The sequence below is a fragment of the Zeugodacus cucurbitae genome, chromosome 3 (genome assembly GCF_028554725.1).
Source record: "Zeugodacus cucurbitae isolate PBARC_wt_2022May chromosome 3, idZeuCucr1.2, whole genome shotgun sequence".
NCBI lineage: Eukaryota > Metazoa > Arthropoda > Insecta > Diptera > Tephritidae > Zeugodacus > Zeugodacus cucurbitae.
In genome coordinates, this window is record NC_071668.1 from 46,744,944 (window position 1) to 47,199,970 (window position 455,027).

At 36.4% G+C, this 455,027-nt stretch overlaps 11 protein-coding genes, 2 long non-coding RNA genes and 1 pseudogene across 27 annotated transcripts; 7 read left to right on the forward strand and 7 right to left on the reverse strand.

Annotated features, from left to right (window-relative positions):
* Positions 1–1,460: 1,460 nt before the first annotated feature.
* Positions 1,461–8,658, forward strand: LOC105217960 (ATP-binding cassette sub-family G member 4). Of its 4 annotated transcripts, none has more exons than XM_011193242.3 (10): positions 1,461–2,184; positions 4,670–4,840; positions 6,297–6,433; positions 6,489–6,634; positions 6,715–6,953; positions 7,017–7,424; positions 7,673–7,773; positions 7,981–8,136; positions 8,228–8,433; positions 8,494–8,658. In XM_011193242.3, the coding sequence occupies exons 1-10, from the start codon at positions 2,025–2,027 to the stop codon at positions 8,627–8,629; spliced, it is 1,860 nt and encodes a 619-aa protein (XP_011191544.2). In that variant the 5' UTR covers positions 1,461–2,024; the 3' UTR covers positions 8,630–8,658. The 4 variants fall into 4 exon arrangements, with proteins under 4 accessions (XP_011191544.2, XP_028899700.2, XP_028899701.2 ...); XM_054227629.1 differs by lacking the exon at positions 1,461–2,184 and adding an exon at positions 4,331–4,606; XM_029043867.2 differs by lacking the exon at positions 8,494–8,658 and having other exon boundaries at positions 7,989–8,136; positions 8,228–8,369.
* A 297-nt stretch (positions 8,659–8,955) lies between these two features.
* Positions 8,956–11,119, reverse strand: LOC105217959 (uncharacterized). Its single transcript, XM_011193241.3, has 2 exons — positions 9,342–11,119; positions 8,956–9,275 (listed from the first exon to the last, which is right to left on the reverse strand). The coding sequence occupies exons 1-2, from the start codon at positions 11,010–11,012 to the stop codon at positions 9,174–9,176; spliced, it is 1,773 nt and encodes a 590-aa protein (XP_011191543.1). The 5' UTR covers positions 11,013–11,119; the 3' UTR covers positions 8,956–9,173.
* A 213-nt stretch (positions 11,120–11,332) lies between these two features.
* On the forward strand, positions 11,333–12,034 carry LOC105217958 (bis(5'-nucleosyl)-tetraphosphatase [asymmetrical]). Its single transcript, XM_011193240.3, has 2 exons — positions 11,333–11,578; positions 11,655–12,034. The coding sequence occupies exons 1-2, from the start codon at positions 11,406–11,408 to the stop codon at positions 11,902–11,904; spliced, it is 423 nt and encodes a 140-aa protein (XP_011191542.1). The 5' UTR covers positions 11,333–11,405; the 3' UTR covers positions 11,905–12,034.
* A 752-nt stretch (positions 12,035–12,786) lies between these two features.
* On the forward strand, positions 12,787–18,446 carry LOC105217957 (protein pigeon). Of its 4 annotated transcripts, none has more exons than XM_011193239.3 (9): positions 12,787–13,075; positions 13,136–13,570; positions 13,690–14,006; positions 14,071–15,276; positions 15,342–15,574; positions 15,644–15,858; positions 15,924–16,148; positions 17,501–17,640; positions 17,871–17,957. In XM_011193239.3, exons 1-8 carry the CDS (start codon positions 13,012–13,014, stop codon positions 17,617–17,619), a joined length of 2,814 nt encoding a protein of 937 aa, XP_011191541.2. In that variant the 5' UTR covers positions 12,787–13,011; the 3' UTR covers positions 17,620–17,640; positions 17,871–17,957. The 4 variants fall into 4 exon arrangements, 2 of the variants coding, with proteins under 2 accessions (XP_011191541.2, XP_011191539.2); XR_008470469.1 differs by lacking the exon at positions 17,501–17,640 and adding an exon at positions 16,326–16,541 and having other exon boundaries at positions 12,788–13,075; XR_008470470.1 differs by lacking the exon at positions 17,871–17,957 and adding an exon at positions 16,326–16,541 and having other exon boundaries at positions 12,788–13,075.
* On the reverse strand, positions 18,017–20,540 carry LOC128920416 (uncharacterized). The gene is made up of 2 exons (XR_008470474.1): positions 19,579–20,540; positions 18,017–19,476 (listed from the first exon to the last, which is right to left on the reverse strand). It is a non-coding gene; the product is annotated as an uncharacterized LOC128920416 (long non-coding RNA).
* Positions 20,541–20,772: 232 nt separating this feature from the next.
* LOC105217956 (tyrosine-protein kinase Drl) lies at positions 20,773–119,412 on the forward strand. Its single transcript, XM_011193236.3, has 4 exons — positions 20,773–21,395; positions 116,311–117,667; positions 117,885–118,181; positions 118,310–119,412. The coding sequence occupies exons 1-4, from the start codon at positions 21,269–21,271 to the stop codon at positions 118,419–118,421; spliced, it is 1,893 nt and encodes a 630-aa protein (XP_011191538.1). The 5' UTR covers positions 20,773–21,268; the 3' UTR covers positions 118,422–119,412.
* LOC105217044 (uncharacterized) lies at positions 46,410–47,572 on the reverse strand. The gene is made up of 3 exons (XR_008470473.1): positions 47,210–47,572; positions 47,098–47,141; positions 46,410–46,683 (listed from the first exon to the last, which is right to left on the reverse strand). It is a non-coding gene; the product is annotated as an uncharacterized LOC105217044 (long non-coding RNA).
* Positions 119,413–127,722: 8,310 nt separating the features above from the next.
* On the forward strand, positions 127,723–128,945 carry LOC105217982 (uncharacterized). 2 transcript variants are annotated; one of them, XM_029043882.2, is made up of 2 exons: positions 127,723–128,524; positions 128,703–128,945. In XM_029043882.2, exons 1-2 carry the CDS (start codon positions 127,794–127,796, stop codon positions 128,809–128,811), a joined length of 840 nt encoding a protein of 279 aa, XP_028899715.1. In that variant the 5' UTR covers positions 127,723–127,793; the 3' UTR covers positions 128,812–128,945. The 2 variants fall into 2 exon arrangements, with proteins under 2 accessions (XP_028899715.1, XP_011191590.1); XM_011193288.3 differs by lacking the exon at positions 128,703–128,945 and having other exon boundaries at positions 127,724–128,670.
* A 203-nt stretch (positions 128,946–129,148) lies between these two features.
* LOC105217953 (tyrosine-protein kinase Dnt) lies at positions 129,149–279,301 on the reverse strand. 3 transcript variants are annotated; one of them, XM_054227628.1, is made up of 4 exons: positions 278,607–279,301; positions 136,448–137,573; positions 136,025–136,321; positions 129,149–129,343 (listed from the first exon to the last, which is right to left on the reverse strand). In XM_054227628.1, the coding sequence occupies exons 1-4, from the start codon at positions 278,737–278,739 to the stop codon at positions 129,268–129,270; spliced, it is 1,632 nt and encodes a 543-aa protein (XP_054083603.1). In that variant the 5' UTR covers positions 278,740–279,301; the 3' UTR covers positions 129,149–129,267. The 3 variants fall into 3 exon arrangements, 2 of the variants coding, with proteins under 2 accessions (XP_054083603.1, XP_011191536.2); XM_011193234.3 differs by lacking the exon at positions 129,149–129,343 and adding an exon at positions 130,805–131,716; XR_008470468.1 differs by lacking the exons at positions 129,149–129,343; positions 136,025–136,321 and adding an exon at positions 202,892–229,305 and having other exon boundaries at positions 137,439–137,573; positions 278,607–278,746.
* A 58,182-nt stretch (positions 279,302–337,483) lies between these two features.
* Positions 337,484–337,595, reverse strand: LOC128920809 (small nucleolar RNA U3; annotated as a pseudogene).
* Positions 337,596–350,149: 12,554 nt separating this feature from the next.
* Positions 350,150–351,589, forward strand: LOC128920206 (putative nuclease HARBI1). Its single transcript, XM_054226982.1, has 3 exons — positions 350,150–350,531; positions 350,588–350,983; positions 351,050–351,589. The coding sequence occupies exons 1-3, from the start codon at positions 350,286–350,288 to the stop codon at positions 351,572–351,574; spliced, it is 1,167 nt and encodes a 388-aa protein (XP_054082957.1). The 5' UTR covers positions 350,150–350,285; the 3' UTR covers positions 351,575–351,589.
* A 13-nt stretch (positions 351,590–351,602) lies between these two features.
* LOC128920207 (uncharacterized) lies at positions 351,603–352,643 on the reverse strand. The gene is made up of 2 exons (XM_054226983.1): positions 352,424–352,643; positions 351,603–352,366 (listed from the first exon to the last, which is right to left on the reverse strand). Exons 1-2 carry the CDS (start codon positions 352,435–352,437, stop codon positions 351,745–351,747), a joined length of 636 nt encoding a protein of 211 aa, XP_054082958.1. The 5' UTR covers positions 352,438–352,643; the 3' UTR covers positions 351,603–351,744.
* A 39,124-nt stretch (positions 352,644–391,767) lies between these two features.
* Positions 391,768–446,893, forward strand: LOC105218763 (uncharacterized). 3 transcript variants are annotated; one of them, XM_054226553.1, is made up of 5 exons: positions 391,768–392,003; positions 435,779–436,054; positions 445,487–445,747; positions 445,866–446,006; positions 446,060–446,893. In XM_054226553.1, the coding sequence occupies exons 2-5, from the start codon at positions 435,964–435,966 to the stop codon at positions 446,554–446,556; spliced, it is 990 nt and encodes a 329-aa protein (XP_054082528.1). In that variant the 5' UTR covers positions 391,768–392,003; positions 435,779–435,963; the 3' UTR covers positions 446,557–446,893. The 3 variants fall into 3 exon arrangements, with proteins under 3 accessions (XP_054082528.1, XP_054082527.1, XP_028900387.1); XM_054226552.1 differs by lacking the exon at positions 391,768–392,003 and adding an exon at positions 433,192–433,432; XM_029044554.2 differs by lacking the exon at positions 391,768–392,003 and adding an exon at positions 434,902–435,563.
* LOC105218764 (filaggrin-2) lies at positions 446,609–451,606 on the reverse strand. Of its 4 annotated transcripts, none has more exons than XM_011194557.3 (7): positions 451,452–451,606; positions 449,220–449,235; positions 449,061–449,078; positions 448,804–448,878; positions 447,570–448,642; positions 446,962–447,503; positions 446,609–446,893 (listed from the first exon to the last, which is right to left on the reverse strand). In XM_011194557.3, the coding sequence occupies exons 1-7, from the start codon at positions 451,504–451,506 to the stop codon at positions 446,741–446,743; spliced, it is 1,932 nt and encodes a 643-aa protein (XP_011192859.1). In that variant the 5' UTR covers positions 451,507–451,606; the 3' UTR covers positions 446,609–446,740. The 4 variants fall into 4 exon arrangements, with proteins under 4 accessions (XP_011192859.1, XP_054082525.1, XP_011192860.1 ...); XM_054226550.1 differs by having other exon boundaries at positions 449,220–449,232; positions 451,452–451,600; XM_011194558.3 differs by lacking the exon at positions 449,061–449,078.
* Between the last annotated feature and the right edge of the window lie 3,421 nt (positions 451,607–455,027).

Genomic DNA, 455,027 nt, shown 5'->3' on the forward strand with positions numbered 1-455,027 from the left:
GAAGTTCAACCTAAATAGCAAAATTAAAAATACCTTATTTAATAATTTGTATTTTACCCGAAAATCCCACTGTGGATCTTAGTACACGTAGTACACACATAACTATAAATGTCTGCGTACAATAATAATTATTTTATTATTTCAATGTCGGCACTGATAAGAGCATATTAACAATGTTCGAAGTCAAATTATGTGTAGAGGGCAGTGTACTACCGTAAATATATTTATGTATGTACATATGTATATGGATCTGTGTAAGTATGTACGATTTTTGCTACTTTAAGAATTGATAAGTTGTCTAAATGTTATTGTGTAAGCTACACACACATTTATTTGTAGCAATGAATAGAGAATTTATTTATAATTCTCAATTTGTTATAAAATTTCCGAAGAGACAGAGAAGTGCTTATGAAACGCACTTTTCGATTGATGGCCCAAAAAAAGTTACTTATTTGTACAGAGAATCACCAGCATATCTTAAAATAAGGTCCATAAATTACGGGCAAGTCGTATCAAAACTATTTTTTCAACGATAAGGTAACGATAAGGACCAACAATGAAATGTATTTATGGATCACCATGATTATGCTTAGAAGTATTCTTTTTGCGTTTTATAAATTCGTCTTCGGCTACTACACACATTATTGAACTGATTGAGACCAATACCATGTCTTAGTGACTCCGCCAATACAAAACGTTGGGCATTAAGAGGTTAGGTGGGTTTCAAGATTTCCAAATTTCAGATTTTTTTTTATCTTATTAAATATAATAACAATGTGTTCAAAATATTAATTAAAAATATCCGCCCATCAGGTCACGTCAGTTTCAATTTTAAACTTGATTATGAAGCACATCTTTGAAATAATATTATCTAGTTATTAAAATAATGATTTTCAATATTTTTATATTAAAACTAAATTCTTTGAGCAAATATTTGACGAAAATTGAGCCAAAAATTAAATTTTTTCGTTAAAATTATGTTAAAAATTCAATTTGTAATATTTTCTTTTTTTTCTTCTTTCATTAACTAGATTTACCCATGTACCACCAGAATATTTTTGGTTTATTAAAATTGGATGAACCAATAATGAGTTGTGATGTCCACATGTGGTACCAACGGCTGAGTTTTCGGAATTTGTAAATAAAAAGTTCACAAGCTACTGCATATCTTTGCAACGCTGAATTGTTTAAATAAAACATATGATTGTAAATATAATATTTAATTTTAATTTTAAATTAAATAAAAAATTGAAAATAACCTATTTTTCAACCTCTGAATTCCATCTAACCCCTTAAAACATTTCAGTATTTTAGTTGAATCATTCGAGTGTGTTACTTCAAGCCGAAGCAATAAAGTTTATGTGCACAAAGTTGTTATACACTTTGTGCCACAAGTTGTGTAGGGGTACAACACGTTCAGGCAGCATTGAAGTGATGACTTCGTACAGCTTTTGAAATGTTGGACGGCCACAGTACGTTATTAAACTCATTCGGTTAAAGTGGTCTAGTTCTGTGTTTCTCCAATCAACAAAACACCGCACACATAAATACTCAGTATAAATAATCCGACGTTCTTATAATCCCATATACATACATACATGAATATATATACTCATACATATGTAACATACATATGTACCTGGAGGTAAACAAGCAATCAGCGGCATAAACTCCATATTTGTGCTTCGCGAATCGCAACTTATCTCAAAAAAATAAAAATAAAAGAACGCTCGATAATCATGAAACCATTTTTGTTTTGAAACAACGTGATTAATAACCATTACTTCGAATCGAATGTGTAATGTACTTATAACGTAAAAATTAAATCAATTCATTTTTCGTGCACCGATTTCTAATTTAAAAAATACTATTAAATTATGGTAATGTGTCTATACATTACCAAAGTGTTATTTGCGACAATTGATAAACAAACGAAACGCGTTTGCTGGCTTGCGCTACAAATAACAAATATTTATTTGGCATATAGGCAGTAAATAAATAAACGTTATTCAAATAATACAAAAATGGATATTGAGGTAAACGCTCCAACAACTGTTGTGAATAAAAGTTTACGAAAGAACACACTGAATGCCGCCAAAGAGGAATATAACTTGGTACATGAACCGGTCAGTATCCAGTTTCAGCACCTGTCCTATACGGTTACTATGGGGAGTTTCCGGAAAAGTAAATATTGATATAGTTTAATAATTATTAAACTAATATTATACAGTAATCCCCGCTCAAGTGTCCCTTCTTAAGATGCAAGACTTTTGAGATACTTAAGCGGGAAAGGCACTTAAATAAATCCCGCCTCGAGGTACTTCCCAAGCTTTTTCTCAAATACTTCGATCTATTAATAACAAAAATACTTATTAATATCTACCAATAAATATGAAACAAAAAAATCATTACAAAACTATGTACAGTAGTTTTCCGAAATAACGAATATTCGTTTTAACGAAAACCGCTTATAACGAACAAGCCAATTTGTTACATTGAGTACCTTAAATAACGAACATCGAGGATTTGTAAGTACTCAGTTTAACGAACAACATGAAGCAGACATATGAAGAAAGAGGAAAAAATAATATCGAAACAGAATTAAAAATATGACTTGAAAAAATTCAAAAGAAATGTGCAAATTGAAAAAATGTTGAATTTTATGAAAAACAAGTAAGGAAAGGCTAAGTTCGGGTGTAACCGAACATTTTATACTCTCGCAATTTATTTATTTAACTTTATTTATATTATATAATACACAATTTGACCCACATATATATTGTATAAAGTCCATTGAAAGTTGGAAACCCTAAGGTTAGAAGCACCGAGGTCTTCATGTTCGATACATGGGGCCTTGAAAACCTATGGTCCGATTTCGGCGATTTTTAGAATGGGGCTTCCACACTATAAAGGTAGTATTTGTGCAAAGTTCTGCATCGATATCTTAACTAGTGCTACCTTTATATATTGTAAAGTTAACGATTCAGATCGTCTTCAAAGTTCTGGTATATAGGAAGTAGGCATGGTTGTGAAGCGATTTGGCCTATTTTCACAACATATCATTGGGATGTAAGAAAACTATTACAAACCAAGTTTCATTGAAATCGGTCGAGTAGTTCCTGAGATATGGGTTTTGACCCATAAGTGGTTGCTGTCTGTCCGTCTGTCCGTGCAAGCGATAACTTGAGTAAAAATTGAGATATCTTAATGAAACTTGGAACACATGTTCCTTGGCACCCTGAGGAGGTTGCTTTCGAAAATGGGCAAAATCGGTCCACTGCCACGCCCACAAAATGGAGGAAACCGAAAACCTATACAGTGTCATAACTAAGCCATAAATAAAGTTATGAAAATGAAATTTGGAACATAGGATCCCATTAGGGAGGGGCACATTTGGATGTAATTTCTTTGAAAAAGTGGGCGTGACCCCGCCCTCAAATAAGTTTTTTTGTATATAACTCGCAAACCAATAAAGCTATATAATTTTACATAAGAAATGGCAGAAGAAAGCTGCACTGAGATTTTTTTACAAAATGGAAAATGGGCGTGGCGTCGCCCACTTATGGGTCAAAAACCATATCTCAAGAACTATTCGACCGATTTCAATGAAATTCGGTATATAACACTTTCTTGACACCCTGATGACACGGGTGGAATATGGGCGAAATCGGTTCACAACTACGTCTACTTCCCATATAACCCAATTTTGAATTCCATCTGATTCGTTCACTTTATAATGTATTCATAAGGAACCAATGAAGCTAGCGGAATAAAACTTTACACAAATACTGTATTTGAGCTGTGACATCACTTGTGGAAAAATTGTCAAAATCGGACCATGACTTTTCAAGGCCCCTAATATCAAACATGAAGAACTCAGTGCCTAAGGTTAATTTTTCACCGAAAATATAGGTAAATCCCTCAGATATTTTAATGTAATTCATTCCCTCTGATTTTTTTTCTTATAACAGTTTCTCTCTGTACCTGAAATGGTAAAAATCGGGTCATAACTTCCCCCAGATCCTATATACCTAATTATAAGTAATATTAAATTAAGTGATCGTATAGTCTTCGATACATTGTATCTTGGTGGTGAAAACGAGTGAAATCGGTTTAGGAATTACCTCAGTCCCCATATACTATTTATGATGATTTTCGTTATTCTATTGAACTTTATGCCGAATATATGGGTCGAATTGTGTTGTCTTTATAAAATTACATCAATAAATTGCGAGAGTATAAAATGTTCGGTTACACCCGAACTTAGCCCTTCCTTACTTGTTTGTTATGGTTTTTCATTTTTTAACAAATAATTAATAAACTAATTTATTAAATTGCAATTTACAGATATTTAACTAATTTTTATTAAAAAAAGACCTCAAAGTGAGTACTCGAATTAACGAAAAATTCGATGTAACGAACAAGCCTGACAATTAATGTGTTCTTTATTTCGGAAAACTACTGTATGTATATATTTTCCTTTTGACAATTCTCAGCACATTAAATGCCAAAAATATGAAAAAGAGCTTAAAAGAAGAAAATTGAAAGCAATTTTGTATTTGTGAAAGGCACTTAAGCGGACGCTCTTAAGCGGAGAATTTTATATGTATGCGGGGATCACTGTAAATGAATTGTGTAGAACTGAAATCGAAATACGTTATCATTTCAGCACAAAAACAAATTTTCCATGATTTAAGTGGCAAGATACCCAGTGGCCAATTAGTCGCGCTGATGGGACCATCAGGTGCTGGAAAGACTAGACTTATGGATGTTCTTTCGGGGTATACAACTAAGGGTGTGACCGGATCTATTTATGTTAATGGAGAAGTACATAACTCAGGTAATTCAATTACACAACTCAACTCTGTTACTGTTAAAGTACACAAGTAGTTTTACTAAGGTAGCTTAGTAATTACTGAATCGGCCAGAAGGCACGTGAATATCAAATAATTGGATTATTATTATATATAATTTGTAGATAAATGTTCAGCAACTTGATGTAAGTTTTCAATAAGCTCACATTTCTCACTCTCTGTGCACCACAACCAAAGTTTCTGCAAATCAGAAAATAGAACGAAACACGCATCGTGAGGGGTGGCTCCGCTTTGCGTTGGAAGAAGGATTTCTACAAAAAGAAAAAGAATTAAGCACCATTACGCACTCCCACAAAGTTGTTTAGGCAATTTTAGCGAAAAAGAAACAAGACTATTGTACTTTTCAATTCCCACAACAGCCGGTTCTAGGTTATCGGAATTGACCCGGATTTTATCCGGCCAAATGGCGTTTGGACGATATAACCTTGTTTCGATCGATATGTTTTAAGTTTATTTGTACGTCACTGCAATCCTCCCCTACATCTTCCTACTCCGAAATCGCATTGACTTTTTCTGTTGCGTATGCAAGAGGGTCCATCCAAACTACACTGCAACTCATGCAATGAATGGAGTCATCTTAGGACCTGTCAAGGCCTTAAGAATCATGAGGAGTGAACCATGCGTAGCTGCTTTTTACACGTCCAATCTCACAACGCTACTAGAAGACATAGAGCAAACAACACTTTCTCTGGCGCTGAAGAGATGGACCATGAACTAACAGAGCGGTCGGCAATCATCCGTACTATTTCGAGGTAGAACGTCAAAACTAAGACTAATTAAACAGGGGACTCCACCGGGCGGTATCCTCTCCTCGTTACTAAATAATTACTATATTTCTAAACTCCTTTAACCACAAGAGGGAATTTGAGTTACCTCCCACTGATGATGAATCACCCACAACAACAAACAGCACGTTTCTTGGGACTACCGACGATGCTTTCCGTTCTGGCAGGGCTGCATAATCGTCAAAACAACAACTCAGTATTGTACTGTTGCTTAAAAATAAATAAATAAAGTAGTTTTAAGAGTCCACAAATTTTCAAAGCAATCTTTACTCCTGAAGAATCTGTTGCACGATCGTAGAACTGAGGAGTTGTAGTATTTATTGTATTTCATTTAGTGTTCGTGGAAATTGTTCGTCGGCCACGTCGGCCGAATAGGTGGATAATGAGAACACGCTCAGTTTCTCTTATTTATCAACTAAATAAGTTTAATCATTTTAATATGTAGTTTGAAAGTCTTATTTCCGTATCCGAATACGGCAGTCTTGTGTCACTCAGCGGTATTATCAAATTTAATTCAATTAAAGTCATAAAAGCCGAACCGTTCGAGAAGTTTTAATTGTTACACAAATACGATTATTTATTTCTAATAATTTCTCCTTATATATTTGAGTACCGTGTTGTAACTAATATGTTTTAGTTCGTTTTAGATCCGTTTCATGCTACTTAACCCAAGATGAGCGACTACAGGAGCTTTTGACTGTAGAAGAAAATATGAGCATAGTTTCCGATCTCAAGTTGGGCAAAAAGAAGAGCAGAAATGAAAGAAATGATATTGTAAGACACCTCTTTCCAAATTTACACATAAATATATACATGCACTTACTTATAGATTAATGACATTGTCAACTCATTGGGCTTAACAGAGAAACGTCACACAATAACTTCTCAATTGTCAGGCGGTCAGCGAAAACGACTCTCAATTGCTTTGGAACTTATCAATAATCCCACAGTTATGTTTCTGGACGAACCCACAACGTGAGTGTATTGCCGTTCTACGACAATAAAACGAATATTAATTTTATTAAATAATAAGAAGATATATACACTGATTTTAGTGGCTTGGACAGTAGTTCTTGCAATAAAGTTTTAGAATTGCTTAAAACATTAGCGCTGCAGGGTAGAACTATTATTTGTACGATCCATCAGCCGACAGCGAAACATTTCCAACTATTTGACCAGGTGTACATCTTGGCGTCCGGGAAGTGCGTTTATCAGGGAAGTCCGATAAAGGTTGTGTCGTACTTAGAATCTATCAACTTACCATGCCCCATATATCATAATCCAGCTGATTATAGTAAGAAGTTTGAATTAATTTTATTTTCGTTATTCACAAATTTATCAATTCCATCTATCACAGTTATAGAGTTGGCGGCGGGTGAATATGGTGCAGATAATATCGATAACTTGGCATCGGCCATTGGAAATGGGAAATGCACTGCCTGGCTGCAAAATAACAAGGTCGAATCAGTTAAAGTCCTTATCAAATTGTATGATACGAATTTTTCAAATACGGACTCAGCTAGGAACGAAGTCGACTACAATCATCAGTTAAGAGTTCTACTACGTCGTGATCTAATTAAAATGAAGCGAAATAAAATGCTAACACATCTTCGGATTGCAGTTAACATATTTGTTAGCGTCGTGCTGGGCGCTATTTTTGTAAACGCGGGAAGCGAGGCATCGCGCATGCATCAGAATTTCAACTGTTTAACTGTTGTAATGATAAATCATATAATGTGCATTGCATTGCTAACTTCCGTGACATGTAAGTTTTGATTGAAGGTATAAAAGACTAGCTAAAGACGGCATGGGTCATTGTGGTGCCACTTCGAGATTGGTAAACCTCAATGAAGTTTATGAATATATGTAGATAGATCATAGTTAAATAAGGCGATATTCACTAATCACTTCACTTTACTTCAGATTGCATAAATTTATCAACATTATTATTCGCAAAACTATTTTTGTTTCACATTTTCAGTAACCATTTTAATAGTGTTTTCTATTTTTTAGTTCCACTTGAAATGTCTATTCTAGTTAAAGAGCACTTCAACCGATGGTATTCATTGAAGGCCTACTACACTAGTGTTACTCTACTGGATCTTCCTATCACTGTGAGTTTGGGGGGGGGGGGGGTTCGCTTGTAAATGCAGTAATTCTCCTATGAGTTTATAAATTTCTTAAAGACATGAATTTCGTAACATATTTCGTAAAAAAGTTCCTTAAACATCATAAACCATCATTCCGACATTCACAAGCGAACCTTTTACCTTCTACTATTCGAAATATTCTTAATATAAACAAACCAAAACCATCTATAGTTCATCAGTTGTTTTTTATTTTCCATAATCGTCTATGTTTGGACCTGCCAACCATTGGAACTGTCACGTTTTCTAATGTTTCTTGCTGTGAGCGTCTTATCGGTTATAGTTGGTCAGAGCTGTGGGCTGCTATTGGGTGCTTGGTTTAATGTGACTGTGAGTGGAGGCAATACTTTTCGCATTTAACCTTAAACATGTCATTATAGGAATTCAAAGTTCATTTATTTACATTTCGGTTCAATTTCAGAATGCTTTTTTCCTGACGACTAATCTCATGATAACAATGTTGTTGTTTTGTGGCAACAGCATTGTGCGTCGCGACATGCCCACTATTTTCCAATGGGGTACAAATCTGTCTTACTTTCGCTATGCCTTGGAAGGTATTATAAGTTCTATTTATGGACAAAATCGAGGCCGAATAAGTTGCAATGAGGCAGTTTATTGCTATTATAGGTACTGTTAAATGAATAAAAATGTTTCAATAAATTCGTTACATTAAATATGCGTTTTCAGATATCCTAAGCAATTTATGGAGTTAATGGATATACCTGATCGTTACTGGACGGATGTTTTGGCGTTAATTATTATAGCAATCATTCTGAGAATAACAGCATATTTTGTATTGAAAGCTAAAATACAGTCGACGTGATAATAAATATATTACATTTTTATGCTGCATTTGCTATCAGGTTTATAGTTGGTGGGTGATCTTACCGCAAGACGGTATTTTTACTTTGGGGTTATCGAATTAAATTCATTGTGGTGGTGATGAACCGATTTTGAAACTAAAAGAATCTACAGCTGCTAGAACAAGTGGATTAAACGATATTTTTTCATTCCTTTCATTCTTTCAATTTTTGTCTATTATGCGCCAAAAATCCCGGGGATTGGATAAACTGTCGCCTCCACAAGACTGAAACCACATATTTGCCATTTGCATCGATTATATCATATATTATTTACAAAAAAAAAAAAATACTTTTCTTCTTGATAAATTGTATTTGGACTATTTCTATATTCCTTTATATAGTATTGATCAGTAAATTGTTCCGAATCAGTATGTATTTATTACAAATTATTACCCATAAAATGTTGTTTTTTTTGGTAAATTATACTCATACTAATATAATATTTTCTTATTGCAGGTACAATCCTTACATAATTGATAACATAATCACATTTGAAATTAATTTTTAAGCGTTTAATGATTGAGTTTTCGGAATTTCACTGTCTTCGATATTATGCGCCAAAAATGCTAAACTAATTTCATCCTCATTATACTGAGACTCAGTTATCTATTAGAAAAGAGAAAAAATATTAAGTAAATCAGATATTAAAATTTAAACATATAAAATACTTACTGTTATGACTTTATATCCCAGAGATGATAATAATCGAGTCTTTAGACCTATTAATCCAATAGGAGACTTACTAAATCTCAACTGCTGCTCCTTTGGAATTAGCTCCACAAATACTCTCAAATTAGCAGGTTCTTTATAACTCACTAGAATGCTGGGAATATTTATACCACTAATTGGACAGACTAATTGTGTAGATTGTACATCGGAGTGTTCTGCAATTTTCTTCGACATATCCACCAACACTTGCCGGTCTTTCAGTAAATAGGGCGGTGCTTCTTTATCGATTCTTGCTTCCGTAGATCCTTTTATATTTTTGAACTGCCATTTAGGTTCTTCTATGCTTATTGCTGAGAGAAGCACCTGAAAGCGACTTTCGACTTTAGGTAAATCTCTTAGATCTTTTTTGTTCGTAAAACGCGCATTTAGCTTCAGGTTCACCGCTTCTTCAATAAGTTCGCGTGATTTGTAGCCCAATGACCACAAGGACAAACAGCTATCAACTAATTGATCCACAAAGTTTTTAAATTCATTTTGATCAACTTTATTTAATAGCGTTGATTCAATTAATTGCAGATCAGATGTGGATAATTTGCAGTTAAGTTGTGCACAGCACCACAGATATGTGGCGATGTCTTTACAACGAACATTTTCAGCGTGCATATCAAACTTCCGCGAAGAAACTATTCGTTGAAAACATTGATCAATCACAGATTCAATGGAATTCTCATCATCCCAAAGATTATCTGCAAAGTAAGCGAATAAGTGAATGCAACCACGTAATTGAAGCCTCTCCACAATATCTTCAGAGCAGTACTTTGTAAGGTGCTCACACACCTCCTTAGAATGAATTCGCTGAAATCGCATGGCTTTAATTAAGGTGACTAAGAGTGCGTCGTTGGTAGAATCATTAAGTGAGAGTTTCAGTGTTTCTTCAATTAAGCGACTATTAAATGTATCGCTTTCTATACGAGTTGATGTTTTGAATGCTGCATTTGCAACTATTATCAAATCCAAAGTAGTTAATTTTGGTAGATATGTCTCTAAATGATCCTTCAGAAAATTTGAAAATGATACAACGTTTGTAGCTCTACGATTTTTCTCCAAACCCAAATAGAAACATATTTGTACAAATTTTTCTTTTGGTGTATCTTCGGCAATCCCCACCGCTATTATATGTTTCATTGCTGCATTGTAAAAATCTATTTTCGTAATCCAGTTGGGCATGAGATACAGAAAAGCATACAACGTTCGTAGAATTGTGTCCAGTTCCATCCTTGGAAGCAGCCTTACGGCTGTCGCATCTAACTCATTCAATAATGTGGCATACTTATTTAAATCAGCACCAGCTCTGTAGTTGACTGCGTATACTATTAAAGCTGGCAGTTGATCAGGAGATAATCGAGCCAGCTCTCTGTGTAGGTAACGTATGTCACTGATTGGAAAATAATCAGCATACCTGATCATTGTGGGCACTATTGGAGCATCTTTCTGTAATTCGAATGCTACATGCTTTGCAAAACGTGTAAACAATGTGCCGGTTTCGTCAGACGTTTCATTTAAGATATTTCGTACTGTAAAAGAAGCTAGCCTTTGTGCTGCAACTTCATACTGTGGTACTTGTAATCCTTTAAAAACTGATCGACTTCCTACACGAAGGAATGTATTAAACATGATTATTTCAATTTGTTACTTTCCGAAAAATTTAACACTTTTTTCTGTTTTTATATAATTCAAAAAAGTTAACTAACAGAATGGCCACATGCTATAAAACAGCTGTTACACAGGGTATTTTTTGTTAATGTACACGAATAATTTCTAATTAAAATTTTTTAGTTTTTTTTTAGCAAAATAGTTCTGATAATTAAAATTATTTTATATAATCTTTAGATAATTTTTATTTTATAGTAAATAAAATATTAAAATAAATACTAATAATTCAATATAAAAAACCAATTACAGATTTTATCAAACGCATTAAGTTTATCCATCAGCTGTTTGTTGTTTTCGTTTTTACATAGAATCAAACTGCAGTACACCTTTTGATTAATTTTAATTTTCTATATAATGGCTAAAAGAGCTGCCGGTTTAGTGATATTTCGTAAAATTGGTGAACAAATCCAATATTTGATGTTGCGCGCATCATATGGCGATTTTCACTGGAGTTCTCCTAAAGGGCACGTCGATCCAGGCGAAGATGATTTTACGACAGCATTACGAGAGACCAAAGAGGAAGCCGGGCAAGTGCTGCACTATAATTCATAATATAAATACAAATACATTAACGTATATTTATATGTTTAACTAATGGTATAGGTATAGCGAAGACGACTTAATCATCTATCGGGATAAACCAAAAATACTGAATTACAATGTAAAAGGGAAACCAAAAGTTGTTATTTATTGGTTAGCTCAATTAAAAGACTCTGGCAAAGAACCAACGTTATCAGATGAACATACTGAAATGAAATGGTTACCAAAAGACGATGCAAAAGAAATTGTTGGCTTTAAGGATAATCAGCAGATGATTGACGAATTCCACGAGTTTATTCTTAGTTTATGCTAAGTGCTTTACACCAATACTTAGTATTGTATATATTTGTATATTTGGATTTGGAATTGTATACCGACTATATGAAAGTAATACCGTTATTTAACTATTATATAATTAAAAATTTTATATAGCTGATTCAAAACGAAGACTAAAGAATAAGGGAAAACTTTTTCTAGTTAAAAAATCGCCTTTTCAATTAATGTTAAAAAGTTAATTAATTTATGAGAATTAATTTACAAAGAGGTGAATTATTTTTGAACACACTCTAAATTAATTTAATTAAACGGAATATTTCGTTCTTATTTTGCCTAGTATAAATGAAACATGAAACAGAGATATGCATTTCGATTAATACAAATAATAATATTGTTATACTACGTTCGGATCGACATTGAAAACATGTTTTCATTGAAAGAATGGGTTTTCGTTCGAAAACTTGTGTTTTCATCCATGCAAAATCTGTCAAACGAAATCACAGTTTTCGCTGAAAACTTCTTGAAAACTTACATTCCACTCATTGTAATCGATGTCTGCTCATGTTTAGTCGATATTATTGGAAGACATATTTTGCCAGCTCTAAATTGTCATTTGATATTGTAAACAAATTCCACTACTTTGTCAAAATAATGGAGAAACAGAAATAAAAATAAGAAAGGAAGGGCTAAGTTCGCGTGTCACCGCACATTTTATACTCTCGCAATTTATTTGTTTAATGTTATTAAGCGCGTTTTCTTTTCTTTTTAATTAGAACTGTGTCTTGCTGCCAGTCCGGCAGCTCTTATATAGTCGATTGTTGACAATACATCGCCACTCACACATTCTGGCAACTACGAATATCGATGTCTGGATAAATCTGCAAGTTATCTATTTACATTGTCGATTCTAGTTTGTTCGCTTATCATTTTCTTTATAATATCGATAATATTATCTTACCAATAGGTTTATATACATAGATTTACAAACGCATTAAATTTGGGTAATTTAAACAATATAAAATCTGCAGACCATGAAAATAAGGTCCCTATAGCTTATTGATTTTATCTCGTATCCGCATAGAATGGAGTTGTAAGTTAATAAGTATTTCATGTGTTGAGACTTCCTGAGCTAAATATTTGGATAATGCTTAGGCAAGAAAATTTAGCCGCAAATTTTTGTGGTTTGCTGGCGGCTCAGGGATTTAAAGGTAATCTCTATCAATATCTTGCATTGTGTACAATTTGCTTACATATAAACAAAATTTTAGAAAAGGCTATTGAATGGCGCATACTTGGACAGGAGCGTGATGGCTCAATGCTAACATCATGGATTTTCGAGGATTTAAATACGAACGTGCGTGAGACTTGCATTGGACATTTTAATGCAACAGCAAAGACGTTGCGCATATTATACCGATTTGTAAAAGAATGTCCGGAAATTGTGCAAGCCACCATTAATGGCGGTAAAACCTTGTTGGCATACGTTGAGAAAAAAATGTTTTCCTTTGAAAACGAAGAGGCACGTCTCCACTACCAAGCATACATTGTTCAGACGTGTCTTCCAGGTGAAGGTGCAACAGCGATTCCTTTACTGGAGTCGCCAACACGTCGCCAAGTAATGGCCCAATTTTTGTGGCGAAATGAGAAGGGATCTGATATAAAAACTAGTCAAGAAAAACTACTACTGCTTATACATGAGACTTGTAAGTATATGTACGCTTATATGGAAATACATAAGTGGTAATGTGTTGATTTAACTTCAATTTAGCTTAAGGTAAAGCTGGTTCTTTGATATTTAGTTAATTTTGCATTTTTTTTACAGGTATAAAGCAATTCGTTTGCAACATAAAACATATGGAAACCGATGAAAAAAGCCAAACTAGTACATCGGAAAATGTATCGTTAGATGACACATTGTTTTTCGATGCAGGCATGATTACTTCCGAGACGATTGCTAAAAATTTCAGTTGGGCCCAATGGGATTCAGATAACCAGGCATTATACTACATTCATCTAAAACCAAAGGCAAAAAGTCTAAGTCTCATGGATCGTGATGAAACGGAGAAAAACAAAGAAAATGAATTAAGTCCCACGCTATCAGCTTTTCAGTTTAATGAAAAGTTGCCTACAGAGACAGTGGTATGATTTAAAAGTTGTATACATATGTAAATATTCTTTATATGTATTTATACAAATATTCCAGCTGAACATTCCACTAAATTTGCCAAAATTACCACAAGGCTCATTTGACGGCGAACCGATCTACGAAGACGATGCTGTTCCTTTGAGAGTGCACGACTCTTCATTAAATTTAATTATTTTGACTAATGGCACCGGAATGTTGTTCGTTTGTCACTACTATCTTTACCAACCAATACAACCGAAAAATGTAGACGATACACCAGCTGATGGCGCCGGCCCATCTCAGAAGGTCAATGTTCATTTCGCATATTCGGTAACACTTCTACACCATGGCTGCGTCGTGCATTGCGTTATGCCGGGTGTGCCGTGGGAGAAGGCGCGCTTACTTAAGCCAACATTCGCCCTACATGGCACCCATCATTTGCTAGTATTCCAGCCGGATTTATTTGTCCATTTATTAGATGTGGGCTTGAGTCATGAACCGTGCTGCCACATAGTGTGCCCTGCACATAATCGCAATCCGTTGACGCAACTTGTGCCATGTCAAAAGTGGGGCTCTTTAGCATATGATACCGCAACTTTAGATCTGGTTTCACTTAGTGTGCCACGTGCGCACTTGATTGAAGCTTTCCGCAATGACACATCTGTTGATAATCGTCTTAGCATTATTCATTATTTCCTGTTGCATTCCAACGATATGGATGTGCTTGCAGAATTGTTAGGTATAATAATGGAGAGACCGCTGTCATTGGATACTGTAGCATTGCTGAAAGAATCTTTGGTGGCGGGTAGTTATGCCGCAACACTGCGCAGTCTGCCAGCGGACGCGATAACACTTGCACGATTTCTACCACTCACGACCGCTGATGCAACGCGACCCATACAGGCGCGTGTGGCCGATATTAGCGTGGGCTTGTCCCATGAAAGCCTCTACAACACAACCATGATGTTACTATCGCCTCATCAACGGTTATCTCCTTATAACTCTGATATTTGGACGCGCTTATGGGAACATTTGAACGAGGCTGAACAGAAGGAGAGACACCGCTTCAATGCGGATCAAGTGACCGAAAAGCTTATGTTTTCGCTATCGTGCTATCAACCGGAAGCATTATCGCGTTGCACAACACCGTTAACACCAAGTGCAAGCGCGGGAAATACCTTTAACGATTTATCTACGACAAATAGACGTAGCTGCAGCGAAGTGTTACCCTTTATCGAGATGGAGACGTGTACAGCTACAAAACAGGAGCATGTTATATCAGTGGCAAGTATTTGGTGTATATACATAAGTATCATTAAAAATGGTAGTAATTTTTGCTTGATTTGCAGAATATGCGCGAGTTGAGCGTACACCTAGTTAAGCATTCCGCCAAACCCAATACAGGCTTTCGTTGGCTGAAAGAGACCTTTTTCGAGCGTTCTCAGGCACCAGCCCATGTACATGCTGTTGTTACGCAGTATGTGAGCTCACAATTGGAATTGTCACGTGCACTATGTTCTCTCGTTTGTCGCGCGGCCGGACTGAATGCGCGTCATGAGACAGCGCGTGGTTTTCATTTAATGTAATTACGTTTTTTATGCAATATACATGCATTTATATTATAATGTTTCTGCTTCTTCTTTCTATTTAGCGATCAAATGAACAAATATCAACAGTATTCACTTTTCTTAATTCTGGAGCGTTATTGCCTGGCGGTGGAGTCAATCGCTTTTCCGTTGCCACAGGGTTTTGCTTCCTTCTTCACTTACCTCGGTTATCGTGCGCTGACTTTCGAGATGTTCTTGCAATACGTGGAGAATCACGTATTCGAGTTGCAAATTGATGTCATGAAGACAATTATTAACGGTAAACTATTGTTTTGTGTTGTCTTCAAACCTCCCCACCAACTTAATATCGCTCAATCTTCTTAGGTATCGATGACACGCCGGCGGGTGTTGAAAAGAAACTTTCCTTGCTGTCGGCGCTACCGAAATCACGTGCTCAGCGCTTATTAAAGAGTTGGTCACATCCAGAGAGTTTGATGATCCGCGGACGCGAACATGCAGCTAACATATTATCTGGACATCCAGTACAACAGCGTGGCGGCAGTGCGGTTGTAAATGCTAACACGCAAGGGCGCACATCATTGAGAAGTGGTTAGTTGCCAAAGGGAAATAGGAAATATGTGCATATCACAAATATTAAGTATCACATAACGACAGCGCTGACTTGAAGTGAAAAGTGGATAAGTCCAACTGAATTTAAATTTAACACAACATATTTCAGAAACCCCAGCGCCCAGCAAATATTTTTTATACTCTCTCGTATTACAGTTTTGTTCACATAACGGTTGTTTGTATCTCATAAAACTAAACGAGTTAGCTATAGGGTTATATGTATCAAAAGGATGAGGATGAGGATGACGAGACGGGTTGAAATCAGGATGCCTCCGGAAATCTGTCTGTTCATCTGACCGTACGTCCGTTTAACGGATAACTTGAGTAAAAACAAGATATCCTCGTACATATAGTCCTGGGGACCGTGGGAAGGTTGGTATTGAAAGGTATATTGGTATGGGAAAGCGCGAAATTGTCACGCCCACAAAATTTGCGATAGCCGAAAACCATTAAAGTGTCATAATTAAGACATAAATAAAGCTATAACAGTAAAATTTGGCATAAAGGATCACACTAGGAAATAGATTTGGATGTAATTTTTTTTTGGGAAAGTAGGCGCGCTCTCGCTCTCCAATAAGTTTTTTATTTGTATATATCTTGTAAACTACCAGAGCTATATAAACCACACATTTTGCAGTCACTTCCCTTTCGTACCCGATTAAATACCATAAAAATTGATATAATCGGATAATAACTACGCCCACCTCCGATACAACTCGCCCACTTATGGGCCATTAACCATATATCCGGAACTACTCGACCGATTTCAATGAAATTCAGTATGTAATATTTTCTTGAACACCCTGAAAAATGTGCGAAACTACGCCTACTACCCATAAAACTGAATTTTGAATTTCATCTGATTCCTTCACTTTATAATATATACATTAGGAATCAATGAAGATAGCGGAGTAAAACTTTACACAAATACTGTATTTGAGGTGTGACACCACTTATGGAAAAATTGTCGAAATCAGACTATAAATTTTAAAGGTCCGTGATATCGAACATGAAGAACTCGGAGCCTAAGGATATTTTGTACCGGAAAATAGTGTATAGTTTTGGATATGGTGTACCTTAACTGAGTTAAATCGGTTCACGAATTATCTCAGCTCTCATATACTACATATGATGATAGTGGACTTTCTGCCAAATATACCAAATAGCGAGTATATAATGTTCGGTTACACCCGAACTTAGCCCTTCCTTACTTGTTTATTATTTGCATTACTCGAAAAATTGTACTTATCACTTTTGTACTATAAGCAAGGATTATACTTTGTTGAATTTTATTTTTTTAGTAATTTTTATTTAACTCATTCATTTGACAGAACATACCCTTGAGAAGCGTACTTCATTATCATGTCTTTGTATAATATTTTCAACCATTGCTATTGTTGTAATCATCGCTGGTATTTCGTTTTTTGTCATCACTCATTTCCATCAATAACACAATAATATTCAGTATTCGGTAAGCAAGCAGATTACAGTGTCCAGGGTCATCATTATTTGTGATTTGTTGTGGAATGCTGTAGCCTTGTCAGTCCATATTTGAATGTGTGATGGGAGACAACGTGAAGTTTTTGCCATTTAGTAGAAATATTTTGTGAACCTGTTTGAATCGTCGTTAGATTTTTTGTCTCGTATTTACAATCACGCTGACGCATTTATCTATAACCCAATCTTTTTATGATTTTTCAGGTATTGCAGCCGATACCTTGTCGCCCTTAGATTCGTTTTTGGATCTTCTCACCGCCAAGGCAAGCCTAAACGAGTTGGACTACAATTTACTAATCGAAACCACAATTTCATCAATGGAGAGAATTAACCATAAAGCATAAGCTATATTTTGCATTTAATTGTGGAGCATTCGAAAAATATTCGGGTCTGTGCCATAAAAATGACGTGTAATTCCAGCAGCTAACCACGAGGCTTTAAATTAAGATTTATTAATTAATCAATTTGTTAATTGACGTTTTGTTTTGTCTGCATGGTAGTTTTTTTGTTTGTTTTTGTAATCGAGAGAAATTGTATCCCGAAATGGAATTGAAATTCTTAAAATAATTTATTTTAGGAAAAGTCTATTATTTCTCCGAGCTACAATTATTTCAGTAATATTTTACAACAATTTGTTATTTTTTTCTCTATACAAGTACAACTATTAATTAATTACTTTTTTATAGTTTAGATTTTTAGTACAAACTGTCGGTATTATGCCAAACAAGTACTTAAAATAAATAATCCCATACATACATACATATAATATGTATAAGAGTATATTGCTTTTTTATCATTCAAATCAAAGCTATCTATCGGGAGGACCAGAAAACGAGCTGTCCGACGTGGTCAGACCAAAATAAGAAGGGCATTAGATGTGTGGATGTTGTTTACGCAAGTCACTGAAGGTCCTCTCTAAATGGCGTTCAATCTGAAATGTGAGGTAAAGAGTGCCGGACCGCAAGCGGCTGCACCTAAACCATTATTTGTCACATTGTGCTTCCAAGAGATACTCTAGCAAGCATCAACTAACAACACGTTACATTTCAAGAAACTTTCTCAGTGTTTTTCCAATATAGCTGCCCAATTTTCCTTAGGTTGGAATATTGGGAGCTGTAGAAGGTATCCGTTTCTTAACCGACTAAAAGTTACGCATTCGTAAAGATGAATGTTCTATTGCCTAATTATCCTCCGCGCATTCCTACATTCTGCCGATCCTATTATACCAAGCTTCTGCAGGTATGGAACTTAGAGGCAAGTGCGCCATAATGACCCTTTTATCTGCATTGATCTTTTTCCTTGAATTATAATTTTTTAATTTTTTTGGTCTGTTCACTGTCAACATTATCCCAAAGTAATTTTTTAGTGCGCCACTTGTTTCAGGTGTACCAATACCTAGCATCCATTGTTATAAGCAACGTTTAAGGAACCTGAAAGCTCTAGAAAGACAACTTAAGGAAACTGAAGTCGCGTCCGAAGTCAGGTCATTAAGGTGTAGTATGTCGTCGAGGTATTGCATAAATGTGCTTTGATGGACCTAGAAGGCGGTTCGGCTCAGGTCACCCCAAAGCCGTTTCTGCAAAAGCATCTCAGCAAAAACCTTTGCAGGAAGCATAGTAACTGTCCGACTAGCGACATCGAGAGACATCCTGTGATTGTCCATAATGCGGTGTTCTGATAATATTATTCATCTGCGTCTTAATTTATCCAGACGCCCATTTGATGTGATCCTCCATCGCTTTGTTCACTTACATGTCTTTATCTTTTGATGAACGTGATGACACTTTTGCGGGGATCAAATTTCTTTTTTCTAGTTTTATTTTAAATTAAATTAAAATTATTTTAATACAGTTGAACTTCCATAAATCGAACTCTTGAATTAGCAATAAAAGTAAAATTTCATGCAACTTACCTTACATAACTCGAAGTTCTTTTGTGGATTATGGTGATTCGAGCTAGGAAAGTTCAACTGTATATCTTTTTTATTCCATGAAAGAAGAATCCTTTCTAAACTGCATTACCTTTTGTTTTTTCGCGGAGTGCTATTTTGGAAACCTGATAGGCCACATGTGCTGAACACATAGAAGACGACAAGCGACAAGCGACATCTGTCAAATATTAAAATACACGCGTTCTTATGGGCACAGATTTTTTGACAACAGCACGACTACGCGACAACAGGCTTGTAGTTGTCGTTGTCGCCAAATTAGAAATGTTTCTAATTTTGCCGACGACAATGGCTGCTGTAGAGCTGCCACTAACATGTGAAATGTAAAATTATTCAAAGTTCTCACAAGTATGACGTTATTTTGCCAGCAGAAACGTAAAATAGCTTTGATATATCATTTATAATAAGAATCGATTATTTAAAATAAATAAATCGACCATTTTTACATTTTTTGCGTAAATAATTTCACTTTAAACTAAATATGTAAATTTTATTGAAGTGAAAGATGTTAGTACGGCAACAATGAAATTGCTGTTTGATATGTCGCTGCCGTCGTCAAAATGTACAAGACGCTGGCTTCAAAGCGGCATTTGTGATTAGCCGTCGCTACGTCGTGTCGTCGTCTTTGTGTTCAGCATTTCAAATACGTCTCCGGATGCATAATTGACGTCAGTGGTAAATCCACAATTCTATCTTTTTTATATAAAGTACGTTCTCTTATTATTTTTTCGGTTTAGCAATAATCCTTTAGTTTGGCTTACTCTCTTCCCCTTTTGTGAGCCCCTACTTTAGAACGTAACATTATTTTAAGTATGTATTTAAACACTCTCCGAGGCCAGAGACCGTAAACATGTTTTTACGTTCTCTGACAAAGTAGGGGTAACTGTCATACAAATACTTGACATTCAAATTGTTATAATCTCGATTTAGCTTGCCATTCTGCCAACAGATGGCACTAATTGGTGCAATTGAAGTCCATAGTGTGGACGCCATTGTCAGCGCCATGACAGCGGACACATTCTGCTGTTTTCTACTGACGTTTCTTCCGCCTGTGCCATTGTTGTTGTTGCAATAGCAAATCGGCAGAGTACTGTTGTCGTCTGCGCTGCGTGCGTTTTGCCGTTGCATATCGGTCCAATGCGATTTGTTTGTTTACTCAGTTGACAGTTCCTGGAAAATCGTCACGGTGAACATATCTCAGAGCTTGTGCGGCATAAATCCAAATTTCGGTGATGCTGCGTGTGTAGACGAAAGTGCGAAACACATAGTCACGTCAAGCTGAAAGGCGTACTTTTAAGAGTATGTGAGTGGGAGAAGCTGCACATTTTGACACATTTAAAATAAAAATAAAAATCAAAAATTGTTTATATCTATGAACGCGCGCTGTTCGAAATTGGTTTGCAGCGCATGCATTTCCGGCAAACACAGAAAAAGAGTTTAAAGCAAAAAAATAGTGGTAAATAAACAAAAAAATTGAATTTAATAAGCAAGAAATTGAAGATTTTCGAAATTGTGTAAAGTGTGTAGAGAAAAATAATAATAATAAAATAATCGTGTTTGTGGCAAGTTAGCAACAAATCAACAGTTATTTATAAATATAACCAGCAAGTAACGTGCAGCGAATTATAAAAGTGCTAAATAAAAATTGAAGTTTATGAAAATAAAAATGTCACTCTCAACTAATCTAACATTTGCCTTTGGATTATTCATGTTCTGCGGAGCGCTGGTGCATTGCCATCTCAATGTTTACCTCAATCTGCACGAGGTGATGCGATTAATAGGTGAGTGAGAAAAGTACTATAAGCAGTGCACAAATGATTTAAATAAAAATCTGGGAGATAATATAAAATATTTTAACAAATATAAAATTAGTAAATTTCCATAAATAAAATAAATAAATTTATTCCGAAAAAATATAAATTGAAAATTTTGATAAAAATTAAAGAAGCACATTTTAAAGCTTCGGAACGCAATTTGTTCGACGTAATCAATCAATTTGGATTACTACTCAACCACCAAACACTGGTGGTGCTTTATGCTACAGTGCACTTTTCTCAAACCTAACTGGAATAAAAACAGTAAACATTTTAACCCTTTATAACTCAACTAAGTAAAAACGGAAAAACTGTATCGTTTCTAATAGATTTCGGATAGAAATGAAATACGTGTTTTATAGTTTAAACAATTTTTTTTTTTTTTTGGGGTGAAAAACAACAAAAAGGGTATGTGACAGATATGTCACGTTATGTAACAACGTCTCTAAGCTCAATAATAATATTTGTATTTCGTGAATATTTACATGTTTTTAAGAAGTGTGAAATTCTTTGAAGCAGTTGTTTTGCTTGTTGTAGCATAAAGTCACAACACATTTTTCACATACCGTTTGTGATACTCCAACACATCCTGGACGCTTGCAACGAATTCGTTTTTCTGCCCATACCGGCCAGTGCCCAACTTGATCTTGCCAAACTGCCATAGTAGGAACATGTTGGGCTGGGCCCTTATGCTTTTTAGATTGTATCTTGAAACGAAGAGGAATTGAACTTCGTTTCATAGGGGACTTTGTACCCAATTTGCACAACACCGTGGCAACTTCTAAACGAAAATCAGCAGATGACAACTGATTGCCCTCTAATTTTTTTTCTTTATGAGCTCTTTTGTATAAGAGCCAAGCATTAGACACTGCAAGGTCTAAAAATAAATAAAATAGACGAACGTGCCATCGCTTGCTTATTACCTTATTACTCAATGTTACAGAAATGGTACAAACCTAAACTTCACTATATATTGTATTAGTGAACATTTTTTGAATTATCTTATAGGAATTAAACATAATAGTGAACGTACCTGAACTTTTCCACTAAATATTTTATTAAAACACTGAAAATTTTCTTATTTTTATCTTTTCGGTAATTGCAAGCACGTGCATTCACTAACTTTACCATAGCGAAAAAGAAAGTACCGTTTTATAAATGATGCCAATACATAATAAACCAGAGAATTTTAAAATTGAAAAATACGGAATTTGATAGTGCTGGTATATCATACTTAAAAGGGAAAAATTAATTTTCCTATGTTTTGTGCCCTCTAAAAGGGTTTGTAACATATCTGTCACATGATGCTATAAAGGGTTAAAATATAAATCTATAAACTGAAATATTGGGCGGCAATTCGATATATTTAATTTTTTAAATATAAACTATAAGCATACCAAAATATTTATTAGATTTTGAATGCTCTTTTGCACAGATTCTAATATAATCTGCCCTCATTATGAAACCCAATAATATTGAACTGCAAGCATCTTGCAATCAACTTCGAAGTGCAAATCAAAAGAAACGGGTGTTCCTATAAAATTCTTATTAGACTTTTGAAGCCGCCGACTTACGCACTTTCGTTTATCTTCCAAAGTATTTATACTTAAATTGACAATGGAAATAAGAAGCAAATAAGGAGTGATCAATTTCGAGGTTTCCTACTTTAGAAAGAAAAAAACCAGAAACCTAAAATTTAATGCGGAATGTTTATTATCTTTCGAATGAACATTTTTTAGGCATTTATTTTTTAAAGATTATCTCTTTCAAATGTTGGCCGCGACTACGTTTCAGATGGTTCATCCATTGAGTCCAGTTGACTCTTTCGAGCATTTCGACTGATAACTGACAAATGACACGCGTGATATTTTGTTCCAAGGCGAATCGAAGCGGGATAGTCCGCATGGACGTTAGACTTCACATATCCTCACAGGAAAAAGTCTAACGGTGTGATATCACATGATCTCGACCGGACCAAATCGTGAAATTATCTGCTCAACGAAGTGTTCTCTCAATAAATCCATTGATTGATGCGATATGTGGAAAGTGGCGCCGTCTTGTTGAAACCAAATTCAATTTCAGGCATCCTTAGGCATAACATTATTTATGAACTCCTATAGACCAAATTTAATAGAGTTCAAATAAAAAGCAAACAAATTTTTATCGATAAACTTTTGTTGTTGTTTACATTACATTTTATATGTATTTGAATGTCTTTTTGAATTATGCATTTTGAGTTAATCTCTATGATATTATAATAGTTGTTATGCTATTCGAGAGGCAGACGAATTAAAAAAGAATCGTAATAAATATAAACCGTAATAATAGATCATCAAAATAGTCGTCCTAAGTCGTGCTTGAGTCGGATTACTTTGTTTTATTTATATAGATTTTATTTGAGTGCTTGTTTACGTTGTCCTGCATGGTATTTCAAGCTATTAGAATATTAAACAAAGTACGAAATGAATAATAAAATAATTGGAATTAATATATTTATGTATATTTAGATTGAAGAATTGGTACACCGACAGTAGTGAAACTTAAAACATTTTACAATCAAAAATAATTTTATATACCTTTGAATGGTTTCTATACAGTAACAATGCTATATCTACTTTTGGACAAAAAAATTATAAATTTAAAATTAATTAACACACTATTTTAATTGTATCGAATGCTGACTACAAACCACTCTCGAATCCAACTGAAGACACCCGAAAAATTTCATTCAAATCGGTCCATCCGTTTGGGAGGAGTTCAGTGGCATACATACGTACAGAAGATTTTAATATATAGATATATTATTAAAAATTAGAATTAGAATTTTCTAGAGTTACACGATATGTGGCGTATTACATATGTACAAGGAAGGGTTAAGTTGAATGAAAACAATATATATCTTTTCCCCTAAACTATTTACAAATAGTTAAAGATCTATCTGAAATGCTTATGTGAATGAGTATGCCAAACACTGTGTGATTTTATTGAAATATATCTACATATACTAGTTGGTCCTTCAAACAAAGTAATGATGATAATTATGACTAATGAATTTGATAATTGTTGGGCTTCTTTTTTATTTCCGTCAATGGATTCGAATATTTTCTAGACATTCGGATATCTTTTCTCTATTTTTTACTCTTCTGATATTTAAGTAGTTCTTCCAGTATTTGAAGTGGAGATGATTTCAAAAAAATCATATATCAACAAAATCGGTACTCTTCTTTTTAAGTTAACCCTAGGATCTATAATAAAAAAAGAACGGAGATTGTAAAATTTAAAATTTCGCGGGTTTAGAGAAGTCAATTTTAATTTTTTTTGTTAGAGGTGTTTTCATGATGTTTTAAAAGCTCACACTTCGTTGCTTGTTCGTGAATTCTTGGTCAAAAACAATACTGTAAATGAATGTGAATAAATATTAAAAAAAAAAATGAAAATTATCGTATGTACATATGTTTAAAGGAGTGTATTAAAGGTGCCATTACAAAGGAGCAAGTAGCTCATGCTTTAAACGTAGGTCAGCGAAATTTATTGTTGCAAATGGATTTCAATGCCTTTTATATGCACTCGAAAGTATGTGTTCAAATAAGCCTGCAGAAGTGTTCGCTATCCACGTACGTATGTACAGATCAATATATGTATGAATGTATGTATGTATATGATTGTGTGATGTGTGGGGCACATCATTTACAAATGAGCGATTACGCGTCCATACAAACATTTTAATTTAATTCAATATAAATTATTCCTTTGAGCAGTGTGGCTGGCATTCATCATTGCAGCGGAATGTACATACATACATACATACATATATACATATATGAATGTTGTTATGTTCTTACATATGCGCACGTCTATGTAGTTATGGGAGAAAGGCATAACTGCACATATATTCAAACATTTAAGAGGTAGAAGGTGCAAGGAATAAAGTGGAGTTGTGTGGCCACAAAAGTGGCATTGTTGGCGGTGCAGCCACCTGTACATGTTTATTTTTATTATTGCTATTGTTGTTTCATTAATGTATGTGTGTGGGTGTGTTGCAAATGCACTCGACGGGCGTGAAGCATTAAGCGACCAACGACCGCCGTTTAATGGTGCGGTTAAAATAAATCGTGATAATTTGCGCAGCTGATGGATGCAACGGATGTGCGGGTTGAGGAAGGTTCTGCTGTGACATGTCATAAATATAAATATGACAGATCTATAGAAGGACAAACCAGGCAATCGACCGTGCGACGGACGGACGGACAAGCAAACGAACGGTTGAATGATTGATCGATGTGCAACAGATGTATGTATGCGCGAATGCTCGCGTGACTGTGTGTGTTCGAGTTAAAAGTGATGGAGTAAAAGGAAAACAATCAGCTAACTAACCTATGCATATGTAATTCACTTACTTATATTAATATAAGTTTATGTATGTATGGATGTGTGTGTGTGAGCATATTTAAGTAGTCTTGCACAAGGGTATGCACGAATACGTGTACATATGTATATACATATGTATGCTTATCAAATGTTGTGTGTGTGGCTGTTCTGTAAGGATATGTAGACATATTTTATTCGACATAAATGTCATTGCATATTTCGAAACTATGAAATTGAAATTGAAAAGAGTGACAACTTTAATAAAATACGACATCTGCGATTGTAGGCATGACAAAATGTAGTCAACACATCACAACAATTTACAAAACCAAACAAATAAATGCAAACAGACATATCGATATGTGTAAGTATGTATGTATGTATGTTTTTTGGTCGCTCAGTGATGTGATGATAGCAAGGTCTGTGTTGCGGCCAGTGGTAGCGCCAGTGCGACCACTCAATTAGCTGCATTTCGTTGCTCCGGTTCTATATTGATTACGTATTTACAAATGAACATATGTATTTTATATACATACATACATATATGAATACTCAAGTACATACATATATACTTTATTATGGATCGAAAATAATTTAATAATTTGTAATATGCAATGTTTTTTCTTAACCCTTAATGGCTGCAGTAATAGTGAAAAAAAGACTAAATTTATTGTAAACATAATAAGAACGGATTATTTTTCTACTTATATAAATTAAAAAGTTTTTTTTTTCGATTATTGATATTCTAAAGGGTATGACAAATCTATAAAATAATAAAAAAACCTAATATTTCTATAAACTGACGATATCTTTAAACTGTGGTGGTGCATCCTTCCTATAGAAAATTGTTACACATGTGGTTTTCAAGAAGAAATAAAAAGCATATTCTTTAATGTTTAGCTTTATTATAAAGATACCGGTTTGCTAATATGATTCAAAAATCGTATCCGTAAAATTCGGGCTCTTGACAGCTCATAATATTTCAGTCGGGACCTGCAAAGTTTCGATCACTTTTTCTAGCAATATGGGTTCGTATGTCAGCAATAATCATTTAATCATTATGTGATGACAAACCAAACTCCGAACCAACTCCGAAAAAAGTATTGTCTCATTGAAAACAAAAAAGTCTTAAAAACACCCTAAATACTCCAAATAGAAATGATGCCAATCAGTCAAGCAAAAAAATATTATTAATATATTTTTTTTTTAAATATTTTACAATTTATTTTTACTTTTAATATATTTTATACTTATTATAATTATAAAATAAATATTTTTTTTTTAATTCTGAAGGTTGCTTTTTTACTTAAAGGGGATTTAAGTAATAACAACCATTAAACATCAATATTTCCAAAAATTATTTCGAAAATATCTGACACACCCTAATATGCAATTGCACCTACAACGTAATTGTATACAAATCTATATTTGAAGTAATAAAGAAATCATTTGTGATTTAACCTGAATGAAAGTAAAGTGATTCCGATTTGTCGCGGTGGCGATGATGATTGCCGGCAAGAGAACCGATAATCGATAATATTTACAATGCTGAAGTGCATCCACACATTTATATCATAAAAACGTGAACATATGTATGTATGTATGTGCATTTGAAGTATGTGGATTTTTATGTAAATAATAAATTACCAATAACATATGTTGGCAGGCACTGATAAAGCTGCAAATGCAAACAAAGCGGGTGTCAAGCCGCCGAGATGTCGAACCACTGAGCAGGCAATTATGCGACCACTCGCTCAACCAAAGCGCAAACAAAGCGTGTATGTAAACAAATGTAACAACAATAATAAGCAACGACAGCTAGTGGGAACATGAGCCGCGTTACAGTAATGCAACAAATGCCGCGCCGCCGAGAATATGCAGTAAACAGTCAACTGCATTCTTATACAAACACAAGTCATATCTCAAAGAAAAAAAAAACCACGACTACTTGAACTGACGTTTCTCGAAATGTGCGTGTAGCTGGCGCTGTTTGGCTTCGTCAAGTAAAAGGCTGATAAGACTCAGCGCCATATATCAGCAACAGCTTACTTATAAATGTTTGTTTTTCAAAAGTATTTATTGAATAGTGCGCTACATTTGCATTTGCAGTTGTCCAATGTGCTGTAAGCGTGTATGTGTGCATTGTATATTTTTAGGGTTATCTCTGGCCTACCTGTCAAACTGTCAGTGGCAGCAAAGGTGACCAGTGTTTGTTGATATCTTGAATTTATGCCACTGTTTAATTAGGTCTAACCGTTTGTTTGTTGCTGTTGTAACACCAAAATTGTGACATGTGAAAATTATCACCAAATGCAACGCTGAAGTTTCCAAACCCATGTTTGTATTTGTGTACCTTTGTATATTACACTTTGGTTCCAAATTGAGCAATATTTTTAATCCTATTGTGTCAAGCTTGTCAGCTTCTTTGTTCTTTCTTCACACTTTTGTATTTACTTAGCTATTTGTGGTTAGCTGCTTTTGATAAGGTTTGGTTAGTCTTTGACATGATTGTGGGTTCATAATAATTCTGTAATAAAGAATAGCTTAGGAAAAGAAATTCGCTTTTTTTGGTTGTTATTATTTTTGGTTCTCTTAATTCTTGGTTATGTTAGGTTAAATGAGAGATGTCTGCAATTGCAGAAGATCTCACTTGGACATTTATGAGCACTGACCTTCTTATCTTCTTTGGTTTGTTGTGTTTATGTTGCTGACCTTCGTGGTACCAGACCTTCGTGGTACCAAAAAAATCCTAATGCATCAGAATGACCCTCAGGATTCAACAAAGCGCCTGCAATCTATTACAAATTTCTTGAGTCGGCTAATGTTAAGCCAATTCTCTAGGTTCGTTGAAGGTATGCCTACCATGGGTGTTTCAACCTCAGCCATGTAAATGCTGGCCATTTGAGGAAGAAATGCTTAGATGATTCCACCTCGCCTTCCTCGGAACAGCTTTGCCAGCTTGTATATGATAGGATTCCTAGTCTCACCAACTAGGTGATTGTGACATTTGATTCGTCAATTGATTATAAAACGTTGAATCAAACAAGCAAGTGGCTTAAACCAAATAAATCTGCGATAGAGATAGCGAGAAAAACAGGTTAAATGCTAAGTACCTACTTCCTTTGGTGGCTTCAGCTGTATATATACATCTACAGTAGTTAATGCACTCAATTAAAGTCTATATAGGTCCGTGTTAATTGTTTAGTTTTACAATAAATGCATAACAATTGAATACAAATTATCAGATGAGTTAAAAACAAACGGGAATTTTCGTTGCTTCAAACAAAAATTTATTCATTCGTCTACAATAGGTTGTCGCCTTCAAAAAATTAAAAAAATTTGACGTATTGACTTTCGAAAAATTGGAAATTTTAAAATTACCGTTATTTTTTAAACACAGCTCAATTAACTGACTTTTGCCAACCGTTAGAAAGTAACGAATCGAACAAACTATCAACTAGTTAGTGAAGAATTTGCGAATCGAAGACTACTATTATTATGTTATACACTTAAGAATCTTTCAATACTTCTGTACATATTGCATTGCACAAATAATATTTTCAGTCTCTATGTTTCCAAGCTTATCAAATATTAGAAATATTACAGTATTTTCCAATAATATTTTAACTATTCCAATATTATTTTGATTTGAATTTGTAAACACAGTTATTCCTTTCTTTCTCTTCGATATGACATCGCAAAGTAAATAGTATTATTGCACGCAAAATTTGCGAAAATAATATGTGTACAATATTGACATATGTACATATGTATGTTTATATATTCATGTGAGATTCGATTGCCATTTTTCTTATCTTCTTTGGTTTGTTGTATTTATGTTGCTGCTCTTACAGCTTTATTCCTTTCATTGTCACCGTTTTATTGCTTTTGCTGATTCGGTTGCTACACATTGATGCTAGTGGTTTCAGTTGTATCAAGCGGTTTTTATCTTTCAACCGAAATGCACATGTGTCTGCCACAAATGTCTCCATGCGGCGGCAGCAACAGCAGCAGGAGCAAATGTGGAAGTTGCAATATAATGTGGCCATAGGCGTATGCATATTCAGGTACATACGTACATACGTATATATAAAGTACCCGGCAGTCAATTCAACTTATTATAAACTACTTTCAAACTGGTCTGAATCGCAACTAATGAACCGACTCTCTTTTTTCTTATAACGTGTGTTTCAACTCCTTCAAATTTGAATTGGAATTATAACAGCCTCATATTTTCTTTTGGATAAAAAAAAAGAAATTATATTAATATTTTTATTAAATGTTGGCATTTCAGCCTCGGATGATAAAATTTTAGTTTAGTAAAATACTAAATCATAATAAAAATCATTTAATAAATTATCTTGTAATTGTTATAAGGCTGATGTTTCTTTATTCTATTCAATTTACAATATTATTTTATTCAATAAATTTTAGTGCAAACTGTTTAATGCTTCACTGCTGGGTACATACTTCATGCATATCCACATGCATATTCATGTTTTAAAGCTTGTGGGCCCAAATGGAGTGCCACGACATATTGCCAAATGACTGCATAAACATTGCGATATACATATCTACATGCATGTATGTGTGTATGTGCGCCTGAATGCGTATAACTTGTGATTTTGCCTGTACGAAAATCAGATTTTGTTGTATGCCACAAAATGATTGGCGCATAAATATCGGTACCACAAAATTTAATTGAAATACTCGTATACTCGAAAATATGTATGTACATACATACACATTTGAGGTATCTATTACATAGCTTTTATTGTATATTTGTTTTATATGCTGATTTAGTGGCAGTCGGTATGTAAGCGAACTAACTCTAATGTGCAGTTTGCTGCATAGCACATGTACATGTATGTATGTATGTATATGTACAACAGCCATTAAATGCCAATATAGTTTTAGCAATAATAATAAGTAATCAATTGCATCCCTTCAAGAAAATGTTTACTGTGCTTTAAAAAATTCTCCACATAATCGAAAGGATCTTACAGGAAGTAATAGTAGCTGTCATCGATTGGCTAAGCGTTATAGAGAAGCCAATAGAACGCACTATACAGTAATTAAAACAGCCAGGCAGCACTTATGCTGCAACTCTTCGCTAAAATGTCCTCTTAAGCATGCGCAATAGTGTTGCACCATTTTGAAAGGGAAATACTTAAGCAAGCGGTGATGGAATTTTTAATGAGGTATTCGCATACTCTCTTGCACGAATTCAACTAAATAACTTTGTTATTGCTTTCACATGTAAAATTTTTGACAAGCGAGCAGAGAATTGACCAATCGATTACAGATAGTGTATATTATATCTTCCCTCTATCAGCGTCTGATAGCATGAAAATAAACTATCAGTTACTGTCATCTTACAAATAGTGAAACCTCTCTTGGACGGACACTCACCGTCGAGCGATTTTTGAGGTAAATTGTTCTAAAAATTGTTGCATGAAAAAATGTCCATTCAAGAGAGGTGTCCTTTAGGAAAAGTTTATCTGCAAAGTTAAATTTTCAATTTTTATAGTTGCTTAACTTAGATACTGGTTGATCACCTGGTTACGAAACTGTTATTATATAGTATAGTTCATTCATGTATAAGTATTACATACTTTTAAGCTTTACATTTGTATTTTGTGCATTTACGCTCACTATTTGCTACACGCATTTCCGGCAGGGCATATTCTAAGATACTTCCATATATATAGAGATGCACTGTCAATTACTTATTCATACATTTGTATACAGTTAATTCTTGTATTACAGCAGATTGCGTTGATTAGCAATTTGCAAACAGTAATTTGTGCAACAATCGGTGTTTATTACCTTTACAGTTTAAATTGTTGTAATAATTAAATGGAGGTATTTTATTCGAAAAATTCCCCACAAAATACCTTTATTAGTGTGTCTAATATTTTTTGTTAATTTTATGATCTTCAGTTTATTGCGCATTTAGCTACGTAAAAACATTTGTAATGAAATCATGATTCAAATAAATATATTTTTGTAATCGAATTATATTTTAGTTAAAACATTTATATTGGCAAAAAAAAAAAATTCAAAATCATATTTCGAGTTTTTTGAATATTAAAAATTCAGTAGTACAATTTCCTAACAGTCTTCCAAATTTCACATAAAGTTAAAAATATCTATATTTGAAGTTGTCTGGTTATAAAGGTTCTCTAAGGGATTTCTAAGGATAAAGATTTATTTGAAGCAGTCATCATTTGCGCAGAACACTTCATGCTTTATTACAACCTTACCACCAAAGCTTGCTGCACTCAGAACTGATTTTTTTCTTTTCAAAGATTGACAACGATTTTACTAATTTTTTTTTATAGAAATTCTATTCTAAACTATCTACATATGTACTCTATTACTGTATACTATACTACATTATTCCATTACAATACACTCGTTCGTGTAAGCGAGTGACAAAAGAAGACGTCTTAAAATTTCATCTAAATCAACACAAACTCGCTTATTTATTATGGAATTCGTACCGTCTTTAGAGACGCAACTAACTTCGATCGTCCAAGGGAGAGGAGTGCAAAAATCTCATTTGAGTTAAGCGTTCGTTTGACACTCGCCTACTTCAAAAACTAAATTTTCGAATAAACCAAATAAATTAGTAAATTCGATCACCCTAAATTCACGGAATTCGACATGTCTGCTAGAACATAACAATTAGGAGCATTAAATATGCAAACGTGGGATCAAAATACTTAAATTGCTGAGACTTAATTAGTATCTTGTATTTCAAGCCAAGCGTATGACGTGTCAATGTGACACAGGCATATTTACACATGGACTTAAGAACCACATATACATACATACGAGTATGTAGCATGCAATACAAGAACACATTCCCTTGCATATGCGCCTACAAATATAATAAATTAGAATTACAACTGTACGCATATATACGCACACATTAATCTACATAATGTCTAAATATTCCACACTTCCGTCAGCATGTGTAAGTGCTTGGAGATCGTGTGTGCGTGTGTAACTTTCCGAAGTTTTCAGCGGAAGTTAGTCGGTGCAGAAATTGCGTTAAACGTCGCAATGACTGACTAACTGTCAGTTTGTTTTTCGGTTATTTAGACAAATTAAGGCTGAGGCAAGTTGTTGGCAGGCGGCTGGCAGCAGCTTTGTCGCCATGGTTGGGTTGCCGTATTAAGCTAGAAGGCGCAGTGCGTGTTGATCTTCCGCTGCTTAATCAAAAAAGCTTTTTCATTCATATTTAAATTGGATTTCGACGATTATGAAGTTAGAAATCGGGCGTGATTGTAATGATAATTTTGCACAACTTGTAAATTAGAAATAGAATTACGAAGTCAAAGCACAGGCACAACCGGCACGCAGATAAACAAAAGCAAGCCGTGGGGTAGGAGAAGAAGCACAAAAAGCACAGAGTGTATAGAAATGTTACGGTACATAGTAATGGTGACACTGGCTTTTTAGAGAGACTGAGGTGACTACCGAAATGCGAAAACTTTTCGGTGACGAACACACACGCACGTTCGTGACTCGTCACACGCATATATGTATTATATATATATATATATTCATTGATATGTACTTGTATAAAATTCCTACATTTGGTTATTAGTCAGAAATAAGTACCAAGACAGCAGCTGTGGTTGCTGTAACGTGGGAGTTTGAAAAGTTCTGATTTTTGCTATACCATCAGCAGCAGGAGATTTCACAGATGTGGGATGATACCGACTATTTTTTGTTTGAAATTGAAGCTCGTGACCTTAACGACATTTGATTTCAACAAAACGGGTCCACTTCCCACATATCCCATCAATCAATGGATTTATTGAGAGAACCCTTCGGTGAGCAGATAATTTCACGTTTTGGGCCGGTCGATTGGCCAACAAGATGGTGTGATATCACACCGTTAGACTTTTTCCTGTGGGGATATGTAAAGTCTAAAGTCTAAGCGGAGAATCTCGCTTGGAGCAAAACATCATGCGTGTCATTCGCCAGATACTAGTCGAAATGATCATCGAAAATTGGACTCAACGGATGGAACATCTGAGACGTAGGCGCGGTGAATTTTGGAAGGAGATAATCTTTAAAAAATAAATGACAAAAAATTTTCTTTCGAATGATAATAAACATTTCCTATTGAATGAAGTTTCGTTGTTTTTTTTTTTCATTAAAAAGTAGGGAAACTCGAAATGGATCTCTCTTTATACGATAGTCAATATCAATACAATTTCGCTTATTGCAACGCAAATTAAACCTATGATGGGCGTAAGATCCTACGTCCTGAGAATATATTCGACATAACTTTTTCAATTTTTGTTTTACTCACTCGAAGTATCTTTTTCAGTTGCTGCCTACACCTGCCCTCTCCAACTACTGGCATCAGAAACATTTTTAAAAATATTTACAGATATTTTTAACATGTGTACAAACAGTTATTGAAAATTACGGAATTCATAGCAACAAATTCAGTTAGATTTCTACATTTGTTGTTGAAACGCATATTTGCTGGAAAAATTATGATATTTACAAATAAAATTTGCCATTTTAATTAACAAATATTCAATAGCATAAATTATTCCGTATATCAAATCCATACATACATACATACACATATTTATGAACATACACACACACCCATATCTAAATGTGACTTTGACGGGGATTTATTTCGTATGCAATTAATATTTTGTTTTTATTTTTTTGTAATGTGAAATAAAGACTAGCATATTTGTTTACATATTTACTTAAATATGTTTGTACATATTGCTTTGCGGTTGCCAGCGACTGTCTGCGGTTAGCGCCACCCGATCTCCCCGCATTGCCAACCGTCCGGCCTAACTGCCACAGTTTATTGGAACGAATGTCCCACACTCTCTTTGTGAAATACATAAATTATTTACTCCGCTTTTTGGTATTTGGCGAAAAATTCACCAATAAATTCAACGCAACTCCAGCAATCAGACTGCTTGCACATATATACACAAACACGTATGTATGTATGTGTTGCGTTGCGCCAATTTCCCTGTCTGTGGGCTATTGATACTGCCTTACTGCCTGCGGTGTATTGACTCGCTGATGGATTTCTCGCAAGTGAACGAAAATAAAAAGGAGCCACCATAATATTTGCACTACGTGATTTTCATGCCTAGATTGTGAGCACCGATGGTTAAAATAAATCCACATACATATGTGTTGTATGGTCGTATATACACTGATATGTATTTACATATATGTATGTATAAATTTTGTTCGGTAGGAAGTTGAAAGGTGTTGCATCACTGGCTCATTAAATGCAGAGAGCTTTTTTTGGAGGAAAATACTTCTTAGGGGAAGACTTCAAAAGTCTGAGGAAGGCTGAAAGTGAAGTTAGAATCTCCATTCTGACATCTTCTTATAGTTTAGTAAGGAGTCAGATCCATCCATAATAAAATTAAGTTCAGAACAAAGTAATATTTATTTTAAAACAAAATAAATTATTAAATGATTTTATAATGTGATAGTTCGTCTGATATAATTATAATAATTATTTTTATTTCATTAAAAAAATCCAACAACTATCTCTTTTAAATGTTTTGTTTTTGTTTTTAACTGCGACCTATATATGGACAGCCATATGTACATATATATTTAATGGCGATAAGAATGTTTTTATTTAATTATATTTAGCTTCATATATGTATGCACGTATGTAAATATATATAGATACTTATATGTACATATATACAGTTCAACAGCTATAGTAAATTTGAAATTCCAAAGACAACAAAGAAAACTGCGAAGAAATAACGTAGTGGCGACATAACTTATGATTTATCCCCAAGAGTGCCATACGTTTTCGTGAACAAATGAGCATGCATTCACATATACATAGATATATGTGGCGGCTTTATCGTTTCATTGACTTTAGATCCATGCTCATGCGACATACAAGCATACATTGTATATATATATACATATGTATAGGACTTTGTGTGAAGTTCGTAAATCTTGACACAGCCACGCTAGGAGCGCCGCGCAGCAAGGCAAATGAGCAAGGAAATAGGGACTTCAGCTCTTGGCGACGGACATAAACAATTGAATTTGATTATATTAATTGAAAAAATTAAAAAGAACAACTTTAATTTGGCGGTACATCACAAGTTAATGAGGAGTTGAGAAAAAAATTTGGTTGTACAAATGTATACATATATACATACATACGTATATCGATTTAGGTTTGGTTGACGCTTCTTTATTTATGACGAAATACCTTGGTGCTCTATACGTGAGCATGTATAAGAGTAAATATGTTAAATGGTGATCTTTGTGATCTATGGCTAATATTCTTAGACATACTGATTATTAAACTGATTATAATGTTTATTTATTTAAGTGCTTCTTAGCATATTAAAGAAGAAGTTTAAAGTACAAATAACAAATTTGGATTTTTTTCACAGTTCAACACAATTTGTGATCATTGAGATTTTATTTTGGAAAAATTGAATTACATATTTTAGTCAAGGTTCAGTAGTTTTTAATGTTTTTCAATGGCAACATAAACTCTTCAATTTAAACATTATTTAAAATAAGAAAAAAGAAAGTATGTCAAAAGTGCATTTTAATGCAGAGACATCATTGAGATTTAAAACGACCTTGTGAGCTAATGGCCATCCTAGCGGCACCAGGAGCGCGACTATACTATTTGCTATGTAATTCTGCTTTAATTGAAAACTTTTCGCATTTTATTAATTCTGGAAAAAACTTTTAAAAAGTGTATACCCCAAACAAACTAATAACGGTTTAGTTATTCATACGGTTTACACATTTATATCGAGCTGTATACTCTATTACAAGACCAGTTGTCTTATTTTTCCCACTCCTGTTGTAATTGAAGCTGCAGCGTTTGTCTTTTCCATTATCATTTGAGCATATTCCGCGCCTAATTTGATTGCACAACGCAAAGAGGCAAATTTAATTGAATTATACCGCGCACTTAATTTCCTACACCGCCTCACAATGATGTTAACGTTATCAACATTTTCCAACCAATATGTTTTTTCTTTCAATATGCCCGCCAAACAGCTGATTTATGAGTACCTCCTTACAATATTTTTCACACTCTTGCGTCGAGGCATAAGTGGGATCCCTCGGCGTAAGCGCAACCAACAGGTCGCTGACATTAATTGTGTATGTAGCTTGTGCAGCAGCAACAACAACGGCGCTGAGACGCGTGTTGCACAATTTAATCAAACCGAAAGAAGTGGCAAAACTTTTAAAAATGACCAAGCAGCGGCTGATTGGGTGGGTGTCCACGCAAAGTGCAGCGTGATAATGATACAATGATTACCCGGTGGGAAACTCCGGTTACACATTCATGCGACCGAAGGGCTCGCATAGCCATATGGTTGGATTAAAGCTCGCGGTCGTGCCACGTTAATTGTTGTCTCCAACAGCCAGTCGGCCGGTTTTAGTGCGTTTGGGTTTGCAATATTGTCGGCTTTACCGCTTTGTCGCGCGCATTGCCGGCTCGACACGTGCAGCTCGTTTGATGAGTTGCGCGATGTCTTGCGGCCAGCTGGCCTTTTGCAATTACACATGATCAACATTGTAGCAGCTTACCGAAAGCCTTAAAGCTGTTGCATTGTTGCAAAAATTGTAGCCATTTCGGTCGATGACGTGTGGCAGCCTGTTTGTGTGGTGTGCAAGTGTTCTATGGTATATGCAGCAGGCGGCAGTATGCCCACACCCGCCCTCTTAATTAAAGCGAATGATGTATGGCGCGTTCGTAATTCAACGCCGCCGTACGCGGCTAGTTTGTGCGTGCAGCTCGGTGACTCGGTTCTTGTGCGTAAACCGTCTCCTTTGCATCGCCGCCTGTTGCAATTGCAGAGCTTGTAGTACATGTGAATGCAGGGCGGTTTCATTGGCGCCCGTTATGCTGGATTGGAGGGCTTTGCGCTTGGCGTACTGGTGTGTACTTTGTTGGCGGCGAAAATCCGATGAGTTGTTTACATTTCCGTCAACCAAAACGTGAAATGACTGTGTACGCCATCTATTCGCCAACAAAAACAACAATCAGCTGCTGCATGCCATGCACCTAACAGTAGCGGTCGCGGGTGCAGACTTAACGGCCGTAATTAACTTTTACCGTAGGTTTGCGCTATTCACATTGTTGTTGCTGTGTGTTAGTAGCGGTGGTGACTGCATGCGTACATATTTGCCACACAGCCGATATGAGTTGCCACCGTCCCTTGAGTCATAATGGGTACTAGATGCATGTGGCAATGTGTGGGGAAAGTCGGCAACATGAGTGAGAAGAGCCAGCAACAAAGGGAAAAATAAGGAACAAAATTATAAATGTGAAATGGTGACACTATTTGCTTGCATTTGCCGCCTGTGGCACTCTGAAATTGGGACAGAGTGCAATACACACACACACCCATATATATGGCGCATACTGCGCTCTGTAATATGCGCTGTTATATTGCAATTACATTTCTGTAATATGCAGCAGGGGTCAGGGGTAGCGCTGCATCAGTTGCTAGCCTTCCCAGTACGCGGCAGCGGCAAAAGCGGGTTAAGTGCGCGAGTGTTCACGTCATTGGCGTTTAAAGTGACAGTGGTGAGGCAATGTTTGTTCAGGCATGGCAAGCGCACCGGCGTCGTTCGGGGTATACTGTTATCATCATTTCTAATGCACTTTTGTACATTACAACTTGCCCCATGCTGCATTTCGCATTTCTCTGCCGCTGTGTGTGTGTGTGTGTATGCGTGTGCGGTTAATTAATGGAGTGCAAGAAGCTTCGGTGGCATCGTTTACGATGTTTGTTGCTGGTGTTGTTGTCATCTTCTCTAATTAAATGTGTGCTCGGTTAAGTGCATGAAAGTGAATCCACTGATTCGGCTGAATGGCAACTTAAGAGCTTTTTAGCACAAACCCGATATTGACTATCGCGGTAACTGGCGCAGCAACAACACGAAGTCTCTAATTATGAATACCTTACTACGAACACGCGATTGCACAATAATTGCCGCACAAATACATTATATACATTTGTATGGATGTATATACACAGTCACATCCTTCTATATATATAATTATATTTGCGAAAGCTCAATCGACTACGAGAGATAGGTATTTTCTTAAAATTGAATGAGAATTTAACCGGTAGAGGTATTATTATACAAATATTTTAGATCAGAACCAGGTTAGAAATTGTGATATTATCATTTCTGGTGCGGTTGTATGAATTCTGAGTAACTGTTTTCAGTGAGTTCTAGTTTACACATACTTCTTTCTTCCTTGATTAAAGAACATAAAGATCTAATATATTCAAAAGTTCTATCTCTGACTGTGGACACTAAACCCAAAGACTTTTTCTCTGTCTTTCGGCATTCGATTATCATGCAACTTGCATCATTTCAAAGGTACCAACCAACGCAGAATCACTCTTGCCAACAGGTGCTATTATGGACTGAATAGGCAATTGAAAAATGAAGTCCTCTCTCATCGTACAAAAACCAAACTCTACAAGTACCTCATCATTCCTGTCTTTCTTTGTGCTGCAGAATCATGAACGATGGCAACATTCGATGAGATGGCACTAAGAGTTTTCGAGAGAAAGGTTTTGCGACAGATTTATGGTCCTTTGAACATTGGCAGCGACGAATACCGCAGACGATGGAACGATGTGCTGTATGAGTTATACGATGCCATTGATATAGTTCAGCGAATAAAAAGACAGCAGATGCGCTGGCAAGGTCAAGGTAATTTTTTTGGTTTCGAATCAAAATTTATATTATTCGAGCTCTGATCTCTCTCTATGTTGTACAATCGATTATGACTTAGATTAGCTTTATATATTTCAAATCTATGTTACAAATATTATATTCAAACAAAACTTCGTAAAAAAATAAAAAAAAAAATTTAAACAAATTTCAATTTTAATTTTTTTACAATATTCTTAAAAGCAATTTCATAATGCCGACTCATGATAAATCATGTTGCAGCGCTTCACTTAACCAGTTAAAGGGTCAAACTATTTTAAATAGTAAATCTAAAGATTTCGAACTAGTTCCTTAGCTCATATATACATGCATATACATACATATATGTAAATACATATGTGAGCAGAATGCATGTACATATGTAAAAAACATGGGTCGAACCACTCAATTACCGACAGAGTTATGGCGAGCATTTTTTCGGCAGCTTGAGTAAGTGTGGGAGAATTTATGTATAGATGCAGTGCAGTTTGCCAATTTCAGCAATGAAAATACGGCGGTGCAAGTGCTTCTTCATTTAAATAAGAACTGAAAGTGCCGGTGATAAATTTCGAACGCATACGAAAAACATTCAACAAAACCGAAATGAATCTGTAGTCTTTCGGGGCATGCGAAAGTGATTGTGTGAGAAAAGGAAAAAATTGGCAACGGCGGGAATTTCTTGCATGAGTGGATTGAGGTTCAGCATAAAAATGGCATGCAGTACAAAGACACACACGCACTCTCAAGCAGTCAGCAGCCGTGACTCAAACTTATTGGGCACAGTTCGGTGATTGTTGCATGTGCAACATGTAACCAACGGTTGCGCATCTATTTATGCCTTCATGTTGCACTCGAGTGTATCCTTTCTGAAAAGGATATCATTGAAAGCGAAATGGAATTTGAAAAAAAAAAATTCTGTGCGAACCCGCCGGTATGCCGTTAGAGTGCCATGCCGTTGGTTAATGCTGCTGCAGCGTTTCCTGTTTTCATTCTGTGCGCGTGCTTGTTTACATGGACCTTTGTCCTGTGCTCAATTCGAAGAGTGCGTTGTAGCATTTAAAGGTGCACGCCGTGTGTAGCTGATGTTTTTAGCAGCACTGGAAGGACTACACTGCCTTCACACTAAAGCGCGTTCACTATGTTCATCCCCCAGTCTCTGCTTGCGCTCGTACTCATCATATTAACATTGTAACTCATACTCACGTTTGGATTTTCTAGCGCCGCTCTTGTTGTTGTGGCTGTCAATGTCTATAACTTGCTTTGCATCCGCAACCACGTTTGTTTGCATCGGGATTTCTGGTCGATTAAGCAGGACTAGCCCGCCGTGGGTGACTGAGTGACTTTTCCCACCAACCCACCAACCACTCTGTTCGTTGCTGCCCGTACCACACTCGGTCACGTGTTTACCGCGCTGCAATTACATTTTCAATATTCTTTTTTCATTTTTTATGGCTTTACGCTCGGTCGGCTGCTGCGTTGACTAGTTACTTAAACCGTTATTATTTATTTATAGATCTCTCGAGCTGTCACATTGATATTAGTTTCGTTGGGAGGAAGTGCGAGTGGCGACGGCGTGCGGCCCATTAAGTTATGACAGCCGCGAGGGCCCAGTTAATTACGAGTATAGCTTCTTTCGTGGTTGAAGTCGAATTGAAGTGGCGCAGGCAATGATAGCAAACAAACTTATAGTTTTCACATCAGATTCATTGTAGTCACGGTGGGAAAGTTAGTAAGAAAATCGGACGGGTGTACACATTTTTTGCACAGTTTTTAATCAAAGCGTATTATGTAAATGCAGTTACATTATACAAACGTTGGTAAGCATGTTTCCCATTCGTTTGTTGCCACAAACTGCGTTGCACATTAATGCCGCATAACTTCAGCGTCGGGAGTTTACTTAGTCGCAAGATTAATGATGCGTGGTCGTTTGTCTGAAATTGCTGTTTTGTTTACGAAAGGACTGTCTGTCTGCCCGTCGCCGGTATATTATGCTCGTAGCAACAGGCGGTGCATAGTAGTATCCCAGCTGCAAATATGTATCTTATTGTCCAAAATAATTTTGTATGCGTTCGGGTACTCGCTCGTCATCATTAACTAAGTATCACCCAGAGCTTCATACAGCTTCGCTGGCTTCACATTTATCCACGCTTCGCCTCATTTATGACAGGCGTTTATTCAAATGCTTACCATTTCGACTTAGTATTTAGTTCGAATTGCAACCGCATAATTCGCTAAATGGGTTTCAGTTGTAATGAGCCATCGTCTAATCAGTGGGGTGAGTGGCGTGATTACTTGCTATGAAATTTGCATTCATTACAAACTCACACACAAACGGGAGTACATTAGTAACACAGGGAATGAAGTTATGAGCACCCATTCAGAGTCATACTTGGGATAAATATAGCGTTAAAAAGGCGGAAACCAATTTAGAATTTATAGAGTTGATCATTTATTAGCTACCAGACAACGAAGTGTTCTTCATTCTTTCTTTTATTTACGAGTACATGGAGCGTGCTCTATTTGCAAATATATTTGACCGAGTTGAATAACTCTCATAACCTCAATCCTTCTATTTGCATTGTCCTGTGATGTGGGAAGATCCACTGAGCTCTTCTCCTAAAGCAGGGTTGGATTGTCGAAATAACAGCCCTTGACCGAAGAAAATCCGGGTCAATTCGGGTAACGTAGTATGTCGCGGGAAGCTCTTCTCCTCGTTTTCTTTACCATAGCATACATTCACTACTCAACTCGTTCAACATTTTATAGCGTATCGCTGATTTTCAAATTGAAAGTATCGAAGAAATTGTACGTGTTTTTTTTATATTTTCCTACTCAAAACTATTTCCGATCGAAACATTTAACAACAATTTGCATATCTACGCTTTATTTACATATGTTTACTTTTGATTATGTTACTTTTATTTCGAATATAGTGGTTATCCTTTTCTACTTGCCATGGCAGTTACAGCCTTTACCACCTTTTCCTCGTGGTGGGGCATATACTGGCCGTGGTGGTGGATGTACTGGTCGTGGCGGTGGATGTGCCGGATACGTTTGCACAGGTACAATGATAACTTGCGGTGGCTTCTGTGGTGGTGGTCGTGGTGGAGGCGGAGGATGGTACACAACAGGAGGCGGTGCCGGCGCTGGATGATAGTATACGGGCTGCTGCGGTGCGGGGTTCTTCTTCTTGAAAGTGCCACTTACGCTTACAACAGTCAATGTGACTATCAGAATTTTCAATAATGTTGCAAGCGGATAAATCCGTCCCTTCTGATACATGGTTGCAGTGGTTGCAATTAGTCGTTCTCAAGACAGCTGATTACTTAATGAAGCAGACCCGGCGATAACTTTGAATTTATACACAAATCTTGCTCTTAGTTTGTAATTGAACAGTTAATAATGATTAGTTTCGAAGAAATGCTATCTTTTTAGACAATTAAAGTTTTTCAATAAATATGCAATTTGTTAGTAAATTTCGCATGGGAGTCCCCAAAGGCCCATCGGGGATAATTGAAAACCAATAATTTCTTAAATTGCACCAATTATAACGAGTTTCTAAAATTTAACAAACGGGTTATAACATCTGCAAATAAATATTATTATAAATCGAATTAATCATGTATGCCATTTAAGTGCGATTTCAAGTGCCGCGAAATATTTTCCCTTTGCCATAGTGAATAGATTTTGTATTTCCATACTGTTTCTTTGTGATTTATTCAACAAAATCATGTTAATATTTATTGTAATTTGCTCGCGTTGCTCATTTTCCGCTTATAAAATGCAAATCCATTCGTTGTGGCTGATAGCGAGCAAGTTGCGACATTAGCGATGGCCCACGATGTCACGTCAAATAACCGTAACAAATGTGACAAATGCGACGAACTTAATGATGACAGTCCAAATGTGTTGTCAAAAAATGCGCAACAAAGCGATTCGAAACGGAACGAAATGGAATAAAATGAAGTGAATGTATTGTTTATGATAATAAATGGCTCAAAATGCATTCACACACAATTACGCGTAAAACCTCATTTAGTAATAACACAGCAAAGTGGTGTAATCATTATGAATTAATTACCCTTTGAATATAATATGAGAATATGGATGGATGGAAGACCATGGATTGCCTTGTTGACTGTTGTTGAATATATTATCTGGATTTGGATAACTTTTTATATTCATTTGTTATAGTATTTCTTTTGAATGAATATTTAAGATTTTTTAAAAGGAACACCGCTATGCGTGGCCTAGACGAATTCAACAAATCAAATAAAGGGTGATCTATTTTGAGATTCCCTACTATTTTAAAGAAAAACACAGAAAATTCAAATTTAATAAGGAATGTTTATTATTATTCGAAAGAACATTATTTGCGGCTACGTCACAGGTGTTCCATCCCTTGAGTTCAATTTTCAATGACTCGTTCGAGCATTTCGACTCGTAACTGGCGAATGACATGCGTGATGTTTTACTAACCGTGTGATATCACACGATCTTGGTGGCCAATCGATCGGCCCAAAACGGGAAATTATCTGCTCACCGAAGTATTCTCAATATATGTCGCCGAAATAACAAGCTTCAATTTCACGCAACAAATAGTCAGTTATCATGGCGCGATAACGGTCACCATTGACGGTTACGTTCTCACCTGCATCATTTTTGAAAATATATGGACTGATGATTCGACTCTATTCGGTCGAATATTATCCAACAATGAATGATGGGTCTCAAGATGGGATATTAGTATGCTTAGTAGCGCGATTATGTTGACCATAAATTGAGGGAACCGCGAGAAATATTTTCTTCTTAGCACGTGAATTTTCGCAATAATGTTGAAAAATTTGTGAACGTTGTTCAGGCGTAAGTCTTTCTATGATGAAATGCCAAACAATACTGAACCAAAATAACATGACAGCTTGATACGACTCACGCGTGGTCTGTCAAAAAAAAAGGAGGCTATTGATAAAAGTACATACCTCTAAATATATCGGGTGATCCTATCGATATATTTTTCTACTCAAAACTACTTCCGATCCAAAAACTTGCTTGCATGTCTACGATTTATTTATATTTATTTACTTTTGATTATGTTACTTTTATTTTGAATATATTGGTTATCCTTTTCTACTTGCCATGGCAGTTACAGCCTTTACCACCTTTTCCTCCACCTTTTCCCCCACCGCCTTTACCGTAACCACCGCCGCCTCCGCCAGGATATAAAATTGGCTGTATAACCAATGTGGGTTGGAATACTTTCGGTGGAGGAGCTGGTTGGGTATAGACTGGTGCTGGATGCACTGGACGCGGTGGTGGATGCACTGGAGGTGGTGGTGGATGTACTGGTCGCGGTGGTGGTGGGGCAGGATGAACAGGTGCAGGACGTGGCGGTGCTGGATACGTTTGCACAGGTACAATGATAATTTGAGGTGGCTTCTGCGGTGGTGGTCTTGGTGCTGGCGCTGGGTGGTAAACAACTGGTGGCGGTGCCGGTGCAGGGTGGTACACAACTGGTGGCGGTGCAGGTGCTGGGTGGTACACAACTGGTGGCGGTGCCGGCGCAGGATGATAGTATACGGGTTGCTGCGGTGCGGGTGGCAGGAATGGATTCTTCTTATGGAAAGTGCCACTCACTCTTGCAACAACCAATGTAACTATCAGAATTTTCACTAATGTTGCGATCGGATAAATCCGTCCCTTCTGATACATGGTTGCAGTTGTTGCAATTCGGCGTTCTCAAAACAGCTGATTACTTAATGAAGCAGAGTCAGCGAAAACTTTGAATTTATACACAAATCTTGCTCATACTTTGTAATTGAACAGTTATTAGTGATTAGTTTCGAGTAGTAAAATAGGAAATTTGTTTAGAATTTTTTCAATAAAATGCAATTTATTAGTAAATTTCGATTGGGAGTCCCCCGCTCAATTGGGGATAATTGAAAACTAATCATTTATTAAATTGCACCAATTATAATGACGCTGTAAAACGGGTGATAACATCTTCAAATAAATATCATATATAATTAATATTGTAAGTAAATTAAGTGTGATTTGAGGTGCCGCAAAATGATTCTCTTTTCCATAGTAAAAATATTTTATTTTTTCACACTGTTTCTTCGTGATTTATTCAACAAAATCATGTTACTATTTATTGTAATTTGCTCGCGTTGCTCATTTTCCGCTTATAAAATGCAAATCCCTTCGTTGTGGCTGATGGCGCGCAAGTGGAAGCATTAACAACGGCACCGTCACATCAAATAACCGTAACAAATGTGACAGAAGCGACAATGATGACAGTTCAAATGTGTCGTCAAAAAATGCGAAGCAAAGTGATTCGAAACGGAACGAAATGGAATAAAATGAAGTGAATACCCTGCAAGACGGGTAATTTTTAGCTAACATGTTACAGCTATGTTACTCTATACATTAGCAAAAATTAATTTGTGTGTTACTTTTGTCCGAAGCGTGGGAAAGAAGTAACACTATGCCCCTACTCGTTCAACGGTTTTCTCACTCTATCCAATTACATTTTGCATAAGTGGTCTCGTTCTACGATAACACTTATACTTGTCTCCTATTGGTCAAGTTTTGACAACTAACAGTCTGTTAATTGCCTCATATATTTTCATATTTGGCATGTTATATATATGTTACCTCTGTTGAAGCAAATGTTAGCATATATGTTATCCCTATGTTATTCAGAACAGATGTATTTGTTACCGTACGGGTCATTATTTTGGTTAGCAGCTTGTTACCTATATTTGTTATCTTTTTCCGCTAACAGTTAAAAATAATTATTTTCGTTTTGTTTTTTATTTTATTTTATTACATTTTTTATTATTACAAAATCAAATATGTAGATAATACAATCATATAAACTTAAACAGTTAAACTTATTATTAAATTTTTACATTTACAAGTTATTAATATAAAAATTACATTTATATATAAATTATTATATTTATGCAATTTATGTTCTAATTTAACAAATTCAAATGATATATAATCTTATTTTATTCTTATTCTAAATATATGTATATATTTTAACAATGTTGGGTGTGGACTGGATACACCTTACGCAAACCTGCTAACAACATATCAAGAAATTCCATCCCAGCATCCAGGCATCTAACACCTAAAACAGAAAAACAAAACGAAGGATGAGTATATGTAAAATAGTACATAATAGAACTACACGCTATACAATGGCCACTAGTATTTACAAAGCTTTTAATATTTATTTTTCTTCTTATATTTAGCACTTTTCTTTTAATAATAATATTCTTTAATTTAGCACTTGAATTTTTATATATTTCTTTATATAGCTTTTAATATTAATTAATCAGTTTATATTTAACCATTGAGGTTAATATGTTCAGAATTCTGCAAACGAGCAGATACCCTGACATCCGAAAGCACTTATTTAAATGAGTTAGGTACCAACCGCTTGTTACCCAATTCATTTATTTATTTTTTTTCACTTTTGAACTACACACTTTAAATATAATAATAATTAGGTATTAATTAAGATAATTTTAAAATAACTTACATTTTCTTTTGTATCAAGTCCCGGTCTTTGTGCGTTGATTTTGCCTGCAATTTAATTAAAGCTGTATTAGTAAAAACACTCAAATTATTAGATAAACACAAATCACACTTACCTTTTTAATTGAATACTTTTATATATCTCCTGCATAAAAATTAAAATCAATTAATATTAATAATAAAATTTAACCAAAAATAACCTTACCTCTTCAAGCGACAATTTTTTTATAAAATGGCCAAATTGCGGCTTCAATTTCAGTTTTTCTTTTTTTAATGTCATATCTGTCTTCTTTTAGCATATTATTATATCAATATGCTTACAGTGGCAATATTTTTTCTCTTTCTAACGAAAGCTTTCTCCAATTCAATTCAAAGTTGTAAACAAATGTAAGTGTTGTAATTGTATGAGTAAACATCTGAAAAAGTTTGATTGTGTTTGTGCAGTTTGTTACCTCCGTCTTGCAGGGTATAGTGTTTCTCATAATGAATGGCGTAAAATGCATTCACACACAATTACGCGTAAATATTTCATTTAATAATGACATAAAATAATTGACAGTCGAAAATATGATTTGAGAATATGCGAATAAAGATTGATTGCCGCGTTGACTGTTGTTGAATATATTCATAAATTTTGATAACTTTTTAGAATATTTTAGTATGTCTTTTAAGTTAATATTTGAGGAAAAGACCTAAATAACCTTTATTTATTTATTTGGCAATTTTTGATTTCTAAAAACAAATAATTGCCGTTCTTTTTTGTTAGTAAACTACTCATTTTTAGCAGTTTCATTTTTCTTTTCATTTGATTTAATATTTATTAGATCGCATTCTACGAATTACATATATTTCACAGAAACTTTATAAAAACTAATTTTACCAAAGACTTAATTTTGCATTCGAAGCCGGTTGCCGAAAACACTTAAGCACTTACACATGCTCATGCCTCTTACAGGCAATCTTATAAATGATGAAGTCAAAATTAGCTAGAAGTTGTCACTACATACTTGTAAATTCATTGTCAAATCAAAAGTGTGCTTAAAATTCAATATACAAAGAAGACTTTTAAATATTCATACCCAAGTTTTCAATTATTTTGCAAAGTTTTGCTATCACTTTGCATGCTATTAAGTGTCGGTAACGGCATCAAAACTACGAGTGAGTTTATTATGTTTACACACTTAACTCCACCCAAGCTGGGTACGCCTCCAGTTCGAGTATATCTTTCCTAACCGTAAAACAAGTACATTGTCTTCATCATTACCATCAGCAACCCGTTACCCGTTTTCCGCCAACCGACAACTTAACATCGACATAGTCATTGCTGTTGTATAAACATAATTAATTGAGAAATGCTTATAAACCACTTAAAAGGGAGAGATCATTTTCTGCTTTCTTTGGAAAACTTTGCGCACAACTAATTTGCATAAACACTTGTGTGCAAACTGGCCTATCCGAGCACCCCCATCACCGTACCTCCTAACGAACAATACAAGACAACCGTTTTCATATTAATTTTCCATCAAAAACACCAAACCGATTGCCACCGCACCCGACACACCCGCCAATTCATCCACAGGGTCAGTCACTTACATAGCTATTTAGTAGGATGCGCACTCGTCCGGTTGGCTAGAGTTTTTTGACATGGGGTTAAGTGGTGGAAATTTACATGCCAAAGACGGCACGTAACAATGCAATCACGCACACACCTACGCACACCACACCGCCTCCATGAGTGGAGTGCGCATCCATACATGTATACTGAATACGCCCAACGCGGGCACGCAATCCTTAAAAACACGTATACGCACGGTGTCTCGAAATTAAAAACGTTAAATCACAACAATTTCTTACATTTCCGCTGCTCCTGCGAGAGCGTGTGAGGGGAGAGGGGACTTAAAGTGGAATCGTAATTAAAAAGTTAATTTGAATATGCACAGGCGTCGATCGTTTCACAGGCGTTACCGACGCAAATATTGACGGCAGCCGGGCAGAGAAGTGGGCGGTGCGTAGCAAGGCGTCGTGTCAAACGAAACGAGGCGCAAAAAGGAAGTAAACTAAAGTTAGGGAGAGCACAAAGAGTTATGCTGGCTTAGTAGTGTGTAAGTGGGTGTGTGGTGGGGTTGGAAATTCTCTCAATGTGTCGAGAGTTATATCGTATATAAGAAGTGTTTATATGAATCCTAATAAGCATAAGACTGATATTAATTTCTACTCATCATGATAGGCGCATCATGCACTAGAGGTCAGTAGTATCACAGCAACTGTCAGAAGCCCACAGGCTTCTGTTAACATGCGTCAACTATTAGCCATCAGGGATAAGGATCCAATATAGGAGACACCTCCTACCCTTTATACTTTAACTTATGCTCTTCGGAAATGGAAACGGATGCAGATGCGGATGCGGAAATAAATAACCCTCCGTCCCTATACTATTACGCCGCTATTTAACTAAATGCTTTTTGTTATTTACTTTTGTTGTTTTTATTAAGAGTCGGTTCTTCCTTTTGTTGTTGTTGTGTTTTTTATTATTTTTTATTTCCATTCGCGCTTTCCAGCTGTAGTTGCCGTCAAACGATTTCTATGCAAATTTGTTGACAATACGACTTGCAAATGAGTAGCTCGCGCGAACGCGTTTGCAGCACTCTTTCAACTTCCCCGCCCCGTGGCTTGCAGCCATTAATATGTACATAGAAATCTACAAATTTCGCTGGTTGCAAGACAAAAACGTTTATGCGTTGTTTTTAATCAAATGAGAGAGGTTGCATGTAAAAGAAAATACCGACACTGCCATTGTAAAGCATTAATTATACAGTTCAGATGAAAAGAAAACAACAACAACTACACGAAGGTGTAAAATACTAGCGGCAGTGGTGGGAGCAGCAATGGAGTTGTGTCCAGATCATTGTTAAGGCAGTTGCTACTCTACGCGGACCGTACGCCGAACGGCTCAACACCTCTTTGGGATGCTGCCAATGTTCGGATCGTAAAGCGAGTTTTGCATGCCAATCGTATTTGTGCGCCCGTTTATTGTATTTGTGTTTTGGAATTGCCGCCTGCCACACGAAACCAATTAACCGAGTGAATGCCGTTTAATTCTTAATGTTTGTACTATTTTGTTTTTCCGTAACCTCGGTCCATTCAAATGCGATTAGTTCATTTTTCAATTCCGACAAACATTTTGTAGTCCACTCACATTACAATTGCAAATACTTGACAGAGTATCTGGCACATTTTTAACTACTCCAAAGGTTCACAGCTTACGGCTTTGCATTTTTTATGTAAACTCGGTAGCTGTGAAAACTTTTGGGTCGAGCCTTGCCGATGATGAACTGTTGTAAAGTTTGATTGTTGTTAAACAATTCAGTGTGTGTTGTTTGTATATGCGTATTTAGGTTAGGATGGGTCGGTATATTTAATACAACTTCAAGGGTTTATTCAGAATTGAGGAACTTATCACAGAATATTTGTCTGTTCAACAATAAGCATTATTAATTTTCTAATGAAAAAAAATGAAGAAATATTATTTAGTTGACTGTGGAACTTGTAACAGATATGGGGCGTTATGAAACGAAGAAGTCCTAAACGGAGGGTTATCCATGAGTGAGTCTGCGTTGGATTTCTAGGTTGACATTGTTATTGGTGTTAATGCTGGTTGCAAGATAGTCGAAATTATCTACAACTGCAAAGCTATGACTGTCAACAGTGACGTGAGAGCCAAGTCGGTACGTTCACTACCAGACCCATTAGCTTCGTTCCCTTAACTAGTCTGAAGAAAACAGAACTAAAGATCACGAAACCATAAATGTTTAAAGTTCATGTTCGAATAATGTTCCTTCAACCTGTATCCATCTAATTTCGAATTTTTAGCGCTTACAAATTTGTATGTGGGAATCTTTGTTGCACATTGAGAACTACACAACATACATCACTATTTTTTATGATTGTGGGCCAACAACTGTATACTACATAAATACATATAACTCCACGTCACGTGCCGTGTATTCAGCCTCTTAGTGTATTCAATCTTCCAATTGGCCGACATTTCCAAAGGCAAAATCGCAAAGAGAAACATTTGGTCTGATCGTGTGGCTGCCGCCGTGATCTGAAAAGCATTGCGCCCATTGAACGCAAAGGAATTTCATGTGCGCGTATATATTGAGCGTGACAGGGAAATTATGTCTGTACATTAAAATGTCACTTCGCTCTGAAAATAATATGAATCTTTCTCGACCGATGAGTACGTTGGCAGCAAACGCAGCAACTGAAGGAATTGTTTTTGAAGTTTTTTATAAAATAGACACTTATATACATATATCTGGTAACAGGAGCAGAAATTTTCTGGTTCGGTATTTCGAAATGCAAAATAAATAAATTAAAAACATAAAATGATTGCCATGATCATTATATTATCAATTACTTTTCGTAACGGGTGTTACATGTTTTCTTGTCTCACTGTCTTCCGGCATCAACGAAATTTTTGGCCACAACAAACGTTGCGTACCTCGCTCTCACTGTATCATTCGTAGGAAAGGCGGTAAATGCAAACAGCCGCACCGTCACTCCGCATTCGAAATGGAATGTACAGTTGTTAGACTAATTTATTTTAGAAAATTTCTTTTAAATGTGGAATCTGTGCAGCACCCATTCTACGCCTGCTTGCACACACTCAAAATTGACAAATCTACCGAATCCACTTTCCGATTGCCACGTGCATGGTGATCAATTTACAATAATTGATTGTGTCAACAATATTTTGAAGCTAAATTTAAACCATGCAGAGCATATTGTATAATGTAAATTGTAATGATTAATTAAAGTTTACTGCAGCGATTTAGAGGGGACAAGTACTAATAGCATATATTTTTCATGAGAATGATCTGCAAAGCTTAAGTGTGCATATTTATTTTTTTTTGTGGTGAATTCCCACTCAGCTCTCTCGCATTGTTCTGCTAGTGTGACGTCAAACCACTAGATATAGTTTTTTGTTTCAAAAATGTTTAATTATGTAACATCTTGTGATATTTATTTATTTTTTTATATTTGGGTGGATTATTCTTTGAGTTAATCGCACAAATAATAATCTTTCTTTTGCCTCAAAATCTACATATACATATGTTCCCACGATTTACTATTATATTATATGAACGTTAAAGTTATAAGGAAGAGAGGAGCGATTACGGTACACACATATCTCTAAAAATCTCTTTGCCCGCAAACTTCTTGTTTGACAAGTGTACTATGATCAAATGACTAATGCTGTTCACCTATATAGACTGAACTGGAAATGTCTGGAGAACATGTGTTGTCTTGTAGAATTGTGTTGTCGATCAACAGCTTGCAACCAACAAGTGTCAAAGAAAAACTAACGTTTATGTGCTTAGGCGACAATTTCTAGTTGATTGATTTGTTGAAAGCAAATCCAGACTTCATTTACTACTGTGCGGTGTTTCAGTTTAGAGACGAGTACTCATGTGGGGCATGAAGGGGCGACTTAAAGAACGAGCTGGTGGCATACACATGTTTGAACCTATTTCTCATTATACATATACACTTATGTTTGTATAATGTTTTTATTATTTTTATGTCGCCTATGCCCGCCGCCTTGTGATGATTAACCCAATTAAATGTATACTCCACATCCACGAAGTGAAGAGCCCATGTGAGCCCTGTGAGCGGGGCACCAGAATGATGTGGGGACGAATGTGCGGTTTGAAGCGACCGCCGTGGCGGGTTGTCACATCACTCACAATCAGACATTAAATTGTCTTTATAATTTTTATTGTTTTCATTTATAATTTCGGCAGCAACTTGCATGGGACAGACGCGCAGGCAGGGGGGAAGTTGGACAGATGCATTAAGTACTTTGTCGCTGTATGCAAACAACGTCGCTGCAATAAAAAACAATAACAGAATGCGCGCCTGAATGCATCCCATGGTTCCTGTACAATTTCTCAATTCTTCGCTTCCACTTGAGACTGTCAAATTTTAATTGTGTGAATGCAGGCCGAAGTGGCGGACGAGTATTAAGCGAAAGATGCGTAGGCGAACTACCAGCTGCTGCTGCGGCGGAGAAAGTGCCGGAGAATGCCGTCGCTAATGCCACTAATGCTGGCGATGATTATGCTTAGCGTTGCGCGCTGCTAAAGAGGGGCGTTTGTACGCGCCGCATTGCCATTAGGGCGTGTGATTTTGTTTGTTCGATCGCCGTGCCGCCACTAATGCATGGTACCAGGCATTGCGATCGATTCATCAAGACGAAGTAAGGCACTGTTTTCTCAAATGCTTTTTAGCACTTATCCTAGGGCTATTATACAAGCGCGATCGTGTATTGTAAAGTTTCTCCATGAACTTTATGTGTACATGCATATATACAGAATAGAAGTAAGCTGCATCGACTTCATGCAGTGACAGTGTTTTAATGAGGCTCGTAATTGTTTTTAATTACATCAGATACGGCTTCAAGTCGCCCTACTCCGTCGACCCAGTGGGGCAAGTGTAGTATAGTGGCGCTAGATACATGTGTATGAATATGTATTCGATCATATGTAGTGTGATGGGAAAGGGATCTGACTGCGTGAAATATCAGAAGAAGCAAGCATATTATATAAATTTATTGATTCACGGTTTATTAGTATTAAATTATTTTTAATGGTATTCACTATGAAATAATAGAGAAATTATATTTTATAAATATAAATCAATTTCGTGTACAATATATTTTTAATAGAGATCAAGTAACCATGTCCAACAAACAAATCCTTAACAGGCACAGAAAGAACGTTAGAAGTAGAGATGACCACTAATTTTTCTTTCTTGTCGACCACTACCAGCTATGGTCCGGTGTATACTTTCCCAACTTTAGCTATAGCGGCTTTGTATAGCTGGACCGATCTTTCGTGACAGGCAATTTTTTTAATCTGGCCCTGGTATCAGCCAGCATCTCTACATGCTGTGGTGGACCTGGATTGCTTAAAAGCACTTCCAGCGCCACCTTTGTCAATGCGGCTTGCACCCATTACCATTGGGCCTTGGGATTATGCCTTCGGGATCAACCTCATTCAGGAAACCAATGATTATTTAGTTACAGGCCACATCAGAGAGCGACTTTTACCTCCCTTTTTGTCTTCGGCGTTTTAGCTGATGGCTTAGCCTCTTCAGAAGACCTTTGTGTTTTTAGGGTAGAGCAGGTCCGCTTGCGTATAGCCCCCCAGGTTAGGCTATCTTATTACTGAGGGCTCCAGGTATCGGTAAGCTCCGTTCGAGACTGGGCTATTTAAGGGCCCCCAGCCAGATTACTATCGAATGAAGTATTCCTTCTTTATACTTTTCTTAATAACATGTAATTTATTATATTGTATGTACATATGTATATTAAATTCACTTTATTTTTTTCTTTCAGGTAAGTGGCGCTTAAACTTGAATTTTAATAAAGTATTTTCCAATATATTTCGGTAAGTGATTTAGTTATCAATAATAGAAATGTTGGAGTCTTTACTAATGCTTTAACTGACATGAGAGGAAAATAGCCAAATTTAAAATCTGTAGAAAAGAGTTTTCGAATAAGTTTCACTGGAATGCAGGAGTCAATGCGTAACTGTTGAGAAGATTCTCAAGAATCGCATGATATTATAAATAATTGCCCTAAAACTTGCCACTGGAATATTTTTAAAGTTTACTATCAAAAACAACATTTAATAGAAAAGCTCAAATCAAAAAGTTTCAAAAAAGCTACTCAGTAAAAGCCTTGCGTTTATGAAATTACAAACTCTGCAAAAGTGATACACATTAACTGTAAAGGGGGGATCGGTCAGCCATAAAAAGGTGTTGACAGCAGTGTGACTTAAGACAAAATTTATGGATGGCAAATCTTAAGGAGAATAATAACAGACGCACGTAGAATTGAGTTATCAAACTGCAATGCGCCACCATTAACGCACAGGGGTGCTGAGAGGGTGACTCTAAACCTGTTTTTAACAGGTAAACAAATTCAATAAATTACTTGCTTCTTGTGTTGTGTTTCCATTTTAATTTGCACAACACATCTGTTTCTTTTTCACAAGTACTCATGAATGATTGGACAAAGTATTTTCGAGCAGTGAAGGGTGAGGATATGCGCTACAATTATAGCAAGTTGCACACCAAGGAACAATAATAGCCAAAAGAGCAGTCTGCAAGGCGAAAAGTTCCCGGAAACAGCAACAAAATCTCCCCGACCAATTGAAGCTATTAGGCGTAAAAACGCGACGCTATAAATTCCAATAAAGCAAACTCACGTTCACACAAAGGGCAATAAGGAGCCAGACAAAAAATAGAAATTGTAGTAAACTGTAACAGAAGGAAACATAAAAACGAGATAAAATTGGTCCATGGAGAGTCGTCGCTTTCGCAGATGCGCGGTTTGTGTGGTGCGTTATGTCAGTGGTCAGGTGCGGTGGTGGTACTGGTGGGCCATTCATGAAGTCATGCAACTAAAAAGTGAACTTCGGTTGAGTTGAGTCGTGAAGCTGCAGTAGTATAGTCGCTTAAAAATGATTTAAATGCTGCTGTTTTGTGTCAACTTGATTTAGGTGTTCAGCAACACAAGCACAACAACAATACAATGTGCAACAACAAAAATGTATTTTCGCACAACGGAAGCTAGATAAAAGCGCAGAAGAAAGGAAAATGAAAGTTCGAGGTGGCAAAAGTGTAGTTTGTTGGCGGCACAGGTGAACTGGTGGGTGACTCTTGCAGTTCGTACGTTCTTGTTGCTGGCAACACGAGTCTTTCTTTGTCAGTGCTACAAATACAAGTGTAAAAGAGTCATTTTTGTCTTATGTATCACTGGAAGTCACATTTGCATTGCAGGTGCAAATTTTTTGATATTATAGTGGTTGCGCATCACCAGCGCGTAGCATGATTGTTGGTGTACATGCGGTTGTTGTTGTCGCATTTTGCTTTACAAAGTGTACATAAACTCTTGCTTTTCTAGCCTGCCACTTTTCGCCTACTTCAGTTGCCATTGCACTGTACTTTACCGGGACGGCGCACTCGACACCGCAAACTTTCATTTGGGATTGCATGTTGACCTGCTCCAATCTTCCTCCTCAATGGCTACTCTTGCGTTGTGAGGTTTTTGTGGCACTCTCTACGGTTGTAGATTCCGCATACCATACATATTGCTAGAGAAAGCCAGTTTGCGGTGACTCTATTTTTGCTAATTCTCGACACTATTACAACTTGCATTGGCGTTGTTTGTTTGGAATTCGTGAATTTACTTAGTTTTGTTGTAGTTTACTTTGGTTAGATAAAATAGCGCGGTGACACAGTATCAGGAAAACGGACACGGAGTGGGATTCGACAGCGAAAAACATGATTACGGGGGTTTACAAGTGGAGAATCACAGTTGGAGTTTAACTAAAGTAATTAATGTACTTCTGACAGATCAAGTGCTATTAGCCATATTTTTGCATGGATATAGTATTGCATCCGAAGAAGCAGTGGAAGGCGTGTTGATGTATCTCATTGAGCTTATTTGCTGTGTAAAGAAGGCGGTGGAAACATTTTATTGATTATTGAAGAATTCTCACGTAGAAACCAAGAGGGTAATGTCCAGGGCATACTGAGTTTATAGGGGGAACACTTCTCCAACCTGCTGAATGGCAGTTAAAGCGGAACACCAGGAGATAGCACACCCGATTCCCCAATCGATGAAGATGGAACAGATGTTCCATTGCCCGACCATAAAGAAACCCGAATAGTATTTACTTGCTTGAAGAACAATGGATCGGCGGTGGCCAATGGAATGGCGGCTGAGCTATTGAAATACGACCGCGAAGAACTTATAAGGTGCATGCATCAGCTTATTTGCAGAATATGGTCTCGACGATTGGAACATAAGTGTGCTCTGCCAAATCCATAAATATAGGCACTCCAAAAATCAGTATGGCTTTAGTCCTGCCAAATTAACCATGGACCAGATATTCACCATGCGCAAAACCTTGGGAAAGACCCGAGAGAAAAGAATCGATACACGCCACATTTTCATCGATTTTTCGATCTAAATCAAATACGTTCATTCACTTCAGTTGTTATTTAACTATGTATAAAACTAAGAGTTTACTTTGTGAAACAATAGATCCAATCAATGGTATTTTCAAATTAAGATTAGCAGCTGTTTGACACATCGTAAATACTACGAAACGTTGGTGGGTCTGTTAAAATTGGAGAAAAATTAAACTGAAGATGTGGTATACCACAAAAACACATGTATGTGTACTTACATAACTGTTTTATTGTGTAAAGTCCACCGCATCATTGTGCTGTGAATGCTCTACAGCTGATCACAATAACCGAGCATGAAGACAATTGGAACAATTGTGCATACACGCGTGCAGATCACCCACATTGTATAAATTTCAAAAGAAGAAACGAAAGCAGTTACAACCACAACAACAATGTTCGTTAGTAATGCATTGAGTAGCGGTCGATATTTAACTTTGCGGCACTTTATAAATTTAACTGTTGTTGCTTGTGTTGTTGCGTCCGCCTGCGTGAGGTCCCCACAATACAGGAAACAATTATGCAAATAACAAATACTGACCTAACGATTAAATAAGTAACACAAGAAACACACATAGGACAAATACACATATACATATGTATATGTGTGTATGTACATCTATATTGAAGTATCTGCATAAGCAAATACTAATGCCGCAGGAATATTGAAAATAACTTGCGACTTCTTGAAAAATCACTTTTTTTGGTGACACTTGAACTAACAACACAAATGCAATCAACAGGCCACATGCAACATATGCGACGCATTGGATACAAACATACATATATGTATGTGTGAGTACGTTAATTATGCGAGCAAGTTGCAAGAGTGCGTTCATGTGTATGCGCCAACATGCGGCACTTTTATGCCACACTCCTCGTTTCTATTTGTTTTGCTGCCATAAATAACCAACTGCGCTCAAATGCATGCGTGTGTGTTGGTGACTTCTATTGCGTTCGCTAAATGTAAGTAATTGTTCGAATTTCAGCCAGCCGCTTGAGCCACAACTCGGTTTCGGCTTGTTCGACAGCAATTGCTAATAAATTAGAAAATTATTTGCTCTGCATGATGGCGTATGTTTAGATTAGTAGGAACGCCTTCAATTCTCCGTACACACCTACCCGAATTCCACTTACTGAGCTGCATGTGTTGCTGCTCCTTCAACCTTGGTTGAAGTTGTTGTTTGGCTTGGGTTATGCGTCAGAATTGCAATTATTTGTTTATGTTCACATTAATGCTGTGAATCATATACAAAGGATGCATAAATACTAAGTACTTACATATGTTTGTGCAAGTTTATGCTAAATAACTGTGACATGAAAGTTGTGACCACACACATCACACATCGAAAAGGTGCTGATTTTAGCCTTAAATTAACTCACAAAAGAGCGCAGCAATTCACAGGCTCACACTCTTATATTTATACAATTGTATGCCTCTGCGTTCTGCAAATTCACTGTTTTCTTTGGAAGCACTTTTGGTTGACATGCAATGCCTTTTCAGCTTATAATAAGGCTAATTCCAGCTGGCGTGTGCGCCGGCTCTCCTGTCACTGTTGGTACCATGTTACCAATCGTGATTGCTATTTATGTCTTTCTTGGCTGCCTTTTGATGTCTTATTTCCCATATGTCTTTCTAGTTTGCCATTTTACCATGCATTACTATATATAAACGTGTAACAGGTATGGACACCTACATAATCGCCCTGCTATTGCGCATTTGCTTGACCAGGCTCAGTTTGCACTTACAAATATAGGGATGAGTACGAATAAAGGTAAATGTATGTACAGTATACTATCGAAAAGCAAATCGATTGGTATTTTGGGTAATTTACTTATCGAATAATTCACTTTTCCAAATACATATGTATATACATAAATTATCTGTTTTTATAATATTAAATGCATTTTTAAACTTAAAAAATTCATTCATTTCTTTGCTTCAATAAAACATATGGATTTACATGAAAAACATATTTACATTTACATACATACATATGTATTTACTATGAAGAGAAAAATCTTGAATATTCTTTTGTTTTTTTTCTTTTGCCTTATATTTTCTGACCATTTTTGTACGACAATTCAAAACGTCTGACACCTGATTTGCATCGTTTTCATTTTTAAACCGGTGGATCAAGTAGGAGAGTTTATTTACTAAAAAGATGCGATAAACAAGAGAGTAAGTGTTTTTGCAACATCGTAAAAAACGCTGCTTGCTTCGTTTCGAATTTTTTATCACACTCTCTGAAAAGTAAATTAAAAAATTTACAAAAATTTAATCTTAAATTAAAAAATTTACTTTTTCGAGGTGCATGTGTAATCTTAAAGGTGATTAACTTTTCCGCGATTATTTACTTTCTGAGAATTTACTTTTCGAGAGTATACTGTATAAACATACTTACATATCCATATAAATTGACTGGCGCTGCATACACACAATCATACTGTATTGCAATCCTCGCAAAACATGACACTACTAAGCCGACAGGATTACGAAGCAATCGAATTAGTTCGGAATTTCATAATTAAGCGCAGGATTTTTGCACATTATACGTATACAAACTCGCAGACATATGTATGTACATATGGGAGATTTATTTGGCGATTGGGGTGGCTTAAAACGAGTATATCTTTCGAATATTATATACTCAACTGATTGTTCAAAGGTATAGCTTATTAGAATTGAGAATTCGCCTCCTATTTTACACCATACCAATATATTGAATATGAGTCTTAACAAGCAGGCAAATCCTTAATATACAATGATATTTTTGGCAATAATTTTTTGAATATTGTTAATTTTGACGAATCCGTAATTACATTATATTGTATGTATGTGATTGGCGTTGCAACCGTTTAGCCGGTTATAGCCGAATCGACGATAGTGCGCCATCTCTCTCTCTCCTTCGCAGTTCGGCGCTAGTTGGAGATCCCAAGTGTAACCAGGTCGCTCTCCACCTGGTCCCTCCAACGGAGTGGAGGCCTTCTCCTTCCTCGGCTTCCTCCGGCGGGTACTGCATCGAACACTTTCAGGGCTGGAGTGTTTTCGTCCATTCGGATAACATGATAACATGATAACAGCTTAGCCGCTGTCTTTTTATTCGCTGAACTATGTCAATGTCGTCGTATAACTCGTACAGCTCATCGTTCCATCGTCTGCGGTATTCGCCGTTGCCAATGTTCTTAGGACCATAAATCTTGCGCAAAATTTTCCTCTCGAAAACTCCTAGTGTCGTCTCATCTGATGTTGACATCGTCCAAGCTTCTGCACCGTAAAGCAGGAAGGGAATGATAAGCGACTTGTAGAGCTTGACTTTGGTTCGTCGAGAGAGGACTTTACTGTTCAATTGCCTACTCAGTCCAAAGTAGCACCTGTTGGCAAGAGTTATTCTGCGCTGGATTTCGAGGCTGACATTGTTCGTGTTGTTGATGATGGTTCCCAGGTATACGAAATTATCTACGACCTCGAAGTTATGACTGTCAACAGTGACGTGGGAGCCAAGACGCGAATGCGCCGACTGTTTGTTTAATGACAGGAGATATTTCGTCTTGTCCTCATTCACCTCCAGACCCATTCGCTTCGCCTCCTTATCCATGCGGGAAAAAGCAGAACAAACGGCGCGGTTGTTGCTTCGGATGATATCAATATCATCGGCGTACGCCAGGACCTGTACACTCTTGTAGAAGATTGCACCTTCTCGGTTTAGCTCTGCAGCTCTTATAATTTTTTCCAGCATCAGGTTAAAGAAGTCGCACGATAGTGAGTCACCTTGTCTGAAACCTCGTTTGGTATCGAACGGCTCGGAGAGGTCCTTCCAATCATGACGGAGCTTTTGGTGTTGCTCAACGTCAACTTACACAGCCGTATTAGTTTTGCGGGGATACCAAATTCAGACATCGCGGCGTAAAGGCAGCTCCTTTTCGTGCTGTCGAAAGCAGCTTTAAAATCGACATTATATTGAGTTCCTGATAATCCAAATGTGACGAAGTCATAAAAGTATTCGGTTAAGCTTCCATTCGTTATTGTGCATCGTTTTTGGGATATCGAAGAAATCTAATAATAAGTATAGTACACTCGTGTACGAGTTATAATTGAAATACAGCGGAGAAACAAGTAAGAAAGGGCTAAGTTCGGGTGTAACCGAACATTTTATACTCTCGCAAATTTATTTATTTAACTTTATTAATATTATATAATACACAATTTGACCCACATATTCGTTGGAAACCCTAATATTAGGTTAGAAGTACCGAGGTCCTCACGTTCGATATATGGGGCCTTTACAACCTATGGTCCGATTTCGGTGATTTTTAGAATGGGGCTGCCACACTATAAACGTAGTATTTGTGCAAAGTTCTGCATCGATATCTTTACTAGTGCTTACTTTATATATTGTAAAGTAAACGATTCAGATCGTCTTCAAATTCTGGTATATAGAAAGTAGGCGTGGTTGTAAAGCGATTTTGCCTATTTTCACAACATATCATTGGGATGTAAAGAAACTAATACAAACCAAGTTTCATTGAAATCGGTCGAGTAGTTCTTGAGATATGGTTTTCGACCCATAAGTGGGCGATGCCACCATTTCCATTTTGTAACAAAATCTGAGTGCAGCTTCCATATGCCATTTCTTATGTGAAATTTAGTGTTTCTGGCGATTTTCGTTAGTGAGTTTACCCACTTTTAGTAGTTTTCAACATAACTTTTGTATGGGACTACCTCCAACACCACGCCCACCGCGTGGTTACAATCCGATTTCCTTCATTTTTGGACTGTATAAGGTAGTACCTAAAAGAAACGACTCTAGAAAGTTTCCTTGATATACCTTTAGTAGTTTGCGAGATATGTACAAAAAACTTAGTAGGGAGAGGGACCACGCCCACTTCTCCAAAAAAATTACATCCACATATGCCCCTTCCTAGTGCGATCCTTCATACCAAATTTTACTTCCATAGCTTTATTTATAGCTTAGTTATGGCACTTTAAGAGTTTTCGGTTTTCGCCATATTGTGGGCGTGGCAGTGGTCCGATTCCGCCCATCTTCGAACTTAACCTTCTTATGGTGCCAAGGAACACGTGTTCCAAGTTTCATTAAGATATCTCAATTTTTACTCAAGTTACAGCTTGCACGGACGGACGGACAGACAGACATCCGGATTTTAACTTTTCTCGTCACCCTGATCATTTTGATATATATAACCTTATATCTAACTCGTTTAGTTTTAGGACTTACAACCAACCGTTATGTGGACAAAACTATAATACTCTCGTAGCAACTTTGTTGCGAGAGTATAAAAATTTCAAAAAGCTGTTATAAACCAAATTATATTTTTTCGTTCTACTTGTCTACCACTCTTTTGTAGAATGTACATATATTTCATAAGATTGATAACTGCATCATTATTTAAGATTACATTAGATTATGATTTGTCCATTGGACCTTAGTATGCAGTGGTTATATTCCCCTAGAAACAGTTTGGAATGGCGAAGTCCCTGCAGCCAGAGGGGGTTTATACTTGCCCGTTCTTCTTCTTGTAAACGACTTCAAAGAACATATCGACCAACTGCAATTAAGGGCTCTGGCCCTACTAGCCTGGTAGCCGCAATTTTCCAGTTTTTCCGCAAGTTCGTTCCCTTGTATACCTTTATGTCGAGGTCCAGCCTGGAATCTATTTCAAACGGTACTATTTCATACCATCCGCCTGGGGAGGACCTTGTTAAGGAATAATACCTTGAGGTTTTATCTTCCTGCATATGCAGAGATTTATAGCCTTACCTTATAACCTAACCTAACTTTGAGGTTTAAAAACTAAGTAATTACCAGATACGTTACAATATATTCGGCACAAATCCAAGCCTTGATATGGTCAGACCGAAAGTTTCCCGCAATCGAATATTTCAGATTTGTTCAGCTAATCTAAGTCTCAGACGATATTAAACCAGTATGTCTAGTAACTTCGAAATTTCTGAGGATAAGTATGCTTAATCGTGATTCTCCACTCATCCAAGAATATAGATTACAGTCGCGTAAGTGTTTCGTGTGTATTAATGCCATAAGTAATTGGATAACCTGATGAACTTTTATGGTTTTTGCTTTACAAATACACGCTTATGTTTTTTCCTGTTTCTATTCGCAACGCAAGAAAGTAAAGCAACAATAGATGGATTTGTCTGATCCGTCGATAATGACGAATAATCTGTCAATTCGAAACGGAACAGCTACATAACGAAGCTACAATAAATATGCAAGACAAGCACATCATTGGCGAAATGTACTGCTAAGAATGTCTGCAACAACAATAATAATGCCAACATTGACATCGAATATCGTCAAGCCAAATAACCTGTACGTCTGGGAATAGTATTTTGTGGTTAGAAGGTACATACATAAAATTCTACGGACTGGTGTAACTAAATACGAAAGAACAACGAGTGAAACGGAAGGAAAGCATGTGTTTGTACGACTGGATTTGTGTACTGGAGCAACCTTGGTGAAAGATCCTAATTGCATTATAGACCTCGAAACAAAGCCAAGGCTACAAAAAAAATAAAATACAAGCAAATATGGAGGACAAGTTGTCACCGTTGCAACGGAAATGCAAAAATATACAGTGATGTGCAAAATAAAAGCACTAATGAGTTTTATAAACAAGTGAAATATTAAAAGACGCAAAATTTTTAGAAAAATGTTTACAACTATTTTTCATAAAATGAATTTGTACGAACAATTCAAATCATTTAATTGCGCTTCATTATTCAATATACTGATGACTTCGGTGTTGCTGGAAATTCACACATCACTGCGCGTCTGGCCATTCGGTCGCCAATTCGTCTGCACAATGTTATCTAGGCTTAACTCGCTTTGCTGCACCAACAGCATATCATTTGACGGTCGCCGTGTCTGTGCAATTTGTAGACTTAGATGAGGCAAGGTTTCCATTTGAATCTTTTGACACGTTGTTGAAGTTTAAAAAGTGCGGATATAAATGAAAACACGTAAAAGTAGACGATCACTGAAATTCAACACCAATAACAATTTCACAACTGAATGGTTGCAAGGTTCGCAAGGCAATTGCTTTCTCTGCGTCTCCAACTGATTCGCATGCTTCTTAAAATGAAAAAAAAAAAAATGGAAAAAAGTGTGCTGTTAGGTACCAGAGGCATTGCATTTCTGAAAGGGCAACCACAATCACATAATTACTATACCGAAATAGGATGTTTAGGTTAGGGCATAAATAATGCGCACTGTTTGCTTTTGTTTGTTCACTATAAGCCAAATTAAATGATTACAAAGGTTTTATACAAAACCATATTTTTATTTGTACACTGTACCCACTAATTGATGAAAAGGTGAATAATTCAAACACAATATAACTACACTGTCCAACAAATGAAGACTTTTTGAATGGAACAGAATAGCGACCCCATAATTCTGAAAGGGTATGTTGAGTAGATCATTTTTGTAGAACAAACTTATGGTCCAGCACGTCTGAGTTTTTTTTTACAGTGGGTCAAAGTTTTCATTTTTTGGTCGAAGGGAGCATTATACTATATGAAATAAATGTTGTAAGTTAATGTCTGAGAGAATTCTTATGGTCAGAGTTGTATTGTGGAATTGAATGAGGATTATTTTTGTGGAAGATCTTAACCCTCTAACTGGTTTCTTTATGGGTCAATTTGACACTTTTTTCGAGAAAATCAAAAAACATCCTTTAAAAAAGGACATTTAAGGATTAAAATATTCTACGAAAATGTTTGGCGGAAAATTTCAGTGTTACACGCCAACATATAAAAAGTAGGTGAAAACATCGTCAAGTTCGGCCGGGCCAAACACTGAGTTCTCGCGTCTAGTCAGCTGTGACTTACAAATCGGGTGTGATAAAATTAAGCATAATTGACTTACTAAGCAGTACATATCGGGTGTGATTTTTACTAAAATTAATATAAAAAAAAGAACAATTAAAGCTTAAATAAGCATGGCGGATTCTGTTTGCAAATTAAAAGATTGGTTTTGTTTTATTTGTGGACATTTTACGCACCTTCAAAGCAGAAGAAAGATATTCCCTACAATTGAAGAACCATATTTTCTTTTCATTGGAATACGATTTTTATGTGAAGCTTTGATACCAAAAACTGTATGTACTACTTGCGAAAGTGGTCTTTTTACCTGGTACAAAGGCGGTACTAAGGCGCCATTTTCTGCGCCAAAGGCACTACGCGATAATGACATACGAAGCAACAAATAATGTCATTTTACCAGAAGTGCGCTGTGAAGGTGTTCCGGTGCCTCAACCGCCTACACATACATTTTCGGCCAATATGACATACGCCAATACAGAAATAACAGCGGCGGTTGAAAACATATCAGATTTAAGTTACTTGCCTCCTGGTGGTTTAAACATATGTCCTAATTTGATAGACCAAGCTTATTTTGAAGATCTTGTAAGAGATTTAGGACTAACAAAAGAGAAAGCTGAAATATTATGTTCCAGATTGAAAAACAGGAATTTGATAAAAGCCGATGTAAAAGTTACATTGCCAAGAAAAACACACGCCGATTTGGAAACTTATTTTAAAAAATCAGAAGAACTTGTGTACTGTTGCAGTATTGAAGAGGTTCTAAAATATCTAAAGCTTCCACTGGACTCTTCCGCTTGGCGACTATTTATAGATAGTTCAAAACACAGCTTAAAAGCAGTTTTACTGCACAATGGAAATCAGCATCCATCAATACCGGTTGCGTATTCCACAAAAAAGGATGAAACATACGCAAATATTTCAAATCTCTTAAATAAAATTGAATACTATAAATATAAATGGGAAGTATGCGAGGACTTCAAAATGATTGTAATATTGACTGGAATGCAAACAGGATACATAAAATATATCAAAATATATGTGCTTTATTTGTAAATGGGATTCACGTGCTACCTGCAGCCATTATCATATTAAATATTTCGAAGAACGTAAAGAAAATATTATTGGTGACTTAAATGTAATCCATGAATCTCTTGTCCCAAAAGATAAGGTCATACTTCCACCGCTGCATATTAAGTTGTGCGTGGTGAAAAATTTTATTAAAAGCTTAAATACACAAAGGTATGCTTTCAAACGCATTCAAACAATTTTCCCCAGATTATCTGCAGCAAAATTAAAAGAAGGTAAAATACGGTTTTAAGAAATAATTTATTTCATTTAATGTAAACTACCTTTTCTAGGAATGCTCGTTGGACCCGATATAAGAAAATTATTACAAGATGAAGAATTTTATGGTCATCTGTCGGATATGCAAAAGACAGCATTTCACTTTATGCAGCTGGTTATATCAGAATTCCTTGGAAACTCAAAAGCACAAAACTATGCAGAAAATATTGAAAGCATGCTAATCGGTTTTAACAATATTGGCGTTAAGATGTCACTAAAGCTGCATTTCTGCACTCTCATATGAATTTTTTTAAAGAAAACCTTGGAACGGTTTCAGATGAACACGGTGAAAGGTTTCATTAAGATATAAAGGTATTGGAAGAAAGATTCAAAGGGAAATCCCAAACTGTATTGCTTGCTGAATACGTATGGGGCTTGTACAGAAACCTTGACACATCGGAACATCCACGTCAAGCTAAATACAGCAAAGCATATTAAGTTTAATCTTTAATCCATTATCCTACTACTGTTGAAGCAAAAAAATAAATATGTACATACTATAATAAACCACTATTAAAACAAAATTATAATTTTTTTATCAATCGTAAAGAGCTTTATTTACAACAATGGTGTCTTTGGTGACCCCCACTGAATTTTTCCGCCAAACATTTTCGTAGAATATTTTAATCCTTAAATGTCCTTTTTTAAAGGATATTTTTTGATTTTCTCGAAAAAAGTGTCAAATTGACCCATAAAGAAACTAGTTAGAGGGTTAAGATCTTCCACAAAAATAATCCTCATACAATTCCACAATACAACTCTGACCATAAGAATTCTCTCAGACATTAACTTACAACATTTTTTTCATATAGTATAATGCTCCCTTCGACCAAGAAATGAAAACTTTGACCCACTGTAAAAAAAAACTCAGACGTGCTGGACCATAAGTTTGTTCTACAAGAATGATCTACTCAACATACCCTTTCAGAATTATAGGGTCTCTATTCTGTTCCAAAAATGCTGTTGGACAGTGCTATTCTTAAAATTGAATTTGGATAAAACATTAATGTCCATATTTAAGTCCCTCTTTCTCTTGGTCCGCTAATTGATATATTGAAAAGTGACATGAATAAGTCTATACGTTGTAATTTTCGGCCCATATATTTCAATGAAGTTTTTTTTAATCCAGATTGTGTTGCTTTATATTTTTCTCTGTAGCCAGTTCTAAAGAAAAAATCCAAAATCAGAAAATTAAATAGAATAGGAAAGCAGACTATACAGGGGTTACAGGTGCTATCAACTCATGTCCGACTGATGCACTTAATGTGCTTCTGCATCAACTACCCATAAACATCTATAAACATCATAAAATAACAGCATATTTTGCTTTAAGAATTAGGAAACCAGAAGAACTATGGGCATAGTGAACCAAATCAAAGTAAATGGTTATAATTCAGACATTCACCCAAAGTTAGATTTTAAGAGTTACTTCCAGGTGAGGATACAATCTAGACGAAAAAGGAGAATAGGCTTTGTAGGCGAGAAAATACCATCTCAGTCTATACCGACGGATCCTAAATGAACTGCGTAGGAGGTACAGGGTATACTCCGATGATCTTAAGATTTCTCTCTCTATCAGTCTACCGAACTCGACTAGCATCTTTCAAGTACTGGGTATAGAGAAGTACTGAGTATAGAGAAGGCCTGTGAAGCTCTATTGACTAACTATGGGAGAATACATAAAGCAACAATATACACAGGAAGCCAGGCGGCACTCCTGTCCTTGTCGTCGCCAATGACTAATTCCAGCCTTGTCCATAATTGCAAGAAAACATTGAGTTCACTGAATGAACAACTTTAACTAGACTTGATCTGGGTTCCCGGCCACAGAACCTTTATATAGAGCAGTTATAATTTAGGGTTCTTCGTTTTAAATATCGATTTCTGCCAGCTATAGCCACAATGTTTTTTTGAATACGTCTCATTTTGTTTTGTTTAATAATAAGAAACAATTGAGATTAAGAATTGATTCCTTCTTTAGTCTGAAGGGTGAGTACTTGAGCCATAATACATTCGAATCTTTATACAAAGTTATTATTTAATAATAGTAGCAGAAGTAAATAAAACAATACTCAGCTTCTTCGACTTCCTTCAAAAACTTTTAACGTCTTAAATGGACTTGTGATACAATGATGCGGTTTCCCTTTTATGTAAATATGTGCACATGCGTATATAGGTTAGTATAAGTATATATCAAATAAATAAAACCTTGTGCACAAGTGTGTGTATGTATATGTGTATTGCGAGGAATATACATATGTACATATGTGTGCGCCTATTGTGCTATATGTAATTAAACTCAAATGTGTCGCCAGATAACACCACACGAACGTGTGAAGTCCCCAAACATATTACCCTAATTAGTGACATATTTAATCGGATTAATTTTCATTTTCACATGCTGCGCGTCGAAGTGCCAAAAAGTTTGCACCAACTCACACAAGCGTATTCATGTATTCAATTATTTTTCAGAAAATACCATTTTTTAAGCCTGCAACCTGTATATATAGTACATTTATGTACGTATGTAAGTGCGTAAATTTATTTTCACTTGTTTATTGCTCTTTTGCGAAGTTTGACTTTGATTTGGCTTTTGCAATCAACATGGTAGAGTGAGTATTTCCAACCATTTCGGTGGTGAGAGTTGAAAGTACAAGTGTATGAAGTGAGCGGTGGAAGTTTAAATTACAAATTGTTGTTTCCAAACATTGCGAATCTTAAAATGCATTGAAATATCTATAATTATTACATCGAATTTTCAATTAATTTTCGATAGGTGCCGAAAATAGAATTGCCATTTGGGACTGTCAAATGACGTTCATATCTGTCATTGGGACAAAAAGGTCTGACAACTCAACTTCCAAGGCGATGACAACTCAACATCAAAAATAGTAACCTAATCTGTTGTTAATGATAAGACCAAGTTTAAATTTCAATTGTGGTGGAGTTGAGTTGTAATTAATAATCGAGGTATAAAACTGTATTTCAGGGACCTCGTCTATAATTGGTTGGGAGTGGGAGACTACGTTATTTCTTTTACCGTTGTCAGGAAACATTTTTCGAATTACTCCGTGAAACATTTGGTAAAAGGTCATTTTAGAATTCAAGTCACAAATAGAAAAACACATCGAAAATTTTAAAAGAGCATGTATATTTCCACAAATCGGAAAACAATAAACTTTCTTTTCCAAAAAAAAAAACGTTTTTTTGTTAGAACAAATTATTGAAATTACTTGAAAATTCTTTTATGAGTGCATTGCCTTATCCGGAACGTAGCAAATAGAAATAAACTATTTTTTTTGTTGCGTGGCACAAGTGGCATGTAATCAACGAAAGCATAAGAGGTTGTTGTCACACGCAAACGACTACAAATAATGAGCTCATGAGGGGTTGAAGTGCAGAGGGTACGGCCTTCCACTAAATGCCATTGGAATTTTAATTTGAATTATAGTTTCAGTTTTTCTTTCGTTGCTCCTCCTCCTACTTCGTTCTTTGAACTGCATCTAATGATCAGCGCTTAAACTGTCATAACTCACAATTAATGCGCACTTTTTAAGAGCCACTGCATTCCCAGCGCCACCATCATTCGGTACTACTACACACAGAAATACCCCACCATTATCAGCGCCGCATTCGTTATATCGTTCGGTAGGTAGTGTCTCATTGTAAATACGAGTATATTGCTGCAGCGTTCCTTACCGTTTGATTGTTGCCTTCGCTGCTGCTGCTGCTGCTGCAGTGGTAGCCACTTCGCCGTGGCTCTTGATGCGTTCTTAATGAATTGATGCCGAATGAGTGCTTCATTCGGTTGTGTTCCAACTATTCAGGCTTTCCTTTGTCCTTTCACCGTTGACTATGCTTCGTTTTAATTAAATTGCAGTGCAGCGCGGTAGTATGCCAGTAGATCTAAGCCGTCTCTCCACCTCTCGTCACACGCATTTCGCATGCTAATTCCGACAATGGCAACATTTAAAAATCACTTTTACATTTTCACTACTGCGATTTTCATAAATTTACCCGTATAATTTACCCCACTCCGCGTCCTTTCGCTATCAATTGCGCTTTTCGAGATAGCGCATTCACTCAACTGCTTCGAAGCATGAGTGCAATTGTCGTGAAAACTGAATTAGGAATGTTCATCATAGAGCTCCTCGAAACCTGTTCATAGGATATGCCATGCGTCCTTGGCACTTCACTTACTGCAACTATCAAGCAGTTGAGTTAAGAGTAGAATGAAAAAAAAATTACGGCAAATCGTCATCACATCGCTGACTCTTTTTTATTTGCTTATCAAATTAACAATTTGCACTTCTCTCCACAGTACATACAGTGGTACATGCTAGTAGGCTTGTGTGGTGCGCAAAAAAGCTGCTCCTGCCAGGGCTTTTGATGCTAATTCATTTCACGAGCTCATAAATCGCAAATCCTGCTGGTGTGGCAAATGCTCAGAAAGCAAAAGCGCCAGCAAAAAACCGTCTACAATGGCACGCACTCACACAACTGCATGAATGTGTGTGCCACAGTTAAAATACCAAGCAATCTCATTTGGTTGCGTATGTGTACGTTTGTAGCCACTGCTCTCTATAATTTTTGCTATTTCTCCATATTTTCACAATTTCTTCCTTGCTGCCGCTGTATGGTTTTTTATGACTTTCGCTCGGCTCATGCCTGTGTGGCATGAAGTGTGTAAGCGTCACAATTATGAATACCATAATACGGTATAATCCTCGAGTTTTATCACACCCCACCATTTAAGCGCATGAGGCAAGTAAGTAAGTATGTGTAAAGGTATAAGCTCATATGAGCAGACATAAACATACAGTATCCGTTAATACTTATTCATAAACTCGCATGCATACATAAGTACATACTTATATGCATTACTTACCTCAACCACTGAAGACCACAAACTCACTTACATGCATTTCATATCTGAAAATGCTGGGATATTACTCAACATATCATTTTTCGCCACTCTTGCGCCTACGACGAACTGTAGGTCATTTTTAATTAAACTTTAAAATACTGTACGATGTATAGTAATGACTCATTTTCCACTTGTGGTATTGTTTTATTTGGATAAAAATATACAGAATTATCCAACAACATTTTACGTATAGTTTCTTTAATGATACTTGAATTTTTATTTTCGAGAGAGAGGAAGAGTTTATAAGCCATCTTAACCAATTTATTAGAAAATGAATGATCTATATTAAATTCACTTACAGGGAACAATGTTTTATAAATCCTACATAATCTTGGATTAGATTAGATTGAGGAACGCACTGCGCCCCACGGTATATTGTGCCCTATCCTATTATCACAATTAAGTACCAACCCTGTTGCGTTAAGAAAGCTTGATAGTGTTCCAGAGCTGATGGACGTGATACTGTTTCCTTGGGGGATACAGAGACCTCATTACCTGACTCCTTTTCCTCGCTAACCGACAAGCAGATTCCTAGTTTGTGCAGATGGCATATTAGTCTGCTGTGGACGTAGGTTGTCTGAGTTTGTTTCTTGGGAGCTCTATTAATTGTTTAAATCAGCAAATGCAGCCAGCAGCGGTTTCTACTTGCCCATTTCTCTTCTAGTAGACTATTTTGGAGAACATGCCAACCAACTGCAATGAAGAGCTTCGGCCCTACCGGCCCGGCAATCGCAGCCTTTTTACCAGTTGGTTCGCAAGTTTGTTACCTTGTATATGCCAAACTCTGTTAAGTTTCTCAATGCAGTTCAGAACCAGCCACGAATCTATTTATTTCAAAGGATAATATTGTCTGGAGAGCCGCTTGATTATCACTGATGATGGATATACGTTAACCGTGATAGTTACTGGGAATTGTCCCATGAGCTGAGATTGAGATTTGAGATTTTAGACAGTACTTAACTGATACAACGCTCGACTTGTTACTCTCTAAGGTTTCTAGCCTACATGTATTAGCGAGGACGTTCGGCGTCAATACTTGCTTCGAATATTCTGCAAAAATTATGCAAGAATTAAGAGGTGATATTTGAAACTACAGTTTGCCATATGATGGAACGAAAGCCTGTTCAAACGGACACACTGTACAACAGCGCCGCAATGCGAGAACTCTGCCACTGTTACAATCACATTAGCCGCAGCATACAGCGAAGCCACACGTCAGCTTATACACACATATATACATATGTATGTAAAATTGTAGATATGCCTGTGTATGTATGTACGACTTCCCACACATCTACAGGATGTCAATTTCTTGGGCTTTGCAACACCGGCGCATGTGACATTCTACACCAGCACTTTCCGGCCGCAGCGCGTACACGGCAAGTTGAGCAGAGCGGGCGGGCGGGCGGTCTGTTGTCTGTCTGCAGCGTGGAGATAGAGTGATGTAGTGTCCTAGATGGATGTGGATGTGGCGTTTGGAAAAGCGCTGACTTCTCATACCAGTGCGTTTATGCCATATTTTGCCGTGTAATGAAAAATGGTTTTTATCGCACGAGTTCGTGCGCGCTGTCGCCCATCACCTACTCGTATGCTCAACGTACGTACATATACAATATATATGTGGATAGAAGGTGCCAAAAACCAAATACTGCTACATCCAATGGGTGGATGGCGTAGAAGCTGGAGAGTGAAGGTTGCAGGGGTTTCGGCGAACATGTAATCGAGTGAGGTGTACAATTTCGTTGCTTTTACTATTGTACATTCGCTCGTAACTGTTTATATGTATAGCCATACATATTTATGTCTGCTTATGCTCACAAATATGTATGTGTGTCGTTTGCAAATTGAATTTTTCAAATTATGTGACACTTTCTTCGTGCTTTCAGTGTTTCGCATAATTCGCGTCAGAACAAATTTCCGTAAACGAAAAGTATCTTTTTTCCGTTGGCAAACTTTATTTTTATTTGCATTTTATTGAAATTTATGCGCGAAGCTTTGATTGTTTTTAATTTGCATTTGTATTCGCCCTGCACTCCATATGTTCCCAGTAGGAAAATTTACATATTTTATTTATGAATGCAAGTTATAGTTTAAGTATGAGCATATGTAAGTATGTACATATAGTTGGTTGAGCTGCTCCTACCGTTTACAGTGTGTGCGTTGAGATTAAGCGACAAATAGCGAGAAAAAGCATTCCTATAATATAAAAAAAGATTTAATTTAAAGACTTTATTAAATTTTGAGCAAAGTGTACGCTATACATATTTATAAGTAAAAAGTATAAGTAAAAGCACAGAGAAATTGTCACTGACCTCAATAAATAGCAGTCAATCTCCATACGCTCCATAGTGCTATATTCCTGCTGCACATTTCTAAATTGCCATAAAAAATCAATAGTTTCATGCACACGCGCCCATATATTATTTTTAATTACCATTTATATGCTTTTAAGTGCATAAGTATAAATTATTTTCTAGCTTATTTCGAAATTTTATTCCACGAATATCCCAAATTCGACTACATGCCAATTGGTGTTCTTCAGTTCCGAGAAGGATCAAGTTGCAAGAACAAATAAAAAGCAAGTAAATTAATTACCACGTCAACTTGTTTGGTAAGCATGTTTAAAACAACGGTGGTGTGCAGAAAAAATGCATACATTTTGTGTTATATATTTTTCTTAAAAAAAATAATTTATTATTTATTTCCCTATTTATGAGTATAAAATGGAAATATAATCAAATTTGAGTTTCTACAATAATAAGAATATTTCGGGAATAACAGATAGAAATACGTTTTGATATATGTAAACATTAAAATTATACTTCATTCAGTCTAGAATTTAGAAAATATGAGATTAGTAGTATTTATGTTAATTTATTCTTCAATATAATTATTGTTTTTCTAAGCTTTTTATGGATTTTGGGTAAAGCTCGCCAGCATATATATTTCCAATGAGTTATATTTCAGCACATACCGGTGCTATTTGTTCAATCACAACTGTGTTTTATAAGCAAATAAAATATACATAAATACAGGAATATTATGCGCAGCACCTATGCACCGATGTTCCACATTTAATTCATTTGAACGACAACCCCTTTAAAGTTGGTCTGCCGCCGTCTGTTGCCCGGCCAATATGTATGCACTTCTCATGCTGGTGTCAGTTGACAGTTGCAGCACGTCTAATAACTCATTGGCATGCTCAGCTAATGCGCACGCATACCAAATGAATTCAGGCAAATTCACAAGCATTTACAAATACACGAACATCCATATATACATAGATACATTATACTTCAGCCAATTGCGCTTACAGGCGGCCAAATGTATGTATGTATATTTGCTCGACTCCTTTAATTCTTTCCTTAGCATTTTCTATCATCTACACATACATACATGTATATGTATACGTATGTACATATGGAGATTCCTATTCAATTATTGTCTAAGCTGTCAGTGCTAAAAATGAAAATTCCTGTGTATTTGCTCGCAATGGCCACATGTTTGCTCAGTCCATGAATACTGAATTTATTAAATGGAATTCTGTATTGACATTCCCGAATTGCATATAAACACTTGCCGCACAAACTCGGCAACTCTTCACATCGAAATGTTCGAATTATGTATGTCAACATGCAACATTGTGGTGTCTACATACATATTTCCTATATACAAATGTACCAAATGGAGGCAAGCAGGCATATGCGGGCTGTCGTCACTTACCATAAAAAGACGGGCGGGAGTGGAGCTTCTGTACACACTGTCATTTCTTTGTAAGTCGCACTTAAATGAAGCGCAGCACGATGATTTTGGATTTTTAGACATACACACACACACACACATACGTATGTTCCCGGTCTCGGTGCCGGTCTCTGGGTTTATGTTTATACAGAGACAATTAGGTTTTGAATTTTTCTCCTTTCGCACGCAATCAGTCAGCCGGTTTCGTTTGGTGCAAATAAAGACATTTTGTTACCAACTCAAATTGGTCTTAGCAGCATATTTATGCATGTGCGTGTGTGTATTGTTGCTCACATGTATTTGCAGTTTTACCCACATACACTGGTTGCCACGGTTGTTGCTGCAATTTGCTCGATTTGCTGTTTGTTTATTTTTGTTCATGTAAATTTCCCAAAGTCTTTGTTCAATCAAACTTTGGCCAATTGATGACGTAGCGTCAGTCAACTTAATTGCCGATTCGCAAAACCAGCAGTAGCAGCATTTGCGTTTCAATGTTTCCACTCGAATTATTCACTTTTAGCAAACGAACACACATCGAGTGTTCATTTTATTACATTTTGTAGATTTTTTGAGGAAATAAAATCAAATATATGCTTTTGCAGATATGTATTTAGAAATATTCATATATATGCGTCATGTATCCATGCATAATAATCCATGTTCTTCGTGAGCCCACAGCTTTTCTAGATAAATTGCATTTTATATCAACCAAAAATGTTTATTTTTATCAAATTAAATTATTTATTTTATTGAATTTTAGCTTAAATTTTGTTATTTTGTTGTATTTTTATTTAATTTGCTGTAAGCTTTATTTTATTGTATTTTTTCATGTTTGAATTCATTCTTAAATTATTATATACAGTACTCAGCATAAAAAATCGGTAGGAAGGGTAGGGTAGGAAAAATTGAATTATGAGCTAAAATATTCATACAAGAAAAAAAATTAAAATTAGAGTTTGTTTGGATTTGTAATAAGATAATAAACTATTTTAATATATAGCCATAAAATATTAGTGCTAAATTTTTCGGGAGGAATTTTTGTTTCAAATTTAGTTAAAATATTACAATTAGTAATATATATTCTACAATATGGATCACAAAATTCATTAAAATGGTACTATATTTGAGAGAGTATGAGTAGTATAGTGATTGTTTTTATTCCTAATTTGATTGATTACGGTTGATTTGAAACACGCCTCCCGAAATATTTTTGCTTGGCGTGATTCTGCTGTGATATGGGTAATATTTGCTCTTTTGGGAAATCAGTAATCAGTCATTTTGGCATATTATTTTATATAACTGCACTTTCACAAACTCTTTACAAACACAAATGATAATTTACTGATACAAACTCTTTATAATACTATCTATACAAGGAAAAAAAAATTGCATGCCAATACAATTAGGAATTGTGAACTTTTTTATCACCAGCACTGTATATAACATATGTATATATATTTATTATATATTTATTATACAATTATTAAAACATTTATTTTGTTTGAAATACTTATATAATATATATGTATATATTTTTTGCGAATTTTATTTTATTTAAATATATATTTTTAACATTATATTCATCGTCCATTATATTTCCTTTCGCCTTTTAGACTTTTTCGTATTTCTTAATCGGTAGCGTCTGCTTTATACACATCTATGTATTTGTATGTAAATAGTAGCCACTTATGTCATTAAGACTGCAATTTTTTTGTCATTTCGCTCACGAAACTCGACGACATCACTTCCTCGTGCATTTTTCAATCACTGCACTCAACATACGCAACAACAATGTCTGTGCAGTCCATTCCAGCGTGACGTTACCATTGTCATCGAAAGAATTCCTCATTGTCAGTCAAGCAAAATACTGAAATCAGGCTTTGGTTGCATTGCAAATTTACATTTACCACGATTGGAGTTTGCCTTTTTTGGTTCGCGACTGCTTTTAGTGCTTTCGCTTGGTTTGAGCGAGAATTTTTTCTCTGTACGAAAAATATATGCTGAAGAAAGCACGTTTCGAAGAATATTAATTTTCAGCGATTTTCAATTTTTTCCGTTTAATTAAATTATATATATATTTGTTTACGATTTGATGACTAAGTTTTATTCAAAGGACTACAAAATGCTCCAGAATTAAGGTCACATATGTTAAGTTATTTAGCTAGAGAACATATCAGCTGTTGAGTTTAACATATTTGGGTTACTACACCAAGACCATCCTTATTTATCGCACACAATTCTCTATAATTTTGGGTGGTACGTTTGGAAAGAAGCTGTGGCGAGCTTACCCAACTTCATTTGCAAATTAGATGTTTGAAATTTGTCATATAAATAAAATTGTGTTGCACACTGTCGGTAATAAATCAATAAAGCAGTTATTCCAAAATTGTTCTTACCAGTACTACGCTTCAAACGGCATGCCACAGTATCAAATATATACGCCGCAAGACAATTTGGCTCGTCAGCTGCAAATGCCAAACTAAGCTGTGCCATGGATGGACCTTAAGTGGCTAGATGTCTCGCTGTCTAGCTGACTTGCTAAGTGCTTGAGTGGTTACGTGTCTGATATCGCCACTCTCCAAAACTGCAACGCTCCAGTCCAGCACTGCTGCCTTGAGTGTGTAGCAGACAAGTGTTGGCAGTTGCCTCTAATCACCATGTTGCACATCGATTGTCAGCATGTCCATTACCAATCATGATTATTGTTATTATGACCGTCGCCCATACAATCAACGTTTCAACAGCATTGACGTACACATTGAGTTGGCCAACACCATTATTAAGCTGGTTCTGCGCTTACTTTATCTTTCTCATTATATTCTCCTTATTCTACTACAACCATTCGCTGCGCCTTGTCTTCGCTGGATGCTTTGCACGCTGGCATTTTGACTGTTGTCTCACTGCTTCTTTTGATTCGCGCTGTTAAACATATTTGCAATCGTCAATTCGCGCACCACTTGTGAATACTAACCAATCCGTTTGCTCGCCACGAAAGCGGCTTCAATGAATTCTCAACGTCTGATTATATTTACTTAATTCCTGAAGCGAACAATTCCCAACTTTCGTCGTCTCGAGTACGGCAGCAGCAGCGTGCATAGCCTGAGCTGTAGTGGCTTGTTTGCTCCTTGCTTGGAGTCGTTCGATTTGTTTACTCTAAACTGAACTGTCTCGTTAACACATCACTTCGTTTATTTCGTTTTACTCAGCTGCCTTTCCAGCCAACCGACTTCGGGCCATATTTATTTTACGTGCATACATACCTCACTATATTTCAATGTGTATGTTCCTTCAGCTTTTTTGTGGGCTTCAACGCTCGTCTATAAAAGTCTTGCGGCTGGCAAACTCTGCACTTCTGCACTCTGTTTTTGTCTTATGTTTTTTCTCCACTGTCCATGTGCGAAGGTAGTTTTCAGCTCATCATCTCATCAGCGCGTTGACGATGTCTTCACCGAGTGTATAATCAAAAAATCATATACGAAAGCAGGTACGACGTATCGACAGTGGTCTCCAGCAGAGAACTGCAATTATTCCCTTTTTTGAGTCATTGGTTGAGTTACACAAAAAGTAGTATTAGTGCATATAAGTCAAAAAGCATCAAACACAAAGATCCACTAAAACACATTAACGCACAGCACACAAAGCGAGAGCATGAAAAATGAGTAAGTTTCTCTTCATACGTATCGTTGAAGTGCTCAATTGTCTCATGAGCCAATAATTCAGTCAAGTTAAACAAAAATGAGCCATACCACCAAAATAACACCAATAGTATAGCTAAATAAATAAAGTGATACGAATAGGATCAAAGTAAAACTGACGAAGGCTGTGCCGCCGCTAGGCAAAAGTGCCCTGCGGGAAATGACTAACGATGTGTTTTGTTCTTTGATGTCGTGAATTACATTTAATGTTTTAAGTTAATTAATGACAGTAAAGTTAATACTTTTAGGTTCTAATATATTTCTTTTAATAGTAATGTATTGAAAATAAATAAAAACACACGAAAATGCATGTTCAATGAAATAATGAAAAATGTAATGTGACAAAGTTCCTACTGGGTATCTTTACTTTCGTGCTCAGCTATGAAGTCACAATTCCACTCACGCCGATCAGTGTAGCGAGCTCATTCAAGTTTATTTTCATCGTGACCAATGAACAAGTGAGTAAAATGAAATTTTTAATATACGCTCGTTTGAGTCATAAATTGACGGCACATATAAGTGTAGAAATACTATGAGTTTTTTTTGGTTTGGTGGAAATGAGTCTTTGTCATTTTTGATATTTGTATTAGTACTCATTTACACCAATTTGTTTGGCTCATGAGTTTGTGCACTAATTTCATTATTACTCAATGCAGATCTCTGGTCTCCAGGCTATTTCTCTTGTTTTTGTGGTCGAAAGCACAATGATTGTGCCTCGTTTCGTTATTTTCTTGTTTAACATACATATACCCACTTATATATATATAAGTACATACATTTGCTGGCGATAATCAAAAATATAAACAAGTATAGAATTACTGGTGCTTCAATGCTTTTTAAACTCACTTGCTCCTACTTACTGCTGCTATGAAAAACCAAAACTGTGGAGTTGGTTTTATGCTTCTTGAGGTTATTTTTGGTAGAAATGCAACCGGACCCCACATAATATTTGGTATATGTTAGTTTTAAACAAAGTTTGGTAAAGTCAAAAATATAAGAAAGTGAGTTTGCTTACTTTTCTTAACACTTTTACATTGAACCATATATTCTCTAATGACTTAGGCCTTCGGATCAGGTAGGTTGTTTTTAATGGACGTCACCACCGATGACTCTTACATCTTCGATCTAAGGCAGATATGTTGGCAGGTCAGTCACTAGCACTTGCACAGTCGTCAGATCCTTCTGGCCTAAGGTGAATCGCAGGACGTCTACCGTCTACCTTTCTTTAGTCATAGTGGTTCTAACTGGCTATTGTCCCAACGGTATCCACGCTGGGTGGTTAAAAATCTTACCGGATGGTAGCTGTAGAAACTGCATAGAGGAGGACGAGGTGGAAATCGCATCACTTTCTTTCATGCCTTTGCGAGATCAAGAAAAAGATTTCTCGGATATCACTTTTTCGAACAACTGCGCGAAATAGTGGATATAGATGTGAAAAATTCCTGCAGATTCCTGCCTGTAATAGGTTCAGAACGATTTGTCGAATCATAATAACTAATCAATGGGGGATCCTGGCATCACAAAGAACTGCTTTCATGGTCTACGTGTGTTTCCCTCTGGGGAACAGCCTTACCTACTCTCTGTTATCATTCGCTCTGTAGAAATGCTTAGTTTTCAAACAAAAGAAACATATCGATGTAGATCGTAATTAAAATTTTTATTAGCGGCAACAGTATTATGGATTTTAGTCAATTCTTAGTTACGTGACAGTTAAATATTTGGCATAACGTTAATACTAATGCAGATTAATTGTTTAAATGAGTCTCAAATATTCATACAGGCGGCAGCCTCTTTGCGCGTAGGCACTAATTTTGCCAATTTTTTAAGATTTTGCTAAATGTTGCTGTTTTGGATATCTGGCAGCTATTTTTCCCTGCTCTTCACTGCACCGTTTCATATGCATGGTATTTTTAGTAAGTACTAATTTTTGAAAATTATTTTTCTGATACCAAAAGCTTCGATATACATATATGCAATTTAGGAAAAGATATAATTTTCCATAAATTTTGTTTTTCATTTGAGAGTGTAAGGTAAATATTATCGGCCACAGGTATTTTCAATGAATTAGCAACATACTTGCATATAGTACATTGGTGTATGTAGAGAAGAGATAAATTGCCAAAAACCGCCTGTCACCACTAATACACAACGGTCCGTCTTCTTCTTGGTAGAGCTCAAATGGAGTTTGACCCCTCTCAACACACCGCTGCATAACTGGCAACACGAACACTAAATAAATACAGCTACGAGTGCATAAAAGTTGCAGCAGAATTGAGAATTTCATAAAATGGCAATAATTGGTCTGTTCGTTATTGCGATTGAACAGTAAATCGGCTCCGGCTGAGGCACGCAGAGCAAATCATGTAGTAATTTAAGGGCAATCCAGCATGATTATTGAATGCGGTCGAAGATTAATGGCTGCTTTTATGAACAACTCCGTGTGTGTGTGTGCTTTCGCAGTTGTACTGACTTGACTACACGAGTTGCTCGCTTGCATAATCGCAACAATGCAACTATGGCGAAGTGGCTTAGCAAATATATTTATATATACATATACATATATCTATATGAGTGTGTTTGTATGTGTATGCGCATACATGACAGGCAGTATGCTTCAGTTGCTTTGATTGCTGCCTCTGGTTTACTTTGGTTGCTCCAACGAATCCGTGGTTATGAATGTGGCAAGCGCGGTTGTGACGAAAAACGTCGAGTAGTTGCTTCAGTTTTTTCCTTTTTTTTGCGTTGCAACAGACAGAAAATTAGGGTCAATTCCCAAGTGCATGGAACCTCTTGCCAACTGCTGGCAGCGCGCTCGCACAGATCTCACACATACATACATATGCACGCTTATGCATGTAGGTGAGCGCATGCCAGGACTAAAAGCATAACATATGGCTGAGGCAGCTCGTAGTTTCGGTTGTCCTAAATGCAGGAAATAAAACTCCGCAGCAGAGCTTAAAATACGGCAACACTACAATGCTGACGTAACAGCAACAAATTGCAGCAACTTCCATACTCCTCTATTCATAGGTACAACAGCAGCAGCAATTTGCGGTTGTTGTTGGTAATTGTAACATTCATATGTACAATATTTTAACTGAAAATATTATGTAGGTCGAGTCACTTTTGTGTTTGTGCGGATTTAGGAAACAGAATAACTATCCTACTCACTTTGTATCACATACATATTTACAAGCCTGCACATAAGTTGTAGGCACGACTTACATGTCATGCATGCATGCAGCGCGCAAAATACACGCTTGTGCAAACTTGCAACACATGCACCTGTTTTTCAGTGCTAGTCGAAGCGCCCAGGAGATGGCAAAGTTAAATGCGAATTTATTATTTAAGGTTTTGTGCACATACAAACACAACTTGCTGACTTGGTGTAACCAAAGCTTTTGCTGGCCAAAATTAAATAGCGAAAAACTTTCGCAACCACATTTGGATTTGTGCAGCGCTTTAAGAGTCGGCGGTAATTTATGGTAGCGTTAAAGCAACATGATACTAGCATAATTTGAAGTTAAAATCGTAATCGTTGAAATCATAATTGGAAGTTTATCTATCCGCGCGTAGTATAAGTCCTAAGCAGAAATTTAAAGCTGTACACCGTTCAACAAACGTGGCGCACCCGACAGAAGTTATTTAGTAATTTTTGATTAATAAATTATTTATAATAACATGATTATTTTAAAATATGCTTTAGGTGAATAATATGACATTAGTATGGCATAGTTTTTATTAGCTTGTCCGTCATGGCCATTCCACTTTGCTATTGCCTTGTTCTGTTCATTGTCACATGAATAGTGGCAAGATATTACCATTATCGTCCGGAATTGTGAAAATACCATTTATTTAGACATCGATGATTTAAGTTTTATATGCGACATCTATTGATACTATCAACACTCTAATGTTTCGTTTCGAATATTTTTCTGTCCTTTCACGTTGGAACAAAAATTACAAAAACATAACAAAACATGTAATACTTATACATAAATTAAATTCAAAACGTTTAGAAATAAAAAATATAATTTAGATTGCCTAATGCCTTAAGCCTCTGATTCTCTGATTTAAACCTAACCTAACTTATATATTAGTGGAAAATTGGTTTTTTATTTCCTTCTTGTTAAAAGCCGCGGCAAATGTTCTTGTAAGGCATACCCATTTTGGTTATACATTTCCAACTGCTCTCAGTTAATTGCTGAAATTTTGTAGTGAGCTCTCAACTGTCGGATGCTGCCTTTGCCAACTCGTCTGATTTTTCGTAACCGAAAATGTTCACATGAAGTATAGGTATATTATTGCTGTATGTATCCTCTGCTCGGTCGGACATGTCTTGATAAGCCTAGATTTAGTAAATGGCAAATTTTAATTGCAAAGTTCATCAAACATCAGCTCGTCGCTTTCCACCTTGCAAGCAAGCTCTGTTTTTACAACAGTTGGTTCTACGTTTCTGCCAAGGAGAGAAACTCGACTGCATTCTTCAAACTTTTTTTTAGAAATTTTGTTTGTCACACAATAACTCACTAATCAAACCAAACTAAGTATCCTATAACATATACTGGGTGTTGAAAATATAATGACACATTAATACACTTAAGTATACTCTACTATATGCTATTAGAGCGAAGTAAACCCATAACTGTGAATAAAATAACATTTTTTCAACCCTTTCCCAAGCTTACGGTCTCATTGCAAATACTTTTCTAAATATTTCTGATCATAATCACTTTGACTTTATTTCCGTTTACTTAGGAGTTTTGTACTACATCCCGTATAACAGTGGCATGTGATGGTTGAAAGCATATATTGTATGTATTTATGTATATGTGTAGGGTCCGTAACATTTACAAAATGTTTACATTAATTCGAATGTGTAATAAAAAATTATTTTAACATATTTACGCAAGGATGCGAATCATTTACTCAAGCTTATTTACATTTTACTCACATAACCTCGCTGTTGAATCTCATAAATTGCGGAAACTACTTTTGATTCTCTATCTAAATCCAGCCAAACGATGAGCATCGATGTATTTGCACACGATATGTACCCAACACACATACATATATACATACAAATACATGAGTTCAGTAGTTGGAAGCGAGGCACTATTTGCCATGCAGCATGTCCAAGAGGCAACTAAAGACTCATATTTTATTTAAAGATGCATTTATGCGAACCCACATGTGAGTCGTTTTCGGAATGCTAAAGTGCAAAAAGAACAACTTTACACTTTGCCACACACACACACCCACACACGCACACATAGACATCGACGCAGAGTATCGAGTTCGAGGCGAATGAGAAATTATATCTGCAGATAATGCATGCTGAAAAACGTTTTCAATTCAACATTTTCCACCCAAATCCACTGGCCATAAAATGTTCGTATTTCAATTCGGCTTGCGCCCAGAACTATGCAACGGCTGTGTGGTGGGTGTGTGAGTTGGCGCTTACTCCGGCTGTTAGTAAGGATTTTATTTCGTACAAATGTGCAAGAGTGCGGGCGGCAAAAAAAGCATCGAAAATGAGTGAGTGCATATTGGCTACTTGTATGGACACATGGCTTCATATGTATGAACACTTGTTGGTGTGCGTATGTCGGTGCATTTGTATGTTCGCAACTTCGAATTTTTCTTATGGTTGAGCGCTGCGTTCGAGCATGAAAGCACATAAGAGACCTGAGACACCGCTGTGCAACTGGCGTTTACAATGACTGCTACAAATTTCCATTCATATTTGTCGGCATAAACGGGTGCTCATATGTGTTGCAGCTTGTATGCATGCAACAGCGGTCAGCGCAGTCAATGCTGAACATTATTTATTGGCTATCCGTTTGTCAAGCCAAGCCAAGTGGGCGGTAACCATAAGCTGCCCGCGCGACAGCTGAATAGACATATTGAGTTCCATTCAACATTTAGCCACCGGAAGGCCGGTCAGCTGGTCACTTGGCCGCCGTAACCATACGTTCAGCCCTTTCAGAGTTGCAATAGAAGGCAAAGTGCCATTATCATCGCCGTTGCAGTGATGTCCTTCATTAAATTTTTCTCTCGGACACAGGCAATTTGTATTTGACCTGCACAAGCTAAGGGCGCAAGATAGGCAGCCAGCTATACACCATAAGGATATTGCAGCTTTTCAATGACTTTTGCTGAATAAATGATAGATTAATAATGTTAAACTGCTTTCTCTATATTCCCTTAGTGGAAAAATGCTTGCTTACAAATTGAAACTTATACGCTTAAAGACTTACATATGTACTACATACATATATGAGTACATATTTGTAAATTGGTAATTGAATATGAAGTGGTTTTCGATTGGCATTTGAGTTCCGCATATTTGGACAGTTACCATTGAAATTTATATTTTTTGAATTTTTTTCCTAAACTTCTTCCTTACTACTCCTGAGTGGTTTAATCCCATATTAATCATATTAATCGTTAAGGGGTTAGGTGGGTTTCAAAAATTCAATATTAAAAAAAACAAGTAAGGAAAGGCTAAATTCGGGTGTAACCGAACATTTTATACTCTCGCAATTTATTGAAGAAATTTCATTAAGATAACGCACAAATTTACCGATAAATTCGGCATAATGTTTAATAGAATAACGAAAATCGTCCTATATAGCTGAGGTAATTCCTGAACCGATTTCATTCAATTTCCAGCAAGGTACACTATATCCAATACTATACGCTCACTTAATTTTGCTAAGATATATCACATATTAACCAATACATATATGCGTAATAAAGCCCAACGAATTTTTGAAAAACCTTTAATTAGGTATATGGGAGCTAGGGGATGATATTTTTGCAAAACCTATAAGAGATGTTGTGACCCGATTTTAATAATTTTTGGAACGGAGACACACTATTGGAAGAAAACAATTTCCTCTGAATTACATTAAATTAGTTGAGAGATTTACCCATATTTTCGGTTAAAATTTAACCTTAGGCGCTGAGTTCAACATGTTCGATATCTGGGGCCTTGAAAAGTTATAGTCCGTTTTCGACAATTTTTTCACAAGTGATGCCACAGATCATATACTGCATTTGTGTAAAGTTTTATTTCGCTATCATCATTGGTTCCTAATGTATATGTTATAAAGTGAAGGATTGAGATGGAATTCAAAAGTGAGTTATAAAGAAAGTAGTCGTGGTTGTGAACCGATTTCATCCATTTTCCACACATGTCATCAGGGTGTCAATAAAATATTATATACCGAATTTCATTGAAATCGGTCGAGTAGTTCCTGAGATATGGTTTTTGACCCATAAGTGGGCGATGCCACGCCCATTTCCCATTTTGTAAAAAGATCTGAGTGCCGCTTCTTTCTGCTATCATTTCTGTGAAATTTTGTGTTTCTGCCGTTTCTCGTTAGTGAGTTAACGCACTTTTAGTCATTTTCAACCTAACCTTTGTATGGGAGGTGGGCGTGGTTATTATCCGATTTCTTTCATTTTTGGACTGTATAAGGAAACGGCGAAAAGAAATGACTGCAGAAAGTTTGGTTTATATAGCTTTATTGGTTTGCAAGATATATATAAAAAACCTATTCCAAAAAAATTACATTCAAATATGCCCCTCCCTAATGCGATCCTATGTTCCAAATTTTATTTTCATAACTTTATTTATGTCTTAGTTATGGCTCTTTATGTGTTTTTGGTTATCGCCATTTTGTGGGCGTGGCAGTGGTCCGATTCCGCCCATTTTCGAACTTAACCTTCTTATGGTGCCAAGGAACACGTGTTCCAAGTTCCATTAAGATATCTCAATTTTTACACAAGTTACAGCTTGCACGGACGGACAGACGGACAGACAGACATCCGGATTTGAACTTTACTCGTCACCCTGATCACTTTGGTATATATAACCCTATATCTAACTCGTTTAGTTTTAGCACTTACAAACAACCGTTAGGTGAACAAAACTATAATACTCTCTTTAGCAACTTTTGTTGCGAGAGTATGAAAATGTATTGTCTTATTAAATAGTGTATAAAATATAAATTCAATTGGAGTATCAGTCTAAGAAATATACCCTTTGAAAGTTTCCCCCATCAGGGCACCTCAGTATGAATGTAAAACTTTGAACTTTAAACTCAATTTTTCAAGTCGATGGCCACGATTCCTCAAAAAGTTATGAAGAAATTTTGCACACATCTTTGAAATAACTTCATCTAGTCAATGAACGAAGGAATTTATTTTATATTTATTACAACTATTACAACTATATTAGAACAATTTTTTATATGCCGAAAATCTGACCAAAAAAGTGAGTTTTTTGGGTAAAATTTTGTCAAAAATTCAAATTTCAATATTTTTGTTTTTTCCTTCGTTCATTAACTAGATTTATCCATTTACTATCGAAATATTTTTGGTTTATTGTTTTAGATGGGCCAATAATGAGCTATTCCGTTCACAGCAAGTCCTCTTTTTTGGACACGTCATGGTAGAAGAGGTACCATCGTCTTAGTTTTCGGAATTTTTTAATAAAAAATTCTTAAAATACTATTTTAATAGGTATAGATAGAATTGCAATCGTGTAACTCATAAGGAAAAGCAGGTTCAATAAAAAAATCTTTTAAAAATATGCAAGTTTTATAAATACTTCATACACTTTATTTTAAATTATTCAGAAGCACTGGCAATCTGCTTAATTTTCCATATCTCCTCGGCATTCGTTCATATTTCACATTTCAGATCTCTCATACTCTTTTCTACTCAACTTTAGCTGCTTATAAATTGCCCAGGGGTCAGCTGCAGTAGCTGGTAAATAAAAGTCAGTCGCGTTCGCGATTTGCTCGCAAATTAACTAATGAGCTTAATGTGTGGCTTAATTCTTTTCACTCTTCCTTCCTTGCAATTTTTATTCAAACTAATCTTAAATCAAGCGGTTTTTCTTATACCCCATTTTAATTTTTGCATTTTCTTTCTTTTTAGGTGAGTTGCAAGACAAACCGCTAATTAGCGCAAGTGGTGAACTTTCCCCCTCCATCGACTTACTACAATTGCTGATGTAATGGCACATACTGCATGCCACTCCTCCGATGTATATACACCAATATGCTTATGGATACTTATATGATGCAGAAGTTTGTAATACAATGAATGGACATACATACATAACATATATACCAATGTATACATACATATATATAATTTCCTTTAACTCCTGTTAGAACGTAGAGCCATATACAAGTAATAAGAATTTTATTTGTTTTGAGTATAGTTTTCAAGTTAATATGTAATATATTTTCTGACTCCTTACGGACTCCAAATTAGGTGCAAACATTCTAAAGTCTTCTAACATAAGAAATATACTTTTCTGATAAGAATTCAAATATAGTTATACTAAGCGATAGTCAGTGCAGAAGAATTTCAAGACTTATGAGATTAAAACGTACCCGATCTAGAAGTCTGATCTGGAAATACTCAATAGTCAAACAGATAATGGTCTTACATATATGCACTAGGCTACTCAGCGAATAGGAATAAAGCTCTATGTACTATATTTAATTATATGAATAGACATGGACCATTTTATAGGAGCATGGGCTAACTGGCGGACTATACGGCCTTAAGACTCTTACGGATGTGCTGGAAACATTATGAAAACATTATCATTTATTTACAAACAACTTTTTTATTTATAATTCTATAATGTATACATATATGTAAATACATAAAAAAATCTGTAGACATACATAAGTATCGGTAAAATTGGTAAGACGATACGAAAGCCTGCAGCAAACCTGAAACTGACTCCATACTAGTGACTAAAGCAAAGACACTCATTACTCTTACGTGCTGTTTGGTAGCTTACAAATATGTATGATATGACTCGCATGTTGCACGAAGTAATTAATTTAATAAAATTCGTGCAGTGCTCGAGCTGCTGCTTGCACTTTCATGTACCTACCACGCTTTGACCAACAGAAATTCCTTTTGCCAAGCAAGGCAAGGGATATCGGTAACCTGCACACCGGTTACTACTTCTGTCTGTGTTTATGTAAAGCTGAGTAAGCTTCTGGGAATTAACTTTAGTGTGAGAAATGTGGTAAATAGTTTATGCTTGAACATTAAATATTATTATTTTGATACCCCTCTTCCACGTAAATAACCCATATAATTATGTAACACAAGTGTATTGTTATAGTTTTACTCAAGTAACTGTTATTCATAGGTGAAGTCTAGTAAGATATGCAAATAATTCAGTTCGACCTTACGTTAAGTTATCAGGCCCTCTTCGTTTCATCACATCTCCGCTATATCTTGGTTGTGTTACTTTTCTTTCAAAAAACTATCGTGGACTTTAAGTATATTGACACCGTCATAAACAGTAATAATGTTACCAGTCTGGAGGTTAGTTTAGGTTAGCTTAGTCTGATAGCCTAATAAGAACAATATAGACCAGTTTTGGTCCTTTGCGAGCGGTACCAGATGGTGGACTCCACCAGAAATAGTCCTATTTTAGGATGCCTGCGCTTAACGCGAATTTTAGAAGGTTATGTGGTTTTACTATCGATACCTCTTCCAGATTCCCTTACTGTGACGCTCCCAAATCCTAGAGTAATAAATAAAAAGTAATGAGAGTCGGTGGTATAAGAAGTAAAGGTTGACCATGTCTCCGATGGAGTAACCAAGTGGAAGAAGCAGTGAGGGAGCTTCATTTTCGAAGTTGGAGAAGGCACGCGCGAAGCCGAGGGGCTTGGAACCCAATAAGTCTAATTAAAGAAAAGTTTGTTTGATTCTCTATAATGTATACATATATGTAAATACATAAAAAAATCTGTAGACATACATAAGTATCGGTAAAATTGGTAAGACGATACGAAAGCCTGCAGCAAACCTGAAACTGACTCCATACTAGTGACTAAAGCAAAGACACTCATTACTCTTACGTGCTGTTTGGTAGCTTACAAATATGTATGATATGACTCGCATGTTGCACGAAGTAATTAATTTAATAAAATTCGTGCAGTGCTCGAGCTGCTGCTTGCACTTTCATGTACCTACCACGCTTTGACCAACAGAAATTCCTTTTGCCAAGCAAGGCAAGGGATATCGGTAACCTGCACACCGGTTACTACTTCTGTCTGTGTTTATGTAAAGCTGAGTAAGCTTCTGGGAATTAACTTTAGTGTGAGAAATGTGGTAAATAGTTTATGCTTGAACATTAAATATTATTATTTTGATACCCCTCTTCCACGTAAATAACCCATATAATTATGTAACACAAGTGTATTGTTATAGTTTTACTCAAGTAACTGTTATTCATAGGTGAAGTCTAGTAAGATATGCAAATAATTCAGTTCGACCTTACGTTAAGTTATCAGGCCCTCTTCGTTTCATCACATCTCCGCTATATCTTGGTTGTGTTACTTTTCTTTCAAAAAACTATCGTGTGGAAACAGCAAGGACTTTAAGTATATTGACACCGTCATAAACAGTAATAATGTTACCAGTCTGGAGGTTAGTTTAGGTTAGCTTAGTCTGATAGCCTAATAAGAACAATATAGACCAGTTTTGGTCCTTTGCGAGCGGTACCAGATGGTGGACTCCACCAGAAATAGTCCTATTTTAGGATGCCTGCGCTTAACGCGAATTTTAGAAGGTTATGTGGTTTTACTATCGATACCTCTTCCAGATTCCCTTACTGTGACGCTCCCAAATCCTAGAGTAATAAATAAAAAGTAATGAGAGTCGGTGGTATAAGAAGTAAAGGTTGACCATGTCTCCGATGGAGTAACCAAGTGGAAGAAGCAGTGAGGGAGCTTCATTTTCGAAGTTGGAGAAGGCACGCGCGAAGCCGAGGGGCTTGGAACCCAATAAGTCTAATTAAAGAAAAGTTTGTTTGATTCTCTACTATTTAACTTTTGGCGAAACGAAAAATTTTTTCAAAGAATCAGTATTTGCATTTCAAGATACTTCATTTCAAATAAGACTTTCAAACCTTAGCTAACTTTCAACTTTCATGAGGCCTAGTTTTAGAAAGTTTTAGAAATATATTGTAAAATTTGTGCTCAAGAGGCTTGCAAAAAATCGAAGTGGGAATAATTTATGAGGAGTAAGGTGTTCTTTCAAAATTTTCTTCCTGCTACTAAAAACTTTTACGGAGATGTGGGACCAATATTTTTTGTCTCTCGCTTTGAAGGGAAATATTCTTAATTTTCTAGTGCTGTAGCGTTTGTGGCTGCGTTAGTCAAGCGAGCACTTCCTTTTCATAAACCATTCTTTATCACGCTGTATACATATCTCTTATCTTTTATCAATGCAGATGTGTTGCATGCAACACGATCAACTGTGCAGGTATAATATTATGAATTGTATATATATATGTACTCGTAGGTTCATAGGTTTATCTATCCGTGCGTTTTATGAATGTTTGCTGCATGGACTCACTGCAACCTCATTAGTTTTTCCTCATGCTGCACACAACAGCAGCAATGCATTACATAAACTGGCACTAACGCTGTTGTTTGTTGCATGCGGCTCATGTAAACGTTGGTTGGGGTTTCTGTAATTGATTTGCAACTTCCTATCTCTTTGCTGGGCACGCAGTGAGTTTGTAGTGTGGATTCACCTTGCTCACTCTCACATCAAGTGTGTATGTATTAATCTTGACATAAAAAAGCAAATAAAAATTGCAATGTGGCACATATTTATGCACGCAACGCCAGCCAGACAAGGATATGCACTGCGGAACTTTGACATTTCATTGCATTTTATAAATTTGCGCAATTTTAACGTTGTCATTTGTTGGTGCAGCAGGAAGCGCACGCTCCAGCAACGCCTGCCACCAAGTATCTGCCGGTTCTGCAGCCGCATTGAAGTTTTTATGGCTCACACTGGTTGGCATTGCAGTAAACATTTATTTTTGATTTAAGTGCAATTACTATCCGCTGCTTTGTTGCACTTGGCGCACTGGGCCACATTCCGCTGTGCCACTGTGGCACTATGGCGGCGAAGCATTCAGGCAATAAGGTACGGTACTTAGTTTTTGTGGCGGCTTGTGAAAACGAGTTTTCAATGGCACAAAGGCATATGAGGCCGTGTAATGGCTTTCACACTTGAGCCCCAGTAACTCGTAATGACATAGCTGTTTGTCATGTCCTTCGCGCTTTGTAGCGTGCAAAATAAATGAAGTACTTAAATGACGAAATTTAATGCTTCCACCATACAAGCTACGGTTGACCGAACCGCTTTCCTTAAGGACATGTGTGTGCTCTTATGAGTATCTAAAAAGATATTTATATGCTTTATATGTTTCCTGTTATATGCCTCCTTCTGATAATCTCCATGAAGGCATTTCAATTAAATGACATCACATCTGACTTTTCGTAGGTTGGTTTATTAATCAATTCCGGCTGGTGGTAGAAGTGACGGTTCTGTGCACAGCGCCACGCCAAAATGTGTGCTTTCTTCATTTATTGTATGGTTGCTTCATTTCTTCAATACATGTATGGTTGCTACGAAAATCGAATTTATCAATATGTTGTTTTGGAATTCCTCACACAGTTTGACAAATGATGCCCAGCTGGTCAACATGGTAGTGTCAATGTTGGAAAAATGAGTTGTATGCCAAGCTAGTGCTGACTTATCCGGCCAACGGATGTTGCACGTCACTGCCATAAATTGAATCTATTCGCGACAGTTGGATGAACACAAGACTTCCTGATGCTTTTGATGGTGTGCCATTGGACAAATAGTGCTGGTGTAGCAACATGTCTCTTAGAAAGGCTTAGTGTGTACAGAGCATATGTGTGCATCGTGGAGTAAAAAATACTAAAAAAACTAAAATATTTTAAGTTTAAATTTAATAATTGTGTTATTTTGAATAGTTGAATACTAGAATTTTAAGTTTTTATTCTTTATATTAGAACCTTCATATTAAACACATTCTTAAAAGCAGGATTTCATAAATTTTACTACAGACGCTTAGTGCCGTCTCATCGACGTATGCCAGCAACTATACACTCTTATAGAAGATTATATCGTCTCTATTTAGCTCTGCAGCTCGTATTATATTCGCCAGCAATAGATTGAGTCACCCTGTCTGAAAACTCCATTGATCATAAAGTCGATAGGACAATATTCGTCTTATTCGAATCAGGTTCACCAGTTTTGAGTCTTCCTTGGTCTCTGGAGTATACTAATGGATCCTCGTTGAAACTCCTACAGATTGTGTTTAGATGTCTTCAAACTTCGCTGAGTGAAATAATCACCTATCTTATGCGACATCTAAATGATTTACAAAAGGTATGGCCTTAGTGGTTTCATTCTACATTTCGAACTATTCATTCCAACTTGAGATTTAAGCACTTAATAAATATTAAAAAAAAAATAGTTTTGTGAATAAATAAATAAATTGAGTTTCATATCTGTCTAACTCACATAACTATCGAAATGCATCAGCGCTTAAAATTTTACTACTTAGAACCGAGTTCGAGATATTCGTTGAATTCGTTCGCTTCATTTCAATTTCAAAATTGCTATCCCATAAAAATTAAAATAGGCCAAAAGTTTTTGAAAAGTTTGATTCAGTTTGCTTGCGCAAAAAACGCTAAAAGCTGGAAATAAACAAATAAATTTGATTGGCAGCGGGGGACATAAAACGAAAGCCAAATATGCTAGGGGCTACGGCATGAGTAACGGCATTGAACGAATGGGATGTGGGGTGTGAGTACTGTGCTGTGTGCCGTACTTCAAAAATTCCTATACACTCTAAGTACATTTGCCTTAATCAAAATTCGTTCGGAAAAGTGTGGCAACTTAAGTGCATAGAAGGAGTGAGCAGAGGAGCAGAGCAGAGTAGGGTAGGGAGGTACTATGAAGTGGATGGGGAAGGCTGGACAATCAGGTGTCTTTATTGTTGACATGAGCGACAAGTGTGTACAGTTGGAGCTGCGCACCCCTCGGTGTAGTCCCAATGCGCTCATTCATTTGCGGAGCTGTTTCAGCGCTAAATTTGATTACTCAGTTCGGAAACTTTTGTTGCTGCTAAATGTTCAGCTTTTTCTGTGCGCCGCTTTGCTCTGCATTGGTTTGGTTAGCTTTCGTTTACACTTTGGGTTGGTTGCTTTATGGTTTCGGTATTCGCTTTGTTTGCCAGAGAAAGCTGTTGATTTTTGCCATTGGCACCGTCACCGCCACCGCCACCGCAGCTTCCAATATGGTTAACAACCGACCAACTGGAAATCCAACGCACAGCACATTGTTGTTGTTGTTGTCTTTGCCGGCGGATAGAAATACCTAAATAAAAGTAAATATTTATTTTACAAATTATAAAAGTTTCCGAAATGATTATTTTAAGTAAAAGTTTGTGACAGTTAAAATAACATAATCTAAGTGGCAGCAATGGCTGTATAAGCGTTAGAAACGCCAAGCAGCACCTGCCCGATTGGACGAGCAAGAAGCTAGGAAGCTGACGGCAGCATAAGTAAGCGCATTAATCCGGAAAATAATAACAATTGCTCTACTTCTGTGTATGCCCGATGGTAGGGTGTTGGTGGCGAGCGGTCGGTGGTCGGGACAAACCAAAGTACAGTTTCAAGGAGCACACAAAAAGTATTACAAAAAAAAACTTTCAGTAGTCCAATGGTTGAGTGCAAATAAAAATTCAATTTATTGAATTAATCTCTTGGAAATTCGAGTGGAAATGTTTGTACTTTGGGAGTTCACAAATGTCTGTATGTATGAGTGTGTATTTGTACACTTTTCCTATTTTCAAATTGATGCTCGAATGGTTTTGCTTTTGTTCGGAGGAGGTCATAAATGGAATTAACAAACATTTAAAAATGTGTGAAAGCTAAATGTAGTGGCGAGCGGAAAGCACAACTATGAAAAAGAATGAGAATACATATTTATATAAAAGTGTATTCATGGTGGAAAATTTGATAAAGTGGAAATTAATATTTGTTAGCACTTACGTAAATTGCTGTTAAAATGTGCAAGAAAAATAGGGAATGGGAAAAGTTCATTACTAAAAGGGGTCAGTCGGAATAGAACCTTAAGCAACCGAAACCATTTTCGACACAAAAGTCATTTTTTTCGCTTATAACGATATATGCTTTCGTCATTCTCTACATGCATTTGTACTGCTTATGTGACCGAGAGGATCTAAATTTATATTCGATGAAGAACTATTAACACAACTAAAAATACAATATTATTATTTATGAAACCTCTAACTAATCCAGTAGTAAATAGTTGTTGAACCATTGCCTCAAAGTGGAGTCTTTGGCCCCAAATGGTATATTGGTACAGCCAACACCAAGTGTTATTCGGCCGATACTAACATATGGTGCAATAGTTTGGCGGAAAGCTCAAAAGCACAAGAAAGTGCTGGATGAACAACTGGAACAAGTTCAGCGGACCAATAACCAAAGATAGTATTATCGATAGTATCAATGGTGAAATTCATGTATTCAATGACGGATCGAAAGGTAAAACAAGTACAGGAGGATTCTTCTTCTCCAATAATCCACTTACAAAAAGCAGCTTTAAACTAAACGACTACCGAATGATATTTCAGGCAGAGATTGTCGGATTAAGAGAAGGTGTTAAATGGGATAGAAAAAAATAAAAGTTACGTCAAATCGACCGAGTTGTTTAGGTGACGCTTATCAGGGTACTTCAGGGGAGCACAATGGGCCTAATGATGGCCTAAGTGCGGCCTCTTGCGGTCATGCTTACTTTGCCTCGTTTTTCAACAAACCGGCCAACCAACTAAATAGTTGTTGCTCATTCATGTTAGTAGCATTTTTGAAGAACATTTTTAGTCACCACTTAAAAAACAGAGATACATATCTGTTATTCTATTTATTCTTGTATTTATTTATTATTTTGTTATTTTTTATTTTAACTTCAAAATTAATAACCATACAACCTTTAAATTCGAGAAAATATTTTTTTTGTTAAAGGATTCTTGTCAACTGCGTGTATTTGTAATCTATGTTGATATACGTATGTATGCTAGTCGTACTATTTGTATGTGTTAGGCTGAGCAATACATTTATTATGCGCATAATAATAAAAAAATTCTAACAAACATGGTTACCAAATAACTGAAACAGCTAATAGTCACATCCAACACGCTAAATGCGTATAAATGATCTCAGAAGACATCAACGCCGCAAAATGCAGAGCAACAGCCAAACAACAACAACAATATAAACATTAATAGTCCTGAAGAAAAGTGCCATTGCTGTCGGCGTTCAACAACGAAAGTCATAAAGCGCACAAAAATAACAACAACAAATTAAGGAAATCCATTTCCCACAAACCTACGACTGCAACTAGAAGAGCAAACAAATGGAAAAATTAAAAAAAAATTTAAACACACACGCAGTGGATTTCCATGTCACGACGCTGTTTAGTACCCTTTCCTTCGATGCGTTTCGAGATTTTTTTGGACAGCGGAAGCTTTAAGCTACTAACTTTAGGTTTTCAACTCATTCCCAGCTCAACAGCTGCCTCAAAATTTCCTGCCAACACACTAACATATTTACTTACCTATATATATATACATATATGCAGATCTAACTTAACACATACAAACAACTTATACATATGTATATGTATATATGTAATAAATATATTTGATATTCTAGCTAAGGGGGGAGAGGGGACTAAGACGCAGCAAATGTGTTGCTATCTCCAATGTCGAAAGCCACTGTTGCTGCACCAGCATTGACTGGATGATGCCCACCCATTTGCAATGATAATAAAATAATGTCGTCTGGCAGTTTTAATGCTTCACATATTCATGTGTCAAAAGACATTTCGGGATTTATGGGCTGTGCGGGCCCCACCAGTCAGCCGGCCGGTCGGTCGGTCATTGGCAGTTGGGTAGCAAGCAGCAAAGATGAATTGGCAGTCATGTGGGGTCCGAAACGACAAACGAGCGGGGTGCACAATGTAACTTGCTGCCGTTGGAAGAATAAACGGCCGACTGTGAATAGATTTGTGAATTCAATTCGCATACAAAAATTTATGGTAAAATAATACAAGGCAAAACAAGTCAAGAAAACATAAATAGGCGACACTGGCGCGCACTAAACACCAAAGGGTGTGCGTAACAAATACAAACACAACAATGACAACAGCCAAATTGCTGGTGAGTCCTTTTCAGCAAGTTTTTGTTAGCCAGTTAAAGCAGTAGGTGCATGAGTAGACCATGCGTACTTACTATATGTGTGCATGTGTGGTCGTGACTTCATGGCTGCGAACCATAATGTCACTGTTTTGTGGGTTCTGATCGAATTTTTAAATTATAGGTAGGTTTTTGTGGCGTAGGTGTAGTGTAAAGACGTTCAGAATATATCACAATACATATATGTATACTAGTATGCCTCACTAATGTGTACTATACACACACATACACAAATATCTGCATGCATATAAAAGAAACACATATGTTTGTGGTGAAATGAAAAAGAATCGCAAACAAACTTAATATGTCCATAAAAACTTAAGCGGTAATATATTGCAAATGCAAATTATTGGATAGTAAAAACCTGTGACCCTACCCACGTAGACACCCTACAAGGCAGCAGTAGGAGCCAGACGTTTTATGAGCTCTAAGCAGTAGTGGCAATGAGAAAGAGCATAAAGCTGGCATATGCGGTACTCTTATGTGGGAAATAAATATGAGAAAACAATAAGTTATGCACGTGATTTCTTACATAGTCGGAGACATCGTAAAGTTTTTTCGAAAGTACTGTAATTTTTTTATGTGGTACGTAAAAACATATAAAATACGAGATTTCAATTAAAAATTAAACTAAATTCGTGTGTGTGTGTATTAGTTTAGTTTGTGCAATGCAGAGTTGGAGGTTTATAGATTTTCTCTTCGTTCCATTGAATCTAAAAAAATAACAACGAAAAACAAGTATTATTCAATTTTGTTAGTGTCAAGAAACTCTTTACAAATTTCGTTTTTCATTATCCGCTTCATCATATATTTCAAACCTCTCAAAAACATCACCTAGTGCTGCAAAATCTTCTGCGTGAGATGGTACTTGACATAAATCCCCACTTTCAGACTCTTTATCGTCTTCTCTCTCTTTACTGTACAAAATGTCAATGAAGGAATTCAGGGTCTTCATTAACGCAGTTCAGAACAGAACATTTTTAAATTTGCAAATAGAGCCGGCACAAATGAGTACGGATAATCGGATTTTCGCATAATCGATGTTCGGGTAATCGGGATTTTACTGTAGTACATTGTATATGCAGCGCTTTTACATTGCATTTTTTTATATCCACCGCTAGCTAGCTCGCGTGATCCTTGAATCCGCCTAAAGCAGCGCGGTTTTCATCAAACGAAAAGGAAGAAACGAATTGTTGGCGGATGCGGAAACGGAAGTCATGATTGTGTCAAAGTGTTCCCACATTTTTTGCTCAGCAATATTCTAGCATTTGTTAAACAAAATGTAAACAATGAAGAAATGGGGAAAAAATAAAACAACAACATAGCACGTTTCAGAAGCACACATACATACATTCTTATATGTGTTATATGAATCTGGCTATTATCGCCAGCACATTTCTAAAAGCTAACAGTTTTTGTGTCTAAATTTTAACTGAGAAAGCTGCAAACTAAGCTAACAACACTACTCTCCACTCGCGCGTACAAATCCCACAATTTATAAGTGTTCGTATGCCCTTATATATAGATATATACATATATCTGTATGTATTTATGCATGTATGTCTGCATGTTCATATACGTATTTTTGTAAGCAGAAAAGTGTAATAAAAAGCGCCGAAGCAAAAGCGGAAATTTATTTGGCTGCCTGCGGCTGAATAATCAAAAAATTGTGAAATCAGAAATGAAGCGCATAGCACACGACATCTAACAGTACACATATGTACATATAGACGTGAATTTGTATGCCCAACAATGGCACACATGCCCATGCACGTTCGTATTTAAATGCGAAAGCATATTCTCGCGCGCAGATATCGTCAATTTTGTGGCATACTTTCGGGCATTGCGCCCCATTTTTTGCCCATTTACTCCTTTAGCGAAGCCATTCATTCGCCAAAAATCAGAAGCGTTCGCGCTCTGCGACAACCATTACCATTACATTGGCGACACATAGGCGCATGTCGTGTAACTTAGCACAGCATACGATACATAAAAGCGGATAATTCAAATATAAGATCTTCAATGCTTTAAGAGCACAGCGCATTGCCTGCTACTCTCAATCCATTTCGGACAATTGGTGCATTGTGCCTTGCAATAACTAAAGCAATACTTTCAAAAAACCGCACACATACTCGTACATACCGACAGGACAAGCCAACCATACTGGGCTCGTTGTTTGTAACTCGTAAGCCTCGCTAGATGAGACATGGGACTCGGGGAGTGAGGAATGTCAAACTAGTCATTGGTTGGATAATTGTGATTCCATGGCGGTGCGCGTCATTTGTCGTAAATTTTTATAGGCTTATTTCAGGCAGTCTTGTTCAAATTTTGTAATTCAGACAAGAAAAGAATGAAATCAGACAGAGGCTGACAAAAGCGAAATGATTGCATTGAAGCGGCAAAATTTTGTTTAAGAAACGGTTGGGAAGAAGTTGTAGCGCGACTTAATGCCAAGTAGTCGATTTGGTGGTGGCTTAAAGCGATTGGCAATGTTGGTGACGCCAACGGCTGGTGTGGGTATAACGGATTATGTGCTCGTTGATTGCGTGGTAATTGACAATAATGAGTGGAAAAAGTTTCGCTGATTGCAGTCCTCTACAACATTGTTTTGCAGCAGAGCTTCAACAAAGGCCACATACGTTTTTTTGGAATTATTTTAAATGAGCGTTGCGCTAACAAGCAAGCTGTTTGCTGTTAATCAGCACATTTCGAATCTAATTTAAAGTTGTATTTCTGCTCATCTCATACATTTTATGAGGTTGTCTTAGTGAAGGTTTGCTCTTGCTGTAAATTTTGGCAATTTGAAATCATATGTAAGTTACCTAAGACACTTTTAAAGTTAGCAAGACTACGGCTAATTTTATCATCGGCCTTTTATCTCTACTTTGCTGATAAGCGAAAATCAAAAAATTCTCAAAATTATTTTGGATTTTCGTAAACCGTAAATAGTTCGTTGTGATAGGGAATACAGATTTCCAAGGAACAGTGGGGATATATCATTCATATTTCGGTGTGTTGCTCGTAAATCTACGAGTACAATCGAAGGGTTCTCTATGTCACAAATTAAACGATGGTACCCTTAATTTTTTACGAATCTGGAGTCCAAGGTTAATTATTTGTTCTGTTCAGTTTTGAAAGTATGATAAGTTGGAAGATTGGCGTTGTTGTATATCTATTTATGTATTTTAGAATCCGGTTTGAAAAAATGAAGATTTTGGGGTTGTGGTCCAATTACACTCCCATATATCCAATATATGCAATCTATTTGATTCAAGTTGGATGGTTGGTTGAAAAGGGAGGCAACGCGCGCCGGACCACAAGCAGCCGCACTTAGGCCATCAATAGGCCCATTGTGGTCCATAGTGGTACTCTGATAAGCGTCGCCTATACAACTCGGTCGATTTTACGAAACTTCGAAGTTTTTTTCATCCCAGCTGTGCAATTTCTCTTAGGTTAGAGAATTGGGAGCCATGGACAGTGTCTCTTCTTAACCAACTGAAGGCTGGGCTTTCATAAAGACAATGCTCTAGCGCCTCCTCATCCTCCGCACACGCCAATCATTCTGCGGATTCTTCTATAGCAAGTCTCTGCAGGTGGCCTCTTAGAGGGTAGTTCTACGATATGACCACTGTAATACAACTTAGTTATCTTTACTCAAAGTAAGAAGTTTTTTGACCTGCCCACTGTCAAATTAACCCATAGTAGTTTTGTGGAACAACCCGTGTTGCAAAAGTTTCAAGATGAGGTGTTCCTCTAGCATCCATTTCTTTAGACAGCGCTTGAGCAACTGAAAGGTCTAGGGCAGTTCTTGCGTTCCCGGCTGCGTTTCCTTCTAGTTAGTTCAAGTTAGTTCCTGTAAAAATATATTTGACTATGAAAATTAAAATTATATAAATGTAGTTTATCAAACATTGTAAGTCTAACATCACATTCCAGATTAATATGAAAAAAACCACACCTCTTAACAAAATGTAATATTATATATGTACATATATTCTAAGCAAGACCCATTTTTTAATTTACTCCGTTTATTAATTCTAGTCAACAACAGTTATTTAAAAGCTAACGCGTTCTTTGCCCGCCCTGCATCTGAATTAAAATGACATCTTTAAGTATACTTATGGATAGTGTGTACGTATGTGTATGTGTCTGCACTTTGTCTGAAGAATAAAGGAAATCACACTTTGTAAGTACATTGTTGACCTGATTACGTAAACTCAATTTAGCAGGCGAGTAGGGTTTGCTGCCAATGTCACATCGCCACTCATTCAACACTCCATCCAACTTCCAAACATCCAGTCACCCTTTCGTTTCGTTTATTTATAAATACATTCGAGTTGTGAGCGCTAAGGATGAGTGCTCGTATTTTTCTTTCAACACATTCAAAGTTTTTAATTACAGCACACTTTTTGTTGCTGTTGTTGTGCCCATGTCCCAATGTCATAGCCCAGGGTGTGAAAATGTTGTTGCTGCTCTTGGTGTTACTGTTGTTGTTGTTGTTGATGCTGTCGATGTTCTTCCGCATAACACTTTGTTGTAGGCAACAATTTGCCTTGCTTGTTGTTGAATTATATTATGATTATTTTTGCTGTTAATTAACGGCGGTACGTGTCAGCAGATACCAGACGCGTGTGTGTGTGTGTGTGTATGCAGTAGATGGAGTACTCTCGGAATTTTTATTTTATTAAGAAGTTTGTCGCTCTGACACTTTTAATTTTGTCATTTTTTGTTGTTGTGTGTAAGTTTCGAGGATGCAATTTAATTATTTCTGTATTTATTTATTCGTTGAACTGTGTCTGTGTCTTGTTTCTTTCTTAATACCAAATTATTTTATCTGTGATGTGTTGTAGTTGCTACAAATAACAGTGTTTGGAAAGTGAAGTATCTTCTTAAATGTGGAATTTGTGTTTTTTGGTTTGTTTTGTTTTTGTATTAGCTTAATAATTTGCTTTCTTCAGTTCTTCAGTTAAGTTAAACTTTTGCTTTTTCCTCGCCTTTTTCATATTTTTTAAACAAAGCAGATTAAATTATGTTGGAAGACAAACTTTTGCGTTTTCCCTTTTTGCAACAAAACTTTTCTGTTGCAATAATTTTAATATAGATTTCATAATATGGAAAGGAAATAAAAAGCTTATTATGAACTTCTTTATCTGATTAAAAACATTTTAATCGCTCTACAATTTGAAGAGAGAGCAACCAGCCGCAATTGCTTTCAACACTAAAACATGAACAAGAACTACGTGGCCTTAACCAAGTGATTTTCGTTGAGCACAACTTAGTTTCAAAACCCTTATTATAGGCAACATTATATATTTACGGACTTTAACTCCAGCTTCCAACTACTTTAATATACGACTCGTTTTGGTCCCATGGCGGTATCGCTGGGAACTGCAGAGCCAAAGAGTTTGCGCGTTAGGGCACCCAAGCTGCAATCTCATCCCTCCGCGTTGGATCAGTGGACGTGGAGTGTTGGATCACGATAGGCGTTGGACAACGACCAGTACATGTGCGACTGCGAGATCATTCTGGTCTATGGTCAATCTCAGGATATCCACTAAGCTATTTGCTCTTAGCAAGGTTCAGCTCGCCGTAATGGTTGGACCACTGGCTAAATATCCTGACAGATGCGAATTGCCAAAGTTGCATGTAAGGAGTGGAGATTGATACATAGAGACACATTTTCCTTTATTGTCCAGCTTTCGCTAGACTGCAGCTGAAACATATTGGCAAGATAAACTTCGGAGAACCAGTTGAACTGTCCCGATTACAAATTGGTTACCTGTATAACCTAACCTAACATAGCTTTAACTCTTTACATTTTCAATCTAGAATCCTCAAAATTGGACTGTAGTTGACAATTTATGAGTAAGGAAATAGAACCGAACTTCTCTCTCTCAGACTAAATTAAAGAATGTTATATTGACATTTTTTACAAAACGGCAAATGGACCAATCGTTGGAAGCACGTTTTTCAAGATTTTTTTACACTAAAACTCGTTCATCTTAATTAAAAATATAAATCGAATCTTAATTTACATACGAGTAATACTTGCTAATAAAGTTCATAAAGCTGGAATCTTTAAATTAATATTTCACAAACTGGCATACTTGTAAAAAAATTTAAAATTTTTATTGAAAACTTGCAGCTAAAGTGAAATTGTCAATTTGCAAATCATCCATATTGAAGTTTTAAGGTTCGAAGGGAAGGGGAATAGTTATTAACCACTTCAGAGCAATTCGGGCCTGTAATAGTCAATGCACCATACCAAGCACCTTTCTAAGACGATTATAAATTTCAACAATTTTTTTGTCTCAAATAAATATAAAAAGACATTATTTTATTTCGACTTCAGTACACTTACTTTGCTTTGATAAATAACGTACTTAAACTCACTTCGCTTCCACGACTTATGTGCATACTCTTAACTATTAAGGTTTGATTCTCCGCAATTTTATCTATACCTGTGTCATCTTATCCCCTGTCAATGCAATTCATTTTTTCTCAGTGCTTCATTTATTATGATGTCGATACAACTCGCTATGCAACGCTCAACGCGCGGTTTGAGGGGAACGTCACAGTAGTCGGCTAACTGCATAGACACCGGCAGCACTTCAGTTGAACCACATAGATTTTGTACCTTCAATATTTTGATTTAGCGTTGGCGCAGTGTCGACCCATCAGCCTGCGCCACTATTTGCCCTATTGCCTCAGCGTTTATGGGCATCATCAATTTTGCCGTGTTGCAACGTCAATGACGGCAGCGCGCCGCCAGTCATAGACAAGGGCATTAGAGCCGTCTTAACGCAGTGACACGCTCATTGGCAGCGTGGCAGCACCCATTGCTGCGGTGGACTTCTCGTTGTTGTTTTTGTTTTGTTTGCACTTTTTTGTTGTTGCCATTTTTCCAATGTCTAACGTTGTAGGCCGCCACAAACATGCTGGCAAAATGAGAGACAGCGTGCAACAAAAGCATCCTGTCCTCTTGGCAAGGCAACAGCACACAGATGACTACGGCCCTTCCACCAGCACAGCCACCAACGTCACTTAATTTGGTGTTGAGTGCTGGCATTCATGCAGCCAACAATGTCTGACATCTCAGGCATTTGTCGCACCTGCACTGATTTGTCTTCCTCAGCGCGACCGGCCGATTCGGTAACTTTCGATGCTCGACTGTCGCTTACCGGCATGTCTGTCTGGTGGCCCCACCACTCCCGCTCACTGAATGACTGCTGCTGTCGTTGCGGATGCCAATGCAGTGGCTCATTTTTTATCTTCACTTTTCCGCATCAGCACTTCAATTGACATCTGCGGCGTGGCTGCTCGACGGCTGGTGGTTGCTGTCTTTTAGGCGCATCAAGTTCTTAACGACATTTCTTGATGCTCATCAGCACACATCGGCAGTTGATTGTTTGTGGTTTGAGTGAGAGTATAGGTCTACATATATATATAGTGTGTGTGCATTTCTGTTTCTGTTTTATCTGATGCTTTAAATTTATTCATAATTGAACGCCATTATTCATTTTGTCGTTGCTTAACATTTATTTACGTGCAAATGTCGAACGCGTACAAAGTGTGGTGTCGGCTGAGGAGTCCTGTGTCAGGGCGTTTTATTGAATTGCCGTTTCGTTACTGTTGCAGTAATTCCATGTTTATTTCGCCTTGATATTAGCACTTTTCGTGCTCATGCAGCTGCCATTTATGAGCTGACAAGACAAATTTCCTTTTCCGTTTCTTCGCTCGTGGATAGCGCCAAGTGGCGAAAGAAGTGTGAGAAGGTCTCGTCGAAGTATTCGATTATAATTTTATTATATACATAATTATTGCGGTACATATGCATATACCTACATGCGAGTATATAATGCAATGATGTAGGTACAACAGACGAACCTACAGTGTCGGGCAAAAAAATAAGAACACTTTCCCAGAAATAATTGATAAAAATTTATTTTTTAACGGCATCTTTTCTGTTAAACCTTTTTGTTTGAATATAAAGAGGCATGTCATCCCCAAAAAAAAAAAATGTGTTTTCCAACTCCACAGCTAAATCGGTTTTTGAGAATTCCCCCACTATTGTCAATATGAAGCTTTTGCAGGTGGATAATAAAATAAGAACAGATTATCAAATCGGTTGTTTGGGGTATATTGCGAAAATATATTTGTTATTTGTAATGCTTAGCATTAATAGAGATGAATGAAAACAAATTTAACAGATTAACTGGAAATAATTTCACTTTTAAAGAAAAAAATGGAGTGGGCGATGCAATACTTAGCGGAAGTGCGGGAAATAGTAAAAAACATGAAAAATTAATGTAAAAGTATTTGAAAAATTGCAAGATCTTCCACAAATATATACCAAGCCATTTTACCAAAAAAAATTCATTACCAAAGGTGTAGACCTCCCAAAACTACAAGCGCAGACCATAATTTCATCAGAATTGTAGCGTTGTGCGGTCTATTTAAGTCAGCTGTTGCAATAATGGGGGAGATAGGAGTTCAAATTTGTGTTTGGACAGTTGTGAGATGTATGCTTTTAAATAGCCGTTATGGAAGAACGGCTGGTAAAGCGCCGCTGTTGATACAGAGATAACGAAGCTGTCCCATCGAGTTCGCTAAAATACATGTAAAATATAATGGCTCTATAAATGGAAAAAAAAAATATTATAACACACTATGGACAAACGAAGTTAAAGTGAATTGGGTTGAAAGTGATGCTAAACATTGGTAATAGGTTAAAAAATCGAATATTTAACGTTAAATATACTGCAAAATCTTCTAACCACGGAAGTGAAAGTATCATGGAATAGTAATTATTCTTCTAGTAGTTAAAATAAAAGGTGGACTAATTTATTTACGTCCGCATATTCAAATTAGAAAGTTATGCGCCCTTTTGCACTATGAAAGTGGAAGTTTTAAAAGGACAAAGACCCTCACCATACCACGACACTTGTATGAAATTGAATTCTTCTTAATAAAATAGATATTTTAACCTGGTCTTACCAATCTCCGGACCTAAAACCAATAGGGAACTTGTGGAGAATTGTTAAAAGAAAGATTGGAAGTGTCAAGTCAAAGAAACAAGGAAGATTTGGGAAGAACCATCCTAGAATCATCGTATTCCATATCCCAGGCTACTTGTGAGGCCTTAGTGGATCCAATGCTAAAAAACGGCCCAGAGGTCAACAAAATATTGCAAATGTATGCCATTTTACCTTCCGTTTTATTAATATTTATCATTTATTTGAAGTGTTCTTATTTTTTTTGTGCTCTCCCAATATGATTCTGCATGCCATTTAATAGTATTTTTTCTTAAAACGAAATGTTCTTGATTTTATTTTTAGTAAATCTTAAACTTACTGATTGGACCTATAATAACACCCAGTGTTTGAAATTTTCATTAGTTAGAACAGAATTTTTTTAAGAATTTTTTTTCTTGACAGGTACTGTTCTTACTTTTGCTCGCTTTCTTTCTTTCTTCAAAAAACATAAGTATGTATATATTTTGGCAAAATTCGAATTTATAATTTTACATTATTAGGCTGGTTAATACTCCACAGCGATCTTCAAACGTTTAGTTTTTAACTTTTCTTTTTACTTTTATGATATGTTTTTATTTTTTTCTTCAATATTTCTTTATTTTATGAATCTGCTCTTTTAAAGCTTATCGTTAAGTATTTAAATCTTAAAGCTTAAACTCAAGAATGAGAATGGCTGAGCTGTTTTGGCAAAATGTTGCTCTCTAATAGGCTGGTAGATCTCTTCTTTTTAAGTGTTTTTGATTGTAAGAATGCACCAAGGCATTAGCCAATAGGTGTGGATGTTCACGGAGTTTTGATATATATTTTTTCTGTTATCCTCTATCTCCTTCTTTGCCACAGGGATATCATGATCTATATGAATATTTTCATTATTTTGCTAAATTATTTATAAATATTATTTTGGACAATTTCTCGATGATTTCCTCCATAAATATCCCGGAAAAATTCATTAAGTCACTTTTTGGCACTTTTGCATATTTTTATATTATACATACAATATAAAGATCTTTCTCTAGTCTTAAAATAATATAAGTATGGTTTTTAGGCAAGATTGTGTGACTACTATAGGTTGTTTGAATTGCCGACCGATGGCAAGATCTAAAATATTATCTCAGAAAATGCATTATTGGTGATATTACAGATGTATGCCTTCAAACAGAAGTGGTGAATTATAATTTAATATGATTCACTATTTCCAAATTAACCTTACTAAATTTTATGATTTTGCGCTTACTTAGCTTTCTTCTGAATCTCTGTTAGATATTATAAGACATCACTCAAATTTGCGCCCATACTACAAGTCAATTTCTTTAAAAAAAAAATATAAACTAAAATCATTCCTAAACCAAAAAAGTCAATAATTGTAAAACTGAAAATTGGAATCTATTATATTTTCGAAAGCATAAATATTTGTTAAAGAAATAAATAAATCGTATTTGTGAAGAAGTGATTCAAAAGCGCAGTCACAACAACGGATGAACACGCTGCTCAGAAACATATTCACATACATACATATGCACATGCCAAGCCGAATACACATGATGACATATGTATGTATGTATAACTGAAAACCTTACCAAAATTGAATGTTCAACGAAATGGAGACATCAAAAAATCGCAAAGAAGTGAAGTAAATAAAATGGAATAGAATAATATAATCGACAAGAGAATAAATTGCTGGGCCGAACAATTGCAATAAAATGAGAAATCAGCAGTCAACGGCAGTCGACTGCAACAATAAAGAAAAACTAGAAAAAAAAAACAAAAACAGAAAAAAGGAATATCAAAAAGTTTAACGGTATATTCATAGTAGAAATGTTACAAATACAACTTAATTTTATTTTCGTAAGGGCAACTGTTTGCTACTTTTGTTGTTGGCGGCGGTGGTGGTGGAGTCGCACTTCCTGCAGCAGTAGGCACTTTGCCGCTTTCGCTTCATCGCTTCCGAAGTTAAACCATTCGATTGCTGGCAATGACATCGTTGCACGCTCTGTGTATAAACATACAAAGGCACATAAAAATATATATGCACATATATAGACAGATAATCCAGCTCGAACAAGATATAATTCCTCTATCAAGATATTTTGATTTTCAACACACACACACGCTTTTCAACACATGTACATACTTGGGTGTATGTACGTTTGACTGCGTGTAACTCCGCTAAACCGTTGACAACCTGTCGAAGGACATTCAACGAATCGTCCTGACTATTGACTTAGCTGTCGAACTCGCCAAAATTCGTAGATACATCATCATCATCTCCAATCCACCAACTTTCTTCACGTACACCTTCGCAGCACGTTTGCAGCCCACCTCCTGCGGTCTCCACACCTCCCGTTGTTTGGCTTCTTACACATATTCAATTTGCTTTATTTGATTTGTACTTTGCTGTGCTCGGCAAATTTCTGCTCTTGTGTCGTATTTGTGATTGATGTTGCTGCCTGTCAAATGCTGGGTGCACAAGGAGGGCTCAAAGGACGATTTGTTTACTGTCACCCCATCAGCATGCGAATACAATGTCTTACAAGCGTATGCAAGTGTCTGCCATTTTCCATATTGTTGCCGTTTGCGATTTACACAGTTGCATACATATATACATACCTGCAGGTACCTACGACGGATGTCATACGATTTTCAATAAAGCAGTTTTGAAATTGCTTAACTTGCTTTGCTACGCTGTTGTTATTGCGAATGCTCTTACTACTACGCAAACGACCATTATGTTTGCTGCCTGGTTGCAATGGAAGCGTCACACTGTGGCGCAAGCAAATTGAATATACATAGCCAAGTTCAAACAGTGGCGTTAGGGTGGCGTGCCCTTGCATTTCCTGCGAAAATTTCTCACTCAACAAAAATAAATCTCAAAATTTTAATTCGAATTAATTATTAGTAAAGTGATCTAAATATATAAAATAAGTATTTAGCCCCAGGGCATGTAAGCCCATCGGACAGTGGCTAGTAAGTACTCCTCTCATTATGACGAGTTAAAACTTTACTAACAGCAAATAGGTCAGTAGATCTCCTGCGATCCAGCTTAGGTCAGGATGATCTAATCTAATCGACGACCACTTGTCCAACGCGGAGAGGCAGAAGGATAGTGGGGCACCAGCTTGTTCCTAAACTGATCAGATTGCAGCTTTGTTGCTCTTACGCGGCTTTGCAATACCCAGCGATACCGCTATGGCTTGGCACCCAAACGAGTCTTGTTTTAAAGTGGAAGTGCTGGAAGCTATTGATAGAAAGGGCAAGGACTCCTTGACTAGCTTTGAGCGAACAGTCAACGAACATTCCTCAATTTTTTTGGAATATTTTCTGCTACTACAACAACAGAGATTCATTTAATAATATTATGCCATACAAATATCGAATATCAAATAGAAAATACACGACTCGAAATTTAAACCAAAATCTAAAGAAAATATAATATGATCGATTGATCAACATTATTCCAGATCATTGATGACCTTTTCAATACAAAACTGTGAAATGTATATACCAACTGACATACCTATATTCCATTTAGTTTCGTTCTTAATTTTGTACACACCTTTTAATATAAGGGCCTTGGAAAGAAGATATACATATATTTTACAAACAAATGGATTTACCACAATTGCTTCATCAGAATATGTTGTATTGTGTGTGAGAACTGGAACCAGGCCAAAGGGTATCGAAAACTTTATATCAATATATAACAAATAACTTAATTTTCCTCAATATTATGATATATAGAATGACAATTAGTGACAAATTTATTTAAAACATACGGTAGTTGTTACTAATGTATATACATACATATATCATTAAGATTTCATCCTTAGAAAACTAAAATATATATCGAAAATATATACCGAGAATCTTTCCAAAACAAATTCGGGTATCATAGGGTACATATAATACTAAAGGACCCGACAGGCGATGTCCTGTATTATATTTCAAGCTAATAGAATATTAAAGAAACTATCTTTTTTTTTGAGACAAACTAAAATATATAAATAATTGGATTGAATATTTGGTACACCGACAGTAGTGATATCCAATTATAAAGCATTTCCCAATCAAAAACAATTTTATATATCTTTTGGCCGTTTTATAAAGTTACAAATTATTTAAATGCACTACTTAAATTGGATCGAATGCTGACTACAAACCATTCTTGAGTCCAGCTGAAGACACACTAAAAAATGCATTCAAATCGGTCCGACAGTTTAGGAAGAGTTCATTCCAATTATTTATGCTGCACATTAATAAAGAATAAAATAAAGACATAACGTGCTAGTGTAAGGTGCACTGGGTGTAAAAATGCAAATTCACAACAATAAGGTCAACATTCTTTCTTTTTCTTTGAAGTTAAAATTCTTATGCTTATCAAAAAGTTTGCGGTTTCACTATTTAAGAAAGCGGAAAAGAGTAATATAAAAAACGAAACGGGAAAGGAAAAATGCCAAAGTCGCAAAAATGCTGAATGGACAGCTTAGGCTTATTTGAATGTCGAGGCGGAATCAATGTAGCGGCGGTTACGAATGTTATTGTTATTGCTGTTGTTGTTGTTGTTACTCAGACGGTTGGTTAGCCATTATTGCTGCTATTATTACTACTTTACTTGTTTTTGCTGGTAGGAATAGCCGCATTTGCAATAATGCGAAATTGGCAGCGATTGCAAAAATGTTATGCTTTCTTGCGAGGCTACTGCCTTTTTCACTTCGGCGTCCACAAACAGCGGAGGCTCCGCACCCACAAGTATATGTACATATGTACATACATATATGTAACGGTTATGTGCACATGTGACCATTTGCAAGCTCAGTTGCGTAGTTAGGCGAATGCGGTTGTGGGGCGTGTGGTGAGGGTGGTTTGTAGGCGGCGGCGCGTTTGGCGTTATTATCAGTCAAACAACTACAAATTTGCAGTAGAACAGAATCAAACGTATAGGGAGCATGGAAAATATCTGCGATTTTTTCTTTTCACTTTATTTATTGCTTATTTTATGGGCTTTGTTTTTGCTTTGCAATTTGCCAAATCTGTTAACAAGACATGCGTAGCACATGTTTAGGCGCTGTAGCATCAACTCTGTAACAGAAGCTAGCTATGTTGTGCTTTGCTAGCTAATGTTGTTAGGTGAATGTCGCAAGGGAAGCAGGTAACACGTGCAACGTGAACAAAGCAATAGAGATGCTATTGTAACATGAAAGAAATTCAATTTGATTTCATTACAACTGTGACATTAATCGCAGCGCACAGTTGAAGTTTTCAATCACTTTATCGTTATTGCTATTTCTCACATCAGCAGTATTTTCCTGTATGTAACTGTAATTTGTATGCTGTACGAAGTGCCCCTATCTATTACTCACGTCCAAATTAATATGCCAACTTTGCGTTCGTTTCGTTTTAACTTTTTTTAATTCTAATTAACAGTGACAATTTTTCGAAATTCAATAACTGCTCAATCATACCCTCAGTAGTAGCTTAGCTTTGATGATGTAAAATGTTCAATACATCTGGAATATTCATTTTTGTCTGCGCTCGTTTGTTCATATGTATATCCAGTTGTTGTTCAGAACTCAGTGCAAATCGTAGGGATTGCTTTGCGAAGATCTCAACTTTCTGCAAATTAAGTATTATAAATAAAATATTATCTATTTGACTCAAACAACCATTATCGCATAGGGAAATCAAATTTAGTAGCAGCTACATTCATTATATTCCCATATCTCTCATTATACTCTCGCAACAAATGTTGCTAAAGAGAGTATTATAGTTTTGTTTGTAACACCCAAAACTAAACGAGTTAGATATAGGGTTATATATACCAAAGTGATCAGGGTGAAGAGTGGAGTTTAAATCCGAATGTCTGTCTGTCCGTCCGTCCGTCCGTCCGTCCGTCTGTGCAAGCTGTAACTTGAGTAAAAATTAAGATATCTTGATGAAACTTGGCACACTTATTTCTAGGCACCATAGGAAGGTTGAGCAAAATCGGACCACTGCCACGCCCACAAAATGGCGAAAACCGAAAACACATAAAGTGCCATAACTAAGCCATAAATAAAGCTATTGAAATAGAATTTGGTATGAAGGATCGCACTATGAAGGGGCATATTTGGATGTAATTTTTTTGGGGAAGTGGGCGTGTCCCCGCCACCCAAACTACTAAGTTTTTTGTACATGTCTCGCAAACCAATAGAGCTATATAAACCAAACTGCAGTCGTTTTTTTTAGCCACTTCCTAATACAGTCCAAAAACGAAAAAAATCGGATCATAACCACGCCCACCTCCCATACAAAAGTTAGGTTGAAAATTACTAAAAGTGGGTTAACTCACCAACGAAAAACGTCAGAAACACTAAATTTCACATAAGAAATGGCAGCTGAAAGCTGCACTCAGATTTTTTTACAAAATGGAAAAAGGGCGTGGCGTTGCCCACTTATGGGTCAAAAACCATATCTCAGGAACTACTCGACCGATTTCAATGAAACTTGGTTTGTTTCCTTACATCCCAATGATATGTTGTGAAAATAGGCTAAATCGCTTCACAACCACGCCTACTTCCTATATACCAGAACTTTGAAAACAGTCTGAATCGTTTACTTTACAATATATAAAGTAAGTACTAGTGAAGATATCGGTGCAGAACTCTGCACAAATACTATGTTAAATAGTGTGGCAGTCCCTTTCTAAAAATCACCGAAATCGGACCATAGGTTTTCAAGGCCCCATATATCGAACATGAGGACCTCGGTGCTTCTAACCTGATATTAGGGTTTCCAACTTTCAATGGACTTTATACAATATATATGGCGAATATGTGGGTCAAATTGTGTGTTATATAATATTAATAAAGTTAAGTAAATTGCGAGAGTATAAAATGTTCGGTTACACCCGAACTTAGCCCTTCCTTACTTGTTTCAAATATATTCTCTTAGTAGAATTACTTAAATTCGTATTTCAGTTTAATTGAGAAAGCTTCAATTGAAGATGTTAACATACATCACTTTTCACTCTTTTCTTAAACCTCAATTATTGCATTAACTTTTCCAGCTTCAAAGAATCATTTTATAGGACACCACCTCGTTGAAGGCATACTTTTTTGAAGAAACGAATAGATGTGGAAACTGCTCCAGAGAATAAATATTATATGATTTTCCTTCATAAGAGGATTAAAGTAGCCGAAGGCTAACAGCTTATGGTCACAAAATCATCGATCGTTTAGTGATCTTTTCGTCTTAACTGGCGTAGATATAGCTTACCTGATTATAGCCGAGTTTACAATGGCGCGCAATTCACTCTCGAATAACTCGTACAGCTCATTGTTCCATATTCTGCGGTATTCGCCGCTGTCAATGCTCAAAGGTCCGTAAATCTACAGCAAAATCTTTATCTCGAAAACTATTAGTGCCGTTTCATCGAATGTCGACATTGTCCACGGGAATGATGAGAGAATTATAGAGTTTGGTATTATTTCGTCGAGAGAGGGCTTTACTTTTCCATTGCCTACGCAGTCCAAAGTATATTGTAGAGTTCTCAAATCATTAGCGAGCTATTTTGTGAGTCCTCTGCTTTTCCGGAATTCACCATATTCGTTACAAAAAAATCTTATTACCCAAAATTCAATTATTCCCACACGGTCCTTTAATGTGAAAACTTTTTATCACATTTTGTTTCCAACTCCTTGCTAGTGAGCATGTGGAGCCACCGACGCATTTGACCATGAATTAGATACCTTGCCGGTTGCTAACTAACGGATCAAGCCACACATATGCACATTGCTGTGACCGAACAAAAAATCCATAGACAAACAATGTTTTCGCAGTGCAAGCATATCGATTCGGGGTCGTTTCAAAGCTTTTGGCGACCTGCTGTCGTTGATGGTGTTCTTGTCGCTACAAGTGACCATGCGGTCATGTAATTATCAGCTGTTGGACAGCCAACAAAGGATGCCAACGCAATGCTAACGCGTATAATCAAACGCCAAAACAAGAGAAAAACCAAAACCAAAACACAAGCAAAAGTGTTGGAATGATAATGTGCGGACATAGCCGCACTAACCAGCAGACATTTTGTATTTATGTATGTACGTGCATGTGTGTGTGTGTGTGCGTATGCGAGTATGGAAATGCCGTCAACAAATCGCGTGAATTGTTGGTGGTGAACCAACACCAATGCACATGCTGTACAATGTCAGCCCACACCAACATCAACGGTGTTCGGTAGAAAAGAATATTGTGGCCATCAGTGTGGGTTGAGCGTTGTTACGAGCTTAGAAAATGTCGCATCTGGTTGTTAAGGCCGCCGGTTGGTATGTTTTGTGTGAACCATCAGGACCACAGCACACAACACATAATGTCGGCCTTTGACTTGCTAACCTCCCACAGGCTACAATGGTTATTGTCGTTGGTCAGTTAGTAGCGGATTTTCTCAAATTGAAAACGAGTTAACAATATATTGGCAAACGAAGAGTAGCTGTCGCTTTGCGTCATATTGGTGTACGCGTCGCTAATCTGCGTCCAAAGCAATTGCGCTTTTACACAATCGACGTTGATTTAAAATGCCACAAAATGGTTGCAACGAATGACGCTCGGGCTTTGGTGTTGGCCAAAACTATAAAGCCAGTTGAGACACGGCAAGCAGCATAGGAGCCTCACAAACCAAGTATAGTGCCAAACCAAGCACATATGCAAGCAAAATGGTTAACGGCTTAATAAATTCATTTAAATAGAGGAAAACTGCACTTAATCAATTAGATGGCGGAATTATTCCACAAATTCAGGAATATATCTGGTTCTAGTAGCTGTAAGAGTTGAAAGAACATTAAGTAGAACGCACGAATTGAACAAAGATCCATACTGTCCCAGTTGTAGGGGTTCTAGGCAGATATTGTCCAATAGGTACAAAAGCGGTGAGGATAAAGAATTTGATGGGCAGCAATAGTCATAGGGTGCTCGGAAAAAGACGGGGAGGAAGCATTATTTTCAGCTCGACTGTTTAACTTTCGTTTTGTACACGGACGTTTCGACATTTTTGTTGGTATACAATCAGTCATTCGGGAGAATGGAATGGGATTGAAATTAATCACATCATCAGTGAGCCTTAAGAAGCTTTGTCAACAGACATATGAATCCTTTATATTCATAACTAAAGAACCAGTGCTTCAACAAGCCAAATGCGAAATCAAATATATCCTAGATGTCTGGCAGCCGTTTGCTAAGAAGTTATTGAAGCATTATTATTATTATATAATATGTATGTATGTAATTGATGGAGGAACCATTTATTCGATTACAGCCCAATGAATAATAGCGCGCCATTCTTCTATTTCCCACACAAATCGGCTCCAGTTGGGAAACCCAAGTAAACGCTCTCTCCTGATCTTTCCAACGGATTGGAGGTCTTCCTCTTCCTCTGCTTCCATCGGCAGGTTTTGCATCGAACACTTTCATACCTGAAGCGTTTTCGTCCATCCGGACTACATTATCTAGCCAGCGTAGCCGCTGTCTTTTTATTCGCTGAACTATGTTTATGACGTCGTATAACTCGTACAGCTCATCGTTCCATCGTCTACGGTATTCGCCGTTGCCAATGTTCAGAGGACCATAAATCATCCGCAAAACTTGTCTCTCGAAAACTCCTAATGTCTTCTCCTCGGGTGTTGACATTAACCACGCTTCTACACCATAAAGCAGGACGGGAATGGTGAGGGTTTGTAGAGTTAGTTTTTTGTTCGTCGAGCGAGGACTTTACATTTCAATTGACTACTCAGTCCAAATTATATAATATAAAAAAATATAAAATACAATACTCAATTTAAATAACACGACGTCCGGAAGGTCATTTTACATAAAACAAGTTTATCAGCGCTCACTTATGACTTAATCAGCTCGTGAAATGATTTTCCTACAGTACGTCGTTGAGTGATTCCATATTCCCATTTTGTTGGGTCAAATCGCCGATGTGTGCAATTAAACTAGTTGACTACTGTGGACGCTCTACTTATATCTACGTTTAAATGCATTTTCACAACTTCATTACAATTACCAACCTTGCTATGCCCACTTTATCTGCCAGTACCTACGTCGGACAATGAACTAAATATGGAAATTCTGTAACCACACAAACATATTCGTCTACACATATCCATGCGTAGCTGCGAGGACTTCAACCATTCTGACATTTTTTTATTAATCGCCAACCACTTAATCGTGCTGTCAGTACCATCAACTTTACCCAATAAAACGAAGCACACCCATTGGGTCATTTTCATTTGAGTTTTCAGTGGCACAAAGCTTTTTGGCATGTGAAATCCTCTCCCCACACTTACAGTCTCCATATTCAGGCTTCCACTTTGCGCACTCAATTTGCCGAGGCCATTTTAATAATGAACGTTATCTCTTCTCTTGCAGGTGTCTCGGCTGAGCTGTATTACGTGCGCGATGGTCAGGTCAACGATTATGCGCTCAACTTTGCCGTTCCTGTGCCGGCGAACGTCAACGAGATCTCCTTTACGTGGCAGAGTCTAGCCCATCATCCGCTCCCATATAGTGTCAACATTATTACATCAGAGCCGTTCGTACTACCACGGCCCATGTTGAATATTTCACGCATCGGCGAAATTCCGTTGGAGCCGCAAACTTTCGCCGTCAGTTTGAAATGCTCTGGCACACGCGACGCTGAAGTTGAGGTTACCATCGCCATCGAAATAATACTGGACCGAAAGACGAATAACATAACAGATTTGATGTTCAAACGTAAAAAAATCTGTCTTGCTGGCCCACAGGACGACGGTCGCCATGCGAGTAACGGTGGTGGTGTCGGCAATATGAACAAACATATTAACCAACCGATAGAGGGTATTTTGGAAGAAGCTACTGGTGGTCACGTTGCGCATGAAAACGAAGGGATTAAGGTCGGTGCGGATGGTATCAGCCGGCATGCGACTAGTAGCGATGAACAGCGCACGACGGATGAAAATGTGTTGGGCGGCGGTCGACTCAGCGGTCCAGGTACTATTTTGCATGATTTCGATCCAATGCTAAAGGAGACACTTGCGCCACCAACCAGCGGTGTAACAACACTCATAATAGGCGGTATACTGGCACTGATACTGGTTGTTACACTAATTGTTATTGCTTACTGCGCCAAGGGTCCGACGAAGCGACAAAATCACGGTGTACATCTCATTAAAACCTCAAGCTTTCAACGCCTACCAACCATATCGTCGACTGCACACAATTCTATCTATGTGTGTCCCTCAGTTATCACGCCTACATATGCGACACTCACACGCCCATTCCGAGAGTACGAACATGAACCGGAGGAGTTCAATCGCCGTCTTAACGAATTGACGGTACAAAAGTGTCGTGTACGGCTTTCTTGCTTGGTGCAAGAGGGCACGTATGGACGCATCTATAAGGGTACTTACAACGATTGCCAAGAGGTACTGGTTAAAACTGTCGCCCAACATGCCAGTCAAATGCAAGTGTCACTTTTGCTGCAGGAAGGTATGATGCTATACGATGCGGCACATCCCAATGTACTATCGGTCTTAGGCGTTACAATCGAGGACTTCACCACCCCATTTGTGCTCTATCCAGCGGGCAACAATACCCGAAATTTGAAGTTATTCTTACAGGAGCCAGCATATGCGCGTAGCGTTACCACCATCCAGACAGTGCTGATGTCCTCGCAGCTGGCAATGGCTATGGAGCACTTACATAATCACGGTGTAATTCATAAGGATGTAGCGACCAGGAACTGTGTGTAAGTAGAGACATACATTTTGTGTACTTTTAGAGCCGGATCATTTAGAAGAGACGTTATAAACAGATGTGCACCGACCGACATTTTTTCATAATTTTCATGTATTTACCTTATTTGTTGAACCACACACCCAGATGATAAATACATATCTTTACTAATGCTTAAAAAATATATATAACTATAGCAAACACATTTTTTTCTATCTTCTATTTATTAGTATTGATGATCAACTGCGCGTCAAACTTACCGACAGTTCGTTGAGTCGCGATCTTTTCCCCGCTGATTATAACTGCTTGGGTGACGGTGAGAATCGGCCCATTAAATGGATGTCACTTGAGACCATACAAAAGAAGCACTACAACGAGGGCAGCGATGTGTGGTCGTTCGGCGTGCTAATGTGGGAGATGTGCACACTGGGTAAACTGCCTTACGCCGAGATAGATCCATACGAAATGGAGCATTACTTGAAGGATGGCTATCGCCTGGCACAACCCTACAACTGTCCAGATGAATTGTAAGTAAACGACTACTAAATAAATTTCACCAAAAACGATTATTTTACATTATTTCTCAACGTCTTTCCAAGTCTGGTGTCACAGAAATTAATTTTTTGGTATTTTTTCTCTTTTCTATTCTTCGCAGATTTACCATTATGGCCTACTGCTGGGCAGTACTACCGACGGAGCGTCCCTCATTTAGCCAATTGCAAATATGCCTTTCGGAATTCCACACGCAAATCACAAGATATGTTTAAGGTTTCGAAGCGACTTGGAATCGGTAGTTGTCCGAACCATGGCTCGTATGGTAAAAATGGCGCTGTTGTACATAAGTAAGAGTAGTGCAGTGAGTAGTGTTCTGCAGTTGAACCCAATTAGACTTAAAAACCCAAAGACAGATAATTAAGTGGCAAGTAGGTATATTCTTATATACATACATATGTATGTTGATGTATACAGCAAAAGTTGATTATATACATATAATGTGCATATGTTTGTGTCGATGTGTATAAAAAGTAGGTGATAAGAGAAGACAGAAAGCTTTTTAATACCTTATGTTTCATTAAGTTAAGCTATAAAATATTATTAATGTTTTATCGAAATACGTAAAAAATGATTATTAGAGTAGAGAAATCGAACGTGTTATTAACGAATGGCAACTCAAAAGTGCCAAATATGAGTTTCATGCGACAGTCAGTAGAATTGTTCGTCCCACAAGCTGTAGTGTAATAAGCTTTAAACAAATGAAGTGTAGAAAAAAATGTTGAATATATGACCCTTGTAACTCATGGTCCCCGACACGTTTTTGAGCCTTCAATAAACACTTAATTATAAGTAGTATTTACCTATGTATATATGTATGTATGTAAGTACTTATGTGGGTGTCCGTGTTTAAGCCTTTGATGTAAATGTAAATGTTGCTAGGTAATGACAGTTTAATATCTCTAAGCTCGTAAGCTCATAATTCTTAAGTGCATAATTAGTATATGAAATGAATGTGCACACACCTAACTGTAATCCATATAGTCTAGACGTGCATATCCATATGCACATTTACAGGTATATTTAGTTACTGTTCACCCCTCCACTCAGGTCTAGTTCTTATCCCGTATATTGTATACATATTTACATATATATTTCTTAAGTTTTCAACATTTTACACTATCGTTTCCTACTATAAGCGAGTTTCCAACCTGTAGTAGCTAATCTAAACTTTAACTGAAACGAAATAAACGTCCAAAAATCGAATATTTTTTTAAATTAATTTTTTATTTGGTTTAACAACTTTTTTGGTAAGTACAGGTGCATCAATCTGAAAATCACAAAATTGACGACTTTATGCTGTTTTAATCTGTTAATGTTGTTTTTATGTGATAACATTTCAAGTTCCATTATACATTTTAACCAGCGGATAATTGGATTGGTTATATCAAAAACATCGAAAGGGGTGTTAGACACTACACACTACACTATTTATAGCTTAAGACTGACAATAATGTTTTTGATGATTATCATAGCTCAACTTGTCTAGGTTGTTTTTCACACATTTAGATTTTCAGTTTTGTTTTTTCATAATATAAAAGATCAAAACTCATATCCAACAATTAAAAATAGTCTAACGATTTATAAATAATTGAATTCGATTGTGATTTTGAGTTAGTTTGAGAAAATTTTAAATAATTTAAAGTTTATTTTTTAATTAATACAAAATATAGGTACAGTAGAACTCCAATTATCCGAACTCCGACTATCCGAATCGCCGATTATCCGAATCACAAAAAATTGTCCAAAAAAGTCTAAGTGCGCTATTATTCTTCCCCCCGCGAAGCCAGTGTTTGCGCGTTGGTAGAAGCGGTGATGACTGTTCATTTACATTGAAATCTCATAAGACAGGTCGTTTCGACTCTCTCCGTCTACGGGTTTACGTCGTTCACTGTTTGAACTATTAATCTGTTCGTCTCTCAATCCCAAATAGTAGAATAACTATTAAAATGTCGGAAATGTTATTATTTTAATTAAAGATATCCAAATACATACAATATTCGAAAAGTAAAGAAAAATTAAGAGAAAAATGTATACAATTACAAATTAAACCATACTCTGGTTTCTCTGGTGTCTCAGTTGCAACTCTTTAGACTTAGAACTTTTTATTTTTATTAGGTTTTCCCCACCAAGCTACACTATAGCCAAGACTATATGCTCACTTAATTTTGCTAAGATATCTCCCATATTAACCGATATATGCGGAATAAAGCCCGCACATAATTAGGTATATGGGAACTAGGGGAAGTTCTGATCCGATTTTAATAATTTTTGGAACAGAGACACACAATTAGGAGAAAAAAAAAAAATCCTCTGAATTAAATTAAAATGTCTGAAAGATTTACCGATATTCTCGGTGAAAAATTACCCTTAGACACAGAGTTCTTCATGTAGATATCCGAAGCCTTGAAAAGTTATAGTTCGATTTCGAAAAATTTTCCATAAGTGAAGTCACAGATTATATACAGTATTTGTGTAAAGTTTTATTGTACTATCTTCATCAGTTCCTTATGTATGTACATATATATTACAAAGTGAACGAATCAGATGGAATTCAGAATTGACTTATGGAAAATTGGCGTGCTTGTGAACCGATTTCGCCCAGTTTTCATCCGTGTTGTCAGTGTGTCAAGAAAATATTATATACCGAATTTCATTGAAATCGGTCGAGTAGTTCCTGAGATATGGTTTTTGACCCATAAGTGGGCGATGCCACGCTTATTTTCCATTTTGTAAAAAAATCTGAGTGCAGCTTCCATCTGTCATTTCTTATGTAAAATTTAGTGTTTCTGACGTTTTAGTGAGTTAGCTCACTTTTAGTAATTTTCAACCTAATCTTTGTATGGGAGTTGGGCGTGGTTATTATCCGCTCCTTTCATTTTTGGAATGTATAAGGAAATTGATAAAAAAGAAAGTTTGGTTTATACAGTTTTTGTGGTTTGCAAGATATATACAAAAAACCTATTTTGGGGAAGGGCCACAAATGTACATCCAATTGGGCCCCTCCCTAATGTGATCCTTTGCACCAAATTTCCAATTTTCTTTCATAGCTTTATTTATGGCTTAGTTATGACACTATATGTGTTTTTGGTTTCCGCCATTTTGTGGGTGTAGAAGTGAACCGATTTTGCCCATCTTCGAAAGCAACCTTCTCAGGGAAAGGAATATGTGTTCCAAGTTTCATTAAGATATCTCAATTTTTACTCAAGTTATCGCTTGCACAGACAGACGGACGGACAGACATCCGGATTTCAGCTTCACTCGTAATCCTGATAATTTATATATATGTATATATGTACATATCATTTATCAAATATAATGATGGAATCGCTAAGGAAATAACAAGGTAAACTCTATGCAGAGGATTTTCTGACAGAAGCATACCAAACCCTTACAGTATACTCACACAATCCACAACAGAGTAGCCCTAAATTCATATGTGTCATACATTTTATCCACGAATTAAAGGTAGCGATGTGACATCCATATTACTGTGACAACGTATTTTTTCTATCTTGAAATAATTTTAATCAGCAACAATATAGTTGCATTCCAATATAAAAATCCAATGACCATATTATTAATCGTTGTTTTCAGTGCAATTACAAAAGAAATAGACACAACTCTTAAAATATAGAGTTGAAATGGCTTAGCTTTAATCTCATTTATGGCAAGCTTTTCCAGAACTTAGGCATTTTGATTACATATAAAAGAAAGACGTTCGAGAAAAAGGAACGGTAAGACGGCCAATTTATTTTGTTCTCATTTGTGTGTAAATCCGTAAGTCATTTTAATTTTTGTATTACGGTAGAAGGTACAATCTTCTACAAGAGTGTACAGCTCCTGTCGTACGCCGATGATATTGATATCATCGGAAGCAACAACCGCGCTGTTAGTTCTGCTTTTTCCCGCCTAGATAGGAAGCGAAGCGAATGGGTCTGGAGGTGAATGAGGACAAGACGAAATATCTCCTGTCATCAAACAAACAGTCAGTGCACTCGCGTCTTGGCTCACACGTCACTGTTGACAGTCATAACTTCGAAGTAGTAGATAGTTTCGTATATCTGGGAACCAGCATCAACAAAACGAACAATGTCAGCCTCGAAATCCAGCACAGAATCACTCTTGCCAACAGGTGCTACTTTGGACTGAGTAGGCAATTGAACAGTAAAGTCCTCTCTCGACGAACCAAAATCAAACTCTACAAGTCGCTTATCATTCCCGTCCTGCTTTATGGTGCAGAAGCTTGGACGATGTCAACATCAGATGAGACGACACTAGGAGTTTTCGAGAGGAAACTTTTGCGTAAGATTTATGGTCCTCAGAACATTGGCAACGGATGTTGTCCGAATGGCCTCCACTCCGTTGGAGGGACCAAGTGGAGAGCAACCTGGTTACACTTGGGATCTCCAACTGGCGCCGAACTGCGAAGTAGAGAAAGACTTGGCGCACTATCATCGCTTCGGATATAACCGGCTAAACGTTTGCGACGCCAATCACATACATACGGTATGGACTGGTAAAGTGTAAGGTATCCCCTCACACCACCATGTCGTATCTGAACAACCTATGGCCTTAATAAAGATATTCAATTAACCACAAGAAGATGTACTATGGTCTTCTTGTACCTCACCTCGATTATCTAATCCGTATATATATTTTATAATGGTAGGATGGATAAAATGGCGATTATTAAATTATGTCTAAAAATTAATCAACAGTATAATAACTATAATAGTTTTTATGTTCCAATTTCCGATTATATAAAGTAATGTTATCAATCCAACAAGACATAATGTTCCAAAATATCAGGATCGTTTGCCAAAATCTAGAAATCTTTCCATGCGTTACGCACTATAAAGTGTCCAGGACAAATTCAGTAAATTTTAGTTTTTCGGTCGACATTTAACGTCGTTTTCAACGAGTCTTGTTGAATTATCCAGTCAAAGCAATATAAGTACAAGTTTTGTGCTCAAAGTTATTGACCTGGTTTAAAAAAGTCTAAAAAGTTCACCAACACCTACAACTGGGTCACATGCCTTTATTTTATTATTTTTATTAAGTTACTAACCCACATACGCCCACCCATAAATGTAAGTATGTATATATACATGATCATTAAATTTTAAGAAGTCTTCGATTACATTTTTGTCACAATTGGCCTTCATGATTAAAACGGTAATTGGTTTAAATGTATACATATAACATATCCAAATGTATAAGTCTATCGAATTTCACCGTAAGCATTTATAAAACGGAACAAAAACATCACAATTTACAATTCTACGCGTAAGCATAATAGTATGAGGGAATATTTCATACAACACATGTAAGTTTTCATAAAAAATTGTGTTAATTGTAAATTTAAAAAATTGTGAATAAAACCAATTTGAGTAGATATGTAAATCCATGCCGCAAGTATACCTATATACAGCGGTTGTCAGCTATATAGTAACGCTTAAATTAAGGGCTATTTATTTTTCTTCAATTTTTTGCATTAGGTCTATTACTACCATGTATGCCTAATTTTATAGTTGTGCAATGGAATTTCTGTTTTCCAAAGCAATACAAGCGTTACTTAGTACAAAGAGAATAAAGTGAGACAGTTAATTAGAAACAGTTGTTCAATGAAAAAATATTGACTGTGTTATTTGGGTAATAATTTTGGCGATTTTTAGTAGGTATATATCTCCCTATCTCTTTTTTCCTCTTTATTCAATGCTTTATAAAAATTGTTACAGTGAACGGATTTAGTTCAATAATCTGCGCAGTTTCGTTCGATAATCTGTTTCTATCTAGACGGCAACTTCATAATACGCCCCTCGTAGAAGCCCCCCTCCTTATTTGCGAAGAACTCGGACAGGCACTTTTCACAAACCTCTTTTGAGTTCAACTTTACACCACTAAGTGCGTTCGCCATGGACAGAAACAGGTATTCGTCGTCACTGACTTATCCATGATGTCGTTTTCACCCACTCTGAATCGTCGAAACCATTCCTCCATCAATATTGGAAGTAAAAGGTCCCAGGAAGTTCAGCAAGAATAGACCTCAAAATAGTAATCCTTTTACGAACGTTCGTCAGTGCAAAAAATATCTCAAATACTTATGTTCTTTTTGGTAAACTAAGAACGACATAGAAATCAGTATCAGTGGATTATCAATACACAACCAAATGCAAACTAAAAGTAAATTCATTATATTATTATCATTAACTTTGTTTGATGATATATCTCGTTTCCAATTAGATGCCCCACCCAAATCGTAGATTTTGCAGGTTTTTGTAAAACACAAAAATATTGAAACATGAATTCAAAAAAGTTTAATTCTATTTTTTTTTTAATTGCACATATGTTTAAATAATATGATAATACGAATTTTAGTGAAAAATATCATTTATTTAATACGATATGTCGTTGCTAATTAGCTGACAACATCTGTATATACATACATATGTATGTACCTCAATGTGTATGTGCAAAAAATTATTACAACTCATAGCACAATGTTGCTTTACAAAATTTACAGAACTTTGAAGAAGTAAGCAAAGGTTTTAGGTTTTTGCCCCGTGTTGGGTTGCAATACCTGGTCGAATGCTGAGGCAATATATATTAAATAAATATCTTTCCTGATATATGGCGCCCTATATGGATATGGTATTTAACCAGAAATGGGACTTGCCACGTCCATTCTCACATTTTTGACCAATTTTAATGCAGCCTTCAAGTACCCTCTTCGCTGTAATTTTTTGTTAGTGAATTTCTTATATATTTATACACTCAACTACATGTGTAAAAACACCTGAAAGGTTCTTTTAACTTAGCCCTTTTTTAGACGAATCGTATGGTTTTACCTATTATCAATTAAGTTTCTTGTCAAGTTTCAAAACAATTATTAATTCTACTTCTTGAACTTGGAACTTATTATAATGACATTAGTTAATTTCACAAGCAATTGCTATAAGATATACTTATTCGCATATTTCATAATTCGGAATATAAATTTTGAACCTCTTATTTATTTCTAGCTGCCGGCTCCGGCTTCGCACGAGTTTAAACAAACATTTCATACATATACTTTTTACACAAACATACGCACTCTCCCAAACATATGTACTTTCTCTTTTTTGCGTAGGTTCATTAAAAGATAGTAAAATTAACGAAAATCCTAGAGGAAATAATACATTTTTGTGACTTCTTTTTAATTTTTTTTTGTATTACAAAAAATAAAAAAAAGTACAATTCGTAGTTGACTCTCGAGCGCTACTTATATTGTGAGGTTCTGAAATTTTGTTGAGCAAGAGAGAGGGCTTCGTCACGCGATTGCAATGCGTATTCTCTTCGACTTGCACGGCGTGTTTTTGATACCCTCACCTTGGAACTATTTCTAGAAAGTTGAGATCTAGATCTTTTAGGCATTTTAAAAAGAAAAAAAGTTAAACTGTACTAAATTATTTGCTTAAAATCTATAAAAATGTAATTAAAAAGTTATAAGAACTACTTAGGTCGCTAAGCTGTTTAGATAGTTCAAAGTTACAATATATTATTTACTGAATTAAAAAAATGGATTTAGTTATGAATTAGTTCATAGCATCCTCAAATAGATCAATGAATATTCTGGAAAAATTATTGAAATTAGTAATACTACAAAATGAGAATATATATACAATACATATTTGAATTAAAAATGCGTATAAAATACGAATAAATGATAATATCCTTTAATTTTCTCTCTCTATCTCTTCAAATATTAAAACGGTTCAAGAGCTCGAACCTGCTCGGCGTCATTTTGAAAATGAAATATCAAGATATCAAATGCCCACATAAAGAATTTCCGAACTGCTGTACCAATCGATTTGCCAGTATGCTATAAAATTTTGCCCGTCGAGTTGCACCGTTTTGATGCCGCCTAACCTAGCAGCTTGAGCGGCGACCATGCGACATTTTTCAAAAAACTTACAATCTTAAACTTGTGATATCTTTCGAATGGAATATCCAAATTGAATAATTCAAAAAGTTATATTATGGTATTGAAGCACATTTTATTTATGAAGTCATTTTTTTTGATAAGGATTAATTGCAAAGTATAAATAAAAAAGCTTTTATAGCGGTGGCGTTTATATATATTTTTTAAAATGATAAAAATACTTATTGTGACAAAACTATAATAGTTAGACATACTTATATGATCTGCAAATCTGTAGAGCATTATTTTGTTCTATTACAACAATAGTTCTCGCAGCGCACGCAGTTTAAGAAAATTGTTTGGTAATTTTTTCACACCTTAGGTTGCATTATTGGAATTTTAGTATGGATCCCTAACTTTTTTTTAAATTTAAAACAAGTTTCCAACAATAAAAAAAATTTTCAAATCGTTCAAATTGTTTCGGAGCCTAATCAATGCAAACAAACAATCAAGTCTTTCCTCTTTATAATATTAGTATAGATTTTTCCCGTTGTTTTGTTGGTATACAGTTCTTAGTATGCTGCAAAGATTCTTATTTAACATTTTTCCAATTGATTTGCACCACATTACGTTACAATGAGACGAGTGACTTTTCTTGAACTTTTTTTTATATGAATCGTTCATAAAGCTATTTTAGTATAATAGTTAATAATAGTTTTATAAATAATATGTAGAAAATTAATTCAAAACGTTAGATTCTCCGATCCACTAAAACAAAAAGTGAGAAGAAGTATATGCCCCGTTTCAAAAAAAAAAATATATATATAAAATATAATTATATATAAAATATATTGGAAAACTTATGAGGGCAGGTCAGAACTTACAACTTTCATAAAATCGTAAGCGTAAAACGATATTCCTCAAAACAGAAACCTGTAATATTTAATATGCGCTTACGATATAAAGTGATTTCTCGCTATTTCATTTAATTATATACATATGGATATGATATTGCCCTTGTGCATAAAAAAATATTTAAATACTTATGTCTAAAAATCATGATTGAGAGTTTTTATTTACAAAATAGCTGGCGAAGGACGACAAAAATATATAATAATTATTATTAAGAATTACAATTAAACAAGCAAAAATTAAAAAAAAAAGTAAATTTTTAACAAAATTTGTTATTTCCGTATGTGCACACCTCTCATACATACATATTTATAACTATATAAGTAAACTTTTGCATTCGTGCAAATAAAGCAGTCAAAAAGAGGTCAATGACTTAATGAATATAAAACTTATAAAAATTATTTTATTTGCAAGTGTTGTTGTTATCTGAAAATTATGAAATTCAGTTCATTGTCGCCATAAAACACCTTCGATGCGTTCAATTTGCTGGCTACACAGAATTCAACTTCCACAAAATACTCCAAAGCAATGCTTGTTGCGCTATGCTTTGCAGACGTTATTCTTCCCTTTGTACCTTTTGCTCCGATTTCTCACATCAGCTGCGTTAACAGTTTTCAATTTGACATATACCATATTGCTTGCATGTAGCTCAATTGCAATTACAAAAGCATTTAATTTTCGCTTCGTATAAAAGCTGCGGCGTATGTGGAAATCGTCAGCAGTCTAGCGGTTCTTTCATACACTGAAGAACAAGCCAATAATTGAGTAGAATATGAATTCTTTTGTCAGTGTCGTTTTGTTCGCAGCTATCGCCGTTATTGGCGTAGAAAGCGCCATAACCGATAAGCAAGCTATGGTATCTTCATCATACGGTGGTGGCTATGGCGGTGGCTCTTCCCCATCCTACTCGGCTCCAGCTCCGGCGCCAGCATCATCATATGGTGGCTCCGCTCCATCTTACTCCGCACCAGCTCCAGCACCATCGTACTCGGCACCAGCACCTGCCCCATCGTACTCCGCACCAGCTCCAGCGCCAGCACCCTCATATGGTGGCTCTGCTCCGTCGTACTCCGCACCAGCACCCGCGCCAGCACCCTCATATGGTGGCTCTGCTCCATCCTACTCGGCACCAGCTCCAGCACCATCCTACTCCGCACCAGCTCCAGCGCCATCCTATTCGGCACCAGCACCTGCACCATCCTACTCGGCTCCAGCACCAGCACCATCCTACTCAGCACCTGCTGCGCCATCTTACTCGGCACCAGCTGCGCCATCTTACTCATCACCAGCTCCGGCCGCGCCAACTTACGCCGCTCCAGTCCCAGCTGCTGTAGCATACGCCCCCCCAGCACCACCAGCACCAGCACCATCTTATCCTGCACCACCATGCCCTAAAAACTATATCTTCAGCTGCCAACCATCTTTGTCGCCGGTTGCTTGCAGTGCGCCCAGTAGCAGCGGTGGATACGGTTCAGCGGCCGCTTACTCCCAATATGTGCCATCGTACGTACTGCCCCCACTTGGATATGGCTATTAATCGAATTAACTAGTTCATATTATAGCCAATTTATTCGGATTTAGCTTGTGTTCCAATATTTGATTTAATTAATTCTTATTTTAAATAAACCATTTTTCATTGTAAACCAATACATACATATATTTTTTTATTTGCCGAAAATAGACCTCGCCCAAAGCCTACGAAGCAATACGCTGCTAAGCCCAGCTACGCAGCAAAGGCCCCGCCGAAGTCATCTTGTGTGACAGTATTAGGTCAACCTCACAGATGGTAATGAAGACAACAAGAATTAAATGGTCAAAGGAGGAATAAAGGCTCTGACAAGGCATATCACATACTGGACTTCTCGAAGTGTTTTCTGCTTGTACTGCTCTTTCCTGAGAAAATATATGTTAAAGAAATTTTAAATCTTTTCTTTTATTATTTCATTTCAAAGTTTTAGTACAACTCAAGTGAGTGGGTCTAACAAGGAGCTACGGATAGAAAAGTTTAATTTCTATATAAGGACTAAATTAGTATCCTTATTATTATTACTGTAATTATAAATAGTGTGAAACATGTGGTTTATCGCATAACTTCTTAAATATCCTAACAATATGTATTAAAAAATATACATATGTATATTTATAGTAATATTCTTACATTTTAGAATCCCATATCTCTTTGATCAACCAAGTACTTATATCTCTCGATGCAAAGTAGAGCCAATAGGTGTTCGTTCTTTAATTAGTTAAATATTTTTGGGATAACTGTGAATATTACACAAAGCCGGAATATACATCCACACAGCACGCGATACAATGGACCTATTGAGAGAAGAGTGAACAATTAATTTCGTTGGTGTCTGTCAATTGGACTTCTAGATCGTGCGATTTAACGCCTCTAGACTATAATTGTGGGGCTATGTTAAGGCTCATGTCTATAGCGACAAAATTACTTCAATTGACGCAGTGGAAGCCAACATTGAAACATTTATTCGTAAGATGTCGGCCAAAACTGGTCTCAACGGAAGATGCAATTGAGGCGCAGCCACGGCCAACACTTGCATGAAATAATTTTCAACCATTGAATTATATCGACCATACCGTCGATTCAAATAAAGGTTTCATACGTTTTTCAAAATTGTATGTGCTTTTTACTTACAATTTCAGAAAGCACTTAAAAAGTCACTATTATTACTTGAAAGTAATTATTGCAAACATACATAGGTATATAGTCTTATTTAAGAGGGGCACATGGTACATTTTTTTATTAGACTATTTCCTGTGGGGCTACGTCAAATCTATGGTCTTTGCCATCAAGCCAGCGACAATTGATGAACTTCCTACGAATATTGAACGTGAAATTGCAGCAGTATCGGCCGATTTATGCTTGAAAACCGTCGAAAATTGTGTTCAGCGTCTGAACTTCTGCAAGCGTGCCCGTGGTGGCCATACAAAAGAAATCGAGTTCCATACAAAATGGCATCGAATGTACTTTCACAGGAATAAAGAATTTCAAGCGCTCTTATTGAAAAACCCTTTTTTGATGAAAATATATCAGAACAATCTAGGTATACAATTCATACTTCAATAGCCAACAACTTTTATAGAAATTGTATGCAAAAATCGTGCATAGCACATTCTCACAAATTATTGAAATACTTCACCTACCATCTGAACTTATACTTTTTATACCAAAATAAGGAAAACCTATTGTCGGAATAATAAATTAAAATAATTCGTAATATCAAATGTATATTAACATGTCGTAGACATCCATCTTGTTGCATGAACAGCTAAATAATATATTTCTTTGAGATTTTTCGGTTAGCACCAACTTTAGACAACACAAGAATTTCAATTTACAACTATTGGCGTGACAAAAAATAACAATATTAAATAGAAAGGGACATGAAATGGCAGTGATGAATCGCCAAGCGTAGGGACAGTAAATCTCTGCGGTCAGTTGGTTTCTTGCCTGAATGATTGGATGGGTTGAATAATCAATCAAGCGAGCAATTGACCGAGATTGATGAGCCGATGTTTTCATTCTAAATAAAACGAGATGGTTCTACAGTTTACAATTTTAATTAATTTATTGTATTAAATTACACAAACAACTTGCAAAAAACTTTGATTTAACCATTGTAAAAATGTATTATTTTTATTTATCCTACATGTATGTGTATATGTATATTGGATCATGTGTTGAGCGAGTAACAAATTTTCAATTTACTTAAAATCTACATTTAACTTTATTTCACGACACGCGGGTGTATACGAGTATACCCCTGTGTATGAGTATGAGTGCTTACACTGTTTAAAAAAAAATTGAATTACGGCTTATTACTGATTACTATTTATCACTATTTATTTGCTTAATTTATAACTGTTTTTATAGAAAATATAATACATACAATTTTACAAATATCTATCAGTACATAATCGAATTAAAGAAGATTGCGTAATATGAGTCTTTGTTGTATACATAAATGAACAAATTCATGCAGGATATACATTTAACTGTATGCCATTTCAGCTAAGTAAATCCTCCTAATAACATAGTATATAATATATTTATGTATATATAAGAATGTATAAACTTATATACAAGTATTATGTCTACGTATGTATGTATGTATAAGTATAAATTTAATTATTCTAAATACCTATAAATAATTGAATATTGAAACACTTTTAAATATAATCTCTTATTTACACAATTCTATTTTAATATAAATTCATAACTAACTTTAAAATATATATTTTAATACATACACGTACATAGTACCGTTTCAGTAACTAAGCATTGCGCATTAAATCTACAATGAATTTTTAATAAATATAATTTGGCAATTTGAAATGGTTAAACTAACTAAAAGAGCTTCTTAACTGACAAACACACTAATGCACATATGTATGTATGTCTAACGATTGCCTTTGTTTTGATTTCGAGAAGTGCTGAGTGGTTAAGTTTAGTTCCATATGTACGTGCGAGTATGTACATATGTATAGTATTTGAGTTGGGAAGCAATAGTACAGTCTAATATTGGCGAGGGTTGCCCCAACCACGTCGGTTTACACATTTACACATAGCGCGTCACTTGCGCATAAAACTCCGAGAGGCAGGCGTTCAGCTGAGCAAAAGACGGACGCTCACCCGGCAGAAGCGCCCAACAGTAGGCCATAATTGTGAAGCTGTAATTGGATTAAAAAAAAAAAATTTATAGTATCATAATAAACATGCCGGATATATAGCATTTATTGTACGTATGAAAGATTGGCTTTAAAAAAGTTTTCATAGTACAATATCTACTTCATAGAGTAATGCTTTGAAAATTGTTTAGAAAGTAATATTCCGTAGATACTGCATTGAGGAATCAGTAATGTAAAGTTATAGTGATGGGCGATATTTAACTATCGGTGATTTTTTCACTGTGATTGAAAAATCGCATATAGCAACTGCGATCACTTTTTGTAAATAGCAGTTCAATAATTTGAGTTCGATGACAGTAGCTATAGAGAAGTTCATTGCTTTTGTTAGATCACAGTACATATAGGTGTTCAGTAATTCTAATTCGATCACTGTAGCAATTGCAGTTCGCAAAGTAGCAATCACAGTTCAGTGATCACCGTAGCAATTTTAGTTGCGATTTCGATAATTTTGGTGATTACGAAAGCTGTTAAATCTACCCAAAATTTATTAATTAGTTATCTGTGATTACAAAAGCAGATGAATTTTGGATATTGTTGAAATTAATGAATATGAAAATGTAAAAAATTAAAAAAAAAAACAATGTGGAGTACTAATTCTCATAAATTCTTTTTTTTTTGTTGCGATCGCAATAGCGATTTAAAATAGCAATCACTGAAATCACAGTGTTTCCAAAAGCGCAATATCGCTCATAACTATAAATTTATATTATATTATCCTGCCATATCAGATGACAACTATATTGTTTGTAATTGGACTTCATACTTAATCCTTATGGATTATATTTTACAAGTATTAGTTAAGGATAGCTGTTCGGATACGGAGATCAAACTAGGAATATCAATATAATTTAATTTGAGAAAAAATATGTTATGGATCCAAATCATTATGTATCAGAAAAGGTCTTTAACACCAGATTTAACGACCAAGCCAAATTGACTCAACGTAAGTTGGATGCTTTGTATATGGGCAAAAGAACAAAATAAAATGCTTAAGAAAGTATGCGATTGCTGTAAGTTTTTGTTCTCTTATTATCTTATATTTCAAAGTCCCGTGCGACATCAAAAAGTAACACTTGCTACCAATGTATCGGAAATATAAGTGAAAAGTTTGAGTACAAACGGTTAATTTGTATACAATTAAAATTAAAAAGCCTTGTTCAAAAATCTGAAGATTTGTGATTTTGGTAACTACTTAAAATAGGTCACGTGCGACATTGTAGGTGTAGAGTTCAAAAATTTAAAATAATTTTTTGTCATATAAAATTAATCTTATAAATTATATAATCTGATGCAATGTGATAACGAAATTAAATTAGAGGATGAATTCAATAAAATTGAAACTTAGAGCAGTTGAAGTTGTAAATATTCGATACATCTTCTGATAAAGAAATTTCAACTGAAAAAGCTGCTGATGGGACTTTATGGGAAATATTGAACGAAGGCAAAAAAAAAAATAATTTACACATCGGACGTTTTTTACAAGTTTCACAGAAAAAGCTTTTGCTTGTTGTTGTTGTTGTCGCAAGGAGCAAGGTCTCTATTCCCGAGCGAATGCAGTCGGTTTGTCATGAATAGCTAGAAATATGGCGGAGAAATAAGCAAATGAACTGAAGACTCGCAGTAGTCAAAAGTATTTACACCGTCTATTATCCTGTTCTTATTTAATGATAACTATACAATTTTAATGTTCAGTATAAAATCCTATTCTAAGGCGATAAATTCATAATTGGTTACATTACCATTGGCATCAATAACAGTCTGATTTATGGTCCGAATTGATTCAACACAATTGTGCGCTAAGTTAACGGTTAATTTAGACCAAATGTCGGTAATTTCGGCGTTTTCGGTTATTATATCAATTGTCCTCTGATATTTAACGAAAGACCAAACATTTGGACTAAAGTTTTGGTCAGGGCTGTACGGAGGTTAACTTGATTTGCTTCATTTAAAACTTTTGTAGGTAAAGATTATTTATGAAATGGAGCATTGTCCTGTTGTAAAATGTAGTCAATAGTTGGAAAAGACCGACGGACCACTACAATGGCATGGTCATGTGAATTCTGATATATCCGGATGACTGAGGGGTCCCTAAATTAGTACCAAATCTCCAAAACTTTTTTTTTATACATTTTTCTTTATTTATTGAATCTGCCTTGTTTAAAGCCTAACAATAAGTAATAAAATCTTAAATCTATTTACAACTAAAAAAGCTCAGGAATGTGGTTGAGCTGTTTTGGTAGAACGGTACTCTCTAATAGGCTGGTAGATCTCTCCTTTTTAAACGTGTTTGATTGCAGGAATGTACCAAAGCATTAGCCAAAGGGTTTGGATGTGCACGAAGTTTAGAAATATATTTCTTTTTACTGTCCTCTATCTCCTTCTTTACCATAGGAATGTCAAGATCTTTATGGATATTTTCGTTACGCATGTACCATGGTGAACCCGTGATTGTTCTAAGCATTTTAGATTGGAATCTCTGAATTATATCCAAAACTTAAGTAAAGAAAATTTCTATTTAGCGTCTAAACTGCATTATTATTCTTCTCACGTGGTAAATGCATAAAGCGTTTACTAAAGAATGTCTGGAACTAAAATTCAGCCTTATCTGCCCACGACAGGCTTTAGGATGCATTTTAAGGCAAATGAGAGGTATATCGCTTTTTTGGTTTCGGAAATAAAGCTTTTTTGCTTTCGGAAGTGGTCAACTTTATGCACAACGTAGGTATATATATATATATATATAAATGTCCTTAACAGTGTAGCATCATTGACTGTTCATGCAATATGCTTATTCGATGCCGCTACAATATTAACAGGACTAATTGTGGGATTTTGTTCCTACTAATCTTCTGCATTCTCTTTGAGTTATCACAGGTTTCCGCCCAGTTATCTTTAAATTGCCTTTGTAATATTTCGTATCCTTTTTTTTAACATTATAAGCAGTATTCCATTAAATTCTATAAAGTTTTACTAACTCCGAAGCCGAAACCCGAGTCTTAAACTTAGTAACAGTCTTCAATCTAGTTATAATAGATAATTCCTTTGTTTTCGACATTTTATTTAAAAATTTTTATATTTTAAGGCTGAGTTAGGTTGTTATGAATGCAATAGAATCCAATTACTACTCTTGCTTAAACCAAATTCAAGGATAAAGGCTAAATCGCCGTGTGTAAATACTCCACCATATTTCTAGCTATTCTTGCCAAATCGACTTTATTCGCTCGGGAATAGATCAAGGTTTACAACAACATAGCATTTTGTTACCCTGCGACAACAACAACAACAAGCGAAAGCTTTTTGTGTGAAACTTGTAAAAAAACGTCCGATGTGTAAATAATTTTGACTACCTCTCTATATTTATATTAGTCCCTATGGAGTAGGGATCTGCTTTTTTCGCTCAGACAATGTCTAGAGATAAATTTATAGACATACTCTGGTTCATACGTTTTGATAAAAAAAAAATGAACACAGTAAAAGATTGGAGACAGACAAATTTGTCTTGATTTCAAAAATATGAGAAAATTTTATAGAGAATAGTCAGGGTTCTTACATATCTGATGCAAACATAACGATCGATGAAGAATTATTAACTACTTAAGCTAGATGCCGTTTTACATGACATGTACTGCCGGATAAGCCGGATAAATTCGATTGGCATTCGATATTATAAACAAATATCTTGTAAAAGGTTTTCTGTACTCGAAAGGGAAGAAATCCGTGAAATGAAAATACATAAATGGCCAACAGCGATAGAAAGATGTGTAATACAACAACAAATACTACACATTTGACAATTGATAATCTCAGTTGGCTTTATGTAAAGGGTTAGATTGTTGAACGAGCTTGTTCTAAGATTATTTTCATATGTAAACACACTATACATATACATAGTTTCGCTAAGCGAGAGTCTTCAATACAGCTCTCTAACGATAAGAACACTGATGAAGTCAAGGAAATTTTAATCGATATCGTCCACAAAACTCAAACAAGAGTAAGCGGTTGGATCTTTACATCTTACATTATTTACCATTTTAGTGCGAGTTTAGCTTAGTTTATTAGAAACTTGTTAAAAAATTAAAGGAAATTACAGAAGAATGGGAAATTAACTCCCGTTGCCATATTTGCATTAACCCACAAGAAAGCTAATATTAACAGAGATTTAAATAGTAAAGGAAATAATACCAACAATTGGGAAGCAAAACCAAGAGCATTTTAAAATTTAATCTTTCTCCGGTGCCTTAAAACATGTGTACATATCAATGAAAACGTAACAATATAAAATATACTTACAGCTCATCGGGGCAGTTGAAAGGTTGCGCTAATCGATAACCATCCTTCAGATAATGTTCCATTTCAAAGGGATCCACTTCCGAATAAGGTTGCTTGGCATAAGTGCACAACTCCCACATTAGTACACCGAATGCCCACGAATCGCTCGCTTCCGAAAACTGTTTGTGCTGTAAAGCCTCCAAGGAAAGCCATTTCACTGGACGGTTTTCACTGTCACCCAAGCAATTATAGTCGCCCGGAAAGAGATCCCGAGAGAGAGAACTGTCTGATAACTTGACGCGCAATTGATCATCAATGCTGCAAGTAAATTAAAAATACCACAAAAATCAATATTAATATTTAATCATATGACAATCAACGAACGTGACCGACACGGACGTGATGAACAAGCGAAGTGGAATCTTTCGTTGCGATAATACTTACACACAGTTCCTCGTTGCTATATCCTTATGTACGACACCATGGCTGTGTAAATGTACCAGAGCTAGTGCCAATTGTGTGGACATCATTACTATCTGTACGGTGGTTATAGTGCGTGCGCATGACGGATCGAGGAGGAAGAGTTTGAGATTTCGAGTCGTGTTCGGCGCAGAGTACAACACGAAAGGCGTCGTATGATCTTCAATAGAGACGCCCAAAACTGAAAGAATACCCTGATGGGAAGCACCGTATAGCGACATGCCCTCCTGAAGTAGTAAAGACACTTGCATTTGGCTGGCATGCTGCGCCACCGTCTTTACCAGCACATCCTGATTGTCATTGTAGGTGCCACGATAGACACGACCAAATGTACCTTCCTGCAGCAGGCTGGAGAGACGCACGCGACAGCGTTCCACTGTCAACTCCGATATACGTCTGTGCAGCTCTTCCGGCTGTTGCGGTTCTATTTTGCGTGGCAAAGAGCTATGAATCGGTGCAATTATGGATGGTGGACCATTGTAGGTGGCCGATTGCTGGCATGGTGCACTAGTATTGAGACGCTGAAAACTTGACGTGCGCATAGGTTGACCATGATTTTGACGCTTCGCAGAACGTCGTACACAGTATGCAGTTAGGAGTAGTATTATGACGAGCGCCAAGGCCAACGAGCTGCCCACAATGATGGTCAGCATGCCGGTGGGTGGAGGAGCAGCAGTCTCCAACAGCACTGGGCCATGCACCGAGTTATCTTCATCGGGCTCGGCAAGCATACAAATCTTTTTTCGTCTGAAAACCAAGTGTGTGACATTGTTAAGCGCTCGATTTAGTATAACCTCTAGAGAAATGGAGACGTCCACCTCCGAAGCGCGTATGCCCGAGCATTTTAGACCAATAGTAAAAGTTTGTACACTAGTTGGTATCTCGCCAATTTGTGGTATATCCATGAAGGGCCGTGGCAAGACCTCCGGTTCCGATGTAATCACATTGATGCTATACGGCAACGGGCGACCGGCCAAACTCTGCCAGGTGAAGGTGATGTCGCGTACATTCGCCGGCACTGGGACAACAAAATTAAGTGCGTAATTATTGACGTGACCTTCGCGTACATAGTACACCTCGGCAGAGACACCTGTAAATTAAAACAAATTTATGATATTACTATTAGGTATAGTTAAACTTGAAAATACATATTTTTACTGGCAATGAAAAGAAGAAAACGTTTAGAAAATATCCAGCGTAAGCGTGTTTAAAAATAAATATACAATGGAGATCCATAATCTAAAGTGTGGTTAAAAACAATGGGCGAGATTTCCAGGGTTTGATATAGAGGAGATGTCTCTTCACACGTAGATATTTAAGCTTACTGCATTAATGTAAGAATGTAGTTTAGTGCACTTAAATCATTGCAGCGAGTATACGGAAGTAAGACATATATATATGCAGACAGAGGATGCATAAGCAAACCGGAAAAGTTTACAAACGTGTCAACCTAACGAGAAGCATGTAGATGACGGTCACGATTATGTCTGAGTACAGTGGTCGAGAATATGCGAACGTTTGGAAAAAATAAATAACTCATTAAAATATGTCTAAATTAAACTAACTAAATTACCGATCTCAAGTACCATTTGACTTGCATGTATTTAAAAATTCTATTTAGTAACTATTATAACAGACTCCAAGCGGTTTACCGAAGCATAAGAGTATATTAGATCCATTAGGAGTTTATTGGTATCACAAAAGACTGCGCTCAAAACTGTCCAAGTGAGAACCTCCTACATATGTAGAAATCTGCCTACTAACCTAACCTAACTTTACTATTATACCGTCTTGAAGACATCAAAACGTGTTGGACTGGTCATGAATATTTGAGTTGAACCGAAAGCTGAACAGAGTTCAGAGCCGATATAGTAATAATCCTGAATATTCCTTTGAATACCTATTTGACAATGGATAAAACAAGTTTCTATTATTCGACTTCGGAGACTTCAGAAGCCAAGCGACAATTAGTCGATTTTTCTCAATTGAAGTACCACTGTGCTACAGCAGACACATCAACGGAGACGGCACCGAATTTCGACAATCTAATTGGACAAACTTTGCCATACAATTTGATTGTCGCAGCAGACGCACATCTCAAAGAGAACTTTCCATCACTTGTTAAAGTAGAGAGCATGCGACAAGCTGATTACCAGCACCACCTGCTTCGGCCTTGATTCACATCTTACGATTATGCGGAGTCTGAAAGTAAAACATTACAGTTACTTGACATTTCGTACTCTAGGTTGTCTGCCAGCCAATCAGCCAATAAAAACGCAAAAACGTCAATTCAATGGAAAGTGCGAACCTCTAATGGTGTTCAAAAGTGGCGGGCAATTCCACTTTCACACTTTAAAATGCATACATGTGCCAGTTTGTAGGTTTGACTGTAAGCAGTTATGGCGCTAGGAGCACATCCCTTCCTCGACCAGGCGTAGCATGTGCTGATGGCATTTCAAATACTGGAGAAACACGTATTTGTCGCATCGACGTCACTCTGTTGTACGAATACAATGAAAGCCAACTCAACAGCATAGTCTGTAACTTATCTAGCACTACCGAAAGTAGAAGAGAATGCTAGCGATTTGTCAGCAGAAATGCACTCTTACTCAGCTTTCGCGCCGCGGACAGCTTGTGGACCACAAGTGCGAGGTTCAAGTGTTACAAACTTTCCATTTCAACTCAGACAAATTTTTTCAAAACACGCCCGTTGCACTCTGTTGCTCCTCTCGCAACGCAAGCTCCATTTAAGCACTGCATTGAGAATATAAATTATAACTGTATATATATTTATGTAAGTGTATCATAAGCATTTATTGTGCGCCCTCCATCCGGTCTTGCGGCACAATTTCTAACAAACTAATTAAAAATAACTCTCATTCTAGACAGCATTTAATGCACGCGAATGTGGCCAGTACGCTGTGGCGTGATTGTACCATGTTCCTGTAGACTGTCCGCAATGTCTGGAGATAGTAAATTTTCGCATTTATTCATTTTCTAAATGCACAGTTGTTCCAGTTTTGCGCCAACAGTGCACATATTGCAAACATCTATTAATATATATGTATATACTATATTCATATATTGTGGTATTCATGCTGCTCTCGCGGTTAAAACCCCGTAGGCATAATTTAGTACTAAAATATAATCTAAAAAATTAGAATATAAACATATCTGATAAATTGGAATGGTTTTAATGGAATGCACTCCAAGATTATTTCGTATGCAACTTAATTAAAAGGTGCGTAAAGTAATGCCGAGATTACTCCGAAGAAACTCATTAAAATGACCTAGCAACTTTTACAAAACTCGAGGATAAAAAAGTGATGTCTGCAAATTTTTTTGAGTAAATTGGACTCTTATTTCAAGACAATTTTTATAGAAGAAATGTAAATAAATGATAAGTGGACGTCATCGTTCCAATTGCTAGTAAAATGAAGAAGTATCAGTGTGTGAACTGTGGGTGAGTTTCAAAATTAAAAAAAAAAAAATTATATTTTTAAATAGTAAAATATGTTTAAAATATTATCCAAATATATCAAATCGATCCGAGTAAAATTCTAAGAGAAAGAAATTTGTAAGTTCTGCCCACCAGACCAAGTCAGTTTAAATTTAAAACTTCAAGTGTTTATCTCAAATCTTAATTTTTTAAGTAGTTGGACACGAAAAGTTATGAAGCGATTTTGTCCAAATTTTGCACACAGCTTTTAAATAACATTATCCAGTTAATGAACGAGGATTTCGGGCAAATATATGGCAATAATTTGACCAAAAAAGTTTTAGTTCAAATTCTGTCAAAAATTCAAATTTTAATATTTTCTTTTTCCTTCGTTCATCAACTAGATTTATGCATATACTATCGAAATATTTTTGGTTTATTGATTTTAGAATATGATAAATATCGATTTGTTAAATATGTATGTATATTTGATATGATGAATTGTTTAAATGAAATATATTCTCATTGCATATATTAAAAAAAAAGTGAATATAATTTTTTAAATTAAATGAAAGCACATATAGTATGTAAATTAGCAGCCCATAGGCGACAATATACCTTTCGGAATAAGTGCCGTTTTTCCTACAAGGTACTTGCCTTTATTCATATATATATATGTACGTGTTAGTAATAAAATTCCTTTTCTATTCGTGTAGTGGCAGTGTAAATCTTTTGTTATTGTTTCATAACATTAAATAAACAACTGAAAATTAGTATTTGGAAATGGTGTCCGTGTATTGGGAACTAATGGCGACAGCATTTACAGGATACTGAAAATATAAAGTTGCCTAAATATTCTAGGAATTCATAATCCAATTAATTTTGTGCAAATTATTGAGAAAATACACAATATAATGCACTAACAAACACCAGTGTTTATCAAATAAATTTATGTTCGGCACGAACATTGTAAGAATCTATATATATATACATATATAGTATATTTATAATAAAAATGTTGTTTCGAATGAAATATTCATTATGAAACGAAATTGTGAATCGGAGTATATATATTTAGTATAGGATAAGTATGGGAACACACTGACGTCAAGAACATATTTTCACTCCACTTTACTGAAAAAAGTCGAAATTTTACCAATAAAATCGGCATGAAATTAAGCGAAATAATGAAAAATGTATTTAATTTATTTTGGGTATGTTGAGGCTAATGGATCCGAATTTAGTCATTTTATTAATATCTAACACATTAATTATTATTTTTGCAAGTCGTAATATTCAGTATCTGGGAAGCAATATACATAATTGAAAAATTTTTGTCACACCCAAAAGACAATATTGACTTGATGGTGGACCTAGTCTCCGATTTAAGAATGAACAACAATTCTTAGAGAATCGTAATAAGATTTTGTTGTCCTGTATTCGGCTAACCACCTGAAAATGTGATCTTACAGCAAGCATCTCATGCCAGGCGATGTCAAACATTCGTTAGTACTGTTTCTGATGTTAAATCCCACACCGGGCCGCATCGAACTAGCCCTTCATTACTCGAACTAGAACCCGCTCCACAATTAGCAGAATATACTTGACCAAACATTAGTATATGTAACCATTATGCTCACATTATTTATATTGGAGATCTAATGATCCATAAATTTTGCGAAACTTATTCCTATAGCCACTTAGTAGCCTAATTATACTGGCAGAGAGCGTTTTTTACATCTTTTTCGTAAGTCAACTCTCTAGAAGTTTAAGTTTCAACTGCGATTGTGATGAAAAGAAAGGTTAATAATAGGTGTGATTTATATTAGACATCGTTATAAACATGCTTATTTGTTCATAAAATGATTAATATTTAACCCGTTCCACCACAGTCGGGTCTACATAATCGGAAATAATTTGGTATTTGCTCCGACCAAGTAGTGTCAACTCAAAAGGATTTCTCAAAATAACCACAACAATATATTGCTTTGTCGAATCACCTTTGCTTTTTAATCTTATAGTCCTACACATTTTTAAGGATTCGCCTGTCATGTTATCCTTATAAATTCGATGGAAAACTCCTTCCTCATGAATTGCTATTTATACATTAAGCAAGTAGTACTTACATACATATATATTATATATACAATATGAATAATAAGGTTATGCTGGCATTAGAGAGTTTAACGAAAGCCACATTGTCGGGCTTCGCTTCGACACATGATATTATATGGAAAATTATGAGGGAGTTGCGAGCTAGAGCAAACAGGTTGGGCCGAGATGAGAGTGTACAGCGGAAAGATAGGCCAGTCAACGTGGCACAATCGATATCCTTATCAACTGCATGCACGTCAGACGCAATATTACCACTTACGTCCGCACATATGCCACAATGAAGCATGGAAATGTACCCACACACACAGCATGCTTGCAACGATATATGATATATATGTACGTAGTGCCACTGTTGTGTGAATGATAGGCACTTACTCATGCACATCCTCTTGTATGCGTTCATGTGCTTGTTGGTGTGTGTGCTTTGGCCAATGTTAAAAGCTTAATTGCGGTTGATGGTGAGGCGCTTAATGAGTGGGTTGATGGCTAACGGCACGCTTCAATGCGCACACCCAAACACACATATGTGTGCGCACACAGACCACCTTGCCACGGCGACAGCGCGGGGAAATGATGTGAAAACCTTCACTCGGGTGCTTATATGAAAATATTGACAAAGCAATTTTGTAACACAACAATTAAGCACTTAAGCATTAATAGCAACGAATGAGGATTGCCGGCGACTGCGAGTATGAAGACGGTCAAGTGGTGCATGATGTGTGGGAGAGCGTACGCTTACGACGTGCGAGGAGCTGAAGTAGAAATTAACAATTGTGGGAAACACTTCATGCAGCCAATAAAAGTTACTTAATGGCCAAGTGTGAATATGGCTAATAGGAAAATTAATGTGTCGGACTTAAGGCTGGGCACAGCAGAAGGACTACGCTCTCGCAACTTGAAAGAACTTCTTACACAGACTTACCTTAAACTAATAAGTGAGAGAAGCAAGTGTAAACTTTTTTGTTACGAAGTCAAAGCAGAAACAATTAAAGGAAGTGTGTGTCAAAAGCGAAAGAAGGAATTGAAAGCGCTTTTGTGGCACCAGCAGAGTGCGGTCCGCAGCCGCAAAATGCAAAAAGTAATCAAAGTAAAAAGGATTTTAAGCCAAAGCCAAAGAAATCAAAAGAAAAGAAAAACCGGACGGCAAAACGACAGTGGCACATGAATGTAATAAATGCAAAAGGCAGCAAGAAAAAGCGAAAGCAAAGTGAATAAGATTAAACGATAAAGACGGAAATGCGCTACGCCTTCAACATTTAAATGAATTTGACGAACAGGTGAGCATAAAAATGGTTGAGCCGTGCTGGTAGCGTCGATGTAAGCAGTACAAAACACAAATTTGTATGTAGATAGTGCAGTGGGACAAAATCAATGTGGATTAAATATTAATTTCTGATTAAGGACTAACGCAAGCTTATAGAAAATTATTACAAGATTTCTAATGGATATAAATAATAATCCCCAAGCATATTTCTAGTTAAAATCATTATATTGATATTGATTGCTGATTGATGAAACTAACCCACCATTGCCAAGAATGTTGGTCTCATCATCAGTTTTAACAAGTAAGGAAAGGCTAAGTTCGGGTGCAACCGAACATTTTATACTCTCGCAATTTATTTAGAGATCTACTTATATTTTCGGTGAAAAATTACCCTTAGGCACTGAGTTCTTCATGTTTGATATCAAGGGCCTTGAAAAGTCATGATTCGATTTTGACAATTTTTCCACAAGTGATTTCACAGCTCAATTACAGTATTTGTGTAAAGTTTTATTTCGCTATCTTTATCGGTTCCTTATGTATACATTATAAAGTGAACGAATCAGAAGGATTCAAAATTGAGTTATATGGGAAGTAGACGTAGTTGTGAACCGATTTCGGCCATAGTGGCATCAGGGTGTCAAGAAAATATTATATACCGAATTTCATTGAAATCTGTCGAGTAGTTCTTGAGATATGGCTTTTGGTCCATTAGTGGGCGACGCCACGCCCATTTTCCATTTTGTAAAAAAATCTCAGTGAAGCTTCTTTCTGCCATTTCTTATGTAAAATTTGGTGTTTCTGACGTTTCTCGTTAGTAAGTTAACGCACTTTTAGTCATTTTCAACATCACGTTTTTATGGGAGGTGGGCGTGGTTATTATCCAATTTCTTTCATTTTTGGACTGTATAAGGAACCGGGTAAAAGAACGACTGCAGAAAGTTTGGTTTATATAGCTTTATTGGTTTGAAAGATATATACAAAAAGCCTATTTGGGGGCGAGGTCACGCCTACTTTTCCAAACAAATTACATTCAAATGTGCCCCTCCCTAATGCGATCCTATGTTCCAAATTTTATTTTCATAACTTTATTTATGGCTTAGTTATAGCTCTTTATGTGTTTTTGGTTATCGCCATTTTGTGGGCGTGGCAGAGGTCCGATTCCGCCCATATTCGAACTTAACCTTCTTATGGTACCAAGGAACACGTGTTCCAAGTTTCATTAAGATATCTCAATTTTTACTCAAGTTACAGCTTGCACGGACGGACGGACAGACAGACATCCGGATTTGAACTTTACTCGTCACCCTGATCACCATATCTAACTCGTTTAGGTTTGGGTGTTACAAACAACCGTTATGTGGACAAAACTATAATACTCTCTTAGCAACTTTTGTTGCGAGAGTATAAAAAGTATAGACCAAACTGTAACTTATTCTGGCAACGGTAAAGGGTTGACATAATCTAGTAGCCTACTTTTTAATTTTCTTAACTGTGAGCCGTTGTTAGGTGGGTTTCAAAGAATGGAACAAGGGTACTTTAACTTTAATAGAAAACCATTCAGCATATAAAAGTTGCATATTTAACCCTCATTTTGACGGATACTTGGATTGTCATATAGAGTACCAATGGGCCTGGCTGGACCCAAAAGCAAAACTAACATCATTTTGGAGAAACTTTAATTTTTTTATTTCAAATAACATTTTAAAAACTCAAATAAAGTATTCACGAAAAGCAAATAAAAGATTAAAATAGAATTAATTTTCCTTTATGAAAAGAAATGAGCTTTTTGAAACCAAACGTATAAGCTCATTTTCCTCTTGGTTCTTTGCTCTCCCTTCGTTGGGTTCTTTTCCGGTATAGATATTTCCACTCAAAGGATAATAAGTTTTTGCGTCACAAGCTCACCATATTTTTATACCGTACTTAGCCGGTTTTGAATGTATGTACTGAGTAAATTTCGTTCTTTCTCGATAGGAGATTTGCATTTAGAAAGTTCCAAATATCTCGTATAGGTGCCGCTTTATCTGTTTCTAAGCGGAAAGGTCTAGTGCGACCGTCATCAAATCGTATATAACGGGATATGGTCAAAAACCGACGGTAAGACATCGTTGCTCTGAAAATTTGCAATTGGTTTGTTTTCCATAAAACTGACGCAGCCTGACTATTGTTATTGCTGACTCCTGCTGCTATAAGAATGCCTAGAAAACCTCTGAGCTCCGTTTCTGTAAATTTTTGCCATTCTTTCAATTTGTTGGGATTTTTAAAGTTCCATTCATTGGTTTTTTCCGTACCGTAATTGTTGGTTTCGCTTACAATGATGTATGCTATGTTTGGTGTAAAAAACGCATCGAAAACTTGAACAGGCGAACATGATATGATAGTCGATCCAGGAGCGAACACGACTACTTTGAGGTGCTGCCTTACTCCAAACGGTCCCATCTTTGCCAATAAAGTTGTTACCTTCATCAGTATTCAAATCATCGTCGCTCTCTGTGCTACTATATTCTTCAGCGACTTCAATTTCATGTTCAGCTTCAACATCTGAAACGTCAAATTCCAACTCATTTTCTATTTCTGAGGCGCCGAAATCAAGATCATTATCATCATTTTCACTGTTGTTTTCAATCTCTTCTGCCAAAGCATTTGCAACCAAGTCATAAAAATTTGGATCACTACGCGGCACATTATCATATATGAAATCTATTTTACTCATTTTTATTCAATAAATACACACTTTCACAGAATACCACCGATTATTCTTTACTTGAATGTGAACATCACTTTTCACTTTTAACTTGAAATGACAACATCTAACATGTGAAAACCAACAATGTTTTTGATAACGGAACTTTAAATTCAAATGAGCAAAACAAATCATGAATAGAATAACAAGAGAGTATTCCAATTCATACAAAAGTATGTTCCCGTTGCGTAATGTGCGCATAGGTCTGGCCAGACCCATTAGTACTCAATATGACTTTTCGGTTGAAAACTATAATTTAAAAACTATTTATCAATTTTTATAAATATATATATACACAAAATCATACTAAAATATATCATCTAGGATATCATGAAGTATTGAAACATAAACGTGTGTACTAGTATATGAAATAGTGATTTAAAGTTCAAAAAGTTCTGGCTGGGCCCATCAGTAAAAATGAGGGTTAAACAGTATTTTGTGAAATTTTTATTTAAAAATTCCGAAAGCTCAGCCTTAGGTACCTCATCTCCCATAACGCGTAAATACAAAGCTCTTGTCGTGGATATCATAATTCATTATTGGTTCATCCAAAATCAATAAATCAAAACTATTTCAATAGTACATGGATAAATCTAGATAATGAACGAAAAAAAAATAAAATAGTTGTAATAAAAATAAAAATGAAAATATGTAATAAAAATAAAAAATCGTTTATTAACTAGATAATGTTATTTCAAAAACGTGTGAAAACTTTGAACAAAATCGCTTCATAAAATTTCAAGAAATCGTGGCCACCGACTCTTTGAATATTTTAGTCGGATCGATTTGACATTTTTGCATAATATGTCAAACATATTGTACTATTTAATTAGAATTAATTTTTGTTTCATGTTTTGAAATTTTGAATCTCACATAACTACTTAAGTGAGTCACCGAAATTTAATAAGCGCCGAAAGAAACGTCTCGGCCTTGTCGCTAAAAATGTATTCATTGCAAATATTACACGATTACTTTTAATCTAGCACTGAAATTGATTAATTCACTTCTATTTGCAAACAATCGAAAATACACCAACAAAGGCAGGAACTTTGTGGGCTAATGACAAAGCTTTGGCGCACTACGCGCTCTGCATGCAAATAATGAATATCGACAACGTATTGACTTCATTTCCTATAAAATGTAAGCAAGCAGGCCAAATTCAATAAACACAAAATTGTAACAAATCTCAATCAGTCCAAATACATTTGCACTTAGAGCAACGCAGAGTCTACAGTCAGACGGAGAGTCGTAGCAACGCTGACAAGCGGCTTACGACTCGCTGCTTACCGCCTACAAGGCGTATCTACTCGGTGCTCGTTACATTGCGAAACTTTGCATTGCACCTACTTTGCCGCATTGTCACCTGAGTCGAAGTGACAACGAATGGCACGGCGACGCCACAAATGCGCAGCCAGTCAAGCCTTCGCACTTAATAAAGGAAAGTAATTTCCGCAAAACTCGTTGAGAGGCTGTGGCAATGTGGTGAAGTGTGTCGCCGCGTCCTTCTACTACTCGCCTTTTTCACTTATCCATTTCTCACACCACACAATACCACGGAGCTAAGACGTCTATTACGTTTTTAATCCGCTTTAATGCTATATTGTCACCCCCGAAAAGGTGTGAAGCGAAACTCTTTGAAAGCCGCTGACAACGCAGAGAGTTCGGCTGTGTGAGCGCAACTGTAAACGCACATCAAAGCAATTCGAGTTGGAGAGAAACCAACGCAGCATAGCAGATAGTAATAGCAATTGACATGCAAGCGCAGAAGTGGGAGCTGTAGTAGAAGCAGCTGTGGCGGCGGAAGTTTGGTTATAACCAAAAATACAGCAATGATGATGAGCCAACGCAGACAAGATCTAAAAATGTTTTTGCACTTTTCGCAAATTCACACCTATTGCCATCTACCTTTCACCGAATGACACCACAATTACAACAACAATCAAAGCAAAGAGCTACAGCAACAGCAACACCAACAGACCGGCAGGGTTTTTCGATGCAGGCTGGCATAGAAACTAGTATACAAGTTTAAGCTTACTATGTGGTTTAGCGCGAGCGAAAGGTGAAAGACAACATCATCATCATAGGCAGCGTAAAATCAAAAACAGTATTGACGGCTGTGAGCGCGCTGAGGTGAGGGAGTGCAAATCACACGCGTAGCAAGCTTTCGACAACACTAACAGCATCAGGTTTGATGTCAACAGCATTTGCATTGGCGCGCCTGACACATCCTGTGACAAGCGTGTGCGCATTACTAAAGTTGCGGCATGGCGAATTGAGGCGCCTCTGTCTACGACACAGTACGCAAAATGGGCAAATGCGATAACGAATAAAGACACATTGTGCGTGGTGTTTTCGAACCTTCACGCAAAAATTTTGAATTGAGCGAATTTGGAGCTAAGTAATTTTTGAACAAGGATGTCTACATATAACTTGATGCTAGTTTTGAAGGAAATTTATTACCAACTAAGTAGCGATCACTATCCGGAAATGATCTAATATACGGGATTTTAACACGGACGATATTTATACTCTCACAACAAGTTACAGAGAAAACACCAAACACCCAAAATTTTATTGTAAATTTTCAAACTTCCAATGGATACCGTATTTATCGGTTAAAATGTGAGATATCTTAATAAAATTCAGTGAGCATATAATATTGGATAGAACATAACAGAATGGTAAAAACAATTGAAAAAGGTGCAGGAATTACCTCATCCCCCATATACATGGTTTCGTTGATTTTCGTTATTTTAGTGGACTTTATGCCGAATACGTGGTCAAATTGTGTGTTATCTTAATAAAGTTAAATAAATAATTTGCGAGAGTATAAAATGCTCCGTTACACCAGAACTTAGCCCTTCCTTACTTGTTTTTATGTTACTACCGATATCAAATTCTTTACAAAAAATACAAAAATATTTTTCGAAGCTTTCCAAGATTTCTTGTTCAATTTTATCTTTTTCAAAAACTGTTTAAAATAAGGATCTTGATCTATAACATTAGACTGTGTAGATTCGACTTCGATTTTAATGTATCTAACGAAGATTGCGGCACAATCGATAATTTAATCCAATTTTTTGGTGGTGAATTATGACTTCGGATCATTTATTTTGGCTTCGTTCAAAATCGTTTCGTACATTCGATATAGGTGCATGATCAATTTTGATTGTAGTCATTGATCAGAACTTATAAATAATCGTCAGTGTAAAATTCTTACTCTAATAATCGATATTTCGTATGGTTCACTTTCCCTTGCCAGTATGTGTAATAATTTGACTTTCGCGCCACCTATTAGTCTATAATGTGTTATTTAAATCGTTCAATCATTTTTTAATATATTTAAATTTTTATGTATGTGATTGGCGTTGCAACCGTTTAGCCGGTTATAGCCGAATCGACGATAGTGCGCCACCTCTCTCTCTCCTTCGCAGTTCGGCGCCAGTTGGAGATCCCAAGTGTAACCAGGTCGCTCTTCACCTGGTCCCTCCAACGGAGTGGAGGCCTTCCCCTTCCTCGGCTTCCTCCGGCGGGTACTGCATCGAACACTTTCAGGGCTGGAGTGTTTTCGTCCATTCGGACAACATGACCTAGCCAGCGTAGCCGCTGTCTTTTTATTCGCTGAACTATGTCAATGTCGTCGTATAACTCGTACAGCTCATCGTTCCATCGTCTGCGGTATTCGCCGTTGCCAATGTTCTGAGGACCATAAATCCTCTCGAAAACTCCTAGTGTCGTCTCATCTGATGTTGACATCGTCCAAGCTTCTGCACCGTAAAGGACGGGAATGATAAGCGACTTGTAGAGCTTGATTTTGGTTCGTCGAGAGAGGACTTTACTGTTCAATTGCCTACTCAGTCCAAAGTAGCACCTGTTGGCAAGAGTTATTCTGCGCTGGATTTCGAGGCTGACATTGTTCGTGTTGTTGATGCTGGTTCCCAGGTATACGAAATTATCTACGACCTCGAAGTTATGACTGTCAACAGTGACGTGGGAGCCAAGACGCGAATGCGCCGACTGTTTGTTTGATGACAGGAGATATTTCGTCTTGTCCTCATTCACCTCCAGACCCATTCGCTTCGCCTCCTTATCCATGCGGGAAAAAGCAGAACAAACGGCGCGGTTGTTGCTTCCGATGATATCGATATCATCGGCGTACGCCAGGAGCTGTACACTCTTGTAGAAGATTGTACCTTCTCGGTTTAGCTCTGCAGCTCTTATAATTTTTTCCAGCATCAGGTTAAAGAAGTCGCACGATAGTGAGTCACCTTGTCTGAAACCTCGTTTGGTATCGAACGGCTCGGAGAGGTCCTTCCCAATCATGACGGAGCTTTTGGTGTTGCTCAACGTCAATTTACACAGCCGTATTAGTTTTGCGGGGATACCAAATTCAGACATCGCGGCGTAAAGGCAACTTCTTTTCGTGCTGTCGAAAGCAGCTTTAAAATCGACAAAAAGGTGGTGTGTATCGATCCTTTTTTCACGGGTCTTCTCCAAAATTTGGCGCATGGTGAATATCTGGTCAGTTGTCGATTTTCCAGGTCTAAAGCCACACTGATAAGGTCCAATCAGTTTGTTGACGGTGGACTTTAGTCTTTCACACAGTACGCTCGATAGAACCTTGTATGCGATATGCGATATGCGGGTAATTGCTATTCGAATTTCTTCATGGTCGGGTAATGGAACATCTGTTCCATCGTCATCGATTGGGGGATCGGGTTCGCCATCTCCTGGTGTTGTACTCTCACTGCCATTCAGCAGGTCGGAGAAGTGTTCCCTCCATAATCCCAGTATGCCCTGGACATCGGTTACCAGATTACCACCTTGGTCTCTACATGAGGATGCTCCGGTCTTGAAACCTTCGTTAAGTCGCTTCATTTTTTCATAAAATTTTTGAGCATTCCCTCTGTCTGCCAGCTTCTCAAGCTCTTCGTACTCACGCATTTCGGCCTCTTTCTTTTTTTGTCTGCAGATGCGTCTCGCTTCCCTCTTCAGCTCTCGGTATCTATCCCATCCCGCACGTGTTGTGGTCGTTTGCAACGTTGCGAGGTAGGCAGTCTGTTTTCTCTCCGCTGCGAGACGGCACTCCTCATCGTACCAGCTTGTTTTTTGTCGTTGCCGAAACCCAATTGTTTCGGCTGCAGCGGTACGCAGTGAGTTTGAGATGCCGATTATATTTCAAATTCTAACACACTTAAATATGCTTACTATGTTATAAGCTTTTAAGAATCTTAGAGATGTGGCGTTATAACTCACTCACAATTCAGATCGTTATGAAATTTGACTTTAGCATTAAAACTTGAAAGTCAAGCAAATCGCCTCTTGGTATGAATTACGCGTTCTTCATTAAACCAAACTCACACTGTCGTCCAATTAAGTGAGCTCGCGCCAACAACAACAAATGAAAACCAGCACAACATAAGTCCAATTTTAATATGGACATCGAGAGAGAGGCAACTGCCGGAAATTGCGCTAAGAAGGCAAACGTGTCGACTTGCGAAATACTCAGTTACTCAGCAGTGAAAGCAAAAGTGCTAAATTGACGGAAACTGGACTCCAAGATAATGAGATAAAAGCACGATTTAACGCATACTCATACACTTGTCGGCACAATAAGGCGTCGATGGCAGGCACAACCGGCTGTAGTGCGCTTTGTGGCGCATCGAGTATCGTCCGCCACTACTTTTTACTATATACATATACTCTCGCTGCCGCTTTATAAACGCTTATTAACTATGTCCTGAAAAATATTTATAGTGCATACAGTATACATATACACCCGGACCATATATATGTATGCAATCGGTCTTACATGATTTTCCATTTTGCTTAAGGATATGTTAATTGGAGCAGCAAAGATGCGAACATTTGCACACTGTAAACGGGATTTGCGATCAATGCCTGTACGTTTGTATGTGCAAAACATTTACGAACACAAAAGGCGCAATACAAGGCAGAAATTAAAAAAGAAGAACGCATTTTTATCGTCAAAGTGAAACGCGAACGAAAGCAGTACTAGAAATTAATCGCTGGCTTTGATGCGGATTGTGGCCTAGTTACCACTACCAGGAACATGCATACACACATACTATATATTTATATCTATACATATATATCTATGAGAAGTATCATATGAAATCTAAGTTTGTACTAGAAAACTTTGACATATTAGAAAATGTAAGAATCAATTTAAAGATAAAGTAGATAGTGTGATAGAGAACCCAATGGTCTACAAAGATAAAAATGTCAACAAGTGAACTTACGAGTCCAGATTATATATGAGCAGTGTCTTTTCAAAAGAGGATATTTACATTTTTATTCTTTTCTTAAACTAAGTATGCAGTATTTTTCTTAATATACACAATTTCTTCACTTGGATTATGATCTGAGCGATATAGTTTCGAAGTAAAAAAGCGTCCGTTTTAAAACTGGGCATTTTTACCCAGAAAAATATAGCTTTATTAATTTCATAACAGAAAAGGAGTATTATGATATATACATATATGTATGGTATGGTATGCAATATGGTCAAATAAAAGTACTGGGAGAAGATTGGATTCTAAAAGATACAAAGAGCTTGGAACAGCATTACTTAAACATTTAAGGGAAGAAATTCTTGAAAAACCTGGTTTCGGTTCAACCCCTGTCAAATTGAAGACATTATCAGTCATTACTAAAAATGGGCAAGCGACCTCCTTTGACTTTATATATTTTGGATGTAGTACAACGTTCGCTGAAAGAATGCAAGAAGAAAGATTTTTCAAGTCTACTCAAGAAACAGTTGGGAGAATAATGGTACAGTTTAGATGAAATGAAGTGGTATAAAAAATTAATTATTAAAAATTTATAATTAAAACAAACTGCAGCCCTGAAGAACAAAATACTGAAATGGAATATATATTGCCAAAGAGCGAATAATACAAATGAAGATATTATTAAAGTTTTGTGTCACAGGGGAATATTCTGTTTTTTTAACTGCTCCCTGGATGGACGATCTTCAGAATTTTATCTGGCCCAACTAATACATATTAGCCGAATGATGGTTTTAAAAGCTTTTATCTATCTTTTTGATTTAGAGCTATGTATATATATTATAACTACAAATAAATAGTTAGATGCTAATACACCAAATCTATATCCGTTTGAGGTTATGGTCCTCATATACATTTGGAAAGATCATTGATATTAGCCGATAAGATGTGTAACTCTCTGATTTAACCGTGCGTAAATAACAATTTATTAAATCTGACGATTAGGAACTCCTTGCTCCAATTAAATCGGATAGCAAATTTAAAATATTATCCAAAAATATCAAATCGATCCGAGTAAGATTCTAAGACGGCGGAAGTAAGATTAATTTATGAACAAATGATTTTTTTATTTTTATTACGACTTTTACAAATTTCACAAAATACCTTTTAAACATGTACATACAGCCTTGGCCAAACGTATTAGGCTCCCCATTAAAATACATGTATTCTCAAATGTGGCTATCAAAGTTACCACTTCTCTTTGTAAATGTCTTACATGGGTATCTAACTGTTGATTAAACGAATAACGAATTAAAACGAAACGAATTAAAAAAAAAAAATTAAGCTAAAACTAAAGATTGTCATTTTTAAGAAGATCAAAAAATATTTTATAAAAATTATTATTATTTTTTTTTTAATTTTTTTTTAATGTTATTTTCACTAATTCATTGTATTTTCACTGTTTTACTAATAAAACTTCATTATTTCACTTGTTAAAACAAAAAATTCAGTAATTAATGGGGTGCCTAATACTTTTGGCCAAGGCTGTATGATCTTTGATATGCTGAGTTTTTTAAATGAAATATATGATTGTAAAAATACTCTTATTTTCAGCCTCTAAAACCCACCTAACCCCTTAATTTGATAAATTATTGTGAACTAAATTTTTTTTAAATTTTAAGTTTGCTTTCCATTATTTAAGCTGATAATCCAACCGCCAGAGAGAATTCTTAGTCTGTTCCTAATCAAAATAATTTTATTAATTATTTTCAAAACAGGTAATGCCGCTATTATTTAATTAACCATATTCGTATTGTGATCGCAGACAGTAATTCATTATGCTACCGTTATGCGCGTACACATACTTTTGTATATATGGTATGTATGTTAAGGCCAGGTGATTCACGAAACCATAAATATTTTATAGTTTTATTAATAAATATTTAGTAAATGCGTGATGAGGTAGGTGTGACGCCAAATCACCATTCAATTTGCGTTTAAATTATTCAACTCAAATATTTATTTATTTTCTAAGAAAATCATAAACTGTCAACCAGGATTTCATTTCGCCGCACGCGCATTATTCGAAAATCACAATTCTCGTTCTTGGCATTGTAGAATTTTAAATTGCGCACACAGACGGGTATAAAAACGCGAACGCTTACTAATAAAAAATAATAATAAAAATATGTTTCAATACGCTGGCACCAGCGCCAGAGCGGGAATGAGGTGGTAAAACTGTTAATTTCATAAATTTATGCTAAGCCATGCCCTGTGCATAATAAAACCATCAGCGAGGATCATAAGATAACAATGCCAGAACCAATAAAAAATCGTTTATTGTTGCCAATGACAATAGCACCAATAACAACAGACGCAGATACCGCCAAACGGCAACAGAAAAAACAGCAGAAATATGAACACATACAAACAAACAGATGGTCGTAAGAAATGACAGTGAGGAGGAAACAAAATTGTAAGCCAGCAGGTCTATCATTGTATATGGCAAATGGGCAGGGGCAGGAACGTTGACGACAGGACCAAATTGAATTGTTACAGAAACTATTGGAGCGTTGATGGTTGTGTAAAGCAAAAAAAAAAAAATATAGATTGCAAATGATGACAGCAATAGCAGTGATGGAAACGGCGGTCACACTAAAACAACAACGGAAAATAAACCCAAAGCGCAAGCGTAAAAAGTGAAAGAATCATAAATGTAACAAACAAAGAATATTGCCAAGTGGCGAATTAAACGTCAAAACAAAGAAGTGTAAAAAGATAGCGCTAAACATAGCAGCAAACTAGTTGCATCCGGTGGAGGAATAACACAAAGTAAAGTAATAAAGTAACAAGGCGCATTTAGCGACGCAACAAAGGTTAAAATGGAACTTGATGTTTACTAGAAAACTAACGCGATTCAATAAGATTGCAATGGATTTTAGATAAAGACTTCTGGTCTTCGAATCGCACCAATACGCTATGTTCCACGAAACAAGTTTGAGGAGTGTAGATGATGGACCGACCAAACTGCTAACACTTTCATGAAAATGGGAGTCAACAAAATGTAGAGCATGCGCTGAGGAAGTTGAAACAATGTTCCAATTTAAAAGTTATTGGACACCAAGTTCTAAACTAGTATATAATTGGAATTCGCTTAAAATATGATGAGCATAATTATGATCACTTTTTCAACCTCTCCTTTATTATATTTTTTCTTATAGCAAGTCCAAAGGAGCCTACCAGGTTCTAGAAATACCTTCCAAAATGGAAGATGGAACTTGCGATACTTTTTGGAAGCATAAGGTCGGAAGGAAATTTAATATTACACGATGTCATAACCTAATATTGATACAAATGTATAAAGGTATTATGTAAAAATGTTTACAAAGCTCAAAAATTGTGACAGACAAAAATATAATGGATTTACAACTTAGGTATCAGGGTACAAACCAAAATCAAACTCTACAAGTCGCTCATTATTGATGACAACATCCGATGAGACGACTCTTGGGGTTTTCGAGAGAAAGGCAAGATTTATGGTCCTCTAAAGATTGGCAACGGCGAATACTGCAGACGATGGAACGATGAGCGTACGATTTATACGACAACATTGACATAGTTCAGCGAATAAAAAGACAGTGGCTACGCTGGCTAGGTCATGTTGTACGGATGGATGAAAACACTCCAGCACTAAAAGTGTTCGATGCAGTACCCGCTGGAGGAAGACGCGGAAGAAGACGACCTCTACTGCGATGGAAGGATCAAGTGGAAAGTGACCTGGCTTCACTTGGTGTTTCCAGTTGGCGCCAAAAAGCAAAAGGAGAAACCAGTGGCGCGCTCTGGTGGAATCAGGATACGTCATCCTTCGACTTTAAAAACAAAACAACAGTTTTTCTGATTTTTTTATCAAAGGTGTAGTTAGCTATTCAAATAAAATTTATTGAGAACGGGGCGCTATAAAGAATCGAATCACTAGTGTCAGATATCATTTCTTATCGCAAAGTTTATATCTCTAACGGGATTCAGATCTAAAATATTTCATTTCCAGTTTCGACAAATATACTTACAGCCTGAGAGACCCCATTTGTTGGATTTCTAAACAATACTCTGATGATTTATTGCATCATATCCATCCCACAGATTGGTATCACTTTCGCGGTCCATTTCAACGATCCGCCCGCATGCAATGTAATTCCCTAAAATGGCTGCTCCCAAACAAGTAAAAATAATACAACGAAAAGCCAACCGTGGCACAGCATGATAAGGATATATCAAAAGCCAAACTAAGACGGAGTTCGGAAAAATACATAACTGGCTAAACGCCTGTTATATTTTCTTACATACATATGTACATACAAAAATTCAAAATTAAATACTTACGCACAAAGACTCGGAGTGTCAAAAGGTCGAGGAAACGAAAGCGTGTGATTAAGCAGTGAAGTTGGAGAGTAGCAGCGAGGCGCAAAGTGTCTGCCGAAGGGCATACATATCGACAGTGAAAACTTAAATAGCAAACAAGCAAGCGAATGATAAAAAAACAACAACTGCCGCTAACAATAGAGTCGGCATTAAAAAGCGTCAAATATCCTCGTATTCCCAGTCTCCGTGCGTCGAGCCCCAGTGGATCCATTTCTCGTCGCTACGCATTTGAAGGCACTCCCAACGCCTGTATGTAGATAATGCGCGACACCGAGCGAGAGACGCGCACAAAAGAACATTGCACCGAAACGTAAATACAAATTTCGCATAAAATGAGTGAAAAGCAAAAATCACAATAGAGCAAAAGACGATTTTCACTTCATTCTTTCTTCTTCAAGTTTGATTCATTCACAGTTGAGCCCATTACACGGAGGGGAACGAATAAAAAAGTTGAATTCAATTGTCGGGCTGCTGTTGCTGGAAAACGGTGCGGAAAAAAGGCAGGAGTTAAGTAAATTGATTTCTTTATTGCTTCAGAAATACTTTCCTAGTTTCTTTTACATGTCTATTCCGTCGTGTTTGAGCGGAATTTATGTGCATGTGTGTGTGATTTTTTCCATTAAAATTTCATTGGTATTCTAAGTTCTAACTTACTTTTCTCACTACTCGAGCGAAAACAAAGGCGAATGTACATGTTTACATGCAGACGAAGGAAACACGCAGTGTCCGTAACTGGAGACAGCGGTATAATTAAGGGAACAAGGACAGCAGCCTTACGAATGCTCCACAGACAACTAAGAAGGTCTTGTATTACACTTAAGCGATTAGGCATTTTACAATGGAAACGACTCGAAAGCCACATACACACACTCTCAAATAAGTAGATTGATGGCTGAATATGAATAGCACTGAGCCTGAATGATTAAATAGACCAACAATACAGTTGGCATAAAGTCTGATTTAAATGTCACGTAAATGTCTTAAGAAGGATTCGTGTCAGATTAAAAATAAAAACAACTTAACAATGAGTGAATCCCGCTCAACAAAAAGATTTAAATGAAAACTATTTAGTAGCCAAAAATGATAAAATAACCGGGTCTACGTAATCGGAATAATCCATATTTATGAACAGTCAGAGACAATTCAGAGCTCCAGCAGCATTTAAAACTATTTGGGAATTATTAAAAACGAAACAATGTTGAAGAAGTAAGCAAGTTCACGGAGAATGAAGAAATGATGTATGTATGTGATTGGCGTTCAACCAGTTAGCCGGTTATAGCCGAATCGATGAGAGCGCGCCACTCCTGTCTTTCCTTCGCAGTTCGGCGCCAGTTGGAGATTCCAAGTGTAACCAGGTCGCTCTCCACCTGGTCCCTCCAACGGAGTGGAGGCCTTCCCCTGTCTTTTTATTCGCTGAACTATGTCAATGTCGTCGTATAACTCGTACAGCTCATCGTTCCATCGTCTGCGGTATTCGCCGTTGCCAATGTTCTGAGGTCCGTAAATCTTGCGCAAAATTTTCCTCTCGAAAACTCCTAGTGTCGTCTCATCTGATGTTGACATCGTCCAAGCTTCTGCATCATAAAGCAGGACGGGAATGATAAGCGACTTGTAGAGATTGATTTTGGTTCGTCGAGAGAGGACTTTACTGTTCAATTGCCTATTCAGTCCAAAGTAGCACCTGTTGGCAAGAGTGATTCTGCGCTGGATTTCGAGGCTGACATTGTTGGTGTCGTTGATACTGATTCCCAGGTATACGAAATTATCTACAACTTCGAAGTTATGACTGCAATGAATAAATGATAGTAGTTAAATAAACAGATAAGTTAATTGCTTTCTAAATTTCCAAACGAAAACATTGGATCTGTCATTTATTTACCCCAACACAATTCAATTAAAGTCGCAAGTCAACCAACTTTAGAGTAGCTTCTTAATCACCATAACAAGCTCTAAGGCATCGTCTTTTCTCACGCCACTGCTTACAGTCCTAACTTGAAAACAAATTCGTATATTTAGAAGTCTTCTCTGCATTGAAAAGTTCAACTTGAAACCACTGGACTTCAGTTGGTCTTTTGAATTCCACCAACCTGTAAAAGTACGAAATGATTGGGATTTGGACTAGTGGATTCGTTCAAAATTTTCGAAGTGGTCCAAGCGTTATGACTCGATTCGAAAATCAAGTTAAGGAACAAAGCACAGTGACGACTACGCCGTCAATAGCATAATAATTACCCTAGACACAGACGTTACATAAGATCTAAATAATGGATCTTCACGAAGGCAATATATTTAGCATTAAATAAGTATCTCCACCACGTGAATCAGCTTTTCGCTGTTTAACACCAATTGGTGATAACAAGAGAAATCAGGTAACTCTTCACCTGATCTTTCCAACGGAGTTGAAGTCTTCCTCTACATCTGCTTCTATCAGCAGTTACTGCATCGAAAATTTTTAAAGTTGAAGTGTTCCGTCCATTCGGGCAACATGACAGTGTAGCCGCTGTCTCTTTATTTGCTGAACTACGTTAATGTCGTCATATAGCTCATACAGTTCATTACCCCATGGTCTGCGCTATTCGTCGTTGCCAATATTCAAAGGACCATAAATCTTGCGCAAAACTTTTCTCCCAAAAACTCCTAGTGACGCCTCATCGGATATCGACATCGTCCACGCTTCTGAACCATAAAACAAGATGAAAATTATGAGAGACTTGTGGAGTTTGGTCTTTGTTCATCAAGAGAGGACTTTGCTTGTCAATTACCTACAAAGTAGCACCTGTTGGCAAGAGTGAATTTGCGTTGGGTTTCAAGGCTGATATTGTTATTGATATTAATGCTGGTTTCAAGATAGTCGAATTTATTAAATAAATATTATTATATAAAAGATCCAAGATGTAATAAAACAGGTGAATCGACTCCTATTTGGTACAGTCATAACACTGATATGTTTAAGATAAATAAAAAATTATACAAATTTTCACAGCAAAGGAAATTTCATATATTTCATTTTAAATTAAGAAAATTTAAAACTCGTTTAAAGAGTAAGATTAGGGCAGCTACAACAATTATTCAAATGCCAACGAGGTCATTGATGCCTTTTGCCATATAGTTAAACTTTAGATGTAGATGTGGGCTTGCATTTGTAGTTCTAGTCGTAATATATGCAATTTAAAATATTCTAAGATCAGACCTTACCATACAACCTAAATACTTTCATACATATTATAAAGATATCAACACTGCACGTAGATGTATGCAGCAATATACATATGTATGTGTGTTAGTAATTATGTATGAACACGGAAATTCACTCGGCATACAAACTGATTGCTTTGCTTCCATTTTTCGGGTAGTTTAAAGTTGAGTTGTAAAGCCGCTTCCGACTTTTTCAAATTGTGTTTCAGGACAGCAGCAGTACATTCCGGCATGGTGCATGTGTGCGTGTGTTTGAAGGTATAGTGCACCATACCAGCATAACAACAAAACGTTTACTAATGGGATTATGTCGCATTTTCGAATACGAAATTTACCATTTTCCGAAAACGTTTGCGCACACAACAGTAGCAATAGCGAGCAACAACAAGAAGGTAGTCATAAAGCAAGCAGAACTGATGAATGGAACAATCAAATAAATAAAATATTTCAATAGGGGAAATTGTAATTCAAAGATTTCGATTCAAACGACGCCGCTGACACTTTCGACAAATAGAAAAATACGACATCTATGTATATACGTATGCATTATGTATGTATGCATATATGTATGTTGTTGTAAATTTCAAACTGCTACCAAATGCAAGCGTCACCGTCGGTCGCACAGGTTCATAGAGAGATAGACGCAACACCACCAACTGTCAGTCAAATCCGTTTACCGTTTCGTACGTGCAAGGATTTGCTCGCGTCTTGCCACACCAACCCACCAGCAGCACACTGCCAACAAAAAACACAAATCGGCTGCCTATTTGACACTCCGTGCGACGGTGAATGCGCGGGTGCTCAATCATAGTGCTACTTGTTGTTGTTGTTTTTGCTGTCATTCAGTGCAAATTGCTAAATTGGCAGCAACTTAAAATTTTTAAATTGCCCGCAGCGTTAATGCAGCATTTTCGACATTTAGCACTCTCGGTCTCAGTTAAAAGTGAAGCGCCCTCCCTCCCTCCTCGTTTAATGCGCACAATTGCCGCTTCAATTGCGGATTTTTTATTTGCGCTTATTTGTTAAACCCTTAAATTTTTATTACTGCAAGTAAACATTAAATACAATAAATTCAATGGCGAGCAATTGAAAAATCCTCGAAAAATATAATAAAAGAATTAAACGAAAAAATTGCACATAAGGCGGCCAGAAAGAATGACGCGCACGTGAAGAGAGTGTGAGCCAGAAGTGGGCGTTCGAGTGGTGGTTGCGTGCGCCGCACAAAAAATTGTGAATTGAATTTGATTTTGAATCCAGCTAGTATTATAGGTGATTTATATATTTTGCAACCTTAAAGCGCGTACACACCACGCGGAGTGGCCGCGGCGACAGCACTCAAACGTCATGCTGCGGTCGGCTTGTGAACCAGCGCGACAGCCAAGCACTGATTTGTAAACTAACGCATGTACAGGCAGGTCGCAAAGCGGTTATTTTTTAGTATAAAAAAATTTTTTAGTATAAAAAATAAACAAAATAGTTTCGGTTTATTTTTAGTTTATGGCAAAGAAGAAGGTCCAAACACTTCCGATTAGTTATAATCATGAACTTCAAAGACCTCGGTCCCTGAATACATCTGAATGAGACAAGAGCTCCGCGCCCACGACAGTCAGGTCTAGGTAATGGGAAAGAACTTCAATTTTGGAAGCGTCAGTTTATTTAATATTATTTGGTGGATATTTCTGTCACTACTCCAACTTCAAAAAATCGCTCTGACGGTCTTAGTAATGTAATAATCTCTCATATAAGCTTGACGAAAAAGTGAATTAAGAAGAATATTGAGATTTTGTTTATATTTTGGATTTTTTAGTAGCTGTATTCTGTAATTAATATTATTTTTGTACAAAGTCCTTTTTTCGAACTTCGAATCCAAATAGGCTAACTTCGAAAATCGGAGAATACGATTATTTTTACTTATGGATGGCTCGAATATGGCGGGAAAGGTAGGTGGGGGAGTTTATTGTCGGGAACTTCTCATCAACCTTAGTTTCAGGCTTCCCGACGATTGTAGCGTTTTTCAAGCGAAAGTGGCTGGTATTAAGACAGTGGCGGATTTATTGCTTCGGAGCACAGCAACCTTTAGAGAGATGACGATCCACTCTACTATCAGACCGGCGGTACTAGCCTTGAGCTCGGCTTGTGGCCTAATCGCAGGAGGTCTACCGATTTTCAACGGGAAAGAGTTGGCATCCGCTAGCCTCATAATGTGGACCACCCTTTATATAAATGTAAATATATGAAATATATATATATAATTCGTGTATTTATGTAAGTAATTGTATTGTAGTTTGCAATTGCCAGCCGGTGCATTGCTGTTGCCATAGCATTTTTCAGCGAAACCAACAGCAGCCACAATTTCACCGACAACAACTTGCAACTGAACATTTTGCACAGCGTTGCAATGCAAATACGAGAAACGCAATCGAGCGTTACCCGCCACTTTTTGTCGTCTTTGCAGCCGATTGATTGCGCAGCATTCAGTGGCTGCGCCTGTCCCGCATGTCTAACTAACTGAATGACTGACTGACTGCCTCGTGCTATAGATGTGCATACATATGTATAAACTCATGTATTTATATATGAATAAGTGTACATTGGCGTTCATGCTTGAATGGCAAGGACTCTTCACTGGTGATGCGGGATACTCTGCTGTCAGGCAACCATTTACCAGTATGGATTCTTTAAAATTTAAGATATTAAAGAATTTCACTAACCTTACGACACATTGTTGGGGGAATTCTGTATGAGAGATTTCTGGTATATTTTGAGATCTGCTTTATGGTAGTGTGCGGGAAATTTAGTACTTCAAACGGATTAAGACATATTGCCTCTCGTAAAGGACAACAGGCACCTTAACTGAGCGACTTATTAAGTTTAAGTTTATTTTTTAGTTATCAATACTATAACCTGGATCTCAAGAATGGTAGCCGATGCCTTATTGCTTACGTACCTTTTCAACAACCTTTTCTTCTACGTTTTTGTATTTGATTCAAAATGTAAATCTATATATCCTCCCTCCCTTCTTTACTGGTAGGAGCTTAACACTCTCCCCTACCAAATCTACAGAACCGATTTTTTTTTTCCAAAAACCATCCCAGTTACTTGAGCCTTCAAGAGTACCTTCCTGAAATACATCGACGACTTACAGAACTATATCGATCGGATTTCCGATGCGATATACTTTCGACATCCACTGAACGCCATTCACAGAGAAGCCATTAACACCTTCATCGACTCCTTCCCCGTGAATGGCTTACTTGGAGAGAAATCCCCAGCTATTGCAGATACCGAGCGCAACTTCTGGATATTGTAGAATATTAAACTTCTGCCTATCCATACTGAATCTCGTCATATCCAATATACATATGTATGTACTGCATGCAAAGAGTTTCCGCAACCTCTTTGCATGCCCACTAACCACTCATCTAACACCACATTGCCATTGATCCCATTATATGACTTCGATGAAATTTGATTTAGGTTTAGGCAGGTTTGGGTAACCGCTACAACAACAATAACAATAAATTTAAATAAAATTTCCTTTAAAAAATTTCAACCTTGTAGTTCCTGCTGTCTTTTGAAACCCTTTTTTCAATATTTCACCTTTCCGGGTTCCAGATGAAGCTCATGAATTTCAGTTCTAATTTCGATTCCTACTTTTTTGATGGTGTGAACTGTTGCTCAAATACAAACCTGAAAGAGGAACAAAAAGTAAAATGAGAAACCAGGTAAAAAGCTTAAAAAGCATGCAACATTAAATACGACAAAGTTAACATTTTGCGACACCCTTTATCGAACAAATTTGCAACTATTAATAAATAAAAATTGAGTAATAAAACTCCACTCTTTCGAAGCCAGTCGAGCTGTGCAATCCATATTCTTAATCTGCAGTTTTCAGCTAAGGCTTATTGGTCGACTATTTTAAATCTTCGTAATCCGCCCCGCACAGATGTAGGCATTTTTTCAACCCCATTTCTACACGTTCGAGTATTTCGCTGCAAATTAAAACTTTTGTAAATGAAATAAACTTTTTCGCTGGCAAATTTCAGAACTGAACGCATCGATCAACGTATTGTCGAGAGTGAAGCACGAAAAATTGCTACAACAACAGTAACAGCGGCTACAAATAGTTAAAAAAACAATAAAATTCGGCGCCGCAGCGGATATCGGGGATATGTTTGGTAGACAGCAATCGTTAAATGCCAGCGCACACACACACACATCCACATTCAAATTTTTTATATACACGTGTGCGAAAGTGTGTGTATAAGCGCTTGAGCACTTCAATGAGTGGCTCCATTGTGCGCGTTGGTTCATTCATGTTTTAAATTAAATTTACAGTTAATCAGACATGCTCTGAGCACAGGCACTGCCAACAGCCGGCGCTCAGTCCATTCTTGCCAAATTAATGGCGACAAAAATGGCGGCAACCGCGCTACAGTAATAAATGCAACAACAACAATGCTGCCAATACACAACAACAACAGCCGACTGGCAGCGGAAATACGGCAAATATGGGGCAACATCCGTTTTTGCAACGTACACACATGCAGGTGCATACAACCACACTTGTGTACGTATGCAAAGTTTGCAACAACATTTCAACGTACGCCGGCAGATGGGTTGGCGGCTCATGGCAGTGCGCCCAATTCAACAGCCAACAACTGCCAGCATCACTTATTCATTGTTTATTATGTAATGAAAGCTTAAAAGCTTAAAACGGCACCACCAGCAAACAAATAAAAATAAAATATGCACGAAAACAACAATAACAGCAACAATGCGCGAAAAAAGTCAGTGGAAAAATGGCGCTGAGAATGGACAACACAGAATTTTAAATAAAAATAATGCCAAAAAATGGTGGAAAATATCACCGACACATACCAACTGCAATAGCAACAACAACTGCAATAAAAGGTAGGCAAGCAGGCAGCAAAAATCGCAATGAATTAAAAAAGACTCGAAACGGATGCGCGCCAACTGGCCGGCCAACTGACGCACAGACTGACCGCCCCACCGACCGACTGGCCAACTGCCACACAGCCGCTTGGCTTTGTAGCGCTCATATTTTCGGCATTTCATTTTCCTTTCCTTTTTGCTACCTTTTGCTGTTGTTTCATTTTGCATTTTCCATTTTATGTTTGGCGCATTTGCATTCTGTGCAGAACGTGCGAAATAAATGGCACACATCAATGCACAGGCATGGCGGAAATTCGCCAGCCTGGGCTCACGGATCTCTGCACGGCCACAAGCTTCACCAACATAGATACACGGCGGCAACAACAGCCAACAACAATTACAATTAAAGCATAGAAAACACGGGTACGCGCAATAAACCGAAAGTTACGAGCGCAATTCAATGTCCTGTTGGTTAGTCAAAGACGAGGCCAAAATGGGCTAAGCGTCAGACCCGGTTAGTACGCTTGCCACCGAGCGACAGTTTAAGTAATTGAAACTGAATACGCCCATTTGTTTGTGGCAACACTTTTTGCACTCTTTAAATGTATGATGCTGTTACATTTGCTAACGCTGCTACTGCTGCCCCCACCACCCCCGCACCCGGTTGCCAAATGTGCTGCACAGGTGTTTGCTGGTAATTGCATTTTCGCGCGCGTTGCAATGATGCTCAGTAAAACCGCCGAAAACTGTTTGAGAAACGGAAATGTAATAACAAATCGAAATGAAGAAGTGGCTCTGCCCGGCGCTGCGGGTGGGTAGCTTGTGTCTGAGTAGAGGAAATAGTGTGGAAAATAGATGGTTTGCAAACTTTAATTAAAATCAACGCAACAGCCTACTCACCTTTGTACAGTCAAAATTAATACTAAGCGTTTATGGAAATTATTGCCAGAATAGCCACGGAATAAAGTTGCTAGATTAAGTATTGTTTTGAAAATATAATTCGGATACTTCCTCAATTATTATTATTTCTACAACGACCCGTCCTCCATAGGTCTTGGATGAAACTTGAGCTACATATCAAATACAGTTAGCATTATCATTACTTTCATTAGCATCCGAAATCTCACTCATGTCACTCATAACTTTCGCACGAACAATTTTCGTATTCGGCAATAATTTCCCTTGGCGAGCACTATAATTCCGGGTGAGTAAGCTAAATATTTTAACGAAATTATTTCACTGAATTTGGAAAAGCGGAAAATAGAAGTAAACGTAACATTTCAAACTTTATATATTTTGTAGTTTTCTCTTAAAAACAAGGGATTGTTTATCAAAATGAAAGTGAATCTGATCTATATAAACTATAAAAGTCTTGAATTGTAAGTTTTGCGAACAAGTTTTTGAAAATATACCACGGAACTTACAAAATTTGGCATGTTGTTCACTGTCCCCATCACTTCTGAAAAGAGTTGGCTAAAAGACTTAAAAATGCCAACATCCTGCACTATCACTATATGAGCAATTTTAATGTTCCCTTCTTTAACACTAGATTTACGGAATTACTAGATTACGGATTTGCGATTTAATGCTTAAAAATTCTTAACATAGAAACAATATTTTTTTAATTATTAGGTTACAGCCAAGGTGGAGTTTACATACATATAAAATGTATTGAAGATAATAGTGAATAAAAATGTATAAATAATATAATTTTATAAATAATCAGTGGATAAGGTTTAGGGTACCTTATGTATTCTAGTTAATTATTTGTTATAGTGAAATGAATGTTACGAGTATTGACGAATAAAATCATAAAATAATAAACACGATATAGCTGACTTAAGCATGCAACATATAGTTATCCATAGGAAAACAGAGATTCTCTAAATCTAAACCCAAATGGACACTGTTTTGACTTATTTACTTATTTATAGCATTAGCAATCGGACCTGATTCTCTTTAAACTTTCCAGTCCAAAGTGTTGCTTGAATAATATTGCCACGGATCTCTTTGATGACCAAACGTGTACCATTACATAATGATGAGGTGGATTCAAATTTCGCAGAAGAATAATTGGGGACCCAATCTGCCTCCGAGTATTATGCGATCACTTTTCGCTTTATCAAGAGAATTTAAAAAATCAATTACAAAATTTAATCTTTCATTTTCACCAACAACAGTGTCGAATGACTTAAAAGACATTAGATCTCCAGGTAACAACTGTTGCATCTTGAAATTAATATCGTCAACATTAAGTTTTAATCAAGATCTCAATCGATCGAATTGCTGATCGGTGAAGCGGACGGACATTGCTTATAATATTAGAAACATAATTTATCCTATCTCTCTGGTTGAATCGAACCACACATAGTCTGCAAAATTTTATTTAAAGCGTTTAGAAGTGAATCCCGAACAAACACTTTGAAGTTATAACAAGTAAGGAAAGTCTAAGTTCGGGTGCAACCGAACATTTTATACTCTCGCAATTTTAAACAGAATAGAAATTTTAATAAGATAACTCCCAAATTTACCTACAAATTCGGCACAAAGTTTAATAGAATAACGAAATTTGTCCTATATAGTGTATGAGGGCTGAGGTAATTCCTGAACCGATTTCATTCATTTTCACCAGCTAGGTACACTATATCCAAAACTATACACGCACTTAATTTCGCAAAGATATAGTATCTCACATATTTTTGGAACAGAGACACACTATTAGAAGAAAACAATTTAAATTATCTAAGAGATTTACCAATATTTTCGGTTAAAATTTACCCTTAGGCGCTGAGTTCGACATGTCCGATATCTGGGGTCTTGAAAAGTTATAGTCCGTTTTCGACAATTTTTTCTCAAGTGAAGCCAGAGATGATATGTACTATTTGTGTAAAGTTTTATTCCGCCATCTTTATTGGTTCCTTATGTATACATTATAAAGTGAAGGAATCGGATGGAATTCAAAATTGAGTTATATGGGAAGTTGTCGTGGTTATGAACCGATTTCATCCATTTTTCAGATGTGTCATCAGGGTGTCAAGAAAGTATTATATACCGAATTTCATTGAAATCGGTCGAGTAGTTCCTGAGATATGGTTTTTGACCCATAAGTGGGAGCTGCCTCGCCCATTTTTCATTTTGTAAACAAATCTGAGTGCAGCTTCCTTCTGCTACTTCTTATGTAAAATTTAGTGTTTCTGACATTTCTCGTTAGTGAGTTAACCCACTTTTAGTCATTTTCAACCTAACCTTTGTATGGGAGGTGGGCGTGGTTATTATCCAATTTCTTTCATTTTTGGACTGTATAAGGAACCGGGTAAAAGAAACGACTGCAGAAAGTTTGGTTTATATAGCTTTATTGGTTTGCGAGTTATATACAAAAAACCTGTTTGAGGGCGGGGTCACGCCCACTTTTCCAAAAAAATTACATACAAATGTGCCCCTCCCTAATACGATCCTCTGTACCAAATTTTATTTTCATAACTTTATTTATGGCTTAGTTATGACACTTTATAAGTTTTTGGTTTTCGCCATTTTGTGGGAGTGGCAATGCTCCGATCTTGCCCATTTTCGAAAGCAACCTCCTCAGGGTGCCAAGGAATACGTGTTCCAAGTTTCGTTAAGATATCTCAATTTTTACTCAAGTTATCCGTTGCACGGACAGACAGACATTCGGATTTTGACTCGTCTCGTCACCCTGATCATTTTGATATATATAACCCTATATCTAACTCGTTTAGTTTTATGACTTACAAACAACCGTTAGGTGAACAAAACTATAATACTCTCTTTAGCAACTTTTGTTGCGAGAGTATAAAAAGTATCCTATTTCCTTTTCACAGAACTAAAGTACCTCCCACCGAATTTCAGCGAATTTTAGTCGTTCTTGAGTTATAAATAGTTTAACTAACACGACTTTCTTTTATATATATAGATTCCAAATTATTGACAAGGAAACAGGAACATTCTCAAAACACTTAGTGAAATCGATTGAACTGTTCTCGAAATGTGTGCTTAGCCACGCATTTTTATACTCTCGCAACAAATGTTGCTAAAGAGAGTATTATAGTTTTGTTCACATAACGGTTGTTTGTAACACCCAAACCTAAACGAGTTAGATATAGGGTTATATATACCAAAGTGATCAGGGTGAAGAGTGGAGTTCAAATCCGAATGTCTGTCTGTCCGTCCGTCCGTCCGTCTGTCCGTGCAACGGATAACTTGAGTAAAAATTAAGATATCTTAATGAAAATGGGCAAAATCGGTCCACTGCCACGCCCACAAAATGGCGGAAACCGAAAACCAATACAGTGTCATAACTAAGCCATAAATAAAGTTATGAAAATGAAATTTGGAACTCAGGATCCCATTAGGGAAGGGCACATTTGGATGTAATTTTTTTGGGGAGTTGGTGTGGTCCCGCCCTCAAATTGGTTTGTACATATCTCGGAAACCAATAGAGCTATATAAACCAAACTTTCTGCAGTCGTTTTGTTTAGCCACTTCTTAGTACAGTCCACTTCTTAGTACAGTCCAAAAATGAAAGAAATCGGATAATAACCACGCCAACCTCCCATACAAAGGTTAGGTTGAAAATTACTAAATCTGGGTTAACTCACTAACGAAAAACGGCAGAAACACTAAATTTCACATAAGATATGGCAGATGGAAGCTGCACTCAGATTTTTTCACAAAATGGAAAATGGGGGTGGCGTCGCCCACTTATGGGTCAAAAATCATATCTCAGGAACTACTCGACCGATTTCAATTAAACTTGGTTTGTAATAGTTGCCTTACATCCCAATGATATGTTGTGAAAATAGGCCAAATCGCTTCACAATCACGTCTACTTTCTTTATACCATAACTTTGATGACGATCTGAATCGTTTACTTTACAATATATAAAGTAAGTACCAGTGAAGATATCGGTGCAGAACTTTGCACAAATACTATGTTTATAGTGTGGCAGCCCCATTCTAAAAATCGCCGAAATTGGACCATAGGTTTTTATGGCCCCATATATCGAACACGAGGACCTCAGTGCTTCTAGTCTAATATTATGGTTTCCAACTTTCAATGGACTTTATACAATATATATGACGAATATGTGGGTCAAATTGTGTATTACATAATATAAATAAAGTCAAATAAATAAATTGCGAGAGTATAAAATGTTCGGTTACACCCGAACTTAGCCCTTCCTTACTTGTTATATAAATATATTAGTTTATGATCTTTCCAAAACATGTAAAATAAATACTATTTAATTAGAAAAACTAACAAAACTGAACATATAAGATTCTTAGCCGGATATAAAATTTGAGTAGTTTTCCTCTCGAATTCCCAATATTTACTTGGAACCAATTGGATGAAATGTCATAAAACTTCAAACGTATGCTATTTAAGATCGCTATCTAAGATTGGTTATTTTTTTTGTGACCCGATCAAACGGTCAAAGAATTTTCAGTCAATGTATGTATCGATAGCAAACTTAGATATGTTCCATAATAAATATATTAAATATTTTACCTTTGTCTATTGCGCGATTCTCACATAATAATTATTTTTAACTCACTTAACTGAAACAATGAAGTAAATTTATTAATCATACTGTGGTCATCAACCCTTTGTCAAAGCTAACACTATAAAAAAAGTTATTATCGACACGGAGAACTTGTTTGAATGCTCTTATAATTATATAAATACAAGCATATAAATCTAATATATGTATGTAGACATTTCTATATAGATATATGTACATACATATATGTATGTATGTGTCGTACAAACAAGGATAATGAAAATTATGCCGCAAAGTAGTCATAGGACGACAAATTCAACACCATTTACATAAATGTCAAATAAATCATATGATAATTAAGTTGTTTATTATTGGAATTTAGCCCTTTGGTGTTCAAGTAACGGCCACAAAACGTAGTTTCAATGCACTCACTCGGTTCTTTCCTGAGACTTCGACTGCATCATTTATGCGCACACAGACTGCGTTCTCGAATGGGTGGCAACTCGCGCAGCTGTCACCATTGTTGGCAACATATTGCTTTGCACATGTGTATGTGTGCCTGTGTGAGGGGTTTTTCATGTGACACTGCAGCATATGATTTAGTGATTCGCACCACACAACTGCTTTGACAACGACAGGATAACGACAATAATGACAGCAAAAATGAAAAACTTGAAAGCAGCAATGACAGCACACACTACACTACAACGGCAAAGGCTAGAAAATGGCATTAGGAAAAAAGGAAGACAAAAAACAAGAGACACTAAAAAATTAAACACAATGACGCTCATAAATTACAACCTTAACCCAGTCATTCAGCCAGTCCGCCGAGCGGTTGGTGGGTCGCACAATCCAATAAAATGTGTACGAGTGGATGTGTATGTGCGTGTGTGAGTTAGTAAGTGGCGAAATGCGCAAATTCAATTTTAAACTTAAGTAGCAAATGAATTTTGGGGTGATTCGGCGTATGAATAAATTATAAAGCGCCTGACTTTGCCCTACAGCACTAAAGCGCAGTAACACCATTGCAATAAAAAACAACAACTATAATGGCAAATAACAGTAAAAATTACTAGAGGATGAAGAGTATTATCATATGGCTAGAGAGGCGTACAGCGAATCCAATGGCACGAAGTTTAACTTTAACTTGAGAATGTCGCCGGCAATGAGAAAGACGTTAAGAACGACTGCTGCGACGACGGTGGTGATGACTTGGCTGACTGGATTTCGCCATGAGCCATACCACAAGCTCGGCATACTCGTGTGTGAATATGTAGGTAAGCATGTGGGCAGACAGAAATGCCTTAGAATCAACAAGGCGACGGCAAGCAGCGCCAGCGGTGAATATGGATTAGTCGAGGAGGATGCATAGAAGTCTGTAGCACAGCGCACACAAGTGATACGGATGTATGTATGTATATGCGTATAATGCATTAATTTAGCTTTGAGGGGTGGGAGTCAGGCGTCCTTGCGGCACAGGCACTGCTGCCCCGCAACCAACGACATTAGTATTCGCTTTGGTGGTGAAGGTGGCGGTGGTTTCTCGCCTATCAGGCGTCACTTTGCAAATATAAGCCCATCACGCCGCAGCACACACACTTGCATATGTAATCAGACTGTATGGTAAAAAAGGCAAAAGGGGATCTGGGATGGCAATGAAAGTGATTTTATGATTTGCTACGGTTTCGCATAAATGCATATGAAACGTTGTGGCAATGTGTTAATAGAGCATGTGGCCGGGTTGTGTAAAGATGAAAAAGCAATATTTAACGAAGAGGGTGCACGACGGACGAGAGGCAGTGCGGCGAGCTGGCTGCCAGTGGCGGTGCGGTGAGTTGCTGTGCGTCGGAAACGACATTGGCGGCTTTGAGTCAGATTGTGGGCATGGGCGTGCAACTTAATTAAGGTTTCATTGTGAGTGTCCTTGTAAAAATTGTTGCCTTTCCATTACTCTACGCTCATAGCAGTAGCAGCACTTTGCTTCTTTCTTCTTCCCTCCACATTTGCTGTCTTTGTTCTAAAGGCAAAGAAAGCGGTATGTGTTAATTCGAACGGAAGAAATGTCCCAATTTGATTATGACTTAATTTCTGATTTCTCACATCACCCTCTGCTCAAGTGCTTCGTACATTGCTACATTGCCTTCGGGCGCGCATTAAGTGTGCACATAAATATGAATTTTAATGTAAGTGTATCGGAATATAATTATGTGTACGAGGAAGTGCCGAATAATGAAGAAATCTTTAATGAAAGGGAGCTTATTTAGGTATGTGGCAAAAAAGACTACGCGGGTTAGCGATATAATGATTCACCTCGATTAAAAAGGTGTGAATGACTCTGTAAGTGTGAATATGAATCTTAAACCGGTAGCAGCGTATGCTTGACATTTCGTTTCAAAATGCTGTGCACGTGTTTGAATAATCTAATTTAGATTTCACTGCTGTCATTATATTGTAATATATTTTAGAAGTTGTATGCAGAGAGAGAGAGCAACCGTTTCATATAGGTAACAGGCTTTTTACCGTTTTATTTTTTTCTGTACAGTATGGAAGTGTTCAACTTTATTACGAAAACTCAAGTTTTGTTAAGAAAGTATTTCGAGCGCTTCGCTCAACTTATGGTCAACATTGGCCTACTGAGAGTGTTATTCGCAACACCATTACTCATCATCCCACTATTCATTATTAGATAATATTCGACAGAATATACCACGTCCAGCACACAGGGAAGAAATGTAGTAGCCGTAGCTGAGAGTGTACACGAAGACGACGCTGTTCGCAGCAACACGGACTGTTATCGCGCCATGATAATCGACTATTTCTTGCCTAAAATTAAAGCTCGTGATCTCGGCGACATTTGGTTTCAACAAGACGGCGCCACTTCCCACACATCGCATCAATTAATGGATTTATTGAGAGAACACTTCGGTGAGCAGATAATGTCCAGTTTTGGGCCGGGCGATGGGATACCAAGATCGTGTGATATCACACCGTTATACTTTTTCCTGTGGGAATTTATAAAGTCTATCAAAGTTAACCTTTTACAAGTTTGTAGAATTTACTTTCTAAGTGCTACAATCAGTACACAACTAATTCTCGATTTGAGACAATTTCTTCATATTCACCACCACCACCTGTGAGAACATTCAGAGCCTAGGTTGACGTTGTTTATGGGATTACTTTGAAATCGAAGTGGTCCAAAGGAAACCTTAATTATAATTTTCCTTTCTCCAAAATTTCACAAGAAATAAAACTAAACCATATTTCTTCGGTAGCATGAGTTAATTAGAATTAAATTGCAAAGAAATTATTCAAATTAAATGCATAACTACGAGTGACAAGCTTTGTCTCTTGATATGACTTAAATCCAATGTCATTTATGTTAATTCCTATGAAATTGCAATCAAATCAAATTTGTAGCCCTTTGAAGGTTTGTTTATTTTGCCAATCAAATCAGGTAGAGCTGTTTGTGGAGAATTCAACTTGATTTCAGGAAGCGATTGACATTAAAATTACACACAGCAGCACACAAATTTCTATGTCATACAAGCAGCCCACGAAGTCCCAGTGGGTTTGGCAACTGCTGTTGCCTAATGTGTCTGATATTAAGTGAAGCATTTGTTTGCTCAAATAAACGTTTCAAGTTTTGACTGTTGTCTGCCAAAAAGGATCCAAATTATTACACTTTGAATGACACAAAATGACATAGCAAACAGCATTTCAAGGCAATAACTACAAAATAAGACTATAAGATGACAAAGTATGAACCGGCGTACGAATTTATGTAGACCAGTGAATTTACAAAAGTAATGAAAGTAATGCGTACATATATAATCCAATGTTGTCTCAGGAGTATAAGCGGAGAAAAATCACATCAAATTTGTTTGTGTGAATTCAAAACGGGATGCTCCAATTTCTTAGTCAAATACGCATTAGCATGGATTACGACGACTTCAATCTAGCTGGAATCTCTCAGAGGTGTCGAGCTGATTGAAACAGTCCGAATATACTTGTCAAATCGTCGAAAACTTTAATATTTTAAAGAGGTTTACCAGATAGTCCCGAATTTAGATTTGAGCATTATAAGATACCTTTATACAATCAAAGAATGTTTTGAGATCATTGGATACCAAAATCCAAAAGATAACCATCATACGCTCGACATGGTAATTTTTTACAAAGGATCAATATGTTCCAATAATATCTCGATATTTTGTGGGTGTGTTTAACGAATAGTGACAGACCTGAGCATATATAGATTGCTCTGTTGAACACGGGAGAATTAGTTTCCATTAGATCCATTATAACTAGTCCAATAAAATCTTGATAAATGTCTAATAATAAAATATTAAGCGTCACCATCGCAAACTACGTAATCCCAGGCTTAATACTTTACAAGGGTTCAATCGGACTTCCAACAACCTTATTTATTTTCGTCACAAAACGGATACAAGAAATTCGTTCATCGAGAGATTGATTCTTTGAGACGACGCTGTCAGCCGAGCACGTCGAAAAATATGTAAACTCACTATTAGTTGAAATGAGCTTTTGACGCTATACGAAACCTTGAAACCTATGCCTAACTCATTTCAAGTCATAAGCAAAGTTGACATAATGAAGGACCAATGTGTCTCTTGGTTAAACAAAAAATGTACCTTCCTTTCCCCATCACAACACAGCTGATGTCCAACTGTATATTCATCTGTGTCCTTTATTTTACTTAGTATGTCCTTGGAGACCATTGTTGCTGTTGTTTGTGCAACTTGTGATGGAGCTGGTGCTTTGAAAAGGCAGTTGTAAATAAAAACTTCATTGTTGGCAAAAGTCAGAATAGATTGAAGTGGCTTTGACTTGCTGCGCGGCAGTGTGGGTGTCTCTTTAAGTGGGCGCGCCGAGGCATGCAATTAAGCAGCAAACAGCAGAGGCAATAAACCGTACGAATGAAGTATGTGCGCAGTTATATGTCATTTTCTGGCATTTCAGCTTGATGAGCGTGTCTCCTCTTCCACCGAGAGTGTTGATTGGACTTGTGCTGTGGTTACGCCCCATCCATACACATATACAGACATACAAATATGCGTTTATTGCTGTTTAGCAGCCTTTGTATGCGAGTGTCCATGAGTGGTATGTGATCATTACCAGAGCTCGAAAAATTGCTTGAGGCAATATGTGGTTAGCAGCTTGACGAAATGACTGTCAGCACACCAAAAACTCCTTAACTCCTCTTAACCCAAACTAAATACGCACACGCACACATATGTAGCGAAAGAGGCTTTTTCACTTTTCCGTATAAAGAGGCGTCAAGAGATGAGCCGTTAGCCACAAAACACGCAGACACATATTAACATGCGTGTGTGTGTGTGACAGCTGGTGGCCTATTAAAATGTTCGGTTTGCCAAGCAAATTTTATTATCCTTCGAGTAATCGCCAAGAAAGATGAGCAGCAAACCAGGTTAAAGCAGTAACCGGAAGAGCGCAATATTCGTATGGAAGTCAATTTGGGGCCTCAGGCGAAAAACTGTTGGCAAAATAAACAATTTCCAACAAAATGAGCGGCATCACTAAATTGCACTAAAAGCGTTGGGAAATTGCATACGCAGAGGCACCTTTTCTGAAATCACTGAACATAATTGCTGAAGATACATTAAGTCTACAACAGCAACAGCAATCAAAAAATAACTCACAGTAATATCACACCAACACTACAATAAAATTGTCTCTGTACTGGTTGGGGTCGGAGACACATGTGCGAGTATACTGAGTGTACTGTGCAATAGACCGGGCGGGGACAGTTAGAAATTTCGTGTCGTCTTTTATTTTCTTTTTCTCTTGCGTCTACATAATTCAATTGCTGCGTTTTTACTGCTACATTCCTATTATAAACTGCTATTATTGTTGTTGTTGTGAGTAGAATGAATGAAATGTGATTACGATGTAATTCAATTCATGTTATCCACCAACAACTAAATACATGAAGACATCATCATCTGCCCGCACATACATTTCTTCTACACACAAATACATATGTAAATATATATATACACACACACATACATATATACAAATATATTTGCTGGCTAAAGCGCCTTAATGCAGTTCAGCATCTGACTCCCTATGCCCCAGTGTATGCGTAGCAAGTTTCAGCATTTGTATGTCAGTGTAAATTTATGTGTGCTCCCAAGGATCTTAGGCTGCAACAACATTTACCTTAGAGCGGCAACAAAAAACTTAACCGAGCGTTATTCGAGTATGTAGCCTGAGTATCGGTCACAATGTTTCCAAAAGAAATTTGTAGGCAAACCAGTATATGTACATATGGAGATACATATATACATACAGACACATGTGAAGGAATGCCCCAAAAGAAAGTATTAAGGTCCCACACTGTCCTTGTTGGTTCAAAATTATATTGAAAAGAAAGTGTAACAAGTTAAAAACAATCTTGAAATCGAGAAATTATTAATGCTGTCAGACATATATTATTGTATTGGAAAACAAGAAACTAATTTAAATTTATAATTTTTAACCAAAAATTAAAATTAAAATCAGTGAGGCCATAACGCACCAGAAATAAACACAATATTTAGATTAAGAGGAGTATTCATATCAAGTCACGTCAGTTTCAATTGTAAACTTTAAACGCGTTTATGTCAAAAACACATCTTTAAAAGAACATTATCTACTTAATGAACGAAGGATTTCTTTATATGTTTATTACTACTATTTTTTCGAGCCATAATATGGCGAAAAAATACCAAAAAATGGAGATGTGGTACCAAAGGCTGAGTTTGCGAAATTTGTAAACACAAATTTCCCAAAATATTGTTTAAATCTTTAATATGCTAAATTGTTTAAATGAAATTGTGATTGTATACATTAAAGTTTTCGGTCTCTGAAACCCACCTAACCCCTTAATGAAACTCGAATGTAGCTACATTAGATATGTGTAGGCATCACACCTCATCATTTCTGTAGTAGCATGAAGCTTTCCTACAGTATCTTTTTCACAATGCTTATTTGTTCAGGATATATGGCGCTCAACCGCGTCTGTTTCTATGACAACCGTCCGACCGTCTTGAGAAATAGGAAGTCACTGCTTTAAGGCAGAAAATTGATTTTCGACAATTTGTATTATAGTTGCATAAAAAAGTTGAGAACTTTATCCACTCTTTGCTACAGCGCTTGTACAAGCCGTGGTTTCAGAAAATAGTTTCGAAATCACATAAATTGGTACGACTTCTGTTTTTTTCTTTTCAAATATGCTTAAGCCCCAAATCGACGCCACAACAAGCTTTAAATATATTACTCTGAAAAACTTCTTTTGAAGGCTTCAAAATTTCTTTGAATAGGAAATCCAGATAAAATTATTGTTTACAACTCTCCCTTCACAAATCACCATTTCTGATATGTTTAATAGGCCCTTAGAACTTTAGCAGATTCCCAAATACTCCATAATAAATTAATTCGAGTTCAAAATTATAATATTTTTTGCATACTGTCGCTGAAAGCTGTTTGCTTTTTATTTAAAATGTCCTACTATTTTTATAATGTATTTTGAATGAATATTTTTGATTTACGATCTCATGTTATTGTACTAAAACACAATTCCAGTTGGTAACCAAACCCTACATGCTCACGAGTGGTGACACTGATAGATCTCTGCGTTGTTCTGGTCAGACAATTTTCTAATACTGCGCAGCACTTTCTCAATTTTATTTCTTTTTTTTTCGACGACCGCATCTTCATGCTATATCTCATTTAGTTGCACTGACACATCGCTTATTGTCCTTACAAATGTTACAGATGCGCGCACATATGAGGGTATTGCTCAATATTGTTGTTGTTGCTGCTAGAGCTGTTGTCCGTTACAGTGAATAGATGCTGGGCATGAGGCACAGGTCAGCAATTCTCGCAAATCAAATTGTGCTTGTAAATAAACAACAAATTACAACAACAAAAGAAAAACCGATGTCATCAACAACAATAGAGTAATAATAGAGGCGACATAGGATACACAGGATATACAGGATAACCCAGAGCCACACACAAGCCAAGCGGTAGAACAAACAAACACACGTACAAACGCACATATATTGGCACACAAGCGGAGCGACGTGTAATTGGGCAAATAGGTGGATAGGATGTGGCGTTGAGTGTGCGTTTATGTGTGGCAGCAGCAGGATACCCGCAGCAGCAATAACTGAAAATCTATTTAACAATGTGTCTAAATATTTACGTTCATGGGTGTCAGAGTTTGAAAATACAATAACAACAAAATTACCAGTAACCATAAAAAACACTTAAAAAGGACACGAGAGAAACTCGGCACTCACATATTTAATTATGTACAATTGTATATGCCTACAGGAAGCGGCAGTAAGGCAGCTGCCGGTTACATAAATACATATCTACGGTATATAGTCAATATATGCTATTTATGTATATACAACTCAAGAACTGTTCGCACAGATTAAGTAACTAAAATTCGATGAACATTTCTCTTTGGGATTCCCCCATGGAATACATGCGCACAACAGCCACTTTACCCTCTACCTTTATTTACTTTTGAACTTTACAACTTCGATTATTTATATTTAATCTTACAGCAATTTGAAATATCTGGAGAACACATGCCATTCATTTTTTATTTTTTATTTTCCTATTTGAGCCTATACACCGGCAGAGTGGTCGCTGTGCCTGGATTGCCTGGCTGATTTGTAGTACCATTGCATATTCTATGCGTCGATTGACGGTGACAATAGACGACACACCGTTGCAGCGTTGTGCGTTGCTTGCACCACAGGCGTTCTTCGACTTTTATTCGCTGACTTGCGCTCTCGCCATGGGCGGTCAATTTTATACCAATTTCTTTTCTTCTATTTTTTTAGAACCGAACCAGTGTCAAAGTTTTGGATTTTCGTTTTTATTGCTGGTTTATGAGAATCCAGGATTTATGTGATTTTGCATGACTTTTGGAGTTACGCCTGCAGAAACCGCAAATGCTTAGAGCATTACAGGCATGCGGTACAAATTACACTATATTATGAAGTCAAACAAATACAAAGACAGCACGGAATTTTCGGTTTTAATTACCGAAAACAGGTATGTATTGCCATAAAATAACCCTCATCGAGGGAGGTCGCGCTAAGGCGTCGAACTCTGAGCGTTCCCAACGCCTTCATAATCGGAGAGAAAGACAACGGACACCAAAGACTAGAGGTCGTAATCAATGACTTTAACTTGATCCCTAAACTCACCGCATGTTAGACAGTGAACACTAAGCTACCGTTGGAAAGACAGTTTTTGATCCTTCGTAGGGCAGAATTGTCCAGCGTTTGGCGAGCTCACTCGAAATCATTGTGTCCAGCGCTCTAGCGCAAGTTGACCACGGACTACCCACTCGCTTCCACTCCGACGCCAATGTCCGTCCTCTGCCTGAAAGACGCTCTAATGGTCTGGCAGCCAAAAACAGGAATTAATTAAGAGCTTCCGAAAAAACCCATTCATGAAAACGGTCACCCCTCCCATATCGCTGCTAAAGGTATGTGCGCAATGAATAAACCGTTAAAGACGATTCCGTGGTCCAGATCAGCGATGCACGCTAAGGATTTCAGAGTGTCCCTGTTTCTGACCCTTCAAGTACCCTGCTTCTCTGAGTCTAATGGTGACCTTCGGGATGCTACATCCACGTAAACGTTTTAAATTACATTTAGAGCCATGGTTTGTGTTATTCTTAATTTTTTAATGAGATCCGTTTCTGGACACGCTCCAGCTGAAAATACTTTCGAACAAAATTACACCACTTATTCTATTTTAGACTAAATAAGTAAGTTTGCACGAAAGTACAGAGCATCATTAATTGCATTAAAGTTGAAACAAGTTTATGAAGTTAAAATAATACTTTATTGAATGCTACTCAAAGCCTAAAGTAATCGTTCAACTAGCCTATGGTCTCCACTCAATTACAGTGACATTGCGTAATAATATAATAATATAACACCTCATTTTCTCAATTATTTCGATTTGCCTTAATAAGCACACAAATACATAACTTCCCCTATGATATGAAAACGCATTCAGTACCCCATATGTCTGCGTTTTTATGAAGGGAAATTGATATATAAATCCGTCTGATAAAAAAAACCAACGATTTCGATCGTAAAATCAACCATCATCAGCAGAAATAGCATATCTTCTAGGGTTTCAACGGAATTAATGCGCCATAAATGGACAAAGGCCACTTTACTCTGCCACATTTCGCAATGACAACTTTACCTTGCCACCAATTTAGCCAGCCACTCCACACTCCAACCACCATGGCCACCAGAGTCATAAACAGCAAACTGGTGTGTAAATAAAGCCATCATTATCGCCGTTCATCGCACTATCGCATTGTCCATAAATTTATTTACTTTATATTCCGGCATGCGAAGTGCCCGCCTGATATGAGCGTATCGTTATGGCATTATCGCAAGTCGTTATCCTTGTTATGTTTACACTTTGCACTCACAATGAGCAAGCAAAACGGGAAGAAAACACTGAAGAAACAAACAGGAACGACTCGAAGATGCAGTAGCCGACAAGATGTTTGCACAGTCTGCCAGCAAGGCTTTCGTCCTACACACGCACACATGCATACCACACAGCAACTCACCTTCCTGGCCACTTGTGCAGATGCGAAGCGCGATAGGTGCGCCGCGCTGGAGGCAGTGGTTTGCTACAAGCAGCTCATGCGCGTCACATGCTCGTTCATTTTTTATCGCCAATCAAGATAAGCAAATTACAAACAAACGCATACCTGAGACAAACACAAATGTCCGTCCGCTCAGCCTCACAAACGCCAAACGGTTGACGTAGCCTTTATTGCCTCATCCTCTTAGGTTTGCCTAGACTCGCCTATCGGTCGCTTTAGAGACGCCGTTTGTGGTCCTGCGTTAGGCCGTTTTCACATTGCACCATTCAGACCGTCTGTTGTCACGGTGGAAAGGGGTGAATTTACGCCACCAATAAGTTCCACCGAAGTTGTTGGGTTTCTACGAGTTGCCTTCTTGCAATTACTGCTCGCGGCAACGAGTAAGATATGAACTTCGCTGGTTTGTTTGGAGGCCTATTCAACTTTACAACTTAGTTATTTACTCGGGTAACTCTAACTTAAGCACTTTGATTTGTTTGTGGCCGTTAATATTTTTTGTCATTTGTCGCCTTTTGCGTTGTTAAGACAAAGTTATCACGCCTTAATAATTGGTCTTGCGTCTGTAAGGGAGTGAGAAATAAAATTTTACGCGAATTTGAATGTTGTTGTTGCTAATCAATTCGAAGCACAACAACTAAATTCTATGACAACCTTTATTATCACTCTAAATATCTATGCGGAAATATGCCCGGGTAGTCGAATGGAGCCATATAACCGAAGGTGATGTAAAATACAGATTTTATGAACCATTAAGGCAGAATAAAAATCGTGTTATCTAATCGTAAAATATGAAGGCACTTGCTGTAAGTTGAAAACGCAATCGAAATTGTTTGAGAGTTTTGGTGCGAAATTTACGGAATGGAATTGTTGTTACAAAACGAGTTCGATTTTACTTTTTGCAAGAGTTAGCAAAAGAGGTCGGCGAACTATCCGTACAATACTGAATTTGTTTTATTATGTTTTAACCTAAATTTCAGTGTTATTTAATATTTAATGCGCCTAAAAGCAGATATTTGTACATACATGCGTCGATTTTTGCTTGATGAAGATTTCGTTAGTTTTAATCCAACTCAAAAAACCCCAAAACTTCTGTCTAGACAATTATCTAAATAGGAGTAGAATTAACTGTTTGGGACTGGATTAAAATGAGAACCTAAGATGGTTATATCAACAGAACTTCGTGAACTAATGACGATGGAAACATTACCAACTAAAATTAAATAAACACTGTAGCTACTAAAATACGGATTGATTATTTTCCTCTAGTCGGAAATGGAGGAGAGATGAAGTTGAAGAGGAGAATACCACCTCAATATATACCGACAGATCTAAAAATGGATTGCGGTGTAGGAACGAGGGTATACTCCAAGAATCTTGACATATATCTCTCCCCTGCCTATAATATGGGTTCTCGGCCACAGGAACATTTTCGGAAATGCAAACATTTTCGGAGTTGGCAAAGACAGGATCTTCTCATGACGTATCCTAAGGGGAGCATACCATGTCCGTCACTATCAAGCGAGATCTACACACGCATTATAAACATATTGCTCAGGAGGATCAAATCGATAACCAAATGAAAAATAACAAAGCAGGTTTGGCCTAAATATTACAGGATAAGAAGACAGACTTATAGCTACCATAACGAGGCATTGGGCGGGGGCGCATCTAGTGTGAATTGAGCCGGAATGGCCGCATTTCTACCGACCCAACTAGCTACTATTATCCCGGATCTGCCTAGCTAAGAAATTATTCGTAAGTTGATTACTAAGCTCCGAAATCAACATCGAAATCGACATCGAAAAAAGGCTTTACTATTTTGAAACAAATTGTTTTTAAATATACAAATCATGATATAAAAAACTGTTTGTTTTTTAAAAGGTTTAAGGCGCAAGTAATTAAATTATTTTTGCTTTTCATTTATAGTTCTAATCTCAAAGCATTTATTAGATTAGCTAAGAGCATGACAAGATATCAAGATCGACAAGTGGTCTCGCCCAAGTATCTGGTACATATCCGTTTTGAAAATGAATTTAAAGTCCGAATTCCTTCGCGCTTTCATAAACATCTTTAAGCAAGACTACTTAATTAAGTTTATACGAATACACACATCTATATATTTCATAAAGCGCTATTAATTTATATTTGTTTATATGTATTAACAAATGAATATGCGCGGTGGCACTAGGAAATCTGCCATAGTCCCCAGCAAACACCCACACAAAACTCGACAAACTGCACATAAATAAAAATATAAACTCCGCTGGCAGCGTCGATGGCCACCGCAAATCTAAGCGCTGCAGCCAACAGCCAACCACTACAGCAATTGATGAAGACTACTCCAATTCATAAAATCCGCTGGCATTAATGAAATTAATGGGTAGCGGCCGCGTAAGTGCGCGATCGAGCGCAAAGCAAAACGCTTTAGTGAAATGCAGGGTGGCGGCAAAAGAGCAATGGCAAGATAGTATAGTGGTGCGATTTGTTGGTTTGGCTTAGCACTTAAGATTTATTATGTAGCTCAGTTATGACTGCGCTTTTCTTGGGGCTCCACTCAGCCGCAGCTTATGGCCAGCTTTTGTGCCTACACGCGAACCGCGCACACTTGATGATGCAGCAGCGCAATAACAATGTACTTGACAGCGAAAGCAGCAATAAAAGACGCTCCAGCTCGTTCTAGAATCTGGAAAAATCTTTGGCACAAAGCGAGAAGAGTCGCGGCTGCGGATGCAAGCCAAATAATTCACAATTTTTTTTATTGTTTATTTTTTTTGGTGTTTGAATTTATTAAGATGCCAGAATAGGCGTTGATCTTAACCTCAAACCGAGTTTTATTTTAATTGCTTGCCACACAAACACATAACAGTGCACTCTGACACACAGTAAGGATACGCTAACGTACTTAAACTCGGCTGAAGGAGCAGCAGTCTGTTCTTGATGAGGCAGAAACAAAGTGGAAGAATTTGGCGGAATGAGGTCATAATGAGCGGTTGCAAAATAAATATGATAGGAATACGATTATGGCGACGATAAACAGTGTTGAAAGCATATATTGTGCTTGTAATAAATTTACAACAACATTTTAAAGCCTTGTATTTTTAATTAAAAACAATTTGTAGCGTACTAATATGCATATATTACCAAGGACTTTAGATATTTAGTTCTGGCTTCAGTCCTTTAAAAATGTGCATAATAATTATACTCTCGCAACAAAGTTGCTACGAGAGTATTATAGTTTTGTCCACATAACGGTTGGTTGTATGTCCTAAAACTAAACGAGTTATATAGGGTTATATATATGTATCAAAATGATCAGGGTGACGAGAAAAGTTCAAATCCGGATGTCTGTCTGTCCGTCCGTCCGTGCAAGCTGTAACTTGAGTAAAAATTGAGATATCTTGATGAAACTTGGAAGACGTATTTCTTGGCACCAAGAAGGTTAAGTTCGAAAATGGTCGTAATCGGACCACTGTCACGCCCACAAAATGGCGAAAACCGAAAACACTTAAAGTGCCATAACTAAGCTATAAATAAAGCTATGGAAGTAAAATTTGGTATGAAAAGGCATATGCGGATGTAATTTTTTTTGGGAAGTGGGCGTGGCTCCGCCCCCTACTAAGTTTTTTGTACATATCTCGCAAACTACTAAAGTTATATCAAGGAAACTTTCTGGAGTCGTTTCTTTTAGGTACTACCTTATATAGTCCAAAAATGGAGAAAATCGGATTATAACCACGCCTACCTCCTATACAAAGGTTAACGAAAAACGTCAGAAACACTAAATTTCACATAAGAAATGGCAGAAGGAAGCTGCACACAGATTTTTTTACAAAATGAAAAATGGGCGTGGCGTCGCCTACTTATGGGTCAAAAACCATATCTCAGGAACTACTCGACCGATTTCAATGAAACTTGGTTTGTAATAGTTTCCTTACATCCCAATGTGAAATATATGTATTGTGAAAATAGGCCAAATCGCTTCACAACCACGCCTACTTCCTGTATACCAGAACTTTGAAGACAATGAATTACAATATATAAAGTAAGCACTAGTGAAGATATCGATGAGAACTTTGCACAAATACTACGTTTATAGTGTGGCAGCACTAGTTTCAAGGTCCCATATATCGAACATGAGGACCTCGGTGCTTCTATCCTAATATTAGGGTCACCAACTTTCAATGGACTTTATACAATATATATGACGAATATGTGGGTCAAATTGTGTATTATATAATATTAATAAAGTTAAATAAATAAAGTGTGAGAGTATAAAATGTTCGGTTACACCCGAACTTAGCCCTTCCTAACTTGTTATACTCTCGCAACAACAAAGTTGCTAGAGAGTATTATAGTTTTGTTCACATAACGGTTGTTTGTAACACCCAAAACTAAACGAGTTAGATATAGAGTCATATATACCAAACTGATCAGGGTGACGAGTAGATTTGAAATCCGGATGTCTGTCCGTCCGTCCGTCTGTCCGTCTGTCCGTCTGTGCAAGCTGTAACTTGAGTAAAAATTAAGATATCTTGACGAAACTTGGCACAAATATTCCTTGGCACCATAAGACGAACAAGTTCGAAAATGGGCAGAATCGGACCATTGCCACGCCCACAAAATGGCGAAAACCAAAAACACATAAAGTGTCATAACTAAGCCATAAATGAAGATATAAAAGTAAAATTTGGAATAAAGGTTCGCACTAGGAGGGGGCATATTTGGATGTAATTTTTTTGGGGAAGTGGGCGTGGCCCCGCCCACAAATCGGTTATTTGTATTTAACTCGCAAACTAATAAAGCTATATAAACCAAACTTTCTGCGGTCGGTTCTCTTACATACCCCACCACACACCATGAAAATAGTTGAAATCGGATAATAACCACCCCCACCTCCCATACAAAGGTTAGGTTGAAAATTACTAAAAGTGGGTTAACTAGCTAAGGAAAAACGTCAGAAACACTAAATTTTGCAGAAGAAATAGCAGGAGGGAACTGTACTCAGATTTTTTTACAAAATGGAAAATGGGCGTGGCATTGCCCACTTATGGGTCAAAAACCATATCTCAGGAACTACTCGACGGATTCGAATGAAATTCGGTATATAATATTTTCTTGACACCCTGATGACACGGAAATGAGCGAAATCGGTTCACAACCACTACTACTTTCCTTATAACTCAATTTTGAAATCCATCTTATTCCTTCACTTTATAATGTAAACATATGGAACCAATGAAGATAACGGAATAAAACTTTACACAATTAGTGCATATCATCTCTGGCTTCACTTGTGAAAAAATTGTCGAAAACGGACCATAACTTTTCAAGGCCCCAGATATCGAACATGTTGAACTCAGCGCCTAAGGATAAATTTTAACCGAAAATATGGGTAAATCTCTCAGATATCTCAATTTAATTCAGAGGAAATTGTCTTCTTCTAATAGTGTGACTCTGTTCCAAAAATTATTAAAATCGGGCCATAACATTTCCATATACCTCATTGTAGGTTTTTCAAAAGTATCTTCTCCTAGCTCCCATATACCTAATTATAGGTTTTTCAAGAATACGGTGAGCTTTATTCCGCATATATGTATTGGTTAAATTTCTTCAATAAATTGCGAGAGTATAAAATGTTCGGTTGCACCCGAACTTAGCCTTTCCTTACTTGTTTTTTATTATATTCTTTAAATAAGCGATAAGCTTGTTAAGATCAGCCATATATTATTTGTAGACTCACCTCAAACTTTAGACTTTTTATAATGAATTGCATTGCATAAGGACACTCACCTGAAAGAAAAAAGTGAAAATGTGAGAAAATATATAAGTAAATGAAATATTATATATAATACAATTTAATATAAAATATAAGAAATTTATTTATTTTTTTTTTTCAGGGAAATCGAGTGTCAGAGTGTCGAGTAAAGAGTGCTCGCAGCTGCTTGCTGAACAAAATTTCAAAACCAGCCAAGGCTGGAAGAACAAAATATTAGAAATATACAAGCTCGCACTAGGCCGTCGAACTCCGAGCATTCCCAACGCCTTCACAATCAGAGAGAAAGACAACGGACATAAATGACTAGAGGTCGTAATCAAGCCTTAGCTCAAGTCCGAATTTTCCTCATTTTACTTATTTTAAAATGAACACACGCAACTTATAACTTTTGAAATGTTTGTTTAAGCCCGTGCGAAGACGGAGTGGTCTGCTAGTGTATTATAAAATGAAAAAATCTGATCGTAGGCTTGGTTGTAGTAGTATTTCCCGCCCGCTTTCAAGCCGTGACATAAGGAAAATAAAGGAATGTTTAAAATAGGTCTAAAGTGATCGAGAAGCTGATATTTAAGATTTCACACGAAAAAATGTTGGCTCTTACCGGATTTCCGAAATTTTTATAAATTTTTTCATTAAAAATTATAGAAATATTATTAAATGTACAACCATTGAAAATTACTTAAGAACGATGTTTAGTTCTTGCTATTAGAGACTATTTTCAATAAGAAAACGCTTAAATGCCTAGAATAAAAAGCGATGTTTTATAAACGAAAGATGTTTTCAGCATATAATACTAAATGTTTCCTAGAAAAAATACAAAATTTTTTGATCCCCGCGGAAATGTTAACAAAATGCCAATACAATTGGGAAAAATACTTAACAACGAAGCAAAAAATGGTTAAAATATAATAATCACAAGTGTAAAGTCAGAAATGAGTATTAATATTTTGTCGAAAATTCTGATTACTTTATTACTGATACACTGTCTCTTTGCAATGCCATTAATAAATTTATATAACGGTCGACAGGAATGGACTACTATGTTATCATGAATTCTGAAACAGTTGACCCATATTTCTAACATTTTGCGTACTAAGTGCACTTTTAAGTGGTTTTAAAGATGTTATATTGGATGTCGACGATTCTCGGTCCATAACAATACTTTGTTGAATCTATATTACCCTCAATACGAAAAATTGGCGTACTATAAAAAGCAGCTCCACACCACCAATTGGTGGTTTGGCCGTTAGTACGAAGTGATGAACTTGGAGTTGAAGGTTGCACATTTGGACCTCCGCACGTACTTTCTAACATCTGGGCCAATATTATATTAGTTTCACCCCTGAATAAAATGTAAAGCAACTAATTTTGAGTCCACGATCTGCATCATTAAGAAATGTAATACGACACTGTTTTGACAAGATAGCGATCATCCCATTTACCGAGCATTTGTTTCGAGCATTTTTCTTTCTGGAAACATTTTCTGTGGTTTTGAATTCCGAATATATTTTGATTAATTAAAAACCATTGTTTTGGAAGCGTTTTATTGTGATGACAATCCGGTTTTTTTCTGAGATGAAATATTTCCGCTTTTTACATAAACTAATCGTTTTAAATAAAGTAAATTGCAGTTAGAAATATTCAATACACTTTTTTTATATTAATTTATCAGTTGGGACTAGCAATAGAAAACAATTTTCAAAATTGTGTTCAAAATCCAAATATTTCTCATTGGTTAAATTCAAATGAGTGCATTTCTATGAGAGTGAATATAGCAACATATTCAATCACAAAAAATTACCGTTATCATGCCCTACTCGATAAAAATGCGAAGCGACGTTCTTCAGTATTTTTCAACGGCTGTTTACATTTCTTACAAGGTCTGTTTTATAACTTTTTACCTAACGAGAAATAAATAGCTATTACATGTCATTAAAATTTCCATTTCAATTTTTTTTAATTTAACTTGGTAACAATAAAAATGATAAAACAATCGAAAAACAATTTAAAAGTATCAAGATTGACCTAATAACTAGTAGCTAGCCAAACAAAATATATTTGGAAATCTCTACAAGAGAAACTCCAAATATATTTTAAATGTTCTCATGGTATTCCAGGTATATAATAATTGAATCCACTCCTCTTAACCCTTCCTTATATGTTTACATATATAAGTACAAAATTTTTTTGTTTCTTTGGGCATTAAATTGCAGGAATTCTCAAGTGCCACTTTTTTAATGGACTGACAAAACAATCTACATGTATAATTTATGTTTTTCAACAAAAATAAATACGCAAATTTATGAAAATACTCGATTATAAAAATGCTTGCAATACAAACTTGCGTGCACACAACAAGCAACACAGACTGTACATTGCATACAAACGAGTACGAGTATACTCATAGAATAACATATGTACATACATGTAGTATGTTAAATATTATTAGACACATGTATGCTAAAAAGCAGCGCTAGCAATTTAAAATATATTGTATATTTTTGTTTTAAAATGTTGTGTTTGCTAAAGGCACACAGAATAACAATAAAGGGCAAATAAATATTTCCACACTTTCCTTTACTTCATTTCACACAGCTAGCAACAGGACGCAGTACCCTGAGTAGCGCTGGCCCAAAAGCGCTGCAAAGAGCAATGAAAGCGAGTCCGGAATGTTGTTACATTTGCCATGTTGTTTGTTGTTATTACTGGTGCATGTTAGACATAAAAATCTCAGCGGCAGCAAGCAACATCAACACCAGCACCGAGACCAACAACGCTACCGACAACGACGACGACAGCAATGCGTAACTGTATATGTGTGTGTATGTATTTATTTTTCATTCAATAATAATTTTAGACGCAGTGCAAACGAACTCTTCAAGTAGTGGCGGCAGACGATGCACCACAGTTCTTGCGCGTACATTTACAGCGGTGGCAATGTTGCGTGCAACATCAAAATGACTCATGTGAGAAGAGGCTGTAAGACGTCGTCCGCGCATTGCTCACCACCTTCTCGGCGTAACGACAACAGCGCCCAGAGGTGCACAAATAAACAGGCCGACGCAATCAGGCGTACGAAAAGCGAGCAATTCCGCGAAAAAACCGTTAGGGCGCGAGTACGTGTCTGTGTGTTTTCCTAATTTCTGTTTTCCATTCTATTTTTCGCGTTGTAAATCAATTGCCGAATGAGATTTTGTTGTAATTTTTATTTTATTTTAGTTTTGTTAGCTCGGCGTGCGCCAGCGACAGGCTAATGTGCTGCAACAACTTATTAAAAGCATACAATGTGATTTAGAGTTTATTTTCAAATTTAATCCTGCTGGGCCTGCCCCACTTTATATATACACGTGGTGCCCGGGTAGAAAACTAAGGTGATTGGGTGAGCTCGATGGTGGTCCATCCGAGCGTCACATGACGTTGGCGCCCAAAAGTAATTGTGAACGAAATTAATTGGGGATCTGAAAGCCGGAGGGATAAATATTACAGGCTGAGCTGATTGGAAATCGATTCGGTTCCGTACGCATCAACTCGGACTGACGTATAGAATGAATTGGCGCATTTTACGTCCACATCTTAAATTGATAGCGTACAAAATACAGCTTGTGTAAGAACTGAAGCCGCTCGACCCTCATAGTGACATAGCTTCGCTCTATGGGCTCTTGAAAAGTTCCAAGAAGACTCGACGTTTTAGAGCCAAATTCTGTTTGGCGATGAGGCCCCTTACAGAAGAAACAACGGATTTATTGAGAGAACACTTCGGTGAAATTATCTTCACGTTTTGGGTCAATTGGACCAACATTTTAAAGAGATAATCTTTAATAATAATTAACATTCCCCATAAAATTCGAATTATTTGTGTTTTTTTTTTCTTTAAAAAAGTAGGGAACCTCGAAATGATTCTTTCCCTTTATGACCATATTTGAATGAGAAAAACAGAAATGAAATCTATTATCAGAATTTAATTCTCAGCGAAGTTTCTTGTTACTAGACCTTTCGAAACGGGTCGCTGAAATTTATTAATTTACTATTTTTGAATATTATGATATAAGCGGTGAGCTATTTTACCATAAAAAATCGAACGTGCCATTATCCATTAAACAAATATATTTAATCTCATGAGATTTTTTTATATAAAGAAGATAATCTTTTATGGACCTATACTTATTTATAACAATTCAAGTTTGATACCATTTAAAACTGCAGATAAATAAATTATATTCTTCGGAATAATATTTATACACATTTATTGTAATTATCTTTTAAATAGGTTCAGTCGGTATTCCCGTTAAGAAAAACCACTAAATATAACCGTTAACGGTATTCTAACTTTTCTTCATTATTTTCAGTGAGAGCTGCACTAAATATAGCTACGAAAATTTACTTAAAATATTCAAGAGAACATGTGGATTTGAAGCTGGATTATGTTAATCCAAACCTTATATTGAAAGGCGCTAAAATTGCTCACTAACCATTCATGGTATTGTAAGCAACTTGGTAATATTTCCTCATATATGACACCTGCGACAATAACAGTATTACAATGGATGAGACTATAAACGAAATGACAAGCGAGGGAAATATGCGCAACACCGGTGTAACGCCTCAATCGTGTTTTGGCATTTTATGAGCGAACGAAAGCCAGAAAATGGGATGACAATATACACAGGAATCAAAAAAGAAATGCATAAAATAAAATTATAGAAATATTCAAAAAAAAGAAGCTCTTTGGCATACGCTTAAACGACTCTTTGGCAGCAACGAGGCCGGAACATTTACCGTGTTGTTGCGAAGGAGAATCAAGGCCAACAAAGCACTGAGGTGACGGGATGTCAACACCGCTTGTTGCCATTAATTAAAACGTTTTACATATCTGATTTTTATTTTGTTGTTGTGCACAATATTTCACCTATTTTTACACAGCCACGCACACAGGGCGACACTTGGATGTGAGGATTGGATCATTGCTCTTTCAACGCTACAGACATTCTTTGATATTTTATGCGACAAATTCAAACAAGCCGAATTGTTGAAGCAACAAGCCCGAGGTGCCGCACCAAAGCGAAGATTGGTATGGGGGTGAGGGAATTGTCAACATAAACATGTCAAAATACGGCGACACAATGCCAGGTATCCAACCAGGTATCGTGCTGCAGCAATTGAAAATACACAATGACGCCTCTATGCGAGCCACATAGTAGGCGTATAGGGTGAGATGGGGAGAGGGGCGAGTGTGGCGGAGCATTTGAAAGCTATTGAAGCGTACAAAGAGGTGTGGACACTCACAAAAGGGCGGCACAATGGTGAATGTTTGAAGAAGAATTATAGCTTGCGCACACACACACAAACACATGCGGGCACCACATCAATTCAAATGGACATTAAAAGCAAAAAGATGAATTGGATGACTTTGACTTTGGTGCAGCCGCAAACAACCGAAAACTGCTGAGCCGCCATAAAAATGTCAAATGTGCAATTTGAATATCTCATTTCATTTGCCGGCCGGCCGCACTTTTTCACATTTAAATGCCTTAATTTCCAAAAGCCACATACCGACACACACACACACACAATCACACTCACAAGTATTTTGGTTGAGTAAAAATGGAAATGTCCTGATGATTGAAAAATGCTTGTGTGCACCGACCGAATTGGACATAACATAACGGATTGGAAATAATATTTCACAAAAACACAAACTGAAATGCTGCATGCGAGTGTGTGCATAAATTCGTGGAAAAAATATGAGAAAATGTTAAAAATTAATGCTCCGCTATTTGTGTGGGTCCAACAAAAATGCTGTCACAGCCGTAGCTAAAGTGGCGCGGCAGTTCACAGCAGCCATGAATAATATGAATATTTTAGTAGTGAAAAATGATTACGACACAAATAAAAATATTTATCAAATTTAAATATTTATAAATTGTCGGTAGATTTATGCTAAAATAAAATGGGATTTATAAAAAATAAGCGGCAACAACAACAACAACAGCAATTGTGTTGCACAAATACATCCATAAATAAGTCGCGCTTTATGCAGCGGCAGGCAGTGATTCACAAGTTGCTGGCCGTGAGCGTAAATAATCTATGCTATAAGTGTATAAATAAGTAATGAAGCTGTAGCAATTTGCAGGGATAAAAGGCTCACATTTAGGTCATTTGCTGTGGCAATAAAAAATTTGGCACTTGAAATGTGCAACTAATGGGTAAACACATTAAAATAACGGCATTTATAGCGGTTTAAAACACGTTTATGCCTCATTGTCCATTTATGTTAATTGCTGTAAAAAAATATTTGACCAAGTGAATTATTGAAATCTTTTAGCAAAAAGAAACGCAGAAAAAATGCATTTAAATGTTGGAAACGTCAATTTGTCGACCGCAGAAAGCAAGGCATATGCGTATATAAAATGAATTATGATGATATATCAATCGACAAGTGGTTTCAAAATTATTTTGCAATCAAATTAATTAATTAGTCAATCTAGTCAATATGCAAGCAAGAGAAGCGGTAAATTTCTTTGTGAATACTGTTTGTACTGGCGTCAAAAATTACTGGCTGCTGGATTTGTCCTTAAAGGGTTAGGTGGGTATCAGAGGCCGAAAACAGAAGTATTTTTACAATTTTTTTAATATATACAATTATATATTTCATTTAAGGGGGTCATCCCATGTGACCCTGTTTTTAGTGATTTTTTAGTGATTAGTGATTGTTGATTTAGTGATTTTACTAAGACTAGTAATTACATCGAGTTCTAAGTTTATTAACATATATTTCGACAGTACATATTGTAAGCTAAAAATATTGTGTAGCGCTTCGAACAGCTCGTTTTTCTAACTGCTTAAAACCACTTCGAATTTCTAAAAATCATTGTTCCCACAACAAAAATTATAAACCCAAATTCTAAATAAATATAAACCCATAGACTTTGTCAGCAGTATGAGATCCCCATTTACAATATAACCTGTACTATTTACAACCAGGTTTGTTTTGGTTAACCAAAACGTTTTTCTTATGAAGAAGCAACCTGAGAATGAAAAGAAAATCCGCTTCATTTTGACTTGAAGTGCTCAATCGGTGTTCAGTTGTTTTTTACTGATGAAAAACGTTTGAATTCAGATGGACCCGATAGCGTAGAAGTGTGTTTAAGCCGCCAGCACAAATGGTACGGGATGCCATCACATTTTATAGAACAATAGATTTTATTTTTTATTAATGAAAAACTGATGGCCAACATTGGAGTCAGTTTTTCTATTATTAAAAGAACTTTTTGGGCCTGTCCCATGGATTTTTCAACAAGATAATTCACCGATCCATATCATTCTATTAGTTAAGGGAATCATCATATGTGACGCCCTGTTTTTAAGTAATTTTTCCTACGATCAGTCTATCTATTTATTTTAAATTTATCAACTTATAATCCGACAGTATAAATGTAAATTTTAAGCTAAATATATTGTGTAGAACATGAGTTACAGCGTTCTGAATTCCCCCGCCTCGAAAAATGGGTTCCAGCTGATTGGCTTATCGGAAACAAAAAAAAATAGCGTCGTTTTATTCTGTAAGTTTAAATTCATTGAACTACGATCAAGTGAATATACCACAAAATGGACTCTTGGTAGAAAAAATTGCAAATTTTGTGCGCCTTGAACAGATCATTTTTCTAACTGCTCTATCTTTAAAACGACGAAGAATTCTTAACTTTATTACTTTACTACCGTATTCTAGACATGTTAAGTAAGCAATTTATGAAAAAAAAGAAAAATCGATATTTTTAATCCATCACATGACCCACTTAAATAATTTATTTCGAGTCAACACGTTAATATTATGACTTGGCCATCATATTCTCTGGATCTTAATGTAAATAAACGTTTGCGGATGAAAAGCTTATACAAAAGTAAAACAGTACGAAGAAAAATAAACAATAATTGCAGCAATTACACTTGCTTAAAGCGATAAAAATATTTTTAATTTTCTCCTAATAAGTCTAATATCTGCACTCACTAAAAATAAATGTAAAAATAAGCGATATTTCTTCCAAAAATCAAATCCGAAGTCTATCCTAGCGGCCAAGATAATATGACCTTTGCAAGAAAATAATTAAAGATTATCTATTTAGTTGTTTTAAGGAAGTGCATATATACACATATTATTCGTTTCAGTTATTAAGGAGGTCCATGAAGTTGATATCAGTAACAAGACGATTCGAAGATCCTTAAAAAATTACGGTCAGATGAACTGAGCGGCAATATAAAATATTAATAAGTAAAATACATCTTAAGGCCCGTTTAAAATTCACTAAAAATCATAAACATTTTATCGTTGACGATTGGATGAAAGTCACTTGGTCAGATGCAAAAAACAATCGCACAGAGTCAATTGGTGGCATATGGACGTGGATCAATAAGAAAATTGATGTTCAGAATCGCAACATATGCCAAACGATGAAATTTTTTGGAGAATCACTCATAGAGCGGAAATGTTTTCGCCGAAGTGAACTAAGTGTTCTTCGTCATATTGATGGTATTATGCATTCAAGTTATAATATTACCACAGTCTAGGGCTCATATCTCCCAAGTTATGACTTATTTGGTTTCATGCAGAACCATGACCAGAAAAATACTGCAAAAATAATAAAATAATGGTTTTAATGCAATTTGATTAAACTTCTCGATTGACTTCCATATCCCCAGATGCAATGGAACATCTTTATGCTATTTTAAAACGTAACTATTTTTCAGATGAAGAAGCAGCGAAGATCACCAATGAACTATGAGGACAAGCCCTTATAACACGACTTATTGGTTCACATATTTTAGAAAATATTTTTAAAATTCTGCCAGACTGACAAATTGAAGAATGTACATACATACGACAAAGGTTAAATCTCTTCGGCCTTATCGTAATCTACAGAATTATTTTCTTACGCCATTAATTTTTTAATGGCTAGAGACACTCTCTACCTCGAAATCTAAAATATTGCATGTAGGCAAGTAAAACATGTTTCGATTATTCATCGCTGTTTCGTGTCAATGCGTGTTTTATTGACTACTTAATCCAATGGATTAACATTTTTATTAAACTCCAATCGAAGCGCATTTACATAAGAAATTTATAAGCAGCCCACAGACGGACGGACAAAGGCGACAGGTAGTGTAAGCAAACAATTAATAAGATGGGATTATAAAAGATTGAGCTGTTAAGATAGGCTCGAACGAAGGGAAATGGGCAGCTAAAGGAATGCTCAATAGCCGGGGTTATGGGACGGTATGGGTTAGGCGAGGGTGTGTGTAGCTGTATGTATGTATACACTCATTTAAATCTCCAAGGCAACAATTTTATGGCACTGGCGGGAATGTTGAGAAACATTTTAAAGTGAGAGCGTATATAAATGCTTGTATACATGCACATATGCACTCGTGCAACACTTGGTGGCACAATGCAGGTTTTCGTGGGAAATGCAATAAAAAGGTGATTAAAGAACATGAACGATCACTAAAAGGCGATGATAATAAAGACCTACGAGCAAGTTGGGACAGGGGCAGCATGTGAATGAAATATGTTGCACATGCAACAACTGTAACAACAACAAGCAAGGGTGCATATGCATGTGTGATTTAAAACTTTCGAAATAAATAAAAGCAACAATGTGTGTAATAATAAATAATAAATAGCAGTGCATTTGCCACTTATGGATGCATGTTGCAAGTGTTGCAATGGCCGTGCGCAGCCCCACCCGCCAAGCACGGGCAATGCAAGTGCAAACTCGAGTAGGCGCTGTTGCGTGTATTGACTTTATTGCGGCAATTAACGACAACAAAACAAATTGCCGCCATTTTCTGCCTTATTTGCTGATTACATGCCACCACCCACGCACACACACACTCACACATACGTTCATTTGTGCCAGTTGCAATGCATGCATTGCATTGTTTCTGCCTACGTGCAGCATGCAACTACAATTCGAACGCATCGCCACACATACACACTGGTTAAATATGCACACATGCAACAAGCGCGGTGCTCGCCAACACTTTCACGCCCACTTGGCCTGCTGTTTATTTACAAATTAATGATTATTAATGCATGCCGCACCCTTTGATCTACACCCCGCTGCTGGAATCCTGCAGTAAGGATGCATAATCGTGCAATTTTTGCCTTGCCACTCGCATAATCAATGCATTGTGTTGGAATTGTTGTTGTTATTATTGTGCAAATATTAACATTTATGAATTTTGATTTTTTGCGGAATTTATAACGCTTCCATTTGCTTAATTTGCTGAATAATTTTATCAGTTGTAAGCTTTTGTTGCAAACAACATACAACATGCAACACACGCTGCCGCAAAGCAATGGAATTTTATATTTAAAATTTTAATTTTTCAGTTTTTTTTCTGATTTTCTTTTTTTGCATTATGTATTCCGCAATGTGCATTGATATGCAAGAGAAGTATGCAAACGTTGGTATTTATTGCACTGACACACGCACGAACACACATACACCTTTGATTATATAGCAAAGTTAATAAAGAAAGTTAATTGCCCGTAGCTTTGCAATCCAATTGAATTTAACTGCTTGCAACTCCCCCGATAGATAACCTAAAAAATGTCCGATAGCAGTTTATCAGTATTTTTAAAATGCCGAAAGATATTATAACATACATATATATACATATGTGTTTGTGCGTATGTGTGTGTCGGCATGTGTAGAAGCATGCGTGTTTATTTAAGCAATTTATTTATTTTCCTTTGGCATAAAATGAATACAAATTTATTAATTGCAAACGAAAATAAATTGCAAAAAAAGGAACAAAAAGCACTTCGTAATTTACGTGAAAGCTTAAGTCAGTGCATCTGATTTCTTGCAATATAAAATGAATATAAATTAAAATAATAAAAAAAAAATCAACAATTGGTTGAGATTACCTCAGCTATTTATTAATGCAGTATAAAGTAATTTATTTAATAAGTAATTAGCATACATGAATAGTATTAGACTAAATTGCATTATCCAAGTTGCAAGAGAGTTATTTAGAATATCTCAAAATAACAAAATTGTTGATCTTGAGAAAGTTCGCTTTACTATACAAATAGGTTTTCCAAATGATGGAAGATCTTCTTCTTCTTGACTGGCGTAGACACCGCTTACGCGGTTATAGCCGAGTCCAAAACAGCGCGCCACGCATCTCTCTTTCTGGCAGTTTGGCGCCAATTGGTTATTCCAAGCGAAGCCAGGTCCCTCTCCACCTGGTCCTTCCATCGGAGTGGAGGTCTCCCTCTTCCTCTGCTTCCACCAGCGGGTACTGCATCGAATACTTTCAGAGCTGGAGCACCTTCATCCATTCGAACAACATGTCCTAGCCAGCGTAGCCGCTGTTTTTTTATTCGCTGGACTATGTCTATGTCGTCGAATAACACATACAGCTCATCGTTCCATCGTCTGCGGTATTCGCCGTTGCCAATTCTTAAGGGACCATAAATCTTCCGCAAAACCTTTCTCTCGAAAACTCCTAGTGCCGTCTCATCGGATGTTGGCATCGTCCACGCTTCTGCACCGTAAAGTAGGACGGGAATTATGAGAGACTTGTAGAGTTTGGTTTTTGTTCGTCGAGAGAGGACTTTACTTTTCAATTGCCTACTTAGTCCATAGTAGCACCTGTTGGCAAGAGTGATTCTGCGTTGGATTTCCAGGCTGACATTGTTATTGCTGTTAATGCTGGTTCCCAGGTAGACGAAATTATCTACAACTTCAAAGTTATGACTGTCAACAGTGACGTGGGAGCCAAGACGCGAATGCGCTGACTGTTTGTTTGACGACAGGAGATATTTCGTCTTGTCCTCGTTCACCACCAGACCCATACGTTTCGCTTCCTTATCCAGTCTGGAGAAAGCAGAACTAACGGCGCGGGTGTTGTTTCCAATGATATCGATATCATCGGCGTACGCCAGTAGCTGTACACTCTTATAGAAGATTGTACCTTCTCTGTTTAGCTCTGCAGCTCGTATTATTTTCTCCAGCATCAGGTTAAAGAAATCACACGAGAGTGAGTCACCTTGTCTGAAACCTCGTCTGGTATCGAACGGCTCGGAGAGGTCCTTCCCGATCCTGACGGAGCTTTTGGTGTTGCTCAACGTCAGCTTACACAGCCGTATTAGTTTTGCGGGGATACCAAATTCAGACATCGCGGCATAAAGGCAGCTCCTTTTCGTGCTGTCGAAAGCAGCTTTAAAGTCGACAAAGAGATGGTGTGTGTCGATCCTATTTTCACGGGTCTTCTCCAAAATTTGGCGCATGGTGAATATCTGGTCCGTTGTTGATTTTCCAGGTCTAAAGCCACACTGATAAGGTCGAATCAGTTTGTTGACGGTGGGCTTTAGTCTTTCACACAATACGCTCGACAGAACCTTATACGCGATGTTGAGGAGGCTTATCCCACGGTAATTGGCGCAAATTGTGGGGTCTCCCTTTTTGTGTATTGGGCAGAGTACACTGAGATTCCAATCGTCAGGCATGCTTTCTTCCGACCATATTCTGCAAAGAAGCTGATGCAAGCACCTTATCAGCTCTTCGCCGCCGTATTTGAATAGCTCGGCCGGTAATCCATCGGCACCCGCCGCCTTATTGTTCTTCAAGCGGGTAATTGCTATTCGAATTTCTTCACGGTCGGGCAATGGAACATCTGCTCCATCGTCGTCGATTGGGGAATCGGGTTCGCCATCTCCTGGTGTTGTACTTTCACTACCATTCAGCAGGCTGGAAGAAGTGATGGAAGATCACTCAGCAGAAATTTCATTTTAAAATTAATTTTGAACTCATAGAATTGGTCTACACTCACCAGAAATTTTGAAAAGCAAAAGTGGAGATTACTGGAGAATAACCACTGCAGTTTTAATTTGTTTTAACCATTTTTTCCCAGGGTATAAAACTTCTCAACATTCATAGATGCCCAGAGGGCTCTCAGTCACGGACAAGACAAAAGCATATATTATACAACTCTAACTCTGACCATTAAGACATCATTCAGGGTGACTTACCATTGTGCGACTTCTTCAATCTATTGCTGTAGGAGATAAATTCCGTCTTGGCTCCCACGTCATTGCTAACAGTCATAACTTTGTATTTGTAGATAATTTCGTATACCTTCCAAGCTTCCAACCAGTATCAACAACACCAACAATGTCAGCCTCGAAATCCATCGCAGAACAACTCTTGCCAACAGGTGCTATTTTGAACTGAGTAGGCAATTGAAAAGTAAAGTCCTTTCTCGAAGAACCAAAACGAAACTATACAAGTCGCTCATTATTCTCGTCCCGTCCGATGAGGCGACACTAGAAGTTTTCGAGGGAAAGGTATTTCGAAAAATTTATGGTCCTTTGGACATTGGCAATGGTGAATATCACAGATGATGGAACGATACGCTGTGCGAGTTATACGACGACATAAACATTGTCCAGCGAATAAAAAGATAGTTGCTACGCTGGCTAGGTCATGTTGTTCAAATAGACGACAACACTCCAGCTGTGAAAGTGTTAGATTCGGTACCCGTTGGTGGAAGCACATTAAGAGGAAGATTTCCACTCCGGTGGAGAGCGAACTGGTTTCACTTGGTGTTTCCAATTGGTGCCAAATAGTAAGAGGGAGGAATGAGTGGCACGCTCTGGTGGATTCGGCTATAATCGCGTAAGATGTTCCAACGCAAAATATATATGTATATATGGGATCTTATATAATCTTTGATTTGTGAAAAGTGATTGATCAGTAACATTTAATTGGACAATGGTAAAAAAAATCGAAAAAAGAAATAAACACGAAAATAGTGGACTAGAGAGCGCGCCAGGATCATGCCTCGTGAATAGACTAAAATAATAACAGTAATGAAAAAAAGACCCGACTGTTTCAGCACGATTTATTCAGCAGAACTTTGAGATCAATGTTTCTGAGCGAACAAATCAGCGGAAAAATTGTTATTTCAGCCCCTACAAGATTAAAATACGAACTAAAGCAATACGACCTTGAAGGTATTATTGGAATTTGATAAAAAAGTATTACCAAATGCTGCCAGATTTTTGGAAAATACTAATTTGGATTAATGAGAGATCGTTTTAATTTAAAAATACGAAAGGCAGAGAAAACATTTGACGAAAGAGCCATGAGAGGCTCCTATGTAAGTACATCCAAAGCAACGTAAAGTTCGGAGGTGGAAATATTGTAGTTAAGTTAGAAGTCTTTTGGCTGTAATTAACGCTAAAGGTGGCAACACTAAATATTGGAGCTTTATTTAGAAGCTAACTTTATAATATATAGGGTATCCATACTTTTGTTCTTGTTAAATCTAATATATAAAATTCTCGTGTCACGGTGTACGTTATTGAACTCTTCTGAAACCGCTCGACCGATTTTCGGGAATCTTAGCGTGCATATCGGCTAGGGTGGAGAATCGGACAACATCTATTTTTCATCCTCCTAAATGTTAAGGGTGGTCCACCCCTAAATTTTTTTAACTTTCCGCGAAAAAATTAAAATTGCTCTAAAATCGGGAAGTTATTGGTTGTTGAAGTTCAAACCGATCTGGCTAATTTTAGTCTTGAAATATTCGTGGAAGGCCAGAAAAAGATTAGAAAGTGAGTAAATATGGAAAAATTGCGAGGAAGATATCAATAAGAGAATTTTATTCGAAAAATATAAAAAGAGAAAACAAAAAAATAATATTTTGAAGGTTGTCATTGTTGCTTTGTTAAAATATTTTTGTATTTATTGCAAGGTTGTGTCGATAGCCCAAAACAATTTGCAAAAAATAAGGAAAGGCTAAGTTCACGTCCAACCGAACATTTTATACTCTCGCAATTTATTGATGTAATTTTATTAAGATAACACACAATATGACCTATATATTCGGCATAAAGTCCCATAGAAAACCATAACATATAGTATATAAGGGCTGATGTGATTCCAGAACCAATTTCACTAATTTTCACCACCAAGGTTAACGGGAAGAGGGGTAACTTGGCACCTGTTAGTAGGCAAACAAACGGCACATTCGGCCTTGAAATTACTCCTAAATTGCAAATGAACGAAACACCAGTCGGCAAAATCGCCAAAAATAGCGCTATAACGAAGATTTTCCAAATATTCAAGAAGTCGCTGGAGGTACTGCACAGGACTTTAAAAGATCTTGATTGTCGATAAACGTTTTTGGTGGAGCCAGGATTCTGTTAATAGGGTGATTTACGCCAGACGCTTCCAATTATTCCTGGATCAACTGTTACTGAGGAGCTAATCGCATGCCTAAAGTGGCGACACATAAAGAATCGCCAATTAAACACTAACATATGAGTGTTTTTGCAACAATATCAAATTGCGATTGTAGAAGCAGTTGGAAATGGTAGGGTCGCAGTTGACACCTCGATGGATTAATAGCATTTCCAACAGATTTCTGTTACTTCATTGACTTGAAAGAGAAGTTTTACTGACATGAAACCTCAATATGATAACCATAAATGACTGATTGAATGACCTATATTAGTGGTAAAAAAACAAAGATATCGATGATCTTAATGCGACAATTTAGAATTTCGGTCCAGGAGAGTTGACACAGCTACAAACCAGGATGACGTAGTCAATTAACCCAAACTATTTAAAATTGCCTGTACTATCACCACTCACTTTGCAATTAAAAGTAGTGTGAGTTGTCATCATGCTGCGTAACATAAATCAACCTAGAGAAATCAATATCGTCGCCGAAGCCAAGATTGGACCAACTTAATTTAATTTATACCTTAGCCACGAAAACGTGTGGCCGGGTCTGCTAGTATTATATATGCCTTCACATCAAATAAGTAGCACACCACTTGATTTATTGAAATCAGAGTATTATGAATTTGACCACTCATTGATTAATTTATTCTCAGATATAAGCCCATACACGTATCTGAGGTACTCTTTGCCTATCAAACAAATTTTCGATTTAACAAATCTCATATAATAACCGTCTAAATTACATGTGTAATATTGATAGAACGGATACCACTTTGTTCTTGAAAATGCCCCTCTAATTTCGGCAAAACGTTGTAAAAGGCGATTATAGCTCCAAAAACGCATTTACCTGCCAACTATTGAACAGATCGAGCATAATCGCATGTGGCTCGTAGTTTTTCACAAAGCATTCACTTGAATATATTTCTTTCGGTTGCAATTATTCCAACAAAACAAAATATTTTATGAGCCGATTTCCGTTAGCATTCCAGTCATTCGCAAATTATGAGTTTAGTGCTAAAACCGCAACGTGCAAAAGGATTCATACGCAAATGGTTCAATTGCGAATGGTAACTCGTACATCACGTGATTATACTCGCCAATGGATGTGAACACCCACATACGTACCAAACGCGATTAAATCACCCACATAACAAAATTAATTGAGAATGAAAATTTTTAGAATATTTCGATTGCCTTCCGAGTCTATAAAAAAAATATCAAGTATTTATTTAGCAAGTATTTTTTTATTAATTAAAAAGTCAACACTTTATGGATTTATATTCCAATGACTCTATTTTCCATAAATTATGATTCAGAATTTGGATCTTAAGTCGGGATTATCGTTAAGAAGAGAAAAAAATCAACAAACTTGCCAGAGACTAGCGCAATAAAGGTTAGGTTAGGTTAGTATGGTAGGCCAATAAGTCACACATAGACCAGTCTTGGTCCTTTGCGATACCAGATGTAGTGCCGTCACGTAGTCCACGAGGAGTAGTCATCTTTCAGGATGCCTGCGCGAATTTTAAGAGGTTATGTGGCTTCACTATCTTCCAGATTCTCACACTGAGGACATGACATGCTGGATCCGTTGCCTTGACAATGCAGTTCAAGCGAACGAGAGATGCTCCATTGTTTCTCTGGTACCTTGTTCTTGACATCATCCGTCAGCCCAATCGTAAAGGCGTGTGCCAGTGAGTATTCCAACCTTTCGCAATAAAGCTCCAAACTACATTTTTCCGTGCAATATATGTAACTGTAGTATTCATATTTCCTAAAATACAATTCGTAGTCATCCAAAACCCCACTCCTTTGCTCCCTGGGTTAAGAAACCATTTCGTAGATTTGGTGACTGCAAGCGGTAGTGCTGGGTCGAATCGATGAGCCGCACGTCTGTCGCCGACTACCGTTGCGTTTCGCATTGAAAAACACGCCGACATTTTAAGCCGGAACGAAATGCAATGCGATGACGCAATTAAATTAAAGTGAAATTAAATAGATCTACGAAATGTGAAACGCGAACAAATGATGCAACGTGCCACATGCAACATAAATGCATACACACATACAACGTGTACACAATGGCTAGCTGGCTTGTGAGTTTATATGCCACAACATAATGTCATGTAGACTGACTGTCACACCCAATGTAAACAGATAATTTAATTTGGTTTTAACGTAAAATCGACAGTAAATACCAGAAAGACAACAAAGCACAACAACAATGCCGTTATACAAATGTACAAATTAATGTTTTATTTGCGGTGGCAGGTGGCGGCTAGTGTTGCAGCAGGTGGCAACATGTCGTCGTACATACAACGCTGCTAGACGCAATGATTTCACAAACACACACACAAGGACATAAATTTGCGTATGATTATTATTCAAGGATTAACATTATTTCAACCATTTATGTGCAACAGAGAGATGTACGTTTGTTTGTGGAGCACGTTTGTGGCATGAGTTGTGAAATTTATTGCCCAAACGAAATGGGCAAAATATAAAAATGCAAGCAACACTTCCACAATTTTAATGGTCCTCTAATAGTGGGTTTCAAAAATAAATTCAAAAGCAGTTCACCAGGTGACAACAAAAGTATGTATTTAAAATAATTGTTGTGGTTCCTTAAATAAAAATATTACGATGGTTAAAAGAACAACACCAACTTATAACTTCTTCTTAACTGGCGCAGACACCGCTTACGCGATTATAGCCGAATCAATAATAATGCGCCATTGGTCTCTCTTTCTCGCAAATTGGCGCTAACTGGAAATACCAAGCAAAACCAGATAGCTCTCCATCTGATATTTCCAAAGGAGTGGATGTCTTCCTCATTCTCGGATTCCACCAGCGAGTATCGAACACTTTCAATGCTGGATCGCTTTCGTCCATTCAAACAACATGACCTAGTCAGCGTAGCCGATGTCTTTTTATTCGCTGCACTATCGTCGTATAACACGTGCAGGTCATCATTAAATCGTCTGTGGTATTCGCCGTTGCTAATGTTTAAGGAACCGTACATCTTCCGCAAAACTTTTCTCTCGAAAATTCCTCATCTCGTCGGATGTTGACTTCGTCCACGCTCCTTCACCATAAAGTAGGACGTGAATGATGAGGGACTTTTAAAGTTTGGTTTTTGTTCGTCGAGAGAGAACTTTACTTTTCAATTGCCTACCCAGTCCAAAGTAGCACGTGTTGGCAAGAGTGATTCTGTGTTTGATTTCAAAGCTGATGTTATTGGTGATGCTGGTTCCAAGATAGACGAAATTATCTACAATTTGAAAGTATGACTGTCAACAGTGACGTGGGATCCAAGTCGCGTATGCGTGGATTGTTTGTTTGATGAAAGGGGACATTTCGTCATGTCCTCATTCACCACCAGACCCATTCTCTTCGCTTCCTTATCCAGTCTGGAAAAGTCAGAACTAAAGGCGCGGGTGTTGTGATATCGATATCATAGGCGTACGTCAGCAGCTGTATTGCTTGAGCTTGATTTCAAATTTGCTAAGTTTTACCATCTGGTTGGTAGGAGATCCACGATTTCAATCGCAAACAAGCTGTTTATATATAATCAAGTACTAAAGCCAATTTGGGCCTATGGAGCTCAAGTCAAAACTGTATTGCCTGCATTCAGTGCTTCCAAAATAAGGTACAAATAAGTATAGTTAATGCTCCTTGGTATGTTAGATCCGCTAACCTTCACCGTGATCTTGGTGTGAATGCAGTAGTAAGCGAAATAACCAAACTTGCAAGGACTCACGAGGCTTATACAACATGTAAATAAAGAGGCATCCAGACTCATCGGTACTGCTGAACGAGAAAACCGACTGAAACATAAAAAGCCTTCAGACTTAGCAAGGCAACTGTAGCAGCAAATGAATTTCTCTTACATTTAGCTTTTAATTGTTATTTTTTAAGTTATGAATTTAATTGTTGTTAGTATTTAATCATTGCATACTAGGTACAATTGTAATAATAATAAAAAAGCAGCTGTACACTCTTTTAGAAGATTGTACCTTCATTGTTTAATTCTGCAGCATCAAATTAAAGAAGTCACACGATAAAGGCAGATTCTTTTTGTGCTGCCAAAAGCAGCGTCTCTTCGCCAAGATTTAGGGTATGCGGAATGGGGAGTGGATTTTTCAGGCCAGGTTTGAATAGCTCGGCCGGCAATATATCGGCCCACGCCGCTTTGTTGTTCTTTAAACGGGTAATTGCTATTCGAATATTCATTGCCGCCATAATATTTAAACATTGCCAACAATAACGGTACAATTTCGTACCGACAACAAAACAAAATTATGCTTTTCTTATTGATAATTGTATTACTGGGTTCGCTTTATAGCTCAGATCTTTGCTCATCACGCGCTCAATATTACTGGACTAATGTGACTAGATAATTCAATATAATCTATTATCGTGCATATAAGGCAGTTCAGCACTTGTCTCTAAGTTGCATCTGTGAGAACTGAACAAGGAAACGCATTCATATTGAATCAGGTCTATAATTATTAAAAGTCGCGGAACATTTCTACCCAACAACACGTACGCTGAAATAATTATATTTTCATAGGGATTCCACCTTTTGCTCACGCCCTAAGGTGCCTAACTCCGCACATCTGTACTCCGACGGCTTGCCACTTGTTGCTAAACACTCGGAGGTGCAACCGATATTAATACATGCCAAAATAAACAAACTGCCCGAGTCCACGAACGCTTAACGAAAACCTATTTAACTTCCTCTCAACGCCCCTGCCTTCACAAACCATCATTTCTGACATTCGTTAATTGAATTGAGCCCGCCCCGCCTCAGCGGTTTCGGTAACAATTTGCGGCAACAAGCGTGGTATGCCAATTCTTAACTTTTTCCGCACTTTCTGTGTGCGTCCTCGTAATGTTCTTAGTATACGCAGTTTCTTTTTTTGTTGGTGATTTTTGCCGCTCACTGCAGGGTGCACTTACACAATTGTACGATAACCCTTGCGATTTTTTTTCTCGGCTGTTCTTTTGCTCCTTTAGCCAGCAGCAGCTCGGTTTTGTGCAGCTGCATCTTGCAACTTGCGAAATTGCTTGGCCCCGCTACGCTGAAGCGGCCATAAATTAACAAGCGCATGTAAATGTTTGACATATTTGCATTTGCAACATCAGCAACACCGACTACAACAACAACAAATGCATCACCTTTCGGCCAAGACAACTATTGTACAACAGTTTATTGCCGCGTTGGCAGCGTAAACTACACATGGTTTGGGCTTTGCTTGTTAGCAGCAACTTGCAGCCTGACTGCGTGCAGCCGCATGCAACGCGTTGCCTCGTCATCATCTTGTTCGGAAGTAATTTATCATAAACATGTTGCCCGCTAGTTGTTTGCTGCAGCCTGTCAGTCGATGCTGTTGTAGTTGTTGCTGCGTTTTCTATGCCCTTATTTTGCCGACGTTTTGGGGAGTGCGTCTGCTAGCGGACTCGCTGATTGTCGTGATGTTGCGAGCAAATTACTTTTTGCTGCTGCAGCAACCACATTTCAACGGAGCCACTAGCTGTCCGTCCATCAGTCTACGCCGCAGCGATTTTCAAAAGTCGCCCATTCTCGCTGCAGTGCCGAAGTCACGCGACAGTGTTTTATTTCGTTAAAAAATTGGTATTTAATTTCACATATCCATCGTTTGTTTTCAAAGAAGGTCAAAGAAGATGAGAGATGTGGGCTCAAGAAAAATATTGAGCACAGTATGGTTAGTTAGGGTCTGTGGCTGCTCCTCAGATGAAGATCAGACTTTATATTGTTAGAAAACTTCTGATATTTTGAAGCTGATTTCTTTCAATTCGAGGTAGTTTATCTGGATGAAACACTGTTGATAGGAATAACGAATATTGAATTACTATATAGCATTTTTTACCATAATCTAATATGAAAACCAGAAATCCTATAAGATATACTTGAGGAAACCAATATATTTCAATGACAAATTAGTATTTCTTAAATTCACATTTCATTGATAAACTTCGTAGCACATGTAGGAGATTCCCATCCCATGCAAATTTCAGCTTATATGCTTGTTGACTAAATGGTACTACTTTAAATGACTGTTGTTGCGGTGTATCCAGATTTTGCTACTGCTGCCAGCGTAGTCTGGTGTATAGCGGACTACCGCTACACTTCGCTGTCTACCTTGTCACATCAGCGTCACAGCGATGTGTCTGTCACATCAGCAGCCTCGAAGTGTTTTTTGCGCAAACCACACACCGACCACCGTGAACGAACCCGTGCGCCGAACTGTGTCAGTTTGTGTGCCCCTTCCTTTTTTCTGCTCTTTGCACACATCCCTCTTTAGCTGTCACGTCGCTTGACATTAATCGCGTTCGTGCCGGAGTTAATATTTCCATATTTTCTAAAGTTTTTTCCCTACAGTGTGCAACGGGTATAAGAAGCTCGGGGCGTACACTCGTACTCTATGTATGCTTCCACACATATTGCTTTAAACGATTTACCTAGCGTTGAATGTATCATATGTACGTATATATATCTATATAGTGGTAGTTAAGGTATGCTTGTAAAAAAAAATACGAACTGAAAACTGTTCATTTCACTTTCAGTTATTAAATTTGATTATGTGTTTATTATTTCTTTAAAAGCTTAAGTTGGTTCCTTAAGCCGTATCTCTGTTAGCAACAGATATATGAATACAATACATGCGTACCATATAATTATTCCCAAACCAATTTGATGAGATTCTTCGCAACGACTATTTGAGACCATGTAGAGCTAATCCCCATAGTTGTAGGTCAATTGGTCAAGTGCCAGTTTCCACCATAATCAGTATTCATTATGAACTTTCAAAAGCTTTTCGAGCCGTTGCGAAAACGTACTCTAAATGCGTTGAAACCCCTTGGAAGGCTCACTTTCGGCGAACTTACCGAATTGCCTAGAATTGGCATTACCCGACTGAAGAAGTTTATAACATATGTATTCCCAGCGCTTTGGCGAATCTTAAGGGTCTTTTGATCCATTAGGATTTTATTTGTATCACAAAGACCACTGAAGTGAAAACCGTCGAAGTGAAATCTTCCTGCATATGCAGATATCTGCCTAGTAACCTAACCAACTTATATGTTCAAAAATATCGGATATTTGCGAACGAAGCATTGTCTTTTAATGTCCTTAAGCTATCTCCAATAATAATGTTATCTTAGCAACCACGACGTAAAGTACAAACCTCGCATTAGACAAATCACAAATTAATTATTGCTTTCGAAAGTAAAAGGAAGCAATGTAAAGATTAAAGTCAAGTTCATATTGGTTAATCCATCCTGTGATAAATATTTTACTTTTAACTTCCTATTTGTCTTCTACATTTTGCTGACTTCCAGAATACCCTTTTCCCAATACCATTAAGCTGCTCTGAAAGTGACTCTTAAACGGCTGCAGCAACAGGTGGTCGCAAGAGCTAATGCCCAACTAAACTGACTCGAATTTGCACACACACACACGGAATTTTAGTAACTTTCTGCCAAAAAAAAGATGAGTGAAAAAACTGAAAAACTGGAGAATGATAAACAGACTCACAGCGTTCAAGCTGTGGCATATTTTTCATATTTCCCCGCCAGTTTTCGGCGTTTGCTGTTTTTTCAACAAATTCCATGTTTCGCTTGAAAAGAAAGCAAATAAATGCTGTTTGGTCCTTTGTTATACACACCATATTGTCGCTGTTTTGTTTTCAGCGCCGCCGGCTGTTTTTGTGAATTTTGCCTGGCTGCACGAACTAAAGATGATTTTGCAAATCCGATTTCCTCAAACCAACACCCCGCATCGCATACCAAACGCCGCAGTTCACAAAAACCTGCCGACTCTTGCCAACGCCGCGAGTTGGGGATGACACGGCCAACACATGATGTGGCACGCACATAAACAAAGCCGGCTCAGCGGTGGCATGCCACAACAAGGTTGCGATACCAGCCAACGGCGGCGACTTTGTAGTCACGTGAGCTGTGTGGGCTTCTTAGCTTATTAAGCGCGGTGGCAGCACTGTGGCCTCGCGACGGTTGCGCGCTCGATTTGCGTCTATTGGCCACAGTTCAACGCGCACCACCTCCAAGTAACACCGCTCGTGTGTTAAAATTCTTTGCTTAATTTCTCGTTTGCTTTAACATGCAAAAAACGACAAAATGCTAACGCCCTGGCGCTTCAACGCTTTAAAGAATGAGAATTTTTATGCCGACAATTTATTTACTGGATAATGCTGAAAACGTCAAACGCACATCGAAAGTCGCGACCACATTTGAAAGCTGCGATGTACTTGACTTGTAAAACTTCGCAAACGATGTATACATTTGTGTGCGCGGTGAAAAGTATGAGTAAACAAGATGTAAATCAAATGTTTCCGCCTGCGCCAATTTACGCCATTTCGCCACAACTGATTGTCTGTTTGTCTGCCAGTCGCCGGTCGTGCCAGACGTTCCCCAAACACCCCAGTTGGCCCGCCTGTCTGCCTTATACAAACTCGTACATATGTATATGCGTGCACCAAGGATTAACCGAGTGGCAAATCGACTGAAAATTTATGTACAATGAAGATACAATGAAGCAAAAAAGTAAATAAACACCGCAAAGACGAATCAGCAGCGGCAACAACAAGAACAATAGCAGCACTAACAAGCCGAAATGCAACGAGCACAAGTCACATTGACAGCGGCAGCAGCAGCAGCGCATTCTACGCTCGAAGCGGCTGCAACAGTCGACATGAATTATTTGCGTTCAACTCAATTCCTTTACCACCAATTTCGTTGATGCTCACCCCAGTCTATTTACATTTCAGGATTTTAGGTTTATTTGCTTTTGGATTTGTACCGAAAATAAAAATGTGTTCGCACGCTTCACTTGGCAGCCGCAGCCTTCGCCACAGACACGCATACATATGTACGTGCAGTGCGTGGGCAAAAGCCCTTCTAGACTGAAATGCCTCTCGAGGCACGCTTCCCGCTGCCCACACTCCACACTCTTAAGTTGTTTGCGCCTTTTGTGTGGCAGCGCTCACTCCTTTTTTATTTGCGCTTATTTTATTTGCTTTCGAGACTAAATGTGGGCGACACTGTGGTTAGAGCGAGGCTGGCTGCCGACTTGTGATTGCTGTCGTTGCTGTGCTTACGAATTTACCGATTTCCTGCTCATGTATGAGTTGAAATCACTGCTTAACCCCGTGTACACCCGCTTCGGTAACGGTTAGAAGCTTTCAAAACTGTTTCACAGCAGCGCCGAGTTACTATCCCTGCACCACCATCTTCTATCGCACAGCGGTCGCATTCACCAAGCTGTTGCTGGACAATAATAGCAAATGACTCAAAGCGTAAGAGTTACACCTCAGTACTCGCCACCTAACGTCTGGGATATGTGGGTATATTAAAATGTCATTGTAGTCCATAAATAAACATGTGTACTCATATGCCCCTTTGCATCTGCCTTTTCCGCTCCATTTCACCATGAGAATAAGTGCACTAATGGAAACAGTGGCGTCCATAGGAGGAATTCCGATTTAATATTGTGTTTGCTCTGTGCTTCGACATCAGTAGCTCGCATTTTAAAGTGAGTTGAAATTCCCCTATAATAAACTAATTTAGAAAGGTCAACTGAGACAAAAGTCTCGGATTGTTGTGTTTTTTAATATACCTTGTCAGAGTTACGACTTTGGGTCAATAACGCATCAAAGAGGTAGTAACCCACCAATTTTCTGAGGATCACTGGCGGTATAAGAACAAAATCCACAATATCCAGGTCAAGTAATTGCTGGTAAGAGTATGCCGTCTTGAAATTGTTAGTCACTGTGGACAAGCTTCCTGTATTCAAATTAATATACAAAGCTATTAGGCTAGACTGAAGATAACCTACAACAAATACTCAGTTTTTACCTTCCTAAAACATTCCGTCATAAAAACCGGTATTTTATGATGGTCTGAATAATATGACAGAGCTTCCACCTGTAATCTGTGTTCCAAGACTGATGGACGCGATACTGTCTCTTTGGAGATGTAGATCCCCCATTATCTCACTCCTTTTCCTTTTCGCGATCGCCGGCCAGTCAAGGAGTAAATGCTTTGGTGTCTCCGCTACTAGATCATAGAATCGGTACTAATCCGACGAGTAGATTCCTAATTTGTGCGGATGGCACCTTAGTCTGATGTGGTCGGTGGCCCCCGAGAAACAGTTTGAAGTAGCGAAGTTCCAGCAAATGCAGTCAGCAGCGGTTCCTACTTGCCCGCTACTACTTGCTACTTCCTACTGATACATAGAGATCTGAAAAGTTTCAAGCCGACTAGCGAATGTATTAGAAACTTTCTGATGACAGATATTAACTTCTTCTGTTTTGAGCACTTTAAGACGAGATTCCTACTTTTAGATTTAATAGCAGCTGATTATGGTTACGCATGAGGCAACGGTGTAAATCTTTAGCGGGTGGTTCATATTTGTAGAAAATCGGGTCAGAAAAAAGGCGTGTGAAAGACTGGCGTTACCTAATAGTTTCGGAGCCTGAAGTTAATCCTTTTCAGTACTAGAATTTTGTATTCACGTGCTTTAAAAAGTTTGTTTATTTGGATTAAATCGAATCTTGAGTTCTTGAGCATTAGTCAAGCAGTGGTCTTATATTACATGGTAGTATATAGATATATACATTTTGATATTCATAAATACATATCTAAGATGTAAAGGAATATATGTATGTATGAAGTTATTGGAATAGAACAAGACACGTAGATATAAAAATAAGTGAATATGAAGAAAACAAAGGACACCGTATAGAATAATTCCCCCATACCGCACGCATGAGGACGAGCGTAGAATGAATACCCAAGGGTAATTTGCAGTTTGTTTACTCGAATTCCTCATTTTCGGGGTGACACATTTAAATTGTTTACTTATAGACGTCACTGAGGCAAAGTGGGGCAAGGCAGCAGTATAGCGACTGAGAGACTAATGTGCTAAACACATAGAAGACGACAAGCGACGAGCGACATCTGTCAAATATTAAAATACTAGCGTTCTTATGGGGACAGATTTTTTGACAACAGCACGACTTCACAACAAGAGGGTTGAAGTCTTCGCTGTCGCCAAATTAGAAGTGTTTCTAATTTTGCCGACGACAATGGCCGCTATAGAGCTGCCACTAATATGTGAAATGTAAAATTATTCAAAGTTCAAAAAGTATGACCTTATTTTGCCAGAAGGAGCGTAAAATAGCTTTGATATATCATTAATAATACCAATCGATTATTTAAAACAAATAAATCGACCATTTTTACATTTTTTGCGTAAATAATTTCACTTTAAACTAAATATGTAAATTTTATTGAAGTGAAAGATTTTAGTACGGCAACAATGAAATTGCTGTTTGATATATCGCTGCCGTCTTCAAAATGTTCAAGACGCTGGCTTTAAAGCGACATTTGTGATCAGCCGTCGCTACGTCGTGTCGTGTCGTCGTCTTTGTGTTCAGCACTTAACTGCTATGAGCTTTGGTATGAGTAACCGAAAAGAGCAGAACCTTGTAAAAGTATGGAAAAGTTTAACGAAAATGAAAAAAAAAGAAAAAAAACAAAAGCAAAGGCAAAACAACGACGAAGTGCAAAACCAACACTGCAGCGACATTGAGCAACAAACCGAAATGGAAAGCAAACAGACCCAAAGTTAATAAAAGGAAGCGCTATAAGAGGAAAAACATTAATATGGCATTGCCAAAGACCGTTATGTGTTGACCGTGTGGAGAATTAGTGCAAACATATGAATAGGCAGGATAGTAAAAATAGATTGCTATGAAAGGGGGCAATAGTGAAAATAAATACAAAAATATAAAAAACAATAGAAAGGGTCGACCGATTTCTACAGGGTCATTACGGCAGTAGGAAGTTATTTGTTAGTTAATCGAGCGTGACAAATAATGAACCCGAGACGAAAGCGTGAGGGTGTGAGGCGGCCAACATCTACCTATAACATAAGTAAGGTTCTATATTCATGTTGTATTCTGATTAATTTCAGATTATATGCATGCTCTAAGTACTTACACATACTATAAGAAACTAAGTAAGTACGCGCAATTTCAATATTGTCCATGAGACATTACAACTTTAATGCACTTCTAATAAACTCATATCCTGCATATCCACACTCGCTAGTTGATGTTGGTGTGTGCACTTGTGCTAGTATTACCCGAAAGTCAAATATGCAACTAAAAGTTGTTGATAGTTTGACGGTTGCTTACTCAATGCTGGTGTCTTCAACCCCCCGTCACCTAGAAGCCCCAAAAGCATAATACAAAACTTTGTTTAAATCGGTGGTGTGCAAGGTAAAGAACTGCTGATAGCAAAGGATAAAGTTTGACGCCACAACACTTTAACTTCGTCTTACAGCAGCAGCAGCAACTGAAGGTTACCAATCGCAAACACGCCAGCACCGCTCCCACACAAGCGTCACCAAGGAAACACTTGGCTAAGTCGCCCTTTCCCCAACTGAAATGGCTTCAAGTGCTGGCAACACTAAAAACAGAATGTCACGCTAAACGCTCAAGTAGCGCACGGGGCGGCGCAGGTGGTGGAGGTGGAAAGACGCGTGGTTGGACCTTTTGTGCATGGGGCAATATAATGTAGGTGGATTTGATCGAATGGTGTGGCTGGCGCAACAGTTTATGTCCACTTCATTAAGCGCATTCAAAGCTGGCATCCACCAACGACACTACGCCCGCAAATAAATCTGGGCACAATTCAGTCCCATTGCTATGCGTTAGAAGTGCTACATGCCACAAATGTTTTCGCAAACGTGGCGGTGGCATAGGAAAAACTGCAACCTCAACGCTGTCAAGTGCCAAGGAATGTGTTCAAGTAGGTGAAAGCGTTGAGTTCTACGGCTGTCAGCGGTTACCAAAACTTGTGCGGGTCGTTAGTGGTGTGTTGGCCAAGAAAGTGGTGTTCGTGCAATTAAAGGAAGATCGATAAGAAAACCACCAAAACACAATAAAAATGCTTTCAATTGGAAATGTATTTGTATTAAGTCCGCAACAGTTGTACATAGGCGTCCACACTTAGCAACGGACTGTCGAAACTTCGTAGACGCCCAAAGTGACATGAAAATTACAAAATTCATGCGCTTGTTAGGCGTCACTTCCAGTTTCACTTTTTTCACTCAAACTAAAACTATTCGCCCATTCACACGCACTGCTCCTCGTGTAATTTGCTCTACTCATTTTCAACTTTTTTGCGTTGCTAAACAAATAAATTACAGTTACAGACAGGCGGGCAACCGAGTAGATAAACAAACCAACCACGCCAAAAATGTCAACATCATACTGACGACCATGCAGACCTTACCAAGGACAAAGGAGAGCAGCGAAAAAATCGGAATTTGCGAAAGAGTGGATATTGAGTACGAAAACAATAACGCCAAGGCAATTTCGACAATCAAATAAATAACGAAATATTTGCGGCGGCAATAAACCAGCAAACAGCAACAATAATAGACGCGTGTGGCGTTACTCCACAGATAAACATTAGCACGGCTATTTATCAGATGAGCTGACACATTCATTCATACTTATGTATACTGACTAGTGATGTCACGAGGAGTTTTCGGGAACTCTTTGTTTCATTGCCGGGATTGTATGATTGGTACCGAATTTTAGTTGTTCAATAAATTTTAACACCTTATTTCTGATTGTGTTGCAGCATTATTATTGGAAACTCTCTTTTCAACTCACTTTAAAATAAATGGGTTTTGAGAGTAATTAAGATTCTTCTTCTTAATTGGTGTAGACACCACGTAATAGCCGAAGGATGGGGATGATAAGGGGCTTGTAGAGTTTCGGTTTTTGTTCGTCGAGAGAGGAAATATGGACTTTTAAGATTTAATAAATAATCCTTTTCTTTGTCCCAACAGAAAAACTATATCATTTACGCTAAATAAACAGCAGAAAGCATTACGTTCCTCAATCCTTACACCCACAGATTACACCGTCACACAAAAAAAATTGGTTCTGACTTGGGGGCCTTCAATGTGTACCTTATGTTTCTGGGGTCGCTGAATCTGAATCCGAGGTACATTTAACTCCATCAGATCAGGGTTTTGACATAAAACCAATATGTAGGACAGATTTTATAAATCGGATCCGCTTGAAACTCGTTACACGGGAGTTTTCCGGGTCGGTCCAATAAGGCAGATTTTTACAATACGTCAATGTTATCAATTAAGATATTTATAGTATTCCTAAATATATAATAAGAACGGTATTCCGGTAGGTATCCAAACCAATTCCTTGGGGACACATTCTTCGGCTGAACTCAACGGCAAAATGAGGAAGAAACACAAGTAAACACCTCGAGTAGATAATTTAAACGACTACTTGGTACTATATAATGAATAGTTAATTGGTCCCGTTGCATAGGGATATCCGTTCTTCCAGAAAACATGAGCTCACTTATATTTTGATAGAAATTATACACCAAATACATACTGAATTTATTTTAATTTACTTTGAATGATAATTTTTGTTCATATTCGCATCAAGTCACAAGAGGAATACCGCTTTTATCAACAAAAATTGGTCACCATTCCCTACATGCACTTTTGAAATAAATACCATCCATCTCCGTTGCTCCAGTCAACTAAGATTTCGGGATTAAGTGACTTAAGCACATATGCTTGTATGTGCATGTGTAATATAAATAGTCTTCACTGTTTACTTCATCTCATTCTCAGAACGAGCTCAATCTCTGCCGGGCATAACAGACCAAAACAAAAACATGCGAATAAAGCAACAAAAAAAAAATAGTTTTTCACTTAATATGCTGCACTGATGAGCTGCCATTATGAGATTCTTTTGCTATTGCTTTCTTTAAGTGTTTGTAGCCATTTCTTATTTGGTCGGTAATGATTTATATGGATGGAAGATAATTAAGATCGGAAGTAATATTGCGTAAACATTATTTGATTAAATTGGCAAGCCAAAAAGGTAGGCGAAAAAGAATTGATTACAGTATATTAATTTCACATACGAAGGCGTTGGAGTATTTCTTGGGGTTGGATATGTCATCGGCTTTAATGGAACATTACAGCTTACTGTATGTTAAGGAATAAAGTTGGTTAATATACAGGAATTAGCCAATTATTTCAACTTATTTGCAGTATACTATTCATTCTTGTATATGTACATACATATATACGTATGTAAATATTTTATGTTGCTTCTTCTGCGTAAAACTTGTCAATCCTCTATTCTTCTTCTTCTTTCTTCTTAACTGGCGTAGAAACCGCTTACGCGGTTATAGCCGAGTCCACAACAGTGCGCCACGCATCTCTCCTTTTGGCGGTTTGGCGCCAATTGGTAATACCAAGTGAAGACAGGTCCTTCTCCACCTGGTCTTTCCACCGGAGTGGAGGTCTCCCTCTTCCTCGGCTTCCACCAGCGGGTACTGCATCGAAAACTTTCAGAGCTGGGGCACTTTCATCCATTCGAACAACATGACCCAGCCAGCGTAGCCGCTGTCTTTTTATTCGCTGGACTATGTCTATGTCGTCGAACAACACATACAGCTCATCATTCCATCTTCTGCGGTATTCGCCGTTGCCAATGTTTAAGGGACCGTAAATCTTCCGCAAAACCTTTCTCTCGAAAACTCCTAGTGCCGTCTCATCGGATGTTGACACCGTCCACGCTTCTGCACCATAAAGTAGGACGGGAATGATGAGGGACTTGTAGAGTTTAGTTTTTGTTCGTCGAGAGAGGACTTTACTTTTCAATTGCCTACTCAGTCCATAGTAGCACCTGTTGGCAAGAGTGATTCTGCGTTGGATTTCAAGGCTGACATTATTATCGGTGTTAATATTGGTTCCTAGGTATACGAAATTATCTACAACTTCAAAGTTATGACTGTCAACAGTGACGTGGGAGCCAAGACGCGAATGCGCTGACTGTTTGTTTGATGACAGGAGATATTTCGTCTTGTCCTCGTTCACCACCAGACCCATTCGCTTCGCTTCCTTATCCAGGCGGGAAAAAGCAGAACTAACGGCGCGGGTGTTGTTTCCGATGATATCAATATCATCGGCGTACGCCAGGAGCTGTACACTCTTGTAGAAGATTGTACCTTCTCTATTTAGCTCTGCAGCTCTTATAATTTTCTCCAGCATCAAGTTAAAGAAGTCGCACGATAGCGAGTCACCTTGTCTGAAACCTCGTTTGGTATCGAACGGCTCGGAGAGGTCCTTCCCGATCCTGACGGAGCTTTTGGTGTTGCTCAACGTCAACTTACACAGCCGTATTAGTTTTGCGGGGATACCAAATTCAGACATCGCGGCATAAAGGCAGCTCCTTTTCGTGCTGTCGAAAGCAGCTTTAAAGTCGACAAATAGATGGTGTGTGTCGATCCTTTTTTCACGGGTCTTCTCCAAGATTTGGCGCATGGTGAATATCTGGTCAGTTGTTGATTTTCCAGGTCTAAAGCCACACTGATAAGGTCCAATCAGTTTGTTGACGGTGGGCTTTAGTCTTTCACACAGTACGCTCGATAGAACCTTATAAGCGATGTTAAGGAGGCTTATCCCACGATAGTTGGCGCAGATTGTGGGGTCTCCCTTTTTGTGGATTGGGCAGAGTACACTAAGATTCCAATCGTCGGGCATGCTTTCTTCCGACCATATTTCGCAAAGAAGCTGATGCATGCACCTTATCAGCTCTTCGCCGCCGTATTTGAATAGCTCGGCCGGCAATCCATCGGCCCCCGCCGCCTTGTTGTTCTTCAAGCGGGTAATTGCTATTCTAATTTCTTCACGGTCGGGCAATGGAACATCTGTTCCATCGTCGTCGATTGGGGAATCGGGTTCGCCATCTCCTGGTGTTGTACTTTCACTGCCATTCAGCAGGCTGGAGAAGTGTTCCCTCCACAAACACAGTATACTCTGGTCATCAACCACTAGATCACCGCTGGGGGTCCTACAGGAGTGTGCTCCGGTCTTGAAACCTTCACTTAGTCGCCGGATCTTTTCGTAAAATTTTCGAGCATTACCCCTGTCGGCCAGCTTGTCAAGCTCTTCATACTCACGCATTTCTGCCTCTTTCTTTCTTTTTCTGCAAATGCGTCTCGCTTCCCTCTTCAGCTCTCGGTATCTTTCCCATCCCGCTCGTGTTGCGGTCGATCGCAACATTGCGAGGTAGGCAGTCTGTTTTCTCTCCACTGCGAGACGACAATCCTCATCATACCAGCTGTTTTTTTGGCTTTTCCGAAAGCCAATGGTTTCGGTTGCAGCTGTACGTAAGGAGTTTGATATGCCGTTCCACAGCTCCCTTATACCGAGATGCTGATGAGTGCTCTCAGAGAGCAGGAGTGCAAGTCGAGTAGAAAATCGTTCGGCTGTCGGTTGTGATTGCAGCTTCTCGATGTCGAACCTTCCTTGTGTTTGTTGACGTGTGCGCTTTTCTACACAGAGGCGGGTGCGTATCTTAGCTGCTACAAGATAGTGGTCCGAGTCGATGTTGGGACCACGAAGCGTACGCACATCAAAAACACTGGAGACATGTCGTCCATCTATCACAACATGATCGATCTGGTTGCGAGTGATTCGATCCGGGGACAGCCAAGTAGCTTGATGGATTTTCTTATGCTGGAATCTAGTGCTACAGATGACCATATTTCGGGCCCCGGCGAAGTCGATCAGCCTCAGACCGTTTGGTGATGTTTCGTCATGGAGGCTGAATTTTCCGACTGTTGTGCCAAAGACACCTTCTTTACCCACCCTAGCGTTGAAATCGCCAAGCACGATTTTGACATCGTGGCGGGGGCAGCGCTCATAGGTACGTTCTAGGCGCTCATAGAAGGTATCTTTGGTCACATCGTCCTTCTCTTCCGTCGGGGCGTGGGCGCAAATCAGCGATATGTTGAAGAACCTCGCTTTGATGCGGATTGTGGCTAGACGTTCATCCACCGGAGTGAATGCCAGGACTCGACGACGGAGTCTCTCTCCCACCACGAATCCCACACCGAATTTGCGCTCCTTTATATGGCCGCTGTAGTAGATGTCACAAGGACCCACCTTCTTCCGTCCTTGTCCCGTCCATCGCATTTCTTGGATTGCGGTGATGTCAGCCTTTACTCTTACGAGGACATCAACCAGCTGGGCAGAGGCACCTTCCCAATTAAGGGTCCGGACATTCCAGGTGCATGCCCTTAAATCATAGTCCTTTATACGTTTGCCGTGGTCGTCATCAAAAGGGGGGTTTCTCATCCGAGGCCTGTGCTTCTTATTCACTGGTTATTCGTTTTTATGTGGTGGGACCCAAGCCCTACGCACAACCGCATAAGCGGGATTCGCCTTCTCACTTTAGCTCGCTTCCAGACGGATGTCTGTTGGCTACCCAGAGGATACTTGGTCTAAGACCGGAAGTTGTGAGCTGCTTGAGCCACATGTAAAAGAATCGTTCCTGGCCACTCCCAAGTGAATGGCAGTCAGAAACTTTCCTCACTTACGTGAACTTCTACATATGACTCCATCCTCCTCTATTATAGTTCATAAATGCATGCCAAACCCAGTTTTAGGAGGAGTACCTTTAAGGATATAATGAGGAATACGCGATTGGCTTATGTATGTATGTTGGATATCGAGGAAGCCTTTATTAATGTAAGAACGGAAGTGGTCATTGGCGTGCTCGATATATTTGGGTAGAAACGAACTTTAAGTATATCAGCTATAGTCTCCTATGCGATAGAACTGTGGCCGCGAAATGGTGTAGTGCATATGCACGTCGAAAGTTAAATAGGGGCACCTCTCAAGTCGGGATTCTCTCTCCATAGCTCTGGATCTTGGTGGTGAACAAACTACTGAGGAACCTCGAAGATCGAGGCTGCCATGTGATAGCATATGCGGATCATGTAGCTCTTATGGTAAAAGAAAAATTCCTAAAGACCATATGTGAGATGAGCGCTGAAGTGGCTTAGCCATTAATCCCAGTGACAGTGAACTGGTATTAATTTGAAGGAGGTACAAAATTTGATATGCCACTCCCCCCTCATTGGGAGACAAGGTGATGTACCTGGGGCTTATCCTGGACAAGAAAATCTCGTGGAAGCCAAACATTGAAGAGAAAGTGAGAAAAGCTTCGATAGCCCTTTACTGCTGTAGAAGAGCTATTGGAAAAAGGGAGTCTCACCAACGGGACTCTCACCAACGGTGGTTTTTGGCTCTATGAAACCATAGTTAAACCAATATTGTTTTATGGAGTTGTCATCTGGTGGATGGCGCTCGACAAGGTCACACCAGCTAAGCAATTCTCCAGTTTTCGGCTGCCAGACAAATGCAGCGTCTTTCAGGCAGAGATAGCTGTCATTAAGGTACTGCTGCCTTCTTTAGACAGGTATGCACTCACTCCGACAGTAGAGCGGCTTTATTAGCATTGAAATCAATGACAGTATGCTCTAGTCAGCGCTCAAAACTGTCCAAGTGAGATCCAGATATCTAACCTAACCTAAATTAAAAGTAATGCCATTTTATTTAATATTTTTTTAAAAAATTAGAAGACTAACTTTAAATGAAAGACACATGCATGTACCATAACTATGTCTGTATAGTTGTAAGTTTTCGAAAACTTTTAGAATGTACTTGTACGAACTAAAAAAGTAAATAATTCTATTTAAAGCGGAAATAGTTAGGAAATCTTATTCATGGTCGCAATAGGGAGCTGCCCGCCAGCAATCGATGATACATTGTCCACACTGAACTTCCGCAAGTACACATATAAATATATATATGTAAACGTACTTGTGTAATATGCATGTAAATTGCTGGTAGTGGGAGAAAACTTTGAATTGCGAACTAAACTTATATGTATGTGAAAGGGATGATAAGAAATGGTAGCAACCGCTCACAACTCAAAGGATTGAATTTGATTTTTACCCTCTAAATTTAAATACAGACTTATAGACAACTACATATATGTATTTCTGTACATATGTTAGGGCTAGTAAACGTACACAACGTGACCTTTCTGGGTGCCAGGAAAAGTTGAAATCTTGTCGAGCTCATCTGCCGGCAACGCAAATTGAAAGAGCCAGCAGCATTCACCAGGAAATGTTCCAGGCAAACATAAGCCAAGCGGATGCACAGCAACATTGGCGTGGAATAAGGAAATGCTATGCGGATTTAAGCGTACTTCTATGTAAACACACTGTTATCAAGATGTACACATCAAATTGCTTAATCATGGCCAACAAATGCGAGGCTAGCCAGCAGCGATAACTGAAAGCCAAAGAATCAATTGCAGCAGCTAACCTCGACAAGCGTACTCGAGCGTGGCGAGGGCGCAGAAGCAAGACCATTGGCCAACGGCTGCAGATGCGGGTTGCAACACAACGTTGTGGCGGACTGAAGTCGGCGAAGGGCTTCCAATGATTGGATGTGATTTGCGTAGTTGATGTGCGCTTTTGTAATTTGAAGTTTGAGCGAAGAGTTAGTACAACAAAAGCGGCAGCCGAGTATTGCTGGGTTTGAAAAGGAAGTGAAACGAACGCTTGCAGCGTGCAGGCAAAATTTAAGCTGTTGCTGTTAGTGAGTTTATGTAGTGGAAGTCAGAATGCGGTGAAACGTTATTGGCTAAAACGGCAACTGCTTAAGCAATCGTCTTTAAAACCTGCAACTTAAACTATCAACAAGCAAGAAATGCTGGTGTGGCATAATCAAAATATGCAGTCATGGAGATAAGTACCAACTCACTTGCTGAGTTGCAGGTTGTATGTATGTACTTATAAAGTGCTCGTTAATGTTGGCTTTCGCTGTACATCTTGTTGTTATTGTTACTGTGACGCATTTCTTCAAGCTTGCCCACATATCTAGCGTGGCCATCGAGATTGATTGCACTCATAATGGACGAATGAACTGCCAACACAGCACAGCAGCACATCTTTAGATGCAATGCTAGCAGTTTGTGGCAAGAAGCTAGCGCAATGATGCAAGCTGTTGGCATTGTCATGCCCTAAACAGTCATGTCACTGCTGCAAAGGCGTTCGCATATGCATACGCAGCAGCAGCAGAATCGAGGCTTTCTGCACCTTAAAAATAAACGAAAAATTTGCATAAATACACACACGCATCTATGGATATGAGCGCACGATGACAGGGCGACAAATGCGCATTACATATGCAGCAGACAGGATTATTTGGCCACAGGCGAACCACACGGCAGTTGCATGTAGTAGCCAAAATCGTTTCATAGAAAAATTGGCTGCCTAAGCAATGAGAGTGCAACACACAAAAGACCAAAAGACCACTCGCCCGGTTGGCATGCCGCTCCTTCGCCTGCTTGAATAGATTAAAAGTGCACTCAACAGCCGAAATTGCAAATTTCAAAAGCACATAAATAAATAAATAAAAATTCAAACAACAACAATACGAGCAACGCAATCGACAATTGCAACTGCTGCAACGTACATCAGAAATAGCTGAGCTGTACTCGTAGTGACGGATGGGTGGCCGGCATAGAGCCACCGCAGGCAATCTCTGTGAATGCAGTGCAACTGGCAAACAGCAAAGATTCTCTAGAGTACGTCGTTCAGCGCGATGAGGTGCACTTGAGTGCGGCAGACTGCATGTTGCACGTTCAACACGTCTTGCAACACCACGTATTTGTATGCAAATCAAATGTGTATGGCCGTAGGAGGCGACGTCTAGGCAAATGCAAGAAAATCCCACACGAACTGGCTACGGAAAAGTCCAGCAGTGCAGCTGAAAGCGAGCACTGGCAGGCTAAAAGACGACCCATACGAGTATTCCAAAGGCTTTTTGTCAACTCACATGGAACGTGCAGCATCCAATGGAAAGTCAAAGCCTGCGAGCGAAAAAATAACAAATAAAAAAGGCAGCTCATTTGAATTATGCATATGCTTAGGAACAGCTTCAAGGTATCACCAACAACAACAAGCAACAATATTTGCATTCAATGCATGAATTGCCAGAGCAGCACATAAGAAGCATAGAAAAACTTTGCCAAAAAAAAAACTAAATAAATAAAACGTGGCAACGCAAGTAGCCAGGCAAAATTTGATTGAACTTGAACCTAAAAGGCGGCTGCAGCGCTTTGTCATAAGAAAACTTCCACTGAATTCTCTTTAGTACGTAGAAAATATCATTAGACTTTGGCATTAATTTCAAATGGATTTTTGTTGAATAACTTTGGAAAAGCACAAAAGCGAAATATAAGTAAAGGTGGAAATTGAAAAACTCACAGTCAATAGTTTTAATTTTAGGCTGCTGCAATACAAGGCAATTTACATGATTTAATAAAACCTTAAAGTTAGTCGATGTCGAGAAATTTGTTTTTATTAGTGATGACGATGTCCTTCTTAAAAAATCTAATTAAATTCTTTATGGAAAAGTTAACTTACTTCCAAAATACAAATATATAGTTATACCTAAAGTATATGAATGCTGCTAGCGAGTATCTTTGCCCTTCAACGAGAGTTAATGCTAAGTTTCCTGAACTAGACTTCAGTGTTCTCATAAAAACTAGGAAACTAATATTATTAATAAATATTGTTAATTGGCACAAATAGTGTAACTATCAACATTTTATATGTGGTTTCCATAAGCATAATTACGGCATATCGTTAGGTATTTAAGAGTCAGAATGATTTCTTAAGACTACAGAAGGTCATTGATTGGATAATGGAGAAATAAGACATAATAGTCATTCGTGAAGACGATTTGGTATGCTCTGGCTTGCCAAATTATGTAACTGGAATAATGGATGTAGTTCCTCACGTCGACTAGACGATTCCGATTAAAATGAAAGTGATGAAGAGACATATGTATATGTACATGCTTTACTAAGCGCAAAAGAGTCGATCAGGGTAATTTTTGTGAACCAGTTCGGAGATGGGTTTCACCTAATTATAACATGAAATATCACTCCACTAATTAGGTTCAAAAACAACTTGTTTGGGAAAATTATTGACATTTATGTTCTTACAATGACTGCTGAAAATAGCGCTATGTACACCAATCAAAATAACAGACATAAATTTGACCTAAGCATAGAATAAGTGAAATGATTTCTTGGAGTTTTGCTTTTGAGTGGTTATCACCAACTTCCGACAGAGCGTGCTTGTTGTAGTGTAGATTACCATATTCGTGCTCTAGTGGTTGTAAATGCAATAAGTCAAAAAAGGTTCTTAGAAATCAAAATAAACCTGAATTTTGTTGATAACGGTTTATCCACTAGTTCAACTGACAAAAGAGGGGAGACCTCTATGTTATCTCATTCGGAGAGGTGACTAAAGATCCGCTTGGTGAACGAGTAGTTAAACTCTTAAAATATGATTATCGTTTTGACAATAATGAGATTGCAATAGTACGACGGAAGAACAATAATATGGTCACAATGGGAACAAATTTTGATTACATAGAGCCCTTAGGAAAAGTACAACGATGGTGTAATACAGATTTTGAAAGTTTAATTTCCGACCTCTAGTTTAATGTGTTTTCTGATGATCCTGCTAGGATTTTTGCAGACAACGCGGATACAATATCTTCCAGAGGGTTCGCCAGAAATTACGTCACAATGGCAGCGTTTAAAATATTTTCCAGTCAAATTTCTATAGTCCCTAATTAAATATGTTTCTTCGAGACAATAAAAAGTTTGAACTAAATATTTAATTTTTATAATTTTTCATTTTTTATCATTATTGATCTTAACAATGATTGATAATTCGCTTTTATGAAGTAAGCATTACTCCTCAAAACTTTTTAAGTTTACAAAAGTGAAAACAGCTGTTGCTACAATGTTTAAAACGATGAAACAGACTTATCTGCCCCGCTAGTGTGTCATTTAAATTTCATACAAGTCTAATCTTGAAAATAAAAATAAGATAGATTTACATTTTAAGAGCTGCTTAGCACAAAGCAATCGCTTGCAATTAAAAGCTCTAAAGGCAAATTGAAAATGTTTTCCCTAAACTAAGCAAATCCGATTGCTTCGTTCCACTCATAGTTGGCTTGCGTTTTCTTCTTGTGGCAATGTGATTGTGGCAGCAACAGCATGACGCTTACATAATTAACGTACGTACATACGAGTACATAGCAACTGTGCATATATGCATGAAGATCATGCGGTGCACAACGTCGGTGTAGGCCTGTCACATCGCCGTGCTGCACCTTCTTCCATTTCGCTCAAGAAGCGCACAAGTCTGCGGAAGCGATGGCAAAGTGATCGATTGCATTCTTCAACAACTGCGCCTGCGCCCCGCCGACTCGCGCAGCCTACTTCTACACCATATGTGCGTATGCATATTGGTACGTGTGTGTTTGAAGGTTCGCATTCGCATTCGTCGTGTCTTGTTTAGCTTGTTGGTTTTTTGAAATTTATAGCGTGTTAAATTTACCACCAACTGGTAAAATAAATTAACTACTTCTTTTTCATTTTAACTGGTTTGTTTATCGGTACACAAATGTGCACCGTTGCGCTTGTGTGTATGCAACGTGTGTGCTACATGCCAGAAGCGTGTGTTGAATACAAGTTCGTGTTTTTTTTTTGTTTTTGGTTTTCTGCTTTTCATTTGCAACAAAACGTGGTGGCCGTGTTTGCGTTGGGTTTAAAAAGTTCAACATAATTAATTTGGCTCATTTTGAAGCTGCCGCTCCTGAAGTCGCCACTCAAGCCACTCAAGCAAAAACATACTTGAGGGGCCTAGGCATAGCACAAACGCGCACACACAGTTAACACTCTGGCTACCAGTTGAAGCGTCAGGTAACATGCTGGAAAAGACACACACACACTGCCGTATGCCCGTATCTTAACGTATTGAGGCTCGCAACGACGACTGTCAGGTTGCTTTGAAAGCTTTCTGCGTGCCATTAATCATAAGACCAATATGTCCAATACAACCGTTTTTCGAACCGACGACTGGGTTCCGGCTGAATGGTCACTTACCAATCGAGCGTTTACACTCTAACTCGGCATTCACTTACGAATTGCATGCATTTCCATTTGCACATGACGGTCATACATATATGTATAAGTACATATATATGCGCTGTCGCCACAGTACACTAGACAACGTGTTTTGCTTGCAACATGTTGCTGCAGCCAAGTCGCTGCATATACACATTCATGTACGTGTGCAGCTGTCATTTGAAGAGGGCGTCAAGTCATATGCATTAACCCTTATTTACAATATTATTATTTACCTGCTAGAGAAATGTAATTGAGGTATTTTTGTATGAATAATCAATAAATCAACGTAAAAATCATTAGTCAGGTGCCATCAGGAAAATTTATTAGAGAATTTAAATAATTTTTAAATAAACCGTGAGACTCGGTCGCCAATCTAATGGTTTTTGGCGGTGACGACGGCGACTCCTGACTTCTGCACGGACAAATTACTGGATAGAAAAATAATAATTATTTATTATATTATTTTTCTTTAAATTATTATTCTTCTTCTATACCGAAGGAAACCAAATTCAAACGAATCTAAAAGTATATATCTAAAGTACGTAATTAGCAAAGGCTACACTTAGAAAACTCACATGGAATAATAGACTTATGCATTATGCGTTTTATAAAAAAATTACGTGTAATACGGAACGGAGACTGCGTTTCCCCAATCTTTTCATTTATATAGCGAAGACGCATGGAAGATTTTTCAGATCTTTAGGTTAGGTTACGTTAGTCTGGTAGGGCAATAAGCCACACATAAACCAGTTTTGGTCCTTTGCGAGACCAGTTGGAGCGCCGTCATGTAATGCACGAGGAGAAGTCATCCTTACGATGTCTATGCGAATTTTAAAAGGTTATGTGGCTCCATTATCGAAACCTCTTCCAGATTCTCATATCATGAGGCCCCCAAATGCTGGAGGTGTTGGTATAACAAGAGACGTCTTCATTGTATTTAAAAAAAATGACTAATTCACTGAAAGAGAAGCTCGAAACAATGCCTGACTGCACAAAATTCTCATTCATTAGACCTAAGCGAATCCTATCTAAGTGGCCTTCAACAACTCGCAGGATTTCAAAAATGTATTCGTAACAACCCTTTAACAAGTTCCCGAAAGTAATCTATTAACGCATTTCTCAACTTGATCTTGCCCAAACCTGGTCTATCCATGCTTCACAAATGAAATCTTCTAAGCCTTACATTAAATTAATTTTTTATACCAAACATTATGCAGTCTAATAAGTGTTAGGTAAACTTATAAAATGAAGAACTTAGCTTCTAATATGAAAACAAACTTTATCATTATTACTTCAGTACTTTAAAGAAAATGTGCTGTAAAAATGCAAATGCTAAAACAATAATAATAACAATAATTCGTAATTATGTGTGCACAGTGCAACCGTAGCTGCATTGTTGCCGCGCGTTGTCTAGTGACGTTTCCTTCCGCCAGTTTGCCGGCTGTTGCATAGTTGGCGCCAACAACCACGACTACAATATTGAAATAGCTGCAGCGAAAAAATATAAAAAAAAATGTTGTCAACTGGCGGCTGTTTTATTTTACGCATTTTTGCACAGCGATTTTTTTTTTCGATTTTGTTGTGCTTTCTTCAACTCAGTTCTTTTTCCGACGTTTGTTTTGTTAGTCAACCGCCATTAGATTACAAACTTTTGCCGCCTTTTAAACCGTCAGCCAACGCAAACGGCGTTTACACCTTTCGACGTTTGGCTCCCCACAGATTTGCTTGGCCTTCGCTTTTTATCGCTTTCCCTAAAGGCAATTGCATTATTTTCCACAGCGAATGGACGAAACAATAAGAACAAATCATTCTTAATGCCGAATTCCACTGCACTGCCGCATACGCGCCGAGGCAAGTGAAAAATGTAAAAATATAAATACGCGCAATAAAAGGCACTACAAAAAGCAACAGTTATACTCGCAAACCAGCAAGTCTTGTGCAAAAAGCATAATAATAAATAAATAAATAAAAAGAAATGTGAAAGTAAACTTTTCGCTGTTCATAATCCAGTAGCTGATTATGCGCCACACAAAATGTTGCGAGTCAAGTCGACAGGCAGGAAGCAGGCGGTCCACGCAGACAAGACGAGCAAATTATGCGGCCACAACGCTGCAGCAGCAGCAGCATCAGCGAAGGGAAATGAGGTAAGAACTTTGCAATGTCTGTGACACTTTGGCAGCAACAGTTTAACCGCCTTCCGCCTCTTTGCACTCAAGCGTTTTCAATACTTCCGAAAGTCTTGCGAGTCCTTCGGCAAAGTGACTATACACTTGTGGGTTTTAAGCACAGTCGTACTCACCTGAAATAAAAGATAAGAGTTTCGATTAGTTGGGAAGGAGTTTGTGCGAATTAATGTTCAGGTAGGCACTAACTGATGCAATAACTATATTGTTTTATAAGGTAGTATTACTTCAAACTTCTTGTCTATATACATATGTACGTGCTTTAATAACTTTTCCTACTTAACCATTACTAAATATTAGAACCTACACCAAATCCGAAGAGATTTTTTACTTCCATATCCGTTAATTAGCGAGGATGCCCAAAAAAATGAGATCCAAGGATCTTTTGCCTAGATCTCGCAAAGGTGGGATATTCCAGTAGGAAATGTTGGAAAGATTTTACCACATCCTCTTCTAAGCAGCTTCTGCAGCTAACATCTGGTAATTTTTTTTTAGTTTGACCGCGTGAATTCCGATGGGACAATGGCCAGTGAGAACTCCTATGACTAGGGAAACATTGACCTTGCTGAGGGCGAAGAGTTTCCATGACCTCTTAAGATTTACTTTGGGCCAAAAGGATCCAGCAACAGAACATGTACCAGTGACTGTCCAGCGCTTACTCAGTTCACAAAGAAAAGCATTTAAATAAAAATGTTCGCTCACGAAGTTTAACTTGGAAGCTATAATTCAAAAAAAAAATATTTGTGTTACGATGAATATTGCCGCTTAACATAATTTACGATCAGTCTATTAAAGTGTAAAAGGTTTTCTCCACCGAAATAATTTTTGCTAATAACGGTCCCATGATGGGTCCATTGTGATCCTCCGAAAACCTGTCAGCGCAATCATTACGCAGAGCACTGAAATTTAGAAGTGTGTAATACCTCTTTTTCTCTCTCCTTTGGCTTTACAAACGTGGGTCGGTCTGGGCCAACAACAAAAAACTTTGCCAGTTGCCGGGATCCTTGCAAAGTCACGGCAGTTGTACATTCCAAGTGCATACAGGTCTCCATGCAATTGGTTTTTCCATTAGACTAGTGGGCGCACTTGCTTCCGTTATCGACCCATTCTTCGCAAATCGAAGGATCTTTTCACTGGAGCCTCGTCTTCCATACATACACCATGGTCTAACCGGCGCATTCCTTAGTTTTTTATACGCTTAATTATATCCATATCGTCGTAGATCTCATACAGTTCATGGTTCCAACTTCTTCGCTATTCCAAGCTTACGGGGATCCAAAGATCGTGCGGAGAACAATTCTCTCGAATTCTATTGTGCATTTTTATCTCAGCCACGTCCTTTTAAATTGTGTGTAGCAATAGCTAAGGTTTCTAAATGTCTGATATGTGAATAGCCAGCCTGTGGGGATTATCGTCCTAATGGAGGTTGTTAAGAGAAGGTTTTATTTATATTTATTTCTGCTGTTGCATGCCACTCAGTTGTTGCAACTGTGAAAGAATAGTACAGAGAAAAACGGCAGCAACAGTAGCCAGCGTCTGGCTAACAATTATCTGAAAATCACAGTTGGACTATTGGTATACGCGTCAGCAAAATAAACTACGCACAGCAGGTTACCAACGCCATACGAAGTGGCAGCCATTACTGAGCGACGCTTAATGTAGTAAAACGACTATACCACGTACCGCCTTACGCGCTCACCTCCTCAGCAACAAGCTTGCGACTTTTCCACTATCTTTCCCCCCTCTTAGAGCTAAAAAAGGCAAAAATGATAGAAGAAATAGAAGCATAAGCACAAATAGAGATTCTAACGGCAACAGTTTGCACACCAGTGCCTGTCTCTGTTTTTCAGACTTGGCAACCCGGCTACTGGCTGCCTGCTACTTGACTGCTAGCTAGCGGAATAGATTTTCGGGCTGAATGCGCGCGCGGAAATGAACACAGCAAGTGGCTTTATGACAACTGCAGCAGCAATAGCACTAGCCACAACTATCACATAGTGCAAGTGCTGTAATAACGACAAATAACAGTACCCACTTGCAGCAACAGTCGCATGAATAGCAGCAACAGCAATAACAAAATGCATGGCAGTTAGCGCAACCCAACGGCAGTGACAGTAGAGCCGAAATTGTTATGTTGTCCGAATGAATGCAGCTGCCATAATGGAACCGAGCAGCAACGGCTGAGGGGAGAGCTGTATGGTTGGAGTGCTCAGGCTTTCATTCTCGGCAAGTGTCAAAGTTTACTGCAAATTATCGCATTCATTATACCAACGACTGCAGTACAACAACAACAAAATTATTGCACAATGTTGCATAGCTAGGAACAGGAGACTGAAGGACAACATATTTCCCTATTACACAACCTTCTACTTCTGCTGCGATCGGCAGCTCGACGAAGGTGCTCAACAGCACCTTTCCATCTGCCCTTCGCCCGGCCCAACCAAATCAGTGTGGCATAGACAAAAGCAACAAAACTAGCTCACGGTTGAAAGATGGCAACAAGCCATGTACAGTTATCCAGTAAAGTACTCGAAGTGTAGCAGCAATTTGCCTGCTGTGCTGGTTACACGATTACCCGGCCAACGTTGAAGAAAGACGTGAATGACTTTGTGACAGCATTGCATTTAGCAGCGCCCAAATTTCCTACTCGGAAGTCAACTTTAGTACATCGTGCCCGCCTTGTGACTTTGCCACTTTGGCTACTTCAGCTGCGTGGCTCGTTGTGGACGTCTAGAGTTTCGCACCGATAGGGGCTGCCATTGCTAACATTGCTGCTGTTGGCACTTTCGATGCGCGTTTGGTTGGCAACATTGAATGAACCAACTTTCGGTGTTTGTTGATTTGATGTGTTTGTATACTACATAAGCGATATATGTATGTATGTAGATGAGAAAAGTCGCGATATCTAAAACTCAAAAAGCACTTCTGGCACGGCAAATAGGCTGCGGCGTGAAGATGAATAAGCAGGCCAAGAAGTAGGTGAAGCAGCCGTTTGTAGGGCAAAATAGTATTTAAAATAAAGTGGTTGAAATGTAATATTTTAAACTTTTTTGGCGTGACCCGAAAATTGTTTGGAATTTTTTACTTAAGCTTAAACACAAATATAACTGTATATTTTTCGATGATATTTTATAAGTGGCAAAATATATAGTCAGCGATAAACATAATTAAAGTTGCATAAGATGAATTGTTTAATGTAAGGCGAGTTTGGCGAATTCTTTCTATGTAGTTAAGAAGCGAGCAAGATCGAGGAGGTAGGCGTTCACTTTCGAACACATGTCATCGATTCTATTGACCGAAGTCATTATCGTACAAAAATCGGCGTAAGAGGTGACCGAAACTGCATCTTGTGGTGGAGGGAGTTTCGAGATATAAAAGTTAAATAGTAGAGGGAAGAGAACACCACAATGTGGAATCCCTTGTTTTATTCTTCTTAGTTAGGCCGGGAGTAGCAAGGCCTCAACAAGTGTCTTCACTACTACGGAAGCGATAGTTATCGGACTCCCCTAGGTTGGCAGGCTTTCTTGATTTCAGTAGTGGAATTACTCAAGTATAAGATTGGTCATCTACAAATTGAGGAGGCAAATCGCTTATCATCGATCAGACTCTCCAATCTAGGTTGTATTTTGAAAAAGAGTTCACACTTCGCGGTGTTGGTATCATGTTTATACCGAAAAACTAACGGCCAAATTTCATCATTTTACTTATCATTCAATGACGAACAATTTCCAATTGAAATCAAAAACCAACAAAGAGACATATATATTATCCTCAGTTATGACCACAAAAGCAAGAACAATAACAAATAGTATAGAATGTACGATGTTTCTAAATGGCAATTCTCCAAATTGCTCCCCAAATTCATACGCGAATCCATTAAGATTGTTTATTTTTGTAAATATTTGTGATTATACAAGCAAACAGTTAGGAGTTTTCTATTTCCTTACTTTTCAAACTGAAAGCGCACATTTGGCAATAGACACTTCCGGCTAAATGCATACACAATACAAGCCCTTTTAGGCAACTAAAAGGATATTACAACTAACAATGCCACAGAAAAAAGGACACAACACTTATTTTGTGGTTTGGCTATACAAACAAGTCCGTTGGTGTGCTGCTCAATAAGTGTTGAATTTAAGAAAACAGTGTGAAAGCTGAACCTAAAATGAAGTGACACAAATAACATATGTGTTTACTTTGAGTTTAGGAAAATTAAAAAGTAATTTGTCGAAGACCTTACGGAAATGAGCCTTTATTTATTTTGGTTTTGAATTATTGGAAACAACCGAAATGCAAAATACTTTATCACACTTAACATTTGGAAAATTTTAACGAGATATAGGGAAAATTCTTAATATATCTTGTGCGAGTCTGTAAAATATTTTACAAGAGGATAAAACACCTCAATCCGTTGAAAAAAGACAGCCGATAGCATCGCTGCAGCATCAGGCAAGAGTTTACTGTAACACGAACTCTAATTTCTGAGAGAAATAAGCAACTTCGACTTGGATTTGCGAACAAATACAATGATATGGATGAATCCTTTTTGACTTTTGACTCCTGCTTACTAATGAATCTAAATGCAACATGCCCGGAAGCGATGGCCGCGCAAAACATGGACGTAAAGCAGGGACAGCATATCAAACACATAATTTAATACCAGCCGTTAAGCATGATGGAGGTAACATAATGCTTTGGGGAGCGATAGGAGCAGCTGACATGGGCCATCTAACGTCTTTTAATGATATAATGAACAAATATGTATATAAAAGTATTTTGGAAGAACATATGCAGTTTTCTGTTGATTGCTTGAGTCTGGGAAATTTTTGGATTTTCCAACAAGACAACGATCCTAAGCTTACAACGGGTTTAGTACAGGAATGGCTGTTGTATTATGCCTATGTATTGAGACTTGAACCCGATTGAGCATGTTTGAAAGCTATTGGCACAGAAAATCATCTGTGCATCTTCATCTAGCAAACAGTTCTTGATATAAGCTCTGGCCTGGCCTGAAATTACGACACGGTTCTATCTATGCACGCCATCTGAAAGCAGTTATTGAAGCACGAGGTGGACAAATAAAATGCTAATAATTTAATTTAAGTCAGAAAATGAAACTTTATGCATTGGATTTAAACTGTAAATTCAGATAGCATAATATTAAGTTAGATTAAAATGAACTCCCCATAGATTGTGTATTCAAAATTATAGGTATTTTAAGATTCGTAACGTTTTTGGATATCTCTCTTTCGGAGTCATATTAATTTCACCGCATTTTTTCATAAAACTAAATATTTTAACAAATTTCCTATACAATAAAAAACATTCGTTTACAAAATAAAAATAAAACCGATAATTATATGATTACTCTCAATCGAAATTGTCATTTAGGCTCTTACATACGTGTTGAATACCGCAGCATAATTAGCAGGCTGCTGTAATCCAGCCACATGTGGTGTACGCCGCCAAACCGAGAGCAATACCGATCAGCAAGCGAAAAGCGGCATAATCAGGTAGTAAGCGTTGTTGTTGACACGATTTAGCGCAGTTTTTGGAATAATTAGCCACGTGCTTGACATGCACATGTAAACTGCCAACAAGCCAACATGCAACACGCATGCCACTCGAATATGTTAGCCACAGGCGCACAAGCGGCAGGTAAATGAATGGAATGACAAGTTTTAGACGCATAGACAGTTCCATACAAAGCAGCAGCGCTCTAACATCAGTGGACATTATTGCATTTCGAATAAAAAGGTTACCGCTTCTGTGCTAGATGTGAATGGGTTAGGATCACAACTCCGAAATTTGGCTGCAGCATAGTGCTTGCAAACGCGTCCTGACATATCCGGTCAGATACACGCGCCGCCCGCAAGCGTTTGAACGTGCCGAGCATTCGTGAACGGCATTAAACGGCGTTGGCGGGTCGGCGCAGAGCCTACGAAAACAAAACACTGATTCCATACAAACACGCATTCATATTTAATCGTAATCAAACACTGAAGCGGTTCAGCGCGCAATCATGGCTACGTTGTGTATGTGCGCTCGTTGACAGCAATCGTTAATTGGAGTAACAACAACAGCGGCAGTAAATTAATTGCCGCGCACACTCACTCAATCGTTGTTGTTGTTGTTTTATTGCAGCAACTACGCGAACTGCATGTGGCATGTGTCGTTGGCTGGACAATTAATGGGCGCTTTGCAGCTTACGACCGGGTCGGTTGTCGGTTGTCGGCGCATCTATTACTTGAAAACTTTAACTGAAAGCTTTTGCCGCTCAGTGCTCACCGCCGCCGCACTTACCACGCATACCAACCAGTGACAAATACAATTGGCTTGCAGTGACTACATGGTGTTGCGCCTGTGACTATGCGCCACAATTGCACGCGTCGCCAATGAATTTGCATACGCGCAATTTATAGCGTACGTCTTCCCAACCAGCGCGCACAGCTGTACATACCAACGCGCCAGCACTCACTCACTTCCAGTGTGTGCGGAATGTTGCTTTGCCGATTGTAATTCGAGCGCTGTTCGCAGTATGCTTGTGTGTGTGATATGTGGCATGTGGCATTACATGAAAATATCGGCTTACGGCAAGTGCTTGCGAGTGCGGACAAGCGCGCACACTTGAGTTTTTTCTCACGCATCAATTAGGATCGATTAGTGCCATAATAAAATCATCCACGAACAAACACAGCGCGCAGAGTGCTTGGGTGGGCACTTTAATCGATTGGCAAACAAGCAGGCGGCAGAGTGTTTGCATAAGCAGTAGTAGTGGTGGTGGCATGTAATACTATAGCGCCTGCAATGACGTAACGCTTTCCGCTGAAATATAACAATCGATTTTTTTCTTTAAATTTAATTTTTCTATTGCCTCCTTCGTCCTTGTTTGCCGTGTACTTTCATGTATCGCAACACCAACGTAAAATCCAGCGTTGTTGTAGTAAGCGCTGGCAACAATAGACCGCCTCCGCACAATAAAATATGTTTCCTATAATCGTCTTCAATTTCAGCTGCCTACATCCATGCTCACGCATTCATCAGCATCTTCTTTACATTGCATTTGCACTCATACATTAATGTATGTTTACACACATTTTCCCGGTTCTCTTTCCCCTCTTCACTGCGCAACTTCGTTCGTTTGGCTAGTCGCAGCTGTTGAGGATTCATGGTGTTGGCCACCATCGCTTAATGGATCGGCAAACTTTATACTTTACATCGAACATATTTAGCGCATCCGCACAGGATTCAAATTTCTTTGGCACATCCGTTGGATTTACAGCACTCGCTGTGAGTAAGTGCCTGTAACAGCGCTGCCATTTCGACAAGCTGATTGATTTTCAGTATAAAGTTTTTGTTGTTTTCTATTACAATTTTTAAATTCATGTTCTTGAATAGATATTAATTCTCTACAAAATTAAGTTAACTGTAATCAAAGAAAAGCTGCATGGCATACATATGTAAGTACAGTGTTTTGGGTGAGAGAACGGGCATTAATAGTCATTCTTTACACATTTAGTTCAATGGTCCACTAATACCTAAGTAGTAAACTACTAGCACAACAAACGTACAAGTCAGATTTAACTATTATCACGATATCTAAAATGATATTCTCATTTTATTGTCAACATTGCAGGGACAGGAAGTATGAACATAGAATCTCTTGTCCCATAATGAAAATGTCAATGAAACAATCTTCGAAATTTAATTGGAGCTTATTAGACACAATATTAAGAGGGATTTGAAATAATCTTAATAAATTATATCAGCTACTCTAGTAACATGTGATCCGTCACATTGAACCTGGACTTCCCTTTTGATTCGCCGATACAAAAACAAATTTCTTATGTTATATAGATATGTAGATATCCGTAAGCTGGGTTAACAATGCCTTTATTTAATAAGATGTCAGTGGACCCCGCAGCATATTTGCAACATCTTCATTCAATTTGCACATTTGCGCGTCAAGGTTGCCGATGTTTCCTTTGAAATCGAGCGCACGTCGGACGCTGCGGTCGCTTTCAATATATTGGCGGTGAGTTGTAGCACACCTTGTCGCTGAATTCGCCACATTCGGTTGTACGCTAATGTGCTAACAACTACTGAAAACTCCTCCCCCCAAACACCAGCCAGCACATATACCACAACCAATATAACCGCTGTCGACACAACTGTAGCTAATATGACTTGATGCGTGCACCATTTCAGCGGATGCCGCACGCTGCGGTAGACAGCTCCACGCGGCATAACTTGCAACTGCAATTTGCAACGTGCAATCAGCACCATAAATTGCGCGATACGCCCAGCCGAGCGCGAACGCGACCACGTACTAAATACATACATACATGCAGTAGTGGACCAGTGTGAAAGGTGAAACTGGTGAAGTGCTACGCTGCGTACGGTATCTAATTGATTTGGACAACGCAGTGTTGTGTTGGCAGCAGGAAATGCTCAAAGCGTCGCGGCGGCATCAATTGCTCGCCGGTGACTGTCAACAGTTATGTTTAATAATATTCTAATCGGTCCGCATTGATATTTATCGTTTTTCTTGTTGTTGCAGACGGCGATGTCGGCGGGCATTTATATTATGTACCATGCTTACTCTACATAGCATAGAACAGCATAGCAGTGCCGCTAATAGCTGCTCGCTTATCAGCTGGTTTCAGAGTTCATCTTAAAGTGCTAGTGTGTGAAATAATTGACGCTTGGCCGATATATGTATGTATGCTCCAATTTAATATCAAAATATGCAGCTTTACTCAGAGTTTGTATGTTTGCAAGTGCTTGCCAACGAATATAAGTATATGTATAGAAAAATATATATGAGCTACATACCGAGTTTGTATTTACAGTTGATAATGGCGCATCTTCAATTTAAAGATGCCAAGAACAGTTTAGAAGTTCATAGAACAACTTTCACAAAAGCTATAAAAATTACTACATACACATTGGCGTTTATAAAAATCGTAACCCTGTATACCTTTTGAAATGAATCTAAGCACTGAAATCAGTACTAGTCATATTGTAACCGAAATTAAACCAGTTAAATTGGGACCATACCTTTCTCACTTTCCATAGTTATTGCTAAGTATTTTACAATGATAGAAATGCGGGCCAGTCGATGCTGGCCGAATAAAATATTCTTCGTATAATAATCAATAAAAAGCGTTTCTATAAATCAGTAAAGGTTAGAGCATAATATTAGTGGGACGCTTTTTAAATAATCTCCGTTTCATCTAAATCCCCTAGCACTTTGGGTTTGAAAGTACACAATTCCAAAATTTGTTTCCACCTGGAAATACCAAGTCAAACCAGGTCACTATTCACCTGATCTTTCCTACGGAATGGAGGTCTTCTTCTTCATCTGCTTCTACCGGTGGGTACTGTATCGAATACTTTCAAAGCTAGAGTGCTTTCGTCTATTGGAACAGCATGATCTAGGCAGCGTAGCCGCTGTCTTTTTATTCGCTGAACTATGGCAATGTCGTCGTATAACTCGTCCATCATATGCGACATTCGCCGTTGCCAATGTTCAAAGGACCATAAATCTTCAGCAAAACCCTTCTCTCGAAAACTCCTAAAACCTAATCTCATCGGATTTGGCATCGTTCACGCTTTTGCTCCATAAATGGGAATGAGAGTTGGGTTTTTGTTCGTCGAGAGAAGACTTTACATTTTCATTGCTTACTCAGTGTATTTATACTTTACTTGTTAGTGCAGAACTCCTAAACTATAAAGATATTGGAGCTTTAAAAAAAATTGCCGAAAGTGGATGCTGTCCCAATTAATACAGTTTAGCTCTATGCCGAAAAGTGTGCGAATTACTGTAGGGTTTACACATACCCAAGCACTCAATTGTAGAGAGTACATAGCAGTTTATTTGTCCAATGTTATCTGGAACGGAAATTGATTTCAAGTTCGTTGTGGCACATTGCTAGACTCGAACGCTCCCCACAACATAAACGTTGGGGGCTGCACGTATTTCCGAATTGTTCGATGGAACAATATTCAATTGAATTTCTACGTTTTTTCACCATTTCACCAAGAGAGAGACACAAAGAATGCAACCAACTTAGACAAATGTTGAGTCGTGCCACACACTTCCGGTCTGCGTTTGCTCTCTTAATGCCGACAAATTATTGCAATTCATGGCATATTGTAGCAAAGTGACTCGTCGGCAAGGTAAAAGGTGGAGAATGTGAGAGTGGAGTGAGTTGAGGAGCGCAGCAAGACATAAAAGTGGGTTGTTGGATGACTGTGTAAGCGATTTGATTTTTGGTCGGTGCACTTGTTACTGTTGCGCCTCCTCAGCGGGTGGGTTCCCAAGCCGCGCACATACACTTGACTTCTGCTCCGCTCCGACTGAGTTTCGGCAAGAAACTTCCTCGCTGCCTGCAAGCATTGTTCCCACTCTTTTGCATTTATTTACGCTTCTACCTTTCACGTATTGTTTTTAGACGACTGCTCCAATTTGCCTTGCTGTTTTGTGCTTCTTTTCGTTTTCATTTTTTCTACTTCACTTTCATTGTTTTGGTGATTTCTTTGTTGCTGTCGTGTACGTGGGCGGATTTGGAAGTTTACGCGCCGTCGAAGTAAGCGGAAATAAACTTTTCAAATGAACTAAAAGTTAAAAACGGTGCGCATTAAAGTGCAAAATCCATCAGTGCGAAATAAAAAATCAGAAAACAAAGGCTCGCAAATAAAACGTGAAGACGGGTGGAGACAGAGAAATATTATATATTTTGCCCTTTTACTCATACACAGTAGTCATTGTTTGCATGGGTGTACATATGTATGTTTGTTTGTGGAAATGGTAAGAGTTCTGCACTTTTGGCAAACACAAGTGCTCTCATTCCAATTGTGGTGCTTGTTGTTGCGTGTTTTTACTCCCGTCGGGAGTTTGGCCGTTGATTGCAAGCGTTGAAGAAGTCACATTTTATTTACTCTTTTTGTGTGCTTTTATTTGAAATTCTGCTAGAAAAGCAATGAAGCTTTCATCTAAAAACATTTCGGCAGCTTTCAGGTGAAAGTTTTGCATTGCAATACTGCAATGTGTAGGCGTGTATTAAAGGCTGCAAATTAAACAAGGAAATGTTATAGATATTTCGGCGTATAACTTGAAAGCACTAATGATTCTCAATTATTTCCGACTGTTTGTGACCATGTTGGTAATCTCAGTGCCCCTCTGCGCATATTGCACTTGAGACGTTATTTTCACAACCAGCGAAAAAGTGGTTATTTGGACCAGAGAGCAACTTGAAGCCAACATAGGTTTATAAGGTCGTTGATAATAATAAATCGCTAATTGTTTTTCTATATAATAAACCATTGGTTTAGTTACTCTTTTAGTTATTCCTTATTGAAAAAAAAAAACATTTAACAGAATAGAAGCTTTATCAGAAATTTGCTGAAGCGTCTCAGGTTGTCTTGAAAAATTATTTTTGGGGGAAAAAACCCACGATTCTCGCTCAGAACTCTATAACTGACTATGGCTCCTTAGGTGACTCCTGTCAAACAGATATCTAAATAATTGTATCATTCTAAAATCGAAATAGTTTCCTTCAGAATTTCAGATGACTATAAATTAATTCGAAATTAGCCAAGTCTAGTTTTCACAGCAGATACGAGAAATTAATCATATATTAATATATAATATAATTTCTCGAGAAATCATTTTGGCTTAATGACTGATGATTTTTACTCTTACTCTTATATTCAAGCTTAAGTCGAATATTTTTGATAATCGAAGCCAATGGAATGGAATGAAAATAGTACATATATACATACATTCATATCTTAGAGAATCATTTCAGCCGATATTGGTAGCATAAGGTATTCCAGAACAGTCCAAAGAAGGATACAACGAACTAATTTACCTAGCAGAAAAGCAAGAAAAAAATGTTCAAGATGAGTTTAGAATTCGCGAAAAATTATGCAAATTGGTCCGGCCCAGGTGACGAAAAAAAGCGGTGCTATCTCCTGTAGAGCGACGAAACAAAAAATAATTTGTTCGGGAAAGATGCAACGGAATGTTCCTCCTCAAAAAGACAAAGAATTTCATTCACGGTTTGCAGCGTCAACATAATGGTCTGCGGCTGCTTTTCAGGGTATGGTGTAGGACCAATACATCGTATTACCGACACCTTGTGGTGCTTTTATGTTAAGTTAATAGTAAAACGAGGTTAAGACTGATTTACAAATACATTTTACTTACTTTCAAAGTCAAAATCTTAATTAGTTTAAGCGATAAGTAACTTCAAACTCAAAGCATTTCCCTGTATAATTTTTTTTGTTGGTTCACTGGGCATATGTATGTATAGATATGTGTTTGATTAGTCAACTTTTATTATTTTCGGCAGACACCAATGATTTATTTGCGTATTGTCTGATCTACAATCACAAATCATAAATCATATTTACAGTTACTTGTCATTGTCGTTAACTTTATTATCGGTTTCTTGGGCATTCAAATTAGGCCCTCAATGGGTTTTATGCAGAAACTTAAGCACATACTTTCTTATTGATAGCATATATTCATGCGTACAATCAAAGTTATCTCTTTGATGCTTCGGAGCAATATGTTCAAGCAATCAAAAAGCTGCAACAACGAATGTCAACAGAGAGAACAATAACAAAAACAGGAAAACCATAAAACAAATTGAAGGAAGCTGGCAACCTGCAACAAAAATTATCGCTTGTTATCGCAACGCAACACAAAAACAACTCGCTGCAATTAGTAAATCACCAAAATATCCCAATAAATCCATTCTCACGAGCATTTCTTTCTACATTCCTTTAGTTCGAAGTGGAAAAAACCGATGTGAGAGCAATACGTATTTGTGTGTGTGCGTGTGGCATAGATTCTTGCCACTTTGCCACTTGAGACTTAATGTTTTCCAAATATTTCACAACCAACGTACATACTTTAAGTATTTTCCATGAAATTTGTATAAGTATGCAGCGGCAAATGAAAATGAGGGAAATGAAAACGAGCAACTGCGACAACAACATTATTATAATATTTTACACAATAAATATTTTACACAATATTTTTCCAATTAATTTCAAATAAGCATAGGCACTTACAGGAGTGAAGCACGAAAAAACTGAAATAAAATAAAATAAACAAATTTCATGCAAAACAAACAAATTTATGGCATCCTTAAAAGGCCTGAAGTCTAGAATGGGGTCGCGAAGCAAGCAAGGATGACAGCGTAATAGCGACGATGCAGGTTTTCGGATGATTGGTGGTCTCGTGCAGGCGACAGAAAAGTGTGCGTGCCTTTTACTATGTCGAATTGAAACACAATCACATACTAAACTCTAAGTGCCCTGTTAGAAAAACTAAAGAGCTGCTGAGTAAGTAGACAGAGGTAGATTAGTTATAATTTATATTAGTCATTCTGTTTTGCACTGATTTATTTAACGTGAAATGGATAATGCAAAAAATGCTTTCTAATGAAACCCAAAAAGAGAAAACGCGTAAATGCGAATCACTAAAGATTTACTTTGCAATACGTTGATAAAGGTAAGTAAAGGAGTTTTCAAAAAGAACGCTACAAAGTAGATCGATAGGGATAGCAACTACGACATATTTTCCCCGCTCTTTTGACATGTCTCTTCAGTAAGGTTTGTAATTTCATCATGGAAAGATATACGATCCAACAACGAATCAAATTATTAAAATTTGCTGCCGAAAGCTACGTCCAATTTATGGTCGTCATAATCGTCCTGTCAGATCAACAATTGAGCGTCTGGTGGAAAAAGTTGAATCCACAGACACAGTACAAAATGTTCCAGTGTCAGTGGAACAAAGAAGTGCCAGTAGAATCGAGAATATTGCTACCGCAGGGACACATAAGGAAGACCCAAATCAGTCTCTCCCATGTCGTTCTTAAGCGTTGAGCATCTCTGTGACGTCGTTGTGGCGATTTTTGCGAAAAGATCTTGGTCTACATATTTACAAGATCAAATTGACGCAAGAACTGAAGCCGCTTGACCACCACAATCACCGTAAGTTCGTGAATTGGGCTGAGCAACAACTTAAAAATTATCCGATTTTTCATTGAAAAATCATCTTCTGCGATTAGGCTCATTTCTGGCTGAATGGCTTCGTCAATAAGCACATACTTATATACTCCACATATATTCCATGAGTCACCATTGCATCTCGAAAAAAGTACGGTTTGCTGAGATTTATGGGCCGGCACGTTACCGTGAATGGGAATCGCTATCACTCAATGATAACCTAATATTTTTAGCTCGAATTGGATGATATGGAACCGTCGAAAATTGGGTTCAGCGTCTGGACTTCTGCAAGCGTGCCCGTGGTAGCCATTTAAAAGAAATTGAGTTCCATAAATAATGCCATCGAAAGTACTTTCACAGAAATAAAGAATTCTATTGATATCCCAATATGTTATAGCGCTCTTATTGGAAAACCCTGTATATGTTAGAATTATGATTTGTGATACGTTTCATTTCTAAAACCATTTTTGATCAAGTAGCTAGTGTAAGCATTTAACAAATTTCTTTTACTGAAGACTCAACAAAAGAAGATATCATCAATATCACTTTTTTGACTTTCCTAGAGGGTGCACACTTATGTAAGTGTGCCGGCATATGTGTCGCTATGAATATTTAAAAAAAGGTAAGTACATAGGCGCTACTTAAGTACACAGTATATCGCATTGCCCCTTCAACTTGCCACAAACCGCCTGTAGCGCAGTGGAGTGACAAACGATCTGTCAAAATATGCCACATGAGCGGCACACAACCAAGCAACATGCCTAGATTGCAAATATGTACATACCAAAGGGCATTTGTGTGTGTGTCTGTATAATCACATAAGTAGACACAACGTGGTACGGCCTCGTATGCAAAATGTGCCTGACACACTTGAAATGCTTGCCCCCGCTATACGGATCGGCCTACGGACTACAACAGCAACAGCACTTCAGATAAATTTCTACTGCTTATCCTCGGTGGCGAAATTTCGCTGACTTCTTGATTTTGTGTGTCTCAGATTCTCATGTGTTTGGTGTTGTTGGTGCTGTCGCTACATATGCGGGGGCTAATGTTTTGAAATAGAAGTGTGGGCGCGGCAACCAACCACTCAAGAACGTTACACGCAGCACTCGAGCTGTGCCTGTGACAGTGGGAGATTTAAATTTTTTCGCAGTTTTCAAGCAGTGCTCATTGCGATTATTATTTAATTTCATTTTGTTTTACTTTTTCATAATTTACAGCAGCGTTCACAGTTTTAGGGACGTATATAAAGTCATGAATAGGCGAACTGCAGTTGCCAATTGGTCTGCTAATAATACCAAGTAGGGTCTCGAACCATTTTCCGATTTTCTGTCAAGATGTTTGGAGTAGTAGGTTTCGTTATGAAGACCACAGAGCCTAGTGACATTTTGAATCGAATATTAAGTTTTCCATAGGCTTTGTTTGACTTCCTTTGATTTCAACCAACTAGTTGCCTTACCCATCTGCCAGTGCCACACACATTTTTCCACAACAACATCTCTCCTTCAAAAAATTGTGTCAACTTAATACAAATTTATACTGCTGTCTTCACTGTTGTTGCAAGCGTTCATTGTCGTTGTCGTTGTCACAATATGTATGTTTTTATGTGCGGATGTTGCACAAATGAGTACGAAAATGATTTGCTGCCGATAGCTATTTCCTTTCGAACACCAGCCACCCATCGGCGCGTACTCCGATGAGCGCACATAAATTTCCTCAAATAGCCGGGAATGTGCCACACACTCACACATTGACGCTACGGCATGCAAGTACCAACAAGCGTAATTTAACGAAAAAATGTTAGCGGGACGATCCATTCCGTTCACAGTAGAGAGATAGCAACAGCAGCCGTTCGTGCTGTCGCTTCATTTGAATTGATCTCAAATTGACCTCAAAAAAGCCGCGAGCTACATGCCGCGAAAGCAATAAAATGCTTGAGTTATTGGCCACCCCACCGCCTACTTTCTGCCTACATTATAGTCGTTACGTTTTTATGATGTCAAGTATATAAGAGTATGTGCGACTGTATCGCTACGCTGTCAACGCGCTTAGTGGCTCCGTGACTCTGTGGCTCCGCGGTCCGGCATGGTTGACTTTGCGTTGCCTACAATTTAGAGTGTGACCAATGTTGCACGTTTTTCAACTCGACATTTTAGTCAGCTGACCTTTGCTGCAGCGAGTTCAGAGACTGTGTTGCAGGCAGAGGTACCATTTATGTGCGCGCGAGTTTAAAACTTTCAATTCCGAATTTCAATGTCGTGTTGTTCATGTGAAAATCACTCCTCAACGCGAGACCGGCACATTCCTAAAGTGTGTCATCTTTTTCGACAGAGAGATTATTGTTTCCCGTTTAATTTTATTGCTTTTTACCTCGTGTGGAAGCTGTACATGGAGATGGTGTTGGTAATTTTGCCGCAAATAAAACTGGCGTGGTTGCAATCGATTCACCACCAATTAGAAACATAACATACGGATTTTCTCATCCTGGCGTCTTGAACCAAAATACTTTTCTACCTCTGGCATCCCAGACGGGGGACAAAGCAACGGCCCAGTACAGGGACCCATAAAAGGAGGAGGCGTCGAAGGGGTCAATCCCCTCCTCAATCTGAGGCAGCCCAGGTGATCCCGATGACCCTCGAAGGATAAGAAAGAGTGGTGCCACTATAAAGTGGCCAAAACAGAATCATAAGAAAAGTACCGAAAGGTTGGAGTCATCCTCCATCCCACAACGGAGCCTACTTCAGATCGGGAATCCTATCTTTACTTTTTCGGAGAAAGAAGGAAGATTCAGACTATTTGAATTACCTCTTTTTATAGAAGATCTTTTGGATTTTAAAGATGGTCCAAAAACGTGATGTCAAAATGCCTTAACGATACCTTCCAATGTCAGAAAACGAAGAAAAATGATCCGGAATCAGGAAATCTCGTTAGTGAGTAGGATTTATGAATGTAAATGATTCATTTTACGCCTCAAAATAACCGTGTTAAAAATTGCTGCGAAGCTTCGCATTTCGTCTCCTCATACATCAATCAGCCTTTTCCAAGTCAACAGCATCCGAAAAATTTTCGCAATTTTTTATTAAACTTTTATGCCAAAATTATCATTTACTTGAATCATAATTAAATACCAAATATTTTGTGTGTGTATCTTGAGATCAGATCCAAGCGCTACGAATAAAATTAATAAAGCGGACAGCTGGAGATACCTCGCTAAACATCGCACGGGCACTGCATCTGCCGCATTCACGCACACACATGTAGAGGAAATTAAGTGAATGGGACTGCATAGCATCAGAGCGCTTCACACTTGAGTGTGCAAGGATGCAGATACTCAAGTCAACAAAGACACGCTCAAGTACTTTGTATTTCTACACTTTTTCGCTTTCAAAAATTCCGTTTGCATGACAAAAACAGTCGCGTACCGCTTGCTTTCATTACTCTTGTTAGCGCTGAGTACTTCAAAGGTGACAAAGGCAAGGAGCAAAGCAAAGCCATGTGAGTAAAGCAATGTGAATCACAGCAAAGAACGTGCAACTGTGCCGGCATGCTTAGCCTTTTACTTGTTCTTTTACTCAAAGCTGTGAAACAAAGCAACCTACCTGCCGGCTTGAGCTTTGAGTCATGAGGCTGCGGTGCGTGCAGTGTGACTTGCCACCCACGACTTCAGTGAGGCTGCACTGAGTTAGGATGAGTCAGCTGGGCCCATACCAGTGCACGCAATGTCTTTAGATTTTACGCTGCAACACCTCTAAGCTTTGTCCTTTTTAGCTCACAGTGAACTGCAAACACCACCAGCCAAAGAGAGTGTGCATGTGTTTGCTCATACATATGTGTTGGGCATTCTCCTCCACAAGTGCGTACGCAACTTGAGAATTCCGAAAGCCAAAGCTACAGCAGCAGCAGCAGCAAAAGCAGTGGCAGCACAAAGCACTGCGCCAGTGGCAATTTGGCATTAAGTGAAACTGCTTGGGGACATGCAGCTTCTTTTGCGCAAATGCTCCTTAGGTCGGTGGCGTTAAACAATCGTACGTCACACAAAGCGTTGCAGTGCCACAGGCAATGCTAGTGACAACCAACAAAGTACATAGTCGAAATAATGCAGTAACTTGCATACAGCGCCACCCACTCCTTCGCGCGTTGCCACATCGTCGCTTTGAAGCGTACCTTCGCTCTATTAGCTTTTTAATGAGCCCATGCAGGCAGCAAAAGCAAACAAAGTACAGTCGCCAGCACATGCGATATAGAGACTGCAAAAAACAGCAAATTACTGTGTTTAAAGCAAAAAAGACGCTACACATTGGCCGCTTGCACCGAAAAACGGCAATGTCTGCATTGAAAATTACAACAGTAACAGCGCCAACGTGACGACGTTCATTCGCTGTAAACACTTCGTATCTACACCAAGATCTTCTTGGTTTTATGACTCTGAGAACGCGGCTATTGCATGCCGTCAGCGCACCTCCAACTCAATCTCGACCAGCGTCAGTTGAAAATCGTGTCTGTAAAAACGTGTAAAAGCGCGTATTTCTTATGCTGCTTCTAAGCTTTTTCCACATTCAAGTTATTTGTTTTCATTGTCGCTTTATCGCTTTGTGTGGCACCGACTTCTTCGCTGCGAAGTGAAACTCTTCGAAAACACTAAAACTCCGCTTTAATCCATTTAGCTGCACGCTTTTGCAAGCTCTTCAAAACGGTATAGCAAACGTCAAATGCGTTTTTATTACAGCGGCCGTTGTTAAGTAAGTTGAGAGTTACTAAACTCCACAGCCACTTTTGTTGTTGAGGCTTTATTGGTGGGGTTATTACACGCGCATCATGATGTCAAAAATCTTGAACCTTGTAAAATTGCTTTAATTGTATGTCGCTTTGGATAATGGACAACAGAAATAATTGCAAGGAGTCGATGAAAAATCATGTTTATTTTGCTGATTAAGTGTAAAGAGAGGTTAAATGGGTTAGCGGGGTTTAAAACCAAAAGCTTTGCTTAAAGATTTGCTGATAAAAGAATTATATACTTCAAAGAAGTCCCCATTTACATATTTCATTTAAATTCGGTTTCGTAACTATCATAGAACCACGATGAAATTTGACTACGAAGATTGCAATCATAAATACCAATGGTTTCATACAATTGTATACCAATATATAGTAAATAAAAAATCGGATATACCGCTAATGGAGATAAAGCCTTTCAAAACAAATCAAGGGAATATAAAGCCGTATACAGTTTTGGCCGTTTAAATAACAAATGATGTCCGTTTAGGGTAATCCAGAAACCAACTGCAGAAGTTATAGCTAAAAAATATATATCTATTAGTAGGGAGCATCAGATGTAACGAAATATGTAAATTGCTGTACAGATCATCTTCATCTTCGAACCACAACCGCACCGACTTTAGCATTAAATTCCTTACTGCATACAGCACCCGTGGACATTGCCGGAAAGTGTATGGCCGCTAAAACCCCTATTAGGCTCACAGAGGCTGTGTCTGCCTGGGCACTCTTCGACTTCATTCTGAGGCTATTTGATTACCATCATGTCACCGAGCCTAGCCCTAGCGGTATTTTCTCCACTCTTTTACCTTCAAGAGATATTTGGGTGAGCTGGAAGAGAGGCGCAATGAGCTTCTTTTCGTATGGGTCGAAGTTAAAGGGAAAAGTTGGGGGAGAAGTTTATTGTCGGGAGCTCCTCATCAACCTCAGCTTCAAACTGACGGACTGTGGCTGCCATAAAGGTTGTAGCGGGTTCACGCGGTCAAACCATAAATTTTACCGGATGCTAGCTGCAGAAGCTGTTTGGAGAATAATGAGGAAGAATCTCAATATTTCCTTAGGGAATGCCCCCCTTTGTGAGATCTAAGCAAAATTTACATGGATCTCACTTGTTTGGGCATGCTCGCGAATTAGCAGATATAGAAGTAAAAAACCTCTGCAGATTTTTGGTAGGTTTAGGGTACATTTTTAGCATCACAAAGGACTGTCCTTAATAGTCTACGTGTGTTTCCTTTTGGGGAACAGCCTTCGAACCTAACCTAACCTATTTTCGAACAGAAATGTCATCAATCCCAGATATATTAACCAATTCTAAAAATTTTGGTATGGATAAAATTTAGTATTTTTAGATCACATCAAATCGAAAAAGTAATGAGTCTAATTAGAAATCCTACTAAATTTATTTTCCACTAAAAACCTTGAGAAGCCTGCAATTAAAAAGTGCTCTTGGAGTATTTAAATACATATGGCAATAACCCCAATTCTATTTATTAACAAAATGAAGAAAATTCATATTTTAACAAAATATTGTAGCACTAAAGCACCTAATTCAGCATAAAATACCCATTTTGGCACCTACTTAGCGCACTCTACCCACACGGCATCTTTCCATGGGGTGTTTATTGAGCAAATGATTCCGGCCATTAATTACAAACAAATGTGGCCCACAACGAACGACAGTGCATTGTAAGGAACGTTGGGCTGCTTCGAAAACGGTCATCCATAAAGAAGCGAAATAGTGTTGAGAAAACATTTAAATGCAGCTTGCTCCCTTGCCACAACCAAACCCATAATTCCAATATTTCACTTCTATTTTCGGATGCCGGTCGCCAACGCTTACCGCTACACCGCTCCTGCCGTTAAGATTGCAAAACCCCTCCCTCCTAAGCTCGTGATTGCCGTTACAGCATCATTAACGATGACGTTGTTTTTGTTCGTTTTGCCGTTGGCACGTGGAACGAACGAACGGGGCGCTCCTAAATTCTCTACTTATTTTTTAATATTCACAATTTTTTAAGTTCCCATTTTCCTTAAGTGGCACAACACAAAATATGAGGAATCCCATTAAGGGAAAATGTACTATGTATTTGATTTTTGGTTAATGTTCGTTTGGCCGCAAAAGTGGCCGAGGTGGTAACCACAAGTAGCCCTGCCGTCGCCTCCGCAAACAATAAATATGACTAAATGACGACGCCGGCAACGACGGCAAAGCGGAAAGGAAGGGTGGCACAATTTATAAATGTGTTTATATCTGTTTTTTAATACTCGCGCACATTAATCGACTGCTGGGAGGGAACCCTGTATATATATATATAGGTAAACACATAGTAGCGGAACTGAAATTCGAAGATCGTTCAAGTTGTTCCCTTGTTGGCAACGTTGATGACGCTGCTGAAGCTGATGGGGGCAGCAGGGAATAAAACGATTCTCATATTTTTGTTATTAATACGCAAGAATTCACTCATACATACATACAAATATAATATGCTTGTAAATTTAAAGTTATACCACCGCGCGTTGAGACAAGGAGCACATTGCAACAAACTCATTGAAAAGGCTGAAAATAGCAGCAATTTTTTACACAAATATTCCTCTATTTATATGGTTTTGGTTTCAAACAATTTCTGTTCTGATGCGTTCAAATATGCACTTTGACTGTCAAAATTTTCAGTAAATTATTGTAATCGAGTGGCAGTGGCAATGGCATTAATAGTGGGGGCGTACAAACTGTCAAAGCAGACACTTAATTTGTCAAAACTCGCGTAATTCGAGTGGAGCGCACAAAAGGGGAAAGCCAAACCAATGTTGCTCAAATATGCATACAAACATTGGTATCTACACATACATATATGTATGTATTTCCCATATGGAGTGATTCTGAGTGTGATAAATAAAAATATTTTTAATAATGTAATTTAAGAAACTATATGGTGCGGGGTGTACTATGATCGAAAGAAGTGTTAAATAAGGTTTGAGACACTCTACCTCCATGCATATATATTAGTTTATTATGTATATGAGGAGTCACAATATTGGTGCTAAATACAAGCAACAATAAAAATAGTCGAAATCGTATAATAAAGACGCCCAGCTCTTCTATGTACCCAAAGTGGTTAAAAACGGATCATAACTTCCCCTAGCTCCCATATAACTATTTATATGTTCTTCAAAAATACGATAGGCTTAATGCCTTTTAAATAGGTTAATATGTGAATAATCAGTTATAAACGGCTATACCTAGCTAAACGGTTGCAACGCCAATCAGATACATGTGAATAAACACAGCAAAAGTAAGTATATAGCCTTGGATATAATTTGCCTTGGTGAGGAAAATTAGTGAAATCGGTTCAGGAATTACCTTAGACCCCATATGCTATATGTATGTATATCATGATTTTCGTTATTCTAGTGGAAAATGTTGGCAACAATAAGTATTAAGTATTTCATAATATAATCAAATACTCTAGTTTTGTATGGACACGTGGTTTTATATGGTATATATAAACGTTGGAATACCAGTTGCAAATTTAAAATGCGTACTCGACGTCCTGTACCTCAGTTAGCTCCCATAGGATTATTCCAAAAGCCTTAGAGCATAAACACTAAAACAATAGTGTGTGTTTGTATTTCTCTACAGCCATCAATGTTTTATTACACAACTCACCTGAAAAGAGAGGAGATTAGCATTTAGTATATACATTTAATATTATATTATTTCAGATAAAAGATATAAAAAAACATGTTCTGTGGCAAGCGGATAAATTTAAAAAGCAATGTATGTTGAATAGGTATTCATACTTGAGCTAGGCTACATATTTTTCTACACTATGATTTATTAGATATTTCGGTTATTAATATAAAGTCGCCACCATAATCTAACGTTAAGAATAGCTCTAGTAATAGTCTTTATATAAATTCAATTATCTGAGTTCATATTTGTATAATAAAAATAAGTTTGTATCTTTAGTAGTAAATTGGGCTTTTCCTTGAAATAGCGTTCGTTAAATGCGTCGTAGCATTTTAGTCAGTAGTAATTAGTTTAGTTGTACGCTTTTCCTATTCCTTAAGCCTTGAATATTTTTGTTATTGAAACAACTTTAATTTTACTTTTTAAATTTATCTCAACAGAAAAATTACAAAAAAATACCATATTTTGTACAATTAAATAAACCTTAATTTTTTTATTTCTCAATTTTATCTTGAGCATCAGTGCTTAACATGCCTTATTTATGACATACAAAATATTTCTAAACATGGTTATTTTAAAATTTACATAATTGGTTTTATCTACCAAAATATTGGTTGTACAACCAAGCAGTGTGTCAGTGTGTGTAATTCTTTGAATAGATTACCTTATCAATTTATCATCACATAAGTACACGCTTTAATGAGCATTGCTACCAGTATACACGATAAATGCGATAAAACAAAACACAAACCCTTCCCTACATACATACATGCATATCCATGTACATACAAACTTACGTGTACGTGTTATTAAAAAAAAAACAACAAAAAGAAAAGGGGAAAAATATCGAAAACAAAACACGCATCAAAACACCATTTCATTGTCAAGTCACTACGGACATAAGAAATCGATACGGCAATAACATATTTATATGTAAGTTACCAGTCCGCTTATGGCCAAATGTGTAGGCATAGCTAGTGATTGGTTACGGTCGTTTGGTCGTTTCAACGCTAAAAATCACGGGACGCCGATTAGGTTTCCAGGCCGTTGTTGCCTACACATCCCCACATTCCACCGCCAGTCGCTGTTTCGCTTCAGCTGCAGCCGAAATGAAGAAGTAAATACTTTATCAATAAGACGAGATTAGCATCCCTACATAAGCGAACCAAAAACACATACCGCTGCGCGCCGGACTTAAAAGACAAGGTTGATGTCGTACTGCTTCCAATGAAAATGTTGTCGCAATGACAACAACAACCGCTGCACCAAATTAACAACAACAACAACACTGAGTGGAATGCTGTTGAAATCGATGTCCGCTGAAACGATCTTTGACAACAGCGTCGAATTAACAGAATGCTGTGTTTCAAAACGAATTGATAAAAATCTCATAATCACTAACGAAAATAACAACAAAAAATCCAAGTTCGCTGTGTGCAGCCGCAGCAAAAAAGGTGATAAAGACAATAGCAACAAAAACAATGGATGCTACGAAAGTGAAGACTGTAAGGCACGAAGATAAACAGACATATAGTAGTGTTAGGCGTGAGCTGTGAACGGCTAAAGATGCCATGATCTTGACAGGCTTGCACAGCAACATGTACTTAATACTTGCTCTTCCTTCACAATATTCACCTTTATTGAGATGGAACAAAGTTGCCTTCTCTCCTGCTCTCCTAGAACAGATTCAGTGATATTCTATAAACTGTGTTTCCATTTTTTCTAACTTCAAATCTAAAATGAAATATGAATGACTTCAGACCCAAAATATGATTTTCTGTAGTACTAGATTTCAGCATAAGCAAATACATCAAGCTACTTGGCTGTCTTCTGCATTTCAAGCTCCTTACGTTCAGCTGCAACCGAAACTATTGGCTTTCGAACAAGTCAAAAGAACAGCTGGTACGACGACGATTGAAGCTGAAGAGGAAAGCGATACGCATTTGCAGGCAAAAAAAGAAAGAGACCGAAATTCGTGAATATGATGAGCTTGAGAAGCTGGCCGACGAGGCGTAACGCTCGAAACTTTTACGAAACGATCCGGCGACTAACAGATGGTTTCAAGGCCGGAGCACACTCGTTTAGGACCCCCATGGGTGATCTAGTGGTTAATGCCCAGAGTATACTGAGTTTGTGGAGGGTACCCTTCTCCAGCCTGCTGAATGCCAGTGAAAGCACATCATCAGGAGATAGCGATACTCCAATCGATGACGATGGAATAGTTGCTCCATTGAAGTAACCCAACCGTCTCTTATTCTATGTTGTTCCCACCACATAGCATTTTCCCTCAGATCAGAAAAAGATGTTTTCCATTCAGCACTTCTTTGTTTCTCCAGGGCTTTTCCATCGGGATTATTGGACTTTGGTTTCGATGACGAATTATGGTTATGACGCCAATCGAATGGTCGTAACCTACGGAATTTGAAAATTCACTTTATTTTTTGAACAGAACTCGTATATTTAAGCTCAGCCCAATTGTCAAAAATATGTATTAAGAAGAACAAAGTTATTCGGTTGGGCTCAATAAATTCTCTGCCTCTTGTTTGTTCAAGTTCCGCGAGAACTAATGAAACAATTGCAACTGCATATATTTTGTACAATACTACTAGTATTTACGAATGTGTTGTTTTCAAATAAAACTAAACAAAAAGTTTAGCGTATAAAATTTTTCAACTTTTTCGACTTTCAAGTCGAAATAGGGGAAGCCATACACAAAACTATTTCCATCAAACTGCCAATGCCAAAACAAAATACAAATTTTTATTGACTGAGGGCAAACGTGGAACTGTGCTCTTTCTTTACTCCACGAGTATGTTCAGCTTGTACCCTCCTCCACCTCCACCCAGAAGTTGAGCATATAACAATCAAATCACGTTTGGCCATGGCCTATGGGTCACTACAAGCCACAACAATAAAATGAAAAAGCAAACGAAAATCACGAAGTAACAAAAATCTCAACGTGCATACAATATTATGACAATGTAGGAGTATGTGTGGTATGTGCAAAAATTACACTGTGAGAAATCGAGAGAGTGAGTCGCTATAAATTTAATTTTTATGCTTTACACAACCTTTAACTAACTGAAATGGAGTTGAGAATAGAATTCCTTGCAATAAAAATTTTAGACACAGTTCAACGATTTTTTATACTGAGACTGAATTTTCTTCCATGAAGACGTCTACATTTTTGTGCTAAGTGTATCAGGTATTGGCATCGACATACTCTTGGTATCGCGTGTCGATAAGCTGCGCCGATAATGAGGCTCACAATCAATTAAAAAGGTAAACATTTAACGTTTTTCGTCAGCGAAACTCCATTTATTTTACCTTTTTGTAGCTACACCTCACTCTCCGCACTCCCCAGCCAGTCACAGAGTTTGTTTTCGGTTAAGGACGCTTCAGACACAGCTTCAATGCAATAATTTTCTCCACTAAAGATCTCCGACAGTCGATTAGCTTTTTGAGATTTATAAATCTTGTTAGAATGTGCGAGTTTTTGTTGGTTACTGCAGCCTAAAGAAGCGGGTGATTTATGATTTTCAAACGATGTACGAGTATTGTAAAAGCGTTCAACCAGCATGCGGTGTGAGCGCGTGCAACAATTTCATATGCTTCCAGGTAGCAAGTAGGCACATACGAGTGGTAATGGCAACTGATTACCCCAAGCTCGCCCAGAGCACGTTAAACTTGTACGAGGCTTATCTTAGTGGCATGCAACACTGAAGTGCTGAAGTTTTAGCGCAGTGCAATCGAGTTAGAAGCCGAAGAATAACAATTAGGTAGCACCACCACCAACTGAAGCAGCCGCTTATCGCATTATCGCATTGGGGAAAAGTTGAATTCACAACTAAAATCGGAATTGAAAATAGCAATAAACAAGCGGAAAAATAAACACACACCAAGAAGGAGCGCACACATGCACACACGCATACAAAAAATGAGGTTAATGGAAAACGGAAGCAAAATCCTTTCAGCTTTCAGTTTTTTCGCTCATTTTCCCTTTGAAAGAACGATTATATTTGCCCTTTACGAAATTGCGATTTCCATTCACCGCTTGTGAGGGGTCGGGGTAGGCAGGCGTGTGCTGCAGGCCACCTGAGTGGAGTAACTTTGCAGCGGCAATAACAACGGTAATGGGCGTGTAATGAACACGTTTGCCTTTGCCTTTACCTTTGTGCAAATGAGCGTTCGCTCTCGCTTTCTTTCAACTCCCAGCACTGCACTGGCGCCAACTTGCAACGCCCAATATGGGGCACGTGCAACGCAGGCACTGTAAACAAAGGGAATGTACAATGAGGGGTAGGGCGGCGAGTGATTAAAGTTTACTATGCAATTGTTTTGTCAACAAGCGCGGCTAATAGTGGAGAGTGCGGCGGCAGGTGAGCCCAGCTACTGAAAATGGAATAAATGAGGAGCAAATTAGTTTGCAATCTGTGTGTGTGTGTGTGTGTGTGTGCATTAGAAGAAACAAAAATTGGGTTAAGTCTCTAATGACGGATTTCAAATGCTCTGCAAATAACTACAAACATCCATTTGCGCACTAATGAAAATATGCATAGATTTTGAGTGGTTTTGTGAGTTTTTGTTTGCATGGAATTTTTGCTCTGCATGCTGAGAATTCTTTTCGATTCCACTCGAGTGTGAAATTAGCCACAGATTAAAATTTGTAGATGGCGGCTTTTACGAAAATGAAGATAAAAGGTAAAAGGCTCGAATATATGGAAAGTATATAATTGTTGGGTCACTGGGATAAAAATGTTGAATGACGGCGACGATATTTGTTATGAGTAGCCAAACTTCTAAAAAAATATTTTTTTAAGCAGTTTACTGTAAAAAATAGAATTACAAAAATATAGAAATAATAATTACGGCTACTAAAGGTCAAAAGAATAATCAAAAGGAATTGAAGTTCAAATATAATAAATAAAAAAATAAATTTTGTAATATAAATACTATACCCTTAATATATTATATGCTAATATTATAATATAATATAATTATCAAATAGAATAATGTTTTCGTCCAAGTCAGTTTGAATGTAAAACTTAAAACGCATTTATTTCAAAAATTATATTTTTCAAGTCGATGGACACGATTTCTCGAAAAGTTACAAGTTGTTTTACACACATCTGGGAAATAGCATCTAATTAATGAATGAGCCATTTTCACCAAAATTTTTCTGTAAAAATACAAATTTTAATATTATATTTTTTTAAGTACACTCCTCTTATCCAGATTTGACAGTAAAAATGATAAGAATTTTCCTAAAAATACGCTAAAATATATTTTATTTAAATTGTTTGCCAGTAATTGTTCTTCTACAAACGGTAGTCCAAATGCTTAATAGCATCATTGACAGCCGATGGTGCTTTGGTCAAGGTAAAGATCGCACCGGCAATTTGCCGGAATATGTATTACGGCATCTAAAAGTTAGTTGGAATAATTGCTTTTCAAATACCATTAATTTGTTGAAGCAGCATCGGTCGTAACATCATTAGTGTCACCAACGGGGGCTATCTAATCGAAGCCAGCCTCCAAAGCACCAACAAACCAACATAATTTGTAACAGATCTTCCAAACTTATAAATACTTAACTACTTACTCAAGCTACAGTCCATAACCAATCACTGACTGCATGCGCCGTGAAATGAGACACAAATTAACGACGCCAATCAACCGGCGGCACACATTACCACTGGCCAGTTCGGTTTGATTTCGAGTCGTTTGCTTTTGTTAGTTCATTTATTTGGTTGTTTGACTTTTTTCGGGTTGTTAAACCGTTTTCCGAAAATTACTTTCATTGTTCATGCTTTATGTGGAGGTAATTGTAGGTGAGTGTGTTTGTTGTGCGCACATGAATATTCATTGTGCGCCGTTTGAGATCACCTGCGGCGCTGCCAATGTATACGCGCAGGCGCAATCAGCCCAAGCAACACACACAAACTGGCGATAAGATCATAACAGCGGCCGAAGGATCATTTATCAGCGGCGACGACCTGCGGTGTTTTTCACCGAATCTATCGGACTCATAAGAGACGAGTGCTTCACAAAGCAGCGGCTGTTGGACGCGTGTGTCAGACATACGTTTTGGCTGTACGGCGATTGTGTGGCATTAATGAATTTGGAGTATGACCACAACAAATTTCATGCTAAATTCGAGACGATTGATTACGATTGCTAAATACTCACGCGTACGCTGGTTGTTGGGGGCCGTTGTTCAATGAGGGAAGCATCCATATTCATTTCATATTATTGATTTTTTACTGTCGTAATTGTTTTGCCTTGACAGCAACGACAACAAAAAGCAGCCGCCAGCATTCGTATGTGTATGTTGTTGTTGTTGTTGGTAATGATGCACATAAAAAAGTTTTTATTCCGCCTGTCATATAAACTTACAAACAAAAGTACATATTTGAAAGGCGGGCGAGCTGAGTTTATGCGATCGCGTTAACATTTCTCGATAAAACAATGAATCTCACAGCAAAACAAAAACAAAAAACGGTAATAAACTAACAAGAAAGGAAATAAACAAGGAGCTTTATAGATTTTGCACAATACATAGTGAAAATACAAAAAAATGCTGTGCAAGTATTTGGCAGTACTAGAATACATGCAACATCAGTTGTCTTACAGTGCTGAACACATAAATATGTCAGCTTTCATATATATATGTGTATACATGTGTTTCTGTATGCAACTGTATATGGGCACATTCATTAAAGTCACCGCAGAAATTCAAAACCTTAACTTGACAGTCACACATTTATGTATGACCTACTCTACTATCCAATGCCCAGAGAGCATCCATTCTCCAGACTAATTCGTTGATCTGTGTAAGATTCCCAGCTTTGTGGTTATGTTTGATTTTAACTTAGAGCAGGCGTTGCATTACTCACAAAGAATCAAGGTCAGTCAATATTTGAATACAAAAAATGGTAACCATGCTATGTAATGGAAGATTTTCAGGTTTTTATTCCGTTATAAACTGGTCAGGGTCCATAACGTGCAAAAACTTTTTTTCGTCCGTACTAATGACTTTCCCTTTGGATGTTGTCATCATCTACGCCCATGAAAGATTTATCATATTAAACAAATTTTTATATACACTGTAGATCTCTGCGATATGCGTGATGTGGGAGATCAATCTGACCAAAGGTGGATCGCAATAGATCCACTGAGCCGATAGGGCTACATGCCGTGAGGCTAAATATCCTGACGGATGCAAATTTGCCAAAGTTGCATGGAAGAAGGAGCGATTGAGACTTCGAGACACTTGCTCCTTCATTGTCCAGCTTTCGCTATACTGCGGCTAAACCAAAATTGGCAGGACGAACTTCGGAGAACCAGTTGAAGTATCCGGATTTAAAATTAGTAGCCTGTACAAATTCGTAAAGGGCTCAACGCGCTTTGTCGTCACATGAGTGACGGGCATCCATTTTGAGGAGTTTTCGGCAACACGAATGACTGGATCGAGCTGTCCAATTAGGATATCTTGTTTTACAGGACTTCTTGAACCTAACTGTAGAACTCTTACTTTGATTTCCCAAAAATATTACTATCCTACCGATCCATTGTGCATTTTAATGTAGATCCTGCCATGAAGTTCTGGCAGGATATATTCACCGATGAGCAAGGTATGGGTAAAGGTGTTAAGATGCAAATTTGGAAAACTGTTACGCATTTTCTTAAAAAAAAATGTAATAAATGTGATAATATATTTATTATAAAATTGTATAGTCAATTTTAGTTATGTGTGTAGATCATTAGAGGTGCTAGGTCTACTTTGTATAGACCAAATGGTCAATGATTAAGATTAATTTCGAAAATATTATATTTTTGTGACGAACAGACCAGTTTGAAGGAAACTGAAACATCACATTCGAGTATACTCGCAAGAATTATTTACACACGATTGAGTGGAGTAGATACCTAACTATGTAAACAAGTATGTATGTAGTTGCGTAAATGCCATTTCGTTAAGGATAATTTATCAAAATGCCGCAATGCGTTATCTTGTGGATATCACCAGGATAAACGATATGTCTTGAATGAAGACCAGCCACCAGGAACATGTATACATACATATTTACATATATATGTGGTCGTTAGCAAATTTGTTCCCAGCATTGTTGTACAAACAGACAGAGATGTTCATATACCCACGTAGATTTAGATACATACATACATATGTATCTATGCGCTTAAGTTTGTAATATGCACTTATTTGCCCACATATCGTCTAACCTCTGTAGATAAGCACAAATTTAGTTGCCTCTTTGCTTAATTTCCTGCAACGCAAATGTATGGTAAATGCGATAAATTTTGTATTGCCAAAAAAAAGAAGGTAAATCAACACGAGTCCAAACAGATTTCCCTGTTTATCTATATTTGTTGAGTTTGAATATTCGATTTGTTTACTTTGGCCACTTGCTATAATGACATATGAGCTGCAACTGCTTGCATGTTTACAAATATAGTTGTGTGTAGATTTGTTTCCTTCCCAACTGGAAAAAGCAATTGAGTTACTCAAGCAGCTTGGCTGCTTCTTCTTCTTAACTGGCGTAGACACCGCTTACGCGGTTATAGTCGTGTTTACAACTCTGTTTGGGCTAATTGGAAAGCCCAAATGTACCCAGGTCCTTCACCATTTGGGCTTCACTAACGGAGTGGAGGTCTTCCTCTTCCTCTGGCTGCATCCTCTGGTACTGCATCGAACACTTTCAGAGCTGGAGTGTTTTCGTTCATTCAAACAACAAACTAGCCAGCGTAACCGCTGCCTTTTTATTCGCTGAACTATGGTAATGTCGTCGTATAACTCGTTCTATCGTCTGCGGTATTCGCAGTTGCCAATGTTTAAAGGCCCAAAACCTTTCTCTCGAAAACTCCTAGTGCCGTCTCATTGGATGTTGACATCGTTCACGTTTCTGCACCAAAAATAAGGATCATTCCCGTCCTTATATAGCGAGTTATAGAGTTTCACTTTTCAATTGCCTACTCAGTCCAAAGTAGCGCCTGTTGCCAAGAGTGATTCTGCTTTGGATTTAAAGGCTGATGTTATTGGTGTTGTTGATGCTGGTTCCAATATTGACGAAATACACCCACAACTTCGAAGTTATAACTGTCAACAGTGAAGTGGGAGCCAAGTCGCGGAAGCGCTGATGACAGGAAATATTTCTTCTTATCTCTTTATCTGTCTGGAAAAAGCGGGTTTTGCTTCCAATGATGATGATATTTAGCTCTGCAGCTCGTATTATTTTCCAAACCATCAGGTTAAAGAAGTCGAGCAAAAGTGAATCTGTTTGGTATCGAACGGCTCGGGGAGCTCCTTCCCGATCCTTATGGAACATTTGATGTTGCTCAACGTTAGTTTACATAGCTGTATTAGTTCTGAAGGGATACGAAATGCATATCGGCATAAGGCAGCTCATTTTCTTGCAATCCAAAGCAAAATATGGTGTGTGTCAATCCTCTTTTCGCGGGTCTTTTCCAAGATTGGGCGCATGGTGAATATCTGGTCAGTTGTAGATTTTCTAGGCCTAAAGCCACACTGATAAGATCCAATCAGTTCGTTAACGGTGGACTTTAGTCCTTCACATAGTACGCTCGATAAAACCTTATGTGCGATATAGAGGAGGTTTAACCCACGATAGAATATATCCAACTATCTGGCGCATAAATAGTTTGTGCGCATTTCCCACCAGGATCAGCATGCAAATAAGCATACATGTACATACATATATAGATATTTGTTTGTGCAACTACTGGTCCCCCCAACGGTAAATATTATCAGCAAAAGTTCGCCTTCACTTTCACCACAAAAGTAAATACTCCTAACGGACGTTTAGATTTCACTGCATTTTGGTACATATTTCAACGGTGTCTATATATACATATGTATTTATATGTTTGTGTTTGTAGCCACACATACATACACTCACTCACACAAGTGTAGCTGTGGCTGTGGTCGTTTATCTGTGCATTTGAGTGACAACTGATTTGCCGTATCTGTGAGTAAAACAAATTGCCTCGCATTCAGAAGAGCAACAGCGGCGGCAGGTAGCGTATAGCATGCGGCATCAGGCAAACGTCACGGGTGGCAGTTGTTGCAAGTCAACTATCGCTATTTGCTTGGCCTACTTGCCAGCCGTGAAAGACTGCAGAAGCCAAACACAAACAGCAAGTTAAACAAACATACATACGTTTGAGTATTTGTGCGAATGTGCGCTGCCGCACCAAGGTTTAGAGACGAATTTGTTGCAAATGAATTACTCATCGAATCCTGCTGCCACTGCTGTTGCTGCTGCCACAAATAGCGCCCCGCCCCGAGTCAAACCAAACAAATTTAAGCTAAGCAAAGCCAAAGCATAGCAAACACCGGCTCGAGCCTGGCGTTGCGCTGTGATGCGATTGCACGATTGCGATTTAAGTCAATTGCTTTTGACACAGACTAATGACCCGTCAGTTGACAGCCGAACAGCAGCAACCAGTTGGCAAAGCCCGTCAAATGTGCGCCAAGCAATTTTATCCGTATCGCTCTCGTTTGCATCTCTCGTTAGCACAGCACACGGCGTATCTGTGTGGCAAGTGTGGCATCTTTCCCGCACATCGCTTCAATGTAATTAATATGTACTTGTATGTATACTATATAAATATATACATATGTATGTGAGCGAGCATAGCAAAATTACATATTCGATTGACTTGGCTGCCTGTGTGTGTGTGCTGTTATTTGGTGGTCAGTTTGCAAACGGCATAAACTATTGATGTGCCTAGAAAGTAGCTTATGAAAAATTCATCATAGATTAAAGCGATTATTTATTTTTACCATTTATTGATGGATTGAGTATGTAGTTTCTACTTTTTTGTTGCTATGTAATACATTTTTTTATTTTTCTTACAAATATTTTATACTCATTTATACTGATTTTTAATATTGATCGGTGTTCTGAGTTATATTTTTGATTTTGGAAAAAAAAACAATATAAAGCTATGAGGTATTTTGACAATATTTTTTCTTCATATATTTGCATATTGAAGACACATATTTACACAGTATTTTGTGAAATTTTTATTTAAAAATTCCGAAAACACAGCCGTTGGTACCTCATCGCCCATGACGTGTCCAAAAAAAAGCTCTTGTCGTGGACAGAATAACTCATTATTGGTTGATCTAAAATCAATAAACCAAAAATATTTCGATAGTTAATGGATCTAATTAAGGAACGCAGGAAAAAAGAAATTATTGAGTTTTTAATTCTTAAAAGAATATTAACGAAAAACTCACTTTTTTGGTCAAAGTTCCCGATATATTGGCTCGAAGAAAATAGTTGTAATAAAAATAAAAAAATACTTCGTTCATTAAGTAGACAATGTTATTTTCAAGATGTGTGTAAAATTTGAACATAATCGCGTCATAACTTTGCGATAAATTGTGTCCACCGACTTAAAAACTTAAGTTGAGAAATAAAAGCGTTTAAAGTTTCCAGTGTAACGCATGAAAAATTGGCGATTTTCGTGATGAAGATGAAGAAAGTACTGGATCAAATGATTCGAAGTTTTTTGGACATAATAAAGGATATTTTCTGCTACACTACTGGAAAAAATTAAGAGATCAAAAAAAATTCGAAATTTTTGGGCAATTTTCAACAGGCCGTAACTTCGAAAGAAATGGTCGTACCAGAAATCGATAAAGAAGGAAATTATAGCTCCAAGTGACTAGTTTTTGGATTAGAACTTTAAAAATTTTTAACCTCTGCGGTTTTTGAGTAATCGTAGAAAAAACAGCAACAAAAAAATTATCAAAATTTTTTTAGTTCTTTTTTTTGGTCTACGTACTTTGTTCATTTAGCTTTAATTTGGTTTTTTGAACACCGATACGTCCACTTCTCACCGAGATATCGGTCTTCAAATGGAAAAGGATCCTTTTGTCTTTGATGAATGAATTCTCCTTAACGACTAGCCATTGCTTTTCGGAAAGATTTTTTTTTCTTATTGTCACATGAATTTGAAAATGCAACAAAAAAAGGGCTTTTGGTGGTTTTTTGGAAAATCGAGCGCTAGATCGAAAATATTGAGGAAACTACTAATGTTAAGTGTACCTTTTACAGTTCAATGTGCCCACAAAAAAATTAAATTAATCCAGCCAGCCGTTTTTTTGTTTCACTCGATCGAATTTTTTAAAAAATTAAAGGATCACGTTTTTTGCTCTGAAAAGCTCATAATTTTTAAAAATGAGAAAAAAATCGTTTTTCCCAGCTTTTTCCATTTTTTTGCTCCAGAAAAAGCTTAAATTTAAAACAAACAAAAAAAACAAGTTAAGGACATTCAAGAAACCATCGCCCAATCATTTTTAACGCGTTTCCGCAGCTGTATTCCTTGATTCTACTGATCTCCTTTTAATTAAATTAAAAAAAAAAAGTTAATACCCCAAATCGAATTTCGATCTTTCCTCCGATAAATGTCGTCTAACCATGATTGAAAATTAAAAAAGTAAAAAATTTTCAATTTTGACCAAAAAAATTAAAAAAAATTCTTTTAGTGCAAAGTAATTAGTCTTAAAAAAAACTGTTAAATTAAGCGATTTGCTAAGGATTCGTAAAAAGTAAAATAAAAAACAATCTGCGAAAAGCGTGTGAAAAAAAATCGAGCTATAATTTCCTTCTTCGATTTCTTGTACGACCATTTCTTTCGAAGTTACGGCCTGTTGAAATTTGCCCAAAAATTTCGAATTTTTTTTTATCCCTTAATTTTTTCCAGTAGTTTATTTAAAAAATTTTACAAAAATATAGAAAAATAACTGAGTTATGAAAAAAATTCATAAAGTTTATTAAAGTTGAGATTTTTAAAAAATTAACAGTATATATATTTATATATTTAAAAATAAAAATTAACAGTAGTTCTGAAAAAAAATTTCGTTTTTTAATGCCTAATTGAGAATTCAATATATCCTAGGTCATTTTATGGTAAATATATTCTAGAATACTCAGTTTAAATTTGAAGTCTATCGGTCAATTTCTCGTTGAGTTATGATGTCAGCAATTTTGAAAAATTTATTGTCGAGAAAAACGCGTTTAAAATTTCAACTATAGGACTTATATAATACGTGCGACCAATCGCTCTTTAAAACGCTGCCATTCAAAAACTATTCAATATACGACCTTACCGCTTTCACAGTATATTTTTGAAAGTATAAACTATCGAATAAGCAAAACACAAAACAATCGATTTTTTGAGTGTCACTGGTATAGCCCCTTAAAGTTTTACATTCAAACTGGGGTGGCCCACAGAGAGACAGCCCACAGTGAGACAGCCCACAGTGAGACAGCCCAATAGTAACCGCGGCAAAAAATGGTTTTTGACGTGTCGTCCAATTTGAATGAAATTTTCACAGTATATTAACAGATATAGGAGTAACAATTCCCTGAAATTTCAGCCTCATATCTTCATTACTTTTTGGTCTAGAGCAAGTCAAAGTTGAGGTATGCCAACGCGCTTGAAATATGTTAGTTCAATATGTAATAATCAAAAGCTTATTAAAATAAAAATACATAATAAATGTAACTTTAAAGTATTTTTTTAATTAATTTAGTTATTGTAAAATGAGTAAATGAAAAAATAAATTTAAAAAAAAAAAACACAATTTTTTTTTCTTAACAACAGAATTGTGGTGCAAAAATTGAACATTTTACATTTTCAATGGCCTAGGAAATATAGAGCAACCCCTCGCCCTAGGTGCAGACCTATACCAAATGAAAGCTTGAAATCTCAGCTTTAATTTAAAGTAAAGGACATATAGCAAAAAACTACAAAAAGTACGTAACGCGCACATTCTGTCGCTATACGTATGTTAGCATGCAATAGCATGTTTACTACTTTTAACTTTTATTTTTTTAATTGTTTACTATTCACTTATTGTGCAAGAGAATAGTAATAAATTACATTTGTTTTTCGTTAGTTATTCAGAATTATGCTTTAAAGATCATTTATGTTTTAATAAAAATATTCTTGTTTACATAAATTTTATTTACGTTATTAATTTGATAGATAATTTTGTTGAAGGTAATTGACTTTGGGTTAGATAGTTGCATAATTTTTAATTTAAATTGATAGTGCAAGATATTGTTCTTATCTAAGTTGTGTTATGATCACTTTCTAATGTGGTTAGTTTAATTGTTATATTGTAGTGCCGCTTGTCGCCTGGCAAGAAAATAGAAAATAGTCTCTTGCATTATAATTTTGTTGTCCAAAGCTCATAAGCAGCCTAATATAGTAAGCATAATTTTGGTTTTGGTTGTTGTTGGTTTTTGGGCATTTTTTCCATCCGCTGAGCCAAACCAGTTTTTTGAATAAGGAGTATAGAAACTGTAGGCTATTCCATTCTCGTAAAAATTCACGTATTTCTACGAATGAAGATGTAATGCACTATTTGCAAATATCATCAGATCTTTATATTAATTCATTTAGAATGAGAAACAAATTGAAAAAATTAGAATACCATGATGATGTTAAAAAATTATTGATTGCATGAAAAAAAAATATTGTTTTTTTATTGCATTTCATTGGGAGGTGGGCGTATTAGTGGGCGTGTTATTGTAAATTTTGCATGAAATATTTTAAATGATATAAATTTCAGTAATATAGATTTTGAATGTTGTATTTAATATATTTTAGAAAATATGGCACTTTTTATGTTGAGGTAGTATGGGTGATGGGGTTAAAAGTGGGCCAAAGTTCAATTTTGATTTCAAATAATGTTTGTAACTATATAACATTCAAGTATACCAAAATTGAAAGTTATACCTAAAGTATTACGGACAATACGGCATTTTACAAATTTCGACTGTATGGCAGGTGGGCGTAAAAGTGGGCGAATTTTCTTAATTTTTTTTTTTTAAACTGGAATTGTCTCAAAAATAACCTGTGCAAAGTTTCAGAGCTCTACAATGACTCCTTGTATTTTATGCCGGCGTTGTCTCACTGTGTGGCCTAATGGGCGGAATTTCCAAAAGGTTTATCTTTTATATATATCGTGATATTTCCTGTATCGCGATATTTATTGAACGTTTAACATGCAATATTGATGGATCACGATCGATATCACAAAATATTTAAATATTTTGAAATCCAGATATTGGATCGCGGATCGCGTGATGAATATTGAATGTGTAGCACATTTTGTGATTTACAAGTCCGAATTGATGAAAGACAATAGTGCCAAAATTTTAAAATCAACTTTATTCTCATAAAATGAACATGAATTATAATGTTTACAGTAGAATCTTTGCCAGAGCTATGCAACTCATCTGCCAAAGGTTTTTTTGAAAATGTCTAAACATTGGATGCATATTATGAATTGCTGTGGGAGAAAAACAAGAGCCAAACATGATTTTCTTCGATTTTCTTCAGACATTTTATAAAATAAAATGTACGAAAAAATAAACATATACATTTTTTGAATATTTTTTCTTGTAAAAACACAACTAGCATCGTATAAATATTGAACGTCTAGCAGTCGCGAAGTATTTACCCGCAATCCATCAATATTCAATATAGATTGCGATCCAAATATCACGATAAATATTGAAAGTGTAGCATGCCCCTTAGAATTTTACTCGGATTGATTTGAATTAATTAGATTAAAACTGGAACTTATTCCTCATTGTATCATATTAGACCCGTCATTTATATAAAAAACTATATAGATACCGTTACTAGTTCCTATTTTACTACTTGTGTTAGTAACGTTATATAAAGGAAATTTAATTACTCATTCATGTCGTTTAATTCACTAGAGCTAATGCGAAAGCTGTAGAAATAAACGCGAACACCGCTAGCTGAACGAAGCAATCTTCTTATCACGGTTTCTTTGTGGCGCATTTGCGCGCAATATGTGCACCCAGCCATGGCAGTCTGATTCACTAAGTAGTATATCGTTTGCTGCCAATTAAAAACTGTTTTGCATCTCATTGCAAAGTTATATTTTTCATTATTCATGCACACAAATGCATTAAACCGCATTCACACATACATAAAACGGGCAGCGAAACCAGGCCAAATGTCGCGACCGCGTATTTGTGATTCGTTATTCACTTTGAATGACGGCTTTACTCCCAATGCTGTACGAATGCAACAGAATAATTCGAGGCGGCAGATGCTTCCTATGCGGTTGACAAAAGGTTATCAGTTTTACCACTGATGCAGCAGATTCAGCTTGCAGTCAGCGAATGTCGCTATTAAAGCGAATAAGGGAAGAGCAAGGAGAGATGGGTACGTGTGTGCAATTGTTAATCAATCGAAGCAGTTCAAACAGCATTGTTACTGCAGGCTTCCAGTTGAGTGAGTGTGGGTGCTACTTGGAGGGTGCACAATATTTCGCACAAATTATCACACACGGTGCAATGCCCTCTAAATGGCAGTTGTTTTGTCAGCAGTTGTGGCTGGCTGTTGTTTTACACGAGTGGTAGGATTTGCAGCTTGTTCAAATAAATGTGCAACATTTTCATTAACCAAAGAGATATCGAATCAGGGGCTTTAGAGTTCAACTATTTGAAATTCATTGTTATCTATGTATATATGAATGACTTAAGTACTAAATGAATGAACATAGTGATACGTGGTAGTGATAGTGTGGTATTATGATAGGGATCGAGTTTCTATAATTGATTTCATCGCACAAAACTGCATGAAAGCAGTTCATGTACTATCGAAATATTTTTGGTTTATTGATTTTCGATCAACCAATAATGAGTTATGCTGACCACGGCACGAGCTTTGTTTTTTGGACACGTCAAGGGAGATCAGGTACCAATGGCTGATTTTTCGGAATTTTCAAATAAAAATTTTACAAAATACTGTTTAAATATGTAAATCTTTGATATGCTAATTGTTTAAATGAAATATACGATTATATATATTAAAAAAATTATAAAATTACCCTTGTTTTCAATTAAAAAAATGCAACTTGTTGAGTTGGTAGTTAAAATTTAATACTGATAAACTATAAGAAATAATATAAATCGTCATAAGAGATATCAGACAAAATCAATTTATAATAGATAGGTGGAATTTTTTTTTCAGAAAGCTCTCTATATGATCACAAAAAAGGATATAATGAATAATTGGATTCATATTATTATTAAAGGAATATTTTTTTTCATTTATAGGCTTAATTATATATCCCCAAGTGTACATCAGATCATACCCACATTATCACATCTGGTTAATTACATGCAATTACATTGCTCTATGCATCTATGTTGATTGGGGGGAGTACTATTACTTACTTCCTTTTTTAAATAACAGCACATTTATGCAGAATCGTTTAAATTTATGAAAATGCTTTAATTGAATTAATTTCATAACACAATTTTAAAAGCATAATTTAATCCAATTAACACATTTAAATAAACAAAATATTATTGCAAAGCAGCGCTACTCAAAATTAAGGTTTTTACACGCATATATACATACATAGAACAGCTTTTACTTGTTACCCCTTCATTTGGACCCCTTTATTCAAATTTATATGCATAAATGTATATTTAATTATTTGGTAGAAAAATAGTGACAACTTTATGTTGGGCAACGCACCAACAAGCCAACGCTTGTCACCCATTGCAAAGTGCAGCGTGGCACGTGACTGGCGTGCATAAAGACACACTTTCCATCCACAACAAAATAGCGTAGAAAACAGAAAAATATCCGGCGAAAACTAAGTATTCATAATTTCATGGAAAATAGTCCTACAAACACACATATCGACATACTTATGTATGTTTGTATGTATAGTTATAAGTAAGTAAAAGCATTAAAATAAATTTCATGATAAAAAGTAATAAATAAAGTGTTGGAGAAAAATATAAAAACAGTCACACAAAAAGAATTGAACGCATTTAAATAATTTGGAATGCAGCAGTAAATGCTAAATGCATAATTAGTTGCACACTTTATGACTTAATGTGGGCCGAGAGAGTGAGAGAGGCAGACGGTGGCCGTTGCACGCACAGCAACGGCGACAATAAAACCGACTCAATAAAAAGAAGGCGAAGGAAAATGAAGAGGAAATTGTCACCAATTTAACTGCATCTTCATTAAACAAATCAATAAAAAATAAAGAGGCAACAACAAATGACTTTTTAACTGCAACAGCAAAAACAACACAGCTACAGCGGCAACGCCACGAGCACCGGCAGTAGACAGAGCACCCGCAAGACATTAATGTGCAACATAAACGCGTAAAATACGCACACATGCACGGCAGGGAAAGTCAAAAGAATTTTAGAATATTTTTTTTTGGCTGTTGCGCCGCGCTTCCCTGTCGCGTCATTGTGTAGCGAGGCGTCATAAATTTCCTTCCAAACCGAAGCTAGTAAAAAAGTAGCTGGAAAATGCAAATGCTACAAAATGCACAGCGCTGGCCGCTGAATGGCAATAAAAACGGCGCACAACTTTAAAATATCGTACGCAATGGTATATTTATTGTGTATTTGAGGTGACATATGGTATGTGCTGAGAGATGTTGCGCCCAAGACACCGCATTTTATCACTATGCGGCTAAAGTTCGAATGTCTGGCGAATGTCGTTAGTAGCTCGTAAGCGCCGTATAAAGTTCATATGCACATAAGTTTTTGCCCTTTGCAAACACTACACTATAACCTGAAGGTCCAGATGTGTAATCTATTATTTATTGTTTATTTCTTAACAATTCTGGCAAATTTTGGTGGTGAACGAGGACAAGACGAAATATCTCCTGTCGTCAAACAAACAGTCAGCGCATTCGCGTCTTGGCTCCCACGTCACTGTTGACAGTCATAACTTTGAAGTTGTTGATAATTTCGTCTACCTGGGAACCAGCATTAACAGCAATAACAATGTCAGCCTGGAAATCCAACGCAGAATCACTCTTGCCAACAGGTGCTACTGTGGACTAAGTAGGCAATTGAAAAGTAAAGTCCTCTCTCGACGAACAAAAACCAAACTCTACAAGTCTCTCATCATTCCCGTCCTACTTTACGGTGCAGAAGCGTGGACGATGTCAACATCCGATGAGACGGCACAAGGAGTTTTCGAAAAAAAGGTTTTGCGGAAGATTTATGGTCCCTTAAACATTGGCAACGGCGAATACCGCAGACGAATGGAACGATGAGCTGTATGTATTATTCGACAACATTGACATAGTCCAGCGAATAAAAAGACAGCGGCTACGCTGGCTAGGTCATGTTGTTCGAATGGGCTAATTTACCTAAAAGTGAACTCAAATCTTGGCGCCCCAGAAACTAAAATCGTGCCCGAGGAAGGACCAGGTGGAGAGGGACCTGGCTTCGCTTGGTATAACCAATTGGCGCCAAACTGCCAGAAGGAGTGATACGTGGCGCGCTGTTTTGGACTCGGCTATAACCGCGTAAGCGGTGTCTACGCCAGTCAAGAAGAAGAAGAAGAAGAGTATATCGTTATTGAATATTGTATTCATCAGTCTACGGTCAATGTAGGGAGCCAAGAAAAATCATTACTTTAAGGCATGGATCCATAAAATAGATTATTTTGAGAAATCCTCCCGAGCTGACCATCCTTGAGGGAGTGTTAATCCGGGTCTGTTTCATCCATCCATTAATGTATACACAACAAGTCAGTCTAACTACTGCCCCTCAATGTTTTCCTCACTAGCTTTGCGATCTCCGAAATCCCATGTGGATTTTTTTTAGTAGGATTACCAAATAAACTGCGAGCCATTGGAAACTTTCTGAGAGACATACTAGGCTCATGCCCAAAATAAAAGGGGGAACTCAAACAAACATCGATCGTAGATCGAGTAGAGGTAATTTTTTCAACTTCTTTCTTTTTTTTTGAGGGATCACACGTGAGTCCTGTCAAGATGTTATGTTATTTTTGTTCAGTATTGTTTGGCAGCTCGTCATGGAAAGGCTTATGCCTGAACAAAGTTCACAAATTGTTCAACTTTATTACGAAAATTCAAGTTCCGTAAATAAAGTGTTTCGCGAGCTCCGATCAACTTATAGTCAACATAATTGGCCTACTGGGCGTACTATTCGCAGCACCATCACCCATCTTTAAACCCAACATTCACTATTAGAAAATAAGGATAATGCCGGTGAGAACGCGCCTTGATAACCGACTATTTAATACCTGAAATTGAAGATCGTGATCTCGACGACATTTGATTTCAACATGACGGCTCCACTTCTCACACATCGCATCAAACAGTGGATTTATTGAGAGAACACTTCGGTGAGCAGATAATTTCACGTTTTGGGCCGGTCGATTTGCCATCAAGATCGTGTGATTTCACACACTTAGACTTTTTCCTGTGCGGATCTATGCGGACAATCCCGCTTCAATTCTGACCTTGGAGCAAAACATCACCCGTGTCATACATCAATTACCAGTCGAACCAGTGGACTCAACGGTTGGACCATCTGAGACGCAGCCGCGGCCAACATTTTAAAGAGATAATCTTTAAAAAGTAAATGTCAAAGAATGTTCTCTCGAATGATAATAAATTCCACATTAAATTTTAAATTTGTTGTTTTTTTCTTTTTTAAGTAGGGGAACCTCGAAATGAATCACTACCAATAGAGCTTGCATTTGCATTCTACTGCAATCAAATGTTAACCAGAAAATACATTGTTGTTTACATAAACCCAAGCTCTTTATTAGAGTACACTCAATATGTGCTACAAGGAATCGGTAATTCCAACCAAGTGCATGTGTACTTTTGTGCATGAGTGTCAGACTTGCCAGGGATGTGATGATGTGGCATTTTGTCTAATTTTTACTAATTGTTTTTCCTAAATCGCCACTCTGTTTACCAACTCAAACTCGACTGAATGAAATTTGTATTAATGTTTGTTATTGTTGTTGTACTTCATTTGTCGTCAATTCATGGTTAATTTGAATTTTGTTACTTCATTTCCCCCATTTATTTGTTCTACGCCAACTTGAAAATTTTAGTTGTTGCTCATTTAATTCTGATTCTCTTTATTTTGTGTTTGTCATTGTTGTTGTTTTCTTTAGTTGTCATTTTCAAATTGTTGTTAATTTGTGTTACTGTTATTATTATTTTTTTGTTATTTGCTCTTCTTCTCTTCTCTTTTTATTTTCTCAACCAACTATGAAAATACTTGTTGTTGCTTTTCATTAGTATTCCTTACTTTTTCCAGTTGTTGCATGAGTTATTTTTATTGTTGTAGTTCTGAGAAAATACTCCAACTTTTAGCTCATCTCCAAGTTTACACAATCAGGTGCATTTGCTGCCATTTCTGTGGCACAGCCACAGTGACACCGACATCCACAACTACACTCGCGCGCCAAGCTTCAATTGCCGAGTTGAACTGGAACTGAAACTGAAGACACAACTTGAAGTTGGCCTGCCTTGTTTACACTTACAAATTTCGTTGGCATTGGTGCCGGCAGACGCGAGCGGAGAGCTGGGAAAACGCAGACTCAAATAAAAAGTAACGATATGCGAAAAAACGGTATACGGAGAGCATGAAAAAAACTTCAGGAGCATTGGAGCGTTTCTTGGAAAACTAAGTGGCAAGTATGCGGAGCAAGTGCGACAAACGTGACCAACTGTGGCTGTGGCAACGCTGGCGTCGGACGAGGCGTAGGTGAATACAGAGTGCGGGTTCGATGCACATAGCGAATGGCTCAATGTTGGCACAACACCCCAACGCGCATAGATATACATATTTTCATGCTACAAACTATCTGCCGATAAGCAGGAAAGTATTTTTCAGAAGCGTGTCGAGTTACTTAACACAACTCAAATATGCGCGCGCTTCAATGTTGTCATGACACTTTTTTGCATATTTCAATGATGAATGTCTTCCGAAAGTAACGGCAGTCGGATGATGTAAAAAATCATGGCCCAAGATCAACTGAAGTTGGAAATTTTATTACGCTGCCCTGTCACCGCCGTCAATGGGTGTCAATATAAACAAAGCGTATGAAAACAAAACGTGGAATATTTTGAAATAGTTCTGAATTAGCATTCCTCGTGAAAAAGTTAACATAAAAAATCAGTTGAAAACTTCTGCGCACAAGCAATATTAGGCAATTATGCTGCTTCTAGCATACACAGCAAGCCCGCATTACAGTTGCAATAACGTGCGCAGAAAAGTTTGCACTTTGAATGAGGTTTGACAGTAAAAATGTGTACATAGTTTAATTAACTGACAGCGGAACCAATCTAGTATGCGGAATGACGAAGAAGCGACTTAAAAACGTTGAAGGATATCACAAACAGCACTTAAAAGCATTGGCGCCAAGTACGAAGTGCGAAATTGAATTTAAATATTTTTAAGCAAACAAATGCAAATGTTAAGCAGTACCGGATTAAGCCAGGGCAGGGTCTGTAGCCCTTTGTCTACTATAGATTCTCAAGTTAAGGTTATTAAAAAAGAAAGACTGTTACAAAAAAGCCTTTCTGGATTTAATATGCGCAAATTTGGAGATAACACTTTCAATATCGACTTATTAAGCAAATCATTAGAGACAAGTAAGTGCGCCAAACAATTTCTATATTTGGGAAATCCGATAAAAAATTGCAGTTCCTGAGGCTTTTGTTTCTTGCTGTTCATAACAGTAGCCACATGTATTTTCAGCAGTTCAGCGAACTGCAGTAGTTCATCGCCTAGGCTGTTTGCCAAATAATCTTTGTAAGCACTAATGCTCGAAAATTTTATGAAAAGATGAGGCGATTAACAGAAGGTTTCAAGACCGGAGCATTATCATGTAGGGACCGACAAGGTAATCTGGTAACGGATGTCCAGAGCACGCTGGGATTATGGAGGGAACACTTCTCCGACCTGCTCAATGGCAGTGAAAGTACAACACCAGGAGATGGCGAACCCGATTCCCCAATCGATGACGATGGAATAGATGTTCCATTACCCGACCATGAAGAAATTCGAATAGCAATTACCCGCTTGAAGAACAACAAAGCGGCGGGGGCCGATGGATTACCGGCCGAGCTATTCAAATGCGGCGGCGAAGAACTGATAAGGTGCATGCATCAGCTTCTTTGTAGAATATGGTCGGAAGAAAGCATGCCTGACGATTGGAATCTTAGTGTGCTCTGCACAATCCATAAGATGGGAGACCCCACAATCTACGCCAACTACCGTGGTATAAGACTCCTCAATATCGCATATAAGGTTTTGTCGAGCGTATTGTGTGAAAGACTAAAGCCCACCGTCAACAAACTGATTGGACCTTATCAGTGTGGCTTTAGACCTGGAAAATCCACCATGGACCAGATATTCACCATGCGCCAAATCTTGGAAAAGACCCGAGAGAGAAGAATCGATACTCACCATCTTTTTATAGATTTTAAAGCTGCCTTCGATAGCACGAAAAGGAGCTGCCTTTATGCCGCGATGTCTGAATTTGGTATCCCTGCAAAACTAATACGGCTATGTAAGCTGACGTTGAGCAACACCAAAAGCTCCGTCAGGATCGGGAAGGACCTCTCCGAGCCGTTCGATACCAAACGAGGCTTCAGACAGGGTGACACACTATCGTGCGACTTCTTCAATCTATTGCTGGAAAAAATAATACGAGCTGCAGAACTAAATAGAGAGGGTACAATCTTCTACAAGAGTGTACAGCGGAAGCAACAACCGCGCCGTTTGTTCTGCGTTTTCCAGACTAGATAAAGAAGCGAAGCGTATGAGTCCGGTGGTGAATGAGGACAAGACGAAATATCTCCTGTCATCAAACAAACAGTCAGCGCACTCGCGTCTTGGCTCCCACGTCACTGTTGACAGTCATAACTTTGAAGTTGTAGATAATTTCGTTTATCTCGGAACCAGCATTAACAACACCAACAATGTCAGCCTTGAAATCCAATGCAGAATCACTCTTGCCAACAGGTGCTACTTTGGACTGAGTAGGCAATTGAAAAGTAAAGTCCTCTCTCGACGAACCAAAATCAAAATCTATAAGTCGCTCATTATTCCCGTCCTGATGTATGGCGCTGAAGCGTGGACGATGACAACATCCGATGAGACGACTCTTGGGGTTTTCGAGAGAAAGGTTTTGCGCAAGATTTATGGTCCTCTAAACATTGGCAACGGCGAATACCGCAGACGATGGAACGATGAGCTGTACGATTTATACGACGACATTGACATAGTTCAGCGAATAAAAAGACAGCGGCTACGCTGGCTAGGTCATGTTGTACGGATGGAAGAAAACACTCCAGCTCTGAAAGTATTCGATGCAGTACCCGCTGGAGGAAGCCGCGGAAGAGGACGACCTCCACTCCGGTGGAAAGACCAAGTGCAAAGTGACCTGGCTTCACTTGGTGTTTCCAGTTGGCGCCAAAAAGCAAAAAGGAGGAATGAGTGGCGCGCTCTGGTGGATTCGGCTATAATCGCTTAAAGCGGTTCCTACGCCAAATATATATATATATAAGCACTAACTATACTTGAGACATTTTTCAAAATCTCTTCTGTATTTCGACAGCCTTTAACGAAATACTCCAAAAACACCTAAATATAGAAACATTGCCCAGGTGTTTCCTTCTCAACAAAGTCGTCGAGTGTATTAGAGTCGGTGAAATGGTTGTACTTTGTATTGAGCTTACTACGCCTTGAAGTTTGTTGCTGATAATATCCACAGCCAGTAAAATCTTTGGCCTTTGTCTCAATATCTGAAAATTGAAACGGATTGTTTGGATGTAATGTAATGATTCCTAATGGGTGTATCCTGTATAAAGGTCTTCATCAAATGATTGCAGCGAAGCACTAGCCGCTTGCAAGTGTTCTAGAATTCTGTTCCACATTCACTTAAGAAATCTAGCAAACTTTGAGCGAGTTGGTCAGTTGTAAAACATTGCGCACTACCAGAGTCAGTTTGTCTGCATACGATATATCTGGAGTATATTCCAATGAAACTAAATACTTTTTGTATCTCTTAATTTCGCAAATAATTTAATCCAGTATGCTTGATATAATCAGATGAACAAATATCTCACAAGTTATTTTTGAAAAATATGAGGTATGTCCTTTTCCTTTGTTAGCATGACTTTGAAAATGTTGAGCCATAAAAGTGCTTGATGGCACATTCATATGATAATCCGGCACTGAATTGATTAGTTAACTAACTAAATATGTATCACCTTAGCTATATATATCATTGGAAAAATTACATATTTAATTATATTTTTATACTCTCGCAACTTGTTGCTCAGAGTATTATTGTTTTGTTCACATAACGGTTGTTTGTGTCACCAAGAAATAAAAGAGTTAGATATGGGGTTATATATATATAAATGATCAGGATGACGAGTGGAGTTGAAATCCGGATGTCTGTCTGTCCGTCCGTCCGTGCAAGCGATAACTTGAGTAAAAAATGAGATGTCTAATGAAACTTGGAACACATGTTCCTTGGGACCGTGAGAGGGTTGCTTTCGAAAATGGGCAAAATCGGACCACTGCCACGCCCATGCCATAACTAAGCCATAAAAAAAGCTATAGAACTAAATTTGGTATGAAGGATCACACTATGAAGGGGCATATTTGGACATAATTTTTTTGGGGAAATGGACGTGGCCACGTACTTTATAGATATAGATTAGGAACCAATGAAAATAGCGAAATTAAAGTTTACATAAATAATGTATATGATCAGTGGCATCACTTGTGAAAAAATTGTCGAAATCGAACTATAACTTTTCAATGCCCCGGATATCGAATTTTAAGAACTCAGTGCCCCATGGTAATTTTTCACCGAAAATATCGGTAAATCTCTCAGATATCTTAATTTAATTCAGAGGAAATCTTTTTTCTTCTAATAGTGTGTCTAATCTTAGATATATACTACGTTTATGCTTCATTTCTACTCGGTTATAATATACACGGGTAAGTTCAACCCACATGCATAAACACTTTTTCACCACGAGTTAAATGATCTGCTCGGATAGAATATACCACTTTTTTTACGTATGTAGACGAGTTAACTCGGATGCATAAACGGATTTAGAGTTAAGTTGAACGTCAAATCAGCTGATTTTTTGTGCCGGTGTATATTGTTTTGACAAATTGCATATACAGGGTTCCCAATTGCCAATTTTTCGCTAAAAATCCCTACCCCACTTACTACCGAATTTTTGCGGCAAACGCCTGGTACTGGTAACCGGTTATTGGTTACTGTTCGGCACCGGTTTTTTGTGGCCCACCCGTGGCACTGTGGGTAGTCGGATGGTGTAGCGAAAACCGGTTTTTGCAAAAACTTCGACGAGTGGGTAGTCGGTTTTCGTAGAAAACGCAGTTTTTTGGGTCGGTCAGTGGTCGGTTTTGCTCGTGCATTTCTGCCCAAAATTTCTCAACCGATTTATGCCGCACACCCCTTATATCTGGAAAATACGGACGAATTTATAATACGTGGCAGCCCTCAATTTAATTCAATTCAGAATTTACCTCGAGTAGAGTATTTGCCGTTTGTGCTTATAGGTTTTACCCGTGTAGAATATAACCGAGTAGAAATGAAGCATAAACGTAGTAATAATGTATGTTGGTGATGAAAATGAGTTTAATCGGCTCAGGAATTACCTCAGCCTATATACCATATATAATGATTTTCGTTTTTCTTTTGGACTTATTCTATTATGCCGAATATATGGGTCAAATTGTGTCTTTTATCTTAATAATAAAATAGCAATAAATTGCGAAAGTATTAAATGATCGGTTGCACCCGAACTTAGTCTTTCCTTACTTGTTTTTATAAGAAGTGAGAGAAAATAAAGCAGTTAATATTTTACACACCACAACAAACGATAATGTGCAACTGCACACCTCAAATTCAGCTGGCTGCTTAAATTTGACAGAAAATTCGCTTTGCATCACTACAACTGCGCCAAATATACCGACAGACATTTGGCGCTTATACTGAGATGAATGAACTTACCTAATAACCGCATGACCTCCTGTGGACTGAGATACACGTTCAGATGTGCCTGAACATTGCAGCACAAAAGCAGCAGACAGCATATAAAGCTCAGCGACACTGTTATAAAATTTCCATACATTTTTGTAGCCATTTTGTGCGTTAATTCCTCAAAGAAGGCCGAAAATTGTTTTGCACAATATTAACTTGTAAATAGTCGGCGATGGACGCCAATTAAACGAATTGGAATTCACAATAAATGGAAGCACATTGCAAAAAAGAAACATAAATCGCACAACAACAATTTGCTTTAAAAATGTAAACAAAATATTTATGGCAGACTCGGGTGAACTCTTTTTTTATTTTGCTTTTTGACACTTTACACTTTTGTTGTTTTCTTTGTTTCTGTTATTGTACTGCACTTCAGCTGACATGGGGGATGTAAACAAATTGACTTTTTCACGACTGCGCCCGACGATATCGACAATTTTCACACTTTACCGGAAGCTTTTCCTTAAAATACACACCATAAAACACATATTTGAAAATTTTCTTCGCGTTTGCCGTTTCTAAAACACCTTTTTGTTTAATAAACACGCGAAAAGCTGGGGAATTTTAACACGAAAAGCTGGAATACATAAACAAATCAATTTCTATCTATATCACTCGCGCACACCTTTCTTCTACGAAAATTCCCTGTCAACTAAAATTGATATTTTTGACAGTTCATGCGCAGCATTGCCAACCGACAATGTGGTATTTTATCGCTGCACAGCGCCATCGGTCGACAACCAAGTGAAGTAAGCGAAACTTAAAGGGGAAATGTGGATACTACCTGCTTGTGGAAATAATCTGCTAAAGTTGAATGTTATAACAGTTAATAAACTGGAAGGAGAATTTGTAGCGTAGGAGAAGTGATTTACGTGATTAGTTTTATCAAAGCACGTATGAACAGAGCACGTATTGAGGAGATAGAATTCAAACTGTAACGAGTCGATATTTTAATATATTCACGAATTGAAAGTAACCGTTGAAAAATAGTTTTGTATTAAATAATTTATTAATTTTATTTATAATATTTTGAAATATTTATCCCAACTTAAAAAATAGTTATATAAATTATAGATACAGTATACTCTCGAAAAGTAAATCGATTGGTATTTTGGGTAATTTACTTTTTCGAATAATTTACTTTTCCAAATATATAAATAAATTATCTGTTTTTATAATATTAAATGCATTTTTAAACTTAAAAAAATCATTCATTTATTTGCTTCAATAAAACATATGGATTTACATGAAAAACATATTTACATTTACATACAAACATATGTATGTATTTATTATGAAGAGAAAAGATCTTGAATATTCTTTTGTTTTTTTTCTTTTGCAATATATTTTCTGACCATTTTTGTACGACAATTCAAAAAGTCTGACACCTGATTTGCATCGTTTTAATTTTTAAACCAGTGGATCAAGTAGGAGAGCTTATTTACTAAAAAGACGCGATAAACAAGAGAGTAAGTGTTTTTGCAACATCGTAAAAAACGCTGAGTGCTTCGTTTCGAATTTTTTATCACACTCTCTGAAAAGTAAATTTTACTTTTTCGAGGTGCATGTGTAATCTTAAAGGTGATTAACTTTTCCGCGATTATTTACTTTCTGAGAATTTACTTTTCGAGAATATACTGTATATATAAATAAATATTTAATATAATTAATTCTAATAATTTTTTTATAAGAATAATACAATATATATACAAAAAATTGTAATTTTAGTTTCAAACATATCAAAAATGAAACCGAATGTTTCGCTTTACATTCAAGTACGTACATTATTTCGGAAAACTACTGTACATTGAAAAAAGTTTTGCGAATATCGTATTAAATCTGTATACAAATATTAAAAGATTAAAAAACAAAAGTTCGTTTGTTATACAAGGAATTTAGAGCTAATTCTCTCTGCGATACCAAAAATTGATCAGCACTAATCGAAATTAGCTATGCGATCGGCTCGGCTTTCAGCGTCCACTCAGCAGGCATACTAAGAGTTCCACTTGCAAGAGACTTGATTTGAAAAAAAAAAAAAATGTACGGGTGCATATTTCCAAGGAATACGGAAAGGACATTGGGTTAAAAAAAAAAATAAAATAAAACAACAGACAGCCAACGTGGTGGAGAAAATAAAGGTGGACGGATGCAGAAAGTTAGGAATGCCGCCTGATGTAGTCGAAGAACAACATCTGTTCTATTATACAGAAATGGTATTTCTTGACCCAGTTATAATCCTAAGGACAACGACAGTTAATGTAAGTGTGGGATTGTACCTTTTTAGTTTCAAAAGAAAATCTTTATTTATTGCCTCATTTCTCATATATTTTTAAAGTTCCACTCAGAAGTATTGGAGAAATCTGTAATAGAAAATTTTGAAGTTGGTGCGTACCAATTGGCAGCAACATCACCAGTGTTATCGCAATGCTCATTGGGCCATTTGTAAAGAAATAATGGTTTTCCTGGTAAACTGGTTAAATGTTTAAATAGGATTCTGCAAAATGCTTTTGATATAATGTTGTGCATAAACATGTACATACATGTGACCAAAACTCATTACACATATCATTAAACCGCATTCACTAACAAAAGAAATAAAAAATCACCAAATTCCAAAAGAAAAAGTTTATCTTCCTTTTTCCCAAGAAAACTTAAAATTTCAGCGCATTGGGGAATACCCATTATTTACCTGTCATTTATCGGAACCACATGTACATATGTAAATAATAAAATATTATTTTTATTTTAATCCATTGGAAAGAAAGATTTCCATCACTAAACAATATTTACATACATACATTCCTTGCGTACATTATCTCATATTTTGATGCATATTTGCACATAAACACTTTATAATTACATACGTCTGATCAATGATGAGGAGGTGCTTTTATCCATATATATTTTTCATCGTTTGCACCAAGAGTGTACCGGAAATACCAAGGTTCATCGAAGTCATTCGCCAAATTTAACCATTCATTCTCTGTCATTGTTGTCATTGTAGAGAAATATTATTTCTTGTGATATAAATCTATATGCACATTAACTGTATAATCTCACCTTTAAGCACTGTTTCTGAAGAGCGCCTGTTAAAGTATTTAATATCTCCGGAATAAAGGGACTAATTGTTTTTGGTTTAAGAATTGTTTGTTTGTTGTGGTTTAAGAATTGAAATAACCAAAATGAGTTACTAGCAAGGCGCACTCTTCGGTGATATGGCACTTTTCAAATGCGTGTTTTGTTTCCTGTTCCTGAAACCACCTATTTAATGAATTGCGCTATTTGGATCTTTATATTGTGGTAATGATGAATCGAAAATATATGTATGATTTGAAATCAACTTATTTCTTTCAAAAATCTATTTGCTGAAAAAACATATTTTCAAGCTCTTAGGGTGCCTGCAGAGTGGATGCTAAAAATCGAGCGGAAAGCTAATTTCGATCAACGCTGATAAATTTTAGGTATTTACCACAGAGTAGATGCGAGAATTAGAGTTTACGAGTAATTTGTTATTATACACGTGTGTATGTACTACATGTGTACTTTTGTTTTTTAATCTTTTAATATTTGTATACAAAAGTTGTTTGCATATATCCGAATATAAATCGAAAAATGCGATTACATAAGGTTGAATCCAAAGTTAAAAAAAAATAGAATTTATATAAATACTCATTATGTATATTATTATTATATATGAAATATTTTAATTTGATTTTTCAAAAGGGACGCTACAAAACTAGACATATAGGGGCAGCAAACGACTCCCGCTCTTATAACATTTCTCTTCAGTAAGATTTGCCATTTCATCATGGAAAGATATACGATCAAACAACGAGTCGAAATTATTAAAACTTACTACCGAAATTCCGGAGTCAGCGTCCTCAAAATAAAGACTAATTAATAATTTATACTCCAAATTGCACTCAAATCAAGTCAATAAATACAACGTCAGCTTTGTGCTGATCGTCCACTCTGCAGGTACCATTAGGATTTTGTTTTAGTTTGTTTTTTACCAATTGTACTTAAAATAGTAATGGATCATGTATTAAACACATCCACTTTTCTCAGAAGGCGAAAGCTTTTTGATCTAATTGTTGTATAAGTGAGCTAGATGTGCCTTCATTGCTAAAAATATACAATATAATATATGTACTTGAATATTCGTCGTTATTGTTCTTTTTCTTCTTGACTGGCGGTTTCCCTCTTCCTCAGCTTCCATAAGCGGACATCACACTTTCAATGCTGTAACGCTTGACCTAGCCAGCGTAGCCGATGTCTTTTTATTCGCTGAACTATGTCTATATCGTCGTATAACACGTGCAGCTCATCATTAAATCGTCTGCGGTATTCGCCGTTGTCAATGTTTAAGGGACCGTAAATCTCCCGCAAAACCTTTCTCTCGAAAACTCCTAGTGCCGTCTCATAGGATGTTGACATCGTCCACGCTTCTGCACCATAAAGTAGGACGGGAATGATGAGGTACTTGTAGAGTATGGTTTTTATTCGTTCAGAGAGGATTTTACTTTTCAATTGCCTACTCAATCCAAAGTAGCACCTGTTGGCAAGAGTGATTCTGCGTTGGATTTCTAGGCTGACATTGTTATTGATGTTGTTGATGCTGCTTCCAAGATCGACGAAATTATCTACAACTTCAAAGTTGTCCCATCCCAGTCGTGTTGCGGTCGAAAGCAACATTACAAGGTAGGCAGTCTGTTTTCTCTCCACTTCGAGACTACAATCCTTTTTTTACTTTTCCAAAAGCCAATAGTTTCGGTTGCTTCTGTACGCAAGGAGCTTGATATGGCGTCCCACAGTTCCCTTACACCGAGTCGCTGATGAGTTCTCTCAGAAGCAGGAGTGCAAGACTTTGAAAGCATAAAGCATTGACAATTAAGCTACTCTCTAGCGTGCAGCTTCTTCAGTCTGTATCTCCAAAATCATTGTTCGAATTGAAAATTGGGCAATATACTCGAAATTTAATAAGGTAATATTCGACCTAGTCTGTCATTAGGTGAACAATTTACGTGTGTAAATCAAACAACTGTACTTTATTAACAAATCTTACATAGATTAAGATCCCGTTTCTTATTTTGTTTCAGAAAAGCGTTTATTTTTTTTTTTACTAACTCAGTGTAGAGGTATTTTTCTTAGTACAACTTACTACATTAAAGCTGGAAGGATTGGTACTTCCTACATACAGACTTGTTTATGTGATGCATTGCTAAATTATGTAAACAAAAGTATAGTTTCGAACTAATATAAATTCCTAAACTAGACACATTGTAAGCAACAACCATCAGAAATTCTCGGACAAGGTTTGCAGCATAAGTTCTCTTGTCCAAATATACTCGCACAGTTTACAAGGCAGAGTTGAACTTCATAGTTCCGTACGAGTGACATCATTATTAACCACAAATCCATCATGCACTATAAGGATAATGGAAAACTAATTAGAAAAGGATTATGAACTAAAACTCCATCTACTACTGCGACGACGATGTTGACGACTCCAACGACGAATGGGTGGACACGCTGTCAGAGCAGGAATTTGACGTTCAACTTCGACCGTCGTGGCAACAGCAGACTGTAATGAAGTTGCAACAACAACAAAATCAGTGGCGTTTTAAGGGGCTCTCGGCCAATTACCTACGTGCGTAAACAAACAAACGAACAAAATAAAACCAGAATAAAAATAAAAACAAATGAATGAGAGAATGAACAAAGCAAACACCCGGCACAGACCGGAACGTTGCAACAGCGAGTTGTCGCGCTGGGCGGTAGTGGTGGTGCGCTGACAGAATGAAATAAAACTCGACTCAATGTCAATGCAACACTTGCAACGCATGCAGTGCAAACACTTGAACACATTACACAATTTTTCTAAAACTGCTTGAGGGTCACAACGAAAATGGAAAGGGGACTAAAGCAGAGCTCACACCGGTTTTCTGCAGGGGTGTGCAAATAAAATCAAATACGAGTACGCCAGTCACGTTCGTATAACCGTACACTAAACGGGACAAGGACAATACACAAATGAAATGTGAAAGGGAAACCCCGGAAGCGGAGACCACCACTGTAGGTGGCGAAGACAAACGAATGAATCATTTACCTTCACATTGTAAAGGAGAACCGGAGATGAAATTGGTTCATTTAACATTTCCCTTGCATCTTTAAGGATTTTAGATTGCCGACGAACAATTAATTCTTTCTCAACTCCCGTCCGTTGTCATTGTCTCAACATTTGCGCAATTGCTCAAGTATCCTGCTTTTAAATGGCTTTGAAATCCTCGGCAAACCATTAAATTCTGCAGTATGTAAGGAAAGTGATGCAACACAATGGTGGAAGATTGGGTGTGGGTTAATTGTATAAGGAGTAATTCTCAGTTTTATAAGAAATTTTTAGTTTGGGAAAACTTTATAATCTCATCCCACGATTTCGGGGATAAAGCGGGCATGGTCGGGTATAGGAAAATATTTAAATTTATCTATATTAAATACGTTTTAAATTTCTTCTTAACCCATTTTGAAATATACGAAGGCCTAGTCACTCAAGAGCTATTTTTCTCATTTCGATATTTCTGCTTTTTGTTTTTTTAGTAAATTTTTAAGGAAACATATTATGCATTGAATTTTGGTATGTGTAAGCGCTTTCTAAGGGCACAAAGAGCAAAATAAAATGTAGAAGAAAGTCTGCGATCGCAAATAACTGTAAGTTTTTGCTCTTTTATTATCATATACAATGATCCCCGATTAAGTGCCTTTACCACTTAAGTTATCATATTTTGCGGCATCGTTGTTTTTTCTCTAAATTTACATATAAAATTCCCCGCTCAAGAGCCTCCGCTTAAGTGCCTTTCCCGCTTAAATGCCTGTAATATTTAGGCCACAAATATAAAATTGTTTTAAATTTTTTTTCAGTTGCGTTTCTTTTGTTAATATAGTCAAAAAGTAAAAGCTGCTTCTTATTCATAATACTATTTTCATTCCATAATTTCCGTATTATAACAACATAATCAACATAAATATTATGATGGAACCAAATGTCCCGTGCGAATGTGGTAAATATTTAATTAAGAAACAAGTAAAGAAAGGCTAAGTTCGGGTGCAACCGAACATTTTATACTCTCGCAATTTATTGATGTAATTTTACAAAGATAACACAATTCGACCCATATATTCGGCATAAAGTTCAATAGAATAACGAAAATCATCATAAATAGTATATGGGGACTGAGGTAATTCCTGAACCGATTCACTCGTTTTCACCACCAAGATACAATATATCGAAGACTATACGCTCACTTAAATTTTATATTACCTATAATTAGGTATATGGAATATGGGGGAAGTTCTGACCCGATTTTAACAAATTTTGGTACAGAGACAAACTGTTATAAGAAAAAATTCAAAGGGAATGAATTACATTAACATATCTGAGAGATTTACCTATATTTTCGGTGAAAAATTACCCTTAGGCAATGAGTTATTCATATCCGATATCCGGGGTATTGAAAAGTTATACTCCGATTTCGAAAATTTGTTCAAAAGTGATACCAAAGATCATATACAGTATTTGTGCAAACTTTTATTTCAATGAAGATGGTTCCTAATGTATATATTATGAAGTGAACAAATCAGATGGAAAAAATTTAGATATCGCCCATATTCCACAATTGTCATCAATTTCATTCTAATCGGTCGAGTAGTTCCTGAGATATGGTAGATAGATATGAGATATGTGCAGCTTCTTTCTGATATTTCTTCTGTAAAATTTAGTCTTTCTGATGTTTTTCGTTAGTGAGTTAAGGCACTTTTAGTCATTTTCAATATAAACTTTGTATTGCAGGTGGGCGTGGTTATTATCCCATTTCAACTATTTTCATGGTGTGTGGTTTCGTACGAAAGAGAACCGACTGCAGAAAGTTTGGTTTATACAGTTTTTTTGGTTTGCAATATATATAGAAAAAACCTATTTGATGGCAGGGTCACGCCCACTTAAAAAAAAAACATCCAAATGTGCCCTCCCTAATGCGATCCTCTGTACCAAATTTTATTTTCATAACTTTATTTTGGGCTTAGTTATGACACTGTATAGGTTTTCGGTTTTCGCCATTTTGTGGTTGTGGCAGTGGACCGATTTTGCCACCGCCATTTTCGAAAGCAACCTCCTCAGGGTACCAAGGAACATATGTTCCAAGTTTCATTAAGATATCTTAATTTTTACTCAAGTTATCGCTTGCAAGGACAGACGGACGGACAGACATCCGGATTTCAACTCCACTCGGCATCCTGATCATTTATATATATATAACCCCATATCTAACTCTTTTATTTCTTGGTGACACAAACAACAGTTATGTGAACAAAACTATAATACTCTGTGCAACATGTTGCGAGAGTATAAAAACTATAAATTATGTTTTGGGAGAAATGCATACAATTTCAAAGGCACCAGTGCAAAACGTTCTACAATCAAAAACAATTGAATATTGCCTCACAATTCGCTGAAATCGGTGTTTGAATCGTTGCCCGCAAAACGACCTCCATTTTTTGTCCCGTGCGAATACCTTGGTTTTTTGCAATTATCTTGAAAATGATAATCGTTCCAAAATCAACCTTAACCCTAAATGTAGGACTAATAAAAAGCTGTTAAAAATCCTACTGTCAAAATTAAAAAACACTTTAGTTGAAATGTGTGCGATTGTCACGTTCGACATGACGGAAAAGCCCATATGATAGAAGACAAGATTGCCATTCGTTTACAATTAGCTTTTTTGGGTTTTCATTTCCTGTTGAGTGACGCGCTCACGACCCCAGAACACGCGAGCAAAACAAAAACGAAAGAAAAATTGACAAACGGTGGTACAAAACAATAAAACCAAAACAAAGAGCTGAAGTCAAGGCTAGTGCTTAATCATTATTTAAAATTCTAAGTGAAAAATGTATTAACTTGAAAGAGAAGTCCGCTATGGCGGAATTAAACAACAATAGTACAAAAAAGTCGTATATAAAGAGTTTTTTTTTTCACTTTTCCAACCAACAAAAAAGTTGGCAAAATGGCGAACTTTTTGTAACAAAACATATTATTTTAATTATAAATATGCGCTATTATATTAGATCATTTTATAGATGACGATTTTAAGAATCACGTTCATTGTGTTTTACATTTCAGTTCTCCATTTGACAATTCTTCTGTTGCCTACCTCAGTAAAGAAATTATATGTGCACGACTTCAAACTAAAAAATTAAAATAAAAGGACCTAGCGAAGTTTTGTTTTTTTTTTAATTATTTGTATTCATAGTTAGATCACATAGCAAAAATAAACTGAAACTCCTTTAGTATATGCGAAAAAAATAAGAAGTAAAAATATGATTCATAGAAAATATTTAAACATATGTGCATGTTAAAAAAATAGTTAGTTTTTCTAATATTTTGATGAATTAAGGTTGTCTGTTATTAATAAACTTTTCTTTATGAATTTTGACTTGATTAAGACGTGATGGCATTGTATCAAACAAACATTTTAACGTGGTCATGCTGATTTAAGTCTATTTTAGCTGTATTGCCATTTTTACTCTTTTGTGGTATTATATTGGCGTCCATTTTAAAAAACCTTAGCGGATAATATTCTCCATAGATACCCAATAGGGTACACATCTGGATTTTTTGCTTGCCAGTCCAAAAGCGCTATTTTTTTGGACTCGAAAAACGTTTTAGTAAGGGCTTTTCTGCAACCTTTGCTTGCACGAAATATTGTGGTTTGAATGAAATACGTTTTGGTTTTTGAAAATGTTAACCTCCAATCTTGCTTATAAAAAATGTTTCCATTTGATTTTTGTTTTGTTCTGTCTTTTATACATGAATAAGTTCACACACCGCAAAAATTCGATAAATGTTTGAGTAACTGTATGTTTAATTGTGTTTATGTACCTAATTAAATCAGCAAATACAGGAAGAAATAATAAATAGAAAAAATGAAGTATTTTTTTTACATTAAAAGTGTTTATTATAAATATATTTAATGACTTCAAAAAGCTTTACGAAAGGATCTTCGTGTTTGTTCGCAATGGTTTTCCTACATGCATACGTATTCAACCACCATGTCTGCAGAATTTTCAGGATTGTAGTAATTATCCTTCACAAAAAACGTTTTATTACTCGCCACTGGGCCTCAATACGCTGCGTATGTGTACCGTCCTCAGCCACAAATGGGTTGTCTGGGTCGCTATGATTAACTCGATGATGCTCACACCCGTTACTGGATAAGTAATCGTAAGTTTTCCAACAATCTGTTCGAATAACGGTACCTGGAGCAACGTGTTTTTTAATCATGGATATGAGCACGTCAGCTGACCTGAACTAATCAGGGCACACTTCTAAACGTAGATCGTCACTCCCATTTTCAATCAAACCAAAATTCAGTGGCCTGGACATATTTCTTTATAAGTATTTTTAGAAATGTATGAAATATATAATAACATACCTGTTAAATTTGCACTTATCGGTGTGCAATTCCTCCACTGCGGTATGCTCACCTGTATACGAATGGCCCAGATAAAAAGTGTATTCCTTAATGCAGAAAAAGTGCATGTCGGCTATAAAGCGAACAAACGAAAGTGTTGGATTTCTGATCAAACATGGTACCTTATTAACGAACGTAAAAAAAACAGCTAAATTGCGCGAAAACTAGACAATCTAAGGATGAGCTGCACAAACGGTATAGAAACATGAACAATCAAATGAAGAAATGTGCTAGAACTGACAAAAGAAGATGGAGTGACAATCTTGCAAACAAAGCGCAAGCTGCCGCTGAATACATCGAACCCGATATCTTTATCGAACGGTAAGACAGCTAACAAACACAGGCTTTAAAACTACAAAGCCGTTTAAAGATGAAAATGGGGAGTTAACGACCTCCAAGGACAAGCAACCCCACATCTGGGAGCAATATTACCAAAAGTTGCTCACAGCGCCGTCAGCAGAGTCCATTCAGCCATGCGACTATCAAAGCCACACTACAAGGCGTGACATTTCCAACACGCACCCAGACGAAAGCCAAATAATCAATGATTTTTATTATTTATTTATTTTATTAGCGATTAAATAGCTGAAAAACAACAAAGCCCCCGCACCCGACAACATCAACCTGGAGCTACTCAAAGTTGACCCAAAATCGTATGCTGCAACCTTTACTGAAAAACGTTTGGAATTCCGTAAAAATACCATCTGAGCTTAAAGAAGGATAACCTTTTTCCCAAGACTCCAAAACTCCAAGCGGAAGGTGACGCTGCAGCACAAACCGGCTTAAGAATCAACATTAAAAAAACAAAGGTCATGAGCATCAATAACACTGAAGCGCAAGCGCTCTACATCGCTGGGACACCGTTGGAAGAACTGGATGTATTTTGCTATCTCGGTAACTTTATAACAAAAACCGGCGGGTCAGCAGCCGACATCAGTAATCGTTTAGCTAGGGGACGCGCTGCATTTGAGGCGCTACACAAGGTATGGAGAGCAACGCACATATCTAGACGCACAAAGCTCAACATATTCGACGCTAATGATAAATCAGTAGTTTTATATGGATGCGAAACATGGAACCTAACTTCGTGTGCCCTACAAACTATACAATCCTTTTTTAATCGCTGTATCCGCTAGATTATAAGGTTATTCTGGCCCAATACTATAAGCAACGCGGATCTCTGGGATTTGGCCAAGCAAACATCTTTCCACATCGAAATCCGTCGTCGTAAATGGAGATCGATCGGGCACACGCTGCATAAGCCCCATAATGACATCACAAGAACAGCATTAGAGTTGTGTTCCACCTAGGAACTTTGGGAAAATATATACATAATGTAATGCCTTAAAAATGCGTCTCTTTTTTGGCATATTATTCTAATACTCCTCCAACGCCAAGAATTATCTTGCCGATATTGTTAGGGATCTAAAAGGGATTCAAATTCTACCAAAAATATTTATTTCTATTCTCTAAGCTCTTTTGGCATAGAATTAAAGCTCATTTAACAACATGGCTTTTATATTCCTAATCGTAGAACAATTATGGGGTCATCATGTTTCATGAATCGTCTACATTGGACTTTTCTGAATCATAGGTAATACACTCCTGTTGGATTGTACTTCGCAATTTGAAATCTTATAAGACTTTATTGATTAAACTCTAGAATAGAAAATAAGGCTTAAGTTCGGATCTCACCTTACTTAAGTACTTAAAAATATGGGAATGGTTAAGTTCGGGTATTACTGAGTATTCTATGCCAACAGTCAGCCAAATGATACCGATCGGACTTCAGAGTGAAATTGTCGATATAGGTTTGAGCCATTGTTACAGATCGGTGTGAAATCTTTAGTGTATTCCGATTAGACAGCTCCATACACTGCTCAGAATCAACACTATATCTAACACGTTCCAAGTTTATTTCACTGACTACACGTCTGTCAAAACCTTTCTTATATGCCTTGGTATACTTACGTACATATAAATATTATATATTTTTGTAAATATGGATATTTGTATGTACATTTGTGAACATGTAATGCAAAACTCAAATTGCAATGCGACTCGAATTAAGCTCTCATTTTTGCTAAATCCTCTTGTTAGTGCTGTTTCGCAGAAAAATTCAATCATTCATATGCAATAACACGCGCCACTCACATTGTACTCCACTTAAAAGATTATGTTGTTCTCAAATGGTAGCATAGCGCAACAACAAAAGCGGCATCTATTTGTATTTGTAAAAGAAGAATTGCATGAGGGAAATGAAAAAAAGGAGACGACTAGAAAAATTAAATGTAGACAATACAGAGAACAGAGAAAAGGGTCACAACAAGCAATAGTAATTGAAAATTACGCTTTCTACTGAGTTTTGAAATCAGAGACTTCGGACTGCAACTTTGGAATTGTGGTGGTATGGTAGTGCGAAAATATACATACATATATACACATACAAAAATGTGCACCAACCTTTAAAGTAATAAATGAAATGTGGAAAGTTAGTTATCAAAGTTCTACTCCTGTTTCCTTTCACACTGTCATTGTTCATTATTTTTTATGCAATTTATGTGTTAATTGGAATAAAAAATATTGCGCTTCGCACACGTTGCCAAATTCTGATATACGTCCGGTGTTCACGCGTTTCCGTTACCTACCAACGACGACACCGCTGCGTTGCACGTGTGATTTGACTTTAATGATTATTGGCGCATGTTGCAAGCGTACGGCAGTTTTCCATCCCTCTATCCCACTCGCCGGCTTTGCATTGCAACGGAAGGGCGTTTGTTGGCTGAGAGGCGGAAATGTCCTTCGGCTTTGCAGCTGTCACATTTTGGTCTCACATTTTGATGCATAATCATCCCCAACTCACAGCAACTAACCACATCCACCATACACCCATTCACCATACACCTCAAGCAAAGACCAAGCAAGTATCTTTAAGATGGAAGTCCCCCAAATAAATATACAAATGCAACAGGACCTTTATCCGTTACTCATCATATGAGTATATCTGAAGTGAGTACTTCTTGGAAGGCGGTTAGCCATTTCATAGCTCAGCCAAGTTAATGCCAGTCGCTTGCCGCACTCCAAGTTGGTGTGAGTATTTGGGATTAACGCAACCACGATTACATTAAGGCTTTAAGCTGCATTGCCATTTATTAATGGCTTGCAGCAATGCATTTGTGTGTATGTGGAGTGCATACCCTTCCACCATGCTCATGCAATATAAATATATTTGTTTGCATATACATAAATGCATGAGAGCCCCCTAATGAGCTGTAGATGGGTGGTTGGAAAACAATCACCATTTATCAACGTGGGATTATAGTAATGAGTCCGCTACCACGTAGTAATTAAAGAATTGAAGGCGCAAATAAATAATAGCATTATATTAAGAGTCAGTCAACTAGCATTTCTCATCATTATTCATACTTTCGACATGTGCTGGAATAATGGTAGTAGTGTCCACAATGCATTTTAATTCAAACGCCAATCGGTGAACAAGATATTTTACTTCATGTTTTTTGTCTTTGACATTGTAGAGAAAAATGAAAATATTGTAAACCACTCGGTAATTCTAATTTTCAGAAAACACTGACGGCAAATAACGGCCGTCAATATCATCCAGTTTATCTGAATTCTTTGGGAATTCATTAACAGACATACTAATCTGTATTGATCCAGTATTTTTTATCATTGGGGATTCAATATACCATTTTTTGTTATCGATATACTCGTTATCCAATGTTTTATTTATTCTATTAGATAAAAACGTACATATTTTGTTAAAACTAAATGTCGCCGAGAACGTTAGCTTTAATTACAGGCATTAAATAGTTGGCTCGATAGCGGCCGACATTTTCGGTTACGTTCTCACCGGCGTCATTTCTAACCCACAAACCACACCAAACCGTTGTTTTTTCTGGATAAAATGGCAGCTCTTGAATCTCTTCAGGTTGCTCTGCGTCCCAAATGCGGCAGTTTTGCTTTGTTTACATACATATATACCCATAGAGCCAGAAATGGTCCTCATCGCTGAACAGAATTTGGCTCAAAAACGTCGGATCTAGCTGGAACTTTTCAAGAGCCCATAGAGCGTTGTTAAGGCGTAAGTCTTTCCATGATGAAATGCCAAATTACTTGGATCAGCCGTTACTTATATATCTCGAAAACTACTAAATCCTTATAAAGAAAAAATTAGGTACAGAAGTGTTGCAAGTGAAAGTGGCCCTGGAAGTACCTCAACACATTAATATTATTATGTCGAATATATGCATCAAAATTTATATTATCTTAATAAAATTAAATAAATAAATAAATTGCGATAATATTACCGAATTTAGCCTTTTTTTTAATTTTTGAAACAATTTATTATTTAATGGAAACGAAAAAACTGCAGCTTATGAAAGTTGCCGAATATTCGTTTATCTAATGGGGTCTTGTAATCCGCTAATATGCCTCGAAAAATATTTATAAATATCCACATAAATCAAAATCGTTCAACCATAATTTTCACACTATTTATTAAAAATAAAAGTTTTTCAATAACAAATAGTGAACCGAATTCCCCGTCCTCAATAACCACATAACCGCTAAACAATTAAGTGTGAACCCAAAGCGTTTAATTCATAAATTCCAACACGCTTCGCCAATATGTGCGACGCCATCTTGCCGTCATTTTGGTTGTCTGCCACCTCAAAATTGCCGCCAAACTCGAGAGAACTCAGTCTCCGAAAGAATTTATTGCGGCATGTTTGGTGCGTGATGTTGTTGAGTAGAAAACTCGCAAAGTTGTTCACTTCAAAATGCATATCAAATCAACAAGCTCATACGTAGTAGTTGCACACATACTTACATATGTATTAATATCATATGGACCATTTAGCTTCCCCGCAGGAAATGTAACTATTGTATATTTTTATTGCTGTATAATGGAAAGATATGTATATGGTCCAAAAACGATTTATTACCGAAATTCGGAATCAGTGACCTCAACTTTAAGAGCGCTACGTTCAATTTATGGCCGTTTTAATCGTCCAGTCAGATCAACAATAGAGCGTCTGTGGAAAAATTTTAATCCACTGTACAAAATGTTCCCGTGTCAGTGAGACAAAATTGCCGGTACAATCGAGAATATTGCTGCCGTTACTGTGAATGGGAATCGCTATCATTTAGTGATAACCGAATAATTTGGCCCGATTTGGATGACATGTCGTTAGACAATTTTAGCGAATAACAAGTAAGGAAAGGCTAAGTTCGGGTGCAACCGAACATTTTATACTCTCGCAATTTATTTATATATTTGTATTAATAATATTAAGAAGAAGAAGAATTAAGAAACAATTTGACCCAAATTGAAAATCCTATAATTAGGTATATGAGAGCTAGGGGAAGTTGTGACCCGATTTTAACCATTTCTGGTACAGAGACACACTATTAGAAGATGTCTCTAAATTAAATTAAGATACCTGAGAGATTTACTGAAATTTTCGGTGAAAAAAAATTTTTGGTGAAAAATTTGTCATATTTGATATTCGGGGCTTTGAAAAGTTATAGTTCGATTTCGAGAATTTTTTCACAATTGATGCCACAGATCATATACAGTATTTGTGTAAAGTTTTATTTCGCTATCTTCATTGCTTCCTTATGTATATATTGTAAAGTGAAGGAATAAGATGGAGTTCGAAATTGAGTTATATGGGAAGTTCTCGTGGTTGTGAACCGATTTCATCCATTTTCCACACGTGTCCAGGGTGTCAAGAAAATATTATATACCGAATTTCATTCGAATCGGTCGAGTAGTTCTTGAGATATGGTTTTTGACCCACAAGTGGGCGATGCCACCCCCATTTTCCATTTTGTAAAAAAATCTGAGTGCAGCTTCCTTCAGCAATTTCTTCTGTAAAATTTAGTGTTTCTGACGTTTTTCGTTAGTGAGATAACCCACTTTTAGTAATTTTCAAATTAGCCTTTGTATGGGAGGTGGGCGTGGTTATTATCCGATTTCAACTATTTTCATGGTGTGTGGTTTCGTACGAAAGAGAACCAACTGCAGAAATTTTGGTTTATATAGCTTTATTGGTTTGCGAGATACATACAAATAACCGATTTGGGGGAGGGGTCACGCCCACTTCCCCAAAAAAGATACTTCCAAATATGCCCGTTCCTAGTGCGATCCTTTGTTCCAAACTTTACTTTTATAACTTTATGACTTAGTTAGGACACTTTATGTGTTTTGGGTTTTCGCCATTTTGTGGGCGTGGCAGTAGTCCGATTTTGCCCTCTCACGGTCCCAAGGAACATATGTTCCAAGTTTCATTAAGATATCTAAATTTTTACTCTAGTTATCCGTTACACGGACGGCCAAACAGATATTCGGAGTTTGACTCGCCTCGTCATCCTGATCATTTTGATATATATGTATAACCCTATATCTAACTCGTTTATTTTTATGACTTACAAACAACAGTTATGTGAACAACACTATAACGATGTATATCTCTTAGCAACTTTTGTTGCGAGAGTATAAAAAGACAGTGGCTACGCATTTTGTCCGAACAGACGAAAACACACCAGCTTTGAAAGTGTTCGATGCAGTACCCGCTGGCGGAAGCCGCTGAAGAGAAAGACCTCAACGCCGTTGGAAAGACGAGGTGGAAATACCAAGTGAAGCCAGACTTGGTATTTCCAGTTGGGGCCAAAAAACAACAAGGAGGAATGAGTGGTGCGCTCTGATGAATTCGGCTATAATCGCTTAAGCTGTTCCTACGCCAAATATATATATGTATATATAATTTAAAATTTTTCACTAAACAGCTTACCATCTTAAGATCGAAAAATTGGTAAAACCATTAAAACTCGGCTATAACCGCGCAAGCATTGTTCACGCCAGTTAAGAAGAAGACACTTCTTTCCTAATCCTCAAATTTATAAGTAAATCAAAGTTTAAAGTTCTCTTAGGGACAGTACATAAACCACTATAAATATTCACACAAGTACATATGTACTTTCAAACTCATATATGTAGACATTTATGTTCATTATTAAGTTCCGTATTGAATCCATCCGAAATCAGCAGTAAATAAGATTCTCATAAACGTCGACACAAGAGCTGAAACAACTCATTCAGTTTTTTTGCGCCAATATCTCTAAAAACCTAACTATGTGCGTGTACTATGTAAACGAATATAAAATAAATACGTGTTCACTAGCGGGCGTGTGAACTGCAGAAGAGCAAGTTCGTGTTTATATGCATGTTGACATTCTGTCACGTGACAACTTTTGGCATGTGCACAAGTGTTTTGGGCGCCGCCAGACAAGTCAACTGCCGCTGGCTGAAACAGCAGCGGTCGTGTTGCCCTAGGAATGTGGCAAGAGCGAGGGTGGTGCTGGCATTGCATCACTGAAAGCTGCAACGCTCCACAGACAAACTTTTCGCCTTAAACAAAATTGGTTTGGTTGGTAGCCGCAACTACAAAAGTTTGTGGCTGTCAGTGAGAAATTAATTTGGACTGGAATATAAATTAAATGAAGTTCCTGTGCGCTTATCTGCTGGCACATCTATTGGATGTAATAACAAAATATGTTTAATGTTAATATTGTACACAATAATAATATAATATTTTCGAAAATGTCACCCCTGCAATAAAGTTAAATTGTGCTGGACACTAGTCAAGTGTTATGTTTGGCATAAATGTCAAACTTGTCGGCCACATGCCGAACAATATAGATAACTGTCATACACTCAATTGTCAATCACGTAATTGACAGCTGGCAGTCATCCGTTCGAAAACTCTAAGCTGGTTATGACACTTTAAAAGCGACTAAAATTTTAGCAAATCACTTCATTCAAATTGGTTGAGAATATATGTACATATGTATATTAGGGGTATAACTTTTAACAATTTTTTCAAAAATAAAAAGTTACATGGCCATACATGATGAGCAATGGTGAAAAAATGTTAACTGCGTTTTTACTTTTTTGTTTTCTTTCAAAAAGTTCCCGCACCAACGCAATTGAATTTTTTTTTATTTTGATAAAAAAAAAAAATTGCAAAAAACGCGTTTAAAGTTTTCAAATCCCATAAGACTCAATGTAAAAATTTGCACTATTTTGTGGATATCTCAGAAACCATGCATGATAATGATATAAAATTTTGATACAATATAAAACACTATAAAAATTACTTTTCGGCATTATTAACTCAAAAAAAGTATTTTTTGATTATTTTGCAACAAATATTATTTATTATTATTTATATATAAGAAAAATATAATTTTGTTAATTCATTTTCTTTTTTTTTAATTACACATATATTTTATTTAAAGTTAGAAGCAATAAACTTAAGATTTAAACTGCGCTTAGATTTACATTTCGGATAAATGTCTTGTATCAATTTGATGGCTCGTTCTGCGCATATATTCGGGCGCTGTTGGTTTGCAATAAATGAGTCTTCCTTCACCCAGTGTTTTAAAATTTAAAAAAACATTTGTGTGCTGCTTTAAAAGGCTTTACCGATGTTTCTATTTTTGTGAAGTAATTTACATGAAAACGGTGGTCGGAAAACCATACATCATACCAAGCGCCGCATATCTATTAACAAATAGGCAACAGTTTTGTTCGGTGTTTGGCAATGAGTATGCATGTCAAAATGCAGAGTATAACCCTTGAGTTCCAACGGGCGTTGCTTAGCGATGGTAGAGTCTTAAATTTTGTATAAGGAAAGATTTTTTTTTTTCATAATATTTGAACGCTTGTCCTAGCTCATACAGATACTGCATGTCATCGCGCCATTTGATGCATCTTACTTTCAATTTTTCTTTGCCTTGAGCGAAACTTTGTTTTAGAGCATCGAAATTATTGGTCATTTCTGAAAATATATCGTACGGAATATTGATTTTCCATCCAGTGACTCATCCATTACATGTCTTAAAATCAGATCTAAAATATGATATTGACAGCCCACATATTGCGGTGAATGTAAACCTTTTGTTGAAAAGTATTTTTTGAGTGAGATAACAGCTCCATTTTAATGTCCTATATTGACGGTTGTTGTATCACACACAATCATTTTGATGCAGCCCCACAGTTGAAAATTATCTAGAACTTCCTTGATGCCTTCAAATATGGTTGAACTTCTTCCTTTATCAAGATCCAAGACCGGCAATCTTACTTCTCTGAACTCATTTTTTAAAATATATGTGTAATTAAAAAAAGAAAAATAAATTAACAAAAACTATATTTTTCTTATATATAAATAATAATAAATAATATTTGTTTCAAAATAATCAAAAAATACCTTTTTTGAGTTAATAATGCCGAAACGTAGATTTTATAGTGTTTTATATCGTATAAAAATTTTATATCAATATCATGCATGGTTTCGGAGATATCCACAAAATAGTGCAAATTTTTACATTGAGGCTTATGGGATTTGAAAACTTTAAACGCGTTTTTTGCAAATTTTTTTTTTATCAAAATAAAAAAAAATCATTCGTTGGTGCGGGAACTTTTTGAAAGAAAACAAAAAAGTAAAAACGCAGTTAATATTTTTTCACCATTGCTCATCATGTACGGCCATGTAAATATTATGTTGCAAAAAAGTTATACCCCTAATGTATATATGTATGTATTAGAGCTCTTGGTATTCGACTAATCGACTAACCGAATAGGGCATTATTCGAATAATAATATTCGGTTTGCACTATTCGGATAGTCGTCAGTTATCGACTATTCGATTATCCGCTCATTTTCGACTATTCGGTTAACCGTTCGTTGTCGACTATTCGAATAGTGCAAGTTAATCAATTTTCTTATTTTTATTGAAAAAAGGGAAACATTAAAACTAACGATTAACTTGCTTTAAAATGCAAAGAATAACAATGATGTCACGGGAACCATAAAGTAATGACATAATAGTTTTTAACCATTTCAACAGGGCGAGTGTATTAAATCAGTATTTTTCATAAAACGTCTATTTTGATATAAGAAAGTTAAAAAGTTAAAAGGTTAACATTTGTTGGTTGCAAGCAGCTTCTACGTGGTGCCACAATGTGTCCAGCAATGGAGAACGTCCTCTCTGATTCTGATAAAGTGGCTAGAATGCGGAAACTTTAAAAAATCAAAAGCTGTTTGGATTTCAAACAATTTTCATTTATTCGAATAGTGACAGTATAACTATTCGAATAACCGCAGTTGAACGACTATTCGAATAGTCGTAACATTGCGATTAATCGAATAGTACTAACCGGTTAATATTCGTACGAACGGCTACAAACCGAATATTCGCATAATCGGTTTTCAGGTTCATCGAATAATTTTAAGAGCCCTAATATGTATGTATGTGTTTATGCAATAATTTCAGACTACATTTAGATAATTACATTGGTTCATAAAATGCCGTTAAATTCAAATGCCAAAAATTACAAAGCTTAAAAAAATTAAGCTGGATAACTAGAATTTTGTAGAGAGGAACACAGTAGAGGCCGGCATTTGTGAACAACATTTTTGAAAACTGGCGTGGCTGCTATTTCAGCGTAACCGTACAGAAAACATCTCGAAAATTTCTGAAATTGTTTTAGATGGCCGTAAAATGAAATTGAATGACTTTTTTATTTGAGGCCGAAGACTCCATTTTGAGGCAATGACTCTAGGTCATCCGCGTAGTAGACGAGATTAACCCTAGAACACTAACAATACTTTGTAATCACTAAGTTGCTCTAAAAAAGGACAATCTCGCACTGCTGATCCAATCGGCAGTCCGTTGAATCGTTATTTTTAGCACCAATTCACATTTTCATCTAGAAAAGATACCGACATAATTTCATCAACAAATTTTACAGATTACTTAATATGTTCGGTATCACATCCGTTATATCTGACTGGGAGATTTCGTGAGATAACTAGGAATGCAAACATCGTGAAATGAAACATCGATCGATCGATGTATCGATGTTTCTTCAACAATATCGAAATCAAAAACATCGGCCATTGAAACGTCGATGGATTTTTGAACTTTTTTAATGTATTTTATTAGTGAGCATAAAAAGCTTATTTCAGAACCATAAATAAGTGAAATACAGTAGTACGCCTTTAGTTGATATATATTTCAGCTACCTATTAAAACCTTTTCTAAATAAATAAAAGATATAAATAGTTTTTGAACAAACAACAAATTATTTATTTAAAAAAGAATTTAAAAATAACAATTTGGAAAGTCTTTTTCCTGTCAACCGATTTCTTTGCTGCGTGATCGTTGCTCCAGCTTTAGAAAACAGTCGTTCACTAGGGACTGAAGTGGCCACAATAGATAAATATTTGGAAGCTTGTTTATACAATTCAGGAAATACATTTTCATATCATCCCACATTTCTGTTGGATTCTGATTGATAGAAGCAACAGACGATCCAAGATACATTTGCACTTCAACTTCTGTTGTTGTAATAGCAGATAAATTGGAAAACTTACATTTCATATTTTGGTGGGCCAACTGTTTATGATGGCTCCAAATATCAAACGGGTTTTCTGTTGCACACTCATCCGAAGATTACGACGTACTAACGCCGTTATTTGCATCCTTTATGAAACTATTTAAATATAAAACTGTTTTGTTTTTAAACAGTGCATCTTTAAAATGTAATTTGAATCTCGGATCCAAAACAGTAGCCAACGCCAGAACTGAATTAAATTCAAGTTTGTCAAATCTCTTATTCATGTTCTTTTGTAGTTCACTTTTTAGTTCCCCTACAATAGCATCTTGAGCTGAAATTTTTGTCAGAGCTTCAGTTAAACAGCTTACTAACGGTATAACCTTGCTAATGGTAACGTAGGTATCAGCCGAAATCTCCCTGGTCACAATTTCAAAACATTTTAATAATTCAATCACCTCCTTAATTTTGTTCAGCTCGGAGGCATTAACCATAGAGGGTGCTTCTTGGTGAGTGAGCAGTACTTCACTTAAAATAGGGGCTAACTGGACAAATCTCTCTAACATATAAAAACATGAATTCCATCGCGTTCTAACATCAAGAATCATTTTCTGGGTATTACTTGTAGAAGCCCCGGTGTCTATTTGTTTCTTCCGCAATTTATCACTGGCATTAACACTTCGTTTAATAAACTTAACTTGTTTTGGTTCCGAATGCGGCGTAGTTATCGAGGAGCATTCTGCATTATCTTAATTAATAACTTCTAAACGAAAAAAGATATTTTCAGAAGATTTTTTTTCACAGCTCAGAAAAAAGTCATAGAATTTTTTTAGAAAAAACATTTTGTTTAATTTTTTTTTTTTTATTTTTAAAATTTTTTTTAATTTTTTTTTATTTTTTTTTTTTTATTTCAAAAATTTTGTTTACCTTCAATAAACAAATTTTATAAATCAAAATTATCTTCGGAATCAGAATCAGGCATATCTAGATGCTTCATTAAAAGCAAGCTCTTAACATCATCGTCCATAATAATATTTTTTGATGACCCATTTGACAATGAAGATATCAAAGGGTCAGACGAAACTAATAAAGCATTTATGATATCTTCCATTGTATTTTTCCTGGAATTTTTTCTTGTATTGCTCTCGCGTATGTTTCGATAGTCCTTGTTCCTGGCTTCAAGGGCTTCTTCGGACATCATACCAATCGGAAGGGAAAAATGGTTTATTATATCTGCTCCATGAATTAAAATTCTGTGAACAGACGATGGCATGTAAAACCAGGAGTATGCTTTAACAAAAATTTCGGCAGTTTCCAATGTGTAAGATCCGAATGCGTCCGAATTTATGTCGTATCCACAAGTCAATGCTCGTAAGATTACGCTAAATCGATATATTAAATCATAGCTTACTCCTGTTATACGAGCAGCCAAATTTGGTTGTTGGAAAAACCTCCTTAATAGGAAAGCTTTTCACCAAATTTAGATCGTTCATATTTTTGGGAGTCGCGCTACAGATTCCGCATGTTTGCGAAGCCGATTCCGATATGACTTCTGCACTATCAATGGTACCATACAAATTGTAAATAAATATTGATCTATCATCTCTCCATCGAAGTCATTAAATTTTTACCTGTAAGTAGAATGGCCGCTGCTGCCTTCACAACCCCATTTGTAGATAGCACTTAATTGGGTGTTATTGTTATTTTCAATTTGGTTTTGAAAACAATAATCCTAGCAATCGTATAGTCTACTAAGCTTTGTAATGGTACTTCAGCGAAATGATCAGTGACCGTGATGACACTAGGATAGCATTTTTTTTCGCACAACGCAGTTTGTCGTAGCATGGATATATATCGGCATTTTGTCCTTTAGCGGCTCTCTCCATGTGGTAATAATTTCGGAAGATGATCTTTCAATCAATAGTAACGGCGTATCTAGCCATTCCTGGTTTTTGTTTCTTCTACAGTTTTTCCACTTTTCTACAAGCTTAGTAGTAAAATTTCGCAGCTTTTTGCCAATCTCGTACTGCTCCTCCTGAGTATATTTAAGGTTTTTGAGAACAGTACCAAATACAAAGTTTTCCATGGTGAGAAATTTCTTGGTTGGGATCGCTTCTTCATTCCATACTAAAAAAAGTACCCAGTTTGCTATCGACATTGTTCCTAAAAAGTTCCATGATTTAAAGGTTAGCAGGTAATAGCAGTTCATATTACACATTTTGGACACATTTCACATACTTCCATCTAAAAAAAGAGTTAGACCTAATCCGTGCGAATGTTGTAACTTCTACTCCATGAACGACAGGTGCACGCTAGTGCGGGCTAGTTGTTAATACACTTAATTACCACTACGTTTTATGAACAACACATTTACAGACCGGTCACTAACACTGATTTTTTTATGTAATACATACCTTGAAAATAAAAAGCCACACTTTTAATAAAACAAATAAAAATTTTAAATTTCACAGGAGCTCGAAATCAGTGCGCACAACAAAGAAAAAATATTGTAAAGCACTTGCTAAAACATATTTTGTGTTTGACAGCTCACAGCTGATGATCAGCTGATCGTAGAGCTTATAAAAAACCGCCAAAAATCTAATCAAAGCATCTGTTATCGATTTGTGAAAAAAATTAACGTTTTTTCAAATTTGAAAATTTGAATTAAATGCCGCTAGCGAGGCCCAATCGCCCACTGTGGCGTGACAGCGAAGATTCGACGTGTTATCTGATGTTTTTAATTTCTTGCAAGAATATGAATTTCTTATAAAGAAGCTCCAGACCTTGCTTTTTATTCAGCAGCAGCATTTTGAAAATCTGAAATGTTATGTACAATATTTAAACGTCTAATGCGATTATTTACATATATTTTATATTCACTACACCTGTAATAAAGTTGTGATTGATAACAGATGAATTCGAAACAACACTTATATTAAACGCTCAAAAACAACTTCTAACACACATAGCACGAAATAGACTGTCACACAAAATGTATTTTCGATTTTTTGTGAAACTTATTTCGCATTAATTCATAAGCGACTTCTCAGTATTACTCAAGTGCACATTCAACCAACGAATTCTCCGTAGCAGATGTTTTCGCATTAATACCCAGAAAAAGTGCTGCAAAGATGTGGAGTAAAATTAAAAAAAAAAACATCGATCCAGGCAACATCGATGTATCGATATTTTTAGAATCACAACATCGATCCAGGCAACATCGATGTATCGTTTGCATCCCTAGAGATAACACGTTCACCAAAATTGATTTTCAATAAATCGATTGAGACATGTGTGGCTTGTGGCGAGATCCTCAGCCAAAACTGAGCCTAATCGCTGATGACCATAAATTGGACGTAGTGCTTCTAAAGTTGAGGCCACAAACTCCGAATTTCGGTAGTATAAATAATTATAATAATTTCGACTCGTTGTTGAATCGTACATATATCTTTCCATGATGAAATGGCAAATCTTAGTGAAGAGTAATGCCAAAAGAGCGGGAAAAAATATGGCGTCGTTTGCTGTCTCCTTCGGTCTACTTTTGTAGCGTCCCTTTATAACACCTCCAAATAATTTCAACATAGATTATATATACATTTAAAGTAATATTTGAAATCGTTAACTTCAAACAATATCTTTTGGGCGGCTTTTAAAACTGTTACGGTAAACATCAAGTTACCGGTGTATAAGGGCGGAAGTGTTCTAAATTCATAATTTCTCTGCTGGTAGTTTAGATGAAATGTAAATGTAGAAAATTGTTACGAAATTTAAATTAATTAAACTTAAGCAGATTACATTATTATACTTTATTGTCTACTTTAACAGCCTGATTGCTACATGTAAAGGGTGATTTTTTAAGAGCTTGATAACTTTTTTAAAAAAAAAAACGCATAAAATTTGCAATTCTCATCGGTTCTTTATTTGAAACGTTAGATTGGTTCATGACATTTACTTTTTGAAGATAATTTCATTTAAATGTTGACCGCGGCTGCGTCTTAGGTGGTCCATTCGGAAAGTCCAATTTTGGGCAACTTTTTCGAGCATTTCGGCCGGAATAGCCCGAATTTCTTCGGAAATGTTGTCTTCCAAAGCTGGAATAGTTGCTGGCTTATTTCTGTAGACTTTAGACTTGACGTAGCCCCACAAAAAATAGTCTAAAGGCGTTAAATCGCATGATCTTGGTGTCCAACTTACGGGTCCATTTCTTGAGATGAATTGTTCTCCGAAGTTTTCCCTCAAAATGGCCATAGAATCGCGAGCTGTGTGGCATGTAGCGCCATCTTGTTGAAACCACATGTCAACCAAGTTCAGTTCTTCCATTTTTGGCAACAAAAAGTTTGTTAGCATCGAACGATAGCGATCGCCATTCACCGTAACGTTGCGTCCAACAGCATCTTTGAAAAAATACGGTCCAATGATTCCACCAGCGTACAAACCACACCAAACAGTGCATTTTTCGGGATGCATGGGCAGTTCTTGAACGGCTTCTGGTTGCTCTTCACCCCAAATGCGGCAATTTTGCTTATTTACGTAGCCATTCAACCAGAAATGAGCTTCATCGCTGAACAAAATTTGTCGATAAAAAAGCGGATTTTCTGCCAACTTTTCTAGGGCCCATTCACTGAAAATTCGACGTTGTGGCAGATCGTTCGGCTTCAGTTCTTGCACGAGCTGTATTTTATACGGTTTTACACCAAGATCTTTGCGTAAAATCTTCCATGTGGTCGAATAACACAAACCCAATTGCTGCGAACGGCGACGAATCGACATTTCACGGTCTTCAGCCACACTCTCAGAAACAGACGCAATATTCTCTTCTGTACGCACTGTACGCATTCGTGTGGTTGGTTTAATGTCCAATAAAGTAAACTGAGTGCGAAACTTGGTCACAATCGCATTAATTGTTTGCTCACTTGGTCGATTATGTAGACCATAAATCGGACGTAAAGCGCGAAACACATTTCGAACCGAACACTGATTTTGGTAATAAAATTCAATGATTTGCAAACGTTGCTCGTTAGTAAGTCTATTCATGATGAAATGTCAAAGCATACTGAGCATCTTTCTCTTTGACACCATGTCTGAAATCCCACGTGATCTGTCAAATACTAATGCATGAAAATCCTAACCTCAAAAAAATCACCCGTTATGAAAAAGTTGGCGAAACTCAGCACCGCGATAAAACTACAATATTGTCAGGACTAACTGAGGGTGGAGCCACCCTCTTTGGCAAAATGTGTTAACGCGTCTACTGAACAATTTGTATGTTAATGAGGATGCAAAGGTAGAGTGTGCGTGTGGAAAACTGCAGACAGAAAATGAAGAAAGAAAGCAAATGTTAAGATTTAACAACAGTCGTAGCTTTAGGTATAAGTGTGAATGCTAGGTGTAGAGAAATGTTGTGATAATTGATAATATGAGTGTGTAATGATAAACGAGTGTGAGAGATTGAAACTGAAACGTTCTGAGCCCAATTGCTCGAATTTGGTGTAAAGTTAAAATGTTTCTATGAAAATTGCGTTTTTCACGGTCTTCTCAGGTCTCTTTATAGAGAAAATAAAAGTTGATTTTAATAAAAAAATATTACTTGGAACTATATTTTATTTTCAACTATATATTTTTTATAGATGAACTGAGAAATCAGTTACCTGATTAAAATGGTGAAGTTGTCGTAATATATTCAAAAAATAACAATAATATCATTATAGTAATTTGTTGTGAAAATTACTAGGAGATATTGGTTTCTTTTATGTCATCTCAATTTGAACAGCGAGTTTTTTTCATTGATTGTTGCATTTAGAATATTTGCTTTAATCTGATGCAATTTGTTTAAGAGTATTTTTCGTTTCATCGTTGATACTTTTGTTGAAAACCCGCTTCGAAGTAATTACTTAAATTTGTATATAAAACGTTGCAAGCAATAAAGGCAGCAAACGAAAAACGTATATTTGATGATGAAAAGTCCAAATATTCGAATATTTGCGATATTTGAAGTAAAAAACCTTTACAAAAAAGTATAAATTTCAACTGCAATTTCATAGAATACGCAAACCAACGACTGCAACAATTACAATATTCTGCGGGTATTTAAATATGTGCATATGTATATATGTATGAGTGTATGTACATACAGAAGCAGATTTGTCGCAGAGACGGAATTTTAATTCGGCTGTCACTCATTCATTGCCAACCGCACCACTGCTCCAGAGTCGAGCTGCAACCGTGGATATATGCATGTGTGCAACAACTACAACTACATTGCGAATCGGAAATGCCGGAATCCCACCTTTTGCATATACATACCTACATACCTATACATACATTTGAAAATAACTGTATGCAAGCAATGAGACCATCGATGACATCGAGCAAATCCGTTGTTGTATACAACAAATTATCAGAATATTGAATCTCGCATTATCGCAATTTAATCGAACTGCGAAAGCGCCATTTTGACATTGTGCGCTGTCAATTTATCTCGGTTAGTTCATTTGCCAATAAAATATGAGACCGCTTTGCTGCTTCCGGCAAAACTCTCGCAATTTACTGTTATTTCGGATTCCGGGTATTTATTTTTTCAGATACTTCTTATTGATATGCCATTTTTGTGCGTTTTTGACACATTAAATATTTTAATAATTGCGCTCATACGCAGTATGAGTGATTACCGAATAAATGCTCGTAAAATATCGTAATATATCGAACCATTTAACTGTATTCGAATACATTATTTATAATTTAATTCAACAAATTATAATTAATTTATTATAGATAGAACTTGTTTTCAAATTTATAACGAAAAAGAAATGCTCCGAGTATGGATTATATTCTAAGGCAATTAACAAAGTTTTGTCAGAACTTCAGATGTACATATGTGTATATACGAGTACTTCTCCTAATACACTAGCAAAGGTTATTCAGCTTATGGTACCTGGCCCAAAAATAATAGAAGCTTTTGATTTAAGCCACCAAAGTCAACGGATCATACGAATGCTCATGTCAAGCTATTAGCTTACACTCCAACGGAGTGGAGGCCTTCCCCTTCCTCGGCTTCCTCCGGCAGGTACTGCATCGAACACTTTCAAAGTCGGAGTGTTTTCGTCCATTCGGACAACATAACCAAGCCAGGGTATCCGCTGTCTTTTTATTCGCTGAACTATGTATGTCAATGTCGTCGTATAACTTGTACAGCTCATCTTTCCATCGTCTGCGGTATTCGCCGATCCCAATGTTCCATGGACCATAAATCTTGCGCAAAATTTCCTCTCGAAAACTCCTAGTATCGTCTCATCTGATGTTGACATCGTCCACGCTTCTGCACCATAATGCAGGACGGGAATAATAAGCGCCTTATACAGTTTGATTTTGGTTCGTCGAGAGAGGACTTTACTTTTCAATTATCCAAAGTAACACCTGTTGGCAGGAGTGATTCTGCACTTGATTTCGAGGCTGACATTGTTGGTGTTGTTGATGCTTGTTCCCAGGTTTGCAAAATTATTTACGACTTCGAAGTTATGAAATGTAAACAGTGACGTGGGAGCCAAATAATGGTCCGAGTCTATATTTCGTCCTCGGAGCGTACCTTCACTGCCATTCAGCAGGACGGAGAAGTGTTCCCTCAGTATTCCCTGACCATCGGTTACCAGATTATCACCTTGGTTTCTACATGCGGATGCTCCGGTCTTGAAACCTTCGTTAAGTCGCTTCATTTTTTCATAAAATTTTCGACAATTACCTCTGTCGGCCAGCTTCCCAAGCTCTTCATACTCACGCATTTCGGCCTCTTTCTTTTGCTGTCTGCAAATGCGTCTCGCTTCCCTTTTCAGCTCTCGGTATCTATCGCTTCCCGCACGTGTTGTGGTCGTTTGCAAGGTTGCGAGGTAGGCAGCCTGTTTTCTCTCCGGCAATCCTCATCGTACCAGCTTGTTTTTTGTCGTTGCCGAAATCCAACTGTTTCGGCTGCAGCGGTACGCAGTGAGTTTAAGATGTCGTTCCACAGCTCCCTTATACCAAGTGCTCTCAGAGAGCAGCAGTGCAAGTCGAGTAGAGTATTTCTTGGCTGTCTGTTGCGATTGCAGCATTTCGACGTCTAACCTTCCTCGTGTTTGTTGACGTGAGCGATTTGCTGCATAGAGGCGGGTGTGTATCTTCGCTGCTACCAGATAATGGGCCGAGTGTATATTTCGTCCTCGGAGCGTACGCACGTCTAAAACACTGGAGACATGTCTTCCGTCTATCACAACATGTTCGACTTGGTTACGCGTGTTTCGATCAGGAGACAGCCATGTTGCTTGATGAATTTTCTTGATCTGGAATCTGGTACTACAGACGACCATATTTCGGGCCCCAGCGAAGTCGATCAGCCTCAAGCCGTTTGCCGATGTTTCGTCATGAAGGCTGAATTTTCCGACTGTTTTGCCAAAGACACCTTTACCCACCCTATCGTTGAAATCGCCAAGGACGAGTTTGACATCGTGGCGGGGCAGCGCTCGTAGGTGCATTCTAGGCGCTCATAGAAAGTATATTTGGTCACGTCGTCCTTCTCTTTCGTTGGGGCGTAGGCACAAATAAGCGATATGTTGAAGAACCTCGCTTTTATGCGGATTGTGGCTAGACGTTCATCCACCGGGGTGAATGCCAGGACTCGGCGACGGAGTCTCTATCCCACCACAAATCCAACACCGAATTTGCGCTCCTTTATACGGCCTTCTTCCGTCCTTGTCCCGTCCATCGCACTTTTTGGATGGCGGTGATGTCAGCCTGTAGTCGTATGAGGGCATCAACCAGCAGAAGCACCTTCCCAATTAAGGGTAAGGACATTCCAGGTGCATGCCCTCAAAACATAATCCTTATAACGTTAGCAGGAGCCGTCATCAAAAGGGTGTTACGCATTCAAGGCTCGCAAGTGAATGTAAAACAAAAACTTTCCTCACTTACGTGAACTTCGATGATCCCATCCTCCGACATTCACATTCATTTTTATTTTTCACCCGCATTGCCAACACAATTCATTTTTAAGCGAAAAATATATTTTAGTTGTCCATGATTTAGCTATTTGCTTGTGGTGGTCAAATAAAATACGCCTTTAGCTATTTTTTAATCACTGTGATTTTATATATTGCAATTGAGATTTCAAATCATTCCGGCCTACGAAAATAACCTTTCGCAAGGCACAGATGATGACAAGCATCCTAGTTTTTCTCGCGAAATTGGTGACAAGTACGATACTTATAGGTATTTTTTTCCACCACTACAACGAATCTTCTGTTCGAGCAATGACCTTCTCTTCCAAATATCTTTGCACTTCGATAATTGCCCACGATATACTGGAACTTTTCGGCACATTTGTGGAAATATTTGAATCCATTTTACTCCATATTGAGAGATCCGATACTGAAGATCTAGGAGAAGTAAATTGCTCTTTTAGCTGAGTTTGAGCTTCTCGGCTTAGATCGTCCGTAATGCGGGTTTTTACGGGTTGTTCAGTTAAACCTCTTAACAGAGCAGATGTAATTGCTTTCGCCAAAGACTGATATTTGTCATCAATTGATAATTCAGTTTGATGCTTGCAATAGTCCATTCACAATTGGAATCACCATAGCAGCAGTGCAATACTTGTGTCCGCTTATATAATTATTGCATGTTCGAATGACTTCAATGAATAGCCACCAGGTGTTTAGGTAGCCATTCAATAAGTGCAACTGTACTTTTAACAGCATCTTCAACTCGCACGAAACGCTCAATCTATTAACAGTGGAATTCCATCTGGTTTCTATATTTATATAAGTTTAATTGGTTGTTACCCAGCATTGCGTTGAAATGTTAAAAGTGTTTCATTGGTAGCTACTCTTTCCCAAAATGGGTAACAATTTGTTTTACTTTTTGCAATGTTTGAATATCAGAAGTTGTTGTTTGCATTGTATGTCTCTATTAATTAAAAATATTAATTTTATATTGGAAACGGTTAAATTAGTACATAAATACCTTTTGGGCTCGTAGTTCCACTGAAGGATGTTTATTTTGGATATGTTTTCTTAGATTTGTTAGCGAAGTTTTATATGTTGCTTCATCTACCACTTCAAACATCTGCTATAATTCACTACATTTCCTTGCTAGAATTTCTGTCATTATTAAATATTATAAAAACCATACACTTAAAACGATGTGACGAATAATCGTATGTATGTACATATCGTCGGCTTAACGTGCAAAGGTGCTAAGTGCCATTTTTGAATTATTAAATAAAACAAAAAAAAAACTGAATAAAAATTGAAGTTCAAATTTTTTTTATATTTCTAACGCAGTTTTGTCAACTGTGATATTTCATTTAAGTACAAAAAAAATATAATAAAACATTTAATGAGCGGCTTTATATAGGCCTTTTTTGGACTTAGCACATTTTCTGGATTTATTTGCACTTGGATGTATTGGACTTAGCACATTTTCGAAAAAGAAATATTGCAGGTTTTTTTTTGCAAATGGCGTATTTTATTATCACAAAAAATATTATACAGTCTTATTTCGTTGCTGTCGTTTAAAGGAATACATATGTAAGTACTTAAATGGAAAATCTTTGTTTAAGCCTTAAACTTTAATATAGCACAAAAAGTTAATATTACAGTTCAGCCTTAATTCATTGCTGTTTGGAAATTATAAATTAAGCAAAACAAAAAATGTATTAAAAAATAAGAAGATATCACTCATGTGGCAGGTCGTCATAATATTGATGGTAGTCTCTTGGCAAAGAAGTTTTTAAATATTTCAAATCTGCGTATTTTCTTTCTGTTAATTTTCTTCTTTCTTCATCTTCGCGACCAGGACGAATTGTTTTTAGAAATTGTATACCCTTGAAACATTTGAAAAAAGTATGATCCAAATACTCTACCATATAAGGTGTAGGTTTCTTTCGAGCATTCTGACATATTTGAATATACTCTGCTGGTACATTAACAATTCGGTGTTTAATAACACGCTTGATAACTGAATGTACGCTGTCAGCTTCCATTTGGGTGTGCCCCGTTTCTAGTATTTTTTGCTCAATTATTACGCCATGTTTAATAGATAGCTGCATTCTCGGTAAGATTTGGAATTATTTTATTCTCGATGAAGTACACCCAAATGTTAGCCAATTCTTCGGCAGATAATCCACCTTCAACTTCGTTCCATATGAAGCAATAAGCATCATGATTTATCAAATTGTAAAACATTGCGGTAATAAAGGCTGCTTACTTGGGATTTTGGTGCCATTAAGACCGCTTGCAGATCAATAGTAAACACGAAGGTTTTTTCGATTTTGTCCTTTTGTTTCTCTTCCCTAGCTTCATGTTTTTTTGCCTGGTGAAGATTGTAGACGTCATCCAAAATATCTCCCACAGTATGTCGCGCACAGATTTCACACTGATCTTTTTTAGGGAAGAATAGACCAAGCTTTTGATCCGCAAAGGCGTTATAAAATGCTGAAATGGAGAGTGGGGGTTTTCCATGTGCATTACACCAATCCTCTACGTAAAATTCGAAGAGTTGTTTTTTTGACGACCATTCTGGCAAAAGATATTTTTTTTGAGTTGTTGCACGGCAGTAATGTGATTCCATGGTTGGCAGAGAATTGAAAAACGAATTTAGAGATTCACGTGCAATGCTACAATATTGATGTGGTGCGTTCTGTGTAGTGTTTCTTGAAATCGTAGGCTGCTTAACCTAATTTAGCACCGTACGTCTGCCAATGCTAAGAGTGTTCAAGAAGAATTTTCTGCAAACTTTAACACTTTTTTGCTCGACTCTTACATGGTATTGAAATGTTCGACTCCTTCTGCTGTTGTGTTTATCTTTGCGATTTCGCATTCTTGCAGGAGTTGTTACTTGTAAAAAGACTTATGTAATCAATGTATTTACATAAGTCTTTTTTTCTTTCCAGTCCATTTGCCAGAATTGTTTAAACAATGCTTGTTTTTGGTCTTTAGTAATTTTTGCACAGTGGAGAGCAGCAGAACTAGTGGCTTTTTTACAGCTACATCGCTCTCCAATGACTTTTGCATTTCTAACTCTTCGATGATTCCACAGGCCATTGGCACCATTGCCGCTTCGTCAACCCCAAGTATCACAAAAAAACATCTAAGCGAAGTGTCGAATAACACAGCACCTATGCCGTGTTACCTAGCAAAAAAGACAAAGCACACTTTAGGTAGCAATTACATTGTCATGTGGACTTAGCCCGCGCGATTTGACAGTTGCGGACTTAGCACTTTTGCACACCACTGCCCAAAGTAGCTTTAAAATAAAGTAAACCATTTTTTTTTTGTAGCTGATGTGTTTTATATTTATCTATCGAATCTCTTCAAAATATCAATTTTGACCATAAGTGGACTTAGCACCTTTGCACGTTAAGCCGACGATATATATGTACATATGTACATATATTCATAGAAAGCTATTAGATCTGTGCAGTTCGAAACATGAATATATGCCAGAATATTCCCAGAAGAACCCGTGTTGGCTTTTTTTTTTTAAATGTCCCGTTCATTTCTCATGAATTCGTTCTTCGAATTGTGCTTGCATTTTGCAAAGAATTCATTGACAATTGTTTTTTTTTTGTTGTTTTTGCTTATTTGAGCCTATCTTGTGTTTTTGTTGTTTTTTTAACAGATTCTATTACTTATAATAATACTGTAAAAGCAAAATCATAAAAAACTAAACCATTGTTAAAGAAATTTCATGTCAAAGTTGATTTTTTGTAACAATTTGCATTTTGCAAAGAATTAGTTGACTGTACGTTCTTTGGCTGCGATTGGCTGTATTTTTTGATAAAATAGCATTAATATTACTCGACGGTAGATGTCGCTGCTAAAATAGCAATTAGATGAAGAAACTTACCAGCTTCTTATGAAAAGCAAAAAACAAAAATATATAACAGCTGATCGGTTACCGAGTAGCCGGCAGTTTAGTAACCCAGTGAATTTGATAAAAATTTCTAACTTCCTTTCATCCTAGCTGCCTAATTTTCCATTGGAATTTAGGGTCATATGCAGATAGTTTGTCACAATCGGCTAATGCCCGTAAATTTTCAAAGGTAATGTTCTATCGTCTCTTAATTCCCTCTTTTCTAAAAGTACAAGCCTTTTGGTCCACCACATGTGCCCAAAGATCTGAGGTGGGTGGTTGTGTCTCAACAATATCATATATATCAGGCTCCAAATCTAGCGTAGAATTACTCTTTTCAACAGGTGATACTTTGAACTGAGGAGGCAATTGAAAAGTAAAGTCCTCTCTCGACGAACCAAAACCAAACTCTACAAGTCCCCGCCGGTAGAAGCAGAGGAAGACTTCCACTCTGGAGGAAAGGTCGGAGAATACAACTTTTTTACTTACGACTCATTCACCCGGAAAAAAATAATGTAGTCCAATACAAAGCTGAGAATTTTAACTTATAATAATAAATTGGATATACTCAAGAACAAATAGTTTATAGTTATATGGATATAATTCTCCCTTGCGTTTATTTCAGGTCCATTTTAGCATTAGCGTTACATTAGCAGCACCATGAATATTCCATCCGTGTGTCTGTCTGTCCTAGCAATAACTTGAGTAAAAATCAAGACATCTTCATGAAAGTTGAAACATGAGTATGTACAGTGGCTCACAGCTTATTTCATGTAAGCAACATTTTTGATAATACTGATATGAAATTAATATTTTTTGCTCTGAACTAAATGAACGAATGATGCAATTATATTGATAATTTAGTTTTAAATACAAAACATGTAAAAAAATTTACAAAAGTATTCAAATTCAATATTTTATTAAACAAAAACCAAAAACACTCATAATTCATGGGTCACAGCTTATTTCGTGTGGTATAAAAATTCTTACTAAAAAGTTATAAAAAGTAAACCAAAATAAAATTTCAATATTTTGTGGAAAAGCCTTTTTGCTCGATTACAGCTTTCATGCGGTTTTGCATTGATTCCACCAATTTTTTTTTGTATAATCTGGCGATATTTTACCCCACTCTTCCTTCAAAGCCGCTTTTAGAGTTTGGACGCTAGAAATGTGATGTTTTCTAATATTAATTTCCCGAATGTGCCATAGATTTTCAATAACGTTCAAATCTGGTGACTGTGCAGGTGTTTGGATGAGGTGTGGACAATTCCAAATGAGCCAAGTTTGTACGAGACCAGATTTATGTTTAGGGTCGTTGTCCTGGTAGAAGCGAAAAGTGTCACGTATACCCAGGTCTTCTGCACTTTGAAGCAAATTTTGCTTCAGTAAGTCTAGGTACACTTCTTTATTCATAGTAGAGTCTATAAACTCCAATCGACCAACGCCTGCAGATGACATACACCCCCAAACCATTACATGACCGCCACCATGTTTTACTGTTGCGCGTAAATTTTTTGTTCGGAGCTCAGTATTTGGTTTCCGCCATACGTATGCTTTACCATCTGACGCAAAAAGATTAAACTTGCTCTCATCGGCGAAAATAACCGTATTCCAAAAAGCATTGTCCTTGTTTAAATGGTCTTTTGCGAACTGTAAACGGGCTTTTTTATTTTTCTTATTTATAAAAGGCTTATTCCGTGCTGTTCGCCCATGGAAATTGGAATCCCTTAATATTCTGCGCACAGTTTCTGGATGACTTTTTTTGCCGCGAAACATTTCAATATCTTTGGTCACCGCTGGAGCACTTAACATTGGTTCTTTTTGAATCTTTTTTTAAAATCCACCTCTCATCCGTTTCATTAAAAATTTTATTAGGAGCCTTTCGACCATTGTTATGCACGCGATTTTCACGAACAAAGCGCTGAATTATATATTGAACTGTAGGTGAACTTAAATCAACCATTTCAATTTGTTTTTGCGTTTTTCCACTTTGAAAATGTTTAATAACTAATTCGCGTTTTTCAATTGAGGTGCGTGGACCCATGTTGATATACCGCGTAATTGCAACTGATCTGCATTGTTTTTAGAACATAAACTGCTTCTTAAGTATTCATAGTTCACACTTTGATTTACCGTTAGTTTTGTGCATCCGTTATTTCCATGTATCACATGTACGAAAATCGGCACACGAAATAAGCTGTGCCCCATGAATTATGAGTGTTTTTGGTTTTTGTTTAATAAAATATTGAATTTTAATACTTTCGTAAATTTGTTTACATGTTTTGTATTTAAAACTAAATTATCAATATAATTGCATCATTCGTTCATTTAGTTCAGAGCAAAAAACATTAATTTCATATCAGTATTATCAAAAATGTTGCTTACACGAAATAAGCTGTGAGCCACTGTATATGGCACACGGTGGAGATTGGTGGTGAAGATATAGGAATAAAACTTTACACAAATACTTTCCCTAACTCCCGGATACCTAATATATCGGTTGTGTAACATTAGTGAAATTAAGTATTGTTGCAGGAATTGCGTTTATAATGATTTTCAGTATTCTAATGGACACTTTGCCGAATATATGGATAAAAATGCTTCATATAGAGATGAAATCATTCTAGACTTTGGTTTAGCTCTAATACCCTAATATAACGATTCTCGCCCACTTGGTTGTCGTTTCCCTTATATACCCCGTATTACCCACCCAATTTTGAATATAATTTGTATACATATTTTGTATATGGGCAAGACTCCGTCAGAAGAAAAGCGATTTGCAAGTGGTCTTCCGATTTTTTTGAAACTTTGGGAAATAATAGTCTTATATACATAAGTAACTTTTAACCCCAAAAATAATTTTGAAAATTTTTCAAAATGGCGGCCGCTACGCCATGTTGAAAAAAAGTGCAATGTTTTTTTTTCAGAAATTAATATCTCCGAAACTTCTCAATCGATTTTAATGAAATTTACAGGCGATATAATTAATAGTACGTAGTTAAATGTTATATTATGACCAAAAAAATTCCAAATTTTGACCAAACAAATGTCAAAAAAAATTTTTGAGTTAATTTGGCCACTTTTTTTAACTTTCTAATAAAATTCCTTATGATTTCACCTTTCTTTTAAAAAAAAAGAAAAGTTTGGAGACTTGAATAGTTTTCGAGATATTGAGATTTTAGTGGGAGCGCGCACCGCGATTTCTATGTACTGCGTTCCCGTACCGTTAAACGTGCACGAACCTGCATTAGCTACCCTGCACATTGAACGCGTATAACATAACGCTGTTTGGCTCGCACCTACATCGTTGGAGATTTATAAAAAATAGGTAAGTTTACCTAAAGCAATATTTGGATTTCCACAATGCCACGATATAAATGCTTTAATCCTTTTAAAAAGCAGCGACATGCTTTAGTTGATAAAACAAATGTCCGCCCTGTTTCAAAAGAAATAGTTGAAACATTTTCAATTGATAGCAATAATTTTATTTGCAATACTTGTTGTTTACAAGTTACAAAGTTAGAACCATCAACCTTGATACAAGTTCAAGAATTATTTCACACTGTTGAAAATGAAAGCAAAGAAGAGTTTTGTGATCCACATGATTTGGATAATAATGCAATGGAAAATATTAATTTAGTTTACGAAAGTGAAAAAGAAATTTAAGAATTAAATAAAATTTTGAGAATATTAAGTATTTCACCAGTTAGTTCACAAATAAAATAATTGCTATCAATTGAAAATGTTTCAACTATTTCTTTTGAAACAGGGCGGACATTTGTTTTATCAACTAAAGCATGTCGCTGCTTTTTAAAAGGATTAAAGCATTTATATCGTGGCATTGTGGAAACCCAAATATTGCTTTAGGTGCCGTTCAACTTAAAATCTATTCAACTTAAAATCTAAAAATTTTTATTAGAAAGTTAAAAAAAGTGGCCAAATTAACTAAAAATTAACTCAAAAATTTTTTTTGACATTTGTTTGGTCAAAATTTGGAATTTTTTTTTTGGTCATAATATGTATAACATTAAACTACGTACTATTAATTATATCGCCTGTAAATTTCATTAAAATCGATTAATAAGTTTCGGAGATATTAATTTCTGAAAAAAAAACACTGCACTTTTTTTCAACATGGCGTAGCGGCCGCCATTTTGAAAATTTTTCAAAATTCTTTTTGGGGTTAAAAGTTACTTATATAAGACTATTATTTCCCAAAGCTTCAAAAAAATCGGAAGGCCACTTGCAAATCGCTTTTCTTCCGACGGAGTCTTGCCCATATATTTGAATAGAATGTGTTACAATTAGGGATGGCAACGATTAATCATTTGATTAAATTAATCGATTATTTTCATTTAATTTACGATTTAATTGCATCGAAACACCTTTTCTAATTACTCGACTATTACTCGAGTAATTGCAAAATAATCGTAAACAGCATTTTCAAATTTAATACATTTTATGTTCATCTAAGTTAGCTTACAAGGGTCGAAATTGGTCACATCAGTCATTAATGACTGCAAACGTTGTAAACATAGTTAAATTCTAATATGTCAAAGTAGTTTAATATCAAAAAATGATTGTCTGGTAACACTGCATTTATAGTTAAGTCAAACGCATTTTACGTTCAGTTGTTTGAAGAGCAATGGCGCCAGTTGAAAGCGAAGTATGGAAATTTTTTAATAAAATAAGCAATAACTACGTTAAATATCAACTCAAATATCAAAAGCGGGTGTAACTGCGACCGAAAAACGCAATTGTTTGACAACAAAACGTTTATCGAAATTGCTTTTTCTTCAAACTTGGTTGAACAGACTTCTAAATTTTTTTGACTTCAATGAATATATTTTACTTTATGCTAAGACAAATGAATTTTTAATACGATATTTTAATTTTATTTCCGTTTTTATTTTTGTGTATATACCAACACAATTTGAATGTCTGAAATAAGAATATAGTCTCCTATTTACTGCTACTTTGGACGGAGTAGGCAATTTAACAGTAAAGTCCTCTCTCGACGAACCAAAATCAAATTCTACAAGTCGCTTATCATTCCCGTTCTGCTTTATGGTGCAGAAGCTTGGACGATGTCAACATCAGATGAGACGACACTAGGAGTTTTCGAGAGGAAAATTTTGCGCAAGATTTACGGACCTCAGAACATTTGCAACGGCGAATACCGCAGATGATGGAACGATGAGCTGTACGAGTTATACGACGACATTGACATAGTTCAGCGAATAAAAAGACAGCAGCTACGCTGGCTAGGTCATGTTGTCCGAATAGACGAAAACACTCCAGCGCTGAAAGTGTTCGATGCAGTACCCGCCGGAGGAAGTCGAGGAAGGGGAAGACCCCCACTCCGTTGGAGGGACCAGGTGGAAAGCGACCTGGTTACACTTGGAATCTCCAACTGGCGCCGAACTGCGAAGGAAAGAGAGGAGTGGCGCGCTCTCATCGATTCGGCTATAACCGGCTAAACGGTTGAACGCCAATCACATACATACATACATATTTTATTGGTTTTATTTTTACGCAAAGTTGCAAAACATAGTCTTTCAAGCAAGAGGCAATTCTTTTACTTTAAGATTGCTGTGCATATTTTGAAAAATTGAATGTCATTGTGCTACTTAACTTCAAATGTAGGCCATTTTCTCTTTTTGGATATGTCTGGGACTCTGTGATAGAGAATTATAATACTTTATGCAATTTAGTATTATTTGAAAACATTGGAATTAATCGATTAATCGATTTTTTTACATTAATTGCAATTCATTGCAATTATTTTTTTATATCTTTCAATTAATCATTTGATTATTTAATCGATTAAAAAAAATTTTTTGCCATCCCTAGTTACAATACAATAAAGTGAGAATTTTGATATAATTATCGCATACATGAAATAAAATGTAGTGATGAAACTGTGTAAATATGTGATATAGGGTATAATTTAATATGAAATAAGTGCAGTCTATTCGCGATACTTTTTTTGTAATCAACTAACATTCAACATAACAGATATGAATATAAACCTTAAAGAAAACCTAACTAAGTCGTATACCATAATCAACATTGACAACGCTTTTTAATAAGAATGTTCTAGTCCAGTCTGATGCTAGTTTGAAATAAGTAGATAAAAACCTATTTACTTCTTCATCGCAATTTTAACTTCCCAGTGCTTTTAATGAAAAATACTGTTGTGCTGAAGTAACGAATCCCTTCAGACGAGATAAGTTTTCCAAAACTATCATATAAGTTAAGTTCTCATTACTTCACTTTTGGTAGGGAAACTGCAGTTGTCAGCAAGCATTTTTTTAGCAGGATCTTCCTCTATATTCGTATAAATATACATATGAATGCGTGTATGTGAGATAGACTCTGGTTCTGAAAGCCTACTAAATTGCTTGCTCATTTGCCCTTTTGTCTATTTCATAAGAATATTACGAAATAAATTTTGTCAAAATTATCCACATGTTCACTGTGCGGTTTATGAAATATGGTATTTCGACCATATAATATAAATTAATAAACATTTTATGCATAAGCATATATCCCTATTCATACGTACAATGCACCACTATGCTTAACAAGCTCGTTTCTGTAGCCACTTAAGGAGTGGGCAGTAAGTAGTACACGCTAACAATAACAACAAATGAAGGTGATTTTCTCGATTTTGCATGTGTCACTTAAATTACCGAGAGCAAATGCAACACTAAATTAAATGAAATCTATTGTTATTGCCGTGGAAGGGGCCTCAAAATCAGCCTCATCATAATTTATTGGAAAACGAAAACAGCAATAAATGCAACAACAGCGACCAGAACAAACACAAAAGGCTCAAGCGACGGGCAGCGGCCAAGCAGACAGTGAGGAATGAGCAATGGTTGCAACAAAGCGGCATACAACATATGTACGTAACGGACATGCGACCACAGCCATCACCCTCAACAAACGAGTACTGTCATTTCCATTAACGAACACACCTTCCACGCAGCTTGCAGTCAGCGACGAGAGTGAGAGTGATGAGCAGTGACATTGGCAGCCATTATCGACGTGCCACGAGGACGACAGACCTCCTGCTGTGCGAGCGTACAATGTTAAGGACCACGAGCCAACCAGTGTTGCAATGCCAAGTAGCGAAAAGAGAAAAGTCAGGCAAATTGATATGCGAATAGTCAAAAAGTTGAGCACTAGTTAGGTTAGGTATACGGACAGTATACGGTGCTAAGTTCGTGGATTGTGGCCCATCAGCCGATTTGTGTGATGCAACTCGCCGAGAGTGCTACGCTGCTGTTCAATGTTTGTTTATTTGTTTGTGGGTGGGCGGTGCGAATTGCCTCGGGGCATTGTTAGACGATCAACAACATGGCAATGACTTTCTGATGTTATTGTAATTTACTGGTAGCAACCCATCGTTATTTATTGTTGTTGATTTTGAACTGGTAGACGCATATACCAGAGACACAATTACATATGTAGAGTTAGTGTGATGTGAGTGCTGGCACTTTTGATGCCACTGATGTCCTTTCTGCTTTTACGATTTATTTGCACAGATTTCAGGCGCACAGCAGCCGCATCCGGTCAATTGCTTTCGGTAGACGAAGGTGTCGATTCAATAATTTCATATCCTCTGGCAAACAAATCAACACGTGTGTCCTTCCCCATTCATTGGCGATGATATTGCAATTACAGTATCCGTTCTGGCAACCATTTAGTTTGCTGGCATGTACTGGAGTATGGAGCTCCAGTCGCTGGAACACAAAGCGCAAAGAGTGCCGCAAATTCTTGAGGTATTTCACAAATACTAGAAACAACGAGGAATTTTTTACTTTGCGATTTTATACGCAGCGCCTTTATTAGCGCATCCATTAGCAGCAGAAAACAGACCAAAGTGGCCAACCGTGTGTTTCGAAAGAAACCATTATGCCATACAGGCATGTATGTCCACTTGGGTGTGTGTCACATATGTATCTGTGAATGTCGAAGGTCGAATATTGCAATGCTATGAATGCGAGGAAGGCATACAGTGCCACTCGCTGCGGTTGCTCTTTGTCTGTTCCTTTGCTGCTGCATAGGGACGAATGTTTTATGGGCATTCGGAGAGAGTAGGAGCTATGTACGCCATCATAAGCAATAAAATTCGCTTTGCAAAATGTTGCAACAACAATAACAGCGCAATTTTTGGATACTTCGCACATTGGCATTTTCGGCCAATTCCAATTCTGTGCGCTGCCAAAACGGATGCTCTAAAACTTCTTGCTGTAACGTTCAATATGACTGTCGGCAGACGACAGTTGTCTGCAGCCACCGTCGCTTTTCGGTCGTTTCCTAATGGCGGTTACGGCATATTGTTGCCGCTTACATTGTTGTCGTAGTATTGGGGGCAGCGGTGCCTGTTAAGTGCACGATGCTTCTATCATTAATCACTGGCAATAATGAACTTCCGCCGCTTGCAGTTTAAATACACTGTGCCATCTAGACCCTCACCCACTTAGACCACGCATGGTGCTCATACCCTCATTTACAGTTGGCAAGCGTAGACAGCAATGTTGTTGCTATAGCTGTTAACAGTTTTTATGGTTGTTGTTATTATTGTGTTGTTCGAGTTGTCACTGCGAATATTCACAGTTTAACGAATGTGTCTAGTGTTTAGTTGCTAGTTAGTACAAGTTGTCATACTGATTATTGTGGTAACTGACATAATTGTTGTTGGCACTACTATCCTGGTAGTTTGGTACCAGCACTCTTCATAGTTGGTTGCAATTTATTGTGCCATTTAGTTCGAAGAGAACTTATATCAAAACCTCTATCCTAAAAGCATATGTATGTATGTATATATATTCATACATTTATATAAAACATACATTACAAATAAAAGGTTTAAAATGAAGTTCCCTAAACATGGATCTGTATGAAAATTCGAAAACTGGAGTTGATTGAGAGCTTCCGACAGAAGTCTCCCCTTTTCACCTTCCCCTGAGCTTCGATCCATCTGTGAAAAGCTCACTCCGCCTCTTTTCCGTCGGCTTCTCTGCTCCCACAGAGCTCTCGAAGGTATGTCCTCAGTGGGGAAACCGCTGGGAGACTATCCCCGGTGCAGTGGTTCAGATCAGGAATGCACGCTAAGTGACGGAGGATTTCAGAGAGTCCCTATTTCGAACCTCCTTACACCCAGTTTCTCTGAGTCTAATGGCGACATCCGTCGCAATATACTGGCCTGTTACATCTCGACAGTCTCCCAGCAACGTGTAAAATGGCATTTAGAACCATGGTTGGTGTTGTTCATAGTGCTCCACAGATTTCAATTAGAGCCCCAGGTACTTCACCTTGTCCTCGGGTTGCGGACTGGAGTCTTTCAATGAGGGGCGTATGGAATTTTGTACCTTCTTGAAAATAATACCAGTTCAGTTTTTATGGGATTGATGGCTAAGCCACATCACTAACCCAGCAGGTTAATACATTTGAGAAACGCTGAGTCATTTCATGTACAATTTTTAGGAATTTTTCTGTTACCATAAGAGCAATGACGTCTGCATATGCTATCACCCGACACCCTTTATCTTTGAGCTCCTCCTGTAGTCTGTTCACCACCAGGATCCAGAGCAACGGAAAGAGAGAACGAAACTTTGAGCAGTGCCCTTATTTAACTTTCGACGTGCATGTGCACTTCCTCACTCCGCAACGGCAGTTCTATCGCGGCTTAAGCAGCTTATTTAAATTTGAATTGTCAACAATAAGATTTCTAGGGATTAATAATTAAACAACGTCTGATTCAGTAGACCAACTGTCAACTAAATCATTTCAGCGACTCAACACAATGTCTTTTGATTCGGACTCAGATATTTGTTTAGGTTAAAAGATCTTAGCTCCTTTGTCGGATTGTCCCGTTGTACAGAGTTATGGTTCAGAATTAAGCTTCACTATCCGGATAGGTAATTAAACATAATATCCCCCCTCAAAGACTCAAAGAGTGATCTTTTCGCCGCCCAAATAACGACATCTTCTCTGTGGAGCTAATAAACCGATTTTCAGTAGTGCATACTAACGGAGTTGCCCCAATAAAAGAAGGAAAATTTACTGTGATTGTAAAACAGGTTCTCATAGGTACATACAAATATTATGTACATACATATTTGCTTTTCTTGCTTATAAGCAGGCATGGGCAAAGTCTTAGCAGGTGCTAAAAGAGCGTAAGTGATCGTATACGTACACACACCGATTGTCACTAACACGCACAAGCGAAGAGCGTTAAACGAGCACCTACGATGGGACAATACGATAAATAAACGACGATAAAATCAGTCTGCAATTAGCAGTGACTGTGCAGGTCGATGCGGACGAAGTTGTATATTTTACGTATAAATTGAAAACAATTTTTTCATTAGTGGTACTCATTTAACGTCGTAAACGTATGGCAACATCGCAAAATTACAATATCGTAAAACTGCTGTTAATTTTTACATGCATTTCATTTTACGACAATCTTGCAAATATGCGAGACCTTTTTCAGTGGCATTCATGGCATGCTTACAATTAATTCACAATAAGCTGATATTACCACAATATTGCCATAGAGCGCTCATTTAACAATTGTTGCCATATTGCAAATTTACTGTATTTATATAATTGCAAGTTGCAACGTTAAATGAGTACCACTATTATAAAATAGCACTAAATTACTTTTTTAAATTATTATATTACCCAATTTTACTATAATTCATATTAAATATAAATTATTATTAATTTTTACATTCATTAGCACGTGCATATATTCGTATTGTGCAACCGTGCGGCATAGACCTGCTCGCTCAACCTCTGCAAGCAGACTGAATATTTTTGATTGCTGATTCGCTTGGTACCACAGTAAGCGCACTAAACAATCTCATTTTGTGATGCTCGTTTGATTGTGGTGGTGCCCATCCCTGCTTATAAGCAAACACCTTAATTGCATTTGCGAGCAAAGAAACTTTATAATTTTTGAAAGTAGAAATTGTTAAGCATGATTTTGTTTTTTCACATGATTTAAAAATGCCATCGAGAGCGATAACATTAAACTACACATTGTCAAGAGCCCCTTGAGGCCTACGACGGCGCTAACACATCCGTTTACCCTTATGTGCTACGCAGTCTTGCCACACTTAAGCGAGCGGAAGCTCCGCACTTGGCACGCAAGCTAAGAGCGAAAGTATACCATAGTGTAGATGGAAGGGTCTACAAAATTGCTTTAATATCACGGAAATTTCTGAGTGCATAAATTGACACGAACGCCCCGGGGCACAATTTACCGCAATTCATATTCGCATTCACATGTGCAAGTGCCGTTGTGCGGTATGCACATATGACATACATATGTATACCATGGTAGTGGGTGGCTCATCGCGAGCGGTGAATGGAAGCGAAAGCGAAAGTCGATTTGCATCGGTTGCCTGCATTCACTATCCTCGCATACTTGTACTGCACGTATCCTTAACCTTAGCGGTGCTTGACGAAGAGTAGCAATAAAGCTGTCACTTTTGCAATGTATTTTGAGCGGTTGTTTCCGCTCAATAGAATCATTTGATGTGCACCATTTATATTGAGGGTGTTTTAAGTATACTATAAACCTGATGATCTGAAGTGCTCCATTATAAAATACAAGTTAAAAAGAAAAGAGCGAAATTAAAATAATTGGCGCCGTTTCTGGATTGTTAAACTATTTGGCTATTTGCAAAAATAGAGTAGGGATTTTACTGAGAAATAATTAAGGATATTTCGGGTGAAACCGAAATTTAGATACACTTTTAAATGTGAAAACTAATAAGTAAGTAACTAATTTTAAATTGAGATAAAAAAAAAGTAGTTAAAAAGTAGATTGATGAGCGGTCTCTGTACGCGGTCCCAAGCACTACCATTCGTAAGTGTTTTGCTACACACCGTACAGACCCTATGAGTTTATGATTTAATGGAAAATAAATCACAACAAGTAAGGAAGGGCTAAGTTCGGGTGTAACCGAACATTTTATACTCTCGCAATTTATTTGTTAACTTTATTTATATTATATAATACACAATTTGACCCACATATTCGTCATATATATTGTATAAAGTCCATTGAAAGTTGGAAACCATAATATTAGGTTAGAAGCACCGAGGTCCTCGTGTTCGATATATGTGGCCTTAAAAACCCATGGTCCGATTTCGGCGATTTTTAGAATGGGACTGCCACACTATTAACATAGTAACATTTGTGCAAAGTTCTGCACCGATATCTTCACTAGTACTTACTTTATATATTGTAAAGTCAACGATTCAGATTGTCTTCAAAGTTCTGTCGGTATATAGGAAGTAGGCGTGGTTGTGAAGCGATTAGGCCTATTTTCACAACATATAATTGGGATGTAAGGAAACTATTACAAACCAAGTTTCATTGAAATCGGTCGAGTAGTTCCTGAGATATGGTTTTTGACCCATAAGTGGGCGACGCCACGCCCATTTTCCATTTTGTAAAAAAATCTGAGTGCAGCTTTCATCTGCCATTTCTTATGTGAAATTTAGTGTTTCTGACGTTTTTCGTTAATGAGTTAACCCACTTTTAGTAATTTTCAACCTAACTTTTCTATGGGAGGTGGTTATTATCCGATTTCTTTAATTTTTGGACTGCATTAGGAAGTGGCTAAAAAAACGACTGCTGAAAGTTTGGTTTAAATAGCTCTATTGGTTTGCGAGATATGTACAAAAAACTTAGTAGGGGGCGGGGCCACGCCCACTTCCCCAAAAAAATTACATACATGCCCCTTCATAGTGCGATCCTTCATAGCAAATTTTATTTCCATAGCTTTATTTGTGGCTTAGTTATGGCACTTTATGTGTTGCGAGAGTATAAAAATATTTTGTTTGATCCTAAAATGAAATTAATCCAGATACTTGACATTTTACAGATATCAAAGGAACGTCTAAGATGCCTATGACGTATTTGTCTATTGCATATATACTATCTGCAAGTGGCCAGAGGCATGCATGTATATTCCCTCTTTATCGGAATTTATTTGCAAGGTGGTATCCAGTCCAGCTAGTTCATCCGTTTCACAGTTTCCTGGAATGTCACTATGTTCTGAAACTCACTGCAGATTAATCGTGAAATCGTAGATAGTGCCATCAAGGCATTATTTCACTATCTTCCATAAAACTCAAAGAGACTTTAGTTTTCTAGTGTGTCTCTGTTCCAAAAAGTATTAAAATCGGGTCATAACATATCCCATCTCCAATATACCTAATTATAGGTTTTTCAAAAATATCATCTCCTAGCTTCCATATACCTAATTACATAGGTTTTTCAAAAATACGGTGGGCTTTATTCCGCATATATATATTGGTTAATATGTGAGATATCTTAGCAAAATTAATTGCTGATGATAATGAATGAAATCGGTTCAGGAATTACCTCAGCCCTTATATGTATCTATATATGGCGGTTTTCGTTATTCTATGTATTAAACTTTATGCCGAATTTATGGGTAAATTTGTGTGTTATCTTAATAAAATTTTTTCAATATTTCTTGCGAGAGTATAAAATGTTCGGTTGCACCCGAACTTAGCCTTTCCTTACTTGTTTTTTCTTGAATGATTTTGATGTCTAATTTTTCTGGTAAGACACCACCTTTCACTTATTCCTGAAGCTGGGACCCATCTGTACTTTTGTCTACCTTACCCCTATACCACTCCTCTCCTGAGGGACGAATTTAGGAAAGACGAAGTGAGGAAAGACAGTAAGAGATTGTACAAGCTGCTTAAATGGATTCTATATTTTCGGATGAAAAAGACGAATGAAGAGAAAAATATTGTTTAATAAAAAAAATACATCTTTCGTATACTCATAATCTGGCCCTTAGTGACTGTTAAACTTCATGAGAATGTTAGATGAGACCAAAGTCTCTGTAACAGTTACTCGATAATAATCAATACTTTTTAGCTTTTAGCTCAGACATTGAACCTCAGTTACCCCCAACAAAAATTTGTTTGCGCTTCTTTAGGTTATCGGATAATTGGAAGGAACTAGAACTAGGACTAGAAATTTGAAACTACCCCAGGAAGGCTAGATTTTGGGAGAAGAATAAATCTCAAAAATTCAATAAGCATATAACGGCTTCCAAAACACTTATTCTCCATTTTACTTTGAATTTGATAAGGCAAGCTATAAATAAAAGCTCTCCAAATATTGTTTATTTTGTATTCCATGAAAATGAAGTTCAACAATCTCTTAACTTTATGGTTAACAGTTCAGATTCTTTATTTACCGTTTTAATATTAAATTGTCTCTACATTTATCACTAAAACGGGTTCTAGCACTTTTTTAGAGTTTTAGAGATTGCGAAACTCCGCGGTCATGTTATCACAATCGAGCAGCTACCATATCATAAATCATAGCTTAACTCCTGCTGAGTGCCGCACAATTCGCTATTATTCTTATGAAATAACAAAAAAAATATGGGTGTTGAAAAACCAGAACACCGTGTATACCGCTTAGAGTATCCATTGACCTTCGCATAGGGAGGAAAATTAAAAAATACAAAATATTTGATAGTAAGCAGAGTCAATGAGATTTGGTAAAAAAATTGATGAAAAAACTATACACATACAAAGCAACACGTATACGGAAAGACGAAATAAAGCAACAAATTCAATAGCGGCAGCAGTAAAAATGGCTTTATTTGCGAAGGTTGTCGGACCTCCTGCGGTGTCACCACTTGGTGTAAATGAATGAGCAAACGAGCTGACTTGTACGCGATGCTGCGTTGTAACTGTGCGTATGTAAGGCCGGTGGCAGCGGTGGTGTTGGCGGCAGTGTTGATGGTGGTTGCTTGAGCGAGACCCTTGGGACTATTTGATTTACAACCAACAGGAGATTACAATTTGCGAGTAGCAAAAGTGAATTAAAAATTGACAAGCTGCAATGAAAGCGAGTGAGAGTCGTAGTAGATTTTAGTTAAATACCCACAGCCATGTTAAATGCACGCGCCACAATCAAGTGCCAGTAACGCCGTATTGAGATGCAACCACGCAGTTTAGTGCTGGTGTTGCCTTATCGTAATTCAGCAATCGAGAAATTTACGCAATAAAACGGCTCAGCAGGTCGCAACCGCAGCAAAAATTATACTAGACGCAGGGAAAAGTTAAAAAGTTGAACCCTCCAACTCTCACCAAATGCAACTCCTTGCGACGTTACACAATCAAGTGGTAGTGATGGTCCCCTTCAAAAGCCTTCACTTGCATGAGATGGCGTCGTACTTCAGACGCGCCACTTGATAATGCGATTTGTTTTGGAAAATTATGAAACAAACAATTTTAAATAAATGAGAAATTTCTTAATTACATCAAAAAGCGCATAGTGCGCAAACGGTCCACACAAAGTGTGTGGGCAGTGTTGCTGATTGAACCATGTACAACGCAGAGCTTTAACTTGGCGCTGGTATCATAGACACACGCCGCAGCTGCTCCAGTAATCAACCAATAAAGAAACCACAGACGGAAAACGTTACTGTTACTGTCGGCAGATTTTAAAATTATGTAGTATGTCTCGAAAAGAAAATAGCATTTTATGGTTTTATCATGGCGGCACAGCTGGCTCCACGCTGTGTCCTACTTCGCGGTTTGCTGGTTGGTAATGCTGCTGTTTCTTTCCTTGAACACTGTCTGCGCAATCAGACATGCAAAATCAACAGTTACCAGAACACGAACAAAAAGCGGTCAGTGGCATTGCCAACCCTGTTCTTTGTGCGCAGCATTGTGGGAAAAAAGTAAAGATTTGTATTTCTGGAAAAAGTGATAAAGAACAGTATCACATCTTCGACCTCTGACTCATTGAAATTTTCAGCGCGAAAAAGTGACAGTTTGATAATTTAATTCATTTGTTTGCCACCTGGTAGATAAGCGGCCGTTTATAGTGGTGGTGGTGGGTTTTGCGACACGAAAATCGCATTAAAAACCATTTTAATTACAATGTCAAATTTTAAAGCGTGCAGTTTGTGGTGTGGTGTTCCTTGCTTCGATGCATGAGTGGCATGAAAATTGAAATGTTTGCCACGCGCTACTTGATTTTCCTAGCATCTGCTCACACTTAAGTTGGTAATTATTTTAATTTCTTATTTGTTTTAAGCGAAAGCGGACTTTTTGAAAAACTGTCACTGTCGCGAATTAATAGGTACAATTATTCCATCATAAATAAACGATGCTTCCTTTGCTTTTTACTCCTTCACCAAAGTAATAGTTAAATTAATAAGGTTATAAAACAATATTGTTGTGTAATAGAATCATAAGGTGAAATAAATAAACAAGGTTTGGTGAATCATAAAAATCTTAAAGTGTAAAAGCGGATGGATGGTCGAAAATAATCAGAGGGAAGTCAAGATATGCATATTACGTTATTGGGTATTCAACATCTCAGGAATATCAAGCATGTATTCCAATTTCTACACATTCACGCAAGTGTGGGAAGTTTCTGACTGCCACTCAAAAAAAAATCCTTAATGAAAAATCTAACAGAGCATCGGATGAGATACACCTCTTGTGCTCTGCCCAATTTATGAAACTTAAGACCTCACAATCAGCGCCAATTACCGTGGGATAAGTCTCCTCAATATCGCTTTGTCGAGCGTATGGTGTGAAAGACTAAAGCCCACCGTCAACGAACTAATTGGACCTTAACAGTGTGATCTTAGCCTATTTATACAACTCCGAAAACACAGTATTCATGTCAACCCAAACTCTATTGGTAGGGGTAACAGCCGAGATACATTTTCTCTGCAACCTTCCGTCCCTGTAATTGTAGATATATTTAACAGCATACCAAAAGGTGAAGGTGGACCAAATGTTTATTCTGGTTTCAAATATCAAACGAGTACTCTGCTTCACACTCATCCGAAGATTTCGTTGTATCAGCGCGATTCTTTGAATTTTTTATGAAACAAAAAAAAAAGCATTTCTTTTAGCCATAGCATCTTTAAAATACAGTAATTTGAATCTCTGAACGCGGTAGCCTACGCCAGAATTAAATTGTATAAATAAATCATAAAAGTAACCGCAGTATTGTCCAAGCGCACATTCCCTTAACGAATTCTCCGTATTTTACAAAAATCGAATTCCAATGTAATAAAGCGTATCCAAATAGAGGGTTTCGAGTTAACACCCGAAAAAGTGTGAAAGTATGAAGTCAAATTTTTATGTAAAACATCGTTGAAAGTGACATCGATGCATCGAGGAAGAACACTCCATTGAAAAGACCAGGCGCCAAACAGCAAGAAGGAGAGATGAATGACGCGCTCTTATAGATTCGGCTATAATCGCATAAGCGGCGCCTACGCCAACTATATATAACCACAGTGGGCGACAAAGGTCTACGTACGATCCATATTTTTGATGTCCTGCTAAATGTAAAAGTAGTAATGATGCGGTCTTGCTTTTATTTCATTTTTATTAGGAAATTACAAAAAACAATAAGTTCGGGTGCAACCGAACATTTTATAGTCTCGCAATTTATTGACAACAAAATTTTACTAATATAGTCGGCATAAAGTCCAATAGAATAACGTAATCATATAATAGTGGTACTCATTTAACGTCGCAATTATATAAAAATAGTAAATTTGCAATATGGCAACACAAGTTAAACGAGCGCTCTTTGGCAATATTGTGGTAATATCAGCTGATTGTGAATTAATTTTATGCGTGCCACTGAAAAAGGTCTCGCATATTTGCAAGATTGTCGTAAAATAAAATGCATGTAAAAATTAACAGCTGTTTTACGATATTGTATTTTGTGATGTTGCCATACGTTTACGACGTTAAATGAGTACCACTATTATTTATGAGAGCTGTGGTAATTCCTCAACCAATTTCACTCATTTTAGCCACCAATTTGCTTAGATATTTCACATAGTAACCGATGTATGCGGAATAAAGCCCACTGTATTTTTTAAAAACCTATAATTAGGTATGTATATGAGGACTAAGGGAAGTTATTACCCGATTTTACTGATTTTTGGTACAGAGACGCAATATTGGAAGAAAAATATTCCCTCTGGATTATATGAAAATATCTGAGAGATTTACCGGTATTTTCGCTGAAAGAGTGCACTTAAGCACTGGGTTCTTCATGTTCGATATCCGGGGCATTAAAAAGTTATAGTCATATTTTGACAATTTTACCACAAGTCACACCACACCTCAAATACAGTATTTGTGTACAATTTTATTCTTCATTAGTTCCTAATTGCGCTCATCATCAACCGTTATGTGAACAAAACTATTATACTCTCTTAGCAACTTTGTTGCGAGAGTATAAAAATATATTGGCCAACGTCTATTTTATTTCGAATTTTTTAAGAAAATTTCAGTACTTTAACCGTTTTGAAGGCATCTTTTGTGACTTCTGCTACTCATACTCTCGCCTAGTTTTTGTCATTTGACTTTATGTGTGGTATACCAAGTTTTCCGAATGACAACCCAAAATACAATAATTTGTTTGGTTTTGACAAGAGAAAACACTTTCTTGATGTAGTTAAAATTTGTGTATATAAAATTTGATTCCCACTTCACTCGACTTCATTCCATAAGTTTTTGATGGGATTAAAGGCAGGACTTTGAGCTGACTAAACTAATGATTCACTAGTATGGAAGTGACTGATATAATTTTCTTACATAAATATAGCATATAGTTCCATACAATTCTTTAAAATTTCCAGATAATGAAACTTGTTTACTTTATCATGGATCCCTAAGAGTGGTCGTATGCCAAGAAAATGTACCCAAATAATAATTCTGCTCCCGTGTCTCACTGTTGCTCAAAATTTTCGTGGAGCTCCCAGGTCGTTTCGTATTCCGCTTTTTTGTACGTTCATTGTCACCATGAAATTCATATGTTTTCTTGTCACATCATCCCGGAAAATTGTAACTTTTTCTTATGTGCATTTGTTTTAATATAGCAGTCATATTACGACGTACGTGGTCCAAGAACAAACTTTCTTTTATCAAATTCGCTTGTCTACAACTAGAACTGTATGCAGTCCTTATATTCATATTCACACATATATGTATATCTACATGGCCAGTTCCCATTCACATTTTCTGTCCGAACCTATTTGGTATGGGGCCGTCAATCACGTGTTTGTGCCACAATTAAAATTATCACCAATTCGCAGTCATCGAAATCCAATTAGATCATTTCAACGTTTGTCATTTTTCTCTCCGCACCGCCAAACATGCTCCTTCTACAGTTGCATGCTGCATCTGCATAGTTGAATTGTGGGCTTACTCCGTGTGGTATTGGTACAGTATTGGTAATAGGATTCGACGATACGCTCGAGTTCCAGTCTAATTTGTAATTGCACATACACTGTGAATGAGGGTTTTCGCCAGCCTACTCTTTGTTTCGAAATTCGATGTGAACATATGAAATGCGTTGGTTATTATATTTAGAACGGTTATGGTAAACGCACTAACACTGGCACCAGCTATGCCAGTGATAATCGGATTATCTGATGAAAGCTGCAAAAATTGCGCTGAAAATCAAAAACAAAATGAGAACTGACGTGCCTACGTATTATGTGGTAGCGCAGGTGGTTGGAAAACTGAACACAATAGCTTTATCCACAATGAACTATTCCATAGAAATTTCTGAAATGCATTTTATCTGCAACTAGTTGAAAATTAATCTTATCGAAGGTTAAAAATTAAAATGTTATTTGTATTTTGTATATTTTCGGTATATCAAAAAAAGCATTTACATATGTACATGTTAGGCGGATTTTAAATCCATCAGAGATCAAATGTTGTTCCTCCAATGATCAAGCTTTGTGCAGCACTACTATTCTTTGCTGAAGGCAGCTATCAGAAAACAGCGATTTTTAAACTTCATCGGATTTGCTTGGAACTCGTAATTCGGTGGTTTTCGGGATCGCTGATTACGAATCCGGTGACGGTTTTTCAAAATTTAAAATTGCTGATCCAATATGGCGGGCGCTATTTTCATAAAGTTCATCGGAAACGCTCGAAACTCTTTACTCGGGGGTTTTAAACGCCCCATATTATGAAAGATATATTTTTTATTTTTACAGCATTTGTTCAAAATATACCAATTTTTAAAACACCGTTTCCCATGAAACTTTAGGACAGTTTCTTAACCGGGACGAGTTTACATCACGAGTTGCTAGGAAGAAACCACTGCTATCCGTTAAGTTGGTTATCGTTCACTACGTTATATTTTGAAAAGCCAGTTAGCTTTTCTGATGATGTCATATTCTCTGAGGAGACTAAAGTGATGCTCTACTATAATGAAGGACCAAATAAAATGTGGAGAAAGCGTTCACAAGCGTTGAAATCGAAACATTTCTGTTGAAATAAAACAAAATATTCAAAATGTAAAACATTAAATTTTTAATCGAAATACAAACTTCCAAGAAAGCATAACTTCTACGGAAAGATTAATTATAACACTATATTTTTAATTGATGTATTTATTTATTTAAATTTATTGAAATGATGATTATTTTTCTAACTACATATATACGGGACTTCCTGCCTTTAGATGAACCAATCATGAGTTATGATGTCCACGGCAACACCTTTTTTTTGGACAGGTCATGGAAAATGTGGTGCCAACGGCTGATTTTTTTTTTTTTCAATTTCAACATTGTTTAAATATGTTTATTTGATATGCTGGTATGTGCAATATAAAATACATATATGATTGTGTCTTTGAAAAACAACGGCGCAGCGATAAGCAACGAAACGGGTTTTTCGGTCTTGTCTAGGTTTGCTTGTATTTTTTCTTTCGGTGTGGGTGTTGCGCTATAGCTCAGAGTGTATTGTTCGACAACAAAAACGGTTAGAGACAAATTTGTCGCATTTGGTGATATCTCAATTTTTACTGTAGTTACAGCTTGCACAGACGAACGGACACACAGACAAACGGATTTCAAATCTATTCGTCGTCCTGATCATTTTTATATATCTGTGTCGTTTTACCATAACATCTTAAGTCGACTTAAGTCAAAATCGAGTAAAGGTCATATTCTAGTTCTCCTATTCATAGGCCATATTTGTGTCCAATCCGATTTAAAAAATTCCAATTTTAAAGAAAGTTTTCGCCTTTTGTATTTTTCTTATCTTTATTTTTGAAAATATTACATACGTTAAAACATTTTAAGTAAACTTAAACTTTATGAGATGCTTTATTGGTTGTTAAAGGTTTCTTCAATTAAACTTATGTCAACTGAAGCGCTATTAATATTAAAAAAAAATTAAAAATATGTATTCAATAAAACATCTTATGTCCTCTTACGCTAATATGTTAAACTTATATTCTTATAATTTCTTCACTTAAATGGACATAAGTTGTTTTGAAAAAACTCGAATATTCAAAGGGGGAACTTTTTACATTTTGCAAAACATCTTAAGTCTACATAAAATGTTATGCAATAATTCGCTTCGAACATAACGGCATTTTAACTCAATATAAGTTTGTTTGGATGCGTGCTCACAACGCATTATTGCGCACATAAGCGACCAGTTGAAAACAAGTCGTTGTGCTAATAACTTTAAAAATGGAAAGTCATTTATTGAATAATATAAGCAAAGTAGATTTCGATAGTGATGATTCCATTATTGATCCAAATTTTAATATAAGTGGATGTACTGCAGCAAGTTCCAGTTCCGAAAATAATGATGTAAGTTTTATAGTGATTACATTTATAAAGTGATTTTAATAAAAACTTAATATTAGGAAAACTCTATAAGTGTTGCAAATAAAGTGGAAACAGAAAAATATTCAAAGAAAGATGCAAAAGATTCCAGGAATAAAGGGCAAAGTTACACCTCAAGCGCTGGTTAGGTTGTTCAGGCACGTGCAGTGCGCAGGTTGGAACCGTGCAGAAAGAAATGCGCAGATAGAATCACTTTTGAAGAACAGCAATATATACACACACAGTACTGGGAACTAGGCTCATACAATTTACGCAAAACATTTCTTGGTGGCTTAATTGAAGTTGAAGAAACAAAAACAGTAAAAAAGGCTAAACATGACTTAAAACCAAGGATAAGACCTTATACAAACAATTATTTCCTGGAAGTTGGTAGTAATAAAATCGCAGTATGCAAAAAATGCTTTACATTCACATTATCCGAGGCAGAACAATCTATAAAAACGGTTGTGAGTGCAAAACTTGATGGGCGTGTAATCGGCGATGGACGTGGAAAACATAAATGCGCTAAAAAACTTTCTATCGCAAAAGAGAATGAAATTTTATATTTTATTAAAAGCTTCCCATCGTATGAGTCGCATTATACGCGAAGGGACACATCTAAACGGTATTTGCCAAGTGATTTATCTGTGAATGAAATGCATCGTCTCTATTGTGAAAAATACGCTTATTCCGTTTCAATTTCAAAATTTTCGCAATTGTTTAGCACACTCAACTTGAAATTTAAAAAACCTAAAATTGACACTTGTCATAAGTGTGATTTGCTCCAATGCAAAATACAAGTTGCTAAACCCGAAGAATTGGACTCTTTACAACTACATGAAGAAAAGTAGATGACAGTGGTGAAAAGTATAGCTGGATCGACATTAAATGGCTAAGATATACCAAAGAAACTGGAAATGTTTATTTTAAAAAATCCTTAAATGAAGAAGAACCTTTTAAATTGATAAACATATCTAAACGAGGAATAAACTGCGTGAGAATGACAGATTTAAAAATATGCTACGACGCACCTTTAAAAATTGGCACAAAAAAAACAAGATCTTTTAGATATGTTACCTCTTGTGAATGAAATGTATAAGCCATTTTATATAAACTTAGCAACAGAAGAGCAGTTAGATTGTCATCCAGATCTTACAGAAGCTGATGAAACTAATGAATAATTTAATTTGCTTTGAAACCAGATTTTTTGTACTATGAGTTGAACTTATTAATATGATTTAAGAAACAATACATGAAGCTGTATATTTTTGTTATGAATAAATTTCTTGTTTTAAAAATAAACAAATACAAAAATCTTATATCGAATGAGTTATTTGTTTCAAATTAAGATTTGATTTTTCTTAACTTTTCGTTTTTTAAAATATCTTATGTACAAAACAACGAATAAAACATACTTCTTACTAAAATTTTTTTCAAAATCGGCATATAATGTCTTAAGAAATAGTTTTGCTTTATCCTTGATTAAAAATAACTCATTAAATTTCAACACAATAGATTTTAGAGGAAATCGCCAATATCTCAAAACTCAATTTTATGACTTAAGATGTTATGGTAAAACGACACAGATATATAACCCTATATGTAACTCGTTTAGTTTTAGGACTTACAACGAATCGTTAGGTGAACAAAACTATAATACTCTCTTTGGCAACTTGCGAGAATATAAAAAAAGGTGCGTGGAGTCCCTACGCGCGGAAGAAGTTTTACTTCTTAGTGATATTCCAAGAAATGCATAACATTTTGTATGAAAGAAAACTAGCGAGAGGGAAAGGATAAAAATATGGTGGAGTGACCAACACTTTCTTAAATTCACATTTTATAAATTTATTATGCACATTTTATGATGATTATGATGATAACTAAAATACGATATGAAATGTCTTACATCTATTTTATCTATATTTCTCGCGAATACCGCATCAATAGTCGTACCTCCTTTTGTCGTAGGATTATTTCTTCCATTGATCATTTCTAATGAAAATTTCTCTCTGAGGAATGCGAGTAGTGGTTCAGCTTCTGGCAATGAGAAATTTACATTAAAATCTCCCGCAAGGAGTACCGGTTGTTCGCTATACTCAACTGGTTCTCCGATAATATCTGCAAAAGCTTGCGAACCTGCAGTTGACATATTGAGGCATATTGTTGCTTTTACACTAACAAAATATACAGCGAATTTGCAATTGCAAATATGCAAGACCATTTGCACCAGATTGTGAATTGCCCTACTGTACTTATTGACTGCATTATTGTATTTACATATATAACATCATGAAGAAATGAAGGTCATAAACCTCACGCTGTCAGATAAAACGGTATACCTCCTCATCGCGTGTGCTAATACTTTCGATTTGCAATGAAAGTAAATGAAGACTGACTACAGAAATTATCCTGTGAAGTATAGTCTTAACTTTTCAACGGCCAACGCAAAGTATTTCAACCAAAAGTCACACAAAATAGTTGAGAACCTTTTCCGAAGTCAACATACATACATATGTATGTACATATGTATATGCTATTCAAATGACACCAACAATTGTTCAAACTGATATTTCCACGTTGGATACTTTTAAGTGCATCTTTTGATCGTCTTCTTACAGTGTCGCTCAAATGTTCTACGTTTTAGTACCACTGAAAAAGGTTACCAACATACATACATACATACAAGTGAAGCTAATAAAAGCGTATTTTTAATTTTTAAGGAGATCAATTTCCCCGATCCATTTATTTATTTGTATAGCTATCCGATCATGTGTTTCCATGCAAAAAATAGTACATTTGTATTCTATAACTTAACCAAAAGTGCCAAAAAAGTTTATCATAGACCAACACCTGTAGGACATCATCTGTTGGTAGCAATGTGAGTTGAAGGATTTTTTTAAGCTCATGTCATAAAAGGCGGGATGCCAGAAATAATCCCGCTAAAAGTATGGACAAAATCAGTGCGAAAGTTTACTTGATAGTGTAACAAGCTTTTAGCAATTTCTTAAAAAGACAAATGTCGGTAATACTTAAACGCTATTAAATTATATTATAAAAAAACGGTAGCGAAATAGTATATATTTAAGTTTGTTTATATAAATAAAGTGTGCCTTAGAGGTGTTCTACGTTATATGGAGATTTTTGAAATAGTGTTTTAAGTTAACAGAATGGGCTAATTTCTTTCCTTTTTATGTAAAAATGTTTAAAAAAAAATTTGGGGACAATCGGATGATGGGAAGACGGCGCGGAAACGTTTTGAAATTAAAAATTGCCTTCCTATAGGAAAAAACAAGTTTTATGTATTCAAGAATCAATTTTTCTTTTAGTGTATTTATTAAATGAATATGTATGCTTAATATGTCTCAACTAACATGATATAAAGAATAATTTTAATAATATTTTGTTCTTATTTCGAGTGAAAAAACGGTAAATAATATTTTTTTATCGCACCATCGTCGTAACTGCCGATTGCTTTATTTTTGCAACATGAACCAGCAATATTTGCAAAAATAAAAAACGTACGACTGCAGACTTTGGTAACGGTATTTTTGGGCAGCGAAAATAAAAAACGAACGACTGCAAACTTTGGTAACGGTATTTTTGCGCAGCGAAATAAAACGGTAAATGGACTGTGTTCTTTTTAATACGCTTTTATTAGCTTCACTTGTTTCAATAATTGTCACTCTCGTTTGTTTGGCATTTGAAATCAGATGTGTTAATTTGTGCGAAATTGTGATTATTTAATAAAAAACAGAAATGAGTGAATTACCAGCAACTGCGAGTACATTACATATACAAACACGACAACGTTCTGAACAAGTTGTGAATATTGAACTAATTGGAAGAATTTCTCATCAGATAACAGGTGCTAAACTACCATCGAACAAACAAGTACTGCAATTACTATTTTACAACATTAGATTTGTGTATCGGCAATTGAGAGAAAGTGCAAAATTAACAATAAATGCTGTATTAATATTTTGGCAACAAGCTCGAATTCCGACAAAGGATGTAGCTAGGTGTGTCGATAAATTAGAATCTCTGTACAAATTATGGCAGAAGATTCAAAAAACCGTACCAAATAAGAGATCTGATGCTCAGAAAAAAATTGTTGAAGACTTTTCTGCAGAATTGGATAATTTGTTTGACATTGCTCATAGAGATGCCTTACAAAACATGCGTATTAGCGAAGACAAGGAATTTTTGATTCTACAAAGACAAAAAGGTCGGCCTGGTAGCATGGCCGGTGCTGAAATGGTATTGTATCGGCGACAAAACAGAGCAGATCACCGCATTGTGAAAGAAATGTCTAGGAAAAGGAAACATCAACAAATGTCGGAAGTGAATCGTAAGTTTATCAAATGAAATTAATTTTATTTATAGTGGTAATGGTCAATTTTAAAATGATATTGTGTAGTCGAACTCAACGAACTCGACGATTTTGGTATGGACTATGAAGAAGATATTGGTGACAGTGAGCCTGAAGTAGCGGAAACCAATGTGAAAAAAAATACAAAACACACTGCTTCAACTTGTACTAACAGGGGAAGAAATCATTTTATCACACCGCGATTGCTTTCAGCACTTGATAGCGCCAAAGTAAGCGATGGAAAGGCGATGCACATTCTGATGGCGACTGCAGAAGCATTGGGCCATTGCACTAGCGACTTGGTAGTCAATCGTTCTACTCTCCATAGACTGAGGGAAGAGCATCGCAGAAAAGAATCACAGAGGATTCAAGTGAGTTTTATTGACAAAGTATACCATGATTGAAAATATACGTATAGGTTATTTAAATACTAATAATATCCTATTCTAGCTAAGTGATACACAAGCAATGGTCGTCCACTGGGATGGTAAAGTATTGCCAGATCTAATTGGAAAAATAAAAGTTGAGCGAATTGCAGTGCTTGTTAGTTATAATGGCGAATCCAAATTTCTAGGCGCTCCAAAACTTATATCTGCCACTGGTGAAGATATAGCTACAGCCGTTTTTGATACACTTAGTAAATGGAATATTTTAGATCGCGTAGAAGGCATGTCTTTTGACACCACGTCCACTAATACTGGTCCAATAAATGGAGCATGCGCTCAATTGCAACGCATGTTAGGAAGAAATTTGTTGACGTTACCATGCCGTCACCACATTCTAGAAATATACTTGCGTAGTGTATTCGACCTGCATTTCAAAGTGACTCAAGCACCAGAAGTCTCAATTTTCGAGAGATTTGCCAAAGCCTGGCCAAATATTGACACTTCATCATTTAAGAGTGGGCTCGACTGTGAAGATATAAAATCTCATATAAGTGATGGCATCTGCAATGACATCAAACAATTTTGTCATTCACAATTACAAAAAACGTTTGTTCGTGCTGACCACGAAGAATTTTTACGTCTAGTACTTACATTTCTTGGTGACAATGGTGGTAAATTTAAAACTCCCGGAGTTACAAGTCATGCACGTTGGATGTCAAAGGGAATATATTTCTTGAAAATATTTCTGTTTCGTGATCAATTTCACTTGAGTAAAGCTGAATTAAAAGGTTTAAGTCACATTTGCGTTTTTTTAGTGCGTTTATATATAAAAGCTTGGTACAAATGCTCCAATGCAATTACCTCTCCCCTGCAGGATTTAAGCTTTGTAAAAGAATGTATTAATTATGAAAAAGTGAACCCAAGTATTTCTTCGGAATTGCTGAGAAAAATGCAACAACACATGTGGTATTTGTCAGAGGAAAACGTCGCAATGGCTTTCTTTGATTTCAATGTTTCAGTAGATGTTAAGAAAAAAATGGTAAAAAATTTAAAATCAGAAGAGCCAACTTATAAACTACAAAACAATCGCAAAATAAAAAAATTAAGTGACTTAGGCAATTCGGATTTAAGCGAATTTGTATCCAAAAGAACTTTAACATTTTTTACGAAGTACAAGTTGTCAACCAACTTTTTGTATTTGGATCCAGAGTCTTGGGAAACAAACGAGGAATTCCAAAATGGTCGCACAATATGCCACAAATTGCTTGTTACTAATGATACAGCGGAAAGAGGTATTAAATTTATAAAGGATTTCAATACTATTCTTACAAATAAAGAAGAAGAAAAACAGTTCCTCCTTCAAGTTGTTGAAGAATACAAAAAAAAAATATAAGTCCTATAAAAAATCAGAATTAATTTAAGTTTTAATATTTCTAGATGTATTAAATAAATTGATATGAACAAAAATATTTCCTTGAAGTAGTAGTTTTAAGTTAATATAATGAAAAAAATTTGAGAAAAATAATACACTAAAAGAAAAATTGATTCTTGAATACATAAAACTTGTTTTTTCCTATAGGAAGGCAATTTTTAATTTAAAAACGTTTCCGCGCCGTCTTCCCATCATCCGATTGTCCCCAAATTTTTTTTAAACATTTTTACATAAAAAGGAAAAAAAATAACCCATTCTGTAAACATAGAATACATTTTGAATTTTAAGGACAGGTCTAGTGTGCCTACATATATTTTTAGCAAAAATGCCCAAAGTTAGGAAGTGTGTGGTTGGATGCGAGGGCGGACAGCATTTTTTCAACTTTCCCTGTAAGGTAAAAGATGAAGACAGGTTGGTCCAATTTGAACATAATTGGTAGTTTTTAATTTAAAATTTTAATTAATTAATATTAGAACATTAATATAATTAAATACATACAGTGGCTCACAGCTTATTTCGTGTAAGCAACAATTTTGATAATACTGATATGAAATTAATATTTTTTGCTCTGAACTAATTTAGTTTTAAATACAAAACATGTAAACAAATTTACGAAAGTATTAAAATTCAATATTTTATTAAACAAAAACCAAAAACACTCATAATTCATGGGTCACAGCTTATTTCGTGTGTCGATTTTCGTTCATGTGATACATGGAAATAACGGATGCAGAAAACTAACGGTAAATCAAAGTGTGAACTATGAATACTTAAGAAGCAGTTTATGTTCTAAAAACAATGCAGATCAGTTGCAATTACGCGGTATATCAACATGGGTCCACGCACTTCAATTGAAAAACGCGAATTAGTTATTAAACATTTTCAAAGTGGAAAAACGCAAAAACAAATTGCTGAAATGGTTGATGAAAGCCCGTTTACAGTTCGCAAAAGACCATTTAAACAAGGCAATGCTTTTTGGAATACGGTTATTTTCGCGGATGAGAGCAAGTTTAATCTTTTTGCGTCAGATGGTAAAGCATACGTATGGCGGAAACCAAATACTGAGCTCCAAACAAAAAATTTACGCGCAACAGTAAAACATGGTGGCGGTCATGTAATGGTTTGGGGTGTATGTCATCTGCAGGCGTTGGTAGATTGGAGTTTATAGACTCCACTATGAATAAAGAAGTGTACCTAGACTTATTGAAGCAAAATTTCCTTCAAAGTGCAGAAGACCTGGGTATACGTGACACTTTTCGCTTCTACCAGGACAACGACCCTAAACATAAATCTGGTCTTGTACAAACTTGGCTCATTTGGAATTGTCCACACCTCATCCAAACACCTGCACAGTCACCAGATTTGAACGTTATTGAAAATGTATGGCTCATTCTGGAAATTAATATTAGAAAACACCACATTTCTAGCGTCCAAACTCTAAAAGCGGTTTTGAAGGAAGAGTGGGGTAAAATATCGCCAAATTATACAAAAAAATTGGTGGAATCAATGCAAAACCGCATGAAAGCTGTAATCGAGCAAAAAGGCTTTTCCACAAAATATTGAAATTTTATTTTTGTTTACTATTTAGTAAGATTTTTTATACCACACGAAATAAGCTGTGACCCATGAATAATATTGATATTTAAAAAACAAGTAAGGAAGGGATAAGTTCGGGTGTAACCGAACATTTTATACTCTCGCAATTTATTGATGTAATTTTATAAAGATAACACAATTCGACCCATATGTTCGGTATAAAGTTCAATAGAATAACGAAAATCATCATAAATAGTATATGGGGACTGAGGTCATTCCTACCAAGATACAATGTATCGAAGACTATACGCTCACTTAATTTAATATTACTTATAATTAGGTATATGTATGAGATCTGGGGGAAGTTATGACCCGATTTTTACCATTTCAGGTACAGAGAGAAACTGTAATAAGAAAAAAATTCAGAGGGAATTACATTAAAATATCTGAGGGATTTACCTATATTTTCGGTGAAAAATTACCCTTAGGCACTGAGTTCTTCATGTTCGATATCAGGGGCCTTGAAAAGTCATGGTCCGATTTTGGCAATTTTTCCACAAGAGATGTCACAGCTCAAATACAGTATTTGTGTAAAGTTTTATTCCGCTATCTTTATTTGTTCCTTAAGTATATATGTATGTATTATAAAGTGAACGAATCAAAAGAATTCAAAATTGAGTTATATGGGAAGTAGATGTAGTTGTGAACCGATTTCGCCCATATTCCACCCGTGTCATCAGTGTGTCAAGAAAGTGTTATATACCGAATTTCATTGAAATCGGTCGAATAGTTCTTGAGATATGGTTTTTGACCCATAAGTGGGCGACGCCACGCCCATTTTCCATTTTGTAAAAAAATCTCAGTGCAGCTTCCTTCTGCCATTTCTTATGTAAATTTGGTGTTTCTGACGTTTTTCGTTAGTGAGTTAACGAACTTTTAGTAATTTTCAACCTAATCTTTGTATGGGAGGTGGGCGTGGTTATTATCCGATCCGAAAAGGAAATGGCTAAAATAAACGACTGCAGAAAGTTTGGTTTATATAGCTTTATTGGTTTGCGAGTTATATACGAAAAACCTACTTGGGGGCGGGGTTACGCCCACTTTTCAAAACAATTACATCCAAATGTGCCTCTCCTTAATGAGATCCAAATTTCATTTTCATAACTTTATTTATGGCTTAGTTATGACACTGTTTAGGTTTTCGGTATCCGCCATTTTGTGGGCGTGGCAGTGGACCGATTTTGCCCATTTTCGAAAGCAACCTCCTCAGGGTGCCAAGGAATATGTGTTCCAAGTTTCATTAAGATATCTTAATTTTTACTCAAGTTATCACTTGCACGGACGGACGGACAGACATCCGGATTTCAAATCCACTCGTCATCCTGATCATTTATATATATATAACCCCATATCTAAATCGTTTAGTTTTGGGTGACACAAACAACCGTTATGTGAACAAAACTATAATACTCTGTGCAACAGGTTGCCCACTTATGGGTCAAAAACCATATCTCAGGACAGAATTCAATGAAAATCGGTATATAATATTTTCTTGACACCCGACAACACGGTTAAAAAATGAGCGAAATCGGTTCACAACCACGACTACTTTCCTTATAACTCAATTTTGAATTCCATCTGAATCCTTCACTTTATAATATATACATACATTAGGAACCAATGAAGATAGCGAAATAAAACTTTACACAAAATACTGTATATGATCTGTGGCATCACTTGTGAAAAAATTGTCGAAAACGGACTTTAACTTTTCAAGGCCCCAGATATCGAACATGTTGAACTCAGGGCCTAGGGTTAAATTTTAACCGAAAATATGGGTAAATCTCTCAGATAATTTAATGTAATTCAGAGGAAATTGTTTTCTTTTAATAGTGTTTCTCTGTTCCAAAAATTATTGAAATCGGGTCACAACATCTCCTAGCTCCCATATATGTACCTAATTATAGGTTTTTCAAAAATTCGTTGGGCTTTATTCCGCATATATGTATTGGTTAATATGTGATATGTATATCTTAGCAAAATTAAGTGAGCGTATAGTATTGGATATAGTGTACCTTGCTGGTGAAATTGAAAGAAGTCGGAATTACCTCAGCCCTCATATCTATATGTATATGACGATTTTCGTTATTCTATTAAACTTTATGCCAAATTTATGGGTAAATTTGTGCGTTATCTTAATAAAATTTCTTCAATAAATTGCGAGAGTATAAAATGTTCGGTTACACCCGAACTTAGCCTTTCCTTACTTGTTAAATTGGATATTTAATTCGACTGAACCGGTTGGGTGTTAAACAGACTAAAAATAAAAATTTGTATGCCTGTGATTGGCACTTCTCTTTCAAAATGAAAAATGAATAAACTTCGGATAAATGCTGTTACGGACTCGCATTTACCAAATGCGTCAGAATCTAGGAATTCATTAATTGAATTGGGATCGGAAGATATCCTTCCTAGAACTAGTGGTTCGGAATCCCTTGAGGATTCGAACAATTTATTATCATTAATACCAGAAGAAGCCCAGGAAGAAGTAGGTAATTTTACAGAAAAAGGAGTGCAAACAAATTTAAGCTCATAGGCAGCGATGGGCACCACCGCAATCAAACGAGCATCACAAAATGAGATTGTGTTAGTCTGCTTACTGTGGTACCAAACGAATCAGCAATCAAAAATATTCAGTCTGCTTGCAGAGGTTGAGCGAGCAGGTATATGCCGCTCGGTTGCACAATGCGAATATATGCACGTGCTAATGAATGTAAAAATTAATAATAATTTATATTTAATATAAATTATAGGAAAATTGGGTAATATAATAATTTAAAAAAGTAATTTAGTTCTATTTTATAATGATTGTTGTTGTGAAATTTTATTGTACAGAGAAACTTCGTTTTTCGCAGCCAACTTTACTTCGGAACGCTCTGTCAAAATAGAAAATTTCAACCGCTCAGCGTCGCCGTCGCGTTATTTCGGTATGCGCCATACAAATTGTATGGGCATGAGAATTTTTTGACAGTCATTTGCCGTTGCCGCTTTTATTTAGGGAAGGCAGTTAGTGACAATCGGTGTGTGTCGTATACGATCACTTACGCTCTTTTAGCACCTGCTAAGACTTTGCCCATGCCTGCTCATAGGGAACAAAAATTGATGAAGGAAAATTCTAAGTTAAACAAGTAAGGAAGGGCTAAGTTCGGGTATGACCGAACATTTTATACTCTCGCAATTTATTTATTTAACTTTATTTATATTATATAATACACAATTTGACCCACATATTCGTCATATATATTGTATAAAGTCCATTGAAAGTTGGAAACCATAATATTAGGTTAGAAGCACCGAGGTCCTCGTGTTCAATATATGGGGCCTTAAAAACCTATCGTTCGATTTCGGGAATTTCGATTTTTAGAATGGGGCTGCAACATTATAAACATAGTATTTGTGCAAAGATCTGCACCGATATCTTCACTAGTGCTTACTTTATATATTGTAAAGTAAACAATTCAGATCGTCTTCAAAGTTCTGGTATATGGGCAGTAAGCGTGGTTGTGAACCGATTTGAACTATTTTCACAATACATCATTGGGATGTAAGGAAACTATTACAAACCAAGTTTCATTGAAATCTGTCGAGTAGCTCCTGAGATGTGGTTTTAGACCCATAAGTGGGCGACGCCACGCGCATTTTCCATTTTGCAGAAAAATCTGAGTGCAGCTTCCATCTGCCATTTCTTATATGAAATTTAGTGTTTCTGACGTTTTTCGTTAATGAGTTAACCCACTTTTAGTAATTTTCAACCTAACCTTTTTACGGGAGGTGGACGTGGTTATTATCCGATTTCGATTCCGATTTTTCGACTGTATTAAGAAGTGGCGAAAAAACGACTGCAGAAAGTTTGGTTTATATGGCTTTATTGGTTTCCGAGATATGTACAAAAAACCTATTTGGGGGCGGGGCCACGCCCACCTCCCCAAAAAAATTACATCCCAATATGCCCCTTCATAGTGCGATCCTTCATACCAAATTTTATTTCCATAGCTTTATTTATGGCTTAGTTAGGGCACTTTATGTGTTTTCGGTTTTCGCCATTTTGTGGGCGCGGCAGTGGTCCGATTTTGCTCATTTTCGAAAGCAACATTTCTATGCTTTCATTGCCAAGAAATAAGTGTACCAAGTTTCATCAAGATATCTTAATTTTTACTCAAGCTACAGCTTGCACAGACGGACGGACGTACGCACAGACAGACATTCGGATTTGAACTCCACTCTTCAACCTCATCAGTTTGGTATATACATATAACCCTACATATATCTAACTCGTTTAGTTTTGGGTGTTACAAACAACCGTTATGTGAACAAAACTATAATACTCTCTAGCAACTTTGTTGCGAGAGTATAAAAATGAATTAGAGAAAAATAAAGGAAAATAACTTATTTAAAATATCAACTAGATGATTTGTCTAGGAAATATGTATAAGCTTTTAGATGAAGAATTAAAAAAAGAATTGAAGGTTTTGATGCGATAGGCCACTTTTGCCATAACTTTCCTCCACAAATAGGCGCCATAGTGCGCAATAGTACGAAAAACTTTAATAGAAATCCGTTAGGTCGTACATACGATAGCAATTTTAAAACACTAGCTTTAGTATATATTTCTTTTCACCTCTAGCTTATAGACACCTTAAGCCAATCTTAGGTTTCCGAATAAGAGAACTCTTGACGAGTTTGTTTCGGATTGGCCTCGTGAAGCAAAAGTTCGTGTATATTTTATGTGACGAAATTACACTTATGAATCATTTTCAATATGTCCCTAAATTTGATAAAATAGAAGGAGTTGAAGATTACGGCGATGAAAATCGTACGTCTAGTAGAGGCAATAGTGCAATGACTATTATGGTTCAATGTGTTGGTGGAATGCCTTGGTCACATCCACTTTCATATTTTATTGTCCATGGGACATGTAAAGGGGATGTTGCCAAAAAAGATATATTTGAGGGCAACTCCCAATTACAAAATATTGGTCTCATACCTTGCCATTTTGTTTCAGATCAAGGATCTAAGTTTTTGTATTTGTCCATAATTTTTTTATAGTCCCCACATTTTAAAGAGTACCATGAATTGTTTAGAGAATTCGAAGAACAGAAATTAACTGAAGCACATATATGTATTTCCGAACAATTTTCAAAAGATGAGAGTGAATCTAGCCTCCCAGGTTATGGGAGACACCGTAGCTTCGGGTATGCTCGCTTCATATATGTAGCTCCGTTTTTCTGTCCAGCAATTTTGAAGCTCTTTTACCAACCAAAAAATATATTTTCGGCAACAGACGCTCAAATAAACTTTTTATATGAAGCAGTAGGAGTTTTAAGATCTATGAAAATTTTTTTGAGGAGAGAATGAAAATGGTTCGGATATACCAATTCATTCAATTCAGGGTTGGATTTTAAATATTAGTAGTTTAAGACGATTGTGGCGATTTTTGTCACTGACAAGATTCAATAGTTTACAGACGAGACGACTTTGCAGGATAATTTAGAACATTAATTCGGACAATTTAGAAGGTTACGATACGCCAATACCGTAGTAAAGGGAAATTGCGAACCCACTCCGCAAAACGAAATGACTAGAGAACAGACTCACGAAATAATAGCAAGCGTGTGCAATGACAATACAGTACGGGCTCTCTCTTGGCAAAAATTTTAAGGTTTACCCCGACCAGAACATACTTTTAATAGGATAATAGGTGATAATTCAGAGCTAGAAGATTTAGAAGTAGATTTTTTAAAAGAAAATGCGTATGCATATTTTTGCGGTTACCTTTATTTAAAAATTTCTTATCTTATATACATATGTAGAAAAAGATGATATTTCAGGGAATTTTAGTTTATTCAAAAAAGGCAAGTTGGCAGGTGTAGTTTATTAAGACTGACAGGGATTTTTAGATTATTTAATAAAGTTAGAAATAATTTTCCTAAAATAATTTGATTCAACTTGCCATAAGTACTTATGTATATAAGTCAGCTTCTTTTTGACAAACTTAAAAATGTCAGACGTTATCCCTGCTGTGAAAACTCCAACAGTAATTTAATTTTAACCTTATTCATTACGATAAGGCAAGTTGGCAGGTGTAGTTTATTAAGACTGACAGGGATTTTTAGATTATTTAATAAAGTTAGAAATAATTTTCCTAAAATAATTTGATTCAACTTGCCATAAGTACTTATGTATATAAGTCAGCTTCTTTTTGACAAACTTAAAAATGTCAGACGTTATCCCTGCTGTGAAAACTCCAACAGTAATTTAATTTTAACCTTATTCATTACGATAAGGATTTTCTTTATACTTAAATTTAGCAATCATAATTTCAAGTCGAAAATGTTATGCGTTTCCCATATGAAGGTAGAATAGGTTTTAGAAATGGTTTTTGGAAACATATGTATGTATGTGTGTAGGTTTTGGTTTTTTGAATTTTTCCGTATACAGTTTTTAAAGAATGTCCCGTTCATTTCTCATGAATCTCTCTTCGACTTGTTCTTGTATTTTGCAAAGAATTCATTGACAATTGATTTTTTGTTGTTTTTGCTTATTCGAAGCCTATCTCATGTAGAATATTTTTGGTCAATCGGCCCTTTGTTAATACAAATATGTTCTTCCTACTCGTGAACACGCCACGTATAATTGCCCATGGTAGAAACATGGATTTTCCAAGTCTAACACAGTAGACATTGTTTGGCCTTGAGATTTATTTATAGTTATCGCGAAAGCTAAACGAATGGGAAACTGTAGTCTTTTAAATGGTATGGGAGAATCGGATGGTATCATCGGAATACGTGGTAACAAAACAATTTCTCCTTTAAACTTTCCTGTCAAAATAGTTCCTTCAAGAACATTTCCAGTAATTCTTTTGATCACCAAACGTTTGCCGTTGCATAGTAATTGATGTCTGGTTCGTAATTAAATGAATCTACAGTGGCTTAAACGCAAAATGGGACACCGCTCTAAGTTACAAAACAGGCCTCCAATTTGAGTAAAAACGAAAAGTTTTTTCAATAAAAAGTAAGCAACATATTTTGAACATATATTCCTAGTAATTCCTCGTTAACTTGGTAACCCTTACCCAACTTCATGGGAACTAAGCCAAAAAAAACATACACACATACGATTTGAATGTCAAATGCAAAATGGGACACCGTTATTTCTTGGAACTGAAATAAGGGCTGACTTCATAAACGCAGTTTGCAATGCAACACTGCAAACAGATGCGATACCGATGCAAAGCAACACTGCATGGTAACACTGATTTGTCAAATAATGCAATGACATTTATTAACGTTTGTGAACGCAATATTGCTTTGTCGTGTTTCTTTGTGTGGTAAAAATGAATCTTGACCAATTGTGCACTTTTGTTTTTGAAAACGCCCTAGAATTTGGCGAAAAAAGAAATTCAAGTAACGTGGTGTTCATTAAAAAAATATTAAATAAGCGAAAGCGCCGGCGTGTTTTTTTAACCGGTGGTGGCCCAAAAAGGAAAATTCCAAAAACGTCCAACTTCTGCAAAACGATAAAATGTATGCAGGATGACGTTTTTTATGCTCATTTTCGTATGAAAAAGAGCACATTCAAGGTATTTATTTTTTAATTTATGTTTAATATAAAATAATTAACATATATGGTTTAAAGAATTTGCAGACCATGTTAATGCCGTGGTGGCCTCCGCGCACAACTGGACGAATTGGAATTTCTTTGGAAAAGGTCTTGCAAATTGCAATTTGGAAGCTGAGCAATAATTGTTCTTTTAGAGATGTCAGCGATCGTTTTGGAGTAGCTGTTGGTCTCGCATATAAAGTCTTTGTAAAAATAATAAAGATGATCTGCCGTTTAAAGAAAGACGTCATCAAATTTCCAAGAAGTGAAGCTGAACAAAAGCAAACCAGCGAAGCATTTTCAACTCTACGTTTCAATCCTTTTCCTTTTGTACTCGGGTGCGTCGATGGTACACATATTCCCATTTCGCAGCCAATCAGAGATGAAATCAGTTACCGGAATCGAAAGGGGACGTACTCAATCATTGCTCAAGTAAATATTTCTTTTGTTTTATGAAAAAATTATTATTTTTAAATTTTGGTTAACATTTTTTGCCAGGCTATTGTCGACAGCCGTATGAAATTCATAGATGTGTTCATAGGGTGTCCGGGAGCATGCCATGATGCTTCAATTTGGCAAATGAGCCCTATCAAGAAGGCCATAATTAACAAAGAAATAAATATTTATCCCAACTACCATTTTTTGGGCGATGGAGGTTATCCTTTGGAGATGTGTGTTATGGTTCCTTATCGCGATAATGGATTCCTGACATCAATGCAATCGAAGTACAATGCAATTTTAAGTTCAACTCGGGTTGTTGTAGAACAGGCATTTGGCGTTTTGAAGAAGAAATTTAGAATTCTAAAGTATATCGAAGTTAAAAATCCAAGTTTGCCAAAATTAATAACAATGGCTTGTATGATTATTCACAATATTATTATTATAAATGAAGGGAACAACGCCGATGATTTAATCGCAGAAACAAATGCCATCACTTCTGAAACACTCGAGGAAGTCACTTTACCAGGACAAAGAGAGGCAAAAGCAAAGAGAGATGCATTGGCAACTTTGTTATCAGCCTAATGCATCTCTCTTTGCTTTTGCTTTTTCAATTAAAAATACTTTTTATAAATAATACTTTTTTATTATATCGCTTTTTCATGAGATCAATTACAACAATAAATACATATGTATTTTGTTTGTATTTATCTAAAAAGATTTTAATCTGTTAAGGTGAACAAGAAATGGAAAACTTATTGAGACCTGTCTACAATTCTCTGAAATAAGGCACGGATTTCCTTCAGCTCAGCTACTTTCTCCTTCTCCACCGCAATTTTTTCTGCTTCGATGTCCAAGAGTTTTTTCATCACTTTGGCATCTGCCTCAGACTCTTTACTTAAAAACTCCAGAACTTCGCATCGTTTTCGTTTTATAGCAAACCTTTGAGTAGTGTTTTCTGAAGGTGTAGCATCTAAGTTCATTGGCGCGTGGGAATCGGTGGGTGTCAACGGGCTATCGCTTGTCAAATCTTCCACCAAGGATTCTAGAGAACTTTCAAGCATTTCACTGGGCACCTGAACGCTACTACGGCTGCCAAACACCTCATCCATGACATCGAAAAATTCCCAATTCGTGGAACTCTCGCCAGATGTGTTATTGCGTTTCTTAATTCTTTTGTATGTGCCCATTAGATTTATAAAACATCTGGTTGCTTCATCTCTTGAAAAGGGAAATGTGCCCTCGACCTCCTTAATCTCCCGCATTATTTGCTCCCAAATAGCACTCCTTTTCTTTTTTTTGGCACAAAAATCCGGTTCATGGCGTAGACGCACTTCCAAAAGGAGCTTTTTCCTTTCATGGCTCCACTTCTTTTCACTATAAGAACGAAGAAATCATATAACAGAAAGAAAATGCGAAAAAGTTTTTACTTACGATGTCTCAGCCATTTCAATTACCGCAAAAATCCAAAAAGCATCCAAAATAAAACAGATGCACAAATTTGACAACTGTTGCGCATCAGAAAGGGTTGCCAGGCGATAGTGAACACACGGCAATGCCAAAAATATGCTAATGACGTTTATGAACACTAGGCATTTCAATGTTGCATTGCAAACTGCGTTTATGAAGTCAGCCAAGTTCTGCGTTTTAATTTCAATAAATACTCATTGTATATTCATCGTGTGTTATGTTTAAGTATTTTGTGAAATGGCTCCGCGCAGAAAGCAAACAAATTTCGAAGAGCGGCAAGAAATTGTGAAACTTCAGTCTGAAGGACTATCAATTCGAGAAATTTCAAAAAAAAACTGGAAAACGCAGATCCACAGTGCAGAATATTGTGACGCGATATATCAAGGAGTTTCGTTTGGCCAACAAAAGTAGGGAAGGTCAAGGAAAGAAACTTAATTCCCATGATGAGCGCCGAATATTGAAGGAAGTGAAATTTAATCCTTTTGTTAGCGCTCAAGAATTAAAACTTTTTGATTTTCACGGTAGAATTGTGAGGAAAAAACCATTTATCAGCGTTAGAAACAAAGCAAAGCGGCTAAATTTTGCTACAGAATACTTATCAAAAGCAAACAATTTTTGGAATACGGTAGGACAATTTAAAGTTAACTAATGTGATAAATGTGTCTAAATATTTGGTGTTATAGGTTTTATTTACTGATGAAAGTAAATTTAACTTACATGGTTCTGATGGCAGGAGCTACGTATGGAGAAAACCGAACACAAAATTTGAACGTAAAAATACACGTGCCACAGTAAAGCACGGTGGTGGTTCTGTGATCATTTGGGGCTGTAAGTCCAGTGCAGGAGTGGGAAACTTAACGTTTGTCGAGGGAAATATGAATAGGTTTTCCTATCTTGATATACTAAAGGCAAATGTTGAGCAAAGTGCAGCTAAATTGGGTATCGAGAGCAACTTTGCCTTTTACCAGGACAACGATCCCAAGCATACTTCCCAAGTTGCGAAGATGTGGTTAATCCATAACTGTCCCAAATTATTGCAACCACCTCCACAATCACCAGACTTAAATGTCATTGAGCACGTATGGGAAGAATTGGCTAGACGTGCATACAAAAACCGATTTAGCTCAATCAGTGACCTTAAAACTGCAATAATGGCAGAGTGGCTAAAACTCCAACTAGATTTTTGCAAAAAATTAGTGGAATCTATGCCAAGACGTCTCCAAGCCGTTTTAACCGCAAAAGGTTATGCTACTAAATATTAATTTAAAAAAATGTATCCAAATATAAACAAAAATAAAAGTGTCCCATTTTGCATTTGACATTCAAATCATAGGTGTGTATGTTTTTTTTGGCTTAGTTGCCATGAAGTTGGGCGATGGTTACCAAGTTTACGAGGAACTAGCTAATATATGTTCAAAATATGTTGCTTACTTTTTATTAAAAAAATGTACATATAATTTTCACTCAAACTGGAGGCCCTTTCTGTAGCACAGTGCGGTGTCCCATTTTGCGTTTGAGATTGGTTACCAAGTTTACGAGGAACTAGCTAATATATGTTCAAAATATGTTGCTTACTTTTTATTAAAAAAATGTACATATAATTTTCACTCAAACTGGAGGCCCTTTCTGTAGCACAGTGCGGTGTCCCATTTTGCGTTTGAGCCACTGTATGTGTTGTTGACGTGCCACCCTGGCTCTCAATGCATTTTCTTGTCGACGATTACCACGCTGTTCTCGTGATTCTCGTGCACGAATTCTTTGAGCTGAATTTCTTTCTGTTATCTGTTCGATTGATTCATGAACTCTTTCAACACGTGCACGTCGAGTCTTTTTGCTACGGGCGTTAATGTTAGATTTTTTGAGTGGCATTTTACTAAAAATAGCAATTGAATTTTTAATGTGAATTAATTTCACTGTTATTTTTAGATTATATATTTGGCTGTATTTATGTAACTGTAAATTATAAGTAAAACAAAATGTTAATTATTAATTGTAGAGACGATTAATTTGAATAATAAATATCCTATCATCTAAGTTGGACCAAATTACATGTATTTGCCAACTTTCATGACTATCAGTTGACTCGTTTTTGAGTTCATTCCCCAGCAGATTTAAAAGCGAGATCTCCTGAAAGGAGCGATGAAGGAGTCCTCCTATTGACCTCTTTTAGGAGCAGTAAGGGAGATTTTTTAATTTTGTTCTTATATTGTGTTTTTTTTTATATTTTATTTTAGTGTTGACCTCCTTTTGTCATCTTTTAGGAGCAAAAAAGGAGATTTCATACTTCTATTGTGATTTTTTTTACTTCATTTCAGTATTGATCTCCTTTTGTCCTCCTTAAGGAGCAATAAAGGAGATTGTTTAATTTTTCGTAGCTTAAAAATCGTACTTTTGATTCAAAAATTACAATTTAACGGGAAATAATAATTGTTAATTTTTGTCTTCAAGCAATTGTTCATTTCAACTGTGTTTTTTAAAGCGTGCAGACGTAAGTGTTTTATATCTATTGAGTATTAAATATTTTAAATTGATAATTAAATGTACTCTAAAAAGCATTTAAAACGCCTAGTGAATAAAAAATTAAATAATTTATATATATAAAAAAAAAACAAAATAATAATACACAAAATGAAAATGATGTGGAAAGAAAGAAACATGGAACAAAGAATACGGAAGCTAGAGGAAATATCGGCGCAGAACACTATACTCCTGGAGCGGATTATTGACATATTTCCACCGATGAAGATTGAATTAATGATATTTTCTATTTAAAACATGAACGATTTAGCATCTACAGAATCCTTGCTTTTGAATAAGCCTGAGGAAGAAATTGTGAGTATGATAAAATACATTTGATAAGATGATACTAAACAGTTTGAGTTTATTATAGGTGGCGTATCTGAACCAAAAATTTTCAAAGAGACCCCTATCAAAAATTTTGGATGAAGTGATTGCGGAGTCCCTGCTCTTAAAAGTGAATTGGGATGAAGCCAAAAAAAAGTTGCATTGAAGAATTATGCACTTTTCAATAAATTTGTTTACGGTAATACATAATTTCAATTCATGTCATCTATTTTTTTAACAAGTTTAATTTTTAGAGGCCTTAAAAGATGATTACTCATACCCTGATTTTGAGGCAAAGATCAAAAAGGCGTACATATCTCAAATGTAAGGCTCAGTTCTACAGGAACACTTATAATATAAAAAAATAATAGATTTCATGTACATTCATTTAATTAAAAAACTTTAATAATAAATAAAATTATAAAAATTTGTTTTTGTTAAAATAATTGCAGGTTGAAAATAATATAGGATTTATCATAGAGATCTCCTATAGTAGTAATCATAGAGATATCCTATAGTATATAGAGATATCCTATATCAGTAATCATAGAGATCTCCTTTGGGATTAATCATAGAGATCTCCTATAGCAGTAATCATAGAGATCTCCATTAGGAGGTTAAAAGGAGTACTCGCGTTCCAATGACATGCAATGTTAAAAACGGATTAGGAGTAATAGGGAGTATAGAATATCTCCTAAAGGATTAATCCAGGAGGTCTCAAACGATCACCCCAAAATCTGCTGGGTAGCTAATATCCCAAATTGATATACATACATATGTATGTATGCTGGAAATTAAAGACATTTTTATTGTTTTCAGATAAAAGATACAATTTTCATTTATTTATAAATATTTTGTTGTTTATTTTATAGTTATATTAAAATAATATATCGATGACGATGGAATAGATGTTCCATTACCCGACCATGAAGAAATTCGAATAGCAATTACCCGCTTGAAGAACAACAAAGCGGCGGGGGCCGATGGATTACCGGCCGAGCTATTCAAATACGGCGGCGAAGAACTGATAAGGTGAATGCATCAGCTTCTTTGTAGAATATGGTCGGAAGAAAGCATGCCTGACGATTGCAATCTTAGTGTGCTCTGCCCAATCCATAAGAAGGAAGACCCCATAATCTGCGCCAACTACCGTGGTATAAGTCTCCTCAATATCGCATATAAGGTTTTTTCAAGCGTATTGTGTGAAAGACTAAAGCCCACCGTCAACGAACTGATTGGACTTTATCAGTGTGGCTTTAGACCTGGAAAATCCATAATGGACCAGATAGTCACCATGCGCCAAATCTTGGAAAAGACCCGAGAGAGAAGAATCGATTCTCACCATATTTTTATCGATTTTAAAGCTGCCTTCGATAGCACGAAAAGGAGCTGCCTTTATGCCGCGATGTCTGAATTTGGTATCCCTGCAAAACTGATACGGCTCTGTAAGCTGACGTTGAGCAACACCAAAAGCTCCGTCAGGATCGGGAAGGACCTCTCCGAGCCGTTCGATACCAAACGAGGCTTCAGACAGGGTGACTCACTATCGTGCGACTTCTTCAATCTATTGCTGGAAAAAATAATACGAGCTGCAGAACTAAATAGAGAAGGTACAATCTTCTACAAGAGTGTACAGCTCCTGGCGTATGCCGATGATATTGATATCATCGGAAGCAACAACCGCGCCGTTTGTTCTGCGTTTTCCAGACTAGATAAAGAAGCGAAGCGTATGGGTCTGGTGGTGAATGAGGACAAGACGAAATATCTCCTGTCATCAAACAAACAGTCAGCGCACTCGCGTCTTGGCTCCCATAGTCATAACTTTGAAGTTGTAGATAATTTCGTTTATCTGGGAACCAGCATTAACAACACCAACAATGTCAGCCTTGAAATCCAACGCAGAATCACTCTTGCGAACAGGTGCTACTTTGGACTGAGTAGGCAATTGAAAAGTAAAGTCCTCTCTCGACGAACCAAAATCAAACTCTATAAGTCGCTCATTATTCCCGTCCTGATGTATGGCGCTGAAGCGTGGACGATGACAACATCCGATGAGACGACTCTTGGGGTTTTCGAGAGAAAGGGTTTGCGCAAGATTTATGGTCCTCTAAACATTGGCAACGGCGAATACCGCAGACGATGGAACGATGAGCTGTACGATTTATACGACGACATTGACATAGTTCAGCGAATAAAAAGACAGCGGCTACGCTGGCTAGGGCATGTTGTACGGATGGAAGAAAACACTCCAGCTCTGAAAGTATTCGATGCAGTACCCGCTGGAGGAAGCCGCGGAAGAGGACGACCTCCACTCCGGTGGAAAGACCAAGTGCAAAGTGACCTGGCTTCACTTGGTGTTTCCAGTTGGCGCCAAAAAGCAAAACGGAGGAATGAGTGGCGCGCTCTGGTTGATTCGGCTATAATCGCTTAAAGCGGTTCCTACGCCAAATATATATATATATATAAAATTAAAAGATACAATTTTCATTTATTTACATTAAAATATTTTGTTATATATTTTATAGATATATTACGATTTAAATTAATATAAAATTAAATTCAAATAAATTAAATTAATATAAAATTTATAATCCGCAAATAGACATTGTTTGGCCTTGAAATTTATTTATAGTCATCGCGAAAGCTAAACGAATGGGAAACTGTAGTCTTTTAAATGGTATGGGAGAATCGGATGGTATCATCGGAATACGTGGTAACAAAACAATTTCTCCTTTAAACTTTCCTGTCAAAATAGTTCCTTCAAGAACATTTTCAGTAATTCTTTTGATCACCAAACGTTTGCCGTTGCATAGTAATTGATGTCTGGTTCGTAATTAAATGAATCTATGTATTTTATAGATATATTACGATTTAAATTAATATAAAATTAAATTCAAATAAATTAAATTAATATAATATTTATATTTACAAATTACATATTTACATACAAATAAAAATATTAAAAAAAAATTAAAAATGCATTTCTGAATTGCGAAATTTTCCATTGTTACAATGGAAATTTTTCACACGACTCAATAATTAAATCAAGTCATTTAATTTCACCTGCTTTTTTAAACACGACTTAATCCATCTTGATTAAGATCAACATTTGTGTTTAAAAAAGCTAGGCTCAGATGCATTTGTACATATGTATGTGCTAAATAAAAAAAGAAAGAGAAGAAAGTAGAACAACCTGAAAATAGAACAGAAAACTGAAAATAGAAGAAAAGAGGCTGAAAATAAAAAAAGAATAAAGATAAAAATCAATTAAAAAATGTAATTATTCTCATTTCGTTAGGTTTACTTACCCGAAGGATGCTCTTAAAACATAGGGTTAAAAGGCTTGCAACATTTTACAATTTGTTCAGTTTGTCAACGCGCTTCCGATGTCGTTCCCTGTCTAATTCCTCTGTCAATAACCATTTAGAATTTTTATATAAAAGGACAGTCACTAGGTATTCTAACAATTTCATTTTATGGTCAAGGCACTCATCGGTTTCCGAAAACCACTGAGGGAAAACATTTTCCGTTTTTTCTTTAATAGCGGACAACATTAAACTCCGAACATTCGAATAGTGCGCATATTTGTTGAAAAGCCTGACGTACCACATCATTTGAAGTCGACACACTTCGAAGACCCTATCATCAGGATTGACAATCCGTAAATCGGTGTCTTCCTTGTAGTTTTTGGCTTTGATAAGAGCCTCCGAATAAAGCGTAAGGTCGCTTTATGTCTTCGTCATTGCATTTTTACATTTTTCGCAATGGATTTTACACAAAATTTTCTGGTATATACCATAGCCTGTGTAATATCGCTTGATGTGGACGTCTGCTGTGTCATCCTCCTCAACAAAATTTTCGCCAGAAATATTTATTTCAATGGCTAGTTGCTCACATTCTGCTCGGTTCCCTGTAACTCTAGATGACGATCTTCGGGACCTATATTCCAATCCAAATTTATGTCGTCATCATCCTGACAATAACCACCCTTATTAACAAACTGGTTCCTCAAAATTTTCATCGACACAATTTAACCCTAGAAAGATAACGTTATTTTTTACCCCTGGAAAGATAACGATACGTCATAATGGCGTATCTCCTTTTAATGGATTTTGAGCTTCCTAAAAATATAAAAACTGTTTGTTTTTTAACTGAGATCATTTATTTCACTCATTTTCAGTTCATTTTGAAACATGTAATCATAAAATTAAAGATAATATAAAATTTATAAAGCAATTCATTTTTTTTTCATAAAAAGTAGCAAAAATAAGGCAGTCTTCAGAAAATGGTACAATTTTCGTTCTTAAATCTAGGTTAACAATTTTTTTTTGTTTACAAAATAACTCTTTGTATATTGTTTTAGAACAAAAAAATAAAGTCAAGCAATATTATATGCACCCGTTGCAAACCTGATTCTGGTGCTCCCCACACACGGGGATCGTTTTTGCCCTTAACACATTCTTTTTTCGACATGCGTCTTATTTTGGAAGGACAAAAACCACAGTATTTTCTTTTTTTCGGATTGCTACTACCTTCGGGATCATTCCCAATATCAATTGGTCTTCTTGTTGCGTAGCACTGACTCCGTCGCCGGAATTTTCTAAATCGACTTCAATAGTGTTGCGCAAAGTTCTTGACAATGTGGGTACTTCAATTCTTTTTTTCATCCATGGACTTATTAGCGAAGCACAGAGCTTTTTCATATAATCCTTACGTGTTAAAGGTTTCTGGTTAATACTTATCATGTTATAGCAATATATTACATATGAGTTAACGAATGCTATATTTAGCATGCCATAAAAAACTGCCATCGGCCACCTATTAGTTTTTCGCGAACACGACATTACGGAACACATTTGATCTAGTGTAGCAAGTATACCATTTTCGATGGCTTTGGCTTGTATGAAACTAAGGTTAAGGGGCCATCATAGCAAAACTTCGAAGTTCCAATAGGTCGGGCTCGTGAATTTTTCATTTCTTAGGGTATTTCACGTTTGTTTGATCTAACGGTCAATTTGTGGGGCTCTTTTTTTCACAAATCTTTAGCAAGTGGGATCGATGTGAACCAATTATCGCAGGTAATACATCTACATGTACCATGTATAGGCCGTGAAAGTTCTTTTACATAGTACTCACCTAAAGGAATATTGCTGGTTGTCGTTGTTTTTCCAAGATACGGAATTGCATTAAACGATTGTTGTGTGTGAGCCAGGGATGTAGCTAGATTAGCCCTGTTTTATAAAAATATTCCATATATTTCTGATAGGAGTGAATGCATCGTTTGGTCGAAGTGATGGGCGTAATGCTTTGTCATCAATTCTTAGATGCCTGATCAGATAGTCGAACCTGTCTCTGCTCCACAGTATGATGCATTGAACAATTCTTCTGTAGTAAGCTGATTGTCTTTTAAAACCGCGGTCAGTGTTAATATTCCAATTAAAGCACGTATCTCATCGACGCTTGTTTCTTTAAATGTGGCAGAAGTCATATCGTCACGACGATTCTGTATAATTTCGGTGTTTGTCCAGCGAACCACTACTGAAATAATCTCATCCGTAAAAAATATGTTGAAGCACTCCAGATGTTCATAAAACGATTTGTTCTGCCAAGTAGGTCCTCTTGCAGTTCGAACTATGTATGTTTATCATTGCGTATCGGGAAGAACTAGTTCCTTTTGTTGTACTCCAACAGTGTCCACTTTTACTCCTTAGCGTTGGTACGAACTGATCTTCAAAATCACTTTGAACATTGTCCTCTAGTCCGTTTCACTTCCCTGATCAGATGAAATCGATTCATTATCTAACTCTTCCAAAAGAGCAGCTATTTGTGAGTCATCAATTGAATTTGAAGATGCGATTATATATTTTAGCAAATTAAATCTAAATCTGTATTACGGACGGACTTAATTAGATGGCAATAGTCATATAAGCAGTAAATTTTCGACCCTTCGTGCATTGCATAAGGGTGTTCTTCGCTAATTCCAAGAGAATTATAAATAGAAGCATTCGAAGAACCTTGATCACAGACTAGAGCCTTCACGTTGAGGCCAATAGATTTTAGTGCTGCGATGTTGTTAATTAAAATAGGTGCCAAAGTTTTGGTAAGAATACCACCTTTAGTAATGTAATAAGAAAACACATATTTCCAATTTGAAGACAGCCCCTTAACCATGAAAAATAAACACTTATTTCCTATTTTCATTTCGCGATGGCCTTCTCCTAAATCTACAAGCCCATCAATTACATCCCTAACTCTGTTGTAAGTAAGATCGGACTTGATACTTATTTCGTCAAATAAGAGAACGCAGTTACGTTCTAGAACGGACATATTTTTGACAATTTTGTCTAAATTTTTCATAACATTGGCATCTAAACCAGGGATAACATATGAAATTGGGCGCCATCGCAATAGAGAACTATTGCTCGGTAAAGCGAAACCTAAATTGTCACGCATGAAATTATAACATTTGTTGGACATATAACTAACATTTTGTGCCAATTTTTTTTCCTTGTCACTGAAGAAAGCGCCCTTGGTGACGATCATCCTCGCGAATGTAACAGCGTCTGCGCTTGAAGATTTATCCGCAACTATTGAATTTACTTTAAGGTCTTCATATTTTTTTTCCAGACTTTTAATAATTTTCTGCAACTCTTCGATTTTTTTATTTAATTTTAGCGTATTAGTCTGATAGTAACGTTCCGACCTAGCAAATCGCCCCCGACTGTCTAAAACCTCAAAGCCTACTTCATTATTGTGGGGTCCTAGTCCTAACCTATTATCTTCTAAAATAGAAAATTCTTCGAATTCTTTTAAAGTCATATCGTCCTCTCCTATATCTACTTTGGGTCGATTATATGTTTTTGCGACGGGCGGGCACACCCAATTAGAGTCAGTACTAGACGAGCTATGATTTAGTATTTGCTCTAACTTTAAACAAGGGAAAGCCCCAGGCAGAAGTTTATACCTAGTGACAAATTGTGGGTCAAAATGAATTTGACAGATAAACAAGACATTAGATGGCGACACATTCAAGTTGCAAGCCTTTGCCCAACTTTGTCGAACATCTTCTTTGTTCGGAAACTGGTACAACACCCTATTCGCTTTTGAGCTGCAACTTCTAATGCAGCAGTTTCTACGTGGAAGAGGACCAGTCCACAAATTTTTCGGTGGGTCATCATAGCCTATTTATATAAAAAAAACTACGGGTCAGTTATATATACATATACGTTTGTATAATTATATAAAAACATTATAATAATTATATATCCTATATATTAACATATTAGAATATTTTTAACTTTATGGAAATAACGTAAATAAATATGTTAATTAATAAGGGTGATCCATTTCGTGATTTCCAACTTTTTTTAAAGAAAATACACAGAAAATTCAAATTTAATGGCTAATGTTATTATCATTCGAAATTACATTCTTTGGAAGTTATTTTTTAAGGATCATCTCTTTCAAATGTTAGCCGCTGCTACGATGGTCCACCCGTTGAGTTCAATTTTCGATGACTGTTCGAGCATTTTGGCTGGTAACTGTCGAATAACTTGGCAGATGTTTTGTTTCAAGGCCTGAATCGAAGAGGGATTGTCCGCATAGACTTTAGACTTTACATATTCATACAAAAAGTCTAACGGTTTGATTTTACACGATCTTGGTTGTCAATCGACCAGCCCAAAACGTAAATATATCAACACACCGAAGTGTTCTCTCAGTAAATTGATTTGTGTGGGAAGTGGCGCCGTCTTGTTGAAGCCAAATGTCGCCGAGATCACGAGATCCAATTTCAGACATTAAATAGTTGGTTATCACGGCGCGATAACGGTTACGTATTCACCGGCATAATTTTTGAAGAAATATGGACCCAAGACAGGCCCAAAAAAAGTACCTCTGCGTGGATCACCCGATATATATTGTTATTATATATTTATTGTAGTAATAGCTAGCAAGTTGGTTTAAAATTTTATTTAAATTTTTTATGAAAACCCAATGGAATGGAAATCAAACTTTTCGACCAGGACATAATACAAAATTTTAAATTTGACTATCGAGACAGAATTGCCTCTATATATATATATATACAAAGTCTAAGTGTAATATCATATATATATATATATATATATATATATAACAAAGGCATGGGATACAGACGTCAAGAGTCAAACAATAATAAAAATAAAAGTTTTTGCGAAGTAAATAAGTATAACTGTGGGTAAATATATATTTTACAGCTTTTCGAAAAATGTATGTTTTAATGAAAATTTCTATAACTCGGAAGTTTTTTTGTGGATTATGGTGATTCAATTAGGAGAAGTTCCACTGTATTTATTTTATATTTCTCCACTTATGTATTAATTAATTTATCATATATTGCATTTACAACCTTAAGCGGTATTAAAAAAAAAGTATTTTGAACATAAAATCTACATTAATTTAAATTTTTTTTAATTATAAATAAATAAATATATTAATCGTTTATTATTTATTACATTTTTATTATTATTATTAAAGAATTAAGTCATAATCTGTCATCTCCTTTCAGTTTTAAAAATTATTGCGTAACCTTTTAATTTCTCGAATATAATTATTTTTATTTGTTTTAGATGGTATTTTTCTATTTTTTATATTAAATTATATACATTTTATTATTTTTTAGTTTTATATTTTTGTTTTCACATTTATTATAATTACATTTTTTTTAGTTAAGCTGTTATTCGACTTATATGATTTTTTTACATTATATTTATTTTGTATAGATTTTATAAAAATTATGGAAAATAGTTAATATTTATTTTTATATCAAGATTGTTAGTTTAGAAAAATTTTACTATGTTCTTATATTAATTTATATTATTTTAATCATATAGCTATTGATTATAGATATTGAGAAACATATATTAAAAAATAATATTTCTGTTACATTATTAACTTGTTGTTTTTTTATATAATTAGGTATAGAATTCTGTATTTCACCAAATGTATTTGACTTGATTAAGCAGTTTAAGTAAAGCGCAAAAGATTTTTAACACTTTTTTTGAAACTTTTAAATAAAATTACTTTCAACAAGTATTAATTATTCGAATTTTATACAGTTGAACTTTCACAACTTGTCTTTATGCGTACGAATTTTTTGACTATATTTACTAAGTTAAGTATACCTTAGCCACAAAAACGTGTGGTCGGGTCTGCTAGTTGTTAATAAAAACACACAATTGCACATTATTTCATTTTTGTTCACACAAACACTTTGTTACATGCACATGCAGATATTCATAATTTAACAAAAACTCACCAAGGTTCAGGATGGGCACTGCGTTCGTCTTCAACCTTTTTGCACCCACTGCACTTTCTTCGAAATGCTTGAAGCAAATGAAGGAATAGTGGATGGGTAAATCCAACGTTGGTGGGATCCTCAAGTTTTCCACCCACTTTTGGTAATCCTCCTGCTTTTTTTGGAAAGGAAAAAACCTTTCTCCCGATTCGGAGGTGCACCCGCGAACGCGATACTTTCTAACGAATTTCGACATTTTAAACGAATTTAATATGTTTAATTTTGATAAAATATGCAAAAATTGGTAAAAGCTGTGTGATCAAACGAAAATTCTTTTGGAATTAAAATTCCGTTGACATTTTTCTTTTTACCATTCATTTTGGCGCAATTTCCCCAGTTTGCTATTTATTAGAAACTGCCTTCCCTAAATAAAAGCGGCAGCGGCTAAAAACTGTCAAAAAATTCTCATGCCAATACAATTTGTATGGCGCATACCTAAATAACGCGACGGTGACGCTGAGCGGTTGAAATTTCTTTTTTAATATATAACATATGAACCTCTCAATCTCGCTATTTTCAGGTCTCTTTCTGTTAAAGTGTGGTGAAACTGGCTTATAGATTTATGTGGTGAGACTGGCTTATAGCGGCGAGTACCCCTACGAAAAGAGGACCAAAAAGACCTACAATTTTATGATATGGTGCTGGGTATGAAGTCCATGGATTTTCAGAGATCTACGGGTGATTATATCTTTAAGAAGCTTGATGATTTGTTTAACCTTTAACTATTGAGGTGGTGGTAAATTTTACGTAGTTTGTTTTTTAGTTTCAAGAAAAGTGGCTATAAAATCAAGACCTTGTTTTGTTAAACTAGGAGTTGGATTTCTTTAAATTTATTATTTTATTCATTTAAAATCATTTTATTACTACAATTAAAAACAAATAAATTAAAAAAAAAATTCGTTGACAAAAATTATTTACCTCCACCTCAGTAACTACGCCCAAATATTTCACCTCAGTAGTTAAAGGTTAAGGAATATGGAGTTTAGAATATGGACAAAGTTAAATTTACTACTGACAGGGGAAGTAATATGTTAAAAGTATTGCAAAAAAATATGTGCATTAACTGCAGCAGCCATCTATTTTGCAATGTTTTGGATAAGTCGTTCGCGGACACAAAAGAGCTCACAGATGTCTTACAGTCTTGCAAAAAAATTGTGAAATATTTTAAAAAAGCAAATTTACAGCATTTTCTACCCACTTCATTGAAAGCCCAATGAAACTGTGTTCAAGAAATTACAACTTTGTAGTTCTCCATCGCTGTGTTATCTTTTTCCATCCATTTTAAAAATAAAAAATATTTGCGAATTGAATAGTGATGACATATGTGGCTGCAATATCGATGTTAAAAGCGAACATTACACAAAAAATTGAAGAAGTATGGGTCGCCAATTTAAGTATATGGCATAAAGCTACATGCTTTTTGTACCCGCCTGCTATAAACATGCAGCTAGATGACTTACATTGTATAAAGAATTTTTGCATTTCTCAAATTCAATATAATACACCAACTTCTACACAACCATCGTCTGTGTTATTGACGGAAAACCCAAACCCAACCACTCCCGTTTCTGCTTCGACACCACGGTTTTCTTTTAATGAAAGTTACTTAGAACAAAGTCATTTAAGTTTCCCAGCTACGAATTCAAATAAAAGCAATGATGCATTCTTTTTCTCAAATTTGCTTAGGCCATCTGTCTCAAATACCACAGAAAACCAGCTAGCAGTGCAGCGGCCGAGAGATCTTTTTCTTTAGCTGGCAACATAATATCAGAAAAAAGAAATAGACTGGGACCCGGATCGGCAGAGAGCTGTTGTTCTTAAATTCGTACTATAAAAACTATACTGATTAAAAATTATAAAACTTAACACGATATCATATGTTTTTAACTAATAATCGCCGCTATTCCCGTTGTCGTTATCATTTTAAAACGACTTAAGAACGCCTATTTGGCATTACTGATGGCGTTAACGACATTTATTGAAAATAAATTGAGATTCCCCAATTTGAAACGACTATAGAAACGACATAGAAACAGTCGTTTTTTGTCGTTGCTATAATTGTGAGCGACATATAAACGACGCGGTTGTTTGAAGGAATATTTGAAGTGAAGATGAAAATTCCAAATCAGAAACAGTTTGCAATTTTAATTTCTGAAATGGAAAAATATCCTGCATATGCCAAGGACTTTAGAAAAGAGATAAATCCTTTAAATTTCGATTTTTTGGGAGGGATATTTTTTTTCTCAAAAAAAAAAAAACTAAATCCATTCCAATGCTTTCTCGCGTCGGAAATTGTTGGCATTAATAAAATTGCATTTGTATATCTAAGAGTATATTTAAGATATGAAAGGTCTAAAAATTCAAAACGAAGAAAAAAATAGTACTCCAACAAGACGAGGATTTAATAAACAGATACCCATGTCTCCTTTGGTTGGACCACTAGGTAGAGTAGTCTGATTAGCCAGAAGCAACGATCATGAGACGCTGGAAGTATAACATATTTTAGAAGAAAGATTGGAGGACGCAGATGTCACCACTTATTCTTTTAAAAAATCAAATAAAGATGGAATACTAACATTGTTATACGGAAGTACAATAATTACAGTGATAGCGTTGTTTAGAGTCAATAGAGGATAGCATAAAATCCATTAAGGACTGCTTTAAAAATGTGTCTCGTTACATAAGAAATAAATTTTTATATGGGAAAGAGCGCCTTAAAGTATACTAAATAAAATATGTAGACAAATTTCGATAACTTTTATTTTCTCTAAAAAAAATCAATATACATACATAATTAAGAAATATTTAAGTGCAATGAAATGTTTGTTTTTTATTTATAATGTACTAGCACACCCGGCCACACGTTTTTGTGGCTAAGGTATACATTAAATTAAGTTGGTCTAATCTTGGCTTCGGCGACGATATTGATTACTCGAGGTTGATATATGTTACGCAGCATGATGACAACTCACACTACTTTTAATTGCAAAGTGAGTGGTGATAGTACAGGCAATTTTAAATAGTTTGGGATAATTGACTACGTCATCCTGGTTTGTAGCTGTGTCAACTCTCTTGGACCGAAATTCTAAATTGTCGCATTAAGGTCATCGATATATTTTTTTACCACCAATATAGGTCATTCAATCAGTCATTTATGGTTATCATATTGAGGTTTCATGTCAGGAAAACTTCTCTTTCGAGTCAATAAAGTCACAGAAATCTGTTGGAAATGCTATTAATCCATCGAGGTGTCAACTGCCAACTGCTTCCACAATCGCAATTTGATATTGTTGCAAAAACACTCATATGTTAGTTGTTAATTGGCGATTCTTTATGTGTCGCCACAAATTAAATGATTTTAGGCATGCGATTAGCCCGTCAGTAACAGTTGATTCAGGAATAATTGGAAGAGTCTGGCGTAAATCACCTGTTAATAGAATCCTGCCTCCACCAAAAACGTTCATCGACAATCAAGATCTTTTTAAGTCCTGTGCAGTACCTCCAGCGACTTATTGAATATTTGGAAAATCTTCGATATAGCGCTATTTTTGGCGATTTTGCCGACTGGTGTTTCGTCCATTTGCAATTTAGGAGTAATTTCAAGGCCGACTGTGCCGTTTGTTTGCCTACTAACAGGTGCCAAGTTGCCCCTATTCCCGTTAACCTTGGTGGTGAAAATGAGTGAAATTGGTTCTGGAATTACATCAGCCCTCATACACTATATATGATGATTTTCTATTGGACTTTATGTCGAATATATAGGTCAAATGGTGTGTTCTTCTTCTTCTTCGCTGGCGTAGAAACCGCTTACACGGTTATAGCCGAGTCCACAACAGCGGGCCACGCATCTCTCGTTTTGGGAGTTTGGCGCCAATTGGTAATACCAAGTGAAGATAGGTCCTCCTCCACCTGGTCCTTCCATCGGAGTTCAGAGCTGGGGCAATTTCGTCCATTCGAACAACATGACCCAGCCAGCGTAGCCGCTGTCTTTTTATTCGCTGGACTATGTCTATGTCGTCGAACAACACATACAGCTCATCATTCCATCTTCTGCGGTATTCGCCGTTGCCAATGTTTAAGGGACCATAAATCTTCCGCAAAACCTTTCTCTCGAAAACTCCTAGTGCCGTCTCATCGGATGTTGACACCGTCTACGCTTCTGCACCATAAAGTAGGACGGGAATGATGAAGTCCCTCATAGAGTTTAATTTTTGTTCGTCGAGGTAACAAATTTGTACTATGTTATCTGAATAAAATTACATCAATAAATTGCGAGAGTATAAAATGTTCGGTTGGACCCTTAGCCTTTCCTTATTTGTTACAAAATGTTTTAGGCTATCGACACAACCTTATAAAATTTAACAATAACACAAATATTTTAACAAAGCAACAATGACAACCTTCAAAATATTATTTTTTTGTTTTCTCTATTTATATTTTTCTTGTCAACTCGAATAAAATTCTCTTCAATTCAAAATTAACTTTCTCGCAATTTTTCCATATTTACTCACTTTCTAATCTTTTTCTGGCCTTCCACGAATATTTCAAGACTAAAATTAGCCAGATCGGATTGGCCGTTCTCGTTTTTTTGCGGCACAAACGAACAGCAATTAATTTTTATATTATATTATTATCAAGCGACAATTTTATTTTAATTCCGCTTACGACCATTCAGTGGGGAGCCGATAGGGATGCAAACGATGTATCGATATTTTTGAAACATCGATGTTTTCGTCAAAAAGCATCGATGTTAGCCATCACTTTCAACGATGTTTTTTGTCGATGTTTTATATAAAAATTTGACTTCACACCTTCACACTTTTTCGGGTATTAACTCGAAACCCTCTATTTGGATACGCGTTATTACATTGGAATTCAATTTTTGTAAAATACGGAGATTATTATTTATTTATAAAATTTAATTCTGGCGTATGCTACTGCGTTAGATCAGAGATTCAAATTACTTCATTTTAAAGATGCTATGGCTAAAAGAAATACTTTTTTTGTTTCATAAAAGATTCAAAGAATCGCGCTGATACAACGGAATCTTCGGATGAGTGTGAAACAGAATACTCGTTTGATATTTGGAACCAGAATAAATATTTGGTCCACCAAAAGGTGAAATGTATGCTGTCAAATTTATCTAAAATTACAGGGACGGAAAGTTGAAGAGAAAGTGTATCTCGGTTGTTATCAATAGAGTTTGGATTGACATGAATACTGTGCTTCCGGAGTTGTATAAATAGGCTTATTAATATTTACACATTGTGGCCACTTCAGTGCCGAGTAAACCCAGGGCAACTATCACGCATAAGTAAAATCGAAAAGAAACGATAGTGAAAAAACTTCCCATGTTGTTGTTTTGAAATTATGTTATTTATTGAGAAAAAACTTTAACAAATTTATAATGCTAAGTGAAATAAAACGTATCAACTTAAGACGTACTACATTTCATTTACTTATGCTTCTGCTTCTGTATCCCTTAGCTTTTCACACTAAATTTAAAATAAGTTAAAAAAGTTCAAAAATACATCGATGTTGTAATGGTCGATGTTTTTGATTTCGACGGGCTTTGAAGAAACATCGAACCATCGATATTTCATTTCCCGATGTTTGCATCCCTAGGAGCCGACCGCGCGAGTGATCTTAACCCCCTTCCCGTACCTCAGTGCCCGAGTGAAGCCTACAATTCTACAAGGCATAGTTAGCCGCCGAGCGACTTTTAAAAATTTTTAACTCGTGATATCTTTTGAATGGAATGTCAGTATCTAATAATTCAAAATGTTATATAAAGGTTTTAAAGCGTTCTTAAATAATAAATCATTTATTTTGATAAGGATTAATACTAAGGTACAAATAAAGAGCCTTTTTAAGTAGTTGTATTTTAATTAATTTTTTTTATATAAAATCGCTTATTGTGAAAAAACTATAATAGTTAGAGATATGATGTCGACGTTTTTTGTAGATAATGATAAGTTGTACATAAGTACATCACTTTTTTATATCTTCAATCGTTTTCGCAGCATTCGCGATTAAAGAAAGTTTTTTGGTATTTTTTTTACATTATCGGAGTTTTGGTAAGGAACCCTTTTTTTTAAACTACAGTAGCGGACAGTGAAATCCGGACAACTAAAAAATCATAGTTATTTCATATTATTTTAGTCAAATGTTTAAACTTTTTACTTTAAAACAATAATATATGTAGAATAATTGAGTATTAAGTGTAAACAAAGTCAGTGTTGTTGATTGCACTTATTCCTCCATTTATTTTAATTCATTTTAGATATTTTACCATTTTGGTAGCTAACAATATAAACAGTGATATATTTTTTGTTCTTTACACTAAAGAAATATATTTTTAGTATTATTTAAAGGGAACATTAATTGATACAAAAACATTATAATTAGTATTTTGTCGAACCTCCTTTGTTTTTTATAACGGATTTTATCCGCTCTTCCATTGAATTTATCAGATTTTGTTATGTTCCTGCTGCGATACCGTTATACCACACATCTTAGAGAATTCTATGCAATTTTGCTAAAGTTTTTGGTCTCTTCTGTGATATCTGAGTCTTCATTATAAACCAAAAGTTCTCAATTTGATTGAAATCCGGACTATTACCTGAACACTATAAAGTCGAAACCCCGATTTTTGATAAATAATTCTTCACATGAAAGAAAAATGAAAGGACAATTATAAAATTTTTAATTTAAATTATAGCAGTAACCTCTAGATGTACAAAAAAATTCATACTTACAATTTTGGCACGCTGGCATGACGCAAAGTCATCCTGAAAAATAAGGACACCCGCTTATGAAAAATGGTCCTCTATTGAGGGTATTAAATTCGTCTCAAGTATCTCTTGGTACTTAAACCCGATGACGGTTCCATCTATTAGGACTAGTTGTGGAAGGCTATGGTAAAAAAAGCATCCCCAGACCATTCGGCTGCCTCCCTGCTTAACGATTCATTGAAGACATTCGTCCTTGAACCAGTCACAAGTTCTCCGCCTTACGTACGACATACCGTCGCTACAAGAAGGGTTAAATTTTGATTCATCCGAGAAGATAACATTTCGATGCATTTTTGAGGTCCAAAGTCGTTTTTTGGCGGGCCGAAGAGCGTTCAAATCAACATCTTGAAGCCTTCAACGATCGGTTCTTGCGCAAATTTCTGTCCCGACATCTTGAAATAACTTCACTTTAACATCATCAGCAGTTTTGAAGCGATTCCTCACACAAATACGTTCCATCACTCGATTTTTCTTGGAATTTGTCTTCATCTTTGCTCCAGAGTCAGTTTTTTTCTTAAGAGACCTGCTACTGTCGATTTTTTTAAGGAATTCTTCGACGGAGGACTTGCTGAAGCCAACTCTATCACTTATTTCACGAATTGTCAGTTTTTATTTTTCCAAAATCAAAATATTACTTTTTTGCATTTCGGACATTTTTTTTTGAAATTCGGCATATTTAATTTTTAGCGAAGCACAAGCACAAAATAAATTATTAAACTCTTAAAAAATAAACTAAAAGTTGCTTTAAAACGTGTACCGAACACGTATTTCTGTGAAAGAATAAGCCTTTCGGCAGTAAAATACACTTTTCGGTCATAAACGCCCGTTAAATAAAATGGTTGTCCGGATTTCACTGTCCGCTACTGTAAATATAGCCTATGTCACTCAGGGATTGTATAACTTTCCAACGGTGAAAGAATTTTTCAAATCGGTTCAGTAGTTTCGGAGCCTATTCGAGACAAACAAACCTTTCCTCATTATAATATTAGTATAGATTAATTAATAAATGAAATATATTCTTTAATTGAATTATTCTTATTTAATATGTACGTCTAATTCAACAAACGAAGCTCGAAACGACATCCCGACCCCAACAAACATACATACATACATATGTGTGTACGTATGTAAGTTAATACCACCATCAATATATTATAATAGACAAATATGTCCGATGTCCTTGGCACAGTGACTATTAAGGAACCAAGAGACTTCCCCGAACAAAGCCCGAATTATTAATTTGCTTGTTTATCTATTACACGGGTCAACACAAAATTTGACCATGTTTTTAAAGCAGTACATTTCCCTTGTTTAGGTCTTAATTAGACGAAAAAAATATATGCTATGAAAAAGTTTGCTTTTTTATTTAGGACACCGTTTTAACGGTAGTTTTTAAAACATGTGGTTTTAATTTTTAATTGAAAATGAAATCACTTAAAGAAACATTTTAATTAACTTTTACTATCAAAATAACTTACAAAAAAGTAAAAAATAATTTAAAAGTGCACACTTCTTTTTTTATGTTCATAGGTACTATCTCTTAATAAACCGCAAATATAATCTCCTATTATGTTTTCATTGTATTGGCCTTGGTAACGTTGTTCGAAGCTCATAATGTCCTGGTGAAAATACGTTCCCATGTTGTTTTTGAATTTATCTAAATGAGCATGCAGCATATGTACTTTTAACGACATTCTCCGGCCGTGGCCTCACAATTTTTTAGCATATTTTCGACTGGGTTTTCGTAGTTTTCGACTTTGTTATTTCCTAAGAATCCAGAAGCGACTGCTTTAAAACTGTTCCAACTCGCTTTTTGAATACGATGCAGCAACGTTGGAAATTTCTGATCGGCGAAAATCTGTCTGATTTGCGGACCAACAAAAACCCCGGCTTTAACCTTTGCTTCGGATAACTTCGGGAACAACTGTTTTAAGTATTCAAAAGCTTCTGAGGTTAGATTCAGTTTTTTAACAAATTGTTTCATCAACCCTAACTTAATGTGCAGAGGCGGCATTAACACTTTTTCTGCTTCAACAATTGGCTCAAATTTTACGTTTTCTTTTCCGATACAAAGTTCTGTTCTTTCAGGCCAAGACCGTTGAGTATAAGGCTTAGCATCCGCTCTACTATCCCATAAGCGCATAGTTTAGGATCACTTGCGATCTCAAGGGCAAACAAAATTGTTTTTTACCTATTATTGGTTTAGGATAATTTGCGGTCTCAAGGGCAAACAATCCTTCACATTGCATACAATAAACACTAAGATCACTAATCAATATACCGTTAAACACCGTTTTAACGATATTTTTTTTTTAAATGTGGTTTTAATTTTTAATTGAAAATGAAATCACTTAAAGAAACATTTTAATTAAGTTTTACTATCAAAATAACTTTCAAAAAAGTAAAAAATAATTTAAAAGATTAATTTAATTTTTGGCGAACATTTACGCGAACTGTTCGTGCGTGTATGGCGAAATAGCTCATAATCGTAGTAATTTCTGAACGGAACAGACGTGCTCGGAAAAGTAAAATGGACAATAAAAAATTTCTGAGTGAATTTATTGAAATGTATAAATCTTTGCCATCATTGTGGCAAGTAAAAAGCAAAGATAAAGCAAAGATTCTCTCTTTTTTCTTCGCTTAATTGCCACAGCGAACAATATTGCTGTAGCACAATTGTTGTCCGTATTCATCGCTGTCTGAAAGAGAACTAACAGGGATAAGGGGATGTCCAACTTATTCCAGTGTGAGAGCGCCTCAAAATTTTCGTTTTTTATCAAGAATGATAGAAGACAAGATTACGACAGGCTGAGCGTTCACGACCAACGAATGGGAATAGGCAACAGAAGAATTGTCAAATGGGAAACGGAAATGTGAAACATAGTGAACCAAATTGAATAATGTGCAGATAAAATATCGCAATGAACGTAATTCTTAAAATCTTCATTTATAAAATGATCTAATAAAATCATGCATATTTATAATTAAAATTATATGTTTTGTTACAAAAAGTTCGCCATTTTGCCAACTTTTTTGTTGGCTGGAAGAGTGAAAAAAATTCTTTATAGACGACGTGTTTGTACTATTGTTGTTTAATTCCGCCATTGCGGACTTCTTTTTCAAATTAATACATTTTTCACTTAAAATTTTAAATAATAATTAAGCACAAGCCTTGACTTCAGCTCTTTGTTTTGGTTTTATTGTTTTGTACCACCGTGCAATTTTGTTTTGCTCGCGTGTTCGTGGTCGTGAAACTTGTCACTCAACAGGAACTCAAAACTCAAAATAACTAACTGTAAAGGCCTGTCGTAATCTTGTCTTCTATCATTCTTGGTTTTTTATAACATTTCGCATTGTTGCCAGATCTGAAGAAAGAGAATTTTTTGGGCATTCTAAATTAAACACCCAATTTGCATTTTCCACACCACCTATGAGGTACGCAAAAGGGCGCGTTACCGAAGTTATTTTTGGGTGCTCGGTTCCGAAGAAAAAAATAGTACTCCAACAAGAGGAGGAGTTAATAAACAGATACCCATGTCTCCTTTGGCTGGACCACTAGTTAGAGTAGTCAATATAGAATGTGTCTCGTTGCATAAGAAAGAAATTTTTATATGGGAAAAGAGTTCCTTAAAGTATACTATATAAAATATGTAGACAAATTTCGATAACTTTTCTTAGGCGTTACGATATACTTCAAGAATACCAATTTAGGAACGAAACGACGATAAGAACGACAACGACTATTAAAACGACAACGACAATGGGAATAGGGCCGAATTTTAGTGAATGTAGTGAATGGGCATTTTTTATGGCACATTTTTTTCCATCATAATATTTATGTCGTTTATTTTGTTATAAAATCGTTTAAAAAAGTATTAGTATTATTATTTATATTTAATGTATATTTTTTCAGCTTCAATTAACCTTTTTTTTAGATTTTATTTAATTAATATTTTTATACTCTCGCAACAAAAGTTGCTAAAGAGAGCAATATAGTTTTGTTCACATAACGGTTGTTTGTAACACCCAAAACTAAACGAGTTAGATATAGCGTTATATATACCAAAGTGATCAGGGTGAAGAGTGGAGTTCAAATCCGAATGTCTGTCTGTCCGTCCGTCCGTCTGTCCGTGCAACGGATAACTTGAGTAAAAATTGAGGTATCTTAACGAAACTTGGAACACGTATTCCTTGGCACCCTCAGGAGGTTGCTTTCAAAAAGGGGCAAAATCGAACCATTGCCACGCCCGCAAAATGGCGAAAACCAAAAACCTATAAAGTGTCATAACTAGTTTATGGCTTAGTTAAACAAGTAAAATTTGGAAGAAAGGATCGCACTAGGAAGGGGCATATTTGGATGTAATTTTCTTAAGGAAGTGGGCGTGGCCCCTCCCCAAACCGGTTATTTGTATATATCTTGCAAACCAATAAAGCTATGTAAACCAAGCGATTTAAAGTTTTCAATTGTTTCTTATTTAGCAAATATAAAAAATGCCATCAGTTTATTGACAAATCTAATGGCGTGTACCAAATAGAGTGTACTAATGCATTTTCTTGGGCATAAATGTGGCCCACTTTAAATTATGTCATTATTTTTGAAAAATATAAATCAATTTCGCCGTCATAAGGCAAATGTGTCGTTATTGCTGAGAAAAAAAGTCAATTGCTGTATTTTGGATTTTTATTTTCGTTCAATTAAATTCATTACAACAAAACATAACACAATTATTTGATTACAATTTATTATAAAACTCTTGATAGAACCGCGGAATAAGGTTCTTTTTAATTAATTCATTAATATATTCTCTTTTACTATGCGGAATGCCAATTTAAAATGAGTTTGGTGATGCCCGTTGAACCTTTAGGACTTTTACTTCAGAAAGTTTTATTTGTCCCATATTGAAAGGACCCATGTCATTCAGCAATATTTTCAGGTCAAAAAAGTCTTCAAAGGACATTTCTTTCGCCAGAAATGGATAACCACTGTTCTTTACTGATCTTATTATGGTAATGAATGACTCAGTGGTATAAATTGGTGAACTTTTGAGCACGTTTAGTTGCTCTCTCTCTGGGCTGAATCACCTTCGTTTTGGGTTATCCTTTGAGAAGGTACTTGTGGGTGATGGATTTTATACCCAAATATCGAACGGCGTATAAATACATAGCCACCATGGACTTATTTTTCTGTTGTCCAGCACAATTGTCCAGAATAAAATATTATTTCATCTTGATTGTTTTTCGCCAAACTTTCTATACATATATGTATTCCAAAACGCATGTTCGTAATTCATTAACGCCACGCTTCCCATTGGCTTCGCACCAAACGAAGCATTAACAATTATTTGTTTTTATGTTATACTTATGTATATGGTGAAATTAAACACGTTTATTGTTGATTTGTAGTAAAATGCAGAGATTTCACCTTTCGGTAATCGCATGACTGCTTCCAAATCATATACAATTTTCATTTTCTGTCTTTTCTTTTATCTTTCCGTGAAAAATTTTTCTCCTCCAAGTGGTTTTCATGTATGGGTTTGTTGTACTCCAATTTTTCTTCTTCAGTCATATTGGTGTAGGCCTCGCATTGTTCGCACAAATGCTTTTTTGGTACGAAAAATGAGATATGTACGTAATGTTTGTTTTCCATTTTTCTGATCTTCGTGCATGTTCATGTAGTAGCATGTTTTGGCGGGCAGTTTCATGAGAAACCTGTATATTGCACTCTTTCTAGAACTCTATCGTAAGAACACTGAACCAAATTTTTGGAATTTAGTCAAGTTTTTGAGATATTAGACACTGTACATGTCCACTTATTTATAATTTGGAGCCTTTTCCTCGCTTTGGTTCTAGTATTTCCTTATTTTCCAAACAACTTTTGTCAATATACACTATTTAGAGGGTTAAAGAAAATATGGCTGTTAGATTTCAAACGTTTTTACCCCATTGGGGATTAAGGAGCAATAGTTGGACCTCTTCAAACTAAACCCTTTGCACGGCATATTAAAAAGACAATATTGAGTACTTTAGATATGAAAAAAACTAAAATGAATCACCTACTAAAAAGTTTATATTTTGTCTTATTAATTTTTTTGTTACTCATTCTTTATTCATTTATTTATTAACTTAACTGTAATTGTAATAATAACAACAGCGTTACTTTTTGTTTCCACCACTCTTTGTGGCTAATTTTAAGTGTTCGATTTTTCAATTAGGTTCTCTATATTTCGTTTACAAATAAAGCAAATTTTTTAATAGAACTGCTACATATGTATACTATGTACCATGAATTTAATTATATACTGACTCACACTATAAATGGGACACCCCAAAAATATTTATTTTTTTAACTTTGAATAAAAATAGAAAACTAAGTACTCAAGTTTTTTCAAAAATTCTTTTTTATTTCAAATAAGACACACAACAAAAAGAACATATGCATTTACATTTATTGCGCGTTCAATGCAACTCACACTTGAAATGGGACAGTTTGTAGAGTTAAGAAAAAAGTAAGTTTGCTGGAGTTCAATATCTTGTAGGTTTTCCTTTCTTATTTAAGACCTCATGGAGACGACGTGGCATCGGGGGATTGAGCAGGTGTAGAAAGTACTTTTGGGCAATTGTAGAGCAACCAATTTCCAGCATTCCAGGATTTATGTTTTGGGTCGTTGTCTTGGTAAAACACAAAACAATCACGAATACCAAGTTGTTCCGCGCTGCTTTGAACATTTGCTTTCAAAATGTCTATATATCCTTTACTATCTAACAATCCGTCTACAAAATGCAGTTTTCCGACTCCATCACCCGACATACAACCCCAAATCATCAGTGACCCACCCCCGAACTTCACAGTTTTTTATGTTTTTGTCGTCCAATTCTTTGCCGGACATTCTCCATACGAAACGTTTGCCGTCCGATCCAAAGATGTTAATTTTGGTTTCGTCAGTGAAAAGAACCTAAAATAATTTAAATTCACACCAACTTTCATTAATCAAGTCCGCCGTCCGATCCAAAGATGTTAATTTTGGTTTCGTCAGTGAAAAGAAGATAAAATAATTTAAATTCACACCAACTTTCATTAATCAAGCTTTAAAAACAATTTACCTTACGCCAAAAAGAATAGTCCTTATCTTGATATCTCAGAGCAAATTCCATTCTTTCTTTTTGGTGATATCAGTGGTTTTCGACGAGGTATTCTGGCGTTGTTTTTGTTTACATTTAATTGAAAAACATCTGTCAGTATTGCATATTTTCATTCACAATAGATAAAAAGTGGCCATGTTTAACAATGTTGCCAACGAAAATGCCACGAACTCCCACTAACTCTCTAAAATGTTGAGGATTAAATGGGAGTTAGTAAACGGAGTTAACTGAGATAACTCTCGAATTAACCCCGATTAAAGCAGTTATTCCGAGTTAACGCCGCCGTCTGTTAGGGGTATAAGCAATCTACGAACCGTTTCTGGACTTACTTCAACTTTCTTTTCTTCGTTTAGCTGTTTTTGTAACTCTACAGCAGACATACAGTATGTCAAGAAACAGTTTACGCATTGAAAATAAATACATTTTTTCACTTTCCGCAGCAAAATTTTTACTTTTTATTTCAGTTCAACATATTTTTTGAATCAGGGATGGTTACTTACAGTATTTCAAGAGATGTGATGCAAAAAAATCTGCGAAAGCAGTGAAAAAACCAACCAAGAACAACAAAAACAAAAATCATTCAATTTTGTTAGTGTCAAGAAAAACTTTACACACTTCGATTATTTTACTTGTTAAGCACGTGTCATTGAACGCGCAATAAATGTAAATATGTTCTTTTTGTTGTTGTTAAAGCAAAAACTTTGGTTGTGTTTTCTTCATTTCAATAAAAAAAGGTGTCTTATTTGAAATAAAAAAGATTTTTTGAAAAAAACTTACGTACTTTGTTTTCTATTTATATTCAAAGTTTAAAAAAGTAATATTTTTGGGGTGTCCCATTTACAATGTGAATCTCTGTATATTTATTCCATGACAAGAACCATAGCATTAACAATTACAACAAACTTTTACGGTTACTGCTTTTGATTCGCGTTTGACAAAAATTAGTTTGCCGCTTCTTTCAAATCGAAAATTAACCAAATTTTGTGTATTTCTTATAAGTAGTTTATTAAAACAAACAACAACATTTCTATTATTGATTGTTTATTTTGATGCCAGTAAGGACAACGAAACAACAAAACAAGAATATATGTATCCTTTGGGTAATGATCTCTTCCCTACCCAATTGTCATTTGCCTCATTGTACACTGCTACTTCTGTCCTCCCCTCCTCAACGCCGTGACCAATAACCCATAGTTTATTGTCAAGAGATGCGCAAGCGCGAACGCCCCAGCGATTCCAGAGAGCAAATCTGCGAAATTTTTTCGGAAGATTTAGTTTAATAGCAAACAGTTGGAGAAAATCAATTGCAAAGTACCTGAATCCATGTGTCTCGCTGAGGATCGTAACCTACAACATAGATGTGACCATTGTCTGCAGCTACCTGTAGTACAAAAAATAGGAATTAATATTTTATTTAACTTTATGGGTGGTAAGAGGACGGCTTAATAAGGTTGTGGCTATTCTCATAATTTATTATGGTTTTGTGTAAATTTGTAAATATTTCCACTTGAAACGAAGTTGCAGTTCTAAAAATATCTGGCGAACAGATACTTCAGTGAAATTAAGGGTGTTTTGTTATTGTAGCAACAGTATGTAAGTACTAAATAATTTTGAGAGATTTGCTTAGTAGAACATTTTTACTGGATATAAATTCGTCATTATTTCAGTTACTTTGTCTATCAATAATAAAGATAAAGGTTCATATAAGTCGAATCGATATGTAAGGATCTAGTACTGCAGAACGCATATCCTCAATAATAAAGATAAAGGTTCATATAAGTCGAATCGATATGTAAGGATCTAGTACTGCAGAACGCATATCCTCTATTAGGGTATTCAACCAAGGTGTCATATTGTGTCATATCGTCATATTGTCATATTTTTTTATGACTGTCATACCAACACTGTTGTTGTTTCACATGCAAAATTAAAATATGACTCATACAACACTGCGTGGTATGTTTCTTGAGTTCGTTATTCTATATATGGCCAAAACCAGATATATGTCCGTACTTTCCAGATATATGCAATGTGCGGTATAAATCGGTTGAGAAGTGTTCGGGCAGAAAAGCACGAGCAAAACCGACCACTGACCGACCCAAAAAAACCGGTTCTTCACAGAAAACCGACTACCCACTCGTCGAAGTTTTGCCCCAAAACGTCCCAAAGCCCCACCCACCGACCGCCCACTCTTCCACCAGTGTGTCCCAAAAAAACCGGTTCCAAAAAGTAACCGGTTACTGCAGTACTAGGCATATGCCGCAAAAAGTAGTAGTAGTAGTGGGTAGGGGCACTTGCTGCCGAATTTTTTCGGTTTTTTGCGGCATATGTCTAGTACTGCAGTAACCGGTTACTTTTTGGAACCGGTTTTTTTGGACACACTGGTGGCAGTGTGGGCGGTCGGTGGGTGGGCCTTTGGGGCGTTTTGGGGCAAATCTTCGACGAGGGGGTAGTCGGTTTTCTGTGAAGAACCGGTTTTTTGGGTCGGTCAGTGATCGGTTTTGCTCGTGCCCTTCTGCCCGAACACTTCTCAACCGATTTATACCGCACATTGTATATATCTGGAAAATACGGACATATATCTGTTTTTGGCCTCAGCAAAAATCGCTATGATTAAGTGTAGAAATATGACATACAACAGTTAAGGGTGCTCACAAGTGTCGTATTTTTAAGAATATTAAAATATGACATAAGACATACAACAAAGCTTGTGAATTGCCTATATATATTTCGATTATAAATTTCAATACGTAAAATTAGGGTGCCGATATCTCAGCCACCTCATATATATACTTTAGTACCAAGTCGTTGTGTACGTTGCCTGATGTAATGCGCGTTACTAAATTATACAATGTCAACCATTTGGTTCTTTTCTAAAGCTGATGAAAAAGTTTTCACGGATATTTAATTAACAAACAGAACTTTAGTTAAAATTTTTTGCCTAAGTTTGCAAAATAGTTTAAGTGAGAGCTTCCTATTCATAAATGAACCTATTATTTCAAAAGTGATAAAGTTTTCAAGGTGCCCTCATTATATCAACCATTAGTTTTTAATATAACTTACACTAGGCAACCAATGAATATATGACATACATATTTGCACAAGAAGTCCAAGTATTCGAATCGGGGTTATAGCATTCAACGGATTTTAAGTAACTTCTATCGCAACCACCCATTATGTAAATTTTCCATTGAAAGCCACTGCACCGGCCCCACGTCATGGTGTAAGCACAGGTGCCACGAACTCCCAACCTTTGGATGCCGTATACCTGGAAATAAAAAACACTGGTGCGTGGAGTCCCTACGCGCGGAAGAAGTTATACTTCTTAGTGATATTCTAAGAAATACATATCATTTTGTATGAAAGAAAACTAGCGATAGGGAAAGGATAAAAATATGGTGGAGTGGCCAAAACTTTCTTAAATTTACATTTTATAAATTTATTATGCACATTTATAAAGCAAAGTCCAAATCAATTATCATTTCTGGGTTCTGACGAATTGATACATATGTATAAAGTTTACCATTGGATTATGATAACTAAAATACGATATGAAATGTCTTACATCTATTTTATCCATATTCCTCGCGAATACCGCATCAAAAGTCGTACCTCCTTTTGTCGTAGGATCATTTCTTCCATTGATAATTTCTAATGAAAATGTCTCTCTGAAGAATCCCAGTAATAGTTCAGTTTCTGGCAATGAGAAATTTACATTGAAATCTCCCGCAAGGAGTACCGGTTGTTCGCTATACTCTACTGGTTCTCCGATAATATCTGCAAAAGCTTGCGAACCTGCAGTTGACAACGGTAATAACGCTTATCCGATGAACAGTTTAATATCTCTCATCGATGAATTTGGTGATATATAAATGGCAATTAAGTTCAATTTTTATACTCTCGCAACAAGAGTTGCTACGAGAGTATTATAGTTTTGTTCACATAACGGTTGTTTGTAACACCTAAAACTAAAAGAGTTAGATATGGAGTCGTATATACCAAAGTGATCAGGATGACGAGTAGATTTGAAATCCGGATATCTGTCCGCTGGCCGTCTGTCCGTCTGTCCGTCTGTGCAAGCTGTAACTTGTGTAGAAATTAAGATATCTTGACGAAACTTGGCACAAATATTCTTGACACTCTGATAACACGGACAAAAAATGGGCGAAATCGGTTCACAACCACGATTACTTTCCATATAACTAAATTTTGAATTCCATCTGATTCCTGCACTGTATAAGATATATGTACATTAGGAACCAATGAAGATAGTGAAATAAAATACTGTATATGATCCGTGGCATCACTTGTGAAAAAATTATCAAAATCGGACCATGACTTTTCATGGCCCCGGATATCGAAATGTTGAACTCAGCGCCTAAGGGTAAATTTTAATCGAAAATATGGGTAAATCTCTTAGATAATTTAATGTAATTCAGAGGAAATTGTTTTCTTCTAATAGTGTGTCTCTGTTCCAAAAATAGTCTTGGATATAGTGTACCTTGCTGGTGAAAATGAATGAAATCGGTTCAGGAATTACCTCAGCCCTCATATACTAATTGTGACGATTTTCTTTTTTCTATTGGACTTGATGCCGAATTTATGGGTAAATTTATATGTTATCATCAACATCAAGATTTTTTACTGTTTAAACACTCTATCTATACACTCGGTTGTATTCTACACGGGCATAAACGGCAAATATTCTACTCGAGGTGAATTCTGATTGGAGTTAACCAGAGGGCTGCCACGCGAAACTTTTTTTAATTTTGAAATATTACATATATATTAGTACACTTATTTTATATTTCTTTGATTCAAGTTCTTCACATCGGCTTTTATTTAGTTAAAAATTTCATATATGGAAGAACATATGATAAATTTTGAAAAACAATTCGATAAATATTTACATACATATATTTTTGTCCAAAACTTAGTACGACGGAAAACCTGTTTTAAACAGGATAAATTCAAATCAGCTGTTTAACGTCATCGGAATGGAACTAAAAGTGGAATTATTTATAATTTTGTTTAAATACGTACAGAAGAGGCGACAAATGCTGCATATGAACGGAGAAAACTACTTAGACATATGTTATTACCGCATTTTTCAATACCACCACGATTTTTTACACTACTTGTGCCTCGGTTTCGAAGGTTTATGAAGAGACCACGGGATCAAAACCACTGGTGCAACTTACAAAAACCACAGAATAACTGCCTTCCCTTAATAAAAGCGTTGGCGGAACGTTTTTTAACGCTCAGCGTTAACGTCGATGCGCCATCCCTAAATAAAAGCGGCAACTTTACGTCAAATATCAAAATGTTTACTTGAATTGTTGTTGTGAAATTTTATTTTACAGAGAAACTTCGTTTTTCGCAGCCAACTTTACTTCGGAACGCTCTGTCAAAATAGAAAATTTCACCCGCCTAGCGTCGCCGTCGCGTTATTTCGGTATGCGCCATACAAATTGTATGGGCTTGAGAATTTTTTGACAGTCATTTGCCGCTGACGCTGTTATTTAGGGAAGGCAGTAAGGAAACTTTATGAAAATTTTCGTATGAGTGCTACTGCGTTGCATACGCTATGCACCAAGTTGGAGCCTTTACTTACTTAGGCCCTAGAGGCCTATTTTCACCCATATAACATAAAATTAAGTAATAAAAACTAAAATCCAATAATAACAAAACAAAAAATAAATAAACAAGTAAGGAAGGGCTAAGTTCGGGTGTAACCGAACATCTTATACTCTCGCAATTTATTTATTTAACTTTATTTATATTAATAATACACAATTTGACCCGTCATATATAGTGCAAAAAGTCCATTGAAAGTTGGAAACCATAATATTAGGTTAGAAGCACCGAGGTCCTCGTGTTCGATATATGGAGCCTTAAAAACCTATGGTCCGATTTCGGCGATTTTTAGAATGGGGCTGCCACACTATTAACATAGTATTTATGCAAAGTTCTGCACCGATATCTTCACTAGTACTTACTTTATGTATTGTAAAGCAAGCGATTCAGATCTTCTAAGTTCTGGTATATAGGAAGTAGGCGTGGTTGTGAAGCGATTTGGCCTATTTTCACAACATATCATTGGGATGTAAAGAAACTATTGCAAACCAAGTTTCATTGAAATCGGTCAAGTAGTTCCTGAGATATGGTTTTTGACCCATAAGTGGGCGACGCCACGCCCATTTTCCATTTTGTAAAAAAATCTGAGTGCAGCTTTCATCTGCCATTTCTTATGAGAAATTTAGTGTTTCTCACGTTTTTCGTTCGCGAGTTAACCCACTTTTAGTAATTTTCAACCTAACTTTTGTATGGGTGGTGGGCGTGGTTATGATCCGATTTCTTTTTTCATTTTTGGATTTTTTTTATTTTTCCCCATCTCTTTCAGTCAAATTTTTGGGGTTTTTATCTACTTATTGTATTATTTTAGAAAAATCCCAAAATGAAAGCTCTGAAAGTTTGCGTCCAGAGTTCTTCCAATGCAGTATATTTTATTTTTCGCACCTAAATAATGTTGTATATAGTCCTTAGCTTAATATTAAAAATTTTGGACACCTATTTTTTATTTTTTTCTTTGAAATAATGAAAATATACCAATTGGTTAAATTTCTCATGAACTCATTTACTTGACGATTCTTATTTTCAACTAGATCGGTAGTTCCAATTAGATCTGTGCAATTCGAAACATGAATATATGCCAGAATATTCCGAGAAGAACACGTGTTAGCTTTTTTTTTTTGAAAATGTCCCGTTCATTTCTCATGAATTCGTTCTTCGACATGTGCTTGCATTTTGCATAGAATTGATTGACAATTGGTTTTTTGTTGTTTTTGCTTATTTGAGTCCTATCTTATGTTTTTGTTTTTACTTTTGTTATTTTTTTAACACATTCTATGACTAGATATATCCTATAATAATACTGTAGAAGAAAAATCATTAAAAACTAAACCTTTGTTAAAGAAATTTAATGTCAAAGTTGATTTTTTGAGTCAATTTTCATTTTGCAAAGAATTTGTTGACAAACTGTATTTACATACATACTTGCCAGCAGTAGAGTTCTAACAATAAGCCTAACAAAATTCGAAGTGGAAGTGGTGGGGAGGGGTCTAGCATAAAAAAGCGGAAAGTGCCTAATAGCAAGAATAAGTGTGCATTCCTATCCTAAAACTATTATAAACTTAATTGAGCACTTCAAAAAGTAAAAAAATTGGACAATTTACAAGTTAAGATAATTTCAGATTGACCCCCGAACAAAGGACTTAAGGCAGTTTACATGAGTGTAACACATAAGAATTTCACATGCCTGAAAGCAAGTGTACATGTTTGTTTATTAAAAATTTTAATGGAGAAATACGTTCTTATTCTAATGAAAAGATACACAGTATGTCAAGAAACAGTTTACACATAGAAAATAAATACACTTTTTCACTTTCCGCAGCCAAATTTTTTACTTTTTACTTCAGTTGAAGATATTTTTTGAATCAGGGATGGTTACTTACAGTATTTAAAGAGATGTGATGCAAAATAACACGTGCTTAACAAGTCAAATAATCGAAGTGTGTAAAGTTTTTCTTGACACTAACAAAATTTAAGGATTTTTGTTTTTTTTGTTCTTGGTTGGTTTTTGCATTGCTTTCGCAGCTTTTTATGCATCACATCTCTTGAAATACTGTAAGTAACCATCCCTGATTCAAAAAATATCTTCAACTGAAGTAAAACGTAAAAAATTTGGCTGCGGAAAGTGAAAAAGTGTATTTATTTTCTATGTGTAAACTGTTTCTTGACATACTGTATAAGAACGTCTGGCTGTGAATTTTCACAGCAATAAAATGGCTCTATGTGTTGCATTTTTTAAATAAAACTTTTGAAAACCCTACTAAATGGCAGCAAGAATCAAAATTCTCGCTAAAAACTTCCTCTAATTTTTCGAGGAAGCAAATAAAGTTAGAAGGTGCTTTCACCAGACTGCTCTCTTTGTATTCTTTTTCCATTGAAAAAAAAATCGAGAATCGTCAACATTTTCGAGGCGAGGCACGGGACTTGTCCAATTGTGTACTTTGAAAAACTTAAAATACATATATGTAGCTACAAAAATTTGCAAAGGTATTTTGTTTTAAGAAAAAACTTTCTGCAAAATCTATTTCTGGGATTTCAATATTTTGAAGTGAAGGTTAGCCGTGGCAAACTTTAAAAAGAAATATCATTTATCAAATCGTCATTGCAAACGCTTTGAAGGGCGCTAGTGCTTTCGTGCATTCTTCCTTCGGCAAAGGTTCGCAGTTTCCTTCAGTCACTTAATTAACTGTCCTAAGGACCAAGGACTTTCGGAAAAAGCTTGAGAACATGTACGAAATAGTTCTCACAATAGTTCCGCCCCCTACGAATGTGTCCGAAATAATGATTCCCTCTCAATTTATAGAAAAAATGGCCTATCTTCTGTTACTCCTACAACCCGGCAAAATGCACAAAATTTGACCCTTGGTCAGAAACAAAATGGCAGGGGTGAAGACCTATCCCCTGAAGTTGGGTCACAACTTCAAAAACATATTTTTTTAAAACGTCTCCTTTGCATAATTTATGCACAAAAAAGTATGCAAATGGTTGAGACCAAGGCTCCCCACCTATTCCTTGAACCATTAGTGTTAACACACTTGAAGCAACTCTGGAGGTTCGATTTTCATCGCCATAATCCTCCAGACCTACAATCAAATCCCTATATCGATCATACTGCAAATGGGTCTTCAAAGACATTTCATCGCACCATATGGACACGTATCTCTGTTCACTCGTAAAGCCACGACTTCGGAGTTTCAGAGTTTTAATGCTGATATACGTGCATCCAGGACTTCTTGGCCAACTCTGAATGAATTTTGAGAGAGTTCTTGGTGATGGCCAATTGAAACAGGGCTTTAAATATCTATAAGCTAGAGGTGACAAGAAACGTACTCCCAGAGCTATGGTTTTTAATTCCTTATCATACCTATTGCCGTGAAGGTTACGGTCATTATTTGTGATGTGATTCCTAACACATGCAGCAATATGTGGAGGCAATTTGCTACATAGCTCTACAATTTGCCTATTTTCATTTATTTTAATGGCCTCAATCTCTCTTTCCTTTTATTCTAATTGTGTTTTTAGTTTTGCACCTCATTTTGAAGAAAAAAATTTGATTATTTTAAACTATCTAACTCATCTACAAATTTTATTTTCCTTGGTGTCCCTTCACTCAAGTACGCATCTGCTTGCGTTTTGCAACTTTTAGCCCTATTATTAAAATTTTCTAAAGGAGAAGAATATGAGTGTTCCTCAAATATGTATGTAAGTATGTATATTATAAAGAAGAGACACCTTCTTATGTACTTCATATGAATTTGAAGAACATTCTCCTACCTCGTCACTTAAAGTGGCTGAAATATTGTCTAAGGTGCCTAAAGTGTTTTTAACGTCAAGTCTGTCAGTTTCGCAAAAACTACCTTCCTCTACACTACCACTGTCCGAAGCTACCACTACTGTTGGCACTAACAAATTTTGATCGGGGATTTGGCCCTTTCGATAATCTTAGACTATTCCCATACCTGCACGAGAAATGCCTATCGCAGGCATACAAATTTTTTTGAAACTCTTCCTTCAACACCTAGAAGGTGTATCCATTTCATCCGCCTAAAAATTTAAAAATATACATAATATATTAAGATTACATGGAAACTTCAATAATATAAGAAATAAAAAATAATCGCCCTTATTCCCGTTGTCGTTATATTTTTAAAACGACTTAAGAACGCCTATTTGGCATTCCTGTTGTAGTACGGGAGCTAGAAACGTCAAAAAAACAAGAATTTCAGGTAGGTCAGTTTTTAGATATGCTATCTCTCTCACTCCCACGGACATCATACAGGCTATCTGGCTGGCGGTAGCGGTTGCGTTCATCAGTGCGCATCGTACCTATACAGGTAAAATATTATAATTTCACATCGTTTTAAGAAGTTTTTTTTTTATTTTATTATTTTTATTAAACAATTCTCAACAAAAAAATATTATTGCCAGATATTTTTGATGTTGTTTAAACGGTGCCAAACGCCTATATTTAATTAAAAAATAAATTTTTTTTAAATATTTTAGTATAGTAGAAATTTTTACAGCATGTCATTTAAGTAATTAAAAGCTCAGAATTAATTTGCCAGATAAAAAATCGGTTGTTAAACCTTTTGCTAGACCGATATAAGGTGTCAAGTGATAGAGCATGTTAGAAAAGTGCAGACAATCACGTATTAGCTACGCAAGCGAGATAAACGACAACAGCTGCTTGTAGTCAAGATGACGTCAGTTTACTCGGGTGGACGCATTCGTTGTAGTTGTTTGTAAAGTTTCTGTCAAAATTTTGTTACAATGGGTAATGAAAAATTAATAAAATGTGTTTTTTGTCAAGATACATCTGGAAAAGTAATAACTTCTGTCGAAGATAAATTAAAAAAGTGTAAAGAAGTTTTACAAATACGTGTAAATTTTAAACTTGAACATAATAGTGTTCAGTTACCGGAGCAAATTAATGACACTGAAAAAAAATAACCCTTGGGAATAAAGTTGTCGAGCTGAGGATGCAACTTGATTTATTTGGGAGAATGTTGGGAATATCTTTGACTCATAAAGTCGATATTGAAAAAGTATTAACATTTCCACTAACACCAGTGCCAACATCGATGTGCCACGCAGATGGCAGTATTTGCAAAACTGATAAATCTCAATTACTATTATACTATAGAAACAGTCGTTTTTTGTCGTTGCTATAATTGTGAGCGACATAGAAACGACACGGTTGTTTGAGGGAATATTTGAAGTGAAGATGAAAATTCCAAATCGGAAACAGTTTGAAATTTTAATTTCTGAAATAGAAAAATATCCTGAATATGCCAAGGACTTTAGAAAAGAGATAAATCCTTTAAATTTCGATTTTTTGGGAGGGATATTTTTTTTTTCAAAAAAAAAAAAAAACTAAATCCATTCCACCGCTTTCTCGCGTCGGAAATTGTTGGCATTAATAAAATTGCATTTTTATATCTAAGAGTATATTTAAGATATGAAAGGTCTAAAAATTCAAAACGAAGAAAAAAATAGTACTCCAACAAGACGAGGAGTTAATAAACAGATACCCATGTCTCCTTTTGTTGGACCACTAGTTAGAGTAGTCGGATTAGCCAGAAGCAAGGAGCATGAGACGCTGGAAGTATAACATATTTTAGAAAAAAGTTTGGAGGACGCAGATGTCACCACTACTTCTTTTAAAAAATCAAATAAAGATGGAAGACTAACATTGTTGTACTTAAGTACAATAATTACAGTGATAACGTTGTTTAGAGTCAATATAGAATAGCATAAAATCCATTAAGGACTGCTTTAAAAATGTGTCTCGTTGCATAAGAAAGAAATTTTTATATGGGAAAAGAGCTCCTTAAAGTATACTATATAAAATATGTAGACAAATTTCGATAACTTCAAGAATACCAATTTATGAACGAAACGACGATAAGAACGACAACGACTTAGAAACGACTATTAAAACGACAACGGGAATAGGGCCGAATATGTATAAATAATAAAAAAAAGATACATACGAATACTTATTGAACAAGGTGATCCACCCTGAATTTAAGAAACGATCCCACCTAATGTCGGCTTAAAATGATGTAAAACACATACACCGACATTTTTGCAAATGATCTCACTTTAAAACAAGTAAGGAAGGGCTAAGTTCGGGTGTAACCGAACATTTTATACTCTCGCAATTTATTGATGTAATTTTATAAAGACAACACAATTCGACCCATATATTCGGCATAAAGTTCAATAGAATAACGAAAATCATCATAAATAGTATATGGGGACTGAGGTAATTCCTAAACCGATTTCACTCGTTTTCACCACCAAGATACAACGTATCGAAGACTATACGCTCACTTAATTTAATATTACTTATAATTAGGTATATGGGATCTGGGGGAAGTTATGACCCAATTTTTACCATTTCAGGTACAGAGAGAAACTGTTATAAGAAAAAAATTCAGAGGGAATGAATTACATTAAAATATCTGAGGGATTTACCTATATTTTCGGTGAAAAATTAACCTTAGGCACTGAGTTCTTCATGTTTGATATCAGGGGCCTTGAAAAGTCATGGTTCGATTTTGACAATTTTTCCACAAGTGATGTCACAGCTCAAATACAGTATTTGTGTAAAGTTTTATTCCGCTAGCTTCATTGGTTCCTTATGAATACATTATAAAGTGAACGAATCAGATGGAATTCAAAATTGGGTTATATGGGAAGTAGACGTAGTTGTGAACCGATTTCGCCCATATTCCACCCGTGTCATCAGGGTGTCAAGAAAGTGTTATGTACCGAATTTCATTGAAATCGGTCGAATAGTTCTTGAGATATGGTTTTTGACCCATAAGTGGGCGACGCCACGCCCATTTTCCATTTTGTAAAAAAATCTCAGTGCAGCTTTCTTCTGCCTTTTCTTATGTAAAATTTGGTGTTTCTGACGTTTTTCGTTAGGGAGTTAACCCACTTTTAGTAATTTTCAACCTAACCTTTGTATGGGAGGTGGGCGTGGTTATTATCCGATTTTTTTCATTTTTGGACTGTATAAAGAAATGGCTAAAAGAAACGACTGCAGAAAGTTTGGCTTATATAGCTTTATTGGTTTGCAATATATATAGAAAAAACCTATTAAAAACCTATATAATCCTACGTTCCAAATTTCATTTTCATAACTTTATTTATGGCTTAGTTATGACACTGTATAGGTTTTCGGTTTCCTCCATTTTGTGGGCGTGGCAGTGGACCGATTTTGCCCATTTTCGAAAGCAACCTCCTCAGGGTGCCAAGGAACATGTGTTCCAAGTTTCATTAAGATATCTTAATTTTTACTCAAGTTATCGCTTGCACGGACAGACGGACGGACAGACATCCGGATTTCAAATCTACTCGTCATCCTGATCATTTATGTATATATAACCCCATATCTAACTCTTATATTTCTTGGTGACACAAACAACCGTTATGTGAACAAAACTATGATACTCTGTGCAACAGATTGCGAGAGTATAAAAAGTATGGGATAGAATTAATGAAATTAAACCTGGTAACATCACGTGTTTATGTCCAAATTCAAGTGTACATCAATCCGGCAACTAATTTTGTGATATTGAAGAGAAATTATTAACAGAATATTTATCGCAAGGAATTGAAGCGAACGTAAATAATGCATCCGATGTCTATACAAAAATTGACAATCTGCAGCTTCCATTTTTAAGAAGTGACACAAATCATTCTATCATTTTGGAAGGAAAAGCAGTTCACTGATCCTGACTTGTACTCGTTAAGCAATGTGTGCTTTGCAATACCACCCACTCAGGTATGTACATACATATAAACGTAACATATTTTTTATTTTTATTTTAACGTAAAACTGAACAAATGAATTTTTTTCATACTCTAGTACATATTTAATTAATCATGAATTTAATTTATTTATTGAATGAACCAAATAAGTATAATAAGTAAATGAAATAAGTTTTAATAAATTGAATAAAATTTTGCTTTTCTCCCCAAAACCGGTGACGATTGAACGCGCATTTTCCACCCTTAAACTAGTACTAACAGACTATAGGAATCGATTAAGTGAGGAAACACTGGAAAACATATTGCTTCTTCTTCTTCTTCTTAACTGGCGTAGAAACCGCTTACGCGGTTATAGCCGAGTCCACAACAGTGCGCCACGAATCTCTCCTTTTGGCGGTTTGGCGCCAATTGGTAATACCAAGTGAAGACAGGTCCTTCTCCACCTGGTCCTTCCACCGGAGTGGAGGTCTCCCTCTTCCTCGGCTTCCACCAGCGGGTACTGCATCGAAAACTTTCAGAGCTGGGGCACTTTCATCCATTCGAACAACATGACCCAGCCAGCGTAGCCGCTGTTTTTTTATTCGCTGGACTATGTCTATGTCGTCGAACAACACATACAGCTCATCATTCCATCTTCTGCGGTATTCGCCGTTGCCAATGTTTAAGGGACCGTAAATCTTCCGCAAAACCTTTCTCTCGAAAACTCCTAGTGCCGTCTCATCGGATGTTGACACCGTCCACGCTTCTGCACCATAAAGTAGGACGGGAATGATGAGGGACTTGTAGAGTTTAGTTTTTGTTCGTCGAGAGAGGACTTTACTTTTCATATTGCTAGTAAAGCTAAATCCAAACTTTCTGGAAGCTGCTATAGACAGTTTGCCACTTTTCCAGTTGCCACTTACTACAAAATTTATTGCTTTTAGTAAATTATTAGACATTTTTCAAATATTTTTGTTTTTTTTTAAGTTTTAAAGAATACTTTATGTGGTTTTCATAACAATTTTATGTTTTATATCACGACATTATTAAATGTTTTCAAATGTATCTAAAATATTTCAGAAATATTTCTGTAATAACTTTTAAAAGCTATGTATTTCGTGCAACAGTGTTATGTAAAATTTCATTCAAATAAACAGTTATTCCAAAGAAAGCGAAAGCTTTAAAATTTAATTAAAGTATTATATTTGTGTTATAGTTTTTATTGAATTGTTAAAAGTGTTTATTGGAATATTATCAGAAGTCATCCCGATGTATAAATGTGTTACTTTCCTTATATGTTATTAATACTTGTCTAATGTTTATAACAGGATGCCTTTGAGAAGATGCGTGGCTGGTTGCAGTTTGGGGGTGCCGCTCTATCCCTTCCCGTTGGAAGGAGAAATGTCCAGGTGAGTTCAAAAAACCATTTAGTATAGTAATAGTGAAATAATTAAGAGTGTAGTGTATATAGTGTTGAAGTATATATAAGGAAATACATATTAAAATATGTACTAGCGTTAAAAACCCAACAACAGGATGCCGTGATAGGGTTGTTCTAAATTTAGTTAAATCAATTATAAAAATAACTATTTTTTAATATTAAGTTCTTTGGCGCCTGTTACTGGTTCAATATACATTTCCAGTATCGCTATATTTCTTGAACGTTTAGCATGCAATATTGATGGATTACGATCCATATCATAAAATATTTAAATATTGATAACGGTTTTTGATAACGTCCAAATAATATTGGATGCATATAATGAATTGTTGTGGGAGCAAGAATAAGAGCCAAACAGGTTTTTCTTCGGTTTTCCTCCGAGATTTAATATAAAAAAAATTACGAAAAAATAAACATGTATTTTTAAATATTTTTTCTTGTGAAAACACAACTAGCGTTTAATATCTTAATAGCAGGACAACGGCCGCTATTAATATATGTACATATATAATGATTTTCGTTATTCATTTGGAATGTATGCCAAATATACGAGTCGAATTGTACGTCATCAAATAAAATTAAATAAATATGTTGAGGGCATGCAATTTTAATTTTTCTATTTTAAGTTAATCTCTAGAGCAAGTTTAGTTATTGTGTATTTTTTTTGTTTATTTTCAACTAGGCACCGTGAGTGGATCAAGCAGTTGGGCGTAAAAAATCCAACAGCTAAGATTTTATTTGCGTGCCAGAGGCATGTCTCCCTTAAAATGAGGAAGAAAAAAAAAAATAGAATTAAGTTTATTATCACCTGCAGTGTATATAGAAAGGGTTATTGATTGTAGTGGACAAGTAGGTAGCGTACCTGGACAGAACGAACTTATACAATTAAGGTGTGAAGATTTTAGACCGATACATCTTAGTTCTTCTCCAGCTAGAATTGCCTCAACTTCAAATAATAATTTATTTGAAGTTGAGTATTTAGGTGAATCCCTTCAACCCATATCAAATGAAGAAATTTCATATTCTTCCTCTTTAGGAAATTTCCAAACAGTTAGTACTTGGGCAAACAGTAGGCAGACTCAAACAGATCAATATTTGACAGAAGGGACACCTAGGAAAAGAATGTATTGGGAGGAGTTGGACAATAAATCACAGGAGTTAGAATTTTTGCGCAATAAGGTGAAATTTTTGGAAGATAGAATAGAAATTTTAGAAAATAATAAAAATTTGTCTATAGTTGGGCAGGAAGAAAATAGACAAATAACAGAGCTATGCGGCAAACTTCCTCCACATCTTGCAACATGTGTGAGAAACCGCCTTAAAAATGCACCCCGCACCCCGAAAGGTTCTAGATTTGATAGGGAACTAAAAACACTAGCTCTGGCAGTAAAGTTTTTATCACCCATTGCGTATAGGTATTTACAGCCCCTTTTTAATTGGCCATCACAAATTACCCTCCACCAATTTGTTCAAGGTTGGCCACGTAACCCTGGCTGCAATTTTAGCAGCATAAAAGCCCTGGAGTTGAAAAGCCGTGGTTTCACAGACGCACAGAGATATGTTTCGATATGCTGTGATGAAATGTTTCTGAAAATCCACTTACAGTATGAGAGAAATAGGGATTGGATTATTGGGTTAGAGGATTACGGTGATGAAAATCGCACCTCCCGCGTAGCTTCCAGTGATTTAACACTTTTCGTCCAAGGTATGGTTGGAGAAACTTGGACTCACCCTTTAGCTTATTTTTTTGTTCACAAAGCGTGCAAAGGAGATATTATACACAAGAAAAACAAAGTAGTTTTTAAGGGGCGTCCAGTCGAATGGTCGGATATTATTCATTTATATGAAAACAGTACCCTGAACAACATTAGTTGCACCCATAAACTAACCTCGGCACACATTGCGCCTAAACCTTTCCAAAAAATGAGCGTACAATTAGCTTCTCGAGTTTTTAGTCACTCTGTTGCAAGTGCTATGTTCGCCCTTTATAGCTCCGGCAAACTTAATAGTCCTAAGTCTCCATCTCTATCTCCATTAAAGTGTATGATTCGTTTGGACGCGAAACAACAAACACTTTTAGTTTTATAAAAGGTTGGCTTCTAAATATATATACATAAGTAGTTTGAGACATTTGTGGCGTTTCTGGTCACATCAGGGATACGCGCATTTAATGACAAGAAAACTGAATCAGTATAAAATGGAAAATTTTTTCGGACATATATGTACGTGGAGGGGGGGATTTGATGTTAGAATAACTCCGCAGCGTTTTTCATATCTTTTCAGACAAGCCTGGGGCATAGGTTATATTCGTTGCGTAGATAAAGGGAATTGCGAACTCTTGCCAGTTGACCAGTGCGAGTCTTTTTCCAATAGCTCCCTCCAAAGCGCCTGCAATGACGCTTTGGTCCTTAACACTTCTTGGCAAACTTTTCAAGGATTGCCAAGACCTACTAATCCCACCTCATTTCAAAATATCCAAGTTGAGGTAAATGTGGACGTCGATGAAAGCAGCTTTTTTGCATAAAAATGCTTTCGTATATTTTTGCGGATATATGTATCTACTATAAATATTTTAAACAACACAATTGTTTAATGCCATTACCAAGATTTGATGGTGGTATTACTGAGGAAGATTTCCTCTGTACTAAAGAAAAGCAATATAGTAATTGCCAAGTAGTAAAACCACCTTCCGAATTTATAGATTTTTTAACAAAGATCGAAGAAATTTATACACAAAATTTGATTCTACTTGCCATAGAATCGGATTTTACAAATATTGTTTGAAAATATGCTGGATGTAGAACCCTACTATTGTTGTTAAAACTGTAATTCCGACGTGAGAAAATGTCTCTATATAAGAATTAGAACATATTTCCTTGTAAACGCTTTTAATAAAAAAGTGAATCAAGTTTTTGTGTGTTACACATAAATAGAAATCTTGTCCGTTTGTCTGCTTGTCTATATGGGTCGGAATATAATCTGTGTCTGTGTCTGTGTCTGTGGCTTTGACTTTTTGTTTTTTATGTTTGTTCATAATTTAATGTAATTTTCATAGTTATCTTGATTTGATATTTTGAAAGGACGACTTTTTTTTGTTAGAATTTTTGTTAGAATTAGGTTTGCTTACGCAGAACACCCAAAAAAATCGGTAACGCGCCTATATTGCAACCTCAGAAGTGGTGAGGAAGAGCAATACATACGCAATTAATTATTGTTACGAATGAAATTTTTCATTAATATTTTCTTTCCAAATCCACAAAAATATTACCATTTTGCAGTACGTTTATTTAAAACTCTGTGTCGAAATACGTAGTAAATCGAACAGGTGATCTCAGCTGTGAAGCATTTCCCGTTATCCAGCTGATTCTTTTGCTACTTGTATGGTTATACAATGATCATAAGTCAATATGCCAGCAAATTGACGAAGTCTAATTTTGTAGCAAACACAACAAAAACATTTTCATTCAACGCAAGCGCACATTCAGTTGGCAAAGTTGCTTCATTCATAAAAGCAAATGCCATACACATCTCCCCGCGCATACCATGTCGACAAACGTCTTTTCGCGACGATGACAAAAATCACAAATTGACTAATTTTCTTCAGCTCTTCCTAAAAGGAATAGTGACAACAACGTAAAAACCTAGGAACAAAAGTGGCAACATAGTTTATTTGACGATTTACAAGTCAATATTCAATATTTCTGTGATTTTGTAATTTTGCATATTTGTCTGAAAATAAAAATACATATGTACGTATAGATATGTACATATGTGTATTTTAATATGCAGTTGTACATTCACACGAACGTATACATATTTCCATATGCGTTCGAGTTGTGGAACAGAGAGCAGCTTCGGGTATGTTCGAGTGTGTTCAATCACACTAGCTTAAATTCGGTACGAGTGTGTCGTAACACTCTTCAAACACGTGTTCGATCGAGTTTGGAACCCGAAGCGAAAATAACGCAAACGAACAATCACGGCGGTCCTATCTTCGAGTGCAAGCAGCAAACTCGGATTTTATGTATATTATATTTTCGGGTGTGTCGTGCACGTGTTGATTGTGATCGACACACTCGAGTGGCACTCGAAGACCAAAAAATAATAGATAAACATACGTACACACATATGTATGTATGTTAGCGTCGGGATGACGCGTTCTGTCTTAGCTTTTTTGGTTGAATAATTTGAATATTAGACGTACATAGTACATATTATAAAAGAATAATTCAATTTAAGAATAGAATTCACTCAAAACTTATTTTATTTATTAATTCATAAATCATAAATAAAAAACATTTCATTGCACTTAAATATTTTAATTTTTTTAAATCACAAATTTCAGGTGTAGACCAGATAAGGTGTTTGTGCCATTGGAAATGTTCTCACAACCCGAATTTTCTATCGTTGTCATTATGAATTATAAAAAGTAAACAAAACAAACAAAACCAATAATCGTTGACAATCACTACGCAATAATAGCATGACTGCCAATTACATACATACATATTCTGAAATTTTGTGCACACTCGTGTGTGACTCGATCACATTCAATACGATCGGGTTAGAGTTCCAGCTCGTTCACAAACGAGTGTCAACTCGGCACTCTGTTAAAACAAGCATATATGCTTGTGTTTCGAGTGTCGCGAAAGGCTCGTTCGTTTTGAACATGTCTCCAAGCGATCAATACGTGTATTCATACCGAAAAGTTTGATCAAACAAAATCAGAGTGGACATTCGAGTGTGCACGAAAATGATATACCCGTTGCAGCTCTCTGTTGTGGAATAGGGGATGATTTTGCACATCTCGCAATGTGATGTACGTTTGTATGTTTGTCTATTTGTTCGCATATTGGCATGTCGTTAATATATGTGTATCAGATTGTATTGTGCATGAATGACTACACGAAATTCAATAGCTACTATCTCAAAATGATTTTTGCTGGAAATTAAAGACATTTTTATTGTTTTGAAATAAAAGATACAATTTTGATTTACTTATAAATTTTTTGCTATTTATTTTATAGTTAAATTAATACTTAAAATAGTATAAAATTAACCCTTTATAGCATCATGTGACAGATATGTTACAAACCCTTTTAGAGGGCACAAAACATAGGAAAATTAATTTTTCTCTTTTAAGTATGATATACCAGCACTGTCACACTACGTATTTTTCAATTTTAAAATTCTCTGGTTTTTTATGTATTGGCATCATTTATAAAACGGTATTTTCTTTTTCGCTATGGTAAAGTTAGTGAATGCACGTGCTTGCAATTACCGAAAAGATAAAAATAAGAAAATTTTCAGTGTTTTAATAAAATATTTAGTGGAAAAGTTCAGGTACGTTCACTATTATGTTTAATTTCTATAAGATAATTCGAAAAATGTTCACTAATACAATATATAGTGAAGTTTAGGTTTGTACCATTTCTGTAACATTGAGTAATAAGGTAATAAGCAAGCGATGGCACGTTCGTCTATTTTATCACTTTTTAGACCTTGCAGTGTCTAATGCTTGGCTCTTATACAAAAGAGCTCATAAAGAAAAAAAATTAGAGGGCAATCAGTTGTCATCTGCTGATTTTCGTGTAGAAGTTGCCACGGTGTTGTGCAAATTGGGTACAAAGGGCCCTATGAAACGAAGTTCAATTCCTCTTCGTTTCAGGATACAATCTAAAAAGCATAAGGGCCCAGCCCAACATGTTCCAACTATGGCAGTTTGGCAAGATCAAGTTGGACACTGGCCGGTATGGGCAGAAAAACGAATTCGTTGCAAGCATCCAGGATGTGTTGGAGTATCACAAACGGTATGTGAAAAATGTGTTGTGACTTTATGCTACAACAAGCAAAACAACTGCTTCAAAGAATTTCACACTTCTTAAAAACATGTAAATATTCACAAAATACAAATATTATTATTGAGCTTAGAGACGTTGTTACATAACGTGACATATCTGTCACATACCCTTTTTTGTTGTTTTTCACCAAAAAAAAAAAAAAATTGTTTAAACTATAAAACACGTATTTCATTTCTATCCGAAATCTATTAGAAACGATACAGTTTTTCCGTTTTTACTTAGTTGAGTTATAAAGGGTTAAATACAAATGAATTAAATTAATATTAAATTTATATTTACATATTTTACATATTTACATTAAATTTAAAATATTAAATAAATAAAAAAAATTTAATGCATTATTGAATTGCGAAATTGTCCATTAAAATGGAAATTTCTCACACGACTCAATATTTAAAGCGAGACATTTCACCTGCTTTTTTAAACACAACTTAATCCATCTTGATTAAGATCAACATTTGTGTTTAAAAAGCTAGGCTCAGATGCATAGCTGAATAAAAAAAAAATAGAAAAAAATATAAAAACCTGAAAAAAGAAGAGAAAACTGCAAAGAGAAGAAAAAACTGCAAATAGAGTAAAAAGGCTGAAAATAAAAAAAAACCTTGAGAATTTTTTAAAGATAAAAATTATTAAAAAATGTTAACAATTATGTTGTTAATTTTTTACTAACCCGAAATGAAGATGTTCCTTAAACAAACGGGTTAGGGCAAGTAACTACTTAAGTTTTTTCAGTTTTTGGTTGCGTTCCCGATTTCTTTCCTCTTTATTTTTTTCTGTTACAAACCATTTGGAATTTTTATATAACAAAACAGTAACTAAGTAGTCTAACAGTTTAAGCTTATGGGGGAGGCACTCGTCGGTTTCAGAAAACCATTGGGGGAAAACTTATTCCGTTTTTTCTCGTATAGCGGCAACATCAGACAACGAACGTACCACATCATTTGCAGTCGACACACATCGAAGACCCTATCGTCAGGATTGACAAGCCGTAAGTCGGTGTCTTCCTTGTAGTTTTTGGCTTTGATAAGAGCCTCCGAATACAGCGATAAATCGCTTTGTGTCTTCGACATTGCCTTTTTGCACTTTTCGCCATGAAGCTTACACAGAATTTTCTGGTATATTCCATAGCCAGTGTAATACCGCTTGATGTGGACGTCTGCTGTGTCACCCTCCTCAGCAAAATTTTCGCCATAGATTTTTAAATCAGTGGCTAATTGCACGAATTCCTGCTTGTTTTCCTGCAACTCAAGATGACGATCTTCGGGGCCTACATTGCAATCTAAATTAACATCGTCATCTTCCTCACAATTACTATCCTTTTTCTCAAAATGATGCCTTAGAATTTTCATAGAAACAATATACTGTATCTCACTGGCACTAGGGTGGGTATTTATACCCTGACTTGATCGGACTCGGTAAAAGAAGTTTTCTAAGGTATCCTGGTTTAATTTCCCAAGAAATAAAAATTTTAAATCCCCCTGTCCTTTAAATAGCTCATCGCTCAATTGGATCATTCCACTTATAGTGATGCAAAAGCCCTGAATGCATTTAACTCGAGCACTTCCTGGAAGGTTTAGTGATTTTAAATAACCTATATAACTATAAAGACGTTGGACCTTCGCGGAATCATTTTTGGACAATGGACATTTCAAAGGGTTTTTGGCATACAGAATTTTGGAATCTAACTCGTCAAACAGGTCATTCATTTTTTTACAAATAAGTGCGTAGGCTTCGCACATTTTAATAAATATTCGTCGGAGCCGAATAGATTTTGGCTTATGGCCATTTCAATACCAGAAGCGACCGAATTGCTTAGGACTTGAGTTGCGCGCTTTACGGACATTTTTTCAAAGACGCTGGGGTATATATGGGGCTCGGTGAGTTTGGGACAAATTTTGAAATTAGTATTCGATTGATCTATAGAGTACAGTTTTTTAATTACATTGAAGCTGGCTATTCCATCAGGAGTTAAAATATCGTATTTCATTAAAGTGTTTCGGACAGATTTTATTAAATGGCAATAGTCATATAAACAATACAGTTTTGAACCTTCGTGCATAAAAAAGCGTTTTCCTCGGAAATATGGAGCAAATGAAAAATTGAAGAATTCGAGGCCCCTTGATCGCAGATTAAAGCCTTTACATTGAGGCCGATGGACTTTAATGCTGAAATATTTTTGTTCACAACTGGCAGTAAACTTTTCGAAAAAATAACCCCTTTAGAAAAATATAATATGGAACAAGTAAGGAAGAGCTAAGTTCGGGTGTAACCGAACATTTTATACTCTCGCAATTTATTTATTTAACTTTATTTATATTATATTATACACAATTTGACCCACATATTCGTCATATATATTGTATAATGTGCATTGAAAGTTGGAAACCATAATATTAGGTTAGAAGCACCGAGGTCCTCGTGTTCGATATATGGGTCTTTAAAAACCTATGGTCCGATTTCGGCGATTTTTAGAATGGGTCTGCCACACTATTAACATAGCATTTGTGCAAAGTTCTGCACCGATATCTTCACTAGTACTTACTTTATATATTGTAATGTAAACGATTCAGATCGTCTTCAAAGTTCTGGCATATAGGAAGTAGGCGTGGTTGTGAAGCGATTTGGCCCATTTTCACAACATATCATTGGGATGTAAAGAAACTATTACAAACCAAGTTTCATTGCAATCGGTCGAGTAGTTCCTGAGATATGGTTTTTGACCCATAAGTGGGCGACGCCACGCCCATTTTCCATTTTGTAAAAAAAATCTGAGTGCAGCTTTCATCTGCCATTTCTTATGTGAAATTTAGTGTTTCTGACGTTTTTCGTTAGTGAGTTAACGCACTTTTAGTCATTTTCAACCTAACCTTTGTATGGGAGGTGGGCGTGGTTATTATCCGATCTCTTTAATTTTTGGACCGTATTAAGAAGTGGCTAAAAAAATGCTCTCGGTATCTTTCCCATCCCGCTCGTGTTGCGGTCGTTCGCAACATTGCGAGGTAGGCAGTCTGTTTTCTCTCCACTGCGAGACGACAATCCTCATCATACCAGCTGTTTTTTTTTTACTTTTCCGAAAACCAATGGTTTCGGTTGCAGCTGTACGTAAGGAGTTTGATATGCCGTCCCACAGCTCCCTTATACCGGGATGCTGATGAGTGCTCTCAGAGAGCAGGAGTGCAAGTCGGTTAGAAAATCGTTCGGCTGTCGGTTGTGATTGCAGCTTCTCGATGTCGAGCCTTCCTTGTGTTTGTTGACGTGTGCGCTTTTCTACACAGAGGCGGGTGCGTATCTTAGCTGCTACAAGATAGTGGTCCGAGTTGATGTTGGGACCACGAAGCGTACGCACATCAAAAACACTGGAGACATGTCGTCCATCTATCACAACATGATCGATCTGGTTGCGCGTGTTTCGATCCGGGGACAGCCAAGTAGCTTGATGGATTTTCTTATGCTGGAATCTAGTACTACAGACGACCATATTTCGGGCCACGGCGAAGTCGATCAGCCTCAGACCGTTTGGTGATGTTTCGTCATGGAGGCTGAATTTTCCGACTGTTGTGCCAAAGACACCTTCTTTACCCACCCTAGCGTTGAAATCGCCAAGCACGATTTTGACATCGTGGCGGGGGCAGCGCTCATAGGTACGTTCTAGGCGCTCATAGAAGGTATCTTTGATCACTTCGTCCTTCTCTTCTGTCGGGGCGTGGGCGCAAATCAGCGATATGTTGAAGAACCTCGCTTTGATGCGGATTGTGGCTAGACGTTCATCCACCGGAGTGAATGCCAGGACTCGACGACGGAGTCACTCTCCCACCACGAATCCCACACCGAATTTGCGCTCATTTATATGGCCGCTGTAGTAGATGTCACAAGAACCCACTTTCTTCCGTCCTTGTCCCGTCCATCGCATTTCTTGGATTGCGGTGATGTCAGCCTTTACTCTTACGAGGACATCAACCAGCTGGGCAGAGGCACCTTCCCAATTAAGGGTCCGGACATTCCAGGTGCATGCCCTTATTTCGTAGTCCTTTAAACGTTTGCAGTGGTCGTCATCAAAATTGGGGTCTCTCATCCGAGGCTGTTTTTTCTTTCTCAATGGGGGATGTCTTTATATGGCGGGTTTCGCCTTCTCACTTTAGCTCGCCTCCAAACGGATGTCTGTTGGCTACCCAGAGGATACTTGGTCTAAGACCGGAAGTCGTGAGCTGCTTGAGCCACATGTAAAAGAAGGTAATCGGGGTTAATCATAAAAAATCCTTTAAACCTGCAGTCTTAGCTGTCCAAGAGTTAAATGTTAACTGACCCACGAAAAAATCAAAATTTACAAAAGTGAGCGCTGAGATAAGCAAATAGCGGATAACAGGACAAAGGTTTTTTTCTGTACCCAAGTGAGTACAATTCAATCGAATGGGTTACCGATTAAGAGGGGATCACTATATAACCCTATATCAACCTCGTTTAGTCGTTTACAGACCGATTTAAATGTCAAAAAAAAAACAAAAATGTTGTTTGCCATTGAATGGATTGGAAAACTTTATAATTGTACAAATGTCATTGGTCGATTAAATTCATTCACATGTCATGCACAGGTTTCCATATTTTGTAATTTCATTCGACTAGTTTTATGAAAATACATGCATGCATATGCAAGTGCAGCTCTATATCTAAAGAGCCTGAAGAATTTCGTAAGTGGTTATTGGCGCCAAACACCATAATCTGCATATACAAGTTACCAAAGGCGATATCTAGATTAAATATTTAGCGTAATAATGCCCTTCATTTCTTCCAGGAATTCAATATTGTCCAAAAGTTTACGTTCATTCCTTACTTTGGTGTTTTCTCCGCCTTTTTCGGGGAAATCCAATGGTAATAAATTACACGACTCTACAAAAAAATTTGTTTTCTTTGTCCTAAAGTTTATTTTATGATTTTCTGATTAATTATGAACAAAAACGACAAGAAAGTACCTTCTTTTCGTATAAAGTTTGCTTTTGTAAAAGTTATTGTAATAATACTATATTTGGGGTTAATTAAGAGATAGTACCAATGAACATAAAAGTAAAAGTGTGCACTTTTAAATTATTTTTTACTTTTTTGTAAGTTATTTTGATATAAAACTTAATTAAAATGTTGCTTTATGTGATTTCATTTTCAATTAAAACCACATTTTTTAAAAAAATATCGTTAAAATGATGTTTTTTGAGGCCATGGGGTGCTGAATGTCATTAAAAGTACTAATGCTGCATTCTCATTTAGATAAATTTAAAAAACAACATGGGAGCGTATTCAGAAGAGCAAGGAGAACGTTTTCACCAGGACATTATGAGCTTCGAAGAACTTTATCAAGGCCAATACAATGAAAACATAATAGGAGACTATATTTGGGGTTTATTAAGAGATAGTACCTATGAACATAAAAAAAAGAAGTGTGCACTTTTAAATTATTTTTTACTTTTATGTAAGTTATTTTGATAGTAAAACTTAATTAAAATGTTTCTTTAAGTGATTTCATTTTCAATTAAAAATTAAAACCATATTTTTTAAAAAACATCGTTAAAACGGTTTACGTTAAACGTTAAAACGATGTTTTTTGAGGCCATGCACAGTGGTTCAGCTTGTATGAAGGCGCGGTCATAAATACTTCCCGTTGAGATATCGCTATGAAATTTCAACCAAAAATCTAGAAAAATATTTTAAATATATATTAAAAAAATTGGCCCCATCGGACTACTAGGTCCTATAGCTCCCATAGAACAGTAATTGCTATTATATGGCAATGATGTGCAAAAATACATCTCGTGGCCATGGTTGGAGCGTCAAAACGTTCAGTAAGGTTTTGGAAAAAAAGTTAAGAAAGCGAGGAAAACGCTGTACATGATTTGTCGTTATAGTTTCCCTCATCCAACCCCCATATTCCATTTATAAGAATAATATCATATAAAAAATTTATGTAGGGAAAAGCAAATTATCAACCAATTTAGTACACTTCATTTTTGCACTGCCATTCAACAACCATTATAATTAGAACAAAAACTTATAATGTATCCTCTAGTAAACCGTACACAGATTGAAATTAAGGCGATTTATCCTTCTTTCCAAGCTTCCTTAGCCCAATTATGATGAGTTTGAACTTAAAAATAGTTAATTCAAAGGCCATTATTATTTTGACGATTGCAAATACATCCGCAACTTTAGCACTTTTATTACCTTAAGACTCTGCCAAATACTATATAAAATACAATTAAAGGGGGATCGACGGGGAACACAATTAAAACATTATGTAAACACTTTGAGGACGCAGAAAAAAGATCCAAAAAAATATAGGTGATATAAAACACTTATTTCGCAAAAAATACAAATATCGTTAGTCTTAATTAATTTCACAGTTAATGTAAATACCTTTAGCTTCAAAATCCATTAAAAATAATCTTGGTTCGTTAACCTGAACAATTACCAGAACAAATGGAAGTCCTTTGTTTCTGCGAAATTAAAAAAAAAAAAAAATCTGATGTGCTTTAAAAAAAATCCGGTTGTTCATGCATTTAACTCTATTTTTAGAAAGTACCGTTAGATTTTTAGGAAAACCCGGCTTGCAAATAGGAAGTGTGGACAATTTAGAGGCCAGTATACATTTTGTCGAAAATCCGCCTATGGCGGAACCACTGTGCCATGGGTGCTGATAGTCATTAAAAGTACAAATGCTGCATGCTCATTTAGATAAATTCAAAAACAACATGGGAGCGTATTCAGAAGAGCAAGGAGAACGTTTGCATCAGCACATTATGAGCCAATACAATGTAAACATGATAGGAGACTATATATGGGGTTTATTAAGAGATAGTTCCTATGTATGAACATAAAAAAAGGAAAAGTGTGCACTTTTAAGGTACTTTTTACTTTTTTGTAAATTATTTTGATAGTAAAACTTAATTAAAACGTTTCTTGTGAAAGTGAATTCATTTTCAATTAAAAATTAAAACCACATATTTTAAAAATATCGTTGAAACGGTGTCCTAGATAAAAAAGCAAACTTTTTCATGGCATATATATTTTTTCGTCTAATTAAGACCTAAACAATGGAAATTTACTGCTTTAAAGTTATAGTCAAATTTTGTGTTGACCCGTGTTATTTGTGTTTAAAACAGTGGTCGGCACGTGAGGAGTTGTGACTGTGTAGGTGAGCACGAAAGAAAGGCTACCCAGTGAGGACCTTCCATTTTGAGAATGTTTTCCATTTTTTCATAAAACATGAATTTTCGTACTCGTTTATTCATTTTAGTTATTTTATTATTAGAACAATTATATGAGATCATAAAAGCCTTAACTTTACTGCCTTTAAACAACCTAAATCCACAAATATAATACATAACCAGGGCCGTCTTAAGCCAAGCTGGGGCCCTTGGGCACACAAGAATTCGGGGCCCTTTTTGAAAGTAAAAAAAAACGACTTCTACTAAATTTTTTTTTACATTTAATAAAGGTAATCAAATACAGTATGATATAAATGTCATTAATGATAATGCGTGTAGGTGTGTGTGTGATTACGATATTAAGATAACGATTTCTTTCGGGATTTCTGTTGAGCAAAATCCTCTATTATATCTTTAAAGTAAATTTTTTGAAGGATATCACTTTCTATGCACATAATTGACAAACTACTCAGCCGTTCTTGTAACATTGTTGTTCGCAATTCATTTTTTATTCTCTTAAGCTGCGAAAATGACCGCTCTCCACTACAATTGGTAACCATAAGACAAAGGAATATTCTAGTAGCAATTTCTACGTTTGGAAAAGTTTCTTCCAATTTATCTGATTTTATTAGGTTATGTAAGTTTGAGATATTTAAAGCCGCTGGTTGCTTTGCTGTGTTTTTTAAATATTGGTTTAAATGAAAACATTCTGTTTTGAGCTCATCTGCATTAATGTCTTCATGATAAAATTCTGACAATTCTTTGCATTTCTTGATCAACTCGCCAGATTCAATTGTTGTTAACTGACAAAGAAAACTAAATCGACTATAAATTTCTTGGTATACTGCCGAACGTTTTTTTAAATGTGTATTTAATGTGTCAATTATGGGAATGAAAGTATCTACACGAAACTTATCCTTGCCTCTCAACAGTGCAGTCTCTGATGATCCTTCAAAAAAAGTGATGCTTGTGCTGTGATTTCTTTTTCTTTCAAATGTATCTTTGTAGTCAGCAAATGGACTTTTTTCTTTAGCAGCCGTTTCGTACTGATCAAAATTATTGCGTGCCGTATTGACGTAACTGATCACAGATTCATAAAGTTTCGTTACAACGTCCATGGTCAGGGTGCTATTCTCTAAACTAAGGCTTGTTTTATTCATAATTCCCAAAAGATCATTCCAGATTTCCGTTAGAAGAGCAGTCTCAAATTTTCCCATTTTTTTTAGGCTTTGGGCTTCCTTTCTAGTGTCTCCTGGTTGATTGGTGTCACTGGCGATTGAAGACAATGCTTCAGAAATATTTAAATAACCATTTTGCAAAGCATTAATAGCTTTGGCACGTGCAGACCTTTTAGTTTCCGTAAGAGACTTTAGGACTCTATTTGCTCCTAAATGCTCTGTCAAAATTTTCCATCGTTTTGTCGAAGCTGAGAAAAAATTGAACAATTTTTGTACAAATTGAAAGTATCTGCTATATGTTGCGCATTATGTTTATCCATAGGCAAAAATCGCATAAATCTCTCAATAGGCTGTCCGTCTTTTATGTATCTAACTATGAAAGTTAGTTGGTCAACGTGGGTCAGATCTGGCGTAGAATCTACGCTAATAGAATAGTATTTTGTTGATTTAAGTTCTTTGACAATGGTTTTCAAAACTTGCTGTCCCATTAAATTAATAAATTCATTACAAATATTTGCCGATAAATATGATGTACTTCCTTTTCCACGATTTCCGCAGTTTTGTATGTGATCAGCAAGAAAAGGATCAAATTCACTAATCAGTTCTAAGCATCCCAAATAATTCCCATTATTTTGCGATCCCAATGTCTCATTATCGCCACGAAAAGCACATTCAACAATCCTCCTAAGCACATTCTTCCAATAGTTAATTTCTGTATTATATTGGGACTGCAACTCATTATCAATTCGTCCAGTAGTTTTCATTTTTACAACATAATTCATCATAAATTCCCTGTGCTGTAAACTGTTCTCATGCTCTATCAATAAGTTACTTATATGCTTCCAATCTTTATATCCATTAGGAGAACTTAAATTATGTCCAGTAGTGGTATTAAATAGACGGCAGCAATAACAGTATACAGATTTCTTTACTGGTGAATAAAGGAGCCATTTTCTTTGTACAGACTCACCATTCGTCAATGTTTTTAGTTAAGTATCTAGTTTTCGTTTTACCCTTTGAATCTGGAAAACTTGTAGAAGTTTCAGAGAAGTCACTATTTATATTTTGGAAAAACTCTGGTCCTTTTCGAATCCAAATATCACGGACTTCTTCCGGTTAAATGTCTTCACAGTAAGTACCAGGGTCAGGAGACGCAGTTACATTCTCTAAGCTTGTAGTTATTAATTCACAGTGGCTTGAAGTCGATGGTTCAGCATCTAATGTATATTTGTCATTTTCGTCACATGTAACATCTTTTTTTCCTGGCGACATTTAGTGGTATATCGCTTTATTGGTTTCTTCAACCGTAAAAAAACGAAGTGAGCTTTGGAAGTTTTTCCGTTGTTTCTTTTTGAGCTGTAACTTTTTTTCTTTTTTGTGAAACACTTAAATATGTTCTTTTCGACATAATGAAATTGTTCAAAAATGAACATGTACGTTGATACCAAGGGGCATTCAGTACGCATCAATATATGTATTTAGTTTTATTACACTTAAGAATATTCAATATATTAGATAAGATATGAAACTGTGTAATTCTCACTATTTTAAAAACACATACAGTCCACTAATATTGAATAATTACTTTTTCTCTCGCAATATGTTGTCTTCGCCAATGCTGAGGCAGTACAAAGTAAATACATAAACAAACACTTAAATAAATAATGTTTGCATGGGTACTCACATTAAAACAAACCCAAGGTCACATAACATAGGTTCAAACAATAACCAACACATGAACATGCACACGTACACATATATTAATATAGTTAAGATAGTTATTAAAATTGTATTATCATTCTGGGATTCCCCCAACCATAGACAATGTCGACATTTATGTTAGGCATTGTTTACACGACGCGGCTTGACTTTAGAATCGGAGTGATTGCGTGAGTGATCGCTAGATGGTGTACTTAGTAAATTAGGTAGGATGTGTTCGGAAATATACCCTCTGATGAGATTATTAATTTGTGAAAAAAAGTGTAATATGCCCGACAAAAATGTGTGAGAGAAATTGTCGGTCCTTCGGGGCCCCCTGTGACCTGGGGGCCCTGGGCACGGGCCCCGTGTGCCCTTATGGTGAAGACGGTAATGTACATAACATCAAACGACATTCAAAACAGTAAGGTATTTCGCGCAGGGCACTTATGCAATGTGTCACAGCCAAGCGCGATGTTCATTCGTTGCTGGTTCGACAACGACTAAATTATAGAGCGTAATACGCTAGACAGACGGCAAAGTTGTTCCCGATTAACTGCGCTTTTAATCAGTTCCAATTTTGTGGGTGACAGACGGCAGCAAAGCGAGTTATAAACTCCCATAACAGCTGATTGGCAATAATATTTCCATTTTGTTGAAACAAAATTGGATAGAAAGCAATTATTGCGGTTGTTAGCCGCTCAAATAGTACAAAATCACTAATTATTAAAAAAATAGATATGAATACATACGTTATTATTATTACTTCCATTTTAGAAAAAATTAGCATGCGTATGTTTTTTTACATTTAATTGAAAAACATCTGTCAGTATTGCATATTTTCATTCACAATAGATAAAAACCGGCCACGTTTAACAACGTTGCCAACGAAAATGCCACGAACTCCCACTAACTCTCTAAAATTTTGAGGATTAAATGTGAGTTAGTAAACGGAGTTAACTGAGATAACTCTCGAATTAACCCCGATTAAAGCAGTTATTCCGAGTTAACGCCGCCGTCTGTCAGGGATATAAGCGTTGTGCCAACCAGTGCCTATCACAGGTTTAAAAACTATGCAATTGCTTAAATAATGTTGCAGGAGAATTTTAATTTTGTGTTAAATGTCAAAGTGTTAAGTCGAAATGGGGTGTAGTCGTGAAATTCCATTGAGACTCGGAAAATTATCTTAGGCTTGTATTTAAAGGGGAATGGAGCACGTGCATTTGGCCGAATTATTAACAAACTGCCATCGCATGAGCAGACAATAATTCAAACATATGAAAAGTCTGAAACTTTACATGGAAAACCACTTTCAGGTCATCCAAAATAGTTGACGCCCCACGGTGAACGTAAAATGCTGGGGGCAATACAGGCCACCACCAGGCACTAGAAATATAGAAGGAAGTATTACACAGTTCAGGGTGAGTACAAAAACCCATAAAACCTTTAATACCTCTGGTGTATCAACAAAAGAGGCTTGCATTTCCAAGAAAATACGCTGATGAACTTGACTCGTTTTTGGATGACGTTGTATGGAGTGACGAGTCAAAATTCAATAATTTTGGTTCGGCTTTTGCGATTTTTTATATAAAATAAACTAGCTGACCAGACGAATTTCGTACCGCCGTAATTGTAAATACATATGTTTGTAATTGAAAATGTGTTTTCAAAACACCAAAATAAATGTTTCAAAATAATGATTATCTTAGCTTTGCATGGGTCAGCTTCGATAATGAAATAGAGAAAAATAAAACGATTTTTAAAATAAAATGATTTTTAAAATAATAAGATTTCTATTCTATTGCAATGCCTTGTGGTGTACAATATTTTTAGTTTTTCGTCCTGGAACAAAAATTTATAGTGCCGACGGTTTGCCGACTCCCGAGCACGCGACGTACAACTGCCCATGCGAAGAACACGGCAATACAATGTTTATTCCACACACTTCTAATGATTGACATTGGGATTTATTAATCGTCATTGCAAATGCAAGGCGCACTGGAAACTGGACACGCTTAAATTCGAAAGGAAAGTCTGTAGTCATCTGAGGTATTCTTGGAGTAAGGACATCCTCTCCTTTAAACTTTCCTTTGATTATAGTCGCTTCAATCAAATTGTTCATAATTTTTTTAATGGTCTTGTTCCATTGCACAATTTCGGCTGACTGAGATTTCGAGCATAATTACTACAGAAGAATGTAAATTGTGAGGCGGTAATCCAGGCAAATCTAAAGAATTTAGGAATTCAGTTGGATAATTGACAACTTCATTTGGATCGCTAATAGAATCGATGGATTTAAAATTCACGATTGTGTTCGCCACACGGTCCATGAATCATGTTTTTCTTTACCACTTCATACAATTGTGGATCTTCTTCGGGATCAGGAATTTCTGCACAAATGATTAAGTCTATTTCATCTGGTCTTATTTTTTCGACCATCCACAGGAGAATATGCGCATGAGGTAGCCCTCTCTTCATGTCTCCAAAAGACATGACATTTTACAATGAAGTCCATGAGCGCTTTGAGTTTCTGCTTGAACACTCTTGCTGTTATGTCGTGACGATCGCTGGATGACTGACCGTGTAATAACTGATTTGTTATTTCGATCCATTTTGGGTTGCACGAGAAAGTAATAAATAAATCTGTTCGACCGTATTGGCGCACGTAGGACATAGCATCTTGAGCATATTCGTGCATGTGTCTTGGGCTTCCTATATACATACGTTGCTGGTAAAATCGTAAGTCGACCGATATTATTTCCATTTCCGTCGGTGTTCATGGCGTCGCGCAAATGAATGTATTCTTCTGAACGTAATTTGGTTTGGTTTAATCGTATATATGTCAGACGTTCCGTTTCAACTTTAACATACTTACATATCAACAGCAAACTGATGAAATAATCGGCGGCACTGCAAAATGTGGTTATCCTCATTCAGACGTATTATGAAACGGTATGCATAAAAATTCATTGAGCTGAACTTTTTATTTGTTTCTTGACCTGAAACAAAATGATTTACTTTGCTTAGGAAAAAATGAAAACCTTATTTTTACTGTGAATAAAGGGTTATTTCTGCCATGAGCAAATATTTTAAAACAAATTGAAACATTAATTCAGTTATTAAAATGAGCGACTTTTTTTAGTAAACTTGTATGTAAGTATTTGTTTTAGGTAATTGCGTTGATACATACCAGTTGCTGGATTAATCATCTTGATTAAAAAATGATATCCATCCTCCCCTCTACAAAATAATAGAGGGTTTTGTAATGCATCATATGAACGATGTGTTTCACTAATACGCTGAAGGTTGCCACCATTACGTTGTTGAATTACAATGTCTAGAGAGTCCATATTCTCTCCAACCACCACAATAGCAACTTCATTTAACACAGGTACATTGAAGCGTCTTTCATGTTCACCTGCAGGTCTTTTGTCTGCTCTGATTACTATTTTATGATCATCTGATGGCATCATTTCTAAGGCTGTTTTAAATAATTGAATCAATAGGTTATGTTCATGTAACAGTTGTTGCAGTTGCACAATGATCTCTCGCCTAGTTACTCGATTAATGCCACAGCGATGATTTACTTCAGTTTCAGAATTTCCAATGAAATAAATCTGAAGATATTTATATTCGCCATCAACTGATGGCAACAATGCTCCTTTACGGTGGTGAATTTGTCCTTGAATCTGTAATATTGAACATAAGTGAACATTTTTAAAATAAGTTTTAGTAGTAGTAGTAGCTTATTTAATATATTGGGGTGTTTAAGAGTGATGGTGCAATAATACTGTATTATCACCTGACTTTCAAACATATGCCAACTTATAGGTTGTTTGGATAATAGATTTTGCCCACCTACATATGGTGTAGGTTTGTATGAGATGTGTGTAAAAAAAATACCTTAAAAGTTGGATTGAATCCCCGTTCCTCAACTATGTTTGCACCACAGGATGTCATTTGAAATACACTGTTATACTTTTGAATATTCTGCAAGTAATGATTTGAAAGTGGATCCTGTCCTAAAAGTAATTTGACCTTTCCATTCGCACAACATAATCCTGACGGTTCTTGTGGAAACTTTAATGCATTGCAATATTGACAAATAGAAGTCATTGTCCCAATATTGACTGATTTATCGCCGGCATAATCGACTGTTGGTTCATATCTAAACGCCAAACGTGGGTAGTTAATTGAACCGGTTAGCCTCCGGCCTGAAGTCGATGGTATAGGTTCTTTCGTAGTTGTTGTAGATCTCACTTCTGAAATTCGCACTCTGTTTGCCTCCAAACGCTGCCTATCGGTCTCATTGTTCCGAAGGTTATGCACTCGATTTGCATTACGCGTACGCCGACCGATATTGTAACGCTTTACTGGTGGCATTTTCTTTTAAATAAATAACACGACAATTAACCTCCAAAACACAAAATACACTATTTTGCTGTTACAAAAAAAAAAAAAAACTGGTGCGTGGAGTCCCTACGCGCGGAAGAAGTTATACTTCTTAGTGATATTCCAAGAAATGCATATCATTTTGTATGAAAGAAAACTAGCGAGAGGGAAAGGATAAAAATATGGTGGAGTGACCAACACTTTCTTAAATTCACATTTTATAAATTTATTATGCACATTTTATAAAGCAAAGTCCAAATCAATTATCATTTCTGGGTTCTGACGGATTGATATCTATAATATTTACAATTGGATTATGATAACTAAAATACGATATGAAATGTCTTACGTCTATTTTATCTATATTTCTTGCGAATACCGCATCAATAGTCGTACCTCCTTTTGTCGTAGGATCATTTCTAATGAAAATTTCTCTCTGAGAAATGACAGTAATGGTTCAGCTTCTGGCAATGAGAAATTTACATTGAAATCTCCCACAAGGAGTGAGTGGATCTCCGATAATATCTGCGAAAGCTTGCGAACCTGCAGTTAACAACGGTAATAAAGCTTTACCGATGAACAATTTTATATCTCTCATCGATCAATTTGGTGATATATAAATTGCAATTAAATTCAATTTTTTACTATTATGATTATCGCTAGGGTTCTCTTTGCATTCTACCGCACACAAATCGCCAATTCTTGTTGATGTTGATATCGTCACATCATCATCACTCGCGTACGGAGCCTTTATATCTAAATGAGGAGTGAGAATATGACATTTGTCTTGCTCATTGTTGTAAATAGCAACGCCTGAATTTCTTGTTTCATTTCGTTGAAATCTTACAACGAAATCAAAATTTGGTACGGATACAGGAGGCTCGTTGTCGTTCATAAATGTTTCTGATAACATCAAGATGTTTGACTGTTTAAACACTCCATCTGAAATTGAAATCTTACAACGAAATCAAAATTTGGTACGGATACAGGAGGCTCGTTTTCGTACATAAATGTTTCTGATAACATCAAGATGTTTGACTGCTTAAACACTCCATCTGAGAAATCATCAACAAGAGCACGAAGACTTTGACAATTGAATGATATTATTGATAAACATTTTCTTGTGCTAAGAAACTCGAATAATTCTTTTTCTAAGGTGATAATTGGATTTTGACGTAATTTTATCATTTCATCTCGCAAAGCGCGACATGACCTGTCATCGCTTCCAATGCCATGATAAAATTGTTTCTGTTTGTTCATTAGGATAATGTTAACTCCTTTAATGGCAACAGCTCTTGACAGTGCGACAGAAACTAACTGTTGAGATTGAACTTTTTCATAATAGTAAACAATTTCATTGAAAGTTCCTCCTTGCCACTTGTGAATTGTCAACCCACAAGCTGGTGCCAATGGAAAGTGGTTTCTCTTAGCTGATATACTCCTCTGTCTATTAAGATATATTGTTGCGTTTCGTCGGGCAATTGGCACGGCCAAAGGATTGATATTATTTGCTAGCATGAATGATCGTACTGTCATACGAGCTTTTACCCCAGTTTTACCAAAATTTGGAAATACTAGCCATACTCGAGTGACTTCTCCATTGTCGTTTCTTTCTACGTGATCGAATTTCCCAATAGCACCGTTGGCTAATCCATCAGCAAGTGCGATGTTGGCTGTTATGATGTAATACTTTCCAATGACGAGTGTTAAACGTTGTAGCAGTCCACCGGTACCAGCTGGTAGTGTTTTCTTCTCAAGGGCATTACGTGCGCTCTGTAATTGTTCATCATTTTCACAACCTGAGATGAAGTCTACAGCTGCGGATGTAATCTGATCTGAATGATTTGCCAAGATGAGTTGATTATATTTGTCGACCGTGGCATTAGAATATGCCAGTCGAATGCCGCGAGGACACAATTGATTGGCTTCTTCTTCTGTCACAAATGTTGATTCTACTAACGCAAGTTCTTCATCATTTAACCGATCCCCATTCCCGATTTTCGTTAGAATGGTCGATAAAACCACATTTGCTTGACACATGACTTCATCGATTATGATCAGGCGATGTGTTGAAACAATGGTCGGAACTGGTGTAAGGCTTCAGCACTCAAAGCATTATATTTACTGGTGGACAACGACAAAGCAGTTTGAATGATGGTACCGTCGATTGCCACTGCAGCTTTTCCTGTCGAAGCACATGTGAGATATGCATTACAGTGTGCGTTGTTGGTTGCATATTTATTGTAAATTTCCATGATGAGCCGAATTAGAAAAGTTTTTCCACATCCAGCGGGACATGTCAGAAATACTAACAATGGTTGAAGTTGTTTCGATGTTAAATGATGGATGTAGTAAGATGGATCGTTGTCCGATATTTGTTGTTCGCATAAATTCACAAAATTGTGCATTCGGCATTAAATTTTCTCTCCGCTTCGCAATTGCTTGTAGTCTGTTCAAGGTTGCTAAGCGGAGATCATCGTTGGCGTTTGAATTAGGATCTGCGTACATTTCATCGAATGGAAGTGGCTGAGGAACCGCTCCCATAACATCTTAATTGTCTGCTTGCATACAATTTTCTTTCTCACGATACAACTGTTCGCATAATCTCATAGCTTCTTCAATGTTGATGTTGGACTTCCTTGCGACACTTTAGAATAATGTTCCCATTGTCTGCATAAATTTGAAGCAATTTTGACTCGGAAAGTAGTTCTGTCTCTTCGTTGCGGAAGGGAATATGCAGCGTAACCATCTCTCTTTTGTACTCTTTGAATTGGGTTGACTTATTATAATTTGTATATCTTATAACATGGTGTTTAGTCAATTTCTTGTATTCATTATTGGCGTTGCATTTGTATTGCGCACAAAACTGGGCCAGAGTTAGATCGTTCAATTCCTCCGTATTATCGAACACATTATCCCTCCAAATGTCTGTGGACTCGTCATTAAGCTCCGTCAAAGCACGCAAAGACATTTTTCAATCTCTGTCGGGTCTGTTGGCCACGACGCACAATGGGTCAGAAACGGCATTTTTCGGCAAAAATGTTGTACTTATTTTAAAACTGCTTGCTTATATAAATTTTATTGATAAGTGTGACTTTTTAGAAGCGAGCCTATAGCCTGTTGTAGTAGAGATTGGCTCGCCCAAGATGAGCGAGACGAGTTGAAAAAGTAAAATGAAAAATTAAGTAACCAGTTGATTTTTTAACTTTTTAATGATTTAATTATACTGAGTATTCAATTTTTTTGGAACATTATATAAATTGTTTTAACAGGAATATCTTACACAGAGTACTTTTCATAGCAGGAAATGGCTATAGAAAAATAATTAATAATAACTGTTATTTATTAATATTTATCAGAGAATATTTGGGATATATTAACTATTTACTTAACACTATCTAATCGCTCTCATTTTTTGTTGATTATAATGAATAGTAATGAATTTTTAATTCTAATAAAAAATTAAAGGCATAGTTGAACAAAATGATAACATTAAAAAAACAAATTTAAGATTATAAAAATAGTACGTTCTCATTTACTAAGTTTGAGATTTAATTTAGTAGTCCTTTTGCATCTTCTGATAAATCTATGTGTTTTATTACAGTTGTAACTCTTACACTTGATAAAAGTGGATCAGAAGTAACTAAGAGTCTCTTTAAAAGATCTTCGTTAGTTGAAGTTCGACTGCATTTCCTTGCGTAACGAAGGCGATAGTTTCTATAATCCTTGTTACGAGCCTCCTGCGCCTCTTCAGAAAGATTACCGATACAGTTACAGTTATACGTCCCAACAAATAGTCTAGCCGTATCTAAAGCATACTTTCCATATTTTACTGGGTCTATGCTCTCACCATAAGTAATTAATTCAAGTATTGTAGGCAGTCGTTTGATTAATTCCAGGTCAACCCCAGTTACCTCTGAAACAACCTCGGGATTTTGAAAAAATTTTCGAGACGTATTTCCAGTATTTGTTGTACCTAATCCTTGTTGAACATGGTCAACCCTAATACTCAATCTTTGTCGTAATTCTGTCTGAATCCTTTTCTTGTTTTCTTCTTTAAGTGGCTTGGTTTCCGCATTAGTAGACCACATTTTAAAAGTTAAATTATACCCAATATGTAAAATAAATTCCATTGCTTTAATTCTAGCATGTAAGGGAGAAATTCCCAACTTAACTGATTCCTGATTGCATGATTTTTTGACGACGGATTCTAGGTTGTGCATTTCTTTATGGCTTGCATTACATATGTAACAGATAGATGATGCTTTACAACCAGTTGCTGCTTGAGCTATTTTTGTGTCCATCATGGTAAATAAAAGATTGTGACGTATTTCAATAACCTTGTCCTTTATAGTCACAAATGTTGGCAATATGTTGCTTATGATTTCCTGTATACTTTCGACAATTTCTTTAGTATGCTTTGCGGTCTGTTTGGTCTATAGTTTTAAGCACTAAAGGCACCATAGATACCATAAATAAATTTGCATCAGATATACCATCAAATTCGTTAGGTATGAACTGGTGGTATTGACTTTGATTTGACGAACCGTCACAACCCCATTTCGATGTTAGAGTCATTATTTCTGGAACATGAGCTAGATTTGTGAAGTTCTCGGCGACCAAAATAATTATTTTAGCTATGTGATCAAGTAAACTTTGCAAATCAACTTGTGCAGATATTGGTGTAATAGTAATATTTTCAGGGTAACAATGCCTTTTTTCCCCCCGAACTCTATAATACGGTGGCAACACATCACATCCGAAGTCTTTAAGCACATTTCGAACAACTTCATACTGATGCTTTGATAACTGTGCATCAATTAACATCTCCAATGCTTTTTGAGAATCTAAGTATGTCTTCTTAATAGCTGCTGATCCAGCTGCGGCCTTTAATTCTTGTTCAGAGTACTTATCTCGAAGTTGTTGGACCTTGTAACGTTTAGCCCGTTGACTACATTATTCAAGTTTCTTTACCGGTCGTCCAGCAATTAAACTATGCTTATGTACCTTTTTTTAATTTGTTCTAAAATTAACTTCACCTTATCTTCACTAAAAGAAGGGTATTTATCCCTCAAATATTTTTTTTATATTTAAAAACTTTGTCAAAATTGACATGAATTAGGCCTATGAAATGAAAATAATTATTTTATAATATATTATAATATATATTAGGATAGACTTTAAAGTCACTTCTTATTGCATAAAACGTCGAAGCCTCATACGTCTGTTCTCATATTTTTCTCAATATTTTTCACAATTTTCAAGAGTTCTATTTTTATTTGACTTTAAAAATACGTTGTTATGTCAGTGAAATGACAATTCGCAAATATGTAATAAATTAAACTATATTCATTGTCTAGAAACACTACTGGAATGAAATTTTGTTAAAATTAGATAGTTAAAAATTACATATTTTTTCCGCCCTTTACCCATTGTGCAACGTTGGGATGAACATTATCGATCTAGAGGCTACATTGGTTTCATTCGTCATTGGTTTACGAAGTAACCACCAAGCTGCTTCTTGGCTCGAAATCTCTACTGAGTTCAATAAGTCGACACTAATTTTTCTAGTGATTTCAACCACTCCAAAATCCGGATATTTTTCTGTGATTTCATTAATTTGTCTCTGTAAATTACTGATCCCTCGGTTAGATTTATTAACCCTTAATAGCCTGATTTTTTTTTTGAGCTCAAAAAAATATATGTTATAAAACTCACGATTCTGAACAAGCTTTGTTCTATAACTTTGTTTGCAAGTGAAATTTACCTCAGCTAGGTAGAAAAACCCTGGCTAGGTAAAAAACCTACTAGGCACCCGAACTTCAAAAATAAACAAGATGAATTAAAAAAAAACATTTTTATTTCGATGTTGTTCAATGTTTTTGTGTGCTGTTACATGACGATTTGTCTTTTTTATTGTAAGACAAGGATATACAGGATACACCACAGAAATATATACTACACCATTATTGGCTTTAGTTCTGGTGAAATACAGCAAAGCAGTTTTTTTCTGGTGTAAAATACAAATGTTCTCCACATATTCGACATCGTACTTTTGTACGAGATGTGCAATTGGGATTCTTACATCGCGGCTTTCCCTCCTTCACATACTCTGGTAAATGCCCAACGTTATCTAGGCGAATGTCACGTGGTGGTAGCGGATCAGACATGAGGCGTTGACGTTTTGCAGATATTTCTACTTCTAAATTTGTTCGTCGACCTTTTCCAATTCTCATATCAGTACCAGATTTTGTCAGGTACTGGGCAACTTCTGACACAAATTCGTGCAATACCATCTTGGGCTCAGTTTGATTGGTGTCCGCATGATGTCGCTTATATAACATCCAGGCATTGATGATAGCCATATCACACATGTGATAGTATAATCGGTTTGTCCACTTTCGTGATTTTATGCGAATATGACTACGACCCAGTGACGAATCCAAGAGGTCAACGCCGCCCATGTATTTGTTATAGTCGTGAATAACGTTTGGACATTGAATGCTCTCTGTAATTTTTTTCTTTTTGTTGTAACGGTCAATGGTAGGTGCATTCGCAGGCGTTTCACCATTGACCGCAAGATATGGCTTTATTCCAGCCATTGTTGAAGCCACGTTGACAACTTTATTGTCACTCCAAGCCACAGTTGTAACATCAATTCCGTGAAATGAAGCAGCGTATTCTTCCCAATCACCACGATTTTTCAATTTCTGCTGTAATTTGCACAATGGAATTCGTGAACGGCGAATAGTCCCAAGTGAATAGATGCTTTGTGTTCGCAAATAAACCATCAACGGAATCGAAGTGTAATAATTGTCAAAAAAAAATTGCATGATTTACAAATCATGGAACCGAGCGGGCTAATCTGACAACAATATTTGCTGACGCACCCAAGTTTGGTTCATTGTCTTGACGGTGGTCGTCATCGCCGGAATAAATGTCAAATCCATAGCAAAATCCGGAATCATCGCACAGTAGGAATAATTTATCACCCCATGGGTGTGGCTTATCTGGCGTGTATTGTTTCATATAGTGCTTTATTTTCGTCGCAAAGATTTGTGTGTGTTGACGAACATTATCTTGCTCGCATTGGAACCTTTTTTAAGTTCCTATTTAGTGCCGTGAGTATTGGGCGTATTTTGTACAAACGATCATATCCCGAATCGTGTTGTGGTATTTGTCCATACATTTCAACTGCCTCAGAGACCCGATTACGTCTGCAACTGCGCGCAGCATCCGATGATGTTGATGGTATGACGCGGAAGGCTGCCTGTCACGATTAGAGCGTGACATTTCATCGTTATTATTGAAATGCAAAAATTTTATCGTAGCGATTCCTTGGCATACAATCCATGATTGGCTTGAAACCATAGTTACACCAATATGATCGAAATCCGGGATATTTAAACACCGACATAAAATACCTGATCCCCATAAAACGTTTGATTTCATCAGGCGTGGTGTTCAATGGTTTTTCAATGTATTGTTGTATTGCGTACAAATTGCTCTGTTCCACAATATTTGAAATAATGTCGTTTGACATAAGAAATGTAAAAAACTGAAGCGGCGAATGCAATGCCAATATCTCTGGTGTCAAAGCCTCATCACCTCGAAATCTTATCCAATTAGCGTATAATTGAAGATTTCTTTTTCGCCACAACGGTTTTTTGAATATATCAGACTCTTTGTCAATCCATACGCCTACAACAACTGGCTCTTCTGCCTAATAAAAATCTTATTTAGAAACAAAAAGCTTTCGTATAAGAGAAAGGGATATTTTACATTGATTTGGTTCACTATTTTCTTCTATAACTGGATTGCCGATATCGACATCTGCAATGTCTACCACATTCTGAACAACAGCTAAGTCAGCAATGTTCTGAACATCTGCTACTTCGTCTTCTAAATCTTCACTACGCAAAGCAGCAATAAATTCAAAATCGGGGTCTACATCACTGTCATCAGCAGAAAAATCGCCTCCGTCTTCGCTTTCCGACCACGCAATAGAATTAACGATCTCGCATAGCTCTTCTTCAGTTCGAAAATCACGTATTCTACGAGACATTGCTGAAAAGCTACAAAAAAGCCATAGTATAATCATTTTGTATATAATTTCATATTTGCAAAATTTCGTACTCCGGGTGCCTGACGGTTCCGCAAGGAACCAACCAAAAAATCAAACAAATCTTACAAACAAATAAAATTTACTTACCTATAAAACTTATCTTAGCTTATTTACACTATTATTTAAACTTTGAGATTTTTCCCGTTACGATTTTAACGAATTATTCACAAAAAAATTATTGCAAAAACGCGATTTCACAAAGTTCACTAAAAATGTGGTAGATGCACTCAACTCAATACAAACATGCCAACTGACGTTTATTACAAGTAGGGATAGAATTAGCATATTGCGCATGAATCAATTAACGGTCTTATAATGACAAGCAAATTCTAAAATAAAATTCGATAAACGGAAGAATTTTGAATTGAAGCGGTTGGTTCCTGGCGGTACCAGTGGGTTATTAAGGGTTAACATAGTCAACGACGTACGTCGCGCAGGAATATTCGTCTAATATGAACTGCAAATCCATATTCGATTTTAAAATAAGAATGGGTTGAATGGATTATGAAACAGAAACGAAAGAAAAATAATGCGCAAGCATACAAACATACATATGCGTATTGTACTTATTATATATAATACTCGGGCAACTCCCAATCTGGTGCAAATGGTCGAGGCATATTGTTGCTTTTATACTAACAAAATATACAGCGAATTTGCAATTGCAAATATGCAAGACCATTTGCACCAGATTGTGAATTGCCCTACTGTACTTATTGACTGCATTATTATATATACATAATTATTTGTATAAAACCTTGGAATTTATTCATTAAAATCACCACTCAGAAGTCGTTTTATCCGTTGTAACCGAGCTATCATCGAAGAAACATCATTTCTAATATGCCACAAGACAAAATTAGAAATGAAGTTCATAAACCTCACGCTGTCAGATAAAACGATATATGTACATACATACCTAACAAATAATGCAAGTTAATGACTTATTAATTACAAAGTCAAAAAAATAAATATTTTATGGTCAAGAGTGACCTTTATTGATTGAAATCAACTTAACAACTAACTCTAATTTACAATTAAACATATTCTTAATATTGCCTAAATCTACCTGCGGCAGCAATTTTGGTTAACGTTATGGCGGATGTTGGTTTCTGGTTACTTTCGCTTATGCGGCGCATGGCGGATGTTGTTCCCAATTGTTTGATTCTGCTGACTAAACGTCTCGAATATTTCCTATTGGGTGATAGTTGACGTCGGCAGTTATTGGTTTACTTGCAATATTTCTGGTGTTAACTCCTCCACCCCCAAAAACAAACGTCCCCGTTTGTTCTACTGGGTTACTGCATTTGGCTTACTAGCGTTATTGACTCTGTTAACTGTGGTGTTTCGGATGTTGTGAACTCTTTAGGGTCACTCACGTTTACGTTTACGTTATAACTTGAACGTTCTACCAGTTTGCTTTTGAAAAGTTCCCTTAGAACTAATGCGATGACTATTACCGCTACGAATATCAGACTGATGATTGAAAGCGATAAATTCGTGATTGAAGCTGCTCTGTGGGTTATATGTAGTGCTTTTAGGTGTTTGATGTTGTTCATGTGGAGTTCTTTCAACATTTCCAAACTTAGGATTTCTTCTTCTCTATTTGAAGAAAGATTTGGTGGCAGGATTGCGGGTAGTGGTTTGGTGCTTAACGTTTCGCTAAAGGTATATTTTTGTTCGTCAATGTTAACTGTAGAATTGTGATATTGTACTGCGTACGATCCAGTAAGATTTATCTTTTGGTTGTCGATCTCTATTGTGCCATTGTACTGATTTAGTAGTATGATACCAGGTGAGATGTTCTCTACTGATAGGATGTGTTGATTGTTTATAATAGTGCATTCCGCTGGTTCGCTTCGAAGTAGTCGAGGGACGCAAGTAGTATTACTAATATCTATTAAGTTCTTACGGTTACAAATTCTTATATTATTATATTCCTTACATTTATTCTTAACGCCAAAAATTTTGTTATTATTACAAGTAACTATATCCTCATAGGGGATTTTATTAATTTTTCTTCATTTTTATTGGTTTTATTAAAATTGAGTCGCAAATATCCTCATTTGTTAAGGGTATTCCGACTATAGAAAGTAACATTGTATTGTTTGACGCGACTTTTACATTTGCTAGTTCTAGTGAGTCTTCCATATTGTTTAATGTAAAATTATTATTTTCAAATACAGATTTTATTAATCTAAGTTCGTCATTTGACAAAATATATGAATTTACGATGCCGGCCTTTGCCCAATGCATTGCGTAATCTATATTAATTATTTCCTCTTTAATAATTTTTAATTTATATTTTATTTCAACAGCCAAATGGTGTTGTATTTCTTCGTTCGTTTGTAAGGTTTTTATTATTTTATTTGATATTGTGGTGATATTGTTAATTCTGTCAAAAATTACTTTGTTAATTATTACTTGTTTATTGTTATTTTCTATTATATTATTAAGTTGATTTTCTAGAATTACTAGGTCGTCATGGTCGTATTTGTTCTCTTTACAAATTTTGCATTGCTTTATTATTGCTTCTATCTTTGCTTTCATTTTTGGAAAATAATATTTTTGTATTAGTTGTTTTGAATTTTCGTCTCGGTTTCTGTGTGCGCGCTTATGTTCTTTTAATATTGTTTCGTTTTGAATGTCCTCGTTCGTAATGTCCTCAACTTTCATCTGAGTATATCGAATTTTATAATTGGAAAAATGGATTGGGTATATTTGCTGAATTATTCCCATTATTTCTTCGGAAGTAAATATGCCATTTATCACCGAAGGGTTTAAGTAACGTTTTAAAAGTGAAATTAGGTTTTCTGAGGAAAATGTTTGTTTAATTATTACATGTCTATGGTCTGTAGGGAATGGTATTTTAAATTGGTAACTATCTTCGTCTCCTAACGAGATCCAAAGTTGGTTTTTGAAAACATTTATGGGTACTTCTACGGCTGGAATTAGATTGTGAGATGAGCTGTCATCTGAATGTGTGGCTACTGATAAAGAATTTATTTCGAATGGTCTTGAAAGTGTATCTGCTACTATGTTGGCTTTACCAGGTTTATATCTTAATTCGTAATTATATTCTTCGAGTATGGCTTTCCACCGTTTTAATTTAGAATTAGTGTTTTTATTGCTTAAGGCGTATGTGAGAGGTTGATGGTCTGTATGGATTACTACTTTTGCCGTGCCATACAGATAATTTCTAAAGGAATTTAGTGCCCAAATTATGGCAAGCATTTCCTTTTCGTTTACTGCATAATTTTCTTCGGTTTTACTTAATGTCCTAGATATAAAAGTTATGGGTTTTCCATTCTGTTCTAAGACAGCGCCTATGGCATATTTGGAAGCATCTGTTGTTAAATCGAACTCTTTTTTATAATCGGGATAATGTAAAATGACGTCTTTCGATGTCAATGTGGATTTTATTTTATTAAATGCTGCTTTAGCGTCATTGTTTAATTGAATTTGGATTTTTTTGGAAACATTTTTTGACATTCTACCTTCTTCACCACGAAGTAGAGTTGTGAGGGGTTTGGCTAACTTTGCATAATCTTTTACGAAACGTCTATAGTATCCTGAAAGTCCTAGAAATGATCTAAGGTCTTTAAGTGTTTTGGGGTATGGAAAATCTACAATACTTTTTACTTTAGATGGGTTTGTGGAAATACCAGCAGAAGAAATTATGAATCCTAAAAATTCTACTTGGTTTTTATAGAATTCGCATTTGTCTGCTTGTACTTTCATATTAGCTTTGCGGAGTGTATCAAAAATTTTGTCAATATGCTCTGAATGAGATTTTTCACCTTTGCTAAATATTATTATGTCGTCTATATAGACATAACATATTTTTCCTATATATTGTCTCAAAATATCGTCTAATGTACGTTGGAATATGGATGGGGCGTTCTTCAGTCCAAAAGGTAATCTTGTGAACTCATACTTTCCGTTGTTCACTGAAAAGGCTGTTTTCTCCACGTCAGATTCCTTAAGAGGAATTTGATGAAACCGCTTTTTAAGTCGATTACTGAAAATATTCGATTTTCTCCTAATTGTGATAGTACTTCATTTATCTCTGGTATTGGGTATCTGTCAGCAGTTGTAACTGTGTTTAGTTTCCTGTAATCAATAACTAATCTGAATTTTTTTTCGCCTGATGCATCGTCCTTTTTGGGTACAACCCATATTGGTGAATTGTATGGCGACCTTGATTTTCTGATAATACCGTCCTCTAATAGTTTATTTATTTGTTTTTCTACTTCTTGTTTTAAACTGGCAGGATATGGGTATGATTTTGAGTAGACAGGTGTATCTGAATTTGTTCTAATTTCCGCTACTACTTTAGTTGTGTACGGTAGTTTTTCATTAGGTTCTGAAAATAAGTTTCGGTGTTTTTGTACAAGTTGTTTAATTTAATTTTTTTCTGAAGGATTCATATGTTCGTCACGGATTTGGATGGAATGAACATTTTGGGCTCTATATTGATGGAGTTGAATTGTACGTTTGTTTGCTACGATCATGAAATTTTCTTTAGTATGGATAATTGCTGATAGTTCCTTTAAACTATCATTTCCAAGAATTGCGTGAAAAGTTGTAAGAGTGGGTAACAAAAAAATTTTAATTTGCATTCTTCAATATTAAAAAGATTTAGAAAAGTGTGATGGGTAATGTGTATTTTTCCACCGATTGAATTTGCGTAAAAAGGGTTATTGTTTTCTTTGGGATTTGGTACTAAATTTGATTGAATATAGTTTTTATTGGAGCCTGTATCGACTAGGATTTTCAAAATTTCTCCACTCTTCGTTTTGCAGTTGAAATAAGGTAACGAAGAGCTGTTTAATCTAAAAAATGTACATCTGTCAGGTCTAGTGATTGTTCGTTTTCGTCGGTTTGTGTTGTATCGGAAAAGTCATAGTTGTATTCGTTGTTTTGGTAGTCATTGTTTTATTGATAATTTTGTTCGCTGTAAGGTTCAAAGTTTGAGTTTACATGAAAATTCCTTTGAACTTTTGGTTGCAGATCATTTTTGTTTGAAAAATTTGATGGTCGTTTGACAGTGAATTTGGGATTTGGTCTATTGGCGTAATTGATAGCATTTGTTCTTTAGCTAACGTCTACATCCATTGGTTGAGGTGGTTTTGGTGGTCTTGGAGGGGGATTATTTGGTGGTTGATTAAATGGATTTTGATTATGAAAACCATGTTGTTGGTTTACTGGATTTTGGGGATACCGTTGTTGACCATAAGGATTAAATATTTGATTTGGTTTTGGTATAAAAGCTAACTCGGGATGGAATTTGGTTTGAGGAGGTTGTCGATTAGGATTTGGAAAAAAATTCTGTTGTTGGAATTGTTGTCTAGGAAATTGATTGTTAGCGTGATTTGCTCTAAAGTTTTGATTTTCTAACTTCAGGCAAAGGTGAAGAGCTTCTGGTAGGCTTTTTGGTTCTCTGATGCCGAGAAGCCTAGGAAGGTCACCCGAAAGTCCTCTGACAAACGTGTCAAGGGCTTTAGCACGGTAGTTTTCCGTAAGAAGATGTATTGCTTCCTCTCCTACTTCCATACAACCAATTTTGTTGAGGATTAATGATGGGTGCGAATACACTTTTTGGTAAAATTCATTAATCGTTAGTCTTCCCTGTATGAGACAAGTCATTTGATACTCTAAAGTACCAATGTCTCTTTTGTCTGCATAATGGGTAGTTAGACAACGAGATATTGCCGTCCAATCTAAAGGTTGTTATACGACTCTAGTGCTATATCTGCTTTCCCTATAATTTTGTTTCTAATTACATTTAGAATACCGAAATAGCGTGGAGTGCCTTTTGAGGGTTCGTATATCCTCAAAATCCGCTCGACACTCTTTTTCCAGGAGGTAAACTCCGAAGCGTTTCCTGAAAATTCTCGTAGTGATCGCACTACGTCGGGAATTTTGTCCATTTCGTTCATGTTGTCTCTGTATCTTTCGTCTATAGTTTGATCCCTAATGTTTTGGTTCGTACCATTATTCAAAATCCTTTGTATTATTCTTTATCCGTCCGTGTGTAACATCTGAGTTACAGCGTTTTTAACTAAATGTGCCAATTCTGGCGAAATTTGGGTGCCAGAACCGGAAGGTCCTGTTGGTGCAACGGGAGTTGTATTCCCTAGCACTGGTGGTCTTATTAAATTATTTGGGTTAGACATTTTTGGAGAAGTCCTTATATTATTGTGTTATTTATTTTGTTTTAATTAAAATTTATGTTATTCTGTCTAGGAATGGGTTATTTATACTCTAGAGGGTCCGGTCAACTCCTGAGTTGGCTACGGAATCGCAGAGATAATTAATGTTATTTGTTAAAAATATTTTTTTATAGGCTGTACAAGCCTTATTTTATTTGATTTGTTTATATTATGAACGATTTTGTATATTGTTAAATTTGCTTAATATAGATTTAACTTTTACTAATTTTCGTGAGAGGAAGAGAAAAATATGTTTCCTCCTTGTATAACAATTCACTTGATTCTTTTAAAAACTTTCACAATTTTAAAACAATTTTTGTTTTGAAGGATATTAAATGGAAATACATATATGTACATATATTCACTCTTTTAAACTTTTGAATTCTTTTAATTTATTTTGGTTTCTACAAATTTTCACAATCTTAACCTATTTCTAACATTATGATCAGCTTTTCCTTCTGGATACTACTGGATCACCGTCTTGCTCCAAGTTGCTCACCTTCCTTCCTCAAGCGTGGGTAAGGAATTTAAATTCAGCTGCTTTCTCTTTGGCACTACTTATGGTACCTGTTTGAGGTTTTAATTATTCGTTGGGATTGCTCCTTATTTAGCATTACTTATGATGCCTTTTTACCGAAACTTCCCGTACCGGATAACTATTTCGAGTTGCTTCCCGTTTAGCACTGCATATGGTGCTTTTTTACCCAAACTTCTCGTGCCGTATATTTTAGGCTCGGGCGCCAGTTAATGACTTATTAATTACAAAGTCAAAAAAATAAATATTTTATGGTCAAGAGTGACCTTTATTGATTGAAATCAACTTAACAACTAACTCTAATTTACAATTAAACATATTCTTAATATTGCCTAAATCTACCTGCGGCAGCAATTTTGGTTAACGTTATGGCGGATGTTGGTTTCTGGTTACTTTCGCTTATGCGGCGCATGGCGGATGTTGTTCCCAATTGTTTGATTCTGCTGACTAAACGTCACGAATATTTCCTATTGGGTGATAGTTGACGTCGGCAGTTATTGGTTTACTTGCAATATTTCTGGTGTTAACTTGCACAAGCATACAAACATACATATTCGTGCACATGTGAATATGTCACCAACCAAATATTTAAACATTGTTCTACAAAAACAAGAATTGCACAAATAGCATATGCATGGCAAGTGCTTTAAGTTCTCTGCTTTATGTGCTGAACACAGAAAACGACACGACACGACGTAGCGACGGCTGATCACGAATGTCGCTTTGAAGCCAGCGTCTTGAACATTTTGAAGACGGCAGCGACATATCAAACAGCAATTTCATTGTTGCCGTGCTAACATCTTTCCCTTCAATCCTCTAATTTGTGATTTCACCCTTTTGTGTTTTACAGTGCCTGCAGGGGCAGCAAAATAAAAAAAATGCAATTTAAGACGAGATCCTATACAAATAAATCACTTTGTAAAAGAAAATATCCCGTTTTGAAAAGTCTAACATGCATTAGAAATAATTAATTTGTTAATATCCTTTTATGTTATGAAATGAACAAAGCTATATTCTTAAGAGCTATAATATCCCGGTTTGATACGGACGCTCACATTTAAAGTTTTTTTACTTGGAAACTATCTCGTTCAGATCATAATCCAAGTGACGAAGCTTGTGTATATTAGCGCTAAGGACAAGACTGCTTAATTAGTTTAAACAAATAAAAATGTAAATATCACCATTTTAAAAGTCACTCCTCACTTATTAATAAATCCACCATACGGCAGCAAATGCAAGGAGCTGCAAGTGGAAGATTTGATCTAATATGTACTTGGTATGAAATTGATATTATGATATATTATGACTTGTGTGTAAAGCCTACGGAAATTCAGTGATAATAAAAGCTTAATATTATCTTGCATAAGTACGATACAAGGATGTTTGAGCGAAATGATTGCAGATACATAAGTACATATGTATGTACATATATTCTCAGATTTGCATATAAAATTTTAAATAGCTGTAGCTACTCGAATAATTTCAACGAAATGTGTTTCGTAACATTTCTTCGGCATCCCAATTTTATGGTTGGAAAATGTGCAGAAGTATGGCATAGTCCATATAAAAATTGCCGAAATAGGACTATAACTTATCAAGGCCCCAGATATCGAGCAACATGAGGACCACGCAACTTGCGGCTAATTTTTTATATGTATATTCAAAATAGATGTTCCTTCTAATTGTGTGTGATTGTGCCAATAATGAGCAATATCTACATCAAATTCGGATTTTTAAACTTCTGGTGCACTTTATACTGTATATATCGGTTAATATGTGAGATATCTTAGCAAAATGAAGTGAATATATAATATTGGATATAATAGAGCTTGGTGGCAAAAATAGTTGAAATCTGTCCAGGAATTACCCTCCGCAGACCCCATATACTATACAGTTGATCTCCTTTTTGCACGGTTAACTGGAACAGTAAATTACACGTGTAAGAAAAAAGGTGCAAAAAAAAATTAAATTTTTACATAAAACTCGCTATTGGGACCAATTTAAGAAAAAAATCCTGCAAAAAATAGAAAACGTGTAAATAAGATCTTATTTTACATGAAAATCTATCTATTCGTACAGAGAATTTACAATGTGGTTGTTGTTATAGACTTTTCTGGTATTATATGTATGTATGTACATACATATTACTGTTAGAAGGAACAAACAACAACTATTCTGGGAATGGTAAAAAAAATAATACATTTCAAAGTCTCGTCAATAATCGCTGTTCTTACTTCTTCATATAGCTTCATTTATTTGTTTACGTATTGAAATTGTTGCAACCTTTTCACTGGCTTTCGAATCTATAATTTGTATTTTTTAGTTTAAATCTAATTTAAAATTTATTAAATTCTATTAACAGAATTGGACTTGTGACGTATTGACGTATGGAATTTTGATTTTATTGCAACAAAGTATACAATTAAAATAAAAAACCGTATAAAAAAAGTAAAACCGTGTACAAATAGTAACTGGGAAGTGTTCAAAACACCGTGTAAAAAAAAACCGTGCAAAAAAAAACCGTGTAAAAAGGAGATCAACTGTATACATACATATAATGATTTTTGTTATTATAGTGGCCTTTATTCCGAATATGTGAGTCAAATTGTGTGTACTCTTAAATAAAATTAATAAAATAACATACATATAAATTAAAAATTCAAACAGAAACAAAAGTTTATAAGTTATTCATTTAATGTGTGAAATCGTTGTCTTCCATTAAAATTCTTTTTTTCATTGAGTACCTTTAATAACGAACATCGGGGATTTGTACGTACTCGGTTTAAAGAACAACATGAAGACATACATATGTAGAATTAGAGTTAAAAATCAAATAAAATCGTGTTAAAAACAAAATTAATAATATAAGTAAATTGAAAAATATCAAAAGAAATGTGCAAATTGAAAAAATGAGTAAAAGAAAATATTGAATTTGATAGAAAAGATTAAAATTATTGATCAGCACCAAATAGAACAGTGTCGGAATTGGCCCATTTTGGAAGAATTTAGTTGATGAAAACATACATATGTATGTATGTACATATACTCTGTAGAGCGCCAGGCAGAATAAGAACAATATCAATTTCGCAAAACTTATTGTATTGATTGCACTTCAGAAAGGATCCATCAAATATATATAATTTTCGTATTCCAAAGAAGCGAACGAAGAATAATCAAGTTTTTAAATAGCTATAGAAATTTACGAGTATTACTAATGAAAAAAATATGTTGATCTAGCTCCATCAGAATTTGCTTTTTAAGCACATTACTTCTTTTAAGACAACATTTGAATTGTTCTGTTACTTCTTTTAAGACAACATTTGAATTGTTCTGTTTTGGTTTTTCTTTTAATATTATATAATATTATATAATTTAATAAAACATTTTTTAAACTGCAATTTACGGATATATAACTCATTTTCATCGATAAACAAACCTCTAAGGGAGTTCTCGAATTAACGAAAAATTCAATGTAACGAAAAGGCGTGACAATTAATTTGTTCGTTACTTCGGAAAACTACTGTATTTCCAAATCGTCATGTTGTTTACGTATGTGAGATCAACCTTTCTTGATCAATTGATATTGTTCTCTTGTGCTCTCTCATCTATTACTACACCAAGAAAATATAAAGTTGATTATAATGATATTAGTATGACAAAACACATTTCTAGAGTAATATCTCCCTGAAAAAATCTGAACGTAACTTCAAGACACCCCCTTCGAATGTGGTCTTTCCGGCTACTTAATCAAATTATACCATAAAAGTAGTGGCACGAAAAAAAAATTGTAGATCTGTGAAATCAATACAATCAGTGTATATTCTTCATCTCTAGAAGATTTACTAGATTGCAACTCGACTTTTATTGTTTGTTTTTTGGATAAGAAAATAAGCAAACTGTAGAAAGGGTGAACTGTCATGTTTGCTAGATTTTTTTTTCATTTAGCAGTCAAAAGTTGCGGCATAGATAAAGACAGGGATAAAGGGATGTCCAACTTATTCCAGTGTGAGAGCGCCTCAAAATTTGCGTTTTTTATAACATTTTGCATTATTACCAGATCAGACAAAATACTAATTTTTGGGCATTTTAATAAAAATACCCAACATTTATTATGGTTAAAAATTATTATATACTGAATGTTTAATATAAAATAACTTATTTCAATTTCATTTAGCGATAAAATGGTATATTAAAATAGCCGGTTTTCGAAGTTTCAGTAATAAATATGGTCAATTATTATGTGTCAACTGAAAATAAATCAATTTCTTTTATAATTTTCCATGAAAAATTAGTTTCTCGATGCTGCAATTCACAAAAATATTCTTAAACCACTTTTAAATTACGCGTTTTCATTGATATTTATTGTTTTAAGTTCTTATTAGTGATCTTGCAAGGCGGCTAAAAATGTTTCCATCGCATTATTTTTTTTGCAACATTTCAATCTGGCCTTTCCAGTTTCCCAATTGCGAAACGTCAAAACCTCCTCATCTCGACAAACTGTCAAAGTTTAGGTGGTTTTGACGTTTACAATTGCGCTCTCACTTCCAGTGATATGAGAGTTGTACATCTCTTTATCTCTGGATAAAGAGATGTCCATCTCTATTTTCATTGGAAGTGAGAGCGCACGGACAAACGTCAAAACCTACCAATCTTTGACAGTTGACTGGAATCAGTAGGTTTTGACGTTTCGCAATTGGGAAACTGGAACGGCCATATTGAAATGTTGCTAAAAAAATTATACGACAGAGACATTTTTAACCGCCGTGCAAGATTACTTATAAGAGCTTAAAACAATAAATATAAATGTAAACGCGAAATTTAAAAGAGGGTAAAGATATTTTTTATGATATGCAGCATAGGGAAATTAATTTTTCATGGAAAATTGTAAAAAAATTATCAATTGTCAGTTGACAAGTGATAATTTTCCTTATTTATTAGTGAAAGTTCGAAAACAAGCAATTTTAACGTACCTTAATATCGCTAAAAGAAATTTAAATATGTAATTTTTATATTAAAAATTCAGTATAAAATTTTTTTTTAACCGTAATAAATGTTGGGTATTTTAATTTAAATGCCCAAAAATAATTCCAATTGTTATAAAAAACGCTTATTTTGAGGCGCTCTCACGCTGGAATAAGTTGGACATCCCTTTATCCCTGGTTGCGGTATCGCACATCGTTAAAAAAATGCACAATACTGCTAAAGCTTCTTCATGAAGACATTGCTTTGCGTCCTCAATGAGCGCGCTGTCAAATGGTCACACAAGTGAACTGTCTACAAACATTTCCATCAAGATAAGCTGTGATATCACGGGCGCTCCCACTATTCGCTTTGAAAGTTAAGCAGCAACGATAGCCTGCTGGAAAATAAGCTATTGAAATTCACTTATGGGAATAGGCTGATGATACAACGACACACTGCCCAGTTATTTGAGAGTGTACAAGCAAAAGCTGCAACTCGCTACACTGAAAGCACACATTCATCACCTGGGCTATTTGGAAAATGAAATACTTCACACCGCCACAAGCTCTCTAGGCGTGTAGTGCGGCAACGCCGCGCGACGTGTTGTCAATGTCAGTCTATGTTCACTGTGGCCCGATAAGATCACAAGATCGTTTTTAGTGTTATTGTTCTTGGTAGTTTTCGCTTGTTTTTATTTTGTAAATTTTTTACTTAATTTCAATTGTGCTTATGCAAAATCCAATTATTGTAAAGATGCCGCGTAAATGACTTTATTTTGCGCATTAGATACTTATGTATGTGTCTGTGTATAAAAAAATTTAGTATTGTTCAAGACAAGTCAGACAATGTTACTCATTAATTATTTAATTGCGAACAAAACAAAGAATTTTTATTTCGTTAATTTTAGCAAACTGGTTTTTCTCAGTAAATGAGCATAAAAAGTTTTAATTTTTACAAAAAAAAATTATTATTAAATTATCTTGCTTGTCAAGCTATAGTCGAATTGTCTTTTATTCTAAAATGGACCTTCAATGTGTACTTTAAATAGTTTCGAAATATGTACTCAACTAATCCGGTCGCCTGTAAATTACTCGTAGTAATTGGTAATTGTATTGTATTTGATAGTAAAACATGGAAAACACGAGATTTCCTAAATGAGTAAATATAATTAGTCTGTCAATTCTGGTCAATATTTGTCAAGTTTACTAGTTGAACGTTTCATAAGTAACTTATATGAATGAGAGTGGATTGACAGAAGTTCGCCGTGTCGTGTTTATTCTTATGTGTCTAATAAGCTTCCACATGGGATCTGAATGTGATTCTCGTATATATGAGAATCCCTTAAAGCAAATACTATGAAAATTAAAGTTCAAAGCGCTTCGTCCTTACAAAAGGGTATTTTGTTCTTTAGCTGTGATTTACAACACAAAGGTGTTGAAATTATCTAAGTGAGGACTCACTCATTTCCTTTCCAAGGAACAGTCCCGAAACCTAACCTAACTTATCGATCGCTTCAATTATGAATCATTTTACAACTAAAAGTGTCAAAACGAACTTTAGTTAGTTTCCCCTTACAACTTAATGTTTGTACTCGACTAGGTATGTTCGCCTTTGTTTTTGAATCCAACTTCGCTAGAAATACACTTTAATCGGAGCTGCCATCACATCAACACCAACAGCTTTAGTTCAACATGCGTTAACATCATACATCAACGTTTCGATATCTGTCATTACAACCATACAAAAATATAAACATACTGCCACTACCACTGCCACTCCGCTGTGGTGCGCCCGGTAGCTTAAAGATTTTATCAACTACCGTTTTAGACGTCAATTGACGTATCTTCGCACGCACATCTACTTAGCTGCCAGCGTTGAGAAGCTGACCGATGCCACTGCTGAAAGCGCCGACAGGTAGCAGGTGGGCGGTGGAGGTGTCGGTGTCGGATGTGCGCGCGAAAAAAGCTGCGGCAATTTAATAAGAGAATTAACTGCGGGTAATTTCAAACATGAAAACTTAGAAGCTCACAGCTTAGAGCGGATATTTTTTTGCTTCTACCATTCTAAATTGTTTCTTACTTACTTTGATTTTGTTCATTACCTTTTTTGCAATTGTGTTTCCTTTTATTAAATTCAAATACTTAATGCATACATACAGATTTACATACATATGTAAAAACTTAATATTGTATGGGGTTTTGTTTATTTTCAGATGAACAACAAAAGGTTCGGTGAAGTACTTGAACAATCGGTTTCGTTAGTTGTGAGCCAACTTTAAGAGTGAACGGCAAATAATCGTGTTGTAAAAACCCAGATTTTTTAACTTTACTCTAGACTGAACAGAATTTGATTGTAAAGTACACGGAAATTGACTTATGATTGGATAAATTCCGCACAATGAGTGGGCAACTTTCATCATCGGGAACTTCAACGATCTGTTTATTATTATTGTTGCTTGCTATCGTGTTCTTGCCGCAAAATGTCAAAGGTGTGCCAACTAAATCATTAATTTTGTAGAAAAAATTGTGTTTAATAACGTAATACAAAATAACTATGAGGGTTCATTCGAGGTAAAAGTTATCTTTAAAAGCATGAACCAACACGGAACTCAATGTGAAGTACAGTTGAACTCCCTCGCAATAAAAGGAGTTTGGAATAATTGAAGATATTCGGAAAGAAATACATATATGTAGTTATATACCAGAGAAATAATCGAATTAACCTTCTGTGGGTTCGACCTGAAACTATTTCTGATTCTATATATTTTTGTAACTAATTTACGCCGACGATATGTTCCTTTTTAGTGCCATACTTGTGAACTTGTATGAACTTGCCTACTTACATATGAGCTCAGACGACAAAAATATGAACAGTGGTACTCAGGGTTGTTGTGGAATCTGACAGTTGTCGGAATCAGAATTCAAACCGACAAAAAATTCTGGTTCGTGTCATGAATTCTGATATTTTTGGTTTGATGTTCGATTCAGAAATTCTATTGGTTTTAGGTGTCATGGGAACCAATTTTATCGGTTTAACTATCAGAAACAAACTTTAGGGCTGACAGATTTGAGACATTTTGTTCAAATTTATTTTGATTTGCCGTTAAAACGCTTTGGAAAAAATATAATTATTATTAAAAAATAAGATAAGAACGCTAAATGACGTAATTATTGAATTCAACGGAAAAATATAAAATATTCTAAGAATTTTACAAAATAAGTAATTCAGATTAGATCATGGAAATATCTAACTTTTTATATTAAAGTTAAACAATATACAGTGGAACTTTTAAATTGGCAATAGCGTTTAAAAATCAAAATTTCATACAAATTTCCTTCCATAACTCGAATTTCTATAACTCAAAGTTCTCCATAGCTCGAACTCTTGAAGCGGCATTGAAAGGCAATTCCATACAAATTTCCTCGAAGTTTTTTGTGGATTATGGTGATTCGAGTTAGAGAAGTTCCACTGTATATATACACTTAAATATGTACATTTTTACATAAAAATAATTACTATTTTTGACTTCCTTTGAGCATAAAGCGAATTACTGTGATTCCTTAAGACTTTCCTTTTTTCGCGCTACTTTCATTGCCAAATAAAATAAAAGCTGAAATAATTTCTAATTTTAATTAAATTTTTTAGGTTTAATGAATATTTTGAACTAATTATATGATTACAATTTCAAAAACATGTCTTGCTAATTTTTCCCCATGAATAAATAGCAGAACAGCTGATTCGAATATTGGTTTGCTTATATTCGAAAAGACGAAAATCCAATTTTGTTACATTGAGTACCTTTTATTTTTTCATGTATGTAGAGAGAGTTAAAAATTATCATTTGATTTCGTGGTAAAAGTAGAATTAAAAATATAACTTAAAAAAAAAAAATCAAACGAAATGTGCAAATTGAAAAAAATGAGGAAAAGGAAAATATTGAATTTGATAGAAAAATTTTAAATTATTGATCAGCACCAAATAGAAGTATTAAGTATTGGATTTGTCTAAAAAAATAATAATTTAAAAATGTAAATATGTCTATATTAAAAAATATGATGAACCTTTCGAAAAATATGCATTGCTGGTCCATTTTGGAAGAAATAAGCTGATAACATATATGCATATTCTTCTTTTTTCTTTTTTAACAAATAATTAAATAACAAAGTTTATTAAACTGCAATTTGCGGATATTTAACTAATTTTTATTGAAAAACATACCTCTAATTGGGCACTTGGGTTTTTAGATGAGCGATGTCACACCATCAATGTAGTATTGATGTAACGTTTGATTCCGATATAATGATTTATATACTGTAAAGTGAACGTATCAGGCGTAATTTCAAAATTGGCAGTAGGCGTGGTGTGAGCCGATTTTACCCGTTTTCCATCTGTATTATTAGGATGAGAAGAAAATATTATGTAGCAAATTTTTAGATTAAATTAAATTAAATTCAAAATAGCAATATCGCTAATCACTAAATCGTTTCGTGCATAATGCAAAAGGTTGAAAAGCTTTAACGAAAGTTAATACGTACAAAGTCCTAATGAAATTCGCCTATGTCATTGAATCGGTGCTCTAGAACATCCATCATTTATTGAGTTCCAACGTTAAGTTAGTTAAATTATCAGGCGTTTGAGCATTACTAGATTCCAAGCGAACCCTTTTTAGATTTACACATTCCTCCATTGAGGGACCAACTGTCTATAGAACGTCATAAGTTGCAAGTACTACTGATACTATTGTTTTTTATAAATCTTCTTCTTTTTCTAAACCAATATCTAACTCTTACAATATTTTAGTTTCATACTGCAGTATTTTTATGGCCTCAATAATATTTGCTTCAATGTCGGTAGCGTTAGAATATACCAGTGGTAAATCCAAATCGCATGTATCCAAGCAGTTTATTAATTATTTTTTTAATATGTATAGCTTTGAATTTTTTATGGAGCCGTACCATACATACATATGTATGTATATGTAAAAATTATTTAATATAAATTAACTAATGTCACGTAAAACTGAAAACTTACCTAGGGTATGGATGCATATTTTGAAGTCTTGAATATTTTGTACATTAGTACAGAGAATGTAAAATATAGAGAAGGTCCAATTGCGGACCAGCGTGTGAATTGTCAAAAACTAACAAAATCCTATAAGCGAGTTTCACCACTGCTGGCTCGGAAGGAGAAATATTAACAGTGCCTCGTAACAGAGCTGAGTATTAACTGAAAAATATGCTCAGAGGTTTACATTTCTATTATAGACGCATGTTAGGCTCTTTGTTTATATGTTGATGCATTTATATGCTTACTATATACAACTGATATGAAATTCTTTTTGCTGATATTTATGAATGCATCCACAATTGAAAATATTTCAAATAAATTATGCGATTTCAGAGGTATATTTGTAAAAAAAAATTCAAACGGACGCACATATTTATGTAATGTTCTATAATAATATACATATGTATGTACATACTTTCATAAAAATATGTTTATATTTTTATACTAAATACATTTCCTATAACACTATAATGAACTACATATTTCGTAACTTAAACTTGCATAAACTGAAACTTACGTATGTACATATATATGTACATATACAGGTACATATGTCTTCAAAAATTCGAATTGTCTCATTATCACTTATCAGTGAAGGACATTTCAAATGTGCGCGCATTGCTCTGTATGCATATACATACATATGTTTGTATGTACTGAACAAACACACAAACTTACAATTGCATATGCGTGCACGTAAATCTGCCAACCATCACAAAAAATCAAAAGCATTGTTCTACAAAAACAACAAGCGCCTCAAACGCATAAGCAGCATCACAAGTCAATATGGCAGCCAATCGACGTAGCCAAATATTGTAGTAAACACAACAAAAACATTTTCATTCATGAACGCAGGCGCACATTCACTTGGCAAAGTTGCTTCGTTCATAAAAGCAGAGCCATACACATCTCTCCGCGCATGCCATGCCAACAAACGCCTTTTCGCGACGATGACAAAAATCATAAATTGAAGATTTTTCTAATGTTCCCTGCAAAAGGAAAAGTTGCAACGCCGCAAAATCTAAAAAAGGATAAAAATGGCAACATAGCCTTTGAGTCGATTTAAAATATTTTTCAGCAAAAATTCTGTGGCTCACAAAAATTTATGTCGATATGTTTGCTTGCTCATACATATTCATACATATTTACGACAAGCCGATTTTCTACCAACAACACAATGATGCGTTGCTTTGGCATTGCGCAGGCGGCCATCAATTTTTCGACACATCGAGCTTTACAGGGCCGTTTCAAGTGACCCCGCCGTAATAATATTTGCGCTTCATATGTATTGTCAAATATTGAAGTATTAATTGGTTATCTATATAATTAAATGAATTTTAATATCTACCAACGTATTAAATCATATTTAGAATAACTACTAATGATCTTTTAAAGAAACAAGGCATAAAACTTAAAGACATTATATGTTGGACATCTGGGCCTCTTTGCCTGCGTACGCTCCACATTCCTTACAGCTCTTTGACATGAACACAAAAAAATCATAAGCTACGGCCATTCGTCGTTGTCCGTGGCAACGAAGATCTTATATGAAGCCATGAGTACACATATTTATTTACATACATACATACATATATTGAATGCTGACAAATTGACATATAGACACAATTCGAATGGTTCTTTTGATATTTGTTTACATGTGCACATATGTAATTACGAATGCGCGTACGTTTATCATTTTGTGATAATATACATATTTATGATATTATGTGACATTTTAATGACTAAAGTAAATAAATGTAGTATTATTATGTTACATTTAAATAAGAATATAAAGTAATTTAGGTTATTATATATTGTAAAGCATTACATATGTATGTGCGTATGTGCCTTCATATCAATTATCAACAAAATATCTATAAATTATATGCAAAAAAGTCATATGCGCATTGTATATAGGCAAATATGTAAGCGTACATTTCCTAACATAGAAATTAACACAATTTTTCTCATTTAACACTGCAAACGCTCAATTCTGCTATTTTCTAGCCCTCTGATGTTAAACAGTGGTGAAACTTCCTTATAGAATTCTGTGGTGAAACTTCCTTATAGAAACGAGTACCCCTTCGAAAAGCAAATTAGTGTGGCCAACTAGCCCGCCGTGAACCTTCTCTATATTTTACATTCTCTGATTAGTATCAAGCATAAACTTCTCCATTCTGTTTGCAATATCAATTAATCTAAAGTTTTAAAAACTCTGTGTCATAAAATAGCCGGAAAGGGAGATTATTTGTAATTAAACCGGCTAAACAATTTAAAGGTTAGGTTAGGTTGGTCTGGTAGGCCTGCAGGCCACGCATAGACCAGTTATGGTCCTTTGCGATACCAGAATGGAGTGCCTTTACGTGTTCCCTGAGTAGTAGTCATCGTTCAGGATGCCTGCGCCTGTCGTGAATTTTAATAGTTTCTGAGGCTTCACTGACGATATCTCCTCTCCCCTAAGTACCTAAAACGCTGTCTCGCTAACGCAGGACAAACGCACAAGAGATGCTCCACTGTTTCATTGGTGCCCCGCTCTTGACATTTTCTGCATTCCTCCCGATCTGACAGCCCCATTTTATAGGCATGTGCCGCTACAAGGCTGTGACAGGTAAGAATGCCAACCATGGTCCTACAGCCCTTTCTATCGAGCTCCAGTAGAAACCTTGTATATTTTTGATCTACCGCTTTGCACATGACCTTTGCAGTTTTACACCCCGGTAGATCCTTCCAGCGAGATATGATTTTTCTTGCCATGCACCTGTCTATGTCATCGTATAGAATGTGCATGGGTTTACCGATGTTGATCATGTTTCCGGGTGACAGCTGTACCCCACTTTTGGCAATCCCATCTACGATTTCGTTGCCCTCGATGCCTTTATGGCCTGGCACCCAGTAGAAGTGTAGCCTCATATTTCTGGCGACCCTCACCACTGCTGCCCGGTTGCTCAGGACACTTTTGGCCGATATTCGACACCAGGTTACTGTCTTGATTGCCGCTTGGCTGTCTACGTAGATGTTAATCTTAGAGTATTGGCCTTGTGCGCTGGAGGCTAGCTCTGCTGCTTCCCAATAGCAAAAACCTCTGCTTGAAATATACTGCAGTGGTTCGGCAGTTTGAACGGTTGTCTTATGCCTAATTCCGGACAGTATATTTCTGCACCTACTCCCTCATCCTTTTTAGTGCCATCCGTATAGATATTTAAGGTGTTGCGTGTAGTTACGGTGCCCTTGCGCCTACCATCCTTTTCTATGTTTACCATGAAACCTCTTTCCCAGTTTTAGAATGGGACCAGATAGTCGATACCTGTCAGACTGCCCTTAGCAACCGAGCTGTATCCGAAGGATCTGTATGTGAATTCACCTATTGCCATCAGTTGACCCGCCGACAATTTAAAAAACTCACTCCGTTTTTATACTCTCGCAACCTGTTGCGCAGAGTATTATAGTTTTGTTTACATAACGGTTGTTTGTGTCACCAAGAAATAAAAGAGTTAGATATGTTGCGCAGAGTATTATAGTTTTGTTTACATAACGGTTGTTTGTGTCACCAAGAAATAAAAGAGTTAGATATGGGGTTCTATATATAAATGATCAGGATGACGAGTGGAGTTGAAATCAGGATGTCTGTCCGTCCGTCCGTCCGTGCAAGCGATAACTTGAGTAAAAATTGAGATATCTTAATGAAACTTGGAACACATATTTCTAGGGACCGTGAGAGGGTTGCTTTCGAAAATGAGCAAAATCGGTCCATTGCCACGCCCATAAAATGGCAAAACCAAAAACACATAAAGTGTCATAACTAAGCCATAAATAAAGTTATAACAGTAAAATTTGGAATAAAGGATCGCACTAGGAAGGGGCATATTTGGATGTAATTGTTTTGGGGAAGTGGGCGTGGTCCCGCCCCAAAATCGGTTATTTGTATATATATCGCAAACTAATAAAGCTATATAAACCAAACTTTCTGCAGTCGTTTTTTTAGCCACTTCTTAATACAGTCCAAAAATGAAAGAAATCGGATAATAACCACGCCCACCTACCATACAAAGGTTAGGTTGAAAATGACTAAAAGTGTGTTAACTCACTAATGAAAAACGTCAGAAACACTAAATTTTACATAAAAAATGGCAGATGGAAGCTGCACTCAGATTTTTTTACAAAATGGAAAATGGGCGTGGCGTCGCCCACTTATGGGTCAAAAACCACATCTCAGGAACTACTCGACCGATTTCAATGAAACTTGGCTTGTAATAGTTTCCTTACCTCCCAATAATATGTTGTCAAAATTGGCCAAATCGCTTCACAACCACGCCTACTTCCTATATACCAGAACTTAGAAGATCTGAATCGTTTACTTTACAGTATATAAAGTAAGCACTAGTGAAGATATCGGTGCAAAACTTTGCACAAATACTGTATTTATAGTGTGGCAGCTCATTTCTAAAAATCGCCGAAATCGGACCATAGGTTTTCAAGGCCCCATATATCGAACATGAGGACCTCGGTGCTTCTAACCTAATATTAGGGTTTCCAACTTTCAAGGGACTTTATACAATATATATGACGAATATGTGGGTCAGATTGTGTATTATATAATATTATTAAAGTTAAATAAATAAATTGCGAGGGTATAAAATGTTCGGTTACACCCGAATTAGCCCTTCCTTACTTGTTTTATTTGGAAATGTATATTTTGAGGCACAGTATTCATTATTTTGTTGATCTATTAAACGGCCCTCGATTAAAGCGCTGATTTCATTCAAAAGAAGAGTCTGATTACTACATTAATCGTGAATCGAATGTAAATCGAGATGTTTATTTATAAAATAGCAATCAGATGATGAAACTCGTTAATCGAGTAGTCGCTGTGTGAAAGAAAAAAACTGGTTTCTTAATTATAATCTTAATGTATTAAATTTATTTCACTGTGCGAAAAAGCTGATTTATATTATAAATTTAAGCACCTAGCCTAACCTTAAACATGTCTTACCTTCATGAAACATACTCATTTCAATTATTTTTTTGTATTTTACTTATTAGTTATTACCATACAAGGTAGTCAGAAAGAAAGAAAGTTTATGATAAAGCTAATTTAATAAGTTGAGGGTGTCTTAACTAAGTAAGTAGTCAGTTTAACTAATCCAAAAACCTTTCGCATACGATACATTAATTAGATTCAATTTGCACAGGAAGGGCGGAAGATTCAACGCCAAATGCTTCTCTGCTTATTGACTTCAAATTAATAGTCAACTGAATTGTTGTTAATAAACAAGTAAGGAAATGCTAAGTTCGGGTGCAACCGAACATTTTATACTATCGCAATTTATTGGAGAAATTTTATTAAGACAACATACAATTAATCCATAAATTCGGCATAAAGTTTAATAGAATAACGAAAATCGTCATGTATAGTATATGAGGGCTGAGGTAATTCCTGAAACGATTTCATTAATTTTCACTTGCAACACATATTACCCAATACATATGTATGTACATGCGGAATAAAGCCCACAGAATTTTTGAAAAACCTATAATTAGATATATGGAAGCTAGGAGATGATATTTTTGAAAATCCTATAATTAGGTATATGGAGATGTTATGACCTGATTTTAATAATTTTTGGAACAGAGACACGCAATTAGAAGAAAAGAATTTCATCTGAATTACATTAAATTATATGAGAGATTTACCCCTATTTTCGGTTAAAATTTATCTTATTCGCTGAGTTCAACATGTTCGATATCTGTGGCCTTGAAAAGTTATAGTCCGTTTTCGACAATTTTTTTTTTATTCCGCTATCTTCATTGGTTTCTTTTGTTTACATTATAAAGTGAAGGAATAAGATGGAATTCAAAATTGAGTTATAAGGAAAGTAGTCGTGGTTGTGATCTGATTTCACCCATTTTTTATCCGCGTCATCAGGGTGTCAAGAAAATATTATATATCGAATCGGTCGAGTAGTTCCTGAGATATGGTTTTTGACCCATAAGTGGGCGATGCCACGCCCATTTTCCATTTTGTAAACAAATCTGAGTGCAGCTTCCTTCTGCTATTTCTTCTGCAAAATTTAGTGTTTCTGACGTTTTTCGTTAGTGAGTTAACCCACTTTTAGTAATTTTCAACCGAACCTTTGTATGGGAGGTGGCCGTGGTTATTATCCGATTTCAACTCTATTCATGGTGTGTGATGGGGTACGTAAGAGAACCGACTGCAAAAAGTTTGGTTTATATAGCTTTATTGGTTTACGAGTTAAATACAAATAATCGATTTGTGGGCGGGGCCACGCCCACTTCATCAAAAAAATTACATCCAAATATGCCCTTCCTAGTGCGATCCTTTATTCCAAATTTTACTTTTATAACTTCATTTATGGCTTTGCTATGACTTTTATGTGTTTTTGGTTTTCGCCATTTTGTGGGCGTGGCAATGGTCCGATCCCGCCCATTTTCGAAAGCAACCTTCTCACGGTCCCAAGGAACATGTGTGCCAAGTTTCGTCAAGATATCTTAATTTTACTCAAGTTACAGCTTGCACAGACGGACAGACATCCGGATTTCAACTTCACTCGTCACCCTGATCACTATGGTATATATGACTCTATATCTAACTCTTTAAGTTTTAGGTGTCACAAACAACCGTTATGTGAACAAAACTGTAATACTCTCTTGACAATTTTATTGCGAGAGTATAAAAATGACACCTGAATTACTTTAGTTGAATTAGTCATAACATTGGCGTTTATTTTGTCCATACATCGTACGTAATATGTTTTACGTACATACATATGTAGTCGTAACTTGACCGACTTTACAAATTAACAAATTTGAAATTCTGTTTTCTCCCTGTATGTAGCACAAGCGAATAAGGTTTCGCCGAAATTGGATTTTGACGAAGCGGAAAATAAAAACAGCTCAGATGTGCCCATAGTGCCAGGCACGGGACAAGGCGGTAGGGTGGATGGTAATCAAAATAGAAGTGGCAAAGAAGACGGAGCTAACGGTAGGGACAGTGATGCAACAACCAACACCAACAGTGGAGGCGGCGGTAAATCCGGACCTAAAATCCATGGTGTGCGAGTGACTGTCGACACAGGTGACACTCGAAAATCAAAGGGTAAATTTTTTGTATTATATATTAACACTGTTAATCCCACCGGACGTTGTCCCTATCTACTATATATTAACACTTAAGAGACATCGTTTAAAGTTCTTTGCTAAAAATTCCTCATTAGAGAACACAGAGAGCGTGGAAATAACTGATGTGGGAAAGCACAAAAAGCGGGTTGGCATACATACGGATATAACATTTGAAATATCGACAGACGGAGATAGTGATGGCAATGCGACTAGTGCAGCACAAGATGGCGCTAAAGGTAAGTACAAATTAACATATATTTTTACATTAATAAGATGAACGTTCTATTAGAGGATGCTAGTGTGCCCATTTTTAAAGGACGAAGTCGTCCTACGCAAAAGTCCCGAAAGCCATACGATCCCAAAAACCAGTGGAATCCCAATTTCTCTTCGGAGCGACGTAGCTACGAAGGCGGTAGTCACGCGTCCGGTCCAGCTTACTACCATCCACAATACTATCCAAATAATGTGCCCGTCTATGTAGCAACAGGCGATGGACGTGGGAGCAGTGTTGGTACGGTCTATAGGTCTAGAGGAGATGGTTGGAATAGTTATGTGCCCTCTTCTAGTATATGGACGACTGAGCGTAGTTACAGTGAGCAATATAGACCCAATACAGTAGCTGGTCATAGGACACCTAGTTGGAAACCATGCTACTGCATGACCTCCGCTGTCGATAATAGAAGGCGGCGTGAAAACACGCATGTTATGAAGGAAGTTCTTCAACCTACAAGCCCAGCTCTTAAAGTGATAGATGCGAAATTGGAGAAACCCTTTTCAAGCAGTTAATTGCATTAGTTTCGTAATACATATGTATGTATGTAAGATAAAAGTTTATGTATAATTTAAATAAAAATTTTTTGTTTATTTCCGAAAGTGAGTTTTTTTATGTTTACATCGAAATAAAAAACGCATATTAGCTTAGCGTTAAAGAACACATTAAAGTATGCTAACTGTACAACTGTGATGATATTTATGTGTGAAGACTGTAGCTGCTGACTTTGCCATTGTCATCGAGTGTAGTGGTAGCTGCCTTGTAGCCGACGCGCTTGCCGTTTATGTCGTAGTTCTCGCTTTCGCCAGTCGATAGCTCTTTGAAATTTTTCACTTGACCATCGGGACCAAACTGTTTGAGCAAACATAAAAGAGCAAGAATGTACATTTGAACGGTAAATTCGGAAGTGTGATTCTTACCTCAGATTGTGAAGACCATTTCGAAGCCTTTTCCCAAGATTTTGTTTTAAAACCACCGCCAGAGCCGCCAAAACCGCCTGAAAGACCGGCATTGCTACCATAACCTGCAGACAAGTCGGCCAATTGGCTACCGCCAGCACGTACGCCACCATAGCCGATATCTTGGGCTTGGGCTTTAGCCAAACGCTCGGATTCAGAAATGTAGTGATGTAAGCCCGAAGAGCCTGCGCCAGCGGACAAACCTGAGCTTGCGCCAAATGCAGAATCTGCTCCGAAACTTGAACCAAATTTAGAGTTGAAGCTAGACTCAGCACCGAATTGGGAGCCAAATTTGGATTGTGAGCCGAAGCCACTGCCAAAAGCAGCGCCCTGTGTAATGGCCGCATTGCTGGCTGCACCGAATCCGTGTTGAGCGCCGAATTGGCTTTGAGCACCAAATCCATGTTGGGCGCTGTATCCGCTTTGAGCTCCAAAACCACTTTGCGCACCATAACGACTTTGGGAACCGAAACCAGAATTGGCGGATGTAAGCGAACTTGAGCCTAAAATGTAATATGCGCTGATTAGTGCTAATATTTTAGATATATTATATTATTTTTGAGTATTACCGAGACCACTGAAGCCTGTTTGACCTGCAGTCAATGAACCACTCAACAGATTGCCTAATTGAGAAGCTGTGTTTGAAGCAGCAGAGTGTTGTACGTAAGAAGAGTGGGAGCCACCGACAGATGGTACAATAATTTGGGGTTGAGCTGAGGTGGTCACTTGACGATAATTAACATAAGACTCATGGCCGGAAGGAGAAGAAATAATTTGAACGGGTGCAGCTTGTTGAATACGTTGCTCTTTAATGGATACGTATTTCTCTGAGCCACCAGATGGTGCGGTGTATTGAATTACAGGCACAGCTTGACTTTGTACACGTCGTTCTTCGTGGTGGACATAGTTCTCAGCACCACCACTGGGCACAGTGTACTGAATAACGGGTTGAGCAGCAACACGACGTTCTTCATGGTGATAGTAGTTTTCGGAGCCACCAGATGGGGCAGTGTAGTGGATAACGGGTTGGCTTTGTGTGCGACGTTCCTCGTGGTGTACATAACTTTCGTGACCACCCGATGGTGCGTATGAAATAATTGGTGCTGCAGTTTGCGACTGTACACGACGTTCCTCGTGGTGCACATAGTTCTCAGAGCCACCAACAGGTACGGTATAACTAATGGCAGGTTTGCTTTCAGTACGGCGTTCTTCATGGTGGATATAACTTTCATGACCACTAGAACCACTTCCTGAAGCGACAACTTCAGGTATGACTTGTTGATGTACATTTTCACTCTGTTCTGAGAAACTGCTTGATGATCCACCTGAGACGGGTATCACAACAGAAGCTCCATTGCTGGCGCCACTGGCAAAGTTCGAATTAGCGCCGAATGATGAAGAGCTACCAAAGTTCGCTGAGTGACTTGCACCAAATGAAGCAGCGCTATTACTGGATGCACCGAAAGACGAACCACTTGCCAATTCAGCGGCTGAAAGACCTGATAAACCAGCGGAGCTTTGATGACCAGAATAGCCACCGCTACTGTAGCCACTGCTGCCGTATCCGCTACTACCACCTGAAAGTCCGACAGTGCCCACCCCACCATAAGAGCTGACCTCTTCAAAGGAAGCATGTTGTTGCCTGCGATGGAAAGTGAATTTGCATATGAGTATCAAAAACTATTTTTTAACCTTAAAAGTCATATTAAAGACTAAAAAATAATGTACAAGTATGCGATTACTCGCTAGAAAATAGTCCGTACAAGTAAAAGTTATCAAATATTTTATTAAGTATAAACTTACCCATCGAAGCCAGAAGCTACATCTCCCAATTTTTGTTTAGCCTCTTGAACCGTTTGATGGTGTTGACTGTAGTGTCTAAACGAGAGAAGGAAAGTGTTTTAATATTTAAATTAATTATTTTTTTATTTAATATTAGTAAAGAAATTTAGCAAAACCGATATTTTTAATTATTATTATTTTTTTTTTAATTTTGTACCAAGCCAATTAGGAATACAGATCATCGAATTAAATGATTCCATTATTGTTTAGGTACTTACAATTTGTGGAAATCACGCCTTGAAGAGGAGTAAAGAGAGTAAAATTAAAAAATTCTATTAAAGTTATTTTTTAAAGCAAAAAAAATTTAAGTGTATATTTATACATTTAAAAAATGAAGCATATTATTGAATATGAGTACGTGATAGTATGTATATTACCTGTTCTCGAGCTCTTCTGAAAATAAAATAAATATCGTTTATTAGTTTTCTGATTACTTAACAAGTTATACTTTTGAAATAGGTATATATAGGTTTATTAGCATTATGCTGATGAACTAATATAACAAGGTTTCGATTCTTAATTCAATGTTTATCCAGCAAATATACGGACTTTTTCAATAAAGCAATAAACACTTTTAGGAAAGTAAGTCCCTGAAGTAATATTTCAAATAGCATAACCAAGCATTTTCTAAGACGGAAGTGTTAGGTTTATATAGTCTGATGTAGTCCGATTTACAGTCACAGTTAAGTAAAAAGATGTCTTTAACTATAGTCTCAACAAGTTATAAAAATAGGCACGAACGATTTTAAATGTGACTCAGAGCACTCACAGTTTTATTACAATAAGAGAACCTTTGAAGGGGTAACCGATGTTAAATGAATATGTGTCGGGACCTTAGACAGTTAGAGATGATGTTGGAGCATAATTGGTAAACCAGTTTCATTAAAAAAAACGAAAAAATAATTGAAAACGAGGCCACACGCAATCAGGTGGATGTTCCGGAATGAGGAAAGGACAGACAGGGATGGCGGCACACAGCGAATCTACACCAAGCAAATGTGTGTTTTACAAGTGCGGGAGGTTACAACTCTAAAACATTTAAGTGTGTAATAAACCTCCCGAGAAATAAACTAAGAATTCTGGTGGGACTGTATACAGGTCGCTGCAAGCTCTGGAAGCATCTATACAATCTGAAGATAGTCTCATCAGAAACTTGTCGCTTCTGTAACTTGACTGAAACTCCGCTACCCCTGCTATTAGAATGTGTGGCACTTCACGGGAGCAGGAGTAAAATTTTGGAACTTAGCAACCCAACTGAGGAATACATCGACGCCCTCACTCCCAGCACCATTCTGTAAGTTATAAGGTGAAGTTGTTGTAGACATCGGGAGGACACAATAGACCACAGGACGCAGTGCATACCTCTACAATTTTCTATTCTATTCTAAGCCTCGAAGGTTCACACTATCGAACCGGAATCGAAATATGGGAGGACTGCTATAAAAATGCATTACTCTGGATGGAGTTTATGTCGTTGAATAATACTAACTTTTATCTCATAGATTTATTATTACAACTGACATTTTATAAACATTTCCGTTATTTCAATAAAAAATTGTACAATATTTTTAAGGCATTGAATTTTTCTCCCTGATACAGCGCGGTGCTGAAATAGATTAAGTAAACTAACTAATTACACAATCAGCTATGGATGCATACGTAACTATGTATATACAAATGCTTACCTAATACTCACAATATAATATATTCATATACATATATAAATGTACGTATGGACAAATGAATGTCCGGCCGTACTGCATCAGCGACATTGTCTGGTGTTAAAAAAACTTTGTTCGACGCAAGGTCAAAAGTTATCAGTAATCGAAAACGAAATGACACCACATTAAGATGTTTGTCATATACCTATATACATACATATGTACATAAATGTATTTGTAAGTATTGGTGTATACATATATAGTATCCACACACAGTTAGGGAAGTTCAACTGTATTCGAAGAAATATTTTTATAATTTATTATAATAAGGCGCTAATTCAATTAATGTTCACCAATAATAAGTAACCAACGCTTCTTTTTTCGAAATCAATGTTCAGATTACAGAGTACTGTTAATTAGTTTCTGAAAAGTTTACTAAATACTTCAGCAATTTCTCTTATCTGTTTTATTAGAACTCTAAATAGAGCCATAGGGAACTCATCGTTAAATTTTGAAAAAACCCCTTCACGCTATTTGACGTTCTGCGATGTTGAAGTAGAATTTTCGGAGTTCCATCAAAATTTTCAAAAGTGGTATATATTTTTAGGGAAAATTCCAGAACTTTCCTTAAATTTTCGGTAATCCCTTCTGAAACTGTAAATTTTCATCAACATTTTTTTAAATTTCATTCTTTCTCTTTTGAAATTCTGGCATTCATTATTTACTTTGAATATTTAGCTCCAAAAGGCACAATTATGAGTACATACTTCTCCTATGTATCTATTGCATCAGTCGATTTCACAATTCCCCAATTCGATGCTACTATTAAAAATTAATTTTTATGATTGAGTCCGCTGAATTTTTATTAAAATCAATTAAGAAATTAGAAATAACGAAAACCGTTCGTCTCCTCAGCTTCAATAATACACATTTATGTAGTTAATTTACCTGCAGCCACTGCGCAGACGCAGATTGCCAATACAATGGCTGTAAAACTCTTCATTTTACACAATAATAAACTTTTCACTTTTTTACAAATTCTTCAGGCACTCGAACGTCTTCTCAACGTCGCAAACTTTTCATTAATAAATTCAAAAGTGAATCTTATAAAGATTTACAACTCACTTCTAGGAAATCTCAAGCTTTTTATACGCATATGTATATGTACATATGTATGTGCGACCGAGTATTTTCAGGAGCACTCGGAACAGTGTTCTGATAAGGAACTCGGCCGTGCTGTGTTGGAAATAGAGCGGATCGCATTGTTGCTCGCCATCGTCACGAATTTGTATATGTGTATTTATATACATATGTATGTATGTATGTATGTATATGTAATCAAGTATGGCTTTGAACGATGAAACTGAAATTAATTAATACCTTTTGACCTAGAACAAAAAACCTCCATCGAAGATAATAATATTCAATCTCAGCGACTAGCAAAGTATTCATTTCGAATATGTGCTCGTATGTGTATTTAAGCGTTTGTACATACATATTACGGAATATTCTTGTTCTGTAGTAGTGTAACGCACTTCTACAAACATACATACATATGTATGTACATATGTGCAGATATATGTGACAATTACTTTATTTTCATCTTAATATAAATGTTTTTAATATTCAAGCAATCTGAACGTTAAGTGCAAGGAGAGATCTATTTATTCGCACTCACATCCTTCATAACAATATACATATGTATGTATGTACATATTCACATTAGTTTAAACTAGTGAATCTACCAGTTATTGCGAAATCTATTTTTCTAAACTAAATCTCGGTTAGTAGTAAATTTGATGATATATAAACTATAAACGGTTTGCTTACTAGTGAGAATTAATGATCTTAAAATGAAAAACTATAAAAGTAAAAGTGTTCTTCTTTGCTGATAACTTCTCTTTTTTTCATAAAAAATTTCGCATAATAGGATGTATCAAATATTTTTGAAAAGGCACTGAAATAAAATAAATAAATACTGCGCTTCCGTAAACTACACCGATTAGAATTTAAAAATTTTAAAGTAACATAATTGTAATAATTTTTAATTTACTTCAACTTACTTTTCAAAATTACAAAATGGCGGGCATTTAAAAACTTTTGAAAAGAAACGGCAAAGTCGTAATCAGCGACTCCGAAAACCCCCGAGTATTGAGTTTCAAGCGAATCCCATGAATTTACCAAAAAATCTTTCCCCATATTTATTGTTGGGGTTATGCCAAAACCCTTATCTGATGGGGTTAAATAGACCTCGGATTCAGATTCAGCGACCCCAAAAACATTAGGCACACAAAGTGAAACCACCTGATCGAACAATTTTTTTTAAATATGGCTGAGTGAATGGGAATAGCTACCGCTCAATGATAATCGAATATTTTTGGCCCGAATTGGATGATATGGACTTAGACAATAGGTGGTTCCAACAGGACGAAGCCTCAAGCCACACAGCAAATTTCACAATCGATTTATTGAAAACCAAATTTGGTGAAATGGCCATTCGATTGGCCGCCTCGGTCGTGCGATTTGACGCCGTTAGACTATTTTTTGTGGGGCAACATCAAGTCTATGGTCTATGCCAACAAGTCATTGACGATTGATGAACTTCGTACGAATATCGAACGTGAAATTGCATCAGTATCGGCCGATTCATGCTTGAAAACCGTTGAACATTGGGTTAAGCGTCTGGCGTTCAAGCGTTCCCGTGGTGGCCACGCAAAAGAAATCGAGTTCTATACAGAAAGGCAGCGAATGTACTTTCACAGGTACAGAATTTCATTGATATCCCAAACCGTTTTTGTTTTAAATTTTTGTAGCGCTTTTCTTGAAAAAGCCTTTATATGCAATCATTCTCTCGCATACAAATATTAGGGATCTTAAAATTATTCGAATAACCTGAAAAATACGAAACTGAAATACTAACAAATGTGAACCTAGGGAGTGCCACATGCCGCAGCATTTTGTTCTAGCGCTGCATCAATGGATCTCTCGCGAGTTCGGTAAATGCTGGTTAATAACCATAAAATGCTCGGTTGAGAGTTTATTTTTGTGTATAGTGGAGCATGAACTACTTGCTCTTAAAAATGTTCACCTTGCCGAAATAGTGGGAGTACTCACTGGACACGGAATCACGGAATAATACATACAATGAAGTTAGGGATCCTGTCAGACGCAAACTGTCATAACTGTATAGAGGAAAGCAAGATGGAAACATCAAATATTCTTCTTTCTAATGTTGAAAGTTCTTTCTTTCGGTAGTTATAACTTTGGCGAACTAAAATGAACTGGTGAGAATAGAAATTAGCATCTTCATAAAATCTGTGTTAGACTCAAAGCGATTATGTGATATACTCTTATAAGGGCCCTCTTTGCAATCCATATTTAAAAATATTTCGATATCACCATGGACCTTTAGCCGACCAAGTGATCAAGTGGGATTCTGCTTAACCTACATAACTAAAATCCACAGATCCAGATTGTTCTCATTTGAAAATTCTAATTGGTTGTTTCCTTGCATAATCCGGGGCATTTGGATTTATTCTGGATAAAGACAAGAGGGTATCTCATTTGGCACATGCTGTAACACGAACAATCTTTGATCTATGCTTGAAGCTAACTTTTCCATGAGGATGTTGCTGAAATGTCTGCTCTCAATCCTTCATTTTATTCTTAGGGTTTGGATTTCATTGATCTGATCTACTTGGGAAGGTTTATTTAAATTATTAAACATTTTATTTTTCCGAGAATATACGAACAAATTATAAATTTCCTTACAAAATCAAAATATTTGTCTGTGGAACTTAACCGGATTTATACGTAGAGTATTTCCATTCGCTTACCTACATACATATGTATTTGTGCATATGTGCATGTACATATCTAGCAACGGTCCTCCTTCTGCATGCAATGGCAAACCTTGGAGTATTTATATATGTCATGGTGAAGCTTATCACCAATGCCTATGAATGTCAGCCGTCGTTATTTAAATTTATGAAATACTGAAAAAGTGCAATGAAATTTATTGCAGAAATCGCTCTGCCTATATAATCATGGTTGTCAACGTCTCATACGTGGGCCGTTTCAGAGCTCATTGACTTAAGTTTTTGTTTTACTTTTTATTAAAAAAAAGAGTGGCCATGTAAAATGCAGTTTTAATAAAATGAGTCTGAAAGTGATACATATGGCTGAATTTGAAACGAATACCAACTTCAGGAGAGTTTTAGATTTGTTAAATAAGTTTTAGAGTAATTAATAAGAAAGAGGAGGTTCCGTTTTGGCGGTTACCAATGCTGTACTGATAACTCCACGTGACACGACAGTGGGATGTATGAAAATTTCTTTCAACTTCAGTCCAACTGAACAATTTTTACTTTAAGATAGCCTCTTAGACATTCGGAGTCGAGATTGAAGAACAGCATGTAATTAGTTAGGAGAAATCAATGACTGGCTGGAAATCGGAGGAAATATGAAGAGATAATATTTGATGATATAAGACACATATGCATCTGGATAAATAAGATACTGTAA

Bases quoted from the DNA above. Each gene is read 5' to 3' on its own strand.
- LOC105218763 (XM_054226553.1), top strand. From the start codon at position 435,964: ATGAGTGGGCAACTTTCATCATCGGGAACTTCAACGATCTGTTTATTA. The intron at 436,055-445,486 runs GTGTGCCAACTA...CCCTGTATGTAG, and splicing joins CTTGCCGCAAAATGTCAAAG to CACAAGCGAATAAGGTTTCG. The intron at 445,748-445,865 runs GTAAATTTTTTG...ATTCCTCATTAG, and splicing joins TGACACTCGAAAATCAAAGG to AGAACACAGAGAGCGTGGAA.
- LOC105217957 (XM_011193237.3), top strand. From the start codon at position 13,012: ATGCTTAGGCAAGAAAATTTAGCCGCAAATTTTTGTGGTTTGCTGGCG. The intron at 14,007-14,070 runs GTATGATTTAAA...CAAATATTCCAG, and splicing joins AGTTGCCTACAGAGACAGTG to CTGAACATTCCACTAAATTT. The intron at 15,575-15,643 runs GTAATTACGTTT...CTTTCTATTTAG, and splicing joins GCGCGTGGTTTTCATTTAAT to CGATCAAATGAACAAATATC.
- LOC105217982 (XM_029043882.2), top strand. From the start codon at position 127,794: ATGAATTCTTTTGTCAGTGTCGTTTTGTTCGCAGCTATCGCCGTTATT. The intron at 128,525-128,702 runs GTACGTACTGCC...TGCCGAAAATAG, and splicing joins TACTCCCAATATGTGCCATC to ACCTCGCCCAAAGCCTACGA.
- LOC105217960 (XM_011193242.3), top strand. From the start codon at position 2,025: ATGGATATTGAGGTAAACGCTCCAACAACTGTTGTGAATAAAAGTTTA. The intron at 4,841-6,296 runs GTAATTCAATTA...AATATGTTTTAG, and splicing joins TGGAGAAGTACATAACTCAG to TTCGTTTTAGATCCGTTTCA. The intron at 6,434-6,488 runs GTAAGACACCTC...ACTTACTTATAG, and splicing joins GAAATGAAAGAAATGATATT to ATTAATGACATTGTCAACTC.
- LOC128920206 (XM_054226982.1), top strand. From the start codon at position 350,286: ATGAATCTTGACCAATTGTGCACTTTTGTTTTTGAAAACGCCCTAGAA. The intron at 350,532-350,587 runs GTATTTATTTTT...TATGGTTTAAAG, and splicing joins TGAAAAAGAGCACATTCAAG to AATTTGCAGACCATGTTAAT. The intron at 350,984-351,049 runs GTAAATATTTCT...ATTTTTTGCCAG, and splicing joins CGTACTCAATCATTGCTCAA to GCTATTGTCGACAGCCGTAT.
- LOC105217958 (XM_011193240.3), top strand. From the start codon at position 11,406: ATGGCTAAAAGAGCTGCCGGTTTAGTGATATTTCGTAAAATTGGTGAA. The intron at 11,579-11,654 runs GCAAGTGCTGCA...CTAATGGTATAG, and splicing joins GAGACCAAAGAGGAAGCCGG to GTATAGCGAAGACGACTTAA.
- LOC105217953 (XM_011193234.3), bottom strand. From the start codon at position 278,739: ATGGCTACAAAAATGTATGGAAATTTTATAACAGTGTCGCTGAGCTTT. The intron at 137,574-278,606 runs GTAAGTTCATTC...TTTAATTTACAG, and splicing joins GGAGGTCATGCGGTTATTAG to GTGTCTCTGCCGAGGTGTAC. The intron at 131,717-136,024 runs GTAAGTATATTT...ATCCAATTACAG, and splicing joins TTCAACTGCCCCGATGAGCT to CTTCACAATTATGGCCTACT.
- LOC105218764 (XM_011194557.3), bottom strand. From the start codon at position 451,506: ATGAAGAGTTTTACAGCCATTGTATTGGCAATCTGCGTCTGCGCAGTG. The intron at 448,643-448,803 runs GTAAGTTTATAC...TTTCCATCGCAG, and splicing joins GTAGCTTCTGGCTTCGATGG to GCAACAACATGCTTCCTTTG. The intron at 446,894-446,961 runs GTAAGAATCACA...TTGCTCAAACAG, and splicing joins AATGGTCTTCACAATCTGAG to TTTGGTCCCGATGGTCAAGT.
- LOC105217959 (XM_011193241.3), bottom strand. From the start codon at position 11,012: ATGTTTAATACATTCCTTCGTGTAGGAAGTCGATCAGTTTTTAAAGGA. The intron at 9,276-9,341 runs GTAAGTATTTTA...CTTTTCTAATAG, and splicing joins TGGGATATAAAGTCATAACA to ATAACTGAGTCTCAGTATAA.
- LOC105217956 (XM_011193236.3), top strand. From the start codon at position 21,269: ATGAAAATAAAAATGTCACTCTCAACTAATCTAACATTTGCCTTTGGA. The intron at 21,396-116,310 runs GTGAGTGAGAAA...CTTCTCTTGCAG, and splicing joins CGAGGTGATGCGATTAATAG to GTGTCTCGGCTGAGCTGTAT. The intron at 117,668-117,884 runs GTAAGTAGAGAC...TCTATTTATTAG, and splicing joins GTAGCGACCAGGAACTGTGT to TATTGATGATCAACTGCGCG.